General features: G+C 43.3%; 1 protein-coding gene and 1 long non-coding RNA gene across 2 annotated transcripts; one reads left to right on the forward strand and one right to left on the reverse strand.

Annotated features, from left to right (window-relative positions):
- Nucleotides 1–57,426: 57,426 nt before the first annotated feature.
- Nucleotides 57,427–64,483, reverse strand: LOC117362112. Its single transcript, XR_004539806.1, has 2 exons — nt 64,332–64,483; nt 57,427–57,675 (listed from the first exon to the last, which is right to left on the reverse strand). It is a non-coding gene; the product is annotated as an uncharacterized LOC117362112 (long non-coding RNA).
- A 49,049-nt stretch (nt 64,484–113,532) lies between these two features.
- Nucleotides 113,533–472,753, forward strand: ARHGAP42 (Rho GTPase activating protein 42). The gene is made up of 24 exons (XM_033949795.1): nt 113,533–113,820; nt 220,220–220,315; nt 286,393–286,454; nt 328,987–329,058; nt 351,772–351,873; nt 357,438–357,548; nt 383,132–383,236; nt 387,666–387,795; nt 397,938–398,038; nt 404,398–404,507; nt 411,623–411,701; nt 413,634–413,673; nt 419,811–419,873; nt 431,983–432,057; nt 436,047–436,131; nt 440,007–440,065; nt 446,180–446,285; nt 447,747–447,906; nt 453,077–453,221; nt 462,295–462,678; nt 464,909–465,062; nt 467,476–467,538; nt 471,826–471,905; nt 472,095–472,753. The coding sequence occupies exons 1-24, from the start codon at nt 113,667–113,669 to the stop codon at nt 472,181–472,183; spliced, it is 2,625 nt and encodes an 874-aa protein (XP_033805686.1). The 5' UTR covers nt 113,533–113,666; the 3' UTR covers nt 472,184–472,753.
- The last annotated feature ends 35,694 nt before the right edge of the window (nt 472,754–508,447 follow it).

A 508,447-nucleotide genomic window follows, 5' to 3' on the forward strand; every position in this document is an offset into this window, starting at 1 on the left:
GGAGGGCAGGGAGAAAGAAAGAAAAAGGGCAGGCAGGGAGACAGAAGGAAAGAAGAGAAACAGAAAAAAAAGAAAGGGAGGCAGAGAGAAAGAAAGGGCAGGGAAGAGGAAGGAAAAGTTGGGGGGAAGAAATGAGGTCTGGAGGAGAAGAAGCATACAGGCTAAAAGAAGGGAAGAAAGATTGTATGCACAGTCAGAAGAAGAAAGTGCAACCAGAGACTCATGAAATCACCAGACAAGGTAGGGAAAATGATTTTATTTTAAATTTTGTGATCAAAATGTGTCTGAATTTATATCTGCTGTCTATATTTTACACTATGGTCCCCTTTTACTAAACCACAATAGAGGTTTTTAGCGCAGGGAGCCTAGGAGTGTCGAGAGCAGCGCTGGGCATTCAGCGCAGCTCCCTGCACTAAAAACTGCTAACGTGGTTTAGTAAAAAGGGAGGGGGTGGGTATTTGTCTACTTTTGTATGGTTGTTACTGAGGTGACAGTGCATAGAGTCATCTGCTTTGACCTCTTTGAAAACCCTGGAATAGGAATGATGATTAACATTTTCTATGCGTACAGTGTGCGTTGTGTTTTTTTTAAATTTTATTGTTGGTAGATCATTGTGACTTGGTCATTTAAAAAGTAGCTCGCAAGCCCAAAAAGTGTGGGCACCCCTGATCTAACCCTAGACAGCTATGTCACATGATATAGCTACTTAGTGACTAGAGGCTAACCGTGGATATTCAGCAGGAAATAGCAGGTTATCTCTCATTGAATAAATGTGGTTAGGAGTTAGAATACTTATTAACCAGCTAGGAGCTGTTCCTGGCCAGTTAAATAGCTTTGAATAATGGCCTGTTTGTACAGTCTTCTCTAAATTTTGTCTCAGTCCCTCAGCAAAAGTCAAAGCAAAATGCCAGATTTTGAAGGGCAGCTCTCATTCCTAATTTCATAAAACAGTGAATTCCAAAGTAGAGGTAAAAGGTACGCAAGAGTAAAGCACCTTGTAAACTCTAATCTGAAACTTAAGAGGGTAGGGTATAGTTAGAGGTCTACCTTGCAATCATCTGAGTGCTTTTTTCATTTAATTTTTTTATTATTATTTAAATGGTCCTTTTTCTTATATATTTCTGGGTCAGAAACCCAGAGCTCTGCCTGGTACTGTGCTTAGGTTCTGTCTACTGGAGTCTTCGTCCAGCCCATCTTAATCATCCCAGCCATCGAAGCCCTCCCCAGCCTGTCCTCAAGTGAATGTCCATAAACGGGACACAGACCGTGCAAGTCTGCCCAGTATTGGCCTTAGTTCCTTCAATATATGCTCATTATTTTCTGATTAGAGATCCTCTGTGTTCATCCCATGCTTGTTTGAACTCTCACCATTTTCCTCTCCACCACATCCCTTGGGAGCGCATTCCAAGCATCAACCACCCTCTCCGTAAAGAAGAATTTCCTAACATTACTCTTGAGTCTACCACCCCTCAACCTCAAATTATGCCCTCTAGTTTTACCATTTTCCTTTCTCTGGAAAAGATGTTGTTCTACATTAATACCTTTCAAGTACTGTATTTTTCGCTCCATAAGACGCACCGACATTTCTACCCACTTTTGGGTGGAAAAAAAAGTGTGTCTTATGGAGCAAAAAATACAGAATTTGAATGTCTGAATCATATCTCCCCTATCCCTCCTTTCTTCTAGGGTATACATATTCAGGGCTTCCAATATTTTCTCATACATCTCTCCTTCCTCTGGACTGCTTCAAGTCTTCTTATGTCCTCTGCCAGATATGGTCTCCATAATTGAACACAATACTCCAAGTGGGGCCTCACCATCGACCTATACAGGAGCATCAAAACCTTCTTTCTTCTACTCTATATAGCCTAGCATCCTTCTGGCAACAGCCACCGCCTTGTCACCCTGGTTCTTTGCCATTAGATCTTCAGACACAATCACCCCAAGACAGCGAAGGTTTGGGAATCGTGTGGATAGGAATGGAATCAGGGGGATGGAGTTGTCACAGCTTCGTTGGGGGGTTTTGCCGAATTTTGGAGATGTTGAGCCTTAGTGTATTTGGGGTCTGAGTTCATGCACATGGGAAGTTGGGGATGGGATAGTGGTCGCTCATGAGTATCACCGCCTTGAGTTGGGGGGCACGATCTGGCAATACCATAGGGGGGCGTGACCTGACAATACCGTGTTTTGACGTGGCAATAGGTTGCCCAAGAAGTACAAGCTAGTTTTGTCACCAAACAGCTTGTGGTTGTGAGTTGAGTAATGTTAAAGGGTTAAATTCAGACTTTTTGGACTATGTCAAAGGATTGTGCAGAATAAAGCTGTGGCTAAACATTTTTCCACAATTATAGTGCATGTGTTGTATTTGGAATGATAGAGTTATGGATTGAAAGGCTGAGGTGGCATGATACGAATACTAATGTTATAGGGATCAGAATCAAGTCACAGATGGTGCTGCTTATTTGATTTAAAAGTAGGTTCATTCTGATTATTCAAACCCACCCAATTCCATGGGGTTCATGCTTAATCTAAAGCAGGTTCCTATCTTGAACCTTCACCCATACTGTGACTCATTTCCAGAATAAGTTCAGTGGTCTATTTGTTAATGACTCCCTCAGATGGTAGCCGGATGTTCTTTGAGACTATATGTGATGCTCAAATCAAAATACAGTAGAGAGTATATCCTTTGTTGAGAAGCGTGTTTATTATATTTATCCATAAGGAAAATGTGTTTCTGTGAACAAAGTTGATATCCACATAAACCAGATTTCAACTCGGTCTGATAACATTTTTGACAGGCTACATTATCAAGAGAGTACTTGAGATGAACGGTCCTTGCTATTTTCCGGCACGTGTAATGCAGGCCTAGCAGGTGTATGTACTGGGTGGAAAGTGATTACATTTTAAAAATTCAATTGTCAAATAGCTACACACTTTTTTAAGGAGATCTTACTTTCACTGTTATTACCAACTGATATTGTAAGTCAGGATTAGAGAATTGCATGGGGACAAATTTTTCCCCATCCCCACGGGAACTCATTTTCCCAATCCGGCGAGTAGGTACTTTAGTTAGATTGTGAGCCTTCGGGACAGTAAGGGAATTTTTCAAGTACCTTTCTTATTTCTAATCTTAATGTATATTTTCTGTAAACCGCTTAGAACCTAACGGATGTAGCGGTATATAAGAAATAAATTACATTACATTACATTATTTTCCTGTCCTTACCCCATTCCTGGAAGCTCTGCCCTCATCTGCACAAGCCTCAAACACTTTAAAATCATAAGTGGCAACATTCTAGGGCTCAGACTGTGATGTCATAATGCCTCATTCCACCAATGCCTAAGCTCCGTCCTCATCTGCACAAGCCTCAAACACTTTAAAATCATAAGTGTCCGCCTCGATTAAGGCAGAGTTACAGGAATGGGACAGCACCAAAACTCACGGGGACAGGGAAAAACTGTCCCCCTGTCATTCTCTAGTCAGGATAAATACCAGATCATTTTTGTTGACTGGAACATCTGTTCACCAACAACATCGAATTAAGGCTGAGATTTTTTTTTTTAAATGATCAGCTTCTGGAAGTCATATACAGTACATTAAAATGACTATATGTAGATATATGTTCCTTTCTGTTTAAATAAGATAGAAAAGGTACACATGCTAAATTTACATGCAGTATATCTGAATGATAGATGCCTTGGAATCCATTCGGTTCATGCAAGAGTCTGGATTTGTAGCTCTATTGAAATTCTATATAGGATGCACACCCACGATGTGCGCATAAATTAATTGAATAAGGAGCCCTTAACTATAACAATCAATTATTGAAGATAATTGACACCAATTAGGTTGTGTAAGCACATTTGGCTGTTTCCAAATCTATTAAAAATTTGTAACACCACCTAATCAGGTTTCTAGGCGGTGCATATCAAATGAAACGGTCATAACAAAGAGTACAAGTTATTTTGCAAGACTTATATATTTAAAAAAAGACATTACTACAAACAAGTTAGTATAGCGTTAAATAAAAAGACTTGGGCAGACTGGGACAATAGGGAAAGGGGAGGAACTATGGGCTCCTTTTACGAAGGCGCGCAGTTTTTCGGCTAGCGCGCGCTAATCCGGTGCGTGCACTAAAAACGCCAGCGCACCTTTGTAAAAGGAGTCCTATATTCTTGAAAGGAAAGAACAAAAAAGGAATCTAACTCTACTAACGAGTAGCCCAAAGGGGGGCCTAACTATGGCCATGTCCGGAGAGTTCCGAAAAGTTGCGCACGTAGTTATAGAATACTGCCTCAACATGTCTAACTTGGGTGCCAGCATTTACACCAGGTTTCAGCAGGTGTAAGTCTGGCGCCTACTCTTAGGCGCAGCAATGGGCACTAAAGTCTGATTCTATAAACAGTGCCTAACTTGTAGGTGCCATTGAGTGCAATTGTCAATCATCCGCTAGGTGCCATTTATAGAATCGAGTCTAGTAGCGCCTAATCAGTCTTAAGTGCCAGTAGACATTGAAACCGTAGGCCCACTCCCATGTAGGCCAGGGTTTTCTTGGCCTGAGTGTGCATAAGTTAGGCGGCTGCCAGGACCTAAGTCAAACCACACCCCAAATTCCCCCAGAATCTGCTCCAAACGTACTTTCCGTTAGGCACCTCGGGGTAGGCTTCTACTGAAAGTGGTATGCTCCTACCAGCTAATTATTATTTTGTTTTTTAATGGTGCTTTTCAATTATAAGTGCCGATTAAACCTAATTGAATGAACAAGTTAGGTGCTTAGATTGGCTAGGCACGCCGATCTAGGTGCCTTTTATAGAATCAGGGCCTAAGTGCTATTCTATAAAGGGCATGTGTCCTATATCTAGGGTTACTAGACGTCCGGATTTCCACGGACATGTCCTCCTTTTGAGGACATGTCCGTGGGTCCAACCAGCTTTTCCAAAATACAGCACTTTGTCCGGATTTTGAAAAGCTTCCCGACAAAATTGCTTCAGGAAGGGGCACAGTGATGTCATGCACACACGCATGTGATGTCATTGCATCACGGTCCACGCATGCACGGGTGCCATCTGGGGGCGGGGATGGGAGGTGGAACAGGGCGTGGCAGGCAGAACTGGGCAGTCCTAGAGGTGTGGCCAAGGGTCCGGATTTTCCCAAAGGAAAACCTTGTAACCCTACCCATATAGAATACATCTTAGCATTTATTTATTTTTTTTTATTTTTTATTTTTACAGTGCCCATTTTTGAATACTAAAATATTTATGGACTTCCTCTATTTATGTCTGTGTACAAATACACATATAAATAGAGATGCACTTATGGAGAAAGAATTCAGTTGTCACTATGTGTTTACAGCCTATGAACCACTAAATTACTTCCCAACTCCTAGTGAAGTTGTTGCATTAAAGAACTGGTCCTCAAACCAGTCCTCACAATATGCCCAGACAATCATGTTTTCAGGATATCCATAACGAATATGCATAAGACTGATCTGCATGCACTGCCTCCATTGTATTCAGATCTATCTTATGCCCATTCATTGACGAGATTCTCAAACCCAACTGGCTGAGGGGTGTCCCGAGGACTGGTTTGAGACCTACTGCACTAAAGTATAACATCTATGCCCTCCATCACTACTCAGCTCTTAACCTGTAACACAGTCTGCAACAAATTAGCTACAGCACCAAACCTCACCTGCATTAGAGAATGACACGGGGACAAATTTTTCCCTTCCCCGCGGGGACTCATTTTCCCGTCCAGTCCTCACAAGTTCTTTTCCTGTCCCTGCCCCATTCCTGCAAACTCTGCCCTCATCTGCACAAGCCTCAAACACTTTAATATCATAAGTGTTCAAGGCTTGTATGGTTAAGGCAGAGTTTACAGGAATGGGGCAGAGACAGGAACAGCGACAAAACTCACAGAGACGGGGTGGGAAAATTGAGTTCCTGCGGGGACGGGGACAAATTTGTCCCCGTGTCATTCTCTAATCTGCATATCAAAAGATTCAGGGTTATGTCATTACAATCAGAAGCCCAAACTAGAAGGAAATGGATTGCTTATGCATACATTTAGTTCACCTCTGCATGTTTGGAAATGATCACCAACCTACTTCTAAAATTCTTCCTATGTTATAAAAATAAAAAGATTGTTCATTGCGTGCACATCAGCCAGAATAAACTATTACACAATTGCCTTGAGAACAAATGCAAACAGGCATCTGCTCAGCTCTGAAAACAGAAATATTTTTATTGTAAAAGGAAGAGTGAACGGCCAAACGGTTGTCACATGTTTGAATGGAGTGATTCGTGAAAAACAAAAGGAGTTGACCCCAAAATATCCACAAAGAAGAAAATCCAGAGAAAACCAAAAAAAACCTCTGTGGAGTGACGATGTTCCTAAATGGACTTTATTTGAAAGTGTCAAAGTTCCAAAGGTACACTGAAATCATCCACATAAAATAATTCCATCCACATAAAAGTAAATCATCCACATAAGAGCCTTAAAGGACCTAGTCCGCTAGGGATGCAGGACCCAACACGGTCCGCGTTTCAACAAAAAGTCTTCTTCAGGGGTCCCTGGGTGTCCTATAAAGGTGAGTACGTGGGAAACAATTGTGTGGAAGCAGTGTCTCACTTCCGGCTCACCACACAATTGTTTCCCACGTACTCATCTTTATAGGACCCCTGAAGAAGACTTTTTGTCGAAACGCGGACCGTGTTGGGTCCTGTATCCCTAGCGGACTAGGTCCTTTAAGGCTCTTATGTGGATGATTTATTTTTATGTGGATGGAATTATTTTATGTGGATGATTTCAGTGTACCTTTGGAACTTTGACACTTTCAAATAAAGTCCATTTAGGAACATCATCACTCCACAGAGTTTTTTTTGAATGGAGCGATTAGTCAGATAGTCAACAGCTGCGCTCTAAATTTCCTCAAAGTTCTCAGCCAGTATCACGAAAGCACTCTACTTAGAGAATCCATTGTTGTTCCAGAAAAAACTCCTGAATGCAGAAGATGGTTCATTAATACAAGTGATGTGTAAACTTAAGTTCAGGCTATATCTAATGTGACCATATGTCCCATTTTGAATGGGACCATCACGTTTTTAGGTAGCCTGTCCCATTTTCAGGGGCCCGCTGAAGAAACGCGTACTGTAGTGAATACAATCTTCTCCTCCCCCTCCGATACCTATTTTCAATCCCGACGGCTGCCTCCTGTCCTGATGTCTTCAGGCAGCAGCAGAGCGGCGCGCCTGCCTGGTCCAGCGCCGCTCACTGAATGGCTGCCTTCAGTTCTCGCGAGTCTCGCTCTGCTGCTGCCGGAAGACATCAGGACAGAAGGCAGCCGCCGGGATTTAAAAAAAAGTACCATGGGGGGCGAGGGGGGGGGGTCCTGTCCTGTTTTGAGGAAAAAATTAATGGTCACGTTAGCTATGCCTGAATGATTGCCTATGGCAGGGGTAGGCAATTCTGGTCTTCGAGAGCCGGAGCTAGGTCAGGTTTTCAAGATCTCCACCGTGAATATGTACGGGATGGATTTGCATGCACTGCCTCCTTGAGATGCAAATCTATCTCATGCATATTTATTGTGGATCTCCTGACCTGGCTCCGGCTCTCGAGGACTGGAATTGCCTACCCCCGGCCTATGGCCTGGCTGCCCTAGGTAGGCTCACTCTTACTATTGGAAGCTAAGCCGAGTTAGGCCTGGCTAGTGCCTGGATGAGAGACCACCAGGAAATACCAGGTGTTCTAGACTAAAAGGGCCCTGTGTTGGGCAGCAGAACCACGGTGCAGCCACACACCGTGTGGGAGAAGGCAGTGGCAAACCACACATCACAGGGTGGATTTCTCGCGCATGTTGCCAGGAGTTAATGGCTGGCTCAGCAGTATAATCTGCCCAATACACGATTGAGGGCAAAGTACAACCCCAAGCCGTAGTCATTCTCTTCTTGCAGGAACAATGAAAAGTTGTTTGCACTTAACCTGAACAGGATTTGTACTATGCATTTGAGTAATATGAATGGACATGCTTAAATGTTTAAGAACCTATGTGTGACATATTTTACACTAAACTGTAAGTGGACAGCAGCTGTAGTGCAAAGCTATTTTTTCGTTCAGTCATATCAGAGACTAGACTTTTTGTATCTTCGAGAGCTTGTGAAAGACTCCGTCCTAAGCATTCTGAAACTTAGTGGAAACAATTTGTTTACAGACCAGAGAACCAAACAGGTACTGTAAAGGCCCATCTGAAAGTGTTAGATATATTGTATACGATCTGTATATACTATATATAATTGTATACTATGTGGAAGGCACAGTAAAAATTAATAGTTCCTGTGTGCTGTTCTTGTAACATTAGATCTTTTTAATAAATAATTCTCTTTTTATTGACTTTTATCTTGACCTCTCAGCTGTTGAATGATGTTATCTATCCGTATGAAATTTGAAATTAATCTGAAAAAGGAGTTGTTTTTAAAAAAATACAGTCACTGAACTTATTTAACTGCTCACATCTAACAAATCTCAAACCAGATTGTCAACATCTTTAACTATGGACACGACAGAAGTAATGATTACTTTCAGCAATATGTGAATTTGGACACTTTTGGATCAGAATAACTTCTTTGGTATAATATTTTTAAAAAAAAAACCTACAGAGGCTGTTAGTATCTTACAGACTCAAAGATGTCAAGTAGAGAATGACACGGGGACAAATTTTTCTCCATCCTTGTGGGAACTCATTTTTCCGTCCCAGCAAGTTTTTTTTCCCATTCCTGCAAGCTCCATCCTCATCTGCACAGGCCTCAAACACTTTAAAATCATAAGTAGCAACATTCTAGAGCTCAGACTGTGATGTCATAATGCCTCATTCCACCAATGCCTAAGCTCTGTCCTCATCTGCACAAGCCTCAAACACTTTAAAATCATAAGTAGCAACATTCTAGAGCTCAGATTGTGATGTCATAATGCCTCATTCCACCAATGCCTAAGCTCTGTCCTCATCTGCACAAGCCTCAAACACTTTAAAATCATAAGTAGCAACATTCTAGAGCTCAGACTATGATGTCATAATGCCTCATTCCACCAATGCTTAAGCTCCGTCCTCATCTGCACCAGTCTCAAACACTTTAAAATCATAAGTAGCAACATTCTAGAGCTCAGACTATGATGTCATAATGCCTCATTCCACCAATGCCTAAGCTCTGTCTTCATCTGCACAAGCCCCTTGTGCAGTTAAGGCAGACCTTACAGGAATGGGACAGGGACAGTGACAAAACTCACGGGGACGGGATGGGGAAATTGAATTCCTGCGGGGACGGGGAAAATTTGTCCCTCTGCCATTCTCTAATGTGAAGCCCCATTGTGCATAGGGGCTTCTACATGGAAATAGGATGATCATGTCAAGAAATTCACCTGGATCCACGGTACTGTACATTATTACCATAGGCTCTGCCAAATATGGCAGGGAGCCAAAACTTCTACATGGGGGGGGGGGGGGGAAGGTCAGAAGGAATCTTCCTTGGAAATTTCTGGAAAGATCTTGCAAAAACACGAGAATTACAACATCATCAAGCGTAATTAAAAAAAATAAAACTTGCAAGATGCCAGTCTTCCACATTAAAGGCCTGATTCTATATAGTGAGACCAATGTTGCATGTGCAAATCTATGAGTAATGCCAATTTGCATGTACAATTTAATTGTTTAACAAGGCAATCTGTGCTGATAATTTGCAATTAATTAATAATTGACACTAATTAGACTTTAGGGAAATTCTATAAAAGGCACCTAAAGATAAGCACCAAACAATTAGTATATTGGTTTCAATTATGAGCTTTAATTAGCTCATAATTGAAATATATATATATATATATATATATAGGCACCTAAAGATAAGCACCAAACAATTAGTATATTGGTTTCAATTATGAGCTTTAATAAGCTCATAATTGAAATATATATATATATATATATAGCAAGTTAGATGCCTATCTTCTTAGGCATGATTCTACATACGCTAGGCTTCTATCTTACAGCGCATAACTCCAAGGTAGGTGTGTTTAGGGACAGAGAAGGACTTATGCACCATTAGGCACGATTCTCTAAAGTATTTAGACCCCTGTAATAAAGGCGTTTAAAAACCTGGTCTACACTGTAGTTTTAGTTTGGCGTGATTCTGTAATGGGCGGCTAGGTGTGATTGCCGTGAAATAGGTGCCTGTCCTCAGACGCCTATCTTTTTAGGCACCAAATTACAGAATCTGTCCCTATGTGCACAGCTTTCTAAGTGTATTCTATAGGTGTATGTAAATCCTAGTACGTGGAGCTCAAAAGGGGAAGAGCTTGAGTGGGCATTCCTAAAAGTTAGGTCCAATGTTATAGAACAGGGATGTCCAACCTGCGGCCCCGTGAAATATTTTGTGTGGCCCCGGTCAAGGGCGATGCAGTGTTTTCCTCTGCTGCCCTGGGTGTTTACTGTCTTGTCGGCTCCCTCCTCTGTCTTGCTGCAGTGTTTGCGCATTTGTGCGGCCCTAGAAAATTTTTTTTTGGCCAATGCGGCCCAGGGAAGCCAAAAGGTTGGACATATAGAATATGCCTGATATCGAAGCCTAATTTAACTAAGCAATAGGCTTAATCAGTGCGTAGATTGGCACTCAACACTACACAATGCGCTTTAATTGGACTTATTTGAAAGTAAGGTGCCTAACTTGAAAAACTCAGATCTATAAAAGGTAGGCACCGAACCCAAAGTGCCTACACTAAAAGTGGGCATGGTTAAGTGGCGGATCACGGGCGTGTTTTCAAGTTAAGCGCCTCTTTGTGAATCGGGTGCCGTTAGGCTCTGCTATCAGCTCCTTACTTTAGGCATAGAAAACCCTGGCATGGATTGGGGACAGCAAAACATTAATATGCTGAGTGTCACCCAAGCAGGCTTAGGTGGAACTAAGCATGATTCTATAATGGGTGCCTGAGTTTTATGGAATCGGTGCCTACATCAGCACCTAACTTTAGGTGGACTTATAGACTCGGGGCCTAATTGCCTTGGCACACTTCCTCTTTGGTTCCACTCTCCGTTCATTGTAGCCACTCGAACCTCCTTGACTAGCTGAAATGTTCAACTTAATGTCTTCAGGGCCTTCCCCCTATCTCTTGAATTCTATATATGTCGCCTACAAAATTGGCATCAAACAGTGTGACACTCAGGGCAGGATTAATTCGTCGAAGGCCCCTAGGCCCATCTAGTGGGCAGACTAGATGGGCCGTGGCCCTTATCTGCCGTCTATTTCTATGTTTCTATGTTTCTAAGTACACAGGGCCCCCTGCCCCACCCCATTCCACCATGCGCCCAGGGGGAAACAGGAAGCTGCGTCAGAGGGAAGCTTTGGGCAATCAGCACCACTTGCACAATTACAGTTCCTGTTGCCTTTCTTACCCACGTTGCTTGCTTGTCTTACTTTCCGTCGATGGGGGGGGGCCCATATTGCCAATCGATGCTGGAGGGGCCCACCGCTGTTTGGAAAAAACAATGTTGATGCCCTCCTTCATCGGGCCCCCCTGACCATTTCGGGACCATTTCGGGCCCTACTTGGCCTATTGGTTAATCCTGCCCTGGTGACACTAAGCACGATGCTATAAAAGTTATACACACTGCACAGGATCGCACTTAGCGCTGCCGTCGCCCACCTACCTCCCGACATATCCACTATGCTCACTGCTCCACCAGCATCAGCCCTTCTCTTTCCCCCAAACTTTTTTTTGTTTATTGTAACCTACCGACTCCATCCTTTCCTCTTTTCCTAGTTGGTTTGATTCTTTGACTATTTTATATTCCCTGCCCTATTTAATTTTTACAATTATTTTATTTTAAACTTTTATTGTAAACCACTTAGATTTACCTTTGGTTTTATATTTGCGGTTTATTAAATAAATTGGACTTGGGGCTCCTTTTACAAAAGGCGCGCTAGCGGTTTAGCGCGCACGCTAAAATGCCGCACGCACTAGCCGCTACCACCTCCTTTTAAGCAGGCGGTCATTTCTCGGCTAGCGCGCGCTAATTCTGCACGTGTGTTAAAAACGCTCGCGCACCTCGGTCTTGAGCTCGTGTGGGTCATTAGGCATTCCAACATTTAGGCACGCCCTAGTTATGCCAAGGTTTTCTATGCCCAAACGCCCGCTCCTAAGTTGTGCGCACATCAGCACATTTGTCAAAACGTGTACATAGCCCGAAAAAGTGCCCATGATCTGCCCCAAGCCCACTCACCTTTAGCTGCACAACACTGTGGCCCTCTTTTACTAAGATGCGCTTACTGATTGGCACGCGCTAAATGATTTAGCACGCATGTTAGTTTATGGACGCATTACCATTTAGCGCGCGCTAATTCAATTAGCGCACGCTAATTGGTTAGCTTAATTGGCTAGCGCACCTTAGTAATAGAGGGGATTTGCACTATGTGTCTACCATGTTGTGCAACTAACTTTCAATTAACTTGAATCAGCATCATTTATGTTACTTGACAGCTATATACACTAATGAAGTCTATTGATTAAGTTGTGTACGTACATTGGCTACACACGTAGGTGCATTATGTAGGATTTGGGGGTAAGAGAACAATACCCTACATTGGTAACCCTGCTGAAATCAGTCTTCTCCTTGACACCTCAGAGGTATCTCAATGGGGTGTAGCTAATCAAACTGAAATGTGGGTTCCATGCTGCAAATCTAGAAGCATTAGCAGTAGCATCAGAACCTTTAGTTTCTGAATGTCCCCCGGTAAAATGTTGAGGGAACTGAACTCTCACCACTATATATATATATTCCTCATAGGAGCAACTGTGGTTATGTCTCTATAAAGGCCAATGGGACATGTATGACAATTGTGCATCATGGATGTTCTTGTACGCAAGGGAGACGTAGGGTTACCATATGGCTCCAGAAAAAGGAGGACGGATTGAGACATCCATTGAAAGCAATGGAAGTAAAACCCAGATGTCTCAATCTGTCCTCCTTACTTCCATGACTTTCAAAGGAAGTTCAACGTCATCTGCCATTTTGATGCCCAATCTCACAAGGTCCTTCTGCAATTTTTCACAATCCTCTTGTGATTTAACAACTTGGAACAACTTTGTGTCATCAGCAAATCTAATTATCTCACTTAGTTATTCCCATCTCTAGATCACTGATAAATGTGTTAAAAAAGCAGCAGTCCCAACACAGACCACGGGGAACCCCACTATTTATCCCACCAATAACCCTTGCTATATTCCACCGTTCATTGAACAATTTCATTTGCTTTCTCATTATAGACTGCTTGCGCCCAGACTGTTTAAATACAAGGGGGAAAAGCCTCAGATCCCCGCACACCACCAGAGCAAATCTTGTGGTTGTGCTAAAGAGGGAAATTGCTTCACTGGCTTTAAAACAACCCTTGGTTGGATTCCCACTCTTACTTAACAAGTATAATCAATTACTTATACTATATACTTTCAAAAGTTTAGCGGGGAGACACTTATCTTTTTGTTTCTGCTTGTTTTGCTTTTTTACTGCTGCTACCGTATTCAGTGCCGGGCTTATGTTGTTAAATCCTGCTGATTAACTCCTTGCTGACAAGGCACGTTGCCGTTTCGCTCTCTGGCAGGAGAGTCTTAAAGTGTCTCGGTATATATGTTCTGTGCTCACACCACTATTTACCCTTCTCCATTGAGAATATGGACCCATTTAAACCTACTCTCTGTTTTCTGTCTTTCAACAAGTTCTTAGTCCATAATAGGGCATTACCTCCTGTCTCATGACTCTCTAATTTCTTTAGAAGCCTTTCATGAGGTTCTTTGTCAAACGCCTTTTGATCATCCAAACTAGAGAATGACACGGGTAACCCACCAAAACGGTGACCCAAAAAAAAGGTCGCCGCCCCGTGGAGTCCGGAGCAGTAAACAAGTAGTGAACGCACGGTGAACGAGCGTTCGATCCGGCAGCCCACTCTCTCCCACCGGCCGTCCATGCATCTCCCTCCCTCCTTTTCCCTTACCTTTTCTTCTTGAAACTGGCGATTTCTATAAGGCTACGATTTCTATAAGTCACGTTGCTTTGCCTGCTGGAAAAAGTCTCCTCTGACGCAACTTCCTATTTCCGGTTGCATTGGAGGAGACTTTTCTAGCAGACAACCCGACGCGACTTCAAGGCTCCGGCTGTAATACAGCTCGTAGCCTTATAGAACTTGCCAGTTTCAAGAAGAAAAGGTAAGGGAAAAGGAGGGAGGGAGGGAAATGCTCGGCTGGCCGGCGGGAGGGAGCTGCTGGATCACGTGAAGGGTGCTGAGGGTGAGGGGATGGAGAGGAGAAGATGCTGAAGACGGGGATGGGGCCGGGGCGGTGAAAGAGACAGTGGGGATGGTGACGGGGCAGTGAAGGGGACGGCAGAGACAGGGACGGGGCGGTGAAAGGACTAGCGGGGACGGGGCAGTGCAGAGGATGGTGGTCCAGAGACAGGACGGTGAGGGGGACAGAATTTTTTCCCGTGTCATTCTCTAATCCAAACCCACTAGGGGCTAGATTCACTAACCTTCCAATCCGTGTCCGAACTGTGAGCGATTGGAGGCAGGCCGACCGATTCACCAACCATCTTCATGCAAATGGGGGCGATCGGAGGCACGCCCCCATCCAACGACATGGACCACTGGGTAGCGATCCTGACGCATGCACAGACCATCTACTTTGCCTGTAGATGGTCTGTGCATGTGTTTGCTGTCTGTTTTTTGTTTGTTTTTTACTGGCCCCGACTCTCCTGCTCTCTGCCGCCCTTCCCTGCAGTGCGAGCCCGTGGTTTTAACCCGCGGATTTAAAGCGGGTTAAAACCACAGGCTCACACTGCAGGGAAGGGCGGCGGAGAGTCGGGGGAGGCAGAGAGCAGGTCGTGGCATTGAGCAGGAGAGCCTGGGAGCCAGAGAAAGAGTCAGGGGAGGCAGAGATCAGCTTTATTTCAGAGCTGCAGGGCTGGCAAGACAGACAGAAAAGGACATGAGCGACTGGTCCCCAGCCGTCGCTTCTTGATGATCGGCCAGCCCAGTCAGTGTTCAAGATTTTTGTTTAGTGAATCACTGCCTGCCTACTTTGCATGCCATTTCCCCTCATTTGCATGCAAGGTTAGACACAGAGGTTAGTGAATTGAGTCGGAGGATAATCGGGTCGCAAAGGGGTCACAAACCGATAGGTACACGATTGGTTTGTTTAGTGAATCTAGCCCAATATCAGAATATAATGCAGAAGAAAATCACATTAATAATAAAAAAATTTTTAGAGATTGTACTTTAAAAATAAATTAAAAGAATTCTTGGGATATAAAATACAAATGTTCCCAGACCTGGCACGAGATACCCAGAAGCGCTGTCGTAAATTTCTGATCTTAAAGCCGGGAGTTGTTGCTCTTGGAGCCTCCTTCTTTTTACGACACCCATGTAAATGTGTGATATTATATCAAATGCAAAAATATGTTTTCTTTGATCCTATCCAACTGACAACCTTCTTGCCGCTCGCCTGAAAGCAGGAATATCATGAGGGCTCAATGTTATTTTGGACACTTCCTTCAACTGACTGAATTCCCTGTTTTCCTTTCTTTAAATTTCTAATGATTTATTTTAGAATGCTCGCTGATTACACTTCTTGGATCCATGATTTGAGGACTTGAGTTGGAGTTAGGTTTTATTTTTGTCCTGATTGTGCTTATTAATTGGATAAATTTTGTGTTCTTTAATTAGCTCCATCTTTCTGTACAAGTGGATACTTGACTTGTTTATGAAAATATGATAAATAATATTTATAAAAATTATGCTTTCTTTTCCAAAGAAAGGCAAAATGTTGTAATAGAAGTTTCAAATGGTGTCAGGATCATAGCAAAATGTAAAACCCTTGTCATCATTATGGCACATATTACCTGTTTGGACTCGCTTTCTTCTCTCCTTAGACAAACAGGCCTAAAGATGCCTCCCGATCCTCTTTGCTAGAGTCGGCAAAGCAAAGTTTTTTTTCACTAACATGAAATATTCTATGTGAGAAAACCCTCAAAAGACACTTTAGAATAGCTTCTCTGTTACAGGACAGTATAATGCTGTAAGATTTTGAGTGCTTTCGTGCCATCATATCCACTTCATTTTTTGAATAATTAACTAGGTTGGGTTTTTTTTAAAGGAAATGTTGGGTTCCTATCGTGTCTTGCTGCCTAATAAGTACGTAACTAGAGATGAAATGGTAATAAATTTACTAAGGCCGCCGTTTAGAGAAAAGCTAAACTAAAACTAGGTTATATAAAAAAGATTATTTTAATAGCATATAATACAAGAAATTCTATTAAATAAGCTATAAATGTCACCGAAAGACATAATAAAGTCTATTATTTTTTTTTGCTGACATGTACTAGAGTGCATATTGGAAATCTATAATATTGTAGAAGTTCCATCAAGCCATAATTTAGCTCTGTTCAAGATACAGATGGTTTTGTATTTAATTATCACTATAGAACTTGATCTTCTTCACTTTAGAACTGTAAGTACATGACAGTAATGGGAAAAATGAGTCTATTACATTATGGATCAGATATATTAAGCATTTTCTCTGGAGAAATATGGAAGGCTATTTTCAAATATATCTGTCTGACTAGATCTGTAGGGATGTTGATGACTATATTTGTATCACACAGATGAGGCAGGGCTGGATGGGAAGAGTAATCTTCATGTGTATATAGAATTTTCCAAATATGCACATATTTTTCTCCTTGCAGTCCCACCCACAGATATTTATTTGTAAAACTTTCACTGCTATCATGTGGGCCCTCTTTTACGAAGGTGCGCTAACCGATTAGCGCATGCTAATTGAAAACTGCGCTCACTAAACACTAACGCGTCCTTAGACTGACATGCACGCGCTAATGTTTGGCGCACCTTCGTAAACGAGGGGGTTAGTAAAGCAGTGTCTCTCAATCTTTTTTAGCATCGGCACACTAAGGGCTCATTTTACGAAGGTGCGCTAGCGTTTTTAGCGCACGCACCGGATTAGCGCGCGCTAGCTGAAAAACTACTGCCTGCTCTAGAGGAGGCGGTAGTGGCTAGCGCACACGGCAATTTAGCACGTGCTATTCGGGCGTTAAGGCCCTAATGCGCCTTTGTTAAAGGAGCCCTAAGTGGAGCAAATGTTTTTTTGCAGCGCATTATAATTAAAATTATAAAATTGCAAAAACAACAAAAAATTAAACTTGAGAGTTATTTATTTAAAGTTCTTTAAGCTATGTATGAGTAATTGTAACAACGTGAAACTAAAGTAGATAGAATAGAATTGCTAATCAATGCGATGGATGTGCTTGTTTTTGAGTGCAAATTAACTCAAAATGTGGCTCGATAGTTGACAAGCAAACGCGCATTTCATTAACTACCATCTGCAGCCGTACACTTTTTTTTCAATTTAATTTCTTTCAGAGCTGAAAATCAAAGTTTGCAAAGATAAGAAAATCCAAATGCTAACAAAGCCTTGATTTCTCCTTTGCTCAAGTTAGGATAACTACTGAATACAAAATTAAAATAAAATTACTTGACGTTAGTTTTCTAGGACCAATCACGTTAAAGAATGATGCTTGTCTGGGCGGTTGTATCCTCCCGCACACAGACACTCATAACATTGACAGACTCTTGCGTATGCGATGTACATGTCATCTATTCTAGTGTATACTTATGAAGGGAAATTTTTTTAAATAACGTAAAATTCTGGAATCTCTCGTGGCACACCCGGAATCTCTTTGGGCCCACTGTTTGAGAGACACTGTTGTAAAACACTTCATGATGGTATTATCTGAGTCGGAAAGGGACCCATTCAACATGTTTCGCCACTCGGCTTTCTCAAGATTAGTCCCCCCCCTTCACTCTTGTCACGCACCATCCCTACGTAGTTGTTTGTCAAAAGATGATGTCGGGATGGTGCGTGACAAGAGTGAAGGGAGGACTAAATGGGTCCCTTCCTGACGCAAATAAGTATGCTTGAAAAATAAAGGAACAAGCCAACATTGAAATGGCGGCAAAGCTAAGTTGCTTAAAATATATATATTCGTATTTCTTTGATTTGAAAGTTTTTATAAAGCACATTATGAGCACTAAGCACTTAAAAAAAAAAAAAAAAGTTAAAAAATCAGATTTGATGATGATATATATGTCACAAAAATGTTTATTATATAGCCGTTGAAATAGAGATTGGCTGGTTGGTGGCATTTCTGATGAATCTGCAATAAATAGTACTTGAAGTATAATCTTGAGGTACATATACTGCCGCATTTATATATGATTTTAGAACCGGGCCATTAGGGGCTGATTCTATAAAGGGGGCCGAAAAGGCGCCTAATTTAATACTAATTGGTTAAAAAACATTTAATTGAGTGATAGGTGCCTATCCGATTCTCTAAAAGATAGGAGCCTATCACAATGGGCGGAGCGTGAGTTAGGCACCGCCAAGCATGATTCTCCAAAAACGTAGGCGTCTGAAATGTAAGCTTTTAAAAATCTCATCTACATTTCAGGTGCCTAAGTTTTTACATAGGCGCCGCTAGCCGCGATTTTGTAAATAGCGTCTAAGTGTGATTGACACATGGCTGGTGGCTTTTTTTTTTAAGCACCAGCTAATGTAGGCACCGTTTACAGAATCACACTTTAGGTGCCTAATTTTAGGTGACCTGTATGGAACTACACCCTTTATAACCTCAAAAATTAGAATTCATATATGTGTGTCTGGGGGGGGGAAACCATCTCATTGTCCATTTAGTAATTTCTTCAGAAGATGTTTCCAACATGACTGTTATATTCAGAGGAGATGATAAACCCACATCAGACATCTTCCCTGTGCCTATGACTCCAGATACCACAACTTTAACAGGAATATAGAAAAGTCGCGTTATAAGTGGGACAGATAAGAACAGCTGTACCAGGTCAGTCCGATGGTCCATTTAGCCCAATATCCTGTTTCCAACAGTGGCCAATCAGGTCACAAGCACCTGACAGAAACCCAAATAATACCAACACTCCATGCTACCAATCCAGGACAAGCAGTGGCTTCACCTAGGTCTGTCTCAATAGTAGACTATGGACTTTTCCTCCAGGACTTTGACCAAACGGTTTTTGAACCCAGCTACACTAACTACTGGTACCACATCCTCTAGCAATAAGTTCCAGAGCTTAACTATTCTTTGAGTGAAAAAAAATATTTCCTTGTATTTGTCTTAAAAGTATTTCCATTTAATTTAATTGGCTATATATATCAGTGAAAACATGGTGCAAAGCCTCACACCTAAATTAACTATGTGTGTAACTTAGAGGAACACCCCTAATCCGTCCATGACTCTCCCATCTCTGCACCCCATTTTTTGGGCTCATGCATACAATTTAACTTAAGTCAATTAGCACCAGCTTGGTTACAGACCTTGAGGACCGACACTGACCACCCCTGCTTTATAAGGTACTACTAATATTAGTTATTTCTATAGTGCTATAAGACGCACGCAGCACTGCACAGAGTCACAAAGAAGTAGAAGACAGTCCCTGCTTGAAAGAGCTTATGATCTAAACAGCCAAGACAGACAAACAGGATGTCATGGATACAGTTAAGGGGAATGGTTAATCCGCTGGCTGGGTTGGTGGGAAGTGGGGAGTACAGGACAATGAAGCCATTGTGACATCACTGATGAGGTTGGCTCTTATTGGTGGAAGGAGGCATTATGACATCACAATCTCAGCTCTGCTTCCCAAAGACTGAAACTCTTCACACTACTATTACGGTATGAATTATTTCTATAGCACTACCAGACGCATGCATAGAGTCACAAAGAAGAAGAAACAGTCCCTGCTCAAAAGAGCTTGCAATCTAAACAGCTAAAACAGACAAACAGGATGTCATGATAACACAAGACATGGGTAAGAATATTATGAACAGTATTCAGAAAAAAAAAGGAAATACTGGGGTAAAGTAAAAATGAAATGACCAGTTTAGGAACATATATTCATTACAGTTTCACTTTCATCTGAACTTTCTAGCAATAAATTGCATCAATTCCCTTTCAATACAGACATAGAGAACATAAAAGGCAGGGAAAACTTTCAGGGCACCTCTAGGTCAATGCTTTAGTCAGTACAATTTTTGTTCAATGCTCGGCTGAGCCATATGCCTGACTGAACAAGGCTTTCCATTGTGTCATAACACCAAGTCTTATCTGCAACAAGTGGAACTTTTTAGGACCGTGAGATCAGATGAGTCATTCGCATTCCCTGTGTCCCTTTCAAAAACCTCCCACCTCGCAAGGCCATAATCTCCACTGTACTGTCTTCGCTTATTCATACAAATGTACAACTTTCGCATTTATTCCAGTCTGAAATGTCATTCCCGGATGCCACCGTGCTTTCCATTATCTCTGTAGAGATTAAAATGATTCCTGAGTGACAGAGCTGTAAAAACGAGAGTCTGCTGCCCCATGACTATCACATTACAAAAAAATGCATGATTTGTTAGAAAGTGTTTTTTTTTTTATCTTTTCTATTACAGCCCGAGAAATGGTATAAGCATTGGAAATAAAATGGAAAACGTATCCAATTATGCGTGTTCTACTTATCCTTTTATTTTTCTCCTTTTGCTGTGAAAGGCCATATGCGATGCAATAAGTCCATTAATGTAGCTAGGATTCTGTTGGGGAGGGGAGGGGGGGGAGGGTTCAGCTGATAGCTCTGTATCTATATCATTCAGAGATCACTGTTGAGAGAAAAATCAAAGAAATAGAAAGCTCCAAATATTTGCATGTCCTGGATGACAGAGCAAGTATGATAAAGGCAAACTGTGTTGAACGGTATTCACTGTTTCCATCCATATCATAGTAACATAGTAAATGACGGCATATAAAGACCCGAGTGGTCCATCCCAGTCTGCCCAACCATACGTGCTCCATAAATTAATTATTTAGTTTAAATGGTCCTTTTACGTAGATATTTCTGGGCCAGAAACCCAGAGCCCTATATCAGATTGGTCTTGTTTCCAAGTACTGTATTTTTGTGTACATAACACACCTAGGAGAGAATTCTATAAATAGCACCAAAACTTGGGTGCCAAAAATTCAGGGCTAGACGCTATTCTATAAAGAACACCTGCGTTATATAGAATAGAATTTAGCATGGATCCGTGTCAACGCTGATGCCCAACTTAGGCATGCGCAGGTTGTATGCCGTAATTCTGTGCAATGACCCCAACGTGCCCATGGCTGTGCTCAGTGACATAGTAAGGGGAGGGGGGGACCGCCCTGGGCCTTAGTGAGGGCGCCGGCACCTCTCCTCCTCTCTGCCCCCCACCAACTCCTCCACCGCGCGGTGCGCCTTTACTTCCCCTCTCCCGTACCGCTAGCTCTTTGCCGGCGCGAGCAGCACCTCCAACCTGCTGCTCGTGCCGGCTTTGTTGCTCCCTTCTGATGTCACTTCCGGGTCCCTGACTAGGAAGTGATGTCAGAAGGAGAGCCGACGCTGGCGTGGGCAGCAAGTTGGAGCTGCTCTCATTGGGGAAACTAAACAGGTATGGAGGAAGGGAAGGAGCGCACGCACGGCAGGGGGGCTGGGGAAAAAGCGGCTGATAGAGAAGAGGGCAAAGGGGGGGGGAGGTGCTACCCAGCCTTGCTATGCCAGCCCTATTTGGAGTTGCAAATGAAAAAGTTTAGGCATGATCTTCATAAAAATAAACATAAGCAGTTACGTGCACAACTCCATATTAGTGTCAACGCCAATAATTGTTAGCAGCAGTTATGACTGTTAATTGGCTTATTACCCAATTTATACCGCCTAGATTTTTTTTAGATAGGTGGTCCATCAAAACCTAATAAACTTGAACATGTTTCGCTTTATAGAATCCAGGGTATATAGCATGCAAATTGCATGTCTATGTAAAAACAAATTTGTTTAATGCGCCCATGCATATAAGAACATAGGAATTGCCGCTGCTGGGTCAGACCAGTGGTCCATCCCGCCCAGCAGTCCACTCATGCAACAGCCCTCAGGTCAAAGACCAGTACTCTAAATGAGTCTAGCCTCACCTCCGTACATTCCAGTTTAGCAGGAACTTGTCCAACTTTGTCTTGAAACCCTGGAGGGTGTTTTCCCCTATAACAGACTCCGGAAGAGCCTTCCAGTTTTCCACTACTCTCTGGGTGAAGAAGAATTTCCTTATGTTTGCATGCTATTATCAGATTATGGGCTCTTTTTACTAAAGGGCACTAGAGGTTTTTAGCATGGGCCAGCAAAGTTAATGCTCCGATGCTCATAGAATTCCTTTTAGCCTCCAAGCGTTTACCTCGCCGGCCCGCGCTAGAAACCTCTAGTGCCGTTTAGTAAAACCCAGCGCATATTTCTAAAGGCATATTTCCAGCGCATATTTCTAAAGGCATTATTAGGGCACAAAACCTACAAAAAGTCAAAAAAGAAAAGCCCTTAAAAACAAATGCACTCATTTTGCAATTAGCGTGTCTATGTAGAAATATGCTGGGTATAGTGCACGCATGCATATATGCCAGAATTCTACAAAAAGCACTAAAAATTGTGCATGCCCAAATTGGGCACGCAATTTAATTAACAAGTAAATTAGCACTGATAATTGGAATTTTAAGGCACAATTATTGCTGCTAATTGGAGTTAATTAAAAGTTATGTATGAAAATTTCCGTACCTATATTTTACCTGTGGGACTAAAAAAGAGGAACAAAAAATAGGAGGGTCATGCCCGCACTGTTCCCTCTAAGCTGAGCAGGAGTCCTCCACCCACAGTCTCACCAATAGAGGGTGCTGTTTTACTGTCACATTTTTCAATTGTGAGGGACAGGCAAGTTCTGCAGGACTCCAGGGAACATACCTGTCCTTAGCGACTGAAAATATTCCACCCCCTAGTGGTAGCAATGCAGCTGGAGGACACCTGCTCAGCTTAGGGGGTATTCCTGCAATATGTGCACATCGTTATAGAATAAGAGGAATCCGTGCCTATTTTATGTGCAAGAATTTATTCCACGTTTCAGTTGACGTAAATGGCCATGCCTAAAGTGAGGCGTGGTTCCCAGATTCTATAAACGGCGCCTGAGGTTAGGTGCCTAGATTGGCATGCTTAGCCCAATCTAGGCACCAATTGGCTTAATCGGTGCTGTTAATTCAAAGCTCCATGAAGAAACAATAACTCAGCAGGCACCTACCCACACCGAGGTGCCTACCAGCAAGCAGGAGTGGTTAGGGGCAGATTCTGGGAGGATACTGGGTTGATTTGGGGGCGTGGTTTGAGTTAGGCTCCGGTAGGCACCTAATTTAGGCACACTCGTTTAGGCCAAGAATACCCTGGCATAAACGGGGGTACGTCTAAGGTTTCAATGCCTACTGGCACCTAAGACTGCATAGTCACTGTTAGGTATGATTCCATAAATGGCACCTGATGAATGACTGACAATTGTGCTCAGTGGCACCTAGGAGTTAGGTGATGTTTATAGAATCATAGCCTAAGTGTTATTCTGTAAGCTGTGCCTAACTTTGAGCTCCATTTAGAGCAATGGTCTTCACTAAATTTTAAGCTAGGGCCACTTTGGATCCAATGAACTGAAGGAGAGCTTGCAAATATCTTTCCATGCGAGGCCGTGACACTGCTGACCAGTGTGTGTCAATGACATCCATACCACCAGCCCACCTTTAAACTGTTCATTGGGTGTATCCTCAATAAGGTGGGTATTTCCAAAGGCATTCCCTTTACCTCGTGAGAAATAGCTTGTCCTTCAAGCATGTGGTTCTCCCTCCCATCCACTCCTCCCTTTCTGTCATGAACTTGGATAGAGAGGCAGAGAGTAACCTAGAAACATGATGGCAGATAAAGGCCAAATGGCCCACCCACAGCATCCACTATCTCCTCCTTTCCCTAAGAGATCTCATGTGCCTGTCTCATGGTTTCTTGAATTCAGACACAGTCTTTGTCTCCAGCACCTCTACTGGGAGACTATTCCATACATCTACCACCCTATCTGTAAAAAAATAAAATAAAATTTAAAAAAAGGGTTATTCTTAGACTACTCCGGAGCCTATCACCTCTTAACTTAATCCTATGCCTTCTCATTCCAGAGCTTTCTGTCAAATGAAAGAGACTCATCTCATGCACATTTATGCCATGTAGGTATTTAAATATCTCTATCATATCTCCCCTCCCCTGCCTTTACAACACAGTATACATATTGAGATCTTTAAGTCTGTCCCCATACGCCCAATAACTAATACCACTAACCATTTTAGAGGCCTTCCTCTAGACCAACTCCATCCTGTTTATATCTTTATGAAAGTGTGGTCTCCTGAATTGTACACAATATTCTAAATGAGGTCTCACCAGTATCTTATACAGGGGCATCAATACCTCCTTTTCACTACTTCCTATGCACCCATGCGTCCTAGCTTTCGCCGTCAACTTTTCAATCTTTTTAGTCACCTTTAGGTCATCACATATTATCATACCCAAGTCCCGCTCCTCTTTCATGCACAAAAGTTCTTCACCCCCTAAACTGTACCATTCCCTTGGGTTTTTGTAGCCCAAATGCATAACCTTGCATTTCTTAGCTGCCAAATTTCAGACCATTCTTCAAGGTTCACTAGGTCCTTGTTCATGTTAGTCACACCATCAGAGGTGTCTACTCTTTTGCAGATTTTAGTATCATCCGCAGCCCTTCATTAATATTGCTTACAAAAATGCTAAAAAGACCAGGCCTCCAGAATGAATCTTCAGGTACATCACTGGTAACATCCCTTTCCTCAAAGCAATCTTCATTGACCAATACCCTCTGTCGCCTTCCACTCAACTAGTTCCTGACCCAGTCCATCACTTTGGGGCCTAAACCCAGGGCACTCAGTTTATTTATTAGGCGCATGTGTGGAATGGGTGCCTGCTGAGTGTCAATCACCAGAAGACACTGCGTGCAGAATCCCATCTTTTTTTTTAACTTAGGCACTTTAAATTTAGGCCAACATTTTAAAGGCCTAAATTTAAGATAGTAGTTTCGGGCCTATGGAGGCGAATAGGGACACCTATAGACACCTAAGGCCACTTTTGGTGCAAACCATGCTTGCACCAGCATTAGGCATCTGTAGGCATCCTCTGTAGGCGCAAGTCAGGTGCCTAAGAATGGTGCCTGCATTTTTTTTTTTTTTTAAACATTCATCCCGATTAGTTCATTAGACAGCAGTAGGAAGCCTACCGCCGCCTAACTTCAGGATGCCATTTGGAGAAAGTGGCCCTTAATGTATACTTTTGATAAAGAACTTATCTCCAAATTCTATAAATGATGCTTAGAGTTGGGCATGTACCCAATTTGGGTGCACAACATAATTAAATAGCAAGCAGATTAGCGCTGATAATTGGCTTCTTAACAAACAATTGTTAGTATTAATTAGTTTTAATTTAAATGTGAGTGTGTAAATTTAGGCATGGTTCCGCGCCTAAAATTTAGGCCTAGTGCCAAAAATGAAGCGCCGAAATGGGAGGTTTGTGGGCTGATTAGGGACATTCCTCAAAGTTACACTTATAATTATATAATAAGGGGCATCCATGCCTAACTTTAGGTGTGAGGTTTTGCACCACATTTCCATTAGTGCAAGCGGTTGTATCTAAAGTTAGGCACAGCTCATGGGTGCAAGCACTGTTCTATAAACTGCACCCAATTTTAGGCGCAGTTTATAAAATAGCATTGACAGGTTTTTGTGGCACTAATATTATTAGGCACAATATATTGAACTAGTATTTAAGCCCGTTAGATTAACGGGTGCTAGAATAGATGTGTAGACTTAGGCATTTCTTAATTTCTTTCTTTCTCTCTCCCTGCCCCCTTTTTTTCTGTATGTCTTTCTTTCTGTCTCTCTCCCTGGCTCCCTGTCTGTCTTTTTTTTGTTGTTTATCTCCTTGGCCGCTGTATGTCTGGCTGTCTTTATTTCTGTCTCTCTCCTTGGCCACTATGTCTGTCTGTCTTTTTTTTCTGTCTCTGTCTCTGCTTGGCCGCTGTCTGTCTTTTTTTTTTTTTTTTTTTGTCTCTCTCCTTGGCCGCTATCTGTCTCTGTCTTTTTTTCTGTCTCTCTCTCTTCATGGCCGCTGTCTGTCTGTCTGCTTTTTTTTTTTTTTCTTTCTGTCTCTCTCCTTGGCCGCTGTCTGTCTGTCTGTCTTTTTTTTCTGTCTCTCTCTCTCTCCTTGGTCACTGTATGTGTCTGTCTTTTTTTTTCTCTCTCTCTTCTTGGCCGCTGTCTGGTTTTTTTTTTTTCTTTCTTTCTATCTCTCTTCCTGGCCCCCTCTCTTTCTGTGTGTTTATCTTTATTTCTGTCTGTCTGTCTATCTCCCTGCCTCCTACCTGTCTGTTTTTCATGCCCCTTCTCCCACCTACCTGTCTTTCAGTGCATGTGTCTTTATTTCTGTCTGTCTATCTCCCTGCCCCCTGCCTGTCCATTTATCGTGCCCCTTCTCCCACCTACCTTTTTCCATTTTTCTTTTCACGTTGTAGAGTGAAAAGGGCAACTGGCACACACAAGCCGCCACAGGCTTCAGCTGGAGGAAGTTCAGGAAAGCGCTGCAAGTGATGTAAACCGCCACGCGCACACTCGTTACAAACCACCATGCACGCATGTGCCACAAACCGCCAAGTGTGCAAGCACCAAACGCATGCACGCACTGCATGCTGTACTACTATGTCTCTGCCACGGAGCTACGGATCACGGAGGCAGGGATCACGGCATTAGAGGTGTGCATGCACGCTTTAGGGTTTTATTATGATTGATTCAGTCCTTAATGGGGTAATACTACTAATAAACGATGGTGCAAGAGCCTTGCTTAGGGCTCCTTTTACAAAACCACATTAAGCTTTTTCATGGCCACCCATGGTGGTATTAGCTCTAACGCTCATAGGAATTCTATGAGCACTGAAGCTTTTACCGCCATGGCTGGCGATAAAAAAAAACCTAGCGTGGCTTTATATAAGGGGGGGAGGGTTAGAAAGATGAAGTGGGCAGTAGATCTAGGGTGGCCAACTATCCCAATGCAGGACAAAACAAAACATGTGTCATGTCAGCAGCTGGTTACCTGAATTTTTGCCAGTTGAATGACTTCTGAAAAGAGTTATACAATTCAATATTTTTATGTGTCAAAAATTGGCAAATACAACCTTTTGAGCAAAGCTTGTTAAGAATAATTTTTGGACTGAGGAGGAGTTATGGTATAGATGTTCTTGGACATGGATGAGTCTGAAGAGCTGATCACCATCTACTGGTCCAACAGACCTGGAGATAATAGTCTTGAGCGCACCAATGCATCAAAACAGAGAAGAAACAAACAACCCCACGGATAATGGAACTATATGCAAGAAAAAGTGGGGGAGGGACATTGTGCACCAGCCTTTATAACAATCAGTTTGTTGAAAGTATATATGAAAATCTCACAAACATATAAAATAACACAAGCCTAAATCAAGAGTCCCAACACGGTCTGTGTTTCGGCTTGTCAAAGAAAGCCTTCCTCAGAGGTATACTGTGATCTAGTAGATGGCGCTGTTATACTGGAAATCTAACATAGGATGGCTTTACGTTTGTTGTGTAGAAAAGATTTGCAGTTAAAACGAAGCATTCAGTATCAAATACTGCAACAAAATCCACACATAAGTCTATATCAATTAGGCAGCTTATAAGATCAGATTTGTAACAGAGTAGACACCAAGAGGGAGTGGAAAATATGAAAAAGGATCTGCAAAAGTTAGAGGAATGGTCTAATGCCTGGCAACTAAAATTCAATGCAAAGAAATGCAGAGTAATGCATTTGTGGATTAATAATCGGAAGGAACCGCATATGCTGGGAGGAGAGAAGTTGATATGCACGGACGGGGAGAGAGACCTTGGGGTGATAGTGTCTGAAGATCTAAAGGCAAAAAAACAGTGTGACTAGGCGGTGGCTGCTGCCAAAATGATGCTGGGCTGTATAAAGAGAGGCGTAGCCAGTAGAAGGAAGGTGTTGATGCCCCTGTACAGGTCATTGGTGAGGCCCCACTTGGAGTATTGTGTTCAGTTTTAGAGACCGTATCTGGCGAAAGACGTAAGAAGGCTTGAAGCGGTCCAGAGGAGGGCGACGAAAAAGATGGGAGGTTTGCACCAGAAGATGTATGATGAGAGACTGGAAGCCCTGAATATGTATACCCTAGATGAAAGGAGGGACAGGGGAGATATGATTCAGACGTTCAAATACTTGAAAGGTATTAATGTAGAACAAAATATTTTCCAGAGAAAGGAAAATGGTAAAACCAAAAGACATAATTTGAGATTGAGGGGTGGTAGATTCAAGAGCAATGTTAGGAAATTCTACTTTACGGAGAGGGTGGTGGATGCCTGGAATGTGCTCCCAAGAGAGGTGGTGGAGAGGAATACGGTGACGGAGTTCAAAGAAGCATGGGATGAACAAAGAGGATCTAGAATCAGAAAATAATATTAAATATTGAACTAAGGCCAGTACTGGGCAGACTTGCATGGTCTATGTCTGTATATGGCCATTTGGGTAAGGATGGGCTGGAGAGAGCTTCAATGGCTGGGAGGGTGTAGATGGGCTAGAATAGGTTTTGACAGAGATTTCGGCAGTTGGAACTCAAGCACAGTACCGGGTAGAGCTTTGGATTCTTGCCCAGAAAAGCTATGAAGAAAAAATTTTTAAAAAATTTAATTGAATCAGGTTAGGCAGACTGGATGGATCATTCGGGTCTTTATTTGCCATCATCTACTATGTTACTATGAATGGTGTCTGCAACACAACAGCAGGGGAGGGTATTAAGTGAATGGAAGGACAAAAAAAGGAAATCAACACCAGCTAAATTTTAATATAATATTCTTCCTCCTTCTTGTTTTAGTTATTTATTTTGCAATTTTTTAGACCGCCTTGTTGCTGTACAATGAAGAGTAGTCTAAAAAAAACCAACTCAATAAACTATACTAAAACAAATCTTTCATCTGTTCTGCCATCCAACCTGCATCACATCAAACTGTGTGGGAGTGTGTGACACAGTGGTTAGAGCTACAGCCTCAGCACCCTGAGGTTGTGGGTTCAAATCCCTCGCTGCGCTTTTGTGACCTGGGCAAGTCACTTAATCCCCTCATTGTCCCAGGCACACTTGACAGAGTTTGAGCCTGCCAGGACAGATAGGAAAATATGATAAAATACCTGAATATAAACCACTTAGGACATAAGTGGAATAAAAAAATTTAAAAAAAATTTCTCAAGTGTCTGAATCCTAGAGATGCAATTAGGCAGATTTTGCTTCTATGCCATGTGGAACAGACTACCCACACAGATCAGGTTGCTAGACTCACTAATGACCTTCCGCAGAGCAGTAAAGACCTTCCTCTTCCGCCAATCGGGCCATTAAAAACTGCCTCCTCAATATACTTCTCCTAGTACTCTTCGCTATGACCAGTCTGGTCTTTAGAATAAGCTCTGTTATTCTCTAATGTAACCTATTTGTTGTCATGACTAGTCTGTTTTCAAACGATTGTGAATGTCTACCTGTAACCCGTTCTGAGCTTCTGGGAGAACGGGATAGAAATCGAAATAAATAAATAAATGTCACTGACATCATCATACCAACATAGAACATGATAGCAAATAAAAACCCTTTGGCCAAAGTTAGGTTTGTAACACTGTGGGCTCCTTTTACTAAGGAGCGCTAGCGGTTTTAGTGCGCACTAAACGTTAACGCCTCCATAGAGCTTGTGCTAGTATTTTTCATTTAGCGCATGGTTTGCACGCACTAATCTTTTGCGCGCGCTAAAAACACTAGCGCACCATAGTAAAAGGAGCCCAGTATCTTGCTTAGATTAAAATGTCTTATAAAATAGACATTATTATATATAAATATTGAATTAATTTTAACTGTGTCAACATAATTGTAAAATTTAATAGAATAGAACTCAAAGAACAAACACTCAGCATTATTTCCTCAGCCTTTTACTGATAAAGACGTTACTTGAAATGCCTAAGAAAGAAAATATACTGAAAATGCTGATTTTAATTGTCTGTGTCGTTTGGCTTGTATCTGAATGTGATGATTTGGACTCCATGCTGAAACTAATATGAATGCATGCAAAATATGCTTGATTGCGGGTTATTCAAAGCAAGTCTTAAAACGTTCACCAATGAGCTTGAACAGTCGCAGTTTAGATGTGTTTTAATGCTGCCCATGTAATGAATGAAATCCAATCAACTGCTCTGCTAATATCAATGGAAAACACATGTCAGCAACAATGATAAATATCTGATTGCAGTAGTGATTAACATAAAGTGACCCTGCGAAGGCTATTTGGTTTGCATCCTCGGCTGCTATTATTTTAGGCCTAATTCAGCTGAGAGAAATTGTCTCACAGCGTTACCACCCTTCATTCACACTTATGGTTTATTTTTCATTTGATTTTTCACTGTTCCTCAGCGGGCCACCACACACTCAAGCGTTCTCATAGGGCATGGCTTTACGCTCCCACTCCTCATTGGAACCAGCATGTGTTTTTTTATATATTTATACTTTTTGCGCTTACTTTATGAATAAATTGTATATACTAAAAGTACTTAGCTTTTAGCGAGACGCTGTGCAGGGGAGTTTGTGTGAGTACACCGACATGTTTCGCCCATGCAAATTAATGGGCTTTATCAAGGTTCCCACTCCCTCTCATCAACATTCAGCCACCATAGCGTCAAAACGAAAATTGGTGGTAACGCTGTGAGACAATTTCTCTCAGCTGAATTATACATTGTCTAGATTGTCTAGATTCTTCATTCTAAAAGACTTTATTATAATAGTGCTTAAGTTTACATTATTTTAGGCCTGACATACTAAAAGTTTGCTTTCTAATAGGGGTATGCATTTGTTTGAAATGACATGCCTCAAAGTTTTTAGTCAAAAGTACGGGAAAAATACCAACATTTATTTATTCAATTTTTCAGACCGTTCTCCCAGGGGAGAATGGTTTACATGAATTTGTTCAGGTACTCAAGCATAATTTCCTGACTGTCCCGGTGGGCTTACAATCTATCTAATGCACCCAGGGTATTGGAGAGATTGAGTGACTTGCCCAAGGTCACAAGGCGCAGCGTGGGTTTGAACCCACAACCTCAGGGTGCTGAGGCTGTAGCTTTCACCACTGCGCCACTCTAGAAATCAAAATGTAGTAAAAGTGAGCCAAGTCTAGTACAATGAAGCCATTGTGACATCACTGATGAGGTTGGCTCTTAGCCATTGGTGGAATGAAGCATTATGATGTCACAATATCCGCTCTGATAACCAGAGGCTGAAATTTTTCACACCATTTATTTATTCAGTTTTCTATACCATTCTCCCAGGGTAGCTCAGAGCGGTTTACATGAATTTATTCAGGTACTCAAGCATTTTTCCTTGATTGTCCCTGTGGGCTCACAGTCTATTTAATGTACCTGGGACAATGGGGGAGCAGGTGACCCGTCCAGGGTCACAAGGAGCAGCGTGGGCCTGCACTCACAGCCTCAAGGTGCCTAGGCTGTAGCGCCAACCAAAGTGCTACATTCTCAGACATAGTATGGTAACAGGTGGCATGGTAAACTTAGACAAGATGGCAAAACACAGCTAACAGCATGGTCAAACATAATATGACGAAACATGAAATGGTGAGACCCAGCATGGCGAGTACGGTTCGGCAAAACAGCAGGGCAAACAGTTTTACAAAGCATGGTTAATATAGTATGACGCGGCTTGGCACAGTGGTAAGGCAAGCGTGCATGACACACACACAGCACGGAGGACGTGGAACGTTAAACATTGTGTGGCAAGCATGGCATGAGGGATTGTAGCAAGGCAGGAAACTAACTGCAACAACTCCAAATCTAGCCTCAAAACCTTTCTCTTTAAAGATCTATACCTAGGTTTAATTGCTCATGAGACTCAGGCAATGGCCACATATCAGACATTCCCTTTCTCCCTCTTCTTTTCCCCATGCCCCTTTCTTTTTATGCAATGTGTCCCAACCATTTTCCCCTTTTAGCGTGTTTTGTCTTTAATACCATGCAGTCTGTCTTTTTACTACCCCATTTTTACTTATATTTTAAATTTTGTACAATGTAAACCGCTTTGGTAATTAACGCAGTATATCAAAGCTAAATAAACTTGAAATTTGTATACATTTTGGCTTCTTTTATGCACCATGAAGAATATGCGCTCCCTGTGAAGAGTGCACACCATTTGCAGAGAGCATATATTGGGCATGACCTGGATTGGCCACTGTTGGAATCAAGAGGCTGGGCTAAATGGACCATTGGTCTGCCCCAGTATGGCTGCTCTTATATTCTTATGGCTGGATTCTATAAATAATAGATCATAGATACAATAATACACTAAACTAAACTAAACCTTAGGCTTATATACCGCATCTTCTCTATAAAAATAGAGCTCGGCACAGTTTACAAAAATTAAAAAGAATAAATCCAATAGGAATAGGGATAATATGGAGGGAAGCGAAGTTTACAATTTTGATGTTTTCGGAATAATTGGAGGGAGCCCAGATTACGCAACTGGACAGGAAAATGGTTCCAGAACTCTACGGCCCCACTCATCCAACTCTTCTCAATAGCATGGTCTCCTTCCCGCAGAACCCTCAACCGGATGCTACTAAATCTCCCATCCACTAAAGATCTTCACTATAAACGAGTTTTCCACTCCACGCTTACCTTCCTAGGAGTCAAAACTTGGAATGCCCTTACAGAAAAGACCAGAACTGAACCTTGCCACATCATCTTCCGAAGAAGACTGAAAACCCATCTGTTCGATACTTAATCTCCTTTACTCTCTCTTTTCTCTCTTTCCCTTCCTCCCTTCCCTCTTTTGCTCTCCCCTTCCTCTCCCTCTTACCTATCCACCTCCTCTCTCTCTCTCCCTCCTCTTTCTCTCCCCTCTTACCTCTCTTTACAGTCGCCTTGAGCCTGTATAGGTATGAGCGACGCACAAATAGAAGATTAGATTAGTAATTTTGAAAAGAAGAGATTTCCCTAATTTACCAGTATAGATGATGCCTTTCAGCGTAGGAAAAGATCATTTGAGTTTTTTTTAGTTAAAACGAAGCATTCGGTATCAAATGCTGCAACAAAATCCACACGTAAGTCTACATCAGTGAGTCAACTTATGAGAGCAGAATAAACACGGGAATGGGGTCTAGAGTACAAGAGCTGGGGAGGATAACTCCCTCTTTTACTAAGGTGCGCTAACCGATTAGCGCGTGCTAAATGCTGACGCGTCCATAGACTAATATGCACGCATTAGCGTTTAGCACACGTTAATTCGATTATCAGTTAGTAAAAGAGGGCCTAAGTGAATGGGAGGACAAAACAAGGAAATCAACACCAGCTAAGTTTTAATCTAGTATTCTTCCTCCTCCTTGTTTTATTTATTAAACTATTTTTTTATACTGCCTTGTTGCTGTACAATGTAGTCTAAAAAAAAAATCAATAGACTATGCTACAAAAAGGTTAAATTAGTAAAAGACCAGTATCAAATTAACACACAAACGTCTCACCGCAGTAAAGTGATTCTTTGAACGTTGGGGGGTGATGTAACCAAGGCCTGTTAGAGATGAAAATGAGTTTTTTTTCCATTGAGACAACGCACAAACTCGGAGTGGTTAACTGAGAACATTTAGGGTTATTATGTGAGCCATATTGAAGAGAGGCAATTTTCAGACATAATTTATGAGCATAAAATCGAAAATCACACATAGGGCTCCTTTTTAACTAAGGTGCGCTAGTGTTTTTAGCGCACGCACGAGATTAGCGCACGCTATAGCGTGCCCCGCTAGCCGAAAAATTACCGCCTGCTTAAAAGGAGGTGGTAGCGGCTAGCGCGCCTTTGTAAAAGGAGCCCATAGTACCTAGCAGTTTTAAAGATGAGATATTTGCAGGGATTATGAAACCAAGAAAAAATACAGCCTTGAAGAGGAATTTTTCCAAATACATACAAAGGAAAGGAGCACAAACTTTCCAGGAACTCTTTGTCCCATCACGTCAAGCCCTATCACCATTAAAAAAAAACCTTTTGCCTTCTAAAAACCACATGAAACAAAGAAAAAGAGTAAATTAAATAATTTACAATATCTGTGTGCCATGCTCGAAGAACCTAGAAAGAAGTGAAGTGCCTTTATTACAGAATGACTAAGAGAACCCAGGGAGTCACCAATTCAATTAAAACCTTAATTATCAGGGGAGATCGAGCCATGGGTGAATAAGTGTAAAGGCCCTGGAGTACTCCTAAACTATTAAGCACTATTAAAAAAAAAAAAAATAAACTAAACTAAACTAAATTAAAAGGTTTTGAAGTGATTCTAAAGTCACTAGCACAAAATTGTTAGGAGCCATTCAGTAGATACACTTGAAATGTATTAAACAACAAGCCTTACCAAAAAAAAAAATCTTAGACCATTATGTGCAATCTTATATCCCAATGAATCCTCATAAATCGGAGTTCTAGGTGGGTTACAAGCAGCATATTGGTACATAGACGTAAACATAGAATCATATATGCTACAGAGAGGCCCCCTTTTAAGATGCTGCATTAGGCTTTTTTATCGCCGGCCGCTGCAGTATTATCTCCGATGCTCATAGCATGGGCTCCCTCTTGCCCCGATCGTTGTATGGGGGGGGGGGGGTAGGATTCTGTAACCGGTGTTGTTTTTGACAGACACTGGTTACAGAATCCAGCTTTTAGGCGAAGGACTGGCTCCTCCTTCACCTAAAAGCTCTTGTTTTGGGCGTTTGGGAGTTTGGTTTTTTTTAGGTTGATTATATGGTGTTAGTGTAGACGTAGTGGTGGTCTGGGCGTTTAAACAGCTGAACGTAGAGGCAGGCCATTATTTTTTTTAAAAACCCTCCTTTTGGATGTTTTTTTTGATAATGGACATTTTCCCTGCTTCTACTTTCAACGTTTAAGGCCTTAGGCCAAAAGGGGACTTAGACGTTTTTTTTTTATTATGCCCCTCCACAAGTTTAAGGAACTTGCTCAATGATTTTTCAAATCTATGAATATGGATTCCTGGAGCTTTAGTAAAGTGCTGAAAAGAAATGGCACCTTCGTAAGACCAAGACTGACCAACTCAAGGAGGAATCCAGAAGTGAACCAATTGTATCCTAGCACAATTAATAAAGCCCGACCGTCTTCTCCACAACACCCGGGAAAACAACTTAAACATTCCTTCCCCCCCCCCCTTCTTTTATGAAGCCACGTTAGGCTTTTTTATCACCGGCCATGGCAGTAAAAGCTCCGATACTCACAGAATTCCTATGAGCATTGGAGCTAATACCGCTGCGGCCCGCGATAGAAAAGCCTAATGCGGCATCATAAAAGGGGATCTTAGACTTTTCCCACTATCAGTTTAAACTGGGGAAAAAAACTTTCTGCAAATTCATTTGCAAGAGTGAATATTTTGTAAAGCTACAAGATAAAAGGCATGAGCTAAGTCCAAATCCAAAATCCAGTCAAGCTTATCTAATTAATACAGGATAAAAAGAAGTATCTAGAGTAATTCCAAAAAAGTAATAATCCACTTGTTTGCACAAGGCAAAAGACCAGTACTTAGCATTAACAGCCTTCAAAGGTTTATTTGTGAATTTGAAGCCATTTAAATGCTAACAGGTCTCATTTCCCTGATGTAATTAGTAAAAGAATCAACAATTAGGTTCATTAAATAAAATCAGCACTCTGATTCATTGTGAAGTTAATGATCAGCAATGCAAATGATTACTGTGGACACAGTACACAGAGGGTTTTTTTTCATTCATCAGCATCCCTCCTGCTGGAGAACACTTGTGCTTTTAATCATTTCTATTCTTAAAATAAATATTTGGTTGTTTCTTCTTGCGTCTCGATGATAGTAAATTATTCTGGTTTTCCTTGCATTTTGTAGTAGAACAATATTACATTAAAGATATAAAATCGTCGTTTTTGAGTTGGTAGGCTAGAAAGAAATGAAGTTGATTGTGTTCTTTGATGCAAAGTCTACAAAAGGTAATCAAGGTTTATCATGCAAATTTATAACATCAATATTTTTTTTTTCTTTTTTTAAAAAAAAATCTTTATTCATTTTTAAAACTTACAATAAGTATAACACAAAATACAATCATTTTATACTTTAACATTACTTATTATATCATCAAATTATCGCTCTCATCAAATATCCCCCTCCCTTATATCCAACAATTAATCATAATCAAAAGAAATCATAAAATATTCCCACCCACCCACCCCCACCCCAACCTGGACGTGTATGAACAAAAGGGAATTAATATTTATTTATTTTTTTGAAATTTAACTTAAATGCAAAAGGCAATTTAGAATATTTAATAAAATAAAGCCCACTTTGCAGAGAGAAGAAAGCAGAAAAGAAAACCACTGTCCATACAGAACAAGAATCATCCTTTCCTTCTAATTAAATATGAGGAGAACCCCAGTAAACCATATATCAAATCCTCTCCGATACCTCCTAGATGTGATTCCACAAACATTACAAATGGGGGTAATTTTATTAAGTGATGTGGCCACATATCCATGTACAAGTGGCCGTTATAAAATTCCAACCAGCGTGAAAGTGCGTGTTTACTTTGCTGGTAGAAATGTCCTATTGTTCATTTGGGAGAACATAAGAACATAAGCAATGCCTCCGCTGGGTCAGACCTGAGGTCCATCATGCCCAGCAGTCCGCTCACGCAGCGGCCCAACAGGTTCAGGACCTGTGCAGTAATCCTCTATCTATACCCCTCTATCCCCTTTTCCAACAGAATATTGTCAAATCCTTTCTTGAACCCCAGTACCGTACTCTGCCCTATTACGCCCTCTGGAAGCGCATTCCAGGTGTTCACCACACATTGAGTGAAGAAAAACTTCCTAGCATTCATTTTGAATCTGTCCCCTTTCAACTTTTCTGAATGCCCTCTTGTTCTTTTATTTTCCGAAAGTTTGAAGAATCTGTCCCTCTCACTCTCTCTATGCCCTTCATGATCTTGTAAGTCTCTATCATATCCCCTCTAAGTCTCCTCTTCTCCAGGGAAAAGAGACCCACTTTCTCCAATCTCTCAGCGTATGAAAGGTTTTCCATATCTTTTATCAAATGTATTGCTCTCCTCTGAACCCTCTCGAGTATCGCCATATCCTTCTTATGGTACGGCGACCAATATTGGACGCAGTACTCCAGATGCGGACGCACCATCACCCGATACAACGGCAGGATAACTTCTTTCGTTCTAGTTGTAATACCCTTCTTGATTATACCTAGCATTCTATTCGCTCTCTTAGCGGCCGCTGCACACTGTGCCGTCAGCTTCATTCTCATGTCCGCCATTACCCCCAAGTCCCTTTCTTGGGTACTCTCATTCAATAACATCCCTCCCATCGTATAGCTGTACCTCAGATTTCTGCTTCCCACATGTAGTACTTTACATTTCTCAACGTTGAACTTCATCTGCCATCTCGTTGCCCATTCCCCCAGTTTGTTCAAGTCCCTTTGTAATTCTTCGCAGTCCTCTTTAGTCTGAGCTCTACTAAATAGTTTGTGTCGTCTGCGAATTTTATTATCTCACACTTCGTCCTTGTTCTAGATCATTTATAAGTATATTAAATAGCAGCGGTCCGAGCACAGAGCCCTGCAGAACACCACTCGTGACCCTCCTACAGTCTGAGTAGTTGCTCTTCACTCCTACCCTCTGTTTCCTACCCACCAACCAATTCCTGATCCATCTATGTACGTCTCCTTCCACCCCATGGTTCTTCAGTTTCCGAAGTAGGTGTTCATGGGGTACCTGTCAAAGGCCTTTTGGAAATCTAGATATATGATGTCTATGAGGTCTCCTCTGTCTATCCGTCTGTTAACTCCTTCGAAGAAGTGCAATAAGTTCGTTAGGCATGATCTCCCCTTGCAGAATCCATGTTGGCTGGTTATCAGAAGTTTGTTTCTTTCAAAATGTTCATCAATGTTGTCTTTTATCAGCGCTTCCGCCATTTTCCCTGGAACCGAGGTCAGACTCACCGGTCTGTAGTTTCCCGGGCCACCTCTTGATCCCTTTTTAAAGATGGCTATCTTCCAATCCTCCGGGATCTCGCCTGTTTTCAGGGATAGATTGCAAATTTGCTGAAGTAGTTCCGCTATTTCCTCCTTTAGTTCCTTCAGAACCCTTGGGTGGATTCCGTCCGGACCCGGGGATTTGTCAGTTTTTAATGTTTCTATCTTCCTGCGTACCTCCTCATGGGTCACTTCCATAGATGTTAATTTTTCTGCTTGATCTATATTGAAGATTTGCTCAGGTTCCGGTATGTTGGATGTGTCTTCATTTGTAAATACAGACGAGAAGAACATGTTAAGTCTTTCTGCCACTTCTTTCTCCTCCTTCAATACTCCCTTCCTGTCTCCGTCGTCCAGCGATCCCACCTCCTCCCTAGCCGGCTGCTTCCCTTTAACATATCTAAAGAACGGTTTGAAATTTCGTGCTTCCCTGGCTAGCCTCTCTTCATACTCTCTTCTGGCTTTTCGAACCACATGGTGACATTCTTTTTGATACTTCCTGTGCTCTTTCCAGTTCTCCTCAGTTTTGTCCTTTTTCCATTTCCTGAATGAATTTTTCTTATTGACTATCACTTCCTTCACTACTTTAGTTATCCATGCTGGGTCTTTTGTTCGACTCTTTTTGCACCCCTTTCTGAATCTGGGGATATGCAGATTTTGCGCCTCGCTCACCTTGTCCTTGAAAAAAGGCCAGGCATGTTCTACCGTCTGCCATTTCTTGGAAGTGTTCCTAAGTTTTTTCCTTACCATTTCCCTCATTGCTTCATTGTTTCCTTTCTTGAAGTTAAAAGTAGTCGCTATGGTTCTCTTTCCTTTCAGTATCCCTACCTCAACCTTGAACTTGATCATATTATTATCGCTGTTTCCCAACGGTCCCACTACTTTCACTTCCTTTGCAGGTTCCCTTAACCCATTTAGGATTAGATCCAGAGTGGCATACCCTCTCGTCGGTTCTCTAACAAGCTACTCCATGAAGCAATCTTGTGTAGCCTCCAGGAATTCTGTCTCCCTAGCGCATTTTGAGCTTCCAAGACTCCAGTCTATCCCGGGATAGTTAAAGTCTCCCATAATAACTGTGTTACCACTATTGCATTCTCGCTTTATCTCGGCTTCCATTTCTTCATCGATATCTCTGGTTTGCCCGGGTGGACGATAGTAGAGGCCCATCTTTATTTCAGGCCCTTTCCTTCCCGTTATTTTAACCCATAGCGATTCCAGATTGTTGTTCGTCTCTGCTGTGTCCACTCTTGTCGATTGTATGCTTTCTTTTATGTATAGGGCTATTCCACCTCCTTTCTGTCCTGACCTGTCCTGGCGATAGAGCTTGTACCCTGGCAGTGCTGTATCCCATTTGTTTTCTTCATTCCACCATGTTTCAGAGACTCCAATGATGTCTATGTCCTCTGCATTGGCCATGGCTTCTAATTACCCCATTTTGTTTCTTAGGCTCCTTGCATTGGTATATATGCAATTTAGATCCTGGTATTTTCTTGCCTTCATTTCCTTTCCCTGTGCTTCGATCTGTAGTTTCTTCTCCTGTGCTATAACCCTTCTAACCTCCTCTTCTGGGTTAGTCAACTCCTGTAATTTGCTCGTTGTTTCTTCCCAGCCTTTTTTTTTTTTTCTTTAAAAATCTGTCAACTTCGATTGATATGAAATACAGCAGTTCGCCTGATTTTTAGACTGAAAAAGACAGATTGTATAGGGGTCCTTTTATTAAGGTACGTTAACCAATTTAGCGCATGCTAAAGATTAGCACACGCTAAATACTAAGGCACCCATAAAATATAATAGATGCCTTAGCATTTAACGCGCGCTAAATCGGTTAACGCGCCTTAATAAAAGGACCCCATAATGCCTTATTACCGGGAATTACACTGGCTCCTTGTCAAGACTAGAGTGCTCTTTAAATTTGGATGTTTGTGCTATAAAGTTTTATATGGTCCGGTCCCCAGCTATTTGATAGATCATTTCGAATTTTCTAGTTTTAGACGTTCATTATGTATATCATCATTATTTGATTTTCCTTCGGCCAGGGTCTGTCATTACAAAAGATATCATACTCATCTGTTATCATTACAAGCTGTCACCTAGGATACAGATTTTCACCAGTTACTCTCTTCTTCAACATCTTACATTTTAGGAAATTGTTAAAAACTTATTTATAAGCGCAGTTCCTCAAATATTATTTTTTTAATATATATAATTCGATGCATATGCTCAGTTTCTCTTTTAAATAATCTAAGCTCAGATAGTACCTATGATGTAGACATGATGTTTGCTGCTTACATGATAGGCCGGATTAAGTTCAAGTTTTAAGTTTAAGTTTTATTAAAATTTTGTTATACCTCCAAATCAAATTTCAAGGCGGTGCTCAAACATAATAACCAGAAAAGATTATTGCACGCACCCTTTATAGAATCATGCTTAGCACTGATTCCCATGCCCTAACATTGGGTGCTAGACTTACACCTGATGGTACCAAAGTTGGGCGCATTGAGCCATTAGTCAGTAACAAAGCACACAACTTTTCATTTAGACCCTTCCTGGTGTGTCCAGGCTCCTTCTATGGCCAAGCCCATTTTCAGTTTGGTGATATGGGATTTGGGCAGTGGCGTACCAAGGGGGGCGGTCCACCCCAGGTGTATGGCCCAAGGGGGTGCACATCTGGCCACTCACCGGGGAATAGGCTGCCGCCGGGGAAAGGCTGCCACTGCCATCATCAGGAACAAGCCAGCGCCAAGTTCTCCCTCCCTGCTTCTCTTCCCCGTGAGCCGACCAACTCTAGCCGTCCGACGTCAATTCTGACGTTGGAGAGGACGTTCTGGGCCAGCCAATCGCTGCCTGGCTGGCACGGAACGTCCTCTCTGATGTTAGAATTGACGTCGGGCAGCGAGAGTTGGTCGGCCCCTAGGGAAGAGAAGCAGGGAGAACTCGGCACCGGCCTGTTTCCAATGATCAGTGGCAGCCTTTCCCCGGCGGCGGTGGCAACAGCATGTTTCCCAATGGCGGTAGCATGGGAGAGGGCAGGGAGAAAGAAAGAAGGGGGAGGGAGAAAGGGAGCCAGAAAGAAAGAAAGGGGGGGGGGACAGGGATCCAGAAAGAAAGAAAGGGGACAGGTTGAAACAAAGAAAGAAAGAAAAAAAAAATGGGGCATGGGGAGAGAAAGAGAAAGACAAACATAGAGAAAGAAAGGGGGAATGGAGATAGAAAGAAAGAAGGGTGCAGGGTGAAAGAAAGAAAGAAATGGGGCACGGAGAGAGAGAGAGAGAGAAAGACAAACAGAAAGAAAAGGGGCATGGAGAGAGAGAAAGAAAGAAGGGTGTAGGGTGAAAGAAAGAAATGGGGCACGGAGAGAGAAAGACAGAGAAAGAAAGGGGGCATGGAGAGAGAAAGAAGGGGGCAGGGTGAAAGAAAGAAATGGGGCACGGAGAGAGAGAGAGAGAAAGACAAACATAGAGAAAGAAAGGGGGCATGGGGCGAGAGAAAGAAAGAAGGGGGCAGGGTGAAAGAAAGAAATGGGGAACTGAGAGAGAGAGAGAAAGACAGACATACAGAAAGAAAGGGGGCATGGAGAGAGAAAGAAAGAAGGGAACAGGATGAAACAAAGAAAAAGTTGGGGGAGGGAATGAGGTCTGGAGGAGAGGAAGCATACAGGAGGCTGAAAGAAGGGAAGAAATATTGGATGCACAATCAGAAGAATAAAGTGCAACCAGAAACTGATGAAATTACCAAAAAATTATTTTATTTTCAATTTAGCGATCAAAATGTGTCCGTTTTGAGAATTTATATATGCTGTCTATATTTTGCACTATGGCCCCCTTTTACTAAACCGCAATAGCAGTTATTAGCGCAGGGAGCCTATGAGCGTCAAGAGCAGCGTGGGGCATTCAGCGCAGCTCCCTGCACTAAAAAACGCTATTGCAGTTTAGTAAAAAGGGAGGGGGTATATTTGTCTATTTTTGTATAGTTGTTACTGAGGTGACATTGCATAAAGTCATCTGCCTTGACCTCTTTGAAAACCGCGGAATATAAATGATAATTAACATTTTCTCTGGGTACAGTGTGCTTTGTGTTTTTAAAATTTTATTGTTGGTAGATCATTTTGACTTGGCCACAAAGGTAAGGGGGAGGGAGGGAAGGGAGCTGCTGAAAGACATCTAGTAATCCTTGCAGGCTTGACTGTGCAGGGAATTATTTTTGTAAAATCATGTTTTGTTATGTGACTGGCATTATTTAGACTTTAATTTCTATGAATGAATAGAATGAAAATGATATAAAATTACTTGCTTGTTTTTATGTGTGTGCGCTGAAGGAAAGTGGAGAGAGAGTGGGCTGAGGACGCTGTAGGGAAATGGGGAAGAGAGAGTGGGGAGAAGAGGCTGATTTATAAATTGACAATTGTACAGAATATTGTTTCTTTTTATACTTTAATATAATAAGTTCAATATAAAACAATTCAAGGCTTGTGGATGGAATCAGGTGGTTTGTGGGTATGAGGACTGAGCTTACGGGGATTAGTCCAATAAAATGGTATTTTCTTATTTCTCATTATTTGTTTTATTTTTATTTGTTAATTTGTAAAGTGGTGATTGTTATGTATCAGTTTTTTCAAATTTACATCTACTGTCCTTATATTTTGCACAGTATTAGAGGACATGTATTACCGTATTTTCACGCATATAACGCGCGCGTTATACGTGTTTTTACAAACCGTGCATAACTTGCGCGGTATACGCGTGAACGCGCTATATAAAAAATTTTTTACATAGTTCCCCCCCGACGTCCGATTCACCCCCCTCCGCAGGACCGCACGCACCCGCACCCCCAACCTGAAGGACCGCTCGCACCCCCACAGCCTCCCGACCCCCCCCCCATCATGTAGAAGCTCCTACCGGTGTCCTGCTGCTTCCTCTTGGTGGTCCCGGCCCTTCTGTGAGCCCTGCGCCTGCTGCTTCCTCAGGCCCCACCCCCAGGAGGGACCTAAGGCTCCCGGGCCTATTCTGATTGGCCCAGGCGCCTTAGGCCCCACCAGTAGGCAGAGCTTTGGGACGGATGGGCCAATCCGGCCTCATTCCGTCGTTGGCTGCCTGCCGGACAGGCGGGTTTGGCTCCCGTCTGTCCGGCCAACTACACAAAGGTACGGGGAAGGGGGGTGAGGGTGTCGTGGGGGTCGGCCAGGGGGGTTGCGGGTCGGCTGGGGGGGCGGTCGGAGGTTCTTGGGGGGGCGATCGTTGGGGGGAGGGGGGTTTGATGTCGAGGGCAGAAGGGCCTGGGATCCCTCCTGCCATAATGTAGTGCGGGGTGGGGGTAGGGGTCGCCGTGGCCAGGAGGGTTTGGGCTCCCTCCTGGCCCGATATTGGGGAGTTAGGGAGTCGGCGGGGCAAGAGGGCTTGGACTCCCTTTTGCCCCGATCGTGTCGGGGGGGCAAGAGGGCTTGAGCTCCCTCTTGCCCCGATCGTGTCGGGGGTGCCGCGGTTGGCTGGGGCAAAAGGGCTTGAGCTCCCTCTTGCCTCGATCGTGTCGGGGGTTCCGCGGTTGGCTGGGGCAAGAGGGCTTGAGCTCCCTCTTGCCCCGATCGTGTCGGGGAGTCGGCGGGGCAAGAGGGATTAACGTTAGAGAAAGGGCGAACCGCTGGAAGAGGAAGCAGCGCAGGCGCAGGGCTCACGGAAGGGCCGGGACCGCCAAGATAAAGCAGCAGGACACCGGTAGGAGCTTCTACATGATGGGGGGGGGGTCGGGAGGCTGTGGGGGTGCGAGCGGTCCTTCAGGGTGGGGGTGCGGGTGGGGGTGGGAGTGCGTGCGAGCGGTCCTTCGGGGTGGGGGTGCGAGCGGTCCTGCGGGGGGGGTGAATCGGATGTCGGGGGGGCATCAGGCTTTCAGGGTGGGGACAGGACTTCAAGGGGGAGAGGAGAGTCGGGGCGGGCGAAAGGAGAGTCGGGGTGGCCAGAGGAGAGTCGGCGGGCGAAAGGAGAGTCGGGCAGCATGCGCGGTATACGGGTGTACGCGGTATTTAAAAATTTCTGTACATAAATTTGTGTTTTCCGCGCGCTATACCCGTGTGCGCGTTTTACACGGGTGCGCATTATCTACGTGAAAATACGGTACTGTTTTTGTGGTGTTGTGGTGTTGCATTGTATGCAGAGTCTGGTTTCTTGGCAGTTCAGTTTAACTTTTGTCTACATATTTCTATTTTTAGTTTGTGATTATTCCATATTGGGCGAGGGCGTATCTGTCTGTGTGTATGAAAGGGACATAGCTTTCTGATAGCATCGACTGTACAGGATCAATTGACTGTGCAGGATCTGGCTTGTTTAGTTTTACACTGTATGTGTTGGTGTTCTAGTGCTCAGCAGTGTTTAAGATGCTGCCTTTTCCTAGGTACACTCTTGTGCGATATGTGGATTGTTACTAAAAATCATATTTTTCATATAGATTGGGGGGGTGTCAAAAAATGATGGGCCCCGGGTGTCACATATGCTAGGTATGCCACTGGATTTGGGTGCCCAGCATTATAGAATAGCATGCAGCCAGATGTATGCATAAATCCCAATTGGTGAAAATTAACATCAATATATATGAGTAGAATCCAGGGGTATATGTCTTTTTAAAATGACATCTAAGTAGGTGCTTATTTGCCCTCTTAAACTTGGTGTGCCCTCATAAATTTGCTGGCCAAACATTCTTTTCTTTAAGAAAATATTCCAGCTGAATAGGATCCAAAAAACAAAACATATATCTAACCCTTTGAAAGGAGACTAAGCATTTGTAAATAAATTTTTAAAATAAAGAATCCCCCAGGGTTAATACCCAAGTTTCAATTGTAGAAACAATCTTCAATGAATCTGAGGGCCTCTTCTATTAAACTGCGCTAGCAGTTTCTAGCGCGGGGAACGGTGTCACCAGCGGGCTCAGGGCAATGGATCCTGGACCGCTGGGACAAGGAAATACCCTTGTGGGCCACGGAGGGTGACACAAGGAAAAAAAGAAAGTCTGGTTTAGTGGAAGAAAACACAGACAAACTAGGAAGTTGAAAATCAAAATCAGGACTGGATTTATTCTTCAGAACAAAATAAACCAGTTGCTTCACTTTTTTGTTCTTAACCCAGTCCTCAAATAAGTCAAACATAAACTTCGTCAGGATACAGCAGCAAACAATAAAGTCCCAAAACATAAGGTTTGGTATAGCTTAATGGTCCTAGAGCTGCACAAAAAGCTTCAAAGTGGTTTTAAACCCAAAACAAGAAACCTTATCTTCCAAGCAAAAACGGATTCTTCATATAATCAAGAGTTCCAGTCAGTAAGGTTTCACTCAAACCAAAAATAGTCCAAAAACATAAGTCTTTACTTTTCTCCGGAAGACTTGTGCTTGTATCAGTGCACTAGCACTGATTCCTCCAGCAGCAGTAGTGCTGGGCAAGGTGGCATGCTCCACGTGGTGATATATTGCCAAGATTTGGCCCTCGATCCCACCGCATGAACGTGGGGCAAACCCCACCACCTTAGATACAAAACAGTCAAACTTCTAAAAGGAAGAAAAGAAAAACTAATCCACAACAGGATAAGTCCAGCACAGCCCTTGTCAAAATAATCCTATCCTGCTTTAAACTTAACAAGACTGGCAAGGCACTGTTTCAAAAATAGTCCAACCAACAAAACCCGGATATTTGTAATCCACTTAAGAGTTTTAAACACTTGCTTTGGACCAGCATATTTCCATGGGCTGGACACCGTTAGGTACCCCAATAATTGGCTCCGGCTCCAGAACCAGTTCCATGGCTTGGGATACTTCGGAAGGGTCAGAAGGTATCTCTGCTCTGGCCTCTGTAAGCTCCATACCTTCAGGCAAAGAACATCCTTGCAGATCTCCCAGCCCTGAGTTCTGCAGCTGCTTCTGTTCCCTCCAACTCTCCCTCTGTCTCTCTAGAAGCTCAGACCTCTGGTTTAGAAGCTGGCAACCACGCCCCAAACCCTCAGGTGTAGAGGATATCCGGTTAGTTCCTCTGGGAATGCGTGGTGGAAGGGAAAACTGCTGCTTAGCCCCAGGGCTCCCTCTACTGGTTTCCGAAGGAACGTCAGGAAAAATGCTAAACTGGGGTTTAACCTGAGCAGGTTGGGAACTGTCTGCTTTTGATACAGGTCTCACCCTAGGGCCAGACCTAGCAGGCATAGTCTGCATATCACAAAGGTGCGGAATGGCCCGTGCTGCTCCCGATGCTCATAGAGTTCCAATGAGCATCGGGAGCAGCGTGGGCCATTCAGCGCGGCTCTCTGCACTAAAAACTGCTAGCACAGTTTAATAGAAGAGGGAGTAAATAACCTTACATACATCTGGAAAAAGATAGATTCTTTAACCTCAAAAGGAAACATCTTACAAAATTATAATTTAAGTATTTTAATCTTACCAAATTCTCTAAGAAATACTACCAGAAGGATGGCTTTTCTAGAAATATCATCCAAAGATGATTCTAAGAAAGCAAAGAATTCAAAGCACGCTATAAGAATCAATACAAGCCTCCCTCTAGTTCATTCTTCAGCAATTTTTTTGATGAAACATAGAGGGGCACTTTCGAAAGGACTTCTAAGTCAGAATAGAGAAGTCCACATCAGAACATTCCAAATGATCGACAATCTCACAAGTATTTTCAAACTGAAATAAGTGAGCCATTTTGTAAACTGGAATATCCAAATTATGAATGATGGCTCAAGATGGTGTCTTGAACAGATGATCAAGCAGGAGCTCTGTTACTTGACAGGTTTTGATTGCTTTGCCATGGCATCTTTCCTATTTGCTGATGGGGAAGAGCAGAGGTAAGACTCAGCAGCTTCCCCTAGCATTCAGCAGAAGATTTTAGCATAGTATCAACAATGACACCCAGATCTTTTTCTTGGGTGCTGACTCCAAAGTTGGATCCTAGCATAAGGTAACTATGAGTTTGATATTCTTCTCGATGTACTTCTCTTTGCATTTGTCCACATTAAATTTCATCTGCCATTTTGATGCCCAGTCTTCCAATTTCCTTTGGTCTTCCTGCAATAATTCACAGTCCTCATGTGCTTTGACAACTTTGATGTCATCTGCAAATTTAATCACCTCTCTTGTCGTTCCAATTTCCAGATCGTTTATAAATATGTTAAATAGCATTGGTCTCAATACAGATCTCTGCAGAACTCCTCTAGACATGCTCTTCCACTGAGAAAAATAGCCATGTAACCCTACTCTCTGTTTTCTATCCAATAACCAATTCCTAATCCACAACAGAACATTGCCTCCTATCTTATGACTCTATAATTTTCTCAGGAGTCTCTCGTGAAGAACTTTGTCAAAAGCGTTCAGAAAATCTAGATACATTGCACCTCTAGATTACATTTCACCTTTATCCACATGTTTATTCATACCTTCAAAGAAATCAAGCAAATTTTGGGGAGGTGACAAGGCATGTACAAGGAATTGGCATGAAAAAGTTATCCAGCTACCATGTACACATTCATATGTGCCAATCGGATAATGTGGATTTAACGCATCCCCTAAATATGAGATGGTAATTGCATTATTATTATTTATTTATTTATTGCAATTCCCATGCACTAATTGAAAAATTAGAATGGGATCTGCAAAAAAAAAAAAAAAACAACCCAAAACCCTAAAAACAATCCTTATTATATTGCCCTGGTAAATTTACACTTAGCACATGGGAAAGTCTCATGTTAGTACATCCTATGCCAAACATTTGCTACAGCTTTGTTAAAAAAAAAAAAACAACCCATAGTATTTTTTTAAAAAAAATCTGTAATTTTAAACCTTGCAAAAAGCAGTTTCCTAAGAGTACAGCAGGGGATGCAATGAGGTAATTTGAAACTAAAGTTTCTGAGTGCCTGTAGTCTTAGTGATATCATTTTGCAGCAGATTGAAAGCTTAGTGCTTCATAAAGCTGCCTTCCACCTAGAAAAAATAGTAAATTATTTTAGGTGTGAAGTGTATTACATGCATTACTAAAGGCTTTTTTCTGACATTACATTTAACAGTACAGCCAACTTAGTCATCAGTCACCCATATGACATTTTGGTACGCTTAAGTTGAGAAGATTGTAATTTTTATATGACCTGTATCTTAAGGTTTGGGTTATGATTTAGAAATTCTGATGAATATGCAGGGTACAAACAGAAAAAGTACAAAAACTCCTTTTATAGCATAACACAACAGAGCTGAATTTGTCAGTGCTGCACTGTAAGTTATTACCCACTAAAAAGCATCACATTTTCAATCAAAAATGCTTGATATATGCATTTTGGAGTGTGAAGGTTTATAATAAAGCAGTCCTACCTATAAATATAGTGTGGTGCTTATCTGGGGAACAGTAAGTCATGGATGCTTTTCGTGTAATTCATCATCAGAGTATTCAAGATGAATGATTCAAGAGGGGCAATGAATATAATTATCATGGACGAAAAGTAATGGAAGCACGAAGCAGAAATATAAAAGAGCTGCATGCATTCAGGACAGGCCTGTGCAGTAAAGAAAATGGAAATATTTATTTATTAACATTGACATGCTACATTTCTGAAACCAATCAAGGTAGCTCATATAGTTACGGAATAATACAATGTATCACCCACATCAAATGTAACAATATACAGTACTAGTCTTTAAGCCCGTTACATTAACGGGTGCTAGAATAGATGTCTGTCTATCTGTCTTTCTTTCTTTCTGTCTCTCTACCTCCTGCTGTATTTCTCTCTCCCTGCTCCCTTTCTCTGTCCCTCTTCATGCCCTTGTGTCTTTCTTCCTTTCTTTTCTGTCTCTCTCCCTCCTGCTGTCTGTCTGTCTTTATTTCTATCTGTCTCTCTCCCTACTCCATATGTAATATTCCCCCCCCCCTTTCATTTCCCTGTGCAGCAGCATTTCCTTCCCCTGACCTCACTTCCCAATGCAGCAACAGAAGCAGTATTTCCCTCTCCGTCCACTTCTCTGAGCAGCAGCAGCAGCGGTATTTATCTTCCCCTACAGATCCCTGTGCAGCACCATTTCCACCAACCCCCCCCCCCTTTGCTTCCCGCAGTCTGGCCTACCATCGCACTCACTGTGATAAAGGAGATCGAGAAGGCACAGCAGGAAAAACGGCACTACTGGTAGAAGTTTATTTTTAAGTTTAAAGTTGCCGACGCAGGTGCGGCTCGTGAGAGGAGCCGCCGAAGCACCTTTAATCTTAAAAATAAACTTCTACTGGTAGTGCCGTTTTTCTTGGATTTAGGTTTGCGCGAGGTGGAGAGCAGGGAGGCCAGCTGGTGGTGGGTGAGTGAGGGCGGGAGGGGGGAGTCGCGGCGTGTTTGGTGCCTCTGTCAATCGGCCCCTGCCACAGCTAAGCGCGCATGCGCACTCCTACCTGCGGGTCCCTACAGCTCACGGAAAACAGGAGCACGCAGGTGGGAGTGCCCATGCGCACTTAGTGCTTTATTATCTAGATACAAGGGGATGCTGAAAAGTTCTCAGCCCATCCAACTTCCTAATTTCTGAGCGTTATTTGCAGCTGTAGCTGAACCAAGTGTGATTTTATTTCGCAAAGTGCCAGTCTGTAGAATCGTAATGCAATGAGGGGCCGCTGAAAAGTTCTCAGCCCAAACAAGTAGAAAATGGACATAGGGACACTGGATCATCTGTTGTTCTATTGTCCTTTGATACTTAACTTTTGGAGATCAACATGGGGTACAATTAACAACATATTGGAATCATCAATTCCACTATTGTATGAGGCGGTCATATGTATAACGTTATTACATGTTAAACCTCCTATGGATCGTTAAAAATGCCGCCTTTTTCTTGTCATGACCGAGATAGCCATGCAGATGTTAACCTGAAATTGGAAGAACTATGGACCGCCTAAATTTTCCTTTCTGGTGGGCAAATTTGTGCTCCAGCTTTATAGATATGAAAAAACAAATGCCGATAGTTTGGGGCACAGTAATTTATTTAACCTGGTTTGGCGGCCGTTGACATCATATAGTTTTTCTCCACCTGTTAGAGGATGCAAATTTGAAAGACATCATCAACATCTTTTCTCACATCAGGCAGCATTAGGGGGTAAAGATCTGGAACAACGTCTTATGCCTACTACTTATGGGGAATTTAGGAAACACCTAAAAACATATCTGTTTCTGAAGTATTTAGGTAACTGACCTGTACAATCTTATTCCACAATAACTATCTCTAGAGCTGTTAATCACTAGCTTTTAACTTTGTTAATTCTACTCAATCTGTAGCATCTTTTAATCACTGTAAACCACATAGAACTTCACGGTCCTGCGGTATATAAACTGTTATTATTATTATTATATATTATCTCACTATGGTAGGTCTTTGATTATGAGTCAGTTTTGGTTTAATTTCGTACACATCCAGGAAAGGGGGGCTATTTCAGTCCTAATTTGACTTTTGAGTATGTCTACCTGGGGTGGGAGGATATTTTTAATCTGAATAGGGTAAGGTTATTGGGATAGTCTATGTTTCTGTGTTTTATTGAATTGGGTGGGGGGGGGGAGAGAAAATGGTTGGTTATGCATATTTGTAAGTTGAATGTGCTTTTATTAACTTATTATATTATATATATTTGTGTATTGCACTTTTAAAGTTTAGAAAATCAATAAAGAATTTTTAAAAAACCTGATCCCTAACAGGTATAGCCATTCAATTGGTTACAAGTAATTGGAAAAATCATGATAGAATTAATTATACATTTTGGTGGGTGAATGTGTGTATTACATACAGATACAAACAAATTAACGCAGAATGTAGGGGTTTTAGTGAGGTATTTAATAAATTTTGGAGCCCATTGACTAAATTTGTAAAAACATAATAATGTATTTTCATCATATCTCATCTTTTCTTTGGTTTATTTATCTTTACACATCCAGGGGGGTGGGGGGTTGGAGGGAGGGGAATAAATATTGATAGTGATATTTGGGTAACTTTATTCTTTATTTGTATTGTATATTAGGATATATTATGATATTATTATATGCAGGAAAATGAAATTATTGAATGATATTTATGTTACCTGTATAGATAATAGTGTAATATTTGGAATATCTTTTGTTCTTTCATTTGTATGACACTGTTTTGATTAAAAACCAATAAAGAATTAAAAAAAAAAAAGTAATTCCACATTTTTCTTCACACTTTTCATTTCACAGATATAAAACAAAATGAAGTGTCAAGAAAAGTATGGAATAACTTGTACGTTTCATGGCTCCACATCTATCCATAGACAGCATTTCTTCCACCTTTCTTCCTTTCCCATCTATGCCTATGCACCATCTCCTCCCTCCCTCTCTTCCCTTCTCTTCCATCCCTGTGCCAAGATATCATGTGAGACTGGGGATCTTTCCTGCCCACAAAGCAGAGGTACCAGGGGATGGGGAGGGAGGGGGCAAGCCAGACCAGGGAAGGCAGGAGAGAGATGCCAGACCAGAGAAGGGGAGAGGAGGTGAGTTGAGAGATGCCAGACTAGGGAAGGGAAGGGAAGCCAGACAAGGAAAGGGCAGGAGAGAGATGCCAGGGAAAGACAGGAGAGAGATGCCAGACGAGAGGAGGGGATAGATGCAAGACAAGGAGAGGGGAGAGATGCCAGATGAGGGAAGGGCAGGAGAGGGATGCCAGATGCAGGAAGAAGAGGAGAAAGATGAGACCATAGGAGGCACAAAGAAAAAGACAGAGATATCAGAACACGGGAGAGAGAGAAAAGGACATAGGAGAAGGGGAACGAAAAAGAGAGGAAATGGTGCGCATGGATCGGTGAAGAAAGGAAGAAAAATAGAAGAAATGCTGTTTATGGATACATGGGAACAGGGGAGAAGAATTGGGCAGAATTGAACAGGTAACACCTTTCGTGAATTACACAGGTTATTTTTTAATTCAGTTGTTTTGTTACAGTGCTGTGTAGGTTGGTACCGAATTGGATCATTTTATTATTTTTACTCCTGTTCGGTCACAGCGTAATTTGGACTTTTTTACATTTTCCTCACCCAAAGGTTGTGTTTATAAAACACTTCATGGGCAACTACTATCTTATCAGGCCGCTAGCTAGGAATCTGAGTTTCACCCATTAATACTTACCTCTGTTTCGTATTATCATTTTAGAAAGTTACTGAAGACTTATCTGATGTTTCAAAAAATGTCTTGGGAAGTCATGAGGGCTGGTTGGTATGTTTTGTTGTATTGATTATGATTTTGTAGCTCACCGGGTTTATGCAACTTTTCTTATTTTTTTTTATCCGCATAGAACGGAAAGGTTTTGCAAAATAAAAATAAAGGTTCCCTTTTATGAAGCCACACTATTTTTTTTATCACTGGCCGTGGCGATATTAGCTTCAATGCTCATAGGAATTCTATGAGCGTCAGAGTTTTTACTGCCCCGGCTGGTGATAAAAACAAAGCCTGGCATTTTTCATAAAAGGGGAGGAAAGTGTTATGGTATGTTAAGGATGGGGGAGGGAAATGGAAGGGAAGGGTAGAGTGAGGGAGGAGATGGGGGATACATGGATAGATGAGAATGGAAGAATAGATATAGGTACAATAGATTTGAGAAAAAAGCAGAAAAGTGGAAGGAAGTTGAATGTTAAATGTTAATGCCAAAGACAGATGTAGACTAGGGACTCCTTTTACAAAGGTGCGCTAGCGGTTTTAGCGCACACTTAGCACGCGCTACATTGCCCCGCGTGCTACATGCTAACGCCTCCCTAGAGCTGGCGTTAGTATTTTTTTGTGTAGCGCGGGGGTTAGCACGCACTAAAAACGCTAGCGCAGCTTAGTAAGAGGAGCCCTAAGTCAAAAATAAATAAATAAAGGGGACCATAGACTGGTAAAGTGTTCTATATGAGTGATTAAAGAGAATATGGCAAATATGAAAATAGAATCACTCCTCTAGTCCTTTAGTAGGGGAGAAAGTGAAGAAGGAGAGAAAACCAGTGAATGGATAAGAAGGTGCTTTAAACAGAGTTAAGAGCATAGACAGAAGAAAGTGCAACTAGAGACCAGGAAAAGATGATTAGAAAAAATAAAATCACCAGACAACAAAAGTAGAAAAATGATTTTATTTTTTAAGTTAGGGTCTGAAATTTGTCCATTTTGAGAATTTACATCTGCTGTCTATATTTTGCACTGTTCAGGAAGAAATGCATTTCTTTCTGTTTCTCTGGTGTTGTATTGCATGCATGCACAGTCTGGCATCTTAGGCTTCTGTTCGTGTTTATTAGTTTGCGGTCCTGTATTTGCATAGGATTTATCTGGGTTTTGCATGTGTGACCGAGGTCAGGTGTTCTGGTAGGAATGAAGGCTTGAGAAGCGTTATTCGTGTTATGGCCCCAAGCAGAAAGATATTTATTAGCTCTCCTTCAGCTCTTTTGGACCCAGAATGGCCCTCACTTAAAAAATGAGCACAGACCACCAGTGTTCCCGCTAAGCTGCGCTGGCGTGCGCTGGCGCACAAAATATTACATCGCAGCGCACAAGTTTCACGTCACAGCGCACACTCGAGCGGAGGTGAGAGGAAGCGGCGGCGGTCTGCCCTGATCGCCTAAGATGCAGCAGCGGCGGCTCCTTTCATGATCCCCGTAAATTACGGGGGTTCGAGAATCCAGGCCTTAGTACTTTCAGTCATTTCCATGAACTTTGAAAACCGTACAGGCAATCCTTAACATTAACCTGTAGCACATTGGCTTATTGCCTTTTCAGTGAGAAACCAAACAGGATGCGCTTCAGAAAAAGGCAGATGAATTGAGACAGTGAAAGCAATGGAAGTAAAACCCAGATATCTCAATCTGTCCTCCTTTTTTCTGGAGCCATATGGTAACCCTAGGACAGTGGTCTGCAGTGTTCCCGCTAAGCTGCGCTGGCGTGCGCTGGCGCACAAAATATTACATCGTAGCGCACAAGTTTCACGTCACAGCGCACACTCGAGCGGAGGTGAGAGGAAGCGGCGGCGGTCTGCCCTGATCGCCTAAGATGCAGCAGCGGCGGCTCCTTTCATGATCCCCGTAAATTCTCCCCGTAAATTCCCCGTAAATTCCCCGTAAATTCTCACTGAAAAGGCAATAAGCCAATGTGCTACAGGTTAATGTTAAGGATTGCCTGTACGGTTTTCAAAGTTCATGGAAATGACTGAAAGTACTAAGGCCTGGATTCTCGAACCCCCGTAATTTACGGGGATCATGAAAGGAGCCGCCGCTGCTGCATCTTAGGCGATCAGGGCAGACCGCCGCCGCTTCCTCTCACCTCCGCTCGAGTGTGCGCTGTGACGTGAAACTTGTGCGCTGCGATGTAATATTTTGTGCGCCAGCGCACGCCAGCGCAGCTTAGCGGGAACACTGACTGAAAGTACTAAGGCCTGGATTCTCGAACTGGCGCCGATATGGGTGGCCGCCGATCGCGTGCCAATCACAAATTTGCACCAGTTTCGAATCACGCTGACGCAAACGATAGGTACTGGAAATGTAGGCCAGGGTTTTCCAGGCCTACATTTCTGGCACCTATTTTCGCATGACTTGCACCAGCGTCGGTGCTTTAGACTGCCTAATGCCACTTGGAATATGAGGAACGACTCAAGAAACTGGGACTGTTCTCCCTTGAGAAGAGGCGGCTGCGAGGGGACATGATCGAGACGTTCAAAATGCTGAAAGGCATCGATAAAATAGAGCAGGAAAATAAATTATTTACATTGTCCAGCGTGACACGGACAAGAGGACATGGTTTGAAGCTAAGAAGGGACAAGTCTAGGACAAATGTCCGGAAGTTCTGCTTCATGCAGCGAGTGGTAGACGCCTGGAATGCTCTCCCAAAGGAGGTTGTTAAGGAATCCACTGTGCTAGGATTCAAAGGCAAATTAGATGCACATCTCCTTACGAGAGGCATAGAGGGATATGGGTGACTAAAACTACATCAGGTGTATACCTGACTGGGCCTCTGCGTGTGCAGATCGCCGGACTTGATGGATCATGGGTCTGATCCGGAGATGGCAGTTCTTATGTTCTTATGTTCCGACATTAGCTATGCCTACCTAGTGATCAGTAGCCTACAGCGCCTCTGTAGGCATCATTCCAGCACTGATTTTCTGGACACCGGTATGCGCCTCAAATCTCAGTTAAAAACTCCATTTGGACAGCATTTTTAACGGAGGTATGGGTGCCTACCACTGCCTAGAAAATCAGCGCCGGTTCACGAATTCCAACCTTAGTTATTTACATGTGATATTCTGAAGGCCGTTCTTAATATGTTTTGTGCAGTTTGTGCAATGTATGTTGTTCATGAAAATTAAACAGTTACAAAAGAAGGAAACAGGATACTGTGCTAGATGGACCGTATTGGTCTGACGCAGTATTGTTATTCTTATGCTTTTTGCAGGGTTTTGCATTACTTCTTGATTTATTTCTTTAACACGGAAGGGGAGTTGTCTGTAGCGGTTACTGAGGTGGCACTGCATATTTTTTAAGTCATCTGCCCTGACCTCTATGAAAAAAGCAGAATATAAATGAGAGTTAATTAAAATTTTCTCTGCGTAATTCAATTATGTGGTTACCATTATGCATTGCTAATAAGATTATATTGTGTGCGTATATGAAGAATGAATGGAAGAAATGGCAGTACAATTAGTACTTTTATTATGGGAGTGGGGAGTGGGGGCTAGGGTAGAGTTTAAGTCCCCGAAACAAAAAAAACTATTCTGCCGCCTCTGATTTGAAGTATATTCAATCATGCGTAACACAAGTCCATCACCCTCTCAGGCCTAGTTAAATGCTTCTGTTTGAAGTTTCTGCTCAACACACTACAAGAGCAGATATCAGGAGCCCCAGTTTATACAATAGGGCTACTCACTGCCAAAAATATAGGTAAATATCCAATGGACTCATCAATTTTAGTGAATTAAAATTTTCCCTTGCCCTGAGCATAACGAAAGACATTGCTCAGTAATCAATATTAGTCTTAAAGAAAGTGGCTAGGATAAAAACATTACAAATTTCCACCAAACCCCCTCCCTCCAGCCTAGTCTATTAACCTTCTTTTAATTATAGTCATTATATTCATATCAACCATCGTAATATGGTCAGTGGTTACATTAAATAACAGTGAATGAAATGTGGATACAACAGTTATCTCACATTTACAGTACCGCAATTTTAACAGCAGTCAGAGAGCTGTATAATTCTCCTAAAAAGATATCTGAATTGTTCAGTGTGCTCAATCAGTAAAAATATACATTTAATTTTAAAAAATACATTACTGAAAATTGAGAACAAAATAGGAGAAGTAATGTGCAAGCTAGCAATCAGTCAGAAGGTTGTGTAAAACTAGAATGGTTTCATTTGTTGAAAGATGCCTCCCTCAGGTACTCCGTTTAACTAAAGACTCTAAATCAATTTATATGCAAAAACTGAGAGACTAATATCTGGGAGGATCCAGAGGGGTAATATATAAAGACATACAGAACCATACATCCTTCAATCCTTAACCCTACTCCGCTGCCCTCTAACCCAGCCAGCTGATTAACCGTTTCCCTTAACTGTATCCATGATATCATGTTTGTCTGTCTTGGCTCTTTAGATTGTAAGCTCTTTCAAGCAGGGAGTGTCTTCTTTGTGACTCTGTACAGCGCTGTGTGCGTCTGGTAACGCTAAAGAAATAATTCATAGTAGTATTAGTAGTGTGAAGAGTTTGAGTCTTTCGGAAGCAGAGCTGAGATTGTGATGTCATAATGCTTCCTTCCACCAATGCCTAAGAGCCAACCTCATCAGTGATGTCACAATGGCTTGATTGTCCTGTACTCCCCTCTGCCCTCCAACCCAGCCAGCAGATTAACCGTTCCCCTTAACTGTATCCGTGACATCCTATTTGTCTGTCTTGTCTGTTTAGATTGTAAGCTCTTTCGAGCAGGGACTGTTTTCTTCTTCTTTGTGACTGTGCAGCGCTGCGTGCGTCTGGTAGCGCTATAGAAATAATTATTATTATTAGTAGTAGTAGTACCGTGCCTTGGTACGATCCAGGCTTACAAGGTGATTTTTCAAGCAGATTCAAAACTCCATTGAAGAATTATTCGATATTTCTAACTTCATCTTTGTTTCAGCATGCAACAGATGATGAAATAGCTACTAAAAGTGAATATGAGCAAGAATATGTTAATTGTTAAAAAGATCTTGAAATCTCTTGGCCTTTTTTCCCCAGAATGCAGTGGGTTCCATAAAGCAGTTATGGATAAACTAGACCCTGAAAAGGGGAAGTCATGAAGCAAAGGATGTCGAACACTCAGCGATGGGCTATTTCAAAGTGTACTTTATTGGAGAACAGCGCTGTATCAAACAGTGACTCGGAAACTTGCCGTAGCTACTTTTGATTCACACATTTTCTGTTTGTGTCCACTTGGAGTATTGTGTTCAGTTTTGGAGACCGTATCTGGCGAAGGACGTAAGAAGACTTGAGGCGGTCCAGAGGAGGGCGATGAAAATGATAGGAGGCTTGCGCCAGAAGACGTATGAGGAGAGACTGGAAGCCCTGAATATGTATACCCTAGAGGAAAGGAGAGACAGGGGAGATATGATTCAGACGTTCAAATACTTGAAGGGTATTAACGTAGAACAAAATCTTTTCCAGAGAAAGGAAAATGGTAAAACCAGAGGACATAATTTGAGGTTGAGGGGTGGTAGATTCAGGGGCAATGTTAGGAAATTCTACTTTACGGAGAGGGTAGTGGATGTCTGGAATGCGCTCTCGAGAGAGGTGGTGGAGAGTAAAACTGTGACTGAGTTCAAAGAAGCGTGGGATGAACACAGAGGATTTAGAATCAGAAAATAATATTAAATATTGAACTAAGGCCAGTACTGGGCAGACTTGCATGGTCTGTGTCTGTGTATGGCCATTTGGTGGAGGATGGGCAGGGGAGGGCTTCACTGACTGGGAGGGTGTAGATGGGCTGGAGTAAGTCTTAACAGAGATTTCAGCAGTTGGAACCGAAGCACAGTACCAGGTAAAGCTTTGGATTCTTGCCCAGAAATAGCTAAGAAGAAAAAATTAAAAAATTTAAATTGAATCAGATTGGACAGACTGGATGGACCATTCGGGTCTTTATCTGCCGTCATCTACTATGTTACTATGTTACAAGCATTTATAAAGACAGAACAGCTATTATAGACTCTTGACAAAGGCAGGATTGCCCAAGCACTGCCAGTGTCGAGTCAACTTGTTTGATACAGTGCTGTTCTCCAATAAAGTACACTTTGGAATAGCCCATCGTTAAGTCTAATCTATTTTAATCTTAGGTTTAAATATAATTAAGTGGAGTACATAACAGAAAACATAGGGGAAGGAAGAACTAATTAAAAACTAAAGTACATAAGAAAAGCATAAGAAAAATAACTATCCTATATAATAAAAGGCTAACTCGCGCATGCGCACTCCTATTTGTGTGCTTCCATGATCAGTAGTTCCGTGGCCGCATGAGTGCATATGCGCGAATCCCCAGCACTTCCCTACACTCGCCGGAAGGACTGGACTGTACGAGTCCCCAGCACAAGCGTGTGGCCGACCCAGGATCGTGAGAGGATGCGCCGTGCAAAGTGCTGCACACTACTGGAGGGGGAGGGACATACCGGCACAAACCTCCCGCCAGAGAGGAAGGGCTGAAGCCAGCAACAGCAGCGAATTGTAAACGCTGCTGTTGCCTGAAGCACCCGAGGCAGACGCTTCTCTCCCCTCCCAGCCCAACCCCCGCTGACTCTGCGACCCTCCCAGCGAGATGACTTTAATATCAAACCTCCCTCCAGCGTTGGCAGCCGCAGCAAGCTAAACAGGCTGTTTCGGGCTTTCTCCTGCCGTTGAGTCCCTCTGTCGCGTCATTGATGATGTCATCAGTGATGCGGCAGAGGGACTCAACGGCAGGAGAAAGCCCGAAACAGCCTGTTTAGCTTGCTGCTTGGCTGCCAACGCTGGAGGGAGGTTTGATATTAAAGTCATCTTGCTGGGAGGGTCGCAGAGTCAGCGGGGGTTGGGCTGGGAGGGGAGAGAAGCGTCTGCCTCGGGTGCTTCAGGCAGCAGCAGCGTTTACAATTCGCTGCTGTTGCTGGCTTCAGGCCTTCCTCTCTGGCCGGTCCTGCCTACTTCCTGTTTTCATGAAGACAGGACGGGCCAGAGAGAAAGACCTGAAGCCAGCAACAGCAATGAATTGTGAATGCTGTTGCTGACCAATGAAGTAGTTAAATGAGGAAAGGGAGCAGAGGGGGAGAGAATGGCTTGGAGGGAAGGAGGAAGGTATGCCAGACCAAGGGAAAATGAAGGAGGAGATGGAGAGAGGACATATGGAACAGAGAAAGAGAAGAGAGGGGCAAGACAGAGGGTGAACAGTAGATGGAAGGGATAGAGAGAGGGAGACACACCGAATGGAAGTGTGGAAGACAGGGGGAGCAGACGTTGGAAGGAAGTGGGGAGGAGAAAGAAAAAAGGCCACATGCAGGATTGAGGGAAGAGGATAGAGTTAGAAATAAAGATAGACAGACAGGGGGCCAGGGAAAGACACAGACAGAAAGAATGACAGCGTCCAAGGAGAGAGAGACAAATTAAAAAAAACAAAAAAGACAGACAGACATCTACTCTAGCACCCGTTAATGTAACGGGCTAAAACACTAGTAATATTATCATTTTGTTGAGGCTGTAGTTAAACCATTTAAAAATTGCGAGAACAACAAAGTTTTCAGTAATTTACAAAATAATTGCAGCTGGCCTAAAAGCCTAATGATGTCAGGAAGTTCATTCCAGATCTCTACAAACTTGAAAACAAAAGATCGACTGAGCTTCCCAGCAGATTTAATTCCCTTAAAGGAAGGGAAGGCTAACTTATATCTTTGTGTGTTTCTCAAATGGCAAAGTCTAAGGGCATTCCAACATAAAAGGATCCAATATTCCATAGAGAAGCTTGAAGATTATGCATGCGCATTTAAACTGGATCCTAAAGCGAACTGGGAGCCAGTGAAGCTTTATCAACAAAGGGGAAACATGATCATACTTTTGTTTCCCAAAAATGAGCTTAGCTGAAGTATTCTGTATTAACTGAAGTCGTTTTAGACTGCTCTGCTTCATGCCCAGATAAACTGAGTTACAATAATCTAGCTGAGAAAGCATAGTGGATTGTACCAATACTGAGAAATGTTCTTGATGGAATAGTGATTTGACATTCTTCAACATGAGCAGACTAAAAAAAACACTTTTTTTGTCCAGGAATTTATCTGTTCATGAAATGTAAGTGATGAGTCCAAGATGACACCCAGGACTCTAAATGAAAAATCTATATGTAATGCGATACCTGTTTTTAATGTAACAGAGAAAGGGAAGTTTTCTAATCTTGGCCCAATCCAAAGCAATTTGGTTTTGGCAGCATTCAGTTTCATTTGAATAGACAAAGCCCACAGGTGAAGTTTAGAAATGCAGCAGTCTATACTAGGGACCAGGTTGTTAAGATCAGGATCAACTTAAATGTAATGTAATGTAATGTAATTTATTTCTTATATACCGCTACATCCGTTAGGTTCTAAGCAGTTTACAGAAAATATACATTAAGATTAGAAATAAGAAAGGTACTTGAAAAATTCCCTTACTGTCCCGAAGGCTCACAATCTAACTAAAGTACCTGGAGGGTAATAGAGAAGTGAAAAGTAGAGTTAGAGGAAAAATAAAATAACAAGACAGCATTGATCTAAATACTTGGAAGGTAGAAGAGAGGAGAGAAAGGAATAGAAGCAGAATGGGTTAGCGTCAGTGATGAAGTGGAGCAAGTAAGTTTGAAGTTTCCAGAAAGGGCTTCTTCAGGGAAGAGACTTGGTAGACAGTCCCAGGATGTCACAGGTGTCGAAGTCGGTCCTCGAGGGCCGCAATCCAGTCGGGTTTTCAGAATTTCCCCAATGAATATGCATTGAAAGCAGTGCATGCACATAGATCTCATGCATATTCATTGGGGAAATCTTGAAAACCCGACTGGATTGCGGCCCTCGAGGAGGGACTTTGACACCCCTTACTTAAAATATCGTCTGCATTGGTATATCTAGTCTCTGCTGATGAAAGGCAAAAATTTCTGGATTTGCCTTCGCCGTCATTGATAAACTGGACCCTGAACATCGCCTAAAAGCAAATATTCCATAGGGTCCTGATAGGGCAGGATAATTCTGTTGGTGGGCCCTAGGCAAACAAATACATTGACATCCCATCATAATGTGAATATTTTTTTTTGTAATTCCTACAGAAATGGCCCTGTGTGGTTCTGATTAGATAATGACAAGGGGAAAAGAATTTGTCCTCGTCACTGCCCCGTCACCGGACCACCATCCCCTTCACCGCTCCGTCCCCGCCGTCCCCTTCATCACCCTATCCCCCAAACCTGCCATCTCCTTCACTGCCCCGTCCCCATCCCCGCCATCCCCTTCACCGCCCTGTCCCCACAGCATCCACCCTTCCCTCTCGCCACCTCACTGCCCTTCAGCGGCCCGAGAATCTCCCTCCCTCCCCATTACTTTCACGGCGTAAAGAAACTTGAGGGAGGAAGACGCGCAGTCACTGATCGCACGCGCGTCCCCTTCCCTCCCTCCCTCCCTCCGGCCAAATCTATCTCCCTCCCTCCCTCCCCCTTACCTTCGCGGCGCTTTAGAAAAGAAACTGAAGCTAGCAAAGCCTGCCTGTGCCGACCTGCAGTCGCGTGTGTATGGGCGGAAGCTTCTCCTCTGACACAACCGGAAGTTGTGTCAGAGGAGAAGCTTCTGCCCACACACACGCGACTGCAGGGCCTGTGTCATTGAGGGATTATACCTAGTTCTAAATAATTATTTTGTGATGTGAAGAAAGATGATAATAATGGGGTTTTAGCAGTCAGACTTTGGTCTCATTTTAAGGTGGTAACTGCTCCCACGGTGAAACTATCACTATATAACAGTGGTCTCAAACTCAAACCCTTTGCAGGGCCACATTTTGGATTTGTAGGTACTTGGAGGGCCTCAGAAAAAATAGTTAATGTCTTATTAAAGAAATGACAATTTTTCATGAGTTAAAACTCTTTATAGTTTATAAATCTTTTCTTTTGGCTATGTCTTAATAATAATAATAATATTGTAATTTATAGCTAAAGAGACATATGATCAAGAAACTGTTTTATTTTACTTTTGTGATTATGATAAACATACCGAGGGCCTCAAAATAGTACCTGGCGGGCCGCATGTGGCTCCCAGGCCGTGAGTTCCAGACCACTGCTATATAACATGTTTTCTGTGCTTTTAACATAATGATCAAAACATTACATAACCACCCATTTTCCAGAATAAATAAATGGAAGCACTCCCATCCATGCAAATTGCTTTCTCAAAAGAAGGAATATTTTTTAACAGGCAAAAGGGTTTCAGCTTCACAAAATGCATTCAGCAGGTACTTCAGCTTTCTAATACCATTTTAGAGTTATTTGAGGGACTTCTTTCGGTGTCAGGTCAAAAGCGCGCCGGGACAAAGGCGCGCCCAGACAATTGAGCGCAGCGCGGAGGCGCGCGCCGCTCAAAATTACTGTTTTTAGGGCTCCAACGGGGGGTTTTGTTGGGGAACCCCCCCACTTTACTTAATAGACATCGCGCCGCATTGTGGGGGCGTTGTGGGGGTTGTAACCCCCCACATTTTACTGAAAACTTCACTTTTTCCCTGTGTTTAGGGAAAAAGTTAAGTTTACAGTAAAATGTGGAGGGTTACAACCCCCCAAACCCCCCATAACGCCGGCGCGATGTCTATTAAGTAAAGTGGGGAGGTTCCCCAACAAAACCCCCCCATCGGAGCCCCTAAAAACTGTAATTTTCTTCGGCGCGCACCTCCATCTTGCGCTCAGTTGTCGGCGCGCGCCTTTGTCTTTCGCGCCGTTGTCTATGAACCCTTCTTTCTGATGTCATAAAGCATAATGGTAGTCAATGAGAAGCAGCACAGCCAAAAAGATATGAATTTGTACTTTTGTCAGCATTGCAATCATCTATATTTATGTGCATTTTTTACCATAGGCTTTTCTTGCTGTCCCTAAGTCCTTTATAGACAAGTAGCTTCTATATTGATGCTTATACATGTGATTTGTTTTATTATGATAATTTTCTGTTTTGTTATTGTTTTCTAGTTTTATTAACTCCTGATGCAGCCCTTAATGCTGTTGTATGTAAAAATTATTTTACTTTATGGAGACTACGAACAGTTAGACCCTATTTTGAATTTTCAACCTTTAAATTATTGGTCCAGTTATTACTGTTGAGTCTCCTTGACTATTGCAATATTGCTTATTTATCAATTACTAAGAAGGAATTATTGAGATTATCATTGATACAGAACACAGCAGTTAGATTGATTTACGGATTGAAGAAATACAATCATGTTATGTTATTTTATTGCAAATTGCATTGGTTGCCAGTGGAAGCTCGGGTATTGTTCAAGTTGGGCTGTTTTTGTTACAAGATTTTATATGGTGTAGTGTAGCCCCTACTTATCTGACTAATAGTTTTTCCATAGCTATGCACAAATGCAGTAGAAAAACTCTGTTCCATTTCCCTTCTGTAAAAGCAAGAAATTCCTAAATCACTCTTTAGCATCTCAGGCGGCTTCTCATGAAAAAGAATTTCGATCATTGTTGCTCACAGCTGTTTCTTACAGATATTTTAGAAAACAGCTAAAAACCTATCTTTTCTCCAAATACCTGACAAGCTGACTCATTCAAATATACGATTATGCTTAGTGTTTATAATCTTTTCTAAACCGCGTAGAACTTTTTGGTAACGCGGTCTATAAGTATAATGTGATGTAATGTGATGTTAATGTGTGTGAAACACGGCCTGCGTCACGTTTTATATGATGAGTTTTATCTGGTGTCTGCACAATAAAACTGAACTTGGCTTCTACACATCTTTTTGGCTGTGCTGCTTTTCATTGACTACCAGTTTGGGTTTTGCAGACTGCCCGCCTTATTGATGTCCTAAAGCATACAGCATGGCATTCTTCCAGCAATGAAAACAATGTAGGTCATTATAAAAAGCTGCTACAATCAACGAACGGGCAAAATGCATAATAAAAATATCACACTATCAGAATTAACTGAGTCAATATTCAAAAGCCCTTTTCTGGATATCTTGAACTTGAACCTTTTATAGAACACCTCATCAGTAAGCAGATAATACCAGGATGGAGCATGGCTGCGATACGAATAGTGGCTATATTCAATCTAATGGCATAGCGAGGGACAGTGGCACGTGCCCGACTTCAAGTGGCATAGCGAGGGTGAAAGGTGGCACCTCTCCTCCGCACCCTGCTCTTTCCGAAACACCCCCTCCCTTCCCCCATGCCTCTAGTTGTTCACCACCATGACCAATAACTCCTCGCGACCACATCGGCTCTCCCTCTGTCACTTCCTATGTATGGCGGCCGGAAGTGACATCAGAGGGAGCCGACACAGTCGCAAGGGGCACGTTGACGTTGTTGCTCACAGTGGTGAGCAACTAGAGGTATTGGGGGGGCAAGAGTGGGAAGAGGCGGGGCAGAAAATGAGGGATGATGATGCCCCCACCATGATGGCACCTTGGGCGGACTGCCCCCCCCCCTTTCTATGCCACTGCCAGTTTCCCTTTCCTCCATAGCTGTGGAGGTCTCTTAAATGAATTTACTACTCCCAATTCATGTGCCAGAGGAGCCTGCCTTCTGGCCCCATGAACAGGAAGTGATGTCAGAGGGAAGGTTAAGGAGGGAAGACCCTTCCCCCTGCCAGAAACAATTACAAGAAGCACTGGGGGGAAGGGGGAGAAGAATGAATTTTTAAGATACCCCCTGCATGGGAGGGGAATAGATGCCAACACCCCTGCCAACGCCTGGGGTGCTGCCCCCACCCCCCCCCCCCTTACTAGATCACTGATTCAATCTGCTTTCTGGAAAAACTTAGGACCGACAAAAAGGCTTTTTTAAGTTATCTGGATGATGACTGAATATTGAAATTACCTGGCAAGTTTCCATGCTGACCCTTTATCTAGATAATCAGTGCTGGCCACTATCTGGATAGTGGTACTAAAAAAATGCTGACCACAGTGGCTGAATAGTGACCCATGTATCATTTATTTGAATACTGAGATAATGGAGTAAAACTAAACTTATCAAAGGGATTTATGTTAATGAGACATTTTCAAGGTCATTTGGTATAGAGTTCAGATTAGCAAAAAAAATTATAAATAAGGGCATGCAATCTGCATGCTTGGAAATCTGCTTACTGCGGGGAATACTAGCATTCATAAACTGCATGGCAAATGCACCTCACACAATGAACTTTTATCCTGACCCAGTGAAGAAAGATGGACTGGGTCATGAAACAGGATGAACATGGACATGGCACAGATGGCTGGCTGGTGAAGACTGGTGACAAGCTCTGGCATACCCCTGGCCTCCCAGCGCACCCCGGCTGACAGAGTCTCAGGATGATTGCATATCTGTCCGAAAGCAAGCGCCTTGATTATTCTTTAACCTTGGTCATTTCAAGAGCTTTCTTTAATTTACCTGAGCAGCTCATTCCGATGATAAACCCTGTCAGACCAATATAATTACATTTTGAGAGTAGAAATGACTTCAGGCTTAATTAACAATTAAAACCTGAATCCATAAAATGTCGTTAGGTATAATTTAATCATATGTTTTACCTTGAAACTAAAATCACTGGTTTCAATTTTAATTTTTATATTGTATACAGCTTATTTATTGTAATTCTCTTCAAGTTTCAAGTTTCAAGTTTATTTGGTTTTACTATACCGACCATCAAATAAATATCTGGCCGGTGTACATTACAATAAAAATACAAATTAAATAGGGAAGGGGAGTTAAAATAAAATAAAAAAAAAAAATTCTACATTTAGAAGTACAGATAGTGTATATAAAGACATAGACAAAACAAACTTGATTGTGAGGGAAGAGGTTTAGGGAAGGGTAAAGTTACAATGTGGAGAGAAAAGGGAGAAAGAGGGGATGGGAAAACAACATTTGGGAAGGGAAGAAAATCATTAGATAAAATTTGTGATGTTGAACGAGTGAGGATGACTGAGGGTTTACTCTAGCTTAGTTAGATCCATCTTCAAATATATATATATAGATATGTATATATATATATATATATATATATATATATATATATACATAAAGATAGATACACACATTTACAATATAGAAACATAGAAGATGACGGCAGATAAGGGCCATAGCCCAAGAGGTCTGCCCACTCTACTGACCCACCCCCAAGTCTACTTTCCTAGGGATCCCACTCCTGGTGACAGGTTCCCTTGGCCTAACCCTCTAAGGATTAGGCCAAGGTTATACACACACATGTACAATATGTATATATACAATAGGGCTGTGCATGTATTGCATTAATAACATGATTACTTCCTAGCTGCGGGACATTGGGAAAATTAAAGAAGTATGAGGGAATGGAAGGGGTGCACGTGCACAACGGGAGGGGGGAGGGGGAGGGTTGGGAAGGAGCAGGGGGCGGAGAGGAGGACGGGTGCTGGCACCCCCACCAAGACAGCGCCTGGGGCGGACTACCCCTCCCCCCACCTTACTGTGCCATTGACCATATGAGTGAATAAGGTGAAGAGGAAAGAGAGACCGACAGGGCAATGCAGAATTATGGGGGACGGAGGGGGAGAGATGAGGCCAAGCTGGATGGTGGTAGTGGGAAGAGGAAGAGAGATGGGGGCCACGCTTGATAGTGCTGAAGGGGCGGAGAGGGATAGGACCATACTGGATGGTTGCGGTGCGGGGAAGAGACATGCCATTCTGAATGATGGTGGTTGGGAGAGGGGGAGAGATGGGGCAATTCTGAATAGCGGCTTTGATGAGAAGGGGGGAGAGGGAGCAATGCCGGAGAGGGGGAGAGAAAGAAAGAGAGGTTGGTGATATGGCAAGATGGTGATGTGTTGGGAAAGAAAGTTGGAGTGATATTGGATGGTGGGGAAAGAAAGAGAGAGAGAAAAAAAGCAATGCTGGATGGGGTGGAAAGAGAGGGAGCGAGAAGGAGAAAGAGAGAAGAGTTGTTTGATAGCTGGGGTAAGGGGACTGAAAGAAAGAGAGAAGATGCATGGCAGAGAGTAGAGTTAACATCTGATGTGGTTAGGATTACTATAGAAAATAAAATTGTTTATCATAAAATAAAATATGATTAATCATTTTAATCAATGTATAGCCCTAATACATATAGATAGATAAGCATGTGATATAGAGGAGAGCATTTTTGATATGATGTCCAAGTACGAGAATAGACATCGCCTAGAAGATGCCTAAAATCAACAACTATAATCAATAAAACATGTCATATTTTGAAAATCAGTGACTTCTAGATGCAGTATCACTGTTTATTGATAAAGGTCACCATGCGTCGAAAATACACCACAGAAAACATCTGTAGTATTACCATGAACAGAGAACATTACTTATGGCATCAGCATGTTACTGCAGTAGCGAAACGACATTCCTGCAAAGTACTGAATGTATATACGAGGGCTGGTCAAAAAGTATCAGACCTTTATTCACTGGCAATGAGTCCTGGGTTTATGGTTACGACCCAGAAACCAAGTTGATGTCATCACAATGGAAACATTTAACATCACTGAGGCCAAAAAAAAGCAAGGCAGGACCGCAGCAATGTCAAAGTCATGCTGACCGTCTTTGACTCCAGTGGCGTGGTTCATCACAAGTACACACCACACGGCACAACCATCACAAAGGGGTACTACCAAGAGGTTCTGCGTCACCTTCATAACGCTTTGAGACGCAAACGGATGGACTTGTGGGCAGCGGGCAATTGGCAGCTCCATCACGATAACGCACCTGCCCATTCTTGACATTTGATACAGAGTTTCCTGGCCAAACACAACATACCTGCAGTTCCTCAGGCTCCCTACTCTCCCGACATGGCTCCATGTGGCTTCTGGCTTTTCCCCCAAGCTGAAAATGCCCCTGAAAGGGACCAGATTTCAGTCAAGAGAAGACATCATGCGGAATGTAACGGACCAGTTGCGAGCAATCTCAAAAGAGGCGTTCCAGTGCTGCTTCCGACAGTGGCAAAACCGTTGGAAGAAGTGTGTGGCAGCCCAAGGGAACTACTTAGAAGGAGATTAGTATAAGATTGTTGTATCTGAATATGAGTATTTTTTTATGAAGAAAGGTCTGATACCTTTTGAACAGCCCTCGTATAGGTTTACCCTTTGTCCTGTTTGTCAGAATTAGATTGTAAGCTCTTTCGAGCAGGGACTATCTCTTGCGTGTATAATATACAGTGCTGTGTGCATCTGATAGCAATATAGAAATAATAAATATGCCTTTAGTGTAGTTTTCACCGCCACTAGTGCATTGAGTGCATCCTTCACCCAACACCACAGGTTCGCCCCACTATCCCCATAAACACCATAAACACTAGCAGCACGGGGTTAGCGCGCGCTAAAAACGCTAGCGCACCTTAGTAAAAGGAGCCCTGAGTCCGCAATTTGCAAACCGCAAATTCACAGAGGGTTTACTGTAGGCCATAAATGCATATTGAGTATTGAGATTAAGCTTACGGTGTAGCAGATTAGGAGCAAAATGCCAATGAGAAATAACAAGCCATTAGTTGCGTTTTGAATGTCGGGAATGAGCTCTCAATGCAAAGAAAGTAAGGTAAAGAATTCCAAAGAGTGGATGCCATTATGGAGAATGAAGAGTTCCTATGAAAATCAAGAAATAATTGTCGAAAGGATGGAACAACAAGTAACTGTTGTTGAGATGATCGAAGGGTTCTTTGTGGAGAGTATTGAACCAAAACACTAAACAAAAAAAGAAGGAAGGTCCACTTGATAATATTTGGGGAGAGAGAAGGTTGTATTTGATTTTACCCTCCACCAGGTCCCTTGGCTTAGCATTTTTTATTTAAATTCCTCTGAGCTGCTTCAAATGCAAGCAGTGTCTCACTTCCGGCTCACCACATATTAGCTTTCCCACGTATTCACCATTATAGGACCCCCCCAGGGACCCCTGAAGAAGACTTTTTGTCGAAACGCGGACCGTGTTGGGTCCTGCATTCCTAGCGGACTAGGTCCTTTAAGGCTTTTATGTGGATTACTTTACTTTTATGTGGATGATTTTATTTTATGTGGATGATTTTAGTGTACCTTTGGAACTTTGACATTTTCAAATAAAGTCCATTGAGGAACATTGTCATTCCACAGAGTTTCTATGGGTTTCTTCTGGATTTTCTTATCTGTGGATATTTTGGGGTCATTTTTTTTGGTTTTCAGCCTTTGCCATACCTTCTCTAGAAGACGATTCAGAATACATCGCTCTGAGCATCCTATGCAAGTGCCAGCTTTTCTTCATGATCTAGTTTAAACCCTGTTCTATCTTCTTTCTGTCATCTACGGATGAGTAAAATAGAACTATTGTTAAATAACTATATGAATGTTAGCATCATGCATTCATTTTTGAATCGTATCTGCATTCCACCCTCATCTGAAGCAGCATAAGATACATATATGCTTTTAATCTATCTAAGCCCTTAAGCACAAACTACGTAGCTAGCTTGCATTGAAAGATCTGGTCTGCTTATGCATTAACCTTGCCTGCTAGGCATTTTATTGAGAAATTTACTCTTTTGTATTTTAGAAATGTTAACATTCCTATTCTGTCAATCTAGCTGTTTAAAAAAGAACATTGCATCTCTTCAGTCACTTGCTTGGAATGATAAACAACTTCATAGCCCTGTTCCTTTTAAAACTACAGGAACTCTACTGATATTAAGGCAGTGGATAGATAAGTCAATAGACAAATCATCAATTATATACTGAGCTTTGCTAAATAATAGCACATTTATCTATAGTACTGAGCTGGTCCTGGAATATCCACTTGTCAGTCAGGCTTTCAGGATATCCACAATGAAAATGCATGAAAAAAAATTTGCAAACGATGGAGGTAGTGTATGAAAAATCAATGTCATGCATATTCATGTGAATATCCTGAAAACCTGACTGGCAAAGGGGTACTCAGGGACCAACATGCTGGCTTTGAACATCTCCAAATCAACAACAATGTTATTCCCATGCAAAGACGGTATTTGGTCCCGTATTTGCATAGGGGTTATCTGTGTTCTGCATATGTGACCAAGGCCAGGTGTTCTGGTAGGAATGAATGTTGAGAAGCATACAATGTGCTTTATGCAGTTTAATTTTGTGGTTAACCATTATGTGTTGTTAATAAGATTATATTGTGTGTGTATACCTGGAAAAATGAATGGAAAAAATGGTGTTACAATTAGTACTATTATGGGGGCCGGGTCTGGAGTGGAGATTGGGCGGGGTTTGGCCTGCGACTTAGCCTTAATGTGACTGAGTTTGACACCCCTGATCTAGGGCATCACAAAAACGGTGCAAAGAGTTTTTAATGTTGAAACTCAGGGTTTTGGCTCTAGGTGCTTCCTTTTTATTAAGGTTTCCTTGTAGTTGTTTAATTTCCTTTGAAGGTAAAATGTATCAATCTTTTGATCCACAACAATTGATTGATTTCTTAAGATTTCTTGGCAAAAGAGGATATTAATGTTCGAATTTAGTCCCTAATGCTGTAGTAGGCTGGCTACATAAAATGAGTCTGTATGACATGCTCTCTGTTAAATTTTTCCTTGATATAATTTCCTTTTCTTGGATCCTTAATTTCCTGTTAATTTTGAACGAATATTGTTGATTGACTCTATCATTTCTGACTTTATTGCTTTTTCCTATTTCCTGTTATCGCTCTTTTGGTGGTATGTAAAATTATAAAGCTATAAATAATATTTTTTTAAGTATATATAGTGCATAAGAAGCATACGCCAATCCCAGAAATACCACGGGACACCTAAGCCCGTCCTGCAGTAGTGCCATATTAACCTTCCGCAAGCACTCACTGGTGCTTGCCAAAGCTTAGCAAAAAGTAGGGTTACTTGACGTCCAGATTTACCCAGAAATGTCCTTCTTTTGAGCACACGTCCGGGGGGTCTGGACAGCTTTTCAAAACCCGGCACTTTGTCTGGGTTTTGAAAAGCCTCCTGAAACCGCATCAGGCAGGGAGGAAGACAAGAGCAGGCAGCAGGAGGCGGAGCTAGGGCAGGGCTGGGGAGGGATTAAGGCATTGCAGGGGGGGATGGGCAGAACTGGGCGGGCCTGGGGGCAGGGCAGATTGGAAAATCTGGCAACCCTAGTAAAAGGGCCCCATTGTGTTTGCCATTAGTGCTTCAAATTCTCTTTCATTAGAGAAACAAAGAGAGATTATCAGTAGATTCATTTACCATTAGGAGGAAGAGTAGGAGGATCATCAAGGTGCATGGACACAGCATGATCAGAGAATACGCTAGCTAATATGTAAGAAGACTCAAATTCAGTACAGATAGTGTGTGGGTTGTGAACCCTGGGCATACTCTTAGCCTCATTTTGGTTGAAAATGTCCTCCTAGACAAGCTTATTTGGGTAAATCATTACTTAACCAGATAACAAGGTTGAGAAATGACTCTAAAGACCTCGCACAAATGTCTGATGCTCTCAAAGACTTTCCTTCTGCTTTGAGGTATATAATTGCAATTTACAGAAGAACCGACAATCTGAATATATTCATTGTAATAGATGGTTGGAATTTATCAGCTTAGCTTTATCACTTAAATTGATTGTGAATCAGCCTGCCCAGAAACAATACATTCTCATTCACATTGTACCTTTGGCTCCAGTCTGTTGACTGTAAATTACCTCCTCAGTGAACTCGTTCCACCAGTCATCAATCAGGTTACCCAGACTCCTCCAGCTTGTCACTCCATTTCCCTTGCTCTACTAGACCCCCTCATCCTCTCCTGATGAAGGCTTGCTGTATTTTTCTCCAGCAGGGCTCTTGCCCCTCTCTGCTGGCAGCAACATTCACATGCTATAAATCAGAAGGGCATACTCGAATGCACCATTCCTCACACTAATGATTGTATTTCTCTTAAGTAAAATGGACAGACACAAAACTGCTTTTTTTTAGAAAAGCCTAAACTGCAGAGAGGAATTACACAAAATCTAATATAATAAAGCCCTAAGCGCGCATGCGCACTCCCACCTGCATGCTCCCATTTTCCGTGCACTGTAGTGACCCGCAGGTAGGAGTGCGCATGCGTGCGATGGCATGGAACCTGTCGGCCACGGCGGCTCTTGCCGTCTGAAGGATAAAAACCCAAAAACCCCCAGAGCTCGCAGCGTGTGTAGAGTGCTGCAGACGCTGCTGGAATTGGAAGGTTTGTCGGGACCGCGGGAAGGGAAGGGGGGAAGGGACTAAGGCAGCCGGCCAGAACGCGGGAAGGGAAAGGGAGGGGGGTAGGGGAAACGCTACTGCTGCACAAGGAAGTGGTGTGGGGGAGGGAAATGGAGGAGGAGGGAATGCTGCTGTGGCTGCTGCACAGGGAAGTGGTGGGAGAGAAATGCTGCTGCATAGGAGGCAGGGAGAGAGACAGATAGATAGAAAGAAAAGAAGAAAGACACAGGGGCAGGGAGAGACACAGAAAGACAGACAGACAAAGGGGGCCAGGGAGAGAGACAGACAGTGGGAGGGAGAGAGAGACAGAAATAAGACACACAGACATATATTCTAGCACCCGTTAATGTAACGGGCTGAAATAGTAGTGCATTTATAATTAAAGATATTGTATAGTAGACGACTAGTTGCTCATTCTTGAAAGAACTAATTTATAGATAGGATTGACTGTGACAAAATTAGAGGGTGGGGTGGGGGGAGAAATAAGAAAGAATGAATTGCCTGGCATCTCTGGCAAAATCTCACATATAGGAGTTATTACAAACTTGCTTTAAAGGTTTTTCAACAGAACAGAACCAGACAACTAATCTATAATAAAGTACAAAAACTGACGTGTGCTTTACGAGCCTCTTTTTTTAAAGTACCAATTTTCTAAGAAAAGGCTAATAAAAAAAATATATACAAGGTTAGCCTAAACTTTCCAGGGACAAAACACATATAAACAGGTATTGCTGAGCTTTACAATTCTTATACTTTCTTCTTATCTGACTAACGACAGATGTCTCCTTTAAAAGAGCTTCAGGATGCAGGGTTTGGTTTCTAGTCATAGAGAGCAAGTTTCTTCCAATCGATATTTAGCCACTGAAAAAAGAGCATTAGAAAGTCTCAGGATAATTTAATGAAACAGCGAAGAATGGTATAGAGAATAACGTCAAACAGAGCCAGAAACGAGACAAAACAGGAAGGAGCACTTTGATTTTGTTATGCAGCTTCTGGTGGGAAAGAATGCATGCAGGAAAAGAAAAATAAAGAGACAGTTTGTCTTGCAGAGATCAGAGAAAACCAGTATCCAACCGAAGAGGCACAAGTAAGAAAGAGTGAAGGCTAAAAGATATGATAAATATGAAAATAATGAAGTAGCAATTGTAAGTAAAAACAATTGTCATCAATAGTTTTTACTTACATATGCAAGACATTCCATATTATGTAAAACCACAAAGGCTCGGATTCTCTAGGGGGGCGCCTACAAAGCGGCAGCCGATCGCAAGCCAATCACGTGACAGCGTCTCCGTGAAAGATAGGCGCCAAACACGAAGGCCAGGGTTCCCCAGGTCTTTATTTCCAGTGCCTATCTTTGTCGTGCTTTGCATCTCTTTAATTTCTGGCATTAGCCATGCCCATAGTGGCATTAGGCGGCCCTAAGTGCATACTTAAGCACAATTCTTGCGCATATTATTTAGGCGCTGGTAGGCACTTTAATGGTATATATTTTTTTGCCATTTAAAATGGCATTTATTAATTAACAGACGCCATTTCTAGAATTTCCCCCAAAAGAGCTAGTTGATATGGTCATGTTTAGGATATAAGCCTGATCCTGAAGTAGACTAATAAATATATAAGTAACTACTGCAACACAGTATAAAAATCTGAGCAATCACAGAGATACTCAACTTTCTACCCAAAGATGTGGGGAACAACAATTAAGGACCTACACAGGTTAAAAAAAATGATCTAAAATACGCAAATAAGATCATAAAGGATGGTCTCTACACAAAGTAGGAGAATGCAAACTAAGGGGGTGATACCTATCAAGTGCTTCTGCTCGGATTATTCTGTTCAACCGCACCTAACTTGGGCACCTGGATTTACACAAGATTTCAGCAAGCATTAAGTCCAGTACCCAAAAGATCCACGCTAAACGCTATTCTATATAAGGCATGTACCCTTTATAAAATAGCACTTTGGGGCAAATTCTATAAACGGTGTCCCGATTTTAGGCGGCCTACAGCTGTTTAACCACCAATCAGGAAGCATGTTTTTAAAAAAAATCATCCTGGGCAGGCCGCCTACATTGCAGGCGCCTCCGTGAGCCTAGGGAGGCACTTAGGGCCGCCTAATCTCACCTATGGCTAGGCGTGGCCATAGGCAAGCTTAGGCAGCCCTAGGCACCTCCCTAAGCCTACGATAGGTGCCTAAAATGTAGGACATCAAAATGCTGGCCTACATTTCAAGCAGACATGGCCACTGAGCTTATCGCAGCAAGGGATCTCCCTGCTGCGATAAGTTTAGCAGTCACAGCAAACCCCCCCCCCCCCCCGCAAAGATCGCCAGCAAAAGGGATGCCCAGTCCCTCCTGCCAGAACCCCCGCAAAGATCATCAGCAGGAGAGATGCCCAGTCCCTCCTGCTAGAACCCCCTACCCCAAAAAGTAGCCCACCCAGACCCCCAGCCCATTTGGATCCCCTTGGAACCTTCCCTTACCTTATTGAGATGGCCAGCCGGAGGCATCCTTCCTGCCTCCAGTCGTCTGGCCCGCCTTCACTAGAATGGCGGGCCTGCTCCTTCCCAGTGCATCATGGGATGTACCAGGGAGGGGTCTAAGGACCTGGCCAAGGCGCCTAAGGCCCCTCACATAGGAGGAGCCCTAGACACCTGGACCAACTGAAATCTTAGGCCTCTCTCACAGTACATTCTGGGATGCACTGGGAGTGGCCTAAAATTCTGATTGGCCAGATTCCTTAGGCCAACCCCTGCCGCAGCTGCTAAACAAATGAATTTCCTGTCATCTCTGGCAAAATCCACATATAGGAGTTATTACAAAATTGCTTTAAAGATTTTCAACAGAACAGAATCCAGACAACTAATATGTAATAAAGTACAAAAACTGACAATGTGTGCTTTAAAAGCCTCTTTTTTAAAGTACCAATTTTCTAAGAAAAGGCTAAGAAAAAAAATACAAGGTTAGCCTAAACTTTCCAGGGACAAAACACATATAAACTGGTATTGCTGAGCTTTACAATTCTTACACTTTCTTCTTTATCTCACTAACAACAGATGCCATTTTGTGGTTGCAGAAGTACTTGCACCTGATGAAAGAAAAAAAAAAGAGAAAGCAGAAAAAAAATCCTACCACAGCAATGTCCTCTTCCTGATTGGCTGAAGAACCTATAAATCAAAAGACCTGCCTTGAGGTGGGTGGGAGCTGGGGAGGGTAGGAGTGAATTAAACACTAAACAGAGACTTTCCTCAACTGCAACCTAAAATACTAACCTAGACTAAAACACTTTTTATATAAAACCCTAACAGAGCATCTAAAGGCATCTATTGCCTATTTCAAAAAGTTTTTATTGAGGACAGCAGAAAAAACAACAATAAACAAACTAATACAAAACATCGCTTGTCACTCGTTTTTGTTTTGTGCCCCCAAACCCCTTCACCACCCCCCATCAGTAAACAATGGCAAATACCCAAAAAGGAATAAACAAAAGAGGCCAGCAAGAAAGCAAACCCTGTTCAATACCAGAACAGCAAAGTACAGTTATAAATAGCTCCAGTCTCCCCCCTCTCCCTTCTCACTGTGTATACATCCAGCATCCCAAATACCTCAAACCCACCCAACCTCCCAAACCTGAAAGTCCTGGCATGAGAACTCAAATAAGGGGAAAAAAAAAGAAGGCAAGCATCAACCTCCAGAAACCCCCCTCCCCATCATTCAATGAACCAAGAAGCAGGGAAGTAGATAGAAAAGGAAGAAGAAAGAGGAGAAAAGAAGAAAAGAGAAAGAGGGAAAAAAAAAAGAGTGAAGAAGAAGACAAAAAAAAGGGGGGAAAAAAGAAGGAAAAGTGGGGAGGATGAGACTCATCCGTAAACACCCCAAAACAGAAAACCACAAAAGGCATCTATTGTCCAAATTGACTTTTCTGAAAAAGCAGAGTACTGAACTAAAAAAGTTAAAAAGCCACGTTTTCCTTTTCCCAAGTCTAAATGCCAGGAGGTAAGATATTTCAATGGGGTTTTTCTTTCCCTTAGCTGATCCTCACTCGGCATCTCTTCAGGACCCAGATACAGTTGTGTAGCGAGGGTAACTGGCGTCTGGGGTGGTGGTACCCCCCCATGCTCCTTCCTTGCCCTCCCCCCATTCCTTCTCCTCTCCACACACTCATGCCCCTTCTCCCGTACCTCTTTAAATATTCGCCAGTGGGAGCAGCTTCTCCGGCCTTCTACTTGCACTGCTGTTTGCTTTCCCTCTGATGTCACTTTCTGGCCCCGTGACCCGGAAGTGATTTCAAAGAGGAGGCAGGCTGGAGAAATTGTGAATATTTAAAGAGGTATGGGGAGGGAGGGAGGGCGCAAGCATGGCATGGGGGGTGGAGATGTGTTGGAACCCCACCAAAACGGCGCCTGAGGCAGTCAGACTCCCTAGTCCTCCCCTCACTACACCACTAACCAGAGATTCAGCCAGTGATGGCCAGCATTGTTTTATACACTGATCATTGCCAGCTGAATTAGCCCCAATATTCAATAATAATAATAGTAACTTTATTTTTCTATACCGCCATAGTCAAATGACTTTTAGGCGGTTCAACATAGAAAGAAGGCTGGACATTCAGCGAATTACAAATGCATGAGGGGAAAGTTACAGAATAAAGGGTAGTAGTGGAGGGAAATGTAAGAGGGGTTGAAAGTGGGAGGGGAAGTGAGAGGGGTAGGAATTGCCTGAAGATTGCTTTGGGTTGTAGGGGGACAAAGCATAGGTCTGTTTAGGTCAGGGGTGTCCAATGTCAGTCCTCGAGGGCCGCAATCCAGTCGGGTTTTCAGGATTTCCCCAATGAATATGCATGAGATCTATGTGCATGCACTGCTTTCAATGCATATTCATTGGGGAAATCCTGAAAATCAGACTGGACTGCGGCCCTCGAGGACCGACATTGGACACCCCTGGTTTAGGTGATGAATTTGTCAAACAGAGTGGTTTTGATAGATTTTCGGAATACGTTGTAGGTCTGTCTGGTTTTGTTTATGTAGTTTCCCAGCCAGGATTGTTGTCTGTTAGCTTAGAACATGAAGGTTCTGTCGAGGTAGGATTTGTATTTGCAGCCAGTGATTTTAGGATAGGCGAAGATGTTTTTGTTTCTGGTTGTTCGTGTGGGGTTGTGTAGAGTAAAGTGTGTTTGCAGGTAGGAAGGTACCTGGGTCATGTCCAGGTACCGGCACTGAATATTTGGAAGGCTATATGTGGGCCCTAGCTGAATATAAGGCCAGGACTGCATAATTGTATTTTTAAAATATGGTCCCGCAAGCTCCCTTCCACCCCTCAACAATGCCCACTCCTTCCTTCCTCCTCCCCCAGCCCATGGATAATAATGCCCCCCAGAAGGCCCTCATCCTATCCCCAAACTCCCAGCCCTGCAGCCCCCCCCCCCCCCCCTTGGACCTACCTATATCCCTGGTGGTCCAGCAGTGTTTGCTGGGGGCAGGAGCACAGCCCTCTCACAGCATCATTCCAAAATGGTAGTCACAACATCTCACATCAGCTCTGCAGCACGTCGTGTAGTACCACAGGCTGCCACAAGAGCTTGTGACAACCATTTTGCAATGGCACTGCAAGAGGCAGAAGTGAGGGACACAGGTACACCCAAGAGGGTTGGAGGTTTGAGAGTGGGGCAAGGAGACTTTTTGTCCTTGGACTGGAGAGGGGGATGGAAGGAGGGCACTTGGAGAGCCATTTAATCTAAAGTTAAGTGGGTATTAGTCTGACATTCAGTGTTGGCACGCACATAGCTATGCGGCCTAATTTAGAACAGCTTTTGAAATGTCTTAAATTAGGCCGCATAGCTATGCAGGTCCAGCACACAATATTGATAGTACTCATATAATCCTGCCCCAGTACCACCCCTGACCTGTTCACTTTTTGGGCCAGGTGGTCTGTGGGGATATTCTCTGGTGAAGTGCCACTGAATATCCTCCCTTATACAGCGGGAAGCGATTTAAGTGGGCAGGAGAGGCTGCCGCGTTACTGATGACGTATTAAACTTACAATAAAATAATTACGTACTAAAAATTAAAAAGCCCTTTTTAATGGCCACACCCGAAATGGGGTCAACACATGGCAAAGGCTCCCAAAGGATGCACTAAGTCCATTTCTTAGCGTAGCATAGCAAAAGGGCCTCTGTGTTAATAATAGTAACCTCAGGATCTGTTGCCATGATACAAATGTTAAAAATATTCAGGGTTGTCTGACACTAAATCTAGTTACGTCTCTTGGAAGTGGACTAATTTACTTTCTTGTTGCATGTGCCAGCTGTAACTACTGTGTGATTAGGGGATCAGTTGCAGCCCTACATTTCTCAAAAGGAATAAAGTAGGCAGCATTTCCTCTAAATTGCTAAATTTCTTATTATAATCAACAGTTTATCATGCGGGAATAGATGAGAGAGACACTCTGTGTAGATGATATGCCAAGAGTGAAAATTTCAGTGGGAGTCTTTGGAAATGTTTTTTTTCACATGCAGTCTTCTTTAATTATCTCTTTCTCTGTTTAATCTACTTAAACCCTGATTGCAGATAAAACCTAACTGAAAAAGAAAAAAATAAATTTCAAATTATAGAGCAGAGGGGGAAACATGCAAAAGTTTCCCTCTTTTCACAAAATATGAATGTCTGCTGGAAGACCATCCTATCAAGAACCAGTTGGTCATAGAACCATCATAGGTTCTTTGAATATAATATGGCTTTAGATTTTTTTTATTGAAAGCTTCTAGATCGCTATTAATTACTGAGGAGTCAATTCAGAGCGGTTTACAGGAGCTTCTGTAATAGATTTTTCATAATGCCTTTCTGTGCGATCAACCAAAGTGGTTGATGTATATTAGATGCAGGTACATTTTCTGCCTCTAGAGGGCTCACAATCTAAGTCTTGTACATCCTGAAACAGTTACTATCAAACATAATACCTGCTAGCATATTTTTCTTGCTTATGAGCTCTTGTTTGAGGGGTGCCAATGAGTGCTATTAACAAGAGCTGCATCTCTCGTATCATCATTCATCTTCAGTTTGCTGTTACGGCTACCAACATTCCATTATTGATCAGTCATAAAACCCATTCTGTTTTTATAATGTACTGCAAATTGAGCCGTCAAAGCCTTGCCTTCTCTTTTTCTCATCTTTAAGCATATCTCCAATTGTTACGCTGCTTCCTCATTCCCGGACGTCTGGTAACCCTCGATTGAGCTTACACCTTTTTCAGTAGTTGCTCAAGGTGAGTTATATCCAGGCCTGCTAGGTATTTTCCTGTCCCCAGAAGAGCTTTCAATCTATGGGGGCCTTTTACTAAGGTGCACTAACCGATTTAGTGCTCGCTAATGATTAGCGCAGGCTAAAATCTAAGATACTCAATTTTTGGAAGTCTATTTGGGTCAAAATCAACATGATATTGGAAACATCGATTCCATTGTCCTATGACATAGTGTTATTTGGGACTTTATTAAAACCTAAGAGACCAGTTACTGCAAGCAAGAACAGACTTCTTATAATGACAGGGATAACTATGCAGTTGATAACAAAAAAATTGAAAAAATTGGGACTGACTGAATTTCAGCTTTTGGTGGGAAACCCTGTGTCAATTTTATAGATACGAGAGAATGAATTCAGAACTGGGACATTATAAAAAATTTTAAAGAGACTTGGGGGTCCATTAACGGAATCTGTAAAAACTGATTGAACAAATAAGCCTTTGATTCCTAATTGATCTTCACACACAACCAGGGAGGGTGGGAATGTACTTTATATTATTATTTGTTTGGTTGTAAGTGCTGATTATTGTATTAATTGATTATATATTCTGTGCGCTTTTGTATGTGATATGAAAATTAATAAAGAATTAAAAAAATAATAGAATAATAGGAAAATAATGTGCCTAAAATAAATAAATAAATAAATAAATAAATAAGTACAGTATGAGCAGAGCCAGTGCAAACAATTATAAATAACTTATAAACAGACATCTACATAATTAAAAGCAATAAATATGAGGATCACATCAATAAAACCAATGCATACTGCAGGGCAACTTCTGCCAATTACATTGTGCACTATGCTTAAAACCTTGGATGAAGAAACTGAATTACAGATACCAGAAAACTCTGACAAAATATAAAATCAAGGGTATACAAGTAGTGGCGTAGTAAGGGAGGGAGGGGAGGACGGTCCACCCCGGGTGCTGTTTTGGTAAGGGGGCGGGCACCCATCCTCCTCTCCACCCTCTGTCCTTCCACGCCCCTCCCCCCACTGCTGTGAACGTGCACTGCTTCACTTCCCCGTGACTCTGTAGCATTCTTGGCATGAGCGGCAACCTCCCAAGCTGCTCTTCCTCTAGGAAGTGACGTCAGAGGAAGAGCCGATGCTGGCGCGACAGCAGCTTGAGGGGGGGGGGTTGCTGCTTGTGCCACAAACATTACAGAGGCACAGGGGAAGGGAAGGAAAGCAGCACGCGGCAGGAGGGGCCAGGAAAGGGGCGTGGGAGGGGGCGTCGCTCATTCTTGCTATGCTACTGTATACAAGTGAAAGGTTAATGTTGCAAAAATTCTATTGCTTAGCGCCTTCGGCTTTTGATTTTGGAGTGTGAGACACGATGTTTTGACTTTCTTGCCTGGATATTTGTTAAATAAACACTGTTTATGCAGAAGGATAGGGTATTTCTGGTGTAAATGCAGATGCCGAAATGCACATAACTGCCAGTATCTATAACTTATGCTTGTAATTGGGAGCACCACCCATGTATGTACCCCCTGGCATTTGCAGGAGCCCTACTGGCACTTTCACAGCAAAGTGTACTCATATGAGGGGCAGCTGAAAAGTTCTCAGCCCAACCAAGAAGAGAATGACGTGGAGCCATGAAACTTACAAGTTATTCCACACTTTTCAAATGAAGTAAATGCATCTGGTGAATGGGCACAAGTATAGGGAAACCAAGCCATTGTGACATCACCGATGAGGTTGGCTCTTAGGCATTGGTGGAATGAGGCATCATGACATCATAATACATGGAGCCACTGTAAAGTACTCAGTACAACCAAGAATGACATGGAGCCTTGAAACTTACAAGTTATTCCACACTTTTCTTGACACTTTTCATTTCAATGAGGCAAATGCATCTAGCAAATGGGCACCAGTATAGGGAAACAAAGCCATTGTTCCACACTTTTTCAAGTGACATCGCCGATGAGGTTGGCTCTTAGGTACTGGTGGAATGAGGCATTATGACATCACAATACATCGGGCCACTGTAAAGTTCTCAGCCCAACCAAGAAGAGAATGATGTGGAGCCATGAAGCTTACAAGTTATTCCATACTTTTCTTGACACTTTTCATTTCAATGAGGCAAATGCATCTAGCAAATGGGCACCAGTATAGGGAAACAAAGCCATTGTGACATCGCCGATGAGGTTGGCTCTTAGGTACTGGTGGAATGAGGCATTATGACATCACAATACATCGGGCCACTGTAAAGTTCTCAGCCCAACCAAGAAGAGAATGACGTGGAGCCATGAAACTTACAAGTTATTCCACACTTTTCTTGACACTTTTCATTTCAATGAGGCAAATGCATCTAGCAAATGGGCACCAGTATAGGGAAACAAAGCCATTGTGACATCGCCGATGAGGATGGCTTAGGCATTGGTGGAATGAGGCATTATGACATCACAATACGAGGGGCAGCTGAAAAGTTCTCAGCCCAACCAAGAAGAGAATGATGTGGAGCCATGAAGCTTACAAGTTATTCCACACTTTTCTTGACACTTTTCATTTCAATGAGGCAAATGCATCTAGCAAATGGGCACCAGTATAGGGAAACAAAGCCATTGTGACATCGCCGATGAGGTTGGCTCTTAGGTACTGGTGGAATGAGGCATTATGACATCACAATACATCGGGCCACTGTAAAGTTCTCAGCCCAACCAAGAAGAGAATGACGTGGAGCCATGAAACTTACAAGTTATTCCACACTTTTCTTGACACTTTTCATTTCAATGAGGCAAATGCATCTAGCAAATGGGCACCAGTATAGGGAAACAAAGCCATTGTGACATCGCCGATGAGGTTGGCTCTTAGGTACTGGTGGAATGAGGCATTATGACATCACAATACATCGGGCCACTGTAAAGTTCTCAGCCCAACCAAGAAGAGAATGACGTGGAGCCATGAAACTTACAAGCTATTCCATACTTTTCAAATGAGGTAAATGCATCTAGTGAATGGGCACACGTATAGGGAAACCATACCATTGTGACATCACCGATGAGGTTGGCTCTTAGGCATTGGTGGAATGAGGCATTATGACATCACAATACATGGGGCCACTGTAAAGTTCTCAGCCCAACCAAGAATGACGTGGAGCTATGAAACTTACAAGTTATTCCACACTTTTTGTTTCATATGCAAAACTCAGCTGCACGACTTATCTACTGCCAACCTCGCTGCACTCGTAAGATCTCTCTCCCCAAATCACTTCACTGGTTCTCTATTCTAACCTACAAATGTGTTCATACCGCAGCCCCTCAGTATTTCTCCTCTCTTCTTATATGACTTCCCAAGTACTCCGTTCCTCAGATAAGCTGCTTTTATCTGTACCCTTCTCATCTACTGCCAATTCCAGACTTCGTTCCTTTCACCCAGCTGCCCCCTATGCCTGGAATAATCTACCTGAGTTTGTCCGTCATGCCCCTTCCCTTGTTTAAAAACAGACTGAAAGCCCACCTTTTTGATATAGCCTTCAATCCATAACCCTACCCCCACTGCCCACTGTTCATCACCCTAACCAGCAGATTAACCATCCCCCCCTCACTGTATCCCCCACCCTTGCATCCTGTTTGTCTGCCTTATCCGTTTAGATGGTAAGCTCCTTGGAGCAGAGACTGTCTCCTTTGTGACTCTGTACAGTGCTGCGCATGGCTGGTAGCGCTCTAGAAATAATTAATAGCAGTAGTAGTAATTTGGATTTATGGGCACGTCTCGCCAAGTGCCAAACTATAAAGAAAAGAAATGCACATAAATTTTTTTAGCACACAACTGGAAAGGGGTTGTGGCTATGGGAGGGGCATTGGTGAGTCAGCGGCATTCACTAAACATGTGTGTACTATTTTAGGAAGTTGGGGGATTTGCACTTAATTTACACACGATGATTTATACCAGATTTCAGCTGGTGTAAATCCTCATGCCCAAAGCTGGCGCTACACGTTACAGTATCGTGGGGGCCGCCGGCCACTTCTCTATCCAAATGTTCATCAACAGGATCCAGATATAGAAACATATATTTAGGTACATCTTTAAACACGACGGTCAGTGTTTACATGAACCACGGAGTCCAATTTGACACAACAGTGTCTTATGGGCTGCTCCAACTAAAATTTACTGAACAGCTGATGTGCTCGATTCATATGCCAACATTTTCATGATTTTACAAGCAGGGTATATGTTTTTGATTTGATTTGAATACTTAATATACCGATAAAAACTGAAGTGCTACAGCGGTTTACAATCCTATAAACAGTTAAGTTACAAACTTAAAAATATCTCATTGTGCAACAACAATTATACTAATTATACCACTGCATCCATATTACCACCCCAAATCGAATAATCATTAAATTGCAGCCCTCATTATCAAATCCAGGCTCCAGCATTATGAATGCACTTCCTGTTGGTCTTAGAAGAATAAGAAATTATAAAATGCTGAGAGAGGTTTTTATTTAAAACATTCCTTTTTTATGAAATATTTGCAGGAAGGATATTTTTACCTTGGGATTTACCATCGATTTTACATTCCCAGGGTTTTGTCTGGCTTTCTTGAACCTCGTGGTATTTGTGGAATCCAAGAATAATTGTAATGTAATGAAAAAAAACCCAAAACAGAAATTGGCTTTGAGGTAGTCTTTCTTCTAAGGTTATGTAATATTGATTAAACGCTGTATTAGTCTATGAAAGAACATATTGCACCTCCACCTGTGTCTATAATCTCTTTTCGCTCTTCCTAATTCTTGAAGGTAAATGTACTGCTGTGAGCAGAGATTTCACAAGACATACACAGGGCCCCCCCCCTCCCCCCTGGCTGAGCTGAACAAAATACACTGCTTGCTATAAAATTCAAAGCAAAATCCATTCTGCCACCTAGGGGTCTCTGGCTTAAATAGGTTTAAGTAGAGCCACTGCAGCTATCATAGCTGGGGACGCTGTAGCACTTTATCAGTATACAAAGGAGGTAAGGCCACATGAGATCCTAAAGGGATCTTTACATTTTTATATCCCTCTCCATTTCTGCAACAGTTGTCATTGGGTTTTTTTTTCTGGTGCTGTCATTATGGAACTCTATGCGGCAGGAGAATATGAAATTGCTGATCGTTCACAGAGAAGGAGACTCAAGCACCCTCATGTAGCCATCGCGGTGAGACGCCGATCGACGTCAGTGACACATAGCTCCACGATACAAGATAAGTAAAGGAAAGCAGGAACAGGGGAGATACGTTCAAATACTTCAAAGGTATTAACGTAGAACAAAATCTATTCCAGAGAAAGGAAAATGGTAAAACCAGAGGGCATAATTTGAGGTTGGTAGGGGAGGGGTTAGATTCAAGAGTAATGTTAGGAAATTCTTCTTTATGGAGAAGGTGGCTGATGCGTGGAATGAGCTCCCGAGGGAGATGGTTGAGAAGAAAACGGTGACAGAGTTCAAACAAGCTTGGGATGAACACAGAGGATCTCTAATCAGAAAATAATGGGTATACATTGAAGGAATTAAGGCCATTGCTGGGCAGGCTTGCACGATCCGTGTCCCGTATATGGACATTCAGTTGAGGATGGGCTGGGGAGGGCTTCAATGACTGGGATGGTTAAGATGGGCTCGAGTGAGCTTTGATGGAAACTCCAGTAGATGGAACTTAAGCGCACCACTAGCAGGGCTCTGGGTTTCTGGCCCAGAAATATCTAAGAAAAAGGACCATTTAAACTAAATTAATTTATGGAGCATGTATGGTTGGGCAGACTGGATGGACCGCTTGGGTCTTTATCTGCCCTCATTTACTATGTTACTATGACTGTTTGTAGTGCTTGAACAACATTTGTATGGTACTGAAGTCTTTCAACCACATCTCTTGCATTGCACAGAGCTGGTGTCTAAGAAAGTGGGAGGTTTTATATGCCAACGGTGTGCCATTGGCCTCAGATATGAACTGCCAGATCTCTGGACAGTAGTGGTGGGGGGCTCTGAGGCTTTTTCCTCCCATTTTGACACTCTATGTTCATTAGACTAAACACTTGTACACTTCTGATATTTGAATCTATATGTAGAGCACTGGGTCAATATATACAGTATTGCTCTGTAGCAGGGTTTTTATAGTTGATTTATGGAACTCTGTGCCACTTTCCCCTATTCAGAAACTTGTTAGTAAAAGTTTAAAGCTGCTCTTAAGATGCATTACTTCTAACTAGAATATGGTGCTCTGAAGACTCAATGATAGAGTTACCAAATTAAGACTCTAAGCCCCAAATGCTCTAAAGTCAGCGATTGTCGTTAAACCTGTTTTCACAGCTTTAGTGACGATCGCTATTACCGACCCAATCCACAAAATGGCTCACCGTGTGTTTTTTCCTCGATCGCCCATTTACCAATCCGGCCATGCAAATTAGCTCAAACCCCATGCAATGTAGCCAAGCGATTGATGCACTAGCATCACTTGGCTATGCAAAAATAAACCCCCAAAAACCAAGGGATTTTAGCTGTGCTACCAACAGGTCAGTCTGGGCTTTTTTTCCAAAGGCACAGATATTTTGCGTGTTACCCACAGAAAATATCTGTCCCATAAAAAAAGAAAAAAAACACACCCACCCCCGCCAATGACAGCCCTCCCTCCATGACGAGCCAGCACTGTGAAATACCCCCCCTCCCCGCACCAGCAAAAATGACAGGAGGAATGCCCACTTCCTCCTACCATTCCGACCCCTCCCCCCCCCGAAAGAAAATTGGCAGGAGGGATGCCCATGATGTGACGTGAACAGGAGCTTATGAACATTGTTCAATTGAATAACCCCAATTGGATAGATTTTTCCACATTCTGAGGCTCTTATATCCCTTTGATAAGTATTACCACTGCACCTTACAGAATTATTTGGTTCACCTGTGGACTTTTTGTTGTAAGTGTCAAGTTTTTATTTAAATTTGATGTGTACGCATTGTCAATTATTTCAAAGCGTATTACAAATTTAACAATGGCGGAAAAACACCATGGTAGGTTAGTACAAAATAATATATGCATACAAAATTCTATACAGGTACAAAAGGAGAGGGGAATGAACTACAATAATTAAAGGAAAAAGGAGAACATATATGGGTATCAGTAGTTGTTACTAGAACCACTTGGGAAAATTTCACTGGATTGTTGCCTGAATATTTGCCACACGACACCTGACCCTTTTTTGTCGTTTTCCCTTCTGAGTTCAAAAAGGCATGAGCTAAATTCAAATTAAAAGAATAGAAAATATAAAAGGAATTTTGTGGATTCCAGCCCTTAGTTAAGAAAATGATGTTTCAGCTAATTGCTAGTTGGGTTAAGAAAAGCTAAGAGAAAGCTTGACATTTTATTACAGGGTTACATGCACCATTATGCTTTCAGAATGTCTCCGTGGATTTGTACTAATAGGACATCAATTAACAGTGTTATTAATAAGAGAGAACTGAGGAAAGGTCATGTTCATTTTGAGAAGAGCACAAGGTCCTGGAGGGAAATAGACATGGAGGAAATTCACTGAAGCCATATGAAGCTGCCAGAGTAGATACTTAGAATAATAGTACTGCAGAAGAAATCATCCAAAAGAGCGGGAAAACACAGGATTCGGAATGGTAACGTAACAAATTATCAAATAAAATCTCATCTTAGGAAACCAACTTTCAGGACCCCTATATCCATTAAAATGACGGATTTGAAGTTGTATGCCTTTTAGGCAGTCGTACATCTCTCTCTCTTGTTCTCCCTACAGGTAAATTAGCTTGAAGAACAACTGCCTCTTCCATAAGCTGGTTGAATGCTCTCTCTGAGAGTTGAGATTTGGCAGTGTAGGAATGAGCAACATGGCATATTAAGAGGGAGCGGACTGCCCCGGGCGCCCCCCCCCCCTCCCCCGCATCACGCTCGCATTCCATACCTCTTTAAATCTTCACTAGTGTGAGCAACTTCTCGGGCCTGCTGTTTGCTCCGGCCTGGCTCCCCTCTAAAATCACTTCCTGCTCGCGGGACCAGGAAGTGACGTCAGAGGGAAAGTCAACGCCAGCACGAGCAGCAGACCGGAGAAACTACGCAAGTGGAAGGGAGGGTGCCACTGTCCCGAGCACCTTCTACCCTCGCTACATCACTGAATGAGCAGGAGATTTATGGGATACATTCACGTAATCTGGCATCCAGTAACGCGCTATTTTTGATTCTTAAACCAAGTACACTTATTCTGCGTAAAAGAGTGCACGGGTAGGCTGAGTTTGAACAATTTTACTGTATGTACTGCTGACAGAGGTCAGGCTGCTATATAAATACCATATATGAGTTTGCTACTAGGGATCAGCCAGTGCCATTTTGAATCCAGCCCCAGGAGAAGCAGGAGTAACACTAGTGAACCCCCCACCCCCTGGGGGGGTTAAGTAATGCCTTCTTAAGGGGAAGGCAGTGGTGTAGTAAGGGTGAGCGGTGCCCGGGTTGATGGCGCCCCTCCCCTGCCCTCCCCAGCTATGAAACAGTATTACTTTTCCAGGAATAACACCGTTTGTAGAGTGTTAACTGTGTTAATCAATTTACATAATAATGAAGTGTTTACAAGTTTTCCATCTCACTGTTTTGTAATTTAAACCAACATGCATGATAGTAATATAAATACGCAATATTGCCATTTAATGCAGATTGAGGTAAATATCTTGCATTAAATTCTTCCTAACTCCCTAATTCTATAATCTTCTCTTCACCGTTTTACACTTAGGGCTCCTTTTACTAAGGTGCGTTAGGGCATTAACGCACAGAGCAGCGCACTACAATGCCCCGCGCGCTAGACGCTAACGCCTCCATAGCTAAAAACGCTAGCGCACCTTGGTAAAAGGAGCCCTTAGCTTGCAAAAGTGCCTGCTCCAGAACCAATTAGATCTTAGAATGGACTGATATATCTAGTCATATGCATCACTAAATAAGAACGTTTTAAGATTAGACTTAGTTAGGGATGTTTCATGTCGCAAGTAGAATGGAAGAGCATTCCAGAGTGCGGGAGCTGTTACAGAGAATATAGTCTTGAAGAGGGAACAGTTAAAAGGTTTTGTCGACTAGAACGTGGTGATCTGACAGCGCCTGAGCGACACCAGCACTGGGGCCTATGTACAAAAGTCTGCTTCCCTGACATCAAAACCTAGCTGCAACCACCGATACAGATACATGCATGGACCTCGAGAACACTATCGGTCACTACTCACAGCCCATACCCACCATCGCCACCCACCCACACATTCCCGATACCCTTCTGAGATCCCTACATTTTTATTATTTTATTTAGTTACAATAGTGTAATACATTTAGATTGAAAATAACAAAATATAACAAAGAATGCAGTATCTCAAACAATAATATTATAGAATCATAGCTATACCCAACCTCTTTCCATCAATTATTAATATTGACAATATTAAACATGCCAAAGACTGTTAATGGAGTAAAGGGGAAATGTGGCATTGTGTCCTATTGGAAGCAGGCGTGTTTCAACTTGCACGTTTTTATTTCGGTGGAAAGTTCTTTTTTTTTTTTTTACATTCTCAAGCCTCAAGAAATTTCATCTTCAGGCAAAATATGTACTATTTCAAAATTGTCTAAAAGTATTAAATTGCAGGCTTTTGCATAAGGTTCTGCATAATTAATGTTGACTTATAAGTCCATTTTTTTTTTTCCCCCACTAGAGTGACAGCAATGCAGTGGCTGCATACACAAGCAAGGAACCCTAATAAAGTATTACCATGCCTACGCTGGCTTTCACAAAGCTGCAGAGAGGTTTTTACTGCGGGCCGGCAAGGTAAATGCTCCGACGCTCGTAGAATCCCCATGAGCATCAGAGCATTTACCTCGCCAGCTCACGGTAGAAACCTCTATTGCGGCTTTGTAAAAGGAATCCTTAATCATTTGCAGATTGTTTTTTGCAGCCCGCAAGGGACTTTGATGACTAAACAGAAAAAGTTTTTTTTTTTAACTTCATTTATAAAAATAGACTTTTATAAAGCTAGAAATAAAACACAGCACTAATAAACATCACAGCATCAAATGATAACGACGTCGTTACATTCCTGTGATGCACATTTCATAATTTCCAGCTTAACAATAATTCTGAATATGCTGCTTAGCTGCAGTTCTTTGTCCTCTGACTTAAAATACAGGCACACACTCGCCTGTTTTTCCGAGCTTTCAACAATCAACCCACCTCCCTCCCAACACACATTTACTTGATGGTGATCTTTAGGGCAAGGGGTGACGGGACTCAATCGCGCGAGACAACGGTGCGCCGACAACTGAGCGCAAGGTTGACGGCACGCCGAAGAAAAGCACTATTTTAAAGGGCTCTGATGGGGGGTGTGGGGGGAATCCCCTCACTTTACTTATCAGACATTGTGCTGCCGTTGTGGGGGGTTTGGGGGGTTGTAACCCCCCACATTATACTTAAAACTGAACTTTTTTCCCTAAAAAACAGGCAAAAAGTTTGGTTTCAAGTATAATGAGGGGGGTTACAACCCCCCAAACCCCCCACAACGCCAGCGCGATGTCTGTTAAGTAAAATAGGGGGGTTCCCCACCAACACCCCACGTCGGAACACTTTAAAATAGTGCTTTTCTTCAGCACGCCGTCAACCTTGCGCTCAGTTGTCTCGCGCGATTTTGTCTATGAACCATGGCAAGGTACCGCCATGAGGCCAATGTATGAGATCACTCGTAAAGTTTTTTCATCTGGGATGGGGTAGGGTAGGGAAAGGTAATGAAAATATAGATATTAATTCTTCATATTAAAGATGTTTAATATTGTCAATATTAATAATTGATGGAAAGGGGTTGGGTATAGCTATGATTCTATAATATTATTGTTTGAGATAGTGCATTCTTTGTTATATTTTGTTATTTTCAATCTAAATGTATTACACTATTGTAACTAAATAAAATAATAAAAATGTTAAAAAAAAAGAATAAGGGCATCCGTGCCCGACTTTCCTCCCTCTGTTACGAACGCATAGCGCGGGTTTTAGCGCCAGCAGCAGCGGTAACTGCTCCGACGCTCATATGAGCGTCAGCGCAGTTTCTGCCGCTGCTGGCGCTAAAACCCACGCTATGCGTTCGTAAAAGAGTGGATTTAAGTGTAGCATTTGCAACATGTTTTATAGGGGACTGTATTATTTGTAATGGGATATTTCTATATATAATGTAATATTTCTTATAATCAGTTCAGTGTTTTTCTTTTAAAAACTGCAATTGAAACATAAAACTGATACTAAGGAGCTCTTTTCTTTTAAAATGACAGCTAAATGGTTGTATCATCTACTGTTCCTATAATTGCATTATCCTCCATTTTCCTACAACAGCCATTAAAGGACTCTATAATTAAATCCTCACTGTATCCATAGCCTTGTTCGAATAAAATGCCAGGCTAGTGAGTTTTTTACTTTCCTGGTGATCTCCCTTTTTTGACCAGGAGATGGCATTTTAGGACTAGACTACTTCATTCAAGCCTAGACTACAAACCCTGTATTTAAAAAAAACAAAAACCTAAGAGGTCACTATTGAAAAGACCTTATGCTCTCGGAACTTGATCCTAACCATATAAAGTGCTTTTCAGAAAATTTCAGTGCCGGCTAATAGATTCATTTTGGATGGACAACTTGATGTATGCCAAAATTAGGAGAGTCAGAGGCATTCTTGGGGGTGGAGCCAATATTTATGTGGCTACCAAAAATATTCATCTGCTGCCTGGATAAATGTATGTGATTAGGAGGAGTCTAGAAATAGCAATTCTAACTTTAAATGGAAAAATTTTCCATTTAAGTTTTGGACTATATAGTCAGATATTCAGCAGAAATGTATATTTGAATGGAAGATGGTAGCCTCATGGGGACTGAATAGAGAAGTGGAGTGGATGTCACTTTAAAAGTCTGAAATTGCATGCCTGCATACTGACACAGAGGGTTCATTTGACCACATTGCCTGCTTTGGGAATAGTTGAGGTCTGGTGAAAACAGCTGAGATCTGGTGAAAACTTATATCCTGAGTTTTCTGGTGGAACTAGGTAAAACATGGACTCCCACAGACAGGGCTGGATTTAGATGAAAAGAGGCCCTAGGCTATTCCACTTATGAGGCCCTTTCACCTCCTATTTTTAAGTTTGTAAATTACATGAGAGATAATAAAATACATCATTACTGTCAATATGTTAAATGAAACATGTTGTTATTGGTACTAACTTTTATAAAAAATGTGACACGGATAATAAATAAAAAAAGTCGAGAACACTTATTTGGACATTTATTCTCAGCACCATATATAGTACTTGTAAGAATAACTAATCACACATAACACACAACATTGCCCCTTCCTATGTCCATAGTGCCCCCAGTGCATCCTTCCTCACCTCACCCCCCCTCCGATGCCTGCCTACCTCCCATCCCCCTTCCATTGAACACCCCCCCCATGCCATCCTGCCTGCCTGCCTTCCATTAACCCCCCCCCCCACCTCTCTCCGATGCCAGCCTGCCTGCCTCCCATCCCCCTTCCACTGAAACTCCCCACCCCACCCCACCCCCGATGCCAGTCTGGGCTGCCCTGTCCTGACGGATCCACGTTTTGCCTCTCTCCCCGCGGGGCTGGGCTTTGCCCAGCTGTTTCCGGACTGACGTCTTTCCCTCCCCGATCCTCCTCCCAGGGCGAGAAAAAGAAAGGGAGAAGCCGAGTCGGCGCCCCGTTGTGGCCGGAGCCGGTTCCGATCCCGAAGCGTAGAATTTCTCCTTATTTTCGGTTCAGTGTTTTAGTGTTCACTGTTTTTAGAATAGTGTAATTTTAATTTTGCTAACAATTTGAATGTAGGCCCCTCTTGATCTTGAGGCCCTAGGCTAAAGCCTAGTTAGTCTATAGGAAAATCCGGCCCTGCCCACAGACCTTGTAGATCTTAACCACATGCCCTTAAAAATCTGCTCATTTTGGGGGATGAGCAGGATCAGTGAGGTCCACAGGAGTTAAAGTGAGGATTTCTGTGGACCCCACGTCACGGCTGCTTTCATTTGAAGGCCATGCGCTTTTAGTTCTATGGGGTCCACGAGATCCTTTTGTTAACTTCTACCTTTGCTGGCTTCTTTTCTGTTGCTGGTTGGGTTTGCTGGTGCTGGAGTCTCACCCAAGTTCTCCCTTTTGTTGTGCCCGGCTTTTCTGCACCCCAGTGCATGTGCTTTCTACCTGGAGGTAATTGAGAAATTTATATTAATTCTTCATATCAATGTAATAAATAAAGATGTCTTGTATTATTAATAATTGACAGAAGGGTGGGTGGGTAAAGTTATGGTTCTATATACAAATTGCATAAAATGGTGTAATCTCTGTAATATTTTTCTGTATTCAATAAACTGTTGTAGTTTATAAAATAATAAAATTTTAAATTAAAAAAAAAAGATTATGATGTAGGTACTTGGAGGGCCTCAGAAAAAAATAGTTGATGTCTTATTAAAGAAATGACAATTTTGCATGAGGTAAAACTCTTTATAGTTTATAAATCTTTCCTTTAAGCTAAGTCTTAATAATAATATTGTAATTTATAGCTAAAGAGACATATGATCAAGACATATGTTTTATTTTACTTTTGTGATTATGATAAACATACCGAGGGCCTCAAAATTCTACCTGGCAGGCCGCAAGTTTGAGACCACTGCCCTAAAGGCCCTGAGGGCACTGCTCTGAATTTTATTGGTTGAGAAGGCAACAGGCAGATGCTGCTCAGCCAATCAAATTTAGATCAGTACTGTCAGTGCCTTCAAGGGGGTTCGGAGAATCCTCAGTCCATGAGACTTGCCTTTTTTTTTGGGGGGGGGGTACTTTTTGTTTGATGCAGTTTGACTGGTTGAACAGCCTGCCTACTTAACAAATCAAACTGCATCAAGCAAAAAGAAAATTAAAAAAAAAAAAATTAAAAGCAGGGCTGTAGATCTGGGGATTCACTGAATCCCCTGAAAGTCCTCACCGCATGCCACTGAAGCTTTGCAAGTTAAGTGAATATTTCAGAGTAGTGCCTTTGTGCTCTGCAAGCATTTACGTGGTTATATGCACGCATGCATTCTTATCTACTAGAATTCTAGACATTTATATGTGTAATGCATGTGGCACTTCCATTTGTGAAGTTGCTTAAAGGGACTGATATCAATAAGGAGCCTCCAGGCTTGCACCACTGTATTTTATTCTCGCTCTCTCTTTTGTTGATTGACTTTAAATAAATTATAAATTATACTAGCTTTATAGCCCGTTACATTAACGGGTGCTAGAATATATGTGTGTGTGTCTGTCTTTATTTCTTTCTCTCTCTGTCTCAGCTGTTTTCTGTATTTCTGTCTTTCTTTCTTTCTTTCTTTTAGCTGTCCACCACCACCACCAATTGCGTGCTCCCCCTGTCCATTTTCCCTTCCTTTTACCTCCCCTGTGTCCACCACCACCCCTTCACTGCTCCCCTTATCCAGCAGCAGCCTTTCTCCCTTTGTTTTACCTCCCCCTGTCCATCAGCACCTCTTCCTGCTCCCCCTGTCCAGCAGTAGGCCTCCCTTTCTTTTTTACCACCCCTGTCCATCAGCACCTCGTCCTGCTCCCCCTATCCAACAGTAGGCCTCCTTTCATTTTTTTTCCACCCCTGTCCATCAGCACCTCTTCCTGCTCCCCCTATCCAACAGTAGGCCTCCTTTCCTTTTTTTCCACCCCTGTCCATCAGCCAGTGGCGTACCAAGGGGGGGGGGGGGCGGGAGAGGGCGGTGCACCCCGGGTGCCAGCCCTAAGGGGGTGTTCCCGGCCTTGCCGTTCAGTCCCCCGCCACCCCCGAAGGACCGCTCGCCCCACTGACCTTCCTGCACCACCTGTGAAGCAGCCCGCAGCAGGATCGCGAAGTCAGCGTCAGCGATCCCTGCGCTGCTTCCTGCGCCGCGATCCCGCCCCTCCTCTGACGTCAGAGGAGGGGCGGGACCGTGGCGCAGGAAGCAGCGCAGGGATCGCTGACGCTGACTTCGCGATCCTGCTGCGGCTGCTTCATAGGTGGTGCGGGGAGGCGAGCGGTCCTTCGGGGTGGGTCGGGGCATCAGGCCTTCAGGGTGGGGCGGGCGGGCAGGCAAGCAGGCTTTCAAGGGGGAGGGGGTGACAGGCAGGCAGGCAGGCCTTCAAGGGGGGACAGGCCTTCGGGGGGGGGTGCAGACCTTCAAGGGGTGCAGGCCTTCAAGGGGGGCAGGCAGGCCTTCAGGGGGGGTGCAGGCCTTCGGGGGGGGTGTAGGCCTTTGGGGGGGTGCAGACCTTCAAGGGGGTGCAGGCCTTCAAGGGGGGGAACAGGCATTCAAGGGGGGAAAGGCAGGCAGGCCTTCAAGGGGGGGACCGGCCTACAAGGGGGGGACAGGCCTACAAGGGGGTGGGACAGGCCTTCAAGGGGGGGTGCAGGCTTTCAAGGGGGAGACAGGCCTTCAAGGGGGGGAAAGGCAGGCAGGCAGGCCTCAAGGGGGGGACAGGCCTACAAGGGGGGGACAGGCCTACAAGGGGGTGGGACAGGCCTTCAAGGGGGGGGACAGGCCTTCGGGGGGGGGGTGCAGACCTTCAAGGGGGGGCAGGCCTTCGGGGGGGGGTGCAGGCCTTCAAGGGGGTGCAGGCCTTCAAGGGGGGGAAAGGCAGGCAGGCAGGCCTTCAAGGGGGGGACAGGCCTACAAGGGGGGGAGAAGCTACAAGGGGGTGGGACAGGCCTTCAAGTTGGGGACAGGCCTTCGGGGGGGGTGCAGACCTTCAAGGGAGTGCAGGCCTTCGAGGGGGGGGTGCAGGCCTTCAAGGGGGTGCAGGCCTTCAAGGGGGGACAGGCCTTCAAGGGGGGGAAAGGCAGGCAGGCAAGCCTTCAAGGGGGGACAGGCCTACAAGGGGGGGAGAAGCTACAAGGGGGTGGGACAGGCCTTCAAGTGGGGGACAGGCCTTCGGGGGGGGTGCAGGCCTTCGGGGGGGGACAGGCAGGCAGGCCTTCAAGGGGGGGACAGGCCTACAAGGGGATGGGACAGGCCTTCAAGGGGGGTGCAGGCCTTCAAGGGGGGACAGGCAGACCTTTAAGGGGGGACAGGCCTTTGGGGGGGACCATGATTTAGAAGTACACGGAGGGAAGGGGGTGTTCAAAGAGACGTGCATATGCCAAACTTTGGGGGGGGGGAAGAAATAATGGGTCTGAAAATAGAGGAGAGGGAGAGAGATGATGGACCATGGGATTTAGGGAGGGAAGGAACAGAAAGGGAGAGAAATTGGACACAAGGGATGGTGTGGAGGAGGGATAGAGATACTGGATAGGAGGGTAATTAGGAAAAGAAAGGGAGAGATGGTGGACTCTGGGATGGTGGGGAAGGAGGGAGAGATGCCGGATGAAAGGGTATTTAAGAAAAGGTGGATCTGTGGACGGACATGAAAAAAAGGAAAGATACCAGACTTCCTGGGAAGGGAAGGGAAATGGAAAGGGAGGACAGAGTTGGCAGATGGATGGTTAGTATGCAGAAAGAAGGAGACCCTGGCAAGCAAGTTATCAGAAGAAAACCAGAGCCTTGGACCAACAAGATTTGAAATATAACCAGACAACAAAAGGTAGAAAAATTAATTTTATTTTCTGTTTTGTGATTATAATATGTCAGATTTGAAATGTGTATCCTGCCAGAGCTGCAAACGTGAGCTAGGATTTAACAGAGAGAGGAAAAGTCCTTTTTGTTTCTTTATTTTATTTACACCACAGCGCCAGTGTGGTTAGGAGAAGCCAAAGGGGGTGAAAAAGCTATAAAACCCACCAGGAGTTTTGAAAAAAATCACCCAACTGGGCAGGAAAATCGAATTGAAAAACCAATTCAATAGGGCTGAATCGAATCAAAATTTTTTTTCCTGTTTTGGGATCTCTTCCAGTGGTTTATCTCCTTCTGGTCCAAGGAAGGAAACTTTGTTATCCTTAGCATTGACCTACAGAATATGTTTGTAACAGCGCTGCTTGTGTGGCATTAGGCTATGTAGTGATCGAAAGAAAAAAACAGACCTTTGCACATTTTTGCACTATATGGTGGGTGTATGAGGAGATTCACATTTCCTGCACAGCTAAGTCCATGTGAAGTTACCTTGTGCTGTATTTGACATCTAGCAAGGTCTCTGTTTGAAAGGAAAGATCTAAACTTAAAAATGAAGTGGCCAGAAGTTATGGTAAAAGCAGATAGTGTAGCTGGTTTTAAGAAAGATTTGGACAAATTCCTGGAGGAAAAGTCCATAATCTGTTATTAAGACATGGGGGAAGTGTCTGCTTGCCCTGGATCGGTAGCATGGAATGTTGCTACTCTTTGGGTTTTGACCAAGTATTAGTGTCCTGGATTGTCTACCATGAGATGGGCTACTGGGCATGATGGACCATTGGTCTGACCCAGTTAGGCTATTCTTATGTTATGTTCTCATCTGTAGGGGCCTTTGTTTTCACTTCTTATTTTAATGTATTTTTTTTCTGGGAACTTATCAGTGTTTTTTATAATGGGAACAAAAATGGAAGAGAATTAATGTGTGTGGGATGAGGGGGTAACTAATTTCTTCAGCTAAATAATTCAATCCACTTCAAACAGACATAGGAGAACTCACGCACCATTCACACACCCTCCAACCAAAAACGTCAAAAGAAAAAAACTGTTCGACAACCTCCTAGCCATTCGAGCTGCAACACTCGACCCCCAACTCTACAACCAATTGACATCGACCACAGACTGCAAAACCTTCAAAAAGAAATAAAAACCCTTCTATTCAAAAAACACATAAAACCGAACTAACACAATCAGAACTGTCCCAAGCATCACCTGCAACTACTCCATATGTACTTTTGATGTCATGACAATTCAGACATAATTTATGTTATGTTTGGAATATAAAAAAATTTTCACTGCCTGTTTCTATTCTGACCATTTATTCTGTTTCATGGTCATTACAAAAAATATTTTTTTACATAGGGGGGGGTGTCAAAAAATGATGAGCCCCGGGTGCCACATACCCTAGGTACGCCACTGCCATCAGCACCTCTTCCTGCTCCCCCTGCTGCATGCTGGCCCAGCACTGGTTGCAAGTCTTGTCTGTGCTCTACAGTAGGCGGGTCTTTCAGCCGTTAGCAGGCCTGATGCAAGGAGGCTTGAACAGATTAACTCCTACCTGATCGCTTTCCAGTGTGCTGAATTAAAACGTGCTACTGGAAGTCAAACTCGATGCAGGCATAGGAATGGTGATGTGGCAACTTCAAGCTTTAAAAGGCACAAATACTCCAGCTATACCGAGGGGGGGGGGGGGTCAGTTTCTTCTTAGCCCTTCCCTTTCAGTAATGTGCTTCCCTTTTTAAAATCAAAGTCGACGCCGAGGCTTCTCTCTCGATCCCCGCCTGGTGCGGTTCGAGAGAGTAGCCGCGGCGGCGGCATAGGGATGCGCTGTGTTGAACAACATCTCCATGGGAGCCCCGGACACAGGAAGTCTCTTCTGGGCCGCGACGGAGAGGGCAGGGGGTGCTAGTGGCTGGCAGCCGCCACTCCGCACCACCTTTCGCCTCAAGCCGCCGCGGCCTCCTCCCAGCAGCCGCCGCTCCGTACTGCCTTTAGAAACTTTGGCCGGTAGGGCCGTATTGTGAGGTGGAGAGCAGGGAAGGGCGCGCATGCGCACTTGTCTTGCCACATCCCGACAGAAAAGGGATCAGGGAACACGCGAGGCAAGTGCGCATGCCGACAGAAAAGGGATCAGGGAACACGCGAGGCAAGTGCGCATGCGCGGCTAGCATTTTATTATTTAAGATAGATAATTCTAAATTAAATAAAACACCATGGAAGCATCAGCCAACCACAGTAGCAGAAAACAAATTATAAACTTAAATAGCAGCAGAATATAGCAGAGGCAAACCTCAGACCACTAGCACAAAAGCCAAACTTCTTTCCGTATGCCATCTAACCACAAAGCAACATATTCTCTTGCTCTGCTTTCTTCCACTGTTCCTTCTAAGCTGAGCAGAAGTCCTCTATTTATAGTCCTTCCATTTCACTATCCCGTGTTCAATACCGTGTTTCCCCGAAAATAAGCCCTAGCATCATTTTCGGGGTAGGTCTTAATATAAGCCCTAGTCTCGGGATTCGCCGGCAGTTTCCCTTCCCTCTCTTCCATCCCTTGTGCAGCAGAACCCTTGAGCGAGCACCCCTTCCCCACCCTGAGCACCCGCCACGTAGCCAAATCCCCATCCTTACCTCACTCCCATCGGAACCCCGCTGCGAGCCCTATATACCTTTCTAAGCAGCTTCGGGCCGGCAGCCGTCTAAACAGGCTGCTTTAGCCTTCTGCGGCAGTAACACGGCAGAGTGAATTCATGGATGGACAAGGCCGAAGCAGCCTGTTTACAGGGCTGCCAGCCTGAAGCTGCTTAGGGAGGTATGTAGGGCTCGTGGCGGGGTTTCGATGGGAGGGAGGGAAGGATGGGGGTTCAGCTGTGCGGCGGGGACGGGTGCTCAGGAGGGGTGCTTGATCAAGGGTTCTGCTGCACAAGGGAAGGGAAGCTGGGCAAGGGTCCTGCTGCACGAGGGATGGGAGGGAGGGAGGGGAGGGAAGATGCTGCACATGTGGAGGAGAGAAAGGAAAGAGGAAGAATTGGGGTAAAGGAGAAGAAGGGAGAGATGATCATGTACATACCCCGAAAATAAGACCTAGTGCGTTTTTTGGGCCTAAAATTAATATAAGACACTCTTATTTGGGGGGAAACTTGGTAGTAAGAGACAAGCAAGCTCCGCAGGACTCCAGGGAACCTCTCTGCCCCTAGCAACTGAAAATGCAATATTAAAGCACCACCTCCACCAGTGGCGTATTGAAGGTAAGTGGTTCCCCCTTCCCTTCCCCTTCAGGCACCCCCTTCCCTACCCCCATACCTCTTTAATTTTCCAGGCAAGAGCAACAGCACAAACTTGCTGCCTGCATCGTGTCGGCTATCCCTCTGACATCGGAAGTGACGTCAGAGAGAGGCGACCCCCGACGTGGGCAGCACGTTCATAATGCTGCTCGTGCAGAAAAACTTAAAGAGGTATAAGGGAAAGGAAAGGGCGCGTGCATGTGGCAGGGGAGGGGGCGAAGAGGAGGCTATGTGCCTGCACCCTTTACAAAGACCGCGCCCGGGGGTAGACTGCCTCCCCCCGCACCCTTTACTACGCCAGTGGCTCCCACCCCCTAACAGCGATGTAGTTGGAGGACTCCTGCTCAGCTTAGAGCAGTGGTCTCAAACTCGTGACCCAGGAGCCACATGTGGCCCGCCAGGTACTATTTTGAGGCCCTCGGTATGCTTATCATAATCACAAAAGTAAAATAAAACAGTCTCTTGATCATAGGTCTCTTTAGCTATAAATTACAATATTATTATTAAGACTTAGCCAAAAGGAAAGATTTATAAACTATAAAGAGTTTTACCTCATGCAAAATTGTCATTTCTTTAATAAGACATTCACTATTTTTTCAGAGGCCCTCTAAGTTCCTACAAATCCAAAATGTGGCCCTGCAAAGGGTTTGAGTTTGAGACCACTGGCTTGGAGGGAACAATGCTTTCTTCTGTTATGAATTATTCCACTGAACCTTAGAATTTCTGCGATTCAAATCAACTACGTTCACTCTGAGAAAGGAAAAAAAGGATAGTGGAAAAGAGAAGGAGAAATCTTGATGGTCACGCGCACAAATGATTAATCTGAATAAAGCACCCCTGGGTTTGGTGCAAGGGTATACGTCACCACAGGCTTTGCACCTCCCTTGATTGACTTTTAGGCCCTTATTCCCCCACTCGAACATCACCTTTCTTAGAATAAACTGGTTAATTGGGCTGGTAGAAGCATCCTCTGGTTTTTTTTTTCATTTTCTTGTGGTTGTCTGGCTAGCTAGCTATTGATTGTTACTTTGATTATATTTTTTTTTACTTTGGTGAGCTGGAGAATTTGCTGCCCTAGGCTACTGCCTATTAGTGCCTAATGATTGGGCTGCTTTGACAGCCCTAGATTTGGAGTTCTTCCTGGCAGAAGCAGGTATGGGCAGACCCTCAATGGAAGGGTCAGAGAGAGGAGGGGCAGATGCTGGATGGAAGGCAAGAGAGTTTATTTATTTTTTTATTTATTTATTCAATTTTCTATACCGTTCTCCCAGGGGAGCTCAGAACGGTTTGCATGCATTTATTCAGGTACTCGAGCATTTTCCCTGTCTGTCTTGGTGGACTCACAATCTATCTAATGTACCTGGGGCAATGGGGGGATTAAGTGACTTGCCCAGGTTCACAAGGAGCAGCGTGGGTTTGAACCCACAACCTCAGGGTGCTGAAGCTGTAGCTTTAACCACTGCGCCACACTCAAACAAGGAAAGCAGAAACTGGGATCAATATATTTAGAAAAAGTAAATGACCATAAAACAAAAGTAGAAAAGATGAATTTTATATTTAGTTCAGGATAAAGTAATGTGGTAGCTGTGTTAATAAATGTTAATAAATAATGAAAATGGAGAAAAGGTGGTTTCTTATTGGACTAATTTTAATACATTTTTATTAATGTTTGGACAAACCCTCCTTCCTCAAGTCAGAACAGGGTACCATAACTGCGGTATACAGTCCTGACCTGAGGAAAGAAGTTTTGGCCTCAGCTAATTGAAAAATGTATTTAGTCCAATAACTTGCTAGCATATCACCCAAATTTTGTTTTATTTGTATTTGTTAACCTATAGTGTAATGATTGTAATATGTCAGTTTTTGAGATTTACTTCTGCTGTCTTTGGGCTTTTTTTTTTTTTTTTTTTACTAAACGGTGGTGGAGGTTTCTACTGCAGGCCAGTGAGGTAAATGCTCTGACGATCATAGGAATTTTAAGACTGTCAGAGCATTTCCATCACCTTAGGAATCTCTACCACAGCTTTGTAAAAGCCAGCGTTTATATTTTACGCCATACAGGGGCACTTGCATCACTTTTTCTCTTTCTTCAGTGTTGCACTATGGCTTCTTGGAAGAGCACTGGGGAGGGGGCTGAAGAACATGAAGGGGCTATAGAAGAGAACATCAGGGAGAGGGCTGGAGAACAGGGGGGGGGCTGTAGAAGAGAGCATCATGGGGGGAGGGGGAAGCTGGAAAGCATGGGGGGAACTGTAGAGGAAAGCATCGAGGAGGGGTTGTAGAACATGAGTGGGCTGTCCCAAGTGTTGTTTATAGCTCATTAGTAAAAGAAATATTTTAGCAGCTTGACAATTTTCATTTTTTCAGGTGTCACGTGCACCATTTTGAATTAATTAGATATAAGAACATAAGAACATAAGACTTGCCTCTGTCGGGTCAGACCGGAGGTCCATCGTGCCCGGCAGTCCGCTCACACGGCAGCCCCTCAGGTCCAGGACCTGATAGTGCTCCTACCCTAAAACTCACATACACTTTTCGATTTTGTCCTGTAGAGTAACCTTCTATCTATACCCTGCAATCCCCTTCGCTTCCAGGAAGTCATCCAGTCCCTTTTTAAAACCCAGTACAGCTGAATTAAATATTAAACTAGTAGATGGAATCCCAATTAAAGCAGCAGTCATCGAGGGCGGAGAAAGGCAAGACTTTTTATGTGACAATCTGGGTGTTTGATTTTTATTACATTTTAAATAGCGGTAGAGCAGGGTTGATTAGCCTTGTTGTGTTAGCTGATTTAAGAGAGAAAGAAAGTAAAAACTCTTTCAGAACAGGAGTGCAGATGTTTCAGTGTGCTTTGCGTAGTTTAATTTTGTGATTACCGTTATATATTGTTAATAAGATTATATTGCGTGTACAGTATATGAAGAATGAATGGAAGAAATGGCATCACAATTAGTACTATTATTAGGGGGGGCGGAGCTTGGGCACCCCTCCCCCCAAACAAAAACAGCATTCTGCTGCCCCAGCATTGCACCATGCAGATCAGACATGCCCCTTGTCCACAGAAAATTTCAAAGGAAAGAGAGTCATGATAGAGTGGTAAAACATAATATAAAACATAAAAGTCTTCTTCTAAACCGCATAACAGTCAAAATCCATATATTTAAACTGGTTTAGGGGCCTGCTGACATCTTTTATTACTTCATTATATTGTTTGTAAGTCTTAATTTTTGTTATTTCCTCATGCACATCCATGGAAGGGGGGGAGGGTGGGGGGAGCTTATTTTTTATCTTAGTTTTACTTTGAATACATACATACAGAGTGGGTGGGAGGTGGGTGGGATTGCATTCTTATTCTATATAAGGAAATGTTAGTGAATGATTATTTGTATTATATGTATTTGTGCTTTTATTGATTAGACGGGTGGGTTAAAATGCTTGCTTATAGATGTTTGAAAGATGAATGTGCTTTTATTGTTTTATTAGATGTACAATTGATTATTTGCACTGTTCGTATTTGGAAAATCAATAAAGTTTAATTAAAAAAAAAAGATCCATGCAGTTTACAAAAGTAAGGAGACAGTCAAGATAGATACAATCAAGTACCTAAAAATTTGGTGAACAAATAGGTTTTTAAGTGTTTCCTGAAATGTTGATACGACCCAGCATTAGAGATCAGGGAATTTAAATCTTTATCTCAAGAAGACATTGGTGGTATTTCTTATATTTGCATCCTTTGACAGAAGGGAATGAGAAGAATGTAACTGATCGTTTTGGACGCTTTACATTAACAAAAGTAAAATAATCTACTAAATAGCTGGGAACAAGACCGAATAGTAATTTATAGCAGATGCAACCTAAGCCTCCACCGGCAGCCAATGCAACTTACGCATAAATGGAGTAAAGTAATTGTACTTTTTTAACCCAAAGATCAGGCGCATAGCTGCATTCTGAATTATAAGTAGTCAGAAAATTTTTTGGAGTACCAGCCAAGTAAACAACCCCCCTCCTTTACTAACGCATAGCGCGGGTTTTACCACCGGCAGCGGCGGTAACGGCTCCGATGTTCATATTCTATGAGCGTCGAAGCAGTTACCGCCACTGCCAGCGCTAAAACCCACGCTATGCATTCGTAAAAGAGGGGGTATGTTACAGTAATCTAATAGACTCAAAATCAGAGATTGAGCTAACAATCTGAATGATGAAACATCAAAATATGATCTTATGGTACGCAATTTCCATCTATCTGATTCTTCATTGTTAAATTATAATCCAGAATAATACCTAAGATTTTAATAATAGGGAGAACTTGGTAAGTTACTGCATTCACTGTCAACATTGTTTCTAGTGGTGGTTTGACACGGGGAAGCATAAAAAAATGTAGGGCTCCTTTTATGAAGTCGCGTTAGCGGTTTAACGCGCGTAATAGTGCGCTCTAAACTGCCGGCCGTGCTAGCCGCTACCGCCTCCTCTTGAGCAGCCGGTAGTTTGTCGGCTAGCGTGGGGGTTAGCGCGTGATGAAAAAGTCACGCGCGATAAAGCCGCTAACGCGGCTTCGTAAAAAGGAGCCCTTAGTCTTTTCTTGGTTGAGTTTTTTAGTTTAAATTCGGCTGTCCACTGTTCAGTTATTGAAAGTACAGTCAACCCTTGGATAGCGAGTAACGTGGTTTGCGAGTGTTCTGCAAGACGAGCAAAACATTTTATTAAATCTTAACTCGATAAACGAATGTTGTCTTGCTCTTGCAGTACGAGCGTGTATACGCGCATCACGTCATCAGAACCCACCGTTGAAGCACGCACATCTTACGCTGAGCGCGGCTGAACATAATAGAAGCTTCACGCTCAGTTAACCCATAGCTCAAGCATTCACAGCATACAGTATTTTGTATTAGTTTTTGGGTGGCGGAACGAATCATCTGAGTTTCCATTATTTCCTTTGGGGAAACTCGCTTTGACGTCCGAGTGCTTCCGGAACGAATTATGCTTGCAAACCAAGGTTTTACTGTACTTCAGATATTATATGCCTAATCTGAGGGAGTGAGGTTGGGACTGGGATCAAGACAGTTATGTCGTCGGCATAACTGAACAACTCAATCCCTAAGTAAGAGAGTTTAATTCCAAGGGAAGATAAGTAGACGTTGAAAAGGAGCGGAGACACCACACTGATTACTCCAACTGTAGGAACGGTCATTATTAAAATGCACCTGATAGCTACGTGAAGACAGAAAACCTCCGAACCAATTCATAACTTTATCATGGATGCCAATAGCATCCAGGCTTTCCAACAATTTTTTTTAGGTATCTACAAGGACAAAGGCACAGAGACTGAGCGGGAAATCCAGAGGCAAAAATTTTAAAATAATGTACGCAAAGAATTTTGTATAGATAAATTCATGAAGCACAGTATCATACTTGTATAATTTATCTGGACTTCAGTTATGCTCTGCGCTGCTTCCAACACTCCTAGAGTTCCTATGAATGTCGGAAGCAACGCAGAGCATTCAGCGCGCTGGTCTGCACTAAGAACCGCCATCGCGGTTGTGTGAAAGGGGGGAGGGATGGTTAAATAACTCGACCATAATATAGTTACTACTTCTGAGTGTGTGAAGCAGTGAGGCAGAGACTAGGATTCAGCGGAAAATTAATCTTTGTTTCATAAATACAACCAAATGAAGCAATAATAGTTTGCTGAAAAATAAAAGCTATGATTAAACTGTAGATTTTATGGAATAACAATATTATGCAGTTTTTAATGAAAGCAAAGTAATTACTAAATTAATATTAGTTACACCAGTTAAGAGCATTGAGAACTGCTGCTGCTGCCAGCAACTTTCGTTATTAAATGACATTTATCCTATTGATAGGCATCTAATATCAGTAATTTGCATATCAATGGTTGCCTTTTGAGTTCAGCATGCTATTTTGTAGTGATGACAGAAATATTTTAATAGGTTAGCAGAGCCACCAAGGACCCCTTTTACATAGCTGGGGTAGCGATTCCTGTCACGGCAACTGCGATGAAGTCCATAGGAACCGAGAGCTAAACGCACTAATAACGGTCGATAAGACCGTGTGGATCGCTGGGCGCTGATTTTTTTTTTTTTTTTTTTTTCCGCCAATTCCAAAACAGCGTTCGATGCTCAAACAAGTTTGTGTGCAAATGATTTGCGCGGAGGTTCAGCGTAATCTCTGTTCGATCCCGGCCAATCGATGGCTGCGAGAGCGGCCCTCGCACGTGCACATGATGGTCCAGTTGATACAGCGACAATGTACGCATGCGCCAGATTTGCTACATCAGCCGTAGGGCCTGGATTATTGTAGCGCGTCATATGCCATTCTTGTTGCAAACCGCTTTATAACACGGCCATTAGAGATTTTCCTTCTTTCCTTCTTTTGGAGCTGTTGGAAGGAGCTTTTGGAAAGGAGAAGCGAACAGGCGACATTTACAGAACAGTTTTACATTGTTTTTTTGTCTTTTCCGGTTGTTTTTTTTTTTCAGTTTGGTGAGTATGGTAGCACGGGTCGATATTGGGTGGAGGTCTGTTGTTGTTTTTTTTATTAGACATAGTTTACCTCGTGGACCCATGTGTTCACAAGTCACATATAACACACATATACATCCCTGCCATTGTAAAAGATGTATTTATAGTATAAATGTTATAAATATATTAATTTCAGGGCTGAACTATCGGTAAGACACATAAGCTCAAGGGTCTATCGTACGAAGAAAGACTAACCAAATTGCGGCTCTACACTCTAGAGGAACGCAGGGAAAGGGGGGGGACATGATTGAGACATTTAAATACATCACAGGACGTGTCGAGGTGGAAGACGACATCTTCTTTCTCAAAGGACCCTCGGTCACAAGGGGGCACCCGCTCAAACTCAGAGGAGGGAAATTTAATGGTGACACCAGGAGGTATTTCTTCACAGAAAGGGTAGTAGATCACTGGAACAAGCTTCCAGTGCAGGTGATAAAGGCCACCAGCGTGCTTGACTTTAAGAATAAATGGGACATCCATATGGGATCCCTACGAGGGTCGAGTTAAGGAACTAGGTCACTAGCACTCAGACTTAATGGGGTGGGTCATTAGAGTGGGCAGACTTGATGGGCTATAGCCCTTTTCTGCCGTCATCTTTCTATATTTCTATGTCTTGACCAGTCGCTTTTTTCAGATCACTAAAAGTGATCGCTTTTTTTTTGTGCATTGGAAAGCGATGTTAGAGCATCAATCACTCGGCTAGTTTACATGGCATTTCAATACTAATGACCTTATTTGCATGGCTGGATCAGAGAATGAGCGGTCATGCAGAAAACCACACGGTGAGCCGTTTTCTGCATCGGGCTGGCAAATGCGATTGTCACTAAACTAGTCAAAACTGGTTTAGCGACGAACGTTAGACGATCGCTGACTTTAATGCATCCAGGCCTGAGCGGGCTGCATTGCATTTGTCGCTTGGGAATTTGTACCATGGCTCTGTAAAAAGAGCCTCAAGTTAGGACGGTCGAGGAAGGAGGTTTTTGGCCAGTTCTGGCTTTCACCTTCCATCTCAAAGTGGTGTGGGAATCAGTGATGCATTAGTGACACGGGTTATCAACAACCCAGGAATATCCTAAAATATCACACCTAGAATTGGGTAACTTGGCAGTTCTGATTTAGTTAAGCGTGCATAAGAAAATAAGAATTGCCATACTGGGTCTGACTAATGGTCCATTTCGCTAAGTATTCTGCTTCCAGAAGTGACCAAGCCATATAACAAGGGGAAATGGAAAACTAGGCGGCATAAATTGAGGTTGCATGGAGGTAGACATAGGAATAACGTTAGGAAATTATTCTACATGGAGAGGGTGGTGGATACCCGGAATGCCCTCCTGAGGGAGGCGGTAGAAAAGCACACAGTGACAGAATTCAAAACAGCATGGGAAAAACACAGATCGCTAATTAGAAAATAAACGTTATACACTTCCTCCTCCGTATTCGCTGGGGTTAGGGGCAAAGCCGGCCCGCAAATATTGAATATTCGCAAATAACTTTTGAGCCGGCTCTGACCCACCCCCGCCTCCGTCCCGTCTCCCTCCCGGCATCCCAGACCTTACTTGGTGGTCTAGCGGGCTTTCAGGGTAGGAGCGATCTTCCTACGCTCCTGCCCCATGCAGATCACTCATAGCAAATGGCTGCCCTGAGTTCCCGTAGTCTCTGAAGACTACCACGGGAACTCCCTGCAGCCATTTGCTATGAGTGATCTGCATGGGGCAGGAGCGTAGGAAGATCGCTCCTGCCCCGAAAGCCCGCTAGATCACCAAGTAAGGTCTGGGATTCCAGGAGGAAGGCGGGAGAGAGGCGGGGAAGGTCCGGAATGCAGCTTTATTAAAAAAAGAAAAGAAAAAAATCACGAATAACCGAATCCGCGGATACTGAAACCGTGGATTCGGAGGGCTCACTGTACAGTATATTGAAGAGCTAAAGTCAATACTGGGCAGACTTGCATGATCTGTGTCCTGAAAATGGCAATTTGGTATAGGGTGGGCTAGGGAGCACATTGATGGTATAATAGATAGAATGTGAGCCCACTAGGACAGACAGAGAAAAATACTTGAGTTCCTGAACAAAGTCATGTAAACTGTTCTGAACTCCCCTGGGAGAACGGTATAGAAAACCGAATAAATAAATTAATAAATGGGAATTCCAGTAACTTGGAACATGAGGCCATGGCCGGGCGGACATTATTACGGTATGTATCTGCAAACGACGAGATGGTTGGATGGGCTGGCGTTAGCTTTGACCGCAACTCCAGAAGTTGGGACCTAAGTACAGTACCAGGCTATCTTTATGGTCTATGGCCCAGAAATATCAACGAAAAAAAGGGCAATTTAATTTAATTATGAATTTATAATCCATGTAACAACTAATGGGCAGATGGGATGGACCATTCAGGTCTTTATCTTCTGTCATTTACTATGCTACTACGTTATCTGGCAGAATCCCAGGAGGTAGCAAAGGCTCCATGCTTAATCATTTATAATTAGGTATTATTGTAGACTGCCTTAAAACTTTATTGTACTTAGCAGAACATCAAGTAATCAAGTCAAATGTATGAGTAATGATTCTTTTTTTTTTTTTTTTTTTTTAGTTCATTAATTTTATTGAATATTATAAGTAATATACAGAAAGCAGTCCAAATACATAAAAATTGAATAAGAAATAGTGATGTAGAAACAAAAGAAACCATAATTGCTGTTATTTGCATATTAGTAAGAAGAATTCAGAGTATTTGAAACTGCTAAGAAAAGAAATAGAAAGGATAGAAAAGCAGAGAAGATGAATTGAAATAAAAAAGAAAAAAGAGAGATAAAGAAAGAGAGAGAGAAAGAGAGAGAGGCAGAAGTGTCTACAAGGCAGAATGAACATATGAATCTAAGAATGACCAAGGTGATTTATTTCGCACCAAATTTGTAGATAAACGAGATATCGTGTTCTTTTCATATGCATATGATTCGAATTTGTGGTACATGCTCAAGGAGTTCCACCAAAAGGTGTAGTAATGATTCTAAAAGGGAAAAAGTAGGGATGAGAGAGGACACACACAGAGAAATAATATTAGACACACAGTAACAAAGATTATTCTGACCTGAAGAAGAATGTATGGCCTTTGTATGAATTTAGTCCAATAAAAAGTTATCTTATTTTCAATTTTTCTGTTTAATTTCTTTGTTATAAAGTAAGATTGCTTTTGTTGGTCATGTGGTCTCACTCAACGTGAAGGGCCATAATCAAAAGAAATGTCTTAAGTCTGATTTGGACGTAAGGTGCTAGTCGCTCAAAATCAGCGCCGGTAACATGTCCATTCTCGAAAAGTACGTCTAAACTATTCTGTGTGTGTGTTGTTTTTTTTTAATCATCTCTCTGTACATCCAGGCGTTTGATTATCCAGACCGCCACTATGTCTATCTTTATACTATGTTAATGACCTTGTTGTACTACATTTGCATGGCAGAATCGGAAACTCGGTAAGCTGTTTTTGATAACCGCGCTGCTAAAACGCATGCACGCTACGCCGGCTGGAACTGGTTTAGCAAGCACGTTAAAAGGCACGTTAAGTTTTGGGACTCAGAGCCAGCATCCCCCCCCCTCACTCACACCCTCCCTCCTGCACAATGCAAAAGTATAACACAGAACTTTTTTGCCCCTCCCCCACGATTCCCCGCTTGCCCATGGTGTACTTTTTTCTTTTTAGAGGGGGATATGCTACTGTTTTTTTTATTTTATTTTGGGGATTTGATTAATTTCAAAGCCTGGAAATCCGAGAAACTAAGAAATTTTGATAAGGATCAGCGTGCCAAAGTAAATAAGAAAAAAAAAAGAGGTGACTCCATTATAGATTTTTATGCTGCCTTTTGCAAGCTAAGCAGGTTCTGACCGGCAGAGGCATGTATGGGAGAACTTTTTTGTCACTAGTAACCATATGTTTACTTCATCCCACTCTACTCCACACCCCCCCCCCCACACCTACCTAATAAGCAAATTGTAGAAGTCGTACTGTGCCATGGATCCCATGGCTAACCTGCTCCACCACCTTTCTGCTTTGCTTGGATAAACAGCCAGTTTACTAGCGGCAAAGGCTAGCTAGATAGCCCGTGCTCTCAATTCCTAAAGGTGAAAACTCGGATCATCCTTAGGGCTGCCAATTGGCTCCAGATTTACTGACAAGGCTAATCCAGCCCTGGGTTTAGCCCATTGCACGCAGGGATTTGTAGTCTTGCTTTTCTTAGGGACTCCAGTTTGGAAATCAGAATTACTAGTTTCTACTAGTGCTGTCCGATTCAGGAAAAAAATTTTTTGATTCTATTCAATTCAGCCTATCGAATCGATTTTTCAATTCGATTCAATTTTCCTGCCCAATTGGGTGTTTTTCAAATATCCTGGTGGGTTTATTTTATAGCCTCTTCACCCCATTTTATAGACTCTTCGCCCCTTTTATAGACTCTTCACCCCCTTTGCCTTCTCCTAACCACACTGGCGCTGTGGTGTAAATAAAATAAACAAACAAAAAAGACTTCTCCTCTATCTGTTAAATCCAAGCTCACGTTTGTGGTCTAACACCAGCTCTGGCAGGATACACGTTTCAAATCTGGCATATTGTAATCACAAAACAAAATAAAATTATTTTTTTCTACCTTTTGTTGTCTGTTCATTATTCAAATCTTGTTGGTCCCAGGCTCTGGTTGTCTTCTGATAACTTGCTTGCCAGGGTCTCCTTCTTTCTCTGTGCTAACCATCCATCTTCTATCTCTGTCCTACCCTTCCCTTTCTTTTCCCTACCACCGGAGGTCTGGTATCTTTCCTTTTTTTTTGTCTCCATCCCCAGTTCCTCCTTTTCTCAACTACCCTTTCATCCAGCATCTCTCCCTCCTTCCCCACCACCCCAGGGTCCACCATCACTCCCTTTCTTTTCTCAACTACCCTCCTATCCAGTATCTCTATCCCCCTTCACACCATCACTTGTGTCCAACTTATCTCCCTTTCTGTTCCTTCCCTTCCTAAATCCCATTGTCCACCATCTCTCTCCCTCTCCTCTGTTTTTAGACCCATTATTTCTTCCCCCCCAAAGTCCGGCATAAGCACATCTCTTTGAACTCCCCCTTCCCTCCCTCTCTCCGTGAACTTCTATACCAGGGCCCCCCTCCACTGAGGGTCTGTCCCCCTTGAAGGACTGCCAGTCCCCCCTGAAGGCCTGTACCACCATTCCGGAAGGCCTATGCCACAACCCCTCAAGGCCTGTACCCCCCTTGAAGGCCTGCACCCCCACCGAAGGCCTGTCCCCACCTGAAGGCCTACACCCCACCCCTGAAGGCCTGCCTGTCCCTCCTGAAGGCCTGTACCAGCATTCCCGAAGGACTGCACACCTCCCCCTGACCTCCTGCACATCCATTTACCTCATTTCAGCAACCTGCAGAGAGAATTGCTTGTGCTAGCAATCTCTGCAAGCTGCTATAGGCCTTGGGAGCTGTCTTCCCTCTACTGCTGTCCCGCCCCTCCTCTGACATCAGAGGCATGATCACGGCAGAGGAAATAGCTCCAAAGGCCTATAGCAGCTTGCAGAGATCACTAGCACAAGCGATCCTCTCTGCAGGCTACTGAAATGAGGTAAATGGATGCACAGGAGGCCAGGGGGAAGCCGGACACCAGCACTTCCCGGGTGACCCTCTCCCCTCCCCCTCTAAAGCAGTTGTGGCAGCGGCCGGCCAGCAAGAGGCAGCGCTGCCGCTTCTGTTTTAGGGGGGGAGGGTCACTTACTGAATCAGGAGTCCAATTTTTTTTGTTTTAAATTGATTCAAATCGATTCACCCAAAGTGAATCGGTGAACCGATTCAAATCGGGAATCGGGAAGCACTAGTCCCTACATGCACTGTGGTAGTACGTGGACTGGGCAAACTCTGTGGGGTGAAGCTGGAGCCACTTAGCAACCCTATACCTTGTTCTGTGCTGGTAAGAAAATAAGAACATAAGAAATGCCTCTGCTCGGTCAGACCAGAGGTCCATCGCGCCCAGCAGTAATTCTCTATCTACACCCTTCAATCCCCTTTTCCTTCAGGAAATCATCTAATCCCTTCTTGAAACCAATAGCGTACTCTGTCCTATCACACCCTCTGGAAGCGCATTCCAGGTATCCACCACCCTTTGGGTGAAGAAGAGCTTCCTAGCATTGGTAGCAGTGGTAGAGGTGAAAACAGGGATTTGAATTGCCTCCCCCCCTCTTGTGAATATTGTATTTAGTTAGATGGTGGTAATCCTGTGCATGTACATTGGCACTGAATCCACCTTTTAGCTGTTTTCATTTTATTATCATCTCAAAGGCTGGAATTTAGGAGCCCTCACGTTTAAGTGGGGGAAGAGAATAGCAAAAAATAAATAAATAACGTGTTTTTGTCTGATGGGGCTAGGGCAGGGGTGTCAAAGTCCCTCCTCGAGGGCCGCAATCCAGTCGAGTTTTCAGGATTTCCCCAATGAATACGCATGAGATCTATTAGCATACCATGAAAGCAGTGCATGCAAATAGATCTCGTGCATATTCAATGGGGAAATCCCGAAAACCGGCTGGATTGCGGCCCTGGAAGAGGGACTTTGACACCCCTGGGCTAGGGTATAGAAGGAGAACTCTTTTTAAAAATTGTTTTTATTCATTTGATGACATTTGTCTCTATTTTCACAACCTCTGCCCACTCCCCTCCCCGTCTAAACTGCAAATTGTTTGCCCAGCTTTGTCATTCACCCAGACCCAGCAGCAAATTGTTGCAGAGTGGGGAGTGTGTGGTGGAGTGGTTAGAGCAGGGGTGTCAAAGTCCCTTCTCGAGGGCCGCAATCCAGTCGGGTTTTCAAGATTTCCCCATTGAGCATGCATGAGATCTATTTGCATGCGCTGCTTTCATTGTATGCTAATAGATCTCATGCATATTCATTGGGGAAATCCTGAAAACCAGACTGGATTGCAGCCCTCGAGGAGGGACTTTGACACCCCTGGGTTAGAGCCAAAGCCTCAGCACCCTGAGGTTCCGGGTTCAAATCCCACACTGCTCTTTGCGACCCTGGGGAACTCACTCAATGCCCCCATTGCCCCAGGTACATTAGATAGAATGGGAATAAAGTAAAACCAGGACAGACGGGGGAAAATGCTTAGGTTATATATATGCTAAAAATAAAATAAATCAACTTTATCCGGGAGCAAGCAGAGAGAGTCTCGTTAACAAATGAGTTCAGCCACAGCTGGTTTTCTTGGGGGGGGGGGGGGGTGGGAGCGAACGCAGAGGAAGTCGGCGCTGGGGCTCTCTCTCTACGTCACGTTCGAAGGGGCGGGGCCCGGGCGGCGCGAGGCCGAGCGCTTCATGGCTCCCGGCAGAGCTGCAGCGGCAGCGACAGGCGAAGCGTCGGGGCGCCGCGGATTTAAGGCAGGGCGGAGGAGATCCGGGTGATCCGAGAGGATCGGGGGTGGGGAATCCGTCTTTTCCCACCTGGACCCGCTCCGGCCATGGGGCTGCCTACCCTGGAGTTCAGCGACTCGTTCCTGGACAGCCCCGATTTCCGAGAGCGCCTCAAGTGCCATGAGATCGAGCTGGACCGGACCAATAAGTTCATTAAAGAGCTCATCAAAGACGGCAACATGCTCATCGGGGCACTGAGAAGTGAGTGAGTGGGCGGGCCGGGCGGGCAGGGAAGGGGGGGCCGGGCGGGCGGCCGGGCAGGGAAGGGGGGCCCGACCTCTTTTTGTTTTGAAAGAGCTTGGGGAGGGAGGGTTGCCCAACCCTTCTCCCCCCCCTTTCTGAATCAAAAAAAATTAAAAGTTGATCAAAAGTTCTCTGTCTACAGATTGATGTGGGTTTGGGGGGCCAGTTGGGCGTCTAGCAGGGTGGCGATCGACAGAGGTGAGCTTATTTGTGCTCGCTGCGCTTTGATTTCATGTCAAGGCAAGAAAGGTAGGAGCGATTGGTGTGTGTGTGTGTGCAAAATGTAACTCACAACGGGAACAAAGTGGATAGTTTGGCTTGCAGACCACGAAGTGCTTGATATTTGAAACAGATGTATCTTCGGAGGTTCTGGGAGTAATCTGCCATCACTTCAGGCTTAGTTTTCATTTGTGCGAGAAGTTTTTCCCTGTTTGGATAGATCCTGTACTGCGAGATGTTCTCCCCCCCCCCCTTCCCTCCCCGTGTGAATTCAAGACTTGATATGATCGAAGGAAAACAGGATAGTGTCCTGGAAAAAGCCGTCATGAATATGATCAACGCGCTAGATGAGTTAAAATAACTTTAAAAATAAAAACTACTGATTTCTTTATTTGCTCTGAGGGTGGAATCGGCCGCACTTTATTTTTGACTTTGATGTTGTTTGCTGGTTCTTTGTTTTTGCGATTATTAGGTGGTGGGGGGAAATCTGCTTTGGTCATTTCTGTGTTGCTCAGATAAATTAAACTTAAATGCAAAATTTGCTGGCTTTAAGTGGTTCTAATATTTGTTTGGACCTAGTCCTTTTGCTGGAAAGGTAACATATATGTACACTTCTAAAATGTAGTTTTCATTCATTTCTTAACTTGCTAGTTGTTTGCTTCTGTTCAAGTAGGAGTCTGAGCTATGCTAGGTCAGATGAGAAATTATATTTTAAAAAAGGAGGGTGGCATACCAGCCGGGACCCAGCTCAGGAAGAAACCTTATCTGATCAGCTAAGTTGCATTCTGAAGTCTCCCACCCTGGCCCAGTGGATAATCTGTTTTGATGAATGTGGTGTCATATGCTTCTGTGCTTTTTTAATTTGATAAAATCTTCTGCCCCTTTAGGCCAGTGTCCTTGTTTTAACTCCCTGGGAGATATCTAAGCTGCAGAGCGGGAGGAGGGAGAATCTCCCGGCGGTTACTATGGCGACAGGAGCTATAATTAAGTAAATATTGATGGTGTGAGAATATGACTGGGGATGGGGGTTTGAATGAGGTAAAAGCACCTCCATTACTGAGTGGTCTTTGGCTGCCCGCACCCTCCCTGAGCCCAAGAAGTTAAGGGGGTGTCCTGTCCTGGCAGGAAATAAAAAGTGGATTGCCTCCGCTTAGTAGCGGAGGTAGTTTAAGGCAACGTTATGAGGGCTCTGGAGTAAAGGGATTGGAAACCTTGAGAGTGAAGCAGATGGGTGAAGACCTGCTGGAGAACTAAGGGGCTAGATTCACTAACCAGCCAATCGCACCCGATCCGTGGCCCATCCGCGGCAGGCTGACTGATCCACAAAGGGTCAGTATTTAAATGGGGGTGATCGGACCACACGGATCGCTAGTGAGCGATCCTGAAGCATGCGCAGACCATCTTCATTGACTGTAGATCAGGGGTCTCAAAGTCCTTCCTTGAGGGCCGCAATCCAGTCGGGTTTTCAGGATTTCCCCAATGAATATGCATGAGATCTATGTGCATGCACTGCTTTCAATGCATATTCATTGGGGAAATCCTGAAAACCCGACTGGATTGCGGCCCTCAAGGAGGAACTTTGAGATCCCTGCTGTAGATGGTCTGCGCGTGCTTACAAAAGCAGCATTTTTTTTTTTTTCTTTAAAACTTCACTTTCGAGCCCGTGGTTTTAACCCGCTTTAAACCTGTGGGTTAAAACCATGGGCTTACACTGCAGGGAAGAGCAGGAGAGTCGGGGCAGAGAGCACGGCGGTAGTCGGAAAGGACCCTAGCGACTGTTCCTCAGCAGTTGCTTATTTTTGATCGGTCAGCCCGGTCGGTGTCCCTCTCTTTTTTTTTTTTTTTTAGTGAATTGCTGCCTGCATGCATGTGCAGATCGGAGGATGATCGGGACAGAGGCTAGTGAATCGGGGTCGGAGGAAAATCGGATCGCAAAGGGGTTGCAAACCGATCAGTACGCTTAGTGAATCTAGCCCTAAGTTGAGCAAGGAGTACTGTACCACGAGGATGCAGACGGACGAGGAGGGTCCGGGGGCTGTGATTGAGTCCATTAACTGGAAAAGAACCCAGTTGGGCGTTATTGAGAGACAGTGAAAACAGCCCCGGGTTGTCCTGCCCAGTAAGAAGGGTTTGAGCCCGCTAGGATCAGAAGAAATAAAAGTGGATGGGAGGAGAGTATTCAGCTGTTATCAATTTGGATGTTAATTAAATTTGAGCTGGTTTTTATATTTAAAAAAAGTATGGAAGCAGAATTTGTGCAGCAGAACTGAATGCGTGACCGAGATGTGAAAATACTCCCTGGCCTGCTGGAATTTAGCCTGCCCTTAGCCTATGCCCAGCTCCATCAAACACAACTCTTTTTTTTTTTTTTTTTTTTAATCCTGGACTAGGTACCTTCCCCAAAGAGCTTAGCAGGCATCCTGAACTGTTTTTGAACGGGGCCAGGGTTGCACTTGCATTAGAACTGTTCGAAAGCTCATTGTAGAGTTTCCTAATGTGTGAGTAGAGAAATATTTTGCACCCCAGTGCAATAACTGAGTAGTTTTTGAGAAGGGTTGCATGCAACATACCAAGCGTCAAATAGATTAGTGAAACTAAGGGCTGTCTCAAGCGATACAATAATAATAACTTTATTCTTCTATACCGCCACAATCTTGCAACTTCTAGGCGGTTTACAATCGAGAGGTCTGGACATTCAGCGAGTTACAATGTGCAGATAGTCAGAGGAAATACAGAGTGCAGAAACATTAAGGAAGCAAAATTATAGATATACAATTTGCTGAGTGAGAGTATACGGTATACAGATGGAAGAAATTTCCAAGTGGGCCTGTTAGGAGAAAGCCATGCAATTCAAAAAATACAGCGAAAATTACAATATGATAACAGTAGCAGTTTATATATATCACAGAACCATGAAGTTCTATGCGGACTTAAGAGGGGAGAGAGGAAAAGGGTAAGAGGTCAGGAGGGCCGTTATTGAGGAGAGAGAGAAGAGCAGGTCAGTTGTTTAGGAATTTCAGGAACAGGTGTGTTTTTAGGCGCTTCCTAAATTCCTCGTAGGTAGTGGGCAAAAGCAGTTGATCTAGGTCTTTACCCCATAAGGCTGCTTAGTGTGAGAGAAGGTGATCATGGTGTTTTTTCAGTTTGCAACCTCTAATTGGAGGGGAAACGAAGTTTGAATGTGTGCTTCTCTTACAACCCCTAGAGCTCCTGTCCCATCCGCTGCGTTGCAGCCAAACGGGGAAAGCAATGGATGGGAAACAATTTTGTAGCCCCCCTTGCACCATGTACGGCCACTCTACCTGTACATAGCTTACTATGACCCTGGTGAACCTTGACATTAAATCTGGTTTCCCACATTAGTGTGTGGAGTGTGTGGCACAGTGGTTGGAGCTACAGCCTCAGCACTCTGGGGTTGTGGGTTCAAATCCCGCGCTGCTCCTTGTGACCCTGGGCAAGTCACTCAGTCCTCCATAGCCCCAGGTACATTAGATAGATTGTGAGCCCACCGGGACAGATAGGGAAAATGCTTGAGTACCTGATTGGTGGTATATATATTTTAAAAAAACTAATAAACTTGATATAGTCCAGTCAAATTTTTTTTTTTTAAATAATTTTTATTATTTTATTAAATTACAATAGTGTAATATAGTAAATTGACAACATGAAAATATTACAAGAAAACAATATTACAAGCAGAAAGTATAGAATCATAACCATAACCGCTCCCCTTCCATCAATTATTGATATTAACAATATTAAACATCTTAATAAGAAGATTCAATATCTATGTTAATCAGTATCTATCCCTACACAACCCTCCCGCCCATCCCAACCCAGATGTGTAATGAAAAAAAAACTCAGAAGGCAATATATTATCTATTACTTTGAATTCGCAAATAATGCCAATGGATTCCAAATTTTGTTAAGTAGAACACTACTTCCTGAACGTTCTGCGTTTACTCTTTCAAATCTATATGTAGTCCATACATTTGTCCACCAAAATGTGTCATTTAACCTATCATGATTTTTCCAATTTTTTTGTGATCATTTGAACCCCAATACCAGTTAAAATCAAGAAAAGACGGCTTTTATAGTTGTCAAAGGGAGGTTTAATATGTAAAATGGTACTGAAAGGTCACTTGGACACACAAAGTCAGAGGCGTGAAGAAAGTACAAGAGATTTATTACAGAATGCATGCTGGACCCCTGAGCTCCAAGGTGGCTCAGAAGTGCCAAAACCAGGAAGTTACAGAGATATTTATTCATTTTTCTGGCTATACAACTGAATTCTAGAAAAAGCTTTTCACGTGTTACTTTTCTTAATACTCATTGGTTCTAAGCTCACACTAGCAGGTCACTAGCAGGACACTTATCTAGCTCTTACAGTTAAATGTACAGAAGGGCAGGGTACATCATGGCTCAAACTCTTATCTATTTAGCTTACAATGTGGCAAGGTAGGGACATACATTTTAGGCAGATGAAGTCAATAGATTGTACACTTTCTTCAGCTATGTAGGCCAGAGCAATATTTTAAACAACAGTTAACCATTTCATGACCCTACAGTACCACAAATTATTGCTTCATATGTTAATGAGATATCTGAATCTAAAACTAAATTTTATATGCCGATTCATCCCTCGAAACGGGCTCGACTCGGTTAACAAAATTTTCATAAATCGAGTAAAGAATGAAAGATAAATCTCTGCTCCAAAACCATTCTTTTGAAACGGATGAATCTATTCAAGATTTCTGAAATAAGTGAGTTAAAAACCAAAATGAAACCAAAACGTTGATTCTATGAAAATTTTGGTGAGAGGCTGGGATCCAAATGAACTGAGCCTGCCATCTGATGATCCAACAAGATTATAAGTGTTTTATGGTGAAACTGAATAGTCCGTCATATTTCTCCTTGAAATTTCAGTGTTTGCCACATATGGAATGTTATTCTGCAAATAAATAGTCAGTCCAGAGCTTAACTGTTCATAGCTGCTGCACCACCCCACTTGGCCCCTCATCTCCTGACATCTTTCGTTTCTCCATCCAAGCACATCAAAAAATTTAAAGAAACTTGCAGGTCTTTCATGCTGTCTGGAGGATGAAGAAACCAGACGTGAAATCCCCCGTTAATGCCAGCCAGAGAATGATGTAACCTCTTAACTCTTCCAGAGACCTGGCGTTAAAATCCTGGTGTTAGAAAATCCTGCACTTAGGGCTCCTTTTACAAAGATGCGCTAGCGTTTTTAGCGCACCGGATTAGCGCGTGCTACCCAAAAAACTACCGCCTGCTCAAGAGGAGGCAGTAGCGGCTAGTGTGTGGGGCATTTTAGCGCACGCTATTCTGCGCGTTAAGGCCCTAATGCACTTTTGTAAAAGAAGCCCTTAGTCTTTGGCAGGGCTGTGGAGTCGGTAGATAAATGTTCCGACTCCGACTCCTCAGTTTTTTGTACTTCAGACTCCGACTCCAGGTACCCGAAATTTCCTCCGACTCCGACTCCACAGCACTGGTTAATTTTCAGATCGTTAAAATGGAATGTCAAGTTGAGAGAAATGAGCATTTTCGACACCACCTTCTTTTTGCTTTTAATCAAGGTTCTAAGGCCGTAGAAGCTGCTCGCAACATTTGTGCTGTGTATATAGTGGGTGCTATAGCTGAAAGAATCGCTCGTGATTGGTATGCCAAGATCAAAAATGGAGTCGGTAGATAAATGTTCCGACTCCGACTCCTCAGTTTTTTGTACTTCTGACTCCGACTCCGACTCCAGGTACCCGAAATTTTCTCTGACTCTGACTCCTCGACTCCGACTCCGATTCCACAGCCCTGGTCTTTGGGTCCTTAGAACATTTCTTTGCTTCAGTAGCTAATGCCTTCATTACCATGGGATTTAAACGAGTTGGTGTGAGGCAGGGGTAGGCAGTTCCGGTCCTTGAGAGCCATAGCCAGGTCAAGTTTTCAGGATATCCACAATGAATATGTATGAGATGGATTTGCATGCACTGCCTCCTTGAGATGCAAATCTATCTCGTGCATATTTATTGTGGAGATCCTGAAAATCTGACCTGGCTCCGGCTCTCGAGGCCGGAATTGCCTACCACTGGTGTGAGGGTTTGCGCACATTTTGTTTATAAGAACTTGTTTTAGCATTGGGTAGCCATACAAGTAAAGAAAACTATGCACACAAGCTGTACCCTGTTTTTTGTTTGTTTGTTTGTTTTACACGATGACTCCTCTCACCATATGTGCATTCATGGAGACAGAGAGATTACACACCCCTCTCTCTATCCTGGTGCATGTGAAGCCCCATTTTGCACAGTTTGGCTTGATCAGAATAGGGACGTTCACAATGTCCAGCCCATTTTACAAAAAGCTCACGGAATGCGGAGCATTCTGTAAAATACGTATAAGGCCATGGAAAATAACATACGTTTATCTAAATATGCACTGGGAGCATCCATTTCTTAAGAGGGGGAAAACATGGTCGAAAAGAGAAGCACCCCTTTGTGGCTTGTGGTGCTGCTGTTTTTGTCAGTGGTTATGCGTAAGGGTCAATGTAACAATTGACATGTGTGAGGGCCAGCACATATGTGTGATAGTACTGTTTCAGAGAACTACAATAAGTATAGTGGATGCCAATGATAAGAACATAAGAATAGCCTTACTGGGTCAGACCAAAGGCCCATCAAGCCCAGTAGCCCGTTCTCACGGTGGCCAATCCAGATCGCTAGTACCTGGCCAAAACCCAAGGTGTAGCAATATTCCATGCTACCAATCCAGGGTAAGCAGTGGCTTCCCCTGTGTCTTTCTCAATAACAGACTATGGACTTTTCCTCCAGGAATTTGTCCAAACCTTTCTTAAAACCAGCTACACTATCCGCTCTTACCACATCCTCTGGCAACGCGTTTCAGAGCTTAACTATTCTCTGAGTGAAATTTTTCCTCCAGTTGGTTTTAAAAGTATTTCCCTGTAACTTCGAGTGTTCACCTTAGTCGAGCTTCTAAATTTATGTTCTTCCATGTGTCAAGTCATTTTAAAGACAGGGTGAAGCACATGTGACCTCTCACTCACTCTGTGAAGCTCTTTCTGAAATAATCAGCCTGCTGTCATTTGTGTGCCTTGGAGGAGTACAGGGGCTGATGTGAAAGCTGTTAAAATGTGTATTCCTATGGATCATTGGAAGTACGGTACATATACACCAGTGTCTCAAACTTTTTTTTAGCTCTGGCACACTAAACGGAGCAAATGTTTCTCATGGCACATTATAACTGAAAATATAAAACTGAAAAACCATCAAAAAATTAAATTTGAGAGTTATTTATTTAAAGTTATTTTAAGCTATGTATAGGTAATTGTAACAATGCTGAAACTAAAGTAGATCGAATAGAATTGTTAATCAATAAGATGGATGTGCTTGTTTTTGAGTGCAAATTAACTCAAAAAGTGGCTCGATAGTCCACAAGCAGACATACATTTCATCATCCACCATCTGCAGTCGTTTTTTTTTCAATTTAATTTCCGTCAGAGCTGAAAATCCAAGTTTGCAAAAGATGAGAAGATCCAAACAGTAACAAAGCCTTTATTGCTTTGTTGCTCAATACAAATAAAACTAAAATGACTTGCTGTTAGTTTTCATGGACCAATCAGATCAAAGAATGATGCTTGCCTGGGCGGTTGTATCTTTCCTGATGCACACAGATGCTCATAACATTGACAGACTTGTGAATGTGACGTACATGTCATCTATTCAGTGTATATTTATAAAGGGAATTTTTAAAAATAAAGTAAAATTCTGGAATCTCTCGTGGCAAACCTGGAATCTCTTTGGGGCACACCACTGTGCCCTGGCACACAGTTTGAGAGACACTGATGTACACATTTGCACTGCCCTAGTGATGCTCACAGCATGCGGGTAAATTGTGCACAGTCATCCTAAATCACCCTAGACCAGGGGTGTCCAACCTGCGGCCCTGTGAAGTATTTTGTGTGGCCTCGGTCAAGGGAAGTGTTTTCCTCTGCTGCCCACGGGTGTTTACCGTCTTGCCGGCTCCCTCCTCTATCTTGTTGCAGCGTTTGCGCATTTGTGCGGCCCCAGAAAAATTTTTTTCAGCCAGTGTGGCCCAGGGAAGCCAAAAGGTTGGACACCCCTGCCCTAGACTCAAATATCTTTCCAGCTGAAATTGGGAGCCTAGCCATGAGTGGGCCTGGGTGGTCTGTGGTTCTTCTCCTTTGGAGTTAGGCCCACCCAGTTAGTGGCAACAAAACAGGTAAATGAGAACTGGGAGCAGCGTTGACATTCGCACTGCCTATTGTCCATCCAAATTAACCTTGGAACGTACCAAAAAATAGGTCCTGGGTATGAGAATGGCACAAATTTTGCACTTGTTCTTAAAAGATGTAAATGTGTATGTATATTTGTCTTATGTAGCCACATGGTCTTCATCATAAAGCATATGGGAACAGACTTAAAGATCTCGATATATATATTTTGGAGGAAAAGCGAGAGAGGGGAGCTATGATAGAAATGTTTAAATACCTATGTAGCATAAATGCGCATGAGACGAGTCTCTTTCATTTGAAAGAAGGCTTAGGATGAAGTTGAGGTGATAGACTCAGGAGTTATCTCCAAGGTAGGGAGAACGAGAGGGCACTCTCTCTAAAGTTGAAAGGGGATAGATTCCGTACAAACGTAAGGAAGTTCTTCACCCAGAGAGTGGTAGAAAGTTGGAACGCTCTTCCAGAGGCTGTTATAGGGGAAAACACCCTCCAAGGATTCAAGACAAAGTTAGATAAGTTCCTGCTGAACAAGATCGTGCGCTGGTAGGGCTAGTCTCAGTTAGGGTGCTGGTCTTTGACCAGAGGGCCGCCGCGTGAGTGGACTGCTGGGCATGATGGACCACTGGTCCGACCCAGCGGCGGCAATTCTTATGTTCTTATGAAATACATTTTTTTACAGAAAGGGTGGTAGGTGCATAGAATAGTCTCCTGGTAGAGGTGGTAGAGACGAGAGACTGTCTGAATTCAAGAAAGCGTGGGACAGGAGGAGATAGTGGATGCAAATGGGCAGACTGGATAGGCTATTTGGCCTTTATCTGCTATCATATTTCTGAGTTTTTTCTATTTTTTATTAGAGCTCATCCATCACTGCTGTGCCTGTGCTCTGCCCAAATTACATGCTCGAATACCTACATGCAGATAGTATAAAACGTAGGCGAACTCTCAGTGTGTTTACTTTATACATGTGTATACAATTAAGCAATGCTATAACAAGACTTTCCCAACTGTGAAACAGGTGTCAAACACTGAAAAGCCCTTATAAAATGATCCTTGATGATATTTATAGCAAGGCTTTTAGGCTGAGCAGTTAGTTACATGTATTGTACAAAGACTTCTTTTTTGCCTCACCAGACCAGGACACAACCTAGTAGTGTAGAAAGGTTGAGCACAGCGGTCTTAAACTTGTGGCCTGCCAGGTACTATTTTGAGGCCCTCGTTGTGCACTCCACAAGTGTTCGGCGGTCGCTGTAACCTCGCGCAAACGCTTTTCTGCGTCTGTACGCGATTGTGAGGTGGAGTCCAATCGAGTGCAGATGCAGGAAAGTGCTTTGGCGAGGTTACAGCAGCGAGACGGGCAGCTTGGAGCAACAGTTGGAGGCAGCGCCACTTGTGCGTGTGTCCGGTGCTGGAGGAGGTGAGCGCTGTGGATTCTTTTTCACTTTCGGCATGTTGCACGGCTTTCAGCTGTGTATAGCGGAAATTATCAGAAGCAATTAAGGAAAGATTTATAAACTATAATTTAGTTTAAAAATCTTTCCTCAATTGCTTCTGATAATCCACGTTTTGGATTCGTAGGTACTTGGAGGGCCGCAGAAAAAATAGTTAGGGGTCCTTTTACTAAGGCCCGCTAGCCGATTTAGCACATCCTAAATAGCACACACTAAACGCTAGCACGTCCATAGAATCTAATGGATGCGTTGGCTAAATCTTCTAGTGCGCCTTAGAGGGCCTCAGAAAAAATAGTTAGGGGTCCTTTTTCTAAGTACCTACGAATCCAAAATGTGGCCCTGTATAGGGTTTGAGTTTGAGACCGCTGGTCTAAGAACATAAGAATTGCCGCTGCTGGGTCAGACCAGTGGTCCATCACGCCCAGCAATCTGCTCATGCGGCGGCCCTCTGGTCAAAGACCAGCGCCCTAACCGAGACTAGCCCTAACAGCGCACGCTCTTGTTCAGCAGGAACTTGTCTAACTTCGTCTTGAATCCCCGGAGGGTGTTTCCCCTATAACAGCCTCCAGAAGAGTGTTCCAGATTTCTACCACTCTCTGGGTGAAGAACTTTCTTACGTGCCCTGTCTAAGAACTATAGAGTGCCCTGTTGTTCTCCCTACCTTGGAGAGGGTGAACAACCTGTCCTTATCTACTAAGTCTATCCCCTTCAGTACCTTGAATGTTTCGATCATGTCTCCTTTCAATCTCCTCCGTTCGAGGGAGAACAAGCCCAGTTTCTCTAGCAGGACTTGAGGTAATATTAGGTGACCTGGCTATGCGCCTTTATCCGCTCCTAGGTGCAAACAGTTCAATTTTTTTTGTTACCTTCATATGTTTCCTGAAACTCCGTCTCATCTCTGCCCAAACACTTCCCCCGGGAATACCTGTCTCATTGGACAGAAAAAGTTTGCCTCATGAGGTTTGCACTTCATAAGAACATAAGCAATGCCTCTGCTGGGTCAAACCTGAGGTCCATTGTGCCCAGCAGTCCGCTCGCGCGGTGGCTCAACGGGTCCAGGACCTGTGCAGTAATCCTCTAGCTATACCCCTCTCTCCCCTTTTCCAGCAGGAAATTGTCCAATCCTTTCTTAAACCCCAGTACCGTACTCTGCCCTATTACGTCCTCTGGAAGCGCATTCCAGGTGTCCACCACACTTTGGGTAAAGAAGAACTTCCTAGCATTCATTTTGAATCTGTCCCATTTCAACTTTTCCAGATGCCCTCTTGTTCTATTATGTTTTGAAAGTTTGAAGAATCTGTCCCTCTCTACTCTCTCTATGCCCTTCATGATCTTGTAAGTCTCTATCATATCCCCTCTAAGTCTCTGCTTCTCCAGGGAAAAGAGCCCCAGTTTCTCCAATCTTTCAGCGTATGAAAGGTTTTCCATCCCTTTTATCAGATGTGTTGCTCTCCTCTGAACCCTCTCGAGTAACGCCTTATCCTTCTTAAGGTACGGTGACCAATATTGGACGCAGTACTCCAGATGTGGACACACCATCGCCCGATACAAGGGCAGGATAACTTCTTTCGTTCTGGTTGTAATACCCTTCTTGATTATACCTAGCATTCTATTCGCTCTCTTAGCGGCTGCTGCGCACTGTGCCGTCAGCTTCATTGTCATATCCACCATTACCCCCAAGTCCCTTTCTTTGGTACTCTCATTCAATAACATCCCTCCCATCGTATAGTTGTACCTCGGGTTTCTGCTTCCCACATGTAATACTTTACATTTCTCAACATTGAACTTCATCTGCCATCTCGTCGCCCATTCCCCTAGTTTGTTCAAGTCCCTTTGCAATTCTTTGCAGTCCTCTTTAGTCCGAGCTCCACTAAATAGTTTGGTGTTGTCCGCAAATTTTATTATCTCTCACTTCGTCCCCGTTTCTAGATCATTTATGAATATATTAAATAGCAGCGGCCCGAGCACTGAGCTCTGCAGAACACTACTCAAGACCCTCCTCCAGTCCAAATAGTGGCCCTTCACTCCTACCCTCTGTTTCCTACCCGCCAACCAGTTTCTGATCCATCTATGTACGTCTCTGTCCACCCCATGGTTCTTCAGTTTCCAGAGTAGACGTTCATGAGGCATCTTGTCAAAGGCTTTTTGGAGATCTAGGTATATGATGTCTATGGGGTCTCCTCTGTCCATCCGTTTGTTAATTCCTTCGAAGAAGTGCAATAAATTAGTTAGGCACGATCTCCCCTTGCAGAAACTTCGTTTATGTGCATTCCCCCCCCCCCAATCCATTTTGCAAGTGCTTATTTCTGTGGGTAAAGGTTTTTTTGACCTGCTGGAAACTTTATGAAATCATCTCAGCTCAGAACTCAAATCTTAGAAATTTGTTAAAATCTCTCTCTACGTATATACATCCATAGATTGTTTGATTTATTTTATAAAGAAGTTTGAATATACTAAAAATTGCATAGCGTATTTCCCTTCCCATGTTTCATAAGAATATAACACTAGCTATACTGGGCCAGTATCCTATTTCCACAGTGCCCAAACCCAGGTCACAAGTACCTTGCAGGAGCCACATTCCACCCTACCAATCTCAGGGCAAGCAGTGGCAGCCTACTGAGGTTTCCTCCAGGAACTTATCCATCCCTTTTTAAACCCAGTTGCAGCTAACCACTGTTACCACATCCTCTGCCAATGAGTTCCAGAGCTTAACTATTTGTTGACTGAACAAATATTTCTTCCTATGTGTTCTAAAGGTATTTACATGTAGTTTCATTGAGTGTCCCCCTAGTCTTTGTAATTTTTTAAAAGTAAAAAAATCAATTAACATTTACCCTTCTACAACACCCAGGATTTTGTAGACTTCAATCATATTGACCCTCCAGCCATCTCTTTTTTTCCAAGCTAAAAAGCCCCTTTAGCTTTTCCTCACGAGAGGAATTTCAATCTCTTAATAGTTTTGGCTGTTCTTCTTTGAACTTTTCCTAATTCTGCTATATCTTTTTTTGAGATACAGTGACGGGAATTGAATGCAATACTAAAATTGAGGTTACCCATCAAGGTATTATAATAGTCTTATTTATCATCTCTTTCTTAATAATTCCTAGCATCCTGTTTGCTTTTTTGGCTTCAACCACACACTGGGCGGGAGATTTCAACGTATAATCTACAATGACGCCTAGATCTATTTCTTTGACTCTTACCCCCTGTTTTTCAAAGATGCGCTATGCGTTTTAGCGCGCGCTAAATATATACATGTGCTAACGCTTCCGTAGACTAACATGCACGCGTTGGCGTTTAGCGTGTGGTTAGGCTGCGCTAAAAGGCTTGGCGCATCTTTGTAAAAGGAGCCCTTAAAGTGGATTTAGCATTTGGTAATTACGATTTGGATTACACTTCTCCCTCCGTATTTGCGGTTTCAGCATTCACGGTTTCGATTATTCTGGTTTTTAGCTTGCTGGCTCCTCCCCCCAAATGACATCAGCTTGCATAGAGAAATCGCTGATTCCAAGCGTTTACAGAGAAAATCACTGATTCCCGGCACGTTCTTTGCCATGTTTTGCCTCTCCTTCAGGAACAGGCCAGGTCTCCCTCCATGTTGTTCGTAGTGTCACCATATTCATGATGGTTTTTAATAGAAAACAGGGAATAACATATGAAAAAGTTATTTGCGGTTTTTCTGTATTTGCGGTTCTGTTAATCCCCTATCACAGCGAATACGGAGGGAGAAGTGCATTCTTCTCATTGTGCATCACTTTGCATTTGTCTACATTAAATTTCATTTGCCATTTAGATGCTCCCATTTCCAATTTCCTAGTCTTTCTGCAATTTGTCACTGTCTGCATGTGTCATCTCACTTGTTCCGATTTTATAAATATGTTACCAGTCCAATTGAATTAATACATCATTTTTGCTGTAACTATAAAATCTTAAATTAACATGGTCGTGGCCCTCTTGATGTGAAAGATTTTGGTTTCAGGGTTGTTATTATTTTGCTTTGCACAGGGTACCTTGCAGGTAAAGTTATGTTCTGCTGCTCAAAGAGATGAACTTTCTGTGTAGTCTAGAAGGGTTCACATGGGAGCCTCTTTAATGTCAGCAGACATGTCCCATGTACTAGAATTTCTTGTCACTTGGGTATCTGCAGGTGAAGAAAGATAATTTTTTGGGAATGGTAGTGAAGGTGGGGTGTTTATATACACTCCCCCTTCCATATTCAAGGGGGTTAGGGACGCAGCCCCCTCGCAAATAACAAAAAATTGCGAATTACTTTATGTCGAACTCTGAACCACCCCTGCCTCCCTTCTGCCTAACGGACCTCTCCACATCTTACTTTTAAAGCCTCGTGATCTGGTGGTGAAGCTGGACAGGAGCAATCTTCGTGTGCTCCTGCCCCATACAGAGCTGCAATTAAAAAATGGCTACCACGAGTTCTCACAGTCTGTCGAAACTGCAGCGGGAACTCAAGGTAGCCATTCTTGATCTCGGTCCTTCACGAGGCAATAGTGTAGGAAGATCGCTCCTGCCTCACGTCATCGCTTTAGGTCAAACAATTTTTATTGATGAAAATAGGCACCAACGAGAAAACAGCAGACAAGAAGGCATAACAACAAGGATGATAAATCCAAAAAAGAGCGAACAGAACATCATCAAATGTGGGAGAACAACCACAATAGAACCCATCCCCCCCATAGCAACAGGATATCAACACGGTAACAATGCGGGAAGAAGCCCAGGTCCCGGTGTCCAATAGACCGCAGCTCGCAAGGGGAGGGTTACAGGTAACAATGGTGAATGGAACCCAGCAGAGGCAAAGAACGAAGCAATGAACACAACCACAGCAGAAAAAAACATATAGGTGCACCAAAAGCCACACAGCAACGATATCCCAAGCCCCAGAACCCACCCTCCCGCCCAACCAGAACCAACCCCCCCCCCAAAAAAAAAAAAAAAACAACTCAAGAAGGAAGATTAGAACAGGAACCAAAGCAGAACTTTCAGGGCCCTGGACTCTGATGAGCCCCAAAAAAGCAGAAATTAGACCTCTCGAGGAAAAAAGAGAGAAAAAAAAAGGGGAAGAAAAGCCGGGAAAAAGAGAGAAAAAAAAGGGGAAGAAAAGCCGGGAAGAGGCCACCCCAAGGCCACGAACCCCTCATCACTCAGGAATCAAATAAGCAAAGTATTAAGAATCAAACTGCAGGCTCGAGGAGACAGAGAGTAAATATAAGGACCCCAGACCTGCAAAAAGAACTTCGATTGACGCAAAGAATGATGCACTCGACCCCTCTCAAGCAGCATCAGAGCATGCAAACGGTTACGCCAAGCCCAATAAGAAGGAGCCCCATCCGATACCCATTCCCCCCAAATAATCTTTTTAGCGACCAGCAGGCTTTAAAAGTAAGGTGTGGAGAGGATCTGGGAGGCGGATTGGTCTAGAGATTTGTGAATCCTAAACCCGTGAATATGGAGGGCAGAAGAATATATTTATAAAGATTTAATCCTCCTTCCTGTGCTTCTAGCATAATGTTTTCTTCCCCTTACAAAGAACACAAGAATAGCCTTACTGGATCAGACCAGTTGTCCAGCTAGTCCAGTCTCCTGTCTTCAGGGAGACCAATCCAAGTCACAAGTACCTGGCAAAAAACCCAAATAGTAGCAGTGTTCCATGCCACCGATCCAGGGCAAGCAGCGGCTTCTCCCATGTCTGTCTCAACAGCAGTGTATGGACTTTTCCTCCAGGAACTTGTCCAAACCTACATTAACCGCTCATACCACATCCTCTGGCAATGCATTCCAGAGCTTAACTATTTGCTGAGTGAAAAAATATTTCCCCCTGTTGTTTTTAAAGTACAGTATTACTCTTTAATTTCATCGTGTGTCCTTCTGCTTGCCCTGTATTGGTAGCATGGGTTTTGGCCAGGTACTAGTGACCTGGATTGACCACTGTGAGAACGGGCTTCTGGGATTGATGGACCATTGGTCTGACCCAATAAGGCGATTCTTATGTTCTGGGTACTTACTATATCAGTTGGATCTTATGTATGATTTTTATTCAAAAAGGGCTTAGAAAGACTTGATTGGGTTCTAGAACTGCTCTGCCTTCTACATGCACTTTGAGCCTCTGGAGACTCCCTTCCCATCAGTCACTTTACAATATTTTCTTCCATGGCTCGGGGCTCTTTAGTTGCTGTCTTGTGTAAAATCTCTCTCTAAACTACTGGTATTCACTTTCTTTACAGGAAGTAATCGGATGTTGCTCCTATTCATGGACTGCAATTATGACTAAATATAATTACAGAAAACACCGTGTTCCTTATTTGCAGTAGCTTCCCATATCAGGGCTGACTGAGCTGCCATGCAGTTTGCTAATGTGCAAAGACTGATATTATATACTAGTCATTAAGCCCGTTACATTAATGGGTGCTAGAATATATGTCTGTCTGTCTTTCTTTATTTCTGTCTCTCTTTCCCTCCCGCTATCTTTCTTTCTGTCTGTCTCTCTCCTTGGCCCCCTTTGTCTGTCTGTCTTTCTGTCTCTCCCTGCCCCTGTGTCTTTCTTCTTTTCTTTCTGTCTCCCTTCCTCCCGCTGTCTGTCTTTCTTTCTATCTGTCTCTCTCTCTCCCAGCCTCCTATGCAGCAGCATTTCTATCCCCCCCCTCTTCCCTGTGCAGCCACAGCAGCATCCCCTCCCTCCTCATTTCCCTCCCGCCATACCTCTTCCCTGTGCAGCAGCAGCGTTTTCCCTTCCCCCCCTTTCCCTTCTCACGGTCTAGGCAGCTTCTTTAGTCCGTTGCCGCCCCCCCCTTCCCTTTCCTTCCCGCGGTCCCGACAAACCTGCCGACTCTAGCCTGCAGCACTCTGCACACGCTGCTTCGGGGCCTTCTACTGCCCTGATTTACTCTGCCGTGTCTCTGATGATGTCATCAGAGACATGCCAGAGTAAATCAGGGCAGTAGAAGGGCCCGAAAAAGCGTGTGCAGAGTACTGCAGGCTGCTGGAGTAGGCAGGTTTGGAGTTGGGACCACGGGAAGGGAGAGGGGCGGCAAGACGTCGGGAGAACTGAGTTACCGAAGAGCAGGGAGTCCAGCAATGGCGGCCAGTGCTGCGAGTGTAGCAGGTTTGGAGTCGGGACCATGGGAAGGGGGAGGGGCAGCAAGACGTCGGGAGAACTGAGTTACCGAAGAGCAGGGAGTCCAGCAATGGCGGCCAGTGCTGCAAGTGTAGGTAGGAGCTGGGGACTCGCGCATGCGCACTCCTGCTTGGCCACGGACCTACAGAACATGGAACAGGGAATAAAGAACACGAAAGTTGGAGTGCGCATGCGCGGCTAGCGTTTTATTATATAGGATTTAACTCTTGTAGAGGCCTATAGTGATACATGGGGCTATATGGTAGGGATCATTTTAATGTGGGATCATTATAAGTTGCCCAACTGACTTTGGGGAAGGTGAGAGTTCAAGTATTGCTGCAGTGGCTGGGCTGATGGAGTTTGAAGGAGATGGAAACATATTGAGGGCAAAATCACCTTTAAAGCCTATCAACTGTCCAGACATCTTTTATTAAAGGCATGGTGTGTCTTCAATAACCAAGCTAAAATATGGGTGTTTTAGGCCACAGCTAAATTTTAGTAAGGTAAAGCTATAAAAATACCCCCGCACTCTTTTTACAAAACTGTAGTGCGGTTTTTAGCACTGGCTCTTTCTCCCCTAACTCTCCACTGATTGTTCACCCCCCCCCCCCTTATGATCTCTTCTCCCTTCTTATTTATATTTTTCACCCCACTGCTAGCTGCCACCACCTCCATGGCTGTACACCTCTCCTTCCGTATTCGCGGTTTCAGCATTCGCGTTTTCGATTCTTCATGGTTTTTAACTTGCTGGCTCCCCCCCCCCAATTACATCAGCTTGCATAAAGAAATCGCTGATTCTAAGCGTTTTACAGAGAAAATCGCCGATTCCCGGAACTTTCTTCACCATATTTTGCCTCTCCTTCAGGAACAGGCCAGGTCTCCCACCATGTTACATAGAAACATAGAAATAGACGGTAGATAAGGGCCACGGCCCATCTAGTCTGCCCACCCCAATGACCCTCCCTTACCTATCCCTTTGAATAGATCCCACATGTCTATCACACATGTTGTTCACGGTTTCACCATATTCATGATGGTTTTTAATAGAAAACAGTGATTAACATATAGAAAAGTTATTTGCGGTTTTTCAGTATTTGCAGTTCTGTTAATCCCCTATCGCAGCAAATACGGAGGGAGAAGTGTATTTGCAGCAGTAAAATGGATGCTTTGGCACCAGTCACTTCAGCAACGGCCATCGCTGTACCTCATTCCATATGACTCATGCTTCCTGTTTTTGAGGGGCTAGGATGCAGCAAGTGACCCGAGGGCAAAGGCTTTGTTGTCTGCGCTGAAGTGTCTGATTCTCTGCTGCTGTGGGTCTGGTGCTATATGTCAGTTGTTGAATGGGTGAGTAGAGGGGGGGGCTCTCAAATGCATTAGTTTACTGGCAGACAAAGTGCTACTCGATAGAAAAAGTATGGTACGTGGGAATATTGACAGAAGGTAACATATTAGACAAGAATGGGAACTAAAGCTGAAGTTGCACAGACGTTTTTTTACCGTCTGTGTAACACAAACGGCAAAAGACAGGTCAAACTTTGGCAACTGCAATGTTCTGTCATCTTATTGTAAAGTGCTATGAGAGAGGATGCTGTGCAGTAGAGAATGACACGGTGACAAAATTCATCACCGTTCCCGTCCCCGCGGATAACCGCGGGAGAAATAATCCCATGTTATTTTCTAGTGTCTATTTCATCCTCGATCCTTCTACACCAGCATTCTTCAAAGCAAAGCTTGCGGGACAGTGGTTGTGGCCATTCATACTCTGATTCTTATGTGAGCCAAGGATAATGAAGCCATTGTGACATCACTGATGTGATTGGCTCTTAGGCACTGGTGGAATGAGGCATTATGACATCACAATATCTGCTCTGGATACCAGAGACTGTCATTCTGTAGTGTCTGTTTCATCCTCAGTCCTTCTATAACAGCATTCTTCAAAGCAAAGCTTGTGGGTCAGTGGTTGTGGCCATTCATACTCTGATTCTTCCCTCTCTCCTTAAAGAATGACATGAAGATGGTTTCCCACGGTTATCCGCGGGGACGGGGACGGTGATGAATTTTGTCAACGTGTCATTCTCTACTGTGCAGCTCATGGGGGAGGGGAAATATCTTGACTGGTAAGTTTTAAATACTGTCAGCAGTACTTGGGGAGCATATATGGCAGTGGTTCCCAAACCTGTCCTGGGGGACCCCCAGCCAGTCAGGTTTTCAAGATATCCCTAATGAATATGCATGAGAGAGATTTGCATATAATGGAAGTGACAGGTATGCAGATCTCTCTCATGCATATTCATTAGGGATATCTTGAAAACCTGACTGGCTGGGGGTCCCCCAGGACAGGTTTGGGAACCACTGCCATATATGGTTATAACCAAGACTCCGTTATGTTTAGCTGCCTGCATGGCATGATGGGTACTTATCACACAAAATATATCAGAAGATTTAATATCCGTAATAAATTTTTAGATTTTTTTTTCAAATTATAATTCATATCAAACAACAACAAAAAATCTCAGAGGGGAGCCAGGCTGGCGTGAGCAGCAGGACGGAGAAGATGCTTGCGCTAGCAAAGATTTGAAGGGGTACAGTGAGGAGAAGGGAGGGTATCGGGGGGGGGGGTGGTGAGGTGCTGGCACCCTCCACCAAATGATGCCCAGGATGGTCCTGCCACCCCCTCTTACAACGCCACTGATCAGAAGTACTTTGAAGAGACCAGGAATTATAGCCGTGTTCTTCATGGCAATGCCCAGGGACCAGGGGAGACCCCCATTGACTCCGCGTGATTCCCTGATTCTTTCCCTAGTACAGTGTTCCCCCATGAATTTGCTAATCGCAGACTTGCTCATTTGTGGTCTGCTCCGACCACCTCTTCCTGTAGTAAAGTCGGGCTACACCAATCAGTGACTCCTCACATAGAACCCAGCATCATGTAGCTAGAGGGCTAGATTCACTAACCTTAATGATCATTTCCCGAGCAGTTGCGACCATTTTGCGACCCGATTCACTAACCTTCCTCCCGATCCGCCTATGCAAATGAGGGGAAGCGCACCCAAAAGTAGGAAGGCAGTGATTCACAAAACAATTTCGGGAACGCCGACTGGGCTGCCTGATCAAAAAAGAAGCGATTGCTGAGGTCCAGTCGCTCATGTCCCTGCTGACTGTCCTGCTCTCTGCTGCCCCGCCCAAAGGAAAACAGTTGCAAGAAGTTAGACCTGGATTAGAGACACCGCAGATAGTGCTAGATTCTCTCCTGCTCTTTGCTGCCTCGACTCCTGCTCTCTGCCGCCCTTCCCTGCAGCGCAAGCCTATGGTTTAAAGTGGAGCTGTACTACGACATGTTCTGTTACAGACTGGAACACGCCGTAGTTCAGCCCCGCTTTAAACTGCGCAGGTTAAAACCACGGACTTGCGAGTAACCCTTCCCTGCAGCGTATCCTGAACTGTGCCTGAGCAGCGGGTGCTGCCCCCACAACTTAGGCACCGGAGCCTGAAGGGATGAAAGGCAGAGGCGGACACGGGTGGGACTATTCTAGATAATAATCTTTTTAAGAAGTGAATCTTTTAGCTGAAGGATAAACGGAGGACCTTTGGGCTCCCAGCTGGATGGGAATTGCATTTCAGAGAGGGAAGGCGACGGCGAGTTCCGGGAAACTGCGGGATGGGGCTCGGTGCTTGGAGCCGGCGAGAGGGAAGTCAGGAGAGCAAGCGCATACACAGACCGTCTACAGGCAAAAAAGATAGCCTGTGCATGCATCTGGATTGCTCTACAGCAATCCATGCAGTTGCTGTGGGGCGTGCCTCCGATCGAGATAATTTGCATGTTGAGGCTTACTGAATCGGTCGCCCAGAAGACTCAGCCACGGATCAGAAAGATAAGTGGAGTTTAGTGAACCTAGCCTAATTCGGGTTCCTCTCTCCCGCATGCATCGTTTTGCACTTGCTCACATTAGACGTCATCTTCCATTTTGATGCCCAGTCTTATAAGGTCCTCTTGCAATTTTTCACAATTCTTTTGTGATTTAACAACTTTGAACATCTCTTGTTCTATTGTCCTTTGATACTTAACTTTTGGAGATCAATATGGGGTAAGATTAACAACATATTGGAATCATCAATTCCACTGACGTATGAGGCGGTCATATGTGGAACATTATTACATGTTAAGGATCGATATAAATGCCATCTTTTCCTAATCATGACCAGGATAGCCATGCAGATGTTTACCCGTAACTGGAAGAACTACGATTGCCTAAATTTTCCTTTCTGGTGGGCAAATCTGTGCTCCAGCTATAGATATGAAAGAATGAATGCCCATAGTTTGGGGCACAGTAATTTATTTAAACTGGCTTGGGGACCGTTGACATCTTATATTACTTCACTCTAGTAGGTCTTTGATTATGAGTCAATTTTTGTTTATTTTCATACACATCCAAGGAAGGGGGGGGGGCTATTTCTGTCCTAATTTTGACTTTGAGTATTTATACCTGGGGTGGGTGGGAGGAGTTGGGAGGATATTATTAATCTGAATAGGGTAAGGTTATTGGGAAAATCTATGTTTCTGTGTTTTATTGATTAAGCATTGGGTAGGGGGGATAAAATGGTTGGTTATGTATATTTGTAAGTTAAATGTGCTTTTATTGACTTATTATATGTTATAGAAGATTTGTGTCTTGCACTATTGACGTTTGGAAAATCAATAAAGAATTAAAAAAAAAAAAAAACCAACACAACTTTGAACAACTTTGTGTCATCAGCAAATTTAATTTTCCCACTAATTATTCCTGTGTCTATATACAGTAGATCCGTTATTCTGTTTTATACTTGTACCATTCAGCTTTTAGTGAGTTTGAGCTATTTATTAAAGCAATTACAACTCATCCAGTCTATCTATATTGGGAGTGACTTTGGCTAAACATCTTACATTGGAACAACATACTGATTTATTATTTAAGAAATGTATCTCGGTGCTGTGGAAGCTTCGCACCATTAAGAAATATTTTGATGAAGCCTCTATTCGTTTGTTGGTACAGTCCTCCATCTTGAGCATTCTTGATTACAATTCTCCCTCGTCATTCGCGGGGGATACGGGCAGAGCCGGACCGCGAATGCCGAAAAACCGCGATTATCCGGCTCTGACCCACCCCACCTCCCTCCCTGTAGGGAGTTCCCGACGTAGTCTCGAGAGACTATGGGAACTCCCAGCAGCCATTTCCTCATGGCGATCTGCATGGGGCAGGAGCGTAGGAAGATCGCTCCTGCCCCGAAAGCCCTCTAGACCACCAGGTAAGGCCGGGAAGGCGGCAGGGAGGAAAAAAAGATGGATTTTGTTTACATTAAGACTGTTTTTTTTTATTTTCCCCCTCCCCAGAAAAAATCGTGATTATATGAAACCGCGAGTGCAGGAACCACGAATGGGGAGGGGAAAGTGTACTGTAATATTATATACTTGGGTGCTTATAGGAAAATTCTCAAAAAATTGAGAGTGGTTCAGAATATTGGTGTCCGCCTCATTTTTGGATTTAAAAAATAGGAACGTATTACTCCTTTTTATCAGAAACTCCATTGGCTGCTAATAAGAGTCTAGAATTTTGTTTAAATTTTCATGCATTTGTTATAAATCAGTCTTTGGTATGTCACCAGGCTTTCTTGTTCCTCACTTCTCTTTGAGCCACTCTAATAAGAGTACACGCAGAGCGCATTTGTTCACATATCCTCCATAAAATCCTGTCGTTACAAGAAGTTCCTTGAGAGAACCTTTTCGTTTCAGGCCGCTAAATTGAATGTATGGCTTGGAAAAATTATGTTAGAGGTTTCTTCTTATTTTGATTTTAGAAAACTGCTAAAGACGCAACTATTTGATAGGTTGGTATCTTAATGCATTCTGTTTTAACTTTTAATAAGTTCTTTTTCATTTAACTTGTATTTTATCTGCATTGTATGTATCAATTTTACTTGTTGTGAACTGCCTAGAACCTTTTCGGTATGGCGGTATATAAGAATAAAATTATTATTATTATTATTATCACTGTGAAACGTTTACATGGCGCTCAACGTTTTCATCACGTCACGTTGTTACCCGTTTCAGCTTGCATCTGTTAAATTATTACACTAGTTTTAAAAGGATTGTTACCCTCTGCTCCAGCTTGCATTTCCAACCTGTTCATCCCGTACACTTCTTCCCATTCTTTACATTCATCACAGCAGGCCCTTTACGCATGCCACTGCTCACCCGCATCTGCGTTTGCTTATGTTGGACCTGAATGCTGGAACACTCTACCTCTTGAACTCAAAACTGCACCTTCTTTCGTAGGTTTTGAGTAATTTCTCAAAAACATTCTTTTTATCTTGACTTTTCCTTTTTTTTTTTTCTTTTTCTTTTCCTCTTCACTTTTCGTCGATTTCTTAAGCTCTTCTTTGATCTTTTATTTTTTGTGAACTGCCTAGATGTCATTTTGGCAATTGCCCAAGATTCTACTATGTTCTCAAAAGACTGTTCAGACTGCATAGCTGCCAAGGGGGCCAGCCTCTTCAGCGGGAGATTTAGGGCACGCTCCAAGCCTTCCCCGCTCTGCCCACAACACCACCCTAGCACTCCCTGATTTGGGGCCCATTACACCAGCAGTCGCCTCCCCTTCTAGCCTTAACAAAATGTCATCTACTGTTGTGGGACCAGTGCCACAGCCCTTGTCATGAGAATGGTCCTTTGGCAGCAGGAAATGACAATTTATTAAGGTGTCTCCTGCTGCTGGAAGGCGGACGCTGCTCAGTAGCATGGCTCTCTGGTAAGTGTGCAGGAGATTACACTTTCCCCTCCGTATTTGCGCATTTTCAGGCTATTTTAAGCCCTGGAAGCCCCCCCCTCTTCAGCCTTATCTGGTGGTCTAGCGGCTTTTCGGGGCAGGAGCGATCTTCCCACGCTCCTGCCCCATGCAGATCGCTCACAGAAAATGGCTTGAGAGACTACGGGAGCTCAAGGCAGCCATTTCCTGAGTGATCTGCACAGGGCAGGAGCGTGGGAAGATCGCTCCTGCCTGAAACCCGCTAGACCACCAGGTAAGGCTTAAGGGGGGCTTTCAGGTCTTAAAATAGCCGGGGGAAGCGGGGGTTAGGGGCAGAACCGGCCCAAATATTATTCAGGTTTTTTTAATATTCGCAGGCCGGCTCTGCCCCTTACCACCGCGAATACGGAGGGGGAAGTGTACCCCTAAAAGCAGGAGCTTTCCTCTCAATTAGGGAGACTTGGTAGCTCTGAAACTGACTGCAAGCTACATGGTGCTGGAAGAAAACATTCTCCAAAACCTGGGCCACAAATGACTCCCAGGGAAAGTATAGGGGGAGATGAAAAAGGGAGAGTCAGCTCTAAGGGGATGGGAGTAGAGAAAGGATGGTAAAGATTCTGTTTGTTTTTTTGTGTGTGTGTGTGTGTGTTTTCTTTTGATGATCTTACCTCTCACACTGAACTTATTATTATTATTTTTTTTTAAATAGCATAGATCTCCAATTATGGGCCTAGTGCTGTGAACAAATCGCAAGGCAAGCTTGACCTGAACCTTAGAAATACCAGGGCAGGACTTGAATGATGCATGATTTATAATGAGAGACAGGATGCACACAGAGGATACAGAGCAAACTCAGAAATGCCAGTACTGTACGAACTGGGAAGACAAAGGAAGCTAGAAAGAATGCACACACAAGAATGAGACCTTGTTAAAAACAGAGAAAAAGAAAAATGCCCAAAGAATAGTCTGAATAGGGATGATCAAGTTAATTTAATGTATTAGGTTGAAAATATTTTGGCCACCTATCTACGCTGCTACGGGATTCTAAAGCCAGGCTGCAGCAGCCATTAGCCAACTCCCTCCTGCTGGAACCCCCAAAGCAACCCCCCAACTGCGATAGGCAAGAGGAATGCCTACTCCCTCCTGCCTGCAGGCCCGCCCCAAACCCATGACCCCTCCCCTCAACTGCCAGTACCTCCTACTCCCCACCCCATAGGAGACGCCTTATGCACCTGGGCCAATCAGGGCTTTAGACTCCCCCACCAATTCCTGGTGTATCTTGGGATACACTAGGATGGTGGAAGTGTTAGGAACTAAGTGTTGGGAGCAGAGCATTCAGTGCGCTGGTCTGTGCTAAAAACCGCTATCGTGGTTTTGTAAAAAGGGCAATATATCATAACTGAATTCCAGATAAATTGTACAAGTATAATACTGTGCTTCATAAATCTGTCTATACAAAATTCTTGTGTACATTTATTTGAAAATTTTGCCTCTGGATTTCCCGTTCTACATCGAACTCAACTCAATGAATATGAAGTGGATGTGTAAATGACATAAACCTTGCTCCAATGTGAACCAAAAGCAAGAATGAGCGGCTGCGAGGCAGAGGCTTTTGGTTCGCATTGGAGCAAGGTTTATGTCATTTACATATCCACTTCATATTCATTGAGCGGACTTTCGATCTGGACCCCTGAGGAAGGCCTGTGACGCCAAAACACGGACGGTGCTGGGTCCGCTGCCTTTTATGATTTTTGTAGCAAACATTTCATCAGGAACATTGCGTTCCACGGTTTCTTGTCCTTTTGGATGCTCCTTCATTGCTGTGGAAGTCTTGGGTTTTTGTCGTGTGTAGCAAATGGGTGTAACAGGCCACCTTAAGGAGGCTGTATTGGGCGTGCAGTGATGCAAAGCGGAGAGCACAATAGCTGCAATGACAACACAGATGCGAGCAGCTTACCTGATGTGACTAGAGCACACAGAGGGATTGTATGGGCCAAAGTGTCCCACCCCCCTTCCAGAAAAAGCAGTTCTCGATCAAGAATGTTGCCCAACTGCCTCTGGATGATCTACTGGTGTGGGGGATCAGGACGATTGTTCTATAGTTGGTATGGTACCTGGCATCGCCTTTCTTCAGCAGTGAGATACAAAGAACTGATCTTTTCCAGTTCTTTGGTCATATGCAGGTCCTCCAGATCTTCTGGCATAGTTCTGTCAGTGTGGCTCTTGGGACTGGTTTGAGCTGGCGTGTGGTAAGAGCGGATAGCGTAGCTGGTTTAAAGAAAGGTTTGGACAAGTTCCTGGAGGAAAAGTCCATAGTCTGTTATTGAGAAAGACATGGGGGAAGCCACTGCTTGCCCTGGATCGGTAGCATAGAATGTTGCTATTCTCTAAGATTCTAGAATCTTGCTACTCTTTGGGGTTCGGGAATCTTGCTTACTCTGAGATAATGGAATGTTGCTACTCCTTGAGTTTTGGCCAGGTACTAGTGACCTGGATTGGCCACCGTGAGGATGGGCTACTGGGCTTGATTGACCATTGGTCTGACCCGGTAAGGCTGTTCTTATGTCCTGCAGAGCTGGTGATTTGTTTTTTGACAGCTGCCTTGATGCCCAATCTACTTCATTTTCCATTAGGTCTGGTTCTGCTTCCTCTTGACCCCCAAGCTCTTCAGGATAGCAAGCAGTAAAATAGATATGTCAAATGGTTAGCACAGCAACATAAAATGCTCCACCCCTTAAAAATAAATTGTACTGCACAGTTACTACAGTATGCTTGAGCGCATCCTGCGGTACTCCATTTTTTTTTTTTTTCTGCATTAGGCTTCCTTTCGGGCCTAACGCATGTTAGGAACATAAGAGTTGTCATACTAGGATAGACCAAAGGTCCATCAAACCCACTATCCTGTTTCCAACAGTGGCCAACCCAGGTCACAAAAACCTTGCAAAATCCCAAGGAGAAAAACAGATTTTATGCTGCTTATTCTAGGAATAAGCAGTGGATTTGCAGAAGCCATCTTAATAATGGCTTATGGACATCTCTTTTAGGAAATTATCCAAATATTTTTTTAAACCCTGCTAAGTTAATGGATTTCACAACATTATCAAGCAATGAATTCCAAAGTTTTTAATTACATGTTGAGTGAAGAAATATTTTCTCTAGTTTGTTTTAAATCTACTACAGCTTGATATAATGTGGGACTGTTTACAACACAGTCAAGGGGTGGACCCCCTTTTTAACTTTTTGCTATTGTTTATCATTCTATGGACCCCAATATAAAACAATAAAAAATTTGTTCAGATAACTTAGACCCCCAGCATCAGTGTTATATGGGGTATATGGTGTAGTTCAGTGGTCTCAAAACTTACGGCCCAGGGGCCATATGCGGCCTGCCAGGAACTATTTTGAGGACCTCGGTACGTTTATCATAATCACAAAAGTAAAATAAAACAGTTTCTTGATCATAGGTCTCTTTAGCTATAAATTACAATATTATTATTAAGACTTAGCCAAAAGGAAAGATTTATAAACTATAAAGAGTTTTACCTCAAGCAAAATCGTCATTTCTTTAATAAGACATTCACTATGTTTTTCAGTACCTACAAATCCAAAATGTGGTCCAAAATGAGACCACTGGTGTAGTTAATAGCTTCATCGCATGCCCCCTAGTCCTAGTATTTTTGGAAAGAGTAAACAAGCAATTCACATCCACCCATTCCACTCCACCTGTATTATATCTCCTATCAGCCATCTTATAAAAAATGCAATACAATCTTTATTTACAGTATATACTGCCAATACCTCATGGAAGTTCACAGAGGTTTATAGAAAAATAACTTTGTTTCATAATGTTGTATTTGCCTAGTTATCATCTGAAAGTTATAGCTTTTTAAGTGCAAATTCTTCAAACCGATAATTCTTTAGATCTTTTTCGAAACTCTTAAAAGTTGATTTATTGATTAATGCTCCTTGGTAGAGTTTTGGCTGCTTGATAAGCCCAGATTGAATTGAAAATTCTGGTGTATTTTTATATTTTCAATATCGGGAAAATGAAAGGTAAGGTTTTGTCTTAAATTCAAAGCTGACTTTTTTAGACAATTTACGAAACGGAGGTAATAGTGACCCCCAACTCAGGGCTCCTATTACGAAGCCGCGTTGGCGGCTTTATCGTACGCGACTTGTTATCATTCGCTAACCCCTGCGCTAGCCGAAAAACTACCGCCTGCCCAAGAGGAGGCGGTAGCGGCTAGCATGGCCGGCAATTTGGCGTGCGTTAAACCGCCAACGCGGCTGCGTAAAAGGAGCCCTCAAAGTTTTGAACAATATACAAAAGAATTTATAATGGATTCTAGCTATATATGCACTGTCCTAAAGAAGGCTGATACTGGGGCAGGATTTATCTTGTTGTTGGTTTGGTTTGGCTGATTATAATATTTAGGTAAACATTCTTAAATAGGGCAGATCATTTATATTCTCATAGGAGCCAGTGTAGTCATGATGTGGCATTAGCTGCATGTCTGTTCTTTGTACAACCGAGTGTATCATTAATTTGGGAGTAAATATTATGATAACAAGTGTAGTTTTCTCTGCAGGTGTATGCACAAATCGGAGTCTTATCTCGGCCATTGGGTTCACTAAACCTCCAGATTGCTAATTTTGATCCAGGACTCTGAACTGGCAGTGGTCAGAATAATTAGCAAAGCAGGGTAGCCTGTAAGCCTAAAAGCTGGAGAAGTGGTGCACAGTACATTTATTTTATTTATTTTCTTCTCCACTTAACGGCCTCTTTTACAAAGCCGCGCTAGCGGCTGCTCTGCGCTAATGGCCCCAAAGCCCATAGAGATTTAAAGGGGTTTGGGGCCATTGCTGCGTGGCAACCGCTAGTGCGGCTTTGTAAAAGAGGCCGCTAATTCCTAAGCGAATTACAATAAAAACATACACACATAATCTCCAGACTCCTCCCCACCAACCCTGAACAAATCCGCTAAAAATAACATACACTAATAAAAATTTGCTCTTTTACTGAGCTCTGAAAACAGTTCTTTTTTTAAAATAGATTTTTTAAACTTATTTTTAAAGTTAAAAATAGAAGCACATAAACATATTTACAACCAATATATGTTATATAGATAGTTACTTAAATATGGGGGTCAAACTGCAAACTATATAAAAGGCAAAAAACTCAAAAGTGGTTACAGAAATTATCAAAGGGTGCCCAAGTTTTACAAAAGTGTATTGTTTTACAAGATTTTAAAGTGATAATACTTTCGTATTTTCGTATAGAGCACACATAACTCCACCACTCACTAAAATTAAGCTCAAGGGTTCTGCACGGAAGGGAGGGTAGGAGGGTCAGTGGGGTGCCTTGGGGGCTGCTCAAGGGTTCTGCACGGAAGGGAGGCTTCTAGCAACCGGGCTAAACTTTAAATCAAAAAAGGCTCAGGAACTCCTGCCATTAAGGGGAGTAGTATCAGCTGACAGCGTTCTTTGGACTTCCTGCCAAGAACCGTGGCTAGAAACTCACGGCATTTTTCTGGATTGTGGTTTGAGAGCCGTGGAGTATCCTACATAAGACAGCAATGTGAAGACTGCAGTTAAGTGTACACTTTTGCTTCCATTGGCTGCATTATACAGTAAAACCTTGGTTTGCAAGTGTTTGCAAGACAAGCAAAACATTTTATTAAATTTTAACTTGATATACAAGCAATGTCTTGCAATACAAGTACATACAGTATACACGCATCACATCATCACAACGGAGCCGATGGTTCTTCTCTCTCTGACGCTGCAAGAGTGTAGTGACTGTTCTAAACAAGCAAAGTCTTGCAATATGAGTACACACAGTATACACGCGTCACATCATCACAACTGAGACGATGGTTCTTCTCTCTCTGACGCTGCAGGAGTTTAATGTCTGTTCTAAATGAGCGAGGTCTTGCAATAGAAGTACATACAGCATACACGCATCACAACGGAGCCGATGGTTCTTCTTTCTCTGACGCTGCGGGATTTAGTGACTGTTCTAAACGAGCGAGGTCTTGCAATACAAGTACGTGTAGTATTTTGTATTAAAGTTTTTGGGTTGTGGAATGAATCGTCTTGAGTTTCCATTATTTCCTATGGGGAAATTCATTTTGATATACAAGTGCTTTGGATTATAAGCATGCTTCTGGAACTAATTATGCTCGCAAACCAAGGTTATACTGTACCTGTATTTGTAGAACGCTGTTTATAAGCTGTCTCCCTGGGTGTTTTCAACTTACCTCCTGATACTACTCCCCTTAATGGCAGGAGTTCCTGAGCCTTTTTTGATTTAAAGTTTAGCCCGGTTGCTAGAAGCCTAGGGAGTTCCCCCTCCCTCCCATTTGGGGTTTTCTCCCTAGTTAATTGCTTATCCAGAGTGGACCAGTGATAATCCCTAAGTCTCCCTTCTTCAAGTCTTGGTACTTCAGGGAGCAATATCCTGTGGATTTTGAGGTCCATTTAATAAATATTGATTAAGTTGTTGGCTCTGAAACCCATGACATTAAGTTTGACACTCAGCTTCGTTGTTTGACTATTGGTTAGTAAGAGTGTCTTATGCTCTTTGATTGTATATTGACGTTCCTAAATTCTCCCATTAAACCTGCTATGGAACTGAGAAAGATGAGCTCTTGGCCTTCTTGACAGGTTGTGTAGCTTTCCAAGCCTGTTTTGATGACATTACAGCCAGTCTGGGCTTTAAGATAACAATGAATAAGCAATAGATTAATCAGAACACACTGAAGATCTAGTACATGCAATATGGCATACAGTATATGGTATATTATTGATAAGTGGGTCCAACCAAAAGGCCAGAATGTACACGTAATATTCAAACAACAGCTCAGTCTGGAGAAACCAGGAGTGCACATCAAAATAACAATGCCGGGCCACTTAAATCATTTCCTAGGCTTGTACTGTCACGATAAGGTCACAGGTCAAAGCTGCTAATGAATTATTGCAGTTTGAGATAGTGTTGTTCACAATTTGCTGTGTACCCTGATGCAAGCATTTTGCCAAAACGTGGCCACATCAGGTCTGGTGGTTCTCAACCCAAACTGGTTTTCAGGATATTCACAGTGAATATGCATGAGACTAATTTGCATAATATATTTTTGTGCCCTGCCTTCTTATCTCATGCGTATTCATTGAGGATATACCGAAAACCTGACTAGCCGGAGGTGCCTCCAGGACTGGGTTGAGAAGCACCGTGAAAGAGGATGAGGCAGAAACTCCCAGTTTTCTCTAAACCACTCTACATTTCCCAATAATGAAGCTAGGACAAAATTCTGTATAGAAAAATATACAAATTATTAAAAAAAACTAGTAACTTCTTTGGAGCACGTTCATCTTCCACTGGAAACACTTTGTGAAATAACACAAAACTGCAAAAGAGATACTCAGAACTAGGGTTACCAGATTTTACACACCCCTAGGCTTGCCCTGCCCCCTGCTGCCTGCTCTCGTTGGGGCAGGAGGGCATGCACGGAAGCCCTCCTGCCTGACACGATTTCGAGGAATCTTTTGAAAACCCATCTGGACCCCCGGACATGTCCTCGGAAATCCAGATGTCTGATAACCCTACTCAGAACTGAGCACACACCATACTGTCATGATTTCAATTGCAACAACCCTACCTGTGAAAAGGCAACATTGCAAATACTGCACCAGGCCTTAGAAAAATCAACACACTAGGGAAACTCAAGAACCCAAACTGCTAGAGATCCTTACACAGGAACTACCACACGAGCTGAGTCCTTCATCTCAGGAGCACCCTCGTCGAATACATCATAAGAAATAAATTAGAAACAGAAAATGCAGAAAAAAACCTGAAACAAACTCCCTAAAAAGCTAGACCGAGCAGTACTGGAAAAAGAAAAACTGAAATGTATTTCATCCTGTATTTTGCAAACATAAAAAAAAGATGTGTACAAATCCTAAGCTGATGGTGCCTAAAAATTGGAAATGCTTTTCTTGTCTACCTTTGTTGTCTTGTCATCTTATTTGTTCTCCTCTTTTTTTTTTTTTCTCATCATCTTATCTCCCTCTCTGCTTAGGAATATCTATTTTACCCCTCATTTTCCAGTTTTCTGCCTTTTCATCTGTCACTCACCTTCTAGACGACACAGACATTTTATACCTAAGTGGCATAAAGGCACATGGGGTAAGTCTCTCAATTGAAATGAAACTCTGAAATGATGGGGCGTGTGATGATGGTGAACGGGGATAAATTCAGAAGTAACCTCAGATTGAAATCAGGAGACTCCTTAACAATTGAATTTTCATCTAGAATCCTTGGTTTTATTTTAGATTCTTCTTTATCTTTAAATAATCAAATTAGCAATTTATCTAAAAAGTGCTATTTTAGTTTATGGGTGTTGAGGAGAGTTTGAGGTTTTTTTCATCAAAATCATTTTGCGGTTTTGGTTCAAGCGATTATTTTGGCACATCTGGATTATGCAAATTCCACATATATCTGATTAACCAAATTTAATCTGAAGAGGCTACAACTCATTCAGAATACTGCAGCCAAACTAATTTTTGGAAGGCATAAATATGATCATGCCTCTCCATTGTTGAAGTTACTTCATTGGCTTCCTGTTTACTGGCGAATTCAATTTAAGTGTGCCAATGGCATTTTAAAAATTTTACATGGAATTTTTTCGCCTTTATTACCTCTAGCATTTAACTCTCTTCGGTTTCACACTTCCAGGAATACACATACATTTAAATTGTTCTTCCCTTTTGTTAAAGGGATTAAAACCCCTAGGTAAATTTTCACATTCCTTATCCTATTCCTTGGTAAAAGTTTGGAACGATTTTCCCTCGACTATCAGAACGTCATTATTTCTATCGCTTTTTAAGAAAAATTCTGAAAACTTAACTCTTTCAGAGGTTCTTAAATGAGGACTAATCTATTGAAAATTTTTCTATTACCTTCATTATTGTTTTATATTATATTCTTTTAAATCTTTATTAACCGCCTCGAGTCCTTGCTGGAATGATCCGGTATATAAGATGGAAATTAGAGTAGATAGAAATCCTACAAATATCCTTAACTAGCTGCATCTTATTGTGTTTCCTATAGATTATATTTCCTTTCTTGGTTCCCAAAATATGGTGAATGAAAGTTGCATAATTATATACCTTTCTTTGGATGGGAGGAATGTAATTGCAAAGCCCTGGAGCCCGGATATAAGAACATAAGAAGCGCCATCTCCAGATCAGACCCTCGGTCCATCAAGTCCGGCGATCCGCACACGCGGAGGCCCCGCCAGGTGTACACCTGGTGTAATTTTTAGTCACCTCTGTCCTTCTATGCCTCTCGTAGGAGATGTGCATCTAGTTTGCTTTTGAAACCTAGGAGTATTGGCAGGCAACTGTACTGTAATGATATCATAGCTCTGTTAAATGATTGATCTACGGTGCTATTGAATGTGTATATTTCTGAAAACTATTATGTTAGTCCTGTTACTAGACTTCAATTTTCCATTTCCAAGTAAACCTCTGTGCTTATATTTGGTCATTTTGCTATTGTTTTGCTGTTAACAAAATTGTAACTTTAAATTTAACATAACTGTAACTGCTGTACACCCCCTTGGGTGAAACTTTTCATAAAGATGGTTAATAAGGCCCAATCAATACTTTATTTTTTTAAATGTTAGGGTCGCGGGAGATGAATTAAAGGAACTTCATATATGCTGATCAAAATCCTTTTACATTTAATATATTTTGGATGAAGTACAGAATATAAAGTAAAGGCTTCACCGTGAGTGGGCCTGAATGGACTTATGGTCCACTCCCACTCCTCCTCAACTTTGGAGTCAAGCCTACCCAGTCAGTGTATGTGTGGCACAGGCCAATCAGAAGAGAGCTAGAAGCAGCATCTACTTCCTTACTGCCTGGAAACCACCAGTGTCAACCTTAGGCCCCACCAGAATATCATTTCTTCCTATACTACTAATATAATGTTAGTTTTTGTGGTGTCTTTTTTTTTATTTTTCCCCCCTCCTATAGAAATGACAAATATTTGGTTTTGTTGGCAGTTCTTTCCTTTTTTAGTTCTTAGTAGAGAATGACATGGGGACAAATTTTTCTCCGTCCCGGAGAGTTCTTTTCCTGTCCCTACCCCATTCCTGCAAGCTCTGTCCTCATCTGCATAAGGCTTGTGCGGTTAAGACAGAGCTTACGGGGACAAATTTGTCCCCTTGTCATTCTCTAGTTCCTAGCTTTATTTGCCATCCAGAGGCTACAAAGTTGGGATTCTTTTACAAAGCCACCCTAAAAAACAATCTTGCACTATTTTAAGCATGTGGGTTTCCTGTATTCTGAGGGCATAAGAATAACCTTACTGGGTCAGACCAATGGTCCATCAAGCCCAGTAGCCCCTTCTCATGGTGGCCAATCCAGGTCACTAGTACCTGGCCAAAACCCAAGGAGTAGCAATATTCCATGCTACCGATCCAGGGCAAGCAATGGCGCTTCCCCCATGTCTTTCTCAATAACAGACTTTGGACTTTTCCTCCAGGAAATTGTCCAAACCTTTTTTAAAACCAGCTATGCTATCCGCTCTTACCACATCCTCTGGCAACGCGTTCCAGAGCTTATCTATTCTCCGAGTGAAAAAAATGTTTCCTCCTATTGGTTTTAAAAGTATTTTGTCGAGTGTCCCCTAGTCTTTGTAATTTTTGATGGAGTGAAAAATCGATCCACTTGTTCCATTCCACTCAGGATTTTGTAGACTTCAGTCATAATCTCCCCTCGGACGTCTCTTTTCCAAGCTGAAGCGTGGCTCTGAAATGACCGTGGTTTGCCTTTTTCTATTAATGGCCATGTGCTAATTTCAAAATTGGCGTGTGGCCATTAGTACGTGATCCTTTAGCACCACCTGTTTAAGTAGAAAGAGTTCCCACGCTGATCTTTTGCTAATCAGTCAGCATTTGCAATGCCTACGCACTAACTAATTAACACAAGGCACACCTCGTCTCTGCCCCCAAACTAAAAAAACCCAACAAAAAACAAACTACTGTGGGACACCTGAGTGCTCAGTGAATTAGTTCTTTTTTAAGCTGAGATAAGTGAATACACTTTCCCCTCCCCATTTACGGTTTCAGCAATTGCGATTTCTTGAGGAGGGGAAAAAAAGAACCCCCCCACACACACACAGTTTAGCCTTCCCCCCAGCGTCCCGGCCTTACCTGGTGGTCTAGCGGGCTTTCGCTCCTGCTCCGTGTAAATTGCCAATAGGAAATGGCTGTGGGGAGTTCCCGTCGGAGTCTCGAGAGACTAAGGGAACTCAAAGAAGCCATTTCCTATTGGTGATCTTCACGAGGCAGGAGCGTAGGAAGATTGCCCCTGCCCCGAAAGCCCGCTAGACCACCAGGTAAGGCCAGGACACCAGGAGGAAGGCAGGAGGGAGGCGGGTGTGGGTCAGAGCCGGACCAGAAGATATTCGCGGTATTTCACCATTCGTGGTCCGGCTCTGCCCCTATCCCCCGCGAATCCGGAGGGAGAAGTGTAACTGACCTTTTTTTTATTTTTTATTTTTTTAAATTTTAGTTCTTTCTTTGTCTCTGCATACATACTACTACTTATAGAATTTTTTTCTTTGTTAAATTTCAATATTCTGGTTTTGTCATTGAAAGATACTTCAGCTTTTCCTGTGGCTTCCGCTGTAAGATTCATTTTCCAGTAGCCATTTTGTCTAGTATGGCAAAGGTTACAAAGTAAAGAAAAATTGCTTCCAAAATTGTTCTGGAATAAAGATTATCATGTATTCTAGCCATTACGAGAAGGAAGGATCTTGTTCAATCGCTAAAGAATGTAAACCTGTTATGCAGTTAGAAATTATCCTGCCAGATTTTTTTTTTTCAACATGTGGTGGTGTGGAAGAGGTGTCCTTTTATTAGATGTTCAAGTTACATACCGTAGTAATGACACCTAGGACCTTTCACCTAGGACCTTCACACTTTCTAGTGTGAAGGATGTATGTTAATCATTACCATCTGAAAGCTGTGTGATGGCCTTCTTTGAATTAGCCTACTGATCTTTCCACTTTTCTTATGTTTCTGAGTCAGCAGGCCACCATTTCTAATTTTGCTTTTGTAATTAGCACTAATCGAAACCCAAGTTTGCCAGAGACTCTAAAATTTGGACCTAGCCATTAATCATCCTCTCGCACGTGGGAGTGGTGTTTCCACAGCAAAGGATATGGTACATGGGTGAGGTGGAAATACTGGAACTGCTGCTGGCCCTGCCTTTAATGTGGCTAAACAGAAGATAAACCAGAGTTGTTAGTTCATCAGAATTTGCGTAGACTAAATTGGAAGTACTTTAAGAAAACAAATACTCTAGAAGAGAAATATTAAAAAAAAAAAAAAAAAAAATCTCTTCACCACCTTCTAAATTTTAGAATATCAGCTTATTTGAGCTACTCTGTCTTTTAGACCAGTGAATCACAAACTGTGTGCCGCGGCAAGATACAAGGCTTTCACTGCTGGTGCCTGGCTCTTGTCCTCCTCTCTGCCCCCCCCCCCACCCCTCTCCTCGGCGATGGAGAGATTTCCAAAACTCGGCAGTTTGTCCAGATTTTATAAGACCCCCTGAGCTGGAGGTCCTCTGAGCATGTGCGGTCGTGGTGGTGATTACATCCTGTATTTTGTGTGACATCATCAGTCGACCTCCATGCATGCTTGGAGGCCCTCTAGACTTGGCACCTAGTTTAGCGTGTCATGGTGAAAAAAGTTTGTGACACCCTGTATTAGACTAAAGGAGACACCTTCTCAACTGCCAACCCTAGGTGGCCTGTTTTAAAATTATTGGTTTTATTGAGAAATGCTTAAATATGACAAACTTGCTTCTCCAGTGCCTATTCAGGGATAGTACATGGTATGGATGGTCACACTAGGCCAGGGATCTCAAAGTCCCTCCTCTAGGGCCGCAATCCAGTCGGGTTTTCAGGATTTCCCCAATGAATATGCATTGAAAGCAGCGCATGCACATAGATGTCATGCATATTCATTGGGGAAATCCTGAAAACCCGACTGGATTGCGGCCCTCAAGGAGGGACTTTGAGACCCCTGCACAAGGCCATATGGTCTCTGTCTTCATCTGTGTTTTCTCTGTGTATTTTATTTAGTCAGAAACGCACACTCAACTCGGTGGCGTAGCGAGGGGGTGGAGACACCCTCCTCTCTGCCCCCTCGCTCCTCTGCCCCCCCCCCCACACCACACTCGCACCCTCTCCCCCTCCCTGGTACCTCTTAAATCTTTGCCAGTTCGAGCTGCTTCTCCAGCCTGCTGCTTGCGCTGGCATTGGCTTTCCCTCTGATGGTCACTTCATGGCCCCGCAACCCAGAAGTGATTTTAGAGGGGCAGCCAGGCGATTCTTTAAACAGCGTCTGTGTGTTTTTAGAATGTGAGTGAGGTAAGATGTAGAATCCTGCAAGTTAATGAGCCTGCAAGTGTCACTGGACTGGTAGAGCACTTTAGATAAAGAGTGATGGGTTGGGTGAACTTTTCTGACCACGTGCTTTACATTTTCGGCTGCAAATCCAGTGGTCCTGGTAGAACTCTTCACCTAAAGATAATTAAATGAGATTTGACATTTGTTCTTAGTTTTTAATGGTCTAGTGTGACACAAGCTTCCCAATGTATACAGAGAAAGCATTTATAGGAACAAACTGTCTTGGGGGTGCTAAAATATGGTCCCCAGCTTTGTGCTTGAGCCTGTGCTGTGGAAGACAGTGACATCAAGTATATTGCCAGTAATTTATATGGCAGTTTGTGACTGAGACAGCGGGTTTTTCATCATTCATTTAAATCTGTAAACTGGTAAGAATATCTTATGTGAGTTAGACAGTCAAAAGGTTAAAATGTGTCTCGTGTTGCATGTCAGATTTTAAAATAAGGTCTTTGTCTGACTGGTGGTGTTTTCTCCATCATTTTGACTTTCAGTTGCAGCTCAGGATTTCTGTGCTGTCCTCTCTGCTTCAGTCATCAAGTAACCTTTTCATAGAGAGGAGGGGATAGTGTTAGACGTCAGCCTAGATAAGCCATATGATCTTTATTTGCCTTTATTTTTATCCGTTTCTATGTAGGAGTTGCTCAAGGTGAAGTGTAGTCTGCTACAGGGGATATTACCATATATACTCGAATATAAACTGGGATTTTGGGGCCAAAAATTTGGCCCAAAAATGGGGGGGGGTCCTGGTTTATATTCGGGTCATCCCCCAGTGACCACCCAAAACTCTCCTGGACTTCCTGCAGGCCTGCCTTAGGCCGGGACAGGAGGGATACCTCCCGTCTCCTGCCCCGGCCGACACTAACAATTACCACCCTCCCTCCTTCCCTCCCTCGAGTACCTATTTGTTCCCTGGTGGTCCAGCATGTATCCCCCACTGAAATCCTCCAGAAGATTGTAAAGGTGAGTAGTTAGCGGCGCACATGGGCCAGCACGCAGGAGCGAGCTTTTCATGCTCTTGGCCGGCCCTGCACCGCTCCTTGATAGGCTGCCACAAGTTCTCGCGGGATTTGAGGTTCTCGCAGCAGCCTATCAAAGAGCTGTGCAGGACCGGCAAGCAGCACGAAAAGCTTGCTGCTGCGTGCTGGCCCAGGTTCGCCGCTGGCTACTTATCTTTTCAATCTTCTGGAGGATTACAGCGCGGGATACACGCTGGACCACCAGAGAACAAACGGGTACGTGAAGGAGGGAGGGTGATAATTGTTAATGTCGGCCGGGGCAGGAGATGGGAGGGATCCCTCCTGTCCCGGCCTACAACTAGGTAGTTTAAGTTAAGGGGAATGGTTACTGGTAATCTGCTGGCTGGGTAAGAGGGCAGAGGGGAGTATGGGACAATTAATCCATTGTAACATCACTGATGAGGTTGGCTCTTTATAGGGGGAAGAGGGTACAGGGAAGGAAGGTGGGACAGTGTTCAGAGCCTGGCAGGGAAATGGGTTTGGTTCACAGCCTGGTATGGAATGGGACTGGGTGCAGAACTTGGTAGAGAGGGGGGCTGAGTGCAGAATCTTGCAGGGGAGGGCATGACAGAGGGTACACTGGGTACAGATCCTGGCAGTGCAGGGCACTTGAATATTAATTCCCCGACTTACATTCGTGTCAACCATTTTTTTCTCCTTTTTAGGGGGAAAATGGGGGTCTCGACTTATATTCGAGTATATACAGTACTCTGTCCCAAGAAAGCTTGCAATCTTAAGGTTTTATCTGAGGCAATAGGAGGGTTACATGACTTGCTGAAGGTCACAGACAGTGTTGGTGAGATTTCTGCCCTAGCATCCCTGGCTCTCAATCTGCTGCTGTGACCACAAGGCTATGCCTCTACTCCAGTGGTCTCAAACTCGCGGCCCGCCAGGTCCTGTTTTGAGGCCCTCTGTATGTTTTAGCATAATCACAAAAGTAAAATAAAACAGTTTCTTGATCCTATGTCTCTTTAGCTATAAATTACAATATTATTATTAAGACTTGGCCAAAAGGAAAGATTTATAAACGATAAAGAGTTTTACCTCGTGCAAAATTGTCATTTCTTTAATAAGACATCAGCTATTTTTTTCAGAGGCCCTCCAAGTACCTACAAATCCAAAATGTGACCCTGCTCTACTCCATGGGCAGAAGGATGATAACGTGACTTCCGGTGCTGATATACAGTATTGCTGCTTTGCAAACTTTGAACAGTTCAGACTTTATAGCTCTATTAGTGTCCAATGAACACTGAAGGCCAAATGGCTACCTTCTTACTACTGCCCATGTGGGCGGAGATGTCTCCCTTTCATTTTTTTTTTATTGGGGGGAGGGGCTTTAGAGCCATTGGAAGTGAAGTGGCCTAGAGGTTAGAGCTGCGGCCTCAGCACACCGAGGTTGTGGGTTCAATCCCAGCGCTGCTCCTTGTGACCCTGGGCAAGTCACTTAAACCTCCATTCAGCGGCACCCTACGCCACACTCGCACCCTCCCTTCCCCCTGTACCTCTTTATATTTTTGTCAGCACGAGCAAATTCTCCAGCCTACTGCTCGTGCTGGCCTGGCTCTCCCTCTGAAATCACTTCCTGATCACGGGGCCAGGAAGTGACATCAGAGGGAAAGCCAACACTGGTGCAAACAGCAGACTGGGGAAGTTGCTCGCACCGGCGACAATTTAAAGAGGTACAGGGGGGAGGGATGGCACAAGTATGGCGTGGGGAAGCAGAGAGGTGCCAGTGCCTAAGGCTGTCCGCCTCCCTCCCCCTTTACTATGCCAGTGCATCCATTGCCTGCAGAGACAGATAGGAAAAATTCTTAAGAATACCAGATTACAATTCAATGTATTGTAAACCACTTTGGGTGAATCTCTTCATGAAAAGTCAATAAATTCCCCCTCCCCCCAAAAAAAAAATAAATTTATATTCCAGTAAGCTAAAGATACTGAGCAACCTTGCTTTTAATGACCATGTTTCCTTTGCCATAGTCCGTTGAGCATGCGTGCTCTGTAAATTATTGCAGACTTGAATTTTATTTGTTTTTATTTAATTTCTTCCATAGCTTTCAGGTTTGCAGAGAGTATCAAAGCAGTATACATTCAGGTACCATGCTGGGAAGGGGGGGGGGAGCCAAATCTTAGTTTTCTTTAGCACACAGCTCATGTAGGTCTTTAAGAATATACTTCATATGAATAAACTGTGGCATATCTTTGGCCCATAGTCTGATATTAGACTGAAGGCTGGGCAGCGCTCACGTTTGATGAAACAGCTTGAAATATTTTCCTTGAAGAGCTGCCACTACTAATTTTTAGGCTGTGGAGCTTTTTAACTCTTCAGTTTAATTTTGGCAAGACTGTAAAGTTTTGCTCAAAACGCACACAATCCTGTAGTCTTTTTGCACAAAGTAATTTGTTGGCTGGATTTCCAAAACTTTTTTTTTTTTTTTTTTTAATTGTAGATCATTATGTCTGTATGGAATGGACTTCTAGATTTGGGCAATTCTGTTGCCTACTTCCAAGGGAACTGGCAGTAAGTTAACAGACGGTACGGTCAGGTATTGGGGAGGAGAAGAACCGCAGTGGGCCTGGGTGGATAAAGAGAAAAAGAATGTCTGTCTCCAGCTACTCCCACAGCTGTTTAGATAAGTTACTTTGATTAAATCAAGTTTCAAGTTTTATTTAAAATTTGATATACCGCTAAAAAAAAAGACTGAACGGTGTACAATATGATAACTATTAAAAAAAAGGGGATGACATTAAAACCAAAAGACATTTGTGACATACAGAAACATAATGGTAAGGGGAGAAGTCCAATCTATAATAGTCGAGGAAGACGGTGTCGGGTCAAAAGCGCGCCGGGACAAAGGCGCGCCCAGACAATTGAGCGCAGCGCGGAGGCGCGCGCTGCTCAAAATTACTGTTTTTAGGGCTCTGACGGGGGGGGCGTGGGGGGAACCCCCCCACTTTACTTAATAGACATCGCGCCGCGTTGTGGGGGGTTGTAACCCCCCACATTTTACTGAAAACTTAACTTTTTCCCTGTTTTTAGGGAAAAAGTTAAGTTTACAGTAAAATGTGGAGGGTTACAACCCCCCAAATCCCCCATAACGCCGGCGCGATGTCTATTAAGTAAAGTGGGGGGGGTTCCCCAACAAAACCCCCCGTTGGAGCCCCTAAAAACTGTAATTTTCTTCGGCGCGCGCCTCCGTCTTGCGCTCAGTTGTCGGCGCGCACCTTTGTCTTTCGCGCCGTTGTCTATGAACCGAGGAAGACATAAGTGGTAGTACATGAGTTGGGGGGAAAATGCTCTTCCTTCTGCCTAAGGTCTGATATCTACTTGTTATAGGCGTCCTTAAAGAGAAAAGTCTTTAGTTTGGCTTTAAATGTATCTAAGGGTAGTTCTTCCTGGAAATGAGGAGGTAAAGAGTTCCACGTTGTGGGAGCTGTTACGGAGAAAAATCTTCTTTCTGTTTGAATCATAAAATAGGTGTCGTGGAGATAGAATTTCCAAAAGATGCTGATTACTAGATCGTAATGTTCTACTTGGACAGTGTGGAATTAGCAGTCTGTCTATAAATCCAGGCGTTTGTGTTGTTTTGGTTTTGTAGGTGAGTAGTAGTATTTTTTTTTTTTTTTTAATATAATTTTTATTGTAAAAGCAGTCAAATACACACAATCGTGGTCTGGCATACGACTGTATTTTATATGTAATGTGATGAGTGATCGGAAGCCAGTGAGATTTTATAAGGAGAGGGGTAACATGATCGAATTTTTTCTTTGCATTATGGATCAGTTTAACCGCGGTAGTTTGAATAATCTGTAGTCTTCTTATTTCTTTTTGGGTGATTCCTTGATATAGGGAGTTACAGTAATCGAGTTGCGATATTACCAAGGGGTGCAATAAGATATGCGAACCCTCGCGATGGGGACATAGCTGCAGAGATGAATGGGGACAGGGGCAAACTTTGTCCCTGTGTCTCTGAAAACTTGAGACTAGTATGTAAAAACGTAACATAGCTTAGGCAATTGGCAACTGAATTCAGCGATTTTTTAAAAAAAAACGGCAGAAGCTGCTTTTTTTTTTTTATTTAAATTTAAATGAACTACTGTTAAATGACATCATTTGTGCCTTGTGTTCCCTTCGTGCGTGGACTCTCCCTGGTGAGTTTATTTTCCCAATTTACTCTCCTATTCATCTTATGAGGCTAGCCACCCCTTGTCTCGCTTCACACTTATACTACCATACATTACCCTCCAATCCTCCAGCTGTCCCTCTCAAAAGAAAACCTCCACTTACTAAATCTCCCACTGTACTTTCAAGCCTCTTGCTGGCCCTCATGAATATTGTAGATTACCTCTTACCCTGCTACACCTTGTCCTTTTCCCTCTTCCTGCTGCATAATGAAGCTTGTTCCTCGAGCACAGTCTTAATTTAGCCCGTTCTCACGGTGGCCAATCCAGGTCACTAGTACCTGGCCAAAACCCAAAGAGTAGCAACATTCCAGCATTTCAAAGAATAGCAAGATTCCAGAACCCCAATGAGAGCAACATTCCAGAGCTGAGATTGTGATGTCATAATGCCTCATTCCACAGTGCCTCAGAGCCAACCTCATCAGTGATGTTACAATTGTCCTATACTTGGCTCACATACGAAAATAAGAATAGCCATCAAGCCAAGTACCCCATCCTCACAGTGGCCAATCCAGGTCACTAGTACCTGGCCCAAACCCAAGGAGTAGCAACATTCCATGCTACCAATCAAGGGCAAGCAGTGGCTCCCCCCATGTCTTTCTCAATAACAGACTATGGACTTTTCCTCCAGGAACCTGTCCAAGTTTCTTATAACCAGCTACGCTACCTGCTCTTACCACATCCTCTGGCAACGTGTTCCAGAGCTTAACTATTCTCTGAGTGAAAAAAATATCTTCCTATTGGTTTTAAAAATATTTCCCTTTTACTTCATCAAGTGTCCCCTAGTCTTTGTAAATCTTGATGTAGGACATTTGATTTAAAGGAAAAGAACTAGAGGATACTGTTTAGAGATACTTTAATTTATTTTTATTTAAATTTTACATTTTAAACAAGCACTTCAACTTGAATATGGATTAGCATTACAATATAAGGTCAAACGGGAAAAACTATATGATAGCCTCCTGGCCACTCAAGCAGCCAAACTAGACAACCAAATCGCCAATCTACTGACGGCATCCCTCGACTACAAGACTTTTAGAAAAGAAATAAAGACCATACTCTTCAAGAAAATTCTGAGAAAAGAAATAATACCGCAAGTCTCAAACTCCACCTCTCACTAAAGCCAACTACCCCAAACAAATAACCTTACCCATTTCTTACTCTCTTTGAAAATGACCAATTTTTTTTTTTTTTAAGTTCTTGTTGTAATACATCTTGGATAATTCTTTTGTAATCCGCCTTGACTGCAAGTTAATGGCGGAATAGAAATCCCTAATGTAATGTAATGTAATATAAGAAACCGTGGATGGTACCCCCCCATCCAAAAAGATATTAAAAGGAAAGACTAATATTCATTATTTCATCCACAATGATCCAAGACCTAAGTAAATGAAAAAGAAATACAATACAAAATCATTAATCAGAACATAATAATGTTATCGGTGACTTTGTGCGTAAGGATAGAACTGCCCAGACAAGCATCATTCTTTAACTCGATCGGCCCTTGAAAACTAGTGGCAAATCATTTTATTTTTGTTTTTTATGCAGTAGTTATTCTAATTTGAGCTACAAAGCAATCAAGGCTTTGTTATTGATTGGATCTTCTTATCTTTGCAAACTTGGATTTCTGACTGAAATTAAATTGGAAAAAAAGAGAGTGACTGTGGATGGTGGATGATGACATGCATGTTTGTTTGTCAACTATCGAGCCGTGTTTTGAGCTAATTTGCGTTCAAAAACAAGCACATCCATCGAATAGATTAGCAATTCTATTTCTTCTACTTAAGTTTCACTGCTGTTACAGTTACCTATATATAGCTTAAAGAACTTTCAATAACTCTCAAATTTCATATTTTGTTGGTTTTTCAATTTTATAATTTCAGTTATAATGTGCCGTGAAAAACATTTGCTCCGTTTAGTGTGCCAGAGCTAAAAAATTTTGAGAGACACTGCTTTAGAGCAGTGGTTCCCAACCCTGTCCTGGATGACCCCCAGGCCAGTCGGGTTTTCAGGATAGCCCCAATGAATATGCATGGAGCAGATTTGCATGCCTGGCACCTCCATTATATGCAGATCTCTCTCATGCATATTCATTAGGGCTATCCTGAAAACCCGACTGGCCTGGGGGTCTTCCAGGACAGGGTTGGGAACTATTGCTTTAGAGCAGGGGTAGGCAATTCCGGTCCTCGAGGGGAAAAAAAAATGAGTTTTATGTATTAATTGTGTATTTAAAATGCCTTCTTCGTTGTGTTTATGTCTAAATTAATTGTATCCTATCTTATTTCACTATAGATTACATACATTCAAAAGACATCACTAGTGCTTTATCATAGACCTCAGAAACACCCTCCTCCGTCCCATATAGGTATATGTTCTTAACGGGGAGTTCAATGGTGTATTCCTTCTCACCGGTCCAGACTGTTTAAGCCAGTGGTTCTTAACCTGGGTTTGACTGAACTCCAGGGGTTCGGTGAGTCAGTCTCGCGGGTTCGGCGGAGGTCAAAACACACCTCCGACTCATATAGCGCGCAATCCTTTTCGAGGATGCTGGACATAAAAACGAAGAAAAGGAACAGACTTTGTTGCGAAAATGACATGAGAGTGGCACTTGCCAAGGTGAAGCTGCGCATTTCTGAACTGGTCTCTGAGAGGCAACAGCAGAAGTCACACTGATTTGCAGTAAATTTCATTATTATGTTATTATTATTTGAAATATAGGAGAAATTTTTTGTTTTCAAAATTGATATTATTTTTTCCCTCGCTGTATACCTATGTTTTGAATTTGTAAAAATCATATTTTATTTTTCCAATAAAGAAGGGTTCGGTGAACACGCATATGAAACTGGTGGGGTTCAGTACCTCCAACAAGGTTAAGAACCACTGGTTTAAGCTGAATTCTCTAAATGTTTAAGATATTTTTGAAAAATATTGTGAATCATCTATTCATTATAGAATTGTACTTATCTTAATGAATGATTCAGCGATTGGACCCTGAATGGGTCCAACTGCTGAATCATTCATTAAGATAAGTACAATTCTATAATGAATAGATGATTCACAATATTTTTCAAAAAAATCTTAAACATTTAGAGAATTCAGCTTAGACAGTCTGGACCGGTGAGGAGGAATACATCATTGAACTCCCCGTTAAGAAAGAACATATACCTATATGGGATGGAGGAGAGTGTTTCTGAGGTCTATGATAAAGCACTAGCGATGTCTTTTGAATGTATGTAATCTATAGTGAAATAAGATTTGATAGAGAAAAAGTTATATGGAACTAATTTTGGAAAATTGATGGACATACAGTTCCAATTAGTAAGAGTTTGCCTTTAATTAGTGTTTGGTAAATTAATTGTATGGCACTGACAAAGTTTGAAAATAAAGATTTAAAAAAAACAAACAAAAAACATATTCATTGTGGATATCCTGAAAACCTGACATGGCTCCGGCTCTCGAGGACCGGAATTGCCTACCCATGCTGTAGAGGAACGAGCTCAGGGTGGTTAGAACTTTGCTGCTTAAAGTGTTTGTTTCCCATCTAGCAATTCATTGCTGGCATGGCTCTTCATAAACTTTTTATTACTTTTTCTCCTGATAGGAAGTGTGAATTCATTCTTGGGTCTAGATACACAGATTTCCGGTATTGCATGAGCTAGTCACTATCCCAACAAGACTGCATAGTGTGTTTAGAAACGTTCTTCCTCTCATTTGGAAACCGTCACTGGCTCTCAGTCCTGCCCTGGAAGAACAACTAATTGGCAAGGTTTTCTACCTGTTTATAGGAAATGTTGGGTCTTTGTGGTGTACAAATCTGTCTTGTCCATACTCCTTGTGACTTTCCTGAAAGCCAGACTGGTTAGGGAAGGGGAGTCAAAGTCCCTCCTCGAGGGCCGCAATCCAGTTGGGTTTTCAGGATTCCCTAATAAACATGCATGAGATCTATTTGCATGCACTGCCTTCATTGTATGCTAATAGATCTCATGCATATTCATTGGGGAAATCCTGAAAACCCAACTGGATTGCGACCCTCGAGGAGGGACTTTGACACCCCCGGGTTAGGGCCTCTAGGTCAGGATTGGCCATCACTCCTTTAAATGTGATGGTATATGGGCAGTACTGTGTATGCAATATGAATGCTTTGGTATCTTTGGTATCAATTGGGCCAAGGCTACCTTGCATTTTGCAAAGCTTTACAAAGATGTATTTTCCTTCTAAATTGTAATGAAATTTGAACCCGCTCTTCTAGTCCATAAACTCCCTCAATTGGAAGGAATAGCCCTTGTCTAGCAGCGACATGGAAATGGATTGTGTTGAGTAGCACATAGGAAGAAGAAACCTAAAATGCATTTCTCTCCTATTTTTAGATACCTGTATTACAGATCGGTTCATAGTCAGTGGCGCGCAAGACGCCAGCGCGCCGACAATTCGGCGCAAGACAGAAGTGCGCGGGGGAAAAAGTAATTTTTAACTAGCTTTGACGGGGGGTTTGGGGTGGCAACCCCCCCCCCCCACTTTATTGATTAGTGTTTGCGCTGTTGTTGGAGGGAGGGCTAGGGGGTTGGAAACCTCCATTATAGAGAAAACGGAACTTTTTCTGATTTTTTTCGGGAAAAATTCCGTTTTCTCTATAATGGGGGGGGGGGGGGGTTTCAACCCCCCCCCCGCAACGGCAGTGCGAGCACTAACCAATAAAGTGGGGGGGGGTTGCCACCCCAAACCCCCAGTCGGAGCGCTTTAAAAATTATTTTTTCCCCTGCGCGCTTCTGTCTTGCGCCAAATTGTCGGCGCTGGATTGTCGGCACGCTGGCGTCTGGTGCGCTATTATCCCGTCACCTGTAGATCACCTGAATATATGCAACACAGCTGCCAGCAGTTTGACCTCATTTTGTCTTTTCCTTTACAACCTGCAAATCATATCGGTTTTGAGACCTAAGTCGATATGTCTGTACACACTGAAAGCTGCTTCTCTCAGGTTTAAATGAGGCTCTATTCAGTAGATAGAGAATTATTAACCGCCTCTTTTACTAAGGTGCGCTAACCGATTATCATGAACGACTACTTCAAAAAATTGCGAGCCATGGAATCGAGGGTGAAATACTCACGTGGATTAAAAACTGGCTGGCGGATAGTAAACAGAGAGTGGGGGTAAATGGACAATTCTTGGACTGGAAAAGCGTCACAAATGGAGTGACACAGGGTTTGGTGCTTGGACCCGTGCTCTTGAACATATTTATAAACGATCTGGAAATTGGTACGATAAGTGAGGTGATTAAATTTGCAGACGATACAAAGCTATTCAGAGTAGTGAAGATGCAGGAGGATTGCGAAGACCTGCAACGGTAAATAAACACGCTCGAGAAATGGGACACAACATGGCAAATAAGTGTAAGGTGATGCATGTCGGTAACAAATATCGTATACATGAATACAGGATGTGCAGTTCAGTACTTGGAGAGACACCCCCCCCCAGGAAAGAAACTTGGGAGTATTGGTCGACAAGTCAATGAAGTCGTCCCCGCAATGCACGGCGGCAGCGAAAAGGGCAAACAGAATGCTAGGAATGATTAAGAAGGGGATCACCAACAGATCGGAGAAAGTTATCTTGCCTCTGTACCAGGCCATGGTACGCCCTCACCTGGAATACTGCATCCAGTACTGGTCGCCTTACATGAAGAAGGATACAGTACTACTTGAAAGGGTTCAGAGAAGAGCGACTAAAATGGTTAAGGGGCTGGAGGAGTTACCATACAGTGAGAGATTAGAGAAACTGGGCCTCTCCTCCCTTGAAAAGAGGAGAAAAGGGGACATGATCAAAACATTCAAGATAATGAAGGGAATAGACTTAGTAGATAAAGACAGGTTGTTCACCCTCTGCAAGGTAGAGAGAACGAGAGGGCACTCTCTAAAGTTAAAAGGGGATAGATTCCTTACAAACATAAGGAAGTTTTTCTTTACCCAGAGAGTGGTGGAAAACTGGAACGCTCTTCCGGAGGCTGTTATAGGAGAAAATACCCTCCAGGGATTCAAGACAAAGTTAGACAAGTTCCTGCTGAACCAGAATGTACGCAAGTAAGGCTAGTCTCGGTTAGGGTGCTGGTCTTTGACTTAAGGGCCACCGTATGAGTGGACTGATAGGCACGATGGACCACTGGTCTGACCCAGCAGCGGCAATTCTTATGTTCTTATGAATTAGTGCACGCGTTAGTGTTTAATGTGCGCTAATCGGTTAGCGCTCCTTAGTAAAAGAGGACCTCAATGACACAGTAACATTTACTATACCGGCAAGAAGCCTGTCAAGTTTATTGCTATGGTATTTTGAGTTTCCCAAACCAGGCTGCTTTACATAAAATTACACGGAGGAGCAATGTACCGTTGTGTGGCCAGACTCGTCCTAATTGGGTGGACTGAGCTAGTGGAACATTAAATGATTTACCCAAGTTTTCAATTTGTATTTAAAATCCCTAGTTGGTGGTTTTTTGTTTTTTTTTTTGGTTCCCAGCCCCTCGTTCGCACCACTAGGTCACCCTTGCTCTCTTGACAGCAGGAGGCTTCTCAGATGAATTAAGAGTGCCTGGAATTTGGGAGTGGGGTGAATGTAAAATTGAAGTTTTTAGGAGCACATCAGGAGATGGAAAGCTAAAACAATAAACAATTGACAAGACTGGAGAGCCAGAGATGAATTGCATCCCAGATTTCGCAAGGAAGCAACGAGGGACATAAGAGGTCATTGGTAGAGGTTTTTTGCATGGCTCCTTTAGGGCAGGGGAAATACCAGAAGTTTAAAAGTTATGTAACATAGTTCCTGTGGAGTCTGCTGTAGAACCTCGAGGGTCAGGGCAAATCCTTGTGTTTACCTATTGTAGGAGTACCTACATTTTGATGATGTAGAGGATGTGAGTTGATGTATGAGAGAGCAAAGACATAATGGAAATACACATTCAAGAGTTTGACTACAGCTGTTTCCTAGTATATAGAGTAATATCTAATTAGAATGGCATATTTTGTGCGTGTGATGGTGGGGCCTTTTGTAAAATACATACAGAGTTGTGGAAAAGTATTTTAATTTCCTCTGACAGCTATTTAAAGAAAAAAAAAAATAATAATCTTAAAGGCACTCAAAAATATGAGCTACGTATTTCAGCCAGGTATTTGAGAAGGTGATCATGTATAATTCTCTGGCCAGTAAAAGAAAGGAAAAATGTAAAAATATGACTTAAGTGCTTGGCTTCTTAATTAGCATATGCTATGCAGGCAGTTATCTGAAATATGGTAGGTTGCTGAGTGATTTTCTTTATGGATTTTAATTCAAAAATGGTTGTTTCTGCTGTCTGTTCAGGGAACTACAACAAGCTGATGATGAAAAATGTAAAAATTACATGTACTTCTGATTCTGCATGAAATACACGTTTTTCTTTTTTTTTTCACTGCCTAAAACATGCTTCCTTTACAATCTATGAATTTAATAGGACTCGACAATGCCAAACAATATATCAATCTAAATTTTAAAAAAATTTCTTCAAGGGAAAGGGGAGGAGTCAAGTTAGTTAACATATCCTGATGGCATTCTTTTCGCTCCATTAAATATTTTTCTTAAATGTGGCTTGTTTTTCTGATATTTCTTAACTTTTTTTGCTTTAGTTCTTTATGCCACACTCAAAAATGAAGGGGGTTGCGAGAGCTGTGATGCCGGCTCTCTCGTTTTCCCCAATTCAACAGATGATTTCTCAGCTTTTGCATAGACAAGCTACCGCCAACCCTTGGTCGGATATTTGGAGGCCGGGTTCTGCATTGGAGTTAAGCGAGGGAGTGCTTGACTCCGAAGAACATGAAATCTCCTTATTGCATCCACCATCAGATGTACCACCTTGTCCAGCTGAAGTGCGAAGCCCAGAGTCTGGTCCTGGGAAGTCAGGGGAGGAGACCTTGGAGCCGATCCTGGGTGTGGCTTCAACTCTGAAGGTCCTGCAGGGTATAAGAAACATCAACTAAGCTGGGGATTCAGTGTCGTTACTTGCAGTAACCCTGGGGACACTTCTTGTGGCTATAAAGAAGCTCGATGTGATGGTTGGGAAGACCACTCAAGATCTGGAGTTATTGGTTTCAAAAGTTGATACTTTTTCACTAAATCTAGACAGAATTTGCCGAGGTTGTATGGAAAAAATTCTGACTGAGACTAGTACTTTGAAAGAGACAGTTTCTTTTTTTTTTTTTAAATTACATCTTTATTAACAATTGCAAAGGAACAAACAACCACGAGCAGAACAGCAGAAAACAGAGCATTCTGAAACAGTACAAAAGATAATGCCAACAAGAGGTACACAGTACAAAAACCCCATCACAATTGACATTTTGCGATATCAACCCTCCCCAAACAAACACACACCAGCCAGCCCCACGCCCACACCACAGACCACAACAGCCACTCCGCTCTCAATCCACCCAACAGCCCGAATACACACTCCCGCGCACACACACACACACACACACACACACACGTGCAATGATAAAAGATCAGACATTTACTTCATGAAAAATTGAACAAATAGAGAACTTTAATAGATTGAATCTTAGAATGTTAAATTGTCCAAAAATTTTAGGCCCAAAACGGACGTTTCTTTTGATTATGCCCCTCCACCTGTTGATGCTACATGAAGTGAAATGGATAGAATAGACTGAGGTTAATCTGTCTGAGCTAATTTCTTTGAAATTGTTATTATGAATCTCCCATAGTTTTCTAGCTCCTCCTCCTTTATTTCGTTGTGGTCTGAAGAAGAGCCTACAGTTCGTTGCTATTTGTTTCCTGTTTGTAATTTCTAACTGTAAGAACTGAAATGAAAGTAGGCACTGAATTGCTTGAACAAGTGTTTGTAACTTGTAATTATTAGTTAAATACATTTAAAAAAGAGAAACTTCTTCAAGAATTTCAGCGATGATACCCGATAGAGATTCATTAACGCTAGGGATTTGCACACCAAATCTTCATCGATCCATACATTCAATTATATCTCCTTCCAGCAGCAGACTATCAAAAATCTTCATAATCAGTTTTCTTTAAATATGGCAATATATAAATATCTGTTATATAGAAAATTTAACCAGTACTTTGTGCCGTGCCTAATTTCAAAAAATTATCATAACACCGACATGGTTCATGTTTCGCTTTTCAGCAGCATCAAGGTTAGCCCCCCTTTAAATCCACCCCGTCATCTCATGGCGTTCTTAGGGTTCCTTTTACTAAGGTGTGCTAGCGGTTTTAGCGCGCGCTAAACGCTAACGCCTCCATAGAGCTTGCATTAGTATTTTTCATTTAGTGCGTGCTAATCTTGAGCGTGCGCTAAAAACGCTAGCACACCTTAGTAAAAGGAGCACTTAGTGTGCTTGACGAACGCCGTGAGATGACAGGTGTGTGGTTCATTCTCTTACTGAAGGATTACTTCTTTCAAAAGAAGCGAACAACTCATTTTCTAATAAGTAGATCCCATGGCATGATTTGCATATAGGAATAGAAAACAAGCTCCAGATTTAAGAGTTCCATGTTTCCCTGTGTTGTAACTTCCAAGGGAAGAAAGGAAGAGGTCAAGAAGGAATTGCAGGATGAAAGACCAAGGCTGAGAGGGGAGGTGCCAGATGCTCTGAGCTGATGACGATGAGGACGAATTTACAAGTGCAATTTAGTCCCCATCGGGGGTCGTCTCCATCATTTCTATACCCAGTGGGAAAGTCTTACTACCGACAGTTGGGTGCTTTCCATCATCCGGGAGGGGTACTCCCTTCACTTCAGTCACGTGCCCCTGGACCTTCCTCCAAGAGAGTTTCCTTCTGCCCTGTCTCAGCTGCCTCTCCTTCTGCAGGAAGCTCAGGCCCTTCGCCTTCGGGCGGTCGAGGATGTTCCTCTGGACCAGTGGAATACCGGATTTTATTCCCGTTACTTTCTGGTACCCAAGAAGACGGGGGGATCTGTGTCCGATCCTGGACCTCCGTACTCAACAAGTTTCTGGTCAGGGAACGGTTCAGAATTCTCACTCTTCCTACCTTGTACCCCCCCTCTTGGACAAGGGGGACTGGCTGTGCTCCCTGGACCTCAAGGAGGCATACACGCACATTCTGATACACCCGGCCTCTCGCCAGTATCTGAGATTCCGGGTGGGGGGATCTCCACCTCCAATATCGTGTTCTTCCCTTCGGCCTGGTGGCCTCTCCAAGAGTTTTCATGAAGTGTCTAGTTGTGGTAGCTGCAGCCCTGCGTCTCCACGGCCTGCAGGTGTTTCCCTACCTCGACAACTGGTTGATCAAAGCGTCCTCGCACCATGAAGTTCTGCGAGCGACGAATCAGACCATCTTGCTCCTTCAGAGTTTCAGCTTCGAGATGAACTTCCCCAAGTCCCACCTCTGTCCGTCCCAGTCTCTGGAATTCATCGGAGTGGTCCTGGATACGGTTCGTCTCCGCTCCTTCTTGCCTCGGCCTCGTCAAGAGGCCCTTGTTTGTTTATGCCAGAGGGTGGCCCATTTGTTCTCGGCCCTGGCTCGACTCCTGATGGTCCTCCTAGGTCACATGGCCTCTACAATTCATGTGACTCCTTTTGCCAGACTTCATCTCCGTATTCCACAATGGACTCTTACGTCCCAATGGAACCAGGATCGGGATCGTCTCTCGACTCATTGTCGTGACTCCTTTGTTGAAGAAGTCTCTCCATTGGTGGATGTTCTCTTCCGATCTTTCCAGAGGTTTTCTGTTTCATGCCCCCCTCCGCAGTAGGTCCTTAAGAACATAAGAACATAAGCAGTGCCTCTGCCGGTCAGACCATGGGTCCATCCTGCCCAGCAGTCCGCTCCCGCGGCGGCCCAAACAGGTCACGACCTGTCTGAATCACTAGAAGGGGCTCCCTTGCCACCTTGGTATCTCGTTTAAGTCCTGCCTTCCTATCGAAGTCCTAGCCCTCCAGTCTTGCACATGCACGACCTGGTTGGTTTATACTCATTACCTGGTTAACATTCTATACTTGTGTTACATCCCAGCTCCTCCCTCAGTATCCCACGATCCCTTTATCCGTCAGGAATCTGTCCAATCCCTGTTTGAATCCTTGGACCGTACTCTGCTTGATCACTTCCTCTGGTAGTGCATTCCAAGTGTCCACGACCCTCTGGGTGAAAAAAAACTTCCTTGCATTTGTTTTGAACCTATCTCCCTTCAGTTTCTCAGAATGCCCCCTTGTATTTGCTGTCCCCTTTAGTCTGAAGAATCTGTCCCTAACCACCCTCTCTATGCCCCTCATGATCTTGAAGGTCTCTATCATATCTCCCCTGAGCCTCCTTTTCTCCAGGGAGAAGAGCCCCAGCCTTTCCAGCCTCTCGGCGTATGAGCAGTGTTCCAGCCCTCTTACCATTCTCGTTGCTCTCCTTTGGACTCTCTCAAGTACCGCCATGTCCTTCTTGAGGTGTGGCGACCAATACTGAACGCAGTATTCCAGATGCGGACGCACCATCGCTCGATACAATGGCATGATGACTTCCCGTGTTCTGGTTGTTATGCCCTTCTTTATGATGCCCAGCATCCTGTTGGCTTTTTTCGAGGCTGCTGCGCACTGTGCAGATGGCTTCAGTGATGCATCCACCAACACACCCAAGTCTCTCTCGAGTCTGCTGTCTCCCAACAATACCCCCCCCAATTTGTAGCTGAACAACGGGTTCTTTTTCCCTATATGCATGACCTTGCATTTGTCCACGTTGAAGCGCATTTGCCATTTGTTTGCCCAGTCTTCTAGCTTGTCCAGGTCCCTTTGTAGGTCCTCACACTCCTCCCTGGTCCTAACTCTGCCGCACAGTTTGGTATCGTCTGCGAATTTTATAACCTCACACTTTGCCTCCTTTTCCAGGTCATTTATGAATATGTTAAAAAGCAACGGCCCCAGCACCGATCCCTGTGGCACACCGCTTGTGACTCCCCGCCAGTCAGAAAATTGACCCTTTACTCCAACCCTCTGCAGTCTACCCGACAACCAGTGCTTGATCCATCTGTGCACATCCCCTCCCACCCCGTGGTTCCACAGCTTCTTAAGTAGCCTTTCATGTGGCACCTTGTCGAAAGCCTTCTGAAAATCGAGGTAAATGATGTCTATGGGCTCCCCATTGTCCACCCGACTGCTTATTCCCTCAAAGAAGTACAGAAGGTTCGTTAGGCACGACCTTCCCTTGCAGAATCCATGCTGGCTTGTTCTCAGTAGGCCATTCCTCTCGATGTGCTCGCAAATGGCGTCCTTGATCATAGTTTCCACCATCTTCCCTATAATTGAAGTTAGGCTCACCGGCCTGTAGTTCCCGGGGTCACCCCTCGATCCCTTCTTGAAGATGGGTGTGACATTTGCCAATTTCCAGTCCTCTGGTACCTCACCAGTTTTCAAGGATAGGTTGCAAACATGCTGGATTGTGCCCGCTATTTCCTGTTTTAGTTCCTTCAGAACCCTTGGGTGGATCCCGTCCAGGCCCGGTGATTTGCCACATTTTAACCTGTCTATCTGTTTGAGGGCATCCTCCTTACTTACCTCTATGTGCTCTAGTTTCTCAGCCTGTTCCCCACTCATGAGCTCGTCGACCTCTGCTTGGGGGGGGCTCATCTGGACAGTCTTCGCACTCAGGGTCTTTGGTCCAGTGCCGACCGCCTTTGTCACATCAATCTGCTGGAGCTTCGTGCGATTTTCCTCGCCCTGAAGGCTTTTTGTCGCCTGCTTCGCGACTGAGTAGTGCTGATCTGCACGGACAACCAGGTCGCCATGTATTTTATCAACAAACAAGGGGGCAGGGGGTCCCTGTCCCTGTGCCAAGAGGCAATGTGGCTATCCTCCGCAACATATTCCTTCGAGTGGTCTACATTCAGGGCCAGCACAATTGTCTGGCAGACAGGTTGAGTCGTCTTCTACAGCCTCACGAGTGGTCCATCCATTCCTTGACCCTGCGTCAAGTGTTTGTTCGTTGGGGGACTCCGGCCGTCGATGTGTTCACATCCCCCCTCAATCACAAATTGCCCCGCTTCTGCTCCAGGGTTTACACTCCTTTCAAACTCGAGGCGGATGCTTTTCTGCTGGACTGCACAAACCTGTTTCTGAAGACTCTAGTCAGGCTCAAGTCCACGAGTGCCACCATGATTCTGATAGCTCCTCGGTGGCCCCGACAGCCGTGGTTCTCCCTTCTGTTGCAACTCAGTTCCAGGGAGCCTCTTCTTCTGCCTGTTTTTCCTTCTCTGCTTAAGCAGAGTCGAGGTTCTCTACTTCATCCAAACCTTCAGTCTCTGCACTTAACGGCTTGGTTCCTCGAGACTTAATGCCCTCATTCCAGTTCTCTCAGCCTATGCTGGACATCCTGGAGGCGTCTCAGAAGGAGTCCACTTGCCAATGTTACCATCGGAAGTGGACTCGCCTTTCTTCCTGGTATGCTACTCGACAGCAGGAGCCACTGTCTGCCTCCTTATCTGCTGTCCTGGATTATCTGTTACACTTGTTTGGCGCTGGACTCAAGTCCTCTTCGGTTCAAGTGCCATTGCTGCTTTTCATCAGCCGATTGATTCATCCTGTGGTTTCCCGCTTCATGAAAGGCCTTTTCCACGTTCATCCGCCCCTTAAACCTCCTCCGGTGGTTTGGGATCTTAACGTGTCCTTGCTCGCTTGATGAAACCTCCATTCGAGCCGCTAGCACGGGCTAACTTGAAGTTTTTTACTTGGAAGGTTGTGTTTCTTATTGCTCTCACTTCTGCCAGTCGGGTCAGTGAGCTTCAAGCCTTGGTTGCGGACCCACTTTTCACGGTCTTCCATCATGATAAGGTGGTTCTCCGTACCCATCCTAAGTTCTTGTCTAAGGTTGTTTCTGAGTTTCACATCAACCAATCCATTGTTCTTCCTGTGTTTTTTCCGAAGCCCCATTCTCACCCTGGAGAGGTGGCTCTGCATTCTCTTGATTGTAAGTGTGTGCTGGCCTTCTACTTGAAGTGCACTGCTCCTCATCGTTCTGCTCCCTAGCTGTTCCTCTCTTTCGATCCTAATCGCTTGGGCCGTTTTTCTGTTTCTAAGCGGACCATTTCTAACTGGTTGGCCGCTTGTAACTCTTTCTGTTATGCTCAGGCTGGTCTCTCCCTGCCGGGTCGAGTCACAGGCCACAAGGTCAGAGCGATGGCAGCGTCTGTTGCTTTCCTCCGCTCCACTCCGCTTGAGGAAATCTGTAAAGCTGCCACTTGGTCCTCAGTTCTTATGTTTACCTCACACTACTGTCTGGATACTTTCTCCAGGTGTGATGGCCATTTTGGCCAGTCCATTTTGCAAAATCTGTTCTCCTAAATTGCCAACTCTCCCTCCATCCCATTCTAGTTAGCTTGGAGATCTCCCACATGTTGAGAATATGCTGCCTGCTTGTCCTGGGATAAAGCACAGTTACTTACCGTAACAGGTGTTATCAAGGGACAGCAGGCAGATATTCTCGCAACCCACCCACCTCCCCGTGGTTGGCTTCTTTGCTAGCTATCTGAACTGAGGCTACGCTGAGGAGACACATGCCATAAGTCGGGTGGGAGGCGCACATGCACATGTGCGGGCCAATCACAAGCTTGAAGGTCTTCAAGCAAGTCTGCTTGCAAAAACGTCCGCTAGGGGGCTCCATCAGTGACGTCACTCACATGTTGAGAATATCTGCCTGCTGTCCCTGGATAACACCTGTTACGGTAAGTAACTGTGCTGAATTACTAGCTGGGGAGAATAAAGTGAGAGATGTTGACCTGGGGGGAGCAGGGGTAAGAGAGATGCTGCCTGTGGGGGTGGGGGATAGGGATGAGTGAGAGATGCTGGCTGTTGGGGAGGGCAGGGGTAAGAATGTGAGGTGCTGGCCGGGAGGGAGGGGCAGGGGTGAGAGTGAGAAATGCTGGCTAGAGGGGGGGACAGGGGTGAGAGAGTGAGAGATGCTGGCTGGGGGGGCAGGAGAGATGGGTGAGAGATGCTGGCTTTGGGAGGGACAGGGATGAGAGTGACAGATGCTGGCTATGGGGGAGGGCAGGGGTGAGAGATTGAGAGATGCTGGCTGTGGAGGTGTGGGAAGGGGCGAGAGTGAGAGATACCCTGATGCAGCCCGAGGGCGAAACGTGGCCACGTTGCGTTTTGTGTCTTCAGTAAATTGCAATATTCCTAGTACAACTGGTCTGCTCTGTGACTTCTGCCTGGTGAAATGTTTTCCATGCACTATGCATGTCGGGATCTTTTTTACCCTCTTATCATGACTCTGGAATGCTAAATGACTTAATTAACATGTATTTTAATGTGGAGTCATTTCTGTGCTACTTAACACCCTTGCGGAAAACATTTCTGTATTGCTTAGTAAGGAAAACCCATAGTAAAACCAGGCTAGATCTGCATGGGCCCCTCTGTAAGCAAATAATCCCCCTCCCCCAAATAAAGTCAATGTATTCATGTGTCTTTCAGCCCATAGCTGCATAAATAGTCGCCTTCTGTAAATGAAGGACTTGAAAAGCTACAGATTAGAACACTAGTGATGTAGTCAATTAACATTTCTGTTGGGATTTTTTTTTTTTTTTAAATGATTACATGAAGTGTGTGACTATAACCACACTTAAAATGTAATAAATGAAAGTGAAGCTGTTTTTTTTTTTTAAATTATTATTATTTTGCTACAGCATGTATATTTATAATTTTGGGGTCCTTTTACTAAAGCGTGCTAACTGATTTAGCGTGTGCAAATGCTAAGGCGCCCATAGAATATAATGGGCGCCTTAGCATTTAGCACGTGCTAATCGTTAATGCATGCTAAATCAATTAGCGTGCGCTAAATCAGTTAGCACATGCTAAATCTGTTAGCGCGCCTTAGTAGAAGGACCCCAATGTATTAGACTTAGGAAGAAAGCCCAGAACAGAACCAGGCATTTATAACCATGCTTGCTTAAACACAGGTTCTTTAACTGCGCAATAACTGATTTTCAAAAGATTTAAGGCTCCTTTTACGAAGGAGCGTGCGCTACGTTGCCACGTGCGCTACACGCTAACGCCTCCATAGAGCTTGCGTTAGTATTTTCCGTATAGCGCGGGGGTTAGCGCGCGCTAAAAACGCTAGCGCACCTTCGTAAAAGGAGCCCTTAGTTAAGACAGGACAACAGAACCCAATATTCCCATCAAGAAATCAGCTGCTTGTATTCTCCAGATATTTTTACCAATTAATAGCAATACCACCAGGCGAGTTTTCCACACGAAACTGAACATTTCCTGTCAGACACTGGACAGAGAGGAACTATTATGTTCTCTTCATATGCTGCTGAAAGGACCTCATTGTTCCCTTTTAGCTGTACAGTACATGTTGTCTTTCTATTACAAAAAGAGCAAAAGGAAGAAACAATTACTCTGTAGTATCCTTACCGATGTGTCATCCATTGCCCAAGCCCACCGTGTCTCCTTTAATTTTAATTTAATTGAATTCTTATATACCACTAATAACCGTGAGGTTTCTAAGCGGTTTACAAAAATGATGCATTAAAGATACAATAAATAAAAACTAAATAAATAAGATAGGTACTTGGAAATTCCCTAACTGTCCCAAAGGCTCACAATCTAACTAAAGTACCTGAAAAAACAGTATGAAAAATAAAAATTAAAAGACAGAGGTAAAGATAGAGATAGAAATGAAATATTCCAACAAGTAATGAATAAATAATTTAAAGATAGAATTAAAATAATAATTAAAGTAAACAAAATAGAGAGAAAAATAAGCAGAGAGAGAAACAGAAACACACTCCAAAAAAGCATCAAGATCTTTGATTTGTAATTATTATGATCATTTAACACCAGATCTTAAATGCCTTTCCGGAATACATCATATCCCTATCCCTCTCCATACCCACCCCAATTCACTTCAACCACCATTCCCATTCTATTCTTTAACTGCCGCCAACCCCAGTTCCGATGGCTATCATCTGGGTCCCGAGTTTCCTCCAAGAACAGGCGACATCTCTGGCAAGGTAATCTCCACCGCTGCCACACTTTCCGCAAACAGGTAGAATTTTTGTATCTTTTTGGTAAGGCCACATCCCTGATTTTTTTACCTTTCTTGAGTTTGTCTGAGTTGCTTTTGCTATTAGTGGGGTATCCGTGTGGAGCTCTGAATTCATTGTGGTGGCAGTGGCCAAACTGGAGGAAGTTTAAGGGAATTTTTTTTTTTTTTTTACATCTTCTGAGGAAAAAAGTGTAAATAGGATTAAAACTTGGTTACTGAACTCTTTGTGGCTTTTTCTTGTTTGGATGAAGTAAAGGCTCGGTATTTATCAAACTTCTAAACCATATTCTAGGCCGCAAAGAGGTTACCCAGGGTGGTGTATATAAGCAGGAAGAAAGCCAATATTCTTTTAAAAGCTGGTGTTAGTATTGCTTTAAACACTTGTGAAAGATTTCTGTGCTCAGTGCGCTCTTTGTTTTACAATGAATAGCAAAATTAAGTCTGAAATTTATTGTAAATCTTACTTGGGTGTAAGACCTGACAGTTCTAATCAGTACAGTGTTTAAAATGCAGTTTCTCATTGTCACATCAGCTAATTACGGTGTTCCTTTGGGTAATGTGGCGCTCACTCTCTAGTTTAGTATTTTTTTTTTGTCCTTTTCCCACCTAGGAGCAACTTTTATTCTGCAATTAGTGATCACATGCGTATTTAGCGTATCATCTTATAAATGGAGTGCATTTTGTGAGTTCTGCACATGATTTGGGTGCCAGGGGGTAACTTTTGTAAAGATAGATATTCATAGATGCAGTGGTGTAATAAAGGGAGGGGCGCTTTGCTCTGGCCGCTGCCTTGCTCAGGGCACTGGCACCCCTCCTCCTCTCCCCCACTCCTGTTTCTTCCCCTGCACCAATTTAATTTTGGCACGAGCAGCCACCAGCCGGCTGCCCGCTTGCGTCGGCTTTGGTGCTCTTCCTGATGTCACTTCCGGGACCCGCGCCTAGGAAGTGACCCCAGAGAGAGTGCTGAAGCCGACGCGGGCAGCAAGTTGGTGGTTGCTCGCGCCGAAGTTAAAAAGGGGGGGTGCGGCAGGGGGGCAGGGGAGAGGGTGGGGGAGGGGCACCAACGCCCCCCCCCCTCACTACGCCACTGCATAGATGTGTGGGTTGTTAGAGAAAAATACCAGTAACTAGAGTTGAATGCTCGTTATTATATACTTCTATCAATCGCATTCAGGTACACAATAGCATACATAAGAATTGCCGCTGCTGGGTCAGACCAGTGGTCCATCGTGCCCAGCAGTCCACTCATGCGGCGGCCCTCTGGTCAAAGACCAGCGCTCTAACTGAGAGTAGCTCTACCTGCGTACGTTCTTGTTCAGCAGGAACTTGTCTAACTTTGTCTTGAATCCCTGGAGGGTGTTTTCCTCTGTGACAGACTCTGGAAGAGCGTTCTAGTTTTCTACCACTCTCTTGAGTGAAGAAGAACTTTCTTACGGAATCTATCCCCTTTCAATTTCAGAGAGTGCTCTCTCGTTCTCCCTACCTTGGAGAGGGTGAACAACCTGCCCTTATCCACTAAGTCTATTCCCTTCAGTACCTTGAATGTTTCGATCATGTCCCCTCTCAATCTCCTCTGTTCGAGGGAGAATTGGCCCAGTTTCTCTAATCTTTCACTGTATGGCAGCTCCTCTAACCCCTTAACCATCTTAGTCGCTCTTCTCTGGACTCTTTCGAGTAGTACCGTGTCCTTCTTCATGTATGGCGACCAGTGCTGGACACAGTACTCCAGGTGAGGGCGGCATGATAACCTTATCCGATCTGTTTGTGATCCCCTTCTTTATTATTCCTAGCATTCTGTTCGCTCCATTCGCCGCTGCACATTGCGCGGACGGCTTCATCGACTTGTTGATCAGAACTCCCAAGTCCCTTTCCTGGGAGGTCTCTCCAAGTACCACAGTGGACATCACAGCCTATTAACTTATTATAATCCAGAATACAGCCGTAAAAATCATCTATAAGGCCAAAAAATCCGACCACGTAACTCCTCTTATGATAAAAGCCCATTGGCTTCCCATCCCTCACTGTGTCATTTATAAAACTCTATTATTGACTTTTAAAACAAGAAATACTGGACAGCCAGAATTCATTAATAAATTTTTGAAACCATACGCCACATCGCTTTTTCTTAGTTCCTTGGAGCAAAATTTATTAGTGATCCCAGCCTTGAACCATATTAACACTAGAAGAAACACTATCTTTTCAGTAGCTGCCCCGACCCTCTAGAACTCAGCACCAAATGCTCTAAGAGAGATAACTAATCTTGAGAAATTTAAATCTTTTCTTAAGACATTCCTTTTAAAGATGTCTTTCAAGTGTAAATGTCCTTTTAAGGACTTTTATTAAAAAAAAACCAAAACTTTTTTTTCATCTTCTACATGTCCACTTCTATTGGATTTACTTGTTTTTAACCCCACCCTTTTGTTTATACCTTTAATATCTTACTTTTCTTTCATCATTGTAGTTCTCCCCTTCTTTTTCACTCGTACTCGTTTGTCCAGTCGTGTACGTCATTGTTTTTATCTAATCGTGTATGTTTATTTTGTTAAAGTTATGTTAAATTATATTATTTGTTTATGCTCTATTTTAAAATGTATAACCACCTTGAAATAAATTATAAGGTGACATGGTAACATAGTAACATAGTAGATGACGGCAGATAAAGACCCGAATGGTCCATCCAGTCTGCCCAACCTGATTCAATTTAAATTTTTTTTTTTTTTTTTTAATTTTTTTCTTCTTAGCTATTTCTGGGCAAGAATCCAAAGCTTTACCCGGTACTGTGCTTGGGTTCCAACTGCCGAAATCTCTGTTAAGTCTTACTCCAGCCCATCTACACCCTCCCAGCCATTGAAGCCCTCCCCAGCCCATCCTCTACCAAACGGCCATATACAGACACAGACCGTGCAAGTCTGCCCAGTACTGGCCTTAGTTCAATATTTAATATTATTTTCTGATTCTAGATCCTCTGTGTTCATCCCACGCTTCTTTGAACTCAGTCACAGTTTTACTCTCCACCACCTCTCTTGGGAGAGCATTCCAGGCATCCACCACCCTCTCCGTAAAGTAGAATTTCCTAACATTGCCCCTGAATCTACCACCCCTCAACCTCAAATTAGGTCCTCTGGTTTTACCATTTTCCTTTCTCTGGAAAAGATTTTGTTCTACGGTTAATACCCTTCAAGTATTTAAACGACTCTGAATCATATCTCCCCTGTGTCTCCTTTCCTCTAGGGTATACATATTCAGGGCTTCCAGTCTCTCCTCATACGTTTTCTGGTGCAAGCCTCCTATCATTTTCGTCGCCCTCCTCTGGAGGTGGTATATCAAAATTTTATTAAACTTGAAACTTATAGGTTAACTAGTGGAGAAAAGACCTCAGCGTCATGTTGGATCATATAAAATGAATCCTACGGACCAAGCAACTTCAAATAGCAAGTTTAAAGATGCAGACACATCCTCGGTGACACTTTTGCATTTTAAAAGGTGAGAGGTGCTTTAAAGCAGGGTGGGGAGAAGGGAAGGACACATTCAGCAGCTTCCTGGAGCTGTGCGGCAGATCTAGCGTTAGTAAAATCCGGACTCCCTAGACCAGGAATCTCAAAGTCCCTCCTTGAGGACCGCAATCCAATCAGGTTTTCATGATTTCCTCAATGAATATGCATTGAAAGCAGTGCATGCACATAGATCTCATGCATATTCATTGGGGAAATCCTGAAAACCTGACTGGATTGCGTCCCTCAAGAAGGGACTTTGAGACCCCTGCCCTGTTCCATCCATCCCTGCCCCATTACGCCCCTGCCTCCAGCTCCAACCAGGGCCTCCCCCCACTGCCTGTTCGTCGGGCAGAAAGGCATGCGCGTATGCCCCCTCCCGACACAATTTCTTTTCAAAACCTGGACAAAGTGCCAGGCTTTGAAAAGCTGTCCGGACCCCCGGACATCTCCTTAAAAGGAGATCATGTCCAGTGAAATCCAGACATCTGGTAATCTTAAGCTGCCTTAATGGAGGCCCTGGTCCTGATGAATACTACTGTCTAGCTGGTCTCCAGGGAATCGCCCTCCTATGCTCCCAAATCTTTTAGGCTCGTGGCGGATTCTTGTTCAACTTGTTTTATCACCAAGAGAATATTTACCGCCATAATTAGCTCCGATTTGCCTGCTTCTTTTCCAAGAGTAAATGTTCAGCTTGGGTTAAGTTCATTAAATATGCTTCTTGGTTTCTCATTGCAGCTATTATGGAAATGAAATACGCTTCTCCCTCCATATTCGCCATGATAGGGGATTAACAGACTCGCAAATACAGAAAAAAACCGCGAATAACTTTTTCATGTGTTATTCGCTGTTTTCTATTAAAAACCATCGTGAATATGATGAAATCGCGAATAACATGGTGGGAGACCTGGCTTGTTCCTGAAGGAGAGGCAAAACACGGTGAAGAAAGTGCTAGGAATCGGCGATTTTCTCTGTAAACGCTTGGAAGCAATGATTTCTCTACACAAGCTGATGTAATTTTGGGGAAGGAGCCAGCAAGCTAAAAACCGCGAATAATCGAAACCGCGATTGCTGAAACCGCGAATACGGAGGGAGAAGTGTACCTGTGAAGTGTGTGTAATCCATGGAAAATGTATCTGAGTCGGGGCTTTTGTGTGTCAGTTACCGAAGGAATCTTTCCGGTAGTTGAGAAGAATCTCTGAGCAGCCAACTGATTTAACTGTTCTGAAAATGTGCTGTACTTTCAGTAAGAGAGCTAGCTGCATTAACCCTGCCACCCCACTCTCACCCTTGCCATTTGAAAGGCATGCACTTCCTGTAGTAAGCACACAGAATATTCTTTGAAACCACATTTGTAAACCCTGCTTAGAATAAGGAACACAATCTCGTTCCTAGATCTTTTTTTGATCAGGAAGTGTCTGGTAACTGAAGTAAACATGTTGGCGAAACTTAACGGGTCAGCACAAATGAGTGTGTTTAAACGTTTCTTGATTAAAATATTCACGTCTGTTGCTTTTCTCTCTCTCTCTCCCTAATGCTGCAAGCAGTTTTCAGGCTTTTTGATCCTGCAGATTTTTTTTTCCTCTTTTGTCCTTATTTCTCTGTTGGAACCAGTTTTGTGCTGAAATTACAATGCTATGAACCTTTTACACTTGCCTCTCCGTATTCGAGGGGGTTCAGGGCAGAGCCAACCCGCGAATATGAAAAAAACACGAATTCGGGCCGGTTCTGCCCCTAACCCCCGCTTCCCCTGGCTATTTTCAGCCGTGAAAGCCCCCCCCCCCTTAAGCATTACCTGATGGTCTAGCGGGTTTTCAGGGCAGGAGCAATCTTCCCACGCTCCTGCCCCGTGCAGTTAGCTCACAGGAAATGGCTGCCTTGAGCTCCAATATTCTCTCGAGCCATTTCCTGTGAGCAATCTGCAAGGGGCAGGAGTGTGGGAAGTTTGCTCCTGCCCCGAAAACCCGCTAGACCACCAGGTAAGGCTTAAGGGGGGGCTTACAGGGCTTAAAATAGCCCGAAAAATTAAAGTGATTTTTTTCCTTTAAAACCACGAATAAGCGAATCCGTAGATACGGAATTCGCAAATACGGAGGGGGAAGTGTATTTGTTTCTGTGTTTTTCCCTCTTATGAACCTCAATTATCGATCACTGTGCTCTGCAGAATCTTAGCGTGCCCTCTGAGTTTGACCAATAGATAGTGCTTTGGACAGCCCTGGCAGGATTGAGGAACAGTTAGGCTTAGAAATTGTATCTATGTCTCTTGCTGCCGGCCTGGATTGGAGCAGTCCTTGTTCTATGAATTTTGTGCTGCGTTTGATTCATTTCATAACTCCCAAACTACAGTACCTATATAACCATAACTTTGGCATTCACAATCTCAATTCTGAAGTTATAATTCAATAAACACGTGTGGTAATAACTGACTACAGATATACAGTACTCCACGAAATTTGCAGGGGTTCCGTTCTAGGAACCCCCGCGAATTTAAAAAAACAACAACAAAAAAAAAAACACGCCTGTCAAAAGGCAGGGGAAGCAGGAGAGGGCAGCTTGAGCGCCGGCAGGTGAAGAAAATCACTCGCGGTCTGCTCCGACCGCCTCTTCCTGTAGTAAAGTCAGGCTACACCAATCAGGAGATGCTTTGACACGCAGCTCCTGATTGGTGTAGCCCAACTTTACTACAGGAAGAGGTGATCGGAGCAGACCGTGAATGAGTGAGTCCACGAACCGCGAATTCACAGGGGAACACTGTATTAACATTTTTGAATATAGAAAAATCATACCATGCCACATAGCTATCATTGGTCAAAACCATCTTACAAGTATTTTATCGATTTTCATGTCACAACTGTAACTGTTAGACGGCATTAAACTAACCATGTTATCATAGTAGTTTCCAATATTGATCAGGCCCCCCGCCCTCCATCCTGAGAAGCAAGATCTGCAGTACTGTCAAATCTTCCTTGGATCCCTGGATTCATGACAGTACCCCCAACCCTCTTTTTATCCACAGTAAATCAGCAACTCAAATCCCAAATGACTCTATCCCAAGGGGAATGACTTCTGGGACACCACTGCATCTATTCCTAGGGTTACCATATGGCTCCAGAAAAAGGAAGATGGATTGAGACATCCGGGAAGTAAAACCTGGATGTCTCAATCCGTCCTTTTTCTGGAGCCAAATGGTAACCCTAACTATTCCACTCCCATATAGTATCACTAACGCCCTAACCCTTAGGGAGGGCAGGAGGGACAAAATCTGACCTACCTTCCAGACACAAAAGTAAAACCAACCAAAATACCCAACTGTATTCTACCCAATCAGTTTCCATCCATCACACGTTCTGTACCGCTCTAACCTCACCCTCCTCCCTGCATTGCCCTTAACAAAATTAACTCTATCCTGCCCAGAATTTGGTCAGCTCAGCCAAATTGAGCCGCATGCTCCTGAAAAACAGGGAATGCAACCTTATTTGTAATTTATAGAATATTAGTTGACATTTTATAAATAAAATCTCTCTTAATGTACAGTAACCTTAAGGGCAAAAACATTTTTCTGTCTCACTTAAAAATTGTGCTCTACAGAGCAGTTCTTCAAAAACCATCTGAGAATGACAATATATTGAAAGTAAGATGGCAGCTGCCCGATTCAGGTCAGATGCTTCCATGATTTCTCATTCACAACAGCAAATATATGTCTTTAGCTTTTGTATTTGTTTGGTTATACCTAATTTCAAGGTGATGCCCTAGAGCTGTGTTTTTCCCAAATCAGTCCTAGAGTATCCCCTAGAACAGGGGTGCCCAAAAGGTCGATCGCGAAGGCAACACGAGTCGATCGTGGAGCCCATCTCGGGCTCTGTGATAGACTCGCGTTCCACCTGCATCCTGACGCTGTAAACAGGATGCAGAAGCTCTGGGCCGACCAGCCTTCCTCTCCCCGACGTGACTTCTGATGTTGGAGAGGAAGTTCCGGGCCAGCCAATCGCTGCTTGGCTAGCCCGGAACTTCTTCTCCAATGTCAGAATTGATGTCAGGGAGAGTAAGGCTGATCGGCCTGATGCTTATGCATCGGGAAGTAGGGAGAGCTTGGGGCGGCGATGGCTTGGAGGCCTGTTCCCCGATGGCGGTGGCAGTGGCTTGGGGGAGGGCAGGGAGAAAGAAAGAAAGAAGGGAAACAGAAAGAAAGAAAGGGGGGACAGGAAGACAGAAAGGCAGACAGAAAGAAAGAAGTGGGACAGGGAGAAAGGAGAGGGGGCAGGGAGAGAGGAAGAAAAAGTTGGGGAGGGAATGAGGTCTGTAGGAGAGGAAGCATTCAGGCTGAAAGCAGGAAAGAAAGATTGGATGCACAGTCAGAAGAAAGTGCAACCAGAGACTCATGAAATCACCAGACAACAAAGGTAGGAAAAATGATTTTATTTTAAATTTAGTGATCAAAATGTGTCTGAATTTATATCTGCTGTCTATATTTTGCACTATGGCCCCCTTTTACTAAACCGCAATAGCGGTTTTTAGCGCAGGGAGCCCATGAGCATCGAGAGCAGCGTTGGGTATTCAGCGCAGCTCCCTGCGCTAAAAACTGCTATTGTGGTTTAGTAAAAAGGGAGGGGGGGTATATTTGTTTATTTTTGTATGGTTGTTACTGAGGTGACAGTGCATAGAGTCATCTGCCTTGACCTCTTTGAAAACCCCCCGGAATAGGAATCATAATTAACATTTTCTCTGTGTATGGTGTGCTTTGTATTTTTAAAAATTTTTATTGTTGGTAGATCATTTTGACTTGGTCATTTTATTTATTTATCATATTTTCATTAACTTCTCAAGTATACACTTGTACAGAAAGATAAAATTAAAAAGATAAGGAAAAGATACATTACTAATAGTAATGATCTAGCAAAATATTAGGAATTTGATAATTTAACTTTAAACTCAAGTCCTCAATATAGGATCCAAGACATAGAATCAGCGAGCAAATTAATAACTCAAATAGATAAACATAAGAAATCTGAGGAATCCATTAGCGGGGAAGTATCAGACTTCAACAAGCATTCATGTTGTCCCAGCTTTCAGTCGAGCCGCAGATAAGAAGGTTGTCAGTTGGCTAGGGTCAAAAAAAAACATATTTTTGCATTTGATATTATATCACACATTTACATGGGTGACGGAGGAAAAAAGTCGCCCCAAGAGCAAACACCCGGTTTCACAATGAGAAATTCACGTCTACATTTTTGTGTGTCTCGTGCCAGATCTGGAAACATTTGTATTTTAAATCCAAGAAATTCCTTTTGTTTATTTTTAAAGAAAAGTCTAAGTAACCAATTTTGTCCGGTGTTAAGGCTACTGTAAGTAGAAGTGTTGCCGCTGTTGCCACCTCCCTATCCGAGAGTTTCAAGATCGATGTAATATTGGGTGATTGCTAATTGTCTTCTTGTGATTTTAATTGTCCTTCCCTTCTTATAGGTAGATAATACACCTGAGAAAATGTGGTAACAGATCCTCTGATATTTGCAAAACTTCCATCATGTAGCATTTTAACGTATTTCTAGGTGGTATTGTCGCTACTCTAGGAAAATTAATCAATCTAAGGTTATTGTTGCGAGAAAAATTTTCCAAAGATTCTAATTTCCTTCTCAAGTTTATGTTATCTCTTACTAAAGTTTCCGTGATTTGTTTGGGTACTACAGTTGAATTTTTAAAGTCCTGTAACTCAGTTCTGAGATTTTTAATACCAATTTCTTGGTTATTGACTTTTTGCTCCAGCTGAGCCAGCTGGGGCTTGATTGATTTTGCTAGGTCTGCCACGAGATCCCAGATAGAATCCAACGTTACCTCTCGGGGTTTCTGCAATGAAAAGGAAGTCTTTTGAATTTCAATATTCTTATTCTCACCAACCGGCGTCTCCTCCTGGTCAGGGCTTTCCCGTTTGCAATTCACCCTCGAAACAGATGAAATCCCAGGCTCTGCGGGACTCTCCTATAAATTCAGAGAGTCCAACTCCAAGCTCCCCTTCCTGATTTCAACGGCCTCTGGGGAGAAGTGCACTCCGCCTTCCGGTTGCTCCTCTTCCCGCGGGGAACTGGCAGTCTGGGGAGGAAGGGGAGGTGCTCTGGCATCAGGGCTGAGGGTGGTCTCCAGACCCAAGGAGGTCACCTCCGTCTCGCCACAGAGCATCTCCAGCGGGTGCATTGATGCCACCAATACTTCCTGCATTCGTCGCAGGAGTTCATCTATAGTGCCGAGATTGGTCTGGCCAGGGCGTCGTGAGACTCCAGCAGCGCTTGGCCTTTCCTTTTCGGCATGGCTCTCAGGTAAATGTTTGTAGTACAAACTTTTGATGAGGTGTGCTGTGGCGAACCGCTCAACTAACGAGTCCGTACGCCATCTTGGGTGGACTTGGTCATTTTAAAAGTAGCTCGCAAGCCCAAAAAGTGTGGGCACCCCTGCCCTAGAAGTTCTGTAGAAGCAGCTGTTGTAAAGTTGATGGATATTTTCTGTCACCTTTTAACTATTGGGGATTTCTTCCCTAAACTTGTGCAATTTGGAAGGCATGGAGAACTGCTTTGCCTATTGGCCTGGTCTGGTTCGGTTGTACCACAGTCTGCCTAGACTGAGGATCTGGTCAGTGGTATGCAGAAGTGGATGATGCCAACTCTGATTCTGTTAATCATACAAAAGCACTATAATTAAATGTAGGTGCTTACTTCATATATCGATGTGGTAGCTAGGAAATATTTTCTTTCCTGCTATACAAGCAACCATATTAGATCTTAACCGACCCTCAGTGGCACCACTCAGGACTCAAACCTTTCATTGTCCTGAACTTTACGTGTCTGCTCGTCACTGTGTCTAATGATCTTTTTCATAGAGCTAAATATTTTTCTTAAACTTTTAAACTTTTAAACTTTTTATATTCTTTTATGTTTTTATACTTAGCTTAAAACTGTGGCTAAGTCCTCTTGGCTCGAGATGTCAGCATTTATAAGGGATGTCAAAGCCGACATGTTTCGCCTAAATAGCTTTTTCAAGGCTTCATCCCTCTTTACCACCGACAACCACTGTAACCGCCAATTCTTTATTCTATACTCTGATTCTGTGGCATTGGATGGCTTAAGAAGATTTTTCTTGTATGTGAATGAGTGACTACCCTTGCATGAGTGGAAGTCCGTCAGGACAGAGTATTCTTGCTCAGACAGAGAAGAGGTATTCAAGAGGATGATACTTTTGGGATGCGTGTTTAATTTTATTCACCTTTACAAATGAGAACTCAAGGTTATTTACAGCTCTGGCAAAGTACCCTTCAAGGGCATGGAAATGTCTTAATTTGAAACCACTGTTATGAAACAATTCTCTATTTCCTATTAAGTAAGAAATCATTTGGAACTCTCTCAGAATTAAGAACTTGAGAGTGTTAAATCTGTAAGGATGTGAATTGTTTAACAATTACTTAGTTGGCAGACCTGGAAGCCACGAAGCAAACTAATAAAACCAGAACAGATTGAAGGTAAAGGAAAGTACAGGACCCAGCTTGTTTACCATTCACAGCAATTAAATACAGGCAGTCCCCGGGTTAAGAATGAGTTACGTTTTTATGTTCTTAAGTCGGATTTGTATGTAACTCAGAACCTATAGATTTTAATATTCTTGCTGCTTACCTCTGCTTCCAGCTGACAAAAGGGCCAACTGTCCCTACCAGTGTTCCCTCTAAGGTACAGCATGCACAACCACACACTGTTCTTAATGTGGGGTGGGTATGCACCATTCCTGAATCTGCCACAGAAGTGTAGGCATCTATGCCACTGGAAATACTGCTCAGTAAAATCAAATGAAGCCGCGACCACGTTGTTAAGTATAAGTCATACTTAAGTCAGGCGTCTGTAACTCGGGACTGCCTGTAACATAAACCTATACAAAAGATGGCTTCCCATTCTAGATAGTACCGTTCTTGATATACCGTCAGATATGGCCATTAGCTTCTCATCCTTCTGTCAGATCTCATGGGGGAGGGGGTCGGAGGGAGAGAGGCCTACGTGCAAATGTCATCGCAGGATTATCGTCGTGCCTTTGTCTGGCGTGCTTTAGTTACCTTACTGTTACGATATACTTTTTAACATCATGAGCAATTACTTTTGCTCAAATGCATTGCCTTTGAATACAAAATTAGTGGGCGTTTAGATGAATTGCCTGTTCCTTTGAAGGAAAATGGTAGTTATACAGTGTTCTATATCTGTTGCAGGTTGCACAACGTGACTAGATTAAAATACAAAAGGGTGTATCAATTCATGAGGTGTATATTAAAATGATCAATAACTGTGCTTGCATGGGATAAAGAGATTGATGTAATTCCTGGTGAGTTATAGTAGTTTCCTTGGTAGCATTGGAATCAACATTCATCAGCGCATTAATATTTTATTCAGAAGTTCTCTCCTGTGTTACGCAGTTCGGTGGCGTGCTCGTTCATTTTTCTGAGTGATATGCGTGCTTTAGTGAATGTTAGTCTAATAAAAATGTTACAAGATGTCTATTTTTAGTATCTATATACCACTTATAGCCTAAGTGGTTTAACATTCGGGTACTCGAGCATTTTTCCCTATCTGCCCTCTCTACCTAATGTACCTGGGGCAGTGGGGGATTAAGTGGCTTGCCCAGGGTCACAAGGAGCAGCTGTGGGATTTGAACCTACGATTTCAGAGTGTTGAGGCTAGAGAGTTGTGTGGGGACAGAAATCCCACCCGTCCCCGCCAAAGTCCCACCCGTCACCCGTGAGGACTCCCACCCGTCCCCACCCATCCCCGCGAGGAATCCCCTACATCCCCGCCCGTTCCTATAAACTACAGAAATAGTTATTTCATTTAATTATGCTACTGAATTAAAGGCTCTGGTAGAAACCCATTTAAAAATAAGCAAAAAGACTTTATTAATTTGGAAATATTAATTGGGAAGAATACATATTTTGTAAACGGGTTTCTACCAGAGCCTCTAATGTTTATAAATTTTTATCAACACAACTAATATACTACTTTATCCTAAAACAACAAAAAAAAAAGAATTTTTTTCCTACCTTTGTTGCCTGGTTTCTGCTTTCCTCATGTTCTCATTCAATTCCTTCCATCCACTGTCTCTCTTCTCTCTGCGTCTTTCATTTGCTCTGTTACTGTGCCTCTCCCTTTCTCCCCCCTCCCAAATTGGTCTGGCACCCATCTTCTTCCCTCCGCTCCCCCCATAGTCTGGCATCTCTATCTTCTTCCCTGCCAGCGTCTTCTCCCCACTCTCTCTTCCCCATTTCCTTTCTGCGTCCTTCTCCCCCATCTTCCCCATGTCCTGTCAGCATCCTTCTCCCCCCTCTGTCTTCCCCATGTGCTTTCAGTGTCCTTCTCCCCCGTCTTCCCCATGTCCTTTCAGCGTCTTTCTCCCCCCCCTGTCTTCCCCATGTCCTTTCAGCGTCCTTCTCCCCCCTCTGTCTTCCCCATGTCCTTTCAGCATCCTTCTCCCCCCTCTGTCTTCCCCATGTCCTTTCAGCATCCTTCTCCACTCCTTTGTCTTCCCCATGTGCTTTCAGCGTCCTTCTCCACCCCTTTGTCTTCCCTATGTGCTTTCAGCGTCCTTCTCCACCCCTTTGTCTTCCCCATGTACTTTCAGCGTCCTTATCCCCCCTGTCTTCCCCATGTCCTTTCAGCGTCCTTCTCCCCCCTCCCTTACTCCCCATGTCCTTTCAGCATCCTTCTCCACCCCTTTGTCTTCCCCATGTCCTTTCAGCATCCTTCTCCACCCCTTTGTCTTCCCCATGTCCTTTCAGCATCCTTCTCCACCCCTTTGTCTTCCCCATGTCCTTTCAGCATCCTTCTCCACCCCTTTGTCTTCCCCATGTCCTTTCAGCATCCTTCTCCACCCCTTTGTGTTCCCCATGTCCTTTCAGCATCCTTCTCCACCCCTTTGTCTTCCCCATGTCTTTTCAGCATCCTTCTCCCCCCCTGCCTTCCCCATGTCCTTTCAGCGTCCTTCTCCCCCCGCCTTCCCATGTCCTTTCAGGGTCCTTCTCCCCCCTCTGTCTTCCCCATGTGCTTTCAGGGTCCTTCTCCACCCCTCTGTCTTCCCCATGTCCTTTCAGCATCCTTCTCCACCCCTTTGTCTTCCCCAGTGCTTTCAGCGTTCTTCTCCCCCCTCAGTTCTTCTTTTCCCTTAAGTGTCTTTTCTTCTCCACTCCACCTTTCCTCCCTTTCTCCCTCCCTGCCCCTTACCTTTGTGGCGATTCCCCACCCGACCGACAACAGAACAGGCCCGGTCGGACAAACCTCCCTGCACTGTAGCCACGAATCTAAATACCTTCTTACAGCAGCTGGAGTATTGAAGCTGCTGTAAGAAGGTAATTTAGATTTGCGGCTACAGGGCAGGGAGGTTTGTCGGCCGGGCCTGTTGTCGGTTGGGCGGGGGAATCTGGGTAAGGGGACCTGTCCGGCTGTGCACACACTTCACCCCCCATGGCTGCACCCGAGGCGGACCGCCCCCCCCTTTGGTACGCCACTGCCTTTCCCTACCTGCCCTGCCGCACACAGCCGACCAGAAGTCTTTCCGATGTCAGCGCTGACATCAGAGGAAGGGAAGGCTTTGCTTAAGCCCTCCCTCCGACGTCAGTGCTGACATCGGGAAGACTTCCGTTCAGCTGTGTGCTGCGGCAGGGCAGGTAAGGAGAAGGAGACTAGCCTTGTGGCTCGAGTGCCATCCAACCCCGCGACCCTAGGGGGCATCCCCACGGGATCCCCGTGACCCAGAGGGGGAACCCGCGGGATTCCCGTCCTCCCCGTTCCCGTGCAGCTCTCTAATTGAGGCTGTAGCTCTAACCAGTGCACCACACACTGTGGTCGGTTAATCAAATCCAATATGCTTTTTGGTTTGATTGTAGTTCAGATTCAGTGAAGTGAAGTTAGGCTGATTTAGCCCAACAAAGGATGAATAACTAGTTTAGCATTAGTGAACCAGCTAGTTTGAATAATAAAATTTAAATATAAGGTTTATTTATAAAGTGTGAAAGTTTCCAAGTTTCCAAGTTTATTGGTTTTTAATATCCCGACCATCAAACAATTGTCTGGCCGGTTAACAAGTAGAGTAATGGGTCAGAATCTATAGTTGCATCAATCTAGGCTGCGCTCCCTGTTATACTCTTTGATGTTATAAGTTTCAGTTGTTCTCTGCTCCCACCTCCTGGTAGGAGGATTAAATTGTAAGTAATAAAACTGCATATTTGCACTAACGATACTGCACAGGTGGTTGGGATACGTGTTTTGCATTGACAGGATAGTGTAAACTTTTTATCTATGGTTGGTGGTATCCGGTAGTTATCATTTCTTTAAGCATTTGGCTGTTGAATGGAGGAATTATAGAAAGAATGGACTTCCTTTCTTTCTAGTATAACTGTGTTGCACAATATAAGGCTCTATTATCTGCCTTGTGTACATAGTTCTCTAATTAAAAAAAAAAAAAAAGAGTCACTAACACTTCTTAATTTCCGATTTATCTGTCACTGAGAAGCTCTATGCAGTTTTCATGTGGTAAACTGACCTATTTGTAAGCGGGATTATCTCCGCACCCTGGGTTTGGCATAGTGAGTGGGTGGTTAGCTCATAAAAACTGAGCAGTATCACTTGAGAATCTACCACAGCAGCAAGAGACTACCTTATACTTCTTGACTGTTGAACATGTGGTATTTATTTTAAGGAAAGACGCACACAGACTTTCAAATATCTGGAATCTACTAGTGAAGTATGTCCTTCCTAATTGCTGTGGGCCAAATGTTTTCTAGTAGGCACAGAAAGCAAAGAGGGGGAGGATTTTGATGCATTGCGCTATATATAGTAACATGCTTAATAAAGACTAATTAGCACATCTAGGTTTTCTATCCAGTTCTTCTTGTCTGTACAGGTAGGGATATATCTCGGCTGTAGAAGCTTGGTGGCTTGCAGAATATCTAAACTAGAGTTTCGGTTCCCTTTTTGTTTTCTGCTGGCCTGGTGGATAAACACACAAGTTTTTCTATGCTTAATCCATCACACAGCAACATTGAGTTTGTCTAGTGATTTAAAGCTGCGGACTGAGAACCAGGGAAGTCAGAGTTAAAATCCCTTTTTCTCTCGCTGACACTTCTCATGACCTTGGACAAGTCACTTTGGTGTTTGTTACTGAAGTGCATTAGATATTTAAAGTACACTTTAACATAGAAACAGAGAAATTGATGGCAGATAAAGGCCATAAGGTCTATCCAGACTGACCATCCATACCATATACTATCTTGTTTCCCCGAAAATAAGCCATAGCATGATTTTTGGGGTAGGTCTTAATATAAGCCCAACCTCAAAAATAAGCCCTAGTTCCTGGATTCACTGGCAGCAGCGCTCCCCCCTCCCCCGCCCTCCGCCCCTGCCGCCTAGCCAAACCCCCACTGACTCTTCCATCTTTCCATCTCTCCCTCCTGTCCAAACCCCGCCGACCCTCCGACTATGAGATACTGCTTCCCTCCACAGAGCAGCGTCGGCAGCACTCTAAACAGGCTGCTTTGCGGCCTTCTCCCGCCAGGGCATTCCCCCTGCCACCTTACTGATAATGTCATCATCAGCAACGCAGTGCACGGAAAGCCCCGGCGGGAGAATGCCGCGAAGCAGTCAGTTTAGAGTGCTGACGACGCTGCTCTGTGGAGGGGAGGTAGTAGGTATCACGGTTGGTGGGGTTCGGATGGGAGGGAGAGATGGAAGAATGGGATGGTCAGGAGGGTTTGACTGCGCAGCCAGGGGGAGGGGAGCTGCTCAAGGGTTCTGCTGAAGCTACACGGAAGGGAGGGATAGAAGCTGTTCTGCTACACGAGGGATAGGAAGGAGGGAGGGAAAGAAAGATGCTGTGCATAGTGCAAGGGTTCTGGTGCATAGGGGGATGGAGGGAGGGTTAGAGAGATGCTGCAGAGGGAGGGCATAAGGGGATGGGTGAGAGGGGAGGAAAGATGCTGCATATGTGGGTAAGAGAAAGGAAAGAGGAAGAATTGGAGTGGATGAGAAGAAGGGAGAGATGATCATTGTACATGAAAAAAATAAGACCTACCTGCAAAATAAGACCCAGTGTGTTTTTTGGGCCCAAAATTAATATAAAACACTGTCATATTTTTGGGGAAACATGGTATCTCTTCCTTTCTCTATGCTTTCTTAAATGCAGAACTCTAAATGTAGAGAGTGTCAAGGTTCCCATGCAAATACAAAGCCAACAAGCAAACAGTGGGAGAAAATGAGATGCTTCTAAAAGCGACCTCTATTAACAAATAAACAGACTCGATGATGTTAGTGTTTCGGTTCTCAAAAAAAGTACCTTCCTCAGGAATCTTTTGTTGTTAGAGAGCCAACATATCACAAATGTAATTAGTATGCAATGATCTCAGCATGAAAGCCTGGAAGAAAAGAAGCGTTTGGGACAAATCTCACCATATGCCATTGCCATAGCATTATTGTACATGAAAGTAAAGGATGTTAATTTCTGAATACTTTCAATCATAGGGGTGGGATTTAATAGTTTTATAAATAACTAGCTGATGCCCCGGTGTTGCACGGGTATTTAATTATAGCAATAACACTGTAAATGGATTCAAATAAAGATACTTTACAGCTTAATAAAAAGTACAATATTCAAATTATAATGTGAAATATTTGACAAAATGAATACAATACAACTAACGCAAAACGTGATTATAAACAACAATTTTAGTTTCACCTCCTGGAGCAAGAACATATAAATTATTGGGTGAACCCACCCTTGAGCAAGCAACATAGAGTTGTGGGCCGCGAGACCCCCAGAACATATCACCCCAGGTAGTGAGGGATCTGCATACCAAGTTTCGTTCAAATCGGTCAAGCCGTTTTTGAATTACTGTGAGAATGGCAGCTTTTTACATTTTTTCCATTGACATGAATGGGTGAAATCTGATTTTCTGTTTGTAGCTCCGCCCACGTGTGCAGGTGGGCCGCGAGACCCCCAGAACATATCACCCCAGGTAGTGAGGGATCTGCATACCAAGTTTCGTTCAAATCGGTCAAGCCGTTTTTGAATTACTGTGAGAATGGCAGCTTTTTACATTTTTTCCATTGACATGAATGGGTGAAATCTGATTTTATGTTTGTAGCTCCGCCCACATGTGCAGGTGGGCTGCGAGACCCCCAGAACATATTATCCCAGGTAGTGAGGGATCTGCATACCAAGTTTCGTTCAAATCGGTCAAGCCGTTTTTGCGTGATCGCGGCACATACACACATACATACACACATACTTACCTCCGATTTTATATATATATATATATATATATATATATAGATTATACAGTATGTAACAATTTCATATAGTTAATGAGTGTTCTTCAGCTTCTTTCATGTCCAGTCTGTCAGAATAGAATACCGTATTTTTTGCTCCATAAGACGCACCTGACCATAAGATGCACCCACCTATAGAGGAGGAAAAACCAAGAAAAAAAAATGTTTCTGAACCAAATAGTGTGCCCTATACCCTGTTCCCCCCTCTGGTGGTCTAGTGTTAGGCAGGAACAGGGTACAGGGCACGTCTACTGGTGGACATGTCTAATGGTAGGCACGTGTAGTGGCAGCCAGCCCCAAGCCAGCCAGTGCTTGGTTGGCCTGGGCGCCCTTCCAGCTATGCGGGGGCCTGTTCAGGAAAAGAACCAGGCTGGCAGGGACACCGGAGAAGGCAACTCTCTCTAGGAGCTCACTGAGGAGCACTGTGGTGCAGGCTATCCACCGGTCCTCGAATGCCAAGGCGGGGGCCCCGGGTCAGAGGGAGCTCAGCAGCAGGTCTGCTCACTGTTCGCCATGGTGGGAGGGGATCTGGTCCTCTTGAGAGGGGGTACCGGGAAGACTGACTGCGAGGTCCTCAGTCACCGCGCTGCCGGAGACCTGCTCTCACGCTCAGATGCGCCAGCTTCTTGGTCACGTGCTCCAGGACGCTGGTCTCCTGGCTCCTTGGTCACGCACCGCCTCCAGCCCTCTTTCCAAGCTTCCTGCTCTTTCTTTCAAAGGATGATGGTGGCAGGCGGGTGGGCGGGGTGTTTTAAAAAGGTGCGTCGGTGGGGGGGGGGGGTTAAATGATACGGGGAGGTAAAAAATAATATCTTCGCTGCATAAGACGCACCGAGATTTCCCACCCACTTTTGGGTGGGAAAAAAGTGCGTCTTATGGAGCGAAAAATACGGTAAGTGATGTATGTCAATTAAACAACCTAATATATTAAGGGCTGGAGAGTTTAGTATATGATTGGTAGCATGGATTTTTCAGGAACTGCTTGGCCATTTAAAAAAATGTAGAGAAATCTTACAATTTGGATAGGTTTATTTCCAAGTACTTGTTGAAAACTTCTCATAAACTCTAGCTCATAGGATTGAGTTTTGAGTGTAGGAGTGCAGGATGTTTTTGATCTAGGAGAAACATATTACGTATATCTATCTTGATGTATGCATGCTTCTATATTTTGAGGAAGTGGTGATGTGTTGACTCTGTGGCAAGCACAATACTGTGGCATTAACTAAAACGTTAAAACCAAGATGTCTTTAAACTGTTTTGATCTTTCAGGAAGGTTTCCTGTCCCCCATCTGCAAACATTCATCTTTCTGCAGTTTCTGGTTAGTAACCAAGGATGGCTTTGAAGGTGTTTTTTTTGGGTTTTTTTTCACCCTTCTATAATTATAGGACTCCAGATGCTGAAGAGAATGTTCAAACTCCAGAATGAACTTTGCTGCACTACGTTATTCAGGGTGTGCAGGGTGACACTGGCATTCTCTATACCGTGTTTCCCTGAAAATAAGACACTGTCTTATATTAATTTTGGGCCCAAAAAAGGCACTAGGTCTTATTTTTTTTCATGTACAATGATTATCTCTCCTTTTCTCTCCTCCACCCCAATTCTTCCCTTGGCTGCTCATGCCGGAGTTAAAAAAGTATGGGGAAGGGGGGTGGGGGGGGAGAGAAGGGAAGAGGGCAGGAGAACGGCGCTGCTCACTCTCGCTATGCCACCGGCTGTAGTCTAAATATTTTTTGTCCTATATAAGCATTTGATGACAAGTTTATTTTCTCTTTGGTTTTTTTAACATGCTTTTTCATTGTACATCTTCAAAGACTTCAGCGGATCCAGAACACTGTGGCTAGGTTGATCTTCGCAAAAAGCAAATTCGATCATGTTTCCCCGCTTCTGTGGCTTCGGTGAATTCTAGGATTCACTTTAAATGTACCTGCCTAATTTTCAAGATCCGACATTGCATTCTTCCTCCCCTAATCCCACTGTCCTGGAATTCTTCAAGACCTGCCACTACCAGATCCGCCCACATACTCAAACTATCTTTCCCCTCGTTAAAAGGTAACATAGTAACATAGTAGATGACGGCAGATAAAGACCCGAATGGTCCATCCAGTCTGCCCAACCTGATTCAATTTAAATTTTTTTTTTTTTTTTTTTTTTTTCTTCTTAGCTATTTCTGGGCGAGAATCCAAAGCTTTACCCGGTACTGTGCTTGGGTTCCAACTGCCGAAATCTCTGTTAAGACTTACTCCAGCCCATCTACACCCTCCCAGCCATTGAAGCCCTCCCCTGCCCATCCTCCTCCAAACGGCCATACACAGACACAGACCGTACAAGTCTGCCCAGTAACTGGCCTAGTTCAATCTTTAATATTATTTTCTGATTCTAAATCTTCTGTGTTCATCCCACGCTTCTTTGAACTCAGTCACAGTTTTACTCTCCACCACCTCTCTCGGGAGCGCATTCCAGGCATCCACCACCCTCTCCGTAAAGTAGAATTTCCTAACATTGCCCCTGAATCTACCACCCCTCAACCTCAATTTATGTCATGTATGCAGGTAAATTAGGGAAATCCCTTTTCTTCAAATTCACTGAGCTTTGGAATAACTTCCTGCCCAGCTGCGGAACCTAGGCTCATTCCAATTATTCCGAAAGCATCTGAAAACCTGGCTTTTCTTTCAAAACGTAAAGCTATCTATTTAAAATGTAAAACTAGCTATCCTCTTCATAACCTCTAATTTCTTATTATGTCATTCCCTCATTTATTGAATTACCTGTAAACCGTGTCAATCTCTATCTTTATGGAGATGATGTGGTATACAAACTTAAGGTTTAATTTAAGGTTTAGTGTAGTTTACATGTTCACATTTTCATAGTTTGTGACTTCTTTTTTTTTTCGTTAACTCTCTGCATGTTTGCTTGAGGAGAATTCTTGCTCAAAGAAGTTTGACAGGAAGTAGAGTGAGCAAAGCTCCTGTTTCCCATGACCTTTCCTCTCATGTTCTTCCAAGGGTTCACTACTTGGGAATGCCTTGATTAAACACTTTCGTTTCTCATGGCAGTGACAGTGATTTGACCCTTGTATCCAGCAGCCTTTTTTTTTTTTTTATATATTTATTAGAACTGCAGTGTTTTATCAGACATGCTATAATAAGTGTCTACTGACAAAGACAAGTTGTTGAGATCAAACTAAATGACTGACATGTTTTTCTTTCCCTAAAGGTCTTTGTTATTTTGTAAAGATACTGTTTAATTGAAATGCAGAAAACTGAGAGCTCAACATGACTGACTTGTTTTTGGTTACATTTGTGTGGGTGATCATTTTACTTGTGTTGCACCGTGATACATCATATGGACAGCATCAGGTTAGGTTGACTTTTGTTGATGTCACTAGGTTTTCTTTCTCATTTCAATGCAGACTTACTGTATAATTATGGTATGTTAGGAATTAAATCATACTTATTAACATGAATCTACAAGGAATATTAGTTTGTGGCTGGCTGTATTCCCAGATAGCTCAGGATGGATTACAGTTACAATTGATCATGTGTAATATATAACATAAAACTTTATGGTTACAATCAATTTACAAATAATCTAATAAGAAAAACATGCATATTGGCAGTGAGCAAGGGAGCAGGGGAAGCGATGCAAGGGGGAAACATTTGACTGTTGTCAGGAAAATATTATAATTGGGTAATGTAATGTTGTGCTCTTTGTCTTAAAAGCCAACCAGTATTTACAATAGAGGCTTTGCAAATGTAAACGTTTGACTGTTTTAACATGCTGTATTTGAATTACTTGGTGGGACAAAATAAGAGCATAAGAATAACTGTACTAGATCAAACCAATGCTCCATCTAGCCCAGTATCCCGTCTTCAGGGAGACCAATCCAAGTCACAAGTACCTGGCAAAAAAACCCCCCAAATAGTAGCAGCATTCCATGTCACCAATCCAGGGCAAGCAGCGGCTTCTCCCATGTCTGTCTCAATAGCAGACTATAAACTTTTCCTCCAGGAACTTGTCCAAACCTTTTTTTAAGCCAGCTACATTGACCGCTCTTACCACATCCTCTGGCAACGCATTCCAGAGCTTAACTGTTTCCTCCTTTTGGTTTTAAAAGTATTACTCTGTAACTTCATTAAATGTCCCCCTAGTCTTTGTAAATCTTGATGCGGCTAAAAAATCGATCCACTTGTATCCGTTCTACACCACTCAGGATTTTGTAGATTTCAGTCATAGCTCTCATCAGCCGTCTCTTTTCTAAGCTGAAGAGCTCTAACCTCTTTTGTCTTTCCTAATACGAGAAGAGTTCCATCCCCTTTATCATCTTGGTCACTCTTCTTTGAACCTTTTCTAGTGCCGTTACCCTGTTTCCCCGAATATATGACACTGTCTTATATTTTTAAAAACTCCAAAATATGCACAAGGTCTTATTTTCAGGGGGATGTCTTATTTTTCCATGAAGAAGAATACAGTACACATTTATTGCTGAAAAAAAGACATTTATTACCTGTATATGGTACAGATCATCACAAACCAGAAAAGCTGTAATCGCCGACAGGAGGATGCCCAACTCCTCCTGTCGGAACCCCGGACCCCCCTTCCCCCCAAACTCGTAATCGCTGACAGGAGGATGCCCAACTCCTCCTGTCGGAACCCCGGACCCCCCCCCCCCAAACTCGTAATCGCCGACAGGAGGATGCCCAACTCCTCCTGCCGGAAAGCCCAACGACCCCCCGCCCCAACTAATCTCCCTCCCCCAACTAACCTTTCAATGTTGGTCAGCTGGACGGGTCTTGCTGCCGTCCAGCCGACGGGTCTGCCTCGTGGAAATGAGACGGCATGCCCCTTCCCGGCCCATCCCCGCTAAATCTAAGGCCTGATTGGCCCAGGCTAGGCACCTTGGCCAATCAGGCCTTAGGATTAGTGGGGATGGGTGGACCCGCTATGCCTAAGGCCTGATTGGTCCAGGCTTCTACAGCCTGGGCCAATCAGGCCTTAGATTTAGCGGGGATGGGCCGGGAAGGGGCGTGCCGTCTCATTTCCACGAGGCAGACCCATCGGCTGGACGGCAGCAAGACCCGTCCAGCTGACCAACATTGAAAGGTTAGTTGGGGGAGGTAGATTAGTTGGGGCGGGGGGTCGTTGGGCTTTCCGGCAGGAGGAGTTGGGCATCCTCCTGTCGGCGATTACGAGTTTGGGGGGGGATGGGGGTCCGGGGTTCTGACAGGAGGAGTTGGGCATCCTCCTGTCGGCGATTACGAGTTTGGGGGGGATGGGGTTCCGGGGTTCCGACAGGAGGAGTTGGGCATCCTCCTGTCGGCGATTACGAGTTTGGGGGGGAGGGGGCTCGGGGTTCCGACAGGAGGAGTTAGGCATTCTCCTGTCGGTGATGGGACAGGCGGCCGCAACAACCGCGGCCGCTATACATATTGCAGCAGGGAGATCCCTTGCTGCCATAAGTATAGCGGCCACGTCTAATTTAACCCGATTCTCTAAAGACGCCGGTTACAGAATCGGCGTTTAGTATAGGACGCCTCTCCCGGGCGGCCTGCCTGGGGAGCATTTTTTTTTTAAAAACGTGCATCCCGATTGGCTGATTAGACAGCTGTAGGACGTCTACAGCTGCCTAAAATCGGGACGCACTTTTGGAGAATCAGGGCCTCGGTGTACAGAGGCTGTTCCTGGGCTTGTTTTCCTGGACAGCGGACGCAGGAAGTTGTGTGACCACGCATACGGTACTGTACCAGTACTCTGGATCGCCAAGACATGCTTGCCAAATAGTGCCTTATTTTCGGGGGGGGGGGGGCCTTATATTTCCCAGGTGGGGAAAAAAAGGGGGGTGTCTTACTAAAGGAGGAGGTCCTATAATGGGGGAAACACGGTATATCTTTTTTTGAGATAAAGAAACCAGAACAGAACACAATACTCAAAGTGAGGTCGCACCATTGAGCGATAGAGAGGGATTTAACATTCTTAATCTTGTTTACCATCCTTCTTCTAATAATTCCTAGCATCTTGTTTGCGTTCTTTGTGATATTATATGTTTGCGAATTAGATGGTCTTTCTTTCTCATTTTCCAAATGTGCATAAGAACTTAAGAATTGCCATACTGGGACATTCCGAAGGTCCATCAAGCCCAGTATCCTGTTTCCCAATAGTGGCCAACCCAGTTCCCAAGTACCTAGCTAGATCTCAAGAAGTAAAACAGATTTTATGCTACTTATCCTGAGAATAAACAGTGGATTTCCCAAACCATCTCAATAATGGGCATATAACTGTATCAGGAGTTATAACTTTGATATACATAATAATATAATAGTTGATGACAGAATTAGACCAGTTGGCCCGTTTATGTTGTCTAGCTAGTCTTACAGAAACAATTTTTATTTGCTTTCATTGGTTCTCTTTACTCTGGGTAGATGACCATAAAGAGTAACATTTAATACAGTATTCATTTCTCCACTCCCATCCCATACCCTTCATCAAGCCTCATACAATTCCAAGCATCTACTCAAACTAGTGAGGCTATCTCCTATCAGCTCTTCCTACCTCACCTGATGACATCTCTTTGAGGCAAAAGCAAACAACAGAGTTGACTGTGCAGTTGGCACTTGGAATTGTCCCAGAACAGATGACTGACTGAAGAGCACCACAGAATGGAGCACAGAAGACCAGACCTACAAGCTGAAAAAAGTGCTTTGACAATCATATAGTGTGGAATCTAAAAAAATGGATATTGAGGCACAAAGGGGTCCTTTTACTGAGCTGTGGTAAGTAATAATATGGGATACACTAAGGCAGTGGTAGGCAATTCCAGTCCTCGAGAGCCGGAGCCAGGTCAGGTTTTCAGGATATCCACAATAAATATTTATTTATTTATTCGATTTTTAGCCCGTCCTCCCAAAAGAGCCCAGAACGGGTTACAAAATAAATCCATAATAATCCAGACAAAGCAGAGATGACATTTTACATAAATTACAATATAGACATGACAATAAAACATATGTACTAAGTAGCATCTGGTAAATTAAGTGACAAAGGTGAGTTGACTGGTTGGCATTTCAGGATGAATGACTTTAAAGCGCTGGGTTAGTAAAGGGGAAGGTTTTCATGGCCTTCCTGAAGTTCCAGAGTCCATCTAGTGATCTGACAGATGGAGGGATTGTGTGCCAAAGTTTGGGTATGAAATGTGAGTAGAAGCGTTTGCGGGCAGTTTCAGTTTTGAGGGAGCGGCCAGAAGGTATGGTCAGTCGTTTTTCTCCTTGGGACCTCAGTGGTCGTTTTGGGAAGTAGATTTGTAGTTTAGTTTTCTTGTAGTACGGAATCGTTTCATGGAAGGTTTTGAAAGCGAGGAGCAGGGCCTTGAAGGTGCAGCGTTTTTGAATGGGCAGCCAGTGCATGGAAGCTAATGCAGGGGTAACATGGTCGTGGATGCCTAGGTTTTTCAGAAGGCGGATTGCAGCGTTTTGCACCCTTTGGAGGCGGGAGATAGATTTACATCTCAAGAAGGCAAGGAGGCAGTGCATTCAAATCCATCTCATACATATTAATTGTGGATATCCTGAAAACCTGACCTGGCTCTGGCTCTCAAGGACCGGAATTGCCTACCCCTGCACTAAGGCATCCCATGGTAACTTTGGCAATTTGCATGCCCTTACCATGTGCTAAAATATATATATATATATATATATATATTTTCTGTGAGGGAAATGTGTTTGGGGTAGAGAGTGGGTAAGACAGCATAAATCAGTACTTGAGGCGTTGCCACACGCTAACTGCTTAGCATAGGAATCTTTACCGCCTACAAAATGGTGGCAGTAAAGGTACACATAATAATATTTTTAATGATCGTGTGCTAATTTGCAATTAGGAAAATTAGCCTATTTTTGGCTTTGACACAAGTGGCTTTGGTGCATGGGAGAGGCTCGTGGTAAGGGCGCACTAAAGCTACTTTTGCTGTGGCTTTAATAAAAGGACTTCATATGTTTTATTTCCCGGGGGGGGGGGGGGAGGTTATGAAGTCCTTTCTATAACTTAAGAGAGTTGGGAACAGTTTGTGCCTCTAGTCTTATATATGGGAGAGAAATCGGGAGCAAGATGAGAACAGCCATATCAGCCTGCTGATGCATTTCAACAAATGTTAACTATCTCTTTTGAGATGTAATTAACCTTCCTGGCTTACCACAAATTGCAGAGGCTTAACTCAATTTGTGATGATCTCATTTGATACTAATGAGCTGCTTTATGGCATGCAGCTCGTTAAGATATTTTCAGCGTAAACTTTTTTGCATATATAGTAATGCAGGCACACACCTTACCATTAACGCTTGTTAGAGGTTTGTTTTAATGTGCGATCAGTCCCAAAAGGTGCCTCGAACATGTGTTTAAAGTATTAAATTAAATTTAGTGAATAGGCCTTTTCTTTGACACTGATATGGCTCACTAAATAAAGAGTAGGGCTCGTCTATATGGGCAGAAAAATTAGGGTGGCTTTTAACAGATTGCTGGAGTCTTTGTATGTTCTGTTGTTTTCTACTACCCATCAAAAATATTGTGGTACATGGATTTTCAGGACCACGTAGAGATTCATATTCAAAGGTTTATCCAGGTAACTTTTGACGTTTCGTTAGAGAATCCCTGCAGGCTGATGCTTTCCCCCACTTTCTGCCCCTCTCCTCCCCCAGGGGATACATTTTTGTCTAGGCCAGTGGTTCTTAAACTTGTCCTGGGGGGATCCCCAGCCCGTCAGGATTTCAAGATATTCCTAATGAATATGCACGAGGCAGATTTGCATATAATAGTGGCGACAGGCATGCAAATCTGCCTCATGTATATTCATTAGGGATATCTTGAAAATCCAACGGGATGGGGGTCCTTCAGAATAGGTTTAAGAACCACTGGTTAGGGAATTTGCCCATAAAAAAAATATCCAGCCAGTCCCCAGGTTTTGGGTTTCTGTTTTTGGGATGCTTTCTAAAATTTTGGGGAGGAGAATAGAGGTCTCGTGGGAGGTGGCGCTTCTCTGACATTATGATCCTGGTCAGGAACTTGGGGAATTGAGCAACTACTAGTCCTTGCTGCCGATTGGAAAAACTCCGAAAAGCCTGACTGGCGTTTGGTTATTGACAGGCTGGGTCATTGGCGCACTATGTACAGACTCACGGTGCTTAAATGTGGCACTCGTCCTAAATTTGACCACATATGGGGTTTACATCTTGTGCTTTGGGCTGATTGCGATGTTCTGTTTTCATCTCTGTGCCTATGAGGTTTGACATTACTCTGGGGTTAAAAATGGATTTTTACATATGGTTTTTTTTTTGGTGGTTTGGGGGGGTGGGGGTGGGGGTTGGGTTTCTTGTATCTTTTTCATGCTGGGTATGCACATTGCATTTGTATTCAGACTGTACAGTATAGTTGAGTATGTTGTACTCTTGTATAGGAGATTGTCCCATTGATGTTTTGCTTTCTTTGTGGTTTGCTTTGCTATTTCTTAATAAAAATAAAAGTTTTTCAAATTTAAAAAAAAAAAAAAATTATCTAGCCAGAAAAAGGCAGTGGTGGGGACATTCCCAGGCCATTGTCACTTTGGTCATCATTGCCTGGTTAAAGTTGTCAGGTAGCTACTATGTAGACAGTGTAAGTTAACAGAATATTCAGAACTAGTCATTAAGCCCGTTACATTAACGGGTGCTAGAATATATGTCTGTCTTTCTGTCTCTCTCCCTCCCACTGTCTCTCTATCTCTCCCTGGCCTCCTTTCTCTGTCTTTCTGTCCCTCTTCCTGCCCGTGTCTTTCTTCCTTTCTTTCTGTCTCCCTCCCTCCTGCTGTCTGTCTGTCATTCTTTCCCTGCATTTCCTTGTGCAGCTGCAACAGCATTTCCCTCCCCCTCCTCCTCCATGTCCCTGTGCAGCAGTAGCAACATTTTCCTCCACCCCCCTTCCCTACTCTTACCACGATGTGGCCTGCTCCTTTTGGCCCCTCCCCCTTCCTTTCCAGCAGTCTAGCCTGTTCCAAGGGCCCTCCCCTTCCCTTAATGCGCTCCCCGCAGGCAGGCCCAGCTTCTCCCTGCGCGTTACCTTTTTTTTTTATTCTGTTGCCCTCCCTCATGTGCTGCCTGCCTGGTCCCATTGAGCGGCTCAAGGCTGGAGTCTTTTTTTATTTTTTTTTTGTCGGCACTTCCCTCCCTGCCCCGCAGTCTGGCCTGCTCCGGGCGAGTGTCGCGGCGGCTCCTCTCGATCCCCGCCAGCATCGGAACCATTCTCTGATGCTGGTGCAGCCCATGAGAGGAGCTGACACCGTGATCTTGTGGAGAGCAGGGAGTCCAGCGCTGGTGGCCAGTCCTGCCGGCGAATGTAGGTAGGTGCTGGGAAGCAGTAAGGCTGGGGACTCGCGCATGCGCACTCCTGCTGCCACGGACCTACATCTCACAGATCAGGGAAAATGGAACACGCAAGTAGGAGTGCGCATGCGCAGCTAGGGTTGCGCCTTGGCAAACCGGATGGGAATTACGTAGAAGCAGATTCAGATAAAGCTGAACTACTGAATGAATACTTCTGCTCAGTCTTCACTTGCGAGGCACCAGGACACGATCCTCAGTTAGAGGCTAAGTCAAGCGTGGATGACCCATTTCAAAATTTTGAGTTCACACCAGGTGAAGTTTACAGCGAACTGTCAAGACTCAAGGTAAATAAAGCCATGGGACCAGACAATCTGCACCCAAGAGTGCTCAAAGAGTTGTGTGAAGTCCTGGCGGAACCGCTAGCTGTGCTCTTCAATCTCTCCCTAAGCACGGGGAGAGTACCCTTGGACTGGAAAACAGCCAACGTCATTCCTCTGCACAAAAAGGGTTGCAGGGCAGAGGCTGCGAATTACAGACCGGTGAGTCTCACATCAATAGTGTGTAAACTCATGGAAACCTTAATCAAACGCAAATTAGACACGATCCTGAATGAGGGGAATCTACAGAATCCCAATCAACATGGATTCACCAAGGGTAGGTCCTGCCAATCCAATCTTATCAGCTTCTTTGACTGGATGACAAGGAAGCTGGACTTGGGAGAGTCTATGGACGTCGTGTACCTGGACTTCAGTAAAGCTTTTGACAGCGTCCCACACCGCAGGCTATTGAGAAAAATGAAATCGATGGGGTTAGGAGAGACACTAACGGCTTGGATTAATGATTGGCTAAGTGGAAGACTTCAAAGGGTAGTGGTTAACGGTACCCTCTCTAAAACATCGGAGGTGACCAGCAGGGTTCAGTCCTGGGCCCACTCCTTTTCAACATATTCATAGGGGATCTGACTCAGGGGCTTCAGGGTAAAATAACATTATTCGCCGAAGATGCCAAACTATGTAATATAGTAAGTGAATGTAGTTTGCAGGATAGTATGGCACATGACCTGTTTACATTGGAAAGATGGTCCTCGACCTGGCAGCTGGGCTTCAACGCTAGGAAATGTAAGGTTATGCACCTCGGTAGCGGTAATCCATGCAGAAATTACATCTTGAATGGAGAAACTTTAACTAGTACTAAGTCAGCAGAACGAGATTTAGGAGTAATCATCAGTGCAGACATGAAAACTGCCAATCAAGTGGAGAAGGCTTCATCTAAAGCAAGACAGATGATGGGAATTATCAATAGAAGCTTCGTCAGCAGGAAGCCTGAAGACATAATGCCATTGTACAGAACCATGGTGAGACCTCATCTGGAATACAGTGTACAATTCTGGAGGCCACATTGCCTTAAAGATGTGCTCAGAATCGAGTCAGTTCAACGGATGGCCACCAGGAGGATCTCTGGACTCAAGGGTCTCTCGTACGAAGAGAGACTAAACAAACTACAGCTGTACACTCTGGAAGAACGTAGAGAGAGGGGAGACATGAGTGAGACATTTAAATACATCACAGGACGTATCGAGGTGGAAGATGATATCTTCTGTCTCAGGGGACAATCGGCCACTAGAGGGCATCCGCTCAAACTCAGAGGCGGGAAATTTCATGGCGACATCAGGAAGTATTTCTTCACAGAAAGGGTGGTTGACCGTTGGAATAGGCTTCCAGCGCAGGTGATCGAGGCCAGCAGCGTACTGGACTTTAAGAATAAATGGGATACCTATGTGGGATCCCTATGAGGGTCAAACTGAAACATCGGTCACTAGGTATAGACTTAAGAGGAAGGGTCAGTAGGGTGGGTAGACTTGATGGGCTATAGCCCTTTTCTGCCGTCATCTTTCTATGTTTCTATGTTTCTATTATATAGGATGAAGACATGATGAATAGCCAGATTAAATTAACTGGGCTGAGTTGGCCAGTTAACTGTGCTCAAACACAGGTGACTGATTATTGGCCTCTTAGGGACGTTCAATGGATAAAACATAGCTTGTGTTTTTGTGATTATGTAAATTTAGTGTGTTTTCCTGAAACAGTGAAGCTCAGAAGCAGATTGCTCTGTTGAATCATATTGTAAACTAAATGGAGAAAAATATATATATATTTTTATTTATCTTATAGTCTACAGAAATAGAGAATGACACGGTGACAAAATTCCTCACCGTTCCCGTCCCCGCGGATAACCGCGGGAAATAATCTCATGTCATTTTCGAGTGTCTATTTCAACCTCAGTCCTTCTACACTAGCATTCTTCAAAGCAAAGCTTGTGGGTCAGTGGTTGTGGTCATTCATACTCTGATTCTTCCCTCTCTCCTTAAAGAATGACATGAAGATGGTTTCCCGCGGTTATCCGCAGAGACGGGAATGGTGATGAATTTTGTCACCGTGTCATTCTCTATCAGAAACTCCACTATAAGTACTCTTGTTTCCCCATTCCCTACTCACAATATTCTTTGGGAATGATTTTGCCCTCCTGAGGCGCTTGCCAAATTCTATTAATGCTTTTGTCATCCGCTTCCTGAAATCTGTTCCCCCACCCCCAACCCCCCCGGTATTCAGCTATATGCATAGTTGCTCTTGATTTGTCCATGCCATTTTCAGAGCACAGATTGTAGAAGCCTGCCCCCTACTGGCGTCGTTTTCCAACTCCTGAAGCTGTTAGCAAAGCCCCACTCCAGCCCGTCCAAGTCTCTCCAGTCACGATCAGGGCACGGACTGTGGAAGTCTGCCTGGCACTGGCTTTATTTCCCAATTACTGGAGTTGGCACCTAAGCACCGTTAAGTTTGTTGGGTTCTAGTCTTTCCATGCAGGTTTCTTTTGTGTTTATCCCACACATTTGAAAAAAATTCTGTTACCATTTTCATCTCCACCATCTCCCGCAGGAGGGCATTCCAGGTATCCACTTCCCTCTCCATGAAAAATTACTTCTGGTGTTTTATTCCTGAGTTGGTCCCCCTGCAACCTGAATTCATGTCCTCTAATTCTACTGCTTTTCTGTCTCTGGAAAAGGTTTGTAAGTATATTAATACATTTCAAATATTTCAAAGTATGTATCGTATCATATCCCTATTTCTCCTTTCATCCAGGGTAGATATTTTCATGTCACCAAGTCTATCTTCATACATCTTGTGGCTCAAAACTCATACCATTTTTGTCACTTTTCTCTGAACCGCTTCGTTTTTTTACATCTTTTTAGCTACGCAAGGCCCCCCAAATTGATTACAAGTGGGGCCTCATCAATGATTTGTATAGGGGCATAAACACATCCTTTCTTCTGCAGGCAGTGGCCATCACCTTGTCAAATTGTTTGTCACTTTGAAATCCTCTGACACAACCTCCTCAAGGTTCCTCTCCTAAGCTGTGCTTATCAATCTCTCCCTCCCATCTGATACATTTCCTTTGTATTTCTGCACCCCAAGGGCATCACTCTGTACTTCTTCACATTTACTGTCAGACCTTTGACCATTCTTTTAATTTTTGGAGATCTCTTCTCATGAGTTCTACTTTCTCCAGGGTATCTCTACTCTGGTGGTGATCGTGGTGTCATCCGTAAAAAGGAAAGCTTTTCTTTCTAATAGTTCAGCAATGTCTCTCACAAATATATTAAACAGAATTGGCTCCAATACTTGACCCCAAGGCATTCCACTACTCACCTTCCTTTACTGCAACTGAATTCCATTTACCATTACCCTCTGTCACTTGTTGATCAGCCTGTTTCCAATCCAGTTCACCACTTTGGGTCCTAAGTTCAGCCCTCTCATCTTATTCATTAGTCTTGAAGCTGTATCAAAGGCTTTGCTGAAACCCAAGTAGATTACATCTTGTGCTTGTCCTTGATCCAATTTGTTGGTCACCTAGTCAAAGAAATCATATGTGTTTGGTAGGAATTTCCTTTGGTGAAACCATGGTGACATCCTGCAACCCACTGAAGAAAATTAACTCTCTTCCTTCAGCAGCAACACTATCATTTTTCCTACTGCTGACATGCGGCCTATCAGCCTGTAGCTTCCCACTTCTTCTCTGTCCCTGCTTTTGTGAAAAGGGACCACATCCATTCATCTCTAATCCTGCGGAATCTCGCCTATCTCTAAAGATCTATTAAATCTGTAAGAGGGCCCACCAGGGGCTGATCAGCTTTCATCAGCCTGCTTGTGTTATATTTCTAGTTTATGTATTTTGATGACCCAGTGGAGACTAAGCCAAGTATGTTCCTCTTTGGGTCATTGTTTCTGTCTTGTGTACCCTATCTTGAGTTCTTGTCTTCTCCAGCGTTCTTGTTGTTTATGCTTTGCTTGTGCTCCTGTCTTGGTTTCACTTCTCAATGCCTCGGTGTTCTTGTCTTGTTTCTGATGCCCTTCTTGATAGGTTCTAGTACCTTATCATGTTCCTTGGATCTCGTACCTGTTTGTTCACTTATGTTGGACTCACTTCTTGAAGGCAAGGTGGTAGTAAAGTTACTTTGTACAAGTCCTGTTTTCTTGTCTAGCCCTTGCTAGACAAGTTTTGGAAATCCTACCTTAGTGGCTGCCTACATCTTGACCAGGAACTTGGTGTCCCCTCATTTGCAACTAAAGGTGTTTCAGAGTAGGGGTGCAGAGATTAGAAATTTCCTCCAGTATTTGCTTGCCAGGGACGATACATAGCTCTTATGTATTCCACCAACCCAGTAACTTTATAGGAAGCAGGCAGGTGAATACATTCCTTCCTTGTTAACATACAGATCCATTCTACCATTCTATATCCTTCCCTTAACTCCTAACTCTTCTTTTCTTCCCCCCCCCCTCTGTGTTATCCTGCTTGGGCCTTATTCACATGTCACTGGCCTAGTGGGCTTTGACAGGGCCAAATTTTGCAAGGAATTAATTTGCCTGTGGTGAGTGAACATGGATTTTTTTTTTTTTCCGAACTGACTCTCTCTAATTATGATGAGAGATCTCAAAAAGATGATTAATAGTCGTTATCACAGTTTTTTTTTGCTCTGTGCCTTCGATGTCATGTAGGATTACATAACCAAAGGACCCGTCTTTACATTCCCACGCTGTTTCTTTAAAATACAGGGCTTCTTGGGAATACATTTACCCTCTCTCTGACTCATTTTGAAACCATTTTTAACAGTAAAGCACAGTGGAGAGATGAACCTCCTTGTATCGTCCCTTTTCTTTAACACGGCAGTCTACATAAAACTATCTTTTTCTGGTGCAGTTGTATTTAAAACCAAACCAGCACTGAATCATGTTCGTAGAAACCATGCTTAGACAAAACCTGAGCTCTAAAATCAGTGTATTTATAAAAGTGGGAATACTGTACAGCTGAGTAGAAAGCCTTCTCAGAATGATGACTTGGATTACAAAGTTAAGCTTTAGTTTAGTTTAGTTTAGAAGTTGCTGGTATACTTCTGCTAAGCACTGGAGTTGACTTTCTGTCCTTTCACTTGAATTTCTTTGATAAATGATGCCCAGAGCCTAAGGTAGCCAAGTTTCACAGTCTTTGTATTTTACATTTTAAACTCTAATATTTTATAAAGCTTAATCACATTACCAGATGCTACCTTCACAATGTGCTGGGTGGAAAACTTCCCACTGTGACTTGTTCTACTTAGAATCAAATTGAGTGTAATACTTGGAGCAGCTGCTGTAGCCCAGCATTTCTCAGTGGGACACTATTGATCATACAGCATGTTTCGGGCTTTGGATAATTTTCCTGCATGTGATGCTTTTTGTAGAAAAGAACAAAATGAATATATCGTTCTTAGCTTACCTTGATTTAACAGGGGACTATAGCCTTCTTAAAGATAAGAGTTCAATGAAAGGCAGCTCTTAGGAAAAGCTGCAATATGTTCACTATTTTTCAACATGTATTTCAGATAATATTTATTTAGTAAAGTGGCTGATATCAAGGAAAAGATGGGGAAAATGCAGCTGTGATATAGAAATTGGAAAGGAGAAAAAGAGGTTACATTGGCAAGAACCTATTGGACAAAGGCCAAGAGGAAGACCACAAAAGTCTACTCTGGACTCGGTTGCGCTTCACTGGATCAAATGGGGGTGGGCAATCATTTGTCCTCGAGGGCCACAACGATGAATATGCTTGAGATCAATTTCATGCATCTTGGTGAAACGTGAGTGCTAAATTTGCTGCAAGGTCAAACTGTTTTTAATTTCTCACCGTTCAGAAATGAGATCTGCAAAGCTCCCTAGAAGTATTACTAATTTGTAAGAGGAATTCACCCACATGAGCAGCAGCAATATGAAAATAAGCAACAAGAATAAATCCAAATAATTCTTGGGAGACCGAGTAAACAAAATTTTATTTGTAACATTTTGTTTTGTTCAGAAAGGTAGCATATAAAATTTGAATAGCTAAATTAAACTAAAACTAAACTAAACCTTAAGTTTGTATACCGCATCATCTCCATAAAGATAGAGCTCGACACGGTTTACAGGTAATTCAATAAATGAGGGAAGGACATAATAAGAATTAGAGGTTATGAAGTGGATAGCTAGCTTTACATTTTAAATAGATAGCTTTACGTTTTGGAAAAAAGCCAGGTTTTGAGAAGCTTTCGGAGAATTGGAATGAGCCTAGGTTCCGCAGCGGGGCAGAGAGGTTATTCCAAAGCTCAGTGAATTTGAAGAAAAGGGATTTCCCTAATTTCCCTGCATACATGACACCTTTTAACAAGGGGAAAGATAGTTTGAGTTTGTGGGCGGATCTGGTAGTGTCAGGTCTCGAAGAATTCCAGGATAGTGGGATTAGGGGAGGAAGAATGCCATGTAGGATCTTGAAAATTAGGCAGGTACATTTAAAGTGAATCCTAGAAATCACCGGAAGCCAGTGAAGTTTTGACAGAAGCAGGGAAACATGATCGAATTTGCTTTTGCGAAGATCAACCTAGCCGCAGTGTTCTGGATCCGCTGAAGTCTTTGAAGATTTTTCTTGGTTAGACTTAGACTTAGATGGAGTTACAATAGTCCAGTCTGGAAAGAATGATTGATTCTACAAGGAGAGCAAAATGTTGATCATAGCATATATTTGTACAGAAATGTAGCCATCTGTATTCACTGGATGGGAATTTGCAATGGGAATTTGCAACCATGGAGTACCTCTGTAAGCATTTGTACTAACATTTGGTCAACTGTTTCTAGTAGATTAATGCTTCTCAACCTTCTCCTGGAGACACACCTAGTCAGTTGGGTTTTTAGGATCACCACAGTGAATACGCATCAGATAGATCTGCATATGATGGATCTCGACTATAAACAAATTTATCTCGAGCAATGGCGTGGCAAGGGTGAGAGGCACCCTGGGGCAGTGGTACCCCTCCCCCACCCTCATTTCTGCCCCCTGCTCCTTCCTCGATATCCCCCTGCCGCACGCATGCCCCCTCTTCCCTTCCCCCGTACCACGAGCTGTTCACCGCCACGAGCAACAAGACCTTCAGCGTGCTCCTTGCGGCATCTGGAAGTGACATCAGCAGGAGAGACGATGCAGTTGAGGAACACATTAAAGTTGTTGCTCGCGGCAGTGAACAACTAGAGGTATGGGGGTAGGGAAGGGGGGTGTGCACTAACGTGCCCGGGCAGACCGCCCTCCCCTTTATGATGCCACTGCATGCATATTCATTATGGTAATTCTATAAACCTGACTGACAAAGTATGCCTCCAGGAGTATGCCTCCAGGAGAAGCTCTGCAGTAGATCATTGGGGGGAGAGAGGTCAGTTAGTGTGCATTCAAAATGGTCAATAAATGATGCTTAGAACCTAAGAGTTCTAATTGTCCTGTATTATCTCTTAAATTTCTTCGGCAGCATGTGTGGTTCTCTTTAGCAACATGTTAGTCAATCACAAAGCTTATTCCATGTACTTTTAGCTAGAGTCTCTATAAATTGCTCCAAAGATTTGTTGTACCTTTGCAAGGAGATGTCTCAGTTTTGGTGTACCAAGAAAAATAACAAGGGCTTGGCCTTGCGTTGATCGTGCAGGAGCTCTAGACTTGGACTTCCAAACTGGGGGTTGTGATGGGGTCATGAGGCCCACATTCGGTGTTGTGATGTGAGCGGGCCTTCCAAAAGATGACATCATCCCAAACCATTAGGTGCCCTTTGTTTTTCTGTCACAGTGCAAGTGGAGTGGTGGCAGCTATTTCTTTTGTGTTTACTTTGTGCTCTTCCATTTTTGTCAACAAGTTGGCATGAGTTATTTTCAGCCCGTAGAACAGTATCTAGGACCTTGTCCCATGATCTGAATGCGATACATAATTACCATAAGCAGAACTAAACCAGCTGCCACAGAGGGAAATACCCCAACTGTGGTTTTAAATCACATGGTGTCATGTTCATGATGTCTGTATATGGAAGTCATCAAATCAAATGGAGGCAAGTAGGTACATAACTGTTTAAATTATATGGTACTTGGACAATAATTACACACAGAGTGACTTTAATGTATAGTTTCATTTCATGGGCCAAAGGTTTCTTCATTGTTACTGTGGGTACTGTAGACGAGATGAACTTTGGTCTCTCTTTTTGAAAGGCACTTTTGCTAGAGATGCAGAAATGTGTTGGGGGGAGGGTAACTGTGCTGGGGGAACTTGGAGAAAGTGGTTGAATATCTCATGGGATGCTGTTAGGTCCATCACTTAAAGGTGGAAATAGTTTTTAAAACTTGCCACTTTGCAGATGATATAAAACTCAGTAATAGGCAAGACACCTCTGATGGTGTGGATAGCATGAGGAGGGATCTAGCAAAGCTATATCAATGGTCCAGAAATAAGCAAATAAATGTTAAACAAATGCAGGGCCATGCACGTGGGCAACAGAAACCTAAGGAAGCAGAACCAGCAGGGTCATGCCCTTGGGCTTCAGAAACATAAGGAAGCAGAACCAGCAGGGTCATGCATTTTGGTTACAGAAACCTAAGGAAGGATCGTATCCATAGGACAAACGACTGGCTGCATGGATGATGCAGGGAGATGAACTTTGGATTCCTGAAACCTAAGGAAGCGGAACCGGCAGGGTCATGCACTTGGGCTACAGAAACCTAAGGAAGCAGAACCGGCAGGGTCATGCACTTGGGCTACAGAAACCTAAGGAAGCAGAACCGGCAGGGTCATACACTTGGGCTTCAGAAACATAAGGAAGCAGAACCGGCAGGTTCATGCACTTTGGTTACAGAAACCTAAGGAAGTAGAACCGGCAGGGTCATGCATTTTGGTTACAGAAACCTAAGGAAGGAGCAAATGACTGGCTGCACGGATGGTGCAGGGAGATGAACTTATAATTCCTGAGCCATGGAGAGGCGCTGCAAGGACTACAGGGACGTGATGGACTTCACCTGACCAGAAGGGGAAAGAACGTCTTTGGACACCGACTAGCCCGCCTACTTCGTAGGGCTTTAAACTAGGTAAGTTGGGGGAGGGTACCCACTCACATGCTGGCGCAAGTAACCAACTTGGCGAGGTAAGTTGCCAATCCATTTCTGAGTCCGAGGTAAGTACACACTACATTTCCGAGTCAGAGGTAAGTACACACATTGCAAACAGTATTATAGGAGTCCAATTAGCTCAAGCAGGAAAATCTACACAGAGACATAGCAAACATAAGGTATGGAGGGCTATGTACGTTAATGCCCACAGTTTGGGCAATAAGATTCTGGAATTAGAAACAGAAATGAGGAACGCCGACCTAGATGTGGTGGCGATATCCGAGACTTGGTTCACGGACTCCCATGGGTGGGATATGGCTATACCGGGATACAACTTACTTCGGCAGGACAGAGAGGGCAAAATGGGAGGAGGGGTAGCACTATACACTAAAGAGGACATCAAAGTTACCAAAATCGCAGATGTCAAGTACACCGGGGAATCCCTCTGAGTGAATTTGGCTAGGGGGAAGGACAAATGCCTGTATCTTGGTGTAGTATACAGACCTCCAAGACAACAGGAGGACATGGATATAGAATTAGTCGAAGACATTGAGAATATCACTTTGCGTGGAGACACAATATTGTTAGGAGACTTCAATATGCCTGATGTGGATTGGAACAATCTTTCCGCTACGACCAGCGGCAGCAGGAAGCTATTAACCTCTATAAAGGGAGCGAGACTCAGACAAATGGTATTAGAGCCCACTAGGGATCGGGCGATACTAGACCTAATACTCACTAACGGAGAAAGTGTCACAGAGGTCTCGGTAGGCGATACGTTGGCCTCCAGTGATCACAACATGATATGGTTCAACTTCAGGAAAGGTTTCATTAAGTCAAGCACATCAACCAAGGTCCTCAACTTTTAAGGGCACAAACTTCGAAAGCATGGGAGATTTCGTCCATCGGGCACTGCAAAACCATGCCGAAACAGTTAATGTAGAGGTAATGTGGTCAACTCTGAAATCAACCTTACACGAAGCAACCAACCGCTATGTCAAATCAGTAAGTAAACGGCGAAGAAACAATAGACCACAGTGGTTCTCTGTGGAGATCTCAGACCTCATAAAAAAGAAGAAAAGAGCGTTCATCCTCTACAAACAATCAGAGAAGCGAGAATCCAATGAAGACTATCTGGCAAAGTCAAAAACGGTCAAAACGGCAGTCAGGGAGGCCAAACTCCGAATGGAGGAGAACCTTGCGAAGAACATCAAGAAGGGTGATAAATCCTTCTTCCGGTATATTAGTGACAGAAAAAGAAACAGATGGGATAGTACGCCTTAGGAAACCCGACGGGAACTATGTAGAATCGGACTCCGACAAAGCCAAACTTTTAAATGAATACTTGTGCCCGTTCTTCACTTGCGAGGCGCCAGGATCCGGCCCTCAGCTGCCGATGAAGGAAAACTCAGAAGACCCGTTTCGAAATTTCGAGTTTATGCCCAGCAGGGTCTATGAGGAGCTATCAAGACTCAAGGTGAACAAAGCTATGGAACCGGACAAACTACACCCCAGGGTGCTCAGGGAGTTGAGTGACGTCCTGGCGGAACCGTTATCTGCACTCTTCAATCTTTCCCTAAGTACAGGAAGAGTCCCATTGGATTGGAAAATGGCTAACATCATTCCACTCCACAAAAAGGGATGCAGGACGGAGGCTGAGAATTATAGGCCGGTGAGTCTCACATCGATAGTGAGTAAACTTATGGAAACACTAATCAAACGCCAATTGGATACGATCCTGAACGAGGAGAATCTACGAGATCCCCATCAACATGATTTTACGAAGGGAAGGTCCTGCCAATCAAATCTGATCAGCTTCTTTGGGTAATAAGAAAGCTGGATATAGGGGAGTCCCTGGACGTCGTGTACTTGGACTTCAGCAAAACGTTTGATAGTGTCCCACACCGCAGGTTATTGAGCAAGATGGGTTCGATGGGACTGGGTGAAACATTAACCGCATGGGTTAGGGACTGGCTTAGAGGTAGACTTCAGAGGGTAGTGGTAAACGGTACCCTTTCCGATACGACGGTCTATGTCCCGATCCTACTTAACATCTTCATAAGAGACTTGGCTGAGGGGCTTCGAGGTAAAATTACATTATTCGCCGATGACGCCAAACTATGCAATATAGCAGGCAACTGCACAACAGATGAAAGCACAGTGCCCGAGAAAAGCTCAATGCCCGACAGTATGACGCAGGACCTACTCCTGCTGGAGCATTGGTCAAAGACTTGGCAACTAAATTTCAATGCCAAAAAATGCAAGGTCATGCACCTTGGCGGCAAAAATCCATGCAGGACTTACACCCTAAATGGTGAGATCCTAGCAAGGACTGTAGCAGAACGTGACTTTGGGGTGATCATTAGCGAAGACATGAAGACTGCCAATCAAGTGGAGAAAGCTTCATCCAGGGCTAGACAAATCATGGGCTGTATCCGTAGAAGTTTCGTCAGCCATAAGCCCGAAGTCATAATGCCGTTGTACAGACCATGGTGAGACCCCATCTGGAATACTGTGTACAATTCTGGAGGCCGCATTATCAAAAAGATGTGCGGAGAGTTGAGTCGGTTCAGCGAATGGCCATCAGGATCTCAAGGTTCTCCCGTATGAGGAACGACTGGGTAAGTTGCAGCTGTACTCACTCGAGGAACGCAGAGAGAGGGGAGACATGATCGAGACGTTCAAATATGTCACAGGCCGTATCGAGGTGGAAGAGGATCTCTTTTTCCTTAAAGGACCCACGGCAACAAGAGGGCTTACGTTGAAAATCAGGGGTGGGAAATTTCATGGCGACACCAGAAAATATTTCTTCACCGAAAGGGTGGTTGATCGCTGGAATAATCTTCCACAGCAGGTATTTGAGGCTGGCAGCGTGCCAGATTTTAAGAAAAGATTGGATTGGCATGTGGGATCTCTTCATGGAGGTAGTTAGGGGGTGGGCCATTAGTGTGGGCAGAATAGATGGGCCGTGGCCCTTTTCTGCCATCATGTTCTATAGGTCATGCACTTGGGCTACAGAAATCTAAGGAAGCAGAACCGGCAGGGTCATGCACTTTGGTTACAGAAACCTAATGAAGCAGAACCAGCAGTGTTATGCACTTGGGCTACAGGAACCTAAGGAAGCAGAACCGGCACGGTCATGCACTTGGGTTACAGAAACCTAAGAAAGCAGAACTGGCAGGGTCATGCACTTGGGTTAAAGAAACCTAAGGAAGCAGAACCGGCAGGGTCATGCACTTGGGTTACAGAAACCTAAGGAAGCAGAACCAGCAGAGTCATACACTTGGGCTATAGAAACCTAAGGAAGCAGAACCGACAGGGTCATGAACTTTGGTTACAGAAACCTAAGGAAGCAGAACTGGCAGGGTCATGCACTTTGGTTACAGAAACCTAAGGAAGCAGAACCGGCAGAGTCATACACTTGGGCTATAGAAACCTAAGGAAGCAGAACCGGCAGGGTCATGCATTTTGGTTACAGAAACCTAAGGAAGCAGAACCGGCAGAGTCATGCATTTTGGTTACAGAAACCTAAGGAAGCAGAACCGGCAGTGTTATGCACTTGGGCTACAGGAACCTAAGGAAGCAGAACCAGCAGGATCATACACTTGGGCTACAGAAACCTAAGGAAGCAGAACGATTTATGGAAGGGAGTTCTTCTGTGCTCGAAAGAAGAGTGGGACTTTGGGGGCAATAATTTCTGATGAACATTAGGTAGCCAAACAGGGCACTGGCATTGGCCAGAGCCAGAAGGATGCATAGGAAGAGGAATTGCCAACAGGAAGAAGGAAGTGATCGTGCCTCTGCATAAGTTTTTTTGATGAGGCTCCATCTAGAGTACTATCCTATTCTATTCATATTATTTATGTGCTGCCTCTGTCCTCCAATGAAGACTCAAAGTGGTTTACAATATCTCATAACAAAATTTGGAGACTGCACCTTCAAAAAGATATAACCAGGATGGAGAGTCTGTTCAGAGGGCGGCTTCCAAAATGGTTAGTGGTCTTCATTATAAAAGCATATAGAGACAGGCTCATAGATGTCAATACGTATACTTTGGAAGAAAGACGAGAGAGAGGAGATAAGACTGAGACAGTTAAATATATCTGTGCCATAATTGAACTGGAGGCAGGTCTCTCTCAACTGAAATGAAGTTCTGGAATGAGGGGATATAAGATGATGATAAAAGGGGATAGATTCGGAAGAAATCTAAGGAACCACTTTACAGAAAGAGTGGTGGATGTGTCGAGTGATGTCCAGTGGAGGTGGTGGAGACAAAGACTGCATCTGAATTCAAGAAAGCATAGGTTAGGCATATGGGATCACTCAGAGGGAGGAAGAGATGAACGATTATATGGATGGCAAATAGAATGGGCCCTTTTGCCTTTATTTGCTGTAATTTTTATTTTAATGTTTCTATGTTTCTTCATTTTCTCATTGTTCATCCTCCTTTGATTAGAACATAAAGAGTTGCCATACCGGACAGACCAAAGGTCCATTAACAGTGACCAACCCAGGTCACACCTACCTGGCAAGATCCCGAACAGTGAAAAACAGATTTTATGCTGCTTATACTAGAAATAAGCAGTGAATTTTCCCAATCTCCTGTTGAGGCTTTTAGAGGACTCCATTTGAGGTACTTTTCAGTCTCTATTATAGTTCTCTATTACAATACATTCACGTTATGATGCCTCTTTACTTCACATGCACATAGATTGGCTGAGCCATTGTATTTAAGAGGAAAATGTTCCTATGGGAGCAACTTACCAAGTCAGATATTTGTAAACACTTTCCATGTTTGCCTTTTAAAGTTATTCCTTAAACTGCTTTTATAGCATTCTAGAAGTGCTATGTAGAGACAGGATTTCCTTTATTATGTTTTGAAATGTTGCAATATTTCTGAGAAGTTATTCAGAGCTATATCTGATTCATGATGGTCGTCATTGCACTTAATTGGTTTCTTAACCCAAAACACTATGACATTCTAATAAGAAAGTTCTTTTCACATTTCCTAGCAGTGAATATGTATCGTACTATTCTATTTATTTAATTATTTAGTGAGATCTTTTATGAAGAGATTCGCCCATGTAACTTCATGGACTGTACCCTTGTCTTTGTGCTTTTTGAAAGCGTAAACAATTGATTTGTGTTAGCTTTTCTCTATGCCAGGATTTTGTAAACTTCGATCATATTATCCATGCCCCCCCCCCCCCCCAGCCATCTCTTCTCAAAGCTGAAGAGCCCTTACCTCTTCTTTTCCTCATATGAAGAGTTCCATCTTGTTAAGTCATTTCTGTTGCCCTTCTTTGAACCTTTTCTAATTCTGAGATATATATTGTTTGAGATGGACATAGAGCAATACAGAGGCTTTATAATATTCTTTGTCATATTTTCAATTATTTTCAGTTTACTTTTTTTTTTTTTTTTGGCTGCTGCCGTACAGTGAGTGGACATCTAAGATGACATCTAGATCTTTTTATTGAGTGGATTAGCCCGTTAGTTTTGACACTAAACTAAACTAAACCTTAAGTTTATATACCGCATCATCTCCACGGAAGTGGAGCTCGGCACAGTTTAAAAGAACTTAAAATATAAGAAGAGAAAGGAAAAGGTTTACATGAGCTTATATATAGAATGGAAGAGTAAGGGGGAAAATAGAATTACATGTTAGAGAAGAGCCAAGTTTTCAGTTGCTTGCGGAGTAGTTGGAGAGAGCCCAGGTTCTGCAGCGGGATAGTAAGGTCGGTCCAGAGGCCTGTGATTTTGAAGAGAAGAGATTTTCCCAGTTTACCTGCATAGAGAATACCGTGTAGAGAGGGGAAGGATAGTTTATATCTTTGGGCGGGTTCATCTAACAGGGAACCAGAGATGAATTAGACCAGGGGTCTCCAAATTATGGTACATCTGGCCCACTATATGATTTTATCCGACCCGTGGAAGAATTGTGCGAAAATGCGCCAATTGGACTAATTTTCGAATGGGAATTTGCAAAAAAAAAAACAACAAACAAAAAACCCCACCCCAAAAAACGGGATGTTGATAGATTTCAAATGCATTCATTAAAATTGTGTTCAAAATATGCTGATATTCCACATTGTTAATATTAATATTATTCACAACTTTATTTAATACTGAATCGTAATTGTATACTTTGCGATATTTCGTTGCACTTGTTAGGCCTCGATTGACAGTGACTATTTGCGGCATTGTAGGTAGCTCTGGCACTGTGACTAATCTTCTACGGCCTGCTGAAAAGTGCTGAAGTATCCAATGTGGCTCTCGTGGCGAAACGTTTAGAGACCCCTGAATTAGACCATCGGCAAAAGGGACTCAATTCTTCTTAAAAACAGCAACAAAGATAAAACTTCTTTGCAGACCTCTGTTCTATGTGCTATTACTATTATTACTTATCTTTTCTATAGTGTTGTACATTAACATATAAGAGGCATTCCTTGCTCAATAGAGCTTACAATCTAATTAAAGCAGACATCTTTTTAAAGATGCATTTAGTCTATGACTTACCGATTTAGAATTTTTAATTTTTTGACTCAATATTTTAAATTTTACCCTTTCTCGTGTTAACTTCCCCTCTATGTTTTTCATACTCTGAAAAGAAATTGTAACTTTTTCCTCCTACCCCTCACGACTCATGTGTGTCTTACTTTGTAAGTTTTAATTTATGTTATTGTATTCACTGTCCACTTTTTAATTTGAATTGTACATCGCTTAGGAAATTAAATAAGCGATTTATCAAGCATTAATAAAAACTTGAAACAAACAGGACAAATAGGGGTTAGGGAGTTCCTCACAGAGGGAATGATAAAACAGACATGGGTACTTTATAAGTGGGTGGGAGTTAGGAGTTAAAAGCTGCCTCGAAAAAGTAGGAATTTTCATGTATGACCCGTTTCATCTATTTATATTCTTTGAGAGAAATTACTGTTGCTTCTTTTACCATAGTTAGTGATTAGAGGTGCATAACTAGGTCATCCATATAACCCATTTGAGTGCATGCATTATTTTGGTATACCAACAAATCTGCGCATGACAATTGCGCTCCGACAAATGTGCCCCGACAACTGCGTGCACGGACAAGTGCAGACACGACAATTGCGCCCCGTGACTGAATGTGCCATAAGTGGATATCTTGAAGGCCCTGATTTGCTCAGGCGCCTCAAGCCCCTCCCAAGGGACAGAAACCTGAGGAGTATGAGCAAATCAGGCCTTCAAGATATCCAAATAGGTAAAGGGTTCCTGTAATCATGATGTAAATCTTACCCTAGCACTAGATAGGATGCATTTGATGGGTCGCCTCCCATTCAGTGCGCGCATTTCTCTTGCGAACAGTTGTTGGGGCACTATGGTCGTGCGTGCATTTGACGGGTCACTGTTATTTTACCTAATACTTTGCCACTGAAGAAGGCTGAAGTTTATTGCATGAAACAAACATAGCATTAGGTTTTAACCAACCTCTTTGTAAAGAGGATGAACTAAAAATATAATACATTAGCTTAAAACTAGGCAACAGTCTGCAGTGCCTTGAACAATTAGCACTTGTAGCTTTTTTATAATTCACACTCAAAAACATGATTAGAGTCTTATCCAAGTCTTGGAAGAGAGAGAAAAGATGGTAAATTATTCAGGCAAAACGGGTTTAGAGTTTACTGTGAGCTGTTGTTCAATTATCAGTTATCCTGGTGTGAAAAAGTATGTGAACCCTTCATTCATTAGCTGGTAGAACCTCCATGAGGAGCAAGTAACTTCAGCTAAACATTTCCTATATCTTTTAAGCAGCCTCTTTGGGCTAGATTCACTAAGCTTACTGATCGTGTACCGATCAGTTTGCGACCACTTTGCGACCCCCGACCCGATTCACTAACTTCGTGGCCAATCCGATTCCAATCCACACATTCAAATGAGGGGAAACAGCATGCAAAGCAGGAAAGACACGATTCACTAATCTTTTTCCGTCTAACTCTGTATTAAGCCATATGGAGATACTACAGTGTTCAATACATAAATCCAGCGTTATTCCTTGTAGTTTAAATATTGCTCTACATTAACCACTCCCTCCCTCCTATAATTTAACTGATCGATAACTCTCCATTTTAATTCCCCAGCATCATGATTCTGAGCTATACAGTGTTCCACTATAGGAGCTTGTATCACCTTAGTTTTAATCCGTGATTTATGTTCGTTCAATCTAACATGGATTTATGTATTGAACACTGTATCTCCATATGGGCTTAATACAGCGTTAGAGTGGATGTCTCTAGTTTGATCTGAAACAGTGAGTGGGGGAAGAGTCTAAACGGTGAATAAGAAATTCAAGGGAGGTTCCATATGTCTGGAGCTCACGTCATCACGTGGCCCTGGCCGATGGGGCGGCCCCAGTTATTTAAATGGAAAAACGTTGCCGCCATCTTTGTAGAGAATTGGTAGTTGTCGGCAGGGATTAGGTAAGCATAAGATACTTAGATAAATTGGCAACGGTAAGTTTTTTTTGTTAATACGTTCAATGGCATTGGACTTTTGTTTTAAAAATAAGAAGGTACTTTGAATGTTGTCGCCTATGATTATTTTTAGTTCCTGTATGAGCTTGTTTTAAAATGTACATTTGTACAAGATTAGATGGGTCAGTGGCATAATAAGGTGGGGGAGGGGTGGACCGCTCCGGGCATTGTGTTGGTGGGGGCACCCACATCTCTCCGCCTTGCCACGCTCACGCTATCCCTCCCCCACCCCACACCTCTTTGCTAGTGCGAGCAACTTCTCCTGCCTGTTGCTCGTTCCAGCCTGGTTCCCCTCTGAATCACTTCTGGGTAACGGGACCAGGAAATGATGTCAGAAGGAAAGCCAACGTTAGCATGTGGAGCAATGCTGGAGAAGCTACTCACACTAGAAGGTTTAGAGGTACAAGGTAGGGGGGAAGGGAGAGCACGAGCATGGAGTTGGGGCAGGAAGGAGCAGGGGGGGTGCCAGGGGCATGGGGTGGCATCACCACCTTGGGTGCCCCCTACCCTTACTACACCACTGGATGGTGCTGAATTAATGATTTTTTTGAGTGTGGATAGATAAGTTATTGCGTTTATACTATGGATATCCCACACTGTATTAAATTTCTATACTGTAACATCTGAAACATCTGTTCTTCCAGGTCTATCTATGGCAGTGCAGAAATTTTCTCAGTCACTTCAGGATTTTCAGTTCGAGTGCATTGGAGATGCTGAAACAGATGACGAAATTAACATTGGTAAGTGTTTTAACTTACAATATTGTAACTAGATTTTCCAGTAGTTTTCTAGTATACCTACATAATGAGTGCTTCAAAGAAATGCTTTCTGCAGGTTTAAATATAATTGTTTGTAGAATGACATTTAAATGTAGTGGTTAGAGTGTCTTATGAGCCTGGGGCCTCCTCTCTTTAGCTCATTAACCTATCCACCAGGCTACTTAAGTCATCTGTGTGTTGCTCTGCTAATCTTTCCCATACCAGATGCTGCTGTGCTAGAAACAGGTAAGTACTGTTTTATTCATATTTTTGGGGTGTGTGAGTCCACCAAAACCCACCAGAATCCATAAGAGCTATTGGCGAGGGAGACAGGTGGGTATAGTAGGTTTTGGGGGAGTTTGGGAGGGATAACCATTAATTATAAGGGGGTTATGGTGAGATGTGTTTCTAGCACCCTTTATGTGAAAGTCACAGCAGTGCCCTCTAAGGTGCCACACTACTTTAAAGATGTTTATGTGGCCATTCCATTACAATGCTGGCCCCTCCCATGTCTAAATGGTGCTGATGTGGATGTTTCTAACTTGGACATTTTTGTGGTTGAAAATGACAAATAAATTTAGACGTCCTAGCGGCCTAGACATTTTGGCAGCCAAGATGTCCAAGTAGAGGATTAAAAAAAAAATATATATATATATATTTGAATGTCCTGTTTAAAAATGGGTTTCTCCGCTTCCAACTTTGGACATTTTGCTGGAAATATACAAAAATGTCCTATCAAAAACGGCCCTCTATTTAACTTCAAATGTGACTTGTATAATATACTTTCTATGTCACTGCTGACAAGGACTATTCATGGTGACTCTCTACTCATCTAACCAAATAACAAAAGCCCCTATACTTTTGCTTCATTGACTACAGCAAAACCTTTGACTGTGTAGATCACAATAAACTGTGGAGAAGTCTAGGGCAAATGGGAATACCCAAACACATAACTCAACCGATAAAGAGCCTATATGAAAATCAAGAAGCTGCAGTGAGAACTGAATATAGCAACACTGATTGCTTTTCAATAAAACATGGCATCAGGCAAGGATGCAGCTTGTCACCTTACTTGTTCAACCTGAACGGTGAAGCCATCTTCAGAAAAACAAATTTGAAAGAGTGTGTCAGTTTCAAAGTTGGTGCCGAAATATAAACAACCTGCGTTATGCAGGTGATACAATGCTCATCACCAGCAGCAAAGAAGACATGCTGTATCTACTCAGAAAAGTCAAAATCGAAATTCATAACATGGGATTAGAACTAAACATAAACAAGACGAAGATCATGAACACAGAAATTGATGACGATTTTGAGCTTGAATTAGATTGAAATCCTTTACAAACTTCTATTCTATCTCCTGGGCTCTTTTGTAAACAAAGAAGCAACTAGCAGGGAGGAAATACTCAGCAGAATAGCACTTGGTCCCTCTTCAATGAAGGATCTTGACAAAGTATTCAAAGGCAAGGAAATAACATTCCAAACGAAGATCAGACGTCCACGCACTCATTTTCTCTTTGGTCAATTATGGATGCAAAAACTGGACACTATAGAAACAAGACAGAAAGAAGATTGACTCCTTTGAGCTTTGGTGCTGGAGAAGCATTTTAGCCATGCCGTGGACTGCCAGAAGAACTAACAAATCCATTCTGGAAGAGATCAAACCGGTTATGTCACTCAAAGCCCAAATGATGAAGTTACGACTATCTTATTTTGGTCACACCATCAGAAGAGAAAGATCATTGGAGAAGGACATCATGTTTGGGAAGATCAAAGGAACCAGACAAAGAGGGCAACCTGCAATCAGATGGCTGGACACATTGAAAACAACCATGGGGATGGCACTGGAAGACCTTTCTGGACTAGCACAAAAACGGTTTCTTTTTAGATCCACAATTCATCAAGCCACTAGGACTCAAGAACAAGCCAATGGCACCTAACATCTAACCATTCTCTTCGTTGATCCATAATTTAATATCTCAAAAATAAATTCAGCATAAAGCCTGCACTGTTTCATGCCCGAGCCCCCTCCCAGAACCACATGTACATACCCCCTCTCAGGCCTACCATATTATTGGGGATCTAGGGGGGGGCAGGAGCGACCCACCCATATAAGCTCAAATCTCAAAAAGGCTGCCATGACCTTCAGCAGCAGTCTCACAATGGAACCGACATGTAATCTGTCACCATTTTGTCCAGGCTCAGCCTCTAATTTTGTGATATACTGTGATCAAAATGCTAAGTATTAAGTAATGTGTATTGTGTAATTCAAATTCAGCATATCACCCTTCTAACACCATTTCAGCAGTAATGCATGGTGGTGGCTTTGCAGCAACTGGAGCAGGAAGGCTCGTGAGGATGGCATAAAAGATGAATGGGTATGGATTCTGGAGGAAAACTCATTCATCTTCCTTAGATATGGAGCTAGGAAGAAGATTTGCCTTTTAGTGGAATAGTAATCCTTGGCACAAAGCAAACATGAGAAGAAAGTGAATGTGTGCCTTCAAGTAGCCTAGTCAATGTAGAAACCTGAATCCAATAGAACATCAGTAGTAAGATTTAGACTACAGTCCACAGACAGTCGCTAGCCACGTTAAAAGACCTTAAACGATCTTATCAAGAAGAATGAGAGAAAACAGCACTATTCCACCAAGTATTATCATCAGGGTTTTTGACAATGTAAGCATTAGAAATTAGAAAGCCTTGATTGCTTGATGACCTTTTCAATATTTCAATAATTATTCTTTCATGTTGAATATACAGAGGTATGCTACGTAGATCTGTGAAAAGACTCCTATTTTTTGGAGCAGAATATGAAAAATATAGAAAAGTCTAAAGACTTACATAAGACACTCTTTTCTTAGAACTTTCTTGTACATGCAAAAAAAAATAATAATAATAATCACTCACTCTGATCAGAGCATCAGGTTCCTTATTTCCAAGACTTTCCTAAATGGCTTTAGGAAAGGTGTGGTTCTAAGGCTGCAACACCCACCTGGAAGGAAAGGGGAGGCCAGTCCTCGGGGAGAGGGCGGGTTTTAGATCAGGTCCAGTTGCCCTGGCTCAGAACAGAGGCTGGGAGGAGAAGAGGCGGTTCCCCTTTCCTCTGAGAGAAAACACACGACAAAAAGAATGAGGAGGGAAGCCTACTAGAGCTGATGGATTACGCTGAGGAAGGAGAACAGTGCCCAGAAAAGGAGGAGATGAAGATCATAACAGAATGACTTGGACCTCAGATTAACACTTGGGCCTCCTAAGAGAATTGCTTTCAAAACCCACACACAGCCCAGCAGGTGTATTCAGCAGGGCTGTGGAGTCGGTGAAAATGTACCGACTCCAATTCCGACTCCTAATACAGTTAAAATTGTATGTCATGCAACTAGTATAAAACTTAAATTTCTTATTTTGTAGATAGTAATTTGATTAACCCATTTGTTTCAGGATATGTTTTACTTCTAGAATATATTTTGACATCAAGTTTTGCCGATTATAAAATGTATTATATTTCATGATATTTATATTAATGAAAACGGCCCCTAGAGAATGGCACAGGAACATAGTTTTAGTCTTGTCCTCACGAGCTCTGTCCTCATCCCTGCGAACTCCTATATAGATAAATAGATAAAGGAGCCAGAGATACCATAAATAAATGGAGTTGAAAGGTTTTGTGAAAGGCTATTCTTGTGTTCTTATGTACCTGAAATGGGGGGGGGGGGGGGGAAGAGAGCTGAGTGCACTGGAAACAGTAATTCAAAAGAGCACAGCACAGGAGAATGCATGAACTGTGTTTGTTTCCAATTAAAAGTTGCAGCTGGGCAGGTGACGTTTAAAACCTGCTGTTGGTTTTTTTTTGGGGGGAGGGAGTTGTAGCTTGAACCTTAATAGTGGAAATTGTCATTGAAAGACTGTGGCACCAATGCTCAAAGCTGTGACATTTATAGTTATTTATATACCGCCTATAAGCGGTATGAGTCCAGTGGTGGACTAGAGGAATGATTTATTACCTTGCACCAAAGAGTCCTGGGTTCGACTCCCAAGACTGGATGTTTGAATTTTCCTGGGGGGCCGCCGCGGGAGCGGACTGCCGGGCACGATGGTCCCCTGGTCTTACCCAGCAGAGGCAATGCTTATGTTCTTATGCTCTTATGTTTACAATCACGTACTCAAGCACTTTGCCTATCTAATCTGGTGGGATCACAATCTTATCTAACGTACCTGGGGCAACGGAGGATTGAATGACTTGCCCAAGGTCACAAGGAGCAACGCTGGATTTGAACCCCCATAACCTCAGGGTACTGAGGCTGTAGCTCTAGCCACTAGGCTACTCCTTCCTCACATGGTAATAAATACTGTGTTGGGAGTGATTTTTTGGTGTGTCTGTGCGTGTGTGTGATACTCGGCACAATAACATGCAAATTATATGTATGCTGTTTGTGCAGAGCAGCCCTGGTAAAAGGGGGAGGAGCTATGTCTGGCGCCTGCTCAGAAGAGCACATTGCTAAGCACAGCTACCCCTTCTGTCAGCTCCATTTTGTCCTGCTGCTGCTGCCCTCCTTCCTGCTGGCTCATCTTGATCGCTTGTCCGAAGCCCCAATCAGCTGAGCCAGCAGGACTCCCCGAAGCCGCTAATCAGCGTCCGGCAGGAGGCTGCTTCGGGGCTTCCCCTGCCGCTCAGCTGTTTGGGCTTTCCCTGCCGGCTCTGCATATATATCAAAGTCGCTTTTCCAACAACTGATCTTGCGGCAGACCTCTGCGAAACTCATTTGCATGTGAAGTTCTTTGAACATCGATCACCATTTTCAAATTGGACAGTTTATCGGCCCCACAGCAACCCACAGGATTATTATTTTTTTTTTTGTAATCATTTTTATTAGAAAGGGTACAACAACAGGGCAACACGCAGAACAGAAAAGCCAAAGGCTCAAATACAAATAAGCAGGAATAATACAATAAAATCACACACCATCCGGGCCCCAGAGACGTTGCTGGCAACTCTGAAGAGGCTTTGGACAGACAAACAAGTTTTACTGAATTTTTCCTCAGCTCCCTAGGTGGGAGAGACTATTTAAACTTTGATACTTTTTGAGTCGTGCAAGTGGAAAGCTGAAGATACCAGACTGGATCAAGATCTCAATTTTTTTGTTGTTGGAGTTAAAGGGCGGCCAGACCATGTGACCTGAACCATCCATGCCCCTGCACCCTACTACATATACATATCTCTTTATATTGGATTCATTTTTATTTTGTTTTCTGATATTTTTTATTAGGCTTATGTATTTTTAGGTTACAGTGGTACCTTGGAATCCGAACTTAATCCGTTCTAGAACTCCGATGCGTTCCGAGACAATTTTTCTTATTGAAAATAATAGAAACTTATAGAAAATAATCTGTTCTTTGGTCCCATAAACTCAGCAAGATCGGGTCCCCCTGGCAGAGGCAGCAAGATCGGTAACGACAACTGCAAGCTTCCCTCCCAGGCGGAAACAGGAAGCTGCGTCAGAGGGGAAGCGTTGGGCTGAGCAACGCTTGCATTTCCCGTACGTTCAGATTCCAAAGCAGCGTTCGGATTCCGGGGTAAAATTGAATTAAAAAAAAGTTTGGATTCCTAGTTGTTCGAGATCTGGGGCTTTCGGATTCTGAGATACCACTGTATTTGAATACCAATTTGCCTAACCTCTTCTAAGAACCTGGTGCTAGGAAATTTCCTCAAAAAGTCTGCACTTTTCCAGCTTTCTGAGCTGTTACCGCCGCAGCCATCACTAAAAACCATGCCAAGGTTTTGTAAAAGTGTGTGTGTGTGTGTATTGAGGGGGGAGGGTAAATTGTCCCTGGAATGAAATAGCATAGAATTGTAGTAATTCCTAATTCTAGAACTGATTTTTTTTTCTCTTTTTCTCAGCAAGCTGCAGTCATTTCAAAGGTAACAGTCTAAACACCAGTGATACTACTTTTGAACTTTCTCCTTGTTCTTCAATGTCTCACACTCTTTCCCCCTCCCCCACCCATTTTGCTGAGAGGTTTTAACTGCAGCCAGGGCTTTCTTCCTTCCTTGAGCTGATTTTGGAAAGTGGTGTTATTCTTTATCTCCTGTTGAACTCTTGAAGCTCAGATGCCTCAGGGACACAGACAGCTGCAAAGAAAGGGAGAGAGATAACTACAGAGGCCCGGAAAAAGCTATAGACTGGGGCAGTGTTTCACAACCCTATCCTGCAAGGCTACCAGCCAGTCGGGTTTTTGGGATAACCCTAATGAATACACTTCTCCCTCCGTATTTGCGGTTTCTGCACTCGCGGTTTCACGTAATCGCGATTTTTCGTTGGGTGACTCAGCGCCCCCCCAAAATTACATCATGATTAAAGTTCCTTTCCTTTTGCTGTACTGTAATGTAAAAAAAGTTAAACTTGTACCAATATCACTCTGCTTTCATGATTTCTCCTACAAAATTGAAGTTTCAAAACTTTCACCCTGAAAATCGCTGGTTCACATCGTGCACAGGGAAAAACGCTGCTTCCCAGCATGCATAGAGGAAATCGCTTGCCTGCTTAAAGCGTTCTGAATTGCTGCTTGCCTGCCCAAAGCATTGTGAATCGCTGCTTGCCTATATTGTTATTCCACCAACATTGTGAATTGTATTTGTTAATCGCGGTTTTAGTAACAAAACCGCTATCTTTTACAAAAAAACGCGATTAACATATACAATTCATATTCGCGGTTTTTCCATATTCACGGCTATAGCTAGAATGTATCCCCCGCAAATACGGAGGGAGAAGTGTATGCATGAGAGAGATTTGCATATAATGGAGGTGAAAGGCATGCAAATCTGCTCCATACATATTCATTAGGGCTATCCTGAAAACCTGAATGGCCTGTGGTCCTCCAGGACAGGGTTGGGAACCACTGGACTAGGGCAAAGCTGTATGAAAAATTCGCTGTGAGTTAGGACAGCTTTAGATTCTGTTTTTTTTTGTAATAGTTTTTAGTGTTCTAGGTTTTGAGTGTTCTAGTACCAAAATCAATTGGGTCGCTGTGCTTTACATTCACTTTATCCTGTGTAGGGTTGCCAGATTTCCCCTTAAAAAAAAAAAAGGACACCTGGCCCCGCCTCAGCTTTGCCTTCAGCTCTGCCCTGTTCCACCCCTAGCCACGCCCCCATACAAACCATCGACGCAATGAGATCACACTTACGCACACATGCATGTGATATCATCGCATAGACGTCTACACATGCACAGAGGGCCTCCAAATGCGGCCCTGAGCTCAAACTGCCGAGTTTTGGAAAGCCCTCCGGGCACTCGGACAGTCCTCTAAAAAGAGGGCATGTCCAGATTTTCCCCAGATGTCTGGTATCCCTAATCCTATGGTTTTAAGCTAAAAAAAATTAAATTCCCTTTTTTTTTTTTTTTTGTTTTGAGGCAGGTACTGTTCACGTACATCGTACTTTTATGTTTCTCTCCACTGTGTCCCGCTGCCCTTCGGAACTGAAGATGGCTTGTTTCTAATAAATCTGGATCTCTTTCCAAATCTCCCTGTGCTCAAACAGCCCTCATTCCTCCTAGAAGGAGCAGAGGTGTTTAATTCCTGCTGCCTTACCCATTGTAGATAAAGGACATTGACATTTACGGCCTCTTTTACAAAGCCGTGCTAGCGGCCCTGAAGCCCATAGATAATTAAAAAGTTTGGGGGCTGTTTCCGTGCGGCAGCCACTAGCGCGGCTTTGTAAAAGAGGACGTTGGTTTTCCTTTTTGGTGGGCGAACTTATGCTTACGTTATAAGTATGAGAAAATGAATGCTGACATGCTAGGGCATAATAAGACATTCAAATTAGTTTGGGGTCCATTGACGTCTTTTGTAGATTTGTTATAGTTGTCCTTTATCTTTATTTTCTGTTTTAGCACCCACACATCCGGGGGGAGGGGGAGGTTTATCTTTTGTTTTAGTATTATTCCTGATGGTAATATTGGATGGGGGAGGGAGTTTTATTTTTGTATAGATACTGATTGATTATAAGTGCTTATTTGATTATTATTATTATTTGTATTTATGTTGTATTGCACTTTTTGTTGGCATTAAAAATTAAATAAAGATTTTTTTTTTTTTAAAAGACCTTCAGTAGCTTGCTGCACCTCAAAGATCTCCTCCTCATCCAATGTAATCTGTAATCCCAATGTTGTCTCATTTCTTCCCTGTAGAAGTCTCTTCACCATCTCCCTCTCCTCCTAAACTCTTTAATTCTTCTTTCTTTTTATCATCACTTGAATTGTACGTCGCCTTGAACCTGTGTAGGCATAGAGTGGCTCACAAATTGTAGATTAGATTAGATCCTGGATCAGTACTATTTTGCCATTTTACCCATATGAAATCAAAATGTTGGCGTTGTTTGGCAAGATATCCGAAAGCAATTGCTTTTCATAACTACAGAGAAATATGGGAGGCGAGGAGGTCTCACACAGTTAGGTGGTCTTCCAGGTGCTTTTGGTATTGTACAGGGAAAGTGGGGTTGTAGTGAGCAGGCTCCTTGTATCATGGGTAAACTCCTTTTCAAGAGTATAGGCAGTCCCCGGGTTAAGAACGAGTTCTGTTTTTAAAACCGTTCTTAAGTTGAATTTGTATGTAACTTGGATACATTCTTCCCACCTTCTCCACCTCCTTGAGGCCCCTCTTGCATCCCTTTCCATCCATTCCACTGCTCTCTTCACCACCATATCCAATGTTTCTCCCTCTCATTTCTATCTTCCCCAAGCATCTCTACCTCATTCCTCTCCTACCACCTTGTCCAGTAATTCTCTCTCCCTCCCTATGCCCATCAATTTTCCTCATTCTTCACTTCCCCATGTGCACCATCTCTCCTTCCTTCTCACTCAAACACCCAATTCTCCCTTTCCATTCCCTTCCCTACCTCAGCATCTTTCCCTCCTTTCTTCCATCCTCTGTCCGAAGTTTGTGCCCTCTCCTTCCATTCTGTGTCTGAAGTTTATGTTTACCTTCTGGCCGTCTCCCTCCTTCCAGCTACAGTTGCTTATCTTCACAAAGCTGTGGGCTGCAGCTCCTACTCGCAGCCCACAGCTGACCCAGAAGCCTTCCCTCTGACATTGGCGGAAGCTTCTGACATCAGAGGGAAGGCTTCTGGGTCAACTGCAGGCTATGCATAGAAGCCGCAGCCCACGGCTTTGTAAAGAGAGGCGGCTGAAGGAGGAGGGAGCAGGCCAGAAGAAGGTGAGGAAGGCACAAATTTTGGACACAGAACTCTAGAGCGCAGTGTAAAAACAACGAGCTAAACTGTACAATGGGAGCCTTGACCTGAAGAAAATTCTATGAAACATGGTCATGTCAGTGGAGGCGCTCCCTGTATAATATGGTCAACTCAAAGAGATAAGTTATATTTTAAGGATTCACAATTATTATAAAGCATTGCATGAAATTATTTAAAAATGGATCCTATGAGGAGAATGGCTTATGTGATCTTTATATGAAATGCATAAAGGAGTATTGCAAGCCTACAGAGGATCTACAAATTTTTTTTTTTCATAATAATTGTTATTTAGGTTAGTTTGTTGTGATTTAGATCAGTGTTCTTCAACATTTTGACACCTATGGACCGGCGGAAATAAAAGAATTATTTTGTGGACTGGCATCCGTTCGTGGACCGGTGGATGAAGAACACTGGGCTAAGTTATGGGCAAGACCCCACCCATCTTCACCCAGTCTCCACCCCAGACCCCGCACCATATTACTAATTGTAACACCATTTTTTTCATATAATAATAATAATAATAACAGCTTATATACCGCATTACCGTGAAGTTCTATGCGGTTTACAAAAGATTAAGCAGAGGTACAAATTGACTGACTTCAAGAGGGGAAGAGGAAAGAGAAGTAATTAGACAGGAAATTCATTGTTGAGGAGAAAAGTGATCAAAAGGACAGTAGGTCGCTATTGATAGGAAAGAGATAAGTGGATCAGTTGTCAAGATGTTTTAGGAACAGGTGTGTTTTTAGACGTTTCCTAAATTCCTCATAAGTAGAGGGCGAAAGTAATTGTTCTAGGTCTTTACCCCATGATGCTGCTTGGTGTGAGAGAAGGAATTCATGGTGTTTTTTCAGTTTGCAACCTCTCACTGGGGGGGGAAACGAAGTTGGAATGTGAACTTCTCTTGTGTCTGTTGGTTGAGAAGGAGAAAAGGTCAGTAATGTATTTGGGGGCAAGTCCGTGTAATGCTTTAAAGCAGAAACAGGCAAATTTGAACTTTACGCGTGCCACCATCGGCAGCCAATGTAGCTGCCGGTAGTAGGGTGTCACGTGGTCAAATTTCTTTAGTCCAAAGATTAGTCTAACTGCTGCATTTTGCAACAGTTGTAGGCGTCGCATATTTTTTGGGAAATTGCCAAATAGGCGATGTTACAGTAGTCAAGCAGGCTTAATATGAGTCACTGGACTAGGATTCTGAAAGCCGATGTAACAAAATAAGCTTTAAGGGATCTGAGTTTCCAGAGAGTAAAAAAATCCCTTTCTGATTAAGGAGTCTACCTGGTCTTTCATGGTTAGGCATTGATCCAGAGTTACACCTAGTATCTTTATGGAGGGCTGGATAGGGTAACTAAGGTTATTGATACAGAGGGGTGATTTAATGTCAAGTGGATGTGGTGAAGCAATGAAAAAAGTCGTTTTTTCTGAATTAAGTTTGAGCCTAAAGTTTGTCATCCATTGTTCCATCATGTTTATACACACACATACACACACAATAATCTTATTAACAACACATAATGGTTAACCACAAAATTAAACTACACAAAGCACACTGTATGCTTCTCAATATTCATTCCTACCAGAACACAGATAACCCCTGTGTAAATACGGGACCAAAAACTAAAAGTACTAATATATACAATCAAAACCCTAAGATGCAAGACTCTGCATGCAGTACAACCCCCAGAGAAAAAGAAACAAATGCATTTCTTCCTGAACAGTGCAAAATACAGACAGCAGATGTAAATTTTCAGAATTGACACCATTCAATCACTAAATTTAAAAATAAAATCATTCCCCCCTACCTTTGTTGTCTCCCTCCCTCTATGCTGTGCTTAACTTCTGGCCTGCTCCCATCTGGCTGTTTTATGCCGCCCTCGATGTTATCTTCAGGCCGGCTTCCTCTTCCTCACTGCCGCAGTGCACAAAGCCGCGGGCAGCGGCTCCTTGCGCGTCCCACACCTCATCTGGAAGCCTTTCCTCTGACGCTGCCTTCCCTCTGACGCTGCAACATCAGAGAGAAGGCTTCTGGTTCAGGCATAGGATGCGTGTGTTAGCCAATAAGTATTGTGTTATGATTCGGAAATGATGACATCTTTTTTTTTTTTTTTAAATCAACAGTTTACATATACAGTATATGCTAAAACCATAAGCACAAAAATGAGTACATAAGAACATAAGAATTTGCCTCTGCTGGGTCAGACCAGAGGTCCATCCCGCCCAGCGGTCCGCTCCCGCGGTGGCCCTCCTGGCCCATCACCTGTGCAATGGTCCCTGACTATTCCTATAACCTACCTCAACTCCTATCTGTACCCCTCAATCCCCTTATCCTCTAGGAACCTATCCAAACCTTCTTTGAAGCCCTGTAACGTGCTCTGGCCTATCACGGCCTCCGGAAGCTATTTTTTTGTGCCAGTGTCCAAAGCAGTGATATAACAAGTAAAGATTTGCTTATCACAGGATTCTCATACAGTGTACGTTGTTTTCGGTAGGTCTTTTATAAAAGACTGTGTGCTTGGTAAGGTACTATACAGCTTAGTGCATAGGCTGGAGGTTTTTGATTTTTTTTTTTTTTTTTTGTAATTTAAACACTGGCCACACTGTCAGAAGGGCATCTTGAGAGCCATGGCCAGTGCTAGTTAAAGCAGAGGGTGCCCAGAGCCCTGGGTGCTAGAGGGAAGGTCCCTCCAACGAACCTGTCCTCCCGTTTAGCCACCATCATTCTGCCCTCGGTTCTCTCTAAGCTAGGTCTTCCCCTAATTTGTTAAAGCCTCTCGACCTTTCTCAAGAGTCTTGCTAAAGGCACTGTCCTTGGGACAGCTGCAATGTTTTCTTCCAGCTTTCAGTAAGCTTGACACAGTATTGCCAGAATACTGTGGGAGTTTGAGTGCTGAGAGCCATACAGTCTTGAAAGAAAACAGAGCAGTTGTTTTGGAGACATTGCTAGTAGCAAGCCTTTGGACAAGGTGGGGAAAATTTTATATAGCGAGAGGAGAAAGTTAAGAGAGCCTGGAATCTTTGAAGCCACTATTGCCCCCTCCCCCCCTCTCAGAAAGTGCAATGAAGAATACCGACTCAGATCCTGTAAACTCTATGGACTTAATGGGCTTCATTATACTTTTCCAAAAATCTTGCATGTATAGGCTTGCAGTAAATTGTTTAAAAGAAGCCTTTACTGCTGTTTTCTGTGAGCTTTCTGAATTTCTGGTCTGCACACGTGGAATGTGCTACTGGAGGAACTACGTCAGGGAAAGGATTTTCTCAAGTTAGGAAGAAGATTAATACTCAGCTACTAGGGAAATAAATACAAATATTCTGTGATGATGTAAATCATCACAATCCAATATCACAGCTCTAGCTAATTTAAATTATTCAATACATAAGTAAATAATGATTTAATTGTGTAAAGTGCTCAGACCCTACAACCAACATTGTTCAGTGTAATCACTCAACTATGGTTGCCAGTGGGACCATCATCGCCTTTACCTCCCTAAGTCGCCATTCATTAACCAAATACAACACTATGTAATGGTAACTTATCTGAAATTGTTGATGGGAGGCCTCTTGTTGGTCAAATCGGCAGCCATAGACTGGAACCATGAAAGTGCTTGTGTTAAAAACAACTAAGTGCCATGCCGAGAAACCGATGAAAACATATTGGGCCTGATTCTATAATGGTGCACTCATATTCCTACCGATGCCTAGGCATTCTTGTGAAAAGCACCTGTAAATTGGACCAGGGTTTTCCCAGCCTAAACTACCAGTGCTTAACTGCCAACGTCTAGTTCAACCACGTCTATTTTTCGTCCCTAACCCTACTTTTTAGGTACGCGTCTTTAGGCATCAGAGGGTGCCTCAACGCGGGCATTGCTAGGCACCACATGGTTGTCTGCACGCAACCTAAATTGACAAAATAATGAATTTTTTTTAACATGTTGTGACCAATTAAAAGCAATTAAGTTATGTTCAGAACTAAGGCATTGCTAGGTACCTAGCGGTGGCTAACCAAGGTGCCATTCATAGAAACAGGCCTTTTATGGCAGTGGCATATGCTTGATTTTAGTGTCTCTGATTTTAATCTTAATGAATGTACCAATGGAAATGCTTGGAAATGTAATGAAATTATTTTAAAGAATGAATGAATAGATGAAACAGATGAGCCAGGTAGGGGACAGAGTACGCGTGAAGTAGGCTTGAGTTGGTATGGTGGAAGTCCCAGCATTCAAGGAGGGTGAATCACGAGGACAGCATTTGACCCCATCCCCGCGATTAACCACAGGAAACCATCCCCGTATCATTCTTTAAGGAGAGAGGGAAGAATCAGAGTATGACTGGGCACATCCACGGACCCTCAAGCCTTGAATTGAAGTATGCTTGTGTAGAAGGACTGAAGTTGAGATAGACACTAAAGAATGACACCGGATGGTTAGAACATAAGACCATAAGTGTTGCCACACTGGGACAGACCGAAGGTCCATTAAGCCTAGTATCCTGTTTCCAGCAGTGGCCAACCCAGGTCACAAGTATCTGGCAGAAACCCAAACAGTAGCAACATTCCAGAGATGATATTGTGATGTCATAAAGTCTCTTTCCACCAATGCCTAAAAGCCAACCTCATCAGTGATGTCGCAATGGCTTAATTATCCTATACTTGGCTCACATAAGAATCGGAGTATGAATGGGCCCAGCCACTGACCCTCAAGCCTTGCATTAAAGAATGCTGGTGTAGAGGACAGACACTGAAGAATGACACGGGATGGTTGGAACATAAGACCATAAGTGTTGCCATACTAGGATAGAATGAAGGTCAGTCAAGCCCAGTATCCTGTTTCCAGCAGTGGCCAACCCAGGTCACAAGTATCTGGCAGAAACCCAAAGAGCAGCAACATTGCAGAGCTGAGGTTGCCACACTGGGACAGACCGAAGGTCCATTAAGCCTAGTATCCTGTTTCCAGCAGTGGCCAACCCAGGTCACAAGTATCTGGCAGAAACCCAAACAGTAGCAACATTCCAGAGATGATATTGTGATGTCATAATGCCTCATTCCACCAATGCCTAAGAGCCAACCTCATCAGTGATGTCACAATGGCTTCATTATCCTATACTTGGCTCACATAGGACAGAGTATGAATGGACTCAACTACTGACCCTCAAGCCTTGCATTGAAGAATGCTGCTGTAGAAGGACTGAAGTTGAGACAGACACTGAAGAATGACATTGGATGGTTTCCCGTGGTTATCCACGGGGACAGAGACAGATTCTGTTCCTGTGACATTCTCTATGGCAGGAGTGTCAAATGTCGGTCCTCGAGGGCCACAATCCAGTCGGGTTTTCAGGATTTCCCCAATAAGACTTAGAATTAGATTACAATATACATGAGATCTATTAGCATACAATGAAAGCAGTGCATGCAAATATATCGCATGCATATTCATTGGGGAAATCCTGAAAACTCAACTGGATTGCGGCCTTCGAGGTGTGACTTTGACACCCCTGATCGACATTTGATGTCCCTGCTGTATGGTGTTACTGTCTGGAGAAGGCTTTGACATGCACGTATGGGTTTCACTTTCTAGTTCACCATGTTTTTCTTTAGAAGCCAGGAAGGGGGAAATGATATGATCTTATATTCTCTTGAAATGTATCAGTCGAGGCCACGCGTTTTGCAGATAAACAGCACAATGACTTTCCAGAATGATACATTCTTGTGAAAGCTTCAGAGGATAGGTTCCGAGTGATATTAGCTTTCCACTTCTTTGATAGCTTTAGAAACAATATGCAAGTGTCTTTTGCTTACTAACTGCCAGAATGCCGAGCTCCACTTCCGTGGAGATGATGCGGTATATAAACTTAAGGTTTAGTTTAGTTTAGTCATGAAAAAGGTAGTTTTAAAAAAAATTGTGCTTTAGTGAAAAAGTTCTGTAGTTAGGCCCAGATTCTGTATAAGATGCCCGGGAAGGACGTCCTATACAGAATCAGGCCTAGGCCCACCCAAAATAAACCCAATTCTGTAACCGACGTCCATATTACAGATGCTGGTTACAGAACCGGGCTACTGTAGGTGTGGCCGCTATACTTATCGCGGCAGGGAGATCCCTTGCCGCAATAAGTATAGCGGTCACGGTTGCCAGTCCCCCCCACCCCCATACGATTGTGGCAGGAGGGATCCCAGTCCCTCCTGCCCGATGACCGCCTCCCCCCATGTGCAATCACAGCAGGAGGGAACTCAACCCCTCCTGCCCAATGACCACCCACACTTTCCCGAAGATCACCGGCAGGAGGATGCCCAATTCCTCCTGCCAGATCCCCCAAAGAAAACCCCCTCCCCCCCCCGGGGCTCACCAAGCAAGTTGGCTGGCTGGACGGGTTCTTGCACTTGCCAGCCAGCAGGCACACCTCCGTCTCTCCCCTGCCCAACCCACAGGAGCCTAGGGCCTGATTGGCTCTGGTGCCTAAGGCCCCTCCTATTGGCACTCTCCTGCCAGCAATTGTCGGGGGCGGGTGGGGGGGGTCTTTCGGCAGGAGGGATTGGGAAGCCCTCCCACCTTGTTCCTTTAGGGCAGTGTCCCACAAACTTTTCCAGCTGGCAGCACACTAAATGCAGTGCCTCGGCTGGAAGGCACCCGGATGTTGACGCGATGATGTCATATGCACGTGTGATGTCATCACATCAATGTCCGCGCATGCGCAGAGGCCCATCTTGCTGCAACCCAGCCGTTACAGGGGTCCAGGAGGTGCAGGGAGAAGAAGAGAGATGTCTGTCAGGAGGAGAATCGTCCACGCAGGCTGACTTCCTACAGGATGTGCCTCTCGCCATCAGAGGCACGTCCTGTAGGCAAACAGCTGGCATGGATGACTCTCCTCCTCGCCAGTGTGTCGCTGCACACCAGAAATCTCAGGAGGCACACTGGTGTACCGTGGCACACAGTTTGCGATATACTGGTTTAGGGGGAGGGGGAGATCCCTTGCCGCGATTAAGTATAGGGGCTGTGTCTACTTACAATAATACATTGTAAGCGTCTCCTGCCCTACTAGGGAGACGCGTAGGGCCGCCTAGGTTCGCTAGCCTTAGGCGAGCTTGCTGGTCTCCCTAGGCTCCCGGAGGTGCCTTCAATATAGGCGGCCTGCCTGGGAGCATTTTTTTAAAAACATGCGTCCCAATTGGCTGATTAGACAGCTGTAGGACGCCTACAGCTGCCTACAATTGGGACGCAGTTTACAGAATCCGGACCTTAGTATTTAAAAAAGAAAACTATAGACCTCTGAAGGTTGTGCTTCTTAGAGTACAGCAGGATTTCAATGCCTTCTATGCATCTCGTATAGTGGTTGAAGTGTTTCAGGTAATAATAATAATAATAATAACTTTATTCTTGTACACCGCCATACCCAGTGAGTTCTAGGCGGTTCACATTAGTTAAACATGGATTACATGCAGTTAAGAGTTGGTTGAACAGATTTACATTAATTAAATATAGTTACGTGCATCGTTACATGCGGTTCACATTAATTAGACATAGTTGCATGCGGTTAAGTAATAATTGAACAGAGTTGCGTGGAGTTAGGTGTTGAAATGAGCAGGGATGCAGGCAGCGGAGAAGATAAGATTGGGGAGAAGGAAAAGGTGGGTCGGGGGGAGGAGGGGGCGAGATAGAAGGGAGGGAGGGGGGATCTATGAGGAGGGGGGCCATTAAGTGTCGTGGCGTTGGAAGAGGTGTGTTTTGAGTAGTTTTCTAAAGCTGAGGTAGGTTGGAGCCTTGAGGATTAATTGGGCTATCCATGGGTTTAGCTTGGCGGCCTGGAAGGCGAGGGTTTTGTCGAAGAATTTACATTAGATATTTTATTTATTTATTTAAAAAATTATATACCGCATAAAAACTATGTGGTTTACAAAGTTACATGCATACATATTAAAAATACTAAAACATGTTTCAACAGAACAAACACAATAAAACATTAACTAACAGTATCATTATTAAAACCTTTTTTCAAATTCATCCAACAAGATGGAAGGATTGAATCCCATAAAAATATTTACAGGACGGTAAGGCTTCAACAGCAAATAGTATTAGCACATGAAAGCATTAATAAATAATTGCATTTTCAACATTTTCTTAAAGTTCAGTGTTCTGTTGCAGTATCGCAGAATACCAGGCAACGCATTCCAAAGCTTGGCACCTACTACAGACAGCATTTTTGCCCCAATCGTAATATGAGAGACTAACATCTTACCCTCCAAATTCAACTTCATACCATTTTCAGATCTCAAACATTTTCTGAGTTGATAGATTTAAAAAGAAACTCCTTTAGTGCCCTTGGGGAGCGTGATATAAGATTTGCTGTATGATTGAGAGAATCTTAAATTGTACTCTCTGCTGCATAGGTAACTAATGCCGTTGTTGCAACACTGGGGTTATTTGAGTCATTCTTGAAACCCCAGTAATCAATCTTGCTGCAGAGTTAACTAACATCTGCAGTGCCCTCATCTTCACTTTAATAACTCCCAGATAAAGAGAATTGCAGTAGTCCACACTACGGAAATCATAAGCTGGTATCATAGGTTTTAATCTATATAACAATTGCAATTGCATATATCCTATCCGAATCATTTTTCAATATTTGTTTTTCCATAGTCAAACAACTATCCAAACATACTCTCAATACCGTCATCTTTTTTTTAACTAACAGTTTCTAACCCATCACATCGACACTTTCTAATTCAAAGTTATCCCTTTGACTTTTTACCACCATCACCTCTTGATTTATTAACATTTAGTTTCATAGAAACATAGAAACATAGAAATTGATGGCAGATAAGGGCCACGGCCCATCCAGTCTGCCCACCCTAATGACCCTCCCCTGCCTTTACCTTGCGAATAGATCCCACGTGTCGATCCCATTTGGCCTTAAAATCAGGCACGCTGCTGGTCTCAATCACCTGAAGTGGAAGACCATTCCAGCGATTAACCACCCTTTCGGTGAAAAAGAATTTCCTGGTGTCACCGCGCAGTTTCCCGCCTCTGATTTTCCACACATGTCCTCTTGTTTGCCGTGGGACCCTTGAAAAAGAAGATATCCTCCTCTGCATCGATGCAAACATTGCTCAGTAGTGGGTGCATCACTCACCGGAAGAAAATATATATATATATATATATCATCGGCGTATATTTGATATTGCACTCCCATCTCCTGAAACTTCGCCCCCAAAGTAGACATATAAATATTAAACAGGATTGCAGAAAGAGCAGAACCCTGAGGTACTCCCCTTTTAACCTCACAATTCTGGAGACAAATTGCCCACTCCTTACTCGCAAAGCTCTATCTTTTAGATATGATGTGAACCAATGTAAGACCTCCCCCGCTAAACCTAAATGCTTCAATTTCACCAGCAACTTATCCGAATTTACTGTGTCGAATGCACCTGATGCATCAAGTGATATTATAAGATAGTTCTTCTGTTTATCAATTCCCTCTCGTAAAACCGCCATCACTGATAGCAGCAACAGTTCTACACTATGTGCCTGTCGGAACCCGAATTGAGATGCATCAAGGTAATTATTTTGTAATATGTATTCATTCAGTTGGTTTAACACTATTTTCTCAATCACCTTACCCAAAAAAGGTACGACAGAAATAGGGTGAAAATTTTTCAAGTTCTCAACATCCAATCCTTTTTTCATTAGTATTGGGGTAACTGTGGATTCCTTACATCCCATAGGGAGTTGTACCCCCACGAAGGATTTATTTACAAACTAGTGTTTAAGCCCGTTACATTAACGGGTGCTAGAATATATGGCTGTCTGTCTTTCTTTCTTTATGTCTCTCTCCCTGCTCCTGTTTCTTTCTGTCTTTCTCCCTCCTGCAATTTTTTTCTCTCTCTCCCTGGCACCCTTTGCCTGTCTCTCTTTATTTCTGTGTCTCTCTGGTCCCCTGTCTGTCTTTATTTCTGTCTGTCTCTCTCCCTAGCCTCCTTTGTCTGTCTGTATTTCTTTCTGTGTCTCCCCCCCCCCCCTTTCCTTTGCAGAAGCAGCAGCGGTTTTCCCTTCCCCTCCAGGTCCCTGCTGAGTAGTAGAAACATTTTCCCCCACCCCCCATTCCCTTCTTACCTTGAGCTGCCCTGCTCCGTTCGGCCCCTCCCCCTTCCCTTCCCGTGTGCTGGCCTGCTGCGGCTGAAGGTTTTTTTCGGCGACTCCTCCTGTTAAAACTCCCCCCCCTCCCGCAACCGCTCCTGTTCAAAGCGGCCTGCTGAGGTTCGCGGCCGCTGTAACGAACCTCGCAGGCCGCTCTCCAACTCGGTAGCATGTTCCCTCTGACGCGATTGCGTCAGAGGGAACGTGCTACCAAGTGGAGAGCGGCCTGCGAGGTTCGTTACAGCGGCCGCGAACCTCAGCAGGCCGCTTTGAACAGGGGCGGTAGCGGCTGTTGCAGGAGGATTGGGGAGGGGGAATTCGTGAGCGGCGGCAGGACCATGAGGCGGGATTGAGTTTTTCGGCTTCCCCTATCTGGGGAAACCGCCGTGCCAAACTGAGCTGCGCGTGGGGCCGTAGTAAGCGCGGGGCATGCTGCAGTCTTGGCGGCCACGGACATACGGATCATGGAAGCACGCTGATAAGACTGCGCATGCGCCGCCTACGGTTTTATTATATAGATGAGGTAACAAATGTACTTAAGACCGAGGATATCTGCCGAAGTATATTAGAATTACAAGGATCCAAAATCATATGTGTTGGTGACATATGTGTAATGACATAATCGATCTCCTCTCTACTTACTGTCTTAAATGATCACCGTCCCACACTTGGCTCAACAGCATCGTTCTCCAACCATCCCCCTCCCTTAGATTCACTAGGCTCTACCTCCCCTAGTTTCTCCTCTAGATAATTTGCATATTTATTAACATCTGGTTGTTCTCATTACAAATATTCTTTCCCTGTAAGAGAAATTTAACTGTCTGAAAAAGTTCTTGAGACCTATTTTGTGCATTATTAATCCGTTCTCGAAAGTATTTGCTATGTTCATTATCACATAAAGCCCTATACTCCAACAGTCTAATACTAAACCCTTCTTTATCATCCTGCTCTTTTGTTTTTCGCCATTTCCTCTCTGCTCTCCGTACTTCCCTTCTTACATTAATAACAGCCTCCGATCTCTAAGGACAGCGAATTGAATTTTTCTTAACACTAATCACTTCCTCTGGTGTAATAATATCGAGCGCAGATGTTAAAGATGAAGACCACAATTCCACATCCTCATTCACCGACCGTTTGTCATCCACACTCAGACTCTGTTTCAACAACATAGATAAATCCTTTACCTCAAACTTGGGCCTTATCACCTTCACTCTCTCCTCCGTTTGCATCTTATGAGTATTACCAAAATAAAATGCGAGTAAATGATGATCTGACCAGAGAACTTCTGTGACCATCACCGATCCTTCCAACCTTGCCATCATACCACGAGACAAAAACAAAAGATCTAAAACGTTTCCTCCCTTATGAGTACTATCTGTCACAACTTGTGACAGTTCCAGACCTCCCATCCTTAATAATAAAACCCTTACCGCACATGCGCAGTAGAAAATCTGTGATCCCTGCGTCCGTGAGATCTGACTCCATGCCGAATTCGATTTCTGGCGCTTGGGGCAGCTTACGGTGCGTGCGGGTGGAGTCTGGCGGTTTGATTTGCTGACGTCACTTCCAGCCTAAGGCCTTCTTCGCTGCCAGGTCCTGCTCCTGCCTTCGCCCAAAAAGAAAGTAGGACCGAAGCAAGCAGGAGCAGCGACCTACTGCTGCCGACTGCTGTGTGAGACCCAAGAGGGAAGGGGGGATGAGAAATGCTACTGATGGCTGGCCTACTACAGAAAAGGGAGCAGGGAAGGGGTGCTGCTGGACAGGGGGAAGGGAAAAGGGCTACTGCTGGACAGGGAGAATGAAATGGGTGCTGCTGGACATGGGGGAGGTAAAAGGAAGGGAGAAGGGCTACTGCAGGACAGGGGGAGCAGGCAAGGGGTGTTGCTGCTGCACAGGGAAGTGGGGGAGGAGAGGAGAAAGGAGGCCAGGGAGCAAACTTGCTATGCTTTGGGGGGAGGGGTGTGCTGGGGGCAGGCAGCAATCTTGATTTGCTCTGGGGGGAGACAGAAGGGGGGCCACGGAGAGAGACAGAAAGAAAGGCAGGCAGGCATGGCGCCACAGAGGCAGGCAGGCAGGCAGCTACAGAGAGAGACAGAAAGACAGGCAGGCAGTGCACAAGAACGAAAGACAGACGCACACAGAAAGACATTGGGCAGGGAGAGAGACAGAAAGCAAGAAAGACAGACAGACGGGGCCAGGAAGAGAGACGGACAGAAAGCAAGAAAGAAAGACAGACAGGGGGCCAGGGATAGAGACGAACAGTGTTCCCGCTAAGCTGCGTTGGCCTGCGCTCACGCACAAAATATTACATCGCAGCGCAAAGTTTCTCTTCACAGCGCACACACGCGTCGGTAAGGTAAGGGGACGCATTGGGGGGATTGCACTTCCCCACAATTGCCATGCTTCGGTTCCTCTTCTTCCTTCCTTCCTCCCCCCCCCCCCCGCGGGACCCTGCGGCACCATCAACTCTTACTCCCTCTAATGTCGGCCCTGCAGCTCCAGACTTCCTCGCACCTTCTCCCCTCCCCCTTTGGATCGCTATTATTTTAAATGTTATAGCCGCGGAGCTGTATCCATCAGTGGAGATGTCTAACCTCGGCCTGCCCCGGAACTCTTACTGCAGCAGCCGCCCGTCTAGGCAGGAACAGGAAGTCACTGTTGCAGTAAGAGTTCCGGGGCAGGCCGAGGTTAGACATCTCCACTGATGGATACAGCTTCGCGGCTATAACATTTAAAATAATAGCGATCCAAAGGGGGAGGGGAGAAGGTGCGAGGAAGTCTGGAGCTGCAGGGCCGACATTAGAGGGAGTAAGAGTTGATGGTGCCGCAGGGTCCCGCGGGGGGGGGGGGAGGAAGGAAGGAAGAAGAGGAACCGAAGCATGGCAATTGTGGGGAAGTGCAGAGCTGCAGGGAAGAGTGTTGCGGTACCCAGCTGGAGGGAGAAGGAAGATGAGGGAGGGAATTAAAGGAGATGCCAGGGCTTGGAGCGTAGGAGGAAGGTATGCCAGTCTAAGGGAAAAGGAAGGGGGAGATGTGAGAGCATGGAGGGGGAGCGAAAGATGGAAGAAAAGGAAAGGAGAGAGATGCCAGAGAATCAGGGAAGGGGAGATACCAGACTATGAGGAGAGGTGTGGGAGAGGGAAGGCGAGGAGAGAGATGCCAGACCAATGGGGTGAAAGGAGAGATGGAAGGGGGAGGCATACAGTTTCTGGAAGGGGCATAGAAGGAGAGAAGATGCCATATAGGGGAAGAGAGACGGCAGACAGTGGATGGAAGGAAGAGAGTTACAAGAAGATGAGGAAAGGAGAAACCACAGAAGACAAAGGTAGAAAAAAATTTCTATTTATTTATTGCTTTAGGAGACATGTGTCACTGTTTCTGTGAAGCATTGTATGCAGAGTCCAGCTTCTTGCTGGTTCAATTTAACCTTTGTCTATGTATTTTTATTTTATCCCCCCTTTTACAAAACTGTGAAGCGTTTTTAGCACCAGCCTTGGTGGTAGCAGCTCTGATGCTCAGAATTTTATGAGCATCAGAGCTGTTACCTCCGTAGCTAAAATCCACACTACAGTTTTGTAAAAGAGGGAGGGGTTAGTTTGTGATTACATATTCCTTACTAGGCGAAGGTGTTTTCTGTGTTCTGTGTGTTCGAAAGACATGGTTTTCTGTTAGGATTGACGGTGTAGGATTGATCTGTGCTGGTCTGGCTTGTTTAGTTTTACAATGGGTGTATTGATGTACTGCTCACTGCAATATGTAAGATGCTGCCTTTTCCTAGGTACTCATGTGTGACGTGTGGTTTGTTACTAAAAATCATGTTTTTCTTACAGATGGGGGGGGGGTGCCAAAAAATGATGGGCCCCGGATGTTACATATGCTAGGTACGCCACTGTATGTAAAGATACCAGAAAGCTGGCGTAGCAAAAACTTCTAAGTTTTGAGTATTTAACCCTCCCACAATCTCACGGGCACTCGTTTCAAGTTTATTGAGATTTTGATTTAAACGCAATATCAAATATTTTCAATGCGTATAACAAAAATAAATTTGGGGAAATAAATAAAACCATTTGAACCAGTGTTCCCGCTAAGCTGCGCTGGTGTGCGCTGGCGCACAAAATATTACATCGCAGCGCACACGTTTCTCGTCACAGCGCACGATCGGAAGAGGCGTACGGCAGATGGCAGGGCGGCGAGAGGAGAATCGGGCGAGTTGGCTCATAACTTGCTGGCGCCCGATATTTTTGGCTCACGGTGAAAAAAGTTTGCTCACAACACCCGCCCGCTTAGAGGGAACACTGGAGACGAACAGAAAGAATGACAGACAGGGGACCAGAGAGACAGACAGACAGCGGCCAAAGAGAGAGAGAGAAAGAAAAAAAGACAGACAGCTAGTGGCCAAGGAGAGAGAGAGAAATAAAAAGACAGCCAGCCAGCCAGCCATCGGCCAAGGAGAGAGAGAGAAAGAAAAAAAAGACAGACAGCTCACACGGTAAGTTTTCATTAAATTTTGTGATCTGTTAAGTATATGCATCTATTCTAGCACCTGTTAATCTAACGGGTTTAAACACTAGTAATACAACAAAATTCATTATTTGCCTGTGCAGATTTTACCTCTTCTGGTGTAAGTGGCACATTAAAATCGCCAGTCACACATAAATGTTCCCTATTTACTGGCAAACTTGATAAAAATTCAAAGAAAAGGAATCCTTCAGAGCAAGCAATACCAGGTGGCAAATATATGACACACAAAACCATCTATCTATACATTTCTTAGCACCAAACATTCTCCCAACTCACATACTATGGGCCCCACTTCTTGTGAGCTCACCAGGACGGAAAGGAAAAATGCTTGACGTACCTGTATGTAAACCGCTTTGAGTGTGGTTGTAAAACAAGCCCTAATCCCTTTCCCTAAGTCTCGATTTTATCCCCTTTAGCAAAAAGGCTCCAAAATCACTTTTTGGGTATAGCAGGAATTGGAATACTATATTCAAAACACCATTTTTTTTTTCAAACATAAGGTACAAATAACCTTCGGGTCCTTTTGCAAAAGTGCACTGCCCGTCACTGCACACTGGTTCATAGACAACGGCGCGAAAGACAAAGGCGCGCCCAGACAATTGAGCGCAGCGCGGAGGTGTGCGCCGCTCAAAATTACTGTTTTTAGGGGCTCCGATGGGGGGTTTTGTTGGGGAACCCCCCCACTTTACTTAATAGACATCACGCCGGCGTTATGGGGGGTTTGGGGGGTTGTAACCCTCCACATTTTACTGTAAACTTAACTTTTTCCATAAAAACAGGGAAAAAGTGAAGTTTTTAGTAAAATGTAGGGGGTTACAACCTCCCACACCCCCCACAACGCGGCGCGATGTCTATTAAGTAAAGTGGGGGGGTTCCCCACACCCCCCCCCGTCGGAGCCCTAAAAACAGTAATTTTGAGCGGCGCACGCCTCCGCGCTGCGCTCAATTGTCTGGGCGCACTTTTGACCTGACACCCATAATCACAAAAGTGAAATAAAACAGTTTCTTGATCCTATGTTTCTTTAGCTATAAATTACAATATTATTATTAAGACTTAGCTAAAAGGAAAGATTTATAAACTATAAAGAGTTTCACCTCATGCAAAATTGTCATTTCTTTAATAAGACATTAACTATTTTTATCCCAGGACAAGCAGGCAGCATATTCTTAACACATGGGTGACGTCACCGACGGAGCCCTCGGTACGGACCTTTTAACTAGAAGTTTCTAGTTGGCCGCACCGCGCGTGCGCGAGTGCCTTCCCGCCCGACGGAGGAGTGCGTGGTCCCCAGTTTCTTCGTTTCCGCGGAGCGAAGAAGACGCGTGTATTTTTTCAACGGCCGTTGAAATCACTTTTTGCCTTCCCGCTCGCGCTTTTGTTCTAAATTTTTCTTCCTCTACCTTCGGGTTTCCTTTTTCTTTGAATTGCAAAAAAAAAAAAAAAAAAAAACTTTGATTTTTCTTGTTTCTTTCGTTTTTGCCCCGGCGGGGCCTGTTGCCATTATACAGGCCTCGGACTTCGATTTTGCGGAGGCTATCTTCCCCTTCATGCCCCCGCAGGTCGGTTTTAAGAAGTGCCAGCAGTGTGCACGCCCGATCTCCGTTTCTGACCCACACAATTGGTGTTTGCAGTGCCTGGGTCCGGAGCATCGGGCAGATTCCTGCACCCGCTGTGCCACTTTACAAAAACGTACTCTTAAAAACCGAAGAATCCAGCAAACCCTGCTCTTCGGCTCCGAGTCGGCGATGGATTCATCACCTTCAACGGCGGTACCGCAGAAATCGGCACCGTCAAGCTCGACACCGACCGATCCCGCATCGGCGCCACTGGCGCCAGGTAAGCCGGCTAAGAAGCCTTCCTCTTCCCTCGAGCGCCCTCCAGCTACGGTGACGACACCGTCCATACCGGCATCGCACCGGTCCCGTAAACGCTCCGCCCCGATAACGGTGAGTGCCTCGTCATCGGCCTCCTCATCGCCGGGGCGTGGAGCGGCATCCAAGGAACCGAAGAAAAAGAAAGCGGTTCCGATGCCACCCCTAGATGACCGTATTTCGGCCATTCTACAAACTCAGCTTCAGGAGCAGTTGAAGAAACAGCTTGAACAACTGCTACCCTCTATCCTGGCACCGCTCCTTCCGGTACCAGACCGGCCCGAGCCCCGCACCGAGCCCCCGGTGTCCACTCCTTCGGTACCGGTAAACACCTCGATGCCGATCCTTTCGGCCCAACAACTTCCTGATGATCCTGTGGTTCATTCTCAACCCACAGTGGATCCTACTCGGCACCAGGCGGTACGGCACTCTTCTCGGGACCGAGAACGACGCCGATCGTCCTCCCCTGGTACCGTTTCGGTGCGCTCTGGTAAATCTTTGTCCAAGACTCGCCACACCGCACCCTCCACCCCGGTGTCCCGACACGCACCAGAGGTCAGGGATCCTGATTTATGGGAGGAGACTCCTCTCGGTACCGAGGAGGATCCCTCCTCATCTGATGAGGAACCATCGGCACCTGATGCCACCTCTAAACCTGAGCAATCCTCTTTTTCTAAATTTCTGAGGGAAATGTCTGCTGCTCTGTCACTTCCCCTTGAATCTGACTCCAAAAAGTCCCAAGCCTTTTTAGAAGCCTTAGACTTTGAGCAACCTCCTAAAGAGTTCCTCAAGCTTCCCGTACATGACATCTTACGGGAGACATTCTACAAAAACTTGGAAAATCCCCTCACGGTACCGGGAGCTCCCCGTAAACTGGACAACCTTTACCGTGTCATCCCTATTCCAGGATTCGACAAATCTCAATTGCCCCATGAGTCCCTTCTGGTGGAATCCACCTTAAAAAAGACTCAGGGCTCCAGTGTCTATGCCTCTACCCCTCCTGGCAGAGAAGGTAAGACCATGGACAAGTTTGGCAAGAGACTTTACCAAAATGCCATGCTTGCCAACAGGGCAAACAACTATTCCTTCCATTTTTCCTTTTATCTCAAACACTTGGTCCAACAGCTGTCTGCCCTCCAGAAGTACCTACCTGAGCGCAAGGTCCCGCTATTCCAGCAGCACATATCTGGCCTTCTCCAAATGCGCAAGTATATGGTCCGCTCGATATACGACTCCTTCGAGCTCACCTCTCGGGCCTCTGCCATGGCTGTAGCCATGCGTCGCTTGGCCTGGCTCAGAGTCTCCGACCTGGACATCAACCACCAGGACCGCCTGGCCAACGCCCCCTGTCTCGGGGATGAGCTTTTTGGAGAGTCACTGGATTCCACCACTCAGAAACTCTCTGCCCATGAGACCAGGTGGGACACCCTGATCAAGCCGAAAAAGAAGGCTCCGCCTGCTCGACCCTATCGGCCTCAATCATCTTACCAGCGGAGGTTCTCAGCCAGGCCACTCAATCCGCCTCCCCAACAATCTCGGCGACCCCGTCAACAGCAGCACCATGCCCAGGCTCGGTCTCAGGCCACTCAACCCTCCAAGCCTCCTCAGCCTGCTAAACAATCTCAGCCCTTTTGACTCTTCTCTCCAGGGCATAGCCAGTCATCCACCCTCGCTGCCTCTTCCACAGCCTATCGGGGGTCGTCTCACCATTTTCTCAAGCCGTTGGGAAGTCATCACGTCGGACCAGTGGGTCCTCAACATCATCCGCCACGGCTACTCTCTCAACTTCCAGACTCTGCCTCCGGACAACCTTCCCGTAGAGTCTGCTTCAAACTCATCTCAAACCCCCCTCCTCCTGAGGGAGGTTCAATCCCTCCTCCTTCTCAATGCCATCGAAGAAGTACCTCCAGATCAAAGGGGGCAGGGATTCTACTCCCGCTACTTCCTGGTACCCAAAAAGACGGGAGACCTCCGTCCCATTCTCGATCTCAGGGACCTCAACAAGTGTCTGGTCAAGGAGAAGTTCAGAATGCTCTCCCTTGCCACGCTCTACCCTCTTCTTTCTCAACACGACTGGCTATGTTCCCTGGACCTCAAAGAGGCCTACACTCACATCTCCATCAATCAACATTCTCGCCGCTACCTGCGGTTCCAGGTACTGCACCACCACTATCAGTACAAGGTGCTACCGTTCGGCCTCGCCTCCTCACCCAGGGTCTTCACCAAGTGCCTTATAGTGGTAGCGGCCTTCCTCAGGTCTCACAACCTCCAGGTGTTCCCATATTTGGACGATTGGTTGGTGAAAGCACCTACGTCTCCACTTGTGCTACAGGCTACTCATCACACCATCTCTCTCCTCCACCTCCTGGGGTTCGAGATCAACTACCCCAAGTCGCATCTGCTTCCCACCCAGCGACTTCAATTCATTGGAGCAGTTCTGGACACCACGCTAATGAGGGCTTTTCTCCCCTCCGATCGCAAGCAGACCCTGCTCCATCTCTGCCGTCAGGTACTCATGCATCCCTCCATTCCTGCTCGACAGATGATGGTCCTCCTGGGTCACATGGCCTCGACAGTGCATGTCCTTCCTCTGGCTCGTCTCCACCTTCGTACACCTCAGTGGACGCTCGCCAACCAGTGGTCACAGACTACGGATCTTCTTTCTCATCCCATCTCTGTGACATCATCTCTTCAGCAATCTCTCCAATGGTGGTTGAACTCCTCAAATCTTTCCAGGGGTCTTCTTTTCCATCTGCCCCCCCACTCTATGATCATCACCACAGATGCGTCCCCCTACGCGTGGGGAGCTCACCTGGGAGATCTACGCACCCAGGGACTTTGGACCCCACAGGAGCGTCGTCATCACATCAATTTCCTGGAACTCAGAGCCATGTTCTACGCCCTCAAGGCTTTCCAACATCTTCTCTGTCCTCAAGTCCTCCTCCTATGCACAGACAATCAAGTCGCCATGTACTACATAAACAAGCAAGGCGGCACCGGATCTCGCCCCCTTTGTCTGGAGGCTCTGCGCATCTGGACCTGGGCCACGGACCGCAATCTCTTTCTCAGAGCGGTCTATATCCAGGGCGAACAGAACTCTCTGGCCGACAATCTCAGCCGCATCCTTCAACCTCACGAGTGGACGTTGGACCCTCCGACTCTACTCTCCATCTTTGCTCGATGGGGCACTCCGCAGGTGGACCTCTTTGCAGCACCTCACAACCATCAGCTGCCCCAATTCTGTTCCAGACTCTTCTCTCCTCACCGTCTGGCCCCGGATGCATTCCTGCTCAACTGGAGGGATCGGTTCCTCTATGCCTTCCCTCCACTTCCTTTGATGTTGCGGACCTTGTCCAAACTCCGCAAGGACAATGCCACCATGATCCTCATCGCCCCTCGGTGGCCTCGTCAACACTGGTTCTCCCTTCTGCTTCAACTCAGCTCCAGGGAGCCCATTCCTCTTCCTGTGTTTCCTACTCTACTTACACAGCAGAATCAGTCTCTACTACATCCCAACCTGTCTTCCCTCCACCTGACAGCTTGGTTTCTCTCGGGCTGACCTCTCCGGAGAATCTATCTCAACCGGTCCGCCTCATTTTGGACGCCTCCAGGAAACCGGCCACTCTCCAATGTTACCATCAGAAGTGGACCAGATTCTCCTCGTGGTGTCTCCGGCATCAGCAAGAACCCACCTCTTTGGCGGTGGAAACTGTCTTGGAATATTTGCTCTCGCTGTCCAACGCTGGCCTCAAAACCACCTCCATCAGAGTCCACCTCAGTGCCATCACTGCGTTTCACGAGCCTATTCTCGGAAAACCCCTCACGGCTCATCCTCTGGTTTCAAGATTTATGAGAGGGCTCTTCAACATCAAACCGCCTCTCAAGCCTCCTCCCGTCGTCTGGGACCTGAATGTGGTTCTCTCTGCTCTCATGAAACCTCCGTTTGAGCCTCTTGCCACAGCTTCATTCAGGCTTCTTACCTGGAAGGTGCTTTTCCTAATTGCCATCACCTCTGCCAGGAGGGTTAGCGAACTGCATGCACTGGTTGCCGACCCACCGTTCACTGTTTTTCACCATGACAAGGTTGTTCTGCGTACCCACCCTAAATTCCTTCCCAAGGTGGTCTCAGCTTTTCACCTCAACCAGTCCATTGTGCTTCCCGTCTTCTTCCCTAAGCCTCACTCGCATCCTGGAGAACAGGCGTTGCACACGCTGGATTGTAAGCGTGCCCTTGCTTACTACCTTGATCGTACCAGAGCTCACCGAACATCCCCTCAGCTCTTTTTGTCTTTCGATCCCAACCGTTTGGGCCGTCCTGTCTCCAAACGGACACTTTCAAATTGGCTTGCTGCCTGTATTGCCTTCTGTTATGCTCGGGCCGGTCTCTCTCTGGAAGGATCTGTCACGGCCCACAGAGTCCGAGCTATGGCTGCTTCTGTGGCTTTCCTCCGTTCCACGCCCATCGAGGAAATCTGCAAGGCGGCCACTTGGTCCTCAGTTCACACGTTCACTACTCACTACTGTCTGGATGCGTTCTCCAGACGGGATGGACACTTCGGCCAATCTGTGTTACAAAATTTATTTTCCTAATGGCCAACCATCCCTCCTCCCTCTTTGTTAGCTTGGAGGTCACCCATGTGTTAAGAATATGCTGCCTGCTTGTCCTGGGATAAAGCACAGTTACTTACCGTAACAGGTGTTATCCAGGGACAGCAGGCAGATATTCTTAAGTCCCACCCACCTCCCCGGGTTGGCTTCTTAGCTGGCTTATCCTAACTGGGGACCACGCACTCCTCCGTCGGGCGGGAAGGCACTCGCGCACGCGCGGTGCGGCCAACTAGAAACTTCTAGTTAAAAGGTCCGTACCGAGGGCTCCGTCGGTGACGTCACCCATGTGTTAAGAATATCTGCCTGCTGTCCCTGGATAACACCTGTTACGGTAAGTAACTGTGCTTTTTCTGAGGCCCTCCAAGTACCTATAAATCCAAAATGTGGCCCTGCAAAGGCGTTTGAGTTTGAGACCACTGCTGGAGTGGAGGAATGGCCTAAGAACTATGAGACTAGGGTTGAAATTTTGCTGATGCTCCTTGTGACTTTTAGGCAGGTCACTTTTCCTCAGATCGATGAAGGGAGCCAAGCACTGCATGTGAACGTCAGCTGCCTTGAGCTACAGCTTTAAAAGGTGGGAGTTCAATTTAATAACTCCAACAGGTTTGGAGGTTGGTTGGGGGGGGGGGGGTTCCTGGAATGCTTGAAAACTGCACTAAAATCAGCTGTGAATGTATTTAAAGGATCTGTTTTTAGCATACCTGCGTTGCATGAGAGATAGGAATGTGTAGTAGCTGGGCATGGCAAGAGGAAGAAAGCAATTTATTTTTTTTTTTTCATTTTGTCTTTAATTCTGTGTGAACTTTACACACTGTAAAGCTGAGTCACTTACTCGCTCCTGTTGCATCATTTCAGGGAAACGCATAGTTGTTTAAATTATTACTTAGGAAGTTTACTGATTTTACAAACTCTAATTTTGCCAAAATGCAATGCAGGCTTCTCTATAACCACATAGAAAAAGAAAAGAAACTCATTAACTTTGGGTGATTTATTTTACTATTTTCTGTGAAAGACTTGAAACAAGTAGAGTTGCAACTTTTTTTTTTTTTTTAGTTAAAATCATGGGTTTATAGAAACCTGGAAAGTTGACAAATTAGGTTTTGAAGTGTGTTACCATTAAAATTAGATAAGAGCCATGTTCAGTTACTAAGCCACAAAGGTGCAGCTCTACACTCTCGAGGAACGTAGGGAGAGGGGAGACATGATCGAAACATTTAAGTACCTCACGGGACGTGTCGAAGTGGAAGATGATATTTTCTTTCTCAAGGGACCCTCGGCCACAAGAGGGCACCCGCTCAAACTCAGGGGCGGAAAATTTCATGGCGACACCAGAAAGTATTTCTTCACAGAGAGAGTGGTTGATCATTGGAACAAGCTTCCAGTGCAGGTGATCAAGACAGACAGCGTGCCAGACTTTAAAGAATAAATGGGATACCCATGTGGGATCCCTACGAGAGTCATGATAAGAAAATTGGGTCATTAGGGCATAGACAGGGGGTGGGTAAGCAGAGTGGGCAGACTTGATGGGCTGTAGCCCTTTTCTGCCGTCATCTTCTATGTTTCTATGTTACCCGAAAAACTACCGCCTGCTCTAACGCACCTTTGTAAAAGGAGCCCTAAATGTGTGGGAAATGTGTTTCCAGTATAGGGGCCGAGGGTGCAGTAAAAAGACGAATTGGGTATAATTAATCTTTTGAAAAGTACAATCCTGAGGAACCAGGTACATTGCATTGTTACGGATGCAAATTTTCAATACAGGAGGCCAACTAAAATTCTGTATTACATAAGATTTAAATCTGATTGTTTAATGTAATAATTGTATAGTAATTAGGGCGTTCCATGCAGTATTTATGATTTACCAATTGCATTGCATTATCAAAGTTTGAAAATCAATAAAGATTTAAACAGAAGCCATAATTTGTGGTACAATATTGCATAATAAGCCTTCTTTAGATAGATATAAAGGCCGGCTCTTCTTCATTATGACCGGAATAGCCATCCAGATGATTACGCGTAACTGGAAGAGTTATGACAGACTTAATTATGCATTTTGGTGGGCAAATATTTGTTCCACGTATAAATATGAGAGAATGAATGCGGAGTGTTTGGGGTCTAGTGTGACGTTCAATAAGGTATGGAGCCCATTGACTGCATATGTTGAATTGCAATGAATGTCAGGAATCTCCCTTTTTACAGATTCCTTACACATCCAGGGGGGTGGGGTGGGGGGAGGAAAAGGTATTTGGGATTGCTAAAGGTATTTATAATATTGCAATAATACAGTCAAACCTCGGTTTACGAGTACCGCGGTTTACGAGTGTTTTCCAAGACGAGCAAAACATTTGTAAAATTTGTGACTTTTAAACCGAGCTTGACTCGCTATACGAGCATGTCCCAAAGTAAAACATCCCGCATCCCCCTCTCCATACCTTGCAATGCACGCTTTCTGATTCTCTTTCACTTCAGTTTTGCCTTTTAGGGTGTTCAACCTGCTGCCCTGTGCGTCCCGCTCGAGGGCAATGCATTTGTTCCGTCTGCCGTCCCTGGATGATTGCCTTCTTGCCGGCTCCCTCCTCCTTGCTGTGTTCGCTCTGGGCCGCGGCGGCAGCTCCTGCATGCCTCCTGCGGCCGGCCCTGAGACGTTCCCTCTGATGTTGCGACGTCAGAGGGAGGGCTTCCGGGTTGGCCACGGGGGGCACATGGGAACTGCTGCCCGCCGCTTTGAACGAGCACTGTGGCAAGAAGGAGAAAGCCGGCATGAAGGTACTTACTGCAGCACAGGGAGGGCTTCCGGGTCGGCCGTGGGGGGAACATGGGAACTGTTGCCCGCAGCTTGGAACGAGCACTGCGGCATGAAGGTAGGCACCGCGGCACAGTGAGGGCTTCCGGGTCGGCCGTGGGGGGAACATGGGAACTGTTGCCCGCAGCTTGGAACGAGCACTGCGGCATGAAGGTAGGCACCGCGGCACAGTGAGGGCTTCCGGGTCGGCCGTGGGGGGAACATGGGAACTGTTGCCCGCAGCTTGGAACGAGCACTGCGGCATGAAGGTAGGCACAGCGGCACAGTGAGGGCTTCCGAGTCGGTCGTGGGGGGAACATGGGAACTGTTGCCCGTAGCTTGAAACGAGCACTGCGGCATGAAGGTAGGCACCACGGCACAGTGAGGGCTTCCGGGTCGGCCGTGGGGGGAACATGGGAACTGTTGCCCGCAGCTTGGAACGAGCACTGCGGCATGAAGGTAGGCACCGCGGCACAGTGAGGGCTTCCGGGTCGGCCGTGGGGGGAACATGGGAACTGTTGCCCGCAGCTTGGAACGAGCACTGCGGCATGAAGGTAGGCACAGCGGCACAGTGAGGGCTTCCGAGTCGGTCGTGGGGGGAACATGGGAACTGTTGCCCGTAGCTTGAAACGAGCACTGCGGCATGAAGGTAGGCACCGCGGCACAGTGAGGGCTTCCGAGTCGGTCGTGGGGGGAACATGGGAACTGTTGCCCGTAGCTTGAAACGAGCACTGCGGCATGAAGGTAGGCACCACGGCACAGTGAGGGCTTCCGGGTCGGCCGTGGGGGGAACATGGGAACTGTTGCCCGCAGCTTGGAACGAGCACTGCGGCATGAAGGTAGGCACCGCGGCACAGTGAGGGCTTCCGAGTCGGTCGTGGGGGGAACATGGGAACTGTTGCCCGCAGCTTGAAACGAGCACTGCGGCATGAAGGAGGAGAAAGCCGGCATGAATGTAAGCACTGAACGAAAAAGAAGTTAAAGATGCAAGGCCCCAGTGAGGTTGGTTGGCTGTGGAAAGAGCCCCAGTGCCCCTGTTCTGTTCTGTTTATGTCGGTCGCTGGCAGCAGTAGCAACGAATTGTCTGAGTCTCCATTATATCCTATGGGGAACTCTGCTTTGATAAACCGAGCGTTTTGGTTTACGAGCATGCTCCTGGAACGGATCATGCTCGTGGTACTACTGTATATGCATATGCAGTGTAATAGTTATGTGAGGAAGGGAGGCAGAAAAGGATTGGTAATGTATTAATTTTGTGTATTTTAAGTGCGTTATGTATAATGCTCATGTTTAATATAGTTGTATTGCACTGTCAAAATTTGAAAATCAATAAAGAATTAAACAACAACAAAAAAAAACAGATTTAAACAGAAGATTTAAATCTGATACACAAGTGAATTTACAAAATGATTTATTTCTTTGCTTTTTAATCCCTCACAGTGCTCCGTAAAACTTCTAGAGCTGAATGCAAGACATTCAAGGTTTGGCACGCAAATAACCTCATGCTCATTGGCATTCAGCTTTTGTACATCTGAAAAGGGCAACCAGTGGGTGGATTGTATGACAACCATTAGCGAAAATAAGTCTGAAACGCTGTTATTGTCTTAGCTCTTCTCAGGCCTCAATGCAACTAATCACTTTATTCATTTTAAAATGTGTTGGCCTTTAATGGGACAAGCCTAATCAGTGGACATGAATAAGATTGATTTTCCCCCTTGCTTTCTACAACGTTTCTGTATGTCGTCACATATCTTCAATACAAAGCAGCTGTTATCAATGTATCGATGAGTTTTTAAGGTAAAGATATATCCTAAACAAGATAACAGGGACAGTATTTTTAATAAGAGAAATTAAAATTGGAGGGTTACAAGAGTTCTAAAAAAACCAAACAAACAACCCAATACCACCACCACTCTGATGGCATAAGAACATAAGAATTGCCTCCTCTGAGGCAGACCAGAGGTCCATCTTGCTCAGCGGTCCGCTCCCGCGGCGGCCCATCAGGCCTACTTGCCTGAACAGTGGTCCTTGACTAATTTTATAACTTACCTCTACTCCTATCTGTACCCCTCAATCCCTTTGTCCTCCAGGTACCTATCCAAGCCTTCTTTGAAGCCCTGTAGCGTGCTCCTGCTTATCACATCCTCCGGTAGCGCGTTCCATGTTTCCACCACCCTTTGGGTGAAAAAGAACTTCCTGGCGTTTGTTCTAAACCTTTCCCCTTTCAATTTCTCTGAGTGCCCCCTTGTACTTGTGGTCCCCCATAATTTGAAAAATCTGTCCCTGTCTACTTTTTCTATGCCCTTCATGATCTTGAAGGTTTCTATCATGTCTCCTCTAAGTCTCCGCTTTTCCAGGGAGAAAAGCCCCAGCTTTTTCAGTCTGTCCATATATGAGAGGTCCTCCATACCCTTTATTAGCTTAGTTGCTCTTCTCTGGACTCTCTCAAGTATCGCCATGTCCTTCTTGAGGTACGGCGACCAGTACTGGACACAGTACTCCAGGTGCGGGCGCACCATTGCACCATACAATTCTCATTCCTATCTGTACTTCCAAATCTGTCAATAGTTCATTCTGACAAATGTTGGCCATAACTCTATAGCACACATGTAATTTGTAAAGGCTAAAAACATGGTAATCCGTAACTATAATTTCTCCCACTACTCTGTAGCTAAGAAAAACAGCTATCTAGTGGAGGAGGAGCCTAGTGGTTAGAGCAGCTGCCTCAGCACCCTTAGGTGGTGAGTTTTATTCCCACTGTAGCTTCTCGTGACTCTGGGCAAGTTAACACATCATTGCCCCAGGTACAAATAAGTACCTGTCTAAAATAGGTAAACCACTTTGATGGTTACCATACAGAAAAAGTGGTATATCATGTCCCACCCCATAGGAATATATACTGGGACAGACTGTAGGTCCATCAAGCCTAGTATCTCTTTCCAACAGTGGCCAACTCAGATCACAAGTACCTGGCAGAAACCCAAATAGCAACATTCCAGAGCTGAGATTGTGATGTCATAAAGCCTTATTCCACTAATGCCTAAGAGTCATACTCATCAATGATGTCACAATGCCTTGATTGTCCTATACTCGTCTCACATAAGAACATAAGAATTGCCATACTGTGACAGATCTTAGGTCTATCAGGCCTAGTATCTTTTTTCAACAGTAGCAAACCCAGGTTAGAAGTACCTGGCAAGATCCCAAGGAAAAAAAACAGATTTATGCTGCTTATTCTAGGAATAGGTGGTAGATTTCCCCAACCCATACTGCTCGTTTACCTTTACTGTAGACAGTTGTTGCATACCTGGTTTTCTAAGCACTTACCAATTGTCTATTTTGATATATAGGAAGAACTGTATCCATGATTTAACCTTGAGAAATCTCTTGCAAAAATACTTATAGTGATTTCTTTTGCTTTGGCCATCTTTTTCTTTGGCCATTTTTTGAGAGTAAGATCCATTTCTAGCAATACTGTTTTCAAAAATCTATGCCCCCCTGTTTTAATTAATTGCCAAATAGACTTGAGCATACAATTTCAATAGAAGGAATAACTTTGAATTGCAATTACGGTGTGGTTCAGCCTCCCTTGAATACCTTCTATATGAGTGATTCTTCCGGCCCTCAGAAGTGCCACCAAATGTTCAATAAACTTTCATAATGGTTGGCTTTACGCACCCTATCGTCATCGGGTCGCTAATTTGACATCTTCAATAATTTAATGGTGGTAAATCTTCAATAAATTAAGTAAAACCATCAACAACTAGGTTGTAAAGTGAATAGTACTTAGCTTGGGTGGTGGGTGAGCAAAACTGAAATGGCTAAAATTAGAGAGTGCAAAAAAGCAAAAGCTGAAAACAGATGCAACAAATATTGGTCAAAAATAAAATGAAAAAAGTTACAATTTCATGGCTGGCTACCCAAATTTTTTAAATAGTTTTCCCCAACACTGGCAGCCACACAAACCTGAGTTTATTAATCTAAAGAAGATGTTTTTTCCAGAAAAATCTTGCTCTCTATTTAGCTGCTTCCACAAACAGGTATACTGTACTTTCTTCACTCAACTTCCCATCCTGGTTATTCATTTATTCCCCTTAATAGGACACTACAACACTAACCCATTGTTCTTAAATGTTTCTTCACCTTATGAACTAGAAGAAAAGCTGCAGGGAGCTTCCCCTTACCAGACCCAACCAGTCCAGTTAAGCCAGCCGTGAATTTCTCATTCATCTCTAAACCTCTGCATCATAAATATCTATAGAAATTGATTCTAAGTAAAAGATCGGAATTTGCAAATATGTTTCTATATAAATAATTATTAAATATGCAATAACAATTTTATTTGAATGAAATGCAACAGCACACAAATAATAATAATTTCACATAATAAGCTAATTAATGTGGTTGAAGATATGCCTATAGCCTCAAAAAGATGGGCCCGAAGACAGTGAGAATTCAGAGCACAACTTTTTCTTATCTTAAACTAAAAAATTTATGAACTTAGGGCTCCTTTTACTAAGGTGCGCTAGCGTTTTTAGCGCACGCAGGAAATTACCACGCGCTACATCGCGCACTATGCTTCTAGAACTAACGCCAGCTTGTGCTATTCTGCACGTTAAAGCCCTAACGCGGCTTAGTAAAAGGAGCCCTAAATCTTAAACAAGAAATACTAAACTGCCACATAACAGTAGTTCTACCAAATTCACATAATGGGATGGTGTTCTTTTTTCTCATTCTTCTAGACAAAATAGCTTGAGCTCTTTAAAATTGGCTGGGGTTCATCTGTGCAATCTAGTCTGCCAGTTTTGCCGCGTGTTTTTCTATTGTATTCAGATCTGACCTTTGACCGGGTCACTCAAGGACATTCACCCTTTGCTCCTGCTGAGTCACTCCATTGATTCTTTGTGCTTAGTATCATCATCTACTGAAAGATGAATCTTTTCCCCCCCAATCCCAGGTCTACAGCAGACTGAAGGAGATTTCCTCCAGAATCATCCTATATTCTGCATCATCCATTTTCCCCTCAATTTTCACAGACCTCTCTGCCCCCACAGCTATAAAACACCTCCACACTATAACGTTATGTTGTTTTGAGCCATATAAATCGCTTACCAGGGATGTGCAGTCATTTTTAAACAAACAGTAAAATGTGAGTAGAGATAATGGAGATGTACCAACTGGTACTATTATTAATTTCTAAAGACGAAGAACTGACAGTTTTTTTGGCACATAAGTGCCTTCCTCAGGAGTCTATAAATAAACAAATATTAAAAAAAAAAAAAAAAATAGAAAGAGATTAAATTACTTTAAAACAAGCCACACCTTGACTTATTGAATAATAACTAAATGCCATCTACAAAACAATTACTTATAAAAGTAGCTAAGATGTATTATAAATATATAATAGTAATGCATTTGTAAAATTCAATTAAGAGGTACAACCAAAAATAAATACATACCAAAATGCTGCTGTATTATATGTTGCTAGATGTTAATTCATATAAGGCATATCACCCAAACCACAATGTAAAACCAATGGAGGTCATAATCGAAATGGAAATATGTCTAAAATCCCGCCTAAATTGGCACTTGGACGATCAAAAAGACAAGTAGTCCAAGTTCCGATAATCGAAACAGGTTGTAGACGTATCTAAAAACAGCTTAGGCCTTTTTAGTGCTGCTGTATGCCCAGAGCTGAAAGGGGCATTTTAGGAGGCATGGTGAGGGCGGGATTTGGGCGGGACCTAGACTTAGTTGTACTGCAAGTTTAACGAGACTGCCTAGACGGAACTTGTACGTTGTGACTTAGGAAATGTAAAAACAGGTCTAAGTGACCAGAAGGTATCCAAAGTGACCAGATAACCACTACAAACACAAAATACAGACCCCTACACACTGCCCCAGTGATCACTGACTCCCCCCCCCAACATCATAAAAATTGGAATAAAAACGTATATACCTGCCTGCAGAACATCGGCACCTGGCATAGGAAAGCCTAGTAGAGCAGCATAGACTTGGCTTAAGTAGTCGGGGGGAGGGGGGGTGGGCTAGTGAACCATAGAGAGGAGGATCCAGGCCCAAAAGCCACTCTAACCACTGCATTTATAGAGGAACATGTGCATCCCCCAAACCCTACTGTACTGCCATATAGGTTCCATCTACAGCCATAAGGACTATTGGGGTTGTAGACAGGTGGGTATAGTAGGTTAAAGGGGCTCACCTTGATCTATAAGGGAGTTATGGTAAGATGTTTATGTGGCACCCTTTTTGTGAAGTTCACAGCAGTAAGGTGCCACACTACTGTCTTGCCATGTCTGGGTATCCAGTCCATCACTTTGCTGACCCCTCCCACGTCCAAAAGGTTGTGTTCTAGGCGTTTTTGACTTGGACAAATTTTTGGACGAGAATGGGGTATAAAGATAGACGACTTAGTGGTGTGGATGATCAAATGGCTGGATGAACAGGTAGACAATTCTCAAAAAAAATATATATTTTGGACGTATTTTTCGAGAATGGGCTTAAGACACTGCCGACTTTGGGCGACTAGCGACTGAGGCCCAAAACAGACTTAGACGTATTTTTTTGTTTATGCCCCTCCATGGTTTTTTGATAAAAAGTAATACATGCTATATATTTTCAATTGTAAACAAAAAGAGGTTGCATAAGTGAAACTGCCACAGAGCAAAGAGAGTAGGGACATGAAGCCAAATGAAAAAATGAATCTCATAAAAATTGAAAACACTATTGGGCTCATAATCGAAAGAGAAAAATGTCCAAAAACTGTCCTAAGTCGGCACTTGGACGATCAGCAGCCAAAAACGTCCAAGTGCCGATAATAAAACCGGGTTTTAGACGTATTTATAAACGACCTAGGCCTTCATAGTGCCGCTGAACGATCTTAGCTAAACAGGGCATGTCAGGGGGAGTGTCGAAGGCGGGACATGGGCAGGTTTAGACTTAGTCGTACTGCATGTATAACCGAAAGTTATACAGCACAGGATCGATGGAACTTGGACGTTGTGACTTAGACCATGTAAAACAAGGGAGCCGGCCAGACACACTGCTGCTCCACAAGGAAGGGAACGGAAGGGGAGGGGAAAGAGAAATGCTTCTGCTGCATAGGAAAGGGGGACCCTAGGGAAATGCTGCTGCTGCTGCACAGGGAAAGAGAGAGGGAGGGAAGGGGGAAGAGAAATGCCTCTCCTGCACAGGAAAGGGGGAAGGGAAATGCTGCTGCTGCACCACAGGGAAAGGGAAGGGGAGGGAAAGGGGAAGAGAAATGCTTCTGCTGCACAGGAAAGGGGGAAGGGAAATGCTGCTTCTGTTGCTGCTGCACCCAAATTGGGGAAGGAGAAGGAAGACAAGGGAGAGGAGAGGAACAAGAGATGCCAAGTTCATGGGAGGGAAGGAAAGGAGATACCAGACCATGGATGGGGAGGGAGAGATGCCAGGGCATGGGGGAGGGGAGGAGACAGATGCCAGACCAGGGGAAAGGAAGAAAGGAAGGAGGGAGGGAGAGAAAGGAAGGAAAGAGACCATGGAAATAGGGATGGAAGAGGAGAGATAGAAGGGAAGGTAAGACATGGAAACGTAGATTTTGAAAAGAAAGCAGAAAAATTGAACATTGTTAATGCCAAAGATGGATGCAAATATATTTCCTTCTGAAATCACGGGGATAATACTAGTAAAGACTAGGGGAAGTCAGAAATTGCTTCAATCAAAAATATGAACTGACCTCACTTCATTATAGTAACCTGTCTATGGAGTGTGATCAAAAATTGTTTAAAGTCACTCAGAAACATGAAACTCTACAAGGAAGGAATACACCCTCCTAGGATTGATAGAGTTTACCTTCCAGTCAGGATCACACTTCAAGTCAGGATACAAAAAAGATGTATCACCGTCTTTCAAATACTTCAAATGCTTCAAAACATCTTGGTATTCTTAGTTTCTTCTTAAACTGTATCAAATCAACATCACTGGAACTGGATGAGTTATAAAATAATAACTTAGCTTTATGAAGGGTTCGGGGTCCCAACGTGGCCCCGTTTCGTTTTCTTCCTCAGGAGACCCAATCATAAATGTGATAAAAGTCTTTTAGAGCTTTAAATAATGTTAGACTTGGTGATGTATACACGCTCCGCTGCTGAAAGACACTCTCACTCCACAAACTTGTTTTCAAACTGCCAGAGCCAGAGCGGCTAGAACTAACGCCAACTCAATGCTGGTGTTAGCGTGTAGCATGCACTATTCCGAGCATTAATGCCCTAACACAGCTTAGTAAAAGGAGCACATAGCTTAGGTTTGTATTTTAGGCACAAAATATAGCCTGCATATCGCTCACAGAAAATGGCTGCCTGGAGCTCCCGTAGTCTCTCGAGCCATTTCCTGTGAGCGATCTGCACAGGGCAGGAGCGTGGGAAGATCACTCCTGCTCCGAAAACCCGCTAGACCACCAGGTAAGGGTTAAGGGGGAGGGGGGGGGCTTACAGGGCTTAAAATAGCCCGAAAAATGAAAGTAATTTTTTTTTCCGTTTAAACCGCGAATAAGCGAATCCGTAGATACGGAATTGCGAATCCGTAGATACGGAATTCGCGAATACGGAGGGGGGAAGTGTACTTGTATTGCAAGACATTGCTTGTATATTAAGTTAACATTTAATCAAATGTTTTGCTTGTCTTGCAAAACACTTGCAAACCAAGTTACTTGCAATCCAAGGTTTAACTGTATATGTTTCTCTCTTCAAGTTTTATTAGACTTGTTTGTGAGCTTCATTAGACTTGATTTTGCTGTGTCTTGGAAAGCTTTGCACCACTTCTCATAGATGTGGGAGAACAAAGAATAGGCTTAACGTTTTGCACTTGTACTCCTTCCATGGCACAAAATCACACAATATATCCACTAACTCATTGGCTGCAGCTTTATTTAACACTACTCCCCACTGCACACCACCCTAGCTAGCAGATTAACCATTTCCATGGCATCTGTTTTGTTTGTCTTGTCTGTTTAGATCAGGGGTGTCCAACCTGCAGCCTGAGGGCTGCATGTGGCCCCGAGAAGTATTTTGTGCGGCTCCGGTCGAGGGTGATGCAGTGTTTTCCTCTGCTGCCCCCGGCTGTTTACCGTCTTGCCGGCTCCCTCCTCTGTCTTCCTGCGGCCTCAGAAATTTTTTTTTTTCAGCCAATGCGGCCCAGGGAAGCCAAAAGGTTGGACACCCCTGATTTAGATTGTAAGCTCCTTCAAGCAAGGACTGTCTCCTTCGTGACTCTACAGCGTTGCTTACATCTGGTAGCGCTATAGAAATAATTAATAGTACAATTTATCCTTCGTCCAAAGTGGCCTCCCACTACCCCTTCCCTGTCAGCTAATTGGCAGTGGCTTAAATGTTCTGTCCAACCCATTAAATGAAATCATGTTCAAACAAACTCTGCCCTACCTCCTCCCCCCCCCCCCCCCCGAGACCTGCAATGTCACCCAACCTCATATTTACCTGTGGTAGCATTTCATACAAGTATGCAACATCAATCATTTAAACCCCTCACCCCATACCAATGACCATCTGGATGAACCACTCCTTCCCGTCAAAGTAGGGACAGCCTAAGCTTGTCGCCAACTCTCACCCCCACTCCAAATGCTCAGCGGTGGCCAATGGAACCCTGATAACTAGATTCCAAAAAGTCCTGAATCGTGCATAAAAATATTTCCAACCCAATATCTGATAAATAACACAATCTGGCAGGAAAGCCCAAGACAATGTGCCGTTAACATGCCATGCGTTCGTATCGTGCCTCTGAAACATCTTACAAACTTAGATACTTCTACATTCAACACCTACTGAGGTGCTCAATAGCCTTCACATTCCTTCACCTTACATGAATTATTTCCTCCCAGACGAACTAAAATCAGGATACGAAAACGAGCCTCCAGTAAAGTCAGCTGCAGTTGCTCCCAGCCATTACATTCCACAGAAAGTCCCAGACAACCGGATGTTGAGGCCCAGATTTGACCCCCAATGGGATTCCGCTGCATGCTTTCCAGCCCAAAATATGAAGGGAGTGCTCGCAAAGCCTGATGCAGATGTTGACGGGCACAGCATTCAGCACAGAAACTTAACAAATAAGAAATATGGCAATACTTTTTTATTTAAAAAAAATTATATACCGTTTAAAACTAAACGGTTTACATAAAAAAATAATACATGATAAAAACAGACATATAATAAAATAAACATATATACAGTCCTCAAAGAAATACCACGGTGTGGATAATAAAGATCATGGATAGTTCATCAACTTTAGCAAAAATAACTAAAGAAAGGTATCTACGAATAGCTGTGTCTTTAATAATTTTCTAAACCTGATTAAATAAGATGTATTTCTTTCTGGTGGGAATCCCTTTGTTATACTTTTAAAATGGAACGTCTGATGGCTATACAGCAGGGAAGGTACAAGAAATTTATGGATGTTTGGGAGCCGTTGACTAAGGGCTCCTTTTACGAAGGTGCGCTAAGGGCTTAACGTGCGAAATTGCTGCGCACACTAGCCTCCTTTTGAGCAGGAGGTAGATTTTCGGCTAGCATGCGATAGAACCGCTAACGCTCCTTCGTAAAACGAGTCCTAAATTTTGTAAGGAATGATAACTGAATTAATTTTACTGACCTTTAAACATACACATCCAGGGTTGGAGGGAGGGAGGGGGGAGGGGTTGATACTGGAATTGTTTTGGGGAATTTCTAAACAGTTTCTTCTGGGTATTTACTTTCTTGATTAATAGGTGGGAGGGTGGGGGAAAATAATTGCTTAGTACTATGTGTCAGTTTATTGTGCTTTTCTTGAAATATATGTACGTGAATTATTTGTATATTCACAATATATAAGGACTTAGACCTTATATATACGCTTAGTTCAATCAAAATACATCTCTAATCACATGATCCTCAGCGAGGCCACCTCCCCACTCAATATGTATTCATAGTGGGTGGCTTTACACCTCCACTCTTCATTGGATCCTTTGGTTAATTTCTTATGTTCCCTCTTTTTTTCTTTAATTCTTTTGTCTTCTTATATACTTTAGTACTTTTTATAAATAAATTTTTTAATAATTGGTGCTTAAATATTTATAAATATTGACTAAAACAAATCAACTTAGCTTTCAATCAGCTCAATTTCTGGTCTCAGTTCTCAGAACGGGGGATAACCGACATGTTTCACCCATGTGTTCTACAGCGGGTTTTTCAAGGCTATCGCTCCCCATAACTCTCACTCCATTCCGAACAGACCAGTTTCCTCTCCAGAAAATCTCGAATCTACTGCCTATTTCTTTTAAGATTTGAATAAGTCAGGTGCTTTTTCACCTTAATTTCGTGAATTATTTGTACGCACGATTGTAGTTGGAAAATTTAATAAAGATATTTAAAAAAAGAAAAAAGAAAAGAAAAGCTTGGGAAAAAAAGATGCAGGTCTTGCTATTAGACAAAAAGATAACTTTCAGTCAAACATCTTCTCAAATCTATCACAACTCTTACTCAATCCAAAACCATCAAAAAAAGGTAATATCTGGTGAAAATCATCATCCCCAAACCGCAAAAAAGATAAAGTAGTTTCTTTCTAAATAGATTTACTAGCCTACGTGGTTCATAGACAACGGCGTGAAAGACAAAAGCGCGCCCGGACAATTGAGCGCAGCGCGGAGGTGCGCGCCGCTCTAAATTACTGTTTTTAGGGCTCCGATGGGGGGGGGGCGGAAACCCCCCACTTTACTTAATAGACATTGCGCCGGCGTTATGGGGGGTTGTAACCCTCCACATTTTACTGTAAAGTTAACTTTTTCCCTAAAAACAGGGAAAAAGTGAAGTTTTCAGTAAAACGTGGGGGGTTACAACCCCCCACACCCCCCACAACGCAGCGCAATGTCTATTAAGTAAAGTGGGGGGGTTCCCCCCCACACCTCCCGTCGGAGCCCTAAAAACAGTAATTTAGAGTGGCGCGCGCCTCCGCGCTGCGCTCAATTGTCTGGGCGCGCCTTTGTCCCGGCGCACTTTTGACCTGACACCGCCTAGGTTGTTAGAAAGCATGTCTCAAAGATCTCAAATTTAGGTTTACGCACAAGAAAAGAGTACATAAGCACTGCCCTAAATGGCCGATTCTGGGATATGTAATACGTCGACTAGTACTTACGGTTTTTATGTTGCATTTAATGAGGTCATTGTAATCTGGAGATTTACAGTGAGATTTTATTTAGAACTTGAGCTGCCACTTAAGTAGTGAGAGAAGTACCTGTTCTCATGTTTCCACCTGCAGTAGTGCCAGTGGCCGTGCAGAGAAGAGAACATAGTGGTGAGAACAAAACACGCTGTGGCCGCTCTGAAGGCTGAACTGCTGAGGCGGGATTTTGGCGGTTTTGAACTTTATGCCTTGAGCCAGTACCTTCCTTGGCTCATGCATTGAGCTGGCTCTGCTAGAAAACCCTATTCGATAATGTTTTGATATGTAATGCCAGGCTTGCATTCCTCATGTCAACGTTCATTCCCAATATTTCAATATGACCACCATTCAAGTAATGTAACTCGAAGCAGTATCGATCTTCATCAGTCCCAAACGTGATTTATTATGCTACATATGAGTTATTCCTTATTTGTGTATCTTATGCATTTCATATATATTTCATAGTTATTACTTAACTTAAGTTCATCTGCTTGCCGACACGTTTCGTGCTCCTTTTTCAAGGTCGGGGAGACACTACAATAACGAAAAAATGTTCTTTTAGATATAACACAGCAGTTACTCCCCCAAAAAGGAATTAAACAAATCTTTGAATTCTTACCGTAGCTGTGTGTTAAGCAGACTAATTCACAAACTGCCACCGCAAAGCCAAGATGGCTGCGGTGTTTTTTCATCGCACTAAAATAGGGAAACCCCTCATACGTCACCCCACCCCCCAGTACTTAGCGCGAAGGAGCCCAAACATGAAATTTAAATGGGACCGCCTGTCAAAAATAAAGCAGGGCAGTAGAATCTGCAGCAAAGAATTTTAACAAAGAGAAAAGAATAAGAAAACAAGGTAATTATAAGAAGTTACTGTGCCAGCGCTATCCAATTGGTGACTTCATTCAGTCCATCGGGTATCATGGAGTTCAGCTCAAACACCCACCTTAATTCCTTTATGTTCAAGCTACGTTCTATATTCCCGCTCTATAGAGACAGACTCCAGTATTCTCCACTTAAGATCTCGTAAAGTGTGATTGAACAATTTCCAGTGTCGAACTAGTGGAGCATTCTCACTTCGGGTATTACCGTATTTTCACGCATTATAACGCGCGCGTTATACATGATTTTTACAAACCGTGCGCGTTATATGTGTGAGCGCGTTTTACAACTTTTTTTTTTCAATCCGATCCGGCATCCCCCCTGCGAACCGGCATCCTCCCCCCTCCCCCGCAATCCTACAACCCCCCCAGCACCGCAAAACATCTCTTACCCGATTGGGCACCGGCACCAATGCACAGGATGTGCCAGTGCCAGTGCCCGAAGATCCTCCCTCGTTGGGTTGGGCTGGGCTGGGCGGTGCGGTGCGAGAGAGATCCTCCTTCTTCCTGCGCCGGGCTGGACTAGGCTTTGAGCATTTGCGCATGCTCAAAGCCTTCTGGTCTCGCTCTCTCCGAGATTATCTCAGTTAATCTTGTTTTAATGGGGCAAGTTGTGCAGGGCTTACATGCCTGCATTATATTAAAACTTAGCAAACCACATAAAAACCTGTAGGATGCAGTCCGCTGAAAAGCTTTGGACCCTGGACCCAACACAGTCCGTGTTTCGACAGAATGTCTTCTTCAGGGGTCTCTATGAAGTCCTATGGTAAAGATGCATAGATAAAAATGCCAGTCGGAAATAAACTGATCCGTAAAAGCTGTGTGCAGGACATGGGCTCAAAGAGCTTTTCACTCCTGCACACAGCTTTTACGGATCAGTTTATTTCCGACCGGCATTTTTATCCATGCATCTTTACCATAGGCCTTCATAGGGATCCCTGAAGAAGACATTCTGTCGAAACACAGACCGTGTTAGGTCCAGGGTCCAAAGCTTTTAAGCGGACTGCGTCCTAGAGGTTTTTATGTGGCTTGCCAAGTTTTAATATTATTTTAATATTAATAAAGTCCATCTCAGGAACATCATTTCTCCACATGGTTTTTTGTTTCTCTTTGGATTTGTCTGTGGAGATCATTGGGTCAGTTCTCTTCTTTTACATGCCTGCATACCATTTTGTGGATTTTTTTGTGGGGAGGCAGGAGAAAATTATGACAAATCTTTTCTGTTCAGGATTCTATACACCATTGTTGGATTAGATATAATTTTATATTTTAGAGCATGCCTTTTCAGTAGTAGCTCGAGGTGGGTTACCCTAGTATTTACCGCACAGAGGACTTTACAGTCTGTACCTGAGATTACAAGTATGTAAGGTTAAGTAACTTTTATACAAAACCAGAAGTCATAGCGTTGGGATTTGAACCCTGGATTCCTAGTTTTCAGCCCTCTTTAGGCTACTCCTCCACGCCAGTCCCAATACGTTAATATTGTAGCATGTTTTTGCTATCTGTCTGTTGTATTTATGTCTTTTGAAGTTTGAACTTATGAGTTCCAGCTGCGGTTACATTTTTTTTTTTTCTTCCCTCTCCCCCCTTTACCATCCCTTGCTTCTTCACCCATGTTGAGTCATCCACATGTGGAGCTTACACAGCTGCACAAGATGAAATGTCAGGTGCTTTCCTTCACTTTGTTTCTTGTTTCCAAGTACACAGTTTATGATCTGTCAGACATTAAAGCTAAAAGGCAGCTTAGCATATTTTTATTTTGCAGTGAAAAGAGTTGAGATTTCTTTTGTAGTTGACATTTTCCCATTACGTAGACTGTACTCCAGTTTTCATGAACCTTCTTTTCAAAAAAAAAATGTATTGAGATGATGATTTAAACTGGTGGTCCCCAATACTTTTAGCTCTCTTATTAACCTCTGAATTGTATGAGGACTGCTAATCCACAGACCACTCCATGTTATGTTCCTGCCCTACATTTATTTTTCTTTTTTCCTGTCTCAGACCTTGTTTTTCTGCCAGTAGTCACTGGCAGTGGCAACGAATCAACCTGCCTGTGGCCCGTCATGCATCTTTTGTTTGCTAGGTCCCACCTTACATAGACAATGGAACACTTTTTTGTTTGGGGGGTTCCAAAAGCCCCGCCCTAGTCTCTGCTTCAGACATGCCCAAGCTCCACCCCAGACCCACCCATGCTCCACCTCAGACCTCACCCCAGTAATAATGATACTAATTGTAAATGACGTTTCTTCCATCCATTTTTCATATACACACAATATAATCTTATTAACAATACATAATGGTAACCACAAAATTAAACTAGGCAAAGCACACTTTTTCCCCTCCCCCCACCCTTTTATCACCCCTCTGCAGCACCATGCAGCTTATCTCTTCCTCCATTCCCTCCGCCACCATTTCCAACATTTCTCCCTCTCATCTTTCTCAACCTCACTCTTCTCCCATCACCTTGTCCAACAATTCTTTCCCTCCCTATGCCCAACAATTCTCTTCTTTCTTCCTTTCCCCATGTAAACCATCTCTTTCCCTTTCTCACACCCATGCTCAACAATTGTATCTTTCTATTCCGTTCCCCACCTCAGCATCTTTCCCTCCCTCCATCCTTCTATCCTATATCTCAAGGTCATGCTCCCTCTCTCCTTCCTTCCTTTGTCCTAAGTTCACATTGCCTTCCTTTTGTGTCTTTCCCTCCCTCTATTCTGTGACCCCCCCATATGCTTTCCTCCCTTCCTTCTTTGTCCCAAATTCATGCCCCCTCCCAAGGGTGTGTACCTGTGTTCTGGCCAGCTCTAAGACATCCAAGTAGGCTGTCTCCTCTTTCTTTCCAACCACACTTCTTTCTTCACAAAGCCACAGGCAGCAGCAGAGTATGTCCAGAGGTCCTAGTATGCTGGCTGTGTGGCCTGCTACCAAAAGATGTACGGCCACACGACTTAGAGGGAACATTGCTTTATTCCTTTTCACTTTTTATCTAATCAACTTTCTCTCCCCTCTCATCCCTTAGTTTTCACATTTCTCATTCCCTTTTATCTGCTTCCCATAACTACATTTCTACCATCATATACTGCTCACTTATCTCCTTGACAACATTCCCATGTGGATCATCTCCCCTCCTTGTCACTTATTCCTTGTAACCCAGCATTTCCTTCCTCTCTTTTTTTTTCCTCTCTCTCTCTCCCCCACAACTCCAACATATTTCTACCCTTCCACTCCCTCCTCCCAAGTCTGACATCTCTCCTCCCTCCCCTCTTCCAGCCCCCAGACCATATCCTCTCTGCCTTTCCCTATCCATCTCTCCTCTCCCTCCTCTGCTGTCCATAAGTCATCTGTCTCTCCCTCCCCCTTCTGCCCCTTCCTTGAATCTCTTTTTCTTTTCCCATTTTGCCCTCATCACCAAATCCATCTCTCTCTCACCCCGTTGTAACATCTCTCCCTGACCCCCTCTGCCTTCCTCCCTGCCCATCCCTCCCTCTCTTGCTCCCTCTGCCCTCCTCCAAATCCATCTCTCCCTGTCCTCCTCCTACCCCTTCTACCATCCCCAAGTCAAATCTCCCTGCCCCTCACAAATCTGACAAATTGAAGAGCAGCAAATCGCCTGGAGCTGATGGTATATATCCCAGAGTACTGATAGAATTGAAAAATGAACTTCCAGAGCTACTGTTAATAATTTATTTTTAAAATTCAGCATGGTACTGGAAGCGTGGAGGGCGGTCAGCATAACACCAATTTTTAAAAAGGATTCCAAAGAATCTCAGAGAGGGCTGGAGTCAGCAGACTTTGAGCATGCACAGAGCTCAAGGCCATGCACTGGCGCAGCACATAGTTTAGGTCAGCATTGCCAAAGGAGGAAGGACTTGTTGCCAACAGGCCCAAGCATGTAGCTTTTGTCAGCTTTGCTGAAGGAGGACAGATCTGCATGTTAAAACTGGTAACCATGGGGAGAGGGGGCTGGAGGAAGACCAATGGCAGTAAGATTGGGGAGACTCGAATATAAACCGAAATCCCCCCAATCTCGGTTTATATTCAAGTATGTACAGTAGTACTGAATTGTCAGCATTTCTTTTCCCCTGGCCTTTTTATTTTCAGACATGCATGTATATCTTCTTTTACCATAGGCTCTGACCTTATTCTAAGAGTAAAAACTTAGCAACCAAGTTGTCCTATGCAGTGGTTTTGACTTACTCAGAACGTCGTATGGAGTAGGCAATCTCCAGAGTTTTTGAGCATGTACGTATTATTACTAGGCAATGTAGTTTCTTGAAATGTGATTAACTGTATTAGATTTGTTTTGCCCTTAGTCTGTGCTGACATTAGAAAAGGACGGGTCCCAATGTATGTCATCCAATAGTAGATTAGTTAATTACAGTCATTATAAATATAATTCTGTTCGCAATGTGCAGCGGCTTCAAAGAAGGCGAACAGAATGTTGGGCATTATCAAAAAAGGTATCACTACCAGAACGAAGGAAGTTATCCTGCCACTGTATCGAGCAATGGTGCGCCCACATCTGGAATACTGCGTCCAATACTGGTCATACCTCAAGAAGGACATGGCAATACTCGAGAGGGTCCAGAGGAGAGCAATGAGGATGATAAAGGGCATGGAGAACCTTTCATATGCCAAACGGTTGGACAAGCTGGGGCTCTTTACCCTGGAAAAGCGGAGACTGAGAGGGGACATGATAGAGACTTATAAAATCATGAAAGGCATAGAGAAGGTGGAGAGGTACAGATTCTTTAGACTAGCGGGGACAACAAAAACAAGAGGTCATTCAGAAAAACTGAGAGGAGACAGATTCATAACGAATGCAAGGGAGTTCTTCTTCACTCAACGGGTGGTAGACACCTGGAATGCAATTCCTGAAAAGGTGATAAGACAAGAGTACAATTCTGGGGTTCAAAAAGGGACTGGATGACTTCCTGGAAGCGAAGGGGATAACAGGGTACGGATAGAGGTTTACCTTACAGGACATTAAGCGAACAGGGTATGGACGTTTAGGTTAGGTAGGGAACACTTACAGGTCATGGACTTGGGGGGGCCGCCACGGGAGCGGACTGCTGAGCACGATGGACCCCTGGTCTGACCCGGCAGAGGCAATTCTTATGTTCTTATGAAGATGAAGTGTTGAATAAGGAGATAGCCTGCCCTGATGTCAGACGCTAGCGTGGCTGAGGGTCAGATCACGCTGACAGCTGAGGTCGGGACGGGCTTTAAAAACAAATCGGAAGTGGGTTCTTCATTCTTGTAGAGCGTAATGGTCTGTTCAGAATGGAGTATAATTCATGAGGTAAGAAAATTAGCGAACAGTGTTCTAAATAGAACGGTGATAAGCTTTAGATTGTTTTTATATGAAAGGATATAAGATTGAAAATGTTCTCTTACAACCGTAGGGAGTGATAGCCTTGAAGAAACTTGGTAACACATGGGTGAAAGATGTCGGTTTATCTCCCCCATTTGAATTTCGACCATACAGCTAAGTAATAGCGATAAGAATCAAATGCTATAAGTATAAAATGAAAAGATATTTATAAAAAAAATTTTTTAAACAATCAAAAAAAAAAGAAAAAGTGATTGATCCAGTGACAATTTGAGGCATAAAGCCGCCCATAATGAGTGCATACTGAGTGGGTGGTGGCCTTGCTGAGGATCGGGTTCAAGGCTTTGATGAAATGGATGTAAGAATGAGGTGGTAAGATATGCGGTTTATCTACTAGCATATATGAAGAGTTGACATTAGAAAAGGAACATATTGAAAAGGTTCATCAGAAAAATGATTCCACATATCTGAAAAGGGATGGTAAGGCTCACGCATGTAATCAAGCTAATGTATGATTTGGAGGGTAAAAATGATTTTATCCAACTTTGCTAAGATGTTTTAGTTCTTGGAACCATTTTTTTTTTTTTTTTTTTTTTTAAAGATAGGGAATAACATTTTTATTTGCCAATTCATTTTCTGCCATATCTGGGTGAAATGAGCCATGTATGTTCAAAGTTTTGAAATATCTGGCATTTAGTAACTCTAAACCAGGAAAAGACTACCATATAATTTCAAGTCAGACTTCCTCACCAGTGGCTTGCCAGCAAACAGTGGTCTTTAGCTTCATTACATCTCTCTTCTTTTCATCAGGAAATGCATAATCCATTTATTGAAAAGCTTATCTAGAGCATAAGCCACAAACCAGTGGTGGAAATCTGAAGCAAAGTTGTGGTTTCAATAAAATTGGAAAAAAAGAAAAGTTTCCAAGCAGAGGTTTGTGGCTTTATGTCAAGTTATGGGATTCTATGTCTTTTTATATATATATATAAAAAAAAAGTTTGTGTGCCAAGACATTTTATTACTGAAAAGGCTGAAGATATAAATCCTTGGTTTTATATTTATTAGAACTTTTTAAAATGTTGTCAGTTTGTAAGTTTGACAACCATGGCAATTACTTCCTACTATTGATAAGTTTTGCTGAGCATCTCACATATGGATTTCATTGAAAACTGAGGAGAAACTTGCTTTTCCTAGAGATATAAGATAGTCCCAGAAGGTCAGGCCAGAACCTCTTCCTCCTGTGCAGACATATGGCCATTTCAGATGTCTTCCTGTAAAAGTAGGTGAGTTGGATGATGTGGCTGCTTGTGCTCAGAATTCATGCCAAATTTTTTTTTACCATTTTAAATTTAATCCAGGAAGGACATAAAGAAGTAGGCTTGACAGGGTCTAGCTTTTAATGGCATGCAAAGAAAAACTACTGTAAAAAGGAAAGCCAGGTTACTGACATTTTATCTGACGATATTCTCAAGGCACTTCCTTCTCTCTAAAATCCTTATAAATAAATCGGGTGCTCTTGGCAAATGACAACAAGTTTAAGGTATGTCAGAATGGAAATGGAAGAAACAGCAGGCATGCACAATAACTGAAAACAAATGAGGAATACATACTGCATAGGTTTATATACTATTCAAAGTGATAGATATATTTTATATTTGTGATTATTTGCTAACATTTACATTTTAACTTGAAAAAGAAGTTTAAAATTAGGTATTAGGATGTTGCTAGTTTGTTTGCAAGATGGATCAGGCGCAAGTGTGTGGCGCAGTGGTTAGAGGTTGTGGGTTCAAACCTCATGCAACGCCTTGTGGCCCTGGGCAAGTCACTCAGTTCCCCATTGCCCCACTTACCATATATACTCGAATATAAACCGGGATTTTTGGGCCCAAAAACTGGCCCAAAAATGAAGGTTCCTATTTATATTCGAGCCAATACACCCCCTTCCAAAATTATTGCAGGCCGCCGCCAGGCTTTGCACCCTGCCGCCCTCCCTGTCTTAGTCTCATACCTCTACTGCCGATCATCCCAAGTTCCTGCCCTGCTGTTAACTGGCTGCTGTGAGTGTCTTCGGCCGCTGAGAAGCATGAGCAGGCGCGCAATTTGGCGCTGCTGCTCAGTGCTGAGCAGCTTCCTTAATGGTTCCTGCCCGCCCTGCTGCCTCCCACAATTAATATTGTCCCCGTGAAGAAGGCGACGCAGTCGCCGAAACTGGGTCCTAGTTGGAATTTTGTTTGTTTTAAAATTTTTGAATGACTTCACTTCAATAAAAGTCTTGCACTACCTACTTGGTTGTGACGTCTCCAGTGCCTCTATTTGCTGTTTTCCTTATAGTATCTCAAGGCCTCGTTTTGTCTTTTTTTGTTCTCTGCCATCAGCATGACCATTTTGGAAAAAATGACTTTGAAAGAACTGGTTTTGGGGGGGGAGGGGGTAAGAGAAAACTGGTTGTCTGCTTTTTGGGGAGGTGGGGGGGGACAGGCTGAAAATGAGATGGAGAGAGCAGGCAGGCTGATTGGGGAGGTAGGGAACACTTTCTGGTCTGACAGCTAATTAATTGGAAGGGAGCTGGCATGGATGGCTGTATGACTAGTGGGAGGGGGATGCTTGGTAGAGTAGTCTGGCTTCTAGGGGTGACTGGGAAGATACTGGTGAGGATAAGCGGAGAATGAGGAGTGTGTATTTGCGAGAGAATGTGATGGGGAGGGGTGGCAAAAGAGGGGGTGGGGTGACAAATTGAGTGGTCTGTTGCCAAATTGAGTGGTTTGTTGCCATATGGTTGGCACTTATGTATTTTGTAGATTTTTATTCATAAATTCATGGAGCCCAAAAGGATTTCAGAACTGCCACCACTACCGACGTCTTGAAACTGCTGCATTGTTGCTGCCGGAATTATCAGCTGCCAGAATTTGGCACTGTCTGCCGCTCCAAGTTTTCCTTTGGTTTTGCAAATGGATAAAGTATAATTCACACACACAAAAAAACCATAGTTAGGTGTATTACTGTACTCATCAGGGAATTCTGCCCTAAATCCTTAAAAATCCCGAGTAGCCTAATGGTTGGAGAAGTGGATTCAGAATCGGGAGCTGGATCAAATCCCATTTGTGACTCCTTGACCCTCCATTTGCTCCATTTGCTGGGATTGTAAGCCCTCTAGGGCAGTGGTTCTCAACCCTGGCCTAGGGGACCCCCAGCCAGTTGGGTTTTCAAGATATCCCAAATGAATATGCATGAGAGAGATTTGCATATAATGGAGGAGCCAGGCATGCAAATCTCACTCATGCATATTCATTAGGGATATCTTGAAAACCTAGCTGGCTGGGGGTCCCCTAGGACAGGGTTGATAATCACTGCTCTAGGGACAGGGAAATACCTTCTGTACCTAAGTGAACACCTCCTTTAATACCTTTCAGGCTTCCAGGAAGTTCTTGTCTCTGTCTCTGATCAAAATATACAGAGCAGTAAGTTTTTAATTCCCATTTTTGATAGCACATATTTCCTGGTTGGATCATGTAGATAAAAATCAACACCCTATTTGAATATGCTGCCTTAAGTGTTTTGATAGAGAAATCAGTGACGTATTATACTGTTAATTTGTACTAAACTGTTAGGTTTTTTTTTTGTTGTCAAAGGTTGTCTATCTTAAGCAACATGCATCATTTTGTGTGTTTTCAGTAAAGCAAATAAAATAATAGCCATAATCTTGCAAAGCCTTCCCAGAGCTCCGTGGGGAGGACAGCCTTGGAACCTCAGCTGCTGTGTTGTGAAGTGGAGACGGTGCAATGGGCCGGCATGGACCACAACCTCCTGAATGATAGAGTGGTGGAAAGACTGATGAAGGCGGAGGAGAACTACTCTGCCTCCGTGTCCTACTTCAAGTGCGTGCAAAACGAGATCTTGCCCTGCATCCGGAAAACAACTGTAATCTGTCAGGATAAAGAAAATGAATTCTCACCCCAAAAACATGGCAGAAAGTTATCTGACTATATCACGGTATTCGTTGAACTGCATGTGGCACAATACCATCCTTGAGTACTGTTCAGAGACTAAAAAACACCCCGACTGCCAATGTACTGTTTGAGACGACAATGATGGAGAAACCGTGACAGGAATTGAACCGTATGAAGGCAGATCACTTTCATTATGACTAGAGATCCTCAGTAAGTGATGACAATGATGGAACCATTACGTGAAGCAGATGAGGATCCAGAGTTCATTGCCCCTTGACTTGGCATGTGCAGAAGATATTAACGAGATTGTGAGACCATGTCAGCAATTCAGGGTTTGGCTAAGGATCCTCTGAATGTTGTCCCTTTCAGAAGGACACTTATGAAAAAGGGAAGCAGCATAAAACTTGTGTAGATAAATAAAAAGATTTTTGAAAAATTGCCCTGTAGCCTTCTAAGTATGAATGTACATGTAATATAAATATATTTTTTTAAGAACATAAGAATTGCCGCTGCTGGGGTCAGACCAGTGGTCCATCATGCCCAGCAGTCCGTTCACGCGGCGGCCCTCTGGTCAAAGACCAGCGCCCTAACTGAGACTAGCCTTATCAGCGTACGTCCTTGTTCAGCAGGAACTTGTCTAACTTTGTCTTCAATCCTTGGAGGGTGTTTTCCCCTATGACAGACTCCGGAAGAGTGTTCCAGTTTTCTACCACTCTCTGGATGAAGAAGAACTTCCTTATGTTCGTACGGAATCTATCCCCTTTCAACTTTAGAGAGTGCCCTCTCGTTCTCCCTACCTTGGAGAGGGTGAACAACCTGTCATTATCTACTACGTCTATCCCCTTCAGTACCTTGAATGTTTCAATCATGTCCCCTCTCAATCTTCTCTGTTCGAGGGAGAAGAGGCCCAGTTTCTCTAAGAGTAAAGACTGTTGATCCATAGCCACTTTTGCACCATGATTGAAAGCAATCCCTTTGACATCTATTTTACCTCCCTCCCCTTTTACAAAATCGCATGAAGTTTTTAGCATCGGCTGGCACAGTGAATGCTCATAGGAAATCTGACTGTTGGAGCCGTGCAGAGAATTCAGCGCGCTGGCCAGTGCTAAAAAACCTCTTGCGCAGTTTTGTAAAAAGGGGAGGGAGGGGTTAATCAACAGACAGCACTGAATAAGTATTTTCCCAGAACATCTAATCAGAGTATCATAACCATATTTTCCTATAGAATAAGAGATTAAGAAATTATGGGAAAGTAAAAAGCAAAAAAAATAGAAAATTACATTACATTACATTACATTAGGGATTTCTATTCCGCCATTACCTTGCAGTTCAAGGCGGATTACAAAAGGTTAATTTAAATAAAAAACAGAGTTACAATGATTAGCTAGAGAGGTAAGTTGTAGATCTTTTAAACATTTAACGGGTTGTTGAGGGTGAGGTGGTTTGTAAAAGAATTAATAGGTGGTCATAGTGGAGGTTCTTTTGTTATTATTAGTGCAGTGATGTGCAGTGCAGTGATATGGATCAATGAAGAGGTATATTGGATAAACTATGCTAACTGGCTTTTAAAGCCCGACGATAATACATATCTGATGGTCCTTGAAAAAAAAATTCTTAAAATCTGAGGAAGAAGCTTTATATCTGAGGTATTTGCAAGATTCTAGTCATGTGCAAAACTTCTGATGTTGGACCTCCATTTACTTTTTATTTCTGCTTTGACTGGAGGGTTGGGGGTGGGAGAAAAGGCCTTTAATGTGTCAGTTGCTGTGTAAAAGCATTATTTGTAATAACCTTATATATGAGTGAATTGCTGATGGAAATATGCTGTTGGTTTTCAACTATAGAGGATCATTTCATACCAGTGCTCTCTTCTGTGGCAGTGGCTTCATATAAAAAATGATTGTAATTTTGAATCCCTATGTAAAGGGAGTTCATTTGTTTTGAAATACTTCATGAATTAAAAAATATATGCTTGGATTATTTTTTTTTCCCTTTGTGGAGCCCTGAATAGGGATAATAGCAGTTATTGAAAATACTTCTATTCTGAATACTGAATAAGTCTAATGTGATAGAAGCATTCAGGCATCTTTATTTCTTTTCTCACTGTGTCTAAAAGTCTTGTGTGCAAAGAAAGAAAAATATGGGTTGATTTAAAACATCTATGTGGCCATTCATCTGGAGGCATGCTTATTTCCGTAAAAATTCTCAGATGCAGTGCAAACTTGGGAAGATGGAATAAGGGCTAGATTCACTAACCTGCCCGATTGTGACCGATCCGGGCAGGTCCAATGGATTCTTTAACCAACAATATTCAAATGGGGGTGATCGGAGGAACGCTCCATGCACCGACACGGATCGCTAGATGCATGCACAGACCATCTACTTTCCCTGTAGATAGTCTGTGCATACGTTCATGTTCATTCTGCTCTGTTTTGTGTTTTTGTTTTTGAAGGGGGGCCCCGACTCTCCTGCTATCTGAATCTTGCCCAGGGTGATCCTCAGCGGCGGCAGCCTCTTAACCTCACTGGCCTGACTCTCCAGCTCTCTGCTGCCTTCTCTGCAGTGCAAGCATTGAATGGGGGCCAGAAGGAGACCAGTGCAGCCCAGCGGCGTGTCATCTCCTCTGGAACCAGTGCAAAAGCTTGCTGCAAAGGGTTTTCAGGAAGAAGAGCATTACTGCTCCCACGTGCTAGGAGCCAGACGCCATAGCACAAGTGGTTGTGTTTTTTTCTTGCAAATTGTGTTTGCTCACATTTAAATCTGTTGCACAGGATACAGGCGATCCCCGGCGGCAACAGCTGGCCATGGTTTTCCTGCTCTCTGCCGCCTTCTCTGCAGTGCGAGCCCGTAGGTTTAAAGCAGGGCTGCACTGCGTAGTGCAGCACCATTTTAAATACGCGGGCTCGCACTGCAGAGAAGGCGGCAGAGAGCAGGAGAGTCGGGGGCTGAAAGGCAGGAGAAGGACAGAAAGCAGGGTGGGTGGCTTCTGCAGAGTAAAGACAGCGAGATTGGGGCAGCAGAGAGCAGGGCGGCAAAGGAGCTGGAGAGTAAGAAAGGACGTTTGCGACTGGATCGGCCAGCCCAGTCGGTTCGCAAAATTTGTTTTGTGAATCGCATCCCTGCGTAGTTTGCATGCGCAGATCGGAATCAGATCGGCAGAGAGGTAAGTGAATCGGGCCAGAGTAAAATCGGGTCGCCAACCGATCGGTACACGATCGGTTTGCTTTGTGAATCTAGTCCTTAGTACCTATATCAGTGTCTCTCAAACTTTTTTTCTTTAGCTCCAGCACACTAAACAGAGCAAATGTTTTTCATGGTACATTACAATTGAAATTATAAAATTGCAAAATCAACAAAAAATTAAATTTGAGAGTTATTTATGTAAAGTTCTTTATGTATGGGTAATTGCAACAACAGTGAAACTAAAGTAGCTAGAATATAATTGCTAATCAATGCAATGGATGTGCTTTGTTTTTGAATGCAAATTAACTCAAAATGTGGCTCGATAGTCGACAAACAAACACGCATTTCATCATCTACCACCTGCGGTTACTCTCTCTTTTTTTTTTTATTTAATTTCTATCGGAGCTGAAAATCCAAGTTTGCAAAGATAAGATCCAAACGGTTACAAAGCCTTGATTGCTTTGTTGTTCAAGTTAGGATAACTACTGCTTAAAAACTAAAACTAAAATTACTTGACGTTAGTTTTCAAGGGCCAATCACGTCAAAGAATTATGCTTGTCTAGGCAATTGTATCCTTATGCACACAGATGCTCATAACATTGACAGACTCTTGCATATGTGACGTACATATCATCTATTCTAGTGTATACTTATGAAGGGAATTTTTAAAAATAAAGTAAAATTCTGAAATCTCTCGTGGTACCCCCGGAATCTCTTTGGAGCACACCACTGTGTCGTGGCACACAGTTTGAGATACACTGACCTATACTATCGAAATAACTTTAAGCAGCAAAAGGTGAGGCTATATTCAGAGGGGATAAAGTTGAAAAGAGCTTCAGAGTTTTCGGACAGTGACTTAAGTGGAGAAAGCTTCATCCAGGCTAGATAAATGCTTGGTTGCATCCGGAGAAGTTTCGTCAGCCGAAAGCCCGAAGTGGTAATGCCACTTTACTGGTCCTTGGTGAGACCACATCTGGAATACTGTGTTCAATTTTGGAGGCCACATTATCAAAAGGATGTGCTGAGAATAGAGTCGGTTCAGAGATTGGCCACTAGGATGGTCTCGGGACTCAAGGATCTCCCATATAAAGAACGTCTAGGTAGGTTGCAGCTATACTCTCTCGAGGAACGCAGAGAGAGGGGAGACATGATAGAGACGTTCAATATGTTACTGGCCGTATGGAGATGGAAGAAGACATCTTTTTCCTTACAGGACCTACGGCGACAAGAGGGCATCTGCTAAAAATCAGGGGTGGGAGATTTCATGGGGACATTAGAAAGCATTTCTTCACTGAAAGGGTGGTTGATCGTTGAAATGATCTTCCACTTCAGGTAGTAGAGGCCAACAACGTTCTCGCTTTTAAGAATAAATGAGATAAACATGTGGGTTCACTTCGAGGAAGTGCTTAGGGGGGTGGGTTATCCGAGTGGGCAGACTTGTTGGGCCGTCGGCCCTTTTCTGCCGTCATACTCTAAGTTTCTATGTCTAGATTATTGCAACTTTTTATATTGCAACATCACAAAGAAAGGACTTCAGAGGTTACAGCTACTCCAGAACACAGTGGCTAGACTGATTTTCCGTAAGGCCCTATTTGAGAGGGCCAGTCCGCTGCTGATAGAATTACACAGTCAAGTATCGAATTCAATTTAAAATTGCATGTATGGTTCACAGGGCTACATTTGGAGAAAGCTTTACTGGGCTAACTTGAGCCATCAAAGTTTTACACTCTTCCTATAACTCAAGAATGACTCAATGCTATAAATTACCTCTTCCCTCTTCATGTCAGGTTCAGACGAAATCACTCTTCAAATCCACCTTTGAGTTTCAAAGCCCCCCAATTTGGAACTGCTTCCCGACCTACTTACGTCAGACCTCCTCCTATCTTCAATTTAGGAAGGTGTTAAAAGCACATATGGTTTTTAAAAAATTATTATTATAGTCCTGCTACGATTCATAATGTCTATGTTGTTAACCTTATTAATCTTATATAAGCCACAGTGATTCTTCAGACTATTGGGGACCACAAGTACAAGGGGGCACTCGGAGAAGCTGAAAGGGGACAGGTTTAGAACCAATGCTAGAAAGTTCTTTTTCACTCAGATGGTGGTGGACACCTGGAACGTGCTGCCTGAGGTTGTGATAGGACAGAGTACACTACGGGGTTTTAAAGAAGGATTGGATAAATTCCTGAAAGATAGGGGGATTGAGGGATACAGATAGAGGTAGAGATGGGATATAGAAAGAGTATAGATAGAGACCAAGGGGGTTTACGGGTTCAGACAAAGATCACCATACAGATCATAGGTCTGATGGGCCGCCGCGAGTGTGGACTGCTGGGCGCGATGGACCTCTGGTCTGACCCAGCAGAGGCAACTTCTTATGTTCTTATGATTCCCAGTTCACATTTGCGGGGTATAAGAAACAATATGGTATGGTATGGCCTTCTTATTTTAAAAAGGGGATAGATTCCGTACAAACGTAAGGAAGTTCTTCTTCACCCAGAGAGTGGTGGAAAACTGGAACGCTCTTCCGGAGGCTGTTATAGGGGAAAACACCCTCCAGGGATTCAAGACAAAGTAGATAAAGACAGGTTTGTTCACCCTCTCCAAGGTAGAGAGAACGAGAGGGCACTCTCTAAAGTGAAAAGGGGATAGATTCCGTACAAACTTAAGGAAGTTCTTCTTCACCCAGAGAGTGGTGGAAAACTGGAACGCTCTTCCGGAGGCTGTTATAGGGGAAAACACCCTCCAGGGATTCAAGACAAAGTAGATAAAGACAGGTTTGTTCACCCTCTCCAAAGTAGAGAGAACGAGAGGGCACTCTCTAAAGTGAAAAGGGGATAGATTCCGTACAAACGTAAGGAAGTTCTTCTTTACCCAGAGAGTGGTGGAAAACTGGAACGCTCTTCCGGAGGCTGTTATAGGGGAAAAGACCCTCCAGGGATTCAAGACAAAGTAGATAAAGACAGGTTTGTTCACCCTCTCCAAGGTAGAGAGAACGAGAGGGCACTCTAAAGTGAAAAGGGGATAGATTCCGTACAAACGTAAGGAAGTTCTTCTTCACCCAGAGAGTGGTGGAAAACTGGAACGCTCTTCCGGAGGCTGTTATAGGGGAAAACACCCTCCACGGATTCAAGACCAAGTTAGACAAGTTCCTGCTAAACCAGAACATACGCAGGTAAGGCTAGACTCAGGGCACTGGTCTTTGACCTAAGGGCCGCCACGGGAGCGGACTGCTGGGCACGATGAACCGCTGGTCTGATCCAGCAGCGGCAATTCTTAGGTTCTTAAGTACCGAATAAACTTGGAAACTTTGACCTTGCTTTACGCTAAAACCTGAACAAAATCTGCAAGAAGTTGCATTAGGTATCGTTTAACAGCTCCATCAGTACTAGAACATTCATGCCTAAGCATCGTTTTGACTTCTCTCTGTATTTAATTGCGTGAAGGGAAGGCATCTTTTTTTATTGATTGCTCCACTATCCTGATGTAAAGAATATCAGTGGTTTTGACATATTTTGAGACTAAAGCTGCTCCCTCGTCTTTCATAGTATGTTTACTCTTTTCCAGAACAAATTTTTGGGTGCATGTTAAAATGATTTTGTGCTGAATATGTATCTATAACATATATTTGTATTGCCCAATTAATGTCTGTCGGGGTCCAACAGGGTGTTCATGTCCTTATCAGTGTACACATGTATTCTGTAGCAAGATTCTGGTAGTTAAGATGGCTTCAGGTCTCTTCTAGATTGCTGTCAGGCTGTTATATGGAGGAAGTGTCTGTGCTAACTTATGCAGCCCAGAGGAGAGACATAGGCCTCCTTTTACGAAACTGCGATAGCAGTTTCTAGCACGGGAAGCTGCGCTGAATGGTCCACGCTTCTCCTATTGCTCATTGAGTTCCTATTTATTTATTTATTTATTCCATTTGTGCGTCGCATATACCTATACAAGCTCTTGGCAACATTACAGAGGAAGGGGTTAGAAGAGAGTAGGGAGGACAATGGAGGGCAGGAAGATACAGGAGGAGAAGAAGATACAAGTGATTAGGTATCAAATAGATGAGTGTTCAGTTTCTTAAGGAATTTGATGTGGTTAGGTTCTGTCCTGGTCATTTCAGTAAGGTCATTCCAAGTTTTTACGCCTAGAAAGGTGAACATGGAGTGGAAAACACGCTTGGTATTGTACATTTTTTGTGGAAGGGAGATTTAGAATTATTCTGTTGAGGGTTCTGTGGGAAGCAGACCATGCCTTGGAGAAGAGCTGGGTGAGAGGAGCCGCGGAGTTTCCGTAAAGTGTACGGTGAATAATGCATGAAGTTTTGAAGCGTCGGGAGCAACGCGGGCCATTCAGCGCGGCTCCCCACGTTAGAAATTGCTATTGCAGTTTCGTAAAAGAGGGGCTAGTTTGAATGGGGATACTGGCTTACTTGTAGCTGGGGAGGCAAAAGGGTTGGTGGGTGTGGCGCATACCAGGCTTGGGATGGTTATGGTATGGTGAGTTGTAGATAGGACCATTCTCTCATGAATGCCACCAGGTAAAAGCTAGTATTATGTATACTAATTAATATTGTTCATATATCCTTCCTGCCAGCCCTAGCGTTATTGATGTGTGTATTCAGGTATAGGAGATTGTGACGAGGCCCCAGAGGGAACAAAATCTATCTGAGTTTGTACTCAAGGCAATGGAAAATTAAGGGCTGAATTGCCACACGCACTAGACCTTAATGCCAGCATTGAGCTGGCGTTAGTTCTAGCCGCATAGAGCGGGTTTAGCGCGCGCTAAAATCCTGTGTGTGCTAAAAACGTTATTGCACCTTAATAAAAGGAGCCCTAAGTGACTTGTCCAAGATCACAAGAAGCTGCTGTAGGATCTGAACTGGGCTTACCTGTTCCCTCTAAGGACTGAGTTCGTGTGAGAAAAAACTTTTTTTTCGTGAGCAAAGGACTGAGTTGATATGAGCAAAAATTTTCCATTTCGTTACCCTGCTGGTATTATACACACTGTACATTACAAATTATTAATTAAAAATCTAAATGAAAAAAATGGAAAATAAGGTGATATTTCATTGGAAGGACTTAAACAGCTCTCAGAGGCCAACACCTCCTTCCCCAGGTTAAGAAAGTAGCTGTCCTGACCTGAGAAAACAGGTTTTAGTCTCTGAAAGTTGGTCAAAAATGTATTAAAATGAGTTCAATGAAAATATATCATCTTCATTCTAGTTTCTATTTCTATTTATTAACTTCTATAAACATGGGTACCACATTATTTTATCCTGAATTAAAAATAAAAATATTTTTTCTACGTTTGTTTTCTGGCCTTTTACTTCTCTGGTTTCTGCTTTCTTCCTTCTTAAGTCTCTTGCCAAGATTTTTCTCTCCTTTTCTTTTCAGCTTTATTCAATTTATTTTTCTATGTTCAGATTTAACTCATACTTGGTATCTAGTCTTCAAGTTCCCTATTTTTACGATCTACTGGCAGTTTTCCTTCTCTTTCCCTCACCCTGGTTCTTATTTTACTTCCCCTTATTCCCTGTCTTTTGCTAACTCTGCCCTCTTTCACTCCCCTTTCTATATAGTGTTTGCCCCTATACCTGCCCTTTCTTTCCCATCTTTCATTATCTCCCTCCTTTCTGTCTCTCCCCCAAATATCTGCTCATTTCTCTCCCCTCTTTCATCTAGCATCTGTTCCTTCTATATATCTTCCTTCTTTCCCCCTTTCCATTCAGCGTCTTTACACTCTCTTCCCTTCCATCAGTATCTCCCGTCCAGTCTGCCTCCTCTCTCCCCTTTCAACTCCCCCATCATCTCTCTCCTGTCTCTCCCCTCGCTTCTGTCTCCCTCCTTCTATGCAGCTTATTCTCACCTCCTTTTTCCATCTAGCATCTCCCCTCCATCAATATTTCCCTCCTCTTTGTATCTCCTCTTCCATATATCTGCCCACTCTATACCCATCACCTTCCATCTAGCATCTCCCATTTCACTTACACGTTCCATCTCCTCCCTCCTTTCTTTACCTCACCCCCAACATCTACCCCTTCTCTTCCCCTGTTCTATCTAGAAGCTGTCTTTCCACTTCTATACAAAATCTACCCCTTTCTCCCCCTACCTCAAACTATTTCCACCAGCTTCTGCCCCCTCTCTCTCCTCCAACTCCACTTTCACCACTGCTTACCCCTCTCTCTCCCCCACTCCTCTTCCACCAGTGTCTGCTCCAGGCGCTGTCTAGGTGGGGGTGCCAGCACCCATTGTCCTCCCCACCCCCGCGCGCCCTTTCTCACATACCTCTTTAACTTTCCCAGCGCAAGCAGCATCCTCAACCTGCTGCTCGCACCAGCGTCTGCTCTTCCTCTGACTTCTAATCTAATTCTTAGTCTTATATATCGAATCATCTCCTAAAAATAGGAGCTCGATTCGGTTTACATAATTAGATCACAAAGAAAGACCCATTAACATTCATTGGAGCTATTGCCTAAAAAGCGACGAAACATGATTTTTAAGGTTTTGCGAAAGATCTAAAGAGATACGCGCGATCTAATTTGAGGATCCGCGCCTAGGAAGTGACGTTGGAGGAAGAGCCGCCACTGTCAGGTTGAGGTTGCTGCTCGTGCTGGGAACGTTAACAGATACGGGCAAAGGGGTGCGCGCGTGGCAGGAGGGGGTGGAGAAGGAGCGGATGGGTATGGGAGGCGAAGAAGAGGGCGGGGGAGGGGAGCCACTGCCCCAGGCGCCTCTCATCCTCACTGCGCCACTGCAATTATTTAGAACTTATTCCCAGGAAAAAGTATAATATGAATTTAGAGATCTTTTTCTTAGACATTAGTTTTCTTTGTTCCTTCACGGGATGGTGAATTTATTTTTTCCTGTTTATGATATACAGTACTCCCCCAAAATTCACGGGGCTTACGTACCTGGAGTGATTGCGAATTGTGAAAAACCGCAAATATATGCAACGTCGTTCCCTTCCCTTAGCTGCATCTCACTCCGCCGGAAACAGGAAGTCACAGTAGAGATGGCAGGAGACACACCGGAGAAGGGCGCATGACCAGTCTTTGGAAAACCCTCAGGAGAGCGTCCGTCCTGTGCCCCAGTTTGTTATAGACATTACTCGAACCCGGTAAAGAAGCATCTTCTAGGAAAGTCTTCCTTCGGAGGGAAAACCCGCGAATGACTGAGTCCGCGAATTCTCAGGGGAGTACTGTATACCGTGTTTATAAAATGACTTGCGAACACTTTTCTCCTGAATATCTAATATGCAAATATCTAATATGTCTAATGTCTAATATCTAATATGCAAATGTTGGATAAAATTAAGGTTTAAAAAAAAAAAAAAATCCTGAACCCAATTTTCTTTTCTTTTAGCTCAGTCTTTAAAAGAATTTGCTCGGCTCCTGATTGCTGTAGAGGAGGAAAGAAGACGATTGGTAAGCTATCTATATGCTGTTTCTTGGGTTATTGGACCCTTAAAATATTTATTGCTTGACTATAATGATTTTTTAAATGGTGCACTCCGCTAAAACTCAGTTCATCAGATATGAAAAGTGTTAACAGTTATTGGGGACAAAAGGGAATCAGATACTTCCCACCATTCGCTACAGTAAACAGATTAGCAGGTAATGTGAATGTGCAAGAATAGACCCTATTGCATAGAATAACATGATAATTTACTGTATCTGCAAGAATAAGCTTTTTCATTCCTTAAGGCAGTAGTCCGAATTGGCCATCTGTTCAGTCTTTTCCAGAATATTCCCTATGAATATGTAGGCAAAATGTTTTCTTACAGTGGAGAACATAAGATTAGCCTTCCTGGGGTAGTCCAGTGGTCCTAGCCCAGTAGCCCGTCCTCATGGTGGCCAATCCAGGTCACTAGTCCCAAAAAGTAGCAACATTCTATGCTACCGATCCAGGGCAAGCAGTGGTTTTCCCCATGTCTTTCTCAATAACAGACTATGGACTTTTCCTCCAGGAACTTGTTCAAACTCTTTTTAAAACCAGCTGCACTATTGGCTCTTACCACAACCTCTGGCAATGCGTTCCAGAGCTTAACTATTCTCTGAGTTAAAAAAAAAGATATCCATTATGGATATCACAAAACTTAGATTCACCAGGGTGGTCCCAGAGGATTGGGATAAAGAATACTGCCCTTAAGGTCTCTGAGCACTGAAAAGCCAGGCTTAAATTAGTGAATGAATTCACTTTAGAAGGAAATATATATATCAGAAAGCCTGAAATGTTTATGTTAATTAAAATTTGATATACATCTTGAGCTTACAACAGTTCCAAGCGGTACACAATTGAATAAAACAAATCCAAAAGAAAGTAACTCCATAAAAATAAAGAAAAGTTATAATACAGCCATACCAAAAGGAAAGACTTATCATACTAAAGTTTCAAGGGACATTTTCCACATGCCAGAAGAATTTAGAAGATTTTTCTATACTAAAGAGGGTCTGTAACCAATATTTAGTCTACCAACTTAAAATAGAAAAACATTATATTAAGTAATAACACATGATGGTGGTCTACATTAAAGGATTTTGATACATGTCCTTCAGCACACGGAAGTGTGTCAGAATGCTTTAATGGGTTATTTTGCTTAGTAAATGGCTAGATCAGGAGGATTAAAAAAACATTTTTTAAAGATAAGAATAGGCCCTGTTTGTGAATGGCAAAAGTACCCTCCAGCATTGATTTGCTTAAATCAGGGGTGCCCATACTTTTTGGGCTTGCGAGCTACTTTTAAAATGACCAAGTCAAAATGATCTACAAACAGTAAAATGTTTAAAAAACACAAAGCACACTATACGCAGAGAAGATGCTAATGATCATTGATATTCCGGAGGTTTTCCCAAAGAGGTCAAGGCAGATGACTTAATGCAATGTCACCTCAATAACAACTATACAAAAATAGACAAATATACCCACCTCCCTTTTTACTAAACTTCAAAAGCGTTTTTTTAGCACAGGGAGCTGCGCTGCGCTGCTCTCAACGCTCATAGGTTCCTTGCGCTAGAAGTCGCTATTGCGATTTAATAAAAGGGGGCCATAGTACAAAATATAGATGGCAGATATAAATTCTCGCCCGCCGCTGAATTGTGAGCTGTACTTGCTTCCTGACGCGGTAAACATAAGTCCCGGGCCGACCAACCTTCCACCCTTCCACCCTTCCACCAACCTTCCACCCGATGTCAATTCTGATGTCAGGATCCATGTTGCTAATGTACTATCGCTTGCGTGGTGTAGCCTATAGTGAAGGGGAAGTCACATCAGAGTGCTATATGTGCTTGGGAAGATTCCATATAGGTCTCTACACTCACGAAAAAAAATACACACAAGGACTGGTCGTGCGCCCTTCTCCGGTGGAACTCCTGCCATCTCTACTGCGACTTCCTGTTTCCGGTGGAGTGAGACGAGGCTAAGGGAAGGGAACGACGTTGCATATATTTGCGGTTTTTCACAATTCGCGGTCACTCCAGGTATGTAACCCCCGTGAATTTCAGGGGAGTACTGTATATCATAAACAGAAAAAAAATAAATTCACCATCCCGTGAAGGAATACAGAAAGCGAATGTCTAAGAAAAATATCTTTAAATTAATATTATATTTTTTCCTGGGAGTAAGATAATCTCTACAAAAAGAGAATGAAGTTGGTTATAAACTTTTAAGGATCTTTTTTAATGTTGAATCAGGGCTGGAAGGAGGGGCACTGCCAGATAATGAGCAGCTCACAGGTTAGTGCTAAAGCAGACTTAGAGGAAAGCAGAGATATTTTCAGAGGGGTCACTATGATTTTGTACAGCAATTTAGAAACTAGAACAAAGAACCTTGTGCTTTTCGCTAGGGTGTTACTACATAAAATAATTGTGGGAAAATAACTCAGCTTAACAGGAGCTCATCTTGATAAGAAGCTTCATGAGTATCAATTTGGGACGACGTTAATGTTTTAATTAAAGATCTCAAGGGGACACTAGCCCAGTATCCCATCTTCACGGAGGTCAATCCAAGTCACAAGTACCTGGAAAAACCCCCAAATAGTAGTAGCATTCCATGCCATCGATCCAGGGCAAGCAGTGGCTTTTCCCATGTCTGTCTCAACAGCAGTTTATGGACTTTTCCTCCAGGAACTTGTCCAAACCAGGAGCTCATCTGGGATAATTGCAGTGGCGCAGCGAGGTTGAGAGGTGCCTGGAGCAATGGCTCCCCTCCCCCGCCCTCTTCTCTGCCCCCCCCATACCCATCCACTCTTTCCCCACCCCTTCCTGCCACGCACCCCTTCGCTTTCCCCTTATCTCTTAACGTTCCCGGCACGAGCAGCAACCCTTAATATGCCAGCAGCGGCTCTTCCTCCGACGTCACTTCCTAGGTGAGAATCCTCAAATTAGATCGCGCGTATCTCTTCATATCTTTCGCAAAACCTTAAAAACCACTATGTTTCGTCGCTTTTTAGGCAATAGCTCCAATGAATGTTAATGGGTCTTTCTTTGTGATCTAATTATGTAAACCGAATCGAGCTCCTAATTTTAAGAGATGATTCGGTATATAAGACTATTTTCTTTTATGATTTTGTACACCGCCTAGAAGGCTGATTAGGCGGTATAAGAAATTATACACCCCCCCCCCCACTTCCCTGCAGTTGATAACATGCAATTGGAAGAGTTATGATAGACTTAACTATATGTTCTGGTGGGCGAATTTGTATTCTAGTTACAAATATGAAAGAATGAATGCTGAAATTTTAGGACATACTAATGCATTTAAAATGGTGCAGAGCCCATTGACATCATTTATTGCTTCAAAATAGCTGTCATATACCTTTTCTTTATATCTGATCTCCCTGCACATCCAGGGTGGGAGGGAGGGTGGTAGGAAAAGCATTATTGTTTGCTGTAGCTATTTTATCTATTTTATTGAAATTATATATGTATTTCTACTATTATTAGTTAGGGGGAGGAGGGAGGGAGAAAATGATTGTTTTTTGAATTATTTGTATATTTAAAGTGTGTTTCTTGGTTTGTTTATGTTTAAATTAATTGTATTGCACTGTTAATATTTGAAAATTAATAAAGATTTGCAAAAAAAAAAAAAAAAAGATATATTCCTTCTGTATCGGTGGTTCACAATAAGTCATAGTAACTTTCTTTTTTTTTAAATATTTACTTAAAAAGTTTTATTCTACATAAAACCTATGCAGATTACAATAAAGCATTCATAAAATAAGCGGAATATTGGTAGAAATGCACAACAAACATATACTCATATTCTAAAATAATCCCTTGTAATCTATGTTTATTTTGTTGTAGCTTAAAACTAGCAAGCCATTTTCAGAGTTAATGTTCAAGAAACAGTCAGAAATTTAAAACAGAGGTACAGTGGTGCCTCACACAACGAACTTAATTCGTTCCAGGAGCAAGTTTGTTATGCGAAAAGTTCGTTGTGTGAAACGCGTTTTCCCATAAGAATACATGTAAAACAAAATAATTCGTTCTGCAGCCCTACATTTCCCTCCCTCCACCTCACCTTATATGCAGAGTTTGCCAGCTTTCTTTTTCACCCAGCCGCACGATTTCAAAAAGCTGTGCACGCGCAGCTGATGAAGTTGATCAATGTTCTCCTCTCCTGCAACTTCCGGTTTCCGGTTGCGTCAGAGGAGAAGATTGAACAACAGAGCATGCGCGCATGTGCTGCTCTTTGAAAGTGTGTGGCTGGCCGAAAAAGAAAGCCGGAAAACTCGGTATCTAAGGTAAGGTGGAGGGAGATGATGGAACACTGCATTCAGACAGGAGGGTGCTGCTGTTCCCGGCTCACATTAGGAAGCGGCGAGAGTAGTTCCGCCCCCCCCCCGGGCCCCTCAGGCGACTTCGTTGTGTGAAACGAAGTTCGTTATAGGGAGCAAGACAAAAAGTTCGTTATGCGCAGCGTTCGCTGTGCGAGGCGTCCGTTATGCGAGGCACCACTGTACTATAATTTGCAAACCAACTTATGGCAGGAGACCAAAAACAAAGGTTTCAGTAGTTAAATCTTATAATTGGGAAAACACGTTGTTTGCATGCTCTCGTATGCTTTTGGACTCCTCTCTGCTGTTTTTTCTATGGGCTCTTTTTACTAAGGTGCGCTAGCATTTCTAAAACAATTACCGTGCTTTTTCCATGGAAAGAAGGTTTAGAGTTAATTGCTCCGGTTTCCATCGACAATGTCCCTCTTAAATCAACTCCAACAACCAAAATATTAGGTATTCTTATTGATAATAAACTTTCATTTCGTCCTCAAATCAGTGCGCTGGTCGACCAGCTCCCCCCCCCCCCTTCTCCCGACGTCAATTCTGACATTGGAGAGGAAGTTCTGGGCCAGCCAATCGCTGCCTGGCTGGCCGGAACTTCCTCTCTTTGTGCCGAGACTCCCACTTTGTGCCAGGCTGAAGCCTATTAAACAACAGTTGCTGATTATCAAGAATTAAATCGTAGCTTCGATTAGGCACAGCCGATCAAACATTTCAAACTTGTGCACATTCAATCCCTTTGCATTTTATCTTGCTATACGTTCTATATGTGCATTTTTCTCTTTAGAAAAATCACATTGCTTAATATTTACAAAAACAGCTTCAGTGTCACAGTCAGTTAGTGAATTTCAGCTCAATTTCATGCATCTGTAATTCATTAGCCAATTTTAAGTTACAGATTGTGCACTGCCAAGAAATTTGCAAAAATCTTAAGAGAGTCTGTGCAGCCATACACATGGCTTGCAAAAGCTCTAGTTTCCTACATCTGCAGTGCATCGTCCACAAATTAAACAAAAAAAAAAAATTCACATGAACAGCATGCCATACGTCATACATCTTGCAAAGAAACAGCAAAGCTTTTTTTGCAGCTAGATTGTGCAAAACTACCAAGTGAAATGAATAATTCTGTCCTCATTTTTGCTAAAGAGGTGCATCACATACGATCTGGAAAATTTTCCCACCGCAATGCATCTGAGATTCATTTGCCGAGCAGCGTAAAGAAATATTGGCAAACAAGTGCACATCCTGTACCTCGGAAATAAGATGATCTACTAACCAAGGGCCCCTTTTACTAAGGCGCGCAAACCGATTCAGCGTGCGTGAAATGCTAAGGAGTCCATAGAATATAATAGGCGCCTTAGCATTTAGCGCCCGCTCATTCAGTTAGCGTGCGCTAAATCGGTTTGTGCGTCTTAATAAAAGGACCCCCACGAGAATCTGGCAAATGTATTTGAAAAATATTTGCTGGCAAGGAGCTGCCTTAAAAATATATAGGAAAAATATTCCCAAGAAACATCGGCAGTTAGTTCACACAACATAGACTGGAACCAAACATATCGCTACTATTTATTACACAGCACTGTACATTAAACACACACGAGATGGTCGCTGCTCAAGAGAGCTTACAATCTAATTATGAAAGACACACTGGACAAAAATGGTGAAATCTATATGCGCTGCTCATGTAGGGAAATACAAAGGGAGAAGAGGTAGAGAAGGTCAGGGTGGGATGGAAAAGGACGGAGTGTATAGGGGGGTTTTCATTATAAGCCCTGTAAAATCAATTCCACAGTTAGATGGAAATTTATTTCCTTTATCTGGGTTAAAAAGACAAGTAGGCATCTATTTCTTGCCCATTTTATAACTAGCAAGCTTCTAGCAAAATCTTTAAGGTCATTTCTGCCTGACCTCTATATTGCCTTAGGCATTACGTACACTGCAATTACTTTTCTTTTGGCAGACATTTTAGGGAACTGAACCTAGGGGCGCCTAAGGTCATTTCCGCCCCTAACCATGCCTATTTGGCCTTAGACGTCATCAGCCACGATCCTGGTGCCTACCCTGGTTTTTAATTTGTTTAATGATGCAATCAATTACCATGCCGATTAAAGCAATTAAGTTATGCATCGGTAGGCATAATCATGGCGCTGTTTACTGAATATGGTCCTGCGTGCATATACAGCCCAATATAAATAAATAAATAAATGTGTATCGACACCTTAAAATTTTTTTCCTCTATGCAAACAATCTTACATCACAAATACCTTAAGGCTACACTAACTAGATAAAATCTTCAAACGGCCGAACTAAACTATTAAAGAAAATAGCAAAATTATTTTCAGCACTAATTTAGGGAGCATACAGCAAACTTTATAAAACACAGTGAAAGAAATCTCAGTTTCAGAAGCAGACAGGATTTCTGCAGAACATAAGAACATAAGCAGTGCCTCTACTGGGTCAGACCAGAGGTCCATCACGCCCAGCAGTCTGCTCACGCCCATCAGGTCCAGGACCTGCATAGAATCCTCTATCTATACCCCTCAATCCCCTTTTCCTTTAGGAAATCATCCAAGCCCCTCTTGAAACCCAATACCGTACTCTGTCCTATCACACCCTCTGGAAGCACATTCCAGATGTCCACCAACCTCTGGGTGAAGAAAAACTTCCTAGCATTGGTTCTGAATCTGTCCCCTTTCAGCATTTCCGAATGCCCTCTCTTGTAGTTTTCGAAAGTTTGAAGAACCTGTCCCTCTCCATTTTCTCCATGCCCTTCATGATCTTGTAAGTCTCTATCATGTCCCCTCTAAGCCTCCGCTTCTCCAGGGAAAAGAGACCCAGTTTTTCTAATCTTTCAGCGTATGAAAGGTTTTCCATACCCTTTATCAGTCGCGTCGCTCTCCTCTGAACCCTCTCGAGTAGCGCCATATCCTTCTTAAGGTACAGCGACCAATATTGGACGCAGTACTCCAGATGCGGGCGCACCATCGCCCGATACAACGGCAGGATAACGTTCTTCGTTCTGGTTGTAATACCTTTCTTGATAATACCTAGCATTTTATTCTCCTTCTTAGAGGCCGCTGTGCACTGTGCCGACGGCTTCATTGTTTTGTCCACCAGTACCCCTAAGTCCTTCTCTAGGCTACTTTCTCCCATTTCCAGCCCTCCCATCGTATAGCTGTACATCGGGTTTCTGTTTCCTACATGCAAGACTTTACATTTCTCTACATTAAGCTTCATCTGCCATTAGTTTGCTCACTCCCCCAGTTTGTTTAGGTCCCTTTGTAAATCTTCACAGTCCTCTTTATTCCTAACCCCACTAAAAAGTTTTGTGTCGTCTGCAAATTTTATAACTTCGCACTTCAGCCCTGTTTCTAGGTCATTTATGAATGCACTGAATAGCAGCGGTCCGAATTTAATAAAACATACACAGCCAAACAAAAGAGAGAAAGACTCCAGGCCCATATTAACACCAGACATCTTCAGGCAGCCATAACCTAACACACCAGTTTTTATGAAATAATTTGTAAGCAAATAAAAAGTACAAGCTATGCATGGATTTTAATTACCATAGCATTCTCTTTCCCTTCCAGTTCACCCATTGTAGAAAGTCATTTGCGATTGCAATGTTACTGTAGCTTTATGATCTCATGACAAAAGCAAGATCGTCTTTTTAAAACAATAGTTCTTATCAAACTTTGCCATGACACATTGGTACCTCTGGAGAATTCGTGGCAAGAAAAAAAAATGCTTTTGTGCTGTAGTACTTAATAAAAAAAAAATATTGTCCAGTTGATAAAGCACATTAAAAACTATTTTGTACAGAAACATTTCAAGATTTCCTTTTCTCTTTTCCAAGCCACAAATAAAAAACATGCAAGGCTGTACAAAGTTAAGACACAAAAAAAAAAAACCCAGGAGAAAAAACCTTCCCAACTCAGACAGAAACAAACCAACCAACCACAGTGGAGATATACAGTAATGTTGGTGTGCAACTTTATTCCACAATTATAGAAATTTGCGTGACGCACGTGTTTCGGCCAATATGGTACTGGGTCCAATCTTATTTAATATCTTTGTAAGGGACCTGACTCAGGGGCTTCAAGGGAAAATTACATTATTCGTCGATGATGCCAAACTATGCAACATAGTAGGCGATAGCATAGTGTCTGACTGTATGATGCTTGACCTAATCTTACTGGAGCAGTGGTCCTCAACTTGGTAACTAAGTTTTAATGCCAAAAAGTGTAAGGTCATGCACCTTGGCAGCAGAAATCCATGCAGAACTTACACCCTAAATGGTGAGACCTTAGCAAGAACTGCAGCAGAACGGGACTTGGGAGTGATCATTAGTAAAGACATGAAGACTGCCAATCAAGTGGAGAAGGCTTCATCCAAGGCTAGACAAATGATGGGTTGTATCTGAAGAAGTTTCGTCAGCCGAAAGCCTGAAGTTATAATGCCGTTGTACAGATCCATGGTGAGACCTTATCTAGAATATTGTATACAATTCTGGAGACCACATTATCAAAAAGATGTGCGGAGAATTAAATCGGTTCAGAGAATGGCCACCAGGATGGTCTCAGGACTCAAGGACCTCCCGTATGAGGAACGGCTGGGCAAATTGCAGCTGTACTCACTCGAGGAACATAGAGGGAGAGGTGACACGATTGAGACGTTCAAATATGTCACTGGCCTATTGAGGTAGAAGAGGATATCTTCTTTCTTAAAGGACCATCGGTGACAAGAGGACATTCGTTGAAACTCAGGGGTGGAAGATTTCATAGTGACACCAGGAAGTATTTCTTCACCGAAAGGGTGGTTGACAATTGGAATAGTCTTCCAATTCAGTTAATTGAGGCCAGCAGCGTGCTGGATTTTAAGAGAAAATGGGATAGGCAAGTGGGATTGCTTCAAGGAAGAAATTGGGTGGGTTAGTAGAGTGGGCAGACTTCTATGTTTCTAAGGCAATTTACAGTATAAACAAATTGCACTTGTCATAAGAAAGGGAGTTTACCCTAGCAAACAGAAGGAGGAAGAGATGGGGGAGAGAGAGAAAGCAGGAAAGCATCCCGAAAGCATTCCTTCTCTGCCCTGGTGTTTTCATCAAAAGGGAGTTACAAACAGCCAGGATTTTAAAGCTGTCTTCAGTTTTAAAAATGAGTTTTCCAAAGGGACAGGCCTAGACAGGAAACACAAAATAGGGGGAAAAAAATTCCTAGCTGGTTGCAAATGAAGGTTCATGGTTCTTAATCCTAGTCCTGGCTCTGATTGATTTGGAAGCAAAATGGAGCAGGAGGACTCTGCCAGACTCAAAAACAAAGACCATCCAATGATACAGTGTATTTTTGTGCATAGAGCAGCTTTAATTTTTCAACACTGATCTTGGAGAACATTCTTGCTATTCTTTCATTAATAATATTGGGGATCTTTTACTAAGGCACGCTAGCCGATTTAGTGCACGCTTAAATGCTAACACGCCCGTTATATTCTATGGACGCATTAGCATTTAGCGTGCACTAAATTGGCTTTCACACCTTTGTAAAAGACCCCAATTATATGAACTGCTTCATATACACATTTAGGGGCTGATTCTATAAATGGCGCCATTTACAGAATTGCAGCTAGTGGCGCATATGTGAAAACAGGCGTCTGTAATGTAGGCCAGGGTTTTAACACTCATAGGAACTCTTATGACCATTAGTGCAACGCAAAGCATTCCGCGCACTGGCCAGCGCTAAAAACCTCTTGTATGGTTTTGTAAAGGGTGGGATAAGTTAGGTGGCTAAGAGAATATAAGAATAGCCCCATGGTCCATCAAGTCCAGTAGCCCGTTCTCACGGTGTCTAATCCAGGTCCCTAGTACCTGGCCAAAATCCAAGGAGTAGCAAAATTCCAGCATCTCAAGGAACCCCAATGAGACCAACATTCCAGAGCTGAGATTGTGTTGTCATAATGCCTCATTCCACAGTGCCTCAGAGCCAACCTCATCAGTGATGTTACAATGGCTTGATTGTCCTACACTTGGCTCACGTAAGAACATAAGAATAGCCTTACTGAGTCAGACCCATGGTCCATCAAGCTCAGTAGCTTATTCTCGTGGTGGCCAATCCAGGTCCCTAGTACCTGGCCAAAACCCAAGGAGTAACAACATTCCAGCATCTCAAAGACTAGCAAGATTCCGGAACCCCAATGAGAGCAACATTCCAGAACTGAGATTGTGATGTCATAATGTCTCGTTCCACAGTGCCTCAGAGCCAACCTCATCAGTGATGTTACAGTGGCTTGATTGTCCTACACTTAGCTCACGTAAGAACATTGTCAGCATAGCTATTGCTAGCAATCAGCATTTTCAGTTGGCATAACTAATGTCAGCAAAGGCCTATGGGAAATTATATCAATTTGACTCTGGCATGTGAATGCAGATAGACCCTGAGGGTAGGGAGACGGTTTCAAGTAGCCCTGATTAAATCATGATTAGCTAAAAGGTGTTACTAGCAATAGCTATGCTGACAAACATAAGAATAGCCTTATTGGGTCAGACCAATGGTCCATCAAGCCCAGTAGCCCGTTCTCACGGTGGCCAATCCAGGTCCCTAGTACCTGGCCAAAACCCAAGGAATGGCAATATTCCATGCTACCGATCCAGGGCAAGCAGAGGCTTCCCCCATGTCTTAATAACAGACTATGGACTTTTCCTCCAAGAACTTATGCAAACTTTTCTAAAAACCAGCTACGCTATCCGCTCTTACCACATCCTTTGGCAACGTGTTCCAGGGCTTAACTATTCTCTGAGTGAAAAAAAAATTCCTCCTATTGGTGCCCTTTATAGAATCAGCCCCTTGGAGGGAATTAATCAGTGGATGCTAACAGTGTTAGCATGCCCTAATGATTAGCACACACTAAAAGCTAAAGATGACCATTATATTCCTATGGGTGTCTTTAGCATTTGCTAATCATTAGTGTGCACTAATGTGATTAGTGACCATTGATGAATTCCCCCCTCCCCTTAACTGCTTACCACACAAGTTTATGGCACTCGGGTTTGTGCTAGAAAAAAATGTGTTTATATTGACTGACTGACAGCTAGGTTAATGGGTTTTCTGAATTGACTGGGTCAAGTGACTGGGTGAACTGTTAACTCTTAAAAGTAATCAAAAGAGACAAATTGATGGTTGCATGGAAACCCCTCCCCCCCCTAAATTATGGGAATGGTACCTGGAAAGTACAATGTTTACTGCTCACATCTTTACAAAAATCAGCAATGCAACCCTAAAAGCAGTTTGTCTGAGATGTTTAGCAGAAATATTGCATGATTGCTATTGAGTGTTGCAGACGAAAACATTATTGCTGCCTAGCTCATACTTCAGAAAGAAGGTTTATTTTTGTTGGTTTTGTCTCTTCTAATGAGATGCTGTTTGACTGCACAATGAATATGCTGCTAACATACGTTAAAACACATGCAAATTTTAAACCATCCTGCATAAATATGTCCATGGGAATTAGATCTCCCAAAAATGTGGAAATTATGCTTCATAGTAGAATTCTCTAAAAATATAAAGTATTTTCATAAAAATGTTTTTGCTTTTTCCAAAATAGTATTAAATGAGGCACTGGGTTATAGAGAATTCTCTGAAAAAAATCCATGCACATTTAGCTTGTTAAGGAAAGGATGGGTATACTGGAAATTCAAGTTCTTGTTTAAGAACATAGGAACAGCCTTACTGGGTCAGACAATGGTCCATCAAACCCAGTAGCCCGTTATCACAGTGGCCACTAGAACTTAGCAAAAACCCAGAGAAGCAACATTCCATGCTACTGACCCAGGGCAAACAGTGGCTTCCACCATGTGTTTCCCAATAACAGACTATGGACTTTTCCTCCAGGAAATTGTCCAAACCTTTCTTAAAACAAGCTACCACAACCTCTGGAAATGCATTCCAGAGCTTAACTATTCTCTGAGTAAAAAATATTTCCTCCTATTAGTTTTAAAAATGTTTCCCTATAACTTTGAGTATCCCCTAGTCTTTGTAATTTTTGATGGAGTGAAAAATCGATCCACTTGTACCCGTTCTACTCCACTCAATATTTTGTAGACTTCAATCATATCTCCCCTCAGCCATCTCTTTTTCAAGATCAAGAGCCCTCACCTTTTTAGTCTTTCCTCATACGAGAGGAGGTCCATCCCCTTTATCGTCTTGGTCACTCTGCTTTGAACCTTTTCTATTGCCGTTATATCTTTCTTGAGATAAGACCAGAATTGAATGCAGTAGTCCAGATGAGGTCGCACCATGGAGCAATACAGAGGCATTATAACATTCTTAGTCTTGTTAACCATTCCTCTTTTAATAATTCCTAGCATCTTGTTTGCTCTTTTGATCGCCGCCGCACATTTGGCAGAAGGTTTCATTGTATTGTCTACAATGGCACCAAGATCCTTTTCTTGGGCACTAACCCCCAAGGGTGGATCCTAGCATCTGGTAACTGTGATTTGGGTTATTCTTCCCAATGTGCATCACTTTGTATTTGTCCACATTAAATTTCATCTGCAACTTGGATGCCCAGTCTTCCAATTTCTTAAGGTCCGCCTGCAATTTTTCACAATCTGCATGCGTTTTAACAACTTTGAACAGTTTAGTGTCATCTGAAAATTTAATCACCTCACTCGTCATTCCAATTTCCAGATCATTTCTAAATAAGTTAAATAGCACTGGTCCTAGTACAGATCCCTGAGGCACTCCACTATAGCACTTGGTATTCCCCAGTGGTCCCCCATCCAGGTACAAGCCAGGCCTGACTCTGCTTAGCTTCCAACAGCAAGCGAGGGGCCTACCCAGGCCCGCCAGGCCATAGGCTTTTGCTACTGCAGTACTCTTCACTATTCCTGGCAGCTGTCATGGCAGAGGCAGGTTTAGAACTTATACATGTTAACAAAATCTTTATATGATAGTCTGTAAACTCGCAATAAAATGTGTAGTCCTGCTTAATTGGTTGCACTTAGGTTGAAAAAGAGCTGGGTTTATGAGAAAGAGAATTAAGTTTCATCCCCCATCATGCTGTAGATACCTTCAAAATTTGAATGCGTAATTCATGTTAGTTATTCTATATTGTTTATGCTGAAACTGTAAGAAATCTTAAGCATATCACCTGTTATGTTCTTGCTCAGCATGTGATCTAAGAGTACATGTGACATTGCAGGGAAATACTTTTAAAACCAATAGGAGGAAATATTTTTTTCACTCGGAGAATAGTTAAGCTCTGGAACGCGCGTTGCCAGAGGTTGTGGTAAAAGCGGATAGCGTAGCTAGTTTTACCAAAGGTTTGGACAAATTCCTGGAGGAAAAGTCCATAGTCTGTTATTAAGACATGGGGGAAACCTCTGCTTGCCCTGGATCAGTACCACGGAATGTTGCTACTCTTTGGGTTTTGGCCAGGTACTAGTGAACTAGATGGGCCACTGTGAGATTGGGCTACTGGACTTGATGGACCATGGGGCTGACCCAGTAAAGCTATTCTTATGTTCATATTCAACATTTCTTTGGCTCAGGTAGCCATTACATGTGAATTGATATCAGCAGATTCTTTCGCTCAGTTTTATTTCTGAGGCTATATGCTTGCTTCTCATAAAATAGTACAGAAGATATTCCATGCTTTGAATCTAAGAGTTAAAAGCTTCCGGGTATAATACCATTACAAATAGCTAAGCTGATTTTGGCTTAATGCCTGGACATGTTCATTCATGAGATCTTTGTTGTTAAAGTATGACTTTCAATTATAGTATTCCCTTGAAACAGCTACTTGTCCTAATATCCAGTTCTTCTTCTGTGCTATAATGATTTTATCTGGGTCAGGGTGATGCTTGTTGAAGAATCTCAATGAAAATTAGAGCATTAAACTACTGCCTTACACATCAAGAGATGAAGGCAGGTTAAGGAACAACATGCAGATTCAATCCTTTTAAATTGAAGGTATGGTACTCTTGCAGTGTTATATAGCTGTAATACCAGAAAATAAAATCCTGCTAGCATTACCTTTTTTGAAGTTAAAAATAAGAACTTGGTATCAAATAGACTAGATCAAATCTTAAAATCTACAGGAGCAAAGCTCTGCAAAATTTGTTTTGAAATGCTATTACATTCCATGACTTTATCTAGTATATCTATCCCACCCATACCAGTTCACAGACTAAAAAGCTGTTCACAGCGTACAAAGCTGGATATAGTCATTCCAGGAATTACAAAAACCATATATCAGAACCAAAGTTCAATCACTTAGATCAGTGTTTCGCAACTTCTTCAAGCCAAGTACCCCCTAAGTCTAACAAATATCGACCGAGTACCCCCGCCAAAGCTCGGCCCCAGACCCCACCCCCATAATAATAGTATTAATTGTAATGCAATTTCTTCCATTAATTTTTCATATATACACAATATAATCTTATTAATACTAATACTAATCTTCCATTTGTGTGTCGCTCATACCTATGTAGGCTCTAGGCGACTTATAGAGAGAGGGATCAGAAGAGGGTCTGGAGGGAGGGCTAAAATTGAGGGAGAGAAGAAAGAAGCATGTTGTATACAGAGAAAATGTTATCATTTATATTTGGGGGGGTTTTCCCAAAGAGGTCAAGGCAGATGACTTTAAAATATGCAATGTCACCACAGTAACAACTATACAAAAATAGACAAATATAGTGCAAAACATAGACAGTAGATATAAATTCTCAAAACTGACACATTTCAATCACTAAATTGAAAATAAAATCATTTTCCCTTTCTTTGTTGTCTGGTGATTTCATGAGTCTTTGGTTGCACTTCCTTCTGACTGTGCATCCAATATTTCTTTCTTTCTTCTTTCTGCCTCCTGCATGCTTCCTCTCCTCCAGACCTCATTCCCTTCCCCAACTAACATCTCCCTCTGTCCCTCCATGAGACCAACTTTTCTTCCTTTCTCCTCCACCCCTATTGGCAACATTTCTCCCTCTCTCATCCCCGGATCATGTGCAGCCCCATGCCTATTTCTCCTTCTATCACCACCACTCTCCAGCACCATGCCACATCTCTCCCTCCATCACTATGTTCAACATTCCTCCCCCTTGCATACCTTTCAATCTGTCACTCTGTTCCCTGTCTACCACCATATCCAACATTTCTCCCTCTCATCCTTCTGTTCTCCATGCATCTCTACCTCACTCCTCTCTCTTATGCCCAATTTTCCTTTCTACCTTTCCCCTTGTGCACCACTCTTACTCATACACTCATGCCCAACAATTCTTCCTGTCTATTCCCTCCCTCCTTCTATGTCCCAAGTTCATGCCCCTCCCTTGTGTCCCAAGTTCATGCCCCTCCCTTCCTTCTGTGTCCCAAGTTTGTGTCCCCTCCCTGCCTTTGTCCCCAAATTGTGTCCCTCCCATGTCCCAGTGCGCTCCTCCCCCCCCCCTCTTTCTCCCAGATCATGTACCCTCTCTCCCTACTTGCCGCACTCGCTTCCTTCAGGGCCGTCCAGCTGGGCTTCTCCTTCCTACCTTCAGCAGCACTTCTTGCAAGGACATGGGCAGCGCTGCATCAGCTTAAGTTGTTACTTTTACTTGTAAAGAAATACAGGATAACATTTCTTACTTTGACTGAGGTAATAAATTCACCAAATTTCACTACTTTTACCTAGTTACATGTGATGCTTGTAGCTGGAAGTAAAAAGTAATTGTTGATTCCTCAGTAAACCAAATGAAACAGCAAAACATGGAACAGTATTTTGCTATTGCAAACCTTATCACACAAATAGTGAACATTTCTTCTTAAATTTTGTTAATCAGGGAGTATGGCCTATAAGAACAGTGGTGTGGCTGTGTTTATTGAACTGGTTACTGGTTTTCAGCCAAAGAAAACGGTGATAGTTTGGGCCACTTTGAAGTGGAGAAAAAAACTGAAGCCGGTTGCAATTCTTGGGTGAAGAGATAGACAACAACAGTAGGGGGAATTATTTTATTTTTTAATTTTCTGCTGTCTGTTCAGGAAGAAATGCATTTGTTTCTTTTCCTCTAGGGTTGTACTGCATGCAAAGTCTTGCAACTTACGGTTTGTTTGTATATTTTAGTACTTTTAGTTTTTGGTTTCGCATTTGCATCGGGTTATCTGTGTTCTGGTAGGAATAAATATTGAGACGCATACAGTGTGTTTTGTGTAATTCAATTTTGTGGTTAACCATTATGTGTTGTTAATACGATTATATTGTGTGTGTTTATATATGAAAAATGAATGGAAAAAATGGTGTTACAATTAGTACTATTATGGGGGCGGAGATTGAGTGGACATGGGTGGGGGTCTGGCCCATGACTTAGTCCAGTGTTCTTCAACTGCCGGTCCACAAAATAATTATTTTATTTCCGCCGGTCCATAGGTGTTAAAAGGTTGAAAACCACTGGTCTAGAGGACCTTTAATTTGTCAACAGCAGTTGGTTATAATTCTGATTTTAGTAGTTTTAAGAAATAATTCAATATGCAGTATTACCGTATTTTCACGTAGATAACGCGCACCCATGTAAAACGCGCATATGGGTATAGCGCGGGGGAAACCAACATATATGTAAAAAAATTTTGTATACCGCGCACACCCGTATACCGTGCATGCTGCCCCGACTCTCCCGCCGCCCGACTCTCCTTTTGCCCGCCCCAACTCTCCTCTGGCCACCCCGACTCTCCTTTCACCCGCCCCGACTCTCCTCTCCCCCTTGAAGTCCTGTCCCCACCCTGAAAGCCTGATGCCCCCCCCCGACGTCCAATTCACCCCCCCGCAGGACCGCTCCCACCCCCACCCCGAAGGACCGCTCGCACACACCCGCACCCCCACCCCGAAGGACCGCTCGCACGCACTCGCACCCGCACCCCTACCCTGAAGGACCGCTCGCACCCCCACAGCCTCCCGACCCCCCCCCGCCCCTTTAGGGTGGGACCGCCGGAAGAGGAAGCAGCGTAGGCACAGGGCTCACAGAAGGGCCAGGACCGCCAAGAGGAAGCAGCAGGACACCGGTAGGAGCTTCTACATGATGGGGGGGGGGGTCGGGAGGCTGTGGGGGTGCGAGTGGTCCTTCAGGGTGGGGGTGCGGGTGTGAGTGGGAGTGCGTGCGAGCAGTCCTTCGGGGTGGGGGTGCGGGTGCGTGCGAGCGGTCCTTCGGGGTGGGGGTGCGAGCGGTCCTGCGGGGGGTGAATCGGATGTCGGGGGGGAACTATGTAAAAAAAAAAAGTTGTAAAACGCGCTCACGCGTATAACACGCAAGGTTATGCACGGTTTGTAAAATCGTGTATAACACGCGCATTATATGCGTGAAAATACGGTATATGTTGCCAGTATTCATGTACATATTTTAGCATTCATTTTCCATTGCAGAATGCACTCTTGTTTGGTGCTGAGATATCACAAAGAACATTTTCATCTGTACCCATGAGGCAAAGGTCAACATGTCTACATTTCATTTAGATGTCTTTGCTCCCTATCTTACAAGGTCTTTTCTGTATTTCTCCGGTCAACTTTTCATTTTTGGTGCTTGCATAATTTTATTTCATCTGTAAATTTGATTGCCTCATTTATTGCTTCTTTTTGTAAGATTTCACCTTAAGTGAAATAAAATTTTATGGCTTTGGGAAGCTTTTCTCACTTGGCAGCTATTGCACTGGTCATTATGACAAGTATTTTTCCATTACAGAAGCACGATATGACCAGTTGACCTTTAGAAAGTGTGATGTTCTAGGTGAGTATTGCGCTTGCTCACTCGGGGCTCGTTGTACCAGGGGTGCACTAACAGATTTAGATTTACACAGAAAGAAATAAGAAGGTTACAAATCATTCAAAACACAGCAATAAAAATTATTACTAATTCCAAAAAATACGATCATGTTACTCCCCTTTTGCAAAACGCACACTAGTTACCTATCTCACACGGAATAATATTTAAAATTGCATTGTTAACATTCAAAATTCAGCAAACTAATACTCCACTATTCTTACATCGATATTTAATACCATATTCCCCAGCTAGATCTCTAAGATCAACAGATCAGCATTTACTGACTAAACTAAACTAAACTAAATCTTAGGTTTGTATACCGCACCAAAGTAATAGGCACCAGAAGAACTACAATCTTTTCTATCTTGGGACCCCCAGCTTTGGAACAAGCTACCAATCTATTTATGTGCTGAAAGCTCTTTAGATAAATTTAAAAGCAAACTAAAAAGTTACCTATTCAAGGATGCATATGAGTCTTAGATTAGATAATTTTCTTTTTAGACCAAGTCTTATCTTAAAATTTTCTAATAACCCGTCAGATGTTGTCCTTCCCTAAATGTTTTTCTAAATCCTTTTTTTTTTTAAAAAACAATTGTAGTTCATCCCTCCCTTCCTTATGTATCATTAATTAATTATGGATATGATTGTATGTTCATTGTTTTAAATGGTTTTATTTGTCCCCTCAATTTATTATTGTTATACGCATTGAATGTATTTGATACTGCGTTTATATCAAAATTTTTAATAAACTTGAAACTAGTGCATGCCAGTGCCATGCAGCCCATTTTATTCCTATAGACTTCTTAGCATTTAGCACACGCTAATCATTTTTGCACACTAGTAAAAGGATCACCTAGTCCATGTATCACAAACCTTGCGACACGGCACACTAGTGTGCCGCGGAAGATTCCAGGTGTGCTGCGAGAATTGTTAGTCCATAATAAAAAGTTGATTTTTTGTTTTGTTTTGTTTCTTTAACTCAAAGCTGGCATTATCTTTCCATGAATATTGCAGATTGCTTGCTTTATGGTATGTCTTACTATCTGACCTGTGCTACACTAAGGGCTCCTTTTACGAAGCCACATTAGTGGCTTTAGCGCACGCACCTTTTTAGCGTGCGCTAACCCCCGCGCTAGCCGAAAAACTACCGCCTGCTCAAGAGGAGGCGGTAGCGGCTAGCGGGGCCGGCAAATTACCACGCGCTAACGCAGCTTCGTAAAAGGAGCCCTAAATCCAGTGCTTTAAGGGCATGGAAAACCTTCCATTACATTACATTACATTAGTGATTTCTATTCCGCCATTACCTTGCGGTTCAAGGTGGATTACATCCAAACTAAAACAAAAATTACATTCAAAATTTGAAGGAATAGAATAAGCGATGACATAGAATTTTTAAGGTAATATATGTTGGGTAAAGAGTTACCAAAGGGAAGTGGAGGTCTTTAGGAGATAAGAATAGGGTGAAATTGTGGGTTTTAGATAACGTTTGGTAGATAAAAGAGTATTAGAGAGATCTAAGGGTAAATAGAGTGTTGGATATTGGGTTGGGATTGGTTGTGCTGGATAGGTTTTATGTGTTTTTTGAAGAGTATGGTTTTAATGTCTCTCCTGAAGGCTTTGTAGTCTGTAGTCGAAGATAACAGAGTGGCGATTTGTCTGTCCAGTTTAGCTGCTTTGGAGGCTATTAGGTTATCATAAAGTTTTTTTCGTTTGACATCTTTGGATGATGGGTGAGTGAATAGTTAGTGGGATCTTCTGTGTCTGGTTGAGGAGGATTGATTTAGTCGGTTATTCCAGTAGGTTGGGCTTTCTCCGTTGAGAGCCTTGTAAAGTAAGCAGTAGAATTTGAAGTGCACTCTCGCTTCTATTGAAAGCCAGTGCGAGTCATGGTATGCATCTGTGATATGGTCATATTCCATATACCGAAAGGCTGGAGAAACTGGGGCTCTTTACCCTGGAAAAGCGGAGACTTAGAGGGGACACGATAGAGACCTATAAAATCATGAAAGGTATAGAGAAGGTGGAGAGGGACAGATTCTTCAGGCTAGCGGGGACATCAAAAACAAGAGGGCTTTCAGAAAAACTGAAAGGAGACAGATTCAAGACGAATGCTAGGAAGTTCTTCTTCACTCAGAGGGTGGTGGACACCTGGAATGCGCTTCCAGGAGAGGTGATAGGACAGAGTACAATAATGGGTTTCAAAAAGGGCCTGGATGACTTCTTGAAGGAGAAAAGGATTACAGGGTATATAGAGGGGTACTATACAGGGTACTTCAGGATTAGGGCATAAACAATTCAGGTGGTGGTAACTTACAGGTCAAGGACCTGGAGGGCTGCCGCGGGAGCGGGCTGCTGGGCACGATGGACCCCTGGTCTGACCCGGCAGAGGCAATACTTATGTTCTTATAATACTGTAACTCATGATATTGCTGGGTTATGCACGCTGGCAAAAAAACAAACAAACCCAAAACACACCATATGCAGTAGTGAGAGAAGCCTGCTTACTCAAATTAGGTCACTCCTCCATTTCAAATCTGAAGATATAACTACAAAGTACGTATAAATATGAAATTTTAATTCTAGCACATTTAAAATTCACCAAAAGGTATTCAATTTCCTGCACTCTTTTGCTTCCATGAAACAGTTTTAATATTGAGATTTTTACACGTCTCTTAAATCTTTGGAATAGCATTTGGTAACCACTTTAGGTCATTTCGGCTATAAATAAAAAGAACTTTAGCCCTTTAAAAAAAAAAAACCGAGGAGGAAAAAAAAAGGCTGCGGGAATGCTGTGCAGCTGTTTTTCTTCAATTGACCTTTTTGCTCAGAATAGCTTCAGTATGATTTTGAGCTAAGCCAGTTGCACACCCCTTTGGGTTCCAGCCTTGAGCTCCCGTGCTACCCAGCTTGCCATCAACATGTGATGTAGTGACAGCCTTGGCAAATGGCACTAGCTCCAGAGAGCGTATGAAAAGTCACGTTCAAGTCGACCGCTGCGGTGAATCAGAGACAGCTGGCTGCTTGCACATAAAGCAGTGAAAGCAAAAAGGGGTCATTCGTTTCCATTCTACGGTGCTAAAATAGTGCTTTTATTGTGTTTTGATTTTGATTTTTCATCTATGGCCAGTACAGGCCTCGAAGAAAAAAAACAACATTTTTTACTCTCCTTGTTTCCTTCAGATACCAGACCTCACACACTGAACCATTAAGGGTTCATTGCTCTTTTGTGTAAAAATTTGTTGACATCTGTGCAGAGCTGGCCTAGCCTGGAAAGTGGACAGTCAGTCCAGAGTTTGGGAAGGAGCAGGCAACAGAGTAATAACATATGGAACTTATTTTGAGCAATTCTTAGCAAGGACTAAGCGCCAAAACTCAAGTGCCTGGGAAAGTTCAGAACAAAGACCTTGGAAAATAAATCATATTTCTTGTTTGCTAAATTTCAGGATTTAGGAGGAATTGGATAATTATAGATTTTTAAGTTAAGTGTTAACCCCTTCCTTCACAAGGCCGCACAAGCGTTTTAAGCGCCGGCCGTCGCAGTAGCGGCTGCAACGCTCATAGAATTCCTATGTGTCTGAGCTGTTACCGCTGTGGCTGGCACTAAAACCACTAGCGCGGCTTTGTAAAGGAGAGGGTAAGTAAATATAAACATTAGGGTTTTTTTTTCTTCCGCTTTGTTGTCTTAATTTCTCTAGGTGCAATTTTTTCAAGTAGATTTTATACTATGGGACAGCATAAAGATAACAGATAATCAGTTTATAAGATGGTGAAATGCTACATAGGTGTACAGTTGGGTTGTAGGAAGTTTGCCCCAGGTATCTTTTGCCCCCAGAATTTTCACCCCCACACATTTCACTCCCAGGATCTTTTGCCCCCCACACATTTTGCCCCTGGGAACTTACGCCACCGTCATTCGCTGCAGTACTAAATTGCAGTATCATAATCGTTACACATTATCAACCATACCACTCAAGTACATTTTTATGGCTACACCGTTTTTTTTTCATTGTGTGCATTTCAAAATCTTTTGCAGTATTCTCTGACCCACAATGAAGTTTTATTTATTTTTTTCATCAAAAAGTCTAAATTCGGGAAGTCGTTTGCTGACCTGGAGGATATTGCTGAGGAGGCTTTTTGCTGGTCCTGGTCTCCTGCAGCAGCGGTTTTTGCTTTCCTTCTACCAACACCAACAGGCATCTACAGAGACGGACCCCCTGACGTCATCAGGTCCGTCTCCTACAGCTTAAAGAGAAGCCGCCGCCGCGGTTGCGGCCCCTTGGGAGCCCCTTGGAGCCACGAGGAGCCCGGGAGCTGGAATTGGCTGGTAACATTATTTATTTTTTTCCTATAATTTCTTGTAGGCGTGTTTGAATATGGGGAAAAGAAAAATTAAACCAAAAAGTTCAACACCAGTGGTATCTGGTCCCATGGACAGACATTTAACATTATTATCTGAAAACCCACTTGCTGCACCATTAAATGTAGATTCCTCCTTGTCAGGAGCTTCAATAAGCCCCCTCGAATGGACTCCTCCCCTTCACCCGTTATCTAGTGATAATAGGAATATAAACCCTACTATTTCCGATGGACAAGTGGTTTCATCTACTCATATAAGTAAATTAGTTTATACTGAAATACCTAAACCATTGATTTTTTCTGGAGGAGTGGAGGAAAATCCATGAACAGAGGAAACACAGGATATTACCCTAAAGGATTTATGGTTAGGAATATCTAGAGTTGAAGGGTTTCTCAGGACAACGATGAAACAAATGGGGGATTTTTCTCAGTTAGTTTCTTCTAAATTAGAAATTGTGGACTCTAACTTAGGTTGTTTGGATAAACGACTAAATATTATAGAAACTCAATGTAATAATTTACAAGCTGTCTCGGTATCAGCTGTTAAAGATTCTACAGTGATACATTCTAAAATTGAATCCATGGAGAATATGAATAGAGTGAAAAATCTCCTCTTGGTCAATTTTCCAGTAACTCATTTATTGTCACCTGAAATTTTATTAAGGAAGTTTTTCAAAGAAGTACTGGGAATGGCCAATGCGGAGAATTTTCCAATAAATAATAATTATTATATTCCTCCAAAAAAAGTTGAATCTGCCCAGGAGGTGGACCATCTGACCACACCAGAGGTAAATTTGACTGAATTTCTGGAAGACACACAGGATGTGATTCAGTCGGTCCACCCTGGTAATAACATGCATGAGCGAGATGGATAAGATGTTGATAATGAAACTTTACTTTAAAAACAGGTTAATGAAATTTTGTGGGGATTTGGTTAGGATTTTTCCGGATGTCTCTAGGACTACTCAATTGAGGAGGAAAGAATTTCTGAAATTGAAGGATAGAGTTTTGGCCCTGGAGGCATCCTTTTACCTGAAATTTCCCTGTAAATGTCTGGTTAAGTTACAAGATATTGAGTATGCCTTTTGGGATCCTATACAACTACAACAATTTTTAGTTGCAAGAGAACAGAAATGAGTTTGTTTCACGTAGCTGAGAATATGAGAAGAATTAATTTAAAATAATATCCCATTTAGTAAGGAATGATTCAAGGTTCTCTAGTGCGAACCGAGAATTATTGTCCTTTATTTTCTTGAATTTATTTGATTAGAAATAGTAATATGTGCTCCCCATTAATGTGGGCTTAAAAGGAATTATGTATGCATGGTTTGACTATGTATTGTTTTGTGTGATTTTCCTTTTTTCCTTTGGAATTATTGGATATTGTAATGTATTCAAAATTATAAATTAAAAAAAAGTCTAAATTCAAGTAACAAAATTGTAAAAGTTTAAAAAAATGCATAGTAGAGGATCTAGGACAGTTTCATCGCGATGAAACTGTCCATGATGAATCTGATTCTCCTCCCTGCCCTCCGCGTTGCAGCATTACCAGTGCACACATCTCGGTCCTTGGGGGGGGGGGCAATGTCCCTCACTCCCCCCCAATATATGAAAAATAAAATTTAATTGTGGCTTTATTATAGCTAGGTAAAAAAAAGTCTAGGTCAAGTGAATAAAGATTACAATGGCATGTTCAGATGAACAAACATTCGCAGTACTGGGTCAGTAATAATTATGATATTGCAATTTAGTAGAGCAGTGAAAGTGTGTGGGGGGGGGGGGGGGAGACAAAACTTCCGGATGCCGTACAATTGTATGCCTATACTGTGTCCAACTTTGGTCTCCCAACCTAAAGAGATATAAAACTGCTGGAGAAGGTGCAGAGACGAGCAACGAAGCTAATAAAAGGTATGGAGAACTTGGAATATGAGGAACGACTTAAGAGACTGGGATTGTTCTCCCTTGAGAAAAAGAGACTGTGAGGGGATATGATCGAGACTTTCAAAATACTGAAAGGAATCAACAAAATAGAGCAGGAAAAAAAATGATTTACAATGTCCAATGTGACACAGACAAGAGGACATGTACAGAAGCTAAGGGGGAACAAGTCCAGGGCAAATATCAGGAAGTTCTGCTTCACGCAACGAGTGGTGGACACCTGGAATGTTCTCCCAACGGAGGTTATTGCGGAATCCACCATTCTAGGATTTAAAAGCAAACTAGATGCACATCTCCTTACGAGAGACATAGAGGGATATGGGTGACTAAAATTACTCCAGGTGTACACCTGGCTAAGCCTCCGCGTGTGCGGATCGCCAGACTTGATGGACCGAAGGTCTGATCCGGAGATGGCACTTCTTATGTTCTTATGATGCCTCATTCCACAGTACCTTTTAGAGCCAACCTCATCAGTGATGTTACAATGGAGTAGCAACATTCCAGAGCTGAGATTGTGACACGGACAAGAGGACATGGACTGAAGCTAAGGAGGGACAAGTCCAGGACAAATATCAGGAAGTTCTGCTTCACGCAACGAGTGGTGGACACCTGGAATGTTCTCCCAGCGGAGGTTATTGCGGAATCCACCATTCTAGGATTTAAAAGCAAACTAGATGCACATCTCCTTACGAGAGACATAGAGGGATATGGGTGACTAAAATTACTCCAGGTGTACACCTGGCTAAGCCTCCGCGTGTGCGGATCGCCAGACTTGATGGACCGAAGGTCTGATCCGGAGATGGCACTTCTTATGTTCTTATGATGCCTCATTCCACAGTACCTTTTAGAGCCAACCTCATCAGTGATGTTACAATGGAGTAGCAACATTCCAGAGCTGAGATTGTGACACGGACAAGAGGACATGGACTGAAGCTAAGGAGGGACAAGTCCAGGACAAATATCAGGAAGTTCTGCTTCACGCAACGAGTGGTGGACACCTGGAATGTTCTCCCAGCGGAGGTTATTGCGGAATCCACCATTCTAGGATTTAAAAGCAAACTAGATGCACATCTCCTTACGAGAGACATAGAGGGATATGGGTGACTAAAATTACTCCAGGTGTACACCTGGCTAAGCCTCCGCGTGTGCGGATCGCCAGACTTGATGGACCGAAGGTCTGATCCGGAGATGGCACTTCTTATGTTCTTATGATGCCTCATTCCACAGTACCTTTTAGAGCCAACCTCATCAGTGATGTTACAATGGAGTAGCAACATTCCAGAGCTGAGATTGTGACACGGACAAGAGGACATGGACTGAAGCTAAGGAGGGACAAGTCCAGGACAAATATCAGGAAGTTCTGCTTCACGCAACGAGTGGTGGACACCTGGAATGTTCTCCCAGCGGAGGTTATTGCGGAATCCACCATTCTAGGATTTAAAAGCAAACTAGATGCACATCTCCTTACGAGAGACATAGAGGGATATGGGTGACTAAAATTACTCCAGGTGTACACCTGGCTGGGCCTCCGCGTGTGCAGATCACCGGACTTGATGGACTGAAGGTCTGATCCGGAGATGGCAGTTCTTATGTTCTTATAGTAATTTTGCCAAGTCGTTTCGTACTATATTAGCCATGCTTTGTAATAACTATGTCTGCTATGTTATGTCTGTTATGCTATGTGCTTGCCATACCGTGTCTCACCATGCCATGTTTTGCCATATTATGTTACCATGCTTTGTTAACTATGGGCTCATTTTAGTAAGCCGCATTAGGGTGTTAACGCGTGCAATAGTGCGCGCTAGACGCTAATGCCAGCATTGAGCTGGCGTTAGTTCTAGCCACGTAGCGCGGGTTTAGCGCACGCTAAAAGCGCTACCGCAGCTTAGTAAAAGGAGCCCTATGTTTTGCCAGCTCTGCCAAATAATGTTTGCCATGCAATCTTTTGCCATACTACGTATGAGAGTGGCACAGAGATTAGAGCTACATCCACAGCACCTTGAAATTGTGGATTTAAACTCGCGCTGCTCCTTGTGACCCTGAGCGGGTCACTTGGTCCCTCATTGCCCTAGGTATGTTAGACAGATTGTGAGCCCACCAGGACAGACGAGGAAAAATGCTTGAGTACCTGAATAAATCCATGTAAACCGTTCTGAGCTCTTCCGGGAGAACAGTATAGAAAAATTGAATGAATGAATGAGTAAATATCCTATTTTTACCAAAGCAGGAACTGTGGAATAGTTTGCAACACTGTTTCTTGTATCGGTCCTGGAGTTCTCCCTTGACAGACGGGTTTTCGAGATATCCACAATGAATATGTATGAACGAGATTTTCATACAGTGGAGGCAATGTATGCAAATCAGTCTCATTGCTTTTTTTTTGCAACGCTTATGCAGAGTCACTTGTTCGGCGATTTTTCTCGGACCACGCAGGCTTAAGTTTATCCTTTTTGTGGTTTGACTTGATACCTTTACAGATTAGGGACCCCTGATGAAGGCGTGTTAACTGAAACGCAGACCGTGTCGGTTCCCCTGGTTTGTAAAAAGGTGGCGATATCAACCGCAATATATAATTGTTTTAATAAACTTAGCCTGCATCTTGTACTCTCGTCTGCAGTTCTTTTTTGTTCTGTGCAAATCAGTCTCGTGCATATTCATTATGGATATCCTAGAATCCTGACTGGCAATGGGGGTATCCAAGGCCGACTTGGGAAACATTGGTTTAGAATTGGGTGCTGTGTATGCTACTTTCTGATTCCCTATCTATTCATTGGACCAGTATTCTAGTTGTGTTTATGGATGAAATTCACATTAGAGAATAACACGGTGACAAAATTCATCACCGTCCCCGTCCCCGCGGATAACCGCGGGAAATAAACCCATGTCATTTTGTAGTGTCTGTTTCAACCTCAGTCCTTCTACACCAGCATTCTTCAAAACAAAGCTTGAGGGTCAGTGGCTGTGCTTATGTGAGCCAAGGATAATGAAGCCATTGTGACATCACTGATGTGATTGGCTCTTAGGCACTGGTGGAATGAGGCATTATGACATCACAATATCTGCACTGGTGGAATGAGGCATTATGACATCACAATATCTGCTCTGGATACCAGAGACTGTCATTCTGTAGTGTCTATCTCAACTTCAATCCTTCTACACCAGCATTCTTCAAAGCAAAGCTTGCAGGTCAGTGGTTGTGGCCATTCATACTCTGATTCTTATGTGAGCCAAGGATAATGAAGCCATTGTGACATCACTGATGTGATTGGCTCTTAGGCACTGCTGGAATGAGGCATTATGACATCACAATATCTGCACTGGTGGAATGAGGCATTATGACATCACAATATCTGCTCTGGATACCAGAGACTGTCATACTGTAGTGTCTATCTCAACTTCAATCCTTCTACACCAGCATTCTTCAAAGCAAAGCTTGAGGGTCAGTGGCTGGGCCCATTCATACTCTGATTCTTACCTCTCTCCTTAAAGAATAACATGAAGATGGTTTCCCGCAGTTATCCGCGGGGACGGGAATGGTAATGAGTTTTGTCACCGTGTCATTCTCTAGTTCACATAGTACTTTTTCTAAAGTCATGTAGTATATTTTCTTCTGTGTAAAAGTCTGAGTATTTGTTGTGTTGGGACATTCTGGATGCCCCATTTATTCCCTTCTCAAGCCCTTTTAATTCTTTTATATCCCATTAGAAATGTTTGGATCTTAAGTTACATATGTTTACTGAGGACAGGCAAGATACAAATCTTCACACCATGGGGCTCTGTCATCTGACAGAGCCCAGCGTGAGAACCATATTCCAGTACTGACACACAGAACTTTTGAGCTAATTGAATGGTCCTGCACACCATTTACTGCTGCCGCTTTGTACAGGACTGCACTAGTCTTATGTTTTCTACGTAGCTGTTAAGACCCATTTTTTTCTTTGGCATTCTCTTCAGAGCATTTCCTTCGTTTTACTGAATTTTGAGTAAAAAGGTCCTTCAAGGCCAATATCCCATTTCCAGCAAGCAGTGGCGTACCTAGGGTATGTGGCACCGAGAGCCCATCATTTTTTGAAACACCCCCCCCCATGTAAAAAAATATTTTTTGTAATAACCATGAAAAATAAATGGTCATAATAGAAACAGGCACTGAAAATTTTCTTTTATTGAACCTCATATATGTAACCATTATTCCAAACATAACATAAATTATGTCTGAATTGTCATGACATCAGAAGTACATATGGAGTAGTTGCAGGTGATGCTTGGGACAGTTCTGATTGTGTTAGTTCGGTTTTATGTGTTTTTTGAATAGAAGGGTTTTTATTTCTTTTTTGAAGGTTTTGTAGTTTGTGGTTGAGGTCAATAGGTTGTAGAGTTTGGGGTCGATTGTTAGGAGGTTGTCGAACAGTTTTTTTTTCTTTTCACGATTTTGGTTGGAGGGTGTGTGAATGGTGCCTGAGTTCTCCTATGTCTGGTTGAGGTGGATTTAATTATTTAGCTGAAGAAATTAGTAAACCCCCCCATTAATTAGTAAACCACACACATTAATTCTCTTCCATTTTTGTTCCCATTCTAAAATACATTGATAAGTTCCCAGAAAAAAAATACATTAAAATAAGAAGTGAAAACAAAGGCCCCTACAGATGAGAACATAACATAAGAATAGCCTAACTGGGTCAGACCAATGCCTGTCACCCCCTTCTCCCTTGAAGGCCTGCCTGCCTGCCCGTCCCACCCTGAAGGCCTGATGCCCCGACCCACCCCGAAGGACCGCTCGTCCCCCTGGCCTCCCCGCACCACCTACAAAGCAGCCCGCAGCGGGATTGCGATGCCAGCGATCCCTGCGCTGCTTCGGAGCTGCTTCCTCCGCCGCAGTCCTGCCCCTCCTCTGATGTCAGAGGAGGGGCGAGACCGCGGCGGAGGAAGCAGCGCAGGGATCACTGGCATCGCGATCCCGCTGCGGGCTGCTTCGTAGGTGGTGCGGGGAGCCCAGGGGGGCGAGCGGTCCTTCGGGGGGGACTGAATGCCAAGGCCGGGAGTACCCCCTCAGGGCTTGCACCCGGGGCAGACCCCCCCCTTGGTACGCTATTGCCAGCAAGTACCGGTAGGATCCAAAAAAGAGTAAATAGATTTCTTTCTGCATATCTGAAGAACAAGCAGTGGATTTCCCCCAAATCCACCTTAGTAACTTTATAGACTCCCAAGAGCATGTCCAAACCTTATTAAATCCTGCTGCTCTAATGGCTTTTGCTACATTATCTGACAACAAATTCCAGAGCTTAATTATATTCGTCTAGAAATATTTTCAAGGTTATCACCATGTCTCAATTCAACATTTTAATAAGAGCACACTCTAGTCATAAAGGGCCAGATTCTCTATACGGCATCGATGTCGGTGGCTACCTAAAAAAGCGGCCGCCGATCACATGGCAATCATGTGACAAGGCCATATACAGAATCGCACCTACAGGAAATGTGGGCTTGAGTTTTCCAGGCCTTCACATCTGGCGCCTATCTTTGTCATTAGCCACACCCACAGTGGCATTAGGTGGCCCAAAACACCTATGGAGGCGCGATTCTGGCACAGATTTTTTTTTAGGTGCCAGTAGGTGCTTTTTACCATTTTAAATGGCATTTCTTAACTTTTGTAGAATTTCCCCCAAAGGGAATTTGTACTTCCATAAGTTACCTAGATTTTCCCTTTCCCCTTGCTGTCTAAACATTGTTTCTCTAATACTACGACTTCTAGCCATTCAGTTGTGTCGAACCTTGGATATTCTGTAGGCCTCGCCATGTGTCCTTGTTTTCTACAGCTTCTTTCAATTGCTTGATGTTCATTCTCGTGTCATTCTTGATGGTATCCAGCCAATGGGCATTTGGTCGCCCCTGCTTACTTTTACCACTGACCATTCTGAGTAGTGGAGGTATGGCATTGCTCTGTGCGCAGCTGATTAGCTTTTAAAGGTCATCCTTTCAAACCATCATTCATTTATTTACATTTAGATTGTTTCACTGTAAGAGGAGATTTGAAAACAAAGTGCTTCTCATTGAGGATAAGACCCCTGAGGCAGGCCATACGGCCGAAACAAGTACATGTCGGATCTTGCTTGAATAAAAAGATTGAGCGCCAAAGTTGCCTCTGTTGCTTCTCTTTGTTCTACCCTGAGGAGGTAGAATCTCCTGTTTGTGTGTAATACTTGCTCTAACCACTAGGCCGCTCCTTCCTTCAGACAATGTAACAAATAACATTGAATCCGAACTTGCCATCTACCAATATGTTTATGAGTAAATAATATGATTTTTTACGTCTGGCGATAGTTTTTGGAGTCTTGTTCAGCTGTACCCTGATGAGAAAAACCAGTACAGCAAGAGTACAGATATAAAAAGTAGACAGTTCTGAGTCATACCTTTGATAAGCCTAGGCTTAAGGTGGGGGAAGAGAGTATTGTTGAAAATGATGATACATGTCTCCACACAGTGTGCAGACAATATGATACTTTTTTTATTTTTTTTACTGCTTATTTTTTAAGCATTTCTTTTCATCTGATAGTATAATGACTTTTCTAAGCTTTCTGTAGCCTCGTTTGAACTACTAGTCATGGAGAATACAAGTTCCGACCGTATTTGATAACTCTAAAATTAAACTTAGTCCCTTTAAAGAAAATATAGCCTTCCTGTATTGTAAAAACATTTCCATTAGTGATTTATGAGCTATCCCTCATGGCAAATTTATTTGAACTAGTTGAAATAGCAAAGAAACTAATGACAGGAAATATAATATTTTGCTAGCCTTTATAAACAGCAACAAACGTGTCTTAGTGCGGTTTGTATATTAAAAAGTTTAACCTGCAGTTAAAATGTTTATTGGCTAAACAAGATATAAATCACATCGCTGTTTGTTTTCTGCTTGTAAAATTATGTTTCGCATATTGCAAATATCATCTAACTGAATAGAGAATGAGTGTTTGAAGTTGCAAATTAGAGACAATGAAAGAAGCATCACGCGCAATCCACCTGCAGTGTAGTGACTGTTCGAAACAAGCGAGGTCTTGCAATACAAGAACGTACAGTACTGTATTTTGTATTAAAGTTTTTGGGTTGGGAACATAAGAATAGCCTTACTGGGTCAGACCAATGGCCATCAAGCCCAGTAGCTCGTTCTCACAGTGGCCAATCCAGGTCACTAGTACCTGGCCCAAACCCAAAGAGTAGCAACATTCCAAGCTACTGATACAGGGCAAGCAGTGGCTTCCCTCATGTCTCTCTCAATAATAGACTATGGACTTTTCTTCCAGGAACTTGTCCAAACCTTTCTTAAAACCAGCTTACGCTATCCGCTTTTACCATATCCTCTGGCAATGCGTTCCAGAGCTTAACTACTCTCTGAGTGGAAAAAAAATGTCCTCCTATTGGTTTTAAAAGTATTTCCCTGTAACTTTGAGTGTCCTCTAGTCTTTGTAATTTTTGACGGAGTGAAAATCCATCCCGTTCTACTCCACTCAGGATTTTGTAGACTTCGATCATATCTCCCCTCAGCCGTCTCTTTTCCAAGCTGAAGATCCCTAACCATTTTAGTCGTTCCTCATATGAGAGGAGTTCCATCCCTTTACCATCTTGGTTGCTCTTCTTTGAACCTTTTCTAGCGCCACTATATCTTTCTTGAGATAAGGAGACCCGAATTGAACGCAATACTCCAGATGAGGTCGCACCATGGAGTGATACAGGGCATTATGACATTCTTAGTCTTGCTAACCATCCCTTTTTTAATAATTCCTAGCATCCTATTTGCTTTTTTGGCCGCTGCCACCACATTGGGCAGAAGGTGTCATCGTATAGTCTATGATGACACCCAGATCCTTTTCTTGGGCGCTAATCACCAAGGTGGACCCTAGCATCCGGTAACTGTGATACAGGTTATTCTTCCCAATGTGCATCACTTTGCATTTGTCCACATTAAATTTCATCTGCCATTTGGACGCCCAGTCTTCTTGAGCTTCCATTATTTCCTATGGGGAAATTTGCTTTGATATAAGAGTGCTATGGATTACAAGCTTGCTTCCGGAATGAATTATGCTCGCAAACTAAGGTTTTACTGTATGTATATATCTAATATACACACATTCACACACATTCATTTTTCAGTCAAAAAGAGTGGAGAAGTGACCGTATTAAAATAATTCTAGCCTTGATTTGCCCTTTACATTTCATTTTGAAGGAAAAGGCCCATTTAGATGAGAGGTTTGTTTTAAAACTGACCTCCCATGTAGGACTTTGCCTTTAGAGCAAACCATCTGGTCCCCCATTACCCTGCATTGCTTGAAGAAAGGACCACAGGAATCCTGAAAGCTTCATTAGTAAACACTGGTTGATCTTACAATGATATCATCTCTTCCCTACTAGTTTGTTGGTTTTCTTTTAACCCATTTTATTTCAAAGCAATTTTAACTTTTGCCTCACAGAATTCAGTTCAGCCCCAGGTATAGAGCACTGAAGGTGGCTAATGTTTTCTTCCTGAAATAGTTAAAAGCAGACCTTTTTGAAAAATTCTACAATGCAATGCCTGAAGTCAGAGCATCAAATCTGCCGATGAAATCAGTCATTTAAAATTGTCACGTGTTTTCCTAGATCTTTTACTGATATTGGAATGCAGTTTGTGTGCTTTGATATAAGAAATGACCTCATGTTTCTCAAGCTAAAAGACTCTCTGATTCCAGGATTTCTTAACAAATCTTGCATTTCTGTATGTCTGTTTGTTTTTGTTGTTGTTTATATTTTAGTGTTTGCAGAATGTCTAAAATTATTTTCCCCACAAACGTCAAAAAAAAGAAGAATGGAGGAAAATCTATACTTTAAACAAAAACCAGTCCATTAATCAACCTGTCACAAAGCACCAAAAAATACTTACAATTGATAAAAGAAAAGCCTTGGGTTAATGGTGAATCTTAGGCATTAAAAAAAAAACTTTCACCAAATGTATTAAATCTTTACTGTTAACAAATCACGCGAGGAAAAATTTGCTGTTATGCTCCGCATGAAAAGCAAAAGGTCACATTTTCTAGGGCCAATGATCATTTTGTGGCAAAAAAAAAAACCCCACCACTGGTGTCAGGTCAAAAGCGCGCCGGGACAAAGGCGCGAGCAGACAATTGAGCGCAGTGCGGAGGTGCGCGCCGAAGAAAATTACTGTTTTTAGGGCTCCGACGGGGGGGCAGAGGGGAACCCCCCACTTTACTTAATACAGATCAGGCCGCATTGTGGGGGCGTTGTGGGGGGTTATAACCCCCCACATTTTACTGAAAACTTCACTTTTTCCCTGTTTTTAGGGAAAAAGTTAAGTTTACAGCAAAATGTGGGGGGATACAACCCCCCACAACGCTGGCGCGATTTGTATTAAGTAAACTGGGGGTGCTCACCAACAAAAACCCCCGTCGGAGCCCCTAAAAACAGTAATTTTCTTCGGCGCGCACCTCCATCTTGCGCTCAGTTGTCGGCGCGCGCCTTTGTCTTCCGCGTTGTTGTCTATGAACCCTTACCATTAGAAGGTTACTTACGCTGCACTCCGAGCATGCAAAAAATGGCATCTCGGCGTTCTTGATATTTCAACCCATACGATTAATTCAACATCTGATTGGTTGACTTTGTGGTCTCTAGAACCAATCATGGCATAACAAATTTAATTTTTGGATGCCGCTCATTTAAGCATTGGTCAAACTGTTTAAGAGTGGCACGATCACCAATCCAAAAGAAAAAAAAAAAATCAATAAATCTTGTCCAGTGTAAAGGTTGCTCCTTATAGGAGAATTCTTCGTCCATTTATTTTCAAAATTTGACATAAATAAATTGGCCGCAGACAAAGCCATCATGGCTCCCATAGCTACTCCAGAGGTTTGTTTTTGTAATACTTGCCCTCAAACGTGAAAAAATTATCTGGCCAATTTAATCAGAAACTCTGCAGGTACCTTAGGTGAATCAGACCGTTGACACAAAAATTCAGACAACACTATTAATGATTCTTCTTGTGGAATAACTGTGTATAGTGATTGGACATCAAATGTTACCATCCATATTTCAACCGAGCCAACAAATGAAATGTTAGTTTTTAATGCCTAAGATGCAAGTTGGTAGAGTTGTAATATAGGGCTCCTTTTACTAAGCCACGTTAGGGCTTTAACGGGTGGAATGGCGCGCGCTAGACCTCAACGCCAGCATTGAACTGGCAGTTCTAGAAGCGTAGCGCGTGGTAATTTCCTACGTGCGCTAAAAATGCTAACGCACCTTAGTAAAAGGAGCCCATAGACTCACCATTAACCTGATCAATTATAAGTATTTTATGAGGTGCTTTGTGATAGGTTAATTAATGGAGAGTTTTTTTTGCTTAAGGTAAAATTATTTTTTCAGTGTTTTTCAAGGCAATACCCTGTTACAGTTTTGGCTAAAGTGTGAGCACTAGTATGTGTTGTCCAGGCTTTAACTTTGGCTACATTTGCACTTCTTTCATAAACATTCATAATTTATCTTGCTGCCATTAGTATATAGTACATTTTCTGTACTATATACCAAATAATGTATGATATGAAGCCACTGCAATACTGGACAATAACATTTTTAAATGTGTGTGTGTGTTGCAAGTACTGTGATTAATTACTGCCAGACATATTAAATTACCCCCCCCCCCCCCAGGATTTATAGACAGATTACTCATCCCACACCATCCATCTAGAACAGGGGTCTCAAAGTCCCTCCTCGAGGGCCGCAATCCAGTCGGGTTTTCAGGATTTCCCCAATGAATATGCATGAGGTCTATGTGCATGCATTGCTTTCAATGCATATTCATTGGGGAAATCCTGAAAACCCGAATAGATTGCGGCCCTCGAGGAGGGACTTTGAGACCCCTGATCTAGAACACTCCGATCCAGTAACCAACATCTCCTTAATATCCCTTCTCTACGCCATCTCTTCTATGACACCACTAGAAAGAGGACTGAAACATAGGCCCAAACTCTGTAACCAGCGCCTAATGATATGCACCTATTTTGGGATTTTGGGCTCCTTTTAAAAAGCCGCGGTAGTGGTTTAACGTGCGTAACAGCGCGCACTAAACCGCCAGACGCGCTAACTGCTACCGCCTCCTTTTGAGCACGCGGTAGTTTTTCGGCTAGTGTGGGAGTAGCGCGCGATTAAAAGTCACACGCGCTAAAGCCGCTACCACGGCTTCGTAAAAGGAGCCCTTTGTCTTTCTATCTTGGATGAATTTGAAAAAAGGTTTTAATAATGATACTGTTAGTTAATGTTTTATTTTGCTTGCTCTGTCGAAACATGTTTTAGCATTTTTTATATGTATGCATGTAATTTTGTAAACCACATAGTTTTTATGTGGTATATAAATTTTTAAATAAATATTTTTGGAGGCGCTTATCTAGACAGACGCCTATCCAAATTGAACAACAAACCCAATTAAGCTTTTTAATCAGCAATAATTGAAACTTAGGCGCCTCTCAAGAAAGGGCGATTCTGTAACAAGGCGCCTCCTAAAAATTTAGGCAACCTTCAAAAAAAAAATAGGTGCTACGCATGTGAGGTATGGGCATGGGGCTACGTGGTAGGCGCCTTGTTATAGAATTGCTGCTCTTAAGCGTGCTTAAGCGCTCGCATGGCCGCCTAACTTTTAGTTGTGCCTAGAGCTGGCCTATTGGGCACCTCAACTTTCAAGTTTATTCATGGCTCCCTTATGGATACCGTCAGACAACAACTTAGTACAGGGAAAAAAATGCTACTCATACAACTGGACCTATCGGCGGCATTCGACCTAGTAGACCACAACATCCTTCTACAGATCTTAGATGCAATAGGCATCTCAGACAAAGTATACTCCTGGTTTGAAGGATTCCTAAAACTCAGAACCTACAGTGTAAAATCAAACAAAGAAAAGTCAGAATCCTGGTCAAACCCCTGCGGCGTACCACAAGGATCTCCACTATCCCCTACCCTCTTCAATCTCTACACTGCTTCTCTAGGAACGCATCTGGATAATCTAGGCATAACCTCCTATAGTTATGCGGATGACATCACCATCCTCGTCCCATACGATCACTCTAAACCTACCATGACAGACAAACTTCACCAAACACTTGAAGCAGTCACAACCTGGATGGAAAATCAAAAACTTAAACTCAACCAAGACAAAACCAAATTCATCCTCCTAGAAAATGACAAGATCCAAACCACAACCATCCTAGACATAAACGCAACCAAATATCCCATCCAAACCACCATAAAACTACTAGGCATGACCATAGACAGATGCTGCACAATGCAACCGCAAATAAATAAAACAATTCAAAAATCATTCGCAATCATGAGAAACCTGAGACAAGTCCGAAAATTCTTTGAAAGAACACAATTCCAACTTATAGTACAATCCCTAATACTAGGTATATTGGACTACTGTAACATACTCTTCCTTCCATGTCCTGCAACCACGATAAGACAACTCCAAACAATCCAAAATACAGCTTTGAGACTCATCTACTCATTGAAAAAACATGACCACATCACTGAAGCCTTCATCAACTCACACTGGCTCCCAATCCAAGAAAGAATCCAATTCAAATTCTACTGCATATTATTTAAAACCCTACACGGAGACAGCCCATCATACCTGAACAATCGCCTCATCCAAGCACCCAGTACCAGACACAGAAAAACGCACTCCCCATTCATACCCCCCCCAATCAAAGAAGTAAAAAGAACAAAACTACACGACGGCCTCCTAGCCACTCAAGCCGCAAGACTGGACAACCAGATCTCCAACCTTCTGATGACCACCCCAGACTATAGGACGTTCAGAAAAGAAATAAAAACCACACTTTTCAAGAAATTCCTGAAACAGCAATAACAACACGACCTCTAAATGCTCTTAAGATCTACAACTTACCTCTCTAGCTAATCATTGTAATTATGTCTTTTTTAAATTAACCTTTTGTAATCCGCCTTGAACCGCAAGGTAATGGCGGAATAGAAATCCCTGATGTAATGTAATGTAATGTAATGTAATGTAATATACCGACCATCACATCTATCTGGACGGTTTGCAATATTAAAAATTTGAAAGATCTAATATAGTTTTTGATTTAGGCGCGATAAAATAAAAAGAGGGTAAAAACCTAATACTATGACAAAATAAGACTGATGGAAACGAGAGGGTTTGGGGGATAGGGAAGTTTTAATTACAATGATAAATAAAAATAAAAGGGAGGATAGAGGGATGGGGAGTAAGAAGAGGAAAACAGGGATATCGCTTCTTAAAAGGTGCCCAAATGGATACCGCTCAGCGGGATTCACTTGAATTGCACTGAACTGTGCCTTTATCAACACCTAACTTTTGGGCACTTCTTATAGTAAAGGGTCATATTTGCATAAAGTAAACTTAAAATTCTATCAATAAACCAAAGCCATCTTATCTACAGTTTGAGTCGTTCTCATCGGTGCCATAATACTCTTGCTATTGTTAGCTTCATGAAAGTAGGCTAAACAGAAACTGGCTGTACTGAAGTTACTTCAGACAGCAGAGGCAGTGCTATTGTGTGTCCCTGGTGTGGGAAGAACTCTTAAAGTCAGGGGAGTTTGTACAGTGTTCAGATATTTCACAGGTCGGGAGTAGGGGTGGGTGGGGGGTTGGGGGGGTTTGGATCCGGTTTTCTACTGTGTATTCTAATGTATGTTATAGTATTGGGGTGCTACGATATGTCCTGGAGGGGTTTTCAGAGGGATTTAAATGGAAAATTGTATTGAGCACCTCTTGATCCTGAGACATCTGATCTTGGTTGTGTTTATGACCTTTGCTCTCTGTATGCCCGGTAGGGCGGTTTTTTCTGGATTAATGGATGTCCATTTACTCTGTTATGTTCTGTATGTACTGGTTTGCTCAATAAAGAAATATTATAAAGAAAAAAAAAAGAAAAAAGAAGAAACTTGGAGGAGGTGTCAAGTGAGAATGGGAAGTGATTTAAAAAAAATAGTGATAATTATTTAAAACAGGGGTGTCCAACTTGCAGCCCCATGAAGTATTTTGTGCGGCCCCGGTCGAGGGCGATGCAGTGTTTACCTCTGCTGCCCCTGGGTGTTTACTGTCTTGCCGACTCCCTCCTCTGTCTTGCTGCACGTTTGCGCGGCCCCAGAAACATTTTTTTTTCCGGCCAGTGCGGCCCAGGAAAGCCAAAAGGTTGGACACCCCTGATTTAAAATCTGTAAATGTTCCAGATGATTAAAAAGTTTGTGCTTCACGCGTGTGCATTGAGAGGGAGGGCATGACTGCAGGAAGCTGGCATGCCAATTAGTAGGAGTCTTGGAGACAGCTAAAGGCCATTTGATTGGCAGATGGCTCAGGCAGTACGTTCAAAGACGTTTAGTTGAGACCTTGATGTGCAGAGAGTTGGTGAGTGAATTTCGATTTTCTTTTATAAAAACAAAACCAAAAAAGTGTATAAGTGCTGAGAAATACTGATCCCTGAATAAAACATCACATTCTCCTTGGCTAGCAAGGTTGAATGACTTGTGAAAATATTTTCCTAGAATATTTTGCTTTCGTGAACTTGCTAAAGTTTATAGAGAAGTGAATAAAACTGAACTGAGAGTGAGAGCTAAATATATGTATAATCCTCACATACTGAAATCTGATGATTCAGCAGATTTTTTTTTTTCAGGTATACTGATGAGATATTTTGGTTACCCTAAATATTGGTTATCATGGCCTTGTCTCGGGGCATTGGTTCTTGTAATTACTGCATTTCTGTACAAGTATTAATGCAAAGATCACTTGTTATTTACCTGTATGTTTTTGTTGTGTACAAAACCTTTAATAAAACTTACTGAACTTAAAAAAAGAAGGTGCCGGTTATTTTCCTTCATATTTTGGATGGATTAATAAAGTAGCATTATGAGAATTGCTGATATAACCCTCTTCCCCCTTTTTTATGAAACTGTGGAAGCAGTTTTTAGCAAAGCCAGCAGAGATACTGGAGGGGGGGGGGGAGAGACAGAGAGAGCAATGTTGGACCTGGAGGTGGAGTTTGGGATAGAGAGAGAGCAATATGGAACTCAGCCTTGACTTATACACGGGTCACACATTTTTGGTTATTTTTAGTCTTAAAAATTGCCTTCAACTTATACAAAGATTGACATAGTAGAGAATATAGTTTCAAGTTTAATAGTGTTTGATTTTTACGCAATGTCATATATTTCAATGCGTATAACATGTATCCGTTATATAAAAGAAAACGGGGTGGACAAAATAAGATAAGACAGTACATACATATCATTTTGTTCTATTACAAACTGATACAAGCTGGTACAAATGGATAATGGGAGGGACTATAATTTATAAGAAAGGGAAACATATGAGGTAAGAACACAAAGGATGGGATCACTTGAGGAAAGGTATAAAATGAATAAGATGAAGATATTTTAATAATTTGTATAGATTTAGTTTTATTGAACAGACTATGTGATATTAGCCTCTTTATAGAAAAAAGATTTTAGGGAATGCTTAAATTTTATAATTTGATGACCTATTCGTTTAGTGCATTAGGGTCAAGATATTGTATTTAATTAATTATTCTATCTATATGTTGAATGCATCTTTTAAGGCGCGCTTAAATTTATCTAAGGATGGTTCGCCACTTAAGTAAATTGGCAAATTATTCCACTGCTGGGGAGCTACTACGGAAAAGATGGTTGCTCCTCTGGTCCCAATTATTTTCAAAGAAGGAATAGTTAGTAAATTTTGTTGTGTTGATCTGAGTGTCCTAAATGGAGAGTAAGGTATTAAGAGTCGGTCCAAGAATATTGGCATAGGCGATTGTTGAATTTTAAATGTTAATAATATTATTTTAAACGTTATTAAGATATTGGAGCCATGCCAGGCGTAGTGTAGTACTTAATTATCTGAGATTCAGAATTACGGTGATTTGTAGACTAGCAAGCCTTAGGTTAATATATGTCTGAAAAAATATATAATGTGAGAATTGGACTAGAAGTGGGAAGGAGCTAGCGGTATTAAGTCGTTTGCAGGAATTTCTAGAAAAGTAGCGTCTTTACTTCTTTTCTGAATGTTTTATAGTCTGGGGTCATAATTAGTAGATCGGGGATTTGGTTGTCAAGTTTTGCTGCTTGTCTGGCTAGGAGGCCGTCATACAGTTTTTTCCGTTTGACTTCTTTGATTGGAGGGTGCGTGAATGGAGTGTAGGTTTTTCCTGTGTCTAGTTGATGTAGTTTGGAGGAGGCGGTTGTTCAGGTAGGTTGGGCTGTCGCCGTTTATGGTTTTAAATAGTAGGTAGTAAAATTTGAATAGTATTATTGCTGGAATTCCAATTCTCACATTAGATATTTGTAGACTAGCAAGCCTTAGGTTAATATATTTCTGAAAAAATATATAATGTGAGAATTGGAAAGTAATGAATGTGCCTGGTGGTTGTCGCAGTAGTCTTTTGATTAGGTGTATTGTATAAGTGTTGTAGTTTGTACACTTTTTGGACTAGTCTGGTACAACATTTCCAGTTCTTGAAAATGTGCACGATCCTTATTCTACATATACATACTTTATACTTGTATATGTTTTTGTGGTCTGATACTTTTGCTCTAAAATTGTCTCCTCCATTATTTAAGCTAATGGGATTAAAATTACAGATACTTATTGCTATTCTTTGGGACCCTGAGTCATTGTCTTCATTTGGGTTTGTTTGTTTTTTGTTGTTGTTAGAATGGGACACGAGCAACTTTATCACCTTACATTGAGGTACAAGTTCTTGAAATTTGTTCAATTAACATTAAGATATAAAGAACATTTGAATGAAATCAAGAAAAAATATTGACTTAGAAAACAGAGAGCACCTTGGATGCTTTGGTTTATATGTTATACAGCCAACGAACGGGCTACTGGGCAGATGAATGGGCTACTGGGCTGGATGGACCATTGGTCTGACCCAGTAAGGCTATTCTTTTTTTTTTTTCTGCAATTTTCAAATTTCATCAAGTGAAATACATACAACTTGAATAGATCAATATAACATACTTATGAATTCATAAAATCAGGAAAAATAACTAATTATTGGATATTTAGTCCACAATATTTAAGGCGATCAACAGGAAATAATTCAGTAAGGCTATTCTTATGTTCTTATGTGAGCTAGGTATAGGACAATAAAGCCATTGTGACATAACTGATGAAGTTGGCTCTGAGGCACTATTGAATAAGGTATTATGACATCACAATCTCAGCTCTGGAATGCTGCTCTCAATGGGGTTCCGGAATCTTGCTATTCTTTGAGATGCTGGAACAGGAGTCTCAAAGTCCCTCCTTGAGGGCCGTAATCCAGTCGGGTTTTCTGGATTTCCCCAATGAATATGCATGAGATCTATGTGCATGCACTACTTTCAGTGCATATTCATTGGGGAAATCCTGAAAACCCGACTGGATTGCGGCCCTCAAGGAGGGACTTTGAGATCCATGTGCTGGAATGTTGCTACTAGGGACCTGGATTGGCCACTGTGAGAACCGGCTACTGGGCTTGATGGACCATTGGTCTGACCAAATAAGGTTATTCTTATGTTCTTTTGAGTGTTGAACAGGAGTGAGCAACCTCGATCCTCAAGAGCCGCAACCCAGTTGAATTTTCAGGATTTTCCCCTATTCAGATGCATGAGATCTATTTGCATATAACGGAGGCAGTGCATGCAAATAGATCTCATGCATATGCATTGTGGGAAATCCTGAAAATCAGACTTAGGGCTCCTTTTACAAAGGCGCGATAGCGGGGTTAAAGCGTGCGACTAATCCCCGCGCTGGCCAAAAACTACCGCCTGCTCAAGAGGAGGCAGTTGCAGCTAGCGCATCCAGCGGTTTAGCGTGGATGCGCCTAAGTCGTGACCCTTGAGGACTGAGGTTGCCCAACCCTGGTGTAGAAATATGGATACAAATGGGAAATGCGTTACAGCTTACCAGCGGTTCTTAGTAATCAGATGAAATTTAATGATGTGTTTTCGTTTTGCAAATACAATGTATGCTTTTAAAAAAAGATGCACCTGTTCCAAGATGTTCTGCTTTCTTTTTCAGATACAGAATGCAAATGACGTTCTAATAGCACCACTTGAGAAGTTTCGCAAAGAGCAAATAGGAGCTGCAAAAGTAAGCAATGCATTTTCTGCTGTCTTTTCTTCTTTCTTTTTTTCCCTCTTGGGCATGTTCATGTAGTTTGTACTTTAATAGGCTCAGCAGTTTTCTCATACTACTTTAGATTCCACTTGGAATTGGCTTCAGCTAAGGATTTGTTCTAGAAGCCTTCATTTATAATTACCTTGGTTCTAAACCCTGTCAATTAAGCCCATCTACTGTCATGACATTTCTTTGGTAGCAGAGTGAAATGCAGTAAGGGCCGTGTTAGTCCACTTTTCAAGGTAAATATATAGAAACTAGTGTTTAAGCCCGTTACATTAATGGGTGCTAGAATATATGTCTGTCTGTCTGTCTTTCTTTCTTTCTGTGTCTCTCCCTGCCCCTGTCTCTCTCTTCCTTTCTTTCTTTGTCCCTACCGCTGTCTGTCCTTCTTTCTTTCTGTGTCTCTCCCCTGTCTCTCTCTTCCTTTCTTTCTTTCTCCCTCCTGCTGTCTTCCTTCTTTCTTTCTGGTTCTCTCTCTGGCACCCTGTCTGTCTTTCTTTCTTTCTGTCTCTCTCCCTGCCCACTGTCTTTCTGTGTTCTAATGCGCTGCCTGCCTGCCTGTCTTTCTGTCTCTCCATGGCCCCCTTTTGTCTCCAAAGCAAACCAAGATTGCTCCCAGGCCCCCTTTCCCTTTCCATCCCCTCCACTTCCCTGTGCAGCAGCAGCAGCATTTCCCTCCCTCCCTTCCCTGTGCAGCAGCAGCATTTCCACACACACACACACACACTTCCCTGTGCAGCAGCAGCATTTCCCACCCTTCCCTGTGTAGCAGCAGCATTTCCAGGCCTTCCCTGTGCAGAAGCAGCATTTCCCCCCCCCACACACACACTTCCCTGTGCAGCAGCAGCATTTTCCCCACACACACACACTTCCCTGTGCAGCAGCAGCATTTCCGACCCTTCCCTGTGCAGCAGCAGCATTTCCAACCCTTCCCTGTGCAGCAGCAGCATTTCCAGGCCTTTCCTGTGCAGAAGCAACATTTCCCCCCCCCACACACACACTTCCCTGTGCAGCAGCAGCATTTCCCACCCTTCCCTGTGCAGCTGCAGCATTTCCCACCCTTCCCTGTGCAGCAGCAGCATTCCCCCCCCCACACACACACTTCCCTGTGCAGCAGCAGCATTTCCCAGCCTTCCCTGTGCAGCAGCAGCATTTCCCGCAGCCTCCTTCCCAGCCGCCACGTTTAAATTCACAGAAAAGCGCTGTGCCGCACTACTGCTGTCTTCGGCGTCTTCTATCCACTGCGGCCAACCCTAGCGGAAACAGGAAGTAGTCAGAGAGGGCGGGCCTCAGTGGACAGAAGAAGGCGAGGCCAGCGGTAGCGCGGTGTAGCGCTTGTCTATGAATTTAAACACGGTGGCCGGGAAGGGGGCTGCGGGAAGGTTTTGATGGTGAGTGAGCCGGCGAGAAGGTTTTGGCTGTGAGTGAGGGCGGGAGGGGGGAGTCGCCAGCTGTGCTGTGGCGCATGCGCCTCAAGCCGCCACCACGGATGGACACAGCACATGTCAGGTCCCTACATCCTCCTAAGTGCGCATGCGCTCTTAGAGGACTAAAAAGCCGTAAAGGAAATAAAGGCAGTGCCTTTTTTTATTGGACTAACATCATGCATTTTGGCCCGGATTCTCTAAACGGCACCGTTGTTGGCGGCCACCTTAAAAAGAGACCGCTGATTGCGTGTCAGTCACATAATTGCACCATTTAGAGAATTGCGACTTCGGCAATGGTAGGCACCAGAAATGTAGGCCAGGGTTGGCAAGGCCTACGCTTCTGGCACCTACTTTTGATGTGAATTACACCTAATGCCATTTCAAGTGTTAGCCATGCCTGTAGATAGTCTTAAATGCGTATAATCTGATATCCATTTCTTATCTGCGTACGAGTCCAAAATCATAGCTTCTAAGAACGTGTTTTTATAAATTCATTGCACTATAATGAAAGATGCTCTTATATTTCGAATTCATACTAAATGGGTTTTCTTTGTACTAAAAAGGATCCTTTATGTTTGAGTTTAGAAAGGATAGAATGTGTAACATACCTCAAAGAGAATTAGAGGCCCTTTCACTAAGCTGTATTAGGTGCTAATGTACACCTAATTCAGCTTAAAAGAGCGTACCTCCACAGGATGCACTCAGGTGAGAAGTCCTGGTGTCAGTGGCTGAAAAGCCCACTCCAACTTCTGTGGTAAGGAAACAATGTGAAGAGGAGTATTTTATCGATTTGCCTAGCGGAGCCTCAGCATCGCTGACAGCAAAGGTAAAGAAGTTTGGGGGTAGGGGCCTAGGTCTCCAATGCCCCCTGGCTATGCTACTGGTGCGCAATGAGGGAAATCTTTTGCAGGCTCCCTCCTCACAGCTCGACCTGCCAACCTTGATAGCTTTCTGTATTGGTTCTTGGTGTATAGTGTATACCTCTCAAATCCCCCTGCCCTGACAATTAAAAAGCAAATCCCATAGCGTCTAGCAGCATCGATCAACATCAGTTGGGTTGTGGTGGGTGCCATTAGGGGCATCAGTTTAGAAAAGGGAGATGTGATACACTAGACCAGTGTTTTTCAATCTTTTTACACTTATGGACCGGCAGAAATAAAATAATTATTCTGTGGGCCGGCATCGGTCCGTGGACCGGCGGTTGAAGAACAATGGGCTAAGTCATGGGCCAGATTCCGCCCATCTCTACCCAATCTCCACCTCAGACCCCGCCCCCATAATAGTACTAATTGCACCTTGCACGTCCCGTGCCTCATCTGGAAACCTTCCCTCTGACGTTGCAACATCAGAGAGAAGGTTTCCGGTTCAGGCACAGGATGCCCGTGGGAGCCACTGCCCGTGGCTTTATGCACTGAATCAGGAAGAGGGAGCTGGCTCGAAGATAACGCCGCATTGATCGCACCATGGACCGGTGGTTGAAGAACACTGTTTTGGGCCTGATGCACGTGCTGGCCCTATGGACCAGCAGGAAATTTCTGTGGACCGGCACTGGTCCATGGACCGGTGGTTGAAGAACACTGCAGTAGACTACCCATATTTTCACTCATATACCGCGCACACGGGTATAGTGTGCGGGAAACTGTAATTTATGTAAAGAAATTTTATATATCGCGCACACTCGTATACCGCGTATGCCGCCCCGACTCTCCCGTCGCCGCCCGACTCTTCTTTCGCCCACCCCGACTCTCCTCTGGCCGCCCTGACTCTCCTTTCGCCCGCCCCGACTCTCCTCTGGCCGCCCTGACTCTCCTTTCGCCCGCCCCTACTCTCCTCTCCCCCTTGAAGTCCTGTCCCCTCTTGAAGTCCTGTCCCCACCCTGAGAGCCTGATGCCCCCCCCGACGTCCGATTCACCCCCCCGCAGGACCGCTTGCACCCCCACCCCGAAGGACCACTCGCACCCCCACCCCGAAGGACCGCTCGCACTGCCACAGCCTCCCCCCCCCATCAAGGAGAAGCTGCCTACCATTGTCCTGCTGCTTCCTCTGCCGGCGGTCCCGTCCCTTCATTGAGCCCTGCGTCTGCGCTGCTTCCTCTTCCGGCGGTCCCGCTCTTTCTCTGACATCAGAGAAAGGGCAGGACCGCCGGAAGAGGAAGCAGCAGGACAACGGTAGGCAGTTTCTCCTTGATGGGGGAGGTGGGGAGGCTATGGGGGTGCGAGCGGTCCTTCGGGGTGCTAGTGTGAGCAGTCCTTTGGGGCGGGGGTGCGAGCGGTCCTTCGGGGTGGGGGTGCGAGCGGTCCTGCGGGGTGAATCGGATGTCGGGGGGGGAACTATGTAAAAAAAATGTGTACAATGCGCTCACGCGTATAACGCGCATGGTTATGCACGGTTTGTAAAATCGTGTATAACGCGCGCGTTATATGCGTGAAAATACGGTACTCTTTTATCTGATCTGGAATGACATTTGAATCAACTTTTCTCATGTTACTGTTTTCATCGCTTCCCATAACAAACCCACTTCAATCACTTCACTCCAAGTACTCCTACCGCTATTTAATCAGACTAGGTACTATGTTCTCCCTCTGTGGAGTTGGTAGATAAATCCTTCGACTCCAACTCCTCAGTTTCTGGTACCCACGACTCCGACTCCAGGTACCCAAAATTGACTCCTTGATTCCGACTCCAGCTCTGATGCCATAGCCCTGGCTGTGGAGTTGGTAGATAAATCCTTCGACTCCGACTCCTCAGTTTCTGGTGACTCCAACTCCAGTACCCCAAATTGTCTATGACTCCTCGACTCTGACTCCTCAGCCCTGGTAACATCACTACATTCAACCTCTACCTTTTCCTACTCCTCCTGACCTCTAGAGACTCTCCCAAGTACACCTTTATGGACCCCCCAATCCTGTATTCCTGCACCGCACTTTACTGACCTCTTTTAAACATAAGAAAGTATAGTCTAGAACAGGGCTGCCCAAGTCTGGTCCTCGAGATTTACTGGCAGGCCAGGTTTTCAGGATATCCACAATGAACATGCACGAGAGAGATTTGCATACCAAGAAGGCAGTGCATGAAAGAAAAAGGTATAGTCCAGGGGTCTCAAAGTCCCTCCTTGAGGGCCGCAATCCAGTCGGGTTTTCAGGATTTCCCCAATGAATATGCATGAGATCTATGTGCATGCACTGCTTTCAATGCATATTCATTGGGGAAATCCTGAAAACCCGACTGGATTGCGGCCCTCAAGGAAGGACTTTGAGATCCCAGTCTGTTTCCTGAGGTTTCTGAATCCCTTCCCTCCAAGATATCCAGTATTGAGGGTCCTCCCCTTCCAATCCCCCAATGACTGTCCCCTACCAGATTTATCCCATTCCCCCAAAACACTGTTCATATCTCCCCCACCCCACCCCCCACTAAGACCAGTCCTTTTTTTTACCTGCAACTCTCAAAAAACATCATATGAGGCTAAAAAATAATACCTTTAGCCCCATATGGTGCATATAAATTCAGTATAGAATTTGTTTATCATCAGTTCTCTCTACCATCCATCTTCTCCTCCCAAATTTGTCTTTTCCATCATCATAGAAGATAAATAGTAGACTCTTATGTGTCGGAAAGAAATTGTCCTATTCCATTCTCTTTGAAATTTAATCATGTCAGTAGGCATCCACTTCACTTCTGCAAATATGCTGTGTCTACATTATGCTACTTGAGGGTGTGTTCAAGTTCCTTACATAAAGCATTACAACATGTAATGCCATATAGAGATCAGAAATTCTCCACCGCCACTCCTCCTACCATGCTCTCTACACCAGTCCCTGATTTAATGTATTCAAGACACTCAGTCGTTCACTGAAACTTATAGCTCACTATTATTTTAATCTATAGCAGGGGTGTCCAATGTCGTTCCTCGAGGGCCGCAATCCAGTCGGGTTTTCAGGATTTCCCCAATGAATATGCATGAGATCTATTTGCATGCACTGCTTTCAATGCATATTCATTGGGGAAATCCTGAAAACCCGACTGGATTGCGGCCCTCGAGGACCGACATTGGACACCCCTGATCTATAGATATCAACTCTTAAAAGTACACAATAAATTCTCCGCTCCTATTGGTTCTCACTTTCCAGGATACACAACCATATACTTTCCTCTTCAACCATACTCCCCACATGGATGGCTGCTCCTTTCAACTTTGCTGCTTGTTCTTTCCTTCCTACTCCTTGTAAATGTTTAGTTAAATTATATGATAGCGAATTTGTATTTTGGGACCTTATTCAGTTACAGCAATTTTTTTAGCTCACGGGAGACAACATAATGTGTAATTTCTGCTGATTTAAATGAGGAGTAAAGTTTGAATATACCCTAAATTGTAACTGGTCAATTTTGACCACTTTTCCTTTCCTGGAGATATTTGTTAAATCTTAAGCAATGCTTCTCATAATGTGGGCTAGAAAGGGATTTTTTTTTGTTAGGAGTTATTTCTGGAATAATGAGTACACTTCTCCCTCGTTATTCAAGGGGGATACGGGCATAGCCGGACCGCGAATGGCGAAAACCCGCGATTATCTGGCTCTGACCCACCCCCACCTCCCTGCCGCCTTCCCGGCCTTACCTGATGGTCTAGAGGGCTTTCGGGGCAGGAGCGATCTTCCTACGTTCCTGCCTCATGCAAATCGCCATGAGGAAATGGCTGCTGTGAGTTCCCGTAGTCTCTCGAGACTACGACGGGAACTCCCTACAGCCATTTCCTCATGGCGATCTGCACGGGGCAGGAGCGTAGGAAGATTGCTCCTGCCCCAAAAGCCCGCTAGACCACCAGGTAAGGCCGGGAAGGCGGCAAGGAGGTAAAAAATTTTTTTTAAAAAATTTTCCCCCTCCCCAGAAAAAAATTAGACGATTATGTTAAATCGCGAGTGCAGAAACCGCGAATGGGGAGGGGGAAGTGTATGTATTTCCTTTTCCTATAATTGCTTTGTGAAATGTATATGTGAAAATTGAGAAAAATAAAAAAAATAAAAGTCTGTGTGCTACACTGTACGTGGACGAACTATCCAATAGGCAATGTACAAGTATATATGTTGCATTCCGCTAGCTTTGTTCGGGTTATCACGTAATTTAACAATTACCTTTAATTTTTGATTCACCCTTGTACATGAAATAAATGTTTGCATATGTCGGACCTACAGTGTTTACAAATTTATTTCATGCATATTCATTGTGAACGGTGTCAGGTCAAAAGCGCGCCGGGACAATGGCGCGGCCAGACAATTGAGCGCAGTGCGGAGGTGTGCGCCGCTCAAAATTACTGTTTTTAGGGCTCCGACGGGGGGGCATGGGGGGAACCCCCCACTTTACTTAATAGACATTACGCCGCGTTGTGGGGGCGTTGTGGGGGGTTTGGGGGGTTGTAACCCCCCACATTTTAATGAAAACTTCACTTTTTCCCTGTTTCCCGGTGCGATGTCTATTAAGTAAAGTGGGGGGGTTCCCCAACAAAAACCCCCTTCGGAGCCCCTAAAAACTGTAATTTTCTTCGGCGCGCGCCTCCGTCATGCACTCAGTTGTTGGCGCGCGCCTTTGTCTTTCGCGCCGTTGTCTATGAACCATTGTGAACATTCAGGCCCAAATTCTGTAACCGGCGCCTAATGTTAGGCACCTATTTCGGAGGCGCCCATCTAGATAGGCGCCTGTCTAAATCGAGTACAGTAAGAAGCTCAATTAAGCTTTTTAATCAGCGATAATTGAAACTTAGGCGCCTATCAAGAAAGAGCGATTCTGCAACAAGACGCCTCTAAAAAATTTAGGCGGCCTTCAAAAAAATAGGCGCTTTGCACGTTAGTCGTGGGCGGGGCTACATGTCAGGCGCCTTGTTGCTGAATCGGTGCTCTTAAGCGTGCTTAAGCGCTCAGCTAGGCACCTAACTTTTAGTTGTGCCTAGAGCTGGCCTATTCCGTGGGCGCCTCCAAAATTGGTTCCGCTCAGCATGGATTCACTAAACAGCACACAACTGTACTTGAATCGCGCTGAAAAGTGACTAATTAGGTGCCTAACTTTTGGGCGCTTCTTATAGAATTTGCCCTTCAGTGACTGCCACTGCTTGTAGGTTCTTTGAATCCCTGAAGTAAGACTATATTTTATTAGTAAAGACTTTATAGTATCCATTTTTTTCCTGTGCTGTTTTAGCATTTGGTAGTAAGATTATTATTATTTTTTTTTCCAAATCTTTATTCTTTTTTATTTCTTACATCAAGTGAAATATATGTAATACAATCAGTTATAATAAACACTTGAAATTACTAATAAATGTTCTTTCATTGTAAATTAAAGAAATCCCTATATCAGAATATTATTACAAAAATTTTCCCTTCCCATCCCCCTTATATGTTCTATACATGTGTTATGATGTCTGATCTTTAGAAAATTTAGTCAATGGTCCCCAAATTTTATTAAATTTATGAATATATCCCTGTTGTATTGCCATCACTTTTTCCATTTTGTATATATGACAAATTGAGTTCCACCAGAAAGTGTAATTTAATTTAGTGTAATCTTTCCAATTCTGAGTAATTTGCTGAATGGCGACTCCTGTCAATATTAACAAAAGTTTATTATTGTTTGCTGATATTGGACTCTGTGTTCTCATTGCTGTTCCAAATAATATTGTATCATATGAGAGTCCAACATGATTTTCTAATAAATTATTAATTTGGGGCCAAATTAATTTCCAAAAAGTATTAATACAGGGACAAAAGAAAAGTAAATGATCCAATGTCCCTACTTCTATCTTACAATGCCAGCATCTATTAGATCTACTACTATCTACTTTTTGTAATCGCGTAGGTAGTAAGATTAAATAAAAGTGTAGATTCTCTTGAGGCAATCCAAAATGGTCCAGTATTGGAAACCCTTAGAAAACTACAGCTGCAACGTTTAGAAAAATGACCCCTGCAAGGAGAGTGAAAAAAAAAAACAGGAAAAGATGGATGACCTAACTGGGAAACGATTTAAAGCATGAAGCAATTTGCCTTATTTGGTCAATGTGGTTTTCTCGTCCCCAGCTGGTAAGGTTGGCAAAAATCATTATGTGACGTGTCGTCTGCTCTCGTGTTACTCCTTATCCTTTAGAACTGTAGCAATAATTTCAAATGGTCATCAAACCTCTACTGTAGCCCAAATCAGATCATAGGAAGTGGAAAAAAATTTAAATCATGTTATATGGGGGTTTTTTTCCTCTTTAAAGTCCTATAAAACTACAACATGCAAGTTTTCTTTGTCCTTAGTTTATATCCTAACTAGTCTTTAAGCCCGTTACATTAACGGGCGCTAGAGATATCTGTCTGTCTGGGTTTTTTTTCTTTGTCTCTCTTTCCTTGGACGCTGTCTGTCTGTCATTCGTTCTGTCTGTGTCTCTCCCTGGCCCCCTGCCTACCTGTATTTCTCTGTTGCACCATGCCTGCCTGTATCTCCGTGGCCCCCTTCTGTGTCCCCCCCTTCCCAGAGCAAAGCATGATTGTTTTGTGCTCCCCAGCACACCCCTCCCCCCAGCAGCCCCCTTTCCCTCTCCCCTTGTTGTGCCATGCCTGCGTGCTCCGTGGCCCCCTTCTGTTCCCCCCCCCCCCCCGATGATTGCTGTCTGCTTCCAGCACATCCCTCCCCCCAAAGCAGCCCCCTTTCCCTGTCCCCTGCTCTACCATGCCTGCGTGCTCTGTGGCCCCCTTCCCCCCAAAGCAACCCCCTTTCCCTGTCCTACCATGCCTGCCTACTCCGTGGCCCCCTTCCGTTTCCACCCCCCTCCCATTCTTACCCTCCCTCCATGCCTCCAACTGGAGCTGGTCCTCTCAGCCCAGATCGTCGTGCAGCAGGCCCGGCGTCCTGCCCTGGTACCCAGTGCCTCACTGTCTTTCAGCCTTTGTCCCACCCCTCCCCTGAAGCCAGCCTGCCTGCGTCCCTCCTACGCTCAAACCTGGCCTACCTGCTGGCGATACTTCCTCCCCCCCCCCCCCCGGTCTGCTGCCACTCTCCGCCCGCTGCCCGTCGCGAGCGCAGAATCCCCCTGTAGAGACGAAACTTTTTTGTCTTTCTCGCCTTGGGAGGACGGTTGAGCTGGGAGGGAGGAGTCGCTGGCACACGCGCCTCCAGCTAGCGCAGGCGCCGTGAGGACTGACACAGAAGCACTCCTCACGGTGCCAGGAATCACAAAGTTTGCATAGCGCATGCGCGCTCTAGGGTTTTATTATTATAGATTGTAGGAATTCAACTGACTTGGGAAGCAAATGAGCATGTACAGCTGAGAGTCACCTGAATTGATTTCACGCTGCTTACTCTTTCTATAAAAGTTATTCTTGTAGTATTTTGTGATACTGCAAAAATTACAAAAACAAATGTCCAAATGTAACTGTGGATAAGAACAAAGCAAGCAGTAGGCCTTAATAACTGTGTAGCTCCTTTATACGGTATATAAGGAATTTATCTATTCCTGATAGACTTTCTAAGGGAGGGGTGAGCACTTTTGATCCTGGGTGGTCCTCAACCAACCAAATCTTCATAATAGCCCTTAATAACTTAGTCCTGGAGTTCTTCTGCAAGTTTCATGTTTGGCAGCTTTGAACATTTGCTTCAAACTCACCTCATACATCGGAACAAAATGTGATTCTTCATCCAGGAGTATTCTAATTACTGTGATTGGATATAGGTATTTATTTATTTAAAATATTTTGGAGAATGAGTGTTATGCTTCCCGATAGTTTGATTCATTTGGACATAAGGTTCCCCTGACTCATTTCAGTATTTAAGTGAGTGTGGATTGATATTGCGGTGTTTGGGCTTTTTTTGTGTACCATTATATGAAGTATTAAAATAGCCCAATGTTGTTTATGACGTTGTCTATGTAATATACACCATCAATCCACAACGGCATATAATAAACTTCAAAGTGCCTAATTTCTAAGTGATCTTTTTTTCAGATAATACCTTTCTAAGTACCTCTATGGTCTTCAGTTCCAGCCAACCACCAGCCAAATTATTTGAAGGCTTGTTTCTCTTTCTGGCTTTTATTCATCATCAGACTTTAGTTTTTTTTAAAGTGCTTGTGCTCTATATTCTATGTTTTGTGCAAATCGATAAACTTTTCTTATACAACTTTAAAACTTTTGTACTTAGCTTTAGCTATTTCTTCATTCTTTTTTTAAACCTCGGGAAGGACCTTAAGGTTCAACCATTTTCTCCCAAAGGCTTTTTCAAGAACGGGTCCCCTGCAGATAAGAGGCAAGAGTTGGTAAATGCATCAGTTTTATTGTTCTAAAACTTTAAACTAATCCCTCGATACCTTAGCAGTTCTAGTTTTGGAAGTAAAATTACCCCTTTTGTTTTGCTCCACACCATCCCGACGTGTGTTCTTCTATGTAAAGATGGCCGTGGCATTTTTTGGTTTTGTTTAAATCAGGTGACTCATTAAATATCTCACTGATGACATCAGTTCAGTGGGAGGAGCCTAAACTAGTGTCATCCATTCTATTTCTAAATTTAATCCTCCTGGATGCACCGTATTCAGATTGTATATCCAGCGTTGCTCTTTGAAATTTAATCTGTTCTCAATGTGACCACCCTCCCACCGTTCTTTTATACAATCTATGACCCTCCATCTTAAATCATCTATGGTGTGAGCTTTTTCCATCCAGTGCTGGACTAGAGGTGCCTGGATGCTCTCTGTAGCTATACGTGACTTGTGTTCATTTAATCTAATGGGCACTGGTCTACTACTTCTCCCTACATATATGAGCCCGCATGGGCATGTGATGGCATAAACTACATTATGAGATTTGCATGTAGTTAGCATACGAGCTTTTAATCTTGATGTCTCTGTTGGGAGGATTCCACATATGGCCCTCAATAGTTTTTGTGCACCATTGACAACGGCCGCATCTGACATGATCGCCATCCTCTCGATCGTAACCGGCTTCCTCACACCTATACTTGGAAAGGCGCTCCCCTAAATTCTTCCCTCTGTTGAAGGCAATCGTAGGAAATTCTTCCTCAAAAGTAGGTCTCAATTGGAGTATATATGCCAATGCAACATTGCAAATCTCATAATGTAGTTTATGCCATCACCTGTCTTTAAGGTCGTCCAAGTGCCGATTTCGGTGGGATTTTAGACCTATTTCTGTTTTGATTATGAGACTCTTATTGTCTATGTGCATTATCCAATCCATGTATTTTCCTAGTTCACAGGTCTGTATGAATGCCTAATACTTTGCATTAAGTGAATTTTGTGCGCTGTGAGCTGTGCTGTTTTTGCAACAGAAGCCCTAGCACACTTGACAGTATTTTGCATTATTGCAATAAAATGTCATTGTTCCGGAGGTTATTTTGGGAGGTTATTGCTTAGATTGGAATCCTCCAAACCACGCTGTCCAATTGTTGTTTGTAAGGTAGTATGATTTGGGATGATCTAGTCAAAATTGAGCGGACCCTTAAATCTTTTGTTGCCAGTAGCCTTGTCAGAATATATTATTCTCTTGGAACGACTGCTTATCTCTTCATGCCACCTTCTAGTGGTGTGTGCTGTAGAGAAATTTGAAACCATAGCAGCTGAGAAAATAAAACACACGGAAAACATTTATGAGCACTGCTACAAAGGTACCTGCGCCACTGTTGTATTACTTCTGTTTCTCTGTGTTTGTAATTCTTAGCAATAGCTGATTGATAGCTTAAGCTTCAGTAAATAGTTTGAACTCAAAAAATGGGAGCAATATTAAAAAAAAAAAAAATCTCAGTTCTTAACTATAGGAGCTTAAAATTATGGATCAGAATAGTGTTTGGGGCAAAATTTACCATATCAAACTTTTAACTTGACTCAATTATTAGTTAAGGTGAAAACTCTCAGCAATAATCAAAATAACACTTCAGTCCAAAATATTCTTTTCACACATGTACCTCAACTAACAGGGTGGGCATATCATAGTGCATACATAGAAACATGATGGCAGATAAAGGCCAAATGGCCCATCCAGTCTGCCCATCCACAGTAACCATCATCTCTCTCGCTCTCTCTCTCTCTGAGCGATCCCACGTGCCTATCCCAGGCTCTCTTGAATTCAGACACAGTCTCTGTCTCTACCATCTCTTCTGGGAGACTATTCTATGCATCTACTACCCTTTCCGTTAAATAAGTATTTTCTCAGATTACTGCTGAGCCTATCACCTCTTACCTTCATCCTATGCCCTCTCATTGCAGAGTTTCCTTTCAAATCTAAGAAACTCAACTCAGGCACATTTATATTATGTAGGTATTTAAACAACTCTATCATATCTCCTCTCTCCCGCCTTTCCTCCAAAGTGTACAGATTGAGCTCTTTAAGTCTATCCCCATACACCTTATGACGAAGACCATGCACCATTTTAGTAGCTTTCCTCTGGACCGACTCCATTCTTTTATATCTTTTTGAAGGTGTGTCCTCAGAATTGTACACAATATTCTAAATGAGGTTTCACCGGAGTCTTATACAGAGGCATCAATACCTCCTTTTTCCTATTGGCCATACCTCTCCCTATGCAACCTAGTATCTTTCTAGCTTTCACCATCACCTTTTCAACCTGTTTGGCCACCTTAAGATCATCACATGCTATCACACCCAAGTCCCGCTCTTCTGTCATGCACATAAGTTCTTCATCCCCTAAACTGTACCATTCCCTCTGGTTTTTGCAGCCCAAATGCATGACCTTGTATTTCTTAGCATTAAATTTTAGCTGCCAAATTTCAGACCATTCTTCAAGCTTCGCCAGGTCTTTCTTCCTGTTGTTCACACCATGCGTTACTCAAATCATAGGATCTCTTATAACATTGTTATTTCAGATCCCCATCCTGTATCTCAGCTCTAATTATTTATACTACACCCTCCCTTCATGCACATCTAAAATTTAAGTTTTAAATTTCTAAGTTCCTTATTATCTCACAGTGACTATACTTTAAAAAAAATCCCATATATTCAGACAAAAATAGACAAAAAATTCAAGAATGGCAACACTTATCTTTCAAGGTTAACACCAATTCCAGCACTTTATTTTTTTCATTTAGATTATAATTGTATTATATTGTTTGTTTGTGGTGTTTAGGTTTTCTTAAAAATTTTCAATAAAATATTTTTGAAACAACCATTAATTGCTTTGTTTGAGGCCTCAAAGGACGTGAAGGTAAATGTGGCATTAATAGATTTGCCACCACACTTGATTGAAAAAGTAGGAGAGGATTGGTAGTGTGAGAAAGGAGACCAGCATAATAAGTAGGATTGGGTTCATAGACAACGGCGCGAAAGACAAAAGCACGCGCCGACAATTGAGCGCAGAGCGCACCGCCGCGCCGCTCTAAATTACAGTTTTTAGGTGCTCCGACGGGGGTTTTGTTGGTGAACCCCCCCAGTTTACTTAATAGACATCGCGCTGGCGTTATGGGGGGTTTGGGGGGTTGTAACCCTCCACATTTTACTGTAAACTGAACTTTTTCCCTAAAAACAGGGAAAAAGTTAAGTTTTCAGTAAAATGTGGGGGGTTACAACCCCCCACACCTCCCACAATGCGGCGCGATGTCTATTAAGTAAAGTGGGGGGGTTCCCCCCCACGCCCCTCCGTCGGAGCACTAAAAACAGTAATTTAGAACGGTGCGGCGGCGCGCGCTGCGCTCAATTGTCTGGGCGCGCTTTTGACCTGACACCGTAGGATTGTCTTCCTAGTTCTGTAACATTGGCTTCTGGATCTTCTTTACAAATTGAGTTTTCTGCTAAGATTCTGGGAGTCCTCTTTGACTCCTCGCTTTCTTTCAAGGAACAAATTAATTCTGTGATTAAGAAATGCTTTTTTAATCTGCGTATGCTGAGGAAGGTCAGACATCTCTTTCATCACCGTCACTTTCCTATTTTAGTTCAGTCAACTATATTATCACAGCTTGATTATTGTAACGTCATCTACCTCAGTATTACAAAAACCTGCCTTTATAGATTACAACTGGTTCAGAATACAGCGGCGAAACTGATTTTTGGGAAGCGTAAGTTCGATCCCGTGACACCGTTGCTTCAGAGTCTTCATTGGCTTCCTGTTTATTCTAGAGTTCAGTTTAAATGTGCTTGTGTTATTTTTAAAATTCTTTATGGTATCTTCCCTCCTCTAGTTCCTTTATCCTGGAATCTTTGCAGATTCTCTTTTGCAAGGGGCAACCAACAATGTAAATTATCTTTCCTTTCCAGAAAAGGGATTAGAGGAGTTAAGGTTTTTGGCCAATGTTTGATTTTTAAGTTTTCTCAACTTTGGAACGATCTTCCGTTCCTTATAAGAAGCTCTGGTTCTCTTCTATTTTTTCATAAGCTTTTGAAAACTACTTTATTCACTAAACATTTTGGAAATTAATTCTTTTTGAAATTTTTCTTTTATGGTTTATATTTTTTTTAAGTTAACTATTGTAAACCGGGTCAAGCTTTCTTAGAATGAAGACTCCGTATATAAAGCCAAGTATTAGATTAGATTTTACTTTAGTAAAATCCTGACCCCCCCCCCCCCCCCTAGGCCCACCACCAAGGCCTGCCCAGTTACACCCCAGTCCCACTCCCAATCCCACCCTAGTGCCGCTGCCTGCTCTCATCGGGCAGGAGGGCATTCACGCAATTTTGAGGAAGCTTTTCAAAACCCGGACAAAGTGTATGTCCGTGGAAATCCAGATGTCTGATAACACTAATAATAAGTGAAAGGAAAACAGGATTTTAGAGGGCTTAGATGTATTAGATAGTGGGATAGAGTAGTAGAGGGTTGGATAAGTGAGGTAGAAAACTTTCCCACTCTCCTACCCTTGTCTGTTTTCTGTTTTGTGGTTGGATGTTGACTATTGCCTTTGGTAGGGGATGCTATGGTATTAGGGGCAGTTAAGGGGTTGGGGTGTTTTATAGGGGATTGGGATGGATGGTCGCAGCATTTGTGAGTGGGTGAGGCCCATTATTTGGGGGTATTGACACCAGATGCAGCTAAAATGATGAAACTTGTGGGGATAACCGTGAAATTGAACTGGTCACTTGGCGGCACTGCCACAAGTGAAATTACAGCTTGATGTCACCGTGAGTCACAGTTAGAGGATTGCAAATAATATGTTAAATAGGGGGGAGCTAGTTTCAACGCCGAATGGCTCAATAGCATTGGAAAGCCATATTTTGGGCCATAGCAGTTGTACTTAAGTTATTCAGGTGTACCTGTTTAAATTGTAAAGTTATGTTAAACTATAATTAATTTGTATTATTTATAATGTGCCTTTAAACAAGGCAGATTACAACCTTACATACACTGCGCCATAAAATTTTTACAATGCAGAAAAATATCTCAAATGATCCTCTATTGCAAAAAAAAATCAATAGTCATATTTCATCTTACAAAACAAACGACGCTTCAACGTTTTATTTTTTTTGTTGTTTTTTTTAATTTTTTATTCATTTTTAAAACTTTCAATAAGTGCAACATAAGATACAATCACTTTACACTTTAACATCGGTGACGGGACTAAATCGCGCGAGACAATGGCGCGCCGACAACTGAGCGCAGACAACTGAGTGCAAGGTTGACGGCGCGCTGAAGAAAAGCACTATTTTAAAGGGCTCCGACCGGGGGTGTGGGGGCCGGGCACTGTTCCCTCTAAGCTGAGCAGGAGTCCTCCACCCACAGTCTCACCAATAGAGGGTGCTGTTTTACTGTCACATTTTTCAATTGTGAGGGACAGGCAAGTTCTGCAGGACTCCAGGGAGCATACCTGTCCTTAGCGACTGAAAATATTCCACCCCCTAGTGGTAGCAATGCAGCTGGAGGACACCTGCTCAGCTTAGAGGGGCCCCACTTTACTTAACAGACATTGCGCTGGCGTTGTGGGGGGTTTGGTGGGTTGTAACCCCCCACATTATACTTAAAACTGAACTTTTTCCCTAAAAAAACAGGCAAAAAGTTTGGTTTCAAGTATAATGAGGGGGGTTACAACCCCCCAAGCCCCCCACAACGCCAGCGCGATGTCTGTTAAGTAAAATAGGGGGGTTCCCCACCAACACCCCCCGTCTGAACCCTTTAAAATAGTGCTTTTCTTCGGCGCGCCGTCAACCTTGCGCTCAGTTGTCAGCGCGCCGTTGTCTCCCGCGATTTTGTCTATGAACCTTAACATCACTTAATATTCCATCAAAGTCTAATTCTCATCAAATATCCCTCCCCCCCTTATACCCAACAATTATTCTTAAGCATAAGAAGACATAAAATATCCCCACCCCTCCCTCCCCACCCTGGACGTGTATGAACCAAGGGAAAAAATAATATTCATTCTGTACAATATTTTGTTAATGCCTCCCAAATATCCCTAAATTTCTTAAAATGCCCTTGCTGTATGGCTATTACCCGCTCCATTTTAAAGATTTGACATAACAAATTCCACCAAAGGTCATAATTCAGCCGATCCCAATTTTTCCAGGTTTTTTTTTTTTTTTTTGCTTCAACGTTTTCTTAAAATTGCATAAGTCCTTCTGCTGTCTGATGTAGACTGGGAGCTTATTCCGTTCGGAGGGACCTGCACAAGAAAACACACTAGCTCTCACCATTTCCGAGTGCAACTTCTTTTGAGTTGGAATAATCAAGACAGAATGCCCTGCGTTATGAAACTAATAAAGCTGCGGCCAAAATATTTGTCCCTGGATAATTGGTTTGTGATTCTTATTAAGGATGGGGTAGTGAATAATAGGTGTGAGTCTTTGACAGGGATGGCGTGTCAATGCCAACGTTAGGCAAATAATTGGAGAGCTTTGCTGATGTTTGAACAGGCACAGTAAGTCACAATTTGCCTGTCTGCGATTTATAATTGACGCCATATTTGTGAGATTTTATCACTACCGTAATGTGTCTCTGTAACAAGTTTTCTCTGCCTAACCTTGGTGAATAATTAGTGTTTTCTCCACCTAACACAGAATCATAGAAAAATTAAGGCAGACAATACAACAAGCGGTAGCAGCATTTTCCCCCACTCCTCCTTTCCCTTCTCTTTCCTGCTCCGTTCTGCCCCTCCCCCTTCTTTTACTGCCGTTGTCGATCCGGCCTGCTCCTGACCCTCCCACCGCCGACAAACCTCGGGGCTCCAGCCGCGTAGGCAGCACTTTAAACACGCTGCTTCGCGGCCTTCTACTGGTGATGTCCTCTGCCGCGTCTGTCTCCGATGATGTCATCAGAGACGCGGCAGAGGAAATTGGCAGAGAAGGGCGCGAAGCAGCGTGTTTATAGTGCTGCCTACGCCGCTGGAGCCGGGAGGCAACGGAGAGGCAAGGGGTGCTAGCGTCCGAGGCCAGACCGTAAGCCGCGCATTCGCACTTCCTAGCTACAGCTCATGGAAAACGGACGCACGCATAGGAAGTGCGCATGCACGGCCTAACTATGCCATATATTATCTCTTCCTCTCTCCCAGAGAACCAACATATAAACATTCAAATTACATAGTTTATTATTATTTTTTTGTTCTCTGCTGGTTATCTGAGAGTCTCCTTACCCTTGTAAATAAGTCGTTTCTGTTAGTTTTCAGCAAGGTCATGGTCAGCGTGAGGTAATTTTTGTTATTAAAATAAAATGAAATATAAATGGTACCATAAACTTTCCCATGAACTGCTTTTATGCTGGTAAATTATCTAAATATGGGGGGGAGGGGATTTGTTGGTTGGAATAACTGCTTAACAATAGCATTCACACTTTGTCACCTTTACATCTGCAATCATACCAGTAAATCAGTGGTCTCAAACTCAAACAGTTTGAAGGGCCACATTTTGGATTTGTAGGTACTTGGAGGGCCTCAGAAAAAATAGTTAATGTCTTATTAAAGAAATGACAATCTATATACAGTGGTGCCTCGCATAACGGACGCCTCGCACAGCGAACGCTGCGCACAACGAACTTTATGTCTTGATCTGTACAACGAACTTCGTTTCACACAACGAAGTCGCCCGAGCCGCATCCTTCCGCGCAGGCACTGCGCTTAACTGCCCTCTCTCCGCCTGGTTCCCTCTTGCCCCCCCGACTCCCCGACACGATCGGGGCAAGAGGGAGCTCAAGCCCTCTTGCCCCCCCGACTCCCCGACACGATCGGGGCAAGAGGGAGCTCAAGCCCTCTTGCCCCCCCCGACTCCCCGACACGATCGGGGCAAGAGGGAGCTCAAGCCCTCTTGCCCCCCCGACTCCCCGACACGATCGGGGCAAAAGGGAGCTCAAGCCCTCTTGCCCCCCCGACTCCCCGACACGATCGGGGCACAAGGGAGCCCAAGCCCTCTTGCCCCGCCGATTCCCCAACTCCCCGACAATATCGGGCCAGGAGGGAGCCCAAGTCCTCCTGGCCACGGCGACCCCCTAACCCCACCCTGCACTACATTACGGGCAGGAGGGATCCCAGGCCCTCCTGCCCTCGACGCAAACCCCCCCTCCCCCCAACGACCGCCCCCCCCAAGAACCTCCGACCGCCCCCCAGCCGACCCGCGACCCCCCTGGCCGACCCCCACGACACCCCCAACCCCCTTCCCCGTACCTTTCTGTAGTTGGCCGGACAGACGGGAGCCAAACCCGCCTGTCCGGCAGGCAGCCATCGACGGAATGAGGCCGGATTGGCCCATCCGTCCCAAAGCTCCGCCTACTGGTGGGGCCTAAGGCGCCTGGGCCAATCAGAATAGGCCCGGGAGCCTTAGGTCCCTCCTGGGGGCGGGGCCTGAGGCACATGGGCCCAACCCGACCATGTGCCTCAGGCCCTGCCCCCAGGAGGGACCTAAGGCTCCCGGGCCTATTCTGATTGGCCCAGGCGCCTTAGGCCCCACCAGTAGGCGGAGCTTTGGGACGGATGGGCCAATCCGGCCTCATTCCGTCGATGGCTGCCTGCCGGACAGGCGGGTTTGGCTCCCGTCTGTCCGGCCAACTACAGAAAGGTACGGGGAAGGGGGTTGGGGGTGTCGTGGGGGTCGGCCAGGGGGGTCGCGGGTCGGCTGGGGGGGCGGTCGGAGGTTCTTGGGGGGGGGGCGGTCGTTGGGGGGAGGGGGGGTTTGCGTCGAGGGCAGGAGGGCCTGGGATCCCTCCTGCCCGTAATGTAGTGCAGGGTGGGGTTAGGGGGTCACCGTGGCCAGGAGGACTTGGGCTCCCTCCTGGCCCGATATTGTCGGGGAGTTGGGGAATCGGCGGGGCAAGAGGGCTTGGGCTCCCTTTTGCCCCGATCGTGTCGGGGAGTCGGGGGGGCAAGAGGGCTTGAGCTCCCTTTTGCCCCGATCGTGTCGGGGGGTCGGGGGGGCAAGAGGGCTTGAGCTCCCTCTTGCCCCGATCGTGTCGGGGAGTCGGGGGGGCAAGAGGGCTTGAGCTCCCTCTTGCCCCGATCGTGTCGGGGAGTCGGAGGGGGGCAAGAGGGCTTGAGCTCCCTCTTGCCCCAATCGTGTCGGGGCGTCGGGGGGGCAAGAGGGCTTGAGCTCCCTCTTGCCCCGATCGTGTCGGGGAGTCGGGGGGGCAAGAGGGCTTGAGCTCCCTCTTGCCCCGATCGTGTCGGGGGGGCCAGGGACTACACGGAGTCACCCACCGTACCACCCGATTCGGGTAAGCGCAGGTATCGGTGGGTGGCTTATTTGCGGGGGGGGGGGTGCCTTATTTTACATTTTTTTCTAAAAAGGGGGGGCTGTCTTATTTGATGGCCCTGCCTTATCATCGGGGAAACACGGTAGAAAAAAAAAAAAAATGAACAGTTAAGTCCCAGTTTTTGCCGCTGAGACTCTGCCCTCTCACTGTAAAATTAGACTCTACTTAGTCTGTCTTTAAATTTAAAAAATGTGTGTTGTTTTAAAAAACAATTATGTTTTTAGATGTATCTAAATAAAAATAATAACCAAAAATTTATCTTTTTTTATGTCATCTTAGCATATTTTATGCTACAGAACGAATTATTTTTTTTAACATGTATTGTTATGGGAAAACGCGTTTCACACAACGAACGTTTCACATAACAAACTTGCTCCTGGAACGGATTAAGTTCGTTGTGTGAGGCACCACTGTATATAAAATCGGAGGTATGTGTGTATGTATGTATGTATGTGCCGCGATCACGCAAAAACGGCTTGACCGATTTGAACGAAACTTGGTATGCAGATCCCTCACTACCTGGGATGATATGTTCTGGGGGTCTCGCGGCCCACCTGCACACGTGGGCGGAGCTACAAACAGAAAATCAGATTTCACCCATTCAAGTCAATGGAAAAAATGTAAAAAGCTGTGGGACCGATTTGAACGAAAATTGGTATGCAGATCCCTCACTACCGGGGGTGATATGTTCTGGGGGTCTCGCGGCCCACCTGCACACGTGGGCGGAGCTACAAACAGAAAATCAGATTTCGCCCATTCAAGTCAATGGAAAAAATGTAAAAAGCTGTGGGACCGCTTTGAACGTAAATTGGTATGCAGATCCCTCACTACCTGGGGTGATATGTTTTGGGGGTCTCGTGGCCCACCTGCACACGTGGGCGGAGCTACAAACAGAAAATCAGATTTCACCCATTCAAGTCAATGAAAAAAATGTAAAAAGCTGTGGGACCGCTTTGAACGTAAATTGGTATGCAGATCCCTCACTACCTGGGGTGATATGTTCTGGGGGTCTCTCGGCCCACCTGCACACGTGGGCGGAGCTACAAACAGAAAATCAGATTTCACCCATTGAAGTCAATGGAAAAAATGTAAAAAGCTGTGGGACCGATTTGAACGAAACTTGGTATGCAGATCCCTCACTACCTGGGGTGATATGTTCTGGGGGTCTCTCGGCCCACCTGCATACGTGGGCTGAGCTACAAACAGAAAATCAGATTTCACCCATTCAAGTCAATGGAAAAAATGTAAGAAGCTGTGGGACCGATTTGAACGAAACTTGGTATGCAGATCCCTCACTACCTGGGGTGATATGTTCTGGGGGTCTTGCGGCCCACCTGCACACGTGGGTTCACCCACATAAGGGTGGGTTCACCCAATAATGTATATGTTCTTGCTCCTGGAGGTGAAACTAAAAATGTTGTTTATAATCAAGTTTTGTGTTAGTTGTATTGTATTCATTTTGTCAAATATTTCATATTATAATTTGAATATTGTACTTTTTATAAAGCTGTAAAAAAATATTTTCATTCACCACTATAAAGTATCTTTATTTGAATCCATTTACAGTGTTATTGCTATAATTAAATACCCGTGCAACGCCGGGCCATCAGCTAGTAGTTTATAAATCTTTCCTTAATAATAATATTGTAATTTATAGCTAAAGAGACATATGATCAAGAAACTGTTTTATTTTACTTTTGTGATTATGATAAACATACCGAGGGCCTCAAAATAGGACCTGGCGGGCCGCATGTGGCCCCCCGGCTGCGTGTTTGAGACCACTGCAATAAATACACCACCAAATATTTGTGAATCAATCAGTTTGGCTGCAGCTTTATTTTATCCCCAAAACCTTATCAAACATTATACAATTTCATATCCAATCTCAACAACACCCCCAATTACCCCCACAGGGAGCTATTTGATGCCAAAACTAGCCCCCCATTAAATTGCATCCTTCAACATCTCCCAAAACATGGCCCACGGTAATGCCAGGCCATGCTTCCCTCGCTGTGGTGCTGACTACGAGGTTTACATTTTATCATTTATTAACTATATTTACATAACCCCCAACTGCAAAGCACTCTTTACGCTTACCGCTTATTTTGTTATAAAATAAACTGTGACCCCCCCACCCCCAACTCTCACCCCCCCCCACCGCCAACATAATCCCCTTTAAAAACAAACACAATAACCACAACTTAAACTGAGGGAGGGCATATTTCCTAATCCCCATCCTACCCTACCCTTCCCTTTCACCACAAATCTTCAAAACCACCAAAACTCCCCTACCCAATCCCTGCCCAGCTTCACTCTGCACAATGCTTGCCCACCTCCACCAATCACAACCTCCATTACAACCTTTCATAACCCTACCTCACCATACACACTATAATCCCTATTCTCTCTCCTCCAACCTTTCCCACTACCCCCCCCCCCAAACACACACACAGACCCACCACCACTTCCTCATATTTCCTAACATTGGTGACCGGCTCAGCTAAGATTAATTTCCACCAGATAACTCTGATGTCATCCTTATATTTACTAATAAAATCAGTTTCTTTTGATATTATCTGTCACAATAATCCCTTTCTTTTTCATTCTTTTCCAGGAAGGGAAGAAGAAGTTTGACAAAGAGAGTGAAAAATACTATTCAATTTTAGAGAAGCACTTAAACTTGTCATCGAAGAAAAAAGAAACGCTCTTGCAAGAGGTAAGTGTTTGCTTCCTAATTTACAGGTTTTAAAATTTCACTTAGGGCTCCTTTTACTAAGGTGCGCTAGCATTTTTAGCACACGCACAAAATTACCACGCGGTACGCTTCTAGAATAACGCCAGCGTTAAGGTCTAGCGCGCATGACAATTTTAGCACGCGCTATTCTGCACGTTCAGGCCCTAACGCACTTTAGTAAAAGGTGCCTTAAGTTTTTCTTCTTTTGCTCTGTGTTTTTATTTTCATTTGTATGTGGTAAACTGCCCAGAGCAAGTGGCTTGATCGGCTGCGATGAAGGGGCTGTGTCATTTACACAGTTAGGATAGAATAACCCAATCACTGTCAAAACAGCAGAGTCTACAAGTGGCTAAATCCGAATGCTGTAAATAGAGGCTAGAAGGCCATTTTGACACAAATTTATGCATTTATTTAAAAAATTTATGAATTGCTTAAATCTAAGTGATGTACAAAACATTTACATCCACAATTTCAAACACAAGCAAACATGAAATGCAAAAAACAAGTCAATCTTCTCCACTAATTTCCCTAATACAGAATTTTCTAAATCCAAAACAAACAAACACCACAGGGTTAGAGAAAGGCGTCCACAAATAATTGTGGTTTTTTTAAACATTTTCTTAAAAGACTACGATCTTTGCATAATCTCATTATACCTGGAATTGAATTTCAGAGAAATTTAACATTCTGATAGCACTACAATATTTCAGTGTGTTTGTTGTGACAGTTAAGCCACTTACATATTTTAGATCAATGGAGTACCCTCTAATTTTGAGGTTCAGGATATCCGTAAAGAGATGAGGTATAAAAGAGCTTTACATGTACTGCCTTCATGGCATGCATTGTGTATATCCTAAAAGCTAGCCTAGCTAGGGGATACTTAAGACCAGCTTCAAAAGCACTATTTTAATTGGTTTTGCTGTCATATTGGTCCAATCCCTAGTCCTGGGACTTCTAGACTACTGCAACATCCTTCACCTGTCATGCCCCGCAGACATGAAAAACAATTACAGACCGTACGAAACACCACCCTCAGACTGATCTACTGATCTAAGCAAATATGGTCACATCACCACTGCATACCTAGACACACACTGACTCCCAATGCAAGCACAAATATTATTCAAATTTTACTGTCTACTATTCAAAGCCCTGAATGGCGCTGTCCTCGCCTACCTGAATGATCGTCCTATCCGGAATAAATCAACCAGGCCAAGGAGAACTCGGACTCTATTTACTCACCTCCCCAATCAAAGGTGCACATCGCAAGAAGATGTACGATATCCTACTAGGAACTCAAGCAGTGAAACTTGACCACCACCTCTCCAACTTACTGATAACAACGCCTGAAGGGAAATAAAAACCCTGCTAGTCAGAAAATTTGTCAAGACAAACTAATGATGTACCTTAATTATACCCAATCTTGTAAATTTCTGAATAAGTTACAGACCTGTAATTAGTACCTAATCTTTTAACTCTCCTGGCAATGTCCAGCGTACCTCTTTTGTAATCCGCCTAGAACTGCAAGGTTAAGGCGGAATAAAATTCACTAATGTAATGTAATACTAGAGATGACCAACCTACCTAAGGCATATACTGAAATGACTACTGTGCTGTCCTTACTGAAATCCACGGCAACACTCCCCCCACCCCCACCTTATCAAGCTGTGCTAGATTTTTTTAGCATGGGCTGGGAAGCTAAGTGCCCTGACGCTCATAGGAATTCTGTGAGCGTTGGAGCATTTATCATGCTGGCCCGTGCTAAAACATTTTGCACAGCTTGATAAAAGGGGCCAAAAATTAGTTAAAATATAATGTGAACACAAAGATTATGAAATTGTGGGTTGTAATTACACACTTCGAGAATTGGTGTGTTTTTTTTTATTATTTTATATTTATAATTTTTGTACAACCAATAAAAATGGTACAGAGAAATACTGAAATACAGACTGAAAACTATATACAGGCAATATACTCATTATTATAGTCCTCAAATGGGGAGGAAAGCAAGACATAAAGGAAAACCCCCTGGGGAGAAGGGATACACTTAACAAAAACATAAAGAAAATAGCAGTACTAAGATATTAACCTACTATTAAACTAAATTCCACACTAAATCACTTGATTCATTCTGGCTGCAATGGAATCCCTTTACTCTCTAGGAAAAAACCTAATTGGGCAGGCTCAAAAAATATATATTTATTCCCTTGATAGGTAATAAAACATTTACAAGGAAATCTTAACTGAAAAATTGCCCCCATTGAAATAACTTTAGGACGATATTGCAAAAATTATTTCCTCCTGGATTGTGTCCATTTCGAGACGTCAGGAAATATGTATACCCTTTCACCTAGAAAGGTGACTTGTTTCAGCTTAAAGTATAATTTCAACAGCATTTCTTTATCTTGTAAGAATACAAAGGAAACTAATAATGTTGCCCGACCCAGTAATTCGATTTCAGAAGATTGCAATATTGCTGATACATCTAATTGCTCAGTTCCACCTTCTAAAACTTCTTTTTGAACATTCTTTAAATAATAAATTTTCTGTATCGGGGGAAGATTCAATTCTGATACTTTTAAAACTGTGATCATAAAGTTCTTGAAGAGTTCCTGAGAAGACATAAATTTTGCTATAGGAAAGTTAAGAATCCTTAGATTCAAATTTTTTTGCTGATTTTCCAAATTTTCTATCTTCCTGAGAAACATCATTCTATCAGTCATTTGTTTAGACAGTAAATTTTTATTCTCAGTTGTTAGTTTCTCTAATTTAGAAAAGTCAGTCTTCTGCTGTTGAACAGATGTCTCCAAAAGGGGTTATCCTGGAAGAGGAGTTTAAAGTAATAGAGAGAAAGTTTGTACAAACCGAGTGCAGGTTTTCAATTGCAGACCATATGGAGTCAAGGGTCACTGCCTGTGGTTTCTCCAACGGCTTGAGGGGGGAGATGACTGCCAGATTTCCATAGGCTGAGTCCCCAGAGAGCAAACTCCGGGCTCCCTCACCCTCCCCACCGCTGGTTCCCTCAGGTTTAGCGCTCCCGTGTTGCAATGATTCCTGTCCCAGAATCGGCACTGCTGTAATCACATCCGGGTCAGCCTCGGGTGCAGTACGCGTCATGCTCCATGTGTTCGGCATGTCCTCCAACTGCGACCGCTCATCCGAAGTTTCGCCGGGCATTGGGGGCGTGTGCAGTCCTCGTGGGCTCAGCGAAAGTTCGCCGTCCAAGCTGTGATCCACCCCAGTCACAGCAGCAGATACGCCCGGTGAGTAGGTTGGGACTGTATAAGATGTTATAGCAGTCTGTCGTGGAGTTGAAGAGCCAGATAAAGGTGGAGGAAAACCTCTCTGTTTTCCCCTTCTTTTAGGCATCGAAGAAAAATATTTAAGCAATTTAGCACAGAAACAATTGCCTTAGGAAGAGGAGCTCTCAGACCAACGTCTGCTCAAATCGCCATCTTGCCTCCCTCGAGAATTAGTTAATGGTAGAAACATAGAAACGTGATGGCATATAAAGGCCAAGTGGCCCATCCAGTCTGCCCATCTGCAGTAACCATGATCTCTTCCTGTCTCTAAAAGATCCCACATGTCTATTCCAGGCTTTCTTGAATTCAGACACAGTCTCTGTCTCCACCACCTCTTCCGGGAGACTGTCCCATGCATCTACCACCCTTTCTGTAAAAAAGTATTTCCTTAGATTATTCCTGAGTCTATCACCTCTTAACTTAATCCTATGCCCTCCCATTCCAGAGCTTCCTTTCAAATGAGAGACTCAACTCATGCGCATTCACGCCACGTAGGTATTTAAACGTCTCTATCATATCTCCCCTCTCCCGTCTTTCCTCTAAAGTATACCTATTGAGATCTTAAGTCTGTGCCCATACGCTTTGTGACGAAGACTATGCACCATTTTAGCAGCCTTCCTCTGGCCTGACTCCATTTTTAAAATATCCTTTTGAAGGTGCGGTCTCCAGAATTGTACACCATATTCTAAATGAGGTCTCACCATCAATACTTCCATTTTTCCTACTGGTCAAACCTCTCCCAATGCATCCTAGCTTTTGCTATCAACCTGTTGGGCCACCTTAAGATCATCACATACAATCACACCCAAGTCTCGCTCTTCTGTCGTGCACATAAGTTCTTCACCCCCCCTAAACTGTACCGTTCCTTCAGGTTTTTGCAGCCCAAATGCATGATCTTGCATTTCTTAGCATTAAATTTTAGCTGCCAAATTTCAGACCATTCTTCAAGCTTCGCTGGGTATTTAGCATTGCCACAGTAATGGTCATCTCCAGAAAAATGTCCTTGCTGTTTTGGCAAAGCGTGCCAGAGTGGTCAGTTTGGTCTGAGGGCTAGACAATAGATTCTACTTCAGGAGCACATGAGAATTCAATGTATGTTCTAATGCACCTTGTCAAACATACTCATAGCATATTTCTTGGCGGCCCGTTATAACTGGGAGAAATAATGATACCTGCTTTTCCTTAGAAGTTGTACAGTATACCAAAAATGAATAAACAGAATATTATTGAATCAAGTAGAAACTTGGGTCTGGCACTTACTGGAATACAATTGATTGTGTGATACCTTTTCATTAAAATTGTGTTAGATCACATACTAGGCATCATGTTCTTTTAATTGCTTGCAAATTTAATTACATAAAGAAATCATGCTGTTTTTCTGCAACCCTTTATGGGCATTAGGAGACCCCCCAATAATGATATGATGTATTTTTGTGCTCCCTGTGACGGAAGGTATTTACCAGAGCTAATAAAATACTGAAACTGAAATAACAAATAAACAGAGACACTTAGGAGCTGATTTACAAAACTTAATTTAGTTAGATTGTGTTAGTATTTTTTTGTAACTTCATTGTATTGATTTATTTAAATTTTAATAAAATATTTTTGCAAAAAACAAACAAATAAACCCAGAAAAACATCCTAAAATGGCACAAAGTGGTAGATGGATGTTTTTTTTCCACAAAAAAGTCTAAATCGCTGTTTTCAAAACTCATTTTTAATATATTTTTCTCCACAATTTATCTAAATCTCATGGGGGCATGTTGGGTGCATTGTGGGTGGGATTATGGTTTTCGACAATTTTTTTGCATAGTGAAACATTGTAAAAATTTCTAGGACAAAAAATAGGATGTTTTTGGCTAGACCTATTTCAATAAGAATTAAGTGCCAAAAGGTGCCCAAATGGGACTTGATATACCCCGTTTTCTGTGTGGCTAGTTTACATATTTTAAATTTAAATAAAGTAGGGAATATATGAGACTTATGTTTAATTGTTATTTCATTGTGCTGTACCAGGTCTTGAAAAGGAAGGGTGTATAAATGATAAACAATGTATTTAGGCCCTCTTTTACTAAGGTGCGCTAATCGAATTAGCACGCGCTAAACACTAACGCGTGCGTGTTAGCCTATGGACACGTTAGCGTTTAGCGCGTGCTCATTCGATTAGCACACCTTAGTAAAAGAGGGGGTTAGTTCAATAGATTTTTGTGGTAATTTTTTTAAAATGCACCCTTTTTTGTTTAGGCGGATATCCAGATTGATAAAGAACACCAGAACTTCTACGATGCATCTCTGGAATATGTTTTTAAAGTTCAAGTTGTACAAGAAAAAAAGAAGTTTGAATTTGTTGAGCCGGTAAGATCATCATTGTAAAATTGTGTTTTATTGTGAGTGTTTGTGAGGGGGAGTGACCTAATTTAACCCGGTAGTCTCTACCTCCTCTTTTCCCCCCTCCCCAGACACCCCTCTCCCCCCTCACCCCTCTCTAGACACCGGTGTCAGGTCAAAAGCGCGCTGGGACAAAGGCGCGCGCAGACAATTGAGCGCAGTGCGGAGGCGTGCGCCGCACAAAATTACAGTTTTTACGGCTACGACGGGGGGGGCATGGGGGGAACCCCCCCACTTTACTTAATAGAGATCGCGCCGCGTTGTGGGGGCATTGTGGGGGGTGTGGGGGGTTGTAACCCCCCACATTTTACTGAAAACTTCACTTTTTCCCTGTTTTTAGGGAAAAAGTTAAGTTTACAGTAAAATGTGGAGGGTTACAACCCCCCAAACCCCCCACAACGCCGGCGCGATCTCTATAAAGTAAACTGGGGGGGTTCCCCAACAAAACCCCCTGTCGGAGCCCCTAAAAACTGTAATTTTCTGCAGCGCGCGCCTCCATCTTGCGCTCAGTTGTTGGCGCGTGCCTTTGTCTTTCGCGGGGTTGTCTATGAACCCTAGACACCATCTCCTTAGGCTTTGCCTGGATAATTAAGAACATAAGAATAGCCTTATTTATTATTCATTTATTTTTAAACATTTATAGACCGCTTAAATCTAAATGTTTTACATTAGAAACATACATAGTGTTAAAACACATGACATATAACTCAGATATTACAGGACAGTAATGTTTGAATTTCTCAGTACTGAATCAGACCAATGGTCCATCTAGCTCAGTAGCTCGTCTTTACGGAGACCAATCCAAGTCACAAGTACCTGGCAAAAACCCAAATAATAACCTCTTACACACAACCATATTGCCTCTCAGCTGGAATAAGCTCATTACCCCTGTAGGGACAGCAATCTTCCATCTCTGTGCCACGTCTGTGGCATAAGCACATAGCATGGGTCCTTGTGAGCGCACATCTGTGCATGTGCGTTAAAAGCAGGGCTACAAGTTAATCGCAGTTATCTCTGCAATTCGTGAATTATTAATCATGATTTAAAAAAATTAATCACACTGAAGCATCTCCTGTCTCCTCCACCCATCTTTTCAGCTCTCTTTCACTCCCTTCTCCAGTCCTGGGGTGAGCTACAGACCCATGAGCAGAACTGGAGGGGCCACCTGCGGAAACTATAGCCAAAGCACTGAGCTCCAGCAGACACCAGAAAAGCTCACCACCAAGTTTGTGTTGCTGCTTATAGAGAGGGAGGGAGAAGTGCTGGTTAATGGGAGGGAGGGAAGCCACAGAGAGAGAGAGATAATGGACTCTAGGAGAAAGGAAAGAAAATAGACCTGGGAAATGAGGAGAGGGAGGGAAGGAAGAGATGTTGGATCTGGGGGTGGGAGGGAGCTGATCAGTCCTTTTAGGTAAGGGGGAAAGGGATGGGATTTGATATATTGCCTTTCTATGGTTTCAATCAAAGGAGTTTATTTATTATATACAGATTTCCCTGGGCATGGGCTGTGCGCATAAAAAAAAAAGCCTTCCTGCTCCGAACAACTGAACGACTGCTTCGGTACTTCCCCTGCCAGCTCTGCGCATGTGTTGCTTTTCCAATGACTGATGGAGTGAGATTACATCGGACCTCTGCAATACTCATTTGCATGGGAAGTCATTTGAGCGTCGATCGCCGTTTTGAAATCGGGCAACTTGTCGGCCCCACAGCGACCTACCGGATTTAAGGATGCTTTTAGTGCTTATGGGCCTAAGTCCAAAGTCCTGAATTTCAAACTGCTTTACTTTGGTAACAGGAGGAAATACCTGAAGTAGGAGTAGACGGAGCAAGAGGAGATAAGGGAAGTTGAAAGACATAGAAACATAGAATATGACGGCAGAAAAGGGCCTACGGCCCAACAAGTCTGCCCACTCAAATAACCCTCCCCTCTAAGTTCCTCTTTGAAGTGAGCCCATGTGTTGATCCCATTTGATCTTAAAATCAGACACATTACTGGCCTCAACTACCTGAAGTGGAAGATTATTCCAACGGTCGACCACTTTTTCGGTGAAGAAGTACTTCCTAGTGTCACCATGGAATCTCCCGTCCCTGATTTTCAGCGGATGCCCCCTTATCGCCATAGGGCCTGTAAGGAAGAAGATATCTTCTTCCACCTCAATGCGGCCAGTAACGTATTTGAACGTCTCTATCATGTCACCCCTCTCTCTGCGTTCCTCGAGAGAGTAAAGGTGCAATTTACCTAGTTGTTCTTCATAAGGGACATCCTTGAGCCCTGAGACCATCTTGGTGGCCAATCGTTGAACCGATTCCATTCTTAGCACATCCTTCCGATAGTGTGGCCTCCAAAACTGTACACAGTAGGCTAAACTGAAAGGAGTTATAAAAATGGCAGCAGGTCTTTATGAAAGGAAAGTAAATAAAAGCAGAGCAAAGCACAGGTGGTAGAGACCAGCATTTGACTAGAATGTGGACACGCATAAGCCAGTGGATGAAACAGGGTTGAGAGTCTGAACAGAGTGTCTGATGATTATGGACCCAAAGAGAGTAATCTATATGTTTAAATACCTAAAGCAGTAGGGAAGCCCGCCAGGAAGAGAAGGGGAGAGATTTTGGATTTAGCCTTTTTCAGTTGTAACTCGAAGCAAGTTGCATTCAGATAGAGTAGGCATTTCCTGTCACCGGAGGACTTTCAATCTAAGTGATTTGCCCAGGATCACAAGGGGCTGCAGTGGGGTTTGAACCTGGCTTCCCTGACTCTCACCATTACAGTACTCTTAGTAGGACTCATACACTAGAAGGTGCCGACGCGGCCAGCGTTTCGCGGGTTTATTTTTCATCCGCTGTGTCAGGGCCAGTGTCATGGCATGATAGATTTTTATTCGCAATGTCTGAGAACTGTTGATGAGACATTGCGAATAAAAATCTATCATGCCATGACACTGGCCCTGACACAGCGGATGAAAAATAAACCCGCGAAACGCTGGCCGCGTCGGCACCTTCTTGAGGCACTCTTTTGAGTCATTGTTGCCCTGGCATGTTCTTAAGCTTCTATTAGCTTCAGATAAGTAGCAATTTTGAAACCTTAACTTCAACATTGTTCTCAGTTTCATGGATGAGTGCATTGAAATAGTATGTTTAACACTTTTAGTGGTGGTAAAATATAGACAAGGTTTTAAGGTTATTGTTTAAAAAAACTAAAAATTCAAAAAATGTTTTAAATGAGTAATAAATTAAAAAGTTATGAAATAAAATACAGGTTTTTTGGCCAATGATTGGAGCCAGGAGCTAACAAATACGCTGAATTCCCCAGTCTATGACTGTGCGTAGGTTCCATCTCTGAGGCCTTTTCCTGTTTAGTGCACTTCTCCTATTGAGTGGATTTTGCTACCTATAGTTGATACTCATTTGCCAGTACCATGCAGTCTTTAAAGACATCACTTTTAGATTTTTCATGCATTCCTTGACAAAGGGCCCCTTTTACAAAGCCGCGGTAGCGATGAACGCACTGAAGCTCATTCAGTTCTTATGGTCTTTGGCGCATTAAGGCATTGTAAAAGGGGCCCTAAGAATTTTAAATAAACAATAGCACGATACAAAGATAATAACGGTTGATGGTTCTTCATCGTGCATCAGGTTTTGTGCAAATACTTGACAAAACATTTGCATTCCAGGCGGAGAGAGTGCTTTTTAAATAGTTTGTTATTTCTCCGAGAGTATGGAAAATTGGTTATTGACCTCATCGGAACATTTACTGAAGGGCCAGTACTGAAAATGAACCAGAAAAGAGCCGCATCCATTTCTCTCGATGCTGCAAGGTGGTTACAGGGTTCTGTATTTGTCGGACTGACTTCATAAGAAAATAGAGAATACTGGAGGTTGCGAGTATAATATTTTCCTGCTGACCTTGGGTCAGATAAAAGCATAAAACAAACTACAAGATAAGCCTTTCAAACAGCAGCTACAAATTTTTAAGGAGGATTTTGTCCTGGTTAAATGGCTTTCGACAAAGGCATTTTAAAAATGATAGGGCAGCGCAGTAGAAAGAAAATTCTTCTAAAGTGAATTTCTTTTTAATGCTACCTACATAAAATGGATTCTCTCTTCAAATCCTGGAGAATAGTAATATAAAATAAAGGATCAAAACTGTTCCTAACTCATGTAGCTCAAATATTTTTTTTTTCTTGTTGCATGTTACAGAATTTAGGTTGGATATTGTAGTATTTTACCACCTATGTTATTCTCTTTTTTGACTCTTTATACAGAAAAAAATGAAACCAGTGAGGCAACGACACAACAGACCAAAGTATAGGCTCCTTCTCTGCCCAAAACCTGATTACTATTTCTTTCTATGAGAAATAAATGTCTAGGACAGTGGTTCCCAACCCTGTCCTGGAGGACCACCAGGCCAATCGGGTTTTCAGGCTAGCCCTAATGAATATGCATGAGAGAGATTTGCATATAATGGAAGTGACAGGCATGCAAATCTGCTCCATGCATATTCACTAGGGCTAGCCTGAAAACTCGATTGGCCTAGTGGTCCTTCAGGACAGGGTTGGGAACCACTGGTCTAGGAGACCCCAAGTCACCAACAGTCAGTGGTGTAATAAGGTAGATGCGGGGGAAGGGTGGTCCTACTAAGGATGGTGGCTCCCCTTAGCCCCCACCTCCTCCACTCCTTGCTGCGGGCCCCTTGCCTTTGCCCGTACCTTTTATTTTTACTTCCCCGGCGTGCGGTTGTTGCCCGCGTCGGCGCTCTCTCTGACGTCACTTCGGGACCCGCACCTTGGAAGTGACGTCAAAGGGAGAGTAGACACCGATGTGGGCATGCTGCTCACGCCGGAGAAGTTTTTAAAAAGTACGGGGAAAGGGAAGGAGGAACATGCACGGTAGCGAGGGGGACGGGGAGGGGGTGTACTATGCCACTGCCAACAGTATGGAAAAATAAACAAAAAAATCCCATATCGCTTTCTATTTAATTTTGAGCTTCAGTCAATCCCTGACAGAATTGGAGGTCAATAAGTGTAAATCTCAACATATTAACTTGACATAAATGCCCAAAGTGATCGTATACTAGCCGAAAACAGGGTTGCTCAGTATGGCTAAATATTTTTGTTAGTACAGTACTCCCCCGATATTCGCGGGGGTTCTGTTCCAGGAACCCCCGTGAATCGTGAAAAACCGCAAATACGGTTTTTCAATGGGGGAGACTGGAGAGGGCAGCAGCAGAGAGCAGCCGGAGCGCCGGCGAGTGCAGGAAATCACTCGCGGTATGCTCCGACCGCCTATTCCTGCACGAAGTCGGGCCTTATCCAATCAGGAGCTGCGTGTCAAAGCAGCTTCTGATTGGATAAGGCCCGACAGAATACAGGAACAGGCAGTCGGCACATACAGCGAGTGATTTCCTGCACTCGCCAGTGCTCCGGCTGCTCTCTCTTGCCTCTCCCGCTGCCCTCTCCTTATTGGCGGTTCGCGGTCGGAAAATATCACGAATGACCGGGACCGCGAACGACCAGGGGAACACTGTATTTATATTCTGAACATGACAACTAAATATTATCTACGTTTGAAAATTGCATTTGTAGGAACAGAATGAGTGGACAAAACTGCATAGTTTTTATGCGGTATATAAATTTTAAAAAACGGATGAGATAACGTGTTAAACAGAAATACTGTTTGCACAAAATTCTCTGTAGACCACCTGATTGAATTTGCATCCCTTTACAATTATAATTAAATCCTTCCGTTCATGACTGCATCAGCTCGTAAAGGTATGACTGGAACCAAAGTCGAATGGCAGCGTGGAAACCTAGTATCTGCAAACAGTTCATAAGGCCCGTGTGCATGATCAAGAGTGTCAAATGTGGAAGACATGTCGAGAAAGATCAATAAACTGGATTTATGCCTATCCAGACTTCATCTCAAAGAACCATAATAGTCTTTGCATTAAGGAATGTGCTGAAAACTGCTTTGACACTCATCCAGCCGTCGATTGGTAATTGGTGCAGTGCACATTTCTGAACGCTTTTGTTCATTGTTGACAGATACAGATTGGCAGTTAGTATAATCAGAGGGGCACATAGCCCAGGCTGCTTCAGCAAAGTGCAAACCATAGTGTGTGAAAAGTTAGAGAATGACATGGGACAAATTTGTCCCTGTCCCCGCAGGAAGTCAATTTCCATGCCCCGTCCCCCTAAGTTTTCTCTCTGACCCTGCCCCATTCCCGCAAGCACAAGCCTCGAACACTTATGATTTTAAAGTGTTTGAGGCTTGAGCAGTTGAGGACAGAGCTTAGGCATTGGTGGAATAAGGCATTATGACATCACAATCTGAGCTCTAGAATGTTGCTACTTATGATTTTAAAGTGTCTGAGGCTTGTGCAGATGAGGACAGAGCTTGCAGGAACGGGGCAGGGACAGGAAAAAAAAACTCTCTGGGATGGGGAAATTAGTTCCCACGGGGACGGGGGGAACAGGAAAAAAAAACTCTCTGGGATGGGGAAATTAGTTCCCACGGGGACGGGGGGAAATGTGTCCCCGTGTCATCCTCTATTATAAATATTGAGGTTATCCAGTTTCAGACAGCAGTGTCTTTATATTATTCAATGGAGTATAGTCAAAATAATACATTCAATCATGCACTACACTCAGTATTTACCTTATATTTTTCCTGGATCTCAGCGATGTGTCTCTGCAGCAATCATAGTTTCCTTGCCGCTAGAGAGGTCTTACAGCAGATTGTCACTGATCCATTTAAAATTTATTTCTGTTTTCTTTTTTCTCTTTTTAAATTAAGTATAGCATTTCATATATTTTAATCCATCTCAATTATAAAGTGTATAGGTGCATAAAGTGAAAAACTTAGCTTATTTCCAGTTGGTAAGGGGGCTCATTCCACCGACATGACACGGTGCCATAGCCATGCTATTTCATCAGCATGAGGGTGATTATGGCACCATGAAAAATGGGGTGTTTTACCTTGAGACAGCGAAACATGTGACATGTGACAGAGGTGGGCAACTCCGGTCCTCGAGGGCCAGAATCCAGTCGGGTTTTCAGAAATTCCCCAATGAATATGCATTGAAAGCAATGCATGCAAATAGATCTCATGCATATTCATTGGGGAAATTCTGAAAACCCGACTGGATTCCGGCCCTCGAGGACCGGCATTGCCCACCCCTGGTATTAGGTTCATAAAGTGCAAAAACGTAGCCTATTTCCAGTTGGTAAGGGGGCTCGTTCTACCGACATGTCACATGTTTCGCTGTCTCAAGGTAAGACACCCCATTTTTCATGGGATTGATATTAGCCCCCTAACCAGCATGGTATTTTTCTATTTACTTGTGTAGTTTTGAATTTGGTGGTATCTGTGTACAAGGCCTGTATAAGACATTCCACATGGTTGAAACATCTGATAAAAAAAAGAGCTCACTAGCCAAGATCTTTCAAGACATTGCAGGCAATAAGGTGTTATGGGATCTTGGTAACGTGAATCTTATGCTTATGTGGTTTATTTATTTATTTAGATTTTTATACCGTCCTCCCAGTAGCTCAGAACGGTTTACAAGTAAACATTCACAATGATTATACAGTAGATTTAAATACTTGGACATACGAGACTGTGCAGCAGTTTAGATATAGGGACTATACAGCAAATTAAGAACAGTAGTTTAAATATAAATAGTTTAGTTTAGATACAAGTTATTTGAGTATAGGCTGAGAGTGGACTATACAGAAATTTAGGCAGAAGATTAGAATGGAGAAAGAAGGGTAGAGGTGGGGCTTAAGGGGGTTGGGTGTAGACTGAGGGTGACCTTTAGTTGAAGAGGAGGGTTGACAGGTTAGTTTGAGCCCTGCAAATGCTGCAGTTCAAACAGTATTGTAACACAGTTATTTAATTTATCAGTTATTCTTAAGACATCTATTTCTTAATATAAGCCCCAATATTCAAAGGTAATTATGTGGATATGATTAGCTGTTATCTGGATAATTGCCCTAGCTTACACTATTCATCGATTTTCAGTAGCACTATGTGCAGGGATACCATTTTTCAGGCTACAAAAACCTGGGCACATGGCCCTGCCCTGTTCCACTTCCAGCCCCATCCCATTCTGCCCTGGCCCCGCCCAGTTCCACCTTCAGCTCCACCCCGTTTGGCCACAGCCCCTCCCAGTTCAGCCTCCAGTCCGCCCCCCCCCCAATAAAAAACTTTGTCTCTTCTTCCCCGACAAGCTCCAGCCGTGTCTGGAGGACCTGAAGCCTGCGCATATGTGTGTGACGTCATCTGTGCATGCTCAGATGCCCTCCAGATGCAGCTAAACTGCTGGGTTTTAGAAAGCCTGTCCGGGACCCTGGACAGTCCTCTAAAACGAGGACATGCCTGGGTTTTCCTGGACGTCTGGAAACTCTTAACTATGTGGGTAGTAGTGATGAAAATCATTACAGATTTCCCTGGCATTATCCAGATAGAGTCAGGACAGATTATGGGCATTCCATCAAGTTATCTAGAGCAGTGTTCTTCAACCACCGGTCCATGGACCAGTGCCGGTCCACAGAAATTTCCTGCCGGTCCATAGGGCCAGCACGTGCATCAGGCCCAAAACAGTGTTCTTAAACGCCGGTCCACAGTGTTCTTAAACGCCGGTCCAATTAAGTGCGATCGATGCGGTGTTATCTTCAAGCCAGCTCCCTTTTCCTAACTGATTCCGTGCACAAAGCCATGGGCAGTGGCTCCTATGGGCATCCTGCGCCTAAACCGGAAGCCGTCTCTCTGACGTTGCAACGTCAGAGGGCAGGCTTCCAGATGAGGCACGGGACATGCAAGGTGCAATTAATACTATTATGGGGGCGGGATCTGGGGTGGAAATTGGGTAGAGATGGGCGGGGTCTGGCCCACAACTTAGCCCAGTGTTCTTCAACCGCCAGTCCACAGACCAATGCCGGTCCACAGAATAATTATTTTATTTCTGCCGGGTCCATAGGTGTAAAAAGGTTGAAAAACACTGATCTAGAGAGCTATAATACTTGAGTCTGCTGGCTTGATAACTTTAGGACAGCAAAACATTTATCCTAAAGTAATCTTGATAAGAATCTGGATAGTGGACTCAATATCTCTACCACTTGGTTAGCAGCAGCTCTTGCCGCTCTGCAAGTATATTCAGCGCCACCTGCTGTCCAGATAGTAACACTGAATAACCATGCATAATTTAAGTGCTGCAGCTGACATGTAAATATCAGGCCCTTACATGTTTTTCCCAGCTATTTAGAGGGTCTTTGGGAAAACAGGAAACTGGTGCCATTATTGGGTTTGTGTTCTAGTTAAATCAAACATTTGTGCAGCTGAGGAGCCTTCTGAGTGGTAAAGGCACAAACACAGAATGGAGGATTCAAGGCAATACTAGGAGAAGTAGGTTTTCTCTGGTGTTTATCCCCCCCACCCCCATTTTAATATTTTGCACCAGGAGTGTTTTATCAGTTAAAACCTAAAAGCCCTAGTTATATAATAAATTCTGCTGTGTAAACCATACTCTGCAAACAATGAGATCAATAATGAAAGCGATTTAAATGGCCAGGAGAGGCCCCTGGCTGTATGAATTGCTCCTCCTGGTCTAGCGTTACCAGATTTTACTACTGTGAAATCCACACCAATGAGCCCGCCCCCAGCCCCGTTCCACCAAAGTCATGCCCCATTCCATTCCAGCCCCACCCCTCAACGTGCCCGGAGTCGCATCGGGAGGGCTTCTGTGCATGCACAGGTGTTACGCGATGACATCACACACATGCACGTGATGTCACCGTGTTGCATGCGCAGATGCCCTCCTGGTGTGGTCCCAAGCTGGAAGCTTTTCAAAACTTGGACAAAGTGTCGGGTTTTGAAAAAACGGCTGGTCGCCCGGACATGTCCTCTAAAAAGACATCTGGTAACCCTAAGCCTGGTATATTTAGTGGGCCTTAACAGGATAGTGCTACTGAATATACCCATTGTGGGTTATCCGGGAATGGGATTGGCGCTTATCCAGTCAAGTGCCTATAGTCGGCACTTAATCAGAAAATATAACTGCGTAAATAGGATCACAGAAAATAGTCCTATCGTTATCTGGTTTAAGTGCTGATTAATGTTATTTGTCTATATAAAACCTAATATTCATTGCTGGTGTCAGAACATGACCCAGCATTGTATTTCTGGGGATGCTGCTGGTGGCGGCCAAAATCTGCTGACCACCACCAGCTGATATCTATTTGTTGAGCCAAATCTTCTCTATCCCTTGTGTACTGGTAGCTTCCTACTCTGGCCACCAGTGAAGGCCTCTCTGTTCTCGGAGTGACTTGGTTTCCTCAAATATGGGTTTCTTTTCTGAAGTGGGAGTCAAAAGAATGTCTCTTCCCAACTGCTGCTTCTTTCACAGAGGATTCAGCCTTAGGTTTTCTTTCATTGGCCCAGTAAAATCAGAAAAGGGTAGATTTGTTACGTAATAGGTAGCTACAACGTGGAATCATTTTCAAAGTGTAGACAATTAGACAGTTCTATAACATGACAATTCACTTATATACCGCAACTGCCTCACAGTTCAGTGCGGTTTACAGCGTTTAGAAGAGAAACTCCGCCTTCGCAGCGGAATTACAATTCAGCTATTTAGAAATTTTCTCAAAGAGATAAAGTTTTTGACCATTTAAATTTCAATAGGAAATTAGAACAGAAATTGAAATAGGAATAAGAACTAGCAATCAAATGTAACATTTGTAAGTTTATGGGCCTGCTTTACAAAGCCACACTAGCGGCCCCGAAGCCCATAGAGATTTAAAGGGCTTTGGGGCTGTTGCTGCACGGCTTTGTAAAACAGGCCCTATGTGCTTTGAAAATGAGCCTCCACATTTCTTGTTGTTTGTCTGTACGCAGAGTCTTTCCAAATGCTGAGTTTTCTTTTCTTTATTTCTCTGTCTGTCATAATCCCATCATATAACATCTACCAAGCAAGCACCAATCATGGCAAAAGTAATAGATTTGCCGAAAAGTGTACACTTGAAGAGGAATCGAATCTGAAGCGTCATGTTTCTGCACTTAATAACTAGATTCTCAGGTTTTGCTTCTGGACCCCTTTAACGGTTCATAGACAACACCGCGAAAGACAAAGGCGCGCGCCGACAACTGAGCGCAAGATGGAAGCGCACGCCGAAGAAAATTACTGTTTTTAGGGGATCCGACGGGGGTTTTTGTTGGGGAGCCCCCCCAGTTTACTTAATAGAGATCGCGCCGGCGTTGGGGGGGATTTGGGGGGTTGTAACCCCCCACATTTTACTGTAAACTTAACTTTTTCCCTAAAAACAGGGAAAAAGTGAAGTTTTCAATAAAATGTGGAGGGTTACAACCAGTGTTCCCGCTAAGGTGCGTTGGCCTGCGCGCGCGCACAAAATATTACATCGCAGCGCAAAGTTTCTCTTCACAGCGCACACACGCGTCGCAAAGGTAAGGGGAGGTAAGGTAAGGGGACGCATTGGGGGGATTGCACTTCCCCACAATTGCCATGCTTCGGTTCCTCTTCTTCCTTCCTTCCTCCCCCCCCCCCCCCCCCGCGGGACCCTGCGGCACCATCAACTCTTACTCCCTCTAATGTCGGCCCTGCAGCTCCAGACTTCCTCGCACCTTCTCCCCTCCCCCTTTGGATCGCTATTATTTTAAATGTTATAGCCGCGGAGCTGTATCCATCAGTGGAGATGTCTAACCTCGGCCTGCCCCGGAACTCTTACTGCAACAGTGACTTCCTGTTCCTGCCTAGACGGGCGGCTGCTGCAGTAAGAGTTCCGGGCAGGCCGAGGTTAGACATCTCCACTGATGGATACAGCTCCGCGGCTATAACATTTAAAATAATAGCGATCCAAAGGGGGAGGGGAGAAGGTGCGAGGAAGTCTGGAGCTGCAGGGCCGACATTAGAGGGAGTAAGAGTTGATGGTGCCGCAGGGTCCCGCGGGGGGGGGGGGAGGAAGGAAGGAAGAAGAGGAACCGAAGCATGGCAATTGTGGGGAAGTGCAGAGCTGCAGGGAAGAGTGTTGCGGTACCCAGCTGGAGGGAGAAGGAAGATGAGGGAGGGAATTAAAGGAGATGCCAGGGCTTGGAGCATAGGAGGAAGGTATGCCAGTCTAAGGGAAAAGGAAGGGGGAGATGTGAGAGCATGGAGGGGGAACGAAAGATGGAAGAAAAGGAAAGGAGAGAGATGCCAGAGAATCAGGGAAGGGGAGATACCAGACTATGAGGAGAGGTGTGGGAGAGGGAAGGCGAGGAGAGAGATGCCAGACCAATGGGGTGAAAGGAGAGATGGAAGGGGGAGGCATACAGTTTCTGGAAGGGGCATAGAAGGAGAGAAGATGCCATATAGGGGAAGAGAGACGACAGACAGTGAATGGAAGGAAGAGAGTTACAAGAAGATGAGGAAAGGAGAAACCACAGAAGACAAAGGTAGAAAAAAATTTCTATTTATTTATTGCTTTAGGAGACATGTGTCACTGTTTCTGTGAAGCATTGTATGCAGAGTCCAGCTTCTTGCTGGTTCAATTTAACCTTTGTCTATGTATTTTTATTTTATCCCCCCTTTTACAAAACTGTGAAGCGTTTTTAGCGGTAGCAGCTCTGATGCTCAGAATTTTATGAGCATCAGAGCTGTTACCTCCGTAGCTAAAATCCACACTACAGTTTTGTAAAAGAGGGAGGGGTTAGTTTGTGATTACATATTCCTTACTAGGCGAAGGTGTTTTCTGTGTTCTGTGTGTTCGAAAGACATGGTTTTCTGTTAGGATTGACGGTGTAGGATTGATCTGTGCTGGTCTGGCTTGTTTAGTTTTACAATGGGTGTATTGATGTACTGCTCACTGCAATATGTAAGATGCTGCCTTTTCCTAGGTACTCATGTGTGACGTGTGGTTTGTTACTAAAAATCATGTTTTTCTTACAGATGGGGGGGGGTGCCAAAAAATGATGGGCCACGGATGTTACATATGCTAGGTACGCCACTGTATGTAAAGATACCAGAAAGCTGGCGTAGCAAAAACTTCTAAGTTTTGAGTATTTAACCCTCCCACAATCTCACGGGCACTCGTTTCAAGTTTATTGAGATTTTGATTTAAACGCAATATCAAATATTTTCAATGCATATAACAAAAATAAATTTGGGGAAATAAATAAAACCATTTGAACCAGTGTTCCCGCTAAGCTGCGCTGGCGTGCGCTGGCGCACAAAATATTACATCGCAGCGCACACGTTTCTCGTCACAGCGCACGATCGGAAGAGGCGTACGGCAGATGGCAGGGCGGCGAGAGGAGAATCGGGCGAGTTGGCTCATAACTTGCTGGCGCCCGATATTTTTGGCTCACGGTGAAAAAAGTTTGCTCACAACACCCGCCCGCTTAGAGGGAACACTGGTTACAACCCCCAAACCCCCCACAACGCGGAGCAATCTCTATTAAGTAAAGAGACGCCCCCCCGTCGGAGCCCTAAAAACAGTAATTTTCTGTGGCGCGCACCTCCACGCTGCGCTCAATTGTCTGCGCGCGCCTTTGTCCCGGCGCACTTTTGACCTGACACCCCTTTAACACTTGCCTTTCTTATACATAAACTAGACTAGTATAATGAACCCCCCCAAAGCCTGCGAGCTTTCATCCCTACATTTTATATCACAAAATGAAATGAATAATAGGAGGATGCCATGTAGCAAATGAGCATGACTCGGAGGTTTGCTGGTAGCTAAAGTGACACAAGTCGGATTTGTTTTTGTATTTCTAATTCAAGAGGGCCCTGGCTCTATTATATGCTGCTCCTATGCTGCCATCTAGTGTTACTTTTGCCTCTGTTCAACTGCATCTTAAAATAAGTACAAAAACGTGGTGTTTGTGAAATATAATAAAAATCAAAATACTGTAAATTCACCCCTGTTCAACCATTTTATGAAGGCACTGATGAGAGAGCTATGCGTTAACAACGTGTCAGATGCTATCAACTCGGTTATGTGCTAGACCGGAAAGGTCCTCCAGCTTCATCCCCATGGTTGTTTTCAACGTGTCCAGCCATCTGATTGCAGGCCGCCCTCTTCGCCTGGTTCCTTCTATCTTCCCAAACATGATGTCCTTCTCTAGTGATCTCTCTTTTCTGATGGCGTGACCAAAATAAGACAGTCGCAACATCATCATTTGGGCTTTGAGTGACATAGCCGGTTTGAGCTCTTCCAGAATTGATTTGTTCGTTCTTCTGGTGGTCCCCGGCATGCCTAAACATACTGACTCAAATATCAAGCCCAAATGCTTAGCTACCACTGTAGGTGAGCATAGCCATTCAGTAGCTTGTTAAGTGGTAACCCCAAAACCATCTAAAGTGCTTCCTCATAGGGACTTGGAGCACAGTTGGAAAGACAGTATCTGCAAGAAAAGATTGTCAAAAAGTAGGGGAAGGAAGAAGAGACTTCTTCAGTGGTACTATAAGTTAAACAAAGATTTTATCTAACTTGATATATCTACTCTTCTCTTCCATGCACACCTTTTTCATATGGTATATATTGAAGAACTAAGGCCAGTACTGGGCAGACTTATGCGGTCTGTGTCACTTATATGGCCATTCAGTTGAGGATGAGCTGGTATGGTTTAGATGAGCTGGAGTGAGCTTCGACGGAGACTCCAGTAGGTGCACAATACCGGGCAGAGCTCTGGGTTTCTGGCCCAGAAATATCTAAGAAAAAGAACAATTTAAATTAAATCATTAAATTATAGAGAGTGTATGTTTGGGCAGACTGGATGGACCATTCAGGTCTTTATCTGCCGTCATTTACTATGAGCTCCTTTTACTAAGCCGCGTGAGGGCCTTAATGCACGGAATAGCGCGTGCTAATTTGCCGTGTGCGCTAGCCGCAACCACCTCCTTTTGAGCAGGCGATTTTTGGCTAGCGCGCACTGTAGCATGCGCTAATCCGATGTGTGCGTTAAAACTGCTAGCACGGCTTAGTAAAAGGAGTACTATGTTATCTCTCTCCCCCCCCCATTTTTTTTGTTATTTTTAATATAAACATCAGTGCTGCATTTCTGTACTAATGGTAGTATATTTTTATTTTATTTTTTTTTATAATTTAAATCATATTTATTAAATTTCAAATACAAACAAAAATCATTTCAAATACAAGAAGAAAGCCAAAAATTACAGAGTTAATATATAATAAACATTATCACTAAAAGCAAATATGGTAGTATATTAAGTATATCTGTAAGTAGTATATTACAAATGTAAATGAATAAGGTATTGCTTTAAGTAATAAAAGCCAGATTTTGCAGGCAATTTCTGAGTTTGTAGTTTAGGTCTTATTTATTTGCCTTGTCAAAATTTGAGCTCAAGGCGAATAATTTACAGGTAATGCAGGTAGTGTTTGCTATTTCTGGGAGTGTAGGGAGAGTGTTGGCCATTGTCCAACAGTAACACCTACTGGTCAAACTTAAGGATTCCAATATGAGGTCATGGTCTGACTCCTGTAAATGGTGTTGGGCTGATAGGACAGAGGGGAATATAACATGGGAGGAGGTGTGGGGTGAGGGAACCAGTAAAATCCGCCTACTCATTCGTTTGAGTGATTTCATATAGCTGTTGTAATTTTAGTAGACATAGTTTCATAATGTTTGAGAATACGCCATCTGTTTCTCAAAAATTAAAAAAAAAAAGTTGGTATGTAAACATTTTGTTTTGATTTAGTAATTTTCCAACTCATCCCACTGAAATTTTTTCCTGTTGAAGACTTAGTCCCACATGCCAGTGTTGTCTATTGTGATTATAACAGACTATACCTTAGATAATTATTGTAAACTGCAGATGGTATGTGATGAAATGCATGCCTAGATTTGTGTTTGCTGTTGTAATCATTCTAAACACATCTGCCAGATTATGCATATTACAGGAAGTGTGACTGAGCATGCAAAGTAATTATAATAGAACAGTTTGAAGATTGTATTGGATATTTTTCTGGACTAGCATCTAATAATCATTTTGCTACAGTAGCATATCTGTACTTCGCTGACCAGTTTAAAGGTCATTTAAACCTGTGGTTCTTGAACCTATTCTGGGGGACCATTAGTCATTTGGGTTTTCAGGATACCCCTAAAAAATTATGCATGAGGGAGGTTTGCATATAATGGAGGTGACGGATATGCAAATTTCTCTCATACATATTTATTGCTTCTCAAACACGGAGCTCACAATTAATTAAAAAGAACAGCTTCAGTGAATTTAAATACTATATACCCAGAAAGCTATTCACTGCAATATTTCATGTTCAAAATATAGACTTATATTATAGTATAATTTGTCAAATCCAAATATTCAGCTGAACATAATAACCTATAAATCTCATTTGTACAAACATCACAAACTTTTCATATGTAGGAACCCTCCCCCCCCCCCAGTTCATTCACCCCAAAGTCCAAAGCACCATTGATAACAATTCTTCTCCTTGCCAGTTGCTGCAACGTTTCATCTTAAGCAGAAAAATTTGGACTCAAATGTATCAAAGTTTCACTTCAAACGATCCTTGTTATTTTTCATGGTGTGTTATACTGTCTTGAGTTTTCTCATCATGTTAACAAATAGTCTAGTTTGTGATGTTTGTATGAATGAGATTTATAGGTTATTACGGGGTCCTTTTACTAAGGCGTGCTAACCGATTTTGGTGGGCAAATGTGTGTACCACATATAAATATGAGAGAATGTATGAGGTTTAGTAGTTCATTTAATAAAGTGTGGAGCCCATTGACTACATTTGTTACCTCGCAATAAGGGTCATATATCTCTCCTTTTCTTAGATTTCGTTACACATCCAGGGTGGGTGGGTGGGGGGAGGGAAATGTATTTTGAGGATTAAAATTACTTAACCTTTTCCTATCGTGTGTTCCGGGACATTCCAAAAATGACATAGACAGTGGATAAACAGTCTGTATGGACTAATAAAGAGCCAGGAACACAAAATATTTGAATTTACAGACTTATGACTTATTTACATTATGTTTACCGTAGCCGTAAATGATAACGGTGAATAATACAAAACTTTGCTAAACTAATTACGTTTGGAACCAGCGTAACGTAAAATTTATTACGCTAGGAAAAGGTTAATTATAATGTAATCACATCATATGACATATTGTATTAATAATTGGGAGGACGGTGGGAGAAAATGATTGTTTTATGTATTACTTGTGTAGTTAATAGTGCGTTTTTTATGCAGTATTTTATGTTCAATTAATTGTATTGTGCTGTCAGAGTTTGAAAATCAATAAAGATTAAAAAAAAATAAATAAAATTTTACAGTGTGCTAAATCGATTAGCGCGCACTAAAGGGCCACTATGTGTATTTGGATTGTAATAAAAGTATATATTTTGGACATGAAATACTGTAGTGGATAGCTTTCTGGGTATGTAGTTTGCATATTTATTAGGGATATTATGAAAACCTGATTGACTGGTAGTTGTACCCTACCCCCAGGGACGAGCCACCAATTTAAACAATACGGGTCGTCATCCGAGCATATCATGACAGAGCAGTGGTGCCAGGATTTGCCATTCTAGCTTATAAAGGGATCTGTGTTTTTCAGCACCACATTAAAAGTAGTGCCAGATTGTTAACGTACTGCTTACAAATGCTGTGGCCCAAAATAAAATTTGGTGCTCTTTCACGTAGGGCTCCTTTTACAAAGGCGCGCTAGGGCCTTAACGTGCAGAATAGCACGTGCTAAATTGCCGCGCGCACTAGCCGCTACCGCTTCCTTTTGAGCAGGCAGTAGAGTTTTGGCTAACGCGCGCGCTAAAACGCTTATCGCACCTTCGTAAAAGGAGCCCATTGATGCAGGCGCCTTAAATTTGAACTTGCTTGCATGTGCCGATTATTGTATGCTAATGACCTCATTGCTCTAAATTCTGCAGAGCAGCAACTAGATTTGATTATGTTCAGTTTATTCTCGCTGTACCACTGCCTTGGGTAAATTTCTACAAATAGGTGGTAGATAAAAATGCAATTTATTTATTGGTGTTTAGCAATTAAATTTAGTTGGTGTGTTGGAAGAGTGGGCCAAAAAGTGGCAAATGAGCTTCAACATAGGGAAATGCAAGGTCATGCATGTAGGGAAAAAGAACCCGATGTTCACTTACAAAATGGGGGGATCACCGCTAGGGGTGAGTAACCTTGAAAGAGACCTGGGAGTGATGGTAGACACATCATTGAAGGTGTCGGCGCAGTGCGCCACAGCCTCAAGGAAGGCAAACAGAATGTTGGGCATCATTAAGAAGGGTATCACGACCAGGACGAAGGAAGTCATCCTGCCACTGTATCGTGCAATGGTGTGCCCGCACCTGGAGTACTGTGTCCAGTACTGGTCGCCGTACCTCAAGAAGGACATGGCGGTACTTGAGAGAGTCCAGAAAAGAGCAACTAAGCTAATAAAGGGTATGGAAGACCTCTCATATAACGACAGACTGAAGAAGCTGGGGCTTTTCTCCCTGGAAAAGCGGAGACTTAGAGGAGACTTGATAGAAACCTTCAAGATCATGAAGGGCATAGAAAGAGTAGAGAGGGACAGATTTTTCAAATTATGGGGAACCACAAGTACAAGGGGGCATTCAGAGAAATTGAAAGGGGAAAGGTTTAGAACAAACGCCAGAAAGTTCTTTTTCACTCAGAGGGTGGTGGATACATGGAACGCGCTACCGGAGGATGTGATAAGCAGGAACACGCTACAGGGCTTCAAAGAGGGTCTGGACAGGTACCTGGAGGACAAAGGGATTGAGGGGTACAGATAGGAGTAGAGGTAGGTATTAGGGATAGGATTAGAGGATTAGACGCAGTTACAAAATTAGTCAGGGACACTGTTCAGGCAATTAGGCCTGATGGGCAGGATGGACCTCTGGTCTGACTCAGCGGAGGCAACTTCTTATGTTCTTATGAAGACTGTGGTGAACCACCAGCATGCCGATTTAGCATAGTATCAATGGATTACCGGGAACAGACCATTATACTCGGACGTTTTCCTCCAAAAACATAATGACCCATAAAGTGATAGTTATTTATTTATTTCTAAACTGCCTATAAGTAAGCGGTTAGCAATTAAAACATTCACAGTAGTTCATGGACAGTACATTTACAAAATGCATTCAAATTACATTGCAATTACATAGTAATTGAATCCTCTTAAAATAATGTCAAAAGCTCAATGAATTTACACGTTAACCATCCCCACGAAATAAAGAGCAATATTCCCCCTCTTCTCCCAGGAAACCTGAAAATGAAGTCTGCTGCTAATAGATCCTGGACTTCTACAATTCTCACCCTTAAACTAAAAATTTCCTCCACCCAAAATGCACCCCCTCTCCCCACACAAACTATACCTCACTAGTCTGTGCATATATGAACATCAGATCAATAAGCACAAAAGCAAACCTTATAAAGGACTGGATAGTTAAAAAACAGTTAAGTTGCTTATTCCTAGCCGAAACTTGGCTAACCTCTGACTCGGATCCCAGCATCAGACATGATAGAAACCTTCAAGATCATGAAGGGCATAGAAAAATAGACAGGGACAGATTTTTCAAATTAAGGGGATCAATAAGTACAAGGGGGCACTCAGAGAAATTGAAAGGGGAGAGGTTTAGAACAAACGCCAGGAAGTTCTTTTTCACACAGAACGCGCTACCAGAGGATGTGATAAACAGGAGCACGCTACAGGGGTTCAAAGAAGCTTTGGATAGGTACTTGGAAGACAAAAGGATTGAGGGGTACAGATAAGAGTAGAGGTAGATTATAGGGATGGGATTAGAGGTAAGTTACAAAATTAATCAGGGACCACTGTGCAGGCACTAGGCCTGATGGGCCGCCGCGGGAGCGGACCGCTGAGCAAGATGGACCTCTGGTCTGACTCAGCGGGGGCAACTTCTTATGTTCTTATGTTCTAATGGAGGGATGGGGAGACAAGGTTTCCGCTAGCAGAAACTAGTGTGGTACAAAGTGTTAAAAGTACATAAAGGTATAATTAAATATTTCTGTGTATTAAATGTATTCTTTGTAATTACAGTATGTTTAAATATTTATATTTAGTTTTAGTGAGGAAGTAGCCTGGGGAACTGGGTTCAGGTCCCTGTGACCCTGGACAAAGCCTCCATTGAAGCAGGTCGAGAAACTTAGATTGTGAATCCACTAGGGACAGAAAAAGACGTCCTCTTTTTAGAGGATTGCCCAGGTGTCCGGACAGCTTTTCAAAACCCGGCACTTTGTCCAGGTTTTGAAAAGCTGCCAGCTCGGGACCGCATCTGCGCATGCATGGATGCAACGTGGTGACAACACATGACGCGGCGCCGAGCATGAGAAGAAGTTGAGGGGCAGGGCTAAGAACATAAGAATTGCCGCTGCTGGGTCAGACCAGTGGTCCATCATGCCCAGCAGTCCGCTCACGCGGCGGCCCTCTGGTCAAAGACCAGCGCCCTAACCGAGACTAGCCTTAACAGCGCACGCTCTAGTTCAGCAGGAACTTGTCTAACTTTGTCTTGAATCCCTGGAGGGTGTTTTCCCCTATGACAGACTCCGGAAGAGTGTTCCAGTTTTCCACCACTCTCTGGGTGAAGAAGAACTTCTTTACGTTTGTACGGAATCTATCCCCTTTCAACTTTAGAGAGTACCCTCTCGTTCTCTCTACCTTGGAGAGGGTGAACAACCTGTCTTTACCTACTAAGTCTATCCCCTTCAGTACCTTGAATGTTTCGATCATGTCCCCTCTCAATCTCCTCTGTTCGAGGGAGAAGAGGCCCAGTTTCTCTAATCTTTCGCTGTATGGCAGCTCCTCCAACCCCTTAACTATCTTAGTTGCTCTTCTCTGGACCCTTTCAAGTAGTACCGTGTACTTCTTCATGTACGATGATCAGTGTTGGACGCAGTACTCCAGGTGAGGGCGCACCATGGCCTGGTACAGCGGCATGATAACCTTCTCTGATCTGTTCGTGATCCCCTTCTTTATCATTCCTAGCATTCTGATTGCCCTTTTTGCTGCTGCCGCACATTGTGTGGATGGCTTCATCGACTTGTCGATCAGAACTCCCAAGTCCCTTTCTTGGGAGGTCTCTCCAAGTACTGCCCCGGACATCCTGTATTCATGCATGAGATTTCTGTTACCGACATGCATCACTTTACACTTATCCACATTGAGGCGGAACAAGGCGTGACTTGGACAAAACAAGGTGGGTCTGAGTGAAACTGGGTGGGTCCGGGGGCAGGGTCATAGATCGTAGAATCTGGTTAAAAAAATGTATGTGTGTGTTTGTGTATATATATATATATATTCCAAAATGCACTGGGAGGAGGAAGGGACACAATTTTGAAAAAGTGGCCCCATCGGCAGGAGGGAATGGGTATCTTTCCTGCCAATGTTTCATAGAAATTATGGGGGGTAGGGATGTTGGAAGGGGGGCTCGGTGGATGTCACGAGGTGTGAAGGGGTGACGGCCATGGCAGGAAGGGGCCCTGTTTTGAGGGGGGCTGGGGGATTGGTGTGTGGGAGGGAAGGAGAGAGGGCATCTCCAATCAGCTGAGCTCCGCAAAGCCACTGTTTCAGGAAGTCCTGCTGGCTCTGATAATCAGGGATTCCACTGCCATGATCAGTTGATGGCAGGCCATGGCACAATTCTCTAACAGGCATCGTCATGTGGCATGCAATTGGCGGTTGCCAACTTTAGTGCGAGTTAGAGAATCTGGAGATTAACATCTCATAATTGACATAAATTGGACTTAATTGAAAGTTTGGTGCTTAACTTGCTAGGCGTGATTCTATAACAGTTAGGTGCCTTGTCCAAAGCACCTCTCTAACAGTGGGCATGATTAGAGGCAACTTCACTCATTCCTATAGTTTCCTTAAGTGTTCTCCCAGTCACCACCCCCATATTCTTAATGTAGTCCTCTTTCCATTGAAACAAATATTCAGCTAAATCTTATTTAGAAGTAGAGTCATCAAAAAGAAGAATTTCAGTCTTTGACCAATTAACTTTATAGCTGGAGAAGTTTGCAAAGTTCTCAAATACTTGTAAGAGTGTAGGAATACTGTAGAATCCGCAGTCAAAATACTGTAATATTGCTTCCAAGTCCTGTTCCTATGCCTCTGATGTCCAGTGATTGTTGAATTGTTATGTTCATTGAGCTGATCCTTTTGGGATAGGAGGATTGTCTGGTGATGTTAATGCTGTTATGATATTCTAATGTCGTTTCCAGACTTGGGAATAATGGGGGGGGGGGGGGGGCGTGGAGGGGAAGAAGGGTGGGGGGAGGTATTTTACATTGAGGGTTTTATGGTAGAATATAAGTGCTTCGCTTGCACTTTCTGTATGTTCATAAAATTAATAAAAATATATACAGTATACTTAATGTTGTGATATCAGTTTGTCATGTAAGTTGTTGTCAATTTAAATTTTTGTAAAATAATTGAAATGCCATTGGTGTTTATTTATGAAGGTGTTGATGTACTTCGCCTTGTAAAAGGCGGATTATAAATAATCCAATCCAATCCAATGGGAATTAATGTCTTATGTTTAGCAAAAGAAAAAGTAAAAAAGAATGGCGTAATAGTTAAAGCAACAGCCTCAGCTCCCTGAGGTTGTGGGTTCAAATCCCGTGCTGCTCCTTGTGACCCTGGGCAAGTCACTCGATCCTCCTTTGCCCCAGCTACTATAGATAGATTGTGAGCCCACCGGGACAGATGGGGAAAATGTTTCAGTACCTGATTGTAAACCGCTTAGATAACTTTGATAGGCAGTATATAAATACCTAAAATAAATGCAGGCAATCCCTGAGTTACAGACACCCAATTTAAGTATGACTCGTACTTAAGAATGCATTTGCGGCTTCATTTGATTTTACTGAGCAGTATTTGCACATTAAGAACAGTGTGTGGTTGTGCATTCTGTACCTTAGAGGGAACACTGGGACAGTTGCTCCTTTTGTCAACTAGGAGCAGAGGTAAGCAGCAAGAATCTTAAATTCTACAAGTTCTGAGTTACATACAAATCCAACTTAAGAACAGCTTTAAAATGTAACTCATTCTTAACCCGGGGACTGCTTGTATAGGAATAATCGAGCCATTGTGACATCACTGATGAGGTTGGCTCTTAGGCATTGGTGGAATGAGGCATTATGACATCACAATCTCAGCTCTGGAATGTTGCTACTCTCTGGGCTTCTGCCAGGCACTTGTGACCTGGGTTGACCACTGTTGGAAACAGGATACTGGGCCTGAGGGACTTTCGGTCTGTCCCAGCATGGTAACTCTTATAATCTTATGTGAGTCAAGTACAGCCAGTCCCTGAATTACAGATGCCTGACTTAAGTATGACTCGTGTGTGGTTGTGCATGTTGTACCTTAGAGGGAACACTGGTAGGGACAGTGAGCCCTTTTGTCAGCTCAGAGCAGAGTTAAGCAGCAAGAATCTTAAAATCTGTAAGTTCTGAGTTACATACAAATCCGACTTAAGAACAACTTTAAAAATGTAACTCATTCTTAACCTGGGGACTGCCTATAAATAAAAATACTACTTAAAAACATTCCTCCTCAATTTGCATATTTCAGTGAATCCCTAAGTAAACAATAGGGGCCAGATTTTGTATAGGACTCGTACATTAGGCGCCTTAATAAAGGATGCCTAGCAACACCAAATGGTGGCATCTGCGCTCAATTTAAAAAAAAAAAAAACTTGGCATGGTAATCGACCTTGACAGTTTTCAGCCAATGAAAAATAAAAAGGTTAAATCACCAATTAAGAGTTTGACGCCAAACTCTTAGGAAGCCTAGCGAGGACGCCTAACGAGGCCGACCTCAAAAAGTAGGCGTTGTTAGGGACGAAGAGTAGGCATGGTTAACTAGGCGTCACTAGACGTCCAAGTTAGAAACTGGTACATTAGGCCAAATAAAGCCCGGCCTAATGTACCAGTGCCTACCTCTAGGATGCCTAGTGATGCCTAAGCACGCCTAGGTGCTGCTGGGCGGGATTCTATAAGCGCCGACCGGAAGTCTTCCCCGACGTCAGCGCTGACATCGGGGAAGACTTCCGGTCGGCTGTGTGCTGCGGCAGAGCAGGTAGGAGAAAGAATGCAGAGGAAGTGTAGCCCGATGTCACTCTCAATACGTCCTCTTTTTTTGTAGAGTCACATGGTAACCCTAGTTCATGCAGTTCCACCCATAAGAGGCTGTGACTCATTGTTCCCTCTCCTAAACCATCCATTCCTAGGCATAAGTTGTTCTGTATCATAAGAAAAGCCATTCTGACTCGGACCAAGATGCACTGAGTTCAGCAACCTATCATGGACACTGGCCTATCTAGCTAAAAAAAAAGTACCTAGCAGATCCCCAACAGTAAATTAGATGTATCATACATAACTCATTGCCAGGGATGAGCAATAGTGTTTTTTTAAATACAAAATGTTCATGCAAAGTGTGACAAAAAATAAAAAAATAGTAGCCTTTTGTGAAAAGGAGGAAAAAGCCTCAGAATCTTGTCCATAACAGTGTTTCTTCACTCTCAGTCTAGATAGGGTAGATAACTTCATAGGTTAAAAAAAATCCCAAACCCCATCTTTTTTATTGTGTATCAACAATTTTCAAAAGATATGTTTACTTAAACGAATCCACAAGGAGAACTGGGGGAGGTGCAGGGGGAAGATGGAATAGGTCATATAGAAATGTATATTGAAGGAATGATAGAAGTATGTATGTAAATATCATAATTTATTATAATTTAATTAATTACTTCAATACAATGTTAATAGAAGGGGGAAAGGGGGAGGGGAGTGGGGGGAGTAAGGGGTTTGATATGGGTCATAGGATAATACATTTTGGAGGAATGATAGAAATATGTATGAAAATATAATTGTGAATTCAGTAGCATAATTAAATCAAATAACTATTCCTGAAGATTATAGGGACGAGCGAGGACGGAGGGGATTCCTTGCCAGGACGGGTGGGGACGGAGGGGATTCCTCGCGGGGACGGGCGGGGACGGAGGGGATTCCTTGCGGGGATGGGCGGGGACAGAGGGGATTCGTCACGGGGACGGGTGGGATTTTGGCGGGGACGGGTGGGATTTCTGTCCCCGTGCAACTCTCTACTCCCAGGTACCTTCAGCTGCAGAGTCTCTAGTTATTCGCAGTTTCAATTGCAAAAAACGCTGGCTGTTACAAATAACCGCGAATAACATAGAAAAAGTTATTTGCGGCTATGGTCTGCCCCCACGTCCCCCGCGAATACGGAGGGAGAAGTGTAAAAACATTTCTTCTTGTGTTGTCGGAGAACTGCTATAATATTAGGGGCCTCTGATTTACACTGCCTTTGTTTCTTATTACCAATCACAGAGGCGTTGCAAATAACTGAAATCTAATATTTAACCGAACTCTTCTTGGCTTTTCCTTTGCTGCCTTTTAGCCTATGCAGATGGTTAACGCTTGCACCTGAAGTCTGAGCATATTACTGTTTATATAATGTAGCAGTTAATATTAAATTTGCTTTTTGTTCCAACTTTACAGCTTTTGGCATTTCTTCAGGGACTGTTTACCTTTTACCATGAAGGCTATGAACTGGCACAAGAATTTACCCCGTACAAGCAGCAGCTTCAGTTCAATTTACAAAATGTAAGCTGAAACAGGATTCCTTCAATTACTTTTCCTCATGATTTAACTTCTGAAACCTGTAAAGCTCCTTTCAGTTGTAAAATCCTTAGAGACAAATGTATCATTTAGTAAGAGCTCACAGCACTTTTCATCAAAGCTCAGTGTTCAAATTGTTTATATAACCTGGATATATATTTTTTTTCTTTTCTTTTTGAACTGCAGGTAAGTTTTTCTGAGAAGCTTTTCATCAGTAAGTTCATTTATAAAAGGCCACAAGTCTCCATGTTTTGATTTTACAAAAGAAACACACTAAGAACATTATAAAAGTACTTGGAAAGTACCTGAATTTGGTAGACTGTTCCCACGAGTGTTTTCTTAAAAATCGCTTGGAAATACCAAACATTGGCCTCAAGTACTTAGCAGGTTTTAAATGAGTTTGTTTATTTATTCATTTTAAATTATTTATAACAGTGTTCTTCAACCTTTTGACACCTATGGACCGGCGGAAATAAAATAATTATTTTGTGGACCGGCACCGGTCCGCGGACTGGCAGTTGAAGAACACTGGGCTAAGTCGTGAACCAGACCCTGCCCATCTCCACCCAATCTCCGCCCTGCCCCCATAATAGTCCTAATTGTAACACTATTTTTTCCATTCATTTTTCATATATACACACACACAATATAATCGTATTAACAACACATAATGGTTAACCACAAAATTAAACTACATAAAGCACACTGTTTGCTTCTCAGTATTCATTCCTACCAGAAAACAGATAACCCCATGCAAATGCAGGACCAAAAACTAAAAAAGTACTAATATTCACAAACAAACCCTAAGATGCAAGACTCTGCAAGCAGTACAACCCCAGAGGAAAAGAAACAAATGCATTTCTTCCTGAACAGACAAATCAATCACTAAATAAAAAAAAAATAAAAGCATTTCCCCTACCGCTGTTGTTTCCCTCCCTCCATGCTGTGCCTTGACTACTGGCCTGCCCCCCGGTGTTGTCTTCGGGCCAGTTTCCTCTTCCTCAGTGCTGCAGTGCACAAAGCCGTGGGCAGCAGCTCTTCGCGCATCCCGACCTCAACTGCAAGCCTTCCCTTTGATGTTATGACATCAGAGAGAAGGCTTCCGGTTCAGGCGTAGGATGCGCGTAGGAGCTGCCCACAGCTTTGTGCACTGCAGCACTGAGGAAGAGGGAGCCGGCCCGAAGACAACGCTGCATCGATCGCACCGTGGATCGGCGGCTGAAGAGCACTGTCTGGGGCCCGATGCACATGCCGGCCCTGCGGACCAGCAGGAAATTTCTGTGGACCGGTACCGGTCCATGGACCGGTGGTTGAAGAACACTGATTTATAACATGCCTATCCGCAAATCTAGGCGAGGAGCAGAATAACACACAAAATATGCTAAAATCAAACACAGATCAGCAATACAAACAGTATAAAAACAAAGGAAATCGAGCATTTAATATTGGTGCAACCCTGTGTTTATTGAGAGCTAGTAATTTTAGTGAACACATTTCAGATTAATTTTCAATGTACAAGGTGCCCCAAAAGTCACTACAAACTTTTAATAAATTCTTAAAAATTTCACAAGAAACTGAGGGCTCCTTTTACTAAGCTGCGATAGCATTTTTGGCGAGCGCAGAATTGCCGCACGCGCTAAACCCACGCTACGCGGCTAGAACTAATGCCAGCTCAATGCTGGCATTAGCATCTAGTGAACGTGGCAATTCTGCACGCGCTAAGCGCACGCTAAAATCGCTATCACAGCTTAGTAAAAGGAGCCCTGAGTTTATTCATATTCTTAGCATCAACAAAAGAGTCGCTGCAGTTTTACTTGCTAGGCTTGCCATCGCGTTCCAACGCCCTGAAGACTAGTTGTATATAGGGCTGTGGAGTCGATAGATAAATCCTTCGACTCCGACGCCTCAGTTTCTGGTACCCACGACTCCGACTCCAGGTACCCAAAATTATCCTTGACTCCGACTCCACAGCCCTCCACATGAGTGCCTCCATTTTCGATAACTTTCAGCCACCTTCAGATGCAAGTGGCAATTTTGCAACGCTGCTCTAATGTCAATTGGCGAGCCATAGTTAAGGGATGATACTCTTACAAAAACTGCAAAGCCTAACTATTCTTTTGCTGATGGCCTGAAGCCTCTCCAAATGATACGTGGAGCGAAATAGAAAAAAAAAGTGTGCCGTGACTTTTGGGACACCCTGTATATCTAGAGCATTTATCCCCACAGTGCATCCCATGTGCCAACATTTGCTCACATGTCTGTTTTCTTCCTGTCTGCACAATGCCCCCCATGCCAAACTGCTTCCATCCTTTAACACCACAAGCCTTCTCCTCTCCCCCTAACCCCTAGCTCCAGCAGTCCTTCAATTTACTTGTACTTCTCGCCAACCCAGAACCTTCTTTCTGCTACATCCCATCCCAGTCAGGAACAAGAACTTGTGTGTGGTGGGAGTGTGTGGTGCAGTGGTTAAAGGTTCAGCCTCAGCACCCTGAGGTTGTGGGTTCAAACCCATAATGCTCCTTGTGACCCTGGGCAAGTCACTTAATCCCCCCCCCCCCAATCCTTGGGACAGACAGAGAAAAATGCTTGAGTACCTGAATAAATGCAAGTAAACCATTCTGAGCTCCTCTGGGAGAACAGTATACAAAATTGAATAAATAAATAAGTTGAGGAGATTATGGCAAGTTGGACCATAGTGGAAGAAGAAGGTGAGGGAGAAGTGCTGGACTTGGAGGAGAGCTGAGGAGACAGATGATGCAAGGCTCCAGGAGATGGGGGAGAGTGGGGAAAAAAAGATGGAGACCCTACAGAAAGGAAAAAGAGAGAGGGAGAGATGCTAGACCACACGGAAAGGGGCTATAAAAGAATGGGGAGTTTAAGCATGGAGAAAGAAAGGAAGAGGGAGGGAGAAGTGTTGCACCCTCGGGGAGGCAGGGGAGAAAATGCAATACCACTTGCTGTCTATATCAGGGGTTCCCAAACTATTGCCTCAGCAGCATTAGGCTTCAGGACAGGAGATGCAGGAGAAGGTACTTGGGAATGGGCACCCTACTTCCTCACTCACTCAAAAACATCCTTTGGCCCGAAAGGTTTGGGGCCCCTTTGTTCTAGGGGAAAAGGAAAAAATCTATTCAAGGGTTTCACTGGACTTATTTTGAAATGGCATGAAAATTGTAATCAGCAGAGATCAACAATATCTTCTGGTGAGACCTCATTTATTTACCCTATTCAGTCCACCATGAAAATACTGGGTGTAACTCTAGATCAGTGCCTAACCATGAAAGACCAGGTGGATTCCTTAATCAGAAGGGTTTTTTTTCACTCTCTGGAAACTGAGATCCGTTAAATCATATTTTGATACGTCAGCATTCAGAATCCTGGTACAATCCCTCGTACTAAGTCAACTCGACTACTGCAACATCGCCTATTTAGCAGTTTCCCAAAAGAATATGCGACGTCTGCAGCTTGTGCAAAATGCAGCGGTCAGACTTATCTTCGGGTTAAAGAAGTATGATCACGTAACTCCTTATTACCAGCAGTTGCACTGGCTACCAACAGAAGCACACGTAAAGTTTAAGTTCACCTGCATCTGCTTCAAAGTACTATATGGTCTAGCCCCTAAATACATAACAGACCTTTTCACCTTCTCCACCAACAAACACAAGAGAATCTCACACCTGAACTTAGTTTCCCCCCCAGTCAGAGGTTGCAAATTAAAAAAACATTACAAACACCTTCTCTCACATCAAACAGCATTATGGGGCAAAGACCTAAAACAATTGCTCTCGCCCTCCACTTACGAGGAATTCAGGAAGCGCCTAAAAACATACCTATTCCTGAAGTACCTAGACAACTGACCCGCACTCCACTCTCAACAACTTTCTTGTGTCACTTTCTTGTGTCACTCTCAACAACTTTCTTGTGTGAGAAATAGGTCACTTTCTTGACCTATTTCTCACTCTCTTCTCTCTTCAGGTCACTCATTTTGTACCTCTTGTAATCTTTTGTAAACCGCATAGAACTTCACGGTATTGCGGTATATAAACTGTTATTATTATTATTATTTAGAATATTATGTACAGTTCTGGAGACCGCACCATCAAAAAGATATAAACAGGATGCATTATCACATTTTTCCATTTTAAAAGTTAAATCAAGCTACAGAATTCAGCAATTACTGAAGTCTTTTCCAGTTGTTTGTTTTTTTTTGTGTGTGAGATTCCTACATACAGTAGAGTTGCAGTAGTCCATTCTGGTCAAAATCAGTACTACTACAGCAAAATGATTCCTGTAACAGATGAGAGTGAATCCTTCTAAGCTGTCTTAAGTTTAACTAGATTTTTTCACTATGGTGAAATTATTCTGGAGGTGATTTATAATTTTATTTTTCTCTTTTCCCCTCCCCCACCCTTAGACAAGAAATAATTTTGAAAGTACTAGACAAGAGGTAGAACGTCTGATGCAGAGAATGAAAGCTGCAGGCCAAGACTACAGGCCACCAAGTCAGTGGACGATGGAAGGATACCTGTATGTTCAAGAGAAACGTATGTATAGAACAAAAGTCCTACCGTTCAATAACTTGAATGCTTGGTTTCTTCTTGTCTAGTTCAGCTGTTGCCGTGACTAAATTAAACTAAAACTTAGGGCTCCTTTTAAGAAGCCACGTTAGCGGTTTAATGCGCATAATAGCGCACACTAACTTGCTAGCCGCTACCGCCTCCTCTTGAGCAGGCGGTAGTTTTTCGGCTAGCGCGGGGGTTAGCGCCCGCTAAAAAGGTGCGTGCAATAAAGCCACTAGCGCGGCTTCATAAAAGGAGCCCTTAGTTTTGTGCACCGGGTCATCAACCGATTTGGTGCTCAACTCGGTTAACATTAAGAACTGAGCAATACAAAAAGTGCCTAACCATGAGAGACCAGGTGGACTCCTTGATCAGAAAGGTATTTTTCACTCTCTGGAAACTCAGATCCATTAAAGTTTACTTCGATACAGCGGCATTCAGAGCCCTAGTCCAATCCCTCGTACTGAGTCTACTTGACTACTGTAACATCGCCTATTTAGCAATTTCCCAAAAGAACATGCAGCGTTTACAATTGATGCAAAATGCAGCGGTCAAACTGATCTTTGGGCTGAGGAAGTTTGACCACGTGACACCCTACTACCGGCAGCTGCATTGGCTGCCAGTGGAGGGGCGCGTAAAGTTTAAATTTGCCTGCTTCTGCTTCAAAGCACTACACGGACTTGCCCCTAAATATATAACTGACCTTTTCGTCTTCTCAGCCAACAGACACAAGAGAAGCTCACATTCCAACTTTGTTTTCCCCCCCCCCCCAGTGAGAGGTTGTAAACTGAAAAAACCGATGAACATCTTCTCTCGCACCAAGCAGCATCATGGGGTAAAGACCTAGAGCAATTGCTTTCGCCCACTACTTATGAGGAATTTAGGAAACGTCTGAAAACACACCTGTTCCTAAAGTATCTAGACAACTGATCCTCTCTTTTCTCTCCCCTCTATAGCGATTAACTTGTTCTATTGATCACTCTCTCTTCAAAAATGGATTTCCTGTCCTATTAACCCTCTTTCTTCCTCCCCTCTTAAAGTCAATCAATTTGTACCTTTACTTAATCTTTGTAAACCGCATAGAACTTCACGGTATTGCGGTATATAAGCTGTTATTATTATTATTATTATTATTAAAAGAACAGAACAACAGAAATCTAATTTGGGAAAAGTAGAATAGTTCATTTCCAAAACGTCTGGCGAAGAAAACTGTCTTCTGAGCCTTCCTGAAAGATAAGAAGGGGCCTAAGCTCTCCAAAACCAGACACAAGCCAGTCTTAGAGCCCAGCTGAGTAGCCTTGGGCGCTCTCCCTTGAGACCGAGGCTGCTGCGACCCCAGGGGCTGAGTCAGGATTGAATAATCCATACTAGTATCTGCCGTGTTGCTCAGCCATCAAGCCAGTCCAACTGGTTTGAATTACATTTTTTCATCCATGCCTAATTTTGTAACTTCCCTTCCAGTTATTTTGACACCAGAGCTGGCATTCTGTTTTACTGACTGCTCTAACCATAGAAAAAGGATTCCTTGATCTTACTTGTAGGTATTATATGGGGCTTTAGGGAATGTGTTGAAAAGCTGGTGAAGAAAACAGACAAGCCAGTATACTACAATTCTGCTTCAAATGTACTAAATATTTGTATATGGTGTCTTTTGTTTTGAACCTGTCATTTTTAAAAAAATCTTTATTTAAAAACATTTTAAATCCGCCTTTATCCAAGGCGGCTCACAGTATTGCATACATATTTCAGGATTTACACAACATAAAAGATCCCATACATTAGCAAAAATCATAAGATTATACCATCTCAATCTATAAATTACATCTCAACCGCTCATCTACTACATTAATTCAATCAAGCAACACAAATCTTTTTTTTAATATATTTATTATTTTCAGATATCCACTCCCAATGCATACAATATAATATTAACAATAAACACACATTATTACAGTTTAATAACCTAGAAAAAAATAAAATAACCTAGAATAAAATAAAATTAAACATAGAATAAAATAAATTTCTCATAAGCTACAAATATTCATTTCAGATCTAATAACCAGCAAAAAAGATAATATTCAGAAAGTAAAATATTAACTCAAGAAGCAGAATATTAGCTAAAAAAAAGCTTGAACAAACAAGCAACTTTCTAAATTGCAATAGATTTCTACAAAACCATAAGGTCCCAGGCAGTGCATTCCACATAAATGGTCCAGCTATAGAGAAACATGAATTTTTGGTCTGTACATATTGTAAAACATTCCCCTTTGATGTGTCTAACAGCCAACAATTCTGTGACCTCCTTGGAGGAGTATAGCAGTATAACCAAGAACAGTGCTACACACGGACTGAGAGATGCTACCAGTAAACGGCAGACCCTTGTGGTTGAAGGGAACGGTAGGAGCATGAGGCTTTTTCTCTCTGTAAGAGAGCCTTTGAACCATGCCTAGAACTCAGAATTTGTATTAGCTTCCCCCTGGCAGCAGTTCTAACCTGCATAGGTGCCAGCTCTACTGCTCATCTCACGACCCACTTCCAAATTGAACACACTCATATTAATTTCATTTTGTCTATTCGCCCTCAGAACGGGGCACTTCATTGCGGCCCTTTAAAAGCTAGCAGTTCAAAGCAGCCCATGCATCGCCGCCGATTAAGAACCGCCAGTTCAGCGCAGGACTGGTGGTGACCAGCGGAGTACCGCAGGGTTCAGTCCTGGGCCCACTTCTATTCAACATATTCATAGGGGATCTGACTCAGGGGCTTCAGGGTAAAATAACATTATTCGCCGACGACGCTAAACTATGCAATATAGTAAGTGAATGTAATTTACAGGATAGTATGGCACAGGACCTGCTTACATTAGAAAGATGGTCCTCGACCTGGCAGCTGGGCTTCAACGCTGGGAAATGTAAGGTTATGCACCTCGGTAGCGGTAATCCGTGCAGAAATTACACCTTGAATGGAGAAACTTTAACTAGTACTTCGGCGGAACGAGAAAACTGACATGAAAACTGCCAATCAAGTGGAGAAGGCTTCATCTAAAGCAAGGCAGATGATGGGATGTATCAGTAGAAGCTTTGTCAGCAAGGAGCCTGAAGTCATAATGCCATTGTACAGAACCACGGTGAGACCTCATCTGGAATACTGTGTACAATTCTGGAGGCCACATTACCGTAAAGATGTGCTTAGAATCGAGTCGGTTCAACGGATGGCCACCAGGAGGATCTCGGGGCTCAAAGGTCTCTCGTACGAGGAGAGACTAAACAAACTACAGCTCTACACTCTAGAAGAACGTAGGGAGAGGGGAGACATGATTGAGACATTTAAATACATCACAGGACGTATCGAGGTGGAAGATGATATCTTCTTTCTCAGGGGACCCTCTGCCACTAGAGGGCATCCGCTCAAACTCAGAAGCGGGAAATTTCATGGCGACATCAGGAAGTATTTCTTCACAGAAAGAGTGGTTGACCGTTGGAATGAGCTTCCAGCGCAGGTGATCGAGGCCAGCAGCGTGCTGGACTTTAAGAATAAATAGGATACCTATGTGGGATCCCTACGAGGGTCGAACTAGAATATCGGTCAACAGGTATAGACTTAAGAGGATAGGTCAGTGGGGTGGGCAGACTTGATGGGCTGTAGCCCTTTTCTGCCGTCATCTTCTATGTTTCTATGACTATTCAGTGTGGCCCTTTCATTGTGGGATAAGTTCAGCGCGGCACTTTGACATGCTGGATCGACGTGGAGTGCTGGTCAGGGTGGGGGTGGGGAGTTGATCAGGACATGCTGGATCGAGGTAGAGGTGTAAATTGAGATACATGCACATGTAACATGCTGAATAAAAGTACATGCATCACATGACATGCTGGACCGAGGTGGGGTGCTGATCCGGGAGGGGGGTATTGCCCCCCCGCCACATAAGCCACATGTTTTGGTAATGAAAGTGTAACTGTTTAAGTAGCGAAAGGGTGCATATGAGGGAGGGCTGCATTGAACTTGCTCCACAATGAAAGAGCCGCACTGAACTGACGGCTCTTAATTGGCGACGATGGATTGTCCTAGGCCAGGGGTGCCCACACTATTATGGCTTGCGAGCTACTTTTAAAATGACCAAGTCAAAATGATCTACCAACAATAAAATTTAAAAAAAACACAAAGCACACTGTGCACAGAGAAAATGTTAATTATCATTTGTATTCAGGGTTTTTTTTTCCAGAGGTCAAGGCAGATGACTTTAAAATATGCAATGTCACCTCAGTAACAACTATACAAAAATAGAAAAATATACCCCCTCCCCTTTTGCTATACCGCGATAGCGGTTTTTAGCACATGGAGCTGCGCTGAATGCCCCTCGCAGCTCCGGATGCTCATAGGCTCCCTGCGCTAAAAAACACTATTGCAGTTTAGTGCAAAATATAGACAGCAGATATAAATTCTCAAAACAGACACATTTTGATCACTAAAATGAAAATAAAATCATTTTTCCTATCTTTTTGTCTGGTGATTTCATGAGTCTCTGGTTGCACTTCCTTCTTCTGTAAATCCAATATTTATTTATTTCTGCCTTTCTTTCTGCCCCTCCCCTTTTCTTTCTGTCTCTCTTTCTTTCTCTCTCCCCCTGCCCCCCTCTTTATTTTTGTCTTTCTCTCTCCCCCTGCCTGCCTGTCTTTCTTTCTCTCTCTCTCTGCCCCCCTCTTTATTTCTGTCTTTCTCTCTCCCCCCAAGCCATCACACCGATTTCTCCAGTTCCCCAATTCTTTCTCTAGCCCTCCCCCCCCCCCCAAGCCACTACGCCAATTTCTTCATGCTTCCCCGAGCCAAGTCTGGCACATACAAGCGCCAGGCCCACAAGCCTTCCCCCGACGTCAGTTCTAACATCGGAGAGGAAGTTCTAGGCCAGCCAGGCAGCAGTTGACTGGCCCAGAACTTCCTCTCCAACGTCAGAATTGACATCGGAGGTGAAGGCTTGGGGGTCAGGCGCTTGTACGCGCCTGGCCTGGCTCGGGGAGGCAGGAAGAACAAGATCGCAAAGGCAACGCGATCGACTCGCGTTGGCCTTTGCGATCTACTGGTCGATCGCAAACGACCATTTGGGCACCCCTGTCCTAGACCCTTCTCCCTCACCTGATTGTGTCTATTATTTTGTAAGCTGCCTAGAATTGCTTAGATAGAAAAGAAAATAAATACTCTGAGGAGTGGATATTCACTTTTATTGAGTGTAGCCGCCACCATCGTTTTGAAACGTTGCTTGCTGTGATAACCTGGGTCTATCTCTTTGTAAACCGCACAGCTGTAGGAGGATGAAGGGTTGTGTCTGAGGACTCTGAAGCGCAGAGAATAGCTTGAGAGCATTTTACTACTGGCCCTTGAAGAAAACAAAATTTTAAGCGATATCAGTATGCAATGATTTTTCTTCTTTTGGGACCTTTGTCAATAGCAAGCTCTTGTTATAAACATGTATATGAGTAGCTCATTGACTTGGCACTGATTTACTAAACTTGATCCCTTTAGTCTCAGAAGGGAGTGTAGCTTTTCCCCCAATACTTACCCATTTGTGTTCCTTCTTCCCTTGATATATACTGTAATCTTTCCTTACCTACTATTCCTTTTGTATCTGTTGGTTTTGTGTTGTTGGTTCATGTGTCTTAGTAAATTTTTCTCATTGTTTTACTATTTCCCTCCCTCCCTTTTTAAATTGTAAACCGTTTTCATTGAGCTTCTGTTAATATTGGCGATGGAGGAGAAATATATATGGCGGGTATATCAAATAAATTGAACTAAGATGGGCCTGTACTGCTCTCAAAGCCTTGGTGCCTTACTTCCTGTTCATGTATTTGACTCTGTTTTGTGATGTCTCTCTTGCAGCTGTGTGTTTTGGCCTTATATGTATAACTAATCAAAAGGACAATCTGAAAAAAACACATCCAGTTGCATCTGTCCGAGAACAGATTGTCCACAAGGGTTCCCACTAGTACAGATTTCAGAGATAGGCCGAGGAATTACATCTAGCATATAAATGAAATGGGACATTAGAGGAGCGAGCAGATGTTCCATAAAGTTATGGCTGGTCTTGTAGAACCCAGCGGTCTTCTACCTGGCAGAACCTTAGGGGGGGAAAAAAAATGGCTTGATTTTTTATTTAGAGTTGTAAAAATCTAATCTCAGACTGAGATTCAGTTCATACAGAATGCTCAAAGTTTACAAGTGTTCCAGTAACACACAGGAATCTTTATTGTGTTCATTTATCGAGGGAAAACTGTGGGAGTCCTGAAAATATAAATGTAGCTTTAGCTTCTCGCGTTATACTCAGAATTTACACAGCTAGCCTCCCAGTCTTAAGAACATTGTGATGTATTTTTTTTTTTAAATGTCGGTTCATAGACAAAACCGCCGAAGACAAAGACGCGCGCCGACAACTGAGCGCAAGATGGAAGCACGCGCCGAAGAAAAAGAGTGTTTTTAGGGGCTTCGACGGGGGGTTTTGTTGGGGAACCCCCCACTTTACTTAATACAGATCGCGGCGGCGTTGTGGGGGGTTTGGGGGGTTGTAACCCCCCTCATTATAATGGAAACTTAACTGTTTCCCTGTTTTTTAGGGAAAAAGTGAAGTTTTCAGTAAAATGTGGGGGGTTACAACGCCCCCACAATGGGGCGCGATCTGTATAAAGTAAAGTGGGAGTAAAGCCCGTCGGAGCCCCACACACCCGTCGGAGCCCTTTAAAACATTCATTTTCTTCGGCGCGCGGCTCCGCGTTACGCTCAGTTGTCTGCGCGCGCCTTTGTCCCGGCGCGCTTTTGACCTGACACCAAAATGTCTTCCTGTATATGTGCAGAAAAGGAACGATACTCTTGAGGTAATTTTGACTGAGAAAGGAGATTTAGCTACTTCTAGTTAACATTTGTATAGCATTTCTAGACATATACAGTGCTGTACATTGAAACATTCAAGAGATATTCCCTGCTCAAGAGAGCTTACAATCTAATAAAAAAGGCCAACAGGACAATTGGGGGGGGGGTTAGGGAGTTTCTGAAGCATGGGTGCTTTAGAAATGAGTGGCGGGTTAAGAGTTAAAAGCAACCTTGGAGAAAGTGGGCTTTTAGCCTGGATTTGAATACTGCCAGAGATGGAGCTTGACATATGGACTCAGACAGTCTTTTCCAGGCATATGGTGCACACACACACACTCTCTTTCTCCCTTCTAGGGCTATCTTTATTTTATTTATTTATTTAGATTTTTATCCCGTCCTCCCAGTAGCTCAGAACGGTTTACAAGTAAACATTCACAATGGCGTGAAATGGACATACAAGATTATACAGTAGATTTAAATACTTGGACATACGAGACTGTGCAGCAGTTTAGATATAGGGACTATACAGCAAATTAAGAACAGTAGTTTAAATATAAGTAGTTTAGTTTAGATTCAAGTTATTTCAGTATAGGCTGAGAGTGGACTATACAGAAATTTAGACAGAAGATTAGAATGGAGAAAGAAGGGTAGAGGTGGGGCTTAAGGGGGTTGGGTGTAGACTGAGGGTGACCTTTAGTTGAAGAGGAGAGTCTTAACCATTTTCTGGAATGTCATTAGTGAGTTCTGTAGTCTGAGTTGAGGGGGGAGTTGGTTCCAGAGTTGGGGAATGAAGTGGCTGTAGGAGCGTTTGCGGGCGTATCCTTCTGCTCATCCAGTCACTGCCGCCCCATCGCCCCTGCCAGCTTTGCAGATATTTCTCATAGAACAATAAAGTTGATATTTTGTTAGTACAGATGACACATGGAGGAACGGTTCCTTTTATTTTTTTAATCTCAATTCCTAGCCTGCATCTCTCAGCTCTAGCTCATGTGATCCACAAACAGATATTTGGTTTTCAATTTGAAAGAAATATATCTGCATCTATTCAGTCTAAGAATGAACTTAATATCTATACACATTAAACCTGAAAATCATAGCTATTTTAGGGCCATGCGCCAAGCCTTTTCTCTTTGATGTGCTGTTATTATGGTTTATGATTTTTGAAATTGCGTTCAGCTCTTAACTCCCACTCACTCAGATACCTATACCCAAGATTTTTAGTCAATCTCTGATCTTTAAGTTTTCTCAACTTTGGAGTGATCTTCCATTTCTTTTAAGGAGTTCCGGCTCACTTCAATTTTTTCGCAAATCTTTAAAAACTACTTTATTTACTAAACACTTTGAAAATTAATTTCCCAAAATTTAGTCTTATTTTTTATGGTTTTTATTTTAAGTTAATTATTGTAAACCGAGTCGAGCTTTCTTAGAATGATGGCTCAGTATATAAAGCCAAGCCTTAGATTAGATTAGATCTCCCCAACCCTGAAATGTCCTGTCTAAACTAGATTGTAAGCTCTTCTGAGCAGGGACTGTCTTTTGCGTGTTAGAATGTACAGCGCTGCTTGTCAAAGCAGCTCCTGATTGGTGAGGCCCGACTTTAGTACATGAAGAGGCAGTCGGAGCATACCGCGAGTGATTTCCTTCACTCGCCGGTGCTCCGGCTGCCCTCTCCTGCCCGGTCATTCGCTGTCAGAAAATACTGCAAATGACCAGGACCGCGAATTCGCGGGGGAGCACTCTATCCCTAATGAATATGTATGAGACAGATTTACATGCCTGCCACCTCTATTATATGCAAATTTGCCTCATGTATATTCATTACACAACCCCCGCTAGGACTTATCAGTAGCTTTCAATAGCTTTACTTATTATTTAATTAAATACTACATACCAAGAAAAAATAATCACATAATTTTTCTAAATTATTAAACCATTTTTGTATTACATTTTTAAAATATTTCATACAAATACTATCACCCAAATCACATCACATTTCATCCATCTATCACAAAAACAGAGCCCACCAGTTCACACAACCCGTTAAAATTATACTTGTGAATTCCATTGAATGTTCACCCTTATAACCAGGTGTAGCAGTAACCAGCGTAAATTGCGCTTGATGTTTCTTTGTTGCATCTATTCATCAATCACTTGATTTCCATGTATCAAGTTGTTGTTTACTGTTCCACAATGCCACAAATTTTTCAAATCATGCACGATAATCAAGCTTGATGAATAGACGCAACAAAGAAAGTCAAGCGCTATTTACGCTGGTTACTACTACACCTGGTTATACGGGTGAACATTCAATGGAACTGCACAAGTATAATTTTAATGGGTTGCGTGAGCTGGTGGGCTCTGTTTATGTGATAGATGTATGAAATGTGATGTGATTTGGGTGATAGATAGTATTTATATGAAATATTTTAAAAATTTAATTAAAAAATGGTTTAATAATTTGGAAAAATTATGTGATTAGCTTTTCTTGGTATGTAGTATTTAATTGAAATGTATATTCATTAGGGATATCTTGAAAACCCAACTGGCTGGGGGGTCCCCCAGGACAGGTTTAAGAACCACTGGTCTAAAGCAAGAGTTCTCAACACCCAGCCAGTCCGGTTTACAGGATAACCACTCTGAATATGCATGAGATAACATTTGCATGCACGACCTCCATCAAATCTAAGACATATTCATTGTGGTACCTTGAAAACATAACTGGCTAGGTTTGTCCCAAGGATGGGATTAAGAAAACTGAATGCTCACCTGGAGGCACAGCTAAAACCAATCAAGTTTTCAGGATTGCCCTACTGAATATACTGTACATTTGCATCTATTGGAGACCTATTATATGGAAATTGGCAAACGTGCCTAGTTTAGAATGCTGACTGAAAACCAGGAAAGTTGGGGGTTCAAATCCCACTTTGGCCATGGATGCTCCATATGATTTGGGACAAGTTACTTCACTCTCTCTTGCCTCAGATATAAATTGAAACCATAAGCCCTCTGGGGAAGAGGGAAATGCCCACTGTTTCTGAGCAGTTTAAAAGACAGATTTGTGCCTTCAGATGCCGGCAGTCTCTGCTTGAGCCATTGAAACCAATGAAGCAGTTCAAGAGTTTTTGAGACCACACAAGTGTTTGCATTAAACTGTTACTGGAGAAGCAGAAATGTCTCACTCGCTGTTAATCTGGAGTTGCACTTTGTTTTTGGAAAATTATAAATTGGATATTTTCTTTTTTATAGTACAGTATCATAACAGCATCTGTTCCTTCTAGGGCCTCTGGGATTCACATGGATACGGCATTACTGTACTTACGATAAAGGAAATAAAACATTCACGATGAGTGTATCTGAAACGAAATCAGGAGGGAAAGTGGTGAGTATCATTGCTGCATATCAGAAAGACATGAGCCTTATTTTAACAGGTTAGTTTTTATCCCAGTGGTATAATAATAACTTTATTCTTGTATACCGCAATACCATGGAAGTTCAATGCGGTTAACTATAGAAGAGACTGTACATTTACAGCGATGTTACATATTATAGCGGTGTTACATTTACAGCGATGTTACATATATGGCAATGAGAAGGCATATACTATGGAGGCCTGACAAAGGCAGGGCAATGAGATAAAAACAGAGATTGAGTAAGAGAGGCCATAAGTGGCTTGGTAAGGAGGGCGAAGTCAGAGGGATTGGAGGCATATCGAGGTCGGGAGGGTGCAGGGAAAGAGGGAAGGCAGAGATAGCGGAATTTGTCGAAGAGGTAGGTTTTTAGTGACTTCCTGAACAGGTGGTAGGGCGGAGAGTTGGAGATGAGGGCAGTTAGGCAATTGTTCCATTTGCCCACTTGCAATGCTAGGGTTCTATCAATGATTCTTTTGTAGAGGCAGCCTTTTAGGGAGGGAAAGGTGAATAAGTGGGCGTTTCGTGTGCATTGAAGTATGTGAACCACAGAATAATGCTTACCACAGTGATTCCCAAACTTGTCCTGGGACAACCCCAGCCAGTGAGGTTTTTCAGGATATCCACAAGGCATAGGCATGAGATTGATTTGCATACACTGCTTCCTTGTATATGCTGTGTGCATTCCTGCTGTGATTACTGTGGGTATTGTCTAAGCTTTATTAGCTTTAGACGTCGGTGTCGTTCATTGATTCCCTTTGGTTCTAATCCCTCTAACGCAGCCTATCTTTAGGAAAAACATTGCCACATTGGGCACATGTTCAACTGATCGTCAATAAATTGTCCGTTTGTTGTGTGCGATCTTCTCGTTTATACTGGGGTTCCCCCAGGACAGAGTTGGGTATCCCTGACTTATATCCTGTGCAGTGATTAGGCAAGCCAGGTTTGGCTTAGGAAACAGTATTGCATTTAAGTGATAAAGTGCAGAAAAATGCCTCATAGATGATGCTATACAATACTAAACAATGAATTGTAATGAAACATAGAAACATGATGGCAGATAAAGCCAAATGGCCCCTCCACAGCATCCACTGTCTTCTCCTCTCCCTATTGGCTAGGGCTCTTAACACTTGCATTGTGATGTCATAGAGCTTTATGGTTATAGAAACTTGATGGCAGATAAAGGCTAAATGGCCCATCTAGTCTGCCCATCCTCAGTAACATTATCTCTTTCTCTCTCCGAGAGACCCCACGTGCCTATCCCAGGCCCTCTTGAATTCAGACACAGTCTCCGTTTCCACCACCTCTTCCACGAGACTGTTCCACGCATCTGCCACCCTTTCCGTAAAAAAGTATTTAGTCAGATTACTCCGGAGCCCATCACCTCTTAACTTCATCCTAGGCCCTCTCATCGCAGAGCTTCCTTTCAAATGAAAGAGATTTGACTCATGCACATTTATATTGCTTAGGTATTTCAACGTCTCTATCATATCTCCCCTCTCCTGCCTTTCCTCCGAAGTATACAGATTGAGATCTTTAAGTCTGTCCCCATATGCCATATGTTGAAATACCACACACCATAAGAACATATAAGAACATAAGAATTGCCACTGCTGAGTCAGACCAGTGGTCCATCTTACCCAGCAGTCCGCTCAGCACCCTAACTGAGACTAGCCCTACCAGCGCATGTTCTTGTTCAACAGAAACTTGTCTAACTTTGTCTTGAATCCTTGGAGGGTGTTTTCCCCCTATAACAGCCTCTGGAAGGGCGTTCCAGCTTTCTACCACTCTCTGGGTGAAGAAGAACTTCCTTACATTTGTACGGAATCTATCCCCTTTCAACTTTAGAGAGTGCCCTCTTGTTCTCCCTACCTTGGAGAGGGTGAACAACCTGCCTTATCTACTAAGTCTATTCCCTTCAGTACCTTGAATGTTTCGATCATGTCCCCTCTCAATCTCCTCTGTTCGAGAGAGAAGAGGCCCAGTTTCTCTAATCTTTCGCTGTACGGCAGCTCCTCCAGCCCCTTAACCATCTTAGTCGCTCTTCTCTGGACCCTTTCAAGTAGTACCGTGTCCTTCTTCAGGTACGGTGACCAGTGCTGGATGCAGTACTCCAGGTGAGGGCGTACCATGGCCCGGTACAGCGGCATGATAACCTTCTCTGATCTGTTCATGATCCCCTTCTTTATCATTCCTAGCATTCTGTTTGCTCTTTTTTGCTGCCGCCGCACATTGTGTGGACGGCTTCATTGACTTGTTGATCAGAACTCCCAAGTCCCTTTCCTGGGAGGTCTCTCCAAGTACCACCCCGGACATCTTGTATTCATGCATGAGATTTTTGTTACCGACATGCATCACTTTACACTTATCCACGTTGAACCTCATCTGCCATGTCGATGCCCATTCCTCGAGCTTGATTATGTCACGTTGCAGATCTTCGCAATCCCCCTGCATCTTTACTACTCTGAATAACTTTGTATCATTCGCAAATTTAATCACCTCGCTCGTCGTACCTATGTCCAGATCATTTATAAAGATGTTAAAGAGCACGGGTCCAAGCACCGAGCCCTGCGGCACCCCACTGGTGACGCTCTTCCAGTCCGAGTATTGTCCATTTACCCCCACTCTCTGTTTCCTATGCTCTAGCCAGTTTTTAATCCATGTGAGTATTTCACCCTCAATTCCATGGCTTGCAATTTTCCGAAGTAGTCGTTCATGTGGAACCTTGTCGAACGCCTTCTGAAAATCCAGATATACAATGTCGACTGGATCGCCCTTGTCTATCTGTCTGTTTACTCCCTCAAAGAAGTGCAGCAAGTTCGTCAAACACAATCTGCCTTTGCTAAAACCGTGCTGACTGGTCCTCATCAGCCCGTTTCCGTCAAGGTTATCAATGATGCTGTCCTTTATCAGTGACTCTACCATCTTTCCCGGTACAGAGGTCAGACTCACCGGTCTGTAGTTCCCCGGATCTCCCCTCAAACCTTTCTTGAAGATAGGTGTAACATTCGCTATCTTCCAGTCTTCCGGAATCTTTCCCAATTTGATTGACAGATTGGCTATTAGTTGAAGCAGTTCAGCTATGGTCCCTTTCAGTTCCTTGATGACCCTCGGATGGATGCCATCCGGTCCCGTGGATTTATCACTCTTAAGCCTATCAATCTGCCTACATACCTCCTCTAGACTGACCGTCAATCCTGTCAGCTTTCCATCTTCGTTTCCAGCATATAGCCTGATGCTGTGTACATCTTCTTCGGTAAATACAGATGCAAAAAATGTGTTCAGTTTGTCAGCGATTGCTTTGTCCTCCTTTAGTGCTCCCTTTATTCCATGGTCATCCAACGGTCCCACCACTTCCTTTGCGGGTCGTTTCCCCTTAATATATCGAAAGAAGGCTTGAAGTTCTTCGCCTCCTTGGCTATTTTTTCCTCGTAGTCTCTTTTGGCCCCTTTTACCGCCTTATGGCACCTGCGTTGATGTTGTTTGTGCTTGTTCTAGTTTTCATCCGTTTTTGACCTTTTCCATTCCTTAAATGAAGTTTTCTTGTCTCTGATTGCTTCCTTCACCTCTACAGTGAGCCACTCTGGTTCTTTGTTCTTTTTCCTCTTGGATCCCTTGTTGATACGCGGTATATATATATTTTACGCCTCAGTGACTGTGTCCTTAAAAAGGAACCAAGCTTGCTCTAGCGTTTTTACAGTGCTTATCCTCTTCTTAATCTTCTTCCCTACCATGAGCCTCATCCCTTCGTAATTCCCTTTTTGGAAGTTCAGTGCCGTGGCTGTCGTTTTGGACCGATGTTTCTCCCCTGCGCCAAGATCAAAGCGGATCATATTGTGATCACTGCTTCCCAGCGTCCCTTCTACTTCTACATCTTGTGCTGGTCCTCGCAGGCCATTTAGAATTAAGTCCAGAATTGCATTTCCTCTAGTATTTTCCTTGACAAGTTGTTCCAGGAAACAATCGCCTACAGCATCCAAGAACTTGGTCTCTCTAATGCAGCCGGAGATGCCTAGGTTCCAGTCTATTCCTGGATAGTTGAAGTCACCCATGATAACTGTGTTGCCTCCCTTGCAGTTGCGTTTAATCTCGTCTGTCATTTCTCCATCAATTTCTTTGGACTGCCTTCCATTTGAAAACCTTTTATTATTATAAAAGTACCTGGAATACAAGTTAACACTAGAAAATTTGGCTGGGAACTTTGGAACAGTGTTAGCATAATATTTGTGATTGCATGTTAGATTTTGGCCCTGATTCTGGAAGCGGCACCAGAAAATAGGCAGGGTTAGGTGCCCTAACGCAACCTACATTAATTGGTTTAATTGCTTTTAAGCGACACAGTAATTGACCGCATTGTTTAAAGCAATTAAAATCGCATTAAACAAAAAAAGATAGGCTACTGCTGGTGCCTATATTTCTGGCACCAGAATCTCATCTACGGAGGTGCCTACCAGCACCTAAGGTCAACAGAGGCTTGGTTAGACGCTGGCAGGCACCTCCGTAGAAGCAATTCACGTCAAACATAGGTGCCGTAAATGTAGGCTTTCAAAACCCTGGCCTACATGTCTGGCACCTATGTATAACCTGGCCACGATTCTGCAACCGACGCCGGTGCTCGATTGACATGCGACTGGCGCCGGTTGCAGAATCCGGCACCTTGTGACTAACAATTCAGCTTCATTTCACAGTAAAGAGAACTTGGCAAAAGACTAGCATGATAACAATAGGCAAGTCAATATTCAAATTCTTCAGTTGGTGGTTTTATCTACTGACTGCGGGGTTTAAAAATGTTCCCAGATATTCAGTGCGGGCTGCTCTCCGGATAGCGGTGCTAAGTATCAGGTATACCTCAGAAAACCAGCAAAATAACCTCCATACACATGAACTGCAGATAATGAAAACTGAAATAGAAGCCACCTTAATATTGACCCGGGCGGAGGGGGGGATTATTTCTTTTAGTTTTGTAAGAGAGAGAAAATTTCAAGTAGCAATAGGGGTAAATTTTGCAACAAACTGCCTGAATCCCTACGGCAGGCTCTGTCTCTGGCAGTGTTCAAGGCCAAGTTAAAAAGCCCGCCTATATGTCATGTCTGTCTGTCCAAGTTCGATTGTAAGTTCTTCCGAGCAGGGACCGTCTATTAAATGTCAAATTGTACAGTGCTGCATATGCCTTTCAGCGCTACATAAGTGGTAAATAGTGGTAGTAGGATAGCAGAACTAAATATTACTGCCTCTTGCCCTGGATAACGCCAAGGTGGTCTGTAATGATTTTCAGAGTCATTATCCAGATAATGCCACTAAAAATTGTTGGATGCCCCCAGCCCATGGAATTTACACAGGTGGCAAATACTACTTAACTGGATAACTGCTTTGGAATATCGGGCAGAGGGTATCTTTATTGATAAATAGTCAGTGTTGACGTAATCCATAATTGCCTTACTTTTTTGGAATAATCAGTTTCATACAAGAGGTCTGCATGGGAATGGGGATCGCGGGAATCCTGTGGGTCCCGCGGGAATCCCCCCTAACCCACGGGACTCCCACAGGGACCCCCTCTGGCCCACGGGACTCCCACGGGGACCCCCCTCTAGCCAACGGGACTCCCACGGGAATGGAAGGCTTTGGAAGCAGGGTTCGTCCATATAATATAATGGACATGTCAGCCTTAGTAAAAGAGGGGGGTTTATAAGTTAATTACCTGAACAGAAAACAAAAAAAGGGTTCCACCAAAGAGATTCCACAAGGAAAACAGCAACGCAAACACAAAAGAAACTGTGGACTTGATGATCCTGTCAGAAGTAATTGCTGCTTTTTATGGGGACGGGCAGGGATGGAGGTAATTCCTTGCGGGGATGGGTGGGGATGGAGAGGATCCTGACAGGGATGAGTGGGGATGGAGAGGATCCTGGCGGGGATGGAGAGGATCCTGACAGGGACAGGTGGTGATGGAGAGGATCCTGGCGGGGATGGAGAGGATCCTGACGGGGACGGGTGGGGACGGAGAGGATCCTGGCGGGAACGGGTGGGGACGGAGAGGATCCTGGCGGGTATGGGTGGGATTTCTGTCCCCGTGCAACTCTCTATTTCATACCCACTCTAGGTCCGTGCCTGTGTACTGTTAGATAACAGATCTAAGCTGCCACCTGCCCATGAGGGGACTTCATTTTATTTATACTGTGTTGCCTATACAGAAGGGGAATAATGTTAATGCATGAGGAAGGAGAGGCCTGAGTAGAATTATTTGATTTTACTGAGCTCGTTAGTTATTTGTCATAGCACAGGGCATTTGATGAGTTTCTCTGAAGCGACACACTCTTCTTTTTCCTAATAGAATGGTTTGGTCACAAGTCCACCTGAGATGTTCAAGTTAAAAACCTGCATCCGGAGGAAAACGGACTCGATCGACAAACGCTTCTGTTTTGATATAGAAGTGCTTGAAAGGTTTGATGTCTTTGTTTTTAATTTTACGTTAAACATACAAAGTCTGCATTGAATTCCAGGCAAACACTGAGTGAAAATGTACAATTCTGAAATAGTGCTTACCGTATATACTCGAATATAAGTTGATCCGAATACAAGTCGAGACCCCCATTTTTCTCCCCAAAAGGAGGGAAAAAATGGTTGACTCGAATATAAGTCGGGCGGCTTAATATTCAAGTGCCCTGCCCTGCCGGGATCTGCACTCAGTGCCCCTTCCCTCCCCCCCATCAGGCTCTGCACCCAGCCTCTTCCCTGCCAGGCACTGCACACATCCCCCTTCCCTCCCTCCCTCCCAGGCTCTCCACCCTGTCCCCCCTCCTTGCCCTGTCCATCATACTTCCTCTGCTACTGGAATCCTCTGGTGGTCCAGAGGTGTAGTGGGCAGGAGCGAGCTTTCCACGCTCCTGCCCTGATGCTAACCCGGTCGGTCGCTACTGCGAGTTCCGGCTTCAACCACTGAGCGGTACCGAATAGGAGCATGGTTTGGGGCTGCAGCTCGGCACTAAGCGGCTTTCTGAATGGCTCCCGCAAATTCTCGCATAGCATTCCACAAAGAGTTCATTGTAACTACTTCGAGCTTTTGCAGCTGCCGCACAGCTAATCTCTTTGCATTTGTACTTGTTAAGCGTCACTAACCTGTACCTTTTTTTCTTAGCCCCCCATTATTATTTCTTAATTTTGAGTGTATAATGTTAGCCATATTGATATTTTATTTCTTTAATGTGTATCTTTAATTATGTTTAATTACTAGATGGCTTGCATTTTTCTGTTTCAAGTGTAGTATTTGTGTTGTAATTAAAACATTTATCAATTTTTTTTTTTTTTAAGAAAAAGCAGCGGTCCCAGCATAGACCCCTGGGGAACCCCACTTATTTACCCTTCTCCATCGAGAACGTTGACCATTTAACCCTACTCTGTTTTCTATCTTTCAACCAGTTCTTAATCCTGTGCGGTGAAAAACAAGGACTGTCCATGTTTCGGCAGTACTAGCCTTCCTCAGGAGAACTCCTTAGTGCCCGGAGGTACATCTGTTGTATACAGAGCTTCTTGAAGTTAATCTGTCTGTCTGCTGCCGAAACATGGATTGTGTTAGGTCTTTGTTTTTCACTGCAGATCTTCTACAAAAGGGTATAGCTGTTTTGATTAACGTTTTAATAAATGAATGTACGTATATATTTGGTTTCCTTTAAATTTTTTTTTTTTATATATATTTTCCTGCAATCATCTGGGTACAATATATATTTTGCTCCACTGTGTTCCACGTCTTTTGTATCCCCTTTTTATTGGTTGTACTAAGTTGCTTCTTGGGTTGGTTCAATTCTGGTCTCCTTATCTCAAGAAAGATATAGCGGCGCTATCCCTCTACCCTTCCTTTTTATTTTTATTTACTCATTGTAATTAAAACTTCCCTATCCCCTAGTACCTTTCATCTCTAATAAGTCTTAATTTATCATAGTTTTAGTTTTACCCTCTTCTTATTTTATTTCACTTAAATCTTAAATTTTATTAGATTTCTCTAATTTTTAATATTGTAAACCGTTCAGATACATGTGATGGTCGGACTATCAAGCCATAAATAAACTTGAAACTTAAACTTGAAACTTCAAGATGATAAAGGGGATGGAACTTCTCTCGTATGAGGAAAGACTAAAATGGTTAGGGCTCTTCAGCTTGGAAAAGAGATGGCTGAGGGGAGATAGGATTGATGTCTACAAAATCCTGAGTGGAGTAGAACGGCTACAAGTAGATCGATTTTTTTTTTTTTTTTTACTCCGTCAATATTACAAAGACTAGGGGCCACTCGATGAAGTTACAGGGAAATACTTTTTAAAACCAATAAGAGGAAATTTTTTTTTCTCACTCAGAGAATAGTTAAGCTGTGGAACGCGTTGCCTGAGGTTGTGGTAAAAGCGGATAGCCTAGCTAGTTTTAAGAAAGGTTTGGACAAATTCCTGGAGGAAAAGTCCATAGTCTCTTATTAAGACATGGGGGAAGCTGCTGCTTGCCCTGGATCAGTAGCATGGAATGTTGGCTACTCTTTGAAATTCTAGAATCTTGCTACTTTCTGGGATTCCCGAATCTTGCTAGTCTTTGAGATTCTGTTTGGAATGTTGCTACTCTTTGAGTTTTGGACAGGTACTAGGGACCTGGATTGATCACCGTGAAAGTGGGCTACTGGGCTTGATGGACCATTAGTCTGACCCAGTAAGGCTAGTCTTATGTTCTTACTAAACCTATTAACCCTGATAAGTTTCTTTGCTATTGGAAGGTGTTCCATTGAAGTGACATGTCCCAGTATCAGGTGTGCTGGTCTTTGGCTGTTTGAACAGGAGCATATTATATCACAAGCAAGCATGTTTGCCTTCCCGCTGACAAAAGGCATGCACTGTCATCTGACATCTACAGCTGATACTGATCTTATTAAAAACTCATTACAAATGTAAACAATATGGTCATGGATCCATTCAGTAATAAGACTGAGCATTAACACAAGTGGAACAGGCCACCTGTGCATGTTTTTCCTAATAGAAAACATGTGATTTGATTATAGGCCTTATGCTGCATTGTAACAGCTCCTGTATCTTATTGAAACAAATGACCTTTTGATTACGCTGTGTTTTTAGTCACTCAGCTTAAAATTTATAATACAGCTCGTCTCTCTCTCTTTTAGAAAGATTTAGGAACTGCAAATAGAATTATAATCGGATCCTTCTAGGAATTAGATACATAAAGAGAATAAGAATATGTAGTAGAGATGCAGAGAATATTACATTTAATACTCTGTACTATTGATGTGACCTGCGATTCAGGGCTCTCTGGAATTATCTGGCTTGGGTTTCTCGTTCAGCTACATTGCAATTTTGTCATTTCATTGTTTTTATATGCACTATTTTGCACATGTATTTGAGGAGGGGTAGCTTTATTAAATTTATAATCAGCACATGAGAACATAAGAACATAAGCAATTCCTCCGCTGGGTCAGACCTGAGGTCCATTGTGCCCAGCAGTCCGCTCACGCGGCGGCCCAACAGGTCCAGGACCTGTGCAGTAATCCTCTATCTATACCCCTCTATCCCCTTTTCCAGTAGGTAATTGCCCAATCCTTTCTTAAACCCCATTACCTTACTCTGCCCTATTACGTCCTCAGGAAGCGCATTCCAGGTGTCCACCACACGTTGGATAAAGAAGAACTTCCTAGCATTCGTTTTGAATCTGTCCCCTTTCAACTTTTCCAAGTGCCCTCTTGTTCTTTTATTTTTTGAAAGTTTGAAGAATCTGTCTCTCTCCACTTTCTCTATGCCCTTCATGATCTTGTAAGTCTCTATCATATCCCCTCTAAGTCTCCTCTTCTCCAGAGAAAAAAGACCCAGTTTCTCCAATCTCTCAGCGTATGGAAGGTTTTCCATACCTTTTATCAGACGCGTCGCTCTCCTCTGAACCCTTTCGAGTAACGCCATATCCTTCTTAAGGTACGGCGACCAAAATTGGACGCAGTACTCCAGATGCGGACGCACCATCGCCCGATACAATGGCAGAATAACTTCTTTCGTTCTGGTCGCAATACCCTTCTTGATTATACCAAGCATTCTATTCGCTCTCTTAGCGGCCGCTGCACACTGTGCCATCGGCTTCATTGTCATTTCCACCATTACCCCCAAGTCCCTTTCCTGTGTACTCTCATTTCTATGAGCTAATTGATAGCATAGGGTTAGCGCGAGGGCCTTAACACAAACTAGGTGGTGGCCGGGGCTCACGTAGTAAGATTTAAAATGGCCGTTTTCCAGCAAAAGTAGCCTTAGCGCGGCCCTTACGCGAGTCTGTCAGGCTTTTGCCACAGCTTTACTAAAAGGGCCCTGAAGGTTACTGCAGCGGGATATGTCTTGGTTTATTAGGGAAGCAGCTATACCGCTCATCGACCATTTTAAAATATTGAAGCCCAAATAGCCCTGGGTGCCTCCAGCTTAATTATTATTGCAGTTTTTACATTGGCCACCTATAGAGGTTCATATCCAGAGTGGAACAAATAAGGGTTTTGATGATTTTGTTCAAATTTGCCTCACATTAATTTGTTATCCCAATTAACTAAAGTCAACAAAAAAGTTTAAAAAAAATATAGTTCAATGACAAAATCTATATGAACAATTAATAGTATAAGGCAAGATGGATAAATTATAGAACGTATAACTTACCCCCTCCTTTATAAAGCCACGCTATCATTTTTAGCGCTGGCCATGGCGGTAACAGCTCAGTGACTAAAGAGGCAATGTCGCAGGACTGCTCCAGGGCTGCCTTCTGGATGAATCCCTCCTTCCAAACGTCTATGAACTCCCCTCCGTCCTACCCCGAAGCACCAGTATTGCTGCGGTCCTGAGCCGCAAAGCCATCCTCCCTCCCTCAAGCCCAGAAGTGGCAAAAGCAGGCGGCGGTCCTGAGCCGTGAACTCCCTTGGCTCTCTCTCATCCTTACCCAAAGTTCAGCAGTCGGCAGTCGGCAGCCTCAAAACAGGCTGCTCGCGGCCAGCCCCGGCAGGTCCTTTCCTGTCTGAGGAAAGGCCCTGCAAGACAGATACTGAGCTCACGAGGACAGGATGGGGATGGAACACTATCATGCCACTATCCCTCTCCCGGTCCGTGCTTAGCAGCTTTTTACCCCAAAGGAGCAAATACAGCTCCTTTGGATTTTTACAGACAGATAGGTACAGATAGAACTAGAGGTAGGTTATAAAAGTGGACAAAAACCACTTCACAGGTCACGGACCTGGTGGGCCACCGCGGGAGCGGACCGCTGGGCGAGATGGACCTCTAGTCTGACTCAGTGGAGGCAACTTCTTATGTTCTTATGTTCAAATGCATCCCTCTTCACGTCTTCACATTAAATTTTTAACTGCCAAACATCAGACCATTCTTCCAACCTTCACAGATCTCTTTTCATGTTTTCTACTCCCCCCAGCATGTCCACTCTGTTGCTAATCTTGGTGTCATTTGCAGAAAGGTACACTTTACCTTCCACACCTTCAGAAATATCACTCACAAATATATTAAACAGAACAGGCCCCGGTACTGATCCCTGAGGCAAGAGCACAGCACTGCTCACCTTTCTTCGGAGCAAATTCCATTCACCGACACCCATTGTCATCTGTCAGTCAACCAATTTCTAATCCAGGTCACAGTGCTCAATTATGAATGGCTCAGAGACTCCGACCACGTTCTTTCCCTCGCATCCTAACATCACAAAGCTAGTCACTGACCACTGGGACAGCGGTGTCCTACGTCAACCGACAAAGAGGCACCAAGAGTGCCTCATTATGTCTAGAAGCTCAGCTCTTCTTTCGGTGGGCAGAAACTCATCTGCAGGCTCTCAGCTGCACATGCTGTGGGAGTGGAGAATGTTCAGGCAGACTCTCTCAGTCAGCAGATGTTCGACCCAGGGGAGTAGTGGCTCTCCCCACAAGTGCTTGATGCCATTGTAGAGTGGTGGAGGCTGATGGATCTCATGGCCTCATCAGCAAACACAAAGTTGGATCGCTTTTACAGCCAAAAATACTAGCCCTGAAGTACTGGGTTCAACACGTTGGTCCAGACGTGACCAGAGATGGGTCTCTCATATGTATTTCCCCTGTGGCCCATGTTAGGTCGAGTCATTCATAGAATTGGTGATTTATCAAGGGCTGGTTGTCCTAGTGGTGCCTGATTAGCCCCACAAACCGAGGTATGCGGACCTAGTTCTCCTACGGAGAGACGAAGGCCTCACACTGAAGGTTCAGGCGGTGACGGAACAAAAGCGCACCAACAATTCAGAGCAAAACTTCAGCGTGCCGCGGGAAAACCTTCTTTTAAAGGGCTCCGACAGGGGCTGTGAGGGGGAACTTCCCCCACTCTACTTAATAGGGATCGCGCTGCCGTGTTGTAGGGTGTGGGGGGTGTAACCCCACACACACACATTATACTGAAAACTTAACTTTTTCCCCCAAAAATAGGGAAAAGTTAAGTTTCCAGTATAATGTGGGGTTACAACCCCCCCAAAGCCAGCGCGATCCCTATTAAGTAAAGTGGGGGGGTTCCCCACCAACACCCCGCTTCGGAGCCCTTTAAAAGAAGGTTTTCCTGCGGAACGATGAAGTCTTGCGCTGAATTGTTGGCGCACGTTTGTCTCGCGCGCTTAAGACTATGAACCGTTCAGGCAGATCTCCTGACACAGGGTCTGGTTCCCATAGGTCCCCACCGAAAATCCAGAATGAGGAGCCCTTGCAAGTCCAGATCTTGCTATTCCTGGAAATTTTGCAGGAAGGACTTGAGAAGGGCCTGTGGTGAGATCGTTGAAAGTGCAGATAAGCAGGCCTTTCATGCTTCTGAGTTCAGGGGGAGGGAAAAAGGTCTCTGGCCTCTCGCCCAGTTGTAGCAAGGTTCTGAAAAAGGGCTCTCGGGTTGCGCCCTCCGGTGCGCCTACTATTCCCATCCTGGAATCTCAATACCATTTTGCAAGGTCTTAGTAGGCTTCCCTCTTAAATCTCACGGTCAAGACGGTGTTCTTGGTGGCAATTACAACAGCAAGACGAGTCTGTGAGTTTCAAGCTCTGTCTTGCAGGGAGTCGTTACTTAAGATTACAGAAGCAAGGTTTTCCTTATACACAGTTCCATCCTTTCTACTAAAAATAATCGCTACCTTCCATGTCAATCAGGAAGCCCATTTGCTTACCTTTCAGCCTACGGAGGTCAAAAGGAAAAGGACAAAATATTGCATTTGGTAGACATCAAGAGAGTGCTTTACTACCTCGAAGTTAGCAAAGAGTTTTGAGTTTCTGATCATATTTTTGTTCTGACTAGCCATGCTAAGAAAGGCAGGTCTAATGGCAATTTCCTCTGGTATATGGGCTGTGGTAAGCAGCTGCCGATCGTGTTGAAGGCACACACTACCAGATGGGTGGCTACCTCATGAGCAGAAGCTCGGTCGGTCTCACATTTAATCTGTTTTCATCTCTATTAGAGCTAAGTATGCAAAAGTTTCAGAAAATGTAAAGATGGGTTGGTTGAAAATATTGAAAAGATATTTTAATTACATATTGTTTCTTCTATAAGGCAGGGGATCATTACACTGCAGGCTTTATCTGATGCAAACAGGAAACTTTGGCTAGAAGCCATGGATGGCAAAGAACCGGTAAGGAAATGTACATTTATTGCAGTTAGATTTTCAGTTTACTATGTTTTTGCAAAATGTTCTAGTGAGAATAATAGCGGAATGCCAATTTTATATGAGTTTTATTTTATATGTTTATTTTGTCATAATTTGATTATGTATGTTCTAGTGGAACCCGCAAAGAACTATGGATGAAGCGGGATACAATTTTTTAAATAAAGATGTTCTGTGTTTGTGCCATCAAATGATGTCGTTAATGTTATAATTTTTCATTAATGTATTGAATGTTCCGCTATTTTGTATAATATGTAGATCAAATGATATCACTTGCATTTTTGATCATCCTGTTGCCTATGGAGAGTGTCTGTTAGAGATAAGCAGCTTTCCTTCAAAGAGGGAGCAAAATTTTGTATCTGGTTTGGGAGTGCAACTGCTGGGCTGAGTTGAAAGAGGATACAAAACTGAGAGGGGGGGAAGACGGCAAGTAGTTGAGAATGAACACTTATGGCGCTGTAGCTCAATAGAGGGACCTAAGAGAGGCAGATGATCTGCAATGATTCCGGGGTAGAACAAAGAGCAGACCTAACGAGTTAATGGAGCAAAAAGAAATTAAATGTAATGTGCCTGACGTGGCCACGTTTCGCCCGAAGGCTGCATCAGAGGCAAAACAAACAATCCAGAGTATTTAAACCACTTCCTGGTTGAAGGAGTACTGCAGCACAATTACTGGGGCTGAATTTTTGGGTGACGGGACAGAAGCGCATGAGACTTCGGCACGCCAACATTGCTGCGCAGACAATTCAACGCAAGACCCACCTAAAAACTTACTTTTAAAGAGCTTACTTTTAAAGTACCCCCCCCACACACACACTTTACTTCATACTCTTCATGCTGCCATTGGGAAGGGGTGGGGGTGCAACCCCCCACATTATAGAGAAAACTTAACTTTTTCATAAAAAATTGGGAAAAAGTTAAGTTTACTCTATAATGGAGGATTCCAACCCCCCAACCCCCCCAACGGCAGAGCGAAGAGTATGAAGTAAACTGGAGGGGGTTTCCCCAATCACATCCCGCATCGAAGCTCTTTAAAAGTAAGTTTTTAGGCGGCGCGCTTGGGTCTTACGCTGAATTGTCTGCGCTGCAATGTCGGCGTGCCGAAGTCCCGCGCGCCAATGACTATGAATCAATTTTTGTACCAGTGAGAAGAGTATTCTTTGTGTTTAAATACTCTGGATTGTTTGTTTTGCCTTTGATGCTGCCTTAGAGCGAAATGTGGCCATGTCAGGCACATGGTTCGTTAAATTTTTTTTTTCCATGCAGTGGCGTTATAAGGTGGTGTGGGGGAGGAGGACAGTCTGCCCCGGGCACCGTCTTCCTAAGGGTGTGGCACCCCTCCTTTTCTCTGCCCCCGCTCCTCTCCTTGCTGTGCACCCTTTGCTTTCCCCCGTATCTTATTTTTACTTCCTCGGCGCGAGGTTGCTGCCCACGTCGGCATCAGCACACTCTCTGACGTCACTTCCGGGACCCACGCCTAGGAAGTGACGAAGTGACGTCAAAGGACGAGCCGATATCGACATGGGCATGCTGTTCATTACTTAGATGTAAAAAAAGGGACGGGGACGCGCCGCTCACCCTTACTCGCCACTGGTTCCATGTACTCGTTTAGTCTGGTCTTTCTTCTGCCGCCGTAGTACAATAGACACTGGTTCTGATTTTGCTATGAGCTGCCAGATGAGCAGAAAACTACCAGATGAAAAAAGGAATGCATTTAATTTGTTTTCTTTATTGTACCTCTTAGGATCACCCTTCATCCATCCAATTATGTAATTTCCAGTGTAACGGCTGCAATATAAGTAGATCCATAGCAGCTGAAAGCGCATGGTCATTAAATGAGAGATCCTGAATCACTTGACGCCGAAAGCTAACCTGAATATTTTTTTTTTATTCTTTCAGATTTATACACTGCCAGCAATAATCAGCAAAAAAGAAGAAAGTAAGATATTTGAATACATTGTATTGCATTACCATATAAACGCGAATATAAACTGACCCAAATATAAACAGAAGTAACCTTTCCTCCCTTCCCAAAAAAGGAGGAAAAAAGGTTGACTCGATTATAAACCCGGGGGGGGGGGGGGTTAATATTCAAGTGCAGTGCCTTGCCTTGCCTTGCTCTGCTCTGAACCCAGCCTCCTTCCTTTCCTGCCCTATTAGAGTTCTGTACCTGCCCCCCACCCCCTCCTTCCAGCGGGCCTGCCGTAAGTGCTGGTGGTCCAGCAATGAGTGAGTTCACGGCAGCCAATCAGCTAAAGGCTCTGCATAGGCAGAAGTGAAGGAAGGTCGCTCCTGCTGCGGTTCACCGCAAAAATTCTTAGAATTGGCTAGGACAGGAGGTGGGAAGGATCCCTGCTGTCCCAGCCCACCGCTGGACCACCAGGTCTCATGGCAGGCTCAGTAGAGGCCTGCAACAGGTTCAGGGACTGGGCGAGTCAGCGCTGACCCAAATATATAACAAGACACCCATTTTGGGGCCTTTTTTGGCCCCAAAATCTTGATTTATATTTGAGTATATACAGTATGTGGGTTTTGGAGGAGGGGGGCTCTAAAGTGTTACTACAAGTAATTGCTATTTTGCCAAACTTTGACACAGTGATTTTACTGTTGGTGGTCTAATTATTGAAAGTTTGGTGAATCTAATGGTCCCTCATCTTTCTAGTGTGCTCTCTTATATTGAAAACTAAATGGTTATAGCGCACAGTTTTGATACAAACATCAGTTTTTGCTAGCTCTTTAGTCTTCTCTGTGCAGGGTTGGCTTTCCGGGGGGGGGAGGAGGGGGGAATAAACAGGGCAGCTGCCCTAGGTCCCACTCTCCAGAGGGCCCCCTGGGCAAAGATGTCCTTCCCTTCTCCCCAGCTGGTTCTGAGGCCCCCTCACTTGTAAAAATACAAGGGGGTTGCCAACACGGCAGCAGTCCTCTAGCATTGCCCAAAGCCTCCTCATCACTGTTGCTTTGCCGCAGTCTGCCCCCTCTAATGCAAGTTCCTGTTTCCACTTGGGCAGACCGTGACAGAGGAGGCCGCAAGCAGCATTAGAGAACCACTGCTGTGCCGGTGACGACTTTGCATTTGTGCAGTTGAGCGGGGCTTCAGAACTGGCTGGGGAGAAGGAAAGGACATCCTGGCTCATGGAGTCCCCCTGGAGCAGCTGATTTTAAAATGAAGGGGAGGGATTCTGGATGGGAGGGCATGTGGTGGCCCCTTGAGTGGTGAGGAGGGAGAAGGGAGAGAGCTAGATGGGAGGACATTTGGTAGGTAAGGAAACTGAGGGAGGGGACAGAGAGGAGAGGAATTTTTTTTTGGGGGGGGGCTTCTTAATTTTTGCCCCGAGCCCCAGCATGTCTAACACCTGTCTCTATGGGTTATCCCGTGAAGATTTCTTTCTATGTACCTTTTCCTATACACCTGTGAATTTTGCTGACTCAAACAACCTGAAACCAGCTTCTTAATTTTACTGTAACATTTTGCTGATTTATTTATTTCCATATAATACTGCTTATATGTTTTTTTGTACTGGAGCTTTAAGTACTGAAGATGCGTAAATTGCTTAATGCAGTTGAATGGTTCCATCTTCCAAAACGGAAAGGGCATCGTTTAAATTGCAAAATACTTTCAAATTGCATTTTGGCATAAGCTGAAAATGAGTGGAATAAAAACTGAGAGCCACAGTTATTGGAACAAGATGAAAGAACAGGCACCTCTGTGGTGGTTCATCTGGGTTCTTTCTTTTTAATGCATTATTAGACCGAAATTTTCTATGAGTATCAGCTGATGCTTTACGTCCTAAAATTGTTTCTAGTAATTATTAGCCAATGAAAAACAACAGAAAAAAAAAGAGACCCAAGTCTCCACAGAAAACAAAGGCAAAACAAAACAAAACTGTGCAAACCAACAATGTTCAAAAACTTCATTTTATTTCTTCAAAAAGACTAAAACCACTGTCCACATTGGTATGAAACGGACCCAGCACGGGCCGTGTTTCGGTAAAACACTTTCCTCAGGGGTCCTAAGACATTAATATAAAACAACAAATATAAATAATAATAAATTACACATTATGAATAAATGAATATTGGAGAACGTATGACAAAAACATAGGACAATGAAAGGTAAAATGAATGATGAGTAAATGAATATGGAAAAGTGTATGACAAGACAAAAGGTGCCAGAAGGTAGTGATACAGGAAAACCATATATAAAACCCATATCCCAAATCCTAAAATTGTTTCTAGTAGTTATTATACTGCATTTTTTTTTAAATGATGGCGCCATAAATTAATTTGCAATACAATGATCCTCTGAAGCTTTTTTTTTTTGTGTGTGTGTGTGAATCAGGCATTCATCTCCTACAGGCACTTGGTAACTAGTTTGGAGTGCATTTAAACTCGATCATAAATCTTTGAGTGACACAGACAGGAGAAGGAATACACAGCAGAGACCATAATTTTTCACTGCACTCTTAATCCCGTCATTTCGCCATAACACATTCATCAGCTTTTGATTTCTTTTCCTGGAACTTGTACAGCAGCTGCTCCGTTGACTTCAGTGGGGCTGTAGCAGATTGCTACAGCAACTCCTTGGAGCGACTGAAGGCGCTAATCTTGTGCGTGTGCTAAAAATGCTAGTGCACCTTCGTAAAAAGAGCCCTTTGGGGTCTTTCAATCAAACATCTGTTATATACCGTGTAGATTAAAGCAGAAAACAATGCCCAGAGCCAAGCACAATCAAAAGAGAAGAGGGAGAGATAAAAAGAAGTTGCTTGGGATAACTCTAAGAAAAGTTTGGGCGGGATGTGGCAGAACAAATATTGGCTAGTAGTTGATTTAGAGTAGTCGGGACTCCTCTCATATGAGGGAACACTAAGACATAACGGTTACATAATTAATTAAACAATTTTGGTTAAAGTCACAATGAAAATGTGGAGGGGCATAATCAAAAAAACCGTCTAAGTCCCCTTTTGGCCTAAGTCCTTAAACGTTGAAAGCAGAAGCAGGGAAAGTGTCCATAACCAAAACAAACGTCCTTGTTTTGATTATGACCTGCCTCTACTAAACGCCCAGATCACCACTACAACTACAAGTATACCCCCACGACGTCTACACTTTTTGGCCATAATGAACCAAAAAAATGTCTAAGCCCCAAATGTCCAACAGAATGGCTTTTAGGCGAAAGAAGAGCCAGTCCTTCGCCTAGAAGCTGGATTCTGTAACCGGTGTCTGTCAAAAACAACACCGGTTACAGAATTCCCTCCCCCCAAAATGATCCAGGCAGGAGAGTACCCAAGCCCTCCTGCCCTGTCGAACCGCGAACCCCCCCCCCCCCCCACTGACAACATCGAGGCAAGAGGGAGCCCAAGCCCTCTTGCCCCGGCGTTCTTGCCCCTCCCCCCCGACTCAATATGGCCAGGAGGGAGTCCAAGCCCTCCTGGCCCCAGCAACCCCCCCCCTCTCCGACACAATGGGCCAGGAGAGAGCCCAAGCTCTCTTGGCCCCGGCGACCCCCCACCCGCCACTACAATGCTCCCCTATGGGAATCCCAGGCCCTCCTGCCCTCGACACAACCCCCCTCCCCCAACAACTGGCTGACCCCACGACCCCCCCCACCCCCTTCCCCATACCTTTAACATTGGCCAGACGGACGGGTGCCAAGCCCACCCGTCCGGCAGGCCAGCCGGGTCCAGAATGGGGCCGGATTGGCCCAGGCAGCAGAAACCCCAATCAGAATAGGCCCGGGAGCCTTAGGCCACTCCTGTGGGCGGGGCCTTAGGCACATGGGCCCAACCCTGGGATCGGTAGCATGGAAGGTTGCTACTATTTGGGTCTCTGCCAGGATTGGCCACTGTGGAAACAGGAATACTAGGCTAGATGGATCATTGGTGTGACCCAATATAGCTATTATGTTCTTATTTATTTATATCTCATCATCCTTGAAGAGCTCAGAATGGGTTATAAGTTTACATACATAATAAGGCATAAAAGGATTTGCATAATAAAGTAGAAAAGAGTATTGTAATGTGGAACATGGCAATATATTTTAGATCATGACATGATAGGACAATACATAGGGGAGCATGATAGTACTATTTATCACTTATACAGTACTCCCCTGATATTCGCGGGGGTTTCATTCCAGGAACCCCCTGCAAATCTTGAAAAAACGCAAATACGGTTTTTCATGGGGGAGACTGGAGAGGGCAGCGGGAGAGGCAGGAGAGAGCAGCCGGAGCACTGGCGAGTGAAGGAAATCACTCGTTGTATGCTCCGACCGCCTCTTCCTGCACTAAAGTCGGGCCTCACCAATTAGGAGCTGCTTTGGCACGCAGCTCCTGATTGGTACGGCCCGACTTTAGTGCAGGAAGAGGCGGTCAGAGCATACAGCGAGTGATTTCCTGCACTCGCCGGTGCTCCTGCTGCTCTCTCCTGCCTCTCCAGCTGTCCTCTCCTGGTCGGTGGTTTGCGGTCGGAAAATACCACGAATGACCGGGACCGTGAACCGCCGACTGTGAATGACCGGAGGAACATTTTATAGCACTAAAAGACATGCAGTGCTGTACGTTTTGACATTTAATAGATAATCACTGCCCAGAAGAGCTTACGGTCTAACTTGGACAGAAAGACATGACATATAGGGTTAAAGATGCAGAACACAAGGTGAGAGGAGTTAGCAGTTAAAGGCAGTCTTGAAAAGGTGGCCTTCTTAACTGGGCCTTGAAAACTGCCAGACGGAGCCTGCCATAGGGATTCGGACAGGTTATTTCAAGCATATGGCACAACAAGGGAGAAGGGGTCTGGAGTTGGCGGAGGAAGAGAAGGGCACAGACATGAGGAACTTGTCAGCTGAGTTGAGCTCATTGGGGGTAACATAAGGGGAGATAAGTGAAGAGAGACAGTGAGGGGCAGCCCAAGTGAGTGCATTTGTAGGTCAGTAAGAGGAGTTTGAATTGTATTCGGAAATGGATGGGAAGCCAGTGAAGTGACTTTAGGAGAGGGGTAACGTGAGCATAGAGGCTCTCACGGAATATGAGTTGAGCAGCTGAATTCTGGATGGATTGCAGGGGAGAGAGATGTCTAAGCAGAAGGCCTGATAGTTGCGAGTTGCAGTAGTCTAAGTGAGAGGTGATGAGGGTGTGGACAAGGGTTTTGGTAGTGTGCTCAGAGAGGAAGGGTGGGATTTTGGTAATTTTATAGAGGAAGAACTAGCAGGTTTTAGTGATATGTTGTATCTGGGCAGTGAAGGAGAGAGAGAGAAAGGAGTCAAAGATGACTCTGAGATTACGAGCAGACAAAACAGGAAGGATGAAAGTGTTTATCCACAGAGACAGAGAATGAGGGAAGCAGGGAGGTGGGTTTAGGCGGGAAGATGAGCAGCTCCTTTTTAGCCATATTCAGTTTTAGATGGCTGTGAGACATCCAGATGGCAATGTCGCCCAGACAGGCTTAGAATCTGGTCTGGGTTTCTCAGAGATATCTTGTGCAGAGAGGTAGATCTGTAGATAAGTCAAAAAGCCTGGCAGTACTTAATGTTTATCTTAGCTCAGTTTAGTTGTTCTTTTAAACCACTGTGATGCCTTTTTTGGGCCATTCTGGTGGTGTACCAGGTATGCATAAAAATAAGATTACATAAGATACACCTTATGACTGAAATAAATGCACTGTTTGCACAGGCTGTGTGTTATTACCATGTGCTCTATATAATGCAGTATTTTGCTTTTTGTAATAGCTTCCTTTTCTGCGTATCATTCACCATATTTTTTATGTCATTAAAGTGACCAATGTTTGGTAAAGTTTGTTGGTGATTAGGGGGCCTGGGGAAAAAAAGATGAGACATTCTGTGGTTAGCTGGGGACAGGGGGAGGGAAAGAGATGACCAAGACTAGAAAGAGGGCTATGGGGCACTATGGCTTCCACCCAGCGACTACAGGCTTCAGATATAGGGGGAAGGGTGTTTCAGAAGCAAATTTGCTGCCCTTATGCTAATTTCACAGAGACTTTAGTACTGTAATGTTTCTAAAAATGTCAGGCGGCATCGTGGAATGTAGAGTAACATTTGTTGTTGTTTTTTTAAATTAACAGTGTTCTTAAATGAAGCAGGTTTTAACTTTGTGCGGAAGTGCATTCATGCTGTAGAAACCAGAGGTATGTGTGCAGTTTCCTATATTATTGTATGTTATATGGATGTATAAATGCTAAGCCAATTTAAAAAAAAATGTTATCTTTTGGTTGTAATTTTTTTATTTTTTAGGTTGAGTCCACAAGTGACTTCCTATAACAAATATTTCCACTACTGTTCCACTAGCAATACCATGGTTAGATTCAAACAAATAGTCTCTTAACATCAGTAAATCAAAACTTATGATTTTTCCTTTTAAAGAAGGAATAACTCTTCAGGCTGCCTTGAAATTTGAATCTCTACCAATCAAAGTTGTCCCCACTTTAAAACTGCTAGGAGTCACTTTTGACAGTAAATTTTCTTATCACAATCCCATTAGTACGGTTGTCCAGAAATTGTTTTCATCGTCTTGAATACATTGATCCATTCTCCAGTAATTTCTTGCATAGATTACTGTAATGCCCTATATCAGTGGTTCTTAACCTGGGTTTGACCGAACCCCAGGGGTTCGGTGAGTCAGTCTCGCGGGTTCGGCGGAGGTCAAAACACACCTCCGACTCATATAGCGCTTCAGTCACGTTCAATCATCTATCAGTTATTCAGTGATTTTGATCAAGACTGATCGTGTACTCGGTTTCTTAATCTATCAATCTGTAACTAACGCCTTATATACATCAATCAATTCCTGATCAAAATTTGTGATTTAACTGATAGATGATTGAACGTGACCGAAGCGCTTATGATTCGTGATGATACGCCCCGCTTGTCCATAATTGGCTGCAGGTGATCCCGCAACATCGCTTGGCCTATCTGTGCTGCAGGGGATTTGATGCGCACAGTAGTCGAATTGTAACTGTTGTGATGGTACGTCGTGTGATACCTATCTTAATATTTTAATCCCTTACTAACTATGTCGAGCAAAATACGAAAGTGGTCGGACGAATATGTACAATATGGATTCACATGTATAATGTAACGTGATGGGAGTCAGCGTCCTAATTGCATGATTTGCAATGCCAAGCTGAGTAATTCTAGTCTAGCTCCGGCAAAACTAAGGGAATAAAGAAGGGTTCGGTGAACACGCATATGAAACTGGTGGGGTTCAGTACCTCCAACAAGGTTAAGAACCACTTCCCTATATAAAGGCATTACTAAAAAAGAAATTAGACGACTTCAGATAGTGCAGAATACAGCTATCAAGATTATCTATGGTGCTAAGAAATACGATCACGTTTCACCTCTCCTGTTCAGCGCGCATTGGTTACCCGTTGAACATAGAATTAGTTATAAAATCTTACTCTTAACTTTTGCAACACGTTTAATCAACCAGAATTCATTGATAGACTTTTAATTCCTTACAGTCCTTCAAAATCGCTTCGTTCAATGTCACAGAAACCTTCTTGTCATACCATCATTAAAATCAATCAACACGTTGCGTTCCAATAATTTTGCGGTCACCGCCTCTTCTCTTTGGAATTCGCTGCCCAATCAGTTGCGCAGTGAATCTGCAATAAATCAATTTAAATCAAAATTTAAAACATTCTTGTTCCAGGATGCTTTTGGACAATTACTGTCCTCTTAAGGACAAAATAGAGGTTATCAGGTTGAAAATGATCTACATCAGAGTATTGCAAAATCTCCCTCTTATACATTCTTACTAGCTCCAAATGGGAAAGGAAATGTGTAATCGGGAAATTTAGGAAATGAAGATTCCTAACTCTCAAAAAAATAAAAAAAATGACCACCATAGGCTTCATATTACTACATGATAGGATAAGAGTTAGATTTCTTTTTATGGATTGTTAAAAGATAGGAAACAAAATAGGTTTAAATTAGTGGCCTTCACTACTTTGAGTGATAGCCACTTAGTTTTGCTCCAGGCTCATTGAAACCAGAGAAAATCTTTCTGTGCTGGGCTGGACACTCTTGTCTCTACTATTTGCTAGCTCTTTTGTTCCCCCTACCCTCTCCTACTGTTCCTTCGGAGTAGAGAATGACACGGGGACAAATTTTCCCCCGTCCCCGCGGGAGCTCATTTTCCCGTCCCGGCCCCGGGAGTTCTGTCCCTGTCCCATTCCTGCAAGCTCCATCCTCATCTGCACAAGCCTCAAACACGTTAAAATCCTAAGTGTTTAAGGCCTGTGTGGTTACGGCAGAGCTTACAGGAACGGGACATGGATAGCAATAAAACCCGCGGGGAAATTGAGTTCTCTACTTTAGAGCTTTCATCTCCTACACACCTTCAAAAGTTGATTTAAAAATTTCCAACCCTATACAATACCAAAGATCTTCATATGTTGCAGTGACCGAGAAGGGAGGCAGGAGAGAAGAGTGAGAGCTCATGGCTCCCTCTCCTCATAAAGAGTGCCAGTGACTATACACACTCTCCAATTCCCACCCCTAGAAGGCTCTCTTTTCATTTAATAAGTGCTACAAGGTAATTTTCATATACCACCATTAGAAACTGATAATATATTTGGTATCAAAATATCTGCTCATTGAGATTCTGCTGATTACTTGTAACTTGGATAGACATAATACTAAACTTGGTGAATCTTTAGTCTGACTTAGTCTGGTAAAGTTATGCTCTTATAAATAAGCTTGAGTTTTTGACATCTGTTTAAGCTGAGCTGGGTGAGTCAGCCTAATACTACAGTCCCTGCCTTTTAGGGCCTTCCTGCAGTGATGAGGCTGATTTGATTCTTGTGGGCTGTGATTCCACTTTGGGGGAAAAAATTAAGCACGAGCACCTAAGCTCATGGACATTATATTGAAAAATGCTGATTTAAATGAATTGTTTTCCGGGGACCTATACTAAGACTAGTGTTAAGCTGACTCTTAAATGATCTAGAACAGTGTTTTTCAACCTTTTTACACCTATGGACCGGCAGAAATAAAAGAATTATTCTGTGGACCGGCATCGGTCCGTGGACCAGCGGTTGAAGAACACTGGGCTAAGTTGTGGGCCAGACCCCGCCCATCTCTACCCAATCTCCACCCCAGACCCCGCCCCCATAATAGAACTAATTGCACCTTGCACGTCCCGTGCCTCATCTGGAAGCCTTCCCTCTGACGTTGCAACGTCAGAGAGAAGGCTTCAGGTTCAGGCGCAGGATGCACGTAGGAGCCGCTGTCCGTGGCTTTGTGCACTGAATCAGTTAGGAAGAGGGAGCTGGCTCGAAGATAACGCGCATCGATCGCACCTTGGACTGGCAGTTAAAGAACACTGTTTTGGGCCTGATGTACGTGCTGGCCCTGTGGACCGGCAGGAAATTTCTGTGGACCGGCACTGGTTCATGGACCGGTGGTTGAAGAACACTGATCTAGAAAATGTAGTAACATATAAGATGGTGAAAGTTATAGATTCTACAAATTATTCAAAGCAGTCTGGATAGGGTTGCCAGATTTTCTGTCTAGAAAATCCGGACCCCTAGACTCGCCCCCCCAGGCCCAGGTTCCATCCATCCATACCCGGTCATGTCCCGGTCCCACCTCCAATCCCACCCTGGTCCTACCCCAGCCCTACCCCCGCTGCCTGCTCTCGTCAGGCAGGACATCCACGCATGCACGCAACATCATCGCGGCGCATGTGCGGATGCTCTACTGCATGAAGGAAAGCTTTTCAAAACCCGGACAAAGTGCTTGGTTTTGAAAAGCCATCCGGATCCCCGGATGTGTCCTCAAAATGAGGACATGTCCAGGGAAATCCGTAAGTCTGGTATCCCTAAGTCTGGCAAGAAAGTAGCCCAGTGGTTAGAGCAATGAGCTGAGAGCCAGGGTTCGACCCCTACGTGTCTACCACTGACACTCCTTGAGGCCTAGAGCAAGTCATTGTCTCCTGCTGCCTCTTGTATCCACCTAGATAATAAGCAGTTTGGTAAATAGACATGTGGAGGGGCATTTTCGACTCACGGTGCCCCTATCCTCATCCTCTGTTCATGACATTTTGCACCAGCATCCCCCCTGATGGAGCCGCATGATTTCATGACTCCCGTCAGTATAGAGAGTCCCAAGAGTGGTGAGCAGACTAGATCCATGGACAAGTTCCTCACAGGACGTGGCCCCTGGATCGAGGGGATCGTAATGTGGGGTCTCTGCCTGTAGCAACTAACTGCCATTCTTTTTCTGGTAGCTTCCAAGTCTTTGCTGCTTGAACCCAAGGAGAAACCAGATAGCAGAGGAGCCCCAAAGGAGACATAAGCTCCTACTAATGAGAGGCAAAGCAGGAGTAAGGTCAAAGTCCAGCTAGTAGGGGCTAGAACAGGATCAAGAAGGGTTTTAGATGACTAGGGAACTTGGGAGAAGCAAGCAGCCAAAGCACAAGATCCCAAGTAGTGTAGGCCAAGCTTGAAATATGTTATGGTTTATAGGGCAGAAGATCTGATAGAAGTTTTTATTTTGAAGTGAAAAGTTTTGTTTGTTAGCTGGGTAATTTAATGCTGTATTTGCCTGCCTGAGAGTGAGAATTCTGGAATGTTATGTCTGCATTAGCTCTGATGAGATCACGTAGCAGCAGGGCCGGATTTAGATGAAAAGAGGCCCTAGGCTATTCCACTTATGAGGCCCTTTCACCTCCCATTTTTAAGTTTGTAAATTACATGAGAGATAATAAAATACATCATTACTGTGATATATATCAATATGTTAAATGAAACATATTGTTATTGGTTCTAACCTTTATAAAAAATGTGACACGGATCTTGAGGCCCTAGGCTGAAGCCTAGTTAGCCTATAGGAAAATCCGGCCCTGCGTAGCAGTGAGCAGTGCAGGGCAGGATTCTAAAACTGCCAGAGAGGAAAAAAAGAGTTGGCAAGAGTTCAGTTTGAAAGACAGGTTGGTCTGGGGTTTGTTTGAGAATACAGTGGTACCTTGGTTTACGAGCATAATTCGTTCCAGAAGCATGCTCGTAAACCAAATTACTCGTATATCAAAGCGAGTTTCCCCATAGAAAGTAAGGGAAACTCGCTTGATTCGTTCCCCCCCACCCCCCGAGGCCAGTGGCACTGCTCTACCTTCCCCCCCCGAGGCCAGTGGCACTGCTCTACCCCCCTCCCCCTGCAAACTGGCATTGCTTCCCCCCGCTCACGAAGGCCCCCCCCCCGCCGCGATCCGATATCCTCCCCGTACCCATCACCCACTCGAACGCATCACTTACCCCCATTGGCACCCGGCACCAAGGCACAGGACATGCCGGTGCCGGTGCCCAAGGATCTCTCATCCTTTTTGCTGGGCCTTGATCATCTGCGCAGATGCTCAAGGCCCAGCAAAAAGGATGAGAGATCTTCGGGCACCGGCATGTCCTATGCTTTGGTGCCGTTGCCGGATGCCAGATGGGGGGGTAAGTGATACGTTCGGGTGGGTGATGGGTACGGAGGATATCGGATCACGGCGGGGGGGGGGGGGCGACGCGAGCGGTGCCGGATCGCGCTGGGGGTGCCGGATAGCAGGGAAGAGGTGCTCGTACATCGAGGTAAGCTCGGTTTGCGAGGCACCAATATTGCGAATGTTTTGCTCGTTTTGCAAAACACTCGCAAACTGGTGCACTCGTAAACCGAGGTACCACTGTAGTTTAAAATACATCAGGGTTGGAAAAGTTAGGGAATTTCAATTATTTTTTTCTTTTCTGTGGGTAGTTAGAGAAAATTAAAGCAATAAACATATTTTTCAAGGTGTTAGGGTTTTGCTCCCTTTGATTTCTTTAAGTTAGGAATTAGGTTTGCTGTTGACCAAAACGGAATCTCCAAAAGAAGAAAAAAAGACAAAAGACCCTTCTCCAATGCCTAGGATGGCTTCCACTGGTGGGCTCGTTGTATTGTATTTGTTTTACTCACATTTGTGTTGGACCATTTGTGTATCTCTGCTGTTGAGTTTGTACTCTGTTGGGTTGTGATTTTTCCACCATTAATAAACATATGTTTAAAAAAAAAAGAAGCGCTGGTACCCAACGGCATGAAAAATAAACAACGGAGTCTTGTGAGAAAATTTACATTTGAAATCTGTGAGAAAAATCTTTTGAAAGGACTAAACTCTATGAGGAAAAAGTTTATTTGGGGTTTTATGTTAAAAGTTATTTGGATATATATCTTTTAGAACTGTAATAATAAAATAACAAAAACTTTTATTTCTTGTAAATTTTTTTAAAGGTAATTTTAGATTTTATGTTTAACTTTTCCCTCTCAAGAGACTGAAAATAGTGAGTTTCAAAGAGGGAGGGGTTACAGCAAGTAACCAAACAGTGACTAGGTTTCTTTAGAAATCCAGACAGGAATAAGATGGCTTCTGGCAAGAAACTCAGCCATGTTTTGAACAGACATAGCCATCCTGTCTGGTGAGTCACACTGATACTAACTGGTGTTAGATGTTCATTCCAGCTAGGGTTACCAGAAGTCCGGATTTCCCCGGATATGTCCTCATTTTGAGGACATGTCCGGGGGTCCAGATGGCTTTACAAAACCCAGCACTCAGTTTTGAAAAGCTTCTAGCAGATGCCCTCCTGCCGGATGAGAGCACACAGCGGGGTGGGGGTGGGGGTGGGGAACCAGGGCATAACGGGATGGGGATGGGTAGAACTGGATGGGCCGGGGGCGGGTCTAGGAGGTCTGGTAACACTAACTCCAGCAAATAACAGGTCTTGGCAGGCTGGTGGCGGAACCTCACACATAGAACTCCGCAAACGCAGGTTCCAGATCAGCGAACTACTTAGTTCTGCCATGTAATTCCATATTACTTGGTCTGGCTGATATTGGAGACCCGATGCCGAGTTTAATGAACGTGTGAAGCTATTTAAATTGATAATAGATTTAGTTTGTATTCCATTTAACTACCTGAAACTGAGCAGACAAATAATCTATTTTATATCTAAAAATGGTAAACAATAAAAACAGTTTTAAGAATTACCAGCAGGAAAGGGAACAGAGTTGATTCGAATTTAATTCACCTCTCCCTAGTTATTGAAATTACATTTAAAATGCAGCTGTGTTCTTGTTTATCCTCTGTACTTTGTTGAGTTAGATTTCTCTTGTGATAAATTGTTTTCCTATCTATAGCTCTTGTGTGATTAAAATCCATACCCCATTATTGCTTAGTCAGATTGGGTTAAAGAACGCAGTGAAGGTAATGCTAGCAGACAAATAGCATTAGACGACAGACGTTAATATTGTCTGATAGAATGGATTCTTTCGGTAGATAATATCAGTCTGCTGTGTTTCATTTGCTTTTGACAGTATGTGCATGTACAGCAATTCAAACCATTGAGTCAGATGTGCAAAGCCCCACACAGAAGGCAATCGGAAGACTCATAGGTCCAATTGTGAATCTTCTCTGATATCCCAAAGGCACATTGATAATTAACTGTTCTGTTCCAACATTTAACAGTTTTCACTAAGAGATGATCTTTGTGTTTTATGGCAGTACACTGTGAAACAAAGAGATAACCAACCTGCGAGAGTTTTTACTCAACCGGTGAATAGCTTTTGGAGGGGGAGGGACAGACCATTACACACTCGTGAGTGTATTGTTCAGAAAGAGGTATCGGCCAAAGATATTGGCAAAACAAGCAAATTAGAATAACTTTGCAAAAGAGGTTGTGGTAAAGGCTGAAACAACCCCAGTGGGATTACGGTGTTCCCCCGGTCGTTCGCGGTTGCCGGTCCCGGTATTTTCCGACCGCGAACCGCCGACAAGGAGAGGGCAGCGGGAGAGGCAGGAGAGAGCAGCCGGAGCGCCGCGAGTGCAGGAAATCACTCGCGGTACGCTCCGACAGCCTCTTCCTGCACTAAGTCGGGCTTTGACACGCAGCTCCTGATTGGATAAGGCCCGGCTTAGTGCAGGAAGAGGCGGTCAGAGCATACCGCGAGTGATTTCCTGCACTCGCGGCACTCCGGCTGCTCTCCTGCTGCCCTCTCCCTCTGCCCTCTTCAGGCCCCCCCATGAAAAACCATATTCGTGGTTTTTCGAGATTCGCGGGGGTTCCTGGAATGGAACCTCCGTGAATATCAGGGGAATACTATACATCGAAATTGCACAAACATGACTGATTCCAAATTAACCTGTATCATCTGCAAATACACACTTTACTGTAAACAAGTTACTTTGTACATCAAGGTCAGAAGTCTAAAAATTATAATTGGTGGGTATGGCTGGATGGATAGATTAAGCCACCAAGTCATGGCTACACACAGTAAGGAATCCACCCTGTGATGTTTCACAAAGAGTACAGGAGTGGTTTGCCATTGCTTTCTCCCATGCTATGTGGGGCTCCACTGTGTCGTTGCTGCCCAGCAATAGGGTCCCTTAGCCTAAAGCAGTGGTTCCCAACCCTGTCGTGGAGGACCACCAGCCAGTCAGGTTTTCAGGATACCCTAATGAATATGCATGGGGCAGATTTGCATGCCTGCCAACTCCATTATCTGCAAATCTCTCTCATCCATATTCATTAGGGCTATCCCGAAAATCCAGCTGGCTAGTGGGCCTCCAGGACAGGGCTGGGAAACACTGGCCCTACAGCACCTGGTATTCCCAAGTGGTCTCCCATCCAGGTACTAGCCAGGCCCTGCTTCCGATAGTAAGAGCAGGCCTACTCAGGGCAGCCAAGGCCGTAAGCAAGAATGTCTAGACATTTTGAAACTGGAAAGAAGGTAACAAGTGGGATGTTTATTAAAACTCTTGCTATACCGCTTAAACTACAAATAAGAACAAAGCGGTTTACAAAATAATTCAATACAGCCATAAAAGAACTCCATTAAAACAGAAAAGATAATTCAAACACACCAGATAAGTTCACATGCAGAAAATGCAAAGGAATTCAATCCACTAAGTCCAAAGAAAGAACTAATCTAAAATAATCTAAATAAAATAATATGTCACATCATGCGATACCATGGTATTCTGTAAATTGTATTGACATGATAGAGGACATCAAATTGGTGCAGTGCTGGTTCTTCATCCTAGGGATGACATAAAATCAAGCAATGAAATCCTGCAGGAAAGAATGCTCTGTGGAATCTGTTATATTTGAGCATTACCATTTTTAGACATTGTCCAACCCAAATCAATCCACAATAGTCTAAAAACCAGATAATGGCTAACTCATTTGATTTAAAGGAATGGAGTTGACAGATGTGTCCAATATATAAATGTATTCTGAACAACTGAACATGCTAGATCTTCCATTTTTAGCTGCGCATCTCAGTTCCCTGTGTGACGAGGAAAAATGTCGTCGGGACTTGGCCAGGGTGAAATATTAACTAATTATATAAAATTGGCAACACCACAACAGGAAATTTCAATTATTTTTTAGATAAATGCCTCATCAGAATGTACTCTGAAGATACATTTTCTAAATGACTGCTTCACGGATCACTGTGGCTCTGAAATCAATTAGAAGGTTGTACTACTGTAGATTTAGTCCAAAGGAGAGTGCAGGATACCGTGCAAGGGCTTTATCTGTGAGAATGGAATATTACATGGCGCAATGACATTAGTTCTCTGTGAACTTGCCTGGGCAAAATAATCTGTCAATTAAGTTAGGTGTAGGGATGTCAGCATGCCAGTGGTATTTTTGGACAGAATTAGAGGTGTCAGGGGGAGGGGTGAAGTCAAATTTACATTTCTGAACATCATGCCACATTACAAACCCTCCTTTACTTTTAAATTATCTGCAAAAGTCAAGAAAATATCCAAATGGTCTTTGTGCATTAAGAAGAAAAAAAAAAAAGCCTGTATCAGCCATCTTGTAAAAATACCACTATAATTGATAGAATCATTCAAATTATGTGGATAATAGCACATAACTTATACAATTTATGACAGAAATTAAAAGTCCAAATTTAGGAAGCTAAACCTATACACAAATCTTTCTACAAGTCTAGCTTTTCCCTTTCTTACTCATCCACGCTAGGTGCAGCATCTACATCCCCTCTTCCGCCCCCACCCAGTGTTCATGGTCTTATCTCCCATGCCTTCGCCTGGTCCTGTGGCTAACACCTTTTGCCTCTACCTTTCTCTCTCTGGCCATTTCAAAAGTAGTGCACACCAGCATGGGACCTTTCTATACAGGCCTATGCTCAAATACGCCCACACATCTGCCCAGCAGAAAATGCATCATGGGAGCTTCCAGGATGCATTCCTGCCAAGAAGCATGCAGAACACAGCAAAATGCTTGAATATCTTTGGAGCACCAGAAGAAATATGAGGTATAGCCACCGCATGGGGAAGAAATGGGGTGGCGATGGACCTGGGAGATGAGACTAGACACTAGATCCTATTGAGGATAGGGAAGGGAAGGTGAGATGCTGGCCATAGACTAGAACAGTGATCCACAACCCTGTCCTGGCCAATCGGGTTTTCAGGATAGCCCTAATGAATATGCATGGAGCAGATTTGCATGCCTGTCACTTCCATTATATGCAAATCTCTCTCATGCATATTCATTAGTTTTAGCCTGAAAACCCGACTGGCCTGGTGGTTCTCCAGGACAGGGTTGGGGACCACTTGACTAGAACTTACATGGGCAACTCCGGTCCTCAAGGGCCGGAATCCAGTCAGGATTTCCCCAATGAATATGCCTGAGATCTATTTGTATGCACTGCTTTCAATGCATATTCATTGGGGAAATCCTGAAAACCCGATTGGATTATGACCCTCGAGGACCGGAGTTGCCCACCCCTGGACTAGAAAATAGTTAGAGGAAGGGGAAATGCTGGTTATGGGACTGAGCGATGAGATGCTGAACCTTGGGTGGATAGGGAATGGGAGTGACTAGTTATTACACTGTCTAGCATTTTTATGTCATGGATTTTTTTTTTTGTTGTGTTTTTAATTTTGTATGTAATTTTGGAACCCTCTTAGGTTTAATTGGGCTGTAAGCTTTTTAAATAAATAATAAATGTTAGCCATGGATCTGGATATTCCCCACCCCACCCAAATTAAGCCGGCACACACGTCATCACATTTTCTCAGTATGTAAGAAGAATGTTACAGATAATGTGAGAGCAATCTTTATGCAAGTAACTATAAGAATTCATCTATGTAAGAATTCTATATAGGATTAGAGAAGATCACTATGAAACCTGCAGTTCTGTAACATACACTCTACAATAATTGAAAAACTATGGGAAAAAAGTAAATCAGCTGAATCATTATTAGAAACAGAGCAACGTGACAGCAGATAAAGGCCAAATGGCCCATCTAGTCTGCCCATCCGCAGTAACCATTATCTCTTTCTCTATCCGAGAGATCTCACTTGTTTCTATGTATATGATTAACTTTGCCTTTGCACTGTTAATTGAGCTCATTTTACCCTTGGTTTGCTTTGTCTTGCTTTAGTTTTGCTTTATATATATATATATATATATATATATATATATATATATAAATATATATATAAATATATATATATATATAAAAATTGAAAATAGAATAAACTATATTATCCACCCCTATCAAGTTTCAAGTTTATTATTTCTCTTGATTAATCGCTTAATCAAATTCTAAGCGATGAACAATTTAAAATCTCCCAGTAACTCTGTCTTCTAACTATAGGTGGATAAATAGCCTCAGAATTAGGATGACTGCTTTGTTATGTGTATCAATAGCACATTTTACCAGTTTCAATCTTAGACTATACCACCTCCCCCATCATTTTATATCTATGTATTTTTATTTTATATATAACTTTTTTTAAAAATCATTTTCTATCATTTTCTTTCTATTTACTACCTTAAAACTCAATAAATACTTTTTTTTAAAAAATTAGTTGATCTGTTTAAGGAGGGCTGATTTCATAATACGTTTATCGAGTTAAAGTCCAGACTCTTTGTAGGTAATTTCATAAGTTTTTCTTCTTAAACATTCTAGGTCATTTTGAAAAAAAAATCATAATGCAGATCTTATAGTCCTATTTCATAATCTTCACAGTATTAGAGGATATAGTATATAGCTCTACAGAGAAGTACCACCATCAAATTCAAATATTCATCCTCTTCGAGTTTTCACTTGACTTCAAAAACATTCCAAAAATATTGTATCTTCTTCAGATTCTACTTAGCTTAACAGCGCATCCGTCTTTCTCTTTTCACTCTATAGCCAAGCCGCTTCAATACAGATTTGTTTTCTCTTGTTTTGTCTTCTCTTAGGTATCACCATCTTGGGTCTGTACAGAATAGGAGGCGTAAACTCCAAAGTGCAGAAGTTCATGAATACGATATTTTGTAAGTTCAGAATCACATGGGAGTGAAATGTTTATACAGTATAATCTCGTTATAACAGACTTCAAGGGACCTGGCAAAACAGTCCATTATATCCAGAGTCCGTTATATCCAGAGTTGTATTTTTTAAAATCTTTATTTAGGTCAACTTGAAACAACGTACAATCGATGAACAACAGTCACTGCACAAGTATATCAGCAACATCAAGAACAAAACTCAGCAAAACATTGGTATGGCACGAAATGATTGCAAAACCACAACACTAAAAGATGTTCTAAAGCAGGGGTGTCATAGTCCCTCCTCAAGGGCTGCAATCCGGTCAGGTTTTCAGAATTTCCCCAATGAATATGCATGCGATCTATGTGCATGCACTGCTTTCAATGCATATTCATTGGGGAAATCCTGAAAACCCGACTAGATTGCTTTGTGATCCCTGTTCTAAAGCATTATGTCGTACTGTACTGGAAAGAAAAATAATCTGTCATTTTCTTCTGGGCTGCATTTTGATACTATATCACTGGCACGCCACGCGCCTTGTAGGCGGAGCCTGCATGTCCGTTACAGCCGAATAAAACTACAGCTAAAAGCGGCTCTGGGGACCAAATTAGTTGTTCGTTATATCCGAAAGTCTGTTATATGCGAGTCCGCTATACAGTACTCCCCCAATATTCGTGGGGGTTCTGTTCCAGGAAACCCCCGCGAATCTTGAAAAACCGCAAATGCGGTTTTTCATGGGGGAGACTGGAGAGGGCAGCAGGAGAGGCAGGAAAGAGCAGCTGGAGTACCGATCACCTCTTCCTGCACTAAAGTCGAGCGTATCAAAGCAGCTCCTGATTGGATAAGGCCCGTCTTAGTGCAGGAAGAGGCGGTCGGAGCATACAGTGAGTGATTTCCTGCACTCGCCGGCGCTCCGGCTGCTCTCTCGTGCCTCTCCCGCTGCCCTCTCCTTGTTGGCGGTTTGCGGTCACAAAAGACCGCGAACCGCTGACCGCGAACGACCAGTGGAACACTGTAAGCGATGATTTTCTCCATGTTTATAAAGGTGCTCGGTCGGGACCAGCGGACCTCGTCGGCTATAGACAAAGTTCCATTATAAGCAAGTCCGTTATATCGAGATTATACTGTACATAGTTTGCTTGAAGATCCTGTTCTTGTGTTAAAGAAGTTTCTAAATGCACTTTCTCTGCTTTTTGAATTCAGTTATTTTTTTATGTAGTATGAAAGAACCCTCAAGTATCGCTCTTATTTGGATGGCATGTAGTGGTGTAGCGAGGGTAAGCAGCGCCCGGGGGAGGCAGGGCAGGATTAATTCATCGAGGGCCCCTAGGCACACAAGTACACTGGGCCCCCTGCCCTGCCCCACCCCACCATGCGCCCAGGCGGAAACAGGAAGCTGCATCAGAGGGAAGCTTTGGGCAAGCAGCACCGCTTGCACAATTACAGTTCCCGTTGCCTTTCTTGACTGCGTTGCTTGGTTGTCTTACTTTCCGTCGATGGGGGGGGGGAGCGCATTGCCGATCGATGCTGGAGGGGCCCATCGCCATTTGGAAAAAACAATGTTGATGCCTTCCTTCATCGTGCCCCCCTGACCATTTCGGGCCCTAGGCACGTGCCTACTTGGCCTATTGGTTAATCCTGCCCTGGGGGGAGGTGGCGCCTTTCTTCTGCTTTCTTTCCCACCCCACCCCTGCCACGCATACTTCAGCGCAAGCAACCACCAATTTGCTGCCCGCATCGTCTTCGGCGTTCTCTCTGATGTCCCGTCCTAGGCGTGGGTCCCGGAAGTGACGTTGGAGAGAGCGTCAAAGCCGACACGGGCAGCATGTTGGTGGCTGCTCACGTCGAACTTAAAAAGGCACAGGGGAAGGGAAGAGGTGCGCGTGTGATGGGAGGAATGGGAAGGGGGGAGAGGAGAAATGGTGCTGGTGCCCCGAGGAACAGCACGCCGGGGGCGGACTGCCTCCCCCTCCCTTACTATGCCACTGATGGCATCCATGTAATCAAAAAAGTTTAGAGCTCCAAATTAAATCATTTGAAACTTATATTAACTAATTTGATGCTACAATTTGCTTCACTAAACATTAAATCAATAGACATGGTCACCATATTTTGTTAATACAGGCAGCCCTCGGGTTAAGAACGAGTTACGATTTTAAAGCTGTTCTTAAGTCAGATTTGTATGTAACTCAGAACTTGTAGATTTTAAGATTCTTGCTGCTTACCTCTGCTCCCAGATGACTAAAGTGTCAATTGTCCCTACCAGTGGTCCCTCTAAGGTACAGCATGCACAACCACACACTGTTCTTAATATGGCCATGCGTCGGTCCTGAATCTGCTACAGGAGAAGTGTAGGAGTCTATGCCACTGGAAATACTGCTCAATGAAATCAAATGAAGCTGTAAACGCGTTCTTAAGTATGAGTCATACTCAAGTTTGGCGTCTGTAACTCAGGGACTGCCTGTATACAGTTGAAATCATGGCATGTTTACTGCTCTTCTTTAGATGGATCCTCTATCTCTACCCTTCTCAGGATTTAGATATGTGCTCTAAACCTATAGAGAGGCCTTTTCTGAGAAGCACTGCTTTATTTTTTATGTATGTATTTTTATCATTTAAATGATACCATAAACCAGAGCATACAACTACAATGAATTCCTCTCTGAAAGATCTTAGATTGTTATGGGAACAGGACTTTAGTGACTTACCTAATATTTCTGCTACCTGAACTCTTTTCTGCCGGTTCTTCTATAAACTAGGCCGTCCCCTCTCCCGGGTCTAATAGTGTAAGTAGCTATAATTCACCTTTGTAAGTGCAATCATATGCTGTGCTTCACAGGAAAATTAAGTGGGGGTACGCTCACTGAAAGCTGCAGATGTACAGATACCACAGACCCCCCCTCCTTGCATGCTCATTTTCAAAAGGAAATGCTAACCAGCATATGCAGACTGTGGATATAACATCTGCTCCCAAAATTGCACAAATGATTCACTTAAAAAAAATTAATGCAAAAAAAAAAATAATTATTTCTGAACATTGGCATGCTGTCAGTTTGAAAAAAAAAAATTGATGTTGATTTGCAATAGAGAGTTGCACGGGGACAGAAATCCCACCCATCCCCGCCCGTCCCTGCCAGGATCTCTCCATCCCCACCCATCCCCGCAAGGAATTACCTCCATCCCCGCCCGTCCCCATAAAAAGCAGCAATTACTTCTGGCAGGATCATCAATTCCACAGTTTCTTTTGTGTTTGCGCTGCTGTTTTCCTTGTGGAATCTCTTTGGTGGAACCCTTTTTTTGTTTTCTGTTCAGGTAATTAACTTATAAATCCCCTCTTTTACTAAGGCTGTTGTGTCCATTATATTATATGGACGAACCCTGCTTCCAAAGCCTTCCATTCCCGTGGGAGTCCCGTTGGCTAGAGGGGGGTCCCCATGGGAGTCCCGTGGGCCAGAAGGGGGTCCCTGTGGGAGTCCCATGGGTAAGGGGGGATTCCCGCGATCCCTGTTCCCGTGCAGACCTCTAATTTGCAATTAAAACCACATTAATAGAAGAAGGAAGAGAGAGGGAAAAAAGAGGGAAAAAAAACTATTCCGATTTATCAGGACCATACTTTATCCTTTGACTGTAATTGAATCTGCTCTTCTACAGCTGGCGGATTGTAAGGCCGCCTCAACATTACCCCTCCAAACCTTACATTTTGGGGGGCAAAACCTTACACAGCCCAGGGTTATTATTTCCAGGGGGGCATGGGCAAGCTTTTAAAAGCTTCCTAAAATATTTTCCTCGGTAGACCGAGTTGCAGTAATATGGGCAGTATGAAAAATGGACCTATAGCTTTAGCACTGTACACATTTAACTGTGGAATCTTGCGTAGGCTGTGTTGATGATTTAACTGGGTAGGCCTCTCAAGTTTGCCTGGTGAGCAAAATCAGTTTATTTGTGTTAAGCCTTAAATGACATTTTTTTTTTAAAGTGAATGCTTCATTTACAGCTCCCAAGTCTCCTTCTGATATGGATATTGATATGGAACTGTGGGACAATAAAACTATAACAAGTGGATTGAAAAACTACCTCAGGTACGTAGATTCTGTGCCCGTCTGGATCTTTAGTGCTTCATAATAGATTATATTTATCAAGCTGAAATGGAAATCTTTTTAAGCTGGGTTACTTTGGGCTCCTTTTACAAAGGTGTGTTAGGGCATTAACACGCGGATTAACGCGCGGAATAGCACGCACTATATAGCCATGCGCGCTAGACCTTAACGCCAGCATTGAGCTAGCGTTAATTCTAGAAGTGTAGCGCGCGGTAATTTCCTGCATGCACTAAAAACACTAGCGCACCTTAGTAAAAGGAGCTCTTTGTTTTTGTAATCCATTGTGAAAAAAATCGAATTCTATGGTTAATAACAAATAGGAAATAGTTCTGTAAAGGGACACCTATTTGAATGCTAGTGTCACCATGTATGTGTTTAGGTGTGTCTAGGAGATGTAGCCTAAAGGTTAGTGCAGGGGCCTAAGAACCAGTTAATTTCCAACTACTGCTCCTTGTGACCCTGGGCAAGTCTATTAACCATCCTTTGCCCCGGTACAAAATAAGTACAGTGGTACCTTGGTTTACGAGCGCACCGGTTTGCGAGTGTTTTCAAGATGAGCAAAACATTTGCAAAATCGGTGCCTCGGAAACCGAGCATGGCTCGATTTACGAGCGCCTCCTCTCTCCCCCCCCCCCCCCCCCCACGATCCAGCACCCTCCCCCTGCGATCTGGCACCCCCGCCGCGATTGGGCACTCCCCCGCCACTTCTTACCCTCTTCTGGGCGCCGGCACCGGCATGTCCTGTGCTTGGTGCCGGTACCCGAAGATCGGCCTCCTCTTCTGCTGGGCCTTGAGCATGTGCAGATGGGTGTCGGGGGGGGGGGTGCCGGATCGTGGCGGGGGGTGCCCAATCGCGTCGGGGGGGTGCCAGATCGTGGCGGGGAGGGCCAAATCGCGGGTGGGGGGGGTGCCGGATCACAGGGGGGCCTTCAGGGGGAGCAATGCCGGTTCTCATGGGGGGGGGAATGCATTAAAGCGAGTTTCCATTATTTCCTATGGGGAAACTCGCTTTGATAAACGAGCATTTTGGATTACGAGCATGCTCTTGGAACGGATTATGCTCATAATCCAAAGTACCACTGTACCTGTATTTAATATAGTATGTACTTTGCAATTACCACCTAATTGATGCTAATTGGCACTAAATAGAAGTTACGCACACAACTTGGAAGGCGCATTGTACAAAGGCCCAGATTTGCTAAAGATAGCGATTCAATCGCTGTTGGCCAATTTTGAAATAGAAACATAGAAATAGACGGCAGATAAGGGCCAAGGCCCATCCAGTCTGCCCACCCTAATGTCCCTCCCCTACCATTGCCCTGTGAATAGATCCCTCCTCTTCCTTTGCCCTGTGAATAGATCCCATGTGACGATCCCATCTGGCCTTAAAATCAGGCACGCTGCTGGCCTCGATCACATGTAGTGGAAGACTATTCCAGCGATCAACCACCCTTTCTGTGAAAAAGAATTTCCTGGTGTCAGCTCGTAGTTTCCCTCCCCTAATTTTCCACGGATGCCCTCTTGTTGTCGTGGGACCCTTGAAGAGGAAGATATCTTCCTCCGTCTCTATGCGGCCCAAGAGATACTTGAACGTCTCGATCATGTCCCCCCTCTCTCTGCGCTCCTCGAGTGAGTATAGCTGCAATTTGTTTAACCGTTCCTCGTATGGGAGATCCTTGAGTCCTGAGACCATCCGAGTGGCCTCAGCGATTCACTGATTGATTCACTGATTCACACTCAGTGAGTGATTGAGTCGGGGCAGAGCCCTGAGATTAGTGACAGGAGAAGCAGCCTCCTGTCACTGCTGTCAGGGCTTCTGCCGGGTTTGTTTTCTTTTTTAAAAAAAAAATTGGGCAGATATTTTGCGTGTATTACACATTCAAAATAGAGGCCCAATTAAAAAAAGAAAAAAAAATTGGCCCCCCTCCCTCCCCAAACCCAAAAAAATGTTCGCCGCTGCCCGACGCCACCAGTGCTGCCACCGCAAATAAATGACAGGAGGGATTCTCTCTCCTCCCATCGGCCCCTCTTCTTCCCCCACCTCCAAAACAAATGGCAGGAGGGATGCCCACTTCCTCTTTCCACTGGTCAGCAGCCACCGCTGCCCCTCCCTGTACCTTAAGTTGGGAGCAGGAGGGGTGCTCAGTCCCCCCAGCTCCTCCGGACTCCAGCGACGATGAACTGCGGGCCTTAGGCCCTGCCCTGGCGCATTATGTGAGGAGCCCGAGGTGCCTGAGCCAATCAGAGCCTAAAGCCCACAGTTCGTCGTCACTGGAGTCCGGAGGAGCAGGAGGGACTAAGTACCCCTCATGCTCCCAATTCAAGGTACAGGGAGGGGCAGCGGTGGCTGCTGTCCAGTGGCAAGAGGAAGTGGGCATCCATCCTGCCATTTGTTTTGGGGGTGGGGGAAGAAGAGGGGAGGAGGGAGAATCCCTCCTGCCATTCATTTGCGGTGGCAGCACTGGTGGCGTCTGGCATCAGTGGGCAGGGGGCGTCGGTGGCTGCTGTCCAGTGGCAAGAGGGAGTGGGCATCCCTCCAGCTGTTTGTTTTTTTGTGGGGGGGAATAAGTGGTGCCGATGACAGGAGGGAATGGGAATCCCTCCTGCCATTCGTTTGCAGCGGCAGCGGCATTTTTTTGTGGTTCGGGGAGGGGGCACTTTGTCGGGGGGGGGAGCTTTTATAATTTTTTTTTTAAAATTGGGCAGATATTATGCGTGTGTAATACACGCAAAATATCAGTGCCATTAAAAAAAAAAAAGGAAAAAACCCAGGCAGACCTGATGGTAAAACAGGTACCGACAGATCTACAGCAATTGTTAGTGAATCAATTGCTTGGCTATTTTGCATGGGGTTTTACTCATTTGCATGGGTGGATCGGATCGGAGAGGAGATTCATCGGGCAGCAGTTAATGAATCAGGTCGGGAAACAGAAAGGATCGCAAAACCAGTTACAGGATCGGTAGGTTTAGTGAATCTAGCCCAAAGTGTTATGCATCACTTCAAGTGCATGAATCTGAAAAGCAGGTATGGCCAGGGGAGGAGCCTGGGCAGATCGTGGGTGTTCCAAAAATGTATGCACACTGTTATAGAATACTCCAATCCGTGCACAACTTAGGCACAGAAATTTAGACTTGATTTTCCTTGGCCTAAATGGGTACGCCTAAAAGTTATGACATGCCGTGGCACTAAGCATGATTCTGTAAGGTGTGTATACTTTTATAGAATCGCGCTAAGCATTGCATTGATTGGCGCCAATTTTTTTTAGATGCTATGTATAGAATCAGGCCCTATGTACATAAGTATATTCCTGTCCACTCTTTACCCATACTGAGTTCATGTGACCATCCGCCTTTTGGGAGATTTGTGCATACTTACACAATTGTGGGTAGTCAGATTATCATTTACACATGTATGTGTACACATGTGCCACCTTAAATCTACATGGCTCCTTATAGAATTCCTCCAGTAAGACTAAAAATCATTCAAAGTGCTTTCAAGAAAAATTAGCTTGTCTAATGTCAAAGAAATATATTGTAATGACAAAAGAGAGTTGAGCTGTAAGATCGGTTAGGGTTCTTAAGCCCAGATCTTTTAAGTGGTTGAGTTTTATATAAAGTCCTAAGTCCTGAAGCAGATTTTTGACTTCTGACATGCCTTCTCTGGCAGCCAGTTCTGCATATCTTTAAAGTCTGGGATCTGGTGTAACAATGTTTTTTATTTTAATTTACTTGTACGATTTTTATCTTTATATGTCATGATTTTTTTATAGGCACTAAAACCTGACTTTTTAGTAATAATGGGAGGACTAAATAACTGACGTTATCTTAACTTTTCTTGTTTTGTTTATAACGAGTAGATGTCTTTCAGAACCACTGACGACATTCAAATTGCACAAAGATTTCATCCTGGCAGTTAGTAAGTAAGAAATTTAAGATATGTTTTATATCCATCAACTTGTAATATTCAAACATATATTTCATTTTTTGTATCTAGGATATTAATTCACGGCAAAAATGTGCTAAGTTCTCATGCTAATGCACAACTTTTAACTTACATTGCATTGAATAGTTAAAATAATACTTTTCAGTTTTGCTCAACTTTTTAAATATCATATCTCTTTAAATGCAAAACAAACCATTGCCTCCAAAAGGAGGTTATTCAGCCTGAATCAGGCCAAGATGGGCTTCAGGTCTCGTATCCCTTATGCCCTACTACTCAAGGTGAGGTATGGAGAGGTATGCCCTATTACTCAGAGTGAGGTATGGAGAGAAAAAACTTAGAAACATGATGGCAGATAAAGGCCAAATGGCCCGTCTAGTCTGCCCATCTGCAGTAACCATTATCTCTTTCTCTCTGTGAGAGCTCCCATGTGGCCTAAAGTTCTCCTGGGACCTTTAAAAAAAAAAAAATAGCCCAAATTCCATAGTCTTTTTGTAGGTAGTTGCTACTTCAGGGACCAAAACAAGTTCCTTAATAGCAATATGCAAATTAGGCCAGTGCATTATTGTCTTTTCTCCAAACAGTCTTATATACCAGTTTCTTCAGGGAGAATACAAATAGATAAGTCCAAAAAATACCAAAATCAATTCAGTTCCTCTCAGCACTTTCCAGTTAAAAAAAGGAAGAAAAACGGACAAAACCAATCCATTCAGAACTTCCCTTGGTTAAACCCCTTCCCCTGCCCAGGGAGTATAAGCAGAGTAAAAAGGAAGGAAGGCCACCACCCACTTGCTTTTCAGATAATACCTCCCCAATATTGGCCCTCTCTCAAAACTTACACAATGAATGAGAAACCTAAACCTTTTGTATCTCCCAGGGTCCCTCTTCTATTTCTTCTCCATGGTTCCAAGGAAGCCATGGCCATACATGTAGTATCCCTAGGTTCCTCTTCCTCTCCAATCTCCCAAATCATTCCTGAATCTTCTGGAAGCTCCACTCTCTCTCTTTCTCACTTGGGGTAAAGACCCTTAAATAACCTGCTTCCTGTTGTACCTCTTCCTCTCAAAGTCTTCCATTGGATAGGAATGCTTGGTACCACCCCACCTTGAGTTCCATGGGTTCTCCCAAATGCATCCCCTTTTTCTGGTCTGAGAAAAGTTCCTTCCCTTACCCCTCCCCCAGGGTGTACAAACTTCATGATCTGAGGCTGCTTCCCAGGTCTTGTGAGGGCCTCTCCCTTGTTCTATAGCTAGATGTCCCCTAAGCCTATTGTATGGACATGGCTTCCTTGTATATTCGGGGGGGAGGGCGGGAGGGTTGTCACCTGAAGGCTTCTGTCTTCCTGTCCTTTGCCTGAGGTCCCTTGTCTCAGTCACAATACACATGAGTATATGTAGAAAAGAGGTAACCTATGAATAATCAAAGCTCAAATTTGTCTGTTCCTTCACTCATCCTTTGATTCATCCCCTGCACCCTTCTTCTTGAGAAGAAAATACTTTGGAATACTATATGAATCAATAGACCAGAAAAGTGAGTAGCTATGGCAGTGCTTCAGAAACACACTTGCCTTTACACCAGTAATAAGAAAGCCTGAATGCTAGGACTTTGAAAAAAATGGTAGATGACTCTTGACAGTACATAGGTCAGCTTGAGTGCATTAGTAATTCTACGCCAAGGAAGTGAACTATCTCTTAGAAACTTCTGTGTGCTTTTCGCTAGTTATTCAGTGCAGATATTCAGGATAGGCTTGGCTTCCGGAATGGAGTTAATATCTGCAAAAGAAGCCTCCCAAACTGTTAGATATGTTCCCGTGACCACCAGGAAGGAGCTAATAGCCAGCACTATGTTTACTTTTACTTTGTGCATATGTGAAGAGTGATCAACAACTGGATGTTTGTGCCACAATATGGTTATTCTGATCAAGATATGGCCATAACTGGCACAAAATCCTCGACCGACAGAAAGCATCTTCCAGAGCCGCCACCGCCTAATCTTTGACATCGTTAAGCATTTTTGTTTTATCTGTGATCCGCTAGTTATAGCAGCACGCCAGTTGTTAAACTTTCCAAAAACACGTGCTTTGTGTTAGGCAAAAAAATACCAAAAACACTGGTTTTAGATTAAATTATCCATAAAATTCAATTCACATTTATAGTTTATATTTTATATTAAATATATACAAGTGCTCGGTGCCAATCTCCTGCATTGGAGCCGCAACGAGATTAATTAGGGACCATCATTGCACTTATGAGTCCCTTTTCTTTTCAAGATCTTGTAATATTTTAAGTGATGTCTTTAGTATAAATGTTTTATTTATTGTTCTTCACTTATTGAAATTATTTTAAAATGAATAAAGATTATTAAAAAAAAAATAAAAAAGATCTTAGTTTTTCTTTTATAGTTGTTAAGGGAACCAATACTGCATATTCTTTACTTAGATCTCATTTGAATTGCGAATACAGGCACTTATCTTTATTGGTTCTAACTCAGATATGGCTCATATGGTGGTGGAATCCTGCAGAGCCACATTTGGGAGTAGCCATTTGAGTTGGAACCAATAAAGATAAGTGCCTCTCTTCGCAATTCTAATAGAGATCTAAGCAAAAAATATGCGGTTATCCATGAGGACGGGAACTGTGATGAATTTTGTCACCATTTCATTCTCTAATGAACAGCCGCCACTCCAGATCTCCTTAAGCCTGAACTTCACATGCTTCCCAAACCACCCCTGATGCAGTTCTTGACTGGGAAACTCACAGGCCATAACAACACTGGAAATGGTTGATATTTGTCCAATAGTTACGCATGAAATCAAGTCCTAAGAGACAGATCAATTGCTAAGCATGGCTTTGAGAGCTAACATCTCTGCTCCTGAACATATGCTGGACAAAGGCAAGATTATTAGGCCAGGGGTTTTCAACACAGTCTTCGGGACATACCCAGCCACTCGTTTTTCAGGAAATTCACAATGAACATGCATGAGAAATTTGCATTCATTGTGGGTATCTTAAAAACCAGACTAGCTTGATGTGTCTCAGTGACTGGGTCGAGAACCCCTGTTCTAGACTGAGCTGGTAAATCCAGGGTTTCCCTTTGAGAGATCCAAAGTTGTTCATCTGGAGAAGATCTTTCAAATGTTTTGGCATAATCATTGATCAAACTCTTTTGAAGTACACGTTAGTGCAGTTGTCCAGTGCTGTTTCTGAGCACTTCACCAATTCCATTCAGTTTATAATGTTCTTGATTCTACTGCTCAGGCTTCCGTTCTTTGATATGATATGTTACATATGCTCCGCCAACTCCCAACTATTATGTTCATAGCGGATTAACAAAAGAGTGTACATGTCACAACCATATTAAAAGTACAATGAAATATATAAAAAGAAACAAAGTCAAAAATATGATCTCTCAACTTGTAAGTCTATAACATTTCTCAAAAGATAAATACATGGGCATAGTTCTTAATGCAATAGGTAATAACACCAAATATGAACTGCTTGATAAAGGAAGGTGAGTTGCAAACATTTTTTATATTTCACTCAAAAAAAATGAAGGGAAATATGGCAACCTAGCTCAAGAAGAAGTTAGGGAACGAAGAAAAGAAAAATAATCAAATATTCTGGACAAATCCTAGTAAGCGTGAAAGAAATGTGAGCCAATGCAATTTGGTCAAATGGAGTAGAATGGTAACCAATGCAATTAGGTCAAATGGAGTAGAATGATCAAGTCTCCCCCCCAATACCAACTTCACTGCAGTATTTTGCATAACTTGCCATCTAGAAAGTGATTGTGCTGATAGTAAACAATAAAGACCATTTCAATAGTCCAGATATGGCAGTCAATGACTGAAATAAAATTGAAAAGTTATTTTCAAAAAAAGAGAGCGCACATTCCTAAATTAACACAGTGTCAAAAAAATAACTTTAATCATCATGTCAGTTAGTGGTTTTAAAGACAAGATGGAGATTTTAGCTCCACAAACTCTACTGGGAGACTATTCCATGCATCTACCACTCTTTCTGTAAAAAAAGTATTTCCTTAGATTACTCCTGAGTGTATCGCCTCATAACTTCATCCCATGCCTTCTCACTGGAGTTTCCTTTCAATTGAGAGAGACTCACCTCATGAGTGTCTATGCCATGTAGGTATTTAAACATCTCTAAAATATCTTCTTCTCTCCCGCCTTTTCTCTAAAGTATACATATTGAGATCTTTAAATCTATTCCGGTACAACTTATGACATAGACCATGGACCATTTTAGCAACTTTACTCTGGACCGACTCTATCCTGTTTTATCTTTTTGAAGGTGCAGTCTCCAGAATTGTACATAATATTCTAAATATGGTCTCACCAGAATCTTATACAGGGTCATCAAAACCTCCCCATTTTCCCTACTGTCCATTCCTCTCCCTATGCACCCAAGTTTCCTTCTAGCTTGTGCCGTCAGCTTTTCAACCTGTTTGGCCACCTTAAGATCATCGCATACTATTACACCCAAGTCCCGCTCCTCTTTCATGCACAAAAGTTCTTCACCCCATAAACTGCATCGTTCCCTCTGGTTTTTCCAGCCCAAATGCATGACCTTGCATTTCTTAGCATTAAGGGCTCCTTTTACAAAAGAGCGCTAAGTGTTTTAGCGTGCGCTAAAACGCTTAGTGCACCTTAGTAAAACGGGGTAAATCTTAGCTGTTAAATTTCAGACCATTCCTCAAGCTGCACTAGGTCCTTCTTCGTGTTATCCATACCATCAGGGGTGTCTGCTCTGTTGCAGATTTTGATATAATCCACAAAGAGGCAAATCTTACTAGTCAGTCCTTCAACACTATCACTTACAAAAATGTTAAAAAGTACAGAGCGAAGAACCGAACCTTGAAGCACACTACTGATGCATCTTGAGCTTTCATTTCCCAAATTCAAGAAAACATTAAAGGGGCTTTTTTAAATTATTATTTCATCTGGTTTACAGTGACTGTACCATATATCCAGGTTTGAAAATCCTATGGCAACCAGCATTTTAAAATAAAATGTTGACAGCTCTGGGCCAAATAATAACTTAGTTGTGTTTTACAATATAAAAGGCGGTCGAGGAGGAAGAGAGTACTTAGGAGATCAAGATTCTACAGGGCTCCTCTATTTGCTCTAATTTTCTTTGCAAATGTATTATAAACTGCTGCAGTGAGATGTATCATTTTTGAACCTACCCAGCTTGTCTACTGTGGTTGCCCAGAATCCACAGGCATTGTAACCCTTCACCCCCCCCCGCCCCCACCCCCGGAGTGCCCTTGCTAGTAAGAAAGAAGACTGGACAGTTAGGGCTCCTTTCACAAAGCCGCGCTAGGACCTTAACGCGCGGAATAGCGCGCATTAAATTGCCGCGTGCGCTAGCCGCTACCACCTCCTTTTGAGCAGGCGGTAGATTTCTGGCTAGCGCGCACTAATCCGGTGCGTGCGATAAAACCACTAGCGCGGCTTTGTAAAAGGACCCCTTAGTTATGGAGCTAACAATTAGGTATGATCTACTAAGAGTTTCTTTGAATTTGTTTTGTTCTACCCCTTCCCCCGTTCATTACAGTGGAGTAACTAGTAAGTAGTTCTTTGCTGTAAGTTTGGTTTTTTTTTAATGTACAATTTGCTGCTTTCTTTGTGCAATAATTTTAAGCAGTGAATAAATATAAACTAAGCTAAACCTTAAGCTTATATAAGAATTGCCGCTGCTGGGTCAGACCAGTGGTCCATCATGCCCAGCAGTCCGCTCACGCTCTATAAGGGTAGAGCTGGACACGGTTTACAAGAGTTTAAGAAAGGAAAATATAATAAGAATTAGTGGTTATATAGAGAGCAGCGGAAATTACATTTTTGAAAATAGCCACGTTTCCAGATGTTTTCGAAATAATTGGAAAGAGCCCAAATTACGCAGCTGGACAGGAAAGTTGTTCCAAAGCTCAGTCATTGTAAAGTTGAGAGATTTCCCTAATTTTCCGATACAGATAACGCCTTTTAACGAGGGGAAAGATAATTTAAAAATAAAATCTCCCACCTCTGTAAAGCTTGGCTGTACAGTTTTGACACGTTTTGTTACTGTATTGCAGAGTCTGATGACCAAAACTACAGGGTTCAGGCAGTCCATGCACTCGTTCATAAGTTGCCAGAGAAGAATAGGGAGATGCTGGACATCTTAATCAAGCACTTGGTCAAGTAAGTTCTCAAATTAATTCCTTACACAGTTGAGCTTTGGTTTTGTTCTTCAATCCATTTGAGGCAATTGCTAGAAATTCTAATTGAAAAATATTATATCATCTTGAAATTACTACTTTTATTATGCTATTTGTTTTGTAGATTGTTATAAAAGGCTTTCATTTTAAAAAAAAAATGTTTGGTCTATGTTCTAGCAAGAGCAAAGTGGAAATGTCCAATCAGAATGGTGCACAAAAAAGTGTCTTTCAACTCAACGTTGAGTTGCTTTGGATGTTTGAATTGGTTTGCATGAATAAAGATCATTGGATTTATCAGATGAGTTGAAAGACACATTTTGTGCACCATTCTGATTGGACATTTCCACTTTGCTCTTGCTTGTTTGATTTTGTGGAATTGGTTCCCCTGTTTTATTGTGGTCTATGTTCTATTCATAAAAATCAAAGGTTAGCTTTCCTCTGCCTGTATCCACAATAAACTAGAACCATAACCAGATGAATGCCACTAAAGAAGAGCGTGTCTGTCCTAGCAAGTCATAGTATAAAAAAAATATAATACAACCCTCTCAAACTGCAGTAAAATCTGGGCTTAATACGTTATAACTTGGACCATTACTGCACACTAAGCATGTCATTGGCCGACCCCTGACGCAGGCATTGCATGTCGAAATATGGCTCATGTTGGGTCAATAAAGACAAGTCCCTGTTCATTGAGGCCCTTTGTGCTTTTTTTATGTATTGTGGTTGGTGTGCACTGCCTCTCTTTGTGCTGGTCAGTCTTTATATCCTTCCATTCCCCAAATGGAGGCGTTGACTGTAATAGAACAAGCTTTTAATCAACGCCCAAGACCTTGGCAAGTTCCTACAGGTATTTTGGTAAAACTTACCCAACTAGCTCTGTATAATAATTATTTTCTGTTTGATGATAAAATTTTTCTTCACGTTTCGGGTATAGCCCCCTCCATTGCTAACCAATTCATGGCAAATTTTGATCATTAGTCTACATACCACAAATTTACGGTGTGCTGGTATCGATATAGAGATGACGTATTTTTAGATATGAAGTGGTGCTCATCAATCATTGGAATAATAGTTTAAAATCAGTAACATCTCGATATTAGTGAAACATGTTTGGGGCTTGGCCATGGTTCGCAGGCTTCCAAGATTATATAGCCTGTTCTTTTAAATACTAGTCTTGGTCATTGGTCTATGACAGAACTGTGACCCCAGAATGGCAGTATTTCACTTTTGTTTTCTTAGGATTCTCAGACACTGTAGTAATTTAATTGAAAGCAAACTCACAGAGCTTTGCACAGCATTAACAAGAGTAACCACAGGGGCTTAAACTTCAATAATATACACCATATAGAAGGTTGATTTTAAGTTTTGGATTGTATGTTTACTTTGTTGATCAGTTCCCTCTTAATATGGTTGTGATTTTTTTCCTTTTGTGTTTACTGTGCAGGGTGTCATTACACAGTCAGCAGAATCTTATGACTGTCTCCAATCTTGGTGTGATCTTTGGCCCAACTCTTATGAGAGCACAGGAAGAAACAGTGGCTGCCATGATGAATATTAAGTTTCAGAATATTGTAGTTGAAATTCTGATTGAACATTATGAAAAGGTATATAAGCAATTTGATCAGCTCTGTGTTTTGGGGAAAAGTGACTACAGGCCGGTTCTGCTTTCGTTTTTCTTCTCTTCTCCCAAATCCATCTAATATTGAACAGTGATGTTAAATATTAAACCTTTGCAGCTAATGTGGAGACAAAACTTGATTTTTAGGAGTAATACCAGGTAAGTTCAACAGGAAAATATGTATTTTGTTGTAATGAGTTTTGATCATTTCACATTTCTTCCTTCAACTGGTATACGATAAAGAAATCTCTATTTAAAAAAAAAAATACTTGTATATTTATTGTGCAAAGCATGAAAAATGTGTGCATTCATTAAAAAAAAAATCTGAATTTATGTGAAATTCTATGTTCTTATGTGACATCATGGCAAGACTTCTTATTCTGCAACAATATATAATAATAATAATAATATATGTCATACATGAGTCATATGAGTCATACATAGGGCTCCTTTTACTAAAGTGTGCTATGCTTTTTAGTGTATGCATGCATGTTAGCGATTAGCGCATGCGTAGCAATGTGTTAGCGATTAGCGCATGCGTAGATTTAGTACGTGCTACACGCACGGTAAAACGCTTAGCGCACCTTAGTAAAACAGGGGGATAGTCAGATATTTGGAGATTTTTTTTTTTTCTCTAGTTAAAAAAAATATATTTAACGTGAATGAAGGGCTCCTTGTTTTCATCCTGTAAATGGTGCTTGTGTTACTCGCAGCATATCTTTCCAAAAAAAAAAAAAAAAAAAGTCCAGGTCAGAATTTGCCAAGGTGCTTATATGAATTTTAATTACCAGTGTACCAAGAGAAAACCAAAGTTAGGTTCACTCTCAGCTTGCTTTAAGTACTAAGTCAAGGCTTCTACACAGTGGTTAGAGCTACAGCCTCAGCAGCCTGAGGTTGTGGGTTAAAATCCCATACTGTTCCTTGTCACCCTGGGCAAGTCACATAAACCCCCATTGCCCAAGGTACGTTAAGATAGAGTATCTGCCCACCAGGACAGATAGGGAAAAATGCTTAAGCACCTGAATGTAAACCACTTAAGCTATAAGTGCTATATAGCAAATGGACAGAGATGCACTTCAAAGAGATTTGAACCAACTGGAGAAATGGGCGGAAAAGTGGCAGATGAAATTTAATATAGAAAAATGCAAAGTGATGCACCTGGGCAGGCAAAACAAAGAACAAGAATATAAAATGTTAGGTGTAACATTGGGCAAGAGCGAACAAGAAAGGGACCTGGGGGTACTGATAGACAGGACCCTCAAGCCATCGGCTCAATGCGCAGCGGCGGCAAAGAAAGCAAACAGGATGTTGGGTATGATAAAGAAGGGCATCACGAGTAGATCGGCGGATGTCATAATGCCGCTTTACAGAGCAATGGTCAGACCACACTTGGAATACTGTGTCCAACACTGGTCTCCCTACCTAAAGAAGGATATAACCCTACTAGAGAGGGTGCAGAGACGAGCCACAAAACTAATAGAAGGTATGAAGAATTTGAGTTACGAAGAACGCCTCTAAAAACTGGGATTGTTTACCCTCCAGAAGAGAAGGCTGCGAGGGGATATGATAGAGACTTTTAAAATACTAAAAGGTTTCGACAAAATGGAGCAAGAACCTTCGTTATTCACATTGTCAACAGTGACTCGAACAAGAGGTCATGGACTAAAACTTAGGGGAGGCAGACTCAGGACTAATATCTGGAAGTTCTGCTTCACATAGCGAGTGGTGGACGCCTGGAATGCTCTCCCGGAGGAGATTGTGACAGAGACCACCATTCTGGGATTCAAGGGCAAGTTGGATGCACATCTTCATGCAAATCACATTGAGGGATACGGGTGAACAAGGTGTCCATTAGAGAACACCTAGCTTGGCCTCCACGTGTGCGGGTCGCCGGACTGGATGGACCTAGGGTCTGATCCGGTGAAGGCATTTCTTATGTTCTTATGTTCTTTATGTACTTAAAAAGAAATAATAATGTCTGGTATTGCCTTTCAGTTCAAAATTAGTTCAGCTTATTTGGCATGAAAAAAAAGCTTAAGGGTGAACTGCTTCGGTATGTGGTCTCTTAGTACATGTTGCTTATCTTGCTTGCAGTAGTCCACAGCTTTCAAGAAGCAGGCTTCAGAAACAGGCTGCTATGGAACTTAAGTCATCAGATCGTTGCTTTTCACAATGAAATTCACTATTGACATTATTCATCCTTGTTTTTAGCTGCGATTTTATAATAATAATAATTTTATTCTTCTATACCGCCATAGTCAGATGACTTCTAGGCGGTTCACATCGAAGAGGGCTGGACAATCAGCGAATTACAGAATGCAAATAGTGAAGGTACAACATATTACACAAGAAATAGACAGAAGGAAAATATAAATTTAGTGTGGCTTCTGTTTAGGAGATGAATCTGTCAAACAGTACGGTTGTAATTACTCTCCGAAAGGCGTCGTAGGTCGGCCTGGCTCCATTGATGTAGTTACCCAGCCAGGACTGCTGTTTGCTTGCTTGAAACATGAAAGACCTGTCCAAACAGGATTTGTATTTGCAGCCGGTGATCCTTGGGTATGCAAATATGTTAGAGTTTTTGGTTGACCGTGTGGGGTTGTGTAGTACGAAATGTGGTAGAAGATAGGAAGGTGCTAGTCCCCAGGCCTGCTTGAAACAAATACAGGCAAACTTGAATATTATTCGCACCTCCATTGGCAACCAGTGTAACAGTCTGTAGTAGGGGCTAATGTGGTCGCTTTTCCTCAATTACTTTTATAGGTATTTAGCCATATGAAATCTTTTAACTGTGGATTGGAGAGTTGAGTTGAGGAGGGGAGGAGGGAACCTCTACAAAGGGTTATAGGTTCAGAGGGAGGGAGATGCTAGTAGGTTTTAGTTTAGTTCCTGAATCAATGACATTTATCAATGAGCTGCGCATTGTTGCCATGGCCTTAACAAGGATGCCAATATGAAAGTCTAAGGCCTCAATCATATGCTTCATTATGTGTTATTTTAATAATAGCAAGGGAAAAAGAAGGAACTACAACTCCACGGGCGCAACCAAAAAGTAGAGTATCGAGAAAACTCCAACCGCGACTATTCCTTTGAATGAGTCTTTATTGAATAAACAAATTGTTCAGACCCAATTTGTGTCAATAAAGACTCATTCAAAGGAGTAGCCCAAGTTTGGGTTTTCTTGCTAGTCCACTTTTACTTTATTAATACTAATAGCGCTGTCAAGTCGCTGGATGATGTAGCACTAGCACTTTATGCTTTCTGCGTGAACCAGCAGTTTTGTTTCCTTGCTGATTATTCCCCTGCTTTACAAAGCTGTGCTCGTGTTTTTGGCGCCTGCTGCTACGGTAACAGCTCCAGCGCTCGTAGGAATTCTATATGCATCGGAGTTGTTACCGCAGCGGCTGGTGCTAAAAACACTAGCCTGGCTTTGTAAAGCAGGGGGTGGTATATGAGCTAATTATTTTCTCCATTAATGTACACAAGGATTTACTCCATCTCTTATACAGTCCTTAACGTTGGTAGACTCCCGACGCAGGAACTGTTGCTGGAACAAAGCCCTGTTGAGTCTTTTCAACATGTGGAACTGTGTTCTCTAATAAATTATTCTGTTTTTACATATTGGAATCCTTTGTTCATGGAAACTCACTTCTGCTTGCTAAATCACAATTCAAAACATAAAATCAAGCAGGATCACTTTTAACTACAGGTAAAGGGGGCAGCTGCCTGAGGCCTAGATTAACAAGAGGGTCCATAAGTAAAACTGGCCTCACCACGGGGCCTAATCTGGCCCAGCATCATCGTCCCTCCCTTCCCCAGTGCTGGGTCTACCTCCCCCGCCAGCCCTGCTGCATACTAGGAAAAAGAAAAACGACATAAAGGCCCGAAACTGGTGTCCATCTGTGGTATTAATTGCTCTACCAATCCTAACCCTCAAAAACAGGAACTCATGTCTGGTAAACTGGGACAGACAATGCCATCAATAATGTGGACTGATGGCAGCTGCATATCTTTATGCTACTTTCTCCCCCCCCCTTCCTCCCCCACTTGGAAAGCAGCGTAGTTAGTAAGGTGGTACGGAAGCTGCACTGCTGGACTGGGAGTAGAGGGGATAGCCCATCACAAAAAATTTGCCCAGGGCCCCATAGATGGTTAAGTGGCCCTGAAATCAAAATTCAGTTTTGAAATTTAAGTCCCTTTTCCATTTTACAATGAAAGAGCTAGTTGAGTCCAACAAGTGTCTTACAGGTCCCATGTTCATACAGCAATATTTAAGCATCATAGGGTGCGGAGGAGGAGTGGGTGTAGTGGTTAGAGCAACAGCCTCCGCCCCCCTGAGGTTGCGGGTTCAAATCCCACACTGCTCCTTGTGACCCTGGGCAAGTCACTCAATCCTCCATTGCTCCAGGTACATTAGATAGATTGTGAGCCCACCGGGTCAGATAGGGAAAATGCTTGAGTACCTGATTGTAGACCACTTAGATACTTTGATAGGTGGTATATAAATACCTAAAATATATAAAAGCTCCGAATACACAGCATAAACCTTTTAGACATTTATAAGTTATATCTGCTATTCCACTTTAGAACGTTTAAAGAATAGGCATGGGAGCCATGAATGGTCTTGAAAAAAACTGCACGTTTAGATACTTTGAATGTAAGTAATTATGCAGACTACTTTGGAAAGCTTATGAGTTTGTGTTATATTGACATGAAATTGACCAGAAGCAATTATTCATTGGAGGAGTGGTCTAGTGGTAGGGCTGCAGCCTTAGCACCCTGTTCCAACCAATCCTCCTGGCTTGCTCTCACCTCCTGGCTTTAAAGCAGGGGTCTCAAAGTCCCCTCCTTGAGGGCCGCAATCCAGTCGGGTTTTCAGGATTCCCCCAATGAATATGCATGAGATCTGTGTGCTTGCACTGCTTTCAATGCATATTCATTGGGGAAATCCTGAAAACCCGACTGGATTGCGGCCCTCAAGGAGGGACTTTGAGACCCCTGCTTTAAAGCCTCGCTGCTCAGCTTCTGGCTCTCTTTGCCCTTCTCTCCCTCCCCCCCCCCAAATTCATCTTCCCACTAATGTGCTTCACAGAATATTTGTTTCTGTTTCAATGAAGATACAGATAATTTATCCGGAGTGTTTTAATCTCATTCAGATATTCCACACAACGCCAGATCCAAATGTCCCGCTTCCGCAAGCCCAGCCCCGTTCAATTTCTAGAAGAACAAGAGCCATTTGCCTTTCAACAGGATCAAGAAAACCCAAAGGACGATACACCCCATGTTTGGCAGATCCAGACAGTAAGTTTCATTTAATAATTTGCCATCCTATAATATCACATTCCCATATGACTACTCAGAAGTTGATGGATGCCTGGAATACCCCACAAATAGGGTTGGTAATAATCAAAATTGTAGTACATTTCAGGTAATGTTTTATATAAATATTTAAGAGAGTAACAAAAACTAGGGAAGGGGAAGATGCTGGTTTAAAGGATATAACATCCTAGGTGGTGGTGCCATTATGAAAATTATATAGCTCTCTGTCCAGCGAGGTATAGCCCAGGGTTCATAGACAACTCGGCGAAAGACAAAGGCGTGTGCCGACAACTGAGCGCAAGACGGAGGCGCGCGCCAAAGAAAATTACAGTTTTTAGGGGCTCCGACGGGGGTTTTTGTTGGGGAGCCCCCTCAGTTTACTTAATAGAGATCGCGCCGGCGTTGTGGGGGGTTTGGGGGGTTGTAACCCTCCACATTTTACTGTAAACTTTACTTTTTCCCTAAAAACAGGGAAAAAGTGAAGTTTTCAGTAAAATGTGAGGGGTTACAACCCCCCACAACGCGGCGCGATCTCTATTAAGTAAAGTGGGGGGGCTCCCCCCCCCCCCCCCCCCCCTGTCAGAGCCGTAAAAACAGTAATTTTCTGCGGCGCGCGCCTCCACGTTGCACTCAATTGTCTGCGTGCGCCTTTGTCCCGGCGTGCTTTTGACCTTACACCATAGCCCAGGGGTCCTTAATGTAGACTTTGGGACATATTAGGTTTTCAGGCTATCCACTGAAGAGGAAAGGGAAGGGAATGGGGACTTGTATACTGTCTTTTTGTCGCTATGGCATTTCAAAGCTGACATTCAAAGCGGTGGGCACTGGAGGATTAAGTGACTTGCCCAGGGTCACAAGGAGCAGTTGATCTCACAACCTCTGGGTGCCGAGGCAACAGCTCAACCAGCAAGCCACAGCCCTTCCTCGTGAAGCTGCATGAGATATGTTTATGTGCACTGCCTTCACTGAATGTAAATTCTATCTCATCCATATTCATTGTGGGTATCCTGAAAACTTGACTGGGCTGGGTGTGTCCTGAGGACTGTGAGAACCCTCGGTATAGCCTAAAGGAGGGAGATGCCTTGGCTCACTTTCCCAGAGTGTGGGCATCCTAGAATGAGGCAGCAAAGGAGATGCCGGGTTACCAACCCCCCACCCCCGGAAATGTCTCAGTGATAAACCTAACTAAAATGGTGCTAGTGCTTAAATAAAGCAAAATATATAAATAATGCGTTGAGTGTGCTCAGTACCTCCTCACACATCGGTCACTTTGGAAAAATGACCAATGAATTAGGGAATCATAAAAATTAGTATGAAATACCACTACTTCAAAACAATACGCATCAGTATTGTTAGCCCAACGGAATGTACAGGCTATGGCCTCAAAATCGGAGCCTAAAAAAATTAAATATTGGCCAATGATTGGAGCAGGAGCATTACAACTACGCGGATTATCTCAGCTTGTGATTCACTGCTGTGCGTAGGCTCCGATTTTGAGGCCATAGCCTGTACATTCCGTTGGGCTAACAATACTGATGCGTATTGTTTTGAAGTAGTGGTATTTCATACTAATTTTTATGATTACGTTATATACCGCTGGGGTGATTAGTTTTAGGTTTTATACAATGAATTAGGGAACCATTTTGGCAACACTCCATTCTCTTTAATGCCTGCGCCTTGATTATTACAATTGTAGTTATAAATAAGATGTGATATTGGCCTACGATATGTCCGTCCTTAACTATAAAGCATCAAACAATTGAGAAACCAAAAGGTACTCATCTCGTCGTTGGTGGCTTGAAAGAGGAGCCTCAGTGTCGATGATATCACAGCTGCCACGACTGAAAAAATTAATGAGGTTCTTTGATACCAAAGTTGGGCGGTGCAGTGAAAACACAACAGGGATAATAAATCTCTCATGTCAGAGAGCCAAACTGGAAATATGAACCGAACCACACTAGTTATTTGCGAATTGTACCGCAGTTAATTTGTCCTTGCTGGATATTTTATAAATAGTAGATCTCATCCGCTTTGACTTAAAATGTGCCTTCATTATCTCTGCTAAGCTCCTCTGCCCCTGTAAAGAAGGATGAATGCAAATTTAGCTCTTTTCTTAATTCTTTTTTTTTTTTTTTTATTTCTTTATTCATTTTTTCATATTACAACAAGTGTATCAGAAAAATACATATAATCTTATAAACACACACTTGATTTTCCTTCATGAATACTTTAAGTACAATATATCATATTTATATTCATATTTTTATAATGTTTTCGATAATATGTAAATCATTTAATATGTATGACAAATATAAATAAAATAAAAACTCAGAAGAAAAGTTGGTCTCTTTTTTTGATCTCTAGAATGAGAGCTTTATTGTTCACATTTAAAACTGAAAGTACCCACAATTTGAATTTTTTTTCCAGCTATATGGACTATGGGCTCCTTTTACGAAGCCGCGTTAGCGACTTTTAATCACACACTAACCCCCGCGCTAGCCGAAAAACTACCGCCTGCTCAAGAGGAGGTGGTAGCGGCTAGGGCGGCCGGCAGTTTAGCGCACCCTATTACGCGCATTAAACCGCTAACGCGCCTTTGTAAAAGGAGCCCTATGTCTGAATTCAAGAGGGCCTGGGATAGGCGCGTGGAATCTCTCGGAGAAAGAAAGAGATAATGGTTACTCTGGATGGACAGACTAGATGGACATTTGGCCTTTATCTGCTGTCATGTTTCTGTGTTTCTATGTTGAAACTCCTATTTATTCCACAATTTTACTCCTGCCACCAAAATGATACATGCCCTAGGCATATCTCACTTCCTGTATCCCTTCCAATGTACTCTCTAATTGCAAGGACCAAGATGGATGAAGGGTTACTTGGCTTCTGCAACTTTTTCCTCCTCTTCTGCTACATTTTCCTGATCTTTTCCAATGACTTCCTGTTTTAGACCTTTGGTTTGACATTTTAAAGTTCTATGATTACCTTCTCTGTTTTTTTTTTTTTCTCTAGTTGCAAACTGGGTCAGTTCATAAATACATAACCTCTCCAATACTCAATCTTTCTTTGGTTCATATTTATATATATATATATCCTTTCAATTATATAAAGTTCTGGATGTTTGTTACATATAATTTTTCATTTTTATGCCTTTCATTAATTGGCTCTGGTGTATGTTTCTACATTTTCATGCTTTTAATTAATTTACTTTCATATATGTCTCAATTACTTTCCTTGTTTTAATAATCCCATACGTTTAATTTACTTTCACGTATGTCTTAGTTACTTTGTTTTAAAAATTCCATGTTTTTAATTATTCTTCTCTGATGTAATCTTATTTACTTTGCTTTTGTTTTATATTAAAATATCTATTATGAAAAGTTTTTTTGACATGTATACGTTTTACGTGTTATGTTTTTAGTGTCCCCTATTTGGATCCTTGTTAGGACATTACCTTTTTAAGAAGCATAAAATTGATGCTATTTGGTTCCAAGGACATCTCTCTTGCCTTTTTTTTTTTTTTTTCCGCTTGTTCCTTTAAAAATTAAAAATGCCAAGACAAAAATAAAGAATGACACACATTCCCCCATGTCTTTCTCAATAACAGACGATGGACTTTTCCTCCAGGAAATTGTCCAACCCTTTCTTAAAATCAACCACGCTAACCGCTCTTACCACATCCTCTGGCAATACGTTCCGGAGTTTAACTATTCTCTGAGTGAAAAAAAAATTTCCTCGAGGGAGGGGGGTGGGAATGGAGTATTATTTTAAATAAGAATGGGTTATTCGAAGAAGAATTACATTTTAATTATTGATTAAATAAAGGGGTGGGGGATAATATTACTTTCAATTATATGCAAGTTCAAAGTGCTTTTTTTGATTTGTTATTTGTTCAGCTTCATATGTAATGCACTATTACAGTGGTACCTCGGTTTACGAGTGCACCAGTTTGCGAGTGTTTTGCAAGACGAGCAAAACATTTGCAAACTTGGTGCCTCGTAAACCGAGCTTGCCGAGCTGTACGAGCGCCCCCCCCCCCCGGCGATCCGGCATCCCCCCCCTCCTGCTCACATTGCCCCCCCCTCCACCCGCGATCCTACTTTCCCCCTCCCGAGCAGTCAATGACACCCTTTACCCGACTTGGCACCAGTGCCGGTGCCCGAAGATCCTCCCTCTTCTGGCGCGGCCTGGGCTGGGCGGTGCATTGGAGATCCTCCTCCTTCTGGGCTGGGCTGGGCTGGACTGGCTTTGAGCATTTGCGCATGCTCAAAGCCTTCTGGTCTCGCTCTCAATCTCGGAGAGAGCAAGACCAGAAGGCTTTGAGCATGCGCAAATGCTCAAAGCCAGTCCAGCCCAGCCCAGATGAAGGAGGATCTCCGACGCACCGCCCAGCTGCGCCAGAAGAGGGAGGATCTTCGGGCACCGGCACTGGTGCCAAGTCGGGTAAAGGGTGTCATTGACTGCGCGGGAGGGCAACGCGAGCAAGGGGGGGATGCTGGTTCGCAGGGGGGGGAAGCTGGATCGCGGGGAGGGGTTTGGAACAGCGTCAGATTCCTCAAGGGGGGGGAAATGGAGCAGCGCCGGTAGCCTCGTGGAGGGGGGGGAGGAGGTGGAACCAATCAAAGCAGTTTCCCTTACTTCCTATGGGGAAACTTGCTTTGATATATGAGCAATTTGGTTTACAAGCATGTTTCTGGAACGAATTATGCTCTTAAACCAAGGTTCCACTGTACTTGAAAATCAATAAAGATTTATAAAAAATAAAAAAGTATTTCCCTGTAACTTAATCGCATTGTCATTTTTGGCAGAGTAATTTTGTTTTATATATTGTTTTTATGTGATAACATAATATATGTGCTTTTACAATCTACTTGGGTTTAAGCAGTAAATAACTTTTAAATAAATAAAACAGATTTTTCTCATTGTGTTCTCTCTGTGAAAGCATAAAGGATTTTTTTGTTTTGTTTAGTGTTTCTGTAATTAGGCAGAGATGGAGACACTCCACAAAAAGCCCATTAAAGCAGTATTTTTAAAGGTGCTGTGAACAAGATAAGCAAATGCTATGATGATCTTTTGTAATTATGTCCCAACAATTTCTATTTTAGAATTATTGAAACTGCAAATCCAATAACATTTATGCTGTTTTTATTTTTGCAATTATTGTTCTCCCACTGTGCTGCTTTTCAAATTAGGTTTCATCCTAAGCATAGCTCAATAAATTATATCAAGTTAAATAAAGGGAGCTCCCAATAGTTCTGCTACAGAAGAAAAACAGTGCTTAAGGATGCAGCTGAATTAAATGCAGTGGTGAAGAATGCATAATTTTGCGCTCCAGTACACTAACCGCTATAATTAAGCTTAGCAAGATATTTACAGTAAACAAATGTTGGTTAGGAAGAAGTTGGAGTCAATATTTTGTGCTGTGATCATAGCCATGGTTTCCATGACTTGTGCAGACTTCAGTTTTATCTCATACCTTTAGAGAGGGGCATAATCAAAACTTTAAAATGGCCAAAAGACTGCCTAAGTCGGCACTTGGATGTCCTAATAGCAGAGACGTTCGGTGTCAGGTCAAAAGCGTGCCGGGACAAAGGCCGCTCTAAATTACTGTTTTTAGTGCTCTGATGGGGGGGGTGTGGGGGGGGGGGTGTGGGGGGGGAACCCCCCACTTTACTTAATAGACATTGCGCCGCGTTGTGGGGGGTTGTAACCCCCCACATTTTACTGAAAACTTCACTTTTTCCCTGTTTTTAGGGAAAAAGTTCAGTTTACAGTAAAATGTGGAGGGTTACAACCCCCCATAACGCCGGCGCGATGTCTATTAAGTAAACTGGGGGGGTTCCCCAACAAAACCCCCCGTCAGAGCACCTAAAAACTGTAATTTAGAGCGGCCCGGCAGCACGCGCTGCGCTCAATTGTTGGCGCGCGCTTTTGTCTTTCGCGCCGTTGTCTATGAACCGAGACGTTCAAGTGCTGGTAATCAAAACCAACTTCCTGGCCGTTCAGCAGCACTTCTAAGCTGCAGTGCATTCAGAGCTCAAAGGGGCGTGTGGGGGGAGGAGTGTTATGGGTGGGAATCGGGCGGGCTTCCGCCCGGACGTCCTGAAGCAATAATCGAAGCTATTCCAGGACATCCCAGGCGGAACTTACATGAAGGGACTTAGACCAAAGAAAAATAGGTCTAAGTGCCCCAAAAGTGACCAAACTGACAAGATGACCACTGGAGGGTTTAAGGCATGAAACCCCCCCCCCCCCCTAACTGCCCCAATGGTCACGACCCCCTCCTACCACCCAGAGATGGGGATAAAAACAGCACATCAACTGATCGTGGCAGAGGGATCCCCCCCTCGACATCCCCGGACTTTGTTGGACCTCCCCCCTCCCGTACCTGACGATGACAGATTGGCAGGAGGGAAGCCCACTCCCTCCTGCCTACAGGGCCGCATGCTGTGAATGATGGGCCTTCCCCCTCCCAATGCATCTTGGAATGCAGTGGGAGGGGCCTAAGGCCCTGACTGGCTCAAAATGGTGATTTTGTGATTTGACTCTGTCTTCTGTCCTTTGGATTCCCTCTCCTTTGTTTCTGTATCATATAACATACATATGCATATTTACATCTACTCCTGAGCAGCTGCGTGTTAGCTGTCATTTCTGCATAGGTTGTGAGGCTGTTTTATAAAGATGCAGGTAGAGGCAGTGGAATGTGGTGAGCCACTTGGGCCAGAGCTTTAGAGAGCTTTGAAAATTACAGCAAGCGTACAGGATATATTCATCCAAGGAAAATGATGTTTACTCCTTACAATATCGTTCCAATGGCCCCAGATCTTTATAAAATTATTATAGTTCCCTTTCTGTATTGCAATTGCTCTTTCCATCTTAAAAATATGGCATACCGAATTCCACCAAAATGTATAATTAAGATTAGTATAATTTTCCCAGTTATTGGTGATATGCTGAATAGTGGTGGGGCCGGAAATTGATTTGCTTGGCCCCGGTGTTCTGCCGCTCACATGGGCACCTGTGTGTTGTCATAATATGACCTTAAAATAGGCACCTGCTTGTACCTCCTACCTAGGTGACTGTTCGTTGCTCTACACCAGTGCCCCGCAAACTTGTTCGAGCAGCAGCACAGTAAACGAACTGGTCGTGGCTCGAGGCGTCCAGAAGCGCGCCGACGTTGACGCGACGATGTCGCGCGCTTGTGTCGATGTTGACGCCTTTACGGCCCCTGAATCACCGGTGGGGGAGGGCCAACAGGGAAGATATGCAGAGAGAAGGCGAGGTGCTGGCGCCAGCTGATTGCCTACAGTACATGCCTCTCCTCACAAGAGGCACGTCCTGTAGGCAGTCATCTGGCACCTCTCCTCCTCCCCAGCGTCTCGCGACACACAGTTTGCGATACACCGCTGTACACATTGGTTTTATAAAGTACAGTGGTACCTCGGTTTACGAGTGCACTGGTTTGTGAGTGTTTTGCAAGACGAGCAAAACATTCGCAAAATCGGCGCCTCGAAAACCGAGCATGGCTTGATTTACGAGCGTCCCCCCCACGATCCAGCACCCCCTCCCCCCCTGCAATCCGGCACCCCCCCCCCCCCCCCCCCCCCCCGGCCGTGATCCGGCACCCCCCCACCGTAACCTGAAGTCCTCCAGACCCACCCGAACCCGCTTCTTACTTTCAGCTCGGCCTCGGCACCGGCACTGGCATGTCCTGTGCATTGGTGCCAGTGCCCGAAGATCGGCCTCCTCTCCTGTGCTGGGCCTTGAGCATCTGCGCATGCTCAAGGCCTGCGAGTTCACGTTCTCTCCGAGATCTCCGAGAATCTCGGAGAGAATGTGAACTCGCAGGCCTTGAGCATGCGCAGATGCTCAAGGCCCAGCACAGAAGAGGAGGTCGATCTTTGGGCACTGACACCAAAGCACAGGACATGCCAGTGCCAAGGCCGAGCTGAAAGTAAGAAGCGGGTTCGGGTGGGTCTGGGGGACTTAAGGTCGCGGGGGGAAGGGTGCCTGATCGCGGAGGGAGGGGGGGCCTTCCTGGGGAGCAATGCCGATTCTCGTGGGGGGGAGGGATAGAGCAGCGCCGCTGGCCTCGGGGGGGTGGGAATGTATCAAAGCTTTGATATACGAGTATATCGCTTTGATATACGAGTATTTTGGTTTACGAGCATGCTTCTGGAACGAATTATGCTCGTAAACCAAGGTACCACTGTATGTGCTTATATTGCAGCTCTGCCCAATCTACATCCCCAGGACACATATGTATACAACTGTACTGGCTTATATTAGCCAAAGTGTCCTTTCCATGCACAAAATATAAAATATCCCTGTACATATTCACAGTTCAATTTCTGTTGCATTGTACTCATTCATATTCAAAACATGACTGACGCACTATGTACCAAGCTGAAAGGTAAGATTTGATCCTGGATGTTATCCCTGAACATACACACGACCTGAAACAATTCAAATATCCCATAGAAGTCAAACAGGTAAAAACAGCAGGGTCTAAAGTTACAACCATGTCAAGCACAGTACCATACCTATAATAAATGAATGACTGTAGCTCCCATGCAGATCTTTGATCAACTTCTACATTCATTTATATGTCTTTTGTTTAGGTGATTCCTACAGCAGTAGTCCAACGAGCACCCCTATGGGTAGTATAGAGTCTCTTTCCTCTCATTCATCAGAGCAGAATAGCACAACCAAATGGCTTATATTAGCCAAAGTGTCCTTTCCATGCACAAAATATAAAATATCCCTGTACATATTCACAGTTCAATTTCTGTTGCATTGTACTCATTCATATTCAAAACATGACTGACGCACTATGTACCAAGCTGAAAGGTAAGATTTGATCCTGGATGTTATCCCTGAACATACACACGACCTGAAACAATTCAAATATCCCATAGAAGTCAAACAGGTAAAAACAGCAGGGTCTAAAGTTACAACCATGTCAAGCACAGTACCATACCTATAATAAATGAATGACTGTAGCTCCCATGCAGATCTTTGATCAACTTCTACATTCATTTATATGTCTTTTGTTTAGGTGATTCCTACAGCAGTAGTCCAACGAGCACCCCTATGGGTAGTATAGAGTCTCTTTCCTCTCATTCATCAGAGCAGAATAGCACAACCAAATCGGTATCGCCCCAACATCGAGAGAAAGCAGGAGGGATTTCCTGGATTGTTGTTCCACCTACCTCTTCTAATGGACAGAAGAGTTTTAGTCTATGGACTACCAGTCCCGAAACGAGTTCTAAAGAAGATACAGCAAAAACAGATGTCGAGTCAGACTGTCAGAGTGTTTCTTCTGTCACCAGTCCTGGTAATCTGTCTCCACCTGTAGACCTTACCAAGAAAGGACCATATGGATTGTCTGGGCTAAAGCGATCTGCGGCTTCCTCACTTCGATCAATTCCTTCAGTTGAAGGTAAACGCAAACCCTTTTATCCCCCCTATATTTTCTCTTTTTGCGGGGGGGGGGGAGGAAGGGGAAGAATGGGCTGCCAGTTAGTTATGTTCTCTGGCTTCTAGCTCAATCAGGTTCCTTTGAGCACAAAGTAGAGGTGCAGTTACTAGCACTGGGGGGGGGGGAGGCAAAGAAGCAAAGACGGTACATTTTACACCCTCTTCACTTACCTAACTCGGCCATTGCAGTCAGCCAGGAGCTTTAGATCATTTCTCCTTCTACATTGTAATAGAGTGAATATTGAGTCAAGCTGCTAAGGGGGGAATTCATCAAACAGTATTAAGGTTTAATGCAGTGTTTTTCAACCTTTTAACACCTATGGACCGGCAGAAATAAAAGAATTATTCTGTGGACCGGCGGTTGAAGAACACGGGGTTAAGTCGTGGGTCAGACCCCGCCCATCTCTACCCAAGCTCCACCCCAGACCCCGCCCCCATAATAGTACTAATTGCACCTTGCACGTCCCATGCCTCATCTGAAAGCCTTCCCTCTGGCGTTGCAACGTCGGAGAGAAGGCTTCCGGTTCAGGCGCAGGATGCCCTTAGGAGCCACTGCCCGTGGCTTTGTGCACTGAATCAGTTAGGAAGAGGGAGCTGGCTCGAAGATAACGCCGCATCGATCGCACCGTGGACTGGCGGTCGAAGAATACTGTTTTGGGCCTGATACTCGTGCTGGCCCTGTGGACCGGCAGGAAATTTCTGTGGACCGGCACTGGTCCATGGACCGGTGGTTGAAGAACACAGGTTTAATGCACCTTAACTCCTATTAAACACTAACCCCCAAATTCAGTAAAAGGCTCCTAAAGTTGTATGCTTACTTTGATATGCATAGCCGATGTACACACCCAACTTAATTGCTTAATCGGTGCTGTTAATTGGCAATTAACACCTTATAATTGTTGTTAATTGGAGTTAATTGAAAGTTACGCACACAGCATGGTAGACATATAGCACAAAGTGATATTCACCTTGTGTAGTGCGCTTAACTAAAAATAGGTGTGGCTAGGGGCAGACCGTGGATATCTATATTTTTTAGTTATGCACAGGTTTTTGACATGTGCGCTGCCTAGCCTAAATTGAGTACGCCTAATAGTTTGAACACATAGCAATACGTAGGAGGCACTAAGCGTGATTCTAGATAGTGCGTATAATTTTTATAGGCTTATGCCCTAGTCAGCATTGATTTATTAGGCAGCATATATAAAGCCCCTAGATGTAAAATGGGCTTTAGAATTTTAGCATACTCTAATTCCCTTTACTCACATTAAAGGTGCTTTAAGCCCTAGCGCTGCTCAATGAATTCCCTCCTAAGTAGCACTATTGAGGGTAAAACTAAAGCACGCTGAGACTTATTCACTCCAATCGTGGTCCAAAACTCAAACCCTTTGCATAGCGGCACGTTCTAATGTCATTAGCATTCGAATGTTCTAACACATGCTTATTAGATAATTCATTGATATTGTGCTGACATCATATCTGTGATAAGAATAGCCTTACTGGGTCAGACCAATAGTCCATCAAGCCCAGTAGCCCATTCTCACAGTGGCCAATCCAGGTCACTCGTACCTGGCCAAAACCCAAGGTGTAGCAATATTCCATGCTACCAATACAGGGCAAGCAGCAGCTTCCCCCATGTCCTTCTCAATAACGGACTATGGACTTTTCCTCCAGGAACTTGTCTAAACTTTTCTTAAAACCAGCTACGCTATCCGCTCTTACCACATCCTCTGGCAATGCTTAACTATTCTCTGAGTGAAAAAAAATTTCCTCCTATTGGTTTTAAGAGTATTTCCCTGTAACTTCATTGAGTGTCCCCTAGACTTTGTCATTTTTGATGGAGTAAAAAATCGATCCATGCGGTTATTATGGGTATACAAGGGCTGTTCAAGATAAGAAAATTGGGTCATTAGGGCATAGACAGGGGGTGGGTAAGCAGAGTGGGCAGACTTGATGGGCTGTAGCCCTTTTCTGCCGTCATCTTCTATGTTTCTATGTTTATACTGACACTTACCATATTTCTGCACATAAATAACTAAAATACTAGCAATTGTTTGCATTCTTAGTACCTAAAATTAGACAGTTCCTTATAAAATAACCTCGTATTGTTCACAAATATATATATCTCTATTTGAGTCAGAGGTATTACTTTTGTGTGTCATATTCACTCATTCTGGTTCTTTTTTTATCCTCAGGTAACAAAAGTTGTAGTGGTTCTGTTCATAGCTTACCGTCCATAGACCTCAAAGACACTCCAAAAATTCCAGATAATCCTGATTTGCCTCCAAAAATGTCCAGAAGGCGATTAGACACATTGTCTAGTAACGGCTATCAGAGACCTGGATCAGTGTAAGCCATTAAAACTGAATGTGGATGTGCTGAAATTACTCCTGGCACAATGCTATGGTTGATTACTGCACTTTAGTTGAAGCACTTGTGTGGGAAGGGAAGGGCTAGGCTAGTTGCAGAGGCAAAAGTCACCACGAGGGAGGGATCGGTTGCTCTGACTCCAGCTTCCTACACCACTGACCACAGTTAGGACAGGCCGAGGTGGGTGGGAGAGGGGGCAGACTGTCTGGAGAGTCAGCAAACTGAATACCTCAGGGAAGGGAGGGATCGCTTCTGCCCCAGTACTTGAAAATAAACCATCGGTTTATATTTGAGTTAATATTTTCATCTAAAAAATCTCGATTTATATTCGGGTAGGCTTATATTTGAATATATAAAGTGAGTGAGGGCAGAGCACTCTTCACAAACACAAATTTACCTAGGAAATTGTAGGTTGGTTTATACCATTCATACCTGAAAGGTAACAGGATAGGGGGATTGATTTGCTTATTGAAGTTGTGTAATTTGTGGTGAAGATCGCTCAAAGATCCTAGCTGTCCTTCGTTTTTAGAGATAGCCCACAACAGAAGCAAGTATAACAAATATGCAACAAATAACATACCTATAACTCATACACATAAATAATTACCAAGGGTTGATTCATAAGCCATGGCAACTATTTTTTTCTCTTAAAAATGCGCCAACACTGGAAATCTAATAATATATTTGAAAGTGTGTGACATGTATTTCTAAATGTTGCCACCAGATAAGAGATGAATGCAGGCATCTCTGGTAGGAGAGAAGCAATGACTTATGAATCAACCCTCAATATGAAGACATAGAAGAAATGAAAATACATAAGTAAGCTTTGAACAGGAAGTTTCAGAGTTTAATCCTTCGGCCGTGACCTTGGCACTAGTGAAGGGTAGGCATATCTTACCGAAAAGCACTGACCTGGTAAGATGAGAAAAACTCTCAAAAGCTACTCAAAATGTCTTTAAGGTGGTCCAAGAAAAAGGTGCTGGGTGCAAATTTGTTTCAACCCTGTTTTCCATATATAAGTGAACTAATAGGTGAGCTACATGGAGGGGCATAATCAAAAGATACGTCTAAGTCTGTTTTGGGCCTAAATTGCTAGTCGCCCAAAGTCAGCAGTGTCTACAGTCCATTCCCGAAAAATACGTCCAAAATATTTCTTTTTTCGAAAATCGTCTAATTATACGTCCAGCCATTTGATCGGCCAGACCACTAAGTCATCTATCTTTATACCCCATTCTCGTCCAAAAATTTGTCCAAGTTAAAAACACCTAGAACAAGATCTTTTGGACGTGGGAGGAGCCATCAAAGTAATGGACCGGACACCCAGTAGTGGAGCACCTTACAGGGCACTGCTGCAAACTTCCCAAAAAGGGTGCCATATAAACATCTCACCAGAACTCCTTTATAGGTCATGGTGAGCCCCCCCAAACACCCCAAAACCTACTAGACCCACCTGTCTACAACCCCAATAGCCCCAGACTACTTAAGCCACCTTTGTGCTGCTCTACTAGGCTCTCCTATGCCAGGTGCTGATGTTCTGGAGGCAGGCATGTACGTTTTTATTCCGATTTTTATGATGGTAGGGGGGGAGGTCGGTGATCACTGGGGGAGTGTGTGGGGGTCTGTACTTTGTGTCTGCAGTGGTTATCTGATCACCTTGGATACCTTCTGGGCACTTAGACCTGCTTTTACATCGCCTAAGTCACAACAAGTTCCGTCCAGGTAGCCTCGTTACACTTTTGGTTATAGTTGCAGTACGACTAAGTCTAGGTCAGCCTATGTCCCGCCCAGACCCCGCCCTGACCACTCCTCCTAAAACGCACCTTTCATCTCTGGGCGTACAGCAGCACTGAAAAGGCCTAAGCTGTTTTTAGATACGTCTAAAATCCGTTTCGGTTATTGGCACTTGCACGACTTGTCTTATTAATCGTCCAAGTGCCGATTTAGATGGGATTTTAGACTTATTTCCGTTTCGATTATGAGCCCCATAGTATTTAAATATTTTGAATGTTCAGCTCATATATGAATTTAGGTAAACATAGGTTGCCAGTAGATACTTGTAAAATCTAAATCGTATAAATAGCATCCACACTAAGTTTACTCAGCTCAGCATCGTGCTGAAATGCATCCATCCCACCGCACATAAATTCTTGCAGCTATTAAAGCAAAATGTTTTAAGAGCTGGTACAAGTAATAAGCAGCAAAATGTTCTCATCTTGAAAGTGTAAAATGTAATGCTCTTATGTATCTGGATTGCAAAAACAATTGTTCTAGCATTTTTTTTTTCCCCTGTTCCTTTCGTAATCTTTGTCATTCACACCTTGATCTTTCAAATATAACTTTAAAAAAAACGTTACTATATAATGAGATCAGTCTCTTCTCTGCTTCATTTTAGGGTTGCAGCTAAGGCCCAGTTGTTTGAAAATGCCAGTCCTTGTAAGCTGGATTCCTCCAGGCGGTAGGTTTTTCTTATTAACGCGACTGCCATTGATTTTCTTAGCTGTCTCCTTTGAAACGGATGTTGCTGGAATGTGCAGAGCTGTCTGTTTGCAGCCATTCAGCCGTGGGGCACATATGTGTGGAAGTGTGAGGCGCAGGGGTTAGAGCTACAGCCTCAGCACCCCGAGGCTGTGGGTTCAAATCCCTCGCTGCACCTTGTGACCTGGGCAAGTCACTTATTGCCCCCAGGTACACTAGATAGTATGAGCCCACCGAGACAGATAGGGAAATGTGATAAAGTACCTGAATGTAAACCACTTAGGATATAAGTGCTATATAAAAAATAAAATTAAAATAATATGATTCCAGGCTGCTCACATTTTATAATCATAAGTGTTTGAGGCTTGTGGGGGTAAGGCAGAGCTTACAGGAAAGGGATAGGGACTGTGACAAAACTCGCGGGGATGGGGGGCGGAGAAATTGAGTTCCTGCAGGAACGGGGAAAAATTTGTCCCCGTGTCATTTTCTGCCCTATAGCCCATATAATCTGCCATCATTTGCAATGTTTCTGTTACCCATACGTTAGCAGGAGATATGAGCATCAAAAGTCAAAATTTAAAATTAGAAGACTGTGCAGCACATCTCTTGGAAAAAATATTTCCTAGAAAGCGGAATATCGCAAACTATTTAAGGGCACCTTTAATTTCAAAAATTCTTTCCTTTTTAGTTGCGAAGCTCTAGAGACATCTGGAAAAATTCTAACCAAATCCCCACAAAATTTGTTAACCTATTTTTAAAATAAAGTTTCATAATTAACATTTTATCTGTCTCACTCATGCATGTTATCACCAGAGTGGACCTACTCTGGATCACATCCTGACTATCTTCCAGAAACTCTGTCAAATTAATTTCATTTAATCACCAAGTGGTGGGTTCTTTTTTCTTTTGAGGAACATAATAATAGTTGTTAATTGGAAAATCCTCCGCATTGGGTAACCCCAGTATTTCTTTAAAAAATTTTCTTAACAAGATTTCTGAAGATAATAAATGAGTTACTGGGAAGCTAACCAAGCGAAGATTCCTCCCTCTATACATATTTTCCATTAATTCCATTTTTGAAATTAAAAGTTAGAGTTTTAGCTCTACAGGCATCTTTTTACCTAAAATTTCCCTGTAAATGTCTTGTTAAGTTACAAGACATTGAATATGTTTTTTGGGATCCCATTCAATTGCAAGAATTTTTGAGTGCTAGAGAACAGAAGTGAGTTAAATAATAAAGTGGTTTTTAGTTTCACTACTGAGAAACAAGAGGATATATCAAGAACCAATATAGAGTAAGAAATGGCTTAGGATTCGCGAGGATGAATCGTGAGTCGTGAATCATTTCTTTAGTTCTTTCTTTATAATTTGCCTATTTGAAATAGTATCATGTTTCCCCTTTGTTGTGGGCTTGGAAAGGAAATTGTGTATGAAGGTTTGAATATTGTAAAAACTTGTGGAAGATTCCTTTTTTTCTTGGTATCGTATGATATTGTAATTATTAAAATTTAAAAATAAAAAAAGGGCACCATATTTTTGTGTCCTCTCCATTTTTAGATCTAGTTGTACCATATTTGTAAAGAAAAGAAGAACACTTGGCACTGTGATAAGACAGGCGGGTATTTTGCTCACGAGGCTAGGCCCTTTGCTTGGCTCGTTGATAGATTGAGGTTTTTCCCCCAAAGAAAACTCGTTGAAGCTCTTTTACTAAATAGGGGACCTGCACTATCCCCAGCATGGGTCTTTGCCACATGCTAAGGCCACTTTTAGCACTGCTAGAAAATGGCCAGTTTTTCTATTTTGGCCATAATGGCCACACCCTAATTTTCTGATTAGCGTGCGGCCATTAGTGCATGATCCCTTACTGACACTATTTTGTAGGAGGTAAGGGCTCATGCACTCGGAGGGGAGGGAACCTCGTTAGCATGTAGCAATATAACTAAACTAAACCTTAGGTTTATAAACCGCATCATCTCTACAATCGTAGAGCTCGGCACGGTTTACAGGAATTGGGATAGAAAGGAAACTCCAAAGAAAGGTTAAAAGTCAGAAGAATTGGTTAGAGGGCTTAGGATATCAGAGAGGGAGGAAGTGTTACATTTTTTGGGAATAGCCAGGTTTTCAGATGTTTACGGAAAAGTTGGAGAGAGCTCAGATTCCGAAGAGGGGAGGTAAGGTTGTTCCAGAGCTCAGTGAATAGCTCAGAACATGTCTATTCTCCGCCCCCCCCCCCCCCCCCAGCACTATCAAATGAAAACTATTTTTTTATGTATTGATAGTTTGTGCACATGTAAAAGCTACCACAGGACGCTTGAGCATGCATTTTAACCAGCACTGGTTAGTGCTCACCATTGTTTAGTAAAAGGGCCTCTTTGTTTGGAGTAGGAGAGTGGAAGGTATTGATGCCATTCTGTTATGGAAACTTGGTGTAGATGCAGTGGCATAGTAAGGGTGACTGGTGCCCCTCCCCAGCCCTCTTCCCCGCCCACCCCCTGCTGTATGCGCGCCTCCTTCCCTTTCCCCACACCTTTTTAACCTCCGGCATGAGCAGCATGCCCACATCGGTGTCGGCTCGCCCTTTGACGTCACTTCCTGCCACTGCTGGTCCGGGGGTGAGAAGAAGAGGCGTCCCGGCAGCGTAGTCAGAAGGCAGAAAGTCAGCCGGCGTCGGAGATCGGGGCAGAAAATCAGCTGAGGCAGGCGCTGCGCATGCGCAGCACGGATCACGGCGCACGGAGATTGAAGTGCGCATCCGCGCTAAGGGTTTTATTATAGCGGATAAGTAAGTATAAATATGTGAGTGTAAGGGGAAGTGATATCAGAGAAAATAAATTCCCAACAGATTTACACGTGGCTGATTAGAATCAACAAATGCCACTGGACCACTTTTTACATCATTCAACACTACTTCTGTGGTAATACATTACATAAGCTCTGCTCTAATCTAGTTAGGCTCCAGGATGATCTGCCCTAGGCTAGTATTCTGTAAGGGAAACTTTGCATGGATAGACCTTTTCAAAATACTAGCTTAGTGTGCATTGTAGCCCGGATTCTGTAAAAGACATCTACAGTTAGGAACTTAGGTTGGCATGACTAACTTAAATTTTGAAATTGGTCTTAATTGGCGCTAATAATTTAAAAAATAATTAGCCAGTGCGATGTACGCATCTACAGTGAGTTGCCTACCGGCAAGTGGGCGTAATTTGGGGCAGAGTACGGGAGCGGAATGACCTAGGCACCGGTATTTTAGGCTAATAAACCCTGGCATAATGTACCAGCGCTTAAGTTGATTGAGACGCCACTAAGTGCAACTCTGAAAATGGCGCCTAACTTCGATTGGCATACGGTAGGTGCCGCTTTTCTAGGCACCTACCAAACTAGGCGCCGTTTATAGACTCTGAGCCCGGTGCATCTAACTTTGGGTAAGAGTATTTACGCCTGGCAAATGCTGGCGTCCGTTTTAAGGGAGGCGTCTTTTCCACCAATGATCAAGTCTTTACTTGAGCCAAATAGTCCCAAGACTTGATCATTGGTTGAAAAGACGCCTCCCTTGCCTTTCTGTTTTGTTTGTGCATATCCCAAGGTGAGGTGTTCTTCTGTTTGCCTGTCGGCATACGTTTTAAGTCATTGAAAAGTTAGAGGGAGGTGGTACTATGTTAGACGTTAAACCTCCCCTTGATAAATGTAAAAGTCGTCTCTTCCTGATCTTTACTGGAATAGCTGTTCAATTGATCACAAAAAATTGGTAAAATTATGATAGATTAAACTACACATTTTGGTGGACAAATGTATGTAATATATACAAATATGAGAAAATGAATGCTGAATGTTTGGAATACAGTGCTTTATTTAACAAAATATGGGGTCCATTGGCTTTATTTGCTGATTCACATTAAGAGTTTTTGTTGTTTTAAGATTTTATCATTACATATCCGGGAGGGGGGAGGGCAGGAGGTAATTGAAAAAAAAATATATTAAATTTTCGTTTTAATTGTGATAAAGTTACTTGGTATTATCATTATTTGATAGAAGGGTGGGTGGGTAAAGTTATGGTTTTTATATTAATTGTATGAAATGGTGTATTCTATGAAAAATTGTTCTGTATTTTAACAAATGTAATACACTGTTGCAGTTTATAAAATAATAATAAAAAAATTTTTTAAAAAGAAAAGTTAGAGGGAGGTGGTTGGTTCAATATTAATACCATCCCTGCTTTTTTTGATTAAATTATTCCCTCTTATTGTGCTTTTATGTTGATTTCTTTTAGCCAAGCCAAAGCCATGTATTCCTGTAAAGCCGAACACAGTCATGAGCTTTCCTTTCCCCAAGGAGCAGTATTCCTTAATGGTAGGTTGAATACATTTCCCATTTACAAAAAAAAAAAATTATAAATATTATTTTCTGTAATGAAGAATGCATTGTCATTTGTTTCTCTGTTAGCTACTTCTCTGTCATCTTGCCTCATATGCTGCTAATTACTAAAATTCATTCATACATAACACTTTTACTGTTTTAACATCTTAATATTTTGTGCAGTGTACCCTTCTGTGGAACCAGGCTGGCTGAAAGCAACGTACGAAGGCAAAACAGGATTAGTTCCAGAAAATTACGTTGTCTTCCTCTAATAACATTTATTGGACAGCTGTATCTTCATGGTATCCATGGAAACAAATATTAAGTCCTGATTTTATCTGACACAGATAGGGGATCGGCCAGTTAATTGAAAGTGGTAGATTTCCGTTGACTTCTGCAACTACGGACTATTCACCTCTGTATAACCAAAATGTCCTAATGACCGACAAGATGTGGTATTTTATATTTTTATAGTTCTGTGTCAATGCTGGTGCCTAATTTGCCTTTAAATGTTCTGTGACAGAGTATGCTTCTCTTGACATACACCAGCAGGGCCATAAGCTGCCTGTGTACAAGATGTACGATAATCTTATGGTACGTTTATAAGGCACTGGCGTAATTAAGACGGTACTCTGGGACACTTGCTCCAATTTTAAGCATCAGATTTTTTTTTTTTAACAAGTTGTTTGTAATATATTATTGTAACAAATGTTTCAGAAATGATTCTGAAACAGGCAGCACGGTTGGTCAGAGACGACATTGTAATGGTTGTCCAGACCTATTGTCCAAGTGCCTTATTTAACCCCACATGTGTGAGTAAGCGTCAGGCAAATGCCATCTGTGAAGGATCTCCTTTTTTTTTTTTTTTTTTTTTTGCTTTTATATGTAGGATTCATTAATTTTAAAACAAATATATATTTTAATTATTTAAGTTATATTTTTCTGTTTTCCCATGTTTGTTTTTCAAAGATGCAAACGTCTCTTGGACAGAATAGAAACATAGGGGCTCATAATTGAAAGAGAAAAACGTCCAAAAACCGGCCTAAGTCGGCACTTGGATGAACATTTCTCAAAAATGTCCAAGCACCGATAATAAAACCGGGTTTTGCACGTATTTCTAAACTACCTAGGCCTTCATAGTGCCGCTCAATGTCCAAAGCTAAACGGGGCGTTTCGGGAGGCGTGTCGAGGGCGGGAGTTAGGCAGGACGTGGGCCGGCTTAGACTTAGTCATACAGCATGTATAACCGAAGGTTTAACAACAGAGCCTAGACGGAACTTGGACGTTGTGACTTAGACCATGTAAAACATGGTCTAAGTCACAAAAATCCACCTACACTCACCAGATAAACACTGCAAACACATAACACACAGATCCCCACACACTACCCCAGTGATCAAACCCCCTACCCCCATAAAAATTTTATTCACAACTTTAAATTTCAGCCTCCAGACCATCATCACCTGGCCGCTTGGCATAGGAAAGCCTAGTCGTTCAGCCCAGAAGCAGCTTAAGTCGTCTTGGGGGTGAGTTAGAGACCCATAGAGAGGAGGACCCATGCCCATAAGCCCCTGTAATCACTGCATTCATACTTAAACATGTGCACTCCCCTATACACCCCTAAAACCCTTTTTTACTGGCATATAAGTGGCTCCTGCAGCCATAAGGGCTATTGGGGTGGTAGATAAGTGGATCTAGGGGATTCTGGAGGTGGTTTGGGGGGCTCACCGTCACCTCTAAGGGAGCTGTAGTGAGGAGAAGCCATGACACCCTTTTTGTGACGTTCACAGCAGTGCCCTGTAAGGTACCCCACTATTTAGGTGGCATATCTGGGTGTGCAGTCTATCACTTTGCAGACCCCTCCCACATCCAACAGGGCTTGTTCTAGGCGTTTTGGACTTAGACGGAAAGGTGGACGGAAATGTGGTATAAAGATGGACGATTTAGCGGCTTGGACAATCAGATCGGCAGAACGTATAATTAGACGATTTTCGAAAGTAAAAAAAAAGTTGGACGTATCTTTCGAAAATGTGTCTTAGGCTCTTTTTAACTTTGGACGACTTGCGAGATGGACATAAACGGACTTAGATGGCCCTTTCGATTATGCCCCTCATAGGCTCTAACTCTATAAAGTTAGGCGCTGATTCTATAAAACTTAGATGCTCATTATAGAATCGTGCTCAGTGTCCTAACATTTAGGCATCTGCAATTTATTCCAGGGTTTTTCTTCACCTAAAGTTAGGCGCCGATATCAGAGCCTAACAGCAGAGAGGCACCTAACTCAAAAACACGCCTATGATCAGCCCCCTAACCACGCCCACTTATAGTGTAGGCACTTTGGGATGGGTGCCTACTTTTTACCGAATCAAGTTTTTTTTTTTAGTTAGACATCTTTCAATTAAGTTCAATTAAAGCCAATTGTGATGTGTTGAGCGCCAATATCAGCACTGATGTAAGCCCACCGGGACAGATAGGGAGTATGCTTGAAGTGCCGGTATGTAAACCGCGTTGAGTGTCATCGTAAAACTACAAAAAAGATGGTATACAAGTCCCAATCCCTTTCCCCGATGTCATAATGCCTCATTCTACCAATAAAAGCCAACCTCATCAGTGATGTCACAATGGCTTCATTGTTCTATACTTGGCTCACTTCTGATGTTGTATTGGAGGAGAGTGTGGTGCAGTGATTAAGAGCTACAGCCTCAGCACCTTGAGGTTGTGGGTTCAAACCCCACGCTGCGCCCTGTGACCCTGGGCAAGTCACTTAATCTTCCACTGCCCCAGGCACTTTAGATAGACTGTGAACCCACCAGGACAGACAGGGAAAATGCTTGAAGTGCCTGTATGTAAACCGCTTTGAGTGTGGTTGTATAACTACAAAACAAAGGCGGTATACAAGTCCCAATCCCTTTCCCCCTATTAATCAAGTTAGGTGCTGATATTTAGCGCCTAATTGTAGGCGGCCTTTGTAGAATCAGGGCCATAATGCTCAGTCACTGAGAGCGACCACATGAATTGGAAATAAATTTCCCCTTGGAGCCACTGGCTTAAGGTTGTCAGTGTATCATCCTGAATTAATGTAAACAGAGTACGTATAATTCAAGCACATTAGGTTACCACTGTGACATAACTTGCGGAATTAAATCCTCCCAAATATGTAATTTCTTACGTTCATTTTCTTCTAGGGAAGTACAAATTTAAATTTGTTCTGCCCTAGTTCACTGATTAAATTCATTGCTTGATCAATACTGTTAACAAGAGAGTTGGGCATGAGTTTTCACCCAGCTGCCTAGGAGGACATTTTTATTGCTGTAAATAAAATAGTAGATGGCTGCCGACCAATTTCGTCTATTTGCTCTGCCCAGTTTTTGTGTTCTCCACTTCTAAGGAGATATACCAGCAGTCAGCCCCCAAAAGTTGTTAATTTCTTGTTTTCTTGGATTCACTACTGTCGTGGGTAAATGAATCTAGAAGTTCACATTCCTAATCCAGCGCTCAGACCCTGCCACCCGTTGTATCTCCCCAACAAGCTTTGTAATCATTTAATCTTCCACCAAAGCTAGGAAGAGCAGCGCCATAAAACAGGCCTATTGAACTCCAGTTTTAGAGGCCCACAGGCAGACCAGGCTTTCAGGATATCCACAATGAATATGCATGAGAGAAATTTGCATGCGCTGCCTCCTTGGTATGCAGATCTCTCTCATGCATATTCATTGTGGGTATCCTGAAAGCCTGGCCTGCCTATGGACCTTGAGGACATGAGTTCAGTAGGCCTGCCCTAAAATCTTACCCTGTATGTCCCTCTTGTTTTGCTAGAGGATACCTGCCCACTACCAACCTGCCGCTGATACTGTACCTGTTAAGTACAGTATCAGCGTATGATACTCAAAGTCTCATAGTCTCAGAGTCTCAAAGTGTTGCCTAAAGTGGCAGGTGTCTAGAAAGTGCCAGTCCTGCTTAGGCACCACTTTTGAGAATCATAGCATCCGGCGCCTAGCAAAAAACTTGGGTGACGGTAATGTAGGCCATGGTTTTAAAGACATACATTGCCAGTGCCTAAGTGCAACAAAGAATTGTGCCTAGTGACACCCAGTGGTGTAGTAAGAGGGGTGCGGGTGGGGGGAGCAGTCTGCCCCCCTCCCATTCCTCTCCTTGCTGCTTGCGCACCCGCCCCTTGCCTCTCCCCGACCTTTTCTACGTCCCCAGCGTGTGGTTGCTGTCCACGTCTGCATCGGTGCTTTCTCTGATGTCACTTCCGGGACCCGCCCCTAGGAAGTGATGTCAAAGGGCGAGCCGACACCGACGTGGGCATGCTACTCACAGCAGAGAAGTTAAAAAAGAAAGGGGGCATGCATGCATGGCGGGGGGGCGGGGGAGTGGCGCAACCGCCCACCCTTATTATGCCATTGGTGACGCCTAAATCCAGCACCTCCCATAAACATGCCTTACTTCTGCGTTAGATGTCACTAGGTACCAGGGACTTAAACACTGATCCTGGAAGGCGCATAGCAATGCCTTTTTTTTTTTTTTTTTTAATTGTGCATTCAATTGTATCACACCACTTAAAGCTAATTAAAACAATTGGAGGCCAGTAGGCACAATCCAGGCGCCTCCCAGTGCTTAACTTTAGGTGGCCCTTGTAGAATTTCCTCCCAAAAGTCTATTTTGTAGACAAATATCAGTTTATTTTCAAGAATTCCATCCAGCATAAGAAAAAAATTGTCATTGGCCATCTTGTACTCGTATCTTGCAAGTAAATGCCTTTTACTACAAATTTCACATGTCCTATGGCTATCTGTAAAGTTTGTATGTTTCCAGTATGTACTCATTTTAAAAAAAAATGTACCTAACAGATTTTGGATCTCACCTCTTTCTTTGTACCCTGCTGTGGTCTGTTATCTCTTTTTTTTCCCTTTCATTCGCATGTGAGCGCATGAAGAGGAGATAGTTTACAATATTGCAACTTTCAAACTTGGTTTCTAGCACCTTCCTTCAGAATGTTTGAATTCTGTCTTGGCTTCATTTGCTACGACCTCTGTCAGAAGACTGTTCCAGACATATATCACCTTCCCGAGTTTACATTGGACCTTTTTCATACACATTGGTGTAATGCTACTTTGTCAGGTGATAATTAATATATTACCACTTTCCACCATTCCAGTGGATTCCTTGACTCAACATCTGTTTATGTTCATGTATTGGAAGCAGGAGACTAAGTATAGTACGTATTTCAGTCAACTGTAAATTTAATGTTATGGGAAAGCGTATACATATATTTATTTTTGTTGGATAATGCTGCATAGCTATGAAAGATAGTTAGTAATACGATTCATTTGCCAACAGAGAGGTGCCCATTAATGCAAAAATTAATTCATTGCGTTCGTATGCACAGCATACTTGAAAATGCCACTTACGAGTTTCCGTTTGCTGAAATAGTTTGTCGTTTATGTAGTGCGTGACCCAGGAAGCTGTCCAGTGTACCCCTGCCCCAAAGCACTTACACTCTTACCTGAAGCAATAGGAGATAAATGGCCTTCCCAGAGTTATGGCAGGTGTCATTGAAGAAGCCGGTTCATGCGTTCTCCCTTTCTCACAAATTATTGAACTATTTCCACTACAAAAGATTCCCGGATGGGACCCTGTCCTTCCAAGCAAGCATTTGGAACAAAACCCTAAGCCAGGGGTGGGCAACTCCGGTCCTCGAGGGCCAGAATCCAGTCGGGTTTTCAGGATTTCCCCAATGAATATGTATGAAATCTATTTGCATGCACTGCTTTCAATGCATAATCATTGGGGAAATCCTGAAAACCCGACCGGATTCCGGCCCTCGAGGACCGCAGTTGCCCACCCCTGCTCTAAGCCACCTTCTCCTGAATTCGCCATCATACCAATCTTTCAGAAAAAAAACATGAAAACCCACTTATTCGACAAGTTTTTCTGATCTTTCAACCTCACCTACCAGACTAGTTCACCCTTCTTCCCCTCCTCTCACTCCCTCTGCCTCTCGCTACCTATGGCCCTCCCTCTCTAACTCTAAGCCAACCCCGTAACTTCCCTGTACTCATGTACTCCCTATTCCCCACACGTGTATCATTACCTGTACCCACAGTATCCACACTGTACCTCTCCTTTATTGTACACCGTCTTGAACTGAAAAGGTATGACGGGATATAAATAAAGCTGTTGTTATTATCTGTACTCGGTTTTTCCTTGTCCATGTTCCTGATGATAATTTATGCTCCCGCTTGATTCAAATGTTATGTTTGGATGCAGGAAGAAGAAATGAATATCAGTGTTGGAGTGTTAGATGTGGCATTTTATGATATCCTGTTTCATAATCCTCAGCAGCTTCAAAGGGTAGTGAGCTGTTGATAAAATTGTACATTTTGTATTGCATAATGTGTGCCCTTTCTAAATTAAGGCATGTTAATATTATTTGTATACATTGAAATCTAATCTGTAAAGCCAATAAAAAAAATTATCTGTCTTGTCACATTAACCTATAACAGATGTAGCACTAAAAGTCCAAATAACCACTATTTTGCAAAGGCCGACTGTATAAAACTTGATACTTTTGTAGCATATTTTGCATTAAAACATGTATGTACATACCGTAAATGTTATATGTATAAATTTTTTATAGAGAGGTTCACTCATCTCAACGCAGTGACCCTGGCTGCAATTTACCACAATTCTAGTCAGCGCTGAACATTTAGGCATCATATTGGCCCAGATTCTCAAACCTGCGCCGATATCAGCAGCTGCCTTTAAAGCGGCTGCCGATTGCCTATCAGTCATGCATCGGCGCCGGTTTCAGAATCATGCCAACTTATGCTCCTATCATGCTCCTATCTTCGCATGAATCATGCCTACGTAGGTGCTTTAGGCCGCCTAACACCACGTCCAGCGTTAGGCGCTCTCGTGTTCATGCAAGTCTGTTTTTTGGGACAGAAAAATGTGTAAATGTACAGGAATGTGAAGACTTCTACAAAGCGCTGGAGCAAGTAAGTTCCTAAACAAAATTAGAGGACACTGAATATCTGAATATTGCCACTTTGTCTTCCGATCATGGTCTTTTGCATGGTAATCTTCTGGCCTCCTCTCCGGATGTGATTCGGTTCTTGAGAGTTGCAAACCTGATCCAGCCACCAGTTCAGTCGTCGGTTCCTGCCTGGGATCTCCTTCATATTAAGATATTTATATTGCCAGCCCTTGAAAGCTGTGGATTTTCATAACGAGCAAAATTCTCTGTTTTGAACAATGACATTGCAGTTTCCATCAGAAGGCTATGGGTTACCTTGAATTTCATGGTGATTTTATTTGTATGTATCATATTAGTTGACAACAATGCCTAAATCAAAAAGACTCAAAAAAATTACAACTAGTCCTTGAAATGGTCTCTTCCTTTTCCTCCATAACATAACCGCATAGCCATAAGTTCACTGCGGTTAACAAAAGACTATGCTATGAAAATACAAATTATGTTATAAAAAGTACAGAGAGATCTAATTGGTCAGAAATTTTGAAAAGAGAAAAGTGTTCATAAGAGCTGGACTTAAGCAACAATGGTCGGAAATCTTTATAGTTGTAAGCTGCTTGATATGAAAGTGCATGCTCGTGGTATTTCTTACTTTTGCAGCCCTTAACTGAGGGAAACGTAAAGAGGGGGTGTAATTTTCTACTATTCTTATGTGATATTATAAGGAACCTGTCGACCAGGTATAATGGAGCTACTCCAAAGGCAGCTTTGTAGCATAGACATCCCAACTTGAAGATCTACAGGAAGATAATGCAACTCACGATAATAAGGTGTCACGTGATAATATTTCTTCAGACCATAAACTAATCTCACTGTCGTGTTCTGAACCAAGGTCAATCTAGCCATATTTTTCTTAGTGATCATCAAATAAACGATATTACAGTAATCTAGTAGACCCAAGAGTAACGACTGAACTAAAATTTTGAAAACAGCAGCTTCAAAATAGGATCTGATAGTACGCAGTATAAAACTATTATGGGCTACGGTCCTCTGTTGTGGAATGCGCTGCCTGGGCAACTTAGAATGATATCATCGTATAAGTTATTTAGACAACACTTGAAAACATGGTTGTTCCAAAAAATATTTAAGGTTAGATCACTGCTGATGTTTCAGAGGACTGGTAAATTGGAATGTATAGAATTGATTGATTTTGTTTATGATTAACATACTGTAGTATGCTCTTATTATGTGATCCACCTGGAACTGAAAGTTAAAGCAGAATAGAAATGCATATGTTAATGTTAAAAATATAGATCTCAATTTATGAAGGCTGATTGAAAAGTAATGAGACAGCCTCTGTTTTTCTCCCAAAAAGTAGGCGTGGCTGTGCTGGTTCTTGCGAAGCTCATACATCGACGTTTCTGAACCTGCAGTTGGACTGCCTTAGTCTTCGTCGGGTCGAAGAAAGAGGAAAACCTTTGTACGTTTCATCGTGGCAGACAAGGAAGAAGGGTCTGTGAGAGTATACGGCACGGCTAATTGTTTCACCGCCGTGCGTTTGCCATATTTCAAGTGTTTTCATTGCCACCCTTTCCGAGTTTAGCATAAAATTGAATCGCACACCTCTGGCGTACTCTCACAGATATGTCGTATTCGTCCGCCATGACGAAATGCATGAAGGTCTCCCCTCGCTGTGACCCAGCAATGAAGACTACGGCAGGCCCAACTGCAGGTTCAGAAACGTCGATGTGTGAGCTTCGCAAGAACCAGCGCAGCGGTGCCACGTCTACTTCTTCGAAGGAAAAGCAGAGGCAGCCTCATTACTTTTCAATCAGCCCTCCTATTTTTCTCTCGCCTCCCCTTCTCTGTCACTCTTAATATTTTGTGCCCGTCCCTTTATCAAGAGCATCTCAGGACAGAGTCCTTTCAAGAGGTCAGTCTGTTTTCCAGCCTTTTTGTCCTATTCCCTTGTTTCCCTGCTTTTTTTGTTTTATAATTGTGCTCCTTTCGTTATTTATTATTTATCTACCACTTATATGCTTTGGGACTCATAATAAAAAAAAAAAAACACAAATACGTCTAAAAACCCGCCTAAATCGGTACTTGGACGATCTAAAAGACAAGTCGTCCAAGTGCCGATAATTGAAACGGGTTTTAGATGTCTCTAAAAACAGCTTAGGCCCTTTCAGTGCTGCTGTACGCCCAGAGCTGAAAGGGGCATTTTAGGAGGAGTGGTGAGGGCGGGATGTGGGCTGACCTAGACTTAGTTGTATTTGAAGTATAACCGAAAGTTTAACCAGACTGCTTAGATAGAGCTTATACATAGTGACTTAAGCCATCTAAAAACAGGTCGAAGTAGCAAAAAGGTATCCATAGTGACCAGGTAACCACTGCAGGGACAAAGTAGAGACCCCCAAACACTCCCCCAGTGATCACTACTGCCCTCCTCCTACACACACACTCTGCCATAAAAATCGGAATAAAACATACATATCTGCCTCCAGAACATCAGCACCTGGCATAGGAAAGCCTAGTAGAGCTGCACAGAGGTGGCTTAAGTGGTCTGGGGGGTGGGCTAGTGAACCATAGAAAGGAGGACCCAGGCCCATAAGCCACTCTAACCACTGCATTCATGGTGAAATGTGCACCCACCAAAAAACCCTTTTGTACTGCCATATAGGTGACACCTACATCCATAAGGGCTATTGGGGTGGTAAGTAAGTGGGTCTAGTAGGTTTTGGGGGTGTTTTGTGGGGCTCACCATAACCTGCAAGGAAGTTGTGAGATGTTTATGTGGCACCCTTTTTGTGAAGTTCACAGCAATGCCCTGTAAGGTGCCCCATTACTCTGTTGCCATGTCTGGGTAGCCAGTCCATCACTTTGCTGACCCCACCCGCATCCAAAAGGTCTTGTTCTAGGCGTTTTTGACTTGGACAATTTTTGGAACGAGAATGGGGTATAACGATAGACGACTTAGCGGTCTGGACAACCAAATGGCTGGTCATACAAGTAGACGATTTTAAAAAAAATAAATTTGGAAGCAACTTAGGCCCAAAACAGATTTAGATGTGTTTTCTTATTATGTAAGTGGTTTTACATTCAGGTACTTTATCCTATTTCCCTATCTGTCCCGGTGGGTTCAAACTCTATCTAGTGTACCTGGGGCAATGAGTGGATTAAGTGACTTGCCCAGGGTCACAAGGAGCTGCGAGGGATTTGAACCCACAGCCCCCTGTCCCTGTACTGTGCATAGTTGTTTAATGAACACCTTGTTATTTAATCACCCTCTTTTATGCTGTTAACTGCCTAGATTTTCATTACGTTGCTGGTACATCACATAAAATAAACCTGAGCCATGTTACTCAAATCAGTATCTGCCTTTCCTACTTCTCTTCCTACGTTCATTTATGTAGTCTGCGCTCTATATTTGTCAAACTCTATTCAGAGTGAAAATCTCCAAACTTTCAGCAGGCTTTATTGCAATCTTGTTATGCTATAGCAATATTCACTCCTTTGTGAGGAGCTATATAATATGCTGCGATATATATTTAGGAGTACATGTGTTTTTGGTCCATTTGGTAAGTCTTAGATTTCCTTAGCAGGCTCTGATTATTTTTCCCTTTTCATCTCGTTGATTGCATGAGACATGCTAGGAAATGAAAGACCCGTTGTGCCACTGCGGGTTTTGTTTGGCACAAAAGCAAAGTACTTAAGAAACAGGCTAGACGGTGCAAAAAAAAAAAAACCCAAGGAGCCATGCTTTTCAGATTTCAATATCCCTGCCCTTTAGACCTACAAAGCAGAGCAGAGTGCAGTGAAGGAGGCCATTCAGCCAGAAATATGCATCTTTATCATAACAGAAGAATTTTCAGCTGACGTTCAACCGAAATGTATCCAAATCCAAAATGTTTGGCCAGCTTGGATGCTTATTTTGTAAATACAAACCCATCTTTTAGCCCCTCCTTTACAAAGCCGCGCTAGCGTTTCTAGTGCCGTTTCCAAGAACTCGGATGCTCACAGAATTCCTATGAGCGTCGGAGTTCTTACCGCCGTGGCCGGCGCTAAAAATTCTAGCGCGGTTTTGTAACGGAGGGCCTTAATTTTTACATAGGGCTAGATTTACTGAAAGGGGTACCATATGCTAACATGCATTAATGTGTGTTATTTACAAGAGCCATAGCTTAGAACAGGACCTGTTTACTAATAGCATATGTTAATGGTGTTAGAGCATGTAAATGTGATGTGCTTTAGTAAATCTAGCCCATTTTACAATTTGTACAATCTCGGTAGTAAATTACACCTAGAGGTGATGGCATTGAAACTACCCAGATGCTTCCTCCCTGGGTTTTTTGTAAAATAACACTAATGCAACTTAGTGATTGCTAATTGATATTCCAAGGTTGCCATTCTGAATAGATTCTTCCAAATGGCAAGAGTGACAGTTTTGGTTCTCTTCTATTTTGAGTGATGTGGAAAATGCAGATGTTTCATACAGAGGTTTTAAGCAGGAAATCGACTTTGGTGCAGTCTGCAAAGTAGTTTCGGGCTTTTGTGGTTTTTGTTTTATTGCCACTGTGACAGACATATGATCAAGCCTGTTTTTTAAAAAACGTTATTTCAACAAGTACAAGGAAAATTGCAACTATTAAAAAATTTCAGTTATAATGGATTCCATTTTGCACAGAGCCAGGTATCGGGGGAGAAATGGCTTCTGTTTTTAATATAAATTAAATCCCTAGCTCTCAAAATAAAGATAATTGAACGGGAACAGAAACCCAATGATTAGGGCGGAGGGAGGAGGAGAAGGGTTGTTTTTTGTTTGGATATAAAGGAAGAGCTAAAGAAAGGGGGAAACACAATAAGTTTCATGACTCAGTGCCTGGCTGAGCATTCAACCCTACTTAAATTATCCTTAAACTAATAATAATCAGTGGTGTAGCCATGGGTGACCAAGCCCACCCAAAATTGGTGCTATTTTAGTGTGGCTAATAGGGATCCCCAAGCCCACCCCCACTAGGTGAAGATGATCTTCCAAGTAGAACAGTTGCACCTTAGGGTAGCTGCCACCAGCAGTCTCCCTGGCCACGCTCGGTTTATATGTTTGCATGAACCGAGTATGCACTGGCACCAGTGGTGGTTTTAGGGCACTGCTATTAGCTGCCCATGTTGCAAACATTCCAGCTGGGAGCTGGTCTTCGGCTCTCTGGGACTTTAGGATTACTACCAGCTCAGGTAGTTTTAGTTTTGGGGGGAGGAGCAGGGAAGCAAGAAGGGTGGAGACAAGATATGAAATTATGGAACCGCCCAATTTGACCTCAGGCCCACCTGAAATCAGCCATCTTGCTATGCCACTAATGACAAAGTCTTGGGGCAATAATTTTGAATTCTGTTTTATTTTTTTTTTAAAGAGGTACGTCTTGTGGTTGTTCCTGTAGCTCAGACTGTATCACTTGTATACTGTGGCACAGGTGACCCAAGTTCAAATTTCCTTTTGAGAGTTTCCAGGAGTCAGACAATTATAGCAGCCAATGTGCTTGGGACAAGTAGGGCAGCAGACAGCATTGTATGGATCCCTGCTGTACTAAATAGAATCACTAGATCGGATGGAGGAAGGGGTAAAACACGGACCTCGCGGATCTTAACTGCACGTCCTTAAAAATCTTCATTTATTGACAGCTGAGGTGTCAGATTTCATGTCTGCAGGTCCTCTCATTCCACCGCTGTAACTGTTGCCGTTTCTGACCCCCACTGATCTGTGTCTTATTAATAATAATTAATTTGAGGAAACAAGTCAGCTAAGGGAGGGCTGCGATTTACCCCAGAGCTGCGGCAGGAAAATGTGTTTTTGCTTGAACCCAGATCAGCAGGGCCCTAGGCTGAGACTAAAAGAGGCAAAGCTTTTGCCGTGAAGTCCATGCCACTTTTAGTCTCAGCCTAGGGAGGGAGAAGCACTAGGGTCCGTCAGAGCTAAAGTGTCATGGAGGTCTGTCGGAGCCATGACCTATGCCGAGACTAAAAGTGGCAAAATTTTGCTATTTCACAAGCTACTATAGTAGCCTAGAGATTAGGGCAACTGTCTTGGACCCTGCTGATCTGGGTTCAATTATAGCATTTTCCTGCCGCAGCTCTGGGGTAAAACGCAGACTCCCTTAGATGAAGTGTTTCCTCAAATTATTATTAATAAGACACAGATCCGTGGGGGTCGGAAACGGCAACAGTTACAGCGGTAGAATGAGGGGCTAAAACGCGGACCTGCAGACATGAAATCTGAAACCTCAGCTGTCAATAAATGAAGATTTTTAAGGACGTTCAGTTAAGAGCCTTGAGGTCCACGTTTTACCCCTTCCCGACTGGATGCTGTACTGCTGAAGGAGGTACGAGTTGCTCGAATGTTCTATTTGTGGTCAGAAAAGGGGTTGTGAGGAGGGGGGAAACCCCCTTCCTTAGGATTTAGATGAAAGAGAAAAGTAACATTTTCACCATTGCTTTTGAATTTCACTGTTCCACTGCAATTTGATGGTCTGACTTGTGTGAATTTTTCTTTGCAGACAGTAAAATGAAAAATAAACCCCTTGAATGAAGTTTGAGTCCAAAAACAATACGTTTCCTGTACGGAGAGTTCACTAGTGACTGAGAGAATATTATCGGCAGACATCGCTGTGTTATATATCACTTTACCAGGAAATTACCTTGAACATTTTCATTAGAACAAATAATATGATGCAAAGGTTTCCATGAACAGCATCCAGTGAAAAGGAATAACCTTCGCATTAGCCGTGGCAGGAGAAGATAATACAATAACAGGTCATCTGAATGCTGCCTCCCCCCTCCCCCTCCCCACACACACATACGTACACACCCTTAAATCAATTTTAGCCAATTTTATAGATCAGTGGTCCCCAACCCTGCCCTGGAGGACCACCAGGCCAATCGGGTTTTCAGGCTAACCCTAATGAATATGCATGAGAGAGATTTACATATAATGGAAGTGACAGGCATGCAAATCTGCTCCATGCAGAAAACCCGATTGGCCTGGTGCTCCTCCAGGACAGGGTTGGAGATCACTGTTATAGATGACCCTTGAGAGCATAGACCAGGAGTAGGGAATTCCGGTCCTCGAGAGCCATATTCCAGTTGGGTTTTTAGGATTTCCCCAATGAATAAGCATGAGATTTATTTGCATGCACTGCTTTCGATGCATATTCATTGGGTAAATCCTGCAAACCCGACTGGAATACGGCTCTCGAGGACCGGAGTTCCCTACCCCTGGCATAGACGATGCTTTTCTCAACAACTAGACGGATTTATTCCTGTTCAGGGCAGACAAGAGGCATTAAGATCTGTTTATTATGCATCGTGACCAAATTCGTAGCCTACTTCATCGCTGTCCAACGTGAGGAATGCAGTGTTACTTGGAAGACATTAATCCCTTGATTCTATAAACTTTGTTTACCCAACTTTACACTGATCCAGAAAAATTGCACATGCAAGTTCCAGAATAAGGTCGGTTGCATGTGTAAATATAAGAGTGAGTTAATTGGTGTTAAGAGCACCAATAGATTACAACTGGCCTCAGCTTTCCACCAATTGGCACCCATTAGCAGTCATGTGCGTAATTACCCTTAGTTTTATAAACTGTGTATACAAATTTAATTGCAAACTCCTATTACAGTTAGGCACAAACACAGCCGTCTTTGACATGGCGTAAGTTCTTTTGCCTAAAGTTAGGTGCAGGTTAGGGGCCGCTGAAAAGTTCTCAGCCCAACCAACAAAGTCGGGGGTGGGGTGGGGCAGCTTCCGTCGAGGGCTACGCACTTAGGCCAGCGACTTTCCACTTTATTTGTTCCATATTTTTCCAACGAAATGAAAAAAGTAGAAAATCACTGGACTAAATTGACCAGTACCTAGAAAAATGGTGCCGGCTGTGCGGCGATCACACTTGGGCGCCGCTTACAGAATCACGGCTAGTGGTGCCAATGTAAAAGCTTAGGCACCTGAAATGTAGGCCAGGGTTTAAAGGCCTTGCATTTCAGGCGCCTAAGTTTTTGGAGAGTTAGGTTTAGAGATGCCTGGTTATGCTCCGCACATAGAAACACCCACTTAGGCATTAGGCTAAGCTAAGTGCCATGCGATAGGCACCTACCTATGTTTTATAGAATTGGATAGGTGTCTATGGCTGAATTAATTTTTTTAAACCAATTATTGAGGCTATTAAGGATATTATGCCAATTAACCCCCTCCTTTACAAAGCTGCACTAACATTTTGAGTGCCAGCCACGGTGGTAACAGCTTGGACGTTCATAAGAATTCTATGAGCATTTGAGCTGATACCGTGGCGGCCGGCGCTAAAAACTCTACCACGGCTTTGTATAGGGGGGGTAAGTTAAGTGTCTAAGAGGGGCCTAACTATAGGTGCTATTTATAGAATCACCCTGTAAGTGTATAGCCCTTGATGGAGACTGCCCCAGCATTGTTGATTGGGCTGAGAATTTTTCAGTGGCCCCCCTCATATATACCGTATTTTCACGCATATAATGCGCGCGTTATACACGATTTTTACAAACCGTGCATAACCTTGCGCGTTATACGCATGAGCGCGTTTTACAAATTTTTTTTTACATAGTTCCCCCCCTGACGTCCGATTCACCCCCCCGCAGGACCGCTTGCACCCCCACCCCGAAAGACCACTCGCACGCACCCGCACCCCCACCCCAAAGGACCGCTCGCACACACTCGCACCCCCACCCTGAAGGACCGCTCGCACCCCCACAGCCTCCCGACCCCCCCCCCCCTCATCATGTAGAAGCTCCTACCGGTGTCCTGCTGCTTCCTCTTGGCGGTCCCGGCCCTTCTGTGAGCCCTGCGTCTGCGCTGCTTCCTCTTCCGGCGATCCCGCCCTTTCTCTGATGCGGGTGCGTGCGAGCGGTCCTTCGGGGTAGGGGTGCAAGTGGTCCTGCGGGGGGGGGGGTGAATCGGATGTCGGGGGGGCATCAGGCTTTCAGAGTGGGGACAGGACTTCAAGGGGGAGAGGAGAGTTGGGGTGGCCAGAGGAGAGTTGGGCGGCGACGGGAGAGTCTGGGCAGCAAGCGCGGTATACGGGTGTGCACGGTATATAAATTTTTTTTTACATATATTTCGGTTTCCCGCACGCTATACCCGTGTGCGTGTTATCTACGTGAAATTACGGTACATACTTTACACTAGCATTCTATAACACCAATTGCACACCTGCCTTTTTCTAGTGTGATGTGACAAAGGAGAAGCTAATACGAACATAAGAACAGCCATACTAGGTCAGACCAATGGACCATCTAGCCCAATCTCCTGTTTCCAACAGTGGTCAATCCATGTGGCATTACCTTGCAGAAACCTTGCAGAAATAGCAACATTTCATGCCACTGATCCACATATCTGTTTCAATAGCAGAACCATGGACTTTTCAGACTTTTCCTCCAGGGACATCACCACCTTGTCTGGCAACGCGTTCCAGAGCTTAACTATCCTATGAGTGGGGGGGGGGGGGGGAAGTCCTCCTCTTTGTTTGACAAGTATTCCCAAGTAGTTTCATTGAGTGTCCCCTGGTTTTTGTACTTCATGAAAGGTTGAAAATTTGAGAGGTCATTTGCCTCCTTTCTGCCATGCATCCAAAATGGCAATCCAGACAGGGGTAGACTGACAATGATTTGGGCATCCAACGGATGAAACTTTGGCCCATATGTGCATGCTAAATCCATATCCAAAAACCAGTACCAGGCGAATTACATTACATTAGTTTCTTTTATTCCGCCAATGCCTTGCAGTTCTAGGCGGATTACAAAAGGAAGAGATTCTAGTCATTTCCAGAAGATTATAGGTAAGCTATTGGTTGTAACATTTGGAGTCTGGTGATGGAGTGAGGATGTTGGTTGTATCAGGAGTTTGTCATGACACATTTTTTGAACAGCCTGGATTTCATTTCCCTCCTGAAGGTTCTGCAGTTTGGTGCTCATATCAGTAGATTGGAGATCTATTATGAAGTAATAACTCTAAAAATGTCACTCAAACTGTAGAGCCATTCTGTCATATACGACTTACTATTTGACATTTCTATAGTGCTAATAGACATACGCAGTGCTGTACATCAATACATTTAAGAGATGGTCCTTGCTCAGCAGAGCTTACAATCTAATTAACAGACTATAGGACAAGTAGAAAGAGATTGACAGAGTTTGAATTTTCTCTTTGTCCAGATTTCATCCATTTTTATTATCCATTCTTCAATTTCCCTCTTTGTACTTTTGGCAACCTACAACTGTCTATCTCTATCCATTACCCTGGTCCTCCTATTTCCCTTAACTTTAACCTCTCCAATTCTAGTCAGCATCCTCCCCCCCTCTCTATCCCTACATCCAGAATCTCCCCTCTCCTTCCATCCAGTGTCTCTTCTCCTCGCCCCCTACCCCAGCTACTGCTGCCTCCTGGGACCAGGAATGGCAAAGAGTCAAAAAAAGCATCCCTTTACTTTTCATTGGTAAGACCCGGGGGTACGGTTACCAGATGTCCAGAAAAATCCGGACATGTCCTCTTTTTAGATGATTGTCCAGGTGCCCAGATGGATTTTCAAAACTTGGCAGTTCAGGTTTTGGAAGACCCCGAGCTTGGAGCCACATCTAGAGGACCTCTGAGCATGCCCGGGTGCAATATGATGACATCACATGCATGTGATATCATCACTGCATCCACGCATGCTCAGAGGCCCTCCAAATGCGGCCCAGAGTCAGGGAAGAAGGGATGAGGTTTGTGTGTGTGTTGGGGGGGGGGGGGGGGGGACTGAATAGGAAAGACCTAGGAGTGGAACAGGGTGGGTTATGTGTCCTCTTTTTTTTACTTTAGAAATCTGGTAGACCTATTTAGGGGTGGACTGACCATTTGGGCAACTGTGCAGTTCTTCAAGGCCCAGAGCAATAGGGGCCATGTGCCTCCCTCAGTGTAATCTGGCATCTCCTCATCTGTCTCCTCTTTGCCATAGGTGCCTGGTATGACCAAGAGCTTCCCCGCATCCGTCCCACTGTCCCACTGTCTAATAGTAGCAGCAGTGGGGGCAGGACTGGAGCGGGGATGGGTGGAACGTGTATTTGCCACCTACCTCAACATATGCAGATTTTTACACAAATATATAAAATACCAGAAGGATTGTTGACAGCTGTAAAAAATTGAAAATGGGTTTTGATCCTAATCAGTTTTAGAATGGAACAGAGCAAAGCACTGGCCCAGCTTGGAGGATTTTTGTTTTCTTAGCAGGCCACCTCTTCTTGCTGACAGGAAGTTTGCACTAGTGCTGCCCGATTCACGATTCGAATCGGTTCACCAATTCACTTCGGGTGAATCGATTTGAATTGATTTAAAACCTCAAAAAATCAGCTTCCCGATTCATCTGACCTTCCCTCCTCGCCCCCTAAAGCAGGAGCGGCAGCGCTGCCCTTGCTGGTTGGCTGCTGCCGCACCTGCTTTAGAGGGGAGGAGGGAGAGTGCTGCTTTGCTGGTCTCCGGCTTCTCCCCCCCTCCCTGGCATCCGGTTTCCCCCTTTGCCTCCCCGAAAGACAGCGCACGCCCCCCCCCCCGGGAAGGCCTCCATGTTCCCCCTGGCCTCCCCGCACCATTTACCTCATAGCTGCAGTCTGCAGCGAAGATTGCGGTTACAACGTCTTTGTAAACTTGCTTTTGAGCTGTTTCCTCTGCCGCGATCCTGCCTCTGATGTCAGAGGAGGGGCGGGTCCGCAGCAGAGGAAACAGCTCAAAGCAAGTTTACAAAGACGTTGTAACCGCGTTCTTCACTGCAGACTGCAGCTATGAGGTAAACGGTGCGGGGAGGCCAGGGGGGGACATGGAGGCCTTCCCGGGGGGGGGCGCAGTCCTTTGGGGGGCGCAGTCCTTTGGGGGACAGGCCTTTTGGGGGTGCAGGCCTTGAAGGAGGGAAGAGGCCTTCAAGGGGTGGGGTGCAGACCTTTAAGGGGGGAACAGGCCTTCAAAGGGGGGACAGGCCAGGGATGGTGGCATAGGCCTTCAGGTGGGACAGGCCTTCAAGGGGGAGGACAGGCTTTTAGGGGAAGGTGCACGCCTTCAGGGTGGGACAGATCTTTGGGGGGGGGGGGCCTTGGTGTAGAAGTACACGGAGGGAGTGAAGGGGGGGTTCAAAGAGACTTGCATTTGCCTGACTTTGGGAGGGAAGAAATAATGGGTCTAAAAATAGAGGAGAGGGAGAGAGATGATGGACAATGGGATTTATGGAGGGAAGGAACAGAAAGGGAGAGAAGTTGGACACAAGGGATGGTGTGGAGGGGGGATAGAGATACTGGATAGGAGGGTAGTTGGGAAAAGAAAGGGAGAGATGGTGGACCCTGGGGTGGTGGGGAAGGAGGGAGAGATGCTGGATGAAAGGGTAGTTAAGAAAAGGTGGATCTGTGTAGGGAGACGAAAAAAAGGAAAGATGCCAGACCTCCTGGGGAGGGAATGGAAACAGAAGGGGAGGACAAAGATGGCAGATGGATGATTAGAATGGAGAAAGAAGAAAGGAGGAGACCCTGGCAAGCAAGTTATCAGAAGACAACCAGAGCCTGGGACCAACAAGATTTGAATAGTGACCAGACAACAAAGGTAGGAAATCTATTTTTATTTTCCATTTTCTGATTACAATATGCCAGATTTGAAATGTGTATCCTGCCAGAGCTGGTGTTAGACCGCAAACGTGAGCTAGGATTAAAGAGAGAGAGGAAAAGTCTTTTTTGTTTGTTTATTTTGTTTACACCACAGCGCCAGTGTGGTTAGGAGAAGGCAAAGGGGGTGAAGAGGCTGTAAAATAAACCCACCAGGATTTTTGAAAAAATCACCCAATTGGCCAGGAAAATCAAATCGAATTGAAAAACCAATTCAATAGGCTGAATCGAATCTAATCGAAATTTTTTTTCCTGAATCGGGCAGCACTAGTCTGCACCAAAGGAGGGGTGGGAACTCAGTGCAGCAATTCAGAGGCCCCAGGCTTGTTTTTAGAATCAGAAAATAATATTAAATATTGAACTAGGCCAGTTACTGGGCAGACTTGCACGGTCTGTGTCTGTGTATGGCCGTTTGGTGGAGGATGGGCAGGGGAGGGCTTCAATGGCTGGGAGGGTGTAGATGGGCTGGAGTAAGTCTTAACAGAGATTTCAGCAGTTGGAACCCAAGCACAGTACCGGGTAAAGCTTTGGATTCTTGCCCAGAAATAGCTTGGAAGAAAAAAAAAAAAAATTTTAAATTGAATCAGGTTGGGCAGACTGGATGGACCATTCGGGTCTTTATCTGTCGTCATCTACTATGTTACTATGGTGTACAGTGCAATTGATTTCAATCCAGCAGCGTGATCCCACCGGGGCATGTCTTGAGTGCCCAACAGGGCAATCTGCCCCTGTCCAACCAGCTGTTATACCTTAAGGCTTTCCAACACAAATCCGTTGATTTAGGAACCATCTTGCTTCTGTCATTGACTAAATGCCTGACATAATGTACTGCCTACGTTTTGTCTTGTAGCTATGCTATTTAAAATTTGTATTTGATGGATGACACTAACTAATGATTCTATTCAGTAAAGTTGAGAAAATAAATTTAGGTCACAGTGACCAATCCTCTCTGTGCCGATTCAGTTCTTGATAAAGTAAGTTTTGGGAATGCTTGCGGAATGCTGAGGCAAAGTCGATTTTCATCCTTCTGGGTCTGCAGTCCTTTCCCTTGTCTCCACTATTCCCTCTTAGCAGGGCCGGATTTAGATGAAAAGAGGCCCTTGGCTATTCCACTTATGAGGCCCCTTCACCTCCCATTTTTAAGTTTGTAAATTACATGAGAGATAATAAAATACATCATTACTGTGATATATATCAATATGTTAAATGAAACATGTTGTTATTGGTACTAACCTTTATAAAAAATGTGACACGGATAATAAATAAAAAAAAGTCGAGAACACTTATTTGGACATTTATTCTCAGCACCATATATAGTACTTGTAACAATAACTAATCATACATAACACACAACATTGCCCCTTCCTATATCCATAGTGCCCCCAGTGCGTCCTTCCTCACCTCACCCTCCTCCAATGCCCGCCTGCCTCCCATCCCCCTTCCATTGAACACCCCCATGCCATCCTGCCTGCCTGCCTTCCATTGAACCACCCATCCCCCCTCCGATGCCAGCCTGCCTGCCTCCCATCCCCCTTCCACTGAAACCCCCCACCCCCCGATGCCAGTCTGGGCCGCCCTGTCCTGACAGATCCACGTTTTGCCTCTCTCCCCGCGGGGCTGGGCTTTGCCCAGCTGTTTCCGGACTGACGTCTTTCCCTCCCCAATCCTCCTCCACTCGGCGCCCCGTTGCGGCCGGAGCCGGTTCTGATCCCGAAGCGTAGAATTTCTCCTTATTTTTGGTTCAGTGTTTTAGTTTTGAAGGTTTCTATCATGTCTCCTCTAAGTCTCTGCTTTTCCAGGGAGAACAACCCCAGCATGTTCAACCTGTCAACGTATGAAAAGTTTTCCATACCTTTTATCAGTTTAGTAGTTTCGGTAAAGGCAGGTAGTTGATGGATCAACAGTAGTTCCAGATGATAAAATACTAATTTCTTGAAGAAGCCCGATGTAATGATTCTTGGGCGAAACGGAGATCTTCCGTCGTAACGTTGTACTTGGATTGAGCCGGCTGGGTAGAGAATCTTCACCCAAGCTAAGTATCGCTTTAATTTAATATCAATGGACGATGAGAAATAAATCTATTTAGGGCAACAATCATAAAAATTTCTTAATACAACAGTCCCCTTGAGACAAATACAACCAATGATAGTCTGCATATGGGTTATTCCTTATGATTAGTTGAGGTTTAGCTGCAGACACTTGAGATCTGTTGTCTTTGTGAAGTGAATTCTGATTGTTATCACTCTTAAACAAAGCGTGTTAATATTAGGTGTTTCAATCTGGTCAAATATATTCATTCAATGCTCAATCCACCATCCTCTCTAGACTGGATTATTGCAACTCCATCTATTTAAGCCTAACTAAAAAAAAAACTCCATAGACTTCAGCTAACCCAGAACGCCGCGGCCAAGCTTATTTTCGCTAAAGGCAAGTTCGACCACGTCTCCCCACTCCTGTCCAAACTTCACTGGCTCCCAGTTCACTCCAGAGTCCTCTTTAAATGTGCCCGTTTAGCCTTCAAGATCCTACATGGCATCCTCCCTCCCGTTATCCCACTCTTCTGGAATTCCTCTAACCCTAATTCCACTAGATCCTCCCAAAAACTGAAACTATCATTCCCCTCTACAAAAGGTATATCCCGCGTAGGAAAATTAGGAACATCCCTCCCCTTTAGAACCACAGAACTCTGGAACAACCTCACATCCCCGCTCAGAATTTCAAGCTCCCTCCAATCCTTCCGCAAACACCTGAAAACTTGGCTCTTTTCAAAAATCTAACACCTCCCGCTCTTTGGTACCCTGTCCCTCTTTATCCTCCTAGCTCCTTTCCTATAACCCTTCATTGTAGCTCCTTTTCAACCTAACCCTGTAAACCGTGCCGAGCTCTACGCTTGTGGAGATGGCACGGTATACAAACCTTAGGTTTAGTTTAGTTTAGTTTAGTACATATATGAGTTAAGGATAGACACAACACTGCATTTAAGCCCCCAAGGATTTATCTTATGGAAGGAAGTGATTTTTTTTCCTCTATTCAACATAAGGCTTTGCAAAAACATGTAATATGATACTTTAAGAGTTCTTGACTGAAAGTATGAAGATTTCTATTGTGATTTACTTGTTTAATGAAGCCAATATTTACCTCTATGAAGACACGGAAAAGAGAATCTAGATTCTAGCATAAACCAAAAATACCTAAGTAATGGTATTTCTTTGGACCATACATTTGAGGATGCTTTTCACATATTCCATGTCAATCAGTCCTTTCCTCGAGTGGCTGGATTGCACGCAGGTATAAACAGGATGCAGCACTCAGAAAAAGAAAAGAATTTACAAAGCCAGATGTATTCAGCACATTTTAGAAAGCTTTCTACTTTAGTTTTTGCAGAGGGTGTGGGAGGGGTGATGGAGGGAATCTTTCAAAGAGCAGCATGGAAAACTTAAGGCATTAAAAAAAAAAAAAAAAAAAAAAAGCGCCTAAAAGATTTGAAAATTAAAGGAGAAATTATTACCGTATTGTTTCTAATAAATACCTGGCTTTTCTGAAGTCTTTATTGGAGGCACCATTTCTCTCCTCCAGCCCTCTTCCCTGTAATGACCGCCATTTCTCCACCTTGGCCCCTGTGGTAGCTAGCACTGGTCTCTTCCACTCTTCCCTCCAGATCTCCCTTACCTCTCCTCACAGTTATGGCACCTGGCCAGTGTGGAACTTTGAGTGTCTGTGCAAGCCTCTACACCGGTCCAGTGCCAGTAGAATAGCAAGGAGATGAAAGACAGATCTAGTCATTGTTGGGGGAGAGGGGGAAGAAGAGTAATGCCACTTACTGTGAATTCCAGGGGGTGGGCTATTATTGGAAGAATCTAACCCCACTTTTATCAAGCTGCATTAAGGTTTTTTAGCGTAGGTCGCAGCGGTAAAAGCTCTGTCGTTCATAGGAAATCTATGAGCATCGGAGCTTTTACCATCGTGGCCTGTTAATTAAAAAACAACAAAAAACAAACACCCCTAAAGCGGCTTCATAAAAGGGGAGGGGGTAATTTGGCATTTAAGATGAAATTTATTGTGGTTTTCAAAGCTGAAATAAGTGGGAGGGCCATTATTAGAGGTGGGATATTATTAGAAACAATACGAGTATATTATTCCATATAAGAAAAGTACCCATTTTCAGTTTTTCCTTCTGTGTTGTCTGCTTACACGACGGCATCTTGTACTCTTGACTTCCACAAGCAGCCTCACTGACTTCAATGGAACAACCTGCAGCCTCAGCCGTTCATCACTTTTTAATAACCGTTGCGTCTCTTTCTACTTGGCAGACTTTTACATTATTAAAAAAATTCTAACATATTAAGATTTGACTTTAAGTCAGAAGTAAATGATCCAAGCATAAACAGCTTGAAACAAGATGAAGAAAGGGAATGCTTTGAGAGTCTGCCAAAGTAAAAATTTGTTTTAGAAAAGGCGCTTTGACCATATGGTACTTTTCAGAGGCTAAAGAGTGTTTAGAAGTACACGTTTGATAGATGAATGATGTCCACTCTGTTGCCTGTTTTATAATCTCAAAAGTTTGAATCTTTTGATGTTTCTGGGAAAGGAAAATGATGCAAGAAACACAGTGAGGGACAAAATCAAAACATTTAGATGTACAAAAACCTGACTTAATTGGCACTTGGACCTCTTAATCGCTAGGATGGCCAAGTGCCGATAATCAAAGCTGTCTTTCTGTACATCAAGCAAGGTGTTCCAGCCTCTGTACATTCAGAGCATGAGATGGCTTTGGGAAGTCTCAAGGGCAGGTTGGACATGGACGTCTTGCTGCGATAATCAAACATTTTGCAAGATATCCTGGACAGAACTTATACGTTTGGAACTAGACTTTTTTTTTACGGGTCTAAGTGCCACAAAGGTGCCCAAACTGATCAAATTATCATTGCATGCATCAAAGTAAGACACCCCCACACTCCCCCCAGTGGGCAGGGATCCCCCTCACACCTACAAAGATCAGAATACAAATGTATATACTTGTCTCCAGAACATCAGAACCTGGTACAGGAAAGCCTAATAGAGCTGCACCAAGGTTTCTTAAGTAGCCTGGTGGGTGGGCTAGTGAGCCATAGAGAGGAGCAGCAAGTCCCATAAGCCACTCTAACTACTACATTCATGGTGGAAAATATGAGCCCACCAACACCCCATCCCCCTGCCCAACCCTACCCTACTGTCATATAGGTGCCACCTGCAGCCACAAGGGCAATTCATGTTGTAGACTGGTGGGCATAGTGGATCTTGGGAGGCTCACCATAACCTAGATGGGAGTTCTGGTGAGATGTTTATCTGGCACTCTTTAGATCATAAAGGGCATAGAGAGAGAGAAGAGAGGGACAGATTCTTCAAACTTTCGAACAATAAAAGAACAAGAGGGCACTCGGAAAAGTTGATAGGAGACAGATTCAAAACAAATACTAGGAAGTTCTTTTTTTCCCAACATGTGGTGGACATCTGGAATGCGCTTCCAGAGGACGTAATTGGGCAGAGTACGGTACTGGGGTTCAAGAAAGGATTAGACAAATTCCTACTGGAAAAGGGGATAGAGGGGTATAGATAGAAGATTACTGCACAGGTCCTGGACCTGTTGGGCCACCGCGTGAGCGGACTGCTGGGCACGATGGACCTCGGGTCTGACCCAGCAGAGGCATTTCTTATGTTCTTATCAAGTTTCAAGTTTCAAGTTTCAAGTTTATTTTTGACTTATTGAATTGCTTAATTTAATTTGCTAAGCGATTTACAGATAAAAAAATAGATATATCAGATTAATTATAAAAGGATACATAAGTTTGACATATTATCATACAAAATAATAAATAAAGTCATACAAACTAACAGATACACGGGGAAAGAAAGGGTGGAACTATAATCGTATATATAAAAGAAAACATAAATGGTAAAAACAACAGGTAGGGGAGATAACGGGGAAATAAAAAGATAAAAAAGGAAAAATTTGATAATAATCCTTATGTTCTTATGTTCAAAGCAGTGCCCTCTAAGGTGCCCCACTGCTCTGTTGCCATGTCTGGGTAGCTAGTCCATTTCTGGACTGGCCCCTCCCATGTCCAAATGGTCTTGTTCTGGGCGTTTGGGACTTGGGACAAACTTTTTGTCGAAAATGTGATGTAAAGATAGATGTCCTGGTGGTCTGGGTATCCTAATGGCCTGGACATCCAGATAGAGGATTTTTTAAAAAATTATTTCTAGATGTATGGTGGTTTGCCTTTTGAAAATAGGCATTTTCTTACTGCCAACTTTGAACGTCTAGCGCTATACGTCCAAATCAAACTTAGAAGTATGCTTTGAAAATGCCCCTCATTGTTTAAATCATTTCTATATACTTGAAATAATTAAGGAATATCTTCGTACACTTTTCCAATTACATTAGCTATTTCCCATCATTTCCTTTATTTTTAATTATTTTGCCAGATTCCAAATTTGGCTGTACATAGTTATGCAAAACTAGGGTAAAACAATTCCTGGAAATAGTTTGCTTGATGTTTCCAATAGCCTAGTTATTGTATACCTATAAGCATATAGGTAATCGAGACACATCACTTGATGTCATAAGCCTGCTAAGCTGTCCAGACTCAATAGGATGCATCATCGTGAAGCTGTTTACATATCTGCCAGTGACATCAACGAGCTTTCACAGTGATTGACAACACATTTAAGCTAAGCTGTCCAATGGTGCTTCCTACTATGTGGCATACAGTTATTTTGCTATAAATGGAAGAATAACCCTTAATGGGCCTGTGTTTTCTTAACTGGTGCTAAGCTTTTTGTCCATAGAGACAAAATGGAGAAAACTTAAAAAAAAAAAAATATTAAACCAGGATATGGATGAGCTAAATGTGCTTACAATGAAGGTAGTGCATGGAAATTTATCTCATGAGTATTCATAATGGAAATCCAGAACATCTAACTGGCTGGGTTTGTCCTGAATAGAGAATGGCATGGGGACAAATTTATCCCCATTCCCCGCGGGATCTATCTGGTTCATAGACAAGTCGGCGAAAGACAAAGGCGCGTGCCGACAAATGAGCGCAAGACGGTGGTGCGCGCCGAAGAAAATTACAGTTTTTAGGGGCTACGACGGGGGGGGTTTGTTGGGGAGCCCCCCCAGTTTACTTAATAGAGATCGCGCCGGTGTTGTGGGGGGTTTGGGGGGTTGTAACCTCCACATTTTACTGTAAACTTAACTTTTTCCCTAAAAACAGGGAAAAAGTGAAGTTTTCAGTAAAATGTGGGGGGTTACAACCCCCCACACCCCCACAATGCCTCCACAACGTGGCGCGATCTCTATTAAGTAAAGTGGGGGGTTCCCCCCAAGACCCCCCCCGTCGGAGCCGTAAAAACAGTAATTTTGTGCGGCACGCACCTCCGCGCTGCACTCAATTGTCTGCGCGCGCCTTTGTCCCGGCGCGCTTTTGACCTGACACCGGTCTATCTCCATCCCCACAAATTCTGTCCCTGTCCCATCCCTGCAAGCTCTGTCCTCATCTGCACAAGCATCGAACACTTATGATTTTAAACCATTTGAGGCTTGTGCAGATGAGGACAGAGCTTAGGCATTGGTGGAATGAGGCATTATGACATCACAGTCTGAGCCCTAGAATGTTGCTACTTATGATTTTAAAGTGTCTGAGGCTTGTGCAGATGAGGACAGAGCTTAGGCATTGGTGGAATGAGGCATTATGACATCACAATCTGAGCTCTAGATTGTTGCTACTTATGATTTTAAAGTGTTTGAGGCTTGTGACGATGAGGACAGAGCTTGCAGGGATGGGATGGGGAATGAGATAGATCCCGCGGGGATGGGGACTAATTTGTCCCTATATCATTCTCTACTCCTGAGGACTGGGATTCTGATATGACTTAAAATGAAATCATAAAAACAAAAAAGAAATCCAACACAATCTGCAGTGTGGAAGAAACAGTACAAAGGAAAATAAAGAAAAACTGCAGACAAAAGTACAAGATGCAGGCTATGTTTATTATATTAATTATTGATTGCGGTTAATGTTTCCACCTTTAATCAAACCAAGGGACCCGACATGGTCCATGTTTCGGTTAACACGCCTTCATCAGGGGTCCCTAGGTTGACAAGGTATCAAATTAAACCGCAAACAAAAGTAAACATGAGCCTGTATAAATCGGAGATAAACGATGATCCAAAGTCTCTGTGTGAACTTGTACATTTATCTGCAGTTTTTCTTTGTTTTTCCTTAAAATGAAATCACACCACGTCTATGGTCAGTACTTTAATGGACACACCAAATAAGATTTCTAAGCGCGAGGAATTGTAGAGCTAGCAGTGGATATGGAAAGACAGACCGGATATGCCATATGGTCTTATTCTGTCATTTTTTATATTTCTTATTTTATTTCCCTTGCTTTATGGAAATCAATCTGCTCTTTATAGTAAGTGAAATACATATAGTAAAATTCATATGTAGCATTGTACTATCCCTTACTGTGTGGGTGTACATGTATGATATGTTGTGTGTGTCTACTAGCATGGTTCTGTAAAGGTCTACCACTCTTAATGCCAATTTTTGTTAAACTTCTGTTGAGTATGTGCTTTGACGAGGAGACACTAAAGAAGAAACCCAGAAAGCCTCACCGATGACAATAACCAATAAAGTCCAAACGTCGTGAGGAAACGATGTCAATAATTCAGCCGTAGATCAATCGGAGTATACTTTATTGGTAGAAGCAATTGTAGACTCGACACTGACAGTGTTTTGGCAAAACTGCCTTTATGAAGAGTCCAATATCCAAAAATCTTATCAGTAGAATGGCAAATATCGTCCACTTAATGCTGGATACCCAGTTCCTTTTGGATTAGCATATGGAATCCCGGAAGATCCAGGCTTCATAATTTCAGAAATTCTTAATATGGCTAGAATGGCAACTCATGTCTCCATTACGCCTTTGTCATGTGCTCAGTATCAAAATGCCTAGTTATAGTAAAGATAATAGCATATTAGCTGATACATGGAAAACATTACGGTACGTAAGTAATTTAACAACTATTCCAATTCAGAAATCTACAAATCAATCTATTTGGGTGAACTCCAAGATTCAAATTGGCGGAGAAAGACTTGTCTGGAAACATTGTATGATAACAGGAATACGTATGTTAGAGGATGTTATTTCTAATGGTAAAATGCTTGAATTTTCACAGTTGCAGCACAAATATGGCCTTAATACATCAGAAAGTTTTAGATGGTTGCAACTGAAGCATGCCATTCAGGCGGGGTTCCCTGACTGGAAAAACCTTAATAATCAATATAGTCTGGAGTTTCTATGTTTTCAGGCAGACTTCTTGGGTCACCAGGCCGCTCAGTGGTATAAATTATTAACTGGACTTATTAAGAAAAAAACAAATACAGGTCTGAGAGACATTTGGAGCATTGAGATTAAGCATCAAATTACTGCATCTCAATGGCCACGAGTTTGGTCTTGGAGGATGAGATGTACAGTGTCGGCATCTATGAGACAAACTTGTTTTTTTTCTGTTGCATAGAGCATTGTGGACCCCTGTTCATTTACAAAAATTGGATAGCTCTAAGTCTAATAGATGTTGGCACTGTCATCTCAAAGCAGGGACTTTAGATCATTTATTATTCTATTGTCCATTCATTATGAATTTTTGGAAATCAATTTGGGACCAAATTAACTGTTTATTAGATAACCCTGTGGCATTATCATATGATACTGTGCTGTTTGGTATGGCAATGAGAGCAAAAAGTCAGATATCTACAAATAATAACAAATTATTACTTATAATGACTGGGGTTGCATTCAACAAATTACATATAATTGGAAAAATTGGAGTAGATTAAATTATAATTTCTGGTGGAATTCCTTATGTCATATTTATAAAATGGAGAGACTTATTGCAATACAACGGAGATGTTTCTGGAAATTTCAAGATATTTGGGAGCCATTAACAAAGTATTGTACTGATTAGAAAAAAAAATTTTCCCTTAAATCTACAAGTTCAATTGTGAGGGGAGGGAGGGGGGGTATTTTTATTGTTACATGTTGTATAAGGTATTGATTATACGATAGGTAAGAGTGGGTAGGGTGGGAGATAAGAGAATATCATATGTACAATTGTTGATTATTAAGTGATATATTTATGGTTAATTTGTTTTGATATATTATCACACTTATTGTAAGTTTGAAAATGAATAAAGAATTAAAAAAAAAAAAAAAAAAAAGAAATTCTTAATATGCTTTATGCAACAGCATGCCCTTGCATGTTCCTTTTCCTGGCCTTCAAGAAGTGATACTTGCTGGGTTCCACAGCAGCATATCTGGATGTCCAGGCCAATGGGACACCCAGACCATCAGGAGATCTACCTTTATACCACATTTTTAAATAAAATTTTGTCCAAGTCCCAGACAGCCAGAACAAGATTTTGGACATGGGAGGGGCCAGTCCAGACATGGCAACAGAGCAGTGGGGAACCTTAGAGGGCACTGCTGTGAACTTCATTAAAAAGGATGCCAGATAAACATCTCACCAGAACTCCCTTATCGGTTAGGGTGAGCCCCCCCAAACCCACTATACCCACCTGTCTCCAACCTCAATAGCCCTTATGGCTGCAGGTGGCACCTATACGGCAGTAGAGTAGGGTTTTGGTGGCGTCACATTTTCCACCATGAATGTAGTGTTTAGAGTGGCTTATGGGACTTGCTGCTCCTCTTCAAGGTTCACTAGCCCACCCACCCCCTGCTATTTGAGACAGTTGTGTGGCGCTCTACTAGGCTTTCCTACACTAGGTGCTGATGTTCTGGAGACAGATATGTACGTTTGTATTCTGATCTTTGTGGGTGTGAGGATGTCTTGCAAAATGTTTGATTATCGCTAAAAGATGTCCATGTCTAACCCGCCCTTGACACTGCCCATAATACACCTCTATCACACCCATCTCGTGCTCTGAACGTAAAGAGGCTGGAACACCTCGCTAGATGTACAGAAATATGTTTTTGATTATCAGCACTTGGACATCCTGGCGATTAGGATGTCCTAGTACTCATTTAGGATAGTTTTTGGATGTCTATGTCTTTTGATTATGGGCCCCTAACTATTTTTAATTCACATTAGTTTGCATTGTATAGACAAAGCATATGTTAACATTGTTTTGTGCACTCCCTTTGGTTTGCTAATGTGCCCTTTCTGCCTTTTCATTCACTTGAAATGAAAAGCAGGGCTGGAATTCTGGCACCTTTCCTTACAACTACCCAGGAATTCCCCCCCCCCCCCCTCTCCATTTTGATAGAATCCCTCCTAGAAGTCATGTATTCATGATCCTTCCGGAATACTATTATTGTCTCTAAATCTATCCACTATTACAATTCTCCCCAACATAGCTTCTGCTTGAGGAAGGCCCTGTCATCGAATTGAATTGGGAACCCTTTGCATATTAATACCCCAAATTGCCACTGTGCTGGCTCTTTATTAACACTGTTGATTTCCCTGATTGCTAATTTGATGGAATAAATTTGAGAAAATTATTACATATAAAACGCCTATGAAAATAACTCTTTGAGTGGATATGTTATAGGGTAATTCTATAAAGTGGTGTCTAGAGGTGGGTGTCACTGAGTCAAAGACACCCAGCAAATTAAACTAGGCACATGTCTATAAGCCAGCAACTAACTGCAAGGAGGGACATACATATGAGTGGAGCATGTACCACCCAAATATGTACACTTGGTACACCTAGGCTGATCAAACTTATGCCTGCCATTGACATGGTGTAAGAGAGCCCGCCTACATCTAAGCACGAAATGTTGACCTTAAATTAGTATTCTATAATTGAATTTTGGTACCAAGATGCTGTCATTGAATTGACCCTAAGTGCAGGAAATTGGGTTTCCTAGACCAGTGTTTCTCAACCCAGTTCTGGAGTACCCCCTTGCCAGTCAGGTTTTCAGGATATCCGCAATGAATATGCATGAAAGAAATTTGCATATAATAGAGTAACATAGTAGATGACGGCAATTAAAGACCTGAATGGTCCATCCAGTCTGCCCAACCAGATTCAATTTAAATTTTTTTTAATTTTTTCTTCTTAGCTATTTCTGGGCAAGAATCCAAAGCTCTACCCGGTACTGTGCTTGGGTTTCAACTGCCAAAATCTCCGTCAAAACCTACTCCAGCCCATCTACACCCTCCCAGCCATTGAAGCCTTCACCAGCCCATCCTCCCCCAAATGGCCATATACAGACACAGACCATGCAAGTCTGCCCAGTACTGACCTTAGTTCAATATTTAATATTATTTTCTGATTCTAGATCCTCTGTGTTCATCCCACGCTTCTTTGAACTCAGTCACAGTTTTACTCTCCACCACCTCTCTCGGGAGCGCATTCCAGGCATCCACCACCCTCTCCGTAAAGTAGAATTTCCTAACATTGCCTTTGAATCTACCACCCCTCAACCTCAAATTATGTCCTCTGGTTTTACCATTTTCCTTTCTCTGAAAGAGATTTTGTTCTACGCTAATACCCTTCAAGTATTTGAACATCTGAATCATATCTCCCCTGTCCCTCCTTTCCTCTAGGGCAGTGGTTCCCAACCATGTCCTGGAGGACCACCAGCCAGTTGGGTTTTTGGGATAGCCCTAATGAATATGCATGAGAAAGATTTGCATATAATAGAGGTGACAGACATGCAGATCTGCCCCATGCATATTCATTAGGGCTATCCAGAAAACCTGAGTGGCTGGTGGTCCTCCAGGACAGGGTTGAGAACCACTGCTCTAGGGTATACATATTCAGGGCTTTCAGTCTCTCCTCATACGTCTTCTGGCGCAAGCCTCCTATCATTTTTGTCGCCCTCCTCTGGACCGCTTCAAGTCTTCTTACGTCCTTCACCAGATACGGTCTCCAAAACTGAACACAATACTCCAAGTGGGGCCTCACCAATGACCTGTACAGGGGCATCAACACCTTCTTCCTTCTACTGACTACGCCTCTCTTTATACAGCCCATCATCCTTCTGGCAGCAGCCACTGCCTTGTCACACTGTTTTCTCGCCTTTAGATCTTCGGACACTATCACCCCAAGGTCCCTCTCCCCGTCCGTGCATATCAGCTTCTCTCCTCCCAGCATATACGGTTCCTTCCGATTAGTAATCCCCAAATGCATTATTCTGCATTTCTTTGCATTGAATTTTAGTTGCCAGGCATTAGACCATTCCTCTAACTTTTGCAGATCCTTTTTCAAATTTTCCACTCCCTCTTGGTGTCTACTCTGTTACAAATCTTGGTATCATCTGCAAAAAGGCACACTTTTCCTTCTAACCCTTCAGCAATGTCACTCACAAACATATTGAACAGGATCGGCCCCAGCACCGAACCCTGAGGGACTCCACTTCTCACCTTTCCTTCCTCTGAGCGACTTCCATTAACCACCACCCTCTGGTGTCTGTCCGACAGCCAGTTTCACCACTTTGGGTCTTAACTTCAGCCCTTCAAGTTTGTTCAAGAGCCTATGCAAGATCATGCATATTCATTGCGGAAATCCTCAAATCCTGACTATCAAGGGGGTACTCAAGGATCAGGTTGAGAAACACTGGCCCTAGACTGAGGTGCCACTTTCTAGAATTTCCCTTAAAGGCGTTAAAATGGGAGCAACATTAGTTGTGTCAAAAGTCAAACGGAAATATGCCAAGACTGATCACATCCACACATTGAGGCCACTCTCCAGAACAGGGACGAGACACGGATGTGATATTTTTCATATGTAATACTTTTGTTTTTTAATTTTTTAATTTTTGAATTACCCTCAAAGAAATGTTCCACCTTATTTACAACAACATGCAAAATGAAAATCTAGCCCAGACCTGATGTCTTTGCCAAGATTATGGTGTGCTTTTGAATATAAACATGCAAGGATTCATGGAAATGTTTAGCGACCTTCATGATCAGTACAGAAAAGACTCTTGATTCATCCCAAAGTACTTTGGTAATTAGAATATAATCTTTTTCCCTCCAGAAATGAAACAGTGATTTGGATATGGACAGCAGCAGACAAGATGATCTGTCTCTTTTTGGCAGAATTGTAATCGGAAAAAGAAACTTCTATTTTTATTAAAAAAGGAAATATAAATCTGGGTAGTAACTTTTATTGAAATGCTTTTTAGTCACTGAATCTTACTAGATTTGCTTTTTCCAATTTGTTGATTTATGAATTAGTCTCTGAAAAATGTAAAGCCATAGGTAAATAGAAAGGAGAAATGCAACAAGTGGGTTAAGAGTAACGTTTTTAAAGCTGTCCTTAAGTCGGATTTGTATGTAACTCAGAACTTGTAGATTTTAAGATTCTTGCTGCTTACCTCTCCTCCTAGCTGACAAAAGGGCAAACTGTCCCTACTAGTATTCCCTCTATGGTACAACATGCACAACCACACACGAGTCGTACTTAAGTCGGGCATCTGTAACTCGGGGACTGGCTGTACTTGACTCACATAAGAATACAATAGTTACCATACTGGGACAGACCGAAAGTCCCTCAAGCCCAGTATCCTGTTTCAAACAGTGGCCAACCCAGATCACAAGTGCTTGGCAGAAGCCCATAGAGTAGCAACATTATAGAGCTGAGATTGTGATGTCATAATGCCTCATTCCACCAATGCCTAAGAGCCAACCTCATCAGTGATGTCACAATGGTTCGATTATTCCTATGCAGGCAGTCCCCGGGTTAAGAATGAGTTACATTTTTAAAGCTGTTCTTAAGTCAGATTTGTATGTAATTCAGAACTTGTAGATTTGAAGATTCCTGCTGCTTACCTCTGCTCCCAGCTGACAAAAGGGTCAACTGTCCCTCAGTGTTCCCTCTAAGGTACAGCATGCACAACCACACACTGTTCTTAATGTGGCCATATATCGTTTCTGAATCTGATACAGGAGAAGTGTAGGAGTCTATGCCACTGGATATACTGCTTTGTGAAATCAAATGAAGCCGTGACCACGTTCTTAAGTATGAGTCGTATTTAAGTTGGGCATCTGTAACTTGAGGACTGCCTGTACTGTGACATGCCTTGAAGAAATTACAGTTGTACTTCTTGGCTTTTGAGATGTTATTCTTGTATGCTACCACCACCTGTACAGTGGTTTTAGTCTCACCAATTTTCTTTCTATCTTCAGGATGAGAAAACAGCTCATAATATTAACCTAAGAATGAAAGAAATTAAACGTTTTCAAACTGTGCATGAGACAAGAAAATTAACAACTTAAGGAAGTAGGCAAAGTTACATTTGAAACATTTTTTGAACCCTGCGTTTTCTGCTGATTACAGGGGATATGCATATTTGTTCATTTTTCATTACTTTCCCCCCACCTGCTCTCAAATTTATTTATTTATTTTTCCTTTAATGAATTGAAAAATGTAATGGGTTGTTGCCAGTGGTGTAATCTTTCCCCAGGCCTGGATGCAACAGATTTTTCCCCTGGACTGGGATGGTGGCAGGGTTGGGGCGTGATCTGTACAGGCAAATGGGATGGGAGGAGTGACCTAATGGTTAGAACTGTTATCTTAGCACCCTGTGGTTGTGGGTTCAATCCCAGTGCTACTCCCTGTGACCTTAGGTAAGTCACTTAACTCTTCTTTGCCCCAGATATCATAGTTAGATAGTGAGCATCAAAACCAAAGGAAAGGGAAGGTCCAACTTTGTCTGCAGTGTAAAATGCCAACCAGGAACAAACAAACCAAAACTGCAGATATGTACAACGATGTAGGCAAAATTTATTGTGACAACTAAAATATATCTAAAAACCTTTTTACCAAACAGGGGACCCAACAAATTGTAGTAGAAAAAGTTACAGTAGAAAAAACTGATTGTATATTGCGCCAAGAGTCAACGAATATGGTGAAATCTCGCTTTTAGCAATATTTTTCTTTCCTTTTCTACCATGGACCCCTGATAAAGGTTATCCGAAACACGGACCGTGTTGGGTCCCCTGTTTGGTAAAAAGGTTTTTAGATATATTTTAGTTGTCACAATAAATTTTGCCTACATCGTTGTACATATCTGCAGTTTTGGTTTGTTTGTTCCTAGATAGTGAGCATGCCAGGATGGATAGGGAAAAATAAACTCTGAGTACCTGATCAATGTAAACCACTTAGGATATAAGTGGTAGGGTTACCAGGTTTTCCTTTGGGAAAATCCGGACCCATGGCCATGCCCCAGGATCTCCAAGTTCTGCCTCTGTCCCGCCTCCCAGACAGCATCCACGCGTGCCCCTTACCGACACAATTATGTCGGGAAGCTTTTCAAAACCTGGACAAAATGCCGGGTTTTGAAAAGCCATCCAGACCCCCGGACACGTCCGCAAAAGGAGGACTTGTCCAGGGAAATCCGGACGTTTGGTAACCCTAATAAGTGGTATACAAATAACAAACTAACACTCCCCCCTTTTCTTTTTTTTTTTTTTACAAAGGCATGGCAGTAGCTGCCATGTGTCAAATGCTCCAACACCCATTGAATCCCTATAGGATAGGCGTTGGAGTGATAATCGCCTTTGTAAAAGGAGGCCTAAATAAATAAAGTAGGAAATTGCCACTTCACTTGAGTTTGATACCTCCCTGGAAATTTGTAACTTTATTATGGATTTTCATAAACTGTTTTTGGCTTTTCCTATTTTTATGGGCCCAACTTGTCCAAATGTACCAATTTTCACATTGCTGAGTTTCAGTTAATATATGAATGACTGTTAAAATCTTTTCGGGTTATGATCCAGGTTAATTATTTAATTTCTGTTCTGCACATGCATAAAGCCCTCCTATTTTTGATGCTAACTCAATAAA

Source organism: Geotrypetes seraphini, chromosome 6, assembly GCF_902459505.1.
Source record: "Geotrypetes seraphini chromosome 6, aGeoSer1.1, whole genome shotgun sequence".
In the NCBI taxonomy this organism is placed as follows: domain Eukaryota; kingdom Metazoa; phylum Chordata; class Amphibia; order Gymnophiona; family Dermophiidae; genus Geotrypetes; species Geotrypetes seraphini.

Bases quoted from the DNA above. Each gene is read 5' to 3' on its own strand.
- ARHGAP42 (XM_033949795.1), top strand. From the start codon at position 113,667: ATGGGGCTGCCTACCCTGGAGTTCAGCGACTCGTTCCTGGACAGCCCC. The intron at 220,316-286,392 runs GTAAGTGTTTTA...CTTTTCTTTTAG, and splicing joins AGATGACGAAATTAACATTG to CTCAGTCTTTAAAAGAATTT. The intron at 462,679-464,908 runs GTAAACGCAAAC...TTTTATCCTCAG, and splicing joins ATCAATTCCTTCAGTTGAAG to GTAACAAAAGTTGTAGTGGT.